Genomic DNA, 569,664 nt, shown 5'->3' on the forward strand with positions numbered 1-569,664 from the left:
AAATTTGCCACTTTCAGGGAGAACAGTTCAAGTAGTGGGAGTAGCAAATAGGTATCTGACAAACCCAATCACAGATCCAGTGCAAGTCAGAATTGGTAACTATCAAGGGTCACATAAATTTGTGGTGTGTGACTCAAGCCCGATATCACTATTAGGGAGAGACTTATTGTGTAAATGGGATGTTCAATTATGTGTTCAAATTATGGAATAAAAATTCAGACGAGCAGTGATGGGAAAGAAGAGGACAGTTTAGGAGAGGACGAATTGGAAACTGTTGATGAAGAGTATCCCCTTATTACTCTTTATCCAATGCTCACTGAAGCCGCTATTCCTGCTGAGTTACAGGAAACAGTTGGAAAGGAAGTGTGGGATATGACAGGGAAAGAAGTAGGATTGGTCAAAGGAGTGGAACCAGTGAAAGTGACTGTAAAACCAAATGTAAATTTTCCCCAGACCCCACAATACCATATGGCACAAGACACCCTCATGAGAGTCACCCAACTCATTGATGAGTTTGTAAAACAGGGAGTACTAAAAGAAGTGTTAAGTAGTCCATGTAATTCACCAATCATGGGACTAATACAACCGAGTGGAAAGGTCCGGATTGTTCAGGATTTGAGGAAAATAAATGACATAATAGTCAAATGTTGTCCTGTGGTACCAAATCCAGCTGTGATAATGTTTCAAGTTCCCTGTGATGCTGAGTGGTTCTCAGTCATTGACGTGTCACAAGCATTCTTTTCTGTGCCTCTTCATGAGGACAACCAATTTCTCTTTTGTTTCAAATTCCTAGACAGAGTCTACAGTTGGTGTCGAATTCCTCAAGGGTTTTCGGAGTCACCTCAATTTTTAATCAGATTCTAAAGAAAGATTTGGAATCATTGGAATTACCATTTGAATCAACCTTGGTACAGTATATTGACGATTTGCTGATCGCGTCCAAGACAGAAAATGACTGTACAGCTGACACCATTGCCCTGTTGAACCATTTGGGAAGGACTGGACACAAAGGCCCTCATTCTGATTCTGGCGGGCGGCGGAGGCCGCCCGCCAGAATTCAGCCCTCCATAATACCACTCCGCGGTCAAAAGACCGCGGAGGGTATTATGAGTTTTTCCCTGGGCTGGCGGGCGGTCTCCAAAAGACCGCCCGCCAGCCCAGGGAAAAACTCCCTTCCCACGAGGACGCCGGCTCGTAATCGAGCTGGCGGAGTGGGAAGGTGCGACGGGTGCTACTGCACCCGTCGCGTATTTCACTGTCTGCTATGCAGACAGTGAAATACTAGCGGGGCCCTCTTACGGGGGCCCCTGCAGTGCCCATGCCATTGGCATGGGCACTGCAGGGGCCCACAGGGGCCCCACGACAATCCTTACCGCCATCCTGTTCCTGGCGGGCGAGCCGCCAGGAACAGGATGGCGGTAAGGATTGTCAGAATCCCCTCGGCGGAGCAGCGAGCTGCGCCGCCTTGGAGGATTCTTAGGGGCAGTGGAAAACCGGCGGGAGACCGCCGGTTTTCCCTTTCTGACCGCGGCCAAAGCGCCGCGGTCAGAATGCCCAAGGGAGCACCGCCGGCCTGTCGGCGGTGCTCCCGCCCCCGTTGGCCCTGGCGGTTCTCTACCGCCAGGGTCATAATGAGGCCCAAAGTGTCCCCTTCAAAATTACAGTTCTGCCAGAAGAAAGTGAAATATTTGGGTCACCAAATAGAAAAAGGGTCGAGAAGAATTATGAAAGAGAGAATAACAAGTGTGCTTCAAATGAGTCCACCGAAGACGAGAAGAGAGGTGAGAAAGGTTTTGGGAAAGGTGAGCTACTGTCGCCAATGGATTCCCAATTTCTCAACTCTAGCCAAACCTTTACTGAAACTGACCCAGAAAGATGCGCTGGAGGAAATAGTGCTGAAAAGAGATGAGATGGACGCTTTTATTGAATTAAAGGAATGCATGTGCAGGGCTCCAGCTTTAGGTATGCCTGATTACACAAAGCCTTTTACATTGTTTTGTTATGAACGTGATGCATGTTCCTTGTCTGTCTTGACTCAAGCCCATGGTGGCGTAAACAGACCAGTAGCATATTTTTCAGCTACTTTGGATCCGGTCACAGCAGCACTGCCAGGGTGCTTGCGTGCCATAGCAGCAGTTGGTATCAGCCTAAATCAGAGTGAAGCAATAGTGAAGGGACATCCTTTAACAGTCATGGTCCCTCACTCAGTCGAGATACTTTTGACACGTTCCAGAACACAGCACATGACTGGTGCTAGGCTTACAAGGTACAAGACAATAATTTTGGGTTCACCTAATGTGCAGCTGAAAAGGTGCACTACGTTGAATCCAGCAACCTTGTTTCCCAGTGAAAATGTCGAAATTGAGAACGCTGAAGACATCGAGCACGACTGTCTTCAGGTGACTGAATTTTGTACAAAACCGAGACCTGACATCAAAGACACCCGATTGGAAGAAAACAATCAAGTTGTTTTTGTTGATGGTTCATGTTTAAGAGATGCACTAGGAATATTGAAAGCAGGATATGCTGTATGTACAATAACAGGTGTTCTGGAAGCATCTTGGCTTCAAGGAGTTTACTCTGCACAAGTAGCGGAACTGGTAGCACTTACTAGAGCTTGCCAACTTTCAGCATTAATGAAAGTCACCATTTATACTGACAGTCAGTATGGATTTGGAATAGTGCATGACTTTGGACAGTTGTGGTCACAAAGAGGCTTCATGACCTCTTCAGGATCACCAGTGAAAAATGGTGAAAGAATAAGAGAATTGTTACATGCCATCCAGTTACCAGGAGAAGTAGCAGTGGTAAAATGCAGTGCACACTCAAAATCACAAGACTATGGGCCAGATGTATGAATCTGGCCCATTGCGATTTTTAAGAAATCGCAATTACAGACTCGCAAAGGGCCATGTATCACATTTGAGTCGGTAATTGCGATTCCTTAAAAATCGCAAATGCAATTACCGAATCGCAAATTGCAATACTGGCCCCATTCGCAGCTATGGGCCTATTGGCCCATAGCTGCGAATTTTTTGCATTTCGCAAATTGTGATTTCTGAAACAGAAATCGCAATTTCGGAAAAGCAAAGGGCCAGGGTGCTGGGGGCCTAAGGCCCCCTCTCCTGCACCCCTTTTTTTTTTTGGCACATGTAAAGTACACACATGCCAAAAGGGCATGTGTGCTTTACATATCTAATTTAAAAATGCAGTTGTACTGCATTTTTAAATTCTGCACCAGGTTACCACCTGGTTGCAGGTCATGGTATTTTGCAAGTGCAAAATACCATTCTGCGAAAAATCGCAATGTGCGATTTTTTGCAGAATTGCTTTGCGACCTGGATTTTGCGAATCGAAAATTGCGATTTGCAACATCCAGGTCGCAACGCAGAAAATCATAATTTTTGCGATTTTCGTTTTTTGGTCTGCAAATGCACTTGATTCATTGCAGACCCCGATTTTGCACTTGCAAACGGCCGATTTCGCTGTTTGCGAGTGCAAAATCAGATGATACATTTGGCCCTTAGTTTCTTTGGGAAATGGGTATGCAGATCAAGTCGCAAGGTTTTGCGCATTGAACTGTATATTGCTTAGAGACGAATGGAACTTGATAAATGAGCCAGAACTTGAACCAAGTGAAGCCTTTGCTCTAAAGGTTGTAGATACAATCGATGAATTGAAATCCTTACAGAACGATGTTAGTGAAGATGAGAAACTCTCATGTTGCAAATTACAATGTGTAAAGAAACCAGATGATTTGTGGGTTTTAAGTAAAGGGAGATGGGTTCTGCCAAACAGTCTTTTGACACAGTTAGCCAGACTGTATCATGGACAAGCCCATATTGGAAGGGATGCCATGGTTAGACTATTCAAAATCGATTGGTTTAATCCCAAATTCCGTCAAGTTGCTGAAGCAGTTTGCCATTGTTGCGTCATTTGCCAGCAAATGAACGCAGGGAAGGTAACAGTAGTAAATTTGAGCCATATTGAAAGGGCAGGAGGTCCATTCAGCAGGATGCAAATGGATTTTATTGAAATGCCTGTGCATGGAGGCTTGAAGTATGTGTTGGTGATTGTGTGCATTTTTTGTCACTGGATTGAAGCATACTCCACACGTAGAAATGACAGTCTTACAGTTGCAAAACTACTCTTGAGAGAACTAATACCACGTTTTGGATTCCCGATCTCCTTAGAATCAGATAGGGGAAGTCACTTCAATATCGAAGTAATAAAATTACTGTGTGCAGCGCTGAACATTGAGCAAAAATTGCATTGTAGCTACCGCCCTGAAGCATCAGGTAGAGTGGAACAAATGAATGGCACATTGAAATCCAGGATGGCGAAAATATGTGCATCAACAAACTTAAAATGGCCTGACGCATTGCCCTTGGTGTTAATGTCAATGAGAAACACCCCTGATAGGAAAACTTGACTGTCCCCGCACAAGATCCTCATGGGCAGAGCCATGAGACTTCCGGCAGTTCCTGCAAATGCCCTTTTGAATATTACAGATGATATGGTGTTGGACTACTGCAAAGGTCTAGCTGATGTGGTGCGCTCTTTTTCTCACCAGGTGGAGGCAACCACCTTGCCACCGATCCAAGGTCCAGGACACGCCCTGAAAGCAGGTGACTGGGTCGTGATAAAGAAGCACGTGAGGAAGTCGTGTCTGGAACCCCGTTGGAAAGGACCTTTCCAGGTGATTCTGACAACTACCACCGCTGTGAAGTGTGCGGGAGTTCCCAACTGGATTCACGCCAGTCACACAAAAAGGGTGACGTGCCCCACAGAAGAGGAAGTTGAAGCGCTGAAATCGCCAGTGACTGACGAGAGTACCAGGCGCCGAGAAAGAACAAAGAGAACCTGGAGGCGAACAAGCAGAAATAGAGGAGGGAGAGAGATTTTCTGAGGAAGAAACAACTGATTCATTTGAGGAGGACCTAGGAGAAGCCTCAGGAAGTGACGAAGGTCCTGAAGGTGACAAAGAGCCTGCGACAGGTGAAGGAGCAGGAGAGCTTGATCAGAGGAGGGCTTTACCAGAAGCAGACGATATAGGAAAAGAAAAGGAAAACCTGATTGACCTCCTAGAGGGAGAAGACAAGACAGGACAGAGTGAAGCTGTTCAAACTCTTCCAGAACCGGTTGCAGGTCCATCAGGTGAAAATAGTGCGAAGCGGAGACAAAGCATATCGCCAGTGAAATTGAGGACTAGAGAAATATTAAACTAAAATGAAGGGCCAAAGTTGAAAGAGAAAAGAAAAGAAGTGTCTGTCGCAATAGCAACACCAAGTGAAGAGAAAGACCCGGCCAAGGAAGAAAATACCAGCGAGAGAGAATCAAAAGGAGATGCAAAATTGAAAAGAAAAAGAATACCGAGCAGAAGATATTCTAGTCCGGAATGGGCATACATAGCCACTAACGATTGGTCAGACGAATTCCTATCCCTCAGTCTTGAGAACGAAGAAGCAGAACTTCACTTTGGCACTTGAGAAGTGAAAGTTCCATGAACATTACCGAATAAGACATTAACAACCTGATTGACTTTGAAACCGATCTTGAGACAAAGCTGCTAAACCGATAAGAGACTAATGCTGCTAAAAAGAACCGTGTGAACATTGAACTCGTTCAGCTTTATATATATCTGCAAATCTGATTTGATAAAGTGTCTTCAACTTTCTGATTCTATATAGATCATGACAGGCTACACTACACAGGGACATAAGATGAAGTGTTGCAAATACGTGTATATAGGTCTAATAACTGCATGTGTACTAATCATTGTAGCAATAGTTCTTGGAATGCATGGAAAGAATGAGAGAGACGCGAATGATGCTTCTACTTCTAAACCTATTACTGAACTAACTCCTTTGAAGAAACTCGAACAAGACGAAAGAGATTTGCATGATAAGAAGGAACTTTCGTCCAACGTTTTCTATCGCTTGTTGAGTGAGTATGTTGAGACAATGGATGCGAAAGATTGTTATGTATGCACACAAATACCTACCTCAGTAGTGGAAGGGGTGACATATCATAGCATGCCTCTTACGTATGGAATTACATGCAGTTTAATGATGACCAGATTTTATGGTCAGGAGTATATTCACTATTTCTATTCCAATCAAGATGTTACATTTGCATATATCCCCATAATCGAGTACCTGAGTAAAGTAGCAAGAGATTATTATATAAAATTGATGAGGGGTTTCTTTGAGCCATTGTCACCTTTTCACACAGCTTACGCTCACAGAGAATACCTTACATGCTTGCTTTCACCGATGGAGATAAGCTTTTTAGATCACACTGATGATAGGAGGAAAGCGGGAAGGAGAAATTAGAAAGGGAATTACACAAGAGGACATCTTTAGATAACTATGCTTTTGCCATGATAAAAACGCAAGGGGAAATAGCTTTAGATACATTACACGTAGGGAGATTCTATGTACATAGACATAAATCATATTATGACACAGTCTTTGTGGGAACGAGTGAATGTAAACATACGTTTTTGTTTCAACCTAAATGGACGTTCATGCTGAATGGACAAGACCCAGTTATTCCAGGGGTATATTATATTTGTGGACTTAACGCCTATTACCGTCTCCCTAAAGGATGGTATGGGAGATGTTATTTGGGAATAGTATTCCCAAAGGTTTATCAACTGGACAACTTAAAGAAATTCCCAAAGCTGTCTGAATGACATCATGTTCAGAAGAGGGAGACAGCTTCTGGTGTGGTAGGAGATATATTTGGAGCAATGATTCCTTCAATGGGAGTCATATTGAATTCAATCAAAATACGAAAGTTGTCTACTATTGTGGATAACATGCTGACAAAATTCTCAGGAGCTATAATCCTGATGGATGCTGAACTTGCTGCAGAAAGAGCTATGACTCTTCAAAATGGGCCTGCCTTAGACATTCTTTTAGCAAAGGATGGCGGCGTTTGCAAAATGCTTGGTACACGTCACTGTTGTACTTATATTCCGGACAACAGCGGGCAAATTAGAAAAATGCTTACAAATGTAACTAACGAAAGTACAGATTTGAAAGAATTGAAAGAACCAGGAGTATGGGAGAAGGTTGGAAAAGGATTTGCTTCTGTGGGAAATTGGCTCAGCAACATTTGGAATGGATTATTACTGAAAATAGTAAAAGGAATATTAATAGTGTTAATTTGTTTATTAGGTATTTGGGGAATATGGAAAGCTATTAAAATATTGAAAACAAGAAACAAAAGGAAAAGAGAAGAGAAAGAACAAAATAAAATGTTAGAAATATACAGAGAAAAATCAAAGGGAACCAAAAGAAAGAGGGAATTGACTGAAGTGCCAAATTACTAAAACAGAATTTTAATGGAATAACATTTTTGGGAAGATTTGATGTGATGACATAATTAGTCATCAGAGGAGGGATTGATGACGCAGAAAAGGAAGGACCAACATATATTCATATATCATGTAACCAAAATTTTATAATGTAGTGTGATTTTAGTAAAGAAAATAATGTACGAGGGAAATTGTGCCCTCGGAGTAGTTCGCCATTATTATAAACGAGCTTAATTAATCATGAAGAATTGAAAATTGTAGTAATCCGTCATAGTTACAAATATGTGCTATGATTTCTTGTTGGAACTGTTTTATGCTTAGCTTAAATTTAGTAAAGGCTTTGGCCTAGTTGCCTGGTCTCAAATTCTAACTGCGTGGCTTTTGCTCAAATTAATAAAACATATATTTTACTTAAAGGTTGTATTTTTCCAGTAGAGATGACTAATACACTTATCTCCAAGGTTTCGTGCTAGGCCGGTTTCATCCCCTTTGATACAAGGTCAGTTTCTGCAGGTGCGGACAATAAAAGTACTGATACCGAAATAATTGGCAAACTTTGTTGCAACTTGTGTTCCAAGGCTCCAAGGACAATGTATGCATAAATGAGTACTAGGAGAAAGACACTATTCATTGGTCAAATTGAAGCCACCCTATGAACCCTCCAATGGAAGACCCTGCTGAATTTGGAATGTTTCTTACTTAAACCCACCGGACAAAGAGAAGTCAGCCATTTTCCTTGATGCCATCTTTGAAGCCAAATGCCAGACGTCATCTTGGACGACATCTTGATGCCCTTTCTCTATTCCAGAGAAAGAGACTTTAAGAATTCTCACCCTAGAGACTTTAACTTTAATGTTGCTCCGTCTTGCCCATGCAGTAACTTTGCCCCATTCTCTTTGCTGCTGCAAGGAAACTTACCCTTAACTCTGCCCCTTTGAAATCTGCCCCATGCTGATCGAACCGGTACCTGAAGGACGAAGACTTTCTTGAATGCTGATTGTATTTGGTAATTATGAAAGGATAATTGTATTATGCATTGTGTTTTCCTTTTTAGGTACCAACTGCTATTTTGATAGGGCCCAAACTAGAAGTTTTCCAAATTTGTGTTGACTAAATTCGTTTTGCATGAAGCCCCACTTGCCAATGCTAATTAGAGGTTAGTCGAGGTATTCACTTGATGCACCATGTTGAATTGAAATATTGTTATGCTGACCAATGTATGCAATTAGTCAAATTCAATTACTCATATTAGTGATTTGCATTGCCGTAACCGAGTGCATTATAATTCAGATTTTGCGTAGATTGCGTTTCTTCCGCCGTTATGGACAGCTAGTAATGTTCGTATACATATATCATTTGATTTTCAGACTCATATATATTGTTTTAGCTTTGTTAATATAGGGAAATAAACTCATTAACTTTTAATAAACTGGTGTGGTTATTCATGACTGAAAGGTCCTGTTGCGTCAAATTACCGACTGTTATTGATTCCTAATGTGTTATTTTGATCTATTAAGTGAGTATTGGGTATCGATTACAATAGTTATTGATAATTGGTTTAAGCAATCCGACTATTCTAGGATGCGGAGAGCCCAACTCGGCTAAAAGGTTCACCGACCTCCAACGTGTCCAGGTACAGGTAATTTATAAGGGCTGGACGCATTATCAAAGTCCAATTTGAAGTTCCTCTGTTGTACATGAAAGGGATTGGTGGAGGGTAGAGATTTGTTGCATATTTCACGGTGCACAATATTTCAACAATTTGGTTGAGTGAATTTGGCGCAGTGTTCGGTTGCCACGCGCTGTTTTTCCATCATAGTCAGAGGGTGTGGTAAACATGTCAAAGCTGATGGTGTCATAATGATGCACTGATGTATATATATGAATTTGTGTGAGGGTGGCCGATTTGTAAATGCGTTCAAGGCTATGTTTTTAGCGTGTGCTGTTTTCCTGTAATCGACATATATTTGCTATTTAGGTGGTTTCTTCACAAAGTTTTGTAGAGTATCATTTTCGACCACTGTTACACTTTTCCTGTATTTTGACATTTGGCAATAGAGGGTTTCATTATTATTTTGTTACTTTCCTGGCCAAATTAGATCTATTTTCTGAGCATGGATTTGATGGCTAGCATGTTAGTTTACCCAATAAATTAACGTTTAGAGCAACTTGCATTATTTCAACCATCAGCTAGTTATGACAAATATGGGTTTTGTTTTTTTTTAACTGGGAGTGGAGAATCTGCTGCCACAGTACCATGGGTTTTCCCACTTGCTCACGGTTTCCTGGCATGATTGTGGATGTACTCTTTCCCTTCACAAATGGCGTTTAATTGCATCTTGACTAGCTTTTGTCGATGGGCCAGTGGAAAGCTCGTTGGCTCCTGAGTCAGGTACTTTCCACTTCCCTAACTTGTTCTTTAACAACAAGAGAACACAAGAGAAATTTAACAGAACAGCATCTCTTTTTCACTATGTTGAGTGTATCTGCTGTATGGCAGAGCTACCCAGCAAAGGTCAAAGAGCACAAAGATCCACGGCAGATTTTGAGCCATATGTAAGTGGGATAAATGTACATAACATTGGACCTTAATGGATCCATCTACATACCGAGTGATTAGCCTGAACTCTGGCTTTCCGGATCTTTGTGCAATATCCCTGATTTACAATATTGCATCGTATTCTTTCATTTAATATCAACGTATATTTCCCAGCGCCACCATGATGTCCAGCAACACAAGCATCTTGAGTAATAGTGTTTCACAGCTAACCTATTTTTGTCATTAAGGGGAAATACCATCGTGCCGGAGATATTAACCCTTTGACGGGTAGAAGAGTAAAATCATAAAGTACTCTTTGTGCTGCCTAGCACAAAAGCGCTTAAACTGGGGTCCAAACCAGTAAATTATGAATCCGACATACCAGATAAATGAAGTTCAAAAGCACGTATGGGTCCCTGAAGCACACAGAATTCATATTTTATCCATCATATTTATTAGGTATTTTTAGGGGTGTAATGCAATTACAGAAAGCTACAAAAATACCTTTTAACTACAGTTGAAAGTAGACGGGGAAGGCTTCCTCTACAACACACACTGGTAAAGTCAATATGTCTGCTCTTGGCAAAATGGTGCCATGAGTAATCTTTGCATTTTTTTATTGCAAGCATATGCCACACAAACAAAATAAAATCATGCTGCCACCTAAACGTGTCACCAATATGCTTTCAATACAATTTTAAATTAAATAAACATTGTACATATAGCTTTACTAAAACTGTAACTAGTGCCTTCTAGTGGGCAGATGAAGTTAGAATAAAAATATGAAGGCAGATGAAGTTAGAATATATATATATATTTCATTTAAACGTTATAGTTTCATAACTGTTGAATTTCAATGGTTTTTTCAGAACCTAACTATAACATCCCTGTAAGCTTTGTCTTTAAGTGAATTTCAATGTTGTTTTTTTAAATTCTGTTTCCTAACTATAATACTCCTGTAACCTTTGTTTTTTTCAGTCAATTTCTATAGTTTTGTTAAAATGTTAAATACTTTTAATGATTTTACGTTACTCCAACCACTGCTGCACATGGCCTTTTGCCAAATAATGGCAGAGGTTGGCTGCAGGCCCTAGCTGCAGGGTTGGCCTACCCCATATATGCACCCGGCTGAGCGACCAACTTCTATAAGTACCCTGCCCCACACCACACTGCCTTTGGCTGTGTGTGGCAGGGTTGGCTGCATGGCCTGCCTTGTGGCCAGGGCCTGCGGACAGCCCGCATAACCCCCTAACCCCATGTCACACACAGCCTTGGAAATGAAAAGGGTGGCAGAGTAGGAATAACCTGAACCCGTTAGCCTTGGTGTTGGGGTTCCCTGCCAGGGCAAAAAAGTTTTTAAAAAAAACATTTTTGGCATGAAATTGCGGTGAATCCGCAAATACAGGCAGAATTTGCTTTAAAAAAAGTGCGGACTACCGCGCTAGTAAACAGAACTGCCTCCAGGTAGGCCTGGTCCCAGGGACAAGAGTGTAACTATTAAAAATAAAGGAGGGGACGCACTGAGCTCATTTTTAGCCCCAGGGACCACCACCTCTCTGGGACTTTATTGTAAAATGGGAGGGGGGGGCCACACGGATCTCCCTCCTTTGCATTCAAAGAGCCCTGGGGATCACTTCCTTCGTGGGCCTGTTTTCCCCCAAAAGGAGGAGACAGAACCATCCTCCCCTCCTGTGGTATTATGATGCCCCAGGGACCACCACCTTCCCAGGGCTGACTTTACTATTAAATAGTGGGGTCACATGGACCTCCCAGACCTGAAGACCACCACCTCCGCAGGGCCAAATATCTAATTTAATATGGGAGGGCTCCCCTCCCTAGGCTGATTTCAGCCATGGGGACCCCATTCCCGGGACCCGGCCATTTCCACCTGGGTGCCCTGGAAAGCAGTTTTCAAACATGGGGACTGCAGGGGGAGCCTCAAGGTTCCCGCAGTCCCAGCCAGGTAAACATGAAGCTCACTGCGAGTGGGAGCAATCCTTCATCTGTTTTCCTGCCCGCATGACAGCGGGCAAGGAAATAGATGAAAACTCCACTCCCAGCAAGCAGGAGCAGTTTTCATGCTCTCATTTGCTGGAAGCAGAGTTATATTTGCTTTTGTGTGGCGGTAGCTGTCGCAGCTCCCGCCAAGAGAAAGCAAACTGCTATCTCCCAAGGGTGGTCACCTTGGGAGATAGTAGGAGCTTGCCCTGGGGGGTGACTGTCCCAAAGGGCCATTAATGGCCCCAGAAGGTGTGCTGCGTTGCCTCTCACACTTATTATGTTTTTGACCCCGGGGAGGTGGTGGTCCTCCAGGGCCTGGGGGTCCACGGGCTACCCCTGCAAAAATGTATTTTTAGTCTCCAGGGCATTGTAAAGTGGCCCCCTGCACTATCTTAAGAAAGCCAAAGGAGGTGGGTTTGCACGGCTCCCTTCCAATATTATATTAAAGCCCCAGGGAGGTGGTAGTCCCTGGGGTTTATATGAGCCTCAGGAGGGGGGGCCATGCATCACTCCTTTATTTATTTATTTATTTATTTTTATTAACAGTAAACCCTCCTAGATTTGGACAAACCCGGAACTTTGTAAAAAAACAAATACAAGCCTGGGAGCCTGTGCTTGTCTTTTTAAATATTTTTGCAGTGAATTTGCAGCAAAGATTTAAAAGAAATGCTTGTCTGCCTTGGTGGGTCCCTGGAGGACCCCTGCACTAAGGCTACGGTGTCAGGGTATTTACACATTGCCCCTTTATGTTTTTGCTTTTTGTTTGGGACTCAGCTGCGTCAGAGTCCATAAATTAGCTGCCAACACTTCCTGTTTGAAGTGTTGGCAGCCATTCAGATCTCTTCACGAGATCAGGAGAATTTGAGAATTATTCGCACACCTACATATAAAAATGTGGATGTCCTTTAATTTCTCAAAAAATACTGAACTAAGAGCTACTTTGCTGCCAAATGTAGTATAATTCCATCCAAGGGTTCAGGATGTAGTCATGCTCCCTATGGACCCCCTCTTTTTCTCAGCCTCAACTTGACAGATCACCATGTACAAGACCCAACAAGACACTTTTTGGGGGAAAAATTCAGGAATGACAGAGTCAAGTTCAGATTCTACATACACAAAACCATAGAATTTCAGCAGTCATAGGTATAATTATGCCAAGTCACTTTAACTCATGCCCTAAGGTAACTGTATCTCATGCCCCACCATGCACAGTTTTCTCATCAATAATTTCACTGCAAGTGTTGCAGTGATATCAATGATATCAAAGAAGATTTCAGGAGAGATGTAATATGTGGAGTAATTAGCAGTGCCTGGTGAGGGTGCAGGTTTTAGCGACCTTAGGACATGAGGTATAGTTACGTGAGATAACTATAGCTGCTGAAATTCTATGGTTTTGTGTGCATAAAATCTGACGCCCAACTATGACATCCCTGTAACCTTTGGCTTGTACAGTAATTTCTCCATGTTAAAAAAATCAATTTCCTAACTATAAAGTCCCTGTAACCTTTGTTTTTTTCAGTCAATTTCTGTGTTTTTTAATGCTATTTCCTTGCTATAAAATCCTTGTATCTTTTGTGTGTGTGTGTAGGTGCATGTGTGAGTGGTTGTATAGGTGTGTGAGTGGTTGTGTCGGTTTGTAAGTGAGTGAGTGAGTAACTGAGACCTCTCCAATCAGTCCCATGGGGTCAGGGGACTTTTACTCTGACCCCTTATGTTGCTTTTAAATTTTATTTTCTCCCTGGGAGCAGAGTCCCAATGCACAAAATCATGACCCCAACTTCCCTCTTAGGTTGCAGCCAGCCAATCATGGAGTTGCTGACGGTGCGTGGTTCCACCAAGGTGGATCACTGGTAGATCTACGTCTCTAGATATACATAAATCTTTTTGCTTTAATAACTACTGAACAGATTTACACCAAATTACAAAAAGAAATCTTTTTGTACTTAGATCTAGCTTTCTGGAAAATATTGTGTAATTCCATTCAGAGGTTTGGGCTGTAGTCATGTCTAAAATCCCTACGGGAAAATGCATTGGGAAAATGCATTCTGGGACGCCCACTTTTATTCGGCCCCCGCTTAATGGATCACTCCAAAACTTCCCAGAGAACAGATGAAGTGACTGCCAAATCATTTCAGAAAACTTCATGAAGATTCATCAAACGGCGCCAACGTTTTTAGCAAAATAAAACATGCTCTTCCTATGGAAACTAGCTCCTAACTTTAACTACCTACTGGCACAATGGTAGGTATATATATATATATATATATATATATATATATATATATATATATATATATATATATATATATATATATACACATATATATATATATGGTTTAACTTACCTGATATATGCTTACAACTCAATTGCTAAGGCACAGCATGTTAAAAGCATATGCGTGGTAATAAGCAATGCATGGCAAAGGATTGCTGATAAAGGCATTCCCAGTAATGTCATGCAACTGATAATATATGTTTATTTGGAGTTTGCCAATGTTTCAGCTCGGGTGAGTGACTCAGGGGTTCATCAACAGGGCGATAATAGGTTAAAAACTATCTGACGGTTAAGCCATAAAAAAATAATAATAATAATAATAATTGCACCTTCATAGATGCCTTATATGCAAGATATGTAAAACGCCTCTGCCTGTCTGGTGAATACACATCTGGCTCAGGATGACAGTTGGGCAGTTTGTGTATTCACTTTAGACAGTCACACAAAAGGAGCCGAGGTGTGCCCTGCATATCCTGATGGTCCATCACCAGGCTGATGTGTCTTCTGAAGCTAGATTGGTGAGAGGAGCTGACACTTGCACGTCAATAGGGCTGTGTCTGTCCTCACACAAAGCAGTCTCCAACCCCGTGGAGTGTGTCTAGGGCCAGGGTAGGGAAAGGCAGGGTCTTGTGCACTTCAAAGACTTCTCTTTGAAGTTTGCCTACTTCAATGACAGAAAGGGGTACAAGTACTGGACCTCTGACCACACAAAGTTAGAATTTTTCTGGACTGAGGACATTCAGCCAGGATGAAGAGCTGGATGCTGAAGGAGGAACTGCCACTCTGCCTGTTACTTTGTTGTGCTGGCCTGCTGCTTGCTTCTTCTGTCCTGGGAGTGAAAGGACTGGACTTTGCTTTCTACATCCTGCTTTCCAATGATCTCCAAGGGTCTGAACTGAGCTTTCCTCCTGTTAAGAAGTTTCAGGGCCATCAAAGACTTCACCTACCAGTACCTGGGCTTTCTTGCTAAGAGGTCTGACTCACCCAGTGGTGCCAAATCCAGTTCCTAAGCTTTTGGACGTAAGCTCTGGTGTAACTATGAAAAACCTAAGCACATCAACTCGAGAGTGATTTCAGAACCGGTGCTGCTCTCCAACTCGGCACTGCCGCCTGTACTGGAGCCATGGCCCCCCCTGAGTGCAATGACCATGACCTGTAACACAGGCCCAATGGCGCAGAAGTGCCTCTGAAGTCCTGGCACAGCGTGAGTCCCGAGTGCCAAGTCACTGATGCCCTTGACACCTGACTCCACCACAGCACCTGTGGCACCATGGTGTGATTGTGACACCACAAAGTGAACACTTCGCACCTTGACTGCTGGATTGATCGACCCCACTGAGTTGTAAGGAACTGATGCCTCACCAATCACTGACGCCGCATCACTTCTCCTCAACCGTAAGGAACCAACTCCTCACCTTCCCTGCCTGGCCGTAAGGAACAGACATCCGACCTCCCCGGTAGCAATAAGGAACCAACGCCACAGCGACTCCAGCGATGCCTCGCCTCACCGATTGCGTGAAACATATGTTTCCTTATCATTTTCCAAGGTACTGTACCTGGGGTCTGTGCGCCTCTGTGACAGTCCCGCACTCCCTCAAGAGTGGCGCCAGACTGTTGGAAATGACTGTCAAGACACTGTGATGCTCCATTTAGGGATACTGTGTTTCTCCATGCTTTAGTGAGATTTCATCTTTGAAAATTTGTATCTTTATTTGTGTATGTTGGATTTTTGTTGGTTTTGGTCTTGTTTTACTCCGATAAATATTGGCTATTTTTCTAAACTAGTGTGGAGTCTGTAGTGTTTTCACTGTGTTACTGTGTGTGTGTGTGCGTGTGTGTGTATACAAATGCTTTACACATTGCCTCTGAGGTAAGCAAGACTGCTAATGGAAAAGCTACCCAGGGGATTAGGAGGGGTTATCTTAGCTGTGTGACTCCCTTACCCAGACTAGAGTGAGGGTCCCTATTTGGACAGGGTGCAAACCACTGCCAACTAGAGACCCCATTTCTAACAGTCCACAAATTGTGCATCCAGAACACATCACTGGAATGTATTTCACAAAATCCAAGTGTTTTCACGCAGATTTTATGAACAGCCAAAAATAGTAAACCAATTCAAAAGTGAAATTCAAATGTGTATAGCCCTCAAACACCTCAATTCGGTGAAGACATGTGCGATACACTTTTGGAGTAAATTTACAGCTGGATTTTGTGAACAGCCACAAAGTAGTAAAATTACTCAAAATTGTAAGTTACCTTTGTGGTGCTGGCCCTGCATTCCCTCTAACAGTTTAGCATAATCATTAGCCATGCTTCTATTAAAAACTGGACAATCTACATTTATTGTACATCAGTAGCAAAATATAGATTTAAAATAAAATGCAAAACACAACATGTATAAACTCAAGTGATGTAAATTAATGCAATAAACAAAAGATTTAATGACTCAACATAATGGATTAATACTATTCAAGTTTTCAAGTGTATTGTAGAATTAGGGCATCAGCCTCCAGCACAGGGCATAGAAAGTTGGAACTGTATTTCTCTATAGAGTTTTAGAAAGTCGGATTAGACTTTTGTCTGAAAATTGGATGGTTGGTTTAACTTGACATGACCACACTCCAAAAATATTGCACGATATAATTTCATTTGACTGTGAAATACATTCTGCTTTCCAAAGCACATCAGTTGTTTAAAATTCAGCCAGCCTTCTTGTCAAATATACAAGCAGCCAAAATGCAACAGGTCACTGTGCTTTGCGCAACATGAGTCTACTGTCAACATTTCCAAAGAAAGAACAGTTTAAGCCAAGGTTTCCTTCAGAGGTGCAAGTAACTATAAAAGGATTCAAATTCATTATATGAAAGTCAGAGTTTCTTCAAGATAAAGTTCAGGTGCCGTCCGACATCACGATCTCAAGTTTGTGTCTGAGTGGGCTTTTATTACGTATATTTAATTTAGTTACGTAATCACCATGAACAGAAAATTAACAGTTGACAAGGTTCTACCTACCATGACTCTTTTGGTGTGGACTCAATCTCCGCCTGAAAATAAAAAATACAATGATGTGTTGAATAAACTGGTCAGACAGGAGAATAAAAAAGGTGAAGAATGCTTAAAATGTAACTCCTTGATAATTTTTAAGTTTCCTAAATTTCAATATAGGTTGTAAGCCACCGAGGGGAAAAAGATCGCAGAATCTTTACAGTTGTTTTTATGTTTTAAAACCTTGACACACATTGCTCTGGCTACTTATGTATTCACTCTACTTACCAACAATAAGATTCAGCTTATATATTGTATTGCGTGTTTTGTGTATCATATGTTGTTAAACATTAGGGCCTCTTGATAAATATAGATAAAATTGCCAGAGAACATATTTTGCTAGACACATTGAAAGAACATGTATAGGTTTATGATTTTAAGTTAAACAGATCCAAAACTCCAAAAGCATTTTTTGTTTTACAATAATTAGTCTCCCAAGAAGATGTGAACAGTAGCTTTAAATTTCCCAATCACACGATACTTAGAGGCAATTACTGTGGAACTGTGCAAGAGTGGACGTTCATTGATCAGATGCATTATACAAAACTGAAATGGTAGGGAGTATGCCCTTAGAAAGGAATTCAACTGTAATAGTTTTGGGAATTATTGTGAGAAGGGAGAAACAATGAAAACTGCTACAGCGCGCATTCCTAGTTATGAACTAAAGAGCCTAATTTACAGTTCAGAGTATGGATTGTTCCATGGAAGGGTGGCGAGTAAAAGCCCACATTGCCCTCATGGAGTCCCAGTACTCTGAATTTAGAGATGTCTGTCAGCCAAGAGGATATCTCTAGTCATTGACAGGAACCATCGTCATGGCGGTTCCGATCAATGACAATACCATCCACCCAAAGTGCTTTTGTCTTTTCAAAAATAAAATCCCAAAGCAGGATTTTGTTTGTGGATAAATAATAACCTCCACACCATGGCAGTTTACTGTCCCTTACCGCTATGTTTTTCACGGTAGATCTTGATTTCCTCTGCTAGGTAGACAGTTATGCTCTAAAGGGCTTCTCCCTCGAGTCTTTACAAAGAATGGTTGGACTCTGTTGTGCGTAGGATTAATTTCAAAGTTGTTTTAGTTTATAAAATACTTAGAATATGTTAATAATTAGAAGTTCAGTTGTGTCGTTTTGGAGATTTGGTGTGCCCACTGCTTGGTTTGCCATTTTTTGTCTTTAAAGTTTAGGGTAGGACATGTATCAGTACATTTTCAAACACATTTGAATAGATTGGATACTAAATATGATGTTGTACTATATAGCTAATATATTTACTTTTTAATTTGCGATATCAATTGTCCTCATTGACAGCAACTTTTCACTTTCTTAATGAAAATTACATTTATTAAAAAGATGCAGATTTCATTACTACCATCTCCCCTTGCCATTCTTAACTGCATTAGATTCTTTAAAACCTTTTTCTGTTCAATGATGTGCTAGGAGTACATTACACAACCTCACATATATACATAAATGCACCTCTAGAGGTACAAAGAGAATGACATCCAAGTTTTATATTGCGCGGATCAGACCTAAATTTTTGTCAGAGCACTTCGTAGATACAATAAAGTATGATAGGTCCTATATACAGTTCAGGTAGGTAGAAAAAATAGTTGGGTGCAGGGCTATACACAACAGCATAAATGGATGTTGCGTAATATGGTCCAAACAAAATTCAGTATGTGACCAAGTGTGGTTTTAACTGGGATTCTGAACTTGCTGTATTTATTAACACTATAACACTCCTTGCCCCATCACCAGACCCCCAACTCCTCAGCTGGCATGCTGTACTTAGGCACATGTTATATCATCAAATTTTGATGGCCATGACTCTCTTGTGGCGAGGTAGGTTGTTGAGCCAGACGCAAGGCTTGCAGGGTTTTCCCCAGCGGAATTTAATAGGAATCTAGACCTTGGGAGATATTTGGCAGGGAAGCACCATCAAACATTTGCAGTCTTGGTGTTAGTGTAACAGACTCAGTTCTATAGAAACTTACAATTGAAACATATCTTAGTTATCTAGGGGGGAACAGCTGGATGGATTGCCAGAATGCAGCCCCCTGGAGACTCCCGTGGGACAACCTCAGGATGGGGGCATATCACAACTTTAGAAACTATAGTGAATAATAATCTGTATTCAACAACTCCGGATGGTTGTGAAAGAAGACCAGTTTGTGATGAGAGAGAATGAAAGGACTGAAGCCAGAATGGCTTCCCGGGCATTGGTGACCGCCATACGCTTCAGACTCATCCTATTTAAATATTTAGACCATTGTTATTACAATCCAGCAAGGCTGTGGCGCATGGTTACGTTTTATCATGTGTTCTGGGGATGTCCGATGATCCAAAGGAATTGGCAATCTATAAACAGAGAGTTGGGCAGTGTAGTAGTTAGGCCTCTAAACTTAGACCTGACAATTGTCCTTCTGGAGCTCATGGATGAATTTAGTGGCCTGTGCAACATCTGTTCTCTTGTGGCAATGGGGTATATAGTTTCTAAACGAGAAAGATGACTTCACTGGTGAGATGGTGAACTCCCAACGGTTTCAGAGTGGACTAGGGTAATGGACCTCTGCATCAAATTTGAACAGCTGGTGTATAAGAATAGGGGAGTGAGTAGATATTTTAGTTATGGTGTTCGTGGCTGGAGAGCAGCTCAGCAATGTGCATGGTAGCTATAAATTGTTTACTGCTTAGTTTTGTTGTCATCATGCTGCTCTTCCATTCCTTTTGATTGTACTGCCATGCAAGGGACTGTCCCAGACACAAGTTTCTATTATTTTACTATCTATGCAATCTTGAAAATCAATAAAACATTTTTTTTAAAGTTAATTATTGGTGGTGCAATGCAATTCCATGGCCTGGGTTTACATCCTGAGAAGGCTTGCTCAAGGATTCTTTTACTCTGACAGTGATGCTTGAAGTATGTCGTGTTAGTGCTATAAATACATTGTTGCCCTCAGGTAAGTCTAGTTTCTCAAAGAGAGAAATTAGGAACTGCAAATGAAGAGAATTGTGGATAATTCATGGCAATTCCAGAATACTTCTTGCTTCAGTAGGGAGCCAGTGTAGTGTAGTTAGGATGTGATGCCAATCTAGCAGCAGACAAAAGAGCTACAATTAGTGGAGCTAAGCAGACTTTGGGAATCCTTGTTAGTAAGGGGCTACCATAGTCTAATTTTCGAGGACTAAATTGTACCAGATGCTTCAAATCCTCAGGCAGGAAAAGGTGTTTAACACTGCGCAGGGGTTTCATTTGAAGTGGGACGCCTTTAGCTCATTTACTCATTTGTGTGAGGCTGAAGGTTCAAGTTCTTGTCGCGTTGGATGCCTAGAGATTTTGTGCAGGTCATCAGTAATGGGCTGGTAATTGAGACTGTTGGGGGACTTTAGACAGGATTGTACAGCTGCTGGAGTGAGTTAAACAAAAATCAGTTTACAAGTTGTTCAGTTTGAGGTGATGAGAGTTCCAGGATTGTACATTTCTAAGTGCCTGACCAGAATATTCTATGTTCTTGAAAAGTTTGGTGACGTTCTAGTACAGCTGGGTGTTGTCTGTGTAAAACTGTTAAGAGATGTTAGAGTTGTTAAGAAGGGCATCCAATGGTTCCACGTGTAGGTTGAAGAGAGTGGGATATAGAGGATTGATCCTAGGCGTACCCCTTTATCGAAATGAAATAAGTTTAGTGGTACCATTTAAAATTGTTATGGGTTAGAAGTGGTTGCCCATATATGAAGTGAACCAATTGAGAACTGTACCTTACAACCTGAATCTAACTTCCAGAGGTTTGAGAAGTGAGTGATGGTTACTTTGTCAAACACCTAAGAGACGATGAGGGTGATTGGTAGGAGTCACTGTTGTCTTTCCAAGGAAAGTTTCATCAACAATATGAAGTATAGCAGTCACAGTGAGGCAGCCTGTTCTGAAAACTAGCTGAAAATAGTTGAGTAGCTTATTGTCATAGATGAATTGTACAAGTTGGGTTTCAACACAACATTCAAGGGCTATTTCCAGAAAAGAAAGATTCAAAACTGGGTGATAGTTGTTGAGGTTTTCAGTGGCAGATCTTTGTTTTTTTGCAGAAGGGGAGATACTTGACCAGTTTTTCAGGTGTCGGGTATGATGCCTTTGGAAACTGAGGGCCTCATTACAAGTCTGGTGGTCTGACGATCTCACCGCCAAACTCGCGGGGAAGAGAGCACCATCAACCCAGCAGGTTCACCTACTGTCATATTACGATGTTCCCATGGGGCTGATTGGTAGGCTATTGTATTACGATATGGCTACGGTATTGGTCTCTGCTTCTTTAGGGGAGCCGAGACAATACTGTAGTACAACAGCACACTCAGAATGTGCATTGCCTCAAAGCAAACAGTGTTCACTCCGAGGGTCCTGGGCACGGGCCCTGTACTGCCTACAGCATGGTCATGGGCAGTGCAGGGGCCCCCTGTAACCTCCTGCACTTCTTTCCACCCAGCCTTTTCATGGCGGTTGAGCCTCCATGAAAATGCTGGCAGAAAGGGGACTCATGATCAGCATGGCGGTGCTGAACTCAGCGCTGCTGTGGCTGACCACGACTCTGACCACTGTAAGCCCATTAAGAACCATGTTCCTGGCAGGGATGGCGATCCCCTGGCAGTCCATCCACCAGAACCATTATGTGGCAGTCAGACTGCCAGGAGTGCAGCGGCCTGACCCCCACCGCAGGGCTGGGGGTCTCAAGACCGCCAGCCTTATAATGAGGGCCTGAGTCTTTAATAAGTTTGGTCCAGAAAGGAACTAAGGCTGAGCTTAAGTAATTTGTGAAGGGAGAGGGAAGGAAATTCAAGAAGTGTGAGGATGTCTTTCATTTGGAGATGAATTTTCGAAGCTTTGCTTGAGAAACTTTGAATTCTGACTATGGTTGTGGATTTCTGGGTAATATTATAGGGGTAGTACGTAGTTTGAGATTGATTGTGAGAGATTTCAATTTTGTTCTAAAAAAAGATGTAGCTGTTCCTGATGACCATTTCAGATTTGGTATGCAGGATTGTCAATTAGGTACTAGTAGACTGTGACTATTTCAAACAGTTGTTTAGATTGATTTTGGTTGAGATTGGTCTCGCCAGATGTACATATGCAGCTTTGTCTTAAAAAATATGTTCCTTGTACTTTTTTCTCAAAATCTGTGGGTTTTCAATGGTGGGACATTGGCTCCATCTTCTGTCAACTAGTCTTGCAGCTTTCCTATCAAGATGCAATTGTTTAGAGACCATCATGCAGAGGTCTTTGGCTTGACTTGCTTCAGTTTTAATGGGGCCATTTCACACTGATTATCAGGCCTAGTGTTTAGAAATTGATTGGTTATGTTTTCTTCTGCATGGGAGGTTGGAACATTAATAATTTGTGAGGAAATGTTGGCCTGTAGATCCATTTTGTTTGCGATCAGTGGGTTTCCAACCCAATGTGTGGGGTATTTTGCTTGGCCTTTGATAATCATGTTAGAAAAGAGTGGGTACGGAATAAGGAAGTGGTAAGAGCAGTCAGCTTGGATGAAGAGTACATATCTGATTAGATTGGATTCAGCAATCACAAGGTCACGCATTGGGCCTTTTTCATGAGCAGGAGACGTGAAAAATTGAGAGAGGTAATTATTGTTGAGGAAGGCTGTCAGATGAGAGACAAACATTATTACCTACTTCCCAGTGCAGGTTAAATTGCCAAAGCTCTGATTTGCTGAGGAGGACTGTTCATGAGGATACATTTGGTGATGTGTTCTACAAAGGAATCATTATCCCTAGGTGGGTGGAACATTAGATGGAACTTGGTTGGATTGGTATCTGTCAATTCAATTTCTATATAGAGGCACTCAAAGAATGTTTAAGCTGTTATCCTTTGCTGTTTTGTACTGGATAGTGTTTTGTGGATAATTGCAACTCCATCTCCTGTTTTATTCATTCTGTCCAAGGGAACAATTACGCCCAGAGGAACCAGGAAGTCCATTTACGAGGCTTTATTGAATTGAGGTCTCTGTGAGCAATAGGAAGTCAAGTTTCTCTGTTGCGATAAGTTTTCATATTTCTAATGTGTTTTGCCTCTGAGCACCCATGTAGAGAAGGAATTTGAGTGATTGAATGTAGTATATGGAAGGTGATAAGGGATTAATTTGATGAGTTTGCTCTGTTTGCTTCTTCTGCAGGGCTGGCTTGCTGATATTTCCTATGGCCTGGGATGGTAGCTATGTTATAATAAAAACACAAAGGGGGGATTAGGAGGGCTAAAAGACAACATAGCATGACTTATTAATTTAATAAATACAACACAATGGAGCTAGTGGTTAGCTAATGAAGGAGAGGATAACCCATTTGTAATGCATCACTCCAATAATTTGAAAAACTGTAGTGCTCACCCACACTGTGGTGACATGCTTCATCATTGTTCTTCTCTTTACACCAACTCTATTTGTGTTGTTGAAGTAAGCTACAGCCCTTAAAGAAGAGGCACTCCTGAGGTGTTCAAAGGTTTAGAGAGAGTCCTCCACAGTGAAGGTGGGGTTGTATTGAAATGTGCAGAAGGTGAAACCCAGTTAAAAGTAACTTCTGGTGGAGCTGGTAATGTCAATGTCCTTCATTGCTAAGCTAACATTACACTGTCCAATATTGGCAACATCATGATTCAAACCTAAAGAACCATCCAGAACCATGGCCATCTCTCTTCTAACCTACTTAATCAAAACAGGGCAATGCGAGTGATCATGGTCAGTTAATGGAGGACAGAAAACCTGCTTGGGATGCATCAGTTCCATATATTTAAAGGACTAACTGTCACCAACCATGGGTGTCATGCTTCATCATCAGGCCCACTTTACATCAACTCCATGTGATGTGTTGGTGTATGCTACAACACTTAAAGGAGAGGAGCTCATGAAGTGTTCAAAGGACTAGAGGGAGTCCTCTATTAGGGAAGGTGGGGTGTATAGAAAAATAAAGATTTGTGAAGTTAAAACAAACTCGTGGTGGTTAGGGATTTTTTTGTATTCTTGTCCCTAGTGAGAAGGGGTTAAAAGCATGGAATAGACTACAATTCAATTAATAAAGTCAGTATTTTTCTGCCTAAATCATTTCCTCAAAGGAGAGCTGTGGAGGCATTCACTTTGAACAAAAACACTCTCTAATATGAATAATAAAAAGACGGTAAGTCAAATGAAAGTCGTCAATGATAAATGGGCAGATGCTGGATTTTGTGACAGGTGTCTAAACTAGAGTTCATCAAAACATAGAAAACAGCCAGTTAACATGACACAACATATATCTCTGGTTGGGGATACAAGGTGCAACCCTTCTGTCTCAGACAGTGTCACAGTGTACCATACACTGGACATGACAACTGGACACAGCACACATACAAAGTTACACTAAAAGTTCATTGAAAGAAAGTGGTGAGTGGCTTACCTACTTCCAGCTCAGATCCTGCTTCAACTCAGCTTGGCAGACAGGGTATGAATGAATCTAAACAGGGTCCACAGGGAGGGGTTGGGCAAAGATACATGTGTAAAAAGTCAAAACTTTCATTTTCAAAACATAGTATAAATGTTCATATTTAGTTCATTCTTAGTAGTCGTTATTGATGAGTAGTAGAGCATATACAACCTACTACAGAAAGTAATGGTGGGCTCACAAGGTTTGAACTAGTGTGCGCTCAGAAATGTTAGAGGTGAGGAAAGATGGGGTAGCTGCCTGCTGGTCTAGTACCAAGGAGGGCCAGAGAAGGGCTTACTGGTCTCTAAGTGAAGGCGTTGAGTGTTGATCTCGTATTTTTCACACCAGGGACCAGTCTGAGAAAAAGACAAGACACTTGCCACAGGATTGGCCATACATTAAGAAGGGAGAGTGTGCAGCCCTTACATTAACAGTGATGGTTATTTGAGCCCCGATATACACAGGCTGGTGGAATCTCATTTTAGGGTATGACTCAGGCAGAGATATGTTGACCTTATAAAATGGATCAAATTATACCTCCTGTTTTTACCAGATACCCAATTTATTCTGGTTTTCACCCTCCGCAAACATCAATATTTTTCAATACACCCCACCTTTCCTAATGGAGGACACCAAGACATTTAAACATCGTATGTGCTTCCCCTTCCTCATGGGTTGTAGCCTACACCAACACTTCACATGGCGTTGGTGTAAAGATGGGCCTGATGATGAAGCATGCCACTAATGGGAGGTGAGGCTTATAATTGATGGAGCTGATGCATTACAGATCGGTTTCCCTTTCCTCCACTAAGGGACCATAATTTCTCATTGTGCTGTATTGATTACATATGTTAAAAGCCAGATGACTATGGTTCTGGAAGGTTTGATTTGATTTTGCCATTTTTGGACAGGGTGTTTGTAGCTTAGCAATAAAGGGAATTGATGAAAATAGGGGAAACGTTCTCGCCATATGGAACTTTTGATGTTTGAACAACAGGGAGGGTAGAGGTGAAAGTCTTCAGACAGAGAGCAGTGTCAGAGGAAAATAACTTAAAGTTATATGTATGTATGTCTCTTCAGGTGGCGTGTTTACATCGGAGGAGGATTTGAGGGAAGGCTTCTAGGAATCTATATTTGATCATCTCCAATACATTATTTAATTAATTGGATGGGTATATATTTCTTTGAGGTTGCTGACATATTTTTTCCAGATGGATGGAGGTATGGTGTGTTTAATGGGAGGCCTGATTGAGGTGCTTGGGGGGGGGGGGGGGGGGACAGTGGCAGAAAAAAAAGAGGAGAGTGGTCTCTATTTCAGAAGTGAAAAGAAGATGGGGAAGTTGGGTTGGTAGTCGGATGGTGTAGTGGGAGGGATTGCAAACAGCTAAAAAAAAAAGCCTCAAGTTGTCTTAGTCTCCATAGACATGGGCTTGGATCAGGTGCAGGATTGAGTTTTCTTTATGAGCCTGGATGCTCAGGGCATTGATGAGTAGAAGGAATGTGTCTGGCTTCACAATGGTGTCTTGACCAAAGATGTCAAGTCCAAGTTCCAGCCCCCAGGACCGCACACTGGCCACAGTATACAGGAGAAACCTAAACATCTGCTTGGATTGCTCAATAGCAGGAGTACATTGTGGTTCTCCTACAGTTTAGCAGCATTAAAGCATGACAAGAGCCGATCCGGTTGATTTCCATATCCCAACAGCAAGGAGAAGGCTAATGTTAATGTGAGGGAGGTGTCATTTTTTCACTTTGTTTTTAGATCTTACAGAGAAAGTGGTATTATTTTACTTTCTAGTTTCAACCAGCAAGAAAAATAATCCTCCTTCACTTTCCATATATGACCAGCAAGAAAATAGCTACCGCAAGTGTGCATGTGGAGTCCTATTTCCATTTCCATAGATAGCCAGCACAGAAATGGCTTTGTCCAAAAATCCCAACTGAATTAGAATTCCTACTTTACTTTCTAAATTTGATCAGCAAGATAATGGATACCTCCAGTATGAAGGTAAAGTCCTATTGAGCAGAGGACATGTGAGTTTGTTAATTGATTTGAATAGAATAATGGGGGGGGGCAGAGAAGGGAAGAATCCAGAAGTGTTAATTGGGAGATTATAGTATTAAGATGAGGTTTGGAATGAGTAAAGGAGAGGTGGAAGATGTACGTTTGTAGAAAGGTATTAGGGAGATCATGATAGTTAAATGGGGGTTGGGATGTGTCAAATAAAGGAGAATTTAGTAGGGCTGTTTGGGAGTTCATAGTCAAACTGAAGTTTGGGGTGAGCCAGGAGGAGCAGAAGAGGGAAGCGTCTGGGAAAGGTTATTTTTGGAGATCATAGTAGTGGAATGGGTTTGGGATGATTCAGAGTGGAGATAGAGGATAGATTGACAGAGGTATAAGGTGATGGTCAGACAGAGTAAAGCTTTCAAGATAGTAAATTATTTTTATTTAATTTTTCTCTTGTACAGTAGGATTAGAGTAGTAAATATATAAATACATGATTACATAATCAAGTGAATAAATGTGTACGGAATATTATATATTGAGATTTAAAGTTGTATTGTATAAACACAGGCTTTCAAGAGTTACAGAATTTGAAGTTAATTCATTTGTGTACTTTTATAAATGTATGTTATCTTTCTTCAATATTTCAATAGTGAAATGCTTGTAGATAAATAGTTTACCTATTGTGATAAAGTACAAACAGAGACTCATAAGCATCTAATCAAGCCTCTTGTATAGAAACTATGCAATGATCTATGAACATGTCAAACCGTAGAATATACACACAAACATACACATATCCATAATATATATATACACACATACATCTACAATATATATTTGTTAAACAGGCCTAAAGAGTATGTATATATTTTAATAAACATATATATATATATATATATACACACACATATATATATGTATATATATATATATTTATATAGATAGATATATTTTAAGATACAATAGTTATTATACATGTTTGTACAAAGAAATACACACATCTAGATATATATACAATCACATCATAACATGTTTATGCACACAGGAATATGCAGTTCATGCTGTTTGAGTATGGTGGTTATGTAGGAAAGAGCCAACTCTTGAGTATTCTTCTGAAGATAAGATAGTTATTTGTGGATCTTATATTTGGGGGTAATGAATTCCATAGTTTGGCCGCTTGAAGAGAGAAAAATGTACCACCTGTTGTCTTTTTCTTGTATGGTGGTGTTTTGAGATAGGGTGACAATCTTGAGGAGAGGTTTCTTTGTTGAATGTATTTGTTTACTTTATTCCTGATGAAAAGTGGTCCTGTTTCATGTATTGCTTTGTGGGTGATACAGAGCACTTGAAGGTGGGCCTTCTGGCAGCTGGTAACCAATGTAGGGCCCTCCAGGCAGGAGAGATGTGGGCTATTGGCTTTATATGTAGGAGTAGTCTGGCAGCAAAGTTCTGAATGTGTTGTAGTTTTTACATAGTAGATAAAGATGATCCATGGTAGAGGCCATTGGCGTAATCCAGTTTAGATAGTAAAAGAGAGATAGTAGCCTGTACCTTAAGTGGAAATCCGAGGCAGGGGAAGATGCTTAGCTTAGCAGGGTTTTCATTATGATGAAGCTTGATCTTGCTAATTTGTCCACTTGAGCATTTATTGTTAACTTTGAATCCATGGTAATTCCTAGGATTCCAACTTCTTTAGATAGTTTAGGAGGTGGCTCCAGATCGTCAGGCCAGGCGCAGAGTGGGTTATAATTTTGCTGATCGACACATGTGAGTATTTCTGTTTTGGAAGCATTCAGTTTGAGACGGCTCCATGCCGTCCACGGATCATTGGCTCTGAAGTAACTGATGATTTGTGAGTTTGTAATGTCTTTGGGTATGGACAAGGGTCAGAAAGGTAGTCAGAAGGCTTGCTTTCTTTAACCAGATCCACAAATTCACTTTATGATATTTATTTAAAGGAGTGCAGACGCTTTTTTAGTTCTGTGCTTGTTTTCTTTTGTCCTTTTTAGTTTTCCTTAGTGTTATTAGGATATCAAACACTTCCTGTAGCCACTTGTAAAGTTTTTGAACAGAATTTAATGTTTCTAGATCCGTGTTGGCTGTTAATTGTGTTTCTAAATGTTCAAAACTGAGTTTGTTCCATGGTCGATAGGTAGATGTGTGTAGGGTGATCATGTGACTGGTGTGATGCTGTGAAACAGTAACTAGATCTGGACTTGCAAAAACAACATCTAGAATGTGTTCAGCATTGTGTGTGGGATTGCGTACAATCTGATGTAGGTTCAATGTGACTAGGCCAGTGATGATAGCTTCTGGATGGGGTATATACGGTTTGTCAAACCAAATGTTTAGGTCCCCAAGAATGCATAGGTTGGAGTATAGTGTTAGAAGGTTTGAAATTGTGTCTAGACATTTGTCTGGGAATGTAGAATTGCTAGGTTATGGTCTGTAAAGGAGGACGAAGTTACAGGAGGAAACTGGTGTAGGGTTGCATCTGGTGAGGAGAGCCTCTCAGCCTTGTATGAAGATGTTGTCTGTTTTGCTGAGATTTATTGCTTGTTTGAATATAACAGCTAGCCCACCTCCTTTGCTGCCTATACAGTTTTCTGTGATGGTTTGATAGCCTGGAGGAATGCTTCATGCATTGGGGCCATGTATCCTTCCAAACATGATTCAGTTAGGAAGAGGAAGGCAGGTTCTGTGTCGGTGAGTAGGTCGTAGATGTGGTACTCGTATTTAGACATTGATAGAGCATTTATGAGTAGGCAGTTTAGAGCTTGTGTACTGGTGGTGGTGTGATTTTGTTTTGTCAAGGAGTTATTAGTACAATTTAAACTTGTAGCAGATGTGTCATTGGTGTTGATATTAACTGTATGAGGGTCGCAATAGTGTTGTTTTTCTATAATGTGTTCCTCATCCAACAGGCTTAGAAGTCATTTTGTTGGGTCTGCATGTGTGGGTGGTGGAGATGGCAGTTGTGAGAGAAATGGTGAGTTGTGTTGTTTTTGTAGAGTAGCCTTGTTGTGTAATAGAAATGGCGATGCAAAATTGTGATGACTGGCACGTTGTATATTTTGTTTGCATCTGTTTATGGTAGAAGAAGTATGGTTTAGGGGTGGAGTATGTGGGTCACACTGTAAGACTCCTCTAAATTGTCCAATGGATAAGAGGTGGGTGAATGAATATTGCTGTGTTGAGGTTTTGTGGTAGATGTTGGTGAAGAATGTGAATGTTAGAGTAAAGATAGTTTTGGATTTGCATTATTTGTCTATGCAGGAGGGTGAAAGAGGTTGTGATGGAAAGTATTCTGAAAGTGTTCGTGATTTTGATGTGCTTGTGTTCGTTTTGTTTTTTTCTGGAGTAGTGAGGGGAGATATGGATGTAGTGTTTTTGTAAAGGATTTGTTTGTGAGTTACTGCTGGTGAGTGGTGTTTGAAAAGTGTAGGGTTGGTGATGTGTTTTGGAGAAGGCTGTATGTTGGGAGTAAGAGGGGATGGACAAGAGTCATGATTGTGTTATATTTGATCACCGGAAGAGGTAAAATGTGTGGTGAATTCCAGTGTAAGGAATCTATAGTTGTGTGTAAATGGTAAAAAGAGGAGGTGGTTGTCTGTGGATGGTGTGATGGAAGGCTGAGTATAGGTTTTGTCATTATAAAAAGGGGTCTTATGAGTATGTAGAGGGAAGAGCTAGTGTTTTGTATGAACATGGATTGTGTCTGGATGTATTGTAGTTTTGCATGGTGTGGCTTTGTGTTTGAAATATGTGGCTGTGTTAGTGGAATGGGATAAAGTAGTATTTTGCGTGAGGATGAAGGTGCCATAGTGTTGTATTGGAGGTAGAATGGTATATAGTTGTGGTTTTCGTGGTTTTGTAGTGGTTGTTGAGACATTGAGATCTGTAGTGTATGTGTAGAATGTGTTTGCTGATATTGTGTTTGGATTATGGAGGATGTGGAGGGATTAAGGTCATTTTTTTTTTTTTTAAAGGAAAATTGGGCAGCATCTGTGGTCATAGGCCCTAGCAGTCCCAAACAGGCAGCTGCCTTTGTCCTCTCCGCCCTTAGCCTTAACACCCGGGCTGAGCTGCCCTGAGAACTAGGCTTAAATAGCCCTATTGGTGTTTGATATTGGTAATTCTGATAACGGTATTTGTTTAATGTTTTAGAAGCTTTACAGTAATAGAAAACACATCCCAGAGCAGTAACACATTCCAAACCTGGAAACTAGAGACCAGGATCCAAGAGGTACTTTTAGAAGAGAATTTCTAATAAATAAAGGGATAGTCAGGAACCCATTTAGGAATAGGTTGCACTTATCTGTTCTTTGTTTATGTTTCATTAGGCACCAGTTTCTACAGAAGTCAGAAAGGGCCGCAGATTTGTGCAGCACTTCAACAGTGGAAACGCAAGAACGGTGTTGTCTCTCTTTTTTATTTTATCCACTTACCCCCTTCCCTTGAGCTTCTGTTCTTAGTGCACTGTTTTAAAAACTAGTGTGCTGGAACAAGCAGTTTCAGGGTGGGGCCGGATTGTCTTCAACCTCCATCAGAACTGAACAAGAACTCAGGTGAGCTGGGCTTTGACAGAAGCACAAGCCTTAAAAAATTTCAGTTCTGGTGGACGATGAATACCAGGGAAGAAATAGAGGGCATTGACGTCACGGATATGGCGCAGGCCCTAAATGAGGACTTGGCTCATAATGAATCAGTGTCTGGCATCTTGCAACATATGCAAGAGGAAATAGAGGGATTAAAGATGGAGAATACCTCTTTAAAACAGGATTTAAGCAGGTATAAATTTAGGGGATCTCAGTGGAACACAGCTTCTACGCCTTTGTTTAAAACCTCCTCAGAGACAGGGGCGCCATCAAAACATACAACTTTGCCTTCCCCAGTTGAGGTTACTGTTAATGTTCCTAATGTTGTGCCCTTAGCAGCACCTGAACGTTTTCATGGAGATAGTAACAAATTCCATGTTTTTATCAATCAATGTCAATTACACTTCATTTGTAAGCCACAACAGTTCCCTACTGATGATACGAAAGTGGCATTCGTCTTGTCTTATTTGGGTGGCACAGCAGCCAATTGGTCAATTCCTTTCGTGGATAGAGATGATCCCATCCTCCATAATTGGAATCAATTTAAACGTACCATGACCAGCCTTTTTGCAAAACACACTTTCATGCAGGCAAGTGATAATGAGCTTTTAAATCTTAAACAAGGTAATAAGGATTTATTGACCTATCTCACTAGTTTTAATCGTTTACTCACCGAGACACAGTGGCCAGAAGAAAAGCATGTCTCCCTTTTTTTATAAAGGTTTGAGAGACGAGTTAAAAGACGCGCTGGCTCATATCGTTGATTTGCCAAAAGACTATTCGGACTTTGTAGATTTAGTTGTGAAATTAGAACATAGACTAGGAGAAAGAAAGGGAGATAAATACAAACTGGAATCACGGTTAACTTTTATTAGACACGAGAAGAAAGACACAGATAATAAACTCCCTGAACCAGAGCCTATGCAAATAGGGACACTCAGAGGTCCACTCACATCAGAGGAAAAAGAAAGAAGGATAAAATTTCAATTATGTTTATGTTGTGGCAGGGCAGGTCACTTTGCCAGAGAATGTCCAGTAAAGCCTAAAACTCCACGAAAGGGTGCTGTTTCCTCCACCTCCTCAACTGAATCGGGAAACGATTAAGCTCGACAAGGGGAGAGGTTACTTGTTCGAGAAAACATCTTAATCAAACCTCTAATGCTGCAGCCTTCAGGGTACCGCACATACCTAGACATTTCATAATTCAGGTCGTTTTAATTGTTACTACCCAAGTGAGGCATTCTCTCCCTGTCCTACTGGACTCAGGCGCGACAGGAAATTTTGTGGATAATAAGTTAGCTGAAATCTTAGGACTTCCTATGTGCCTAAAGCCTTGTCCAGAAGCAGTATGTGCAGTGGATGGATCAGAATTGACCTCTGGATTAATCACAAAACAAACAAGTCCACTTGTTATGGTCTGTCAGAACGGGCACACAGAGGTGATTAGCTTTGATCTGATAGATACTCCTAATTTTGGTTTGATTCTCGGGGTACCCTGGTTAACAACTCATAACCCAAAAATTGATTGGGTGAATAGAACTGTTACTTTGGATTCCTCTTTCTGTAGAACCAATTGCTATCAAGAAGCAGGTACAGAACAGAGCACAGTATTACACTGTGCTAGTGTTACACAAGATGAACCAAGTCTCCCTCCTGAATATTCTGACTTTAAAGACGTCTTTGATCCAGTAAAGGCTAGTGTGCTGCCCCCACATCGGTCTTATGACTGCCGTATAGATCTTATCCCAGGGGCCCCTTTACCTAATAACAGAGTATATGCTTTGACTGACGAAGAAACCAAATACTTAAGAACCTACCTAGATGACCTACTACAGTCTGGGTTCATCCGTCATTCCACATCTCCGGTGTCATCTCCACTCTTTTTTATCCCGAAGCCGGATAAATCCCTGCGCGCGTGTATCGATTATAGAGGACTAAATAAGGCTACAATAAAGAATAAATATCCTCTTCCTCTAATACCTGTGTTGTTGGATCAATTAAGACATTCTACTGTATACACTAAACTAGATCTGCGGGGAGCTTACCACCTGGTCCGAGTAAAAGAGGGGGATGAGTGGAAGACAGCTTTCAAGACAAAGTTTGGTTTATTTGAGTACACAGTAATGCCCTTTGGGTTATGTAATGCCCCTGCGGCCTTTCAGTTCTTTATAAATGAGGTCCTACACGAATTCCTGGACGTTTGTGTCATAGTATACATAGACGACATCCTCATTTACTCTAAGAACTCAGAAGAACATACCCAACATGTTCGTGCAGTATTATCAAAGTTAAAAGAAAATCATCTTTTTGCTAAGTTAGAAAAGTGTACTTTTAATGTCAACAAGGTGGACTTTTTAGGATACTGCCTGTCACCTCAAGGAATAACTATGGATGTAAAGAAAATCAGTGCTATTGCTGATTGGCCAGAACCATCCTCTGTAAAAGATATTCAGAAATTTCTGGGTTTCGGCAATTTTTATAGGAGGTTTATTGCACATTTTGCAGACATTGCGGCCCCAATAACTACCTTGTTGCGGAAAGGGCAACGATTTCTTTGGACTGATGAGGCGGCACACGCCTTTCAACTCCTAAAACAAAAGTTCACTTCAGCCCCAATTCTGAAACATCCTGATCCTGACTTGCCCTTTTTTGTTGAAGCGGATGCTTCACAAGTAGCTTTAGGAGGAGTTCTCTCTCAACGAGATGCAGTAGATGGCCAGTTACATCCTATAGCCTTCTATTCCAAAAAGTTATTGCCAGCTGAACAAAATTACACTGTGGCTGAAAGGGAACTACTAGCTATCAAAGTAGCCTTTTCAGAATGGAGGCACCATTTAATGGGAGCCAAGTACCCAGTTACAATCTTTTCTGACCATAAGAACCTACAGTTTTTTGGATCACTTAAAGCACTAACACCACGTCAGATGCGCTGGTTAAATTTTTTTAGCACATTTGACTTTGTTATAACCTATAGACCAGGTGCACAACAAATTCAATCTGATGTGTTATCTAGATACGGACATACCTCAGACATGAAACAAGATAAAATAGGAGAACCCATTATTCCTCCCCAAAAGTTGTTGGCACCAGTACAACAGAAGGATTTCATCACAGATCTATATAATGCACACATGCAAATAGCACCTCAGGATTGGTTAAAGGATTCCCATAACACAATACAACGAGGTTTATTGTATCACGACAACATGCTGTTAGTGCCCACCTCTGAATTACAAACACAGGTGATAATTTGGCATCACGCCTCACCGTTGGCAGGTCATCCTGGTTGGGTAAAAACCCTGGAAAATGTGCAAAAACACTTTTGGTGGGACACTATAAGAAAGGACATTAAGCAATTTGTCACTACCTGTCCAATTTGTGCAAGACATAAATCTTCTCATAAGGCTCCTGACGGCTTGTTAATACCAATGCCAACACCCAAACAACCTTGGCACACTGTGAGCGTAGACTTTATTGTAGGTTTACCACCTGTAAAATCCTTCACAACAGTGTTGGTTATAGTGGATTTTTTATCTAAAATGGCACATTTTGTACCATTACGGAAATTACCCACGGCGGCAGAATTTGCCGATATTTTTATAAGGGAAATTGTGCGTTTACATGGTTTGCCAAGCAAAGTGGTGTCAGACCGAGGGAGCCAGTTCAATTCCAGATTTTGGAAAAAATTATGTGAAAAACTGAAAATAGATGTGGCCTTATCCACTGCTTTCCAGCCAGAGACAGATGGACAGACTGAACGACTGAACCAAACCTTACTTCAAACGCTACGTTGGTTATTGGCTGATTATTCTAGTGAATGGTTGGAAGCTCTCCCTGTAGCAGAGTTTGTTTATAATAATACTGAGCATTCAGCTCTACTTTGCTCACCATTCTATTTCTTGCAGGGGTATCATCCAAGAGCTATACCCATTTTGTTAGAAGATTCCCTGTTGCCTACAGTAACGGACAGACTAACGAGGTTAGGTGACATACAAGACAAAGCCAGGAAACATTTATTAAAGTACAAGGAAAGCATGAAAAGACAAGCAGACAAACACAGGTCTGAGGCCCCAATGTATAAAATTGGTGACAAGGTATGGCTCTCCACAAAGAACCTAAACATAGAGGGATCCCGAAAGCTGCAACCACGTTTCATTGGACCCTTTAGTATAACTGCCATAGTAAACCCGGTAACAGTAAAATTAGATTTACCAAAAGAATATCCAGTACATACTACATTCCATGTGTCCTTGCTTAAGCCGTACAACTCAAAAACCAGACCTGAACCACCACCTCCACCCATACCAATTAAGGGAAATCTGGAATATGAAGTGAAAAGCATAAAAGACTCAAAAAGAATGAGTGGACGTCTGTTTTATTTAGTAGAATGGAAAGGATATGATGAATCTGAGAATTCATGGGAACCAGCATCATATGTACATGCCCCACAGCTGATTAGACGGTTTTATTTAAAAAATCCAGGAAAACCCCGTCCTGTAGGAGGGCCTTTTAGGGGGGCAACTGTTAGGGTTTGTACACAGCAAAGAGCATGTCCCCTCTCACTGCACTAGTGGGTTCTGTAATAGCTCCCTTTTAAACTTACTATTCAAACCCTTTCTTGTTATCTCACCTCCCCCCCCCCTTCGCTTCTGTGTATGTTGTTTAATGTGCTGTTTTGTTTACACATTGGGCCTTGCTTTTACCAAGGCTTCTTTAAAACACTCCTCCCTAGGCCATGTGTTAATCCAACTCATTTGCATAATAACTGAAACTCTGCACACCTTTCAAGAACATGTGCAGCATGTGAGGACCACACCCAGCTCTTCAAACCACACCCAGCTCTGCACACCTTCCAAGAACATGTGCAGCATGTGAGGACCACACCCAGCCCTTCAAACCACACCCAGCCCTGTCTATAAAAGGCATCCCCCGAGCCTCACCCAGTGCTTGTGCTCGTCTACCTCCCGCTTACCTGAGAACAGATCCCTCGGCGCTGGCACTCCTGCTCTTTACAGACTTTCATTGACTTCAATGGGCGCAGCTTCTGGCTCTTCCTTCTTCCGGTTTCCGGTTCCTCCTTGCTTCAGCCTCTCTCCTATGAGTAACCTGCAAAAGAGAAAGAAGACAAGGTTAGACTGATCAGTATCTCTTGCCAGCAACAAGTAAGTGCAAAACTTTTTACTACCTGAAAGAACTTTGACAACAATTTCTGGATTCGTGTATAGACAATTCGAAACGAAATACCTTCCACGAACATTGTGATTCAAACTCTTTGTTACAAGAATATTTTGCAGAACTTTTTGAAGCAAACATTGTTTTTTCTCATGGAACTTTTAAGAATCGAACAGTGGAAACCATTAACAGCAAGGCAAACAGTAAATCAAGGACTTGCACAAATTACATGCTGTATTTTGATGTAAAAGTACAGTATTTGTTTTATAAAAGATTCTGGAAATATGGGAAAAGTGAGTCTGCTATTGGGAATTTAGGCTTTAGTTATATGATGATGAATGTTTGATATTGGTAATTCTGATAACGGTATTTGTTTAATGTTTTAGAAGCTTTACAGTAATAGAAAACACATCCCAGAGCAGTAACACATTCCAAACCTGGAAACTAGAGACCAGGATCCAAGAGGTACTTTTAGAAGAGAATTTCTAATAAATAAAGGGATAGTCAGGAACCCATTTAGGAATAGGTTGCACTTATCTGTTCTTTGTTTATGTTTCATTAGGCACCAGTTTCTACAGAAGTCAGAAAGGGCCGCAGATTTGTGCAGCACTTCAACAGTGGAAACGCAAGAACGGTGTTGTCTCTCTTTTTTATTTTATCCACTTCCCCCCTTCCCTTGAGCTTCTGTTCTTAGTGCACTGTTTTAAAAACTAGTGTGCTGGAACAAGCAGTTTCAGGGTGGGGTCGGATTGTCTTCAACCTCCATCAGAACTGAACAAGAACTCAGGTGAGCTGGGCTTTGACAATTGGCCAATGGAACCCAAGCCCCAACCCTACCCAATCAGAATCCTAACCCAAAATCCGATGGGAGACCTGGCCCTATTAACCAATCAAACCCTAGCCATGATAGCCAATCAGTACAGTAACCCTAAACCCTTAGGGCAATATGAACCCTAGCCCTAATACCAATCAGAATGCAAACCCTATACTCTTACTCCAGTAGGAAACCCCAGTCCTAGAGCCAATCAGAACACAAACCCTATCCCCTTAAGCCAACAGAAATACTAGCAACAACAACCAATCACAACAATAAATGCAACAACCAATAGAAACTTATATAAGGGTCAAGTTACTTTAAGCCCAGGCCCCTTTGGAAGAGAGGAGGGAGGTGCTCCTCTATTAAGAATCTCCTTGCATACAGATAGGCACAATCTACACTTCCAAGCTAGCAGATTCTACTTTTCAGGTAAGGGACAAATTTGAAACCACTGAAATACTGCTTGTCGCATACTCAAATATATGACTTTTTTTCAGGGCAAAAACAAGTGATGTATACACTTTCCAAACAGAGATTAAATCACAGATCAGATTGAACAGTCTCCTAAACACACTCTGCTTAGACACTGAGGTATATGTTAAAAAAAGGGCGGAGGGGGCTAAGCTTAATGCAGTCTTTGTGCAAAACTAGGAGGGAAAATTCAAACAGTCACCGGTAAAAAACAGCAGTTTAAAGACACCAAGGGAGCCAAATGTAAACAGACCCGAGTAAGGAAAAACGTTTTTACAAATAACAAAAATACACAGAAAGTCTGTGGTCTAAAAAGCCTTCTGGGATTCTTGCTCACTGGGCTATATTAGGGTGCAGAGAAGCTGGGCTCACAAAATGGAGGTGGCTGTCTTGGGATTCCCTCCACGAACTTAAAGGCCCAGTGCAAGTGTGAGAGGAGGACTCAGGTTGCCTGGGAGCTAGAGGGACAATCACTAAGCCCAGGCCCCTGTGGAAGGGTGGAGGGAGGTGCTTCTCTATTCAGAATCTCCTTGGATACAGATAGGCACAATCCACACTTCCAAGCCTTCTAGGACTCTTGCTCACTGGGCAGTATTAGGACGCAGAGAAGTGGTCTGCAGTCAGAACCACCACAGTGAGGGGTTTCCCAGACCTCACAAGACCAGGGCAGGAATGCAAGTGGCAGGGAGATTGAGCTGGCATTTAGTCATTGATAGTACACTGGAGCTATGGACAATATAAGGAGAAAACAAAGAAAACAATAATAAGACACAGGTGACACTGTTTGGCAAACAAAGAATAAATTAAACAAATATTCTACTTTAGCAGCGGTCTCAATTTGCACATTCTTAAAACTGGACCTTTCTTTTGAGGCCCTATGTAATTTCTCCATGCAAAGTTTTTTTGGTTGTATTACATTTCCTCTAATTTGATGCATTTTCACAGATATGTGCTGCAGTGGATGGGATTTCATAAAATTCCCTCCCAGGTTTATTGCCACATATTCTGAAGCCAATCATTTCTCTAGTACCTCAATACCCCCTAAACCTGGACCAACTGCTATAGGTTAGCACACAATTTTATACCATTGTCAGATTTGAACATGTCCTAGGCACCACAGGTTCCACACATGTGACCTTGGGTTCCTCCAGCTGAGGCTGAAGACTTGTACAGAAACAGGAAGCACAGTTACTCCATCAATGTTAAAGCAATGTGTGATTCTAAGTATTGTTTTACTTACTCAGCTGTTGATTAGTCTGTCAGCACAGGACTCATATCTTCTGCCACAGCCCAATCAAGTAAGAATTTGAGAGCTGCATGTATGGGAATTAAATATTATTGATGAACATGGTACTGGACTACATTTTGATATTTACAAATTGTACAACACAGCTGTTTGACTGTTATGTTGCAGAACATAAGTTAAAAACAGTAAGTTGTGTTTAAAACAATATTTGTGTTCACTATGGTGCCATTGACAACATAATAACAAATCTCTATCATTTTCAACTCTATAAGATCAGAGACATGCTGACAACTTTGGCTCATTAAACCAATGGCCAACACAAAGACATCCAGTGGGGAAGAATTGAATGCCCCACCCTGTAAAACAAGAGCTACAAATGAACAGCAACTTGGAATTTCAAAGTCAAGACTTCAATTTCTAGACTTTACTTGATGTAAGTGTCTCTATAGTCCCTCAATTGTATGTTATATACTTGCTTAATGCGTATCTCATAACAAAGTGGTATGTTGTGAAACATTATTGGATGACCTTTCGTTAGATGTTGAAGTAACAGAAGATGAAGATGAGATACCAAATCCTGCTCAAGAGCATAACTCAAATGATGGACTTTGGAGGAGAGCTGATATCATCATTAATTATAGTACCCAAATTACATTTTTGAGAATGACTTCTCGTAATTGATCGTAAAATGCCAATATGTAAATAAATATGTAAACTATATTATGCCTATCATTTATTTTCAATGTGTAGAAAACAAAATCACTTTTCATGCTTACTCTTCGATACTCAGAAGTAAATCAATAACATTTAGGCTGCTCTTTGCCATAGATGTTTTCACAATTTAAATATCTTTACATAAAGCGTGTTAAATGTGAGAGATACAATGGATACTCTTTTCATTAAATTAAATTGGGAAACAAAAAAATCAAAACATTTTTACAATTACTTTTCAAATAATCAATTTTGGTGGCGTGATAATTTTTTATTCACATTTCTTAAGCATGCAAATACATTTTGAAAACTAAGGAAAAAACATATTTTAAAATATATAAATGTACATTCTTCAGTATTAAATGAATACATAAAAGCACAACATTTGTAAACTTGCAAACATGTTGTTTAAATGTTTAAAAGGACAAATATGCAAATGATGTCTGTACTTAGCTCAGCATTTACAATAAAACATTAAAATGTAGTGTGTACGCTTGTAATCCATTTAATAATGGATTGCTGTGATATCATTGTGGCAATCTAAGACATTAATACTGGTGTACGTCAAATTAAAGTAATGTTGATTTTAAAAATCTACTACAAATACAACACTTGTACATTTTTCTCACAGTGTAACAACATTTTTCAGGACATGGCTTACTCATGGTGGTGCTGTAGGCTACCACATTCCAGCATAAATATAAACCTATAAAAATGTAATTCCCATTTGATGATTATAAGATTTAAATGATTTGGCTCTGATCAAACAACATAATTCAAATGATATTTCTGAAGCACTGCATATACTGTGTTTTTTATGATGTTATCCCATCCCTAACCTGTTTGTGTGATGTCCTCTAGGTATCCCATACACTCTACAATAATCATTCTCTGGTGGCATTCCTAGTATGTGATTATTTTCTGTACAGTCTAAGTCTAATGGGCACTGGCTGGTAAGTCAGTATATTACATGTTTTCACCTACACTGTTGGTTATCAATTGTCAAAACCTTCATGATTTCTGGTGGTGTTGCACAGCACCTTCTTGTGGAATATTGTTTAGCTTTTGATGCAGCCAGTGGCTGCATTTTCTGTTATTAAATTGAGTCTCCATACGTTTAATAATGAAGGACAAATACAGTGCAAGGAACAATGATCTTCCTAAGGCAGTGGAGAGTGGTGTGTAAATGACAACTTTGGTGCAGATCAAACATCAGCAGCTGTATCACCAACCCAAGTAAAAGATGTGTTATTTAAATTCCACTGTCACCAGCTGCTTGTATCTTGCGATTTGTGCATTGCCTTTGGGTCAAATGCAAAGGACCGCATATAAATAACATACATTATGTCTCTTTTACTACTTATATTTTCATAACTGCTCCAGGATGCTGCTGTTCTCATCTGGTACTGTGGTTTAATCTTTATACGGACAGCAGACTGTTAGACAATCTTTCTCATCAATATCTTTTTTCTATGCTAAATATTACTTATAAATAAAATCAGATATAGAGGAGGTCACCAGTATCATGTGTCCAAGGGTGTAAACTAATACACAAATACTGTAGAAACACCCTGTAATCCCTACTCCATGATCCCTGCACAGCATTTCTGATCTTTGCATGGTATGGCAATGTATGCATTTGCCACAACCAACTTGGTATCCTTAAATTTCCACTACTTTTCTCACACAGTCAGACTTGAGCATTTGATCGTCTTTGTCACTAGAGGTATGGTTAAGGCAGCACCCCAGTTTGGTAAATTTGGAAATCTCTGTTCACAAACACTGTAAGGTGAGTTGAACTAGGAAACATTTTCCTAGTACAACATGTATCGACTATATCCAGTGTTGTGCGCATACAGGATTATGATCATTAAATGTTGCTTGCAAAGCCAGCTATAATTTACGTCTTTAAAACCAAGTACTATTTTAAAAAGTGGTTGTGGATTCTATATTCACCTGAGACACATCATCTGTCCATTTTTGCATTTGTGACTTAGAATGCGTAAATCAAATACTTTAATATAAGCTGTGAGCAGTAAGTCAGTGGGCAGCTCACTATCAAGATACATCACAGCATCAAATGTTTGTAAAAGAATTAGATTAATTTTCCCTGCTGATATAACTGATAACTTCTACCAGTTAGCCTAGCAAGTAAACACATACCGTGAAAGGATAGGGTTACTTTTTTTGTTGCTTAACAAATCTGATCTCCTCTCTCCTAAACAAGCATTAGTCAGACCCACAAAGTTTAATCTAGCTAATACAAAATGAATCATAGTGAACATGACCATATGTAATGTAAAATCTTAATTCAAGTGCCTACTATACTTGCATGTACTCTGATAAATATATACACATTCAAACATGGGTTTGAGGGAAGTGGCAGGCAAATAAAAGCATTAGAGTAATGACTATTACCTGGCAGCCATAGTGAAAAAGATCTGCTGAGTCACTATGAACATTATTGTTTCTCCAACTTTAAGTATTCAGCAACAGAGGGACCTATTGGTAGGGATGACTGACAAGAATGTTAATCAAACTGTGCTCATCCATACCACTGAACAGCACTACGAATTTAAGAAACAACACTGTTGAACATAATTGTTGTGTATGCACAAGACTAATCATTTACTTAAACATTCCTGTATTGAAAGACTCTACTAGGTGCATGCTCTACAAAAGCATCATGCAGGTGACTTCACTATGTTTCAATGATTTCTTCACACCTTCAATTTAGACATTTTAAAATATATCATTTGTATTTTTTTGTACATACAATCACATCATCATGCAAAAGTTAGTATGTGATATATGGCATTAAACATTTTGCACAAATATGGCTTTGCATGAAACTAATTGAAGGAATGTAACCCATGTCACCATTAATCAAATGTGTGCAGCATGCATCTCCCATTTTCTCTAATTGGTTGTGTAGGAGACATTTAGAGGTGTCTCTAGTGCATTAAACTATTTTCTAGTTAGGTTTATGATTCTAAGTTTATGATTGTATTTTCTTTCTATTCCATTCACCCTATGTTATATTTACTTTTACAATTTAAGGTGTAATTGAGTTTTCTGTTTATTGTCATTGAGCATTTGTCTTTTTAAGGGGATGAAGGGAGTTAATTTTATTTTCTCACCATGCCTCATCTTCTTGAAAATGACCTGCATAGCTGTACAAGTGACTTATAGTCTTGATTTGATTCATCTATAAGTATGCACTAGTTGGGTGCAGTTGAAAAAGTAGGGCATAGATGTTCCATGCATGAAAAGAGCACATCAGGAGTATGTCCATGAGCAATTGGTTGTTATCAGTGGAATTACGAGAACAATACCTCAGGTATGGTTGTCTCATGAGAAAGAAATCTGCGCCACCTTGAAACTGAAATCCTAGGGACAGATGGTAAGATGTTCTTGCAGTACAAATGATGTCATTTATGTAGCCATAGAAGTGCCATGTTTTATTTTTGTTTCATCAAGACAATGGTAAATAGGTTGCATATTGGTGTCTCTAAGATGACAGCAAAAACTCTGAAAGACAGACTAGGGGTTCCATGATATGGCACTACATTTAATTATCAAGGTCTGGAATTTAAAGAGCCAGTGCCAATCGACTGATTGCATGCATGAGTTGAGGTGGAAAGCACATATTGAAGATGTAATTGTGGTTTTTTTTTTATATTACTTGACAGTGTTTTAGTAGCAGTGAGAGAGTTGTGGGTTTTGAGTGTAATGTTCGTGTGGGCATGAGGGGGCATTCCCAATGGAGGATCATTAAAATGCACACATCAAAAAGAGAGGTGACAGAGTGATACAATGTTTATTTTCTCGCATGATGGTATTGGAGATGGGCTCTTACCAAACAAATAGGTTTGCCAAGATTATTATTTAAATACATTTGAAAGTAGAGGTATTGGATGATTAGAGGGAGAACTGTAGGAGAATATTTCTGGAAAGTGAGTTAAAAGCATTACATTATTGTTTGACAATATTAAGTTACAGTATACATATTTGTAAGAATATTGCTTTAAAAGTTGTTAGTGGCAATTTAACAACATTATTGTACATTATTCCTAAAAATACAAATGGTTCTAAGCTTGATTTGTAGAAAACAATTTACCTTTTGGACATTTATCTGACATTTTCAATGGAAAGTTCTGCACAGACACTAATGTATGTGGAGAACTCCCACAACGAATGTGGAGTTCTGTACACCTATAAATCAACTCACGGTCTGCAGAGAAGTGAGCTTCAAAGTGTTTTTCTTCTAGACACATTGAGGATGTCCAAAGACCAGCTATTTTTCACCACTGCCAAACTCCAGTTTGACACTTTCTCCCTCTGGAGGTCATTGTAAAAATAACTGATTAGCTCCAAAATGTGGTCCAGGTGAAGTGAAAGGGGTTTATCCATATTGTTAAAATATTTTCTACATTAATCACATCAATTTAAATACTGAAAACCACGAAGAAATAGAAAACCACTCCCCAATGTATGTGGTTTGCTGTCAAGGAGAACTTAATATATAATTAAACAATTTAACATTTTTGAAGCACACAATTAGCAATGGATTCTTCACTGATACCTCCACCAGGCACAGCTTTCCAGATGGACAACACCTGTAATTGTAAAAATTGCTGTGCAGGACATAAGTGCAATACCCTAAACTGACTCATGCTAAGTTCTTCCGGGGAAGAAAAGGCTAGTAGGGGCCTTGGAAGGCTGGAACCACTGAAATAGGGCTTTGCATCTCTGAAAAACGCACTGCACACTAGTGCTTGGCAGTGAGCTATATTTACCATGAATTTGTTGGGGAATGGTAGCTGCCATTTTGAAGTTATTGGCTATGTTTCCTTGTGGTTTCTTGCGTAGCAATCAAGATACTTTATTGCAGAAGCCAGCATCGCACTAACAGAACTCTTGAGCACCTTGGATTTTTTTTTCCCTTTTGAAAGTTTGTTCAGAAGCTAAATCTAAATACTGTGAAGAATTCTGAGGAATTAAGTAGTGTTTGTAAATGGAGTTTAATAGTTTGAAGTGCTGTTTTTTTGCTCACCTTGGAGTATATAAATATATTTATAATGTACAATGTTTTTAATACTATATTTCATGAGTATAACGAGAGGATTCACCACAAAAGACTATTCAGATATTCATAATGCATATACTGGGCACAATTCAAAACCTGCATTTTGGAGTATGTAAAATAGTCCTCCAGTAGTACTACTAATGCAGATGTGTTTAAGAAAATTATGATTTTTTTCCATTAAAACTGTGGAAAATCTGCTTTTTATGGCAAGACATGGAGGCCAACATTATGCATGCTCAAAGGTCATTCATTACTCTTTGCAGAGCATTTTCCACAGGTTTAAAATAGAAACTTTTAAACGTTGGCTCGCTTGACCAATTAGTTGCCTTCATAATACTATTTTGACTACCTGTTATAAAAGTTTTACTAGCCATACCTCCTCTTGTTGTCTGCGCCTCAAACACACAACAATTCTGGCTAACTTCATTACCTCCTTTACCCTCCTAGCCAAAGTAGAAGCAGATACTGCTCTGAAAGGCAGCCTATAAGAAATTAGCAACTGTGAAAATCGTTGCTCTCTCAACCCCACAGTCCTTTCCTCACACTGTTTTAGACATCGCTTCACGCACAGTTTATCATTCCCCTCCATATTAGGATAGAAAATTGTTCTAGACTGTTTTGGTGTGCTTTCATAACTCAAAACAAACACCCTCAGGCTGAAAACTTCTAGCAGTCACCTACAAAACTCTTATAAACTACACTCTCCTAAAGGACAGCAAACACAACAACTTTAATGACAACTTAAATGACATCAACTCATTACTTCCCCATCCTTCTACTTACTTTAATACCTGCAACACATCTCAAAGATGTATACTTCACTTAGGGGGAACCTCCAATCACACCCCCTTTCCTATTGTTTTAACCAAAGCCTGTTGTCCATTCACCAATTCATGCCCAGCTGAAATGCCTGACCTCCTCAAGTTTATGGAGTTGTAAGCTAAACCTTTCTTAAACAATTCCAAAAAATAATTCACCACGTCAACCACAGTACCAAAGTTCTTGCAGCAAATCAACCAGACCATCTTCACCATGCCATCCTGTACGCCTTTGATATTCCTGGTGCCCATGATTCCTAAATAACTTCTGAAGCCTATTCCGATAACCCAGACACCTGCCATAGTCTCTTGAAATCAACCATCCCATTAGAACCAATTGACCTCCTGAAAAAGCATTTCTCCTCTGATCACGTGGAGGGGGTCAGAGATGCCTGAAAGGAGAGGAAAGACCTTTCCTCTCCTTTCAGGCTTCTCTGAGCATTTCTGCTGCCCAATCGCGAAGCGATCGGGCGGCAGAAATGCCACTAGACACCAGGGAATTTTTTTATTTTTTATTTACTAAACAAGGAGAGCGGCCCCTTGGACAAGGGCCGCTCTCCAGGGGGGCAATTTGTTTTTTGGCTGTTTCTATCGGCCTAAAATGATTAGTCCGATCTGCCCTTGGGGGGGCAGAAATCCACTAGACCCCAGGGAAAATGTTTTTTTTTTTTTTTTAATATGTTTGGGGAGCGACCCCTTGGGCAAGGGTCACTCCAGGGGGGGGAAATTATTATTAGGCCATTTCTGCCCCTCGTGGGGGCAGAGCGGTCTATTATTATTATGCCGCTGAGCCCCCAGGGGTGGCAGAAACCACTAGACACCAGGGAATATATATTTTTGAGGGCTATTTGAAGTAAGGGGAGAAGCGCCTTGGGCAAGGGCTGCTCCTTGGGGGGGCAAATTATTTCTAGGTCATTTATGCCCCCCCTGGGGGCAGAGCGGCCTAATATTATAAGGCCGCTCAGCCTCCGGGGGGGGTGGGGGCAGAAATCCACTAGACACCAGGGAAAATGTTATTTATTTTTATTTATTTTTGTATGTTTGGGGTGCAACCCCTTGGGCAAGGGTCGTTCCGGGGGGGGGGGGGGCAAATCATTATTAGGCCATTTCCTGCTGTCCCTGGGGGCAGATAGGCCTTGCGATCTGCCCCGAAGGGGGGGCAGAAACCACTAGACACCAGAGAATATATATTTGTGTGGGCTATTTGAAGTAAGGGGAGCAGCCCCTTGGGCAAGGGCTGCTCCTCGGGGGCAAATTATTTCTAGGCCATTTCTGCCCCCCCCTGGGGGCAGAAATCCACTAGACACCAGGGATAATTTTATTTTTTTTCTGTTTAGGGAACAACCCCTTAGGCAAGGGTCGTTCGGGGGGGGGGGAGGGGGCAAATCATTATTAGGCCATTTCTGCTCTCCCTGGGGGCAGAAAACCACTAGACACCAGGGATAATTCTTTTTTTGTTTACTTTTATTTTTTAATGTTTGGGGAGCGACCCCTTAGGCAAGGGTCGCTCCCGAGAGGCAAATTATTAGGCCATTTCTGCCCCCCAGAAACCACAAGACACCAGGGATTTTGTTAATTTTTTTTATACTAACGCATAAGGGGAGCGGCCCATTTGGCAAGGGCCACTCCCCAGAGGGGGGGGGGGGGGCAAAATATTTGTAGGCCTTTTCTGCCCCTCCTGGAGGCAGAGCGTCCTAATATAATTAGGCAGATTTGCCCCCTGGGGGCAGAAACCTCTAGACACCAGGGATATATATATTTTTTTATTTACTTTATGTTTTTATGTATGGGGCGTGACCCCTTAGACAAGGGTAGCTCCCCTAGGGTCAAATTGTATTTAGGCCATTTCTGCGCCCCTTGGGGGCAGATCAGCCTATTTTTGTAAGGCCAATCTGCCCCCTTTGGGGCAGAAACCTCTAGACACCATGGATTGGTGTGTGTGTATTTTGTTTGGAGGGGGCAGCCCCCTGGGCAAGGGTCACCCCCCATGGGGGAACATTATTGTTGGCCACAACTGCCCCCCTTGGGGGCAGACTGGCCTATTTTGGAAGGCCCATCTGCCCCCAAGGGGGGCAGACAGCCCACCAGAGACCAGGGAAGATTTCTTTTTTTTCAAAATAAGAGGTTGGGTGTATGGCCATACCCGCACCCCAAATAAATGGGGCCAAAGTTGTTCTGCCCACCAGTGGGCAGATTGGACAATTACACCCGATCCACACCCGTGGGGGACAGAAAGTTTACTAGATGCCAGGGAATAAAAAAAATAAAAGAAAATAGTGGGGTGGTGGCTACCAACCAGCATGGGCCTGGTTATGCCCCCACCCGAACTGAAGGGGCTAACAGTCTTTCAGCTCTCCCCCGCACACTAAAACATCTTGTCCCATGGCAAGCAAGAGGACATTTGATTATTTTGGGTTTTTGTTTTACATTTGGGCCATGAGAGCTTGGTAACTCTCAAAATCGTCCCACTTGGAATGGTGAGGGCTGCACTTTTTTTTTTTTACTTTGGTACGCTGCCATGTAGAAAAATCCACAAGACCTCTGAAAACTAAACATCTAGTTGATTCCAGGGTGGTGTGCTTCACATGCACCCCCCGCACCATTTCCCTACCCACAATGCCCTGCAAACCTGCAACTTTGCTGGAAAGCACACATTTTTTCCACATTTTTGTGATGGAACCTTCCGGAATCTGCAGTAATCCACCAAATTCCTACCACCCAGCATTGTCTCAACTATACCGATAAAATTTCTGCTGCACTTGTCAGCCTAAAAATGTTTTTTTTCAAACTGCCCTTTTGGACCCACTTTGGTTCCCCCTCAATTTCGACGTGTTTTTGGCTCTTCCCTGTCACAAACACTTGGCCTACTTACATAAGTGAGCTATCATTTTTACCGGGAGACTGAGGGGAATGTTGGGTGGTAGGAAATTTGTCCCGGTGCAGTGATCCCACCCAGAAATGTGGGAAAAACTTTATTTTTTAGCTAGATTTGCAGTTTGCTGAGGATTCTGGGTAAGAAAATATTGGGGCTCCACGCAAGTCACACCGCCCTTGACTCCCTCGGGTGTCTAGTTTTCAGAAATGTCTGGGTTTGGTAGGTTTCCCTAGATGGCTGCTGAGCCCAGGACCAAAAATGCAGGTGTCCCCCCGCAAAAACAGATAGTTTTCTATTTGATCATTTTGATGTGTCCAGATATTGTTTTGGGGCACTTCCTGTTGCGAGCACAAAGCCTACCCACACAAGTGAGGTACCATTCTTATCGGGAGACTTGGGGGAACGCTGGGTGGAAAGAAATTTGTGGCTCCTCTCAGATTCCAGAACTTTCTGTCACCGAAATGTGAGGAAAAAGTGTTTTTTTTAGCCACATTTTCAGGTTTGCAAAGGATCCTGGGTAACAGAACCTGGTGAGAGACCGACAAGTCACCCCATCTTGGATTCCCCTAGGTCTCTAGTTTTCAAAAATGCACAGGTTTGGTAGGTTTCCCTAGGTGGCGGCTGAGCTAGAGGCCAAAATCCACAGGTAGGCACTTTGCAGAAAACACCTCTGTTTTCTTTGAGAAAATGTGATGTGTCCACTTTGTGTTTTGGGGCATTTCCTGTTGCGGGCACTAGGCCTACCCACACAAGTGAGGTACCATTTTTATCGGGAGACTTGGGGGAACATAGAATAGCAAAACAAGTGTTATTGCCCCTTGTCTTTCTCTACATTTTTTCCTTTCAAATATAAGACAGTGTGTAAAAAAAGACGTGAATGAATTGCTGTATACCCGGTATAGAATGAAAACCCACTGCAAGGTGCAGCTCATTTATTGGTTCTGGGTACCTAGGATTCTTGATGAACCTACGCCTGTCAAGCTTGTGGCCTGTCCACGCACCCCCTCTCCTGCACTGCTCTGTCAGTTACTCGCTGGTAAGTACATCTAGTTAACAAGCCTAACGACCGCCATAGTCGCACATGAGAAACTATTAATTTCCCTTAATTCATTCTTAAATAAAACTTTCTCCCTTTGCAAACCTACCTGCCTCATGACCCTGCCTTGTCAAACTCTTCAACTTAATAAATATTTTATTGTAAAAACATTTTGTTAAATTTCAACTCCTTCTCCTTCATATTAAATAAATTTGAGCAGCATGACGCACAGGGTGTAAATTAGTCCATAGATGTCATTAAAAACACTAACTGAAATCATGCTGCTTAGCCTCCGTGCCTTGCATAAAATATACATTCAGATGCAATTCATACGTCTCTGGCTAGACAACTCTGCCCCACCCCCATCTTTTTTGTACAGAGATTTCTACCAAGTGTATGGAGATCTCTGCAGATATAGGATCAGCATTTAGTAATAAATGTGGGAAGGCCAAAGGGAGTGAATAAAAAAATACAAGATAATTACTATAAATGGGTGTATGGAAATTTAACGAGGGGCTTAGAAGGGGACATGTTAATAAAACAACACACCCACAAAACAGTAAGGCAATTGCTATTCACAAAATACACTTCTAATTGCACTACAGCTCTCATTAGTGCACAAAGAGGCTCACTTGTACTCCCGATCAGCCTTGGAGTAAGTCAGACACCCCACATGGGCACTCATTTAGGACTGAAACACAATCTCATAGAAATCAGTGGGGGCAGCAAGTAACAAGAAAAAAAAAAAACAAGAAAGCATACTGAATTTCTTTTGCAGATTTACCATTAAAAAAACACACAAAACAACATGTCTAAGGTAAAGCTTTTTTCACTCAAAATATTTCTTTTTTTAACGTATTTAGTTATTAAAACATTACAAGACAGCTGCTAACACATGGAACAAACCTGCTAATGCAAGGGGAATGAGATTGCCGAACCTGGCCTCCACCATTCATCTACATGTTTTTTGGGCTCACTGTGTCAGTGACTCTTTGTAGTTTTTGCCCTCCTTTTGAGGAATCATCATTTGAGGAGAAGAGAGAGGGTTTACATGCAAACAATCAACATTTGCAATCATTGCCAGCTGCTGTTTCTCCTCTGGAGTGATCCTTGACACGGTTGCAGACTGGGAGCAGGAGCTTGAGTCACCTACACGACGCACACTAGCCATACCTGCTCATGTCAAAATACTGGCTTCACATCATTCCATGGCTACTGAATCTTTCCAAAGGATCGGTTTTGACAATGAGATCTCCCAGGAAGGCAATCTTGATGCTTGCATGAAGTACAGAGGTACACCACCAGCAGAGTGTACCAGTTTTTCACTATCCTGCGGTCACTGGACGAAGGGCAAAATGTGGCAAGAGAATTCTATGCTTTTGCCCACTTGTCCCATGTATTAAGTGCCATCAATTGCGCCCAAGAACACGATATCACAGCGGTGCCACAAGAGCAGATCACACCATCATCTGGGCTTCCACTTACCACCTCAACTCCATGGGCTCTCCAACCAATGGAGCATCTTGCTACCCTCCTTCCTATGCCTTTTCCTTTTCAATTGTCCACCCAGAACAGAAGCAGTAAAGGGATATATGCACCCCTGACACCCATAAGCTCTTTTGTGTTGCCTCCCCATCATATTACTCAATTGCTGCTCCCAAGGTCATGAAGCCAATAGCAGATTGTGAAGCAGTGATCTCTAGAGATATGCAAGAGTTGATATGGAAGTTAGGGCCTTAAGAGAATCAGTGTAAAATTGCTAGTAGGTGGTGGATGGGACGACAACGTTTAAAACAATGAGTGGATGAGCTTATTTGTAATGTATAATATGATAATATATGTTATAGTTGAGTAAATTTGCTCATCAAAATGAAACACCCCAAACTCTTAAGGTCCAACAAAAGAATATAAATTCTTTATAGTGTCTTAGTTATATTGCTAGAATAGTATTATACTATGTGTGTTATAGGGATGCATTTGGAGACAGACCCTGCGTGTTGCCCTGCCTGTTTGTGAAGCACTCCTGCTCCATCTGTAGTAATGGAAGTACTTGTAATGGTGATTTTATAAGAAAAAGGCAGGGTAAAAGGTAATTAATATAAATACTGTTGTATAAATACTGTCAGTCAGTCAAAGAATCTTTATTCGGCGAGTGCCATAAAAGTACAATACATTTCAAAGTAAGAAATTTAAATAATTAAAATACAGTGCAAATATTAAAAGCAAAAATTCAAAAAACATCTTCAATCAACATTATCACAAAATTCTATGCATTGCCATTATCAGTCAACCCGACAGCCCTATAAAATGCAAACGTATACAATGCAAAAGTAAAAGCCCAACATCAGAATAAAATCATGCAATGCAAGATTGTACTGATATGTGTCTACTTCAATCAATTCATATAATTTCCTAATGGCCATAGCCGATTTAATGAAACTTAAAACAGGATGGCACAATTGTATTGAGGAAAGTTTTTGCATATTAGTCAGTGCCTCCTGATAAGATGTGGTTTGCAATTTATGTAAAATTGGCAAAATAAAAATGTGTCTATGTGCAGAATAAAGCGGACAGAATAAGAGAAAATGGCACGTGCTTTGCTTTGAGAGATTGTCACAAGGGCAGTTTGGAAGCTTTTTATGCCAAGTACATTTATTTGGAAAGGCCAGTCTAAAATGTATAAAATTTAATCTAAATAAAACAAGGAGAGAATATAATGAGGAGCTCGAAAACCAAGTTAAATATGGTTCTAGCAACCTGGAAGTAGAAATTTGAACATAGGATTTGAAGGTTTTCAGTTTTGCTGCCTCTTGGTATCTACAATTTGCAGCATACTCTATATGTTGAGATGTAAGCAATTCCTTAGCGTTAATAGGTAAAGACCCTGGATTGGTAAACATGTTCTCTAACCCTAAATTCCGAAAGGAATTTTGAACATAAGTTGGCCACAGAATTTTAGCTGATTGGATACAATCTATAATGCAGTCTTGTACCAAGCTGGCTGCAGGGTTTGACCAAACTTTTAGCCATAGCAAAAGTGGGGCAATACCAACCAAATCCTCAATGTACCGTACTCCCAACTCCTCATGGCAAATAATATTTGCTACATTCTTAGGTACCAGAAGCAGCCTATGCAAAAATGTATTCTCAATTTGTTGAAGACGGGCTGATTTGATGTAACCCCAAAGGCCCGCCCCATACATGGCTGCAGAGATGCATTTAGATTTATAAAGTGTAATAATCTGGTGGACTGGCCTATGACCCAATTTGCGGGCAAAATGGAAGGTCGCCTCTATGTTTCTCTCCATTTGTTGGATCTTAAAATTAAGGTGGGTGTACCATGACAAGGAGGAGTTTAAATGTAGTCCTAAATAGATTGGATACAAATCTACAATACAATAGATAGATACAATCTATAATGCAGTCTTGTACCAAGCTGGCCGCAGGGTTTGACCAAACTTTTAGCCATAGCAAAAGTGGGGCAATACCAACCAAATCCTCAATATACCGTACTCCCACTCCTCATGGCAAATAATATTTGCTACATTCTTAGGTACCAGAAGCAGCCTATGCAAAAATGTATTCTCAATTCGTTGAAGACGGGCTGATTTGATGTAACCCCAAAGACCCGCCCCATACATGGCTGCAGAGATGCATTTAGATTTATAAAGTGTAATAATCTGGTGGACTGGCCTATGACCCAATTTGCGGGCAAAATGGAAGATCGCCTTTATGTTTCTCTCCATTTGTTGGATCTTAAAATTAAGGTGGGGATACCATAACAAGGAGTTTAAATGTAGTCCTAAATAGAAAAAAATCTTTCACTTAGTAAAAAAAATTCCATCCATTGTAAAACATCTGGATCGTGTGTTTCGAGGGCCAAATGTCAATGTGTGACTTTACAAAATTGACTTTCAGGTCAATATCCTGCATAAAAGTGAAAAAAGGTCTAATAAATTCTGAAGACCATTTGCTGTACGGGCAATCAAAACAGCATCATCGGCATACAATAAGACCAGGAGTTGTCTGGATCCCATCCTAGGGAAGTCCTTACCATTCTGTACTAAGAAGCTATAAAGACCATTAATATATAATAAAAATAAAAACAGTGCTAAGATGCAACCCTGCCTAACTCCTCATAAGGATGGAAAAGGAAGGGATCTCTCTCCACACTGGCCATATTGAACTCAAATTGTAAGGTCAGTGTATAAACGCTTAATTCAAGCAAATCCTGATCAATCCCCATTTTATCCATAAGTTGCCACAATTTCTCTCTGTTCACCAAGTCAAACGCACTTGATAAATCAATAAAAGCTAAGTGAATAGATCCTTTCCTGATCGTGACATATTTACTAAGAATAAGATGTAAGTTTAAAGCCTGCTCCACTGTACCTATGCCAGGCCTAAAGCCATATTGGATTGGAGAGAGACTTTTTGTCTTGTCTGCCCAGTCCTCAAGCCGGGTCAAGATAACACTTCCCAGAATCTTGGTGGTAGAATCTATTAAGGAAATTGGTCTGTAACAGGTTGGATCTTGTCTGTCTCCCTTCTTAAAAATAGGAACAATTATTGCCAATTTCCATGAAGAAGGAATGTTACTTTTAACTGCACTAATCAATACTTTTGTGATTAATGGTCCCCAGAGGTCTGGAATAGATTTAAAAAGATCGGCCAGGATCCCATCGGGGCTGGGGGCTTTCCCTGATTTCGATCGTTTAATGGCAGCAATTACCTCATGTAGCTCAAAGGATAAATGATTTGTATTCAAATTTACTGCCACCACTTTCGAATTACTACAATCCCCTTGTTCATAATAGGAATCAATTGCAGGCTGAAATATCTTCGTTAAATGTTTCACCCAGACCCCTTCAGGTATCAGTCACTTACCCTGTTTGTTGTCATATTCCATAAAATAAGGGTGGTTAACTACTTTCCAGAATTGTGCAGAGTCCTTCAGTTCTGTAGCCGTCATTAGTTCTTCCCATGCTCTGTTTCTAATTTCATTTCTCCTTTCCTCTAGGGCTGTCTTGTATCAGCCCCTTGCCTGTTTAACTAGTTCCAGACTAAACAGGATTGTTTTCAGGGCTAATTTTAACTCTTTATGGGAAGCTGTACAGGTAGAATTAAACCATTGCCGCCGCTTGGGACAATGAGAAGTCCTATTACGCACTAAAGCCTCAGATATGGCATTGCTTAAAGCTTCAAATTCTAATAACAGGTGAGGATATGATGGCTGTGGCATTAAACACTTATTAATGGAATCAATGTTTTGCTCAATAATATACTTATGAAAGATTTTTGAATCTATATTTTCCCATCTCGTATGAAGACCAAAATATTTGTTAAAAACTGGACTGCCCCTACGTCTTACGTTGCATGAAGTTGAAATATTATAAGAAATTAAATTAATACACAGGGGGTTATGCTTACTGGCGCAATGTGGTATTATCTTAAAATCCGAAATTAAATGAACATCTGGGGAGCTAATTAAATTAAAGTCAATTATACTACCTTTAGAATTTCCCGTATAAGTAGGTATCTTTTGAATGCGTGTAGCAGCCTTCTCCCTAGCAAAGACAAGATCAAATTTATAAATGAGCATATTTAAGGCTTCGCCCAGGTTGGAATGGGTCAAATGTGTGGACGTCTCTCTCCCCTCAATAAAAGTGCCACAAGCATGTGGTAATTCCTGATTACATAACGGTGCGTTAAAATCTCCAACCCAAATCATGACTAACTCACTGTCCTGGTATTTCCCATAAAAATCGAGAAAATCCGTTAACTCCTCAAGACTTACATTCAAGGAGTCACGGGGAATGTTGTTATAAAAATTAATAAAGAAAAAACCTTTGTTCCCCTCCATTGATAGTTGAACCACCATAGAAAATGCAGAGGACCAAACCAAGGACGCCTCCATTTTAGGGAGCTGCAAGGAAACAAGAACCAAAAGCCCCCCACTTGCCCTGCCCGCTAAGGAGGGGATTGCAATGCGAAATGCAGAAAAATACCCATCCAAGTAAAAAGGGTCAGTAGACCATGTTTCCTGGAGACAGATGACATCCTAATTAGATATAAATTCCAGCCACTCTGGGTTTTTAGCCTTAGACCGAAGCCCCACAATATTCCACTAATCAAAGTTAAAGGCTTAGTCTTGTCAAAAAACCCAGCCACTGGCTCCTTGGTTATAGAAACATCTGCTATATCTTGAGGGGGAGTATCTACCTCATCAAGCCCGTTTAATAATATTGGGGTTACATATCCATCACCAACCACTTCTTCGTTTAGAACACCATTTGTGGAACTATTCTTTACCGTTTGTCAATCATTCGCATCTAAAGAGGTCAAAGTCCGGCTGCGTCTAGAAGTATTTTCCTGTACAAATGTCATAGGCATCTTCACATTTAAATAACAGTGAGCCAAACTAGGGGGGATAGGTGTAGCGATTGGATCATAAAAAAAAACTCATAGGATGAATTTGAATCCTTTCTTTCCTCTTAGCATAGTGTAAAAAATCCATCAATAAACAATTAACCAAATACGGGTTAGCAAAATTATTCACAATACAGTTGCATCATATATCTTTGAGAGACCCACCCACTTCACTCTGCGTGCCATAAGAATCTTATTATTTAGATCAACTTGATAGCTAAACATTTGCCTCAGCCAATGAGTACATTTCCTCATTAATGCCATAGTGTCTTCCCTACATGAAGGTTCAAGGGGAGGAACATTAGATAGGACCAAAACATAAGGCATGCAGCCTGGTGGGAGTTGCAAGATTTCGGTTTGGACATCAATAGGGTTAATTCGGGGGACCGTTATACAATCTGTGGGTGTTCTCAATCTGCCTACCAGACTGGGTGCCGCCTCTGTAGATAGGCTTCCATGAACACCTGCAAGATGAACCTTGGATGGATCAAAGGAAATCGGTCGATCAGTATGCTTTGCTACTTGACGGTCAGACAATACCGCCTGGTTATGGGGAATTACCACTTCTGCAGGGGCTATTAGAGTAATCTGCTCAATCAAGTTCTTCTGCAAATGTTCAAATTTTATAGTTATCAGCGTTACTAACTTCTCCTCCAGAGCTGCAAAAAGGGGTTTGAGCATGGAATCTATTTTATGAGCATAATCATCACAGATGGCTCCCTTTTCCCTTGTGTCTAGGTCTGGATCCTCAGTTCGTGAGCCAGCGGCTGGTAAAAAAATCAGCTGGTGGGTCCGGAATTGAACAGGTGCTTCCCATTCGCCTTGAGGTCCGCTTTGAAGATTTAGGATGTTTTGCACGGGCTCCCTCTTTCCTTTTTTTTGGGGGTGGGGAGGCCGCAACAAAGCGATCCGCAAAATCTTCTTCACATAGGGTAGGCAATTGTGCAGAAGGTGCGTCGAGTTCAGGTTGTGATAATTTGTGATTAAAGAAGCTCCGAGAAGAGTCCTGAAGCCATGTATTGGGCAAAATGTGAACCAAGGGCTCAAGAGGAATTTTCTGGGTAAGTTTATGGGTAGCCCCAATCTTTTCTACAACCTGAACAATTTCGGTTTCAATGGCCCCAATCACAGAAGATAAATAACTAGTTATGGTCGGATGGGAGTGCGGACCATGAACACCATCTCCCCATGGAATAATGTTTTTCCTTTTACCCATTGTGTAATAGGGACGCGCTTCCAAAGTGCTTCTCTAGCGCGTCCTGGTGTGGCAAGTTGTGGCCCGCCCTAAATACTGTTTGTGTGTGGGGCTGATCAGAGGTTGTGTATGAGAGGAATATGTGTGATGTCTTCTTAACATTGTTGGGGGAAATGAAAGGGTTCCTGTTTGTAGGATAATTTAAAGGGCTAGAGACTGTGTTTAATCCGCAGATTTCTTCATGTTTGAGCTGTCTGAAATCGGAAGGCAATGTAGCAGGTCAGGTGCACTGTGGAGAGGACACAATCCTCAAGGTTGATGAAATAAAGACAGGATCAAGGACTGCTTCCAGGAATATTCCTCATTACCTGAATCCAGGTGAGTTTCTCACCACCTCTCCTCCTGCCCTTTCTTTTTAATGTCCCTACACTTCATGTTTTGGCCCCTTTTTATTGACAGTCTGTGACTCCCATACCACAGGGCTGCCTTCTTTGCTCCAGGGAAGTTTTTATGGAGGCATGCAATGTAGTTGCTTGTTGTGTTTGATCACAAATGTAACTATAAAGCCTGTTTCCTATTCTCTGAAGTTTGTTTTCCTCATGGTTGCTGCAGTTTACATCCTGGAGACTGGGTGTGGTTTCTGTTAAACACAATGCTGTAGTACAAGAGGAAGAGAGCAGAGCCTACAGTGGGGCCGAATTTAAGTGTTTTAAGGGAATGTGTCAGATGTGTGTGACTTGCATCATGTATATTGTATTTGCCTATTCCGTTTCATTTGGAGTTCTACACCAAGGTGGCAATGCTCTGCACCTCTACATCATAGGGGACATCGCCACCAAATAGCTGAAGCAGAAAATGGAGTGCACAGCTACTTAGAGCATCTTTACAGTTATACAGTCAGTCATAGGGGGCTCTATGCCCTCATTGAAGGTAGTGTAGACTCTTGAGTTTACATCTAGGTATAAATCTCCACTCACAAATTGTAAAAAGGGAAAAGGTATACCTAAGTGTAGAAGTAGATTACCTTTGTGAATCAGTCCCATTGTATTGTAGGTAACGGTGTGTGTCAAAGGAAGGGATTCATTGGTATTTAAGTATGAGCTGTGTAATTCTCATGAATGTTGTGGTACAGTTTTACCAAAAGTCCATTTTGAATGTACATCAGAAGCAGAGAGTATTTACTTACAAAAACAGAAAGTACTTGCATGACCAGAGTAAAGAGTTATATTTTGTTGAAGGCTTGAATAATATTTATTTCACTTGAATTACTTATGCTCCAGTTACATGGTTATCAGCGTTCCAGAAAACACAGTGAGTCTTACATATGAAGATAACATGAAGGTATCTCATTTGTATAATAACAGAGGATTCAACACCACAATACAGTACTAAAGATATCTATCTTCTCTTTGGATATCAATGAGATCTGTAGACACCAGTGCTCAGCAGAGTGATAAATCAAAGTAGTGATTTCCTCTGTCCAGCATTCATCCCATTTCTTTCTCCCAGGTTCTATGGTTAACATACATATTGCTACTATATATGGTGACTGTGAATATGGAAAATGAAAAAAAGTTCATAGTTTCAATTTGATCCAGAAATCCCGTTAATGAATTCTGACACATCCAAGCAGTCCTTGAAGTTTGTGAATTTTCACAGCATACAGGAGGCACAAAGTAAAGTGCTCTCATCTAACAGAAATCATTGAAAAGTAAAACTAACATAGTAACATACTATTTTCTATTGTTCTTCTAAGTTATCAAATGTAACTAAAATAAATTAAATGTATTTGTTTGAGGAGTCCTACAGAATGCTAGCGATGCACTCTGTGGGCCATTCACAAGTCTTCTTTCAGTGTTTTAAGTGGTGTCGTAGCCCAATGATTTTCAATTTTGAAGAGTCCAATTCTTTTAACTTCCCAGTAGCTTTTTTTTTCTAGAGTACAGTAATTATTCCAGTTTATCAAATGTGGGTAATTCTATAATGGGCAGTGCTTCTATTTTTAACATTTCTTCATTGAAAGATGTGCAATCTGCAACAGTGAACATTAAGGAAAGTGCTATTTTATCTGAAATAAATAGTTTCCATTATAACTTCTAATTTGTATGGTGAAAAAAAAGTTTATCTTGATTTTAGATTCTTGTTTGCTGTTAAGCTTAATATTCCAGTTTGCATATGTTGCAAATTTTATCCGAGGTCTAGGTCTTTTTATATGCCCACATTTTCATGGCAAGTAAAACATGTCCATATCTTAGTTTCCAAATGCTTCCAATGGATTTGTGGGCTTCTTTATTGGTTCAAATTTCATATACATGCTACCCTCTGATGTGTCATTTGGAGTGGGTCACCAAAGGTAAAACATGCTGGTCTGCACTTCTGTATTGTGTAGTTTGTAGGGCTTCTTGAATTCTCAAGCACCTAGGTACAAACATTAAAATAGAGACCATTATAACCTGGTCAATTATCACACTTTTCGTTGGATGTAAAAATTTACTGACTTGCTTTCTTTCCGTGCTATTTATTTTTATTGATACTGAAGTTTATTATTATGTTCTAATGGTAGTATTAAGAACAATATTTGATTGCTTTAATATTACATGAACCAAACCTTTTGGACCAGTTACTACATATTAAAATGTATCTCTAGTAATGCACAATTAAAATCTATGTTCATGTTAATGAGAATTTTTAACAGTTTGTCCTTGATTACTAAAATAAAATAATATATGTGTATTCTTGTTACAACTGTATATCAACATGCTCCCTTGTAGCTCATGCAAAGGTTTAAGTGGTATTTCTTTTAATATTTTATGTTGGCAATTGTTAAGTAGTGGAGACTTTTTCAGCTATAAATAATTGCAGCATTGTATTTTCCAATTCACACTTACCTATTTCTGTTTCTTTGCAGATAACCATGTCTCCTTAAGGTGCTTAACTTGTTTCTTTATTTTCCTCATTTTATTTTGTGTTGCATTCTGAATTTCAGCAGACAATGCTTCTATTCATTGAATTTCATTTTGCAGCATTTTAACATACTAGTAATACTGGGTAATTTAAGGTGTGTTTAATGCTTTCAAAAGCTGCTTCTTAAATTGTATATTTTTTGATTAATGATTGTTTATTTGCCTGGGTTAAAAAAGTTGAGGTCTGCAAAGTAAAATATACTCCCTTCCTACAGGATCTTGGCAGCTTAATTTACAATGGGTAAAGTTGTTTTTACTAGTTTGATAAGGCTCTCATCATATCCTTCAACAATATGTTTAGGATTGTGTGAGAAACTGTGTTGTTCGACTGTGGTGTGAGCCCTGGTCAATCAACAGCTACAGTCTCTTACCGGGTGAACCACAAAAAGTCACTAGTTTAACCTGTGCTTAAATCCTGGGTAGCTTCGCACAAAAAGCAGTCTGGCTAAGCTAACAGGCAAAGTATTTATGTAGTACACAAACAGCAACACAGTGAAAAAACAGCACAATAAAAAGCCCAAAACAATTAGGAAAAATAGAACATTTTAATAAATTATTAGACACCAAAATTCAATTATTAGAACTGGGGTTATGAGTTTGTAAAGTTTAAGGTTCAAAATAGAAAGTCCTCAGTTTTGCAAAATGGCCACCTGGGTACTTTTAGCACTAGAAACAAAGGTCCAGGAGTGGGTGGTGACCTCTTGGGGGTTCAAGACTTACTCAGGCTCGGTCCAGGTATGGATTACAGATGGTAAGAGAGCCTGTTATGTCCCTGTGGCTCTTAACAGGAGGCCAGCAAAACTAGCCCTTGGAGCCACTTCTGGAAGTCCTGGGTGCAGGTTAAAATACAGGGCTCCACATCAGGGCTGGCCTCTGAAGGTTCCAGGCAGCAAAGCAGTCCTTCCAGGCTCAGAAGTAGTCTGTCAGAGTGCACAGCATGTTACAGGATCAGGCAGTTCTCTAAGAGTCCTTCCGTAGGTCCAGTGTTTAACTGAAGAGTGGGTCTGGGAGCCTTATTTGTATAGCCTGGTGCCCTGCTCCTAGAAGTTGGGACAAGTTTCCAGAAGGGATTTTTGAAGGTCCAGAAGTTTCCTGCCTCCCTCTGCCCTGGCTCCTAGGTGGCTGCACTACAAATACAGGGTCTTTAAGTCTATTGTGTGGTGGCAGAGCCCACCCTATTTACGTGCAATTAGGGCTATGGTTAACTCCGCCCCATCAAGTCAGTTAATGGCCCCTTCAGGCTCTGCTAATCCCACTATTGTGTGACTATCTGCAGTGAATTCACAAAGTCTCAACTGTCTGTTACACCTAGTCATCTCAACTAAGGCAGACTTCAGGCAGAGAGAGGTACCTCGCATCTGATGCAAATCTTCTGGCGGCAGATCATTCTCGTACCTCACCGCCAAGACCTGGAACACCCTCCTGCCAGATCTACGACAGACCCAGGACCTTCTTTCCTTCCAAAAACTACTCAAGACTTGGCTCTTCGAGCAGTAGCAGCACCCTCCCCTCCTCTCCCCAGCACCTTGAAACACTCACGGGTATGTAGCGTGCTTTACAAACTGATTGATTGATTGATAAGGGCAGGAAAATGCCAACTTTCAAAAAGTGGCATTTTTTTAAACTTGTAATGATAAATCCAACTTTACCATTAAAGAGAGTTCTTTATTACAAGTTCATGGATACCAAACACAACATATCGAACACCTCTGGTTTAGGAATTACAGCTTATTACATAAAAGGAATCCCCACTGTAATCCTAAGGGGGGCAGGCCTCACAGAAGTGCAAAACACATTTTGGAGTTTTTCATGATTAGGACATGTAAAATGTTAAAGTACATGCCCTACTTTTTAGTTATACAACACCCTGCCCTGTGGGCTACCTAGGTCCCACCTGAGGGGTGACATACGTAATAAAACGGTAATTCAAGGCTTAGCAAGAGGTTTTGAATGCCACGCTGACATGGCAATGGGACACTGCCTTTAGGCTGCAAAGGCAAGCACAGGGCATGTTTTAAAGTGCTACTTGAGTGGGTGGCACAATAACTGCTGCAGGCCCACTGGTAATTTAGAGGCTCTGTGTACATGGTATACCACTCTGCAGTAGTTATTAATATAAATTCACACTTTATAAATGAACAATTTAAAATGATGTACAGTTTATGTCCGAACACTTACATGAATGTATTGACGTGCCCCTGGTACTTCCCAAATTCCTAAAGCACAAGGAGCTCTTCCTTAATGGATTGTATTTTCTTTGTGAAGAAATATTTATCAATTGTTTCAAAACCAAATATTTTTTATTTACCAACTGCTACAATATATACATCTAATTTGTACAATTTGTCATTGTTTGCTTATGTTAATTTTTCTGTTACGATGATTCTTTGGACTTCATTTTTATTTGAAATATTAAAGTTGGTGTTTATGTGCACATAACATTTGTACTATTGTTCTGTTTGCTGCTACAGAAAATGTTGACAATTTCATTTTTTTAAATCCTTAACCTTATTTTCTGTGCATTTAATTAATGTTGTTTGAGTTCCCACTGAAACAAAATGCAGTATTGGTGATAGGGTTCAGTTGACCTCCGTTATATCTAGAGTGAAATCAACATTATTTATTTTCCTTTTTTTTTGTTTTTAAACATTTTGAAATGCAAATTCTGATTTTGGTGGGAATTTAGTTTTTTGGAGAGGCAAAGCTTTAGCTATGACTTCCTATATTTCCTTTTCTGTTTTTAAGCATATGATTGAAATAAATAGACTATTTTACATTTTTCATTGTTAAGATTATTTTTTTCTTACAAATCCTTTAAGCCATATACTTTATTTGTTTGGGTTTATCTATAAGTAATTTTATATAAACGTTATTTTCAATTGTTATTTTTTGGAAGCCTGTTTTTTAGTGTTTTCTTTTTTCATCATCAGGTATGTTTTTCATTTTTTGATATTCCTGATGGGGACAGACAGTAAAGAAAAAAAAGTCAGCTGACTAACCATTCTAAATAGGGTTGATGCTTTACCCTGATGAAGTTTACAGTGACGGGGTAAATTTTACTCAGTTGGTGTAAAACTGTTAGTCTGCCAGACTCAAAATTGTGTGGGAGGACAGAGTATGACAGAAATGGTTCTCCATCACAATTACAATGGAGCACCTGCTTTGCCAAACTCTAAATTGGGCACTAAATATTGAAAATGTAGATTGTATAAAGTTGAAGTAAATGCTTATACTGCAACAGAAACCAGTTTTCAAGCCACCATTTAAACAATGTGTTTAGCATTGGACAATGGGTAATGCCATGGAATGTGCGCAAGGTATGCAACCAGAAGAGACTAAGTTTAGAGAATTATTATCTTTAGAACCTCATCCACAGAACAACAAGATGTAATGCTGGTTGCTTGGTCTGGTCCGCCCAAGTCCTGGGTATAGCAGTACTTTGAGCCATTAGATTGCACAGATCGTAAGTATGCTGAAGGGATAATCTGTCAAGAAAGGAGTACATTCTATCACTGGTGCAAATGAAAGTACAATCACAATGATGACACACATCTTAACATTCAACTATAACACTAACTTGCAAAATACAAGTGTCTCTCACTGAAGGTGGTAGAGAACTCCATTCTGAGAATAGTGAAGCGGCAGAGTCACCTCAATAGCAGTGTATGCTGGGTAAGAACCGAAGTGTTCATATTTTTGCATAGAGTCAATAAACTTAACACCATCAGTAGAGAAATCCTCAAAGGCAAGTCCATTCACAAATGATGGTATCTGGTCCATTGCAGGGGTGCCACTTAGGCAGAAGGCTTTTCACATTTCACCTCAGGGTTCACTCTCCCAGCCCTTAAAAATCTACTTGACTTGAGATGGAAAAACGAAGGGAAAGGGGAATAGGAGGAGAAACAATTTCGGATTAGTAGTGTTGTAAAGGATGTCATTCTGCATGTCCTTGTCTATTGATGCAGACAGATAAGAGATGAAATCTAACCATCCTGCCAGAGAGCATAAACCAGTAATAAAACAGAACCTCCCTCCCCAGGATTCTATTCAATCAATTCCCATGCTCCAAAGATTACCTCTCTTTGTCTGTGGTTCACCTGAAGATCAGCAACTTATCTGCATGAGACTGTAGTGCACATCTGAAATAACAGAATATTATAAAACAACTTCACCTTCCCAGAACCTTTACTGTGGTTTTAGTTTTAGGATTTGCAATGCAAATGTCACCCTACCATATGCAGGAAGTTTGCATTTCTAGGTCGTCTTCTCACCCACAGTACTGCTTTGCTGCAAATAGTTTGTTTCTCACACACCAATCGTTCTTGTTGTGCTAATGTTGTATTGTGTCACTCACATACAAAAAGCATTGCTCACTCCAGACCGCCTCCTGATTTCTGATGTGGTTGATGTCAAAAAGTAAGTTTAGTGGAAACAAGTGAGTTGTCTTCTTTAAACAATGCACTTCAGTCTGGGCGTCTTTAGAACATTCTGTCATGCTCTACTACTTGTTGCACAGATATAATTTTTTATCTTTATGTTAGCATCTTACTGTGCTATAATCAATAATCTCTCATTTCAAATATAATTTTTTTTCAAATAATAACACTTATCTCACTGAACTTTGACAGTCAAAAACTACAGGACTGAGGCAGAAGTAAGCCATGCAACTTGTTCTATGCTGCTCACTTTCAGTATCTGCAAAGCAGGTTAGATGCATTGCTTTGTTTGAACTTCTGTTAACGTGTGACCACCTTGATGCATTTGCCTATCATGGATAATCCATTGGAGTGCAGCTTCTGCAAAGGTGCGCAGGGTTTTTATATCCTAACCCCACCCAAAATGAACAACAAGATTTGGAATTCCAGTGAGAGCTTGACCTGTTGCAGGAGGAATCCTTATTCACACAAAGATTTCAAGGTCGTACAAAACAAGCAATGTTGCTGGTTACAAAACATGTAGTCTTTTTGATGCATAGTCTTTGGTATGGCCCTGAAATCGTTGAGCCCAAAAAGGCTGACTTCTCAGCACTTCTGGCAGCATGTTAGTGTTGCTGATGGACTCTCTTGAAAATAGCCTTTTGTTAACATCCTGTTAATTAACCTATTTTACCAGTTGACTTACCTGTAACTAATACCACTGGATTAGCAGTACAACCTGGGCACAAGCGTTACTGGCACTCTTCATTGTTATTGCAGTAGCAGGTACATAGTGTTGTGGAGAAAATGAAGACTGAGAAATAGTGTTTTGTTATTTGTGAACATCAAACTTATTGTCCACTGACTGCAGGAAGGTTGCATACTCTGTTTTGAATCTTATGTATTGTCTGGTACTGTTACCTTTTTTTCCTCACCCCTTTATAAGGTCCTATCTTGACCACCAAATGGTTGAAAAGTGAGACATTGTTTTCATAATGTATTATTGAATCATCATAATGTTTATGACCTAATTATTATGTTTGTTAACACTGAACAGTTGCTGTTATAAACCTGATTTGATGTGACATAACAGTTGTAATTTTAAAGGCTGCTTTTAGAAACGTCCTTTGGTATGTTGAAGAGATTTAAGGGGAGGTTGCTAACTAACATGTCTGAAAGCAATCTGCAAATTACACGAAAAACGCTGTAAACATTAGGAAGATAGACATTTGTGGGGCTAGTCAACAAGGTAACTTGCACTTATGAGTAAGTTACATGTGTAAGTTTAAGCTTACACTTTTGAGTAACCCTACTAATTTGGCTAATCACCATTTAGGAGTGTAAAGTTACTCAAAGTGTAGATTAACATGTCTCCATCTCATTAAACAGGGGGTGAAGCCAAATTTATGAACATAAGGTACAACTGCCAAAACGAGCAGTACTAAGTTTTCAGCATCACACATGGCCAACATATGATACCGCAAAAGCATCCCACAGAAAATATTGGAGGTCAGGACTTCAAACAGTGCCCCATATGAAATAATGTTGAATAAAATTAATTTATTTTGACTTCTTAAATATATCAAATTAATTTAATGCTAACAAATATATATATATATATATATATATATATATATATATATATATATATATATATATATATATATATATATAGCTAGATAGATAGATATATTTTACCTAGTGAAAGTTGCCAATCAGTAGTATTATTAGGACTAGTTTGTATAAAAAAGTGTTTTTTTCTGGGCTTTATCTTTGGCACCAGTTAACAAATCTTCACAAAATCTTCCAAAAAAACTTAAGACGCTCACGTCAGCTGTAGTCTGGAAAGTTTTGGGGCGATCAGTCAATCAGAGCCCAACAAAAAAGGTGGGGAGGTCCCAAAATGTGTTTTCTCCATGTTAATTTCCATTGTGGATTTTGAACAGGAGTAGTAGACGAACCACTGGACTGATTTACACCAAATTTGGAAGAAAGCTCGCTCTTGGTCTAGAAAGCAAACGTTTTGTGATTTGGTGTAAATCTGTTCAGTTGTTTGCTAGTTATTATATGAAAACCAAATTTGTGTATTGATATATATATATATATATATATATATATATATGCAAAAAAGAATAGAGAACTCTGGGTAGTTCCCAAGTTTAGGTGGAGAGCAGCTCTAGTAAGGAGCACTCTGCAACACCAGCGACACTCTAGATTTGCTCACCTCAAATGTCTGTTTATCTAGCAAAGTATTTAAGCATTGAATCAGCACAGTGCTATCCACGCCGACCTAGACAGTGACAAAGTCTTTTGCCATTTGTACAGCAAAGTCTTTAAGCATAGATTTGACACAGTGTCAACCTTGCCGAGCTGTAAAATGACAAAAGCCATTTACCACTCCATGCACAGTATTACAGCTTTGGACTGGTAAAATACCGCCCAAGCCAACCTGGAATGAGTAAAAGCAACCCCTGACATTTGCTTTGCTCTCATTAGAGCTCATCAGAGAGGTTTAGCTTTGTCCAGACACAAGGGAGCACCCAGTATAAGTCAAAACAAATCCCTTTCAGGAAAGGGATTTTTTTTTAGATCATATATATACATATTCAGATCCTCCTTGAATCCTCCTCGGATCTTCTTTGGATTCTGAGGAAAAGCAAGGACCTGATTTGCTGGCCACAACCTGACAGAGTGCCATTTTGTTTCTTGCATTGCCTGAGGGGTGGGAAAAACAGTGTAAAAACATAGGCAGTCTGGATACATGAAGGGGTCCCTTAGGGACATCTCATGGACAAAATATTGCATTTTGTTTTTTGGGCTGATCGGTAGATGTCAGGATCCTCTTCGGATTATCCTCAAGTCCTGGGGAAAAGCAAGGACATGACTGGCTTGCCGCAACTTGACAAATATTAACATGCGTGTTAAAAACAAAACTATGGAAATTCACTGGAAAAAACAAAGGTTACAGGGATGTTATAAACAGGATGACATTTTACCCATACAAAACCACAGGAATTCAGCAGTTATAATTATACTTACAGTTGTATTCATCTGAACAAACTACAACTCTGGCCAGAAAGTAACTTTGGTTAACGAGCTATAGTTTCATAACATAGGTATAACAATAACTGTTGAATTTCTTTGGTTTTTGTATGGGTAAAACGTTAACCTAACTATAAGGTCTCTATAACTTTTGTTTTTTTCCAATGAATGAATGAATGAATATATATATATATATATATATATATATATATATATATATATATACACATATACACACACACATACATAGGGATATATTTTTCAACACACAGAAAAGTAAATTCGCTCATTCAGAAAATGCAGTGAAGACATTTTACTGCACACTGTTCATAACGAGTTTCACCAACCAAACAGGCTTGATCACATGAACATACTCTCATTGAAAGTGCATTTAAATAGTGTATAACCCAAAACACAAAGGACTATTGTGCACAAATGACAACAATTGAAGGTGAATAACGGCAGCCATGTTGAACTGTGGCAAAACCATGTAGAGAAAAACATTTAAGTAGAATTACTGTACAAATTACTTCAGATGTACTGAAATCACATGTACAACTCCTTAAGTCCGTCACACTCTGGTAACAAAAGACAACAGTGACCCTAATAGAGGTCCGCAGTTAAAAATGGATTGCATAAGCAAACATCGTAATGTCTTACTCAAATCATAACATCTAAACATTCACGTACCGAGACTGCCGGAATAAGTCAAACCCTAGTGGCCAAACAAGGTATACTCTGTCCCTACGATATGCAGATGGAGTGTACTTTTAATGTGTAGTGCCCCAGATACTTGATACCGGCACACCCATAAATAGCAGACAATCATCAATACTCTTTACAAGTACCCTAAACCAGACCATAAAAGATGTATATCAGTTCCTAGAGCTGTGGAAGGTTCAGATCACAAAAAGCACATCATAAATATATATGGTGAAAGTAAAGACTTATCTGTATGTGATTCTCCCAACTGGAGACAAAGAAAAGGGTAGGGGACCATCCTGCAGATATCTTTTCATGAGTCCCATCATTTCCTCCTGCAATAAAACAAGCGAACATTGTGTCAGAACCTAGTGTTTGATATTTTCTTTGAAACCAACAGAGAAGAAATAAAAGAAAAAGCTTAAAAATCTTATCTTATCATCTGGACCATATCAAGTTGCACACAAAACGAAACTGAATGGCAAAATGGAACCAGTCTTTATATAAACCTACAGCCAGCTCCTCTTCAGAGTTCAACTAATATAAACTTAAATTCCTGTTGCATGTATGGCATGGCGTGTAACTTTTAGAAAGTTCATGTTAACCTGTCTGAAGCTGCTGAAGGCTCATTTTGGTTTAGCTCTCTGGCCACTGCAAGCCTGTACCTGGCCTGATTTAGGTGTGAAAGAGGTGTGAAAACTGCTTTCGTAGCAGAGACAATGGCCTAGGTGTGTGGAGGAGTTTTCTTTTGTCCCCATAGTCAAGCTGCCACCAAACCAGGAACCAGTTTTGAGTTATCACAGAGGAGACTGTGCATTAACCTGGCCAAACCTCTGGGTGGGTACAGAGGCTCTGCACAAGGGTAGAAGGGTTTCTCCATCTTGGAGTCTGAGCGAGAAAGAGGCCCTGTAGGATTGTTTGATGGAGAGCAAACAAGAACTGCAGAAAAAGAGGTTGGGTTGGTTCCAGGAACTTTTACTCCATTGGATAGAGAGTGCCCATGAGTCACCCCCACCCACTAGGTGGTGCCAGACATAAATGTGGCATTACCAGGCACCATCCAGGGCCAACACTTTGCAGACCTGGGGAAAATCAGACTAAGACAGGACCTGCTGTCCTTGGGTCGAAAAAGAGCCCTAAAGGACTGGACCTGCTGCCCTTGCACCCAGGGCAAGGACTCCAACGGTCAGCTGTCCAACCTATTGTGCTGCTACAGCTACACAACAAGCTGAAGATGCCTTTTTCCTGAAATACCTAGCTGACCAGTGGCGACAGCACTAAACCTTGCTGTTGGGCCCTGTCTGGAACCCTGAGTGCTTCCCTGGAAGTCTCGGGCCTTAGATGTGTATTCCTGTGGTTGTTTTGGTACAAGAAGAAAATTTGGTGCTTTTGAAAACTTTCCCTCAAGAGCCTCAGCGAAACCAACCAGAGGAAGTGTTGAGATGGCAGTTCCATTTCATTGGATTGAATTTGAGCTTCGTCCAAGGCTTTCAGTACATTGGGGGAAACAAAACAAACAAAAAACAAAAAAAAACAACAAAACAAAAACCACAAAATTCCATTCTGCGCTGGGACGTAGAAAATGTTCATCACAAAATCTCCAATGTTCCAGAGCTCAATGGGCACCAAGCTGCTTTAAGTTATGTGGATTTCAGTTCCACAGCGTTGGCTACAATTTCAGCAGGATCCACTCAGCAACAATTTTTCTTCTCAAAAAGTGACAAAATCCCCTAATCCCTGGGGACTTGGAAGAAATTTCAACTCTTTTGTTCTAAAAAGTGAAAATGTCCCTTTCTGAAGCAGAAAGTTTTTCAAAGTTTGACTTCCATACATTTCAGCAGGACAAATCCACTTGTATCCACCAGGACTCTATCACGATTGACCTAAACTCACACCTAGGTCCTGATCTACCACTCCTGTTGACTAGCATTGGCCCTTTGTGCTTTTTAGTGCTATTTTCACTTAAATCTTTAAAACTCTTATCTCTGGTTGCCCTCATTGGATTTTTGTTTGTTTGGTGTCATTTGATTTATTACAACTTTCTCTATTTTTATAAATTGGGTTTTATTTTGCTGTGTCTAACTTTTTAACTGTTTTGACACTTCTAAATACTTTATATATTTTCTCTATGTTAAGCCTGTCTCCTTATGCCACAGCTATCTGGAGTTGAGCTCAGGTTTAAATTACTGAAACCTGTAAACAGACCTAACAGGTTAGTGTTGTTATTACATGTGGTGGACTATTTGCCCCAATTAATTCTCTTTGTTACAAATACTAAAATTGATTATAAATCAAATAATCTAAAAAATATATAAATATATTAGGGTTTGCAATGATTTATAGAGTTCTATTATAGCTCCTTATATGTCATCTACTTGATTACAATCCGCTTGAATTATCAAGATATTAAAACTAAAACACAATTTGTAGGCGTGTCCCACCATCCATGTAATCAATGATTTGCGAGTAATCAGTACATTTCTTGTGCTCTCCAATATATGTTACCTATCTATGGTAATCATACAGTGAAATACAGCATAATTATATTGATGCATGTGCCTTTAGAGATTCAGAAACAAATGTGTATATCTCATCAACAACTTGCACATGAGGTTAATAATTAAGTTTTTGATTTCTTACAGTCCTGAAATTGCCACATTGGTCATATAAAAAGTCTGCTTTGTTTTTTGGAACTTGGAGATTAAACTAATGATTAAATCTGAATAAAGGCATGAAATGTATCATTAAAACAATAAGGTGTTTCTGACTACCTATTTTGATATATCTTCAAAAATGCAGTTAAGTTAGTAAAATTTTGGTACAAAAAAAAAAAACTCTGAAATTAGCCAGTTCTGCAGTGCTTGTGACCGTACTCATGTGACAGAGGACATAATAACATTGATGTCATGATTTCACCTTAAAAGATGTTAACCAGTTTCATCACTTTAAATACATTGTCTTTCTTTGGTGATGTGCTGTTATTTAATGATGTACTGTTTAGCATTGGTGTGAGTAATGAGCATTACATATGGGGTGCGAGTTATGGCTTGCACAGGGGTGGTGCAAGATATGGTTTGCTCAGCAAATAACTAGCTAGACTACTAGGGAATAAGGATAATTGTCAGGTTACATAAGATAGTCTTAGCAATCAAAGGCCCATTCATTACAAAAATAAAGTGGTGTTTGCTTTAAAAAAAAGGCAGTTTAAGTCACTGCTGGGGAAATCCCTGAAAAAGGTGGAGTCTACAGTTGAGGTCATCAAATTATTTAAAGCAATCCCACTGGGATGCCCCCACAAATATTTTCTAACACTAGACAAAAGGTTTAGTGATTTTCTGTGGTCAGGGATTTAAATAAATCTCAGTCTTTTGAATTTACAAGACAGTTAGATCTTGGAAGAGCTCTAACCAATCCACGGATCTCAACTGCAAAACTTCAGGTACAGGAGGGAGTGCTCACTGGTCATGGAAATTTAAATGTTTGAATCTTTCATGCAATGGTGAGATTCCACAAAAGGGATGGAGTAAATGCTACACAACCCAGTATTAGCAGTGTACACACACACAATGGTGGAAACAAACAACTTATAAGATAAGAAAACAATTGACAAATAAGAGTCCCAGATTGGCAAAATTCATTAGAAGAGCAAACCATGGGATATGAAAAGCAATTAACAGTCTAATATAGTAAAATCCATTAATAAAAATATTTTAAGCACTTTTACATTGAAAAGACTGACAAACTAATGAGGTAAGTGGGCTATGATACATTTCAGAGCAAAGTTGTGAAAAAGTGAACACAACCATTTAACATTTGATGAGGAAGGTAGCTTTTGGATATGCAGTCAAGAAACATTTATGGAGAGGTAAGTCAGAGCATTTGATAAACGTAAAGGAGTATCCTCTGAGAACACCTTTAAATGGGATATGGGTCTCACATATATATATTCAATGAAAAAATAAAAAGGTTACAGGAACGTTATAGTTAGGAAATAGAATTTTTTTTAAACAGAAATTCACTTTTAAAAAAAACCAAAGATTGCAGAGACGTTAGATACTGACATTTTACACATACAAAACCATAGAAACTCACCTGTTATAGTTAAAGCTATCTCAAGTAACTATAATTCATGCCCTAAGGTAACTAAAGCGTGCCCCCGCCATGCACAGTTTTTTCATCAAAAGTTTTACTGCAAATATTACATTGATATTACCAATGATGTTATCATGAGTGCTGTAATTTGTGGGATATTTAACAGTGCATGGTGAGGGCGCGGGTATAGTTACCTTACGGCACAAGTTATAGTTACTTGCGATAGCGCTAACTATAACAGGTGAATTTCTATGTTTTTGGACGTGTAAAATGTGAACCTGAATAGAATGTCCCTGTAATCTTTTTTTTTTTTTTTTAAGTGAATTTCTATGTTTTTTTAATTCTATTTCCCCAACCATAACGTCCCTGTAACTTTTTTGTTTGTGAATTTCTATGTTTTTTTCTTTTTTAATGTAAAGTAATTTTCAATACTGTGTGTTAAATTCAACCGCCACTGGGCACAGCCTGCGGCCAACCCCTATAACCACTCAACCCTTTGCCGTGCATAACCCTCGGCCGTGCGCAGTGGGTGTTAGCCACAGGGGCTGGCCTGTGGTCTGTACTGCAGCCAACCTCTATAATGAACCAAATCCCTGCTGCACTCTGCCTTTGGCTGTGCGTAGTGGGGGTTGGCCGCATGCGCAGATGCTGTGGCCAACCCCCCCAACCACCCAACCCCACACAGCCTTTGCCCGTGTGCGGCAGAAGTTGGCTGTGGCCTGTCTCACTGGGTGTGAGAAAAGGTGTGACAGGATATATCAGGGTAAGAGAGTGGCTGTAAGAATGTTTGGGTGTGAGAGCGGGTACATCTGTGTGGATCCGCGAGTCGGTGCATGAGGATTTCAGGGGGGAGGGGGTGGGGGTGTGTGTGTGTGTGAGTGTGTGTCTGAGTGCGGCTGCTGAGAGTGCAGAAAGGCCTGAGTGGTTCTGTGAGTGGGTGTGCGCAGTGGAAAAAAGTTTAAAAGAGGGAGAGAGAGAGAGAGATATAGAGTTGTTTAGGCTTTGATGATTGATATACTTAGAATTAGATATTTCTGGACAAATTGAAAAGAAAAATGTATTTGGCAATTAAAAAGTGTGAGATCACCTTTCAGTATGAACCTTAAATTTTTGAAGTTTAAAAGAAATTGAAGAAGGAAAATGACCAAGGGCACACCTGGAGTAGAACCCTCAACTTTCAGTGTGAGCGTCCGTGACTTTAACCTTTAGGCCATAGGTGACTTTGCTGTGAAGCTTCCAGACATACCTATGAAGGTCAACCAACATAACTGATTGGAAACAAATGATGATGTTCCATCATTAGGAAGGTGTAACTCCTGGTTGAAGTGTTGGCAGCCAATCAGAGCTGTGCATTGTCCTGTACGAGCTTGTCATTCACAAAGTCGTCATGGCCAGAGATATACCAATTTGTGTTTACTTCAATTTCTTAAACATTACTGAACGGATTTACACCAAATAAGTGAAAGCGCAGTATGTGTACTGAAAGCTATCTTTCTGCCAAAATGTGATGTGATTCCATCCAGTGGTTCGGGTTGTAGTTGTGTTAAAATATCCTGTGGGAATTAACATAGAAAACACACAATTGTTTGACCTTTTTCTCAGCCCCAGTGTGATGGATCACCCCGAAACTTTCAGTGCACAACAAGAATCACTGTGGAACATATTTTGTAAATTTGGTGACACCAGTAAGGTGGAATGTGATTACTGCTTTTTATTACAGGGTTGACTACCTTTGCAAAAGACACACACATGTAATTGCGAGTGCTAAAATACACAAGAGTTCTTGAGTTAAAAACTAACATTTGAATATTTTCTGTTTTCAACATTAAGGCTTCCTTTTATGCCTATTTTGATTTAATGAAAATATCACTATATGTTGCAAAATGGATGATAGGACAGTGACAAAGGCAGGTTTCCTGCCGAAACGCATCTTTTCTTGTGTCACCGAGCTGCAATAAATCATGTTGGAGCGCCCGAGTGCCTGCTGTCGTTCAGAAGTTTGGAGGGAGTTTGGTTTAATTTGACGCGCTGTGTGGCGAGGGGAAGGCACAACTGGCGGTCAGGTGCAGGCTGGCGGTCACCGTCAATGTTTGGCGTTTGGGTGAGAGAGAGTGTGTGTATATATATATATATATATATTGATAGATAGATACTGCTGAGACGTCGAAATAATAGGTTGAAAAAGACCATGTCCTGCCCTATTACGACTGTCACCAGGGCTGGCGGGTATGAATGCAGTGCTAGGTATACGTGGGTGTTTCTAAGAATGGATTTGGTTACTTATTTTAGACCTGGGGAGCAAAAGTTCTAAGAAGAGGTTCGAGGAATGTTTAGTTAGATTTTATTTCTTCTTGTTCTTCTGAATAGAAGAGAGTAAAGAGGGCTGTTTTCAGAATTGGGAAATTGGAGACAGCAGGAAGCTTAAAAGCGGTATTGGTCCAATATCCTCTTAAGAGCTCCCAGGTCTAGTGCAAGTAACGAAATAAGAGCTGTGTGCTGGCGAGACACAAACTAGAGACGGTCACAACGCGCAGAGAAGGATAGACTTAAAAATGGCAATTACGGAAACAAATACATTTTATTTCATTCTGAAGGAAGCAGACGTAGTTCCAGTTCGACTCCATCTCTGTACACATGCCGATATTCAGTCCAATAAGCTAACGGTTAACACTGGCTCGTGCAGTGGGTGGAAATTAATTCGCAGGCCCAGTCCGACGCCAACGAGATGAAGCTGTTTTCTCTCAGTCTCTCGTCCGCCAACAGCTGGAGACAGGCTGACGGAGCAGAGAACCACGTGTAATCCTGTTAGTTATAATTTCATTGCAGTGCAACACATGGTGACGTCCGAGCTTTTAATGAAGTGACCCCTTCTCGCTATGCGGTTTCTTGGACATCATATTTTGGTGACGTAAAGAAGATTTCATATAGGTGTTAAAACGTGCGTCTTCAATTGAATTTGAAGCAAGTTTCATAACAATATTAGCATACAGACATCGGACAGAGGCCTGCTAATTACCATCACGCAAAAATATCCTGCAGCCCTGCACCACGACAAATAACGACATCATCTAAACTACACAGAAACATTGGATTATTATACATAAATAAAACAAAACTAGTATAAATGAGAACTATTTGGTTTGTGTTTGCAGGGGAGTCCTGCCAATGTGGTTAGGACTTTGGGTTACATGTATGAAAAGCTTATTTGCTTGCACGTTTTTGGGAAATCATCTTTTCTCAGCAAAATCAATTGCTGTGACTGATTAATGCTCGGAATTTGTCCTGGTCACCATGCAGGCATTAACAGCAATGGAATGGAGCCTGGCGGGATCCCATCATGCTTCAGAGATAAATCACGGTCTTCCTTGTGCACGGAGGGTAAGTGGTGCTGTTTTAGATAACTGGGTAATTATATTTAAGAGCCGTGCGTGTTATGTCCTCAGCCCTTATAAGGGCTGGGACATCCGGCGGGAGTAGCGCGCGGCAATAAAGACAATTGAAAACCGGCCTTTATCTGTTAGAGGCGCGGCCGAGTGCGTACACGCTGGTTATAAGCCCGTCCGCACGGGTCTTACTCTCGCGGCATGTCTCCGTGCGCATCTGACGCACCCAGCCACGCCCTTCTTTATTTTATAGCTCCCGGCCGCCGGCCGAGGAGCAAACCAAATAACCACGATAACAGAGGGGAAATGCCCTAAACACATCCGGGCATTTCCCCCACTTCATTGCGCCCCCACAGCGGCACACCAATGTGCTGGCCAGTTACATCACTGGCCAGCGACATTACATTCCTCCCCAAAATGCAAAAACCACACAACCACCAAAATAAGTACTATCATGAAACGTAAATCAATAATCACACATATAATCCCGGAGACGGGATGAAGGACAAGGATTGCCCCGCAAACCATATCCGGCAGATCCAGACAGTAGGTCAGTGGAGGAACCATCAGTCTCGGATTCAGACGGGATCGACACTTGACCATCTCCGACACCAATCAGCGATCCGTTTATTGGGATGCGCGCCTCAGGCCCCTCACACACAGGAATACTGGCCTCAGTCTCTTCCACGCGTTCCTCCCGAATGTCACTCTCACCATGAAACTTTTTAAACAATGACACATTTCGGGTCACTGTGTCATTTCCGCGCTGTGCAACCACAGCGGATCCATGTCGTTGAACAACTCTCCACGGGACTGTCGAAAAAGGTGTACGAAACTTGCTACCAGGCAGAGTCTGCTTGAGTAATACCTGATCACCAACCTTCAGATCAGAAGGCGTGGCGTTCCTTGCACGGCTGACCCTTTGATTTGACATCCCCCTCTTCTCTTGGACCACACCCGAGCCATTTCAGGAGGACACCATGAAGGATGATGGGGAATCGCATCAACGGACGCCCTTCCAAACGCCACATGACCGGGAGCCAAACTAGTGGTGGAGTGAGGTGTTTGGCGATAGTTCCGTAAAAACGAAAAAAATCGCATACTCCACAGACTGGCCACCAGCCACCGCAATTCTTATTACCTTATTCAAAGTCCGCATGAAACGTTCCACCTCACCATTGGCCTGAGGCCAGCGCGGAGTGATTCGGCGATGACGGGTGCCAGTAATCTTCATGTACTCCGCAAACTCATTGCTCTGAAACGGCGGTCCATTGTCAGTCTTTATCTCGGCAATGAGACCATGAGTAGCCATCATCTTTTCCAATCTAGCGATCACCACGGCCGCAGTGAGGGCCGGAATGATTTCAACCTCAGGATACTTTGAAAAATCGTCGATTACCACCATGGTGTGGCAACCATCGGGCAGACTACCAAAATCCAGACTCGCCGATACCCATGGACCGGTAGGGGTTGGTTCAGTTTCAACAGGAACAGACCTCGCTGATTCACCAGTGGCCTGACACCATCGGCATGACCTGACCACCTGCTCAACCTTCTCGTCCATGAGAGGAAACCACACCTTGGACCGGAGTCGGCTCTTGGTCTTGACCATACCCTGGTGGCCATTGTGTGCCAAGTCAATCGCTTTGCTGGTAAGAGAGGAAGGGATGACCAGACGACTTCCCCTTAACAAACAGCCTTGAGAGTCAATGGTAAGCTCACTCTTTACCCCAAAAAGGCTTTCCATGATGCGTCGAGCTTCAGAGTTCAATAATGGTAACTGACTTTTGATTCGGTACCACTGACCGGTCTGGACAGCCTTCATTACTTTCTGCAGACACTCATCCGATTTGGTCACTTGTATGATTTCCCCCATGGTCATAGGTAAGGGCCGGAAACGATCAGCCACGTATCGGACATACTCTTCAGTCTCTCTGGCTTCTTCGACCTCTACTTCGGATGCACTTCTGGGATGCCTCGATAGGTAGTCAGCCGGATTTTCGGATCCCGGGCGATACTCCAACTGGCATCTATAGTCTTGCAATTGTAGCATCCACTTCTCTATTCTTGGTGGGGGTTTGGAAGCAGTTCCGTTGAACAACGGAAGCAGAGGCTTGTGGTCAGTGGTAACTACAAACGGGCGGCCATATACATAAATGTGGAAATGCTTGCACCCCCAATGTACCGCAATGGCTTCCTTCTCAATCTGCGAATACCGTTGTTCATTGTCAGTCAGCGAACGGCTGGCATATGCGACAGGAGCCCACATTCCTTCACGTTGCTCCTGCAACAGTACAGCTCCCAAACCTTTGGGTCCTGCATCAACAGCAATTTTGGTATTTCTTCTCGGGTCAAAGTACTTCAGTACAGTGTCACTGGATAGCGCCTCTTTGATTGTTTCAAACGCTGTTTGTTCAGCAGACCCCCACTGCCACGACTCAGACGTTTTGAGAAGATTCCTCAGGGGTTGGGTCAGATTGGATAGATCTTTTATGAATCGCCCACAGTAGTTAACCATTCCTAGAAAACTTCTAACTTCCGTGACAGTGGTGGGCGGTGATGCCTCCTTAATGTCTTTGACTTTCGCAGGATCAGGGGCCACTCCTTTAGCTGAGAACAGGTATCCAAAAAAACTGTATCCGGTCTCTCAGAAACTCACACTTTTGTCTGTGCAAAGTCAGTCCAGAATCCTGGATGCGTTGTAGGACCTTTTGTAACCTGGCGTTGTGTTCAGCAATAGTGGGAGCATGTACCAGGATGTCGTCACTGACATTTATGGTTCTCGGTAAACCCACCAACAGCTCCTGAATCACATTTTGGAATACTTCCGCCGCACTTGATATCCCAAAACTTAGACGCTTGTACCTCCGGAGCCCAACGTGAGTCGAGAATGTTATGTAGCGGGACTCCTGTGCCAATACCAGCTGGTGGTACCCCGACCGGAGGTCCAGCTTCGAGAACCACCTCGAATCACTGAGCTCCCCCAGAATGTCATCGATCGTAGGTGTCAAATGTCTTTCTCTTTTGATAGCCGCATTTGGGAGACGCATGTCCACACAGATTCTTACTTCGCCTGGTTGTTTAGGCTTCCGAGCTACTACAATGGGCGACACCCACGGGGTAGGCCCAGACACCTTCTCAATAATCCCAGCTTTTTCCAGATTATCTAATTCTTTCTCCACCTGGGGCCTGAGATGGAATGCCACTCGCCGGTGGCGGAGGGCTATCGGTTGGATGGTGTGATCAATGTGGAGTTTGATCTCCCGTCCCCATAGACACCCTATGCCATTAAAGACTCCCTCGTACCTGGCAACCAATTCAGTCACCGATTCTTGGTGAATGCTGAGCGCGAACGTCACAATTTGTAACTCCTCCGCCGCCTGACAACCTAACAGCATGCCAGCCCCTCCTTCGGTCACGTAGACCTTTGCTGATATCGAGTTTTGTCCATGAGTAATCGTAGTGTGGAACATACCCCTTAGGGAGAGGGGGGTGTTTTGTCCATAGGCATACACCTTAACATTTGTCATGGTCAAAGGTGGGGTCGGGGACATCTGGCGATGTTCATCGGCCACTAATAAATTGATAGATGCTCCCGTATCCACGACAGCTACCACCTCATGATGACCCATCCGTATCGGGCACTTCGGAAGTTGTGCTTGGCGATAATTGGTAGGTGTGGTCGCAAATAAAGAGTGAATGACATGAATAACTGTTTCATCATCATCCATGTCACTCCCTCGCTCTGATTTTTCACGAGGGGCGTCTTCCAGCGCAACATTCACGGTTGCTGTTCGGGTGTCTTTGGACCTGCATACCTTTGCGAAATGATTCATCTTTCCGCAGCTCGCACAGATCTTTCCCCTCGCTGGGCACTCAGATGCTCGGTGTGGCACACCCCCACAGTACCCACATTGTCTGGGTCGCGGACTACTCCCTTTTTTGTGGAATTTTCTTCCGGGGTGTCACAACTGCGTTGACGACCTCTTCTTTTATAGGACGTTGTAACGCCGCCTCCATGTGGGAAGCCCTGGCTTTCGAGAGCTCCTTCGTTCTACCTAGTTGTAGAATGTCCGGTAGTGATTTCCCTGATTCTTCTAGGATGCGTTCCCTGAGGGGAAGGGAAGCACACCCTTGTATTAACTGTCCTCGGACTTCTTCAGTCTCATCATTAAACCTACACGTGCCCGCTAGCTCTCTTAATCTTAGGTGAAAAGCATCCAGCGACTCATCTGTCCGTTGTCTCGCCTGTCTAAATATGAATCTTTCATAATCAGTATTGACCATTGGCTCAAAATGGCGGTTGAGGGCAGCTATGAGTGTCTTATGTGTTTTGGGTGTATCTTCCGCGATATTTTTCACAATCTTGTATATGTCCTTGCCTCCTATATGAATGAGCAGGGCACGTTTCTGGTCATTCGCTACTTTTGTGGCTTCAAAGAACACCAACACTCTTTCCACCCATTCTCTCCACTTGGGCGCTTGTGTCGAGGGAGCCCCTTCCACCACAAAAGGCTCTACAGGGGGTATTGCTGACATTGTGGTTCGGGTGGTGTCTGGCTGGCTACTTGTTCTTGTTCTAGCACTGAGAGTATATTCTTTTACTCACTGTTTCATGCTAATTTCTCTTTCTTCCCAGTCTTGGCGATGGTGCACTACTCCAGAATTGCCTTACTGCATTGGATCCGTCCTGTAGGCACTTTTCTCTTTTTTTTTTCGAAACTGAGTGCCCCAAAATTCTTCCAGGACTCCTGCCCTGCCGCACGAGCACCGCAGTAGACGCGCGGCCGCAGCAGGGTTCGACCCTCGAAGCGGGGTTCTTACTACCTCGTCGCCAAATGTTATGTCCTCAGCCCTTATAAGGGCTGGGACATCCGGTGGGAGTAGCGCGCGGCAATAAAGACAATTGAAAACCGGCCTTTATCTGTTAGAGGCGCGGCCGAGTGCGTACACGCTGGTTATAAGCCCGTCCGCACGGGTCTTACTCTCGCGGCATGTCTCCGTGCGCATCTGACGCACCCAGCCACGCCCTTCTTTATTTTATAGCTCCCGGCCGCCGGCCGAGGAGCAAACCAAATAACCACGATAACAGAGGGGAAATGCCCTAAACCCATCCGGGCATTTCCCCCACTTCATTGCGCCCCCACAGCGGCACACCAATGTGCTGGCCAGTTACGTCACTGGCCAGCGACATTACAGTGCGCACATCGAGGACAGTTAATTAATGTGAATCAAGCTTCTACCGCACATACAGTTTTAAGTCACATCAGCAAGATGGTGCCTTAATTGTGCCATTTCACTAAGTCATGTCACATTGTGCAAGTGTCTGGTACACCCTGTTGTACTACATTTTTTGGGGATCAAGACCATGCATTCGTACTTCAGATGTGGATGTTTGACGGCCAGTTATTCCCAAAGTAAAACCCTGTGCTGCCATGTCGTAGCTCTGCGCGTTGGGAGCAAGGGGAGTACACAAGAAACAGAATTATGCCTACCAAAAGCCTTAAGCAAAAGGAAGTGTTTATGCTACGCCTAATGCTCACTTTACAGAAATAGGAAGATTAATCCTGTCATGGGGAAGGATGCTCCAACTTCAGGGTCTGAAAGTTCTGTGGCATTTTGCAGAGCTATGAGGCAAGTTTTTTGACGCTTAGAAAAGTGGTGATTAGAGGGATGGATCTCCCGGGCTTTATCCCACCAGTGGTGAACTGAATTGTGCTGCAGAAGTCCCATACGTTATTGCAAAAGTTTCACAAAAGCCCAAATAAGCTGTTGGAGATAAAGATGTATAATACCATGGGGTGCACTTGGGAAATGTATTCGCTATTTTCTGAAGGATTGAATTATTGTACCACAGAATATGAACCATAAAAATACCATGGTATAGAAATATTGCTAAAAAAAAAATATTGAGCTCCACAATATCATCTTTGGGTTGTTTGGGTGTAAAATACCAAAATTGCAACCATCACTATTTTGAGCACTTGAATAATGCAACTCAAAATCTTGACAGAGTATAGAAATACATACTATCAGCACACCGATCTCCAAAATTACACTATACAAAATATAGGAAAATAAAATAGATTATCATCAATAAAATTATATATTAATTGAATATATGTATACGTTTATATAACAGGAAGGGTGCAGAAAGTGAGAGTTTCAAATCCCCAAGAGCATATCAAGTTCAAGTTGGAAACTGCACTAAACAACTAAAGATAAAGATGCACCAGTTACCGAACATGGGTTAAAGATGAGAGCTGGCTTCAAGATGGTTCGTTGTGAGCGTGGAAAGAGCATTGAAAGAGTTGCCATCTCAAAACAGGTGAAGAAGAGACAGGGCAAAACTTAGAGCAAGTAGAGATTGATTTGAGTAATAAAGAGTCAGAAGATGTACAAAAGTGAGTTCCAAATAAAAAGTACTCAGCACCTAAAATGGACTTACACGGACAGAATTAAGCAGAGGGAAAAACATTGCCTTAAAAGACTATTTGTTCATTTTCGAAAACCCATTGCATTTTTTTTTTAATAAAAATTTGAAAAACGAGATTTCTAATTTCTTTTTTTTGTTTTTTTTTGTTTTTTTAAGTACCTACATTATTGAATGTTTGTCCCTCAGGTAGGTAATCAAAGATGGTAGGATTTCTCTGAGCATTGTCTGAACTTAATCTTATTGGTGGCATATTGACATGAAGACATTAAAGATTTTTGCACCATTTTTAGTTACGTATAGAAGTTTACATTTTCATTTTTCATTTTTGGGCTTTTATTGAAGGAAGCAATGGCTGAAATTAAGAAAAGTTGCTGTTTAGCTTCCAAAATATTTTCTGTGGTTTTCCTTATATTCATTTTAATAGGATCTTAGTCAGACTATATTATTCAGTGATAAATGATTCACCCAAGTCTGAATTGAATCCTATGTTAGTGGTAATTTTACTAGGGGTCAGCGATTAAGGGCCTCATTACGAGTCTGCCGGCCTTCAGACTGCCTAACTCATGGTGGCGGTCCAACTGCCAGATTACAACCTGGGCAGTCAGACCACCAGCAGACCGCCACCACTGCCGGAATCACAGTTCCTGACGGGGTGGTGTTCGAGGTCATGGTCAGCCACCACGGTGCCTATTTCAGCACCTCCGTACTGATCATGACTTCACTTTCCACCAGCCTTTTCATGGTGGTTTCACCGCAATGGAAAGGCTGGTGGAAAGTCAGTACTTGGAGGGGCCATCCATGCCAGGACCCTCTGAATGCGCACTGCAATGCAGATAGTATACATTTCGAGGGTGCTGGTGTGCACCAACTTTGGCCTCCGCTTCCTTATGGGAGCCAAGGCCAATGCCACTGCACTTTCTGCCGGGCAGACTAGCAGAAACATCATAATATGAAGTTTCCGCTGGTCAGCCCAGTGGAAACACCGTAATAAGATGGGGAGTGAGGCTGCCGAGTTGATGGCAGCCTCATTCCCATGGCTTTTGTGGTCAGACGGTCGGACCGCCAAAGTCTACATGAGACCCTAAGTAATAGTAAGCAGTCTATTAAAAAATATTAGGAGAATATTTATACTAGTTTGTTGACATTGTATTTGCTAATAATGAAGGTTTCAGATAGTTTTGTACACTCAGACCTTCCTCCTGATATCACACAAGCAATTACCTATAATCAGTTGCCCTTGACCTATTGCCTTTCATGCAGTCTATTAACAGATTTTTTCAAGGACAAGATTCTCTGGAGCTCTGTGATGTACATTTTCCTTTAGATGAGTTAACTGATATTGGGAATTCGGGTTCTATTTCAATGTAGGTTAAACAAACTAAATCTATTATCCATCACCGCAGAGCCTCAATTGTAAATGTCACTGTTACATTTATATTTAGAAAATTTAGTTAGTTGAGTAGTCTGTTTGCTGTGGAATATCTAAAAATAGAACGTTTTCTGTTATTCCTGGGCAGGATGGATGTCATGACCAATGTTCCCTCTAATTTTTTTCCACTGTGTGCGGTCTCTGTGCGCTGCAGCCAAGGATACGTGCGCCAAGAAATTGACCATTCACGCGCGCGAAGCGCATAACTAGCCAAGATCTTTGGCATTAGCCTCTCCATACCACTAAAGCAAAAAAGGGATATCATTGCTCCATGCAATAGGGCATCAAGGCAGTTTTGTGACCTGGTTGCACACCCAAGGACATGACCTGTTAGGGGAGCACGTATATTGCTCTAAAAGGCTTATTTAGGCTTAGAAAGTGATAAAGCATATAAACTACCACAAAGTATAGGAATGGTGGAACATTTGATAACAGCACATTTTCTACTGTTCTGAAGCATTTCCTAGCTCATTAACCATTAATTTCTAAGACAAATATCACTTGCTCGCTTGTATGCTAAAGTACACCAAATGATGTTTAAAACACTCCCGCAGCATTTAAACGCTGTTTTTATTGACTTCAATCCAGATTCAAATATGAGCATTATCTGCCTTAGGGGAGCACGTATATTGCTCTAAAAGGCTTATTTAGGCTTAGAAAGTGATAACGCATATAAACTACCACAAAGTATAGGAATGGTGGAACATTTGATAACAGCACATTTTCTAATGTTCTGAAGCATTTCCTAGCTCATTAACCATTAATTTCCAAGACAAATATCACTTGCTCGCTTATATGCTAAAGTACACCAAATGATGTTTAAAACACTCCCGCGGCATTTAAACACTGTTTTCATTGACTTCAATCTAGATTCAAATATGAGCATTATCTGCCTTAGGGAGCACGTATATCGCTCTAAAAGGCTTATTTAGGCTTAGAAAGTGATAACGCATATAAACTACCACAAAGTATAGGAATGGTGGAACATTTGATAACAGCACAACGTGCGCGCTTGCCAAAGGGGCCTGTGCGATGGGGGAAGGAAAGGTGCGCGCACGCCTTACAGGGAACATTGGTCATGACTATCCAAAGTAAAGCCCACTTCTTTCATTCAACAAGCAGATATGCTGATAACACTAAATACCATTTTGTTTTCTTTGTAAGGCATAGCACAGCATATTCATTAGTTTTGGGGAAAATGTCAATACTTCCATGTGATGTGATTTCTATCTACCTATTGGTTGCAATATGCAACTTTGTCAAACCACAGTGACTGCAGAGTTTCTCAATCTAAAAATGTATAAAAATCCTTCATTTGCATAAGTGAGCCAGTCTGTGCACTGGGTATGCACCGCATGTCACTATCTGTACTGATGCTGTATTTATTATTAGTTAATGAAGATACATTTAAAAAAAAAAAAAAACATCATTTTGGGGACGAGCAGATATTCTGCCCCCCAAATTCTCTTGAAGGCTGACATCATGCCAAAGCCTTTATTATTTTTCACTTAGAATATTACCATAGTTCCTCTTTTTTGCAGTGTCCATATGATCTTTGATTGTTATTTATCTGATAATAGACCATATCCAGTGCTGGCTATTGATGGGATTAGGGTTTAGTTCCTTCTACCAATGATATTTTGCATTATGAATAATTTGATCTGAGTAAGCAATATCATTTGCTTTCTGTTTTTGATTCTTCATTTTTAAATACATATTAATGGTTTGCACCTTAAAATCTTGTCCTCTGTGTGGTTTATCCAGTGTGGAGTATCTTGCAGATTTCTAGTGTGGGTTCCTCTGGATTAAATTGTAATGTGTTTTGGGCTCTCATCCACAACCACAACAAAAAAAACAGAAGGCCCAAAATATAAAGCGACCGAACCCAGAAAAAAAAAATATGAAGGACTTGAAATTGGGAGTAACCATTAGCAAAATGATACGCTAATGATAAAATATGAAGTTACTAAAATACCTCATAGATAAATACACTTAATAAATATTTTATAATTTAAGAAATCACCACGTCCAATGAAGTAACTTTCAGCGTCACAGCAAGAGAACCCCTGCTCACATATTTAGGCAACAACTAAAGCAATGAACATAGCACCTAAGAACACAGGCAATGGAAATACATGAACTATTTTGATCTCTACAATGGAAGGGGCATAACTGTATATAACCAAGTTAAAAATAAAACTGAAAATATTCATCCACCAAACAAGACAGAAATTGTCGTCCTTAACATCTTTCAAGACTTAAGATGCCTCTGCAGGCTCTAAAGCTCTAGATGGAAAAGTTCTTAAGGAATATGTCAACAGAGTAGCCAGTCATTGTAGCACCCAATTCCTGCTGTTGCAGGTTCCTTGTGTCTGGAGACAGGCCGGTAGGGCTGGGGCCAAGTCAGTTGTTGTCTCAGTTGTCTCTGCGGGGCTTTCAGGTCAGCAGTCCTTTAGGTCATCAGGAAATATTTTTTCCTTGGTTCAAGGTCGCCCCTAAACACTCAATTCAGGGGAGTGTTTAGGGCTGGAGGGCAGTAGCCAATGGCTACTGTCCCTGAGGGTGGCTACACCTTCCTTGTGCCTCCTCCCTGTAGGGAGGGGGGCACATACCTAATCCTATTGGGGGAAATCCTCCAAAGCAAGATGGAGGAGTTTCTAAGGCAGGGGTCACCTTAGGGGCTTGTCCTGACTGGAGGGTGACTCCTCCTTGTTTTTCTCATTATGTCCTCCAGACTTGCTGCCAAAAGTGGGGGCTGTGTCTGGAGGGGCGGGCATCTCCACTAGCTGGAGTGCCCTGGGGCGCTGCAACACCAGGCTTGAGCCTTTGAGGCTCATTGCCAGGTGTTACATTTCCTGGTGGTGGAGGTCTGAAGCACCTCCACCCAGTACAGGCTTTGTTCCTGGTCAAAGTGCACAAAGGCACTCACCCCATGTGGCCAGAAACCCATCTGGATGTGGCAGGCTGGCAGAAACTGGTCAGCCTAGCACTATTAGTTGGGCTGGCATGCAGGGGCACCTCTCGGATGCCATCTGAGTGTATTTCTTAATAAATCCCACACTGGCATTAGTGTGGATTTATTGTGCTGAGAAGTTTGATACCAAACTTCCCAGTATTCAGGGTAGCCATCATGGAACTGTAGAGTTTGTGTTTGACAAACTCCCAGACCATATACTCTTTATGGCTACCCTGCACTTACAATGTCAAGAATTGGCTTAGACACTGTAGGGGCATAGTGCCCATGCATCTATGCCCTCACCTGTGGTATAGGGCACCCTGCCTTAGGGTTGTAAGGCCTTCTAGAGGGGTGACTTACCTATGCCACAGGCAGTGGGTTGTGGGCATGGCGCCCTGAGGAGAGTGCCATGTCGACTTAGTCTTTCTCCCCATCAGCACACACAAGCTGTGAGGCAGTGTGCATGTGCTGAGTGAGTGGTCCCCTGGGTGGCATAATACATGCTGCAGCCCTTAGAGACATTCCCTGGCCACAGGGCCCTTGGTACCAAGAGTACCATTTACAAGGGACTTATCTGTGCGCCAGGGCTGTGCCAATTGAAGAGACAAAGGTACAGTTTTAGGGAAAGAACACTGGTGCTGGGGCCTGGTTAGCAGGGTCCCAGCACACTTCCAATCATAACTAGCATCAACAAAAGGCAAGAAGTTAGGGTGTAATTATGTCAACAGTGGCATTTTCCTACATCCATGTAAATATCAAATTATAATAAAGTAATTATTTGTAAATATTCATTGAATATACAACACATTCAAAATTAAAAGATATAAATTTAGTAAAAAAATCCAATTTAAAATGCTAACCTAACATGTGCATAAACCATAACTCCAATTGCAATATAAAACACAACAGAGCATACATATACAGAGAAAAATAATACTTGAAGAAAACATGGACAGAAATCGTCTCACATCCAATATTATAATTTTGAAATATTTTAAACAAAAGATAAACATTCTCTTCCACTAAAAATAAAGTAAAATAAGATTGGTTTTGTAGCAGTAGTGCATCTTCAAAAATCATCCTATACAGTCAATATTTCAATTACAGTACCACCAAAGAAAAGAAAACAAGAATCCAAATCCCACAAAAAATTGTCTAAAAATAATATAATCCATGTAGAAATGTAACCCTTAAAAGCTCAGGAATATTTTAAACATTTCATAGTGGTTAATGCAAAGCCATTTAAATGTTTGATGTAAGCACCTGTCACCAATGATGAATGGACACCACACTTAAAAAATATATATTTCCATAAACAAGCTCCCAAAGTGGGAGTCTGTTTTTGGAGAAAAAAATAAAAAATCTACTAGACCCAACACCATGAGATTTTATTTTTTAATTTGTCTCACCATCAAGAAATTTGTTTGAAATATTCTAAAATATACAAATTTAACTTTTGAATCAAATTGTTTGAAATGCCAAATATTTTAGGACAGTTCCTACCCAATACCCCTATAAAACTTAGTGACTACATAAAACAATACATATGTTAAAATAAAAACCAAAATAAATCATGATCTAAAAAACACAACATAATTAACCAATACACATAAGATAAAAACAAAACGTTACTACAAAAAAAATCTAACTAGTATTGTAAAAATTATATACAAAAATTGAAATTCTTAAAAATATGTAAAAGAGTACAGTCTAAAAAACACTTTGCACCCAAAAACCATGTACAACCCAATAATTAAAAACAATTCTCATTCTTCAAATCAGAGGGAGCAAGAGATGCAGTTTATTTTTTTAATGAAGGCATAATCTCTGCTTTCTTCCAACATAAGGGTTGACCGCTTGACTGAATGGTAACTTTGACCGTTACAATGGTCTACTGAGGGAACGACTGTGAAAGAAGGACTTCATTTCAATTTTAACTGGCCACAGCGGACTCTTATGTTCAACTAAATATAACTGCCTTAATGTCCCATACAGTCTTTATGTTCATCTAGGTGCAGTCTCATCACAGGTCCAGGAAACATGTTCTGACCCCAGGCACCAAAGACACTTCTTGAGTGTCACACACATCTGTTTGTGACAGCCCATGCAAGGGGGTTGAACCCTGTTGGCTTGGGGTGACATTTTCTCTTGCACACTAGGACATTTTGAAAAAGGGGTCTTAATGACCAAGGAGAAGTTCTGGATGTGAGTCTGAAGTTGTGTAAGAAAACCTAATGTCAGCATGCATGAGTGAGGCTTATATACAGCACAGAACCACACTATGCCACCTACTGGTGTATAAGAGTACTGTTAAGTTTCAAGACCCTGTCTGGCGCCTGAGGAATATTCAGAAAGTGAGGAATCAGAAGTTCAAAGTATCCTTCAGAAGTAAGAGCTTAGCCCAAGTTATGGGATCTGCTCTTGCCCATGGGTATGCTTCCACTCACACTAAAAAACAATCACTAGTGCCTAAGAATAAAACAGATCTGTACGCAGAGTTCATGTTGGAGAGAACAAAGGAGCCTCAAGGAGGTGGGTGACCAGCCCGGTGGTCTTAATTCTTCAACTAGTATTATGTGAATGGCAAATGGTATAGTACAACAATAATTCGGGTGATAGGAAATGAGAACGCATACCAGTGTGATGCTGTGGCACAAATCATACCATCCTTTCTGACATGGACAGCTCCATGATAAATGAACAGAATAAAGTTGGTGAGGTTTGGTGCAACCGCATGCCCTAAGACCCTTTCTCTAAACTTATTCCTGGTCCTTTGCACAATTCTGCTTTGTCATGAATTAATTTCCGATTTCAGAGGCTTGCTCTTGTACAAAGATAAATCATTTAGCTACAGAACATATCAGTTGGCACATCATACATGGCAACTTCATTGGTCTGAGTTAGAGTAGCCTTTTCAGCTATTGGATCAGCAAGGGCATTCCATTGAAAAGCTTCATCATGAGCATTTTGGATGGCAGCACACAACTGCAGTTTGGAGTGGCAAACGCAATGTGCTGGGCAGATTTTGCACATATAAACCATTTCTAAACAGGGCCCATCAGAACTTAGACAATCTCTCTGAATCCGGAGAAGCCCAAAGTCATGCACGATTCCAAATGGGCTTCAAGTCTGAGACTACCTCTGTAATTTTTTTCTCTGCAAGGATAAGAGCTTGGCTATGGGTCACAAGTTCAGCAACTTGAGCAGATATCACACCTTGAGTAAACAGCAGCTCAGAAAAAAAAAAAAAAGGAAACAGAGTAACTGGGTAGTTATAGTTAGGACCATGTTTCCATACAAAAAACTTTTTTTGATTTGCCTAAAAAAATGCCCTGGAGATTCTTGCTGGGGGGGGGGGGGTAAAGGTCAGTGGGGGAGTAAAAAAAAAAAGTTGCATTTCCTATGTTAATTCCCATAGGAACATTAGACACGACAACAGCCCAGACTGAATTTGGTAGAAAGCTAGCTTTCGGTACACAGATTGTGCTTTCGCTTATTTGGTGTAAATCCGTTTAGTAGTTTGAGAAATTAAAAGGAGATTAAATTTGTATAACTCTGGCCACTGCAACTTCATGAATAATGGCGAGCTTGCGTACGGAAATGCACAGCTCTGATTGGCTGGAAACACTTCTAACCAGGAAATGTTGGCAGCCATTATGGGACTCTGCTTCAGATGAGTCTCACAAAAAAAAAATACAAGGGGCCAGTGTAAGGTCACCCTGACCGCTTAGCTCTTGTGCTGGGGGACCCAGAGGGCTAAAAACCACCTTTTCAAAAAAAAAATTGCTGCGATTTTGACAATGTCACAAATTCGCTGGAAAAAAAGAAAAAAGGAAAAATAAAGAGAAGGCTCCCGTGCTTGTTTTGTACAAGCCCCCGAGTTAGTCACGTCCCAGGGGCATTCATGTTTTGGAAGGGGGGGCTCCCTGGTCCAGCCCACAGCCCTGGGGGCCACCACCTCTCAGGGCCTTAGTTTAAAATGGATGCAGGTGGCCACCGCCCTGGGGCACTTTGCAAATTGATTGTGGGGGGGTAGTGTGCCCCCCCCACCCCAACAGCAACAGCCACAGTGACCACCACCTCCTCAGGGCACTTCAAATTGAGTGCAGGGTGGTGCGTTCCTCTCCCCCTCACCCAAAGGCATCAGGGAATGCCACCTCCCCAGGGCTCTTTGCAAAATTCAGTGCAGGAGGGCCCCAAGGTTATTGGCATGTGGAAGGCATTGGAAGGAGCCAATGATTGCCCTGGGGGCCACCACCCTCAAGGCCCAGCTCCTGCTATGTCCCAGGGTGCCCACCCCCGGGACATTGCTGTGACTGTCGCCAAGCCACATCAAACAGCTCTCCTTTGCTGCAAGCAGAAATTTCCTCTGTCTCTGCCCACGGAGATGAAGGCAGGGAGACGGAGGAAACTGCTCTCAGAGAGGAAGCTGTTTGAGCAGCTCTCTCTCGGTCACAGAAATGCCACAGGAGGTGGGGAGTTGGTTGGGACCGTGGGGGCCTTCAGGTCCCCCCCCCCCCCCACACAGTCCCCAATATTGACACAGGGTGCCCTGGGGGTCACCCAGGTCACATAGCCAGGCCCAGGGAGTTTGGTCCCCTGGGCCAAGATCCGCACTGGGGAGGGGCTCCAAGCAGCTCTCCCCTCCCACCACTGAACAAACAAAATAGCCAGGCCTTGGGGATGCACACAGAGATTTCCTCTGTCTCTCTGCCCACGGAGATGCAGGCAGGAAGAGAGAGGAAACTGCTCTCTGTGACAGCAATGCTGGCACCCACAGGAGGTGACAATTTCACTTATCAAGGCAAGGGCCTGGTCTTCCTTGCTCTGTGGCACACACTGAAGTAGACTCAATCAGGTGTGCAAAAAACAGTAAAGTACAATTTACACAAAATATCAAGACCCAATAGATTAGCCAGTGAGGTTGGGCTGAAAGGAAGGCATGCTTTCTGCAATGAGTTATAGGAAACTAGTCAGAAATGTGGTGTGGAACCAATTGGTTTAAAATACTAACTTCATCTATGGACACGTCTGAGTAAGTTGGTGAAGGAAATTCAGAGGATTTCAGGGTAAAGCTGCTTGCAACAGTATCAATTAGTCAAGGGGTGGGTTTTTCATTCATCATACAATCAACATAAAGATCTTTCTAATCTACAGGAATCAGGGTGTTAAGGATACACAAGGCATACCTCTTAGGCTGCATTAGTATTCAAGATATAGATTCTGTTTGACTTGTTTAAATATGGGGGTGTGGGGTCGGGGGGGGTGTTCAGTTGAACTATGTACATTTGAAACATTATGACAATCTCCTTTTGGGCCAGTTGGTCACAAGCAAAACATGAACCTTCCAGGGGCTTCTTGTTAACCTCTCCCATGTCCCCTTCCCGCTTGCCTTCCACCATGTCCCTCTCCTTGTTCCCATCTTTAATAAGCTCCTTTGTCTCTTCCCCTTCACATTCTTTTGCATATTCCATACCTGTGAGGCAACAGAATGATCTGCTACTAATACTAGTTCAGACAGCTTTTGAGAGCACCAACTAATAGTCGATTTCACACATATGACAATCCCTAAACAAAAGCACTATCTCTGCACCTTCTTGAGTCATTTCAACCAGGCGACTAATGCCTGAATACCTCTGAAATACACCTGTGAGCTTGTCTAGAAAATCATAGGAAATATTCCTTATTTTGCTTGCAATTAAAAATTCTAGCCCAATATGTCATTACTGGTCACGTGTCCACACCCATGTTCAACAAGGTATCCTTTGCCACACTCAGGAACCCATTTTTACTAGGGTCCTAGTATGACTCACCTTCCGTCTCACCAATCAGTGTGTTACTTCACCAGGCACACCCATCGAATTGGGTAACCCAGCAATGTTTATACACTTCAAACACTTTGTAGCTCTTCATGGAATTGTATAGGGTTTTCTTGAATTCTAGTGAATGGTTTCCTATTGTTTATTGAATCAGAAGAATGTGATCAGGGACTCTACCCCACGACTGGCTTTGTTTCTTAACAAAAGGATGGTATCTGTATCTGGCAAAGTGGGATCTTTGTTGCTAGAGTGAGGGTAGGGCTTTGCCCTCTCAGAGTCCTGTTCTTGGGCAATCGTACAGTGGTCCATCTAACAGTACCTCAGGTTATAGTGGGACTGCACCCATGGGGATCCATCTGACTAGCTGGGTTATAGCAGGCTCTCAGTATAGACTGCTCAACATAAGTATAGTTTCCATCTGGTCTAGTTGTTTGCTGCCCTTCTGTCAGCTGGGCACTTGTGCATTACCTCTTGTGTTGGTGGTCCCACTGGTGCGGTCTCATTTTAGGGTGCATCCACTGGCACAGTGACAGCATCAGCCAGCTTCAGGAAGTTTAGGATCACAAGTAAATCCTTCGTTATTGATTTTCTCCCATTTAATGTGTGGTTCAGTGATCAGGGAAAATAGATGAGGAGGGTAAGGCAATTGGAGCACATGCCTTAATTCTGTCCCTGAAATGGTGTTTGCTCACTTCCTCATACCATTTCAGAAATGCAGGCCAATATTGAGCATCTATTTCTTTTTCAAATTATTCAAAAGATCGAAGTCAAAAGTACAGTTGACAGGAAAGGAGTTCTTCCCGTTCACATTAGTGAGTCCTCTGAACTGTTCCATAAATTTGCACTTTACCTTTACCGTACTCAGCAGGAGTCCCTTTTGGTGGGAATTCGTTTGGTTTAATTTGTGGTGCTCCCATTATGTCTTATTCATTTATACACAAAAAACAAAAAGGTGTATGCCGGCCTTCTGCCACAGCTCATCTCCAGAAGGGGGTGGGAAGGAAAGTGAAAGTAGGGAAAGGGTCTCAGATATTTGGCTAATTGATCTTGCGGAGGGAGGTAGGCAAGGTTTTGTGCACTCACATTTAAACATCCTCTTGCTTTTGGAAAGTAATCGGTTGTCTGCATGGAGGAGCGAGTGAAGCAATCAGTGTGGCTGGATCAGAGAGCCTTTCGCACATATACTCATCTTGCAAGGGTCTGTGATTCAAGTCCCGGCACTCTTGCTAATCTTCCCAGTGTGTGAACTACTCTGGAGTGCCCACTTGGCTCTATATTGGGCATTGCACACACAAACACCATCTTATTATAGGACCCCTTTCCATTCCTACTTACCCAACCAGTCTAATAACCTGCCACCCTCTACCCAGATAACACTTTAGTACACCCTTTTAACATCACAAAACATTACATGCAAAAAGCAAAGTAATAAAACAAATATAAACATAGTGAGACTTCACTTTAACTCCTTCGCATCCTGGCCTTTTCCCCTCAGGTGGCAGGCTTTTTTTTGGCTATTTGGGGCAGTTCGCGCTTAGGCTCTCATAACTTTTGGCCCACATGAGCTAGGGATTGTAGAGATACCCAGAGTTTGCGGGTTCCCCTGGAGAAGACCAAAGAATTAGCCAAAATACAGTGAAAATGACTTTCTAGAAGAAAAAAAATATGGGGAAAAAAAGGACAGCAGAAGAAAGCTTATGTTTTTTTCCCTGAAAAAGGCATGAACAAAGGGTTTGTGGTGCTAAAATCACCATCTTCCCAGCTTTCAGGAACAGGCAGACTTGAATCAGAAAACCAAATTTTTCAACCCAATGTTGGCATTTTACTGGGACATACCCCATTTTTACTATTTTTTCACATTTCAGCCTCCTTCCAGTTAGTGCCAGAAATGGGTGTGAAACCAATGCTGGATCCTGGACAGCTAAACATTTCTGAAAAGTAGACAAAATACTAAACTCAGCAAGGGTTCATTTGTGTAGATCCTTCTAGGGTTTCCTACAGAAAGTAATAGCTAAAAACAAAACATATTGAAATTAAGGTAAAAAAAAAAAAAGACATTTCTGTCCACGTTTTCTTCTGTAACTTTTTTCAGCTATGGCAGATTTTTTAAATCAATATACTGTTACATCTGCTGGACTCTACTGGTTGCGGGGAAATATATAGGGCTTGTAGGTTCATCAAGAATCCTAAGTACCCAGAGCCAATAAATGAGCTGCACCTTGCAATGGGTTTTCATTTATACTGGGTGTACAGCAATTCATTTGGTGAGAAGTAAAGAGTGAAAAATAAGTATCAAGAAAACCTTTGTATTTCCAAAATGGACACAAGATAAGGTGTTGCGAAGCAGTAGTTATTTGAACATCTCTGAATTCCAGGGTGCCCATGCTAGTATATGAATAACAGGGCATTTCACAAATGGACGTCTTTTTTACATACTGTCTTACATTTGGAAGGAAAAAATGTAGAGAAAGACAAAAGGGCAATAACACTTCTTCTACCATCCTGTGTTCCCCCAAGTCTCCCGATAAAAATGGTACCTCACTTGTGTGCGTAGGACGGATGCCTGCGACAAGAACCGCAACATGGACCAATCACATTTTTACATTGAAATCCGATGTGTTTTTTTTGGTTTGGGAAAGTGCCTTGCTGTGGATTTTGGCCTCTAGCTCAGCAGGCACCTAGGGACACCTACCAAGCCTGTGCATTTTTAAAAACTACACACCTAGGGGAATCCAGGATGGGGTGACTTGTGGGGCTCTCACCCGGTTCTGTTACCCAGAATCCTCTGCAAACCTCAAAATTTTGGAGCTGCAAAGTGCTGGAATCTGAGAGGAGCCACAAACTTCCTTCCACCCAGCGTTCCCCCAGGCCTCCCGATAAAAATGGTACCTCACTTGTGTGGGTAGGCCTAGTGCCCACAAAAGAAAATGCCCTAAAACACTACGTGGAAATCCTCAGCAAACCTCAAATTTGGCCAAAAAAAAGAAAAAAAGAAAAAAAACATTTTTCCCACATGTGTGTGGGCTCACCGCACCAGCAAAAATTTCCTACACCCAACGTTCCCCTCAGTCGCCAGATAAAAATGATACCTCACTTGTGTAGGTGGGCCAAGTGCCTGTGACAGGGAAGAATCAAAAACATGTCGAAATTGAGGGGGAACCAAAGCAGGTCCAAAAGGGCAGTTTGAGGAGAAAAAAAAAACGCTTTTAGGCTGACAAGTGCAGAATTTTTATCGGTGTAGATGCAACAATGCTGGGTGGTAGGAATTATGGGGATTCCTGCAGATTCCGGGAAGGTTCCATCACAAAAATGTGGGAAATGTGTGATTTCAAGCAAAGTAGGAGGTTCGCAGAGCATTGTGGGTAAGAAAATGGTGCGGGGTGCATGTGAAGCACACCACCCTGGACTCACCCAGATGATTAGTTTTCAGATGTGTCTGGGTGTCCTAGATTTTTCTACATGGCACCGTCCCAAACACGCAGCCCTCACCATTCCAAGTGGGACGATTTTCAGAGTTAATCAAGCTTTTATGGCCCGAACGTAAAACCGAAACCCAAAATAATCAAATGTCCTCTTACTTGACGTTGAGATAAGATCTTTTAGTGTCCGGGGGGAGAGCTGAAAGACTGTTATACCCTTCAGTTGAGGTGGCCATGCCCAAAGTGGTTGGTAGCCACCACCACACTATTTTGTTTTTGGCCAGGTATCTGCAGAACAACTTTGTCCCCATTTATTTGGGGTGGGGGAATGGCCATACCCCACCCTTTTTTTTTTTTTTTTTTTTAAAGAAGTCTTCCCTGGTGACTGGTGGGCCTTGGAAAAATGGCCATATGTAATGTACCCCCCTGGGGAGCTACCCTTGTCCAAGGGGCTGCCCCCACAAAAAAACACACACCAATACCTGGTGCCTCAGTGGTTTCTGCCCCCCCCCCCCCCCCCGGGCAAATCGGGCAAACAAAAATAGGCCGATCCCCCCCCCCCCCCCCTCAAGGTAGGCAGATATGGCCTAGAATAAAATTGCCTAAGGGGTTGCCCCACATCTGTAAAAAAAAGAATACAAAATAAAAAAGTCCCTGGTGCCTAGTGGTTTCTGCCCCCCTTGGGGGAAGATCGGCCTAACTGGAATAGGCCAATGGCCTAAAATAAATCTTCCCCAAGGGGAACGACCCTTGCCTAATGGGTTGATACCCACGTATAATTTAAAAAACAAAAACAAATTAGCCTTGCTGCTTCTATTAGCTTCTGCCCCTACTGGGGGCAGATCAACCTAATTCAAATAGTCTGATATGCTTCCGGGGGTGGGGGGGCAGAAAAGGCCAAATTAAAAATTGCCCCCCAGGGGAGCGAACCTTGCCAAAGGGGTTGTTCCCCTTCATTGTTTATTTACACCAAAACAAAATCCCTGGTGTCTAGTGGGCATTTCTGCAGCCCGATCACTTCACAATCCGGGCTGCAGAAATGCTCAAAGAGACATCAAAGGAAAGGCCTTTCCTTTGATGCCTCTCTGCCGTCCCCCACCCCCGATCGAAGAGAAATAAAAGCATTTCTCTTCATGGGGGTGGCCTCTAATGAGGTCAGATGCCAAGGGGTGGAAGGGGAAGCGCTTCCCCTTCCATCCCTGCCCTGAGGGGTGGGGTATGAATCGGGGGAAGCCCTACCGCTCCCCCATTGTGCCTGATGCAGGACATGACAGTTACATCCTCGGCACCCAAGCAGTGCTGCCAAGGACTTAACTGTTACATCCCCGGGACCGAAGGGGTTTCAATATAGTTTAGCATACGTACTCTCTATCTGGACAAATCATAGGGTCCAGCACTTATGCATGCACCACCCCAGTTCTTCTGACAAAATCTCTTATCTTAGGGATCCAGGGTTGTTGTGTTGGAGTTCGGTCTAGCACCTGTCGGTCTTGGTCTCCATATGAAAACATTTCTTGATACACAATCCACCAGTAACAGTAGTAAAGTGCCTAGGGTCCTAAAGGCAACAAAAACGAATTCAGCAAAAAGGGGAGGAGGAGGAAAGCAAAAAGTTTGGCTAGGACCCTGAAAAAGCCAGGTCCAACAATTACCAGATAGTAATAGTTCCTGCTTATCTGCTGATATTGCTGATGATGCAATTTATTATAAAGAAAAAGAAATATAAGGATGGAGAATTTCATATTGAAATTAGAGTTGACTTTATTGAGTTGTAAGTTTTTTCACCTCACTGTGAAAAGGGACGGACCGAGGATGCATTTTATATCTGCTTACATTAAAAAATCTAAGAATATTTTTACATGTCTTTAAATTATTACCAAAGCCTTGGTACTATTAAACAATAACACATTGTAAACATGCAGCCATTTCATATTTCAGAGCTGTACATTGTATATTTGGCCTGACTGTCCCAGTAAGTGTAGCCTTGTTGTAATGGTGGCACAGACAAGCGAGAACTGTTGATCTGTGTAGTGAAATTTCTACCGGATCCACTGTATCTTTCTCCCAAGTTCTGCTCGCTGCCTTCCCACAATAGGAGTGAGACAACTGCTCTTTATTTCTGCTTTGAAGAAAATGTACAAAAGTAGATTAAAAATGTACCAAATGTATCTTTTTCTCCAATGCTTCAGAAAGCAACACCCCTGGGTTGACATTATTAATTTATTTTATTTTTTTATTTTTTTACACTATGCATGTGTTAAACTTCTATGAGCTTTCCCAAGTGTTTGATTTTTTGCCTCAGTTGGTGCTTGGATTTTAGGTGGCATTGCAATGTATTCATTAAAAATTCAAACTCTGGTTCTATTTTTGGGAGTTTTGTCATTTTGGTCTTGTTTTATTTATCAAGTTCCCCTCCATTTTTCCTAACGTGGTTTGGCATATTTTTGTGTGCTGTTTTCACTGTTTGGAGTGTTGGACAAATACTTTGCACCTTGCTTCCAATTTAAGCCTGGCTGCTCTGTGCAAAGCTACCAGGGGGTTGAGCACAGGTTAATTTTGGGTGACTAGGATTGTGGTTGCTGCTCGACCAGGGCTCACACCACAGTCAACCAGTAACCCAATTTCTAACAGTAATTCGTTAAGCAGGTATAAAACTAACTTCAGCAGATATAAAATACATCTTCGGGGAGGAGGGGTTCTTCTTAAAGGTACTCTGACACTGTTCAGAACAGAATTGCAATGGTATGGATGTCTGTTGCTGCCTGCTGAAAAGTATTTCTCCTTAACGTAGGTGATACGTTTTTCATTTACAAATAGGAGGATCCAGCTAATATTCTATTGGGCGTAGGCGATCTACACTTCCAAAATAAGAGGTTGATAAGATTAGTGATTTATCTTTGTTTAGGTATGTTCATGTGGAGAAATGTTGTTCTGTTACAAGCCTCCACACCCTTAGCTATCTTCGATGTAAAATTATAAATGCTGTTCTGTATCCTATAACTGATTCTCATGTAAGAACATTTCTGGTGAAAAGGCTGATGTTGTATTTCAAAATAAATATATTGACATAGAGCTAAGCCTTCGAAATTAGATTTTCTACCTCTTCCATCATATGTAAATTCAGTCATTTGTATAGTTCACATTCAGCCATTAATATGGCATGGCAACACCTCATGGAGTTGGCATCACCCAACCATAGTTGAGAAGGTTTCATCATAGAACTGATTGTGAAGCTTTATCATCAGAGTCGCAATTATGGCTATTTTACGGTTTTAAATAAGCATACCACAATCATTGATAAATTAGTGAGTTTTAGTACTTTATGGGTGTGGTCAAGGGTTTTACCAAATCCACCAAGTGCCATAAGGGTTTTTGGCATGCCTGTTGCATACAGTATATGAATGACACAATTGTAAGTAGTGGATGCAAAGCTAGATGCTCCGTAGATTAGAAGGACCTTTGTGCGTAATATTAGCACATTGCTAACATGCTTATGATGTGTTTCACAGTGAACCAAAACCTGTTAATATATCAGGTAATATAGCAAGAGGTCCGAGTTAGGACACCAACATTGCTTGCATAGCTAAAATAAATGTTGAGAACTTAAATCATGTCAAGAGGATGGTCATTTGTTGGTGAAAGAAAACAGTGATTAATAGAAATAAAAATGTTTTTGCAAAGCATTATGCTACTTTGTAAGCTCAGTAAACCTCTTATTTTGATTATGCACCTTGCTGAGGAGGGCGTGGTATAAAGTCAATTTGTTGAGCATGTGTGACTTTCCTTTTAAAGTTAAGATAAGGACAGGCTGAATATGTCTGGTAAGGTAATCTGGTAAGGTAATGGTCGGTCTTACAACGGGTCCTTAACACAATTGCATTATCAAATCACCTTTATTTTGGGTTAATTCAGGAAATCTCAGAGCAACAGCAGGCCTGTATTTAAGAATGAACTAGACAAATACAATATTGCTATATATAACTATTTGTTCCATCATACACAGGCTGCTCGGCAATGCTGCCACTTGATAGAATGATGCTCTAAGCCAGAGTATCCACATTTTTTCCAAATGCCCTTCATTGTGTAGTTAATACACAGCAAGATTTCCAGCTCTATTACTCTAAACTCAGACCTGAGATCTACCTGTCTGGGCATTAAAGAGCCTTCTCTCAAACTTTGCTATTCACTGAAGCCAAGTTTATTTTCTGGGAACCTCTGAAAGTAAACTTTTTGTTCCAAGTTGTGTGGCAGCCTACAGCAAGGCTGTCTCCAAAGAAACATTGGCGTGAGAATATTGACCACCTCCGCATCAAATGAGTGAGCACCAGTGCTCCCATTACATGCCCCCTGCCAAGGAGTTTGGGTCCATGGGATGTTGACATTGGACGCATCACATTTGCTTCATTATCTCCCTTCCAGCCCACAATCTGGTCATTTTTCCAAGTATGATCTAACTCAAGCCAATCCCTGACAACATCTGGAGGAAGGAAGTGTCACATTAACATTTTCTTGCAAAGTTCATGTTGAACCACTTGAGTGCACTCTGGAAGTTGATCATGGTGTTGTTCAGAAACAGCAGCACTCTTGGAAGGTGGAAGGATTGCATCTTTGTTGCAATAGAGCAGGAGTTTGTTCGCTTAGTGCACTTGAGGACTGGGGGAGAGGGTTGTCGAATCTTCACCTTTGGAGGAAGGGAATGGGTACTCTATGAGCTCTTTCAGCCACAAAGAAGGAAGTCTTCTGGGCTGGTGATCTGCAGGATTAGGTTTTCAACAAACACCCTCTCAACCATTGTTGCAAGATGCAGCAAGATAGTAGTCTGGATGCAGAATCCTAGACTGGAAAGGACTGGCACCGTCTCTGATCTTGGCAATTGTTCCTTTGACCACTTCCACCCTTTCTGAAATGTTTTTAAAATCTATCTTCAAGAGATTAAGGTCTTTCTGGACTCAACTGCATGCCCCAATGAAGACCCAGATTCATGCACTGCAGCCAGTACGCCCGTCATGCTCTTCCCCATTGTTTTACATCATTGCTGCTCCACAGAAACAGACTCCTGAGGCTATGCTTAGAAACAAGAAAGCTAAGGGGCCCAGCCTCTTGTTTCTGGGAACATGCATTGAGGGCTCACTTAATTGTTCCAGCAGCCTATCCAACTACTGCTGTGATCCAGACAAAGGAGCAGACAACATCACCCACCCCCTCAAAAACAGTTAGGGTGCACATAACAGATGTTGTTCAGAGGACATCACAGAGCACACAAACTAGCTCAAGGTGCCGGGAGTCCCGAAAGCCTTGTCAGTTTAATCATTCTACTGCTGTGAAGCCATTGATTAACACTAGATTTGATTAACATTAGATAGAACACCACCAGCCAACCACAAACAGGTCTATAACCATCAAGACACCGGAGCCTAGGCTCTTCGCCTATTGTGTTCCTCACTTGAGTGCATGGAAACAAACTGTATATCACTCAGAGTATGTAATGTTTGCCCAAAGATACCTAGTAACCTTTAACACAAGCATGATTGTCATCATACAGTAGATCAAGGGTTGGAAGAGGGTCCAGACACCTCAGGATCTAATTATATGGCTAAGAAGGGGGTCTGGATGAGTGTGAGCATCACCATGGGGTGACCAAATACATTTCAAGCCCAGCAAGGTCTAGTCACCCCCTTCAGCCTATCACCCCCAACTCCTCTAGAGACTGGCCAAAAAAGTGCAAACCTCCCCCCCCCCCCCCCACCTTCCATTTCAGCAATTGATGGTTCCTCCACAGTATAGGCAGGCAAAAAGAAAGTACCTCTTATGCTTACATGCACATCCTGCCCCAGTAGAAGATAGGGCCTTTAGTTACGGGGGCAGCAGCCTCCTCCCGAAGGTCCTACAATAAACAAACATGTAGTTAAATACTTTGCTCTACTCAAATTACAGGACTACTGTAGAACACTGCTCAGTGTGCAGGGGAGAACCAAACTGGGGGGTATAGTCACCAGCCACAGGTATGCACTCACTATAGGTGATGCTCTGCATCCAATGGGATGAATGCTTGGCCAGGCACTCATCCCTTTCGGAAAGTGCACTGACAAAATGTTTCATTTGATAACAGAACCCCCCTCTGCCCAAATACTCCAATAAGCAAGGATGCAGTCACTTCTCTGAGCTTTCCAGTAAGTGACCAATACTAAACAATTAAATTGGCTTTTATGGTGGCAGACTCCATAGCTGCTTTAATGTTTAACCATCTTGACTGCTAGATCATGTCCACGTTTGTAATTCACTTAAAAAAAAAAATTTAATTCAGAGGCCCATGCTGTTTAGAAAGTCCTCCCTTACACTAACCAAAACAAAGTTAGATTATTACTCATTTTCTGGCAAGTTCATTTGTATGTCCATTCAGGCAAGATACGTAGAGAATAAATTTCCTAAGAACTTCCGAAATGGTTTGCAACCTTAACTTGTATGTTATTTACAAGACGTAGAAAAGTACATTGTTTCCGGGATGATATTTGTATTTGAGGGGCTCAATATTTGTAGACTTCACCTCACTTTAAGGCACAGGAGCACAAACCCCTACTCAGTTCCTAGGAAAGTATTGGGAGGGGCACCTACATGTCCTTGAGAAGGAACACTGAGACTCTTAGGTTTCTAAGCAAAGTGTAGGGAAGTCTACCCAGGTGCAAATTACCTGGAACAAGGGGAAAATACCATCCTAAAGAAAAGTAGTTGTAAGGTTTAACCTCCTATCCCAAACACATCAGCTGAGCACTTTCATAATAAACACAAGCTTGAAAAAAACAAAACATCTACAGTCTCATCTCAGAAGCTAAACCACACCTTTTGCTAGTCACTGAAATCTACTGAGAAAATGACAGCCAGGTGTTAATGAAGACTGTCCCCCCCTTCACCCCACCACCCAGGTATCAAATATACATGCTAAACAGCCACTCCGGACAAAGATAAGAGACTCCCAGTCACCTTAAAAAAAAAACGATACCCTTACGTTTGAGATTTCTTCACAACTAAGTGCAAGCCTGGTCTTCATCGGAAACTTTCTAATGCTCATTCTGGTTGATGTGCAGACCTTTTCTGATCACCAGCACTTTGAGAGGTGGCTTCCAGAAGTCAACTCAGGCATCACCTTAAACCACAACAATCTGTGTGTCCTGAGTAACCCAATTATCAGGTTTGACTTTTCAACCAATATCCCTCAAAACTACCCAATAGGCTCTCAACTTCAAATCACCTCAGGTCCATACCTTGTTATACATTGGGTATGATCTTCTCTCTACCTGTGATTATTGAAGGAGCATGAGAACATCCTTTCAACTCTACAATCACCACCTCACTTCCCTTCATTGTAAAACTGTCTATAAGAATTAAATACAGCTTTTCCCAGACTTATGAGGAGTCACAAGGCACATAGCCAAATCAAGCCCTCATAGCCTTTTATACATAAATCAGCACCTTACTCATGCAATTGTAAAACTGCATTTATTTTAATGTGTTCTAATTAATACATTAGCAAAACTTAAGTCTCCAGCCCTGTTACGTTTTCCGGGTCCATCTGTGATGTGCTGCTTCAGCCCAGGTTTTTTATTTTTTATTTAATTCTCGGACTTGTAGTCTTGTTTACTCCATTCTAAAATGCTAGCTGACTGAGCCAGGTTCCAAAATCCACAGCCAGGCACATTGTAATAAAATGGTCCGCTTTCAGTGGACAAAATATTATCTGTCCATGTTGCATTTTGGGCTGTTTGCTGCAGGCACTAAACCTACCCACACAAGTGAGGTACCGTTTTTACCAGAAGACTTGGGGGGGGGGGGGGGGGGTGGGGGGGTGGGGGGGGGGGAAGGGAGGGGGGGGGAATGCTGGATGGAAGGAAGTTTATGGTTCACTGCAGATTCCAGAATTTTCCATCACAGAAATGAGGAAAATGTTTAGTCAGATTTTGAGGTTTGAAAAGGATTCTGGGTAACAATATGGTGAGAGCCATGCAGGTCACCTCATCCTTGATTCCCCTAGGTGTCTAGTTTTCAAAAATGTTTAGGTTTACTGGGTTTCACAGGTTGCTGGCTGAGTTAGGGCCCAGAATCAACAACTAGGCAGATAAAAGGTTTTCAGTTGAAAAATGTGATCTGTCCATGTTCCTTTTTGGACCATTTCCTGTTGCTGGAATTAGGCCTACCCACACAAGTGAGGTAAAAATTTTAAAGGGGGACTCAGGGAAACACAATAGTAGAGCACGTTATTACCAATTGTATTTCTCTGCATTTGCGCCTTTAAATGTAAGACAGTGTGTAAGAAAAGTCATTTTTAGAAATGCCCTCTAATTCACATGGTAGTAGGGCACCCAAGTGATTCAGAGATGTGGAAATAACTACCGCTTCTAAACTCCATATTGTGTGCCCGTTTTGGGAATACATAGGTTTCCTTGATACTGATTTTGACTACTTATATTTTACCATATGACTTGATGTGCACTCAGTACAGAATGAAAAGCCATTGCAAGGTGCAACTCAGTTATTGGCTCTGGGTACCTTGAGTTCTTGGGAAACTCTGTATATCCCTGCAAGCAGAAGGGTCTAGCAGATGAAATAGTATATTGCTTTTGAGAATTGGCCCTTGTAACTAGATGTTACAAATGAAACATTCACAAATGCCCATCTTTTCCCTACTAATTTTTTATATTTATTATGTCAACATTAGGTTTCTTTAAGAAAACCTTGAAGGATCTACGTAAGTGACCTCTTGCTGAATTCAGAATTTTCTCTAGTTTTCAGAGATGTTAGCTTTCTGGGATCCACGTTGGGTTTCACACCCATTTCCACCACAAATTGAAAGTAGGTTGAAAGCATCAAAATAAGAAAAATGGGTTATCTCCCAGTAAAATGCCAAAAACTGTGGTACAAATTTTTTTTTTTTTTTTTTTTTTTAATCAAGCCTGCCTGTTCCCAATAGCTGAGAAGATAGTGATATCACCACAAACCTTTTACTGATTCTATTTGAAGGGAAAAATACATCTTCCACAGCACTTTTTTCCCCATGTTTTGCAAACAAACTACTATTTTCAGCTATATTTTGGCTAATTTCGTGGTCACTTCAAGGGGAATCTACAAACCCTGCGTAACTTTAGAATTCCCAGGATGTTGGAAAAAAAGGACCTAACTTTGGTATGGTTAGCCTATGTGGACAAAACATTATGGAGACCTAAGCGCAGACTACCACAAACATAAAAAAAAAAAAATAGGTTTAGCACAAGGAGGAGTGGTGTGTTGTGGGGACAGGCCTAGCAGCGAAAGGGTTCAAACATGTGAAAGCAGTGTTAGAATGCAGTATTTACCCATGATTTATGGCTATCCACAGGTCAATAATAACTTTACATACAAAGCGCTTAGTAATTATTCTAGTTCCCAATTCAAGAAAACAGATTCTCGGGCAGCAGCGTCTACCCATCTGCGGAGTCTGCTCATCAGGGTGCTAGCCAGAGTTTTGAACTAGGTTAGTCATGTTACTGCTTTCTCGGGCAAGAGCCTAAAAAAAAAAAAAAAAAAAAAAAAAAAAAAAAAAAAAGAAGAGCAGAGCAGACATCTTAAAATCAGGTTAAGCCACAGTAAATCTAGATGCCCACAATAAAAACATCTCAATAAAGTGCTTTTGCCATGGCCATGAAAGTACACTCACTCTTAAACCTAGCAAAACTATACATTTTTGAAAACTGGACACCTAGAGGAATTCAGGATGGGGCGACTTGTGTGGCTCTCTAGGTTGTGTTACCCAGAATCCTTTGGAAACCTCAGAATTGGACTTAAAACACATTTTTCTCACATTTCTGTGAGGGAAAGTTCTGGAATCTGTGGGCAGCCACAAACCTCTTTCCACCCAGCATTCCCACAGGTAGTGTGATAAAAATGATACCTCACTTGTGTGGCTGGGCCTAGTGCCTGTAACAGAACCTAAGGTCAAATGAGGGTCCCTTTTCAAGGACTCCCGATTGATTGTTCCTGTCAAGGGCACTAGGCCCAGCCAGCCACACAAGTGAGTCAGCACGTTTAGTCAGACAAGTGGGGAAATGCAGGGTGGTAGGAATTTTGTGATTTCCTTCTAATTCTGGCAGAAAATGCCTAAATGCAAGGAAAATGTGTGATTTCAATCAAATTTTGAGGTTTTCAGGGCATTGTGGGTAAGAAAACCTGATGGGATCTAGAAGAGGTACACACCACCCTGTACTCTCCTGGGTGTCTAGTTTACAGAAATATCTTGAGTTGATAGATTTTCCATAGAGACAATGTACACCCTGGCAGAGAAAGACAGAAAAAAAACATTACTGGATAACTACCTATTCCTCAACTACACATTCTCCTGGTTGGATTTGGCATGAGGACAAGTGAAAGGTTCAAAATATATGTTTTTTTAACAAGAGATTTCGCAAAAATTAAATACACTTGACTGAAAGTAAAAAAAAAAAACGGAACCAATGACTCACAGCTCCAGAGCTGTAAAGCCGCAACAAGGCACCAACTGCTTTACAGGCCATTAACACACCTTTCATGCATGAGAAACTCGCAATTCACACCCCCTGCTGCAGGCCCAGCACATTACAACACTTGCATCAAAAGACAACACCATCCAAGGACCCATCACTTTCATATGCCCACATGACGGACAGCAATCACATCGGATGACGGCTGATGGTGTGTAGACGGGCGTTTGGCTGGCAACGTATATGTAGTGATCAGCAGCAGGTAACTACATACACTGCCCAGCCAAGCGCCAGTCTGCGCACAGAGCCAGCCAAGTGCCAGAATGCCCACCATGAGCCAACACTGCCAGCAAAGTGCCATACACGCACGCCGCCAGCCAAGCAGCAGTCCCTGCACGCCGCCAGCCAAGCAGCAGTCCCTGCACGCCGCCAGCCAAGCAGCAGTCCCTGCACGCCGCCAGCCAAGCAGCAGTCCCTGCACGCCGCCAGCCAAGCAGCAGTCCCTGCACGCCGCCAGCCAAGCAGCAGTCCCTGCACGCCGCCAGCCAAGCAGCAGTCCCTGCACGCCGCCAGCCAAGCAGCAGTCCCTGCACGCCGCCAGCCAAGCAGCAGTCCTTGCACGCCGCAAGCCAATCACCAGCCCCACACGCTGCCAGCCAAGCCCAAGTCCACACACCACCCTCTTTTTTTTAACAAAAAAAAAAAAAACACTATTTGAAGGCGATGAAAAAACAACTGACTGCAAAGACAACAGGTCAAACTGAATACATGAAACTACTGAACCATGAAACTGAATAAAAAATATAAACAAAACAGGCCACTCAGTTCACTTTTACGTTCATGGCTGCTCCCAATAATTCTGTTTTGTGGGATACAATTTGAAACATGTCAGCACACATAGCCAAGGATTAGAAGGACACTCTGGCAGTACATACAACTCTCCTTCCGTAAGCCTCTTCATTCACAGACACTACATCTCCACAGGGAAAGTTTTTTTTTCAGGTGCGGGAGGAATGACATCAGGAAAGTAGCGATCTTTCAATCTAGCCACATTCTTCACCACTCCATCTCTAGGTACCCTCGCCTGCTCCACTACAACAAAGCTGCCTATCACAGACTGCTGAAACTGAACAAAAGTCACCTTTGAACTGGGAGAACAATCCTTGAATACAACAAAAGTATTGAAGCTTCCTAAATGAAAAAAATGTATAGCCAACTTATTATACCAAATGTAAGCCTTACAAATATTGCAAGGCTCCAGTGTCTGATCTACTCTATCTACACCACCCTTGTGCTTACTGTACTCTAAAATGCATTCAGGTTCGCACACTTCTGTAACCTGACCGCAAACAGTCACGGGTGAATTATTTTCATCATGAATGGTTGCCAACATATGGAAATCTCTCCAGTCTGAAACTTTTTTTTACAGTTAGAAGTTCATCACACAAAAGACAATGACCTGACCCCTCAATCTTTTTACATACAAGCTCTTTAGGGTAACCGTTAAGGTTAGGGCTGATTCTGTAACGAGCAAGTGCCCACGTTGAACATTGCTTTGAGCAATTACAAATCAGTGTAGAAGATATCCATGTATAAATGATGACCTTTGTTAAAAAGTCCTCTACCAAGTTCCCAGACAATTTTCTCATTCCAAAAGTGGACAACAACCAGTACGGTCAGAACAATCCCTACCACTGTACATCCTGAAACTGTAGACATATCTAGATCTACTCTCAGACAGCATATAAATCCTAATCCTATAACATGTCCTCTTGCTAGGAACGTACTGCCTAAAAACCAGCTGGCCTTTGAACAGGACCAAAGACTCAATCACAACTATTTCTTTACCTTGAACACAGATCTTTGAAAAGCAATCTATAAAGTGTTCAAGGACAAGCTGAATCTTGAAGAGACTGTCACAATCAGGGTGATCTTGTGGCAATGCTGAAGCATTATCAACAAAATGCAGCATCTAAGGCAGAAGTTAACACTGATCACGACTCATGGTTGCTTGAAATATAGCTGTGGACCTCAAGGGGCTAGTAGACCAATATGAAGGCAGTGACAGCAAGCTTATCAAGCCCCTCAAAAAAGTTAAAATTAAGAACTTCAATGCATCCAGATTTGTGGGAGTCCACTGGCTAGCTACAGAGTGGGGCTTAAGTCTAGCACTGTTTTCCCTCAAATACTGTCCAGCATACAAATTAGTCTGGACAACAATCTCATCCAAACATTCATCATCCATAAACTGTAAGAAATTTATAAGCAAAAAGCTTTCAGTATTCTCCCTACATTGTGCAACACCAGTAAAGGCAGCCAACACAGGCTGCACCATGTCTGGGTGCACTTTCAACGGTAAGCCTTTCAGCCCCAGGCTGCAATCCAGATGCCTCTTTCTGCAATACTTGTATACCAGTGTGCTCCTCTAAAGGAGGCACTTCCTTTACACTGAAAGTGGCTTCATCATCAGATGATTCCTCAGACAGAAAATTCAGCCAGAATCTTGGACTTCCTCCTCTGCCTCAGATGCAGTCAGTCTTAGTACCATGGCCAGAGGAAGATTCAAAAATCAAGCTAGCAATCTACTGAGCTGTAATCCTGTTGCTGATCATAATTCTTATTAGTATGACTAACTCGACAAAAGTCACCAATAACCAAAACTGTGCAAAATAAGTGATAAACGAAGTGTGGCTTTATCAAACAAAATAAAACTATTGGCATAAAGTAATCTGGAAAGAAAAGCCAATCAATACAAAGAACAGTTTATACACTCAAACAATACTACTCACATGCAAGAGACAGCAAGACTGAGGATCAACTGCACTTTCTCTACACAGACATAGCAAGCACCAAAGACGTCCCACTGGAAAGAAAAGAAACAAAATTTGCACATGTCACAAGGTGGTAAGGAACATGCACAAATCAATGGTACATTGAAAGAATCACACAAAAAGCTGACACATTAGATGGAAAGATTACAGTGCAAGTTGTTTACCAACAGCAACTCCACAAAGTACAGATCTGCCAAAGCTGCACATGCAAACAGAATTCACCAACAAAACAAAGGAAACGATTGGGTGTGCAATAAAAAAAAAAAATTTAAACAAATAAAAATATAACAAAATATCAAGAGACACTGATATTCCCCAGAAAGGAGGCGTAACAAAGGCAAAATGACACCACCAAAGGGAAGTAAACCTTACCCTAGAAGCAGATCTCCCACCACATACAAAACCTTATTCCAGGTGACTAAAGGGTTAACCCCCCCCCCCCCCCCCCCCACACACACACCTGAGGCTCAATCCACCCAAAAAAATACCAAATATCTGCCCTCAAGGGGACTAAAAACAAAAAAGAAAAAAGAAAAGACCCAGATGGCATATCAGCCTAGAAAGGCCTAATCTGCCCTCAGGGGAGGGCAGAATAAAAATAAATACAAATAAATATGGGCCCCTAAGGGGAGCAACCATTGCCCAAGAGGTCACTCCCCTTCAAAACATAATTCCCTGGTGTCTAGTGGGTTTCCACTCCAGGGGATAGATTGGCCATCCCCTGAGTCCCTCCTCTTCAAAACATTATTCCTTGGTGTCTAGTGGGCGTCTGGCCTAAAAACAGCCGATCTTCAAGTGAAGGGGGTAGCTCCCCTTCTGCACATTTCCCTGGTTTCTAGTGCGCTCCCCTGAAACCCCAGAGAGGGGGATCAGCCGAAAAATGGCTAATCTGACATCTGGAAACAGGGGAGAATAAAAATAAATAAATAATCATCCTTCAAGGGGTCTCTCCCCCTATTTATCATAAAAATAAAATCCCTGGCATCTAGTGGGTTTCGGCCCCCAGGGGTTAGCCTGGACAGAACAAAAAGGCTGAACTTAGCCCCAGGGGGTGTCTGAAACATGTATAAATCCTCCCTTGTGGAGCGACCCGCAACACAGAAGAAATTCCTAGTGGTCCAGTGGTGTGGATTCCTGCTCCATGAACGCAGCCCTCACTGCAATCGCAGAGCAGGAATGTACCCCAAACAGGCACGGGGAAAAGGAAAAACGTTCCTTCCCCCCCCCCCCCCTTGTCTGTTTTTCAACTCTCCCCACCCCCTTGAGAAGGACTTCCCTTCGGGAGGTCCTCTTCTCAATGCACTGAAAGCAAATTGCTTCCAGCGCTTCCCAGACAGCAATTGATGATGTTGGTGTGGTGTGTATGCCAATGTCATCAGACCACAGGGGGTTTGGGAGGGGTGGTGGAAGTACTTCTGCTGCAATTCCCAATAGAGCTCTTTTGCTGGGAGGCAATGGGGGGGGGGGGGGGGGGACATGCCCAGCACGGGTGTGTGAGGTCAGCTCAGAGCCATCTTCAGCACACAAGAGGTTAATTGAGATCAGAGCAAAGAAACATAACATGGGACTTAAGGAGTTTAAGACTCAGGCTATCAGCTGAATTATCAGGAACAGGTAGTTACAATGATGGGATACGCATATTTTTGTGGACACTGCACACTTTAACGTTAGTTTTTTTTATTGAGAACATGTAGGTTTACTGGTGGCTTAAACCCATTCCAAGATGCCACTTATCTTTTTTTTTTTATCTCTGGGTCGAGAATGCAGTAACATGTGACTTGCAGAGTTTTAAACTCGAGTTAAGTCTTATGGGTAAACGCTGCCATCCAGGAAGATGTTTCTTGAATTGGGAACTAATATAATTATGGGATAAGTGCTACGGGGTAATTATCACTCTCTAACATCACTTTCACACAGATTGGTGGGAATTGTTCTGGGCATGTTAGAAGAAGCTATTGCAAGGGAGACAGATGTACATTTTGTAACACAGATATTGCTACCTAGAATTTTTGCAGGTTTTATACCATTGATTTGCTTTGAGTTCAAGCGCTGGATGTTTAGTCTGCTTTCGCAGAGGATTGTGTCCATCTGGAAGTTTGAACACTAGGTTTCAATGAAACGAACACAAACTGCAGAATGTGCATCTGCTCTCAACATCAATGTCCTCTCTTATGCCGATGACACGCAACTCTTTCTCTATCTCACAGACAAGACACCCAGTACCCGGATCAAGTTCAAAGCCTGCATGAGTAAATTGTCCACTGGATGAAGACCAACTGTCTAAAGTTGAACACTGTCAAGATGGAAAACAATCTTTGGGAAGAGCACATCACCATGGGACTCCTCTGGTGGTCAACAGAGGTAGGACAGACACCTATCCTCACCACCAACGCCAAGAACCTCAGGATGATCATTGACTGCAAACTTGACATGACCACTCAAGTCATCGGGCGAAGAGGCACAGGATTATCAGACCCAATTAAGTGCAGAAGGATGCTTTATTACGAGAGGCATGCAGACTGAACCTTTTAACATTACAAATATTTTATTAAAAAAACCTAGCCTCACTAATACTATCATTTTACTGACACTTAAACCTTCCCTTAACAGTCTACAAGCCATTATCCATTCATTCTTTGCCATCCCCTTTCCTTTCATTCACTATCTGTCACACTCAAACCATCGCTCACCTGTATTACTTCTGCCATGACTACCCTGCAAGGCCCTTAACCCTTCCATCCTGTCGCAAGCTCCATTTCTGCCACCTGTCTTAAGGAAACAACGAATCAAAAAATAGTCTGTATACCTGGCCCCAACATGAAAGCTCACTTAAAACCGAGAGAGGGGTCACTTAACAGGAAGGGAGGGCAGGGACCACTATATTTTAACTACAAGGACCACAGTGACTGGCAACTGACAGGAAACAGGAGAAGGAGAATGGCCGTTAAGCCCCACCCTGAGCCTAAATTAGCTTATAGGAGCACACCTAGCGCCAGGACTGTGCACCTGCCCAAAGTAACCCAGGGTTAGACATCCGTTGGAAGACACCCCCGGGACTCCAATAGGGTAGGGGGAGGCTGCTTAATAGGACAGGCACACAGACTGAACTTAAATGACAAACATTTTATCAACCAAAAAAAACATCCCACTAATCTAATCATTTTCCTAACCCCCCTCTCACCCTCATACCTCCCCCTCTAAAATAGTCCCCAAGCCATCATCCAAACATTCATTCCTCACCATCCCCTTCCAATTGCTCTCCTTCACACTCAACCTAACCATCGCTCCCCTGTATTCCCTCTGCTATGACTATGCTTAAAGCCCACACCCTTCTGGCCTGGCACAAGCTACTCCAGTTCCGCCACCAGGGAAAAAAAAAAACCCCGACAATGGAATCAGACCCGGACCTTTATGGAAATCCTTTGTAAAAAATGCCAGCATAGATTAAAAACGCTGATGTCCATGTATAAATTGTAGCAGGCACCCTTGGCTTCTTAGCGAGCTCCCATTCCTCTTTCCTTAACCCCTCGATTATAATTCCCTGTGTAATTTTAGACATCCACAAATTCCGCTTTCCAGATTTAGATAAATGCACCCCAAAGGCACTTACAACCCTATGCAAGGTCATCGTTTTAATCCTTCTGACTTTCCTTTTGACTCGTACTCTCCCGATTTTGTTTTAAAAATCTTTTTTTTCTGCCACATTGTCATTCTGTTCACTGCTCCTGTTTTCCTTTATCGTTTTTTGTTGTTGCTTTCTGTACCTAAAACTTCTTTGTACTCCCTTCCACACTACTGGAATCTGTGCCTACCCCTTTATCTGCTGCGTTTGTTCCCACACCTTTATCAGACACTGCGGTTTCTTTGGTCCTACCTCACTCCCAGCTACTCAACCACTTCTGCTCACCTGTCCTCAACCTTACTCCTTCTGCTGGTGTTATCCTACACTTGCCTCTCTCTTTGATCCATTTCAAACTTCTTCCCTGCTCAGTTAACATGAAGGAGATTATTGCTTCCTGAAAAACATTTCAAGAGAAGTTAATGTTCCCCCCAACCCTTTCTTTTGGTTCTAGCATCAGAGTCTTGGATTCTTGCCAGTGTGGAATTTCCCCTGCCTAAGCTCTTCATCATCATCCTCATAATCCAATTGATATTCCATTTCCTTATCCACCTCATACTCACTCATACCAAGATGCTCACCGACTCCCACTCCCCCAACCAAAATGTTTGTAGATTTTGGGTTTGCACTGGATTGACACCAAAGTGATATTTCCATCCATCGTTGTTGGGATGGTTGCCTAGAACATCTCCTTCTCTTCAGGCCTATTGACCCAGGTCGCAGAAAACCTGGCCGGATAACGTTGACCACAGCTGCTGGTCTTCTGTGGTGTTTTTCCCTCGATGCCATGCAGGTTGCCCCAACCTGCGGGATCTGTGGTCCTGTACCTTGGCCAAACTTTCAAAAATTAACCTTGCCCCCTTTCTACCGGTTCATCCATATCGATCTTTTTGGTTCATTATAATGACTTGAATGGTGTGCCTCATGTGGCCCCACCAACTCATCCTTCCTTGTGCTGTACCTTTCTGTACCTGAGCCAACTGCTTTCTGACTATTGTACCATGTAAAGGTTTCTGAATGTCTGCATTGGAAATATCCCAGGGGCTTCCACCTTCCTTTCCCAGTTTTCAATGCTGTAATACCTGGTATTGTCCCCTAGAACTTGCTGCTGCAAGCCACTAACTACCTGACCCCCCCTCCCCCCCCCCCCCCCATACCACTGTATGTATTCTCTTTTATGCTATTTAACTCCTAGGATGCCCCAGACAAGCTGGTCTCACCCTTGGCATCGGTTGCCCGGTGCTGAGGATGAGACTAGCTTGTCCTGCTATGGGTCCCTGGGGGGAGCGCTATCGCTCCTCCAGATGGTCGAGCACCCCGTCCCCTGGCCAGAGATGGAAAGGGAATAGCTTCACCTGCCACCCCCTGTGGTGTCTCATGACGTCAGCGGGCTTTTGCGCACTGACCTCAGAGGCCTTCAAAGGAGAAATGCAAAAACATTTCTCCTCCGATCACGTTGAGGGGGCAGAGATGCATGAAAGGAAAGGAAAGAAAACCACTAGACACCAGGGATAATTTTTTTTATTTTTTATGATTAGGGAGCAACCCCTTAGCCAACGGTCGCTCCCGGGGGTGGCAAACTATTAGGCCATTTCTTTCCCCCATGGGGGGAGATTGGCCTTGCGTTCTGCCCCCAGGGGGGCAAAAACCACAAGACACCAGGGAATTTTTATTTTTTATAGTAACGCATAAGGGGAGCTGCCACTCCCCGGTGGGGGGGGGGGGGGGGGGGCACAATATTATTAGGCCTTTTCTGCCCCCCTGGAGGCAGATCGGCCTAATTATTTATATATATATATATATATATATATATATATATATATAGAATTAGGCCGATCTGTCCTGGGGGGGGGGGGGGGGGGGCAGAAACCTCTAGACACCAGGGATATATATATTTTTATTTACTTTATGTATGGGGAGCGACCCCTTAGACAAGGGTCGCTCCCCTGGGGGGGGGGGGGGGTGGAATTGTATTTAGGCCATTTCTCCCTCGCTTGGGGGCAGATCGGCCTATTTTTGTAGGCAGAAACCACTAGACACCATGGATTGGTGTGTGCGTATGTGTGTTTTGTTTTTGGGGGGGCAGCCCCTTGGGCAAGGGTTGCTCCCCATGGGGGCACATTACTATTGGCCATAACTGTCCCCCTTGGGGGAAGATTGGCCTATTTTTGGAAAGCTCATCTGCTACTAAGGGGGACAGAAAGCCCACTAGAGACCAGGGAAGATTTGTTTTTTTCTTTCAAAATAAGAAGTTGGGGGTTGTCATAGTTTGGACTCTTGCTCTGAGCAAGACTGCTGGTCTCAGGATGACAGTACTTTTGTTTGTAGGTGACTAAGTTATTTCCTACAACTAGTTGTAACTGTTGTCCAAACCTTACCGGCTTACTAGCAGTACCTCACCAGAAACATAATAGTAAAAGGTGATTTGTAGCAGTCGCTTACGCATGGACTCAAAGTAAGATCTCTCAGGGTTGTCGTGGTTAAACTGAAATTACCCTTTCTCACAGATTTATTATGTCTCATACAAACAAAGGCAATAACACAGATGCAGTGAAGTTATAATAGTTTTTATTTAACATAACTGCAATTTGTGATAAGTTGCATGAACTGCAATGATTAGGATAATGAATATACCAAGCAACAATATTGTGAAGAAGAGAGTCATGGTTATAAAGACCCCCACCATTGTGCAATATATGAAAGAAATATATGTATATGTATAAGATGGAATAAGCCCTAGTACCCTAAGGAGAATAGGTCTAACCTCCTACCTAAAGGAGAGCTGGGTTTGTTAAACCTAATCTGCCAAAGTCGTGTCCATGAGAGGAGCCCCCAACTCTCGTTACCTTGGAATGAGGTCTCTATCTCAGACTCCGCAGGGATACGAAGACTGGGTCAGCGTCAAGATGACTGCAGCATTGGAATCAGCGATGGTGGCGATGCCCTCTGGTCGGAATCCCTCTGATTATCTGTCTAAGGTGTGATGTATTTATACAGATCTACAAGGTCCCCTGACGTAAGTGTTATTCATAACAATAGATAACAGGCATGCTTGGGACGGCAATATCAACAATCCCTCGAAAGTATAGAGAGGGAAAATCCCTAAGTGTGAATACCTACTGTATGTTTGTCTTTCGTGCTTGATCTTGACGCCTTGGCGCAGTGACACTGATAATAGAACCCATAACTAGTGGCCTAACTATAAACAAGGCTGCCATCTTAAAGGAAATAAATAATTAAATGGACTAAGACAGAGCAAGCTAAGTAGGTTAAAAGTCACTAGGTGACGGGGGCACGAGTTTACAAGCCTATGGCTAAGCTAACTCCTGTTATCCCGTTAAAACAAACTAGGATTCACTACAGGGTACCCCCACACCAAATAAATGGGGCCAAAGCTGTTCTGCTTACCTGTGGGCAGATTGGGCAATTACCCCTGATCTACACCGGGGAGTGGGGTGGGCAGAAAGTCTAATAGATGCCAGGGAATATAAAAAAATAAAAGAAAATAGTGGGGTGGTGGTTACCAACCAGTATGGGCCTGGTTATGCCCCCACCCGAACTGAAGGGGCTAACAGTCTTTCAGCTCTCCCCCGCACACTAAAACATCTTATCCCATGGCAAGCAAGAGGACATTTGGTTATTTTTGGTTTTTGTTTGGGCCATGAGAGCTTGGTAACTCTCAATAACTTCCCAATTGGAATGATGAGGGCTGCACTTTTTTTTTTTTTTTTTTTAATTTACACTTTGGGATGCTGCCATGTAGAAAAATCCACAAGATCTAGACACATCTGAAAACTAAACATCTAGTTGATTCCAGTATTCCAGTGTGGTGTGCTTCACATGCACCTGCACCATTTCCTTACCCACAATGCACTGCAAACCTGCAACTTTGCTGGAAAGCACACATGTTCCCCATATTTGCGTGATGGAACCTACTGGAATCTGCAGGAATCCACAAAATTCCTACCACCCAGCATTGTCTCATCTATACTGATCAAATTTCTGATGCACTTGTCAGCCTAAAAATTTGTTTTTTCAAACTGCCCTTTTGGACCCACTTTGGTTCCCCCTCAATTGTGACGTGTTTTTGGCTCTTCCCTGTCACAAATACTTGGCCCACCTACACAAGTGAGGTATCATTTTTACTGGGAGACTGAGGGGGAACGTCGGGTGGCAGGAAATTTGTCCCAGTGCCGTGATCCCACACAGAAATGTGGGAAAGATATGATTTTCTTTTTTTTTAGCTAAATTTGAGGTTGGCTGAGGATTCTGGGTAAGAAAACATTGGGGGATCCACACAAGTCACACCCCCCTTGACTTCATCGGTTGTCTAGTTTTCAGAAATGTCTGGGCTTGGTAGGTTTCCCTAGATGGCTGCTGAGCCCAGGACCAAAAACACAGGGCCCCCCACTGCAAAAACAGGTCGTTTTCTATTTGATAATTTTGATGTGTCCAGATAGGGTTTTTCCTGTTGCAAGCACAAGGCCTACCCACACAAGTGAGGTAACATTTTTATCGGGAGACTTGAGGGAACCCTGTGTAGAAGGAAATTTGTGGCTTCTTTCAGATTCCAGAACTTTCGGTCACCGAAAAGTGAGGGAAAAGTGTTTTTTTAAGCCAAATTTTGAGGTTTGCAAAGGATTCTGGGTAACAGAACCTGGTGAGAGCCCCAGAAGTCACCCCATCTTGGATTCCCCTTGGTCTCTACTTTTAAAAAATGCACAGGCTTGGTAGGTTTCCCTAGGTGCCGGCTGAGCTAGAGGACAAAATCCACAGGTAAGCACTTTGCAAAAAACACCTGTTTTCTTTGGGAAAATGTGATGTGTCCACTTTGTGTTTTGGGACATTTCCTGTCGCGGGCACTAGGCCTACCCACACAAGTGAGGTGCCATTTTTAATCAGGAGACTTGGGGGAACAGAGAATAGCAAAACAAGTGTTATTGCCCCTTGTCTTTCTCTACATTTTTCCTTCCAAATATAAGACAGTGTGTAAAAAAGACGTCTATTTGAGAAATGCCCTGTAATTCAGCTGCTAGTATGGGCACCCCAGAATTCAGAGATGTGCAAATAACCACTGCACCTCAACACCTTATCTTGTGCCCATTTTGGAAATACAAAGGTTTTCTTGATACCTATTTTTCACTCTTTATATTTTAGCAAATGAATTGCTGTATACCCGGTACAGAATGAAAACCCACTGCAAGGTGCAGCTCATTTATTGGCTCCGGGTAGCTAGGGTTCTTGATGAACCTACAAGCCCTATATATCCCGCAACCAGAAGAGTCCAGCAGACATAATGGTATATTGCTTTTAAACATCTGACATTGCGGGAAAAGGTTAGAGAGTAAAACGTAGAGAAAATTGCTTTTTTTCACCTCAATTTCAATATTTTGTATTTCAGTTATTTTCTGTAGGAAACCCTTGTAGGATCTACACAAATTACCCATTGCTGAATTCAGTATTTTGTCTACTTTTCAGAAATGTTTAGGTTTCTGGGATCCAGCATTGGTTTCACACCCATTTCTGTCACTGACTGGAAGGAGACTGAAAGCACAAACAAATCATAAAAATGGGGTATGTCCCAGTAAAATGCCTAAATGGTGTTGAAAATTGGGTTTTCTGATTTAAGTCTGCCTCTTCCTGAAAGCTGGGAAGCTAGTGATTTTAGCACTGCAAACCCTTTGTTGATGCCAATTTCAGGGAAAATAAACCACAAGCCGCCTCCTGCTGTCCTATCCCCCCCATTTAAAAAAAACAAAAAAAGAAATTTTCACTGTATTTTGGCTAATTTCTTGGTCTCCTTCAGGGGAACCCACAAAGTCTGGGTACCTCTAGAATCCCTAAGATGTTGGGGAAAAAAGGACGCACATTTGCCGTGGGTAGCTTATGTGGACATAAAGTTATGAGGGCCTAAGCAGGCCCTTCCCCAAATAGCCAAAAAAAGGCCTGGCACCTGAAAGGGGGTGGGGGGGGTGGGGGAAGGACTGGCAGCAAAGGGGTCAAACAAGTACGAGTGGTGCCATATACTTGTGAGAACTCTAGTGCAACCTGTTGGCCCTGAACGCTCATCGCGCTGCGGGCAGGGTGGAAGCTGTGGGCGTCTTCCAAGTCTCCCGCTGGGCCTCCACTTTGCGTAAACTCACTCGCTGACCTCTTTCCTACATTACCTTGTGTTCAGGTGCGACCACATCCTATTAGTGAGGGATCGCCCACAGTTGATTCGGTAAGGCTTCTACCCCTCCTCACAATTATCTATGATGGCACTCTTGCCCTTCTCAGTTTTTGCCTTGCCAATACTTTTCCCTTTTATTTTCGCTTGTGATGGCAAACATGCTAAAGCAACTGCCACAACTTCACTAGCTGCTTTTTTGGGGCACGTCAGACCAGCAACAAGACCCCTGGGAATATCGAATCTTGCCTGCTGCCAACATGTTTAAAGCCTCCCTCACTGCTGCCGCCTTATCATCCATCCTATACATATATATTTGAATATTATAATATGATGCCTATGTATTTGCCTGACAAATAACTAAATACTACCTTCTAGGACCACATCAAATGGCCACTGTGACACGAAACAGGAGAAGGGACTAACTGCCATTAAGCACCACAACAGAACCTAAATTAGCCTATGGGAGCACATCTAGGGCCTGGACTGTGCCACCTGCCCAAAGAACCCTGAGGGCGGACTCCCTTTGGACACCAACCCGGAATCCCCATTGCCATCACTGCTTAATGCTGCCATATCCTGAAAATGCTAAGCAGGATTTTCAAATGGGGCCTAATCAGCAGACTGAAAACAGTCATGCATGCCCTGATCGTAAGCATGCTGGGCTACAGGGAACACCCTCTATGCAGAGAACAAAACACTCACCAGAAGGCTTCAGGCCCTTCAGAACTCGGCAGGCAGAATCATTCGCAACCTCCCACGCCGCAGTCACATTACACCACACCTGAAGGAGATCCTCTAACTTCCCATTCACAAACATGCACAATTCAGACTCCTCACCTACACTTTCACAGCTCTACATAACACTGCTTCAACAATCACATCTGCTTTCACAAACCTTCCAGAACCTCCAACTCCTACATCACACTTAGAGCGTGGAACATCCTGCACAAAAGAGCCTCATCCAGACTTCTTAAATTCCACAAGAAGCTGAAGACCTAGCTTTTCGAGTAGTCCTACTAGGCCCAATTGGGGCTAGACACTGGCCCAGCACCAGGGTACCGTCCCGGGTAATAGTATACACTACAAATATGCAGACTATTACGTAACATTAATTTGAGAATTATGTTTGTTATTCCCTGTACACGAATGAATGATTTGTTTACTCTTAGTATGTGCCTCCTTCAAAAGGTCTCGGTAGGTTAGGAATGCACTGCAAGTACTGTGTGTACTCAAATTATCATGCATTTACATTATATTGATATGATGTATTGTTAAAAATTAGGATTTCATTTTTAAAGACTTTGGGAAGATTTATTCCGTTTTGAGGCTCTTTCAATGAAAACACCTTAAAATCAACGCAATTTCACAATAATTTGAGTGAGGACTTCATTTATGAATACAAGGCCATGAGGGCTTGATTTATTTGGCTGCGTGCCATGGGACTATAAGTCTCGAAACAGCAACTCATACAGTTTTGTGTTCAGTGATGGAGAACATACTGGGTCAGCACGCCTTAACTGTGATTAGTCAGAAACAGAATTGTCTAAAGTCTCAATTTACTGGATCATATTAAAAAATTTAAAACTGCTTATGTGGTCATAAGTTAACAGTAATAGTGAAAAACAAGGATAACTTAACCTTAGAATACTTTTAACAACTCAGACGTCTGTCAATGACCTCTCAAAATTATTCGAGTAGAGAAGCTGTACAAGTGGCTTTCTAATGTCAAAACAATTGCTTTGAAGCTTTACGCAGGCCCAAACATAAAAACCCTCAACTAAATGGAGATAAAAGGTGAAAAGAACTCACAGAAGACACCAATCACAAGTTTTCTGTTAAATCTAATCAGATTACCATGCTTCAAAAGTGGATCTTTCGGTCTCTGTAGAGACGAAAGAAGGTGCTAATGGGGGCGGGCCAGAGACCCATGAGGGACATGGAGCATGGCCCTGAAGAGGGCCCCCTTGATGCAGGGACAGGAGGGTGGTCTCTGGCAAAAGGTCACCTGTGTTGCCGAAGGAACATTCAGCAGCATCCCGCTCTGATGATCTTCCCACAAGATGCATTGGTTGTTCCGTAATTAGCGGGGTTGGTCCTGCCAACAGGTGATGCTTATCTAAACTATACTGCCTAGGCCTTCACTGCTGGTTGGCCTATACCCTCTTTTGATCTGATTGTGGATGGTTCCAAGTGGGGACATGGCGAAATAGGAGACCTGTACTACAGGACAGCATGGTCCCTAGTAGCACCACAGCAGGTACTTCTAATTCACAAAGTATGAGGGGGGGAGAGGGGGGGGGGATTCTTGCTGTTTATTTTCAGGCACGGCAAAGGAGCGCCTATACACCCATGTCACACATCCTTCAACACAATATACTGACATGGCACACAATTCTAGTCCACTGTAGCATATTCATGGGTATGTGTCCATGCTCACTGTAAAGTTCCTCTCTTGGAATGTTAATGGGATGTTAGATAAACTTGAGGATCAGTGATTAAGGCAGCCCTGCATGCCAATGCAGATATAGTACTGCTTCATGAGACTTGGCTCCTGGGCAACAGATGCCCATTCCTGGCTTTCAAGGGATGCGACCAGGCATACCACTCCAGCTTCCATAGAGGCTCAAGGGGCAAGGCGATTTTGGTTTGTAGCCAGGTTCCCCTTGTGGTCTCGAGTGTGGCACGATGTTTGGGGCCAGTACGTGGTAGTGACGGACACTATGTGGGGAAGCCCCCTCTCTGATTAGTGTCTACAACCCGACCCCTGTAAGTTCAGACATTCTGGTCAAGCTTGGGGAATTGCCCAAAGCACCATGGGTGATAGGGCGGTGGGAGGACTTTAATGGAATGTGACACGCATGCTTGGATCGATCCTCGGCCACGGGACAGGGCCAGGCAGAGGGTCTTAGACCTGGAAGACCACATACTGACCTTAGAAAGTCAAAGCTTGCTTACACAGCAGACATTTCTCCTCAGCGACGCTCACTGCGTACCCAAATGGTGCTCTGACAGGAGCTCGCACAAGAGGTGAGATAAGCGTGGTTAGCTTCCTGCAGTAGAATCCATCAATAGGGTGAGAAGGCCAACAAAACACTGCATTGGTTGTGTACGCCGAGGGAAGTGGGAGTCCTGGTAGCCTAGTTGCTTGTGGATGACAGTTCCTGGGTGACGGAGTAAACCCATAGGGGAATAATTTGCCAATTACTGTTTGCAATATAGCTCAGACACCATGAGCCCACACGAGGACCTAATCCAATTTGGGTAGACATACCAATGCCCCAACTGACCCCAGAAGAGAGGCCCTGGTGGCGGATGTCACCGGGAGGATCTGTGAGCAGCCCTAGCTTAGCTTCATGCGGGCAAGGTGCTGGGCCCAAATGACTTTCCAGCCGAATTCTAGTGCCTGGTATGGCCACCGATGAGCCCTGCTGCTGGAGACTTTCAGTGAAGCCACTGAGACTGATGAATAACCCCCCATTCTCCAGACAGCCAAGATGGTAGTGTTGCCAAGACCGGGCATGGAGGGTACTGTAGTATTGATTAGAGAATGAGTAGAGAACCCTTAGGAGTAGAATAGAACAGTGTGATGTCATGTAGAAGGCTGGAGGCAGAAAATCTGGCAGTTGGACGTTGTCTGGATGGGACCTCCGTTACTGGAACAAAGCTAATTTTGGATTACATTTTGGCATCTTTATTTCATCTTGGAATAATCTACTTTACTACACTGGCGACAGAGGATGGGATGCGTGTTTTTTTTTTTTTTTTTTTTTTTAACCCAGTGCCATCATTTCATCGCATACAGCTGAACAGAGGTCTCAACAAGGAAGTTTATAACAGAACCGGAGAAGGAGAGAGGTGAGTGCTCCTGTTTTGGGAGGTTTGACGTATTCTGAGCGATTCCAGCTTTATTTTTTATTTATTTTGTTTTGGATTTGCCGCCTTCAGTTCGATAAGGAAACGTAAGTGGGCTGCACGTCAGCTGTGCCGCGTGCGTTCCCATGGATACGGCGCCTGAATAGTTTCAGCTGAGCCGCATGCAAGCTGCACCGCGTGTGTTTGGGAGAACTGCTGTGTGTGTTCCCTGGTTACACTTGAATGGTTTCAGCTGAGCAGCTGAGGTTCTTTTCGACTCTGGAGCGAAGATTACCAATATATTGAAAGAATTTTACTTGGGAAAACTAAAAAACAAAGTAAAATTATTCAAACCGGATATCACGCCTCATGCATATGATGGAGAACCTATTAAGCTGCATGGGTATTTTTTGGGTTTGCTTGAATTTAAACAAATATACCAATGCAAAGAATTATGTATCCAAGAAGGGTGACAGTGTTCTGAGTTGCTTTCTTCAGAAAGTATTGGATGTGATACTTGAACCATATAGTGACCCTCCTGTGAAGATTAAGGATCTAGTAGGAGTGAACGAGATTGTAGAACAAGATGGGTCTAGTGGTCAACAAACTACAAGTGATGGTGATTTTGTGGGGAAACTAAAATTGAGAGCTCCTTTGGACTTTCAAGATAAATTGGGGTGTCTTCGACACTATGTACATCATATTAGTCTCAAAGAAGGTGCAAGACCAGTATGCAGCAAAGTTCGCAGTGTACCTGTAGCTTTGCATGAAGAAATGACATTAGAATTGGAGAGACTTCAGAAGGAAGGGATTATTGAAGTCAAAGGACCTGAATGGTTGGCACCAGTGGTTGCAGCCAGGAAAGCGAATGGTAGTCTACGCTTGTGTGGACTTAAGAGAACTGAACAAAAATGTAATTGTAGATAGATATCCCTTACCAAATATTTCGGATATGTTGATGTTACTTCAGTGAGCAAAAGTGTTTTCCACTATAGATCTAACATTGGCATGTCATCAGATTAGGCTGACTGAAGGATCCAAAGATCTTACTGCCTTTGTCACTCCATTTGGAACATTTAGGTACACCAGGTTACCATTTGGGTTAATATCTGCAGCCACCGTTTTTCAAAGGATGTTGGAAAAAGTTTTGAGGGGTCTTGAAGGTGTAAGGATATACCAAGATGATGTCTTAGTATTTGGGAAAGATAGTCCTGAGCATGAAGGAAGAGTACTTAGAGCGTTGGAGAGGCTGGGAGAGTGTGGGTTAACCATTAAAATGGAGAAGTGTACATTTCAAAGGGACTCCATTGAGTACTTAGGACATACGATCACTGAAGAAGGTATATCCCCAAAGAGAGAACTAGTAGATACCATTAAGAAATTACAGTCATCATCTAATAAGGAGGAACTGATGAAATTCATTGGGATGGCTGAGTACTATGGGAAGTTTGTGAAGAGTTTTGCAGAAATGTGTAAACATGAGGAGATTGTTATGGAAAGGTGTAGAGTTTGTATGGAGTGGGGAGTGTGAAAGAGAATTTAGAGATTAAGGAGAAGTTGGTTAGGACTCTCAAATTGAAGAATTTTAACCCTAATCTGTCATCAGTTTTGATTACTGATGCCAGTGCAAAAGGTCTTGGGGCTGTTCTACAACAAGGTGATCATTGGTCTGAGCAAGTGATTTTGTTTTTGTCACGAGCTCTTAAAAATGCTGAGTTGAACTACTCGGTTATAGAGAAAGAAGCATTAGGGGTACATTGGGCTGTGAAGAAGCTTAAGAATTTGCTGTGGGGCACCAAGTGTGAGGTTACGACGGGTCATAAGCCACTTTGTGAGATCTATAAAAGAAAAGGAGTTAATGCGATATCAAGTAGGGTCAATCGCGCCAGGATTTTGAAGTTAAATATATTCCTGGAGCGCAAAACAGGGTGGCTATCAAGGTTTGTGCAGTCGACAGAAGATAATCAGTTGGAAGAAAGGAGTGATGAAGATCTGGATGGTGAAGTGGTATGTGAAAATGAAGGAAATGGTTTTGATGAGTGTTGTGACAGAAGAAAGATGGAGGAGAGAATGCGAGTTAGATTGCAGGATGGTTGAGGTGCTTTCCTTGATAGAGAGAGGTTGGGGAAACTGAACTGGAATGAAGCAAGTTTGGAGACTCCGAAGTTTTGGCATGTGAGAAGGGATTTGTCAAGTAGAGATGGTCTGCTGTTTAGAGGTACAAGACTAGTTCCTCCTACCACGTTGAGGCAGGAACTTATTTCCCTTGCCCACTCGGGTCATCAAGGGATATCTAAAACCAAAGGAAGATTGCGTTTGACGTACTAGTGGCCAGGAATTGACAGTCAGGTAGAGAGAACTATTAGGGAGTGTACGCAATGTTTGATGAGTGAGAAAACTGTCAAACCCAGGGTTCAGCCCATGGAGATTAGAGATCATCCCACTCGGCCTTGGGAGGAGGTTGCGTTTGATATTCTGGGGCCCATTCGTGAAGAGGGGTGTGATGTATATTTCCTGGTGCTTGTAGATGTTTTCTCAAGGTGGCCAGAGATCAAGTTTACTAGGGGCATTGAGACAAAGCATGTAATTGGTTTTCTGAAAGAAGTGTTTGGGAGAGAGGGTATTCCCAAAGTTATCCTCACGGAAAATGACGTACAGTTGGTGTCTAGAGAGATGGAACAATTTTTAGCAGACTGTTCCATACGACAAGAAATGTGCGCTGTATCATCCAAAAACCAACAGCAAGGTAGAGCATTTCAATAGGATGTTGAAGGAGACTATAGCTTTGGCCAAGGGTAAGGTATTGAATTGGAAGAAAGAGGTGACTAAAAGGGTTGAGGAGTACAGGGTCTCACCACACTCCACTACAGGAAAAACACCATTTGAATTTCTTAGAGCCAGACACCCTAATACCTTTGTGGCTCCCAGTTGGGTGAATGATATTGAGTTAAGGACAGGGGTGATAGTATCAGATGATTGTTGGAGAGAGAGTGAACAAAAGAAAATAGAACCTCGGAAAATATATTTTGATTCAAGGAAGTCAGCACAAGTAACTAAAGTTAAGGTAGGGGATTGGGTACTCATTCATAGACCAGTGAACAAAGGGAGAGGCCTAAATAAATCTAAACCTGTGAGGTGGTTAAATTGTTAAACAATGCGGTAAGGACAGCGGATTCTAAGATGTGAAATCTCAATTGGGTGGTGGTTCTCAAATGTAATTTGTTTGGGAAGTTTCTTAATGATAGTTTGGTTAATTCTGATTCATCAACATGCTAATTAGAACAAATGTATTTAGCAAACTTGTTGAATTTTAGATATTTCTTTGTGTTTTAATTCTAATTCATCAATGAGGTAATTAGAACAAATGTATTTAGCAAACGTGTTGGATATTAGATATTTTGTTTTTTTATTTCCGATTCATCAACAAGTGAATTAGAACAAGTGTATTTAGCAATCTTGTTGAACTTTTGATATTTTATTGTGTTTTTGTGGTTTTATTTTTCCTTTCTTCTGTATGTGTCTTTTGAGGGTTTTTTTGTAAATAAAAAGGGGGGAGCGGTGTAGTATTCATTAGAGAATGAGTAGATAATCCTTAGCAGTAGAATAGAACAGTGTGATGTCATGTAGAAGGCTGGAGGCAGAAAAGATGGCAGTTGGACGTTGTCTGGATGGGACCTCTGTTACTGGAATAAAGCTCATTTTCGATTACATTTTGGCATCTTTATTTCATCTTGGAGTAATCTACTTTACTACAGGTACACATTGGGAGGACATCAGGTTGATATTGCTACTTAATGTAGAAGCAAAAATATGGGCCAAAACCTAGCCACACATTTGCTGGGACTAACATCCCATTTAGTGCACCTCGACCAATCCCTTCATGCCCCACCGGGCGACCATACAACCTCCAGAGAGTTCACAACATGATTGCTTTGAGGAGAGCCTTTCAAGGCCACAGAGCCCTATTGTCCATTGACTTTCGGAAGGAATTGGACTCAGTGGACTGGGCGTTCAAGTTTGCCCTCTTGTCCCAGGTCGGATTCAGCCGGAAATGTATAAGTTGTGCGTGCTTTCTCTACATGGGTCTGATAGCCAGGGTGCGGGTTGGGGGCTGGGTTGTCCTCTGTCAACCTTGTTTTTGCACAGGTGATCAAATTGCCTGGGGCTTGGGTGTGGGTGGACGTGCTTTATTGGCGATTCCAATAGTCAGCAGAAGTTGGAGATAGAATTGCACTTTATGACGACTATGACTTATTTCTGACTAATTCAGTGACTTCAGGCCCCAAGGCGCTCCAGATCTTGGATGTTTTCAGATCCTATCCTGGCTTACGGATGAACAAATCTAACTGCTCCTTGCCCGACAGACTTGCTGTGGGCCACGGGAATCCCAATACTTCCCCCTGGATTTAAGTACCTGGGAGTATATGTTATGGACGATGCGACTCGTTCCTTTGACTGTAATCTGGTGCCTCAGCTGATGGGTCTTAAATGAGACATCAAGTTCTGGTCTCCCTTTGCCTCTGATGGGGTGGTCAGCAATTTTCAAGATCATCTCATTGCTGGGTCTCCTGTACCACCTACAGAACCAGCGATACCAGATAACTCAAACGTTCACTACAGGTAATGCACTGCTTAGATCATTGCTTGGGGGGGGGGGGGGGGGGGGGGTGGAGTAGGCCCTGCATTGCCTTGGGGAGGTGTTGTAAACAGATTATTGATTGGGGGGGGGGGGGGAAGAGGGAGCACCCCAGACATACTCCTTTAATACTAGGTAGCTCACTTGCTCGTCGTGAATGAGTGGTGGTTCAACAGCTTCCAAGCCCCCCTTGCACGCAGCTCAGGGTTGAATGCTGGGAGACCAGGACTTCCCTCACTTACTGTACAGAAGAAATATCCCCTCCGGCGCTTCTGCCAGCCACGTGGGTGGTGCTCAAGATATGGAGCACAGCCATGAAGAGAATAGGGTGGATGGACAGTCTCACTCTGGAGACACCGTTGTGGCAGGGTGTTACACTCCCACAGGTTGCAACCCTTCAGGGATTTTCAGCTTGGGATGTCAGGCATTTCTAAGTTGGGATACGTACTCCATGCAGGGATGCTGAAATCTTTCCAAGACTTGTAAGTTTGTGGCACATTTCCTTGCTTATGTATGGTAACATCAAAAATGTTTACCAAAAAAAACATTGTACCTTAGTCTCCATCAAATTTCGATCATAACAATTGGCCAGTCGGCACACGGTCAGTCACTTGTCCCACTCAAACCTTAAAAGACCTTCTACAATCACCGATATTCACCACGTCGTAAACACTATCAGGCACCTCTACTCAAGGCACGACATCAAAATGCCTTCAACAAGCTATGCATAAAGAAACATCACCTAAATATAGCAGATGTTGCCTGCAAAAGACCTATCTTGTAAGATTGTGCTTCATCCATATCAAAGGCTTCATGAGATAACTTATTTCATACAAGTAAAACTGGATTTCACCACATCAATAATAATTTCCATACGGGCTGGCATGAAGACTACAGTGGATAATATCCACTGGCCTGGCCAGGAGGTCTTGCCTTACGAATCTATTGACGTTAATATTTGCCTATGCTGTGCAGCATCAGACAAAATATATGTTTTTTTAAATTGGAAAAAAGGGCACGGTGAAGCATCATTTCGTAGGTGTGTGCATGTATCACCACAAATGTGCACTACTATAAAAAGATGCAGGCTCCATTTTGTTTTTATTTACTGATCTAATATGGATACTTAAGTGTAAAAAAATATGAAAGTGGGCTAGTGTGAAAGTACTTCTGAAGCAGCAGAGTATTGGGGCCCAAAATAATTATAACTGGAAAGTCAACCACAGTCTTTAACCAGACAAGTAAAAGCGGTCTAGACGAGATCGAAAAGTGCAGTTTCTGCACGCTTTCCATCAGTCCCTCCTACTGAGACTTAAAGACCTTGAAGTCAAAGTTACACTCTTGAATCTGAACTATCTGGAGCCAAGAAGGAAGACCACAGTATTGCCTGAAGGGAATGTTTGTGTAGTCGAGAAATAGTTTGGTCCCCAAAATGAACCAAATGACAATATGTGCTTTATATACAATGCAAACTAACACGTTTTCCTTAATCTAGGTTTATCACAGAAGCTAAAGTCGGGCTTTGACCTATGTGATGCACCCTTTCTACTCCCATGACAGCAGAAAACTCAAAATATTGTGGCAAGACGGCTTCTACGTCTTAGGCTAACATTTACATCATGGTAATCCAAATACGTCTTTAAGAGCCACGCCTGCCCCATGTTCGTGCTTCTATACTCATGACCTCTAAAGCAAGATGTAGAAAGGTCAGGGGCACCAAAGGGATAGCACAGCAACTGGTGGAAAATGCCACTCCAGAACACCAATAATCAACTCTTTCTATATTTTGTCACAGGCAAATGCACACAAACAAGTCTGAAAAGAACCGGTCCTAAAACTTTTGAGACATTAACAAAATCTTCTAAATGATATTTTTCTGTGCGCTAAGGTCTACAGAAAAGCAGCTCCATTTGCGATTAAGAGAGAAACTGGTGCTCTATGTGGCATAAATATGCAAATAATGCTGCGTTTTGAAAATCCTTCTAAATTAATATATTCAATTGTTGGCTCAGATTTTTGCTACATTTATAAACTGAAAAACTATGAACTACTTGTTTTGTCTTTTTAGGCTTATGATTTTGTAATTTACACCACCATGCAAGGCTGCCCATTGGCGCTGGAGAAGATATCAGTTAAGGTGCCTCTCGAAGAGCTACAAAAGAGGGCCCCGTATGGTATACATTTGCATCCTTGCTCTCCTGCTATTTAACGTACATAAGGCTTATTTAACAACTTTCCTTAAAGCACAGTTTCCACCACAAGTAAAATACATTTTTTTACAGTAATGAGATGATCTGTTCCCTCTAGGCCACACCCAGTAGAACTACAAAGGGCTCTTCTCTTCATAAATATAATGAAGAAAACGTATGTAAACCTAAGGCAAAGAAAACGTAGACTGTCCAGGTTGGAAAGACAAGTTGCTGTGAAGCATGGAGGATGCAAGGAGAAAGAACAACTCAATCTGACGCTAACTTATACTTCTGCTTTTGGTAGGATCGAAAACTAGTCAAGAAGAGACAATTTAAAGTTATTTGCAATCATGCGAGATATCTAACACATCTCAGGAAACTGAATGGGGTCTAAAGTGTCCGTCAGGCTCCTCCACTTTAGAGCGCTCTTTCAAGCTAAATTAATTTCAGCCATAACCTAAGGAGTACAGATGTACTAGGCAAAACTGCATACAAATCTTGGAGAGAAAAAAAAAAAACTCTCAGCAAGTCAGAGCAGTGTGCAGCTTGCCTAAAAGCATTCTGGTCATTCAGTTGGGATTGGAATTTGGACTAGTCAGTCTAGTAACAATTGTTGATCTTCAGTTTATCAAAAACTGCTTTAGACTGAAGAATAAAGCTTTGGTTTCAATAAAAAGTTACATGTGTAAAGAACTTTGTGATTAACCAACAATTGAACTTTGAGGCTCAGTCAAAATTATCAAGACAACCCCTGTTAACATTGTTTTCCTCTTGTGCTACAAAACTATTTGATCACAACAATAAAACAAACCACATGACAGCTATATAAGACTTCTTAGACCGCTCCTTGCCATTAATCATGCAAGCCAATTAAATAAAGAAACATTCCTGCAAATGCTGCGAATATCGATTGATTGAAATCACTATAATATATGTATTTTCCTGGTGGACCTGCATAGGAACCTCTTAAAACCATTCTTTATCAGAATGCGACTAAAAACTGTTGATCAAACTATATTTACATATCTACAAGGAAAGGACCAACAATTAATCTGCAGGCTGGTGAAATATGTAGACCCTGGAAATAAAGGCAAAAAAAAAGAAAAAACAATTACCACAGGGTAACGACTCACTAGTCATTCCACAGGGATTCCAGATAATCTCCAGGGCTTCCGTTCAATCTCAGAATTAAATCATGGAAAGAGAATTATGGGAATAAGATGAAATAATAACCCAAGAACCAGAGCACACGCAGAATGGGTATAATACCTTATTTTTAACAGGCAGTTTCTCAAACAATGAGATCATACTTTTAGTATATACTGGCATGAATTGGATATTTTACCATGGAATAGTGTTTACACTCAAGATAGCAGAAATTGTATAAATGTTTTTCTGAAATTATTTTTATTAATCAACAAATAAACCTTCAATTCATTCTTTATACATTTATAGCCCACTTTTGTATTTGGTTTAAAATCAAGCTGTATTAAAGCAAACATTCACTTTCACAGATAAAGAATTAACCTTTAATATAAGATTCTATTATGATTTGGGGCGCTCTTAAGTGCTACCAATATCTTTGGCCACTTGTAACTTAAGACGCAAATGTAATGCGAGAATAAGATTGTATGTGATGTCAGTTTAATGAATCCATGCAATGCCCCGCTCCCTCAGTATGCTGGATTAGAAGAGAACAACAAAACAGTGCCAAATATGGTCAATTTCTCTTCCCGATATTTGTTGGAAAAAAAATTATGTTCAAATTTGGTGTTTTTTTTATGTATTATTGCTGTTCGTCTAATCAAACCAATAGAAGGGAAGTGGTATATTAAATATTATTCCACACTAAATTTTTGAACAAGATTATGGATTTGAAAAAAGTAACAACGGCCAGACGAACTGCAGCTTCACATAATTGTTCAGACTTTGAAAGTTACTCAAAGTGAAACGTTTGCTAAGGTCTTAGTAGTCCTCCTTTATAGTGGGAAGCTGTTCCCACTGTTGCTCAGGATCACAAGGGCCAGTAGGGGTTTATCGCTGCTCAGCAGGATGCTACACCCTCAGAGAATGGAACATTCTGCAGCAGAAGATCTTCACAGCCAGAGTGCTCGTTGAGCTTAACTTCACAAAGGGTTAGTTTGGATAAACGTCAGCCACAAATTGTGCGAGGCTTCCTGACTTCTTCCAAGAATTGTAACTTTTCCCTCCACTACTTAAGACACATTTACAGGAATCTTGGAGATTATTCAACAAACTTTGGGGGAAAATTGCAGCAAATAATGCATGTTAAACAATTAAGGATTCTAACACTGGTGAAAACTAAATAGATTAGAAATGCAATTTATGAGGAGGATGAGGGGTGTGTGTAGGGGGCTATCAATTTCAGTTTAAGAATGCAAAAACGCATCCTCATCCATATACGTTGGTAATAAAAAAAAAAAATAAATAAAAAAAAAAAAAACACAGGTGACCGTTGTATGTGTCAACATTAACATAGGCTGGCCGGACCCTCGTAGGTTTCCTCGTGGCTAAAATCTGGGGGAAAGCTGGCGATGGAACATTAGTTTGGATTGTATTTTTGAATAAAGTTTAGGCCTCCGAGACAGGAGCAGAGGAAGGCGATAACGTTAGGATGAGCAGATATTAAGCGCACCTGTTGTATAAAACAGACTGCACCTTTATTTGCACACGGGGAATTAGACTAGTCACGAACTCGTTTTTATAAATACTGCCTTCAGTGTTTGTAGCGAACAAGCAAACAACAGATAGTGAATTAGTTAAGTCACCATATTCGAAACCTGTGCCGTTCTCTTTCAAATGAAAAGTTCAGCAGGTGTTCCCTGCATCTCCAACAATAGAATGGTAACCTACAATCAGATCCGAGTGTAGCAGAAGAAATCTAATAATTGTCAAACCTAAAGCAGTTATTTGCGTTGATGGTTCCTAGACAGTTTTGAGAAAAGAAATCTAATTTCTCACTCACAGGAGCCAAACAAATTGTTCACATGCTAATTCAACAGTGTGAACTGCAGACATGATCCTACAAAGGTTACTTATCTGGCAGCCATGGGCACAAGGTCGGATTACATTCCAATTACTATTTACCCTATTAGATGGACTAGCTACTGGGAATTGGCAATATAGAGAATAAGTTAACAGGCGGTAGGAAGGATAGTCAAAAGGGAAGACATGTAAAATAGTCAGTACGTTATGTTTTTAAAGATCCGCTTGTAAAGACAGCACAGTTAGACTGGCTGAGGTCTTCTGGCAAGTGCAGATTTGGACCAATATGAACTGGGAAGACAGACACGCTGTGAGCACCAATAATTTACCTGGAGATAATGCATATTAAGTGATGTCAAATTCTGTCAGTGACTGCCAAGGTACATTTATGTTTCTATTTGAGGGTTCTGGAGCCCTTTGCGCCAAAAGAAGTGCATAAAAGAAACCTGCACTGGAATTTTAAATTCTCTATTGACTTTATGGCCCTATTCTTTAGCAGAATATATGTAGCTGCAGATTTGAACATTATGGTGACTAGAATGCAATACATCGAAACGATAAAACGGCAATATAATAAATGGCAATGTTTGGGTGGAATCCATTTGTAACGGAATACGTTCTTCACTATCCTTAGCTACTGTGTACACTAGCACCAGCAAGTTAAGTAATGAGTTTCCTAGATGGTCTTTAGCAAGCGAACCGTTCTGCTCATAGTTAGTTGATGTTTTTCAAGTCTGTAGGCTTGCTATGGGAAGTAAGGTTTGTCTCTGCTGTTACGTACTACTGCTGAGAAGGCGATAACACAGCAAAGGCGGGAGCACAAACCTACTGGTTTGCTGCGCCTTGAAATGTTAACCCTTCCCTGTTCCCTAAAATGTCTGTGTAGGTAACACATTTACCATTAATGCACTCATTCCAAAGGAGTGTACTGTAACAACCATGCACTAAAAAAAAAAAAAAAAAAAAAAAAGCTGCTACAAATACCGTAAAGCCACGAGGGACTCTAAAGCAGGAAAAACTGAGTACAAGATCATTTTGCTTAAATTCATTTTTGGAGGGGTAAAGTAAAGTACAAGTAGGATTTTAGTAGTGGAAGCAATCTGAATGCTTTGTTATATGTTTTTGGATAGAAGGGTCCACACAAAAAGAATGCTTTAAGCCGATCGCCTTTAACTCCTAAACTACAGCTTATTGGCTGTGCGGAAAGCCCTTAAATCTAGCAAACTAGAAACAGAGATCAGTGTTCTGGCTAGTTCCTGTTTTGCAGTAAGGATACGTTAATATTGCGTGCTTTCAAGCAAAACATATCAGTGACGATGTAGAGTTTTTAGCTCCATTTCTGGCACTACAAGTAGTCAGTCCAGTTTAGACACGTTTACTTTGTCTTGTACTGATTTTATAAAAATTAAATTTCTAGATAGGACAATGTAAATAGTTATTCCCCAATACGGAAAAAAAACATTCATCTGGTTTACCTCTCAGTGCTACAACTTAATCGAGCCTCTGGATACCCCATTAGCAACATAAGTATTACAAGGGGTACATACCATACCTTGAATCTTCGGTTTACCTCTGTTGAAACGAGATGGGGGCCACATCACAAGTGTAGGTCTCTAAACAGTTGCCAATTTCTTTGTTTCTTGACCGCTCCGCTTGATTAAACGTTGCATAAGTCTAGACTATGCCAGGCCACAAAAAATGTCTCTGTCCATAAACAAGTGAGCAATCGGCCTATCTCTCCCAACTCAAGGTGGCAGTGCATTCCTTTCACTTACAGAGCCTGTCTGTTTTAGATATTGACTCCACTGTCTTGTTGCATCCTCCATCAGGCCGGTAGAAAATACAGTAGAGGGCCACAGAAGAACACTGTGTAGATAAGAAGATCAGTAGCAGTTACGAAGCAGCCACACATGACATCAGGATACAGCCTAGGCAACAATCCTCTCTGGGGCAAAACCAGCTCTAAATCGGGGTATCATTGGCCCAATTTCCAAAACCATTTATGCAAATGTTCAGCTTAGCTAATGCGCAAACGTTAATTTAAAAATACTACAACCTATTCACAAAAGGTATATTCGCACATATATAATATTATCCAAGTATGGTGTGATATTATGCATGTAAAAATATTCAACTACAGCTGAGGAGTGGACATTTCAGGACTAGACTACCTGAAAAGTGTGAGAAAGGCACAAACACGAGTTTTTTTCTTATTGGGTATTCACAAACTTGTTAACAAAACATTCACACCATGGAAACAGCCAAATTCTTTACCAGTTATGACAAAAATGAAAATGTTTTGTGGAGTAGAAGTAGTAAGGGTGCAGAGTATATAATTTAAAATGTTTTCCCAAGAGAAAAAATAAAGTTACAACACAGTCGTGCCAAGGCTGAATTGACTTTACAATGATATAATTAGCAATGCACAAAATATTCCCTGGCTTACTTTTCAAAAGGTTTTTAACCTCTGAAATTAATTAAACTGTACTTAGGTGTGGGCGAAAAGCCGATGTCATCTTTTTCAGTTGCCTGAAACCACAGCAGAATTTCATAACGCTCCATGACTTCGGACCGCAGCATCCATGAGTTTAACAATTCTAAGGGAACTGTAACATTTAGAGAATCGCGGAGAGAAAGAGGCCATTTTGTTTTAACACTTTGACTTCGCTCATCTAATCAACACTAATGTAGTCAAATTAAATTTTGTAGGACTTTTTCTATTGTGGCTGGTGTAAGGAGAAAGGTGAATACCAAACCACAGTACCATGACCTGTATATAACACAGATAAGAGTAAACATTTTCCACTACTTCAAAAGCAACATGTACAGCTGAATGACAGGCATACCAATGGGGGAAAAAAAGACAATGAGCGGCTTGTTGACGTATTTTATTGTGAGATGGGGAGCTTGGTAAAAAAACAAAAACAAAAAAAAACAAAAAACTAGAAAATGACCATGATAAAACAAGGAACTTGAAAAGGAAGATTTTTTTAAATTACATATATGAATACATAAACAAATTGGCACAAAAATGTTAAACACTGTTCCCACTTCCCAACACTGGTGTTATCAGTCTAATCTGACAGACTAAGGAAATGACAAATTAATAGGTGGGTTATTTTTTTTTTTTTTAATAAAGTTGCAGAGCATCATGCTATTAGTCACACAGTGAGTTTTAAAATTCTCAAGTTTCTTTTGTTTTAATTAAAAACCGGTAAGTTAGAATGACTTGATTGTAGTTGTAAAACAAATACATTCGTGTTTTAAATTGACCTGTTCTACAGTCCCAAGGCAAGTAAAAATGTTAACATAACACTGTTAAATCAAAGCTCAATGCAAGAGAACGAATTGCATCTCTACTTTAAATCTTATCAACTTTCCAAATTTTCATACTAAAATATATTATTGTATTAATACAAACTACAGTATTATACACTACACTGTGTAATAAATAAAGAAATATAAAAATAAGACATAAATATAAAAGTTTTCTAAAACTAAAAGGTACATGTCAATAAGAAGGGTATTAATACTGCCAGGTTTGAAGACATACAGTACAAAATGTTGCACAGAGCTATGAACTTAAAGAAATAAAATAATACTGATAGGTAATTTCAGCTAGCATATTTAATAAATGGGGTCCATAATAACTAACATTTGACAACAGAAACAATCCAGATAAATGTTTTATATGTTTGTGTCTGAAAGTTAAATAAACTGATATAAACAAACTTTTCACTGAAAATAGACATTTATCAAGTTAATAAAGACCAGAACATGACAAATAATATAAGAAAATGTACTAGAGTTTTTGGCTTTTCCTATAAATGAATTTTAGCTGTCAAGATTTATTTAAGAATTTCTAGATAAATCTGACGAATGCTAGTTATTTGTAAACCACCAACTGAACAAGGCTAAACAAGCCTTTAAAATACTGATAAATGGCACTTACAGCACAAAGGTCTTGCATAAGGCCAGAGGAGATACAAAGCTTCATTTCATATCCTTCATATCCTTCATATTGTTACCTACATACTCAAGCTCAATTACAAACACTGATTTTTGCTTTTCATGTATTAACACTGTTAGTCCCTGAAAACAGAGCTCAATTTTAACTATGTTTGAACCACATAAGAAGCCCCAGCTCTGCTATCAACTGCCTTACGGCCAACAATACACTTGAAATTATGATGTTCTAAACTACAACATCTAAATGTGGTATAAACTGCTACCTTTTTGTGTGAATTTTTAAAGGTAGCTGGTATTGTCAGAAGCTGCATTGTCTGCAAAGGGGAATTCTGTAGTGCAGAGATTCTCACATTTTTAAACATAATAAAATACTGATGTGGATTTAGTACATGTTTAAACGGCAATAATAAACAAACTTTTATAGAAATCTCTCCCAACTGTACATCTTACAAATTAAACAAAAATTTAAAATAATACTGATAAAACAAAGGATACCAATGTTTAATTCTAGAGTCACTTCCTCCATTTTCTTCTAAGCCATTTCATGTTAGAAATCTGTTCCCTAACCTTGAAAACTGCTGTGAAAAAATGCTAAGTTTGAGGTTCAGGCACACCTGGATTTTTTCTTTTACACAGTAGTGAACAGAAGTCACAGTATACAAGCTACTGTGTTTCTGAAAACATTTATAGTACAGAACAAATGTTATCACCAATTAAAATTTATTTTCCTCATAGGAAAAATATTGGAGCTAATCTTGGCCTACTGTTTCTTTCACTTTTCCTTCATTTTCTGCAATGTCTTCATCCAAGCTTAAACTTTCCTTTACAGTGGGCTCGTCTCTCACAGTACCTTCATTTTTTTGAGTTAGATCCCCATCCTCAGATTCATCTACATCATGTGAGATGCCATCGTCATTTACTTCCTCCATTTCCTCAACATCTTTCTCATCCTCCTCGTCGTCCTTTTCACTGTCCTCTTCATAGTCCCGGGTTATACTGTCTCTCTCGTCTGAATCAATCTGAGATGGGGATACTCTAGAATCAACATGCTCATGGTTTGAAGATTCATGCCCCAATTCCTCCTGATCAACCCCATCGCGCTCTTCTGCTTCCTTTTTGCAATACGAATAGCGGTGGTTCATGTGCTGGGAATAGGAACCGGAGTGGGAAAAGCGCTTCCCACATTTGTCACATTGATATGGTTTTTCCCCAGAATGAAGACGCATGTGTTCAATTAAGTGATGCTTATGTTTAAATGCTTTGTTGCAGATTCCACATTCATGTGGCCTTTTACCTGAAACACAAAATGATTATTTATGAATCAAAAATTTATCAATAGCAGTACTGATTTAATGGGCATTTACAAGATATAAAACAGATTTTGGCAGTACATATGCTACTGAAAGCGAATCTTGAAAAAGAAAAAAGACAAAGAGCATGCTTTCAACACAATAACAGTGAGTTCAAGCCAGTGAAGTGTTTGATCATTGCTTTATGGACAACCTTGATCCCATACAACTTATTATAAAATGTATTGCTCAGAAAGATTCAATTTTCCAAATTATGCTGACATGCAAGAAGAGTCCCCCCCCCCCAATACTGTCCCAATTCCCAAAGGTTTTTAAAAAAATGTTCAACTCTGATACAAGGCACATTCATTTTCTATTAATGTCACAGAGCAGAGGATACAAAGAAAGAGTACAACACTTTAAATGCATTATAAACCCCTAGATCTCCTTAGATTTACTAAATGTGAAGTTAATTACACTGTGGGTTGCATGTATTAATAAGAATAATTAATATCAATGGCAGCAGAACAGAAAAGCCTACAGGGCTCAACAAAATGACCCAGATTTAGCAGGGGCAAAGTTTTTTTTTTATTCTTTAAATAATAAAAGAGATAAGACCAGTACCACTGCTGTATATTCTCATCATTCTGTGATCCAAAATGGCGCAGTCAAGCATGATCAAAGGTGATAATAAATTGCTAAAAGATCAGTAAGCCTTTGGTGGGTAAGTAGCTGGCCAACTACTGGCAAATCATATTGGACCTACATGTTTTTCATTCATAGATGAGCCACACAGCTTTTGCTTTTTCCCTTATAACATGCTTTGTGGGAAAGAACCACCTTGCGGGATTCAATATTTCCCTCTCTTCTAATGCAAACTGCAAGACACATGGATTGGCCGAATTCTTCAACAGAGTTCACAACTTGTCACTTTCCCATATAAAAGACAGCTGGAAGAACTGTAAATCTTTTAATTTGTGCCCATCTGCAATTACATAAGAGCTTTCCCATGACCACATGGTTACATCTTTATAAGGCAAATATTCCCAAATTCTCACGATGCTGAAGCCAGCAATGGCCTAAATGTCCACATTCACTCAGTCTGCAGCATATCACTGGTAACCAGGACTTTATCCCACCACGTCTTCAGTGCAGTTATATCAGATAGGGAATCATTTCAGTATTATGCTTCTAACCATCGTAAGCATTTACAGGAGGGAAGAGTTCAGTTTTGTGCCAACCATATGCAAAACCTGTGGGGAATTTTAGGTCCATCTAGACCCAACATTGGCTTTCTAGGCTTGCTTGAAAAATCTTAAGAAAACCATCGTGCTTTTTGTTACAGCAAATAAATGCACTTGTAATTCTGGCAGATTTTCCATGCAATTTAGTAGTGTTGTGTAGGATAATCAACTATTAAGTAACAGTACCTGTGTACAAAGGCATGACAAACTGCATTGAGATACCACCCTTACTATATTTTGTTTTCCCACCAAATGCCATAACTTGGATTACACATCAAAGTTTTTTCCTAATGTTATAAGGTGGTCACAAAACTTTGTAGGGCAATTGAAGTATAAAGGCAAATGCCTTCTATATAGAAGAAGGCCTAGACTGGAACCACCCCGATTTAGGCAAACCCTGTGTGGCACTCATGAGTTCATCATTAAAGTCATTCAGTTAAAAATGGTGTAACAGGGGTTCATAAACATGCTTCTGCTGCACTTCTAATCTAGCCCTAATAATCCAATTGCTATCATTGCTTGCTAGTTGTCATCCTGGCCCATATTTCATAGTACCATTCAATAATAATGATTAAAAAGGTGCGAGATATCAACTAATTCTACAGTTTGTGCCTTAATAATGGGCATGCTACAAACATCAATGAACGTACAATGCAATTGCAAGGAAGCCAAAACTAAACCATGTCCTATCAGGTTAAATCTGTTGTCCACCTAATAAGGTGATTGCTGAAAACTATTTTAGCAGTATTTTCGTAGGGTGGACTGAACATCCCTAGCAATCAGCATTTATTATGGTCAGCCATAATATGATTTAAAGATGAAAACGAATATGGCACAATTTCATGCTACTGATACATGCTCAGTAATTTTTACAACATTAAATATAGACAGCAGCTCCAGAATCCTACCCACCTGTTTTCCACTCTTGGTGTGCCACCGATGATAGGGCTTTAGATGCTTAACTAGTGGCAATTATAAAAATAAAAATAAAATCATGACCAGTAGGGATGGAAACTTGGTCAGCATCTCCCCTTAGGCCGTTGCTCCCTGAGTTCTTCCTATTCTAATTGGTACTAAAATATGAGATACCATGTAATTTTCAGATATGCGACTACTCTGCACATGACTAAAGTTCTCGTTACTCCTGTTAGCTAATAAAGACCAAAGATCTTTGCCATTTCTCTATAGCTGGTACAATGCATGCATTCTATCATTTTGTCACCTTGGGAGCTTCCTATTAAGTTTGTGAGCATGTTTAAATTCGTGTTTCAATTTTCGGATTCCATATTGTGCACAAGTGAGTATTTGTTTTACTATAGCCTGGGCATCCCTAGGCAATTCGTACAGTGAAGAACTCTGTTCCTTTTTGTTCACCTTAGTTAGCATACTTAAAACTACACGCTGAATTTTCTGATGACTAAACTTCAAGTGTGAAGGTTGTGAATATAAGTAAGAGTTTAATTGGATAGGATAAATAACAATGTTCAGTATTCTTCTATTATAACACAGGTGGTGATCAGTTTAGTTGAAAGCAAGACTGAATAGTTTACTTTCCAGAAATGTAATATGCCCCAAATTGCTGGGTTCAGCATTCAGGTTAGGACTCTGGGCTTTCCAGTGTCTTGAGCCCTTGTACACACAATGATAGGCCTCAATGCGTCATTTGCTTGAAAGCTTGTTGCTTAGTTAGGGAGTAGGAAGTTGAGTGGAGGTCTCTGGTAGGGACCTGACTAGGTGGCAGAGTCGGTAGGCAAACAGATCTTCTGGTACCTACTGGGAAACTGTGGTGTGCTTAGAAAATTAGTTTGAGCCACATTCTGGCAGCTATATTAGTTATCTCTGGAATCTGGGAATGCGATTCTTGAGGAGAGTAGAGGAGATGATGTTTCAATATTCAAAGCATGCTAGTATGAAGCCTCTCTGCAGTTTGACTGTTTGGTTGATATTAAGACATGGGAAACATTTGAGGAGAGTGGTACATGGGGATTTTGCTGCATAAGCCAACACAATGTCAATAGGGCTCTTTTGAGGTCCACGTCAAATGGGATCCACGCGTTCTTTACCGTTTTTTGAGTTGGAAGAACTTGTTCTTAGCCCTAGGGGTCGATTTAAGAGCAGCAAATTGCACTTTAAATGTCAGCTTACTAAACTCCAATTTATCCAGTGAAAAAAAGCTGAAGTTTGAGGGCATATTGTTTGGCTCCGTGGACTGTTTTAAAGCAGAAGTGGTTTTGTATCTAAAAGTCAATTTAGAAGTTCACCTATTGTTGTCCAGGAAGAGGTGTGAGCGCATAGGTTGATAATTAAGCTAAGACACAAACAGATAATCCTTTAGATAAATTGAGTACAATGGGCATGTGAACACCTTATTTGATTCAATCCAAACCTTTTGACAACAGCTGGTGAGGAATGCTTTGCTCCAATGCAGTCTGGGTACTAATATGCTTTTCCAGTGTTTGAGATTTTCAAACAATTTATGGTTTACAGTAATGTAAAAAGCAATAAGATCAAGAAGTAGCAGAGTACATTTTTTTTATCCCTACCCAGAGAGAGGAGAACCTTTTCGTCATGTTGGCTAAGGTGGCTTTGTGTACCTCTAGCAGGTCGGATTTCAGATGGATAATCAAGAAGTTGCTAAGTTCCACGTACATCCAGAAAGGTCTCATTGCCTTTATTCCCATGATTTCAATAAGTAGAATGGTACGATATGCCAGTAATAAGCAAATATTTTAAGAACAGCAAATGCTTTTCACAAGGGGGTTAGGATCAATTTTTATGGTCATCAAATGTAAAGAATATTAGGATGGCGGTACCAGAGCTTGGTTAGGTTTCTTTAGGGGACATCAAGCTAGAGGATGCCACATTCAATTTAATTTTAAACAATTATCAACGCTTCCAGTGCATGTGCTCTCCTCCCAAAGCATACACGTTTGTTCCTTCTGTAAAACTGAAACTGAATCTGCAAGTCGCATCGTTTGACTGCCTTGCTTTAGTTGATTTAAGGAAACAATATATTTCTGTGCTAGAGTGTCCAGGGTACCAATGACGTTCAAGCTCCAATCAGGTTTTTTTATGATTACTAATTGAACCGCATACACTTTGCCATATTTCGTGCTTAAGATTCATAGAACAATGTGTTAGATACAGAGACAATGCACCTATATGTGAATTATTGGAGGTGGTCAGAACTCACAGAATTTGACTCCACTGAATTCTGTGGCATTACATAGGAGATTCTGCAGACTTCCACCAACGTTTGAAAATAGGCATTTTGCGCTGCTCAAGCTGTGAGTTAGCACCAGGAGTGCATTCCATGCTGAAAATTCTGCCCGACTAGCATTATGCTGCGCGTGCCAGAAGGGGCAGTTGCTAGAGTTGATTTTGTTGCTGCTCGAATAGATTTTCTACTTGAGAAGCAGCCTTCTGACTGGGAACAGCCTTGACCACTCGTGTTAGAAAAATCTTGCTGGATATCCTCTTAACAAATGAAAATTGCGCAAGGGGATAAAAAACCTTTCAAGCCAACTTACTGTTGTGGAACCGCATGCAAGAAAAAAATATTCCACCACTGGCAATTGGTAGCATTTGGCTGGAATTTGGCATTACAAGAGTAATGCAGTCTCGTCAACATTCCGCCAGCGGAACGGACTATTTTGCCCACCCCTAACAATTACATTTATGTGATTAAATAATGAACTGTATATGAACTATCTTTATGAGAACATGACAATATTGCATTATTTCCTTCTGCTACTCGTCAAATAGCATCTATGCATGGTTGCATAGATCATTTATACAATAATACCCATATCAGCGTTAAGGATGGGGATAAGGGGAAAAAGAAAGCATGTTGTAGCAGTATATAGCGAGTGTCAAGTGAGTTAAACGTACAAGGATGGGAAATAAATATTTTAAAAATGATCACCGTATGTATGGGGATCACTGCTGCTCAATTATACACCGCATACGTGTTTAGCATTCAATGTGTTGCTTTGATGCTGTTAAGTGGGCTGCTTAGCTTTTCAGAAACAGATGAAATAAATTATTGTCAAATTTACTGCCTTAAAATGAAGACTACTCAGGAAGTGTTTTAAGCGCTAGATGGATCTTGAAAGTAGTACCTGAACTCTGGCTACTAAAAAAGAACAGCCTGCAGCTTCAAAAAGCAATGGCTAGTGCAACATGTTAATGATATTACCTATGTCGTAGCCATATAATATTTCCAAGTATTGAGTAAAAAGGTACCACCAGCGCATTGGCCATAAATGATTGACTATATTACCTGTGTGCTCATACTTGTGTCTCAAGAGAGAACTACTCTTCTGGAATATTTTATCACACAGATCACAAGCATACATTCCATTTTCCGTCTTTCTCATCTTCTTCTTGGGTGGAGTTGAATCAGAATCATTCGGATCTTCAACGTTCGAAACTCCCTCGGAGCTTGTGTCTTGTCTTTCATCCTACAAATGATATACTGTTACTTAAAACAACCATACAATATAATATTCTGAAGGTAGTGAAGACAGAGCAGAGTTTTTAGTAGAAACAAAATGATGGCAAATTATGAGGGGGGGGGGAGGGGGAGGAGGGGGGAACAAGATTCTCAAGAAAACAATTTTCTGAGTAAGTATTTTGAAATGATCACAGTGATGCAAGAATTGCGCATTAACCAATTTGTATCGCTGGTGTATTACTTTTATAGACCTGATTTTACTGGGAATTAGAAAACCATTTGTTAGATTACAGAAAGCAGTTAGGCAGTTTCCCCAATACTTTCAATAGTAAAGGGCAATATAAAAAGTGCAATATTTCCATTCAAAAAGTATTACTAAATGAGCACTTGTTTAAAATGTACAAGAAACGCCCAGAAGTAACCCCTCACAATGTAAATGCTACTGTATTTGCAACAAACCTTTCAAAGGTGCTGGAAAAAAGGATCATTGCAACAAAACCACAGGAGAGGATTTCACAAGTTGACTTACAAACATTTTTATTGCAGGTTTAGTTATATTAACCTACTGGACAGACCTGTCAGGGGCTTTTGTGAGACCTGAATTGATCATTGACAAAGCCAATAGGTCTGGCCTATGCAAGGGCTATTGGCTTTGCCAATGTGTTTTAGCTATGTTGTTCACCAGCATCGCTGCTGTCCGGCTTGGCTAAAAGTTAGTGGCATAGAATAGAGTGGACTGGTGTAGAGTGCAGTGGCATTGAACTCATCTCACAATGCAGTGGCACAGATTAGAGTGGTGCAGGGGTGCTGAGCAGAACAGAACGGCGAGTCACTGAGTAGAAGGGCAAAGAGGGGAGCAGCGAAGAGCAGCGTAGAGGGAAGCGTTGCTAAGGGGAGCAGCATCAAATTCTGTGGCATACAATGCAGCATTGTGGAGGGGCACAGAACTGAGTGACGCAGAGGGCAGTGATAGAGTCAAGTGGTGTAGAATGCAGATTAGTGTTGAGTTGCAGAGTGCAATGGAGAAGAGTGGCATAAAGTGGCTCAGAGCGACATAACGTGGTGCAGAGTGCAGTGAGTGGTGTAGAGTGCAGTGAGTGGTGTGGAGTAGATTGTTTCAGAGCACAGTGAAGTGGCACAGAGTGAAGCGGTGCAGAGTAGAGCCTCATATGGCACATAGTAAAGTGATGTAGAATGCAGTGGCATAGTGTGAAGTGGGGTAGAGTAGATTAGAGTGCCGTACAATGGATTGGCATAAACTGGATGGGCATAAAGTTGAGTGTTACAGAGTAAAGTGCATTGACTTAGAGTGTACTGGCATGGAGTACAGAGGGTTTGTGCAGAGTAAATTGGTGTGGTCTAAACTGGACTGGTGTAGAACGTAGTGGCAAAGAGCGCAGTGGTGTACAGTGGCAAACATTGCACTGGCACAGAGTAGAGTAGTACATGGCGTAGAGTGCACTGGCACAGTGGAGTGGTATGGAGTGGTGTAAAGGGTAGTGCTAGAGTGGTGAGGGTAGAGCGGTGTGGCATAGAGTGGAGCATGCATGGTAGCGCACTGCCATTACAGACAACCCATTCAATTGGAATGACCATTACATTTGCCCATACATAGAGTTTTACTAATAAAACTATACAGGGCACAAACTAAAGTGTAATGATTTGTTTTTATCACATTAAAGTATTTGTTTCCAATACATTTCAGAAATAAAAAAAAATGTGCTTAGTGTGTTCCTAATTCAGATATATTATGAAATACTTAGTTTATTTAAACATTTTTGTGTGCTAGGGAAAAATAATTCCTACCCTCAGTATCCAACATGATCGTCACATAATTCTTCTCACTTCGAAGACAGAGAAAGAAAAGTACACAGGCGCACTATGAAGACCAAACCTGACATTTGACCTCAGTCTTTGAATGCACAGCAAATAGGACAAAATGAGAACAAGATTTAAAGGCCTGTTTACAGAAAAAGGAGTTTGTGGAAGAATACAGTAAACAGCCAGAAAATGTGAGTTGCAAACTACAAAGCCAATGGTAATCAATGAGGAGATTCCTAGGTCAACGTTCTGAAAGTCCCTAAGATGCCTTTAGCAAACCAGACAGTGCAACACAGGCAGAATTTGAGAAGCAGGTATTGAGCAAACCAATAAAATCAGGTTTTGTCCTCAAGAAGGGGTTGCAAGCAAACTGCTAGGGGTTCCAAGCTGCTGACTAGGGGTCACAACAGCGACCACTAAATGATGTTTTACATCAGCACAGGTTCTGGTGCCACAGCATAATTGCCTGGTATAATCCTGATAATGGAACTAAAGCCAGCACATACCATTAACTGAGTTGCAAAATCCGTGCATAAAACCAGCAGTCAGCACAGAATTATAATATGATAGACCAACTGTCAATACATGTTTCAACGTTACAGAGAATTCATTAAATAACATGGAGGCTCTTATTCGTGATGGGGCAATAATGGGAGGTCCACCACAAGGGAGCCTAATACACTGAGTTAGCCCACTTGCAAATATTTCAGTGGCATATTCAACTGCTTTGTTCTACCGTTTACGAAGCATGTGGTTGATGACAGCAACATACTGCGCTGCACAGAAGGCAGAACAAACCAATAAAATATGCCACAGAAATATTTGAGGAATTCTCTGCATACCAAATGCTTTTTGGGGAGCATGGCACAGTAAAAAATGCCTGGACCAAATGGCTCAGGCAGTCATCACACCCCACCGCTTGTAATTACCCTATAATTTGCGATTGACCAAACAGTATTAAAAATGTTGATTAATTTGTTGAACTATGTGTATTTACAGAGAAATGATCATTTATATAGAGGGATCGCAGGATACCATGTATTATAAACAAATCTCCAACCAAAGGTGGAGACACCAAGCTGTCTGATATTCTAAACAGCAATGTCTTTAAAAGCTTTGATAAGTCAGAATCTAAGAAAGAAGCACCTACTCATGCCAAGGTGAGAACCCATGAACACATTTTGCTGTAGTATGAGGCTGAAGGCCAGTGTATGGAGAAAAGGCTGTGTTCTTGCCTCATTATTTACAGCACCCACCAATTAGTGGTGCTTTACTCATAGGCAAGTAGAAAACTCAAGATTTCACACAAATTCTTCTGAGTGATATAGGAGTGAATGTAGCGCAGCCGATACTGAATGACTGGAAGACAGAGTACAATCACTATGCTCTCTCTACTCAAGTTTGTTTGATTCACCTTTATATTTGGACTGCTTTTAGCTGCCAAGGTTATTTCAAGGTTAAAGTGGTACTTAACCTTCTCTTGGTTTGTGTTTCCTCTTAAGATTTCAGAATTGTTAAAGACCTCCTCTTTGAAAGAGAGGTAAAATGTGCCTGTTGTAGATAATGCATAGATCTAGCAGGTCACAGACTCAAGTGCCAGCACAATAGCTTATGTCTATGAAGAGACAGAATTACAAGAGGAGCAATAGACACTTTTCCTGTTATCCCCCTTTAATAAAAGTATGGATTTTGGCAAACCACAACCCCCTTCTCTTCACCCCCCAACACCCGTGACCCAATCCAGCCCTACTCCTCCTTGTAATCCAAGAGGAGGACCAATTGTTTTTTACCTCAACCCCTCCTACAACTGAGGACTCGTTGCAACTCAACACAAATAATTCCTGGCCTCATCTCTTGCCTACCAATCACCATGTGATTAATGATAAATCAACAGTTTTTGTTACAGCTCTGTATACCTTTAGGCAGATGAGTTTACTTCAGCAATTATAATGCTGCCATATGTGGATTTGATAAACATTAAACTAAATAGTGCAAATGCAAAGTATAAGCTATGGCTTCCCCCTCCATTCCATTGATTTAGATGTCGAAGGGAAACGCATAGAATGGAAGACAAGAGGAGGATGCTTAAAGCTTCATAAACGCCACTTCCCAAAATAGTTTAATTTTGAAAACAGTGTCAAATGGCTTTTCTAAGGCAACTAACAGTGTGTCACAGTGGGCAAAGAAGTGAATGCTGTCGCCTCCTCCTGTTTCTTCATCCTACATATGCTACACATGATACTCCATTTGCTCACCATCAACACCAGACGAATGATCACCCGGCCCTCATAACCAGCAGATTATGGCAACTTACTCTAAGCCGGTATAATGAATCAACTCGTACAAGGACTCTAGACCATCGAGAATGCCACTGGCAGCCTCATCTTCAACATACCCTGCAACATCACCTCTAAATTCTGGAACAACCTTTTACACCACATCAGGACCCCCTCATCACTTAAATTCCTCAAGAAACTGAAGACCAATTATTCAAAAATGAGCCTACTCACTTACCCTGGATACCCCTGGAATGATAATCACGCTATACACAACATAATATTTGCACAGTGCATCTTTCCTCACTTCTAAATGTAACCCTAGAGCAGAAACAGGAACACGGTCATGATTCCCTCATTTTCCAAGGAGAGAACACTAAATGGAAAAGATAAGTATCCCTCAGTCACAAACTTTCATTTTCTACTGAGGGCAATAATTAGGTGAGAAAGCTACTGAAAAACATTCCTCTCTATCTTGGGGAGCATTACTGGATAAATAAAGAATAACAAAGCTCTGTGGGACCACAATCACTTACAAGCCAAAATTAATTTGTTTTTAAATACAACACCTGCCCAAAGACATATACACTTTCTTTAATTTACCAACTAAGAAATGGGTCTTTTTGCACATATATCCAAACAAACTACATTACTATTTTCTTTCTTTTTGAAAAAAGAAAAAATGAAACAAGGAGGATCTTTCCAAAAGAAAATATACTGGACCGGACAACTGCTCTTTTAATAGCTTTGTGGCAAACTGGGTCTTAGTCCATAATCCTGAAATCCATCAATAGCTGGTTCCAATTCATAATATACTTGTGATAGACAATTTGGATCTCAGGTAAGTAACATCACAATCGTTATATAATGATCTTGGATATTCATCAATACACAACAGAATACAAAGCATATCCTGGGATGTAAGGTAGTCTTTAAAAAGGAAGGATCAGCCAAGGGAAAGAAAATATTCCACAAGCTTGTATGTTTCAAATACTAAATTTACTGGTACTGAGACTAGCTGTTAAACATAGAATCTGAGTAACTGCGTAATCATGAACGAGTTAACCGATTGGCATATCAAACCATGCCGGAAAAAAACAAAAACATTTCTGAGCAGAGTTTTGCCACCGATTAAAAGCAGATTAAATTCAGCATGAGTTTCTTACTGAGTACATAGAAAAATACACAGCCATCTATCATTAATTGAAGAAACTGTACTATCTTCAATTAGTTATAGCTGAATTTGATGTACCAGAATGGGTCAAGAACTAAAGAAGTTCGGACTAATGTATTAAGGCAAACATAGGGCTATTGTATTCATAAAAAAAATATATACACATTGTTTTGTAACAGCTTGACTCTGGCAGAGGAAATTCTATTCTCCAGTTCAATAGTCAGTTGCAGAAAAATAGCACACAATTAAATGCTCTAGAAAACAACTACTTGGCACTAACTTAACAGAACCAAAAATAATGCCTGCTTCCAGGCTTGAAAGTTCCTCCCGGGGCTTCAGATTAATTGGGACAAATCACTAATGGTCCCTTTTACCTTCACCACCTCTAGGACAGCTATTGATGACATGCTGAGATGGTGAGATTCCCCCACATGCTACTTATGCATACAGATACATTAGGATCGCACAATGGTCCTTCGGTCTAACTATATATCCGTAGTTAAAAATAAATAAATAAAAGAACAATGGGTCGTCTGCCCCTATCACGGCCTGGAAGAATAAGAGTCTTAAAAATCATTTTTTCTGTCCCTGTTGCTCTATCGATATTATAACATTCCTCTGCCACTCTCCAAAGTCTGGTCCATATTTATCAGTTTCAGGTGGACCCCTAAGCAGCTTCAGCTCAGCTGGGAGGTACTGACCAAGTTGTACTTAAAAGGCGGACTAGCTGCACTCAACATGGAGGTCTTCCATTTGGTGTCAATCTAAATACTTATTCCACTGGACAAATCTCGAATTTAGTCTGCCTTCTTACACAACTGAGGGCAATGTGACAGGCGACACGCCATTAACTACCTCTGTGGCAGGACCGGTACAATGCACTTGACCTTGCTCTGACCCAATTCTTGGTACAGCCAATGCTTGACATGTGGGAGTAGATAAGCTGTTTTGTACCTGGCTCTCACTTCGTAATAATCCACTACTTACTGTATCCCATGAGCCGGGTACACAAAAGAGACTTACACTCTGACTGCAGGCGCTGGGTGACCTTCACTGTTGGGAAGTTCTTAACGTTGGAAACCTTCAGGCAAAGAGCGAGGACCATAGCCACTGAGTTGTTTCTGTATGGAGAATAAGGAAAACACTGCACATGCATTTTCCATGTCTCCCTGATATACCACATACTTTCACAGACCACTTTAGCCTTTGCTTTCCGCACTCCTCGTGGCACAAGTTTATAGAACACTAAGATTGATACCACTCAGGGGGTCATGTCACTATCTAGGGGTAGGTGGGAACGGGACTTAAACAGAGCACTGACAGGAAAGATGTGGACGTTTTGCTGTCTTCAAACTAAGAAAGAATAGTTAAACAGTAGGCATACGCTCCATCATTTTAAATGTAAACATTGTATACACTATGCAACTGTACACTTAAAGGCTTGGGGTCTTTTGGATGATGTTAAATGTCTGATGTCGCTATCCTATAGCAGACTATTGCCTCCCAGCTTGGGATTGCAAGTTGTGTGCCCCTACCGGGAAGCAATATTAACTTCCCTTTCGGAGAGGTTTTCTGTACCTCTTTCCCAGTCTCCTTTTCAGACACTGCTAGTGTATGTGAGGGATGAACAGTCTTATGAGATAGGGAAGGGATCCCAATCCTCACTATCAGGACTGGCTGAATGATCTAAACTACTGTATCAATCCATGGACATCTAAGCAGACACCTTACCTCTCACTTCACGACCTAAGGATATATGGTCTCCTTGGCGCTCATACTTTACTTGACCTGTACCTCTGCATTGCGCTTGGTGGCGATGTCTATTGAGGACAGTCTGAATGAGTTGACCTCCTCATCATCACGTCAATGACCGATGCGGTTTGTATCTCTTGACCCCCTCCTAGACACATTGCTTTTTTACTTAGCACCAGGCTGTAAACTAGACATTACCATGTTGAAGATGTTATGGGTAAGCTAGAAATATCAAAAATGCTTTAAAAATATATATATATATTCCTTTCGGAAGCCAAATACACTAAAGAGGGGCAAAATAAATATGTAAACTAAACAACAAGTTCCTTTACACATCATTCATCCATTCGTACTTATCATTGACATCTAACATATGAACGTAACAAAGCAGGCAGATAGTCCAGTCCCGCAGGTTAAAGCCTGTATTGCTGAATCGCTCTAGACATGCGGGACCTTCTGCAAGACAACCGTGGTTGACCTGTCGATATTATCAACTCGAGAAGAGAAATTTCCTGTAAGGTTAAGAGTATATGCAAGTTCATTCCATAATGGGCAATTACTTATCGTAGTCAGCCAAGGTATGTGTAAATAGGCCTCAAAAGAAAGAAAGAAGGCCCATTCTGGTCAACACATGGCTTAAGAGGGAAACATGCAGGAGCATATGCAGTGCGAGATAAATGCACGCCTGAACCAGGTACCATGTTAAAAAGGAATTCAGGAGCAGAAAAGAAAACAAAGGAACAGGCCAGATGCAGGGCAAAACAGTTGCAGCCGGTCCTTGCATACCACAGATAATTTAGAAGCCACACACACGAGAGCCTGAGCCACTTCCTGATACAAGTGGTAGGAGGAGGGGGTACATCATGGCAGACCTGAAAGAAAGGCATGGGATTCTTGTGAGTGTCAAGGTTGGTAGAGGGAGGAGGATAGGCCGTAAAACTTCAGAGTATGGGAGCAGTGTAGGGAGGAAACAGAAAGCATTCCAAGAGTGAGATCAAAAGAAACTGCTTGTAAGAGGATGCATACGTATATTATATACGCTACAGCTGCATTTTTAGTGACAAGTAGTCAGATGCGTTTGAGAATTATTGCTTGTGCCAAGAATGAAGGTAGATAACATATTGAGCTACTGTGTTAATTGGAAATGTGATAAGAAAGCATATACGAAAAAAGCGTATAAAAGATGCTGTTTGTAAAAGCTGAGTTGTGTGGTTTCAGTTACAGAACTGAGCTGTGCTCCCAGCCGTATTAATCTTTGATAAATACTATACTGCTACCAGAGTTGTGTCTCTTCTTTATTCCTGAAAACTCAACTACATTTGGCACAGACAATTCCTGCAATTCAGTGCAGAGTGGGGGGGAGGGGGGGATGAGGGTACCTAAAGGGATGGCAAAAATATGCATTCTTCGTTTGGTCTCTATTCTCCTCTCCCCCACTGGAAAGTTTGCTCACCGCTACAATGAAAACTGTTGGAATGATTTATGCCATTCTCGGCATAAAAGCATGTCTTTACTCAGAAAGCGTGCATCTGTTTCTTTGGAGGAAATCCATCCTACAGTTTGAGATATTAGCGTTTGGGAAAGGTGCTGCCTGATCATGAAAGGGTTAATAATTGTATCTCTTGGTCTGTTAAAAAGGATCTTCCAAAATTGTAATGTGTGTCAATCACATTTAATTTTGTGAGAAATGTGATTTGGTGATAAGGGGGGCAGTGCCAGTAGGGGGTAAGAAAAAAGAAAGCGGTATTGGGAGGTGCCCCCGACCCTCAAGTGTAAATAGGCACTCCGACACGTAAAATGGGGTTAAAAAAATCTAAATGCAATTAGCGACAGTACAATCATGATTTTTTTCTGAAAATTTCACACAGATGACATTCTGTATTTAGAAATAGGCACAATTTTCTCAGTCTTCTAAAAGGTGCATTTTATGAATTTTTAAAATTATTTTTTATGATTGTTAAAGAGAAAACTCAAAACAATGGCTTTAAAGACCCAGGGAGGATGCTGGGGTTGGTGCCACAAGGCCTCATAGGTCAGTCCCCACTACTACCTCGCTGAACACAGTCGAAGCACAAATCAGAACTGGTACCTGACAAATCAAGTGCATCATAAAGCTGGAAACATTAAAAAAAACCAGTTACAGGCTACTTATGGCTCAGCAAACCCAAAGCCAAAAAAAGCAATGAAATTCACCACATATGCTATGCAACATACTTCATAACCCATGCTGCCCGCCATGCTCATTACACTATTTTGGTGACCGCATAGAAAACAGAAGGCTGTCACCAAGAGCAAAATATGGCTGATGGTGAACATTATTTTGTCTATAATAAGTCTTAGCTGGAAAATTTGTGGGCTTTTTTGGTATTGTGCTCGTTGAACTATAGCTAACCTTTACTGTATTTCAGTATACAGCTGGAGAATAGAAAGGCCACTCTTACTTAAGCACTACATAATGAAAAGTTGGATTGGATATTCAGTGTGCATGAGTATCAAGTAAGATTCCATTTTAAAACATTGTTAGTGGTTGTTTGGTCATCCTAATTCCGTTGTTTTCTCCCATTTAAACTGTTGGGCCATAAACTGGGTGCATACCTCTATCTCTTTCTAAAGCAAGTACCCCAGATTCTTAAGATGAATCACTATGGCAAGAAGAGCTAGCAATATAGTCAGGATATAAAGTATGGGTGATCTCAACGAGAACTAATCTATTGATTAATAGTACCACTATGCGAAACATCATACTTTATTTCACAGCTTCCTTCTTTTTTAGACCACTAAGAATGTCCTTGGTTTAAAAAGACCATCCAGGACAAGGCAGGCTTATAGCAAACATATTGAGAACAATGTAGCCAATCAACTAGGCAATAGTGACTATGGAAATTAAGTAGGCTCATGCTAAAGTAGGACATGACTTTTGAAGCTAGAGATGAGGCCTATGTCTCAAGCAAAATTTGCATCAAGGCCATGAGAAGTGGAAACCCCCCTTTGTTTGGCAAATGTACAATACAATATATTACGGTTGTGCAAAGTTGTAATTTTGTATGTAACGTCTGACAATTGTTTTTGACTTCACACAGTTGTGAATTTTCTCATGATTTGTGGTAGACATTTATGGGAAATCAGGATTACTGGACTTTTGTCCCTAAGAACCCACCCATTTTTGTGGATTAAAGTTTGAAGCAGCTTATATAGACATAAATGGAAAGCAGTGTGCAAAAGCACAGTCAGGCAATTTCATACACCATCAGGCTATAGAATCTTTTTGGCCAAACGTAGTATGAGAAAAGGTCTCAAAAAGTGGTCACAAATTGCACCCTTGACTCGTCACTTGATTTTGAAATGCAACCTATGTACTAATAGGAACCACAGCTTCCAGTCACAAGGAGGGATCAAATAACCTGCCTAATAAAATAATTAGGCAGGCTACTATGTATAACCCCGTGATCCCCTACAAAGACAGGGATGGTGGCCTGCAAGGAACATTTCCATCAATCTGTATTGATATATTGACCGGTCAAGCCTGATAAGCTCCCTGCATGAGCTTTATCAGGGAATGGGCCATTTAGTGTTGTCCCAACAAAAGTTACAAACACTTGTTGACTTCAATATAGATATTAACTTGAATCCAGAGCATAGCAATTTCTAGAACGGACGTCCCATATGGTCTCATGCTATCTTTCACACAGCCCACCTATATTAAAGTTATCTTGACCCCTCTCATAACGTTTGCGACAACGTTGCAAATTTATTGTGCAAATCAAAAGGATTTAAAATGGAAGTCAACTAGGGACATGCATTGTGACAGTCTCTGCCTGGGTTCCCATTTTGTTATTTCTCCAAACTGGGCATTTTAAAGCTGGTGGAGCAAAAGGAAATTAGATTAAGCCTGGCTGGCCAGATTTGTGTGCAGTGCCCCTTTTCCAAAAGTGTGCTCCAGACACGGTTCCAGTCAGTTCCTTTAGTGTTAAGTGACCCGAAAAATATCCAAAAAGAGTAAGGAGTGTGGGATGACGGAAAAATGAGCTGGTTATAACGCGAGTGTCGCAACGTATATTTACAATTCATAGTCCATGGTAAGTCACCCCTGGCATGAAGGAGAGAAGTGTCGCCGTGTCTGTATAGTTCTATACAGACTGACCCATAGCGACTGTCTAGTTGGGTATAAATATCTTTATTTTGCCACATCTACAGTGTACAAATGCAGGCCTACAGTGTATGAATCCATTTACTGGTTCTTTAGCCTTGAAAAAGTCACGTTTGGTGAAACAAGTATTGGCTGCCTTGTTCTTTTAACATACAACATTAGGAAATATACAAAGGATTTTACTATTACAAAATAAAAGCTCCTTGGATATCCAACACCTATGTATTTGGATCTATGTACTTAACGCTTGATTACTATGTAACCAAACTCATGCTATGAGTCCTGTGACGTTTCTTGCCCTTTAAAATGTATTATGCCAAAAATGACTTAATTCATGCTTCAAACATGTTTTAACTAGGTGGTTTCAAGTTCTGCATTAATGTCGCAATGCTCATTTATTTCAGCCTCCTCCATAGGCAAGGCTTTAAATTCAACAGCTCCCAGCCCAGCAACAAGTGTGTGCCTCAGGATTATTTTGAAAACAGAATGTAACTCCAGGGAACCAAAAGGCAAGTGCATATGTTACTCAGTATGGCATATCGGTTTCTCACAGTGCTCAGGACGGTTTGTGAAATTATAGAAAAGAGGCCCTCATTCCAGCTAGCTATCTTTTGGAGCACTCACCATAATGTTGACAAAAAAGTGACAATTTACATGAGAAATGGATTAAAAAACAAAAATAATAATAATGTTTCCCTCCAGCTTCATCATACTGCAGTGGAAAATCAATCTTTAACACAAGGCGAATCCCCTTAGAACAATACACTATTCCTAAAATTGGTACAGCATCACCAACAAATGATTTATATTGTGACTACTATTGGTTATCGTCCTATCCCTATGCTCCTTTTTGTGATTCTCAAAACCAGGCATTCACTGCAAATGCATTTCAATGTTACAAAATGGCACAGCCTAATTACCAAGACAAAGGGTCTAATTCACAACAGCAATATTATCTAAGGGAGAGCAAATCAAATATAACTGGCTAGGGTGCAGTAGGCACACAAGGCAAATAGCTACCTGGGAGTGCCTGCCCCCTCGGAGAATATTGCTTAATTATAATATATGGGAGACTGATATTTACTTAATATGCAGTAAGTAGATATTAAAAAGAGGCATTCCACGACACATTGTAGAGTAAGAAGGCCAAAAGGTAATTTCCTTAATAAAGTCATAGGAGATTCACAAAATCCATACAACTTGGACTAGACCGCTTTTACTCAACATAATACATAGGCCAGAAGAGCTAAAACGAGCTATTAAAGTAATCAAATAGTGGTTATGATTCCGAGTGACTTGTCTTTCATACTGTTAGCCCTGGCAGTACACAGTAAGATGGCACAGGTCAACTGTAATAACGTTATAGTAGATGATGTCACTCAGCACTAGTGAAGTCACATCTACACAGTACCAATACAAAAATCAGACCAGTTTTACAAAAATCATATACATTTTAATATATTGCTAGAGTATGGCATCATTAGTCCCATTTAAATGTGTATTTCACATTACTACAGATTTCACCGGGCTTTGTCTGAGTCGCCTGCAGTGACTAAGCAATCAATCAATCATTCATTTGTAGAGCGCACTACTCACTTGTGGGGGTCTCTAGGAGCTGATGGGGGTGGGCGGGGGGTGAAGGGGGAGATGCTACTGCTCGGACAGCCAGGTCCGAGGCATTTCCTGAAGGTCAGAAGGTCCCGGGTCTGTCGTAAGTGGATGGGGAGGGTGTTCCAGCTCTTGGGGGCGAGGTAGGAGAAAAATCTGCCGCAGGCTGCAGTCCTGTGGATGCGAGGGATGGGGAAAGGTTGGTGGAGCGGAGTTGACGGTTGGGGGTGTAGAAGGTGAGTCGTTCATTGAGGTAAGCTGGGCCGGCATTGTGGAGTGCTTTGTGGGCGAGGAGCTTGAAGGTGATCCTCTTGTTGACGGGGATCCAGTGTAGGTCTCAGGTGGGCTGAGATGTGGTTTGCGGTGTGGGATGTCGAGGATGAGGCGTGCGGAGGCGTTCTGTATACGTTGCAGTCTTTCCTGGAGTTTGGCCGTGGTTCCCGCATAGAGTGTGTTGCCGTGGTCCAGTCTGCTGCTGACGAGGGCCTGTGTGACCGTCCTTCTGGTTTCTGTGGGGATCCACCTGAAGATCTTGCGGAGCATGCAGATGGTGTTGAAGCAGGATGAGATGGTGTTGGCTTGCTGGGTCCGCTTTCACTCAGATATTGTAGGATAAGATGGGGGTGAATTGCTGAGCATTCTTCTCTGCACACAGCAGGAGTACACAAACACTAATCTTGCTTTTTGAGCACAGAGCACCCATGAACAACTCTCCCTCAAAACAGAAGGAATGTAGAGACCCACGTCTAGTCCGCCTGTATCGTGTGCCCTCATCCGTCGTCAAGGGCTTACAAAACAACGTAGTGCTGGGAAAGAGGGAGAGTAAATGCACCTATATATATATATATATATATATATATATATATATATATATATATATATACATACATATATATACATATATACACAAACAGCTCAAGGAGTACGGAGAGCAAAATAGTGGAAAGAAATTTGCAAAGCAGCAGTGGTCACAAGCAGATGATTTGAAATGTGAATAGCAGGAGAAGGAGGGGAGTAAAGACAACTGCCGAAGGACTGTGACTCCTACACAAAGCATCTATGAAAGGAGGTATACGGCCCTATGTTTACCTGATAAAGTATGCCCTTCCACACATTTATGTTATTGCAAGTCACTGAGGAGTTATGTGATCATATAGAGGAATGAGGCTGTAGGCAGGGTTCCTTTATAAGATCTTGGAACGCCAAGGCGACTTTCAATACCCATATAATGAATGGTACAGGTGCATTTTATTCTGTATAGTGCATGATCACACCATCCCATTCCAGCAAACTGCTTAAATCGATGGTGTGTTCTTTCATATGAGAGACAGGATGCTTACAGGCATGAATCATAAAAGTAGAATATGAATTGGAACGTTAAACGCAAAAAAACAGATTTTTTGCAAAAAGATTTTGAAATCAGTTCAATGATGACTATCTCCAAGCATAAACAAGCAGAGAGATTCTAGCTTTTCTTTAGTTTCCTAAATTGCACAAAAATAAACGTTTTGCTTTAAATAACTTTTCTGCTGATCAAGGTTCATTTAGAACCGATCGGAAGGAAAAGCTAGATTTCATTTTCGATGTTTAAACTGTATCATTAATTATGCTCTGTATCCTGCCTTTGACCTTTGCTGCTGACTGCCAGCAGTCACTGACTCAGAACTCAAATGTAATAAGTTATAACAGTTGAGCGGCTAAGTACTTTCTTTATTAAAGGCAACTAGTTAAAGCACAAGTCACTTAGAGTGAGACGAGTTTAAATAGAGGGATTACTGACGCCCATGTATTATATAAGGGCTAAAGTAACCCCAACTGTCAAAGAAAAGGACGCTGGTATGTGAAATTGACGTTCCCATTACATGTGTATCTTGGTAGTGAAAGTACACGTGGCTCAACTGCCCGCCATTTAGATCAGCTGTGCTAATAAATGGACATTATGACAATACTACAGTGCGACGGTCATATTCAAGTATTAATTACCACACTACATCGCAGCTGGCACGTGAAAACACTTTGTAACTTGCAATCTGTGAGGCATTAATTTACATACAGGGGAAGCTCTATAGTTGCTTAATGACTGAGGTATCGTGCGTTATTTTATTTTAAAGCAAAAAAAATATGACCCTTTGCATACCTGTTTTAGTTAAATACCTTTGTTTAGAAATGTACATAAAAATGCCATGGCATAATTCATAAAAGAGCGCAATATGTCGTTTACTATAATTAAGGGCATTATCCAGAACCACTTGAGGCTATGCATCATGTCCACTCCCCACAGCAGCAATATTCTATTCTGCACATCTATGACGATATCTCTAATGTGCACAAATACATGGGATACAATGTGCTTTTTTACCACTGTTGTGTGGTGGAGCCAAACAAGCGGTGAAGTCCTGAATGGATCATGCCGCCCCTTTCCTCCCTCAAACGTGTTAATAAACAGTCCGATACTGTGCAGAAACGGTTAAGGCTATGCTATCCTTCCAAGAGCATTCATTATAAATACGGGTATTTAAGTAGAACCAGGGAACAACTTCATCGTTCAGGAGGGCTGGGGACGCACTTGAGTACGAGCAGGAGGGTCCACAAGAAACACCTTCTATGGTAATATCATGGAATTGCACTATAGTGGTAAATGCCTAAATGTGTATATAATTCCTATGCTTGCACCAAATCACTTGCTATAGGGCAAGATTTTTTCCATAGGTATTGTGTAACATTGTCAATAACTTCAATGCTTAGACCCATATATAGTAATTTATGCTAAACTATATTAAATAATAATTGTTATACAGCACTTCATTCCGAACTTCTCTTTCTAAGTACTGCAAATAACAGATGTTACTGTACTAGTGTGGCTCTATAAGTATATCGGATAGTTACGAGGGTTAGTTGTGCCTTCAAGTCATGCAATTATCTCGTTATATAACTAAGTTATAAAACGATGTTGGTTTGATCGCAATTTATCTTAGAGTGGTTCAAAATGGCACACCAATTAAAATAAAACAAACACATATGATGGACAGAATGCAGAACCAATCAAACAGTCACCCCCAGTCACAGATCTGGGTTTAATCCATCAATTATTTTGCTTACCACGCCACCCCAGTTTGGACCCAGCCATATTGAAATCAGTCTCGACTGTTACCCATGGGAACAGTCCAGCCTGAACTGCCAGGCCAGGTCCTCCCTGGACCAGAAACAAGCATCAAACACAAATGATGGACAGAAGGCAGGACCAATCAAACATCCACACCGTCACAGATCTGGGTTTAATCCATCAATTCTTTTGCTCACCACACCACCCAAGTTTGGACACAGCCATATGCAAATCAGTCTTGGCCCTGTTCCCTGTGGGAACAGTCCAGCCCGAACTGCCAGGCAAGGTCCTCCCCGGACTGGAAACAAGCATCCTGGGACAGGTTTCAGGGTATTACCCTTCATCAACCAGGTTAGCTTGAATCCAGTGGCATAGTGAGCCTGGCAGTTTGGGCTGGACTGTTCCCATAGGAAACAGAGTAAATACTGATTTGCAAATGGCTGGTTCCAAACTGGGGTGGCGTGGTGAGCAAAAGAATTGATGGATTAAACACAGATAAGTGACTGGGGGGTGAATGCTTGATTGGTTCCGCATGCCATCTATCATTTGTGTTTTTTCACTTTTGACACCAATTAAAATGTCATCTTCATCTGGTGGGTGCTGGTATTCATGTGGCTTGTTCTCACAAATTTTGTGTACCATTTTCAGAGAGGTCATCTGCATTTCCCAGTCACTGTAGGAGGCTGGCCTGGCTTGTAGTAGTTACCAGAGGTACTTACACCTTGTGCCAGGTCCAGTTATCCCTTATTAGTGTAGAAGGTGTTTCTAGCAGCTAAGGCTGATAGAAGGTAGCTATGGCAAAGCAGCTTAGGCTGAACTAGGAGACATGTAAAGCTCCTACTATACCACTGGTTTCATATGCACAATATCGTAAGAAAACAATACACAGAGTTACTAAAAATAAAGGTGCTTTATTTTTTTGACAATATGCCAAAAGTATCTCAGTGAGTACCCTCAGTATGAGGATAAGTTATATACACAAGATAGATGTACACAAACCAAACTTAGATAAGTAATAGCAAGAAAAGTAATGCAAACAGTGTAGAATTACAGTAGATTGCAATAGGAGCAGATAGGTATAGGGGCAACACAAACTATATACTCCAAAAGTGGAATGCGAACCACGAATGGACCCCAAACCTATGTGAGCTTGTAGAGGGTCGCTGGGACTGTAAGAAAACAGTGAGGGTTAGATAAATAGCCCACCCCAAGACCCTGAAAGGTAGATGTAAAGTGCACCTACTACCCCCAGAGAGCAAAGAAGTCATGATAGGGGGACTCTTTAGGAAGAACAAACACCAGCAATGCAACAGTAGATTTCCGGACCCGAGTACCTGTAAGACAAGGGGACCAAGTCCAATAGTCGCGACAGTGCCGAGAGTGGGCAGGAGCCCAGGAAATGCCAGCTGAGGGTGCAAGGAAGCTGCCACCTGTTGGAAGAAGCTTGAAGTTCTGCAAGAAAGAAGGACTAGGAACTTCTCCTTTGGAGGATGGATGTCCCACGTCATGAAGAAGCTTGCAGAGGTGTTCCCACGCACAAAGACCGCAAACAAGCCTTGCTAGCTGCAAGGGTCGCGGTTAGAGTTTTTGGATGCTGCTGTGGCCCAGGAGGGACCAGGATGTCGCCACTTGGATGAGGTGACAGAGGGGGCGCCCAGCAACGTAGGGAGCCCTCACAGAAGCAGGCAGCACCCGCAGAAGTACCAGAAGAGGCACTTAGAAGAAAAGTGAACCGGAGTCCACCCAAAGTCACAAAAGGGAGTACCACGACGCCGGAGGACAATTTAGAAGGTTGTGCACTGCAGGTTAGAGTGTCGGGGACCCAGGCTTGGCTGTGCACGAAGGAAATCCTGGAAGAGTGCACAGGAGCCGGAGCAGCAGCAAATCATGCAGTACCCAGCAATGCAGTCTAGCGTGGGGAGGCAAGGACTTACTTCCACCAAACTTGGACTGAAGGATCACTGGGCTGTGGGAGCCACTTGGATAGAGTTCATGTGTTCCAGGGACCACGCTCGTCATGCTGAGAGGGGACCCAGAGGACCGGTGATGCAGTCTTTTGTTGCCTGCGGCTGCAGGGGGAAGATTCCGTCGACCCACCGGAGATTTCCTCAGAGCTCCTGGTGCAGAGATGAGGCATGCTACCTCAGAGGATGCACCAACAGTCGAGAAAGCCGGCAGGATGAAGCGATACAAGGTTGCTAGTAGTCGTCTTGCTACTTTGTTGCGGTTTTGCAGGCGTCCTGAGCAGTCAGCGGTTGATCCTTTGGCAGAAGGTGAAGAGGGAGATGCAGAGGAACTCTGGTGAGCTCTTGCATTCGTTATCTAAAGAATTCCCCAAAGCAGAGACCCTAAATAGCCAGAAAAGGAGGTTTGGCTACCTAGGAAGGAGGATTGGCTACCAAGAGAGGTAAGAGCCTATCAGAAGGAGCCTCTGACGTCGTCACCTCCTGGCACTGGCCACTCAGAGCAGTCCAGTGTGCCACAAACACCTCTGTTTCCAAGATGGCAGAGGTCTGGGACACACTGGAGGAGCTCTGGGCACCTCCCCTGGGAGGTGCAGGTCAGGGGAGTGGTCACTCCCCTTTCCTTTGTCCAGTTTTGCGCCAGAGCAAGGCCGGGGGATCCCTGAACCGGTGTAGACTGGCTTATGTAGAGATGGGCACCATCTGTGTCCATCAAAGCATTTCCAGAGGCTGGAGGAGGCTACTCCTCCCCAGTCCTCACACGTATTTCCAAAGGGAGAGGGTGTTACACCCTCTCTCAGAGGAAGTCCTTTGTTCTGCCTTCCTGGGCCAGGGCTGCCTGGACCCCAGGAGGGCAGAAACCTGTCTGAGGGGTTGGCAGCAGCTGCAGCGGAGACCCCGGAAAGGCAGTTTGGCAGTACCCGGGTTCTGTGCTAGAGACCCGGGGGATCATGGAATTGTACAATTCCATGATCTTAGACATGTTACATGGCCATGTTCGGAGTTACCATTGTGACGCTGTACATAGGTAGTGACCTATGTACAGTGCACACGTGTAATGGTGTCCCCACACTCAAAAAAGTCCGGGGAATTTGCCCTGAACGATGTGCCCACACAATAAGTAACTTTGCACCCAACCTTCACCAGGTGAAGGTTAGACATATAGGTGACTTATAAGTTACTTAAGTGCAGTGGTAAATGGCTGTGAAATAACGTGGAGGTTATTTCACTCAGGCTGCACTGGCAGGCCTGTGTAAGAATTGTCAGAGCTCCCTATGGGAGGCAAAAGAAATGCTGCAACCCATAGGGATCTCCTGGAACCCCAATACCCTGGGTACCTCGGATCCATATATTAGGGAATTATATGGGTGTACCAGTATGCCAATGTGAATTGGTAAATTTAGTCACTAGCCTGTTAGTGACAAATTTGGAAAGCAGAGAGCATAACCACTGAGGTTCTAGTTAGCAGAGCCTCAGTGAGACAGTTAGGCATCTCACAGGGAACACATACAGGGCACATACTTATGAGCACTGGGGCCCTGCTTGGCAGGGTCCCAGTGACACAGTAAAACAACATATATACAGTGAAAAATGGGGGTAACATGCCAGGCAAGATGGTACTTTCCTACAGTCACCAACACAAATCAATTCAAAAAGGGGCTGGAAGATAATAGTTCTGTTTACGTTTGCTTGCAACATCAATACTGAACGTAATGCTCTTTGTACCATAGGGGTGAACAAGGGCCAGAATTTCAATGTAAACAAACAGTGTGCACTTCAGAAATGCTGTTTCCTTTGCACAGTTAACCCTCCATTTCCTCTTCAGACTTTCAAACTGACAGTTTTTCAAAGTTTTTTGTGACATTGATCAATTTAATGGAAACATGTTCAACGGGACACGATTCCACCACATCTACTTCGTGTTGTGAATAAATATGGGAAGAACTAAAGGGGTGCAGCCGGTTGACCATTTTGGCCTTCGTGTGTTCAGGCATTAACCTAATAAAGAATCCATCATCCAAAGTAAAAAACAAACAATTTTCTTTTTTTTATACAATTTACCTTCGTTACCAAGGACTCTCTAAAATCCATTTAATTACCCCTGGACAATCTATCTTCATTTAATGGTTTCAAAATGTTGCCAAGAGTAGTATTGGGATTCACAGACCGGTATAATACATGCTTCTCTAGGTCATTGTTATGTTAATGGCCTTTTTAGGGTGTTTAATCACTGGAGATTCGTGGCACTAAATAAAATTACCCAATTAAACAATTGAGAGACTAAACACGACTGAATGAAGATTTAAAAAGTCATTTTTAAAACCAATCAATGAAGATTAAATACATAAACCTATTTGTGGCTAACTCCACTACTTCTCGGCTTTGCAGGAGAAATACCTTTCACTAAAGGAGGAAATGCAGATTTTAGGGAAACTAGGAGTTTGTCTCCAGTTCAGGGACTGTAGAAATGACTGGATGTTGAAATTTGTCTGACCTAAAAAAATATAAATAACATCAAAAAAATAAAAGTAAGAGGAACCTAAGCAGAAAGAATCTTGTGTACAATGATCGAAGTTTTAAATTGTATGCCATGGTCCACCAGAATCCAATGGAGCTGATCAAGAATAGGAGTAATATGTTCCCAGATTGTGATCATGTTAATGATACGGGCAGCAGTATTTTGAATTAACGGAAGCTTCCCTATTAGTTTTTAGGAATGGGCGAAGTAACAAGATTAGTGTAGTCCAACAGCAACTAAATAAACGAAGACACTATCAGACTGTAGTAGTGAGAAAGAATAAAAGGCAGAATAGCCTTCAAAAGCTTGAGGTGCCACAAGCATATGTGTTAGGTTAGAATGCTTGGCTCATGCACTATGTTTTTGGAATGTTTACGCAGGGCATTCCAGGAGGTGCAAGGATAGCAGTTAGGGCAAGGATAGGCAGAGGATGAGGATTTGGACTACAGCACTTCTCCTGGTTCTCCAATAAAAACGTAATTCTCTGCCAGACTATGTGTTTTCTTCCTTACCCGTGACAACAAGGTGAAACCTCCAACCTACACCACACGTGTTGAAGATTATTACTTGGATTGAGAACTGCTCTTTCGCACACAGTTTTCAGGCCCAGGGGTGCCGGTATAGCCAAAGAAGGGCAAGTACTATCAGTACTAAGGACTAGCCATGGAGGCAGATAAGTACTATCTTGTACTAAGAAACAGCTGGTGGGTTTGCCTTTACCTCTATTTTCAAATCTGGAGTCTTCTTGTAACGGCTAGATCGTCAAATAATAACTCACTGCTGCTAGTTCGCTCCTTGTGCTAGCTGTATATGTAGCACTGCCCCATAATTCTTTGGGCTCTTACGCAGGTGTGTGGTTAGGTCATGCTGCATGACCCTGTGTAAGCACCATATTTAATTGCGTTTTTCATAACCAAAGCATGCACCTTATTACCGGAAGCTCTTCTTATGGAATCGTTCTGTGTGCTAGAGGTCTGTTATTCGTGCCTTCTCAGCGTCAATGGCCTCAATTGAAGGTGTGTTTTCTTAAATATATTTCTACTCTACAGGAGGTCAACGGGGAAGACATTTTCACTATGGGGAATTGGAAAATGTTAATGCATACTCTATATAAGGATTATTTTAGCACAAGGATAAAAAAGAAACCTACAGCAGATGATCAAGATGCATCAGTACATGTCTAAGAACTAGACAATTACTTCACACTTTCTGTATGCATTTCTGGGGATAGGTATAACTTCTTACATGGTCACCGAGGAGGTCAGGAATTGGTTCATGAATTTGTATCAACCCCAAAAAAAAACTGCTAATAGCTTGGAAATGTGGGAATTCACAGGATGATCGCATTAGAGATCAAACAGCCATGCCAACTAAGGTTTCTCAAGTCTAGGAAAGATTATGGGCATTTGGAGCTACCAGGATGAAGAAGCCATAGCCATTGTTAAAAGGGCTGCACTTTGAAAATGTGCTAAAGCAGCTTTACATACAGTGGAGAATAAAGATACTGTTGGGAAGTTCATGAAGTCTGTCAAGCGAGAATTAATGAGTTATAGAGAAAGCGTTTGATAATTTGAGAACCAAAAATAAGTTGTACAAACAAGAAGCCAATGGAAAAAAATGACAGTAGAGCATGTTACAGGTGTGGGAGCAGGGATCATTTAGCGTATAATAAAAAGTGTTCTGGAAAGAAGCTACAATGCTCAAATTAGGACATATTGGGCCACTTTCTAAGTGTCGGTCGTAAGAAGGGGTCTTCAGCTTCAATTAAATGTGTTTTGAATTCAGACTACTCTGAGCATGAAGATGATGTACATTGTGTCTTATGTATTGATTATGATGTGCTTGGGTTAGATGGTGAAAAAAACGTGTTCAATTATTATGCTGGCATTCAAACAGCTAGTGGCTGAATCGGGATCACCGTACATCATAATTAATCACTCTGCAGGACTGATGGGTTTTTATAAAATATGAAGAGTGTTTGTTACCCTCAAACGTTTATCCTGTGCTTTCACAGGAGCACCCATATGTAAGTTGGGATACTGTAGTCTTGTTTGAGTATAAAGGTAGAAGGACAAAGAAATATGCATGCTGCAGAAAGAGGTCTAGTACTTAGGTGGTTGGACCAAGGGAACTTTGGGATTACCCTTAATCCTAATAATCTGGGTCAAATTTTACTTTCGGAAGGAGGTGTTCCTTTTGTTGAATCCATACACCAAGAATGTTCCCTGTTTGTTCTAGTGAAGTGGGAAGTCTCAAGGGATTTCAACCTAAGATAATTTTGTAAGAAAGATACAGGCCAATGTGCACAAAGTAAGAGACATTCTCTTTTTGCATCAGAGAGGAGGTAAGTAAAGAGAGTTAAACAAGCTTGTGGAGGCTGGAATCTCTCAGGAAATTGAGTCCAATGAGAGGTGAGCACCCCCCCCTTAGTGGTGGTGAGGAGGCCAGTGGAAAGATCAGATTGTACACTGACATAAGGAATTTGAACCTAAATATTCTGGCTGATAAATTTCCTCTTTCCAATATCGATGACATACTTGCGATACCAAAGGGTGTCAAATAGTTCACATTTCTAAATTTGGTCATTGCATATGACCAAATTCCATTAGATCCCAGAATTAAGCATCTCAAAGCCTTTATTACACCGTATACGTGTCTGCACTTCTAATGCGTGGACCTTTTGGCCATGCATTGACAGATGCAGATTTCCCACAACAGATGTATTAGTTGTTTAAAGATCTATCTAGAGTATTTTTTTTCCAGGACGATATATTATTGATGGGAAACAATAGACAAGAGCTTAAAAAAGTTGTTACGTGTTCTGACAGAGAATGGTTTCACAGCAGAAATTTATAAGTGCAAGAGTGCTGTAACCTCAGTAACTTACCTGGGGGAATAAAGTGGCAGATATTTTTCCCTAGAGCAGAATTGTTGGAGGCAATTTGCAACACCCCCTCACCTTCTTCTAGGAATATGAGGCCTTTTTTTGGATTAGCAGAATTTTATTTGAAATTTAAGGAATTTTCTACAAAAACCCTTGAATTGAGATAATTATATAAAAACACTGCGTTTATGTAGAAAGACATACCTAAAACCTCCTTTGATAGTATAAAGCACAACATATGTAGTGCTATTTCCCGCCAGAGATTTGATTCTTCAGACAAGACTGATGTTAGTGGTATGGGTCTGTAGGCTGAGTTAACCTAAATTAGAGCAGAGGTGGTGGGATCTACCATTTCATGTGCCTCACATTCATTAAACCCTGCAGGGAACTGTTCTACAATAGAAAAGAGATGCTGGTTTATGTTTGGAGCATATGTAAGTTTAGGCTGTAATTATGAGGGCTTGCATTTTATTATTTGCACTGACCAGGAATCTCTCAAAAATTCTTACCACTGTTGGTATAGTAAATTTGACACAAAGGTTAGTGAGGTTGTCTTTACAAGTGCTAGATTATAACTACAAATGTCAAGTATTTGCCAGGAGTCAACGATCGTGTAGCAGAATTTTTAAGTAGATCTCTTCAATTAGATATGCACCATGGAAGAGGTGTGTGAGATGAGAATATATGCTGACGGGATGGCCCTTGAAGAGAGATGCAAATGAAAAACACTTTTGGGAGATAAAACATGAACTCTTGGAAAGAGGACTGTCTTCTGATGACATGCTCGAGAGTGGTGCCCCTGGTGGGGTTAAGGGACAATGAAAAGGATCAAAATCCAGACCTGGCAGCCTGGTTTTGATTTTCAAACTAAGATTAATGAGAAGTTGTCCAGAAAAAAAAAAAAAAAAAAAAAAACTTGTTACGTTTATGGATATAGTCCATTTCAGTTGCTGAGAGGGAGACAACCTTGCACAAAAGGTAATTTGGCATGGATGAAAAACAAACTGATAAGTAATTGGTTTACTGAGGAGGCAAGCTGAAACATAATGAAGGTGCAGAATGTGTACAAAAAGTATTATGCCTGGAAACATGGTTTGAATGATTCCATTTTAAACGTGGGAAATTGTGAAAGTTAAGGACTCCTCCCCTCCTACCACCCCCCATACACAAAAAAAAGATTAAAAGGTAGTTCCACTTTTAGAGGACATTACAAGGTGGTGGGAACTCAGTGCGAACTCTGCCAAGTTGAGTAATGGGCCGTGTGGCATTTGAGTAAACTGGTGAAATGTGGAGTCTCCGAAGGTTAATTCTGGTATTATCAACCTTGGTTGACTGATCTGGATGTAAGTCGTGAAAATGCTTTGAATGTCAGATGAGATGAGCCAGATCTCATCTCAGGAGAAGTAGAGAATCAATGTTCATCTGTGCGAAGGGAACAAAGGAAAATTCTCCAAAATGTCTAAAAGTGTGGTTCCATGCAAGTCAAGTGAGGCTGAAGAGAAAAGGGGTGAAGGAAAAAAATGTTACAAAACCAGGAAGGTAAATATCTTCTAGGAACAGAGAGACCATTATACTTAGCCAAAAAGTTGAAATCCATTTCTGCACACATTTAGAGGATAAAACAGTGTTTGAGACACTGAAATGTGGCTGAGCTGGGGTTAAGCCAGAAAAACACCTGTGCCTCATCAGGATCTATGCGATAGTGAACACCAATATCATAATGTTCAGGGGGCCATACGCAAAGTTTAATAAGGGGGAGAGAAGACAGCTCACCGAGGCACAGGGGAGCTATGGGATGGTCTAAAGCAGTGGTTCTGAACATGTGGCTCTAGGACTCCTGGCGGTCCGCGACTGGTTTACAAAATTAAAATGAATACAGTAACTATGAATCAAGAAGCAATATTGAAAATCTGAATATTTTTTCTATATTTGTTACATTTGAGTATTTCATTTGTATATAGTTGGTTTTGTATGTTTGCCATCGTTTTGAGGTTCAAATCATAGTATCTGTTTAGAGCAGAGGTCCCCAGAAGTCAAAAAGGTAAGAACAGCTTTGAATGTTGTGGCGAAGCCACGAGGCCAAGTAAGACTCCGCAATCTACTAGTATTCTGGTCTTATCAAGAATAGCGGTAAGCATCAGTTTGGTACTCTGGCGCCGTCTACAACGGTTTGGAGTGGGCTCAGCAACTTATTAAACTCTGTAAAAGATTTAAGTTAGTGAAACAAGAGTTTCAATAATTTTGGCTAAACAAATGACGAGAAATTGCACAATAATTTCCAAAATCCGGGGCAAAGGTGGCGTCTTCTTTGTTGGAACCATACAATGAGTGAAAGACTGATTAAATAAGAAGCCTAAATGCGGTAATTTGTTGTTTGTAATTGGTTTCATATGTATGGCTAACAATTTATAATTCTGGAACACTGGCAACAGCTACAATTTACAAAAAGATAACTATGCCATAATTAACATAAGTATACAAACAAGTTGTACACACTTAACTTGATGGTGCACAGGAGTACAAAAGACATCCACTAATATTCAGCTAAAAATATAAGCAATAACCTGTATCAACAAATCTTATCATGGTAATGCTCATGAAACTCGTTCTGGATAGCTGCCCTTGGGAGGGGTTCCAAACCCTTGAAACGGAAATTAAATTCCTCTAAATAAAGCAAAAACAATGCCTTTGCGCAAAAAATATATTACTACTCTTTTATCTTTTGCTTAGAATGTTTCAAAGAACTGCGAAAAAAAATATTCCTAAATCCGTTCCTGTAGCTCCAATAATGAACTAATGGTTGTTTGTGCTTTTAATGGAGGCACTCAAGATGCAGACCTGATGCAGCAGGTATGTATTCTGTCCTACTTTATCATGACATCTTTGTTAACCTTCATAAATCGTGACTAAAAGAGAAAGGTCATGCTTTCCTAAAGTTAGTGGAAATGTAGAAAGGAATGTAAGCAAAGCAATCATATTGGAAGAATGCTAAAATACAAACACACCACACTTGGGAAATAATTATGGTTAAAGAAATGACCAGACACAGAAATCCACAAGTAATGGTTCTCAGTGCCACCCCCCAGCGCTCCATATAACATTATCGATGACCGCTGATATCTGATGACATAATACACCTAACAAAGAAAAGAAGCATTGGCAAAGCCAATATGTGAGTTACTGGCTTCACCATTTTATTTTGACCATGTTGTACTGCAGCGTGGCTGTGCAGAGTGGCTAAAATGTAAGTCAGAGAAACAGCACTATAACATGTCCAGTGCTACCCACATTATAGTGCTTTTTCCTTTAGCGGTGGGCCAGACTGACAACTGGAGGGAGGGCTGGACGGAGGGAGCAGACATGTGAGGGAAAAGGACGGTAGTTAAAAAAAATAAAAAATAAAAATAAAGCTATGACATGGCCAGCACTGGATGAGTCATAGCACTTTTTAGGGTTGAGCATGCAAAACGTTCTGTCCCTACTGTAAGCTCTCTGTATGGTTTCTGGACAACGTTTTCTTTTTATTTTGTAGGCAGCGAGATCTTGCTGGGCAGTAGTCAAGTGCTTTGCATGACATCGATCCTGTTACATGGATATTTGCACTTTTGCCGGATACATGGATAACTGCACTTTTGCTGGTTACATGGATAATTGCACTTTTGCCGAAACGTTTCACTGCAAGCGAACTTCAGTTTCCTTTTGTGTGTCTGCTTCGCACTCATGGTGGCCGTCGGCTCGCTTATGTGAAACTGTTTTACTTTTCATTTTCAGTTAATGTGGCACGAAAAGTCAAGCTAGGAGTATACAATGCTAATAACTCCAACTCAAGCAAACGTGAGACCCATTGCATTGCAATTGCTTGTTTTGTTATGGCAGGTGGGGAGACAGCAAGAAGGTGCAGATGGGAGGGATTTAGAAATAGAGGTGAGAGGGAAGGATGCAAAGCAATAGGTGGAAAGAGGAAGAGAGGAATGGAAGGGGAAGAAGTAAAAGGGGAAGAATACATAAAATAGTACCTGAAGCTCAGCGAGCACCAGATGGACAACGAAGGACACTAATAACAGCAAGTCAGTTCTTGGTCACTGCTCCAAATGATTGAACAGGAAGTGACCTTGGAAAGCTATGGCCAATTAGATGGCTGAAATAAGAGTGACAACGCCAAAAACTGTAAGAGATGGGCGGGCTCAAGCCCCTTACAGTACACAAAACACCTTGCAGAGACAGTGCATCAACAGCAACCTTTAATGGCAACATTAGTAAGTGTGTATAATAGATGTAAAACAGGGGTTAAAAAGGGCCTACTAACCAAGATGCAAAAACAGTGGAATTGTAGTGGCTGAGAAGTAATATTTAAAGAGTCAGCTACTGCCGGAAACTGAATGGGATAAGAACAAGCTGGGGGATGAAATCTAGTAAAGAAGCGGTTTTATTTATTCATTGTATATTTTTTTGTTTTCACTTTGGTATTGTATTATCTGATATTTATTTGTACTCCATTTCTCTGCAGTTTCGGTCATTGTCATGCAGGGTTCTGCAAAATAAAGCCGTAATGAAATGGGTGTAATAGAAATATGGAAACGTTGTGAAAGTTACGACTTTGTTGATGTTCCCTTCCATCACAATGGTATGAACCATGCTCACGGAATGGGACTACCTCTGCTCACACTCGAAGCCTATGTTTTCGGCCGTGGAAAAGGTATCACACTAACACATTGTTTTTGTTCAGAAAGGTAATTTCCAGGACTAATAGTTAATTGAATCTGGATTTACATTTAAACCCTCAAGCCAGCTTTTTTGGCACCTCATTCTGAATTTTTATACGAGCCGCATAGCTGCTGGTATTTTGGATGTGTATATATATACTTAAGTTGTAAAATCAAAAATTTTCAGTAGTCTGTTTTCAACGCCAAACTGTTGCATCTTAAAAAGATGAAAAGCTGAGGGGGATCTGCAGCTACTGGAAGCTATAGCCTTGAGAGTAAATAGATGCTTTTAGTGGATGTATTTGAGTGAGATGATGCAGATACACAACCCTCTCATGCTTCAGTAGGTCACCCAGACTAGGTCTTTGATTTGCATTCTGGAACTCATTTTGATTTTATGATAAATAGGACTATAAGTCTAATAAAGCAAAGGAAAAAAGTCCCAGTCAGGATGAACTAACTACTCGCGCATCACTCTGGCACACTCAACTTGTCTGTACTTATGTGCCTCGTCTTTCTTGCAGTCACCAGGAAGCTAAAGATATTCTGCATGCGTGACATTGAAAGTGATCCTGGTGCAAGGAATCTAATTCTGACTGTTTGTCATTATGTAATGTTCAGTGCCTCAGCTTGCTTAAATGCGCAGATACCTGATATTAAGCACTTTCAATGCCGTGACTCTTCTGTCACTTATTTGATGAGCTGCACAAACTGTCCCTCAGATGGGCTTATGACCGTGCTTTGTGACTAGGGACAAATGTGCAATAGGCAGTTCTGTGAGGTTCCGTTGCTGAAGGCGTGTTTTGGTTATTCTTTGGGCAGCAGGCACTAGGCTGCCCACGTGCCCCCGTTTTGAGTGTGTACACTACCTGTTCTTACGGTCGATGATGCAAAGCCACAAATGCTAAGGTGACAGCCCTGGCCAAACTGGATGACTTTAGAAGCCATCCAAGAGTAATTGGTTGATATTCAAACTACTATAGAAGTCATTTTCTCGTCATCAGATATCATCAAGCTCTTGAAGTCATCAACAAAGTTTAGCAACTCTGCCTGATGATTTCAGGATGACTTGAAAATGACTGATTACTTCACCGGGTGTGATTGCGCCTGATGACTTGATGATTTGATGCTTTTGGAAGCACAGTTATAGTCATGAATATAAAATGAAACGCTCTGATTTACGGATTACTTTAAGAACATGCTCATAATTTTGGTGCCATTTTTGTCCAAAAAGTTAAACCTGTTGCATGATTTCAGAACTATTTGCTAATTACTGTATGACGAGCACCATTTAGATATTACATTTGTTTTCTAGTACAAGTAAATATGCATAGAATTAGCTTTAGAAAACCATCAGTAAGAAGATACAATTTAATTTTCAAGAATCCATTGTTAAAAAGAGCAATATATAATATTAATAATGATGTACATCTGCCACTAAAAGTAGAGATGCTGGAATTAAGCAGCGCTGAAGTACAAAATTCTGACTATTATTCACCAGGAGAAAGGTGAATTATATTGTGGATTAGGTAACCAAAAAGATATCATGCTGCATAGCATTATAGCTGCCCTTTTAACTAGTGGACTGTAAGTTAGCGAATTTGGACAACCAAGCAAGTTTCAAGAAGTGTGAAGCAATAACAGGCCAGTTAAGTGGTCCTTTATCACAGCGAGTAACAAATTCAGCTGCTGTGCGGTTCTGTGGATAGAAATGGCAGCTCTTGTCAGAGGACCTACCCCGTATACCCTGCTTGGACCCTAAACCCCACCCTGCTCCATAAGATTCCCATCCGCTGCAGCAAAGTTGGATTCTCTGAGCCATCCGCCCTAATTAGTACGAAGTTGCGCCCCTATGCCTTTATCTCCACTCTATGCACAGTCACCTGCAGTATTGTGCAATGTCAAGGCATCTTCTATATTTCTCTTGATTGATTCATTAGAAAGCAGTTCTAATGAATCTGTCTATTAATTGTCTTGACGATTTGCATGGTAAACATATGAAAGGGAAAAAGGCTTACACTGCAAACTTAATATATGTTTTAGGTTTTCTTTTACGGCTCATACAGTTCTTGCCAGTTGTTTCAAAATAAGGAAACATCAATTTTCCATACTTCCGATTAAAACTCATTTGTTTTCTCTTTTAGGAACTGGTCTTTGGAAGATGAGAATGACTGCCTACTAGATAAGCGAAGGATATTTTTTAAGAAGGGGGTTAATGTGAACTCATTGTTATGGCCCTCTAACAGTGCCAAAATGTACATCAATGTTACCCTGCCCGTCTGTTCTGGTTCACCAATTGTGCAGCCTATGAAACTCTTCTTTTTTATTTCATTGTAACACAGTTAAGAGGCACATGCAGAAATGTCTGTGGATTGTCAATCTTGCAATGTTGGGCAGAACGATTCACTTTTGAGAATTTCAAGAGAAAGAATGAAAGCAAGTCAGAAACATGAAGTAGATCATTTGAGCTACTAAAGGTGACTTGCTTTATTTTCCTCTATATTTTGTGGACATTATAATCTGAATTAATTCCTTCACATTGTTATGCTTGTAAACGATTTCCTGCAAAAGGAAACTGCACACAGAAGGCTTGTAAATATCTTTATGGCAAGGCCACTATATATTTCAGAATATAGGTGATTCCTACTCACTCACTTAAGCTGCCTAAAAATGTCAGTAAATCAGCTTTCACTGACTTGCATTTAACCTTACAATACTGGTAAAGTTTCATGATAGAATGTGTAATAATACTTTGTTGCTCTTACAGATCAGCCTGCAGCTAAACACAAAGGATTGCTATAAATACTTCCAATTCGGAAATGTCCTTCTCGAAAAAAAGCTAATTTTTTAGGTTCCTCAAGCACTGAAAGACTGCTGGGGACGCTGCAAGATTTCTCCTCAGTGGTTCATTTTTTCACCAAAGCATGCAAGATGCATGTATTTCAAAGCAGAGTTCAACACTAAGCAGAGTTTGGAATGCACCCTAATGTCTTCTCTTCTGGAAAACATAACGCCAAAAAAGAAAGCTTGCTGATTGACTATCGCTGGCTAACCCCGGAAACCTCTGCACTGATTTCCGGAATCTGCAACTAACTCCATCACACTTAACGTTTGAAAAGAAATGGTAATGACGATGGAGAAGTTAAACTCACGGCTGCTCTCTTAACACACACATTATCAACTCTTGTAACAATACTTAAATTATCTCACTGTATGATTTAAAGGGCTGTACAGCTTTTTGAAGTCAGGGTGGTCCTATAAAAATGTTAAATACATTTGAGGAGACCTGTACTAATCTTTGCTTTTGTTTTTATTTTTCAGTGTATGAAATGTGTACAAGATCAACACAGCCAATGAACAAAAAAGAGCTATAAGAATGAAGCTTGCTGTAAAGATCCTGCAATGCAGAAACAGCTGAAAAGCATCTCCCTACTTTGTAACCACACATGACATAGCCTGTGTTTGTTGACCTTTTTCTAGTTGTACTTTCTGTGCTATCTTCTGCAATATCTTTTGGCCAACTATGTTGCCAATGAAACAAAAATCTACATGTTGACGAGCCATTTTATACCCATTTTGTTTCATACAAAATTTTCAGTCTTTTGCCACAGGCCACACTATTGAACACAGAAACCTGTACCTCAACTGAGGAGAAAGAAAAAGTTACTTAAGCTGAAGGCTTCTTTAGAATGCCAAGTCCGGCATTCTTGCAACACCTGCTGTGCTTAGATTCTTTTCATACCGCAGTCCACTTTTTAGCATACAGATCCATAAAACACAAATAAAATTGAATTCTTTGTAATTTATAATTCAGTCGGTTGTGAAAATGAGGCTTTATTACATCCAATTACTATTTTTTTTCATATAGGGAGGTGTAAAGTGAAGAGTCTGAAGATATTCCATCAAAGATTTGGTGTAAGCGAATTATGTCAGTGACAAAAGTGTGTAATGATCTCAAGTAGTTATATAACCAAAACTATTTTGCACGTTCAGGGGTAATCCACAGCCATCCAAAACTTTTAATCTTTGCTCATCCTGAATCGTCCTAAAGTACTTAATCATCCTGAAGTTGTCATGAAATCATCCTATAGTAATCCACACTCATCCTGAAGTTGTCGCAAAAACATCATATGGTAATCCACACTCGTTCTGAAGTTGTCCTGGAATCATCCTGTAGTAATCAACACTCATCCTTAAATTGTCAGCTGTTACTCCTGGAGTAATAAAAGATCATCATGCATATTCAAATGACGTAATCAGAACAACATCTTAGAGTAGTTTTTTGTGATGACTAGAGTCCTCTAATTTAAATATTTCACCCTATACACATACTTCAGGATGGTTTGGGATGACTTCCCCAGATAATTACAGTCTACTCCAGGATGCAGTCATACGATGACTTTAGAATTACTCCCGGAAGATCTTCCTGTTCGACTTGGGAGAGGACAGTCCTTCCTATCACGCTTTTGGTGGAGAATATTCCTGAGCTGTTTGGATGCCGAGCTGGTTGAACTAGTGCAGCCACACATCTCAGACCCTGCAGCTGAGGCGCTTTCATTCCAGCGCCTCGCATCACAGGGTGCTGTGCTACAGGTGAATTAAGGAAGTGGGGAATGTGTTATGCATATTGCCAAATGTGCACTGGCATTCACCGGGGCACTAATGAACAAAAAAAAAAGCTTTATGGGGAGAGCAGCAGGCAGAAAGGGAAGAGTGGGGAGGGCAGAGGGAGGAAATACGTTGGTAGCACTGGACAGGCACTGATTAACTTGAATCAATCTGTGCTTGGTCCCTGCTCGACAGAAGGATCAGAAGTGATGTCTGGCCAGCACTGCTAATGAAGGAAGCTGCAAAGAAGCAGGATACTGAAGCCAACAAATGGGAAGCAATGGGCAGGCTCCACACCCTTTTTGTGAATAGTGCCTCGCAAGCAACAGTGCTTGGGCTAGCGCATGCTATTGTAGACTCAACCCTCATTAAGCGGACAGGTGGGGGGGGTGTGGGGTGGGGGTGGGGGGGCGGGGGGTGGCAGAACAATTGTCCATTGCAAGTGGGCACTGAGCACAGCTTATGGACAGGTGCTGAGCCCAACCTACTACACAAAACTCTTTGTTTACACATTTTCTTTCCTGGAACCCTTTGTTTGTTTTTATTTTTACTTTATAAACTTTTTTGGAACCATTTTTTAAACTATTTTTTGGGCTCTTCGTTTCTTCAAACATGTAAAGAAGGCTTTATGATTTCTTTAGGTACTGGTTCAATCCACAAAAGAGGACTTTTAGTAAGTTCACCAGAATATTTGTTTTTTGCATTTAATGCAATATGTTAACATTCTGCCACTATGTTCTCCTTCGGTAGCTTTAAGTACTTCCAGGAACTGTTTCTTCCTCCCCTCAATGCAGTCACTGCTTTTCCATTTCCTCTCCAAAGAACTTGCTAGGGTGAATGACTCAAGTGCTTCATCGTTCCACTTATGCTAAAAGAGTCTATCCCGGGATGTTCATGCAGCAAAACTTACATGTCACATTTCATACATTTTTACCTCCTCTTATGGGTGTCAAATTTCCAATCCAGAGATTCTTGGCCAGAATGAGCTGCACTTCCAAGCTTAGATGTTCAATTCACAAATCATCCTCTTTTTGCTGTACTACGGCAGGTGTCTGACCTAGACCTGATCCAGTTGTTTGCAGGCAGCAAACAATGGATGGAGGGGGGGGGGGGCAAACGGGGTGGTAAGGGCGAGGAGAGGGGTGTGTGTGTGTGTTTTGAAGTTAGTGCCCTCCAAAGAGGCAGGCTTCCTTTGTCTACAGGCCAATGTTTTGTTTTTCACAGTGCAGTTTGTTTTAACAATTCATAAGCACCTTTTTTTTTTTTTTAGCTTTACCTGGATTCACACATCCTCAATGGATTCTTCCGTGGGAAGATTGTTCAGTGCACTAGAGTACTTTTCTGGCTCTTGCATGGTCAACAGAGGTGGGACTTTTCCGAGTACTACAAACATTCAGATTTTTTTTTTTAAAAATGCGTTTGTAGATAAAACACATTGTTTAAGGCCAGGGATTACCTAAGTGCAACTTTAAACTCACACCTGTAGCAGTAAATTTCAAATTTTCAATGTTTTTGTAAAGCTTGTTGGGAAGCACTATCTTAAGGAAAGCCTTGGTTGCAAGTGGGAAAAGCATTCTCACCCATTCCACTCAAGGCTCTCCTTTGGCTTCCAGAGAGTTTGGTCATGTCCCTCACTACTACCACCATTAACCAACACACTTGTGTCATACTGGCACACAATACATAGCAAAAGGAATTGCGTGAGGGAGTTTTACAATGGGGATGAGTTGAGAAAGCAGGAGAAGTTGACAGAGTTCTTCGACCTGAGAAGGCATGTTGCATATACGCTTACACAGACTTCATTTGGGGGCCAGGACATCGTTAGGAGGGCTCTCCGAAGCAAAGAATAACCCACTGAATACTTGTAAACTACAAACAGAGACAGGGGCATCTTGTGGCTATAGTTACATACTAGTATTCGCTGCACAGAAAAAAAACAGCTATTTACCCCAGTGGGAAAGAGAATTGGACGTGAAAATCTCTGAATAATCCCAGAAAGCCATTTGGCAGACAGCAGCAAAATCCTCTGTGCTATACAGAGATGCCTTCAAACGGATAACCCGCTGGCACCATACGCCAGTCCATCTCCATAAGATGTTAAGCAGTCAGGCCACTGGCTGGAAAGGCTGCAACAAGAGACTTTCTTATACACATGGTGGAATTGCCTCCACATTCAACAGTTCTCGGAGGTAGTCCTTAAAACAATAAGGGACACTACCGGTACCCCCCTGCCAAACTACCCACTCCTTATCTTGCTCGGCAGCCTTGGGGCCCAGAGACAATAACCCACCGCAACACCCCGTGGGAACCTGTTCTCTCACCTCCAGTCTCCTGCAGGGATGTGTATTACTCAACTGTGGAAACGTCAGGCACATGCTCTCAATTTACGTTGGGGCAAGTTGTGGTAAGTTTACATGATGGAAAAGCTTATAGCGCTGGTGACCCCCTTCACTACTCCTCTTAAACGAGGAGAATGTTCAGGGAGCTCCCACTTGACAAGGTCTAATACTCTAAGGGCCTCAGATATCTGTGTCCTCTCAGAAGCCAAGTCAGGGCCCTTGATTGCGTCTTAGTTCTTAAATTGAAGATCCTTATGGAACACTGAAGATATTTGATTGGTTCATAAGAATGCAGAGCTCCACATTTAGATACTTCGACTTTCTTGCACAGATCATCGCACTTCTAGCCAAAGGAAAAATCAGCAGCAAATAAACCCATTTTTTGGTCTGGGCTTTTTTATGGATGCAAAACTATGTGCTCATTTACAATGGAATCTGGACACAAGCAGGTGAGGGGAAACCCTGTGGAATGATGGAGGAGAAAAATGAACTGCAAGGTGTTAAGATCAAGGGTACTGTATTGCTACCAGAATCCACTGTCTGGAGAGGTTTTATCACTCCACCGGGAGAAGCAATGTTTACCGTTCAAATTCATGGTGTACTCTTCATAAAGCAAGACGTTGAGAAGAGGCAGTCAAGGTAAATACAGCTTTGGGGCATCTTCAATGCACAGGCACCTTAATGCCTGGCAAGAACAGCAGTGCAATGCTGAAAAAAGGAAGATGCATTCTGAAGGGGCAAGTGCATCTGCAGCACACGCCATCCCTCCTAGAGAGTTTGCCTGGAGATGTCCTGCAGGATAAATTGATCATTGCTTTCAAATGGGGTTTTCATTGCTTGGTGTGCCACAAGGTAATCTCCTGCAGTGACAAGGGCGAACAGCATGCAAAAATCAAGTGCTTTCCCACCAGAGTACAAAAATAGTGTTTTCACCCTGGTTTCTTTCCTACTGTTCTTTTTTTTTTTTTTTTTTTTAACAATGTAGATATATTTTTTAAAAATTAAACAAATTCAACTAAAGGTTTATTCCGAACCATTTTTTATGGTTTAAAAAAAGATACAAATATTTAGCTTGCTTTGTATGCGAGTGAGAGCATGTGGGTGAAAGTGAGGGACAGAGAGAAGTAGTGAGACATAGTGCCTTTGATGGCACAGCTGACTTATGTACCCGAGATGTGTGATATGTAATCCCAGCAGACCTGTCAAGCAGGATTTGACATTTAAGCAGCATGTAACATTGTAATGTTAAAAAGGATGCTCACAGCCCCATCCTGCATATTCTGGGTGTTTCAGAGATTCACCTCTGCCTATTCAGCTTTGCTTATTTTTTTATCCTAGGAGGCATCTCACACCTATGCAATGCCAAATGCAGTCTGGCAGAAGTGGGAACGCTAACACAAAGTAGCCTCCAGGAACTTAAGGCAGGGAAATGGTAACTTTCTAAAACAAAAAAAAAGTTTTTATGTATTTATTAGTACAGTGAATTCATCTTCAAATTGGATTTCAATAACATTCAGCAAGAGTATTTTATTTTTCTAGCTAGTCCCATTCCAGAGACAAAATAATGGGATTTTCAATCTGTACTCTGGTTTTCTACATAGAAAAGCTAGAAGTGAAAAATAGTGGTTTCTAGTTGATGTAAGGACATACCAATTTTACATTTCTACATGTCCTACTCCTAAATACCATGCAGCCTGACCTGTGGGCTCGAAGGCCTATGTAGGGTTGATTTGTTCATATTTAAAAAGAAGATTTTGACCTGTCAACACAATTTATTTCAACACTGCTGCAGTCGGCTTAACAGGGTAGGCCTAAAGTCAAATTTACACTGCCACTATAGTGGATGGCACAATAGGTGTGGCTGTCCACTAGTGTTATTTATCTTCCAGGCCCTGTGCCCACTTTGTACCATATAGTAGGAGCTTATTAGCAAGTAAAGAAATACCAATTAGGAATATGCCAAGTCAACCATATTTAAAGGGTAGAACAGGGTCTTTAATACTGGATAGCAGATGCAAAGTGCACGGAGGTCTAACTGCAGCACAAATTAGGGTCCAGCAAAAGGAGAAAAATACAAAGAGACCACTCAGAAAAGAGTGATTTTCTACACTACGGGACAAAAGTACCCCAAAAACAAGAAGCGCACGCTTACTGAGTAAAGTTCCACTTTAAAGCCAAATTTGGTGTTAACCCGTTCAGTGGTTTGGTGTACAGGTGTAAGCAAAATAATCTAGGGGAGCTAAAATAGGAGTAAAACATTAAATCCCCCTCTTTTGACTATTTTCACATGCGAGAACAGTTTTCAAAATTGGCAGGGCAGATCTTAGCTGACCGCCACGCAACTGACAAATTTTGTTCAAGTCATCTATGGGACCAAAGGTTATAAGCAAATAAAAAAATAAAAAAAAGCCTTTTCAATATAAAGCGTAGCTGAACCAGAACTATAAAGTGACACACACAAGCTTGTAATGACATGGGTGCCACCTATGGCATCAAGAACGAAATTAATCTTCCACTTTACAGGAATGGAACAACTTGACAGAAATCTTGTCCATCAACATTTGAACAATTCAATGAGTGCAAAGTCACAATAAGATCTTACTTTAGTGGTCCACTGCAGAATGGAAAACTACTTTAAGTGGTGACACAAACAATAGGTTGGTCAGGTGCTACAAACTTGCAAGAAACTTCAGATATTACAACCTAAGGCGTATTAAGCGTTTACAATTTGGTAAAGCAAACATTGCTTTATCTTTGTTGGAGTTCATAAAGGGGAAGAAATACCAGAAAAACGGTCACCTCAGCTCCAGGAGGTAGATGTGAAAATAACTTTTCACAGGAGACCACAGGCCTATGATCTCTACATCAGCTACGCAAACTCAATGCAGCAGTGATGAATCTGCCACCACTGAGCACAGTGTGGTCTTCCATAGACTAGGTGAAGGTCTATCAGCCACTACTGCAGAGCCAGAGCTGCTGCATGTGAAATCAGAGTGCTGGAGAGGTTCCACTGCAGGACCCTCGTGCCATCCAGGGTACAAGATTAGGTGGATGCATGAAGGCAAGGGTCCAAGAAGCCACAGAGCCATCCTCAATGAGGGAGGACTGATCCCGAAATACCAGGACCATATTCTGAATTTCCCCAGAGTTGATGCTTGTGGGAGGAGGCTAGGGGGAGGCTTTGAATGCCACAATGTCTAGTACTGCCCTATAAATGAGAGATTCTACAGACATGTTAGTTGTGACTTCAATTTGTTGATTTAAAACCCTACCAATGTAGAGGCTAGCCGTTGTCTGAAGTGGTCTACAATTGACTGTGGTAAGCTCACCCTCAGCAGCCAGTCAATGAGGTAGGGAAATACATGTACTCCTATCCTTTGAAGATGGTCTGCAATCAACTCCAGTTTTGTTAACACCCTAGGGGAAGAGGTAAGGCCAAAGTGAAAGGTGTTATTGGCCCACCTTAAACTGCAAGGAATGCATGTGGGACTGCAGGATGGGTATATGAAAACAGATGTTCTGCAAGTCCAAAGCCACCATCCAGTCTCCTGAATCCAGAGGTGAAAGAATGAGCCAACATGAAGAACTTGAATTTGTCATTCTATAGGAAGACATTTCACAGACAGATGTCCAGAATGGGCCTAAGGACCTTATCCTTTTTCGGGACAAGGAAATAGTGGGAGTAACATCCCATGCCTTCCTCCACCCTCCGAGTGCAGTTCTGGCTTCATAGCCCTTTCAAGAGAAAAAATAGTACTTCCTGCATCAGAATTTGCAAGTGCTCCTCGATGTTCATTCTGCTGTGGGTGGTAATGGGCTGGTGGGAACGAAGAGTAGGCCGTAGCCTCTGAACTGTCTGTAAGACCCATTTGTCTGATTTAATAGATCGAGCCAAGGAGGGAATATTGGATCGGACAAACTAAAGAGGCTTGCTAGCTGCTGCAACAGGTGAGGGGGGCTAGGAGAACTTTGCCTCCTGTTGCCCCTTAGGATGTCTGCTTCTGGGGCCCAGAAAGAACTAAACTCCTTGCTGCACCACTGGTTGTGATAGCTGTGGCTGTCTGTAGGCCAACCCCACTAGAGTAACCTCTGAAGTTACAGAACTGGTGGGGAAATGGTTTCACTGTTGTCAACAGTTCCAAGGGCCATTTGCTAGCTTGGATGATGTTGAACCTCTTTAGAAAACAGTGTGTTTTCCCCCAGAGCTCTGGGCCTATCAAAGGCCATGTCCATTAACCCCTTCGCTGCCAGGCCTTTCCCACTCAGGTGCCAGGCCTTTTTTTGGCTTTTTGGGGCAGTTCGTGCTTAGACCCTCATAACTTTTTGTCCACATAAGCTACCCACGCCAAATTTTCATCTTTTTCCCCCCAACATCCTAAGGATTCTAAAGGTACCCAGGATTTGTGGGTTCCCCTGAAGAAGACCAGACCAAGAAATTACACAAAATACAGCAAAAAAAATGTTTTTTTCTAAAAACAAAATGGGGAAAAGGGCTGCAGAAGAAGGATTGTGTTTTTTCCCCTGAAAATATCATCAACATAGGGTTTGCGGTGCTAAAATGACCAGCTTCCCAGCCTTCAGGAACAGGCAGACTTGAATCAGAAAACCACATTTTTTCCAACACAATTTTGGCACTTTACTGGGACATAGTCTGTTTTTACAAATTTTTGTGCTTTCAGCCTCCTTCCAGTTAGTGACCGAAATGAGTGTGAAACCAATGCTGGATCCCGGAAAGCTAAACATTTCTGAAAAGTAGACAAAATTCTGAATTCAGCTAGGCGTCATTTGTGTAGATCCTACAAGATGTTCCTACAAAAAATAACAGCTGAAATAAAAAGTATTGAAATTGAGGTTAAAAAAAAAAAAAAAAAAAAAAAAAAAAAAAAAAAAAAAAAACTTCTCCACGTTTTACTTTGACTTTTTCCGGCGATGTCAGATTTTTTAAAGCAATATACCGTTACGTCTGCTAGACTCTTCTGGTTACAGGAATATATAGGGCGTTTTTAGTCCTGGGATCGGAAGCCATATAGGGAAACCTACCAAACCCAAACATTTGTCAAAACTAGACACCCAAGGGAATCCAGGGAGGGGTACTTGCGTGGATACCCCATTGTTTTCTTACCCAGAATACTCAAATTTAGCTTTTTTTAAAAAAAAAAAAATCCCCCAAATTTGTGTGTGGGATCACCGCACCGGGACAAACTACCTACCACCCAACGTTCCCCCTCAGTCTCCCGGTAAAAATTATACCTCACTTGTGTAGGTGGGCCAAGTGCCTGTGACAGGGAAGAGCCAAAAACATGTTGAAATTGAGGGGGAACCAAGGCAGGCCCAAAAGGGCAGTTAGAAAAAAAAACTTTAAGCTGACAGGTGGGGCAGATTTTTATTGGTATAGATGAGAATGCTGGGTGGTAGGAGGTTTGAGGATTCCTGCAGATTCCAGAAAGTTCCATCACAAAAAAGTGGGATAAATGTGTGATTTGCAGCAAAGTTGGAGGTTTGCAGGGCATTGTGGGTAAGAAAATGGTGCAGGTGCATGAGAAGAACACCACCCTGGACTCACCCAGATGTTTAGTTTTCAGATGTGTCTAGGTCTTGTAGATTTTTCTACAAGTCTGCATCTCCCAAAGTCGAAAAAGTGCAGCCCTCACCATTCCAAGAGGGATGAAAGAGTTAGATAAGCTCTCATGGCCCAAATGTAAAACCAAAATAATCAAATGTCCTCTTGCTTGCTGTAGGATAAGATGTTTGAGTGTACGGGGGAGAGCTGAAAGACTGTTACCCCCTTCAGTTGGGGTGGGGGCATAACCATGCCCATACCGGTTGGTAGCCACCACCCCACTTTTTTTTTTTTTTTTTTTAAATTCCCTGACATCTAGTAGGCTTGTCTAAGGGGTCGTTCCCCTCATGTGAAACCGAAAAAAAAATGAATCACTGGTGTCTAATGGTTTCTGCCCCCTTAGAGTTCACTTTACCCCCAGGGGTGTGACCCTTGCCTAAGGGGTCACTCCCCACATAAAACACACAGCAAGTATGCATGTATCTGCCAACAAGTGTAAGAACCCAAGAGCCAAAAATAAGATGAAAACATTATCTTGTCAAATGCATTAGTTCATTTGTATTCCCTGTTATGGGGATTTATTGGAAAAAAGGTGGGGTTAACCATGCTAGTGGAAGCATGCACAACAAGCCTCTCAGGTGCAGGGTGTTACACCAAACAAATCTGGGTCATCGGGTGGCAGGTCTGCATCACTGGGCTGTTGATCTGCTAACTGGTGGGAAAAGACCATGCAGCCATTTAAGTGTCAATATACATCTCATTAAAGGCAACAATGGCTAAGGGGGTCATGGTCCTGGCTGACGTATTACTGAGGACATCTGAATTTGGTTCGAAGGAGGGCACTGCAATTCTTGCACCCCAGCTGCCCCAATGACCACCCAACTTAAAGGAAATATTTTCCTTTGATGGTCATCCATGTGGTGAATTGAGCTTGGTTTCAGGGGATGCCTATTCTACTGGTATTTTGTAGAAGTGGGAATGCTGCATCATCAGTACAATGAGGAAGACTATGTACATCTCCCTTTTCACCAGAACCCTGAGGGACCCTAACTGGATACTACATACAGTCAGAGTTACAGCCAAAAGGAGAAATGGGGCTTCTGTTGGTAGCTGTGTCACGGTAGGGGCATGGAGTTGGAATCAGACTCAATGACAACCAGACACATTTTTGTAATCTCCTAGCATATCACAGGTCGGCTCAGAAAAGGAAGGCTCTGTATTCAGTGCAGGTGTCGTTACCAGGCTGTCCACTGGTGGCAGGTTTGGCGATTGTGCTCCTGAAACAAGCACTAACCAGAGAGCTGGGGTGGAAAACTACCAGCAGATGGTGTCCGGGTATGACTCGGTGGTGGTAACCTGACTGGAGGCCCCTGTGGCTCCTTGGAGCCCAGAGGTGCTCCAGATGAGGCTAGCATTGCACCGATAATTTGCCTCTGTATGGCTTCAACATTGAGTTAATGAAGGCTCTGGCAACTTTCAAGCATCAGGAATAACTGAGGAATCTGCTCCAAAGCTAGGGAGGCAAATGGGTGTGATTTCATCTTGGACACCCTTGCTACAGAACTGTTGTGACAGGGTGGGGTCGAGTCCTCCTTTGTCTCTTTGGACTGAGCGGTGAGCAGACTGCCTGTGGGACCAACAATGTAACTGCAACAAAGTGAGATTTAAAGCAAGCCTTTTGCTTAGTCTGTGACCTTCTCCTGTGTTCAACATGTAGAGCATCACCTCGTGGTCGGAGACTGTCTTTGGGTGCATGAGGGCAAAGCTGTTGCACGATTAGTCAAGACTGGAGCCCAGTCACTATAGAAAGATCGTGTGGGTCTGCAACCGACATCTTCCTACAGTCTTTGCACAATTTGAAGGCTGCGGATTTGAGGAAGCATAGTTCCCTAGCACATTTATAGAAACTTTCAGGGTCTTAGCAAAGCATTAACAGTTGGGAATGGAGAGCTGCAACTATGTCTGAAGGTGGAAAGAAAAAAAAAACGTTGTCAGCCCATGGACTCTGCTTGGTCACTTCAAAGGCAGTGCAGAGGCACATCCTGGTACCTACTGGAACATGACGGCACTGCTATGAAGTTTTAGGGATACAGACTGGGGAATATTCAAAAGGTGAAGAATTAGCATTTAGAAGTAGCCAACGGAAGTATGCAATTTACTTTACAAATCTTAGGTAAAGAGACATTCTGTAGCCAGATCTGATCCAGGAGGAGGACTATGAAAGGTTGTGGCATGCTCTAACTGGATTAAACTGGGAAACGAGGTTAAGGAAGACAAACAGTGTATATATAATCTCAAAGCACAGAGGGCACACAAACTTAAGGAGAAAAACTGAACCAAAATTATTCTCCTAGTGTTTTTAGAATGCACCTTACTTAAGCATGATTTTATCGGCGATAGGCAGTGCTTAATTTGAGCCAGTGGTTGCAGGTGGTTCCCACTGGTACTCTCTTTTGGGGATTCGGAATTCTTTTTAATCAGTCTTTGGCCCAGAACAAGAGGAAGTGGGGAAAGAGGACGAGAGAAAGATACAAAACAGTGGCAAAGGGAGAACATAGTGATGAAAAGGAACATACAACAGTGCTATACAGAGGAAGGGATAGTACAGTGGTTGACCAAAGCGGCATGAGGTGAAATAAAGACTAGACAGCTTTGTTAGACACCCCAGCATTCAGCAGCTGTGCTAGTGCGCATTGGTGGAAAAATTTATGCCCCAGCACTTATTTTGCAAACTAAAAACTGGATATAGGCATGCTACACATTTTTAAAATAAGCTAGATCTTGCAGAGCAGGTATCACAACACAGAAGGAGAACAAGAATCAAGAAGCACTGCTGTTTGTTATGAGACTTTAAATAATGTATGCCTATCTGGGCAAATAAACTTTGACAGGGTAGCTCTTCTTCAAATTTAATGACAAATGGAAGAGGTTTTAACAACAATATTCACAGCAGCACTATGGCCAAATATTGTCAATACCGACCATATTATGGGAAGGATTTTCTAGGTAAAAAATATTAGTGGAAAAATCTGATGAATACTGATGGCACAGGAATTAATTTGGTAAGCTGGTGCAAGATTCCTGGACTGCAATATTCAGATTGATCATAATGAAAAGATTGAATGGGGTTGAGTGTGCAGGTTCCAAATATGGGCTACTGACTGTCAATGGGGAGCAACAGAATACATTTGTGTGAGAGTTCAAAGGCCTGGGAACTTGAACATTATGACCCTGCTGACCATTAAGCATGCTGTATGCAAAATGGGAGCCCAGCGACCACCACTGATCCCAATTCTCCCAAAATATTGCATGCCATAAGCTGCTTCTAAGTGGAAGAGTAGCGTAAGAATCCTATGACCAATGAATATGTGAGACACATCCTTCTTTGGAACTCCCAGCTGGTCAGTTTGAGGAACTGGCACTACTGTAGTTGGAGAAAAGCGGTCACTCAAACTCGACTTGCACATCTTTAGAACACATTTCTAAAAAGTAGTAGAATTTGAACAATGCTCAATACCAAATAAGAAAGTCCAAACTATGCCTTGTAAGGCCTCCACTTACACTCATTTAAAGAGACAGGGGGGAAAAAACCTCTGCATATGCATCTGATAAGTGAAGATTGTTATTTACATTAAAACTGAAAAACGACATTCATAAAAGGTAGAACATATGCTGAATATTCTACGGAGGTTGTAGGTGGTGAACTTATGTTACACTGAACACAAGTCATTTTGTTGTAGTAAGGTGATACATCAGGAAACATGCTGTGCTTGCATTTAATGTGGCTCTTAAGACAGCTGAAAAGGCCTGTTCTGCTGCCCTTGATAAACCCAAGATCCTAATTGCAGTCATCCCACAAGTTGCGCATGTGCATTAGAATTTACAGTGTGGCACGCACAAGGGATACAGGCTGCATGTTCAATTTTGGAAGCCCATGGCCTGGACCAGAGTATAAGATGGAGGAAAGGTTGCTTTCCCCAGACAGCATATGTGCATTGCTAGCTTCTTCTAGATGAAAGATAAAGAACTATCACAATCAGGTGTGTTATTGTCAAGCTCAAGAAAAAGCACCAAATCCGGTGGATCTGCTGCCAGGCACCCAGAAGAGGGCCACCAACAGAAGCCTATGCTCCTATCATGACACTTAGTGCAGCATGCTGGTTAGGCAGCAGCCGCACAGCTCTCTTGGAGACTGAGTGTGCAGCCTGGAAGCTCAACGCTGCAGGTGAGGTCGCGCTGAGGCTGGAGGGCTGAATACAGCCATGTGCTGATCTATGAAAAGGGTGAGCCTAAAAGGGACTAAGTCTTTGAGGCTCACTACTAGGACCAAATAAAGTGATTGTTTTTTTTTTATACAAAGAGAATAACTGGCTGGACATAGCTCTTACTTCACTGCTCGGAGTGGGTCTTGATTACTGAGGCTAAGCACCCAAACATCAACCTCTATGAGAAGCCTTGACTGCTTTCCCTCACTACCACAGTCAAGTGTGGAAAGGGTTGTACTTCACCCAGCAATACTAGGACAGGCCGTGCTACAGCGGTGTTAAAATGCTTCAATTCCCATGATTATGACAACCTGCATGCCCTGTGGCCTCCTATATTGGGGGGGGGGGGGGGGGGGAACCTCTTTTAAGGTCTTAACAAGACCTGTGTACATGTGAAGGTTTCTAAAACATAGCCATTTGCCTGGATTATGGCAAACTGAGGAGGTTCATCAGAGAGGCACTCTCAAAGTCAAGGAGCTTGTGGAACGCCAGGCAATTTAAGGACATTTGTTTTGTGGGGGGGGGGGGGGGGGGGGGGGGGTTTAGGAGTCAGCAATATGTTGGGAGGAATAAAACACATCCACGGTCCCTGAGCTGCCCTGACCCTTAACAGTGTTCCTGAAACCATGCAACTATGATGGTTATAGATATGCAAAACAGCAATTGCTGCAACATTTACACTGCATACCCAGGGGGACACACTTTCTCATCAGAAAATATGGTATAGGGAAGAATAAGTGTTGAAAAAGCATATATGTTCTCTGAAGGCAGACTGAGCACATCCCTCCCACAGTATCTCCACTGAAAGTGACAAATGAGGGAAAAGGGTTCAATTACAACACTGACCTGTCAGAAAATGAAAACCAGTAAATGGTAAAAAGCAAAGTGAAACATAAAACACCTAAGAAATGTATATGAGAAAAACACGTGAATGTGTACAGCCCTACTGTTCTGGGATTCTTTAAACAGAACTGGAAAAAATTAATTCGGGAGCAGTCACTGAGGAGTTTACTGATTTCTTAAAGTGAACATGGAGGTTTAAATCCATGTGTGGCTGCAAGTCTTTGGGAGAGGTTTCATATTTTATTTATTTTTAAATGGTGAGCATGAAAGAAAGTTTAACCATTAATTCTACTTGAGTGTCATATATGCACTTAATTCTGTAAAGGGTTTATATTACTTAATACATTTCCATTAGATTTTTTTTATCTGGAGAGGTTTTTACTCTGTTTTGAAAGTGTTCAGGGATTAGTGGTGCTGTGAATTATGGGGTTAATGAACCAGTCTCGGACGTGTTCTGGGATTCCGTAAATGGGCAGAAATATTTAATAAGACCCTTAACAGGGAAACATTTTATTTCATGACATTTAAAAACACAGATTCTACTCTGTTTTGACGAAGGTGTATCTGTTTAAAAAAACTAAATGAACAGGTTCTGGAAGGGGTTAGGAAAAATTCATCAATGTGTTAAAGCCACATACGCTCAACAACTAACAATAGTACAGACATGTTAGACGGCAATGACAACCTGCCCTTCTCCTCAGGTACCGATGCTTAATTTTCATAATGTATAAGTATATATTGAGAAAACACTTCATGAAATTAAATATTATCGCATATACCTGATTTCCATTTGGGAGGACCTGCTTTTGTGAAAGTTCTGGGAATGCACAGCTAGTTGTTGTCGAATATGTATAAGTTAACTGGGGAATAAGAATGGTCTGTTTGTTGGCAGCCAGAGTTCTTAGACAGGGAACACTGTTCTGGTTCGAAATGGCAACTATTGTAGGTAACTGAGTAGTCACTGTAGGTAGAGCAATACTAATTGGATTGGCACTTGGTGGATTCACAATTAAAACCGGATCGGAGTCTGTAATACTGCTGTCCGTTTGTTCTTTTTTAACACAACACAAGTTCAAGGGTTCGTCCTGAACAGTGTAAACACTGTTGTGGTAAACACTAGTTACAGTGGATCGTTCCGACAAGTCACCATGTTGCTTTGGTAGTGAGAGGTCAAGAGGTTCTGCCTGTGGCTCTTCTTGTACAGCAGTAGATGTACATTCGCCTGCAGGAGAGCTGTTTAATGATGAAAGGTTTAGTGGTGATGGGGTGTTGCTCCTGGAACCAACTTGCGTCAACGTTTCAACAGGTAAAATTTGAGAATTTACCACACCAAGCACATTTTCAGAATCCGTTTTGACATTGGGTTGTTCCTTTTCTTCTGAAGACCGGATAGGTTCATCCTCTATTGGAGTAACCTTTTCCAGCTGTGGAGAAGACGGACTAGAGGACTGTATTGAAACATCTCCAGCTTGCATTTTCTCAAACCATTTCTTCACCACCTCTAGTGGAAGGTTAACAGAATCGGCAATTTTTGAAAGTTCTTCGGCGCTTGGATGTGCATTCAAAGCATAGTATGCTTTTAAAAGAGACAAAAGGTTTTTTAAAGGTGGTTGACTGGGGGCCAAGATGTTATCCCCGGTATCCGATAAGGTTGGAGATACAGATTTTTTCGCATCTGTCCCATGTGGAGGAAGGGTAGTGGAGCATTTCAAATCAAAGGGTTTGAGTGCAGTAAGTGCGTTGACGCCTTTCAGGCAATCCGAAACTAGGCAAGTGCTATCTTTTATCCCTCCTTCAGATTTTATATCTTTCTCAGATTTAATGGTAAGATCCTCTGGCAGTTTCTCACTTTTGCAAATGTTTGCAGGAACACAAGATACTTTTTTTAGATTCTGAGGAACAATTTGAAATGCACTAGGTTGCTCCAGGCTATAGTTTATTATGATTTTGGTTGTACCATCTTGATCAATCAAAGGAAGACTAATGGCTGAAATAAGTGAATGGCCACCTTGTTGTATAGAGGCAGAACCTATTGTTCCTTCTTTGGATGTAAGGTGAGCATGGTTATTCTCCAATACTTGTCTTATCACGTTGCTGTCGACTGCCACTTTTAAAACATTCTGAATGTCACTTAAGTTAATACTAATGGGAGACACAAGACCCATAGTTGGCAGAACAACAGCTTGTACCAAACCCTGAGGAGAACTAGTCGTCTGTAACGTGGTGCCACTGCTAAAAACTCCGTTTTGTAAAGGAGTAGAACAGTTGATTCCGGGAGCAACTACAATAGGTTTGAATTCAAAGTCCACAGGTTCAGTTTTAATTTGGTTAACTGGAAGCTGCTCCTGTAATGGTTTGTTTTCTGTCTTTTGTCGTATCTGTGGTCTTGCTGGGCTTCCAGGTGATGCCGACAGAGAAGGTGACGAGCACTGAGAAGTCTTGAGTCCTGAACGTGCTCGGCCGTTAACGGGCAACAGACCAATACATTTTTTGCTACTAATGTGTGAGCTGTAGGACCCAGAATGGGAAAAACGTTTCTTGCAGTTTGAGCACTCATATGGCTTTTCTCCTAGTAAAAGAAAGAAAATATGTATTCATTACTGATTTAACACTTTTTGCACAAAGCTGTCTTAACCTAATAGATTGTATCACCTGTTATTTATCACAACGATTAGCAAATTAGAAGGTAACGTTATCCAGATACTTACGTGTATGTCAGAGACAAATGTTGTTAGAACTGAAATTTCCAATTTGTACTTAATTTAAAATAAACTGTTTAATCCTATGCATTTACACAGATATTTAGGTTTGATAGCCTTTTCCTCAAACTGCTGAGTGCAGTACCACATGCGTGCACACCACAATGGAAAGTAGATCTGGACTGTATTTTGACAGGTGAGGTCATAAATAGAAAAACGTTTTGGAGGGTACACATACTGAACAATTATTTTGCTAGGTTACATTAATTTTCTTGCATTACTACTGAAAGATCCCAATCTGAATCTACACACCAGTTTTATCATCTGCATTGTATTGTTCAGTCACTAAGAAAGGACAACTGCTAGAAACAAAAGCCAATACCCTAATCATGTGTGAAATATAGAAACTGCAAACCATACCCAACATGTGATTGTACAAGTCTAAAATATAGGAATTGCTTCTTCACAGCAGAAGACTAATTTAAAACTATAGCAGACTATCATATCTCTATCACACAAAAAGAAACCACGTACTGTTAAAACAACAAACAGTTGAACTGTATATCAAAAAGGTACACTTTTGGTTGCTAATGTTTACAGGCAAACTACTCTGAATCCACAGTGCAAGGTTTGCTATCTGTGGCTAGGGTTTAGGCACATTCTTTGAATGTTGGTAAAAAAAAAAAAAAAAAAAAGGCTTTGGTTTTCCACAGTAATGCAACAAAATTGATGGGTCGCTAAAGACCCCTTAGTATTGGAGACTAATTAAGACGTCTTGTACTATGTGGTAAGGAGAGTTTCACAGGAAAACACACAATTAACTTATCGTTCACTGATGGGGTAGTGATACATAAGACTAACTAGAGACAGATTGTTTACAGTTAGAGTATATCCTTGTCTGATATGACCATAGTTACTGAAAGAATAGGATCTTAAAGTATCTTCTTGACTTTATAGAGAAAACGTTTGACATTTTGAGGTCTAATGTATGGAGGGATCGCTCAGCTGGACTGGAAACATTTGGGGCAAAAAAAGTCAGTAAGGTAGTACACTGCCAATATGAGAATTAAAATCCACCTTAGTAAGCAATAAAGGGTTGGTCTTTATTACTACTCTATTAGAATGAAAAATACAGAAGACAGGCTGGATTTCGCTAACTCTTCCAGCTGAGGTAATAGCAATTAAAAAAATGCTGCTTTACAAGAAAGATGCTGTAATGTATCATTATGAAAGGGTTCAAAGGGTCGGTCCAGTAATTTTGTTGTTACAATAGGTTCCCATAGAGAAAGTGTGTTGAGGCAATACTTTCTTCAGGCCTTCCAGAAAGCCTTTGCAAAACAGATTTTATGTAGGTAAAGACAGCTGCTAGGTGGACTATTATCCAAGTAAAATAGATTTGATTGGGTCAAATGAAGTAGGAAAGGAAGTATATCACTTCTTGGCTTGAACTGGGACTGCGACTATCGGTTTGACACCATATGCAAACGTGTTTCCACTTCATGAAATAGCACTATCTAGAAGTAAGACATTTAGCTTCTTTTAACAGTTGCATGCAGGCAAGTGGTAATCCTAGATGGCCACACGGTCTGCCTTAAACCATGCTGCCAATTTAAAAAGCATCTGGTTTCTGTAAACATCTGGCCCTGAAGTCCTAACAGGCAGGAGCTGACTTGAAGTCTTTTGTGTTTGATGGACATACATTGGAGAACTGCTACTGCTTTGGCCATTTCAGGGGTTATCAGGATCAACTTCCCTGGCATTAACTATTTCTGGATCACCAGAGGTATCACGAGAAGAGGAGGAAAGGCATACAGGAAATCTTGCAAACAAGTCATCAAAAGGACACTGCCTTCTGACAGGTGTTTTGATCAGCTGCATGTGAAGTCTTGGCATTTATTTGCGGCCATAACAAAGGTCTGTAGATGGGGTCCACGGTTCGTTGAATATGTCAGATAACTTCGCTGTCTAAGACCCATTGAGGACTTTCTTTGTAGTATCTGCTCAGGAAATCCACTTGAAATTTCACTGTGTACTGCATAGCACTGCTGAAATTTATATTTCTGCACTAATGGCAAATGCCAAATAGATTGCGATTCTAATGAGTGTTCTTGATCTGGTGCCTCCCCGCTTGTTGATGTAAAACCTGCTGGTCATATTGACCATTTGAATTATTATAATGCTGGTTTTCAAAGACAGACAGAATACCCTGAGTGCTAGGGGAATGGCCCTCAATTCCAAATGCTTTATATTATAAAACTGTTCCTTTTTCAATCCATCGACCTTGGATGTTGAGATGATATAGACTGGCTCCTCATCTTATGAGGAAAGCATCTGCGACAATTGTTTGTTGGGGTTTCTTTTTCTTTAAAGCAACTGCTTTTACTAGATTGCTTGACATACCATCAGTTTCGATATTGCTTTGCTGCAATTGAAAGTGTCACGTGTTGTACTTCTGGCTTCACCGGTCTTCTAGACATTGTTGGGCAGGTGGTATATGTAATCTTGCATTCGTGACAATGCACATAAAAGACATCATATACCCCAGGAGTGAGGATGTCTCTTGCAGTCAGGCTGACTGCATTTATCAGGGTACTGCAGTTCTTCCTGATAATATTCTCACCTTCAAAGGATACAATCTGTTTTATTATACCCAGGTTGGCAACTAGATAAGTCAGTCTTTGAACTGGGAACAAGTGACATTTATTTATACACCTATACTTCCATATAGCTTGCAAGTCTGGTTCAAGTCTTATCTAATCTTATAATGGGTCTGTGCTTTCAGAAGCCAACCATTTCAATAAGGGGGTTGGGGAAGGGCTGAAATGTCACTATCTCCTCAATAATGAAAATGTCACTTACCCAGTGTACATCTGTTCGTGGCATCAGTCGCTGAGATTCACATGGTCTGCATAGCTCGCCATCTGGTGTTGGGTCGGAGTGTTACAAGTTGTTTTTCTTCGAAGAAGTGTTTTCGAGTCATTGGACCGAGTGACTCCTCCTTCTGTGCTCATTGCGCATGGGCGTCGACTCCATCTTCGATTGTTTTCCCCGCAGAGGGTGAGGTAGGAGTTGTACTATAGTAATAGTGCCCGCGCAATGAAATGTGTAAGTATGTACCTATTAAAGGTTTAAATAATATATATACAAATGTACAAAATTGAAGGTAACTTCTGAACTGCTACTGGCTTCCGGGGAGGTGGGTGGGCCCATGTGAATCTCAGCGACTGATGCCACGAACAGATGTACACTGGGTAAGTGACATTTTCAGTTCGATGGCATCTGTCGCTGTAGATACACATGGTCTGCATAGACTAGTAAGCAGTTATTTCCCCATAAGCGGTGGTTTAGCCTGTAGGAGTAGAAGTTGTCTGAAATAGAGTTCTTAATACAGCTTGACCTACTGCAGCTTGTTGTGCGGATAGCACATCTATACAGTAGTGTTTGGTGAATGTGTGAGGCGTAGACCATGTGGCTGCCTTACATATTTCATGCATTGGGATGTTTCCTAAAAAGGCCATTGAAGCACCTTTTTTCCTTGTTGAATGTGCCCTGGGAGTAATGGGCAGTTGTCTTTTTGCTTTAAGGTAGCAGATTTGGATGCATTTAACAATCCATCTGGCTATACCTTGTTTTGATATTGGGTTACCTGCATGAGGTTTTTGAAATGCAATAAATAGCTGTTTAGTCTTTCTGATGTTCTTTGTTCTGTCAATGTAGTACATTAATGCTCTTTTGACATCTAATGTATGTAGTGCTCTTTCAGCCACAGAATCTGGCTGTGGGAAAAAAACTGGTAGTTCTACCGTTTGATTTAGATGGAACGGTGAAATAACTTTTGGTAAAAATTTTGGATTAGGTCGTAGGACGACCTTATTTTTATGTATTTGTATAAAAGGTTCCTGTGTTGTGAACGCTTGAATTTCACTTACTCTTCTCAGAGATGTAATGGCGATGAGAAAGGCAACTTTCCAGGTTAGGAATTGTATTCCGCAAGAGTGCATGGGTTCGAAAGGTGGGCCCATGAGTCTTGTTAGGACCACGTTTAGGTTCCATGAAGGAACAGGTGGTGTTCTTGGTGGTATAATTATTTTGAGACCTTCTATGAATGCTTTGATGACTGGTATCCTATACAAGGAAGTTGAATAGGTAGTCTGCAGGTATGCAGATATTGCTGCAAGGTGTATTTTAATAGAAGAGAAGGCTAGCTTTGCTTTTTGTAAATGGAGCAAGTAATTTACTATATGTTTTGGAGTTGCGTCTAGTGGTTGTATCTGATTATGATGGCAGTAACAAACAAATCTTTTCCACTTACTTGCGTAGCAGTGTCTAGTGGATGGCCTTCTGGCCTGCTTTATGACTTCCATACACTCTTGGCTAAGTTGTAAGTGTCCGAATTCTAGGATTTCAGGAGCCAGATTGCTAGATTCAGCGATGCTGGATCTGGGTGTCTGATCTGTTGGTTGTGTTGCGTTAACAGATCTGGTTTGTTGGGCAGTTTGATGTGGGGTACTACAGATAGATCTAGCAGTGTTGTGTACCAGGGTTGTCTTGCCCACGTTGGTGCTATTAAAATGAGTTTGAGTTTGTTTTGACTCAATTTGTTTACTAGATAAGGGAGGAGAGGGACAGGAGGAAAAGCGTAAGCAAATATTCCTGACCAGTTCATCCATAGGGCATTGCCTTGGGATTGCTTGTGTGGGTATCTGGACGCGAAGTTTTGGCATTTTGCGTTCTCTTTTGTTGCAAATAAGTCTATTTGAGGTGTTCCCCAGAGTGTGAAGTAGGTGTTCAGAATTTGTGGGTGGATTTCCCATTCGTGGACTTGCTGGTGATCGAGAGAGATTGTTTGCCAGTTGATTCTGGATCCCTGGAATAAACTGTGCTATTAGGCGAATTTGATGGTGGGTTGCCCACTTCCATATGTTTTGAGCTAATAAGCTTAACTGCGTTGAATGTGTTCCTCCTTGTTTGTTTAGATAATACATCGTTGTCATGTTGTCTGTTTTGACAAGGATGTATTTGTGGGTTATGATTGGTTGTAAAGCTTTTAGTGCTTGAAAAACTGCTAATAATTCTAGATGATTTATATGCAGTTTTGTTTGATGTATGTTCCATTGTCCTCTTATGTTGTGTTGATTGAGATGTGCTCCCCACCCTGTCATGGAAGCATCTGTTATTACGTACTGTGGCACTGGGTCTTGGAAAGGCCGTCCTTTGTTTAAATTTATACTGTTCCACCATAGAAGCGAGAGGTAAGTTTGGCGGTCTATTAACACCAGATCTAGAAGGTGACCCTGTGCTTGAGACCACTGTGAGGCTAGGCACTGTTGTAAGGGCCTCATGTGCAGTCTTGCGTTTGGGACAATGGCTATGCATGAGGACATCATGCCTAGGAGCTGTAGTATTGTTCTTGCTTGTATTGTTTGATTTGGAGACATGTGTTGAATGACTCTGTTGAAATTGTGAATTCTTTGTGGAGTTGGCGTTGCTACTCCTTTTGTTGTGTCTATTATGGCTCCTAGATATTGCTGTACTTTGCTTGGCTGAATGTTGGATTTTGCAAAGTTGACGGTGAACCCTAGTTTGTAGAGGGTTTGTATGACTTGATTTGTGTGGTTTGAGCATTGTGCGAGCAAACTGGTTTTGATTAGCCAGTCGTCTAGATACGGGAATACATGTATTTGCTGCCTTCTGATGTGTGCAGCGACTACTGCTAGGCATTTTGTGAATACCCTTGGAGCGGTTGTTAAACCGAAAGGCAATACTTTGAATTGGTAATGTATTCCTTTGAATACAAACCTTAGATATTTTTCTGTGTGATTGATGTATTGGTATATGGAAATATGCGTCTTTGAGGTCTAGGGTTGTCATGTAGTTGTGTTTTTTGAGCAATGGTAACACTTCTTGTAGTGTGACCATGTGAAAGTGGTCTGATTTGATGAATGTGTTTACTACTCTGAGGTCTAGAATTGGTCTCAGTGTTTTGTCCTTTTTTGGTATCAAGAAGTACAGTGAATAAACTCCTGTGTTTATTTGTGTGCTTGGTACTAATTCTATTGCATTTTTTTGCAGTAGTGCTTGAACTTCTATCTCTAGAAGCTGTGAATGGTGTTTTGATAAATTTTGTGATTTTGGTGGTATGTCTGGAGGGAATTGCAGGAATTCTATGCAATAACCATGTTGGATAATTGCTAGGACCCATGTGTCTGTAGTTATTTCCTCCCATGCTTCGTAATATTGACCTATCCTTCCCCCCACTGGTGTTGTGTGTGGGGGGGGGGGGGGGGTGAGTGACGTGTGAGTCACTGCTTGTTGGTAGTGGTTTTGGGGCTTTGAAATCTTCCTCTATTCCTAGGGAATTGCCCTCCTCTATACTGGCCCCGAAAGCCTCCCCTATACTGTCCCTGGTAGGTGGACGGTGCGGACTGTGAGGTACTGGCTTGTGTGGCCTGACCCCGAAACCCTCCTCTAAAAGGTGTTTTGCGGAAGGTGGTATAAGATCCTCTGCTCTGCGGGGAGTAGAGTGCGCCCATGGCCTTGGCAGTGTCAGTGTCCTTTTTGAGCTTTTCTATGGCTGTGTCGACCTCCGGACCGAACAGAAGTTTTTCGTTTACTGGCATGTTAAGTACTGCCTGCTGAATTTCTGGCTTGAATCCAGACGTTCTGAGCCATGCGTGCCTACGGATGGTAACCGACGTATTAATGGTCCTTGCGGCTGTGTCTGCTGCATCCATAGAGGAGCGTATTTGATTGTTGGAAATGTTTTGACCCTCCTCAACAACCTGTTTTGCTCTTTTTTGTAGATCTTTTGGGAGATGTTCAATGAGATGCTGCATCTCATCCCAGTGGGCTCTGTCGTATCGCGCTAGCAGCGCTTGTGAGTTTGCGATGCGCCACTGGTTTGCTGCCTGGACAGCGACCCTCTTCCCGGCTGCATCGAACTTTCTGCTTTCTTTATCTGGGGGAGGTGCATCCCCAGAAGTGTGTGAATTTGCCAGTTTTCTGGCAGCCCCTACCACCACAGAATCTGGTGGCAGCTGAGAGGTGATGAATACAGGGTCCGTAGGAGGCGCCTTATACTTTTTGTCCACTCTAGGCGTTACTGTCCTACTTTTAACTGGCTCCTTGAAGATCTCCTTTGCATGGCGTAGCATGCCTGGGAGCATAGGCAGGCTTTGGTAGGAGCTGTGGGTGGAGGAGAGGGTGTTAAATAAAAAGTCATCCTCTACTTGTTCAGAGTGTAGTTCCACATTATGGAACTGAGCTGCTCTAGCCACCACTTGTGAATAGGCTGTGCTGTCCTCAGGTGGTGATGGCCTAGTTGGGTATGTGTCTGGGCTGTTATCAGACACTGGTGCATCGTACAAGTCCCACGCGTCTTGATCTTGGTCGTCGTGGCTCATGGCGGTGTGAGCTGGCGAATGTGACGGGGTGTAAGTTGGCGAAGCCGGAGTTACAGGCGAGGGAGGAGGTGTTACCGTCTTTGCTGTTTGATGCTGAGGAGCCTCTCGTGCTACAAACTGAAGTGTTCTCTTTCTTTTGACAGGTGGAAGGGTACTGATCTTCCCTGTCCCCTGCTGAATAAAGATACGCTTTTGCGTGTGATCCACTTCAGTGGATTGCAGTTCTTGTTCGAATCTGTGTCTTTTCATTTGTGAAGACATAGAATGTTCTTCAGTATAGGAGCCTGAAACTGTGTCTTTTGGTGCTTTTTTCGGCTCCGAAAACCCTGTTATTTGTTTTTTCGGCTCCGAGGTAACCTTCCTCTTCTTTTGTGCCGAAAAATCTTGGCCTCTATGGTCTTCGGCGCCACTGTCTCGGCGTCGATCGGTGTTGACACCGAACTCTCGGTGTCGATGCTTCTCTTTAGCACTCTCTCGGTCCCGAGGAGGCTGCGTGCCGGTGTCTCCACCGGAGTCGGACGATCGACACTGAATGGGCCTTTTTCGGTGCCGATTGTTGGTCACCGTGAATTTGGGTTGAGCCATGGCCGGTTGGCAGTGGCGTCCCCTGGGCCTTTTTGCCTTTTTTAATTTCTGATCTCGACGTCTTACTCACAGTTTTGGTATTGTCGAGTTCGTCGGAGTCTGAATCCTGGATGGAAAAGGATTCCTCCTGTTCCTCTTCTGTCTCGAACTGTCGATGCTCCTTCGGCGTGGACGCCATCTGCAGTCTTCTCGCTCGACGGTCGCGCAGAGTTTTTCGGGACCGGAACGCCCGACAGGCCTCACAGGATTCTTTGCTGTGCTCGGGTGACAGGCACAGGTTACAGACCGAGTGTTGGTCCGTATAGGGATATTTGTTGTGGCATTCAGGGCAGAATCGAAACGGGGTCCGTTCCATCGGCGTTGTTCTCCACGCGGTCGGGCCGACTAGGCCCCGACGGTGTGCCGAAATCTACCCCGAAGGGCACCGAAGCGCTTCGATGTTCAATGCGTCGTCGTATGTGTTTATCTCGAACCGGATCGCAACGATACCGTCGAAAATCTTCCGTTTTCAGCTATCTTTCCGTTCCGAAACTCGGAGCGACAGGAACACGTCCGAACCCGATGGCGGAAAGAAAACAATCGAAGATGGAGTCGACGCCCATGCGCAATGAGCACAGAAGGAGGAGTCACTCGGTCCAATGCCTCGAAAACACTTCTTCGAAGAAAAACAACTTGTAACACTCCGACCCAACACCAGATGGCGAGCTATGCAGACCATGTGTATCTACAGCGACAGATGCCATCGAACATGTCTTTACCTTATAGATTTTGATTTCAGACTAGTAGTTGTGGAGGACTTCATACGGTTAATTTTGTACTTGCTGAAATTGATTGTAAGGATGTTAGAACCACTGAGGAGCTTAAACCCTCCTGTGGTATGATCTTTTGTCCCTGGGATTAAACTGCTTGAATGTTTTCTTCTTTTCCTCAAAGCCAAGTGCACGTAGGGTTTCTGCTTGACTTTTCATTTTGTGCATTTCATCATCTGCATGTTGACCAAACAGACGATTCAGTGAATTGAAGGTTCACTTCTTTCAATTGTGCGCCTGGTTTTAAAGACCGAAAGCAAAGCCAAAATCCTATTGCCATGGTGTGCTATAAGAGATGGATGCAAGATCTACAGAGTAAACTGTTGCACTTATGATTTGGCCAGAAAAACAGTGAACTTTCACTGAATTATTATAGGGTTGTGGGTGGTGTTTAGGTATGTCGTCTCCAAATAATCTCCTTGGTAATGGCTCAAAATGGAAGTTTTGCTTTCCTCAGGAGAGCTGTTGATTCCAGGCTGAAGTGTCTCTCTGACTGAGGCAACAGTTAGAATCAGATTTCTGATCTGTATTTGTAAAAACCTGTGTTCTGTTGTAAGGCCATATGTTTCTTTATGAGCATTTGCACAGCAGCTCATACTGCTGCAGATGCTAAAAATGTCCTGGGCTATGTCCAGAAGACTTAGAACCAACATTGAAGTATCTCAAGGATTACTGACAGCTGGTATGGAAATTTCAAGCAGAATATTTGGCTTAGAGGCACCCCTCCCCAGGACCTTGTGGAAAATATTAATGTCCTCCATGGCGGATGCGCAAGAGAGGGATGCTGCTGGTGACATTGGCATGTATGTTGAATGGGTATCACCGGTTTCGAAGAATGAAGATCTTGACCAAGCTCCATGAACTCTTCTTTTAGTTGTAAGTCGACAATGAGGAGATCTAGAAGGTGCTGATAATTCTCAGAGGAGCTAATGGTTTTAGAACAAGTCTTTCCTGGACATGACTGACAAAAAACAAACTAACTGAGTTCTTGGTTTAAAAGTGAGAGGATGATAGTCTGGTGTCAGTGGAGGCCCCATCTGCATCGACTGCGTGGATGAGTTGGATCTCTGTAGGCTATTAAACCGGGACAGACAAGATGCCAAAGTTGGATGTCAATCAAGAGACATGTTGTGGAGATCACTGATCAGTTGCTACCCCAGCAGTGGGAAGGTGTTGAACCCACCTATGTTGGCTAACAGGCTAGGGCTCAGGCCCTTGACAGCAAGCCTGACTGATGATCGGAGTGGTGAAGTAGACTGCATTTGCTTCTTCCGTTGAGGACTTCCTTCCCTCTTGCGGTGTATAAGCCAGAATGCTATTTTCTTTTAGGCAGAGGGGCTTGAGAATTTGTCTACAAGTTGCTTCGTCCACTTTAGCATTCAAGTTTTCAAGTGTTCCACAAAGTCTGAAGCCCTCTCTGCCCTTAAGAGTTCTTTTAGAAGATACTTCAGTCTTTTACTGTGTAATATTGAGCAAGACACTACAAAGACCTTGTCGGGGTCTGAGACTGAGAAGTGACCCTCTGCAGCAAAAACAGAAGGCATTTTGAGAGGAAAAACTCAATGTGGAAAAAAATGTTCAAGACATTGAGTGAAAATTGAATTTTGCCTTAAGAACAAGAAGTCTGAAGAAATAAACAGGTATAAAACCCCACATATGCTCTCAGATCTGCTCAGACGCAGGATAAAACTGAGTAGGTGAGAAACTGCCAATACAAAACATGTTGGACAGAGACCTCCTGGAGATCTGTAAAGGAAAGGACTCTTCACTCTGTCTTTAGAAGTCTATCAAGTAACATTCTTTCTAAACTTTTGCACATTTTACCTCCCTGTGCACCTAAGATGTTGAAGCGTTAAGGTATTCTCGGGATGAACCAGGTGGTGCTTCAGAAAGAATTCCATTCAATAGACTGATTCAGTATGATGTTTTCATCCTGTGGGCAAAAGAATGTTATATGAACAACCTATCTATGGTACAGTGCTCTTGATCCACAGACAGTAGGAGACCATTCAACCACTTGTGACCATCAATGAAGATCCTACAATTTACATTTTAATCAGGTTTGCAGAAATTAGTCACCTCTGCATCCTGGAAATAGGAGTTAAAATGCTGATCAAATCGCCCAATGTCATTATTATAGACTTTTATTACCAAGGGGCACACTGTCAACGTTATTTAGAAAAGGAAACAAGGCAGCTGGAACTTCATGTCTTGATGCCACATCACAAAATGTGCCATACCAACAAAAGGGCCATTTTGAAATAGGCTTTGATGATCAACAATTAACCATACAATGGGCCATGGCTGCTTCGCGCTCGAGACGCATGCAACGTTCACAACGATTGTAGAAGTAAATCCTTCTATTATTCCTTGCCTGTCATATCGCATGTCAAAGTCATCATCTCTTTAGTTATCGAACCTTCATTCACTAACGGAGGCAAGTCAATTAACCAATTTCATTGCCAATTACGTTTGGCAACTATCAGAGGAAGTGTAGGTTAAAAAATAAAATCATAGGCTGACTAGCTTCCACCGCAGTCAGTGTGATGCTGTTGTGAATTAAGAATTGGGACGCCATAGGGACCCAGTTGGATAAGTGGGTGAGCACTATACCATAGAGTCTGCAGCCTAATAAGTTATGAGCTGCTCTAAATCTAGTTATCAAAATGGCACCCGTAACTCTTATCTTGCCCTGAATAATTGTGTTATTGCACCAAGTGCTCAGTTGAGAGGTAGGGTTCCAAGTCTTTCTAATTACACTGCCAGACACTGCTGTGAAGACAGGAGGAACTGAATCCCTCCCTTCTTTATTCTATCATGTACAATTTGTTGAGTAAATAGTGAAAGTGGGGTTTAGAGAGGCTAAATTACCTCCGTCTTGAAGCACTTTGAGGCAGTCTTCAACTGTAGAGCAGCTGAAGGACAATGTTTGTTGGGTGCCCAGAATGAGAGCTGCTATTTTTGTAGCAGGACACCCAAAGCGAAAGTTAATGGAAAGAAAGGCTAAATACAAGAGGCCACTCTCACTGCACAGTTTGGTTTCATCCTCCAATTTTGTTGTGTAGCACTGGATTCTGAGAAGAGTTCAGCATATAGTGATGGTTTAAGCCCAAGTCAGAGTTTTGGGGATAATCACACCCCTATATATAAACCTGGATATTCAACAAAAGAAAACCCATGCACTGAAGCAGCATGCATTGCCATTTATTGCTGAAACCAGGTCATGAATTCCCTTTCTGATGAAGACATCACAATCTGACTAATGAATGAAAATCGAAATAGGTGGTTAAGTGATAACACTGAAGAATTGTAGTGCAAGATAATTTCACATTTCCATTCAGCAACAACAACAATTTGTTTCTTTGACAGGCAGACATAAAATTTAAAAGCAGTTTGGAGACTACAATTGTGTTGGGGCTCCATGACAGATTTTGACAGCGTATGCTGCAAAGATGTTTCGAAGCACTTAGCTGATTCAGATAGTGTTATCTACATATACTTCTATGGACGTGCAATTGAGTAACAATCTAAACACCTAAATTCCAAAGTAAATATGGCTATTGAGCTTTTCTGGACTGATGAATATAAGGGGGGGGGGGGGGAGGGGTGTGGACTATTTTTAAATGGCGCTCAGAAGGTGACAAATCGCGGTTTCAGAATTGCTTAGCTTATCCAGTGGCTAATATTTATTCCAAAGCAACTAGGAAGTTACCTTGGTGGCACACAGGATGGATAAGTTAAATATATTAGACAGTACTTCGAAGTAATAGCTATCAAAATCTGATTCGTTGTTAAATAGCTTAGAAAATATGTCCCTTACCCCTAGAGCCAGTTAAAATGTATTACTGCCATTGGTAACTGCATGCTGCTGTTAGAAAGACGTACAAGTATTTCGTCAGACTTTGTCATCTTTGCCACCTAAACTATTTCACCAATAAGGATCAAATGGTTAGGACAAGAGGACCAAGGCGAAGGATGGAATCAGATTGACTCTCCAGGGATGGATTTTGTTTAGACATGTTAGTAAAGGATGAAGACAAATTCTAATCTGACTTTTCACCAACTTGATGAAATAAGCATGAATATTTAATTCCCATTAAGCTCACTCTCTCTTTCTTCAACAACTAACCCATTTCTCCAAACTCCTATTTTTAAATCCAGGGCCTTGCATTCAATCTTTTTTCACTTGAATGCATTTAAGTGAGAGAGCTACCTCCATTTTTGTCACTCTTCTTTCCTCTTTTTTTTTTTGGGGTGAACCCTTACTTTGTTTCTACTCATCGTTCAAAGTTTCTCACAATACTGGCAACCTACCTGCCTCCCTTCCTTAATTCCTTTGAAAGACACTTCTTTATGAACATATCAATCCAAACATACTGCCTCATTGCCACTCTCACTTCATCAGTCTATTGCAGTGCGGAATACACAACAATTTTTAAAATGTGTTTGCTCCTTGTTTTGAGTTTTTATGGATCCATTCACTTCACCATCTATCCCCCCAGGAACCGTTTTGCCCATAAGCCCTTAACGTTTTACCTGATGCCTCACTGCTACCCTCTCCCTTCTCCGCCAGCGTGTTGCTTTGCTGCTGTGGTCACAACAGAAACAGTAAAAATAACTACTGCAAGCCAGTTTACTCTTATTACTCTCTTTTTTGTCTTTGCTTTTCATTTTTTTTTATATGTATTTTACTTTACAACCTATGATTTGGAGTTTTAAAAAATATTTTTTCTTCCCGACCAAGGACTCAATTGGTCTGTTAGATTTTCATTTTTAATCATTACTTGGACATGCTCCAATTAAGTAAATAGTCATTCCAGGATCTCATTAGCATTTGTTCTACAACTGGGCATTTACCAAGCTGGAAATTTGCCACTTATATTTATCACAGAACCTTTGTGTGAATTTATGTAAAGGCTCATCCTTGCTTGAGTCCTCAGTGAATAAAATGTTTTCTTTCTTCATTTTATCAGTAATATTTTAACTGCCGCTCTATTAAGCATGCACGTATCTTGAGGTGAGCAAATGTGTACTCCAATGATTGATTGTCATTCTGGTTCACAATATTCCAAAGTTAAAATATTACTCATCGGAAACAATACTTCTATATAATTATCAATACAACCTGGAGCAGCATTGGCTAAAGTACTACATTTCTTGGAATACAAATTCTGAATAGCAGCCATCAGTACTTTAAGTATTCTGCCAACAGTGGCTTATGCAACTAATCACTGCACAAGGAATTGCCATCTCCAGGCCTGTGATAAGAATCCAAACAAGTCAAAGCATGAATTAAACATTTCAGTATAAATGGGGATCCATTTTCAATGGGACTGGCTGTTCATATCAACAAGTACAGGGAGCCCTATCAAAAGGCAAGACAAACCTGTTGAGTGTTTAAAAAAAGGTCTGAAGTTGATGCAGAGGTAACAAAAAATAATATTTCTGTGGAGCATGGCCATAAAACACAAGGTACACATTTTAAGCAGATATACATCACAGAAAGAAATAGGTTAAATACATTTTGTTTTCATTATTGAGCCTAACATTTAACTATGCAAGTTATTTTTTTAAATATTTTTTTACATTGCCTTTCTGCCACAGAGGAAATGTACAACAAACAAAAAGAACAAACAGTTAGAAAGGGATACAATAAGAAGCTTTTCTCTGCGCTGTAACCTAAACATTTTCCTACCGCCAATACTATATAAAACGAATAGTACAAATAGACACCATGGGTGCATCAAAGCTGTTGAGGGGGAAGATGGTGCATGCTTGATTGAAGTGGTTGCTTCCAGAATGTGACTTCCTAACGGATTTAACTTGTGTTGGAAGGTTTATTCCTCTTGTTGCTTCTTCAAACTGCCTGCCAAAGAAATTCCTTGACTGGCGTCTGAGGTTTAAACTTAGACAACCCTTTCAAGCAATATTTAATGGCTATGTGACACTTAATACACTCCCAATTCGTTTTTATCACCATTTAAGTCAAGATACGTCCAGATGCTGGTCACATTTCAAGCACTGGGCCTAAATTGGTCTGCTCTTTGTAAGTGTTAACAGAAGTGGTGAGACTGGAGGTTAATGTAATCCCAAACTTCAAAACTCTAGTGGGGCATTCGTCACAAACTAAGGATCAGTCTAATTTGATGTATTATATAGGACTATTGAACATCTTGTTCCGTGGTATTGGAAGTGTGAGGGGGATGCCTACAGATTTATAAAAAGTAAAAATTAAAATGAAAAAAAAAAACTGAACGGTCAAAATTTGACCACTATTGTATACAGGATTAGGGGCACCAAGTAAAACATCCTACGTATGTGCATACAGACAAATGAGGAAGAGTTACATCTGCCATTTGTTCTTGTGCTCAAAATGTATTTAGATCCAAAATAGGGTATCATGTGATGTCTTGCAGACTTCTAATCATAAAATGTTTTGGCACTCACATCATAGAGCATCATTTTTTTTTAGTGTGGAATGGGGCCATCACTCCTTATTAACTGCCCTTCTAAGAAGATAGCAAGGCCACAAGTCTTAATAGGTTATATTAACTTTGGGAAATGATAGGTTTATAATTTTCAAGTTGGTTAAGGGGATGAGAGGTAGGCAGCAGCTGGTCATTTCTATGTAGGGCAGCTGTCAAGTCTAGTGGCAGTTAATTCACAAAAATATCTATTTCAGCCTTCTCAAACAGTATAAAAGGTTTCACATTTGGGCATTTGTTCAATATTATGAAACTTGGAAAACGAGCAGACTTCAAATACTAAAAAGTCTCAGGCACCTCCATACAGTCTACAAACAACATATCAATGTGACTTCTAAAACTGCATAAATATGAAATAATTTCCACATGTGTAATCAATGATATACAAGAAGTCTGTTTATCAAGTACTGACAACAAGGACATATTTTAAGAATCAAACGAGCATTTGTCTGAGCAGCAAGTTCTAAGAGGTAATAGTGCACTTAAGGAGAATACATCTCAGATATCAAATAACTACTTTACTGATTCAGGTATGGAAAGGGACTAGCAAGTCACAAGGTTTTTTTTTTTTTGTTTTTTTTATTTTGTTTAAGACGTCTCATGAGCAAGTAAGTAGAAGGACAAAACCTTTGCAAAGGATAAAGGTGAAACATAGGGATTAAAATGGAATAGGTACCACAGTAAACAAGGAAATATTCGTCATGCTGTATTGGAAAGATTAAAGTAATATCACTAAAGATGTGTCTTTTGTAATCTCAGCTATAATGATAATTAGAGGGAGAATATAAATATTTTGGTTGTACTATGTACATATGGCTAAACCATTTTTTCACTAAGATAATTTGTAATATTATACATATTAATAAAATTATTATATTAAAATATATACTTTGAGAATTCGTGGTATTTAGTACTAATTGTATTGTCAGCTCTATATGCTGGACTAACCTCTACTGGCAAATCATTAATGTTCAGAACCACCACAAGCTGATGGATCCTGCTGGCAAGAATCTGGTGGGGAAAATGAATTAAATTATATTTAAAGAATTATGGGCAGACTGCTGGAGTACTTACATACACAAGACAGGTTGTTACATTGCATTCTTCAGCGTAGCATGTGATCAACTTCACTTGAGCTAAATTAAAACGATCACACCTGCAAATTTGCCACTGGATGGTATCATGGAAGGGATCCTAATGAAGTGAAATTATAACAAACAATAAACCCCCAAAACTAGCTCATAGAAATAGAAAACAAACTTTTGTTAACCAAGTACCAAGGAGCAATACTACTAAAAGACTGAAATGCCAAATCCCATCTATCTCGCACTGTATATTCTAATGTCACGTATTCAACAGGATTAACAATGTAAAATATCAGTAGTAGATTAATAGCAACTGCCACCACTTTAAACTTTGCGATCAATTTCAATTTCTACAGTAACACACATTATAGCTGTTTTTGTTAATTAGCAAATGAGCAATGCACAATCTTATTAGTGTGGCACCACACCATATTTTAGCAGTCTGGAGTATGATCTCTAATATTTCCAATACATACTGATCTAAATCACAAAGTGGCATTAAAAACACAAATTACTATTTGAGCTGATCTAGACAATAATACATTGGAATTGCCCATTTGGAAATACTGCTGTGAAAAGCAAGGGGATACAAGTAAAGCTGAGTAATTTCCTGCCACTGCTGAAGTAACTCAACAATAATGTTATCCAAAACCTTTGCCTTGGCTTCTCTTCCTTATGTACTTACATTGTTTCACTAGATCTTATAACCAGACTACTCCTGCTGGCTTTCAACTTATTTCTGGAACCATCAATACCCCATTACCTAGATCATCAACCCAACTTCCACTCTTCCTCCATTCCTTACTGCAAATTAGTACTGGAAAAGTCTTACTTCTCCTTCACATCCTGGTTAGTATCCAGGTCTTGTACTTTCTCTTGCACTGCTTTGCAAATAAGACATGTTTGCTTCCACCAAAGTAGTCCCTTTAACACTGCTCCCAATGAACGTCCTTTTGTGGTGCTGTGTCACCCACAAGACTCATCTGTCAACCTTGAGTAGATTAGAATATAGGAAAACAGTGGTTATGAACCACTATTTTAATCATTCCAATTATTGTGACCAATCATAGTTCCAAACAAGATGTTTCACGTAAGTAATGCAGCCAGCGGAATATTTTCAGTAGAACAAAGTATTAGAGGGGTACCTTCAAATGTGCTGTTATTTACCCTATAACTGACACCGTTAGAAATGGCCCTTTTTGCAGGGTTAACCCTGAACATGTCTCAGACTGCCTATTTTTGATTGCGTGCTGCATTTATGTTTTGCTGGCTTTAGAACTCTGAACTTTACCACTGCTGACCAGTGCTAAAGTGCAAGTGCTCTGTCTAAATGGTATTGATGATTGGTTTATCCATGATCGGCATATCTGATTTACTAGTATGTCCTTGGTATAGTGCACCATGTGTGCTCAGGACCTGTACATCAAATGTTACTAGTGGCCCTGCAGCACTTATTGTGCCACCCACACCAGTAGCCCTGTAAAACATGTTTCAAGCCGGCCACTGCAGTGCCTCGGTGTGCAGTTTTAAACTGCCACGTCAACCTGGAAAGTGCACCCACTTGCCAAGCCCAAACCTTCCACTACACGTTAGTCACCCCTAAGGTAGGCCCAAGGCAGCCCCATTGGCAGGGTGCAGTGCATTTAAAATGTAGGACATGTGCTGGTGTGTTTTACATGTCCTGATCGTGAAATACTGCTTAATTTGGTTATTACTATTGCAAGGACTACATGAGGATTGCCTTGAAATGTCTTTCAAGTGAAATTTCCTTTTGGGAGAATATAAAGATATGAAAATTTGGGGTCTCTGAACTTACACTTTAAAATTACATCTTTTGGTAAAGTTGGTTTTTAAATTGTAAATTTGAAAATGCCACTTTTAGAAAGTGGGCATTTTCTTGCTTATCCACTCTGTGCCTCTGTCTGTGGAATATACGTCTGGGTGACAGTTGGGCTGTGTGTATTCACTTTAGACGGTCACACAGCTAACACTTGCACCTGAATAGGGCTGTGCCTGTGGAGTGTGCCTGCGGATAGGGCAGGAAAGGCAGGGTCTTGTGCACTACAAAGACTTCCCTTTGAAGTTTGCGTACTTCAATGGCAGAAATTAGTATAAGTACAAGACCTCAGAGACCACAACTTTAGAATCCTTCTGGACTGAGGATATTCTGCCAAGAAAAAAAAAAAAAAAAAAGAGCTGGATGCTGTAGGAGGGACTGCCGCTCTACCTGTTGCTTTGCTGTGCTGTGCTGGCCTGATGCTTTTGTCCTGGGAGTGAAAGGACTGGACTTTGCTTTCTACATCCTGCTTCCAAAGATTTTCCAATGGCTTGGACTGAGCATCCCTCCTGTTCGAAATCTCAGGGACATCAGAGATTTCATCTCCCAGCACCTGGGCTCTCTTGCTGAGAGTTCTGACTTGCCAAGTGGTACCAAGTTCATTCCCTGGGCCCTTAGGAGTGAGTTCTGGTGCAACCAAGAAAAACTAAGTACAGGGACTCCAGAGCGACCTTGGAACCGGAGCTGCTGTCTGACTACGCCGTTGCCTGCACCGGAGCTGTGGTCACCACTGAGTACATCAACCACGATCGACGCTGGAGGCCCGACACCACCACAGCAGTCCTGCCACAGCATAAATCCCTAGTGCTGTGTCACAGACGTCAGTGTTACCCAACTCTGCCGCAGCACCTGTGGCCTTGTGGTGTAATCGCAACACCGTAAAGTTGATGCCTCGCATCCTGGCCAGCCGGATTAATCAACCCTGCCAGATCATAAGGAACCAGCACCTCTCCCCTAACACTGCATCTCCTCCCCTGCACCCATAAGGCACCAACACCTCAACTGCCTAGTAGTAAGGAACCAACGCCTCACTTCCCCAGTAGCAGTAAGGAACCGATGGTGCACAAGCTCCAGCGATGCCTCACCTCCCCAACTCTGCACTGCGTCTCTTTCCTTGGTTTCCAAAGGTACTATACCCCGGGTCCGTGTGACTCCATGATCAGCCCACATTCCCTCGTGTGTGTGGCATAAGACTGTTGGGAACAATTCAGTCAAAATGTTGTGATAGCCCCAGTTGGAGCTATTGTGTTTCTACGCGCTTTGCTGAGATTTAGTCTTTGAAAATTTGTATCTTTGCTTGTGTATGTTGTATTTTCTATCATTTTGGTCTTGTTTTACTAAAAAAAAATATTGGCTATTTTTCTCAACTGATGTGGAGTACTTAAGTGTTTTCATTGTGTTACTATGTGTGTGTGTGTGTGTGTGTGTGTGTACAAATACTTTACACATTGCTTCTGAGATAAGTTTGACTGCTCGTGCCAAGCAAACAAGGGGGTGAACAGGGGCTGGCTGTGTGGCTCCCTTACCATGACTAGAGTGAGGGTCCCTACTCGGACAGGGTGCAAACCACTGCCAACTAGAGACCCCATTTCTAACACACACCATTTTGTATCTTAGCTGAATAGCTTTCTACATACACCAAACATTTCAGAAATAGCGCCACCTTGAGTCCGAACCAGAAGTTGTCTTCAAACAATTGCTTATACAATAGTAGTCATATGAAGCTCACTTGATTTTTGTTAGCACAATAACCAGAAGTTAGAGGAAATGTACAGATAAACTTGAATTTAAATTGTATAACTGACATTTTTACGCCCAAACTTAAACGAAGTTGTAATAAAATAAAAATATACATGCAGTTCTTACCCATCAATCACTACCTATTCACAACTTCCTGTGTATCTCTGCCCAAACTCAAGGCAGGTGGACGTTTTCCAAAACTGGTAAGGAGGCATAGCCTTTTGTTCGTTCTTATTTCAAACCTATTGGCAATCGCATTTATAGCATGGGAACATTTTGACAAGGTTGCACAGTAAGATCTTGGAAAGGGCTGTAGACTCATTAGTGAAATCAAGCATCACCTTGGTACATGAATGCAGAAAGCTGACTGTGCAAGTTCCCAGTTAAGAGGTTTACGAAATCCTATACATAGCAAAGCTTCCACCCACCAATGGGCAGGGTTTTTTTCCTTAAACAATGCAAATAACCATCCAGCGAGAGACAATGGTGTTTAAGTCAACATAGCTTAGAGAACATCAGTCACAGACTATTTCTGGATTCATTTTGTAAAAAAACTAGTTGCGAGCTTCAGTAGCATGGCATTTTGTGAGCATCTAACCTTTAGAAATGGCTCAAAAGCAGCTGGGGCTTGCAGTTCGCCAACTTGGGTAACCTGTGCCCTAGAGAACAGAAGGATTACTTTTTCAAAGCCTTACCCTTTCACTACAAATCATCTTATTTCAGGTATGTTTATCTAAATAGATCAATTGAAACAAATTAAGAGCATATAGAATGCAGTAGGTTACTGCATGAAAGTTCAGGACTGAAACTAAGGATTTGCTACCAAAGCCACTTCTTGAAGTGACTTCTGAAGTACGTTTTTTAAAGTAAGGACCTTAAGAAAGCTTAAGGAGAACAAAAGATGCAAGCTAAAAGTGAAACTTCGAAATGTCTGAGTTCATGTTGATAATGTAATCAGGTGGTGGGTGGGTGGTTGTGTGTGGTGTGTGTGTGTGAGATTTAAGGGAAAAGCAAATTAAATTCTGTGAATGGCTGCATAAGTTGCCCAGGAAAAACTAACAAAGAATTAATGTTTGTCCATACATCTGCAATAACAGAAACATAAGTGGACTACACTATTTCCAATATTTTAAAGTAGTCTCCATTTCAGGACGTTGAGCTAATGCATCTGGAACTGTGCAACTCTTATAAGAGGTTATAGTCTCTGGTGAAGGACCTTCCATTTCTTCACAACGGATATTTGGTCTGGTCAGAAAATGATACTCCTGCCACGTATAATTGAAGGATATGTAGCAGTCTTGGACAAAAGCATATTAGGTCATCACACGGCTGCTAGACCTGCAGCTTTACATATGGTACATCACAAGATACTCCTCTATTGCTCATCAGGGAATGTATCTTATCACTTACACATATACATGCCGTTCCTTTCCAGTAGATCCCAAACAACAAACACAAAGAAATGGTGAGTCTTAACTTCTGCAAATTCCTTGAAACTTGAAGGTTTGGCAATTTTAATTAAATTTGCAAGCATTTTTTGCAAATTGCTGGTGAGCTCATGGGGTATCTCGCAAGAATCTTTCTTTCAACATCAAACCCAAATTGATCCTTAATATCATCAGTACCAGAAGCTATTAACACATCTGCGCTGGGCATACAAATCTATAGATCTAAAAAAAAAAAAAATTATATACCATGCCCTAGAAACCTCCTTATCATTAGACACAACTGTTCCTCGATTATAAAAGTACCTCCAACCTCCGCCATTGTCCAAAGTCGCCCTTTATCAATAATCCATGAAACCACAAAAGACCAAAATTTGCACAACTCAAAACTGGGTCTCAAACTAACTAAGGTCTACAGCCCTCAACCCACCATGATCTCATCACTAAATTGGGCCCATCCAAATATCTAGAATCCAAACACATCACAACATTAACAAGCCTGGCACCTGGGGAGTCATCCTACTGACCCTGAAATCTCTGTGCTGGCTTCATCTCAGCAACCAAAACAAATTCTACACAGTACAAAACTACAAAAGACTTCAAAAATTGTTCAATTACCACCTCACCTTCACCCTCCCCATCTATACCCATACCTCTATCTATAAGTACCTACACCTCTATCCCCATCTCCTCCACCCCACCTATAGCCCAGTCCCTAACCATATCCCAATCCCAATCCCATATCCATATCTCGCTATAATTTACTATTGCCATAAATTATATGAGAGAGAAAATCCAGCTCCTTTGTATGCTGTCTCAAAACCTAAGTGAGCCGAAATGTGTCTGACACCCAGTTCTACTGAAATTAGAATAAAGAATCAAGTGCTGCCCAGAGTGCAGGCTCTTTTTTTCACAGCGTACAAAGAAGTTGGATGGTAGATTCGTTCGGGCGGGAGCATACAACACGCTCCCCTGGCATTCTGGCGGCCAGTATGTTATCAACAATTTGGAGGAGATTTATAGCACCATCTGTTACCCTAGGCCAGAACATGGGTTGGAAACAAAGGTCCTCTAAGTCATAGAAAAGTCTTGTGTCCAATTGTTGATTATACTGTTTCATATGTATATTCAGCTATTCATTGCTTGCCTTACCAGATGGGATTCAATAAACAGATCATCGTGCTTGATAAATGGAGGTCATTATCAATTTTGATAGTGGTTACCAGTAAACTTTGTACTGCAATGTGGTGTTTACAAGACAACACTTTCCCTAAGTGAAGGACGTGAACTATTTCAGATTGCATTTCTTGATCCATACTTTAGTGCACTGATGCACAAGACCCTGAGTACAAGCTATGAACCTACATGGTGGTTCCCCCTCTACCCATCAAAAACAAACACAAGTCAATCTTCAAGTTCATTGAGAGCAACAGAGTCTGATGGTGGTTTAAACAAGTGTTCATTTGGCAAGAGCAAAAATGTAATATCAAATGCATCTAAAAGACTTAAACCCCCAGCTTTGCATTCATAACATGCAAGACAATTATATCTAATATTCTATAAGCTATTAATAGGTACACATGAGTCCTAAAGTATTGTACTCGTGTGACAGACCAGGCAACATCCTGACACAAACCAAGCCTAACTTTCTCCTACTAACAAAAATGTCAAAGATTGGGTCAGGATAACACAAATTATCGCAGGCATAACAGTATAATATTGCAGTCCTGTCTTGATTAACCAGTCATCCAAATAAAGACATACTCTACAGTTTCTGGGGAGGGAGGAGGAAAATGCTACAATATTCAAGTAACAGAATCTCTGGAAGACTGGAGTGTAAAGACAGTCTGTTGAGTTTCCTATGTTATACAAATTCTAGAGATGCTTGAGGACTCTCAAGGTTTAATGTTCGTAATGAGGCTCAATCTGAGCGCAGCCAGGGTTTGAACATGGCAGTTGAGGATCATCTGCTAAGAGAAGTTCAATGGACCCTATTAAAAAAAAACTCCACAGTACCACCTTCTTAATGTGGAGACCACGAAACTAGTTTCTTCCATTGGCAAAACAGTGATGGTAATGCTAGCTACTATGTAGGGACCATACAAATAATCCGGTGTGAATCTAGGGTTTCCTATGTAAGAAGTATGAGAGTCCATAATACTGGAATAAGCCCTGGATCCACATAAAAAATTAGCAACAAGCGCAATATCTAGATTTATAATTATTCGAACATGGTAATGTGTCATTTAAACAAATGATGAACATAGTGACACAACCATGGTACAAAAGGCCAATGGCAGTTTGTGTTTAACAGGCAATCACATGTAAGATGGATGTTGGCACACTTACACATTTACAGACAGAATATAAGAGGAAAGCTCAATACAGCTAAATGGTGGGAAATTGCCCACATGCAGGAGAATACATATTTAAGTTAATGGGAGAATGTTATTTAAAAGTAAGTGTCAGTATGAGAAGTAAAACACACACTTACATGGGAAAGGTCAACAGAGAAGGCTGTGCCAGCCAAATTGGCTTCATGTCCTTGCAAGACATTTGCAAAATGATGGGGTAAATATTAATGTTAATATGTGAGTAAGGGCAACATGGATTCCAGTCTTGTGAGAAATAACTTCCATCTGGTAACAATACAGAAAGATGACTAAGATAAATTAAACTGGAACTTGCTTTGCATAGTTAATAAAGGACATAGTTGAAATACATCTCTTAACAGGCTCAAAATATTTTGTGGCACGATCATAGCCACATTACTCCATCTTAAGGTATAACATTTTGGGGCTACTTATAAGGAATACATAAGGTACAGCCCACCAGACTGTTTAAATATGTAGTAGCATGTTTATAAGTTTAGGTTTCACAAGTTTGGCTCTGCAATGATTTACTCATGGGAATTCAGACTAACCATCAGTGGGAAAAGGACTAAAACTGCAGAAATGTTTCAACATTCCTGGAACCAAACAAGCAACTACTGATTCAAAAGAAGATGTTTGTATCTACAGGCTTATCAGGTGTATATTACCTTTAGTTTTCATTATCAAGATAGAGAATATGCTCTGTAGAATGAAAAATGTACAGCTAGGCTGGCGGACCACATCCAATTTCAGTATTACCGGAGACTTTAGCAGACCTGGCTTGATTTGCAGGACTATTTAAATGTATGGAGACAGTCATTCAGTGTCATACGTAATCATTATTGAGTATTCTGTTAGGGTCTAAGAGGTCAAATAGAGCTGCAACTCATAGGACACTATGAAGAACCTTGGAGATCTCAAAGCCAGCCTACAGGCATCTGAGAACCATTTCGAAAGATGCCTGCTTAGGAATACTGAGCAATCAAGGGCTAACAACAAAGAAAATACATTAAAGTTCCTGGAGTTGAAGGATAACCGTTTACTAAGCAGCCAGCCATATCTTTTTGTGAGCATACGGTCACTAAAAATACTTTGACTATTTTTCCAAGTGATATGATGTGCAAAGAATGGTCCCAACAAGTTGGTACTCTGAGGCCTCTGAATGCAACATATACCGAGATCCATGATTTAGTCAGTCACTTCACTGGAAAATATTAAATGGATACGTCTATATTTGTATGTCACTATAAAAGACAAGAAAAACCACCAAGCATGACAATACACCAAAATTAAGTGAAATAGTTACCGCTGTGGATACGTAGGTGCTCCTTTAAGTGGTGCTTGTATTTGAAAGCTTTGCCACATTCAGTGCACTTGAATTTACGATTGCCACCTGACTGCGTCACATGTCTCTGCAAGAAATACATTTATATATTACGTGTGAGGAGTGCTTGGATTACAAACTTAACACACATTTGACGCATAGATTACAACATTCTGCTACTTAAAGGAATAACTCCATAACTATCGGGACCTTGCCGGATGATTAAGCATTGCATAATTTTACATGAATAACTCCATACAGTTTAAGATCGTAGAGAAAGCACAAAGGGATGTACAGCAGCTGGAACCTGGTTGAGATTTCTGAACTTACCAGATGTGACCTAACACACGGGAAAGAAAAAAGCAGCAAGATAAATCTTGGCATAGCCTTGTTACCAGACTAGCATTCCGACGACTAAAGCCAGTGGAAGCTACTGCCACCAGGACTGCACTGTAGCTGAAAATCAACCTACTGAAAGAAAAAAAAGAAAAATAGAAAAAAAGGAAAAACGATGGTCCATGCATTTATGCTTCAAAATAATGGTCAGAACCAGACAGTGTCCTGGAGAGGAGAGGGCAGAGCAGCACTCGCATAGCAACTTACAAAAAAAAAAAAAAAAGGGGGGGGGGGGGGGGCAGATTAGCCATAGCGGTGTCATCTGGAAGTAGGAGGGTACCCAATGACCTCAAAGACCAGTGTAAAATAAGCGAAAACGTCCTGAAGAAACTAAGAGGCTGAGATACCTTGAGAGCAGATGGCTTACAGAAACCGAAGTAATTTGTAAGTTAACAAGTAAAATAATGGCATTATTCCGAGTACAGCAGGGAAGTCAGACCCCTAGAAAAACCATGCCCAAGTCTTTTGGAGAACCACATTTGAAGCTGGAAACCCATCGAATAATACTCCAGTAAAGGTCCCGAGACTAATGCTGTGTACATATTTAGGGATGGAACCAGGAGCCATCAGTAGAACCTAGTTTGTGGAAGTTGAGAACAGAATTACCATGCGGCACTTAAATATGTCAAATTACGTTAACAATACCACTATGCCTCCTAACTTAATCTATTAAGGGTAAAAATGTAACTGTTTTGATTTTATTTGATTAAAATTAACATTAGTAGAATTTATTACTACTTGTTTTATTGAAGACTGGGGTTAGCATTAGGGAAAGGGTTCCAAATTAATTTGAAATACGAGCTGGATTTAAGTTATTGTTATTAGTATATAGAGAACTGAATACTTGCCATTGTTTGGGTCAAGGGGAACACTAGTGTGATTAGTAAGTGTTGCTTCTTCAGAAACTCACTGTAATTGATCATATTTGACATTGGGAGCAATAGTTAGGTCTGCATTTGAGTTAGGGTAATGGTCCTCTAACAGTTTAATTCACCAAACCCAATTACATAAATCACCAGCTAAAAAACACGATATTTAATTTAAATTAATGCAAGTACTAAACTAGGTAAAATATTTTCTACTACAGGCCAGGAAAAAAGTTAGGATCAATAAAACTGAATTGAATTCAATTTAAAGATATTGGACGTTGATTACAGTTGGTATTCATGTCAGCAGCCACTAGTTAACCTATAACAAAATAACGGATATTAAAATAAATCTAATTTTTTGATAAGGAATGGAAATACAGCTGTGCATTAGAGGTGAGGTAAAGGCAATAATGAGAAGGAGCACAGGTACATGTATTTATAATTTTCAGTGACAGAAGAGGTAAGGGCATCAGAGGTAGTGGTATGTATCCACTGAACACCAGAAGTGAATAACAAGCTACAGAAAAATCAAGGAAAACACAATGGATTTTTACTATCAAACTGTCTGGAGAATAAGCCTGAAAGGGTAGAGAAAATAAAGTAGGTTCAGAGCAATCCAGAAGGAACTCAATGCAGTTCCTAGACATTACCAGCCTCAACAGCATGGGAGTAATATAGTACAGATGTAGCTCAAAAGCAGCAGAGCTCTGTTCAGGAGCTGTGACTGACAAGAGACAAAGAAAATGAGTGAGGGGGATTCACAGGTTGCGGGGCACTGCAGGCAGAGGGGTGATTCTCTTTAGGGAGGACACCCAAGCTTCAAAAATAAACAAATAATGTTATCTTTCCTGGGTCACAGACGCACTTAAAAGTAACACTTTCTTTTTTTTCAAATATATATTTTTACATTGTTTGCAGCATCGCACCATATACAAACAGTACTGCAGATGTTCATTACACCTGGTTGCTGGAAAGCTTTGGGCATTGATCATTTTTGTAACCTCAAACAAGCAAATTTATGCAAACTCCCCAACTGCCCTCCCCCCTTCCTACCCTCTCACCCCTAACCCCCTCCTATCATACTGCTTCTGGTATTTCTCAAATCCTAACATGGTTGTACATCTAGCATCTACTTTTCATATAATTATACATTTCTAGACCCAGTAGCTACGTCGCTGCATTTAGTCCTTACAGGTGCCAGATACATAAACACTGACTCCCAGCACATGAGTATTTTCTAGATGTCCCCAATTCCTTCAGATATGGATATTTGGCGCTTTTAGGTCTTGCACCATCTGTGCCCAAGCCATTATATCTTCTGCCAATTTTGCATCTGGGCGGTACGTTTCATCTGGATTTCTTCCACTAGTGCCCATTCGGTGAAGTTTTGGTGCCAGTCCCGGATATCTCGGTGGAGTCATTTAATTGCTATACAATGCTTTGCCCACTTAAAAGTAACACTTCTCAGCACTAAAGATAAAACCCAAGGGAAAGCTGTGTGTATACTGCTGACAGATTTGACATATTAAACCCTTTAGACCTATACCTCAGTCTTGAGCAAATACAAATTGAGCACTGTTTCCTCAGGAGCAGAAGAGGTTTCTGTTACAATACATGATTAAATCTAGTCATTATGGTACCAATAATCACCCAAAACATTTAATGAAGGCAGAACCAGAGGTGGAGCGAATATCAGTGTAGTGTGAAGCATACATGTTTTTCCCTTACAGTCATGGATAAACAAAAACTATAAGGTGGAATATTTCAATTGTTCTCAGCCACTGGTAACTGGACTAACCGTAAGCAAGTCAACATGAGGTCCTGATTCACTAGAAACAGCCTTTTTAAATTGCTCGGCCAGGCTCCCCTCAGGAATAAAGAGAGAAATTTAGGCCTTCAACAATCTCTTCACCACTCTATTGATGAAAGTTGGTGCTTACTGTCAAAATAATTCTAAGGAAAAGCTTAGCTTCTGCTATTGCACAGATCATGTTATAATCCACCTAGGGACTAAAATGAATACCAACATCTTTATCGGATATATCCAAGATAAAGATTAGCTCAATTATGTGTTCATGATCGTGTGGCAGACCACGACCTGAGTGAATGCCTTGGCTCTATGGTTTCCATAATGTCTGTCTCCATATAACCCAAGCAGACACCAGTCACAAATGTGATCTCCAGAACTGTTAGGGGGGATTCAACAATGTGAATAATCACACCAGACAGATGGAACAAAATCAACGAAGTCAGGGCAGTTGAAAAGCCAGGGTTAGGAATAGTGCTGATTTTCCGTTTAGGGTACTATAAACGGAAATAGATTAAAATAAAATTACCTTATGACAGGGTCAAGTTTATTTTACTAGCATAGTTACTATACCCCGCTGCAATATTACAACAGTGAATAAAGCCAAAGATACATACATATGAGCACATTGTGCATGTGCAACGATAAAATCATTCAACATGGCAACAGTTAACTAAAACCACAGTCTGGACATCATGAAAGTGTAATGTGCGTGTGCAAGAATAAATCATTCATCATAGCAAGTGACTAATGAAATCAGGGCCTGGGCATCAGGCCGATCAGCAATTACTGGGGGTTATTAAAGCAGGCGCATCGTTTGAAACTCCAGGCTCCTTCCGCTGGGCCAACTGCTAAAACCACGATCAGTAAAGCAGTCTTTATCAAACTGAAAATTGCAGGAACCCATTTATTTCACAGTTAAGTCACAGTTTATTGGTGAAAACTTGGTGGCCATTATCCATCAAAGACATAGCAGATAAGTACAACATATTCATATGCTACCTTTACTCGTAATGCAGTAAGTAGCTCTCCAGATTAACTGCAAATCTGCCTATTGATACAAGGGCTGGAGGTATTTCAATACAGCCTCCACCTCAAGGTGCATCATTTGGTGGATTCTTCCCATGCTGGCAATATTAAAAACGAACTTGACAAATTCCCAAACCCGTGTACTGAATCTATGCTGTATCTGTGCATGGTCTCCGATTACGGCAAAGTAAGTGCCGAGGACGGGCAAGAATTAAAAAGCTTTGCACAACATAGCTGGCCCAGATGATTGACTCCAACTGCATGGGCTTGAGAAAAACTGTTGCAATGCAAAACAGAAACAAAGATTGACAATTATGAAGGTGGCAGCCCATACTGTTAATCATTTATTTTTTTCAATAATTTATATGCATCACCAGGCACAATGAGTGCTCCGTTTCAATATACTGCCTGTAACAGGTCACAACCTTTACGTGGACTCAAAGAAGCACAGAAGAGCCTTCACTACGTCTAATACACATTATCACATAATACTGTTCAATGCACACTCTATCCAAAATACTGGCTTTGTTTTGCCCTTTACTTCTTGGTTCATTTGTACAGCTTTAGACAACCACGGCAGAGATAGGATTCTCTAAGAACTGCATAGGATGTGTAGCTCATGTCATTGCTTTGAAGAGGGAAGAATGACCAGACCTTGTACCTAAGGAGAAAAATGCTTCTGTTGGGATGCAGAACTTGCATGTTCGACCTACCTTTTAACCTAGCAACGTCATCATAGCAGCAGGCCATTGAACAACCATAAGCTTGATCCATGAATTAATTAGTCAAAGAACTTCCTGCACCAAAATCTATATTTCTTCAATAAGACGCATACAGAGAATGAATAATGCTTTCAAAAAGGTAGGAGGAACACCTTAAGTTGTTAAGCCTGTAGCTTTCCGTCATACTTATATTTTTTTTAAGGCAAGAAATGCTGCTATGCATTGGTGTGGAACAGGGTGAAGTCTCTGTGCTTTCAGTATAATAAAAACGCCATTGTCTGCCGCGTTGTCTAGGCAGATTACAGAATTCTCATTACAAGATGAAGTCTGCTGCTTGCCATTTCTTGGCCGAACAAAAAAAAAAAAAAAAATCTGTGTTCTCTAGTCACAAGAATCTATACAATCAATGGTTTCATGTTATCAAATGTCTAGGACACGATTAAAACACTAGTTACGCAACCCCCAGCGGTCGTTGTAAGGAATTTGGACATCTTGATTTAAGTTGGATTCTCTACTCACATTTGAGGTGATTAAAATATTGGAGGAATACCTAGGATTGAAGACAATGGACTTTGGAGATCCAACGGAGCATCATTAGTTTGTTCAGTGAATTTGGAAGGAAATGGGACTGGTGTTTCTAGACACTCGAGGAAAAATCAATGGACCATTTAAGGGGGATATTGGAAATATGTGATTGATAATTAAAAAATAGTAATTCAAGATCTGTGATATTTTGCTTACTTGTTTGTTAATTAGTTATTGATGATGTAATTTGTTTTTGTATACTAATAGGAACTTATTCAAAAGCAGTAGCTCCTATTCTTAGGGATCTGTACACTTGATCAACGGGTGCCTCAGCATTTTCACGATTAAAACACTTCTGTAGAGGTCTGGGTCAATTTCTCTCGATACAATGGAGCCATTTATCTTGATATATTGTCGTAATAACATGTAGCAAGCCAGCAGAGTGACATTTTAACATCACTTGATTCTGGTTTATTCAGAAAAGCCACTCTAGTTAAATGATGGTAATGAGAAACTTGTCTAATTGCTATTAGAGATACTTATGTCTCTTAATTTACACCAGGATGTCAGGGCTCTCACATCAAGCAGGGTACACCTTTGATCTGGTCGTCTCTGCACTCGATTGTCTGGAGACGACCTGGTCTGATCAGGGTTTAATCTTTTTTCAGGAGTATTAACAAGCCTCTCAGGGACAATTTGGATAACAATAATATCTACTGTGCCTGGAATAAAGTTGATCACCTATTTCTCTGCAGCGATATCCGACTCTGCCCCCCAGCATTTCACTGATTTTAGGGAGAGGGTTTGAATAAACTCAATGGGTGATTAGGGTCAGCAGAATATTTACTGGCCCTGTGTCCCATCTGTTAAGGTTAGACTTTGTGGCCCTTAGGCCGCCTGGTTTTCACTAAAACTGGTCACAGGAAAAAAAAAAAAAAATGATGTGTAAGCAGTTGGAGCATAAATGGAGGCTCAACCACAGACCTGAGAACAAAACCAGTTGCAGAACAACTCTCAAGAGCCAACATAGAACCATCAAAGTAGCACAAATGTATTTTTATGTTGAAGGAATTAACCACTGTGTTAAGAAATAAGTGGCAACCCTGGCAAATCAATAATGAAACAAAACATTGGCTACCTTTGGGAAGTGTGAGCCTAGACTTCTTTGGTTCACACCGAATCCAAAAGAGACTGAAGGTGATTCATGTGAAGCATCTATGGCATCACTCTTACTCTGAGGAGGCACATGACATTTTTAGCCATTGTTTTATTGCTGCCAAGACTTTTTTTGGTGACTTCATTAAATGCAGGTCACTAATCTGCCATGAGCTTTATTTCAAGTGATTTAAAAAAAAAGCACAGACCAGATAGCATTTCTCACGACTCTGATTCTTCGGTCTTGAAATGAGGTAAACCTAAATCCAGTCTTTCTCCTGTGAAAGATATCCTCTGATCTCCGAAGAGTTATCTACCTTACTCACCTCCCTGAAATCTGTCTCTACAAATAATATCTGCCTGGTTATGGTTTTAAAATCCTTATTCCCTGTGGTCATTTCTCTTTTGTAATCTATTACTAGAACCTCATTCTCCTCTGGTATTGTTCCTAAGGGATGGAAATAGGGTGTTACATCTTTATTGAAAAAAAACACCTATTGTGGATCCTTTGGCTGAAGCCAATTATAGGTGTATATATTTTCTCTCTCCCAGCCAGACCCAAAATTAGCAAGAGGTGCTTGAGAGCCGGCTGTCGAAGTATTTGGGTGATCATCTTCTAGACATGAACCAAATGGGCTTTAGACCAGGGTGGAGAATGGATTGGTTGGTGTGCTGAACAATCTCATATTGAGCCTGAGTGAGGGCTCTCCTATCTGACACATTATGCTTAACCTACCTGTTGGTATTGATATAGTACACCATCCCAACCTAGTCGTCAAGTGTACTAATGAGTTGGGTCTGCTAGATTATGATTTGCTTGCTTGCTTGCTTTCTTACTCTGAGGATAATCTATCATATTCACCTCTTTTCAAATGAAATCCAGTCCGATTAAGTGTGTTCCCCAAGGTTCTTAGCTCTCTCCTGTTCTTTTGAAGATGTACCTTTGCCCATCTGCTAATATCAAGGCATTTAACTTCAGAGTGATTTCATGTGTTGGCGACACCCAGTTCACCTTGAGACTCAATAGAGGTCTCTCTGAAATAAATGATGATAAAAGGGTGTTTGGCTACAATCTTGAAATGATTGAATGATAACTTTGCGGCTGAACCCAGGTTCTTGAATTACTACCTGATCTTGTGCACTTTTGCCCTTCTGCATCGGGGACACACCTACATCGGTTAGTTTGTTAGATAAAAACATTTACTTCACTCAGATCAAAGCAGTGGTTTCCGCTTTCTACTTTCAAATGATGAAAATTCTTCTGTTTATTTCAGTACATCTTAGTTTTACCTAGGTAACATTAACCACACACACACAAAATGCCAGGGCTTGCTATATTGAGCGCCCTACCTTGTCCATCCGCATGTTGCAGAGTTCTGAATATCGCTCTGCAACCGGTTACTAATGTCAGGAAAACTTGACAGGCCTGTCTCAAGCTCCACTGTCGACTGCTTTCAAGGCATATCCATAAGAAACTCTGTTTTTGTCAAAGCGATTTATATAAAATAAATTATCTTTAAGAATGTGTTGTCTTAGCTGGCTGTGCTACATTTTAAAAATCCATAATTGGGGTATTACATTTCTGTTGCTGCTCCTTTACAAAGACCTTCCTCTGTGCTGATGCACAAATATTGAGTTTTAGAAGGATGTAGAAGTCCTATCTTTTCTGCTGAATTTAACATTTATGATTGTCAGTTCTGGTGTCAAGAAGCCTGCGGGCATATATTTGAGCTCTACGAACTCCTGTTCGCTCATTCCATTCACGCAAAGCCACGATCTTCTCCTTGTATCTGGAATACTCTACTTTATTCACTTAACTGTATTTCATTCAGAATTGGTTCTACATGAGTCAGGTGCAAACTTTGCAATAAGAAAAATTGCTTCTAGGTGCCAAGAAACTAAAAAGGTATATGATCTGCACAGTCCTTTTAAAGACAATTGAGTATTTGACCTTAAACCTCTGACATTTGTTTTCGGGAATCAACTGTATTGCATCAAAGAAACAACTTGGATGCATAGTTGTGACCGTGATTTTCGATATTTAGGATGCGATAAGTACTGAAATTGGTGATAAAGGACAGCATGGCCCTTCCTCTAAATGGAATGAAGAGGGACCGCTTGCACAAGAAATAAACTGTTCATTAACCAGGGTGGCTGGGGGCAGGAGGGTATGCTCACTGGTAACAAATGGAAAACCTTGCAGCCCCAAAACGAACTAAAGCACATCAAGTGTGTTCCAACTTTGACGTTTGATGTCCGAGTTTGAATTTCTAATCTCAGATGCTACCAAATACTCCACATTAACTTGTATGGAGACAGACGTACATATTAAGTTGGACAAAATGGAAAAAAAAAAAAAAACAATTCATCAATTATATTTTAGGTCAAATAAAAGGCAATGCTGGAGAATCAACGTCCTTTTCAAATGTTCACGATTTTTCTTTCACTTTTAATGAATAGACTGCCTAAAATTGAACCACAACTTACAAATTGGGACACAAATTATGGAGAAAAATATAAAACTGAATTTAAGTTTTAAGAATTAATCCGAGTACTTTAAAGAAAAAAATGAGTTGCTGAAAAAACAGCCCACTGCAAGAATTTAACTACAATGTTCGTAGGTCTTTAAAGTACTGAAACAAAGACTAAGTGGCCACTTTGGAACATTTAGGATTCACTAAAGAAAGACCGTTCTTGATTTGCTAACAAAACACCATTACACCAAGGCATGATCACCAACTGAAGGGGAAACGGTAAATTAAAAATGTGTTGACATCGAACCTCTGTTTTCTAATAAAAGTCCTTCTTTTAAATTCATGATCACAGACTGTCTCCTACTTGCAGCATTTCAGAATACATTTAAAATGAAGAAAAAAACTTTATATAGAACAATGCCTAGCTAAAGACATTAACTGTGTTCATTATTTATATTACCAAGCACTACATTTAAATAGATTTAAAAATAAAAGAATGTAAAAAAATACTATAAAACCTCATTACGCCCATAAAAAGTAGAAAAAATATATATATATTGTATACAGAGGAAGACAAAACACTTATTTCATGTTTGCCCCTAGATTTCCTTAATCCTAGAAAAGCCCACAATAACAGCCACACAAAGACAGTTAACTCCTCTATTCCATTTGATGGCCCCTTTAAACCACGCAGGAACATACACATAGATGTCTGCTTTCATGCCTGCGGCTCCTCTCAGGGGCAGTTTGGGTTATGAATTTATTAAAATACCTTGCTAGAGAAAAGTGTTACAGGTAAGTAACTTCTTCCAACAAGGTATAGTCATTAATATACATAAACCCTGAATTGTATAACAAGCTCATCCCTGTCCTATGTGATGGGCTAAAAAGCAAGGGATTGAAACCACATTAATTATATTTAAATGTCACAAATATCGGACTAGAAAGGCTTTGCAGACCAGCTTAAATTCTACAAAAAAGAAATAGAAACCAATTAATCATGGCCCAAGGAGAATTTCTCATTAACCTAAGGGAGACGTCGAGAGAATTTATGAAAAACTCAGTGATATCAGCGTACCAGGAAAAAAAACCTCAGACGTGATATCCTATTACATAATTAAAAAAGGCAAGCATTCTTTCACTCCAATCAAATGATGCTAATCAGGAAGAAGGTACGCAAAACGTCAAGAAGAAAGTTGTAGCAAGAAATACTGAAAGTGCACAAGCTTACAGAAACTCCAGAGTCAATCCTTGAGATAGGCAGAGAAACACATTTCTGTAAAACCTTTGTTTCAGAATAAAAATCATACAAGAAACTTGTAAGAAATTAGATTGGTTGAAGGAGGGGGAAGCTTCACACAGACGAACAATTCCTTGTCAGGGTCAATCACAAAAGTCACTAAATTAACATGTGTTTAACCATCTGGTAGGTTGGCACAAAACAGTCAGGCTTAGCTTAAAGGCAAAGTGTAGAGTACTTGTACAGCACACAGACAAACAATTAAAACACAATAAAAACCCCAAACCAATTTAGAAAAGTGTGAATTTTAATAAATAAAACAAAACCAGAACACCAAAAATCTTATCAGGTAGAACCAGAAATATGCATTTTTAAACCTTTTTAGCAAAAATAGCACCTAATGCACAAAGCGTCTTTCACAGCTATCTGGTCACACTAGACCGGTCACAAGTTCAGACCAACTGTGATGGATCACGTGTCGGATACAGGGGCAAAGTTAGTCCCGCTGAAGAGTTACCTTCAGAGTCTAGGGAGAAGAGTTCCATTAGTGGTAGAGGAGGCCACAAGGAGCCGGGAAAGCATTGCGGATGGTCATTGCGAAGGTTAAATAGCAGGCCAGTCATCATTGGGTGCTGTCGCTTTAGCGCAAAGAGGTGGGAAGGCACCAGCAACAGTCACTGCTGTTACGTGTTCGTGGTCACTACGAGCGGTCGTTGTAGCATGAAGTGAGGCTCTCACATTGCTGGCAGTCACTAAAGGGCGAAGAGCCGGTCCCACTAGAGCTTCGTATTTGCTGCAGGCAGCAGAGTTTTGGCGCAAACAAGCCCATTCATGATTGTGAGGAGCGCAGACTTCAGGACCTCTGGGGGATCAGATACTCGGCTCCGAAGAGGCCAGAAGGGCTCAGGCAGGTCTAGTTGAAGCAGGTCAGCTGGGCAGTTACAGAGATGCCTCTGAAGCTTGTTGTGGACTGTAGCTCACACAGGAGGTCAAGCAACTGACTGTTAGAGCCACTCTGGGTTAGCCTGGAACAAAGGTAAGCAGGTCTAGTCTTCCTTCTCAAATAGCCTTACAGTAGGGCAGTCCTTTTGCAACCTCCAATGGTTCAATAGTGTTTAGTGGTTCTGAAGGAACAATATTTATACGTTGTGCCAGTCTTGGTGTGGGGGAGAGCTACTGTCCTATTCCCACATCTGGTTGTAGAATGTTCTTCCCTTCCCCACTCAAGGCTCCAAACTGTCTGGGGGTGACAAAAGGCAGGCAGGCCTGGGGTTGATTCCATTGTGTAAGAGGCAAAGCTATTAGAAGTGTAAGTGGTGCTGGGTGCAGCTTCTGCAAAGACGACCCATCCTGTCCACACTTAAGCCCTCTTTGTGCTACTGTTTGGATACAATAATTACCCTGCTCAATGAGCAATTAGGGCCTATCAAAGCAATAGAGTTGTGGTTGACTGAGGTGTGAGCCCTAGTCAAGCTGCAACCACAATCCTTATCTGGATAAGGCACAAGCAAACACCATATTAACCTATCCGCAAACCCATGGAACTTGGCACAGAGTAGTCAGGCTTAACTTAAGGCAAAATGTAAAGTATAGGTGCAACACTTCAAACAGTGGAAACAGCACACAAAAATATCACACCCCAGTTTAGAAAAATAGGGCACAATTTAACAAATAAAACAAAAATAACAGTCAGTAGAACTGGAGTTATGAATTTTTAAAGAATAAACTGTAAAATAGCACCTAAAAGCAGAAGTGTCGACCGCGGCTATCTTGCCATACTGGACAGGGTGAAAGTCAACATTTCAGGCCGACAGTTATGGAGCCCAGGTCAGATATAGTCCCAGATTAGTCCAGTTGATTTACCTTCTCAAGTTTTGTGCCAAGAGTTCTGTTTGCATTGGAGAGGGTCACAGGCAGCAAGTAGAGCACTGTGGGCAATAGTCAGCGTGGCACGCAGAGCAGGCCAGACAATAAGAACACACATGCTGCAGCTTCATGTTGGCAGTCGCCTGTGGGCTGTCGATACTGCTGTGCTAAGAGACAGGCTGGCAGCAGCTTGCGCTGGATTTTGGTGCGAGCAGTGCTGTCTCAGTCCGAATGGGACCGCTTGTGGTTACATGTCCAAAATCTTGATTTTACTAGCCACACAGAGTGTCCAGGACCTGAGGGGAACCACCTGGGGGTCAGGAACTTGCTGCAGCTGGGTCCAGAAGCTGGTTGGGGAGCCTTATGTCCCTGGGGCTCATATCAGAAGGCCAGAATAGCCTTTGGAGTCACTCTGGGATCCTGGGTCCAATGTGAATTTGCTGGTCCAGTTCTTCCCCAGGAAAAAGAGCAGCAAGTCAACACAGCAGGGCAGCAGTCTAGCAGAGTGGCAGTCCAGTGTAGCAGCACAGCAGTCTTTTTTACTGTCAGAGTATCCACAGACCCAGAAGCATTCGAAAGTAGTGGTGTCGGAAGGTACAGTGTTGAAACCCAGTTGTGCATTTTGTACCTTTTAAGTGGAGAGAAGGTTCTAGAAGTTCCCCTTTAATGTCCCCAGGCATCCTGCCTTCCCTGCCCTGTCTCGAGACACGCTACAGGTGGTATTTGGCAATTTGTATGGAGGCATAACAAAGCTTATTCAGTTGTAAGTAGGGTTGTGCCCAGCTCCTCCTTACCATCCTGCCACTGATGGCCCGTCCAGACACAACTAAGCTCTCTATTGTGTATGGCTACCTAGGAGGAATACACTAAGCTCAACTGTCAGCTACTCCCAGTCATGTGATCAGAGACAAGCTACAGGCACTAAATGACTAAGGCGAGAAAATGCCAACTTTCTAAAAGTGTCACTTGCAGAATTGTGATTTACAACCCAACTTCACCATAAATTAGGATTTTGAATTAGGATTCCAGAGACAAACATGATCTGCTTATCCCTGCCAATTTTGGAAATGATCCTTATTAAATGTAATAAGGCAACTCCAATCTTATCCTATGGGAGGGATAGGTCTTGCAGTAGTGTAAAACAAATGTAAGTTTTTCACTATCAGGACTTTTAAAACTTAAGAATACATGTCCTATTTTAAATACATTCCACCTTGCCCCTGGGTTGTCCAGGACCCACCCCTGAGGGGAGACATATGTATTTAAAAAGGAAGGTTTGGGAATGACAAAAGGCTTATTTTGCCCGGTCGAAATGGCAGTTTAAACCTGCACACAAAGGCCCCGCAATGGAGGTCCTGAAGCAGGTTTAAAGGGTTAAAGGGGTGGGACAAACAGTGCTTCAGGCCCACTAGTACCACTTAATTTACAGGCCCTGGGCACATGCATTACCACTCTACTAGGGACTTCTAAATACATTAAGTATGCCAATTGTGGCTAAGCCAATTCTACCATGTTTAAGGAGAAAGCACAAGGGCTTTATCGCTAGTTAGAAGTGGTAAAGTGCAGAGTCCTCAGGCAGGCAAAAACGAATTCAGCAAAATGCGAAATGTAAAGGCAAAAAGGTTCAAGTTTAGGAGTGACCCCGCAAAGGGACCCAGGTCCAACTGCCTACATTAGGGGTGACCTGTATTAAAAATTTATGCTTAGGCCTGGAAAGGTTTAATCTGTAAGGTTGAAATGGCAGTTAAAAAACTGCCCTTCAGGCTACAGTGGCAGGCCTGATACAGGTTTTAAAAGGCTACTTCCCCACTCGTAGAATTTAACTTACAGGCCCTGGGTACATATAGTACCATTTACTGGGGACTTACAAGTAAATTAAAGTGCCAATCAGGTGTATGCCAATTTTACCATGACCGAAGGAGATGACACGTTGGCAGTGTCTGGAAGTGGTGAACTACAGAAGTCTAAAACCATTAACAAATTCAGGAGAAGTGAAGGCAAAATGTTTGGGGAATACCACATCAAGAATGTCAGGACTAACAAAACTACAGAAGACACTAAAGTGTGAGACAAACACCGTTAGATGTTTATATCAGTTTTCATATTTGAATCGAGTTTTATGTAAACTTTCTTTCATTTGATTTAAAGAACAAAATGCAAAAATAAAATAAAATTTACTAGGGCGCAATTGTTTTACTGGTAGAATGTATTCTCTCCCTTTTAAACATGTTCCAGGATCTCACACTAGGGCAGAGAGAGATCCAACGTTTATGAATATAAATGACTATCCCTTACTGCAGACCTGGCATGTTGTGTAGCTCTCTGGCTTCCTCATTAAGATTAGCAGCACCAGAGAAAGTTATTTAAAAATCTGCACCTGAAACTATATACTAAGTTTTAGATTAATAAACTCAATTCATTTTAACAGTTACGTACACACTAAAGGACATTTTAAGAGTGAAATAAATTGCACTCTTTGTCGCCTTAAAATGCTGCCTCTCGGACCATGTTAAATCAAGTCATGCCATACTGTAAGAATACAAAGCATACATGAGTCAAGGCAGTTACATTTTCCCTAGGTTCTTCTTTTTTTTTAAAATATTTATATAAATGTATATATAAACATTTCAGAAATCAAATGCATCCATGCAATTTACTGCAAATTGTTATTACAAAGTCAGAGTGAACAGTGTTCTATTTCTCTTTCTTACCTGATCTTTTCCAGATTTGTGTGATGTCATGTGGCGTTCAAGTTGCGTTCTATATGCGAATGTATAACTGCACATAGAGCAACTAAAATTATCTTCATTTTTTTCATGGCGATACTTAATGTGCTCCTTCAGAGAGGTAAAGCGTTTATATCCTCGATCACAATACGGACATGTAAGAAGCTGCGAAAATGCATCCGGGGTTCCTGAATAAGAAAGGTCATCATAATTTAGTTACCGAGAAATTAAAGATGCAATTTTCTATGTCCTACTAAACTCAGAATTCACAAACTGTAGGAAAAGATTTACATATAAATATGAATATGTACAAGTGTATACAAATAAACAGATTTAACAGTAAACATTCTATTTGAAAACTAAAGGATTAAGTAATTATAATTAACAAATGTACACTAATGGGTGATTTTGGAACATAGGGTCAGATTTAAATCTCAGCGGAGGGGTTACTCTGTCACAACGGTGAAGGATAACCCTTTATGCAGAAATCTAAATACCACTGAAAACAATGGTGTCAGATTTTGACAGACGGGATATCCGTCACCGATCCCAATCAGGCCCTTAGTCTCCTTTCAAACTGACTGGTAACTGTCTGGAGTGGTACACAAGACAACAACCAGATGCTCCTAAAGAAGCTGCCACTTTAAACGCTTTACTGGAACACCAGGAATGCCATGGGTCTGTTGGTGAAGCAAGCAGAAGGGGCAGGGACCTAGGAACACAATCTCCGAACATTTTCTGTAAACTCCCCTTTGGCATCTAATATGCGGAATGAAAAAAAACAAAAAAAACGTTACAGCTTATAGGGAGAGTGGGTGAGAGGAAGGACAGAGTATCAGAACATCCACAAACGTAATTTCTCTTCACTCTTACACCCAACACTTACTACTGACCGAAAATAAATTATTTTCTGCAAGCGCTTTGCGTTTGACATTACCGCCACCAATAAAAAAAAAACTGATAATCTAAATTGTGCTGATTAGCCTAAACATGTTCTTTGCACTAGAAGCAACTTGAGACATTAAGAATGAGTAATTGAATGAATAGTTTTATTTTAAATGGCCCGAATACTGCAAGCACTTTGCATTTATGGTATCACAATCGCCAATGAAAACAAAACAAGAACTGATAATCTACCTTGTGCAGATTAGTACGGACATGTTCTTTGCGCTAGAAGCAACTTGGGAAATGAAGAATGAGTAATTTCGTCTGAACAGACCCTTAGAATTCTTCCAGGCGAAGTAAGTGAGAATTCAGAGATGTTGAAAATTAAACCAAGAAAATACTTCTAAAAGAAGAGTAAAGCTACTCAGAATAGGTTGCTAAAATACCTTGATACGGATACTTTTCCAATATAAATACTATCCAAAAGTAAGACGAAGAACTCCCTAAAAGTCATAAGAAATATTGTTCTGGGGAAATAAAGTAATACTAAATAGAGCCAACTTGGTGGTCATCAGTAGGACCGTCCCCTTATATTCGATTATGGCAGAACAGTGGACATACTTGGCTCCACACCTAAAATGTGTCCAAACGGGCCACAGAATGTTCCTTTCTCTAACTCAAAAAGGGCCAAACTGAAAAAAATAAATACATTCCAAAGTGCCATCGAACAGGCTCATGACTGAATCAAGTCTACCTATAGTACCTCAAAAACCTAAAGTTAATTTTGCTGCATAAGGAGGCCACTAAATCAAGATACACACACTATGCCAAAACGCATAGTATTCATAGCTATGCCAGCAGCGAAGCCCAACTTTAACAATGAAGCAATGAGATGTATTATTTTACTTATGCCATATTCCGAAGGAAGATTGGCTGTGACGGAGGAGGGGGGGGGTGGGGGGGGGTATGTTGAAGGGATATGGACACATGAAATAACTAGTGGGCTGGAGGGCAAGGGATCCGGGACAAGCAGTTAAGGTAGAAAAACTAAATTGGATGGTGCTCTTTCAGCAAGAGACATTAGGGCACGGAGATTGATTTTACTGCCCTATGTACAATTAATGTTTATTTTTGCCTCAGTGTTTTCATTAATGGGGGAGCATAGTAAGAAGGAGCACCCATCTTTATTGTACCGATTAGTCTATGCACCCTTAGCAGTTTGTCTAAATGTTATGAGAAGTACAACAAAATAAAAACAGCATTTTTACATTACTCATATTCGTTTTTTCTTGTGGTGGTGCGTATTTAAGCATACAAAAAATGCTAAGTACTACACTTTGAAGATGTAGTGTTGCTCCTCAGGCTGATCAAGAAGCAATTGCTAAAAGAACAAGTTACTTACCTTCGGTAATGCTGTTTGTGGTGGATACAGTAGCTACCTGTGGATTCCTCACCTTATAAATACTCTCAATGCGCCAGCATTAGACGGAAACTTTCTTCCCAGCTCTTCACGTCGAGGACATCACAATTGCACAGCTCCGCACGTGACTCTGTCTGACGTAATCGCGACAATAAGTCTTCACCAGCGTGCGGACGTCAGTTTCACCCTTTTTAACGTGCCTTTGAGGCAAACAGGTGAAAACCAACCTCACGAAAGCACACACACACACACACACACACACACACATATATATATATATATATACACACACACACACACACTCAATTCGGATATAATACAAGTACAATTATTCAAATAAAAAATAATCAAAACGTATATACATTTATAATAAAGAAGTCTTGGTATGACCAGACAGGCAATGGGGAGGCGGGTGGGACTGAGTAATCAACAGGTAGCTATTGTATCCACCAGAAAAAGCGTTACCGAAGGTAAGTAACTTGTTCTTCTGATGGATACAACTACCTGTGGATTCCTCACCTTATGAATAGAGTCCTAAAGCAGTACTGCACTTGGAGGTGGATGCCTGACCGGTGTCACCAAGAAATCGCACGTGCAAAATGGCCATCCCTCCTAACTTCCGAATCCATGCAATAATGCTTCGCGAAAGTATGGAGGGAAGACCAAGTCGCTGCCTTGGAAATATCCACTACAGGAACACCTCTAACCAAAGCCAAAGTGGCAGACTTGGCTCTGGTGGAATGAGCTCTAATACCCTCAGGAGGAACCTTCTTTGCCAATGAAGAACATATCTTAATGCAAAGATTGATCCGCCTGGATATGGGTCTTTTATGGACAGCTCTGCCTTTCCTCTTGCCCACATATCCAACGAAGAGTTGGTCATCCAAACTAAAGTCCTTTGTTCTTTCAACACAGAAACTTACAGCCCTTCTCAGGTCTAAGCGATGGAGTCTTTCTTCCTCTTTTGAAGGGTGAGGAGAAGGATAGAAGGCTGAAGGAGTAAAAGACTGCCCCAGATGGAAGGGAGTGACAACTTTAGGAAAGAACGCCGCCCTCGTTCTCTGCACCACTTTGTCAGTGTCAAACCTACCTTTACGGCATTCTATGCTAAGAGCCTGACGCTCACTCACACGTCTAGCAGACGTGACAGCAATAAGGAAAACTGTCTTTAGGACCAAAAACCTTAAAGGACAAGAATGCATAGGTTCAAATGGTGAACCCATTAAAAAAGTCAAAATCAAATTTAAATCCCATTGAGGTATGAGAAACTGAGTGGGAGGAAACTTATTAGTTTGGCCTTTCAAGAACCTAACTACTATGGGTGTTTGAACAAGGAAAGTTGATCAGGAAGGCACAGAAAGGCCAACAGTGCCGATAAATAGCCCTTGACAGTCAACTGCACAAACCTTCTGTGCTTAAGTAAAGGAAAACATCAGGACATCAAACAAATGGGCTTTCAAGGAATCAATTTGTCTCTCCACACCAAGTCACAAATTTCACCCATCTGCCGGCATAGTGGAGTGTCGCCTGGCCGATAAGATAACATCCACCACTTCTGGAGGGAGAGAAAAGGAACTAAGATTGCCCCTTTCGATCTCCAGGCATGTAGGTGCAGGCTCTGGATGTGGGGGTATCGAACCTGCCCCTGCGAGAGGAGGTCTGCCCTGAGAGGGAGACGGAGCAGAGGGCACAGTGAGTTGGAGAAGGTCTGTGTACCACACCCTCCTCGGCCAATCTGGAGCTATTAAAATGAATTGAGATTGATATTGGCGAATGTTCCTTAGAACCCAAGGAATCCAGTGTATTGGTTGGGGGGGGGGGGGGGGCGGGACGTGGCAGTAACTGGTCGCACCAAGACATCTGAAATGCCTCCAATAACACTCCTTGCCCCGGATACTGGCGACAGCAGAACGACAGGCTGTGTGCGTTCTCCCGAGTGGCAAGCAGGTCTATCTGTAGAAAACCCCATCTGAAGATGTGAAGGACCAGATCAGGATGAGGACGCCACTCGTTATCAGCCGAGAAATGCCAACTGAGACAGTCCACACGTACGTTAAGAACTACGGCAAGATGGTTTGCTACTATGCAAATCCGATGCTCCTGCGCCCAGGACCAGAGCCTCTGCAGAGAAGGTACGACCCTACACCTCCCTGCTTGTTGACGTACAACATCGCAGTAGTGTTGTCAGTCAAGACTTGGACTGACAGACTGCAAAGGGAAGGGAGGAAGGCCTTGAGAGCCAGACTTATCACCCATAATTCTAACAGACAGATGTGAAACATCTGTTCCACTGGAGATCAACAACCTTTGATCTCCTGGTCCCCCAGATGAGCAGCCCACCCTAGAGTGGAAGCACCAGTTATGACCAAGGCCACTGGAGGTGGTAGAGCAAACGGCCTTCCTTGGGAAAGGTTGCCGTCCACATCCCACCACCTTAGATTCTTTGCAGCGTCTCTGGAGATCGTCATCAACTCTGAGATACCCTTTGTGCTGAAACCACTGCTTGCGGAGGCACCATTGGAGAGCCCTCATGTGCCAACGTGCACGAGTGACCAACAGGATGCAAGAAGCGAACAGACTGAGCAGACGTAGACCTTGAGGACTGGTACAACTGCTCCATTTTGAAACACTGGAATCAACGCCTGAATGTCCTGGAACCGCTGATGCAGAGGATAGGCCAGATTCAATGTTGTATCCAGTACTGCCCCTATGAACAGGAGGCAGTGAGAGGGCTCCAGGTGAGACTTAGGCACGTTTACTGTAAAACCCAGACTGAACAACAACTGTGTTGTCATTTGGAGGTGATGCACTACAAGCTCTGGGGACTTGGCTTTGATCAGCCAATCGTCCAGGTAAGGGAATACAGATATTTCCTTCCTTCTGAGATTTTCTGCAACCGCTCCTTCACCTTCATAAAGACTTGAGGTGCGGAAGTAAGACAAAAAGGAAGGAAGGACAGCAAACTGGTAGTGCTGCGACCCCACCAAAAACCGGAGCAACTTCCTGTGTTACTTGAGAATGGGGCTATGAAAGTAAGCATCCTGCAAGCCTACAGACACCATCTAATCCTTTTTGTTCAATGCCAGAAGCACCTGCGCTAGAGTCAGCATCTTGAATTTCTCCTGTTTGAGGAACCAATTCAAAATCCTCAGATCCAGGATAGGTCTCAATCGACCATCCTTCTTGGGAATCAAGAAATATCTCGAATAGTAACCCTGGCCCCTTTCCTGCTCTGGAACCAACTCCACTGCGCCTTTTGATAAAAGGACTTTAACCTCCTGCTGAAGCAACAGGAGATGAACCTCTGAACAAAACGAAGGACGGGGAGGAATGGAGGGGGAAACTCCTGAAAGGGAAGTGCATACCCTTGCCCCACAATATTTAGCACCCAGAAGTCCGATGTGACTAACTCCCACCCGTGGAGAAAATGAAATAATCTTCCCTCTACGGGAGAAGCATGACCTAAAATGGAAGGAAAACTAGGGCTGCTTTCCTTGTTGAGCTCCCCCAGAGGAAGAGGATGAGGCAGGGTGCTGCTGGGTGGCTCCTCACATACTAACCCTTCCCCACCCTCTAAAGGACCTATATGGAAGGCAGACTGTTGAGTTGTGGGTTAAGGCCTTCCACAATAAGCAGCTCTATGGCCAAACCCCCTAAGGACATGAAAGGAGTATATGTGGAAGCTTGCAGTCCCAAAGACTTTGCGGTGGCCCTACCATCTTTGAAGTGCTCTAAGGCAGAGTCCGCTTTGGCCCCAAACAACTATTCTCTATCGAAAGGAAGGTCCAATAAAGTTGTCTGGACATCTGTTGAAAACCCAGAAGACCTTAGCCATGCATGTCTCCTAGTGGCAACTGAAGTACCCATCGCCCTGGCCAGTGAGACTGTACTGTAGTATCCAGACTGGACTGGATGATCTGTTTGGCCGCAGCTTGGGTGTCCAACAGGAGTCAGAACCACCCCTGCATATCCTGCAGCAAGTTAGGCATTACAGCTCTAGCCGTGTCCATCAGGGCGTGCACATATCTACACAACACAGGTAGCATTGAGGATTTTAGGGCCATACTGCAAGATGAGAAAGTCTTAGCGGCTTACTCCATCCTTTTGGACTCCCTGTCTGATGGAGTAACAGGAAAGGAGCCTGGTGCAGAACATGCCAAACAAGAAGCCTGGACCACCAAGCTCTCTGGAGTCGGATGCTGTAACAAAATCCCTGGATCCCGCCAGAGCAACCCGGTACCTTATTGCAACAGTTCTGCTGTTAAAATAAATAAATGAATACACGAATAATTATATACATATACATATACACACACACCTATCTATACACACACACACACACACCTATCTATACACACACACACACACACCTATCTATACACACACACACACACACCTATCTATACACACACACACACACACCTATCTATACACACACACACCTATCTATACACACACACACACACCTATCTATACACACACACACACCTATCTATACACACACACACACACCTATCTATACACACACACACACACACCTATCTATACACACACACCTATCTATACACACACACCTATCTATACACACACACCTATCTATACACACACACCTATCTATACACACACACCTATCTATACACACACACCTATCTATACACACACACCTATCTATACACACACACCTATCTATACACACACACCTATCTATACACACACACCTATCTATACACACACACCTATCTATACACACACACCTATCTATACACACACCTATCTATACACACACCTATCTATACACACACCTATCTATACACACACCTATCTATACACACACACACATATATATATATATATATATATAAACACACACATAACACATATATACACATACACACACATATATACAGTATGTGTACAAGCCCTCAAAAACCAAGAGGAGCACACCCAAGAACAACTTGGTTAGACCAGACAGGCAACGGGGAGGCAGGTGGGACCGTGAGGAATCCACAGGTAGCTAATGTATCCACCAGAAAAGTCGTTACCGAAGGTAAGTAACTCGTTCTTCTGATGGATACAACTACCTGTGGATTCCTCACCTATTGAATAGAGTCCCAAAGCAGTACCGCACTCTGTGGTGGGTGCCTGAATTGTCAAACCAAGAAATCCTGCAGCACTGACCGTGCAAAATGGCCATCCCTCCTAACCTCAGAGTCCAAGCAGTAATGCTTCGCAAAAGTGTGGAGGGATGACCAGGTTGCGGCCTTGCAGATGTCAACCACAGGAACACCCCTAGCCAAGGCCGAAGAGGCAGACTTAGCTCTGGTGGAATGAGCTCTTATACCATCAGGGGGTACTTTCTTTGCTAAAGAGTAATACATTTTAATGCAAAGAATGACCCACCTGGAGAGTGTTCTCTTGTGGGCTGCCTTTCCTCTCCTCTTTCCCACGTACCCGATGAAGAGCTGATCCTCCAGCCTGAAATCCTTTGTTCTATCCACATAAAAGCTTAGCGCTCTCCTTGGATCTAAGCGGTGAAGTTTCTCCTCTTCTTTTGAAGGATGAGGCGGAGGATAAAACGTGGAAAGAGTAATCGTTTGGGCCATATGAAAGGGTGAAACAACCTTCGGTAGGAAAGCAGCCTTGGTCCTCAACACCACCTTATCCCCATAAAAAGATGTATAAGGGGGTTTTACAGATAGAGCTTGCAGCTCACTCACTCTCCTTGCAGAAGTAATTGCTACCATGAAAACCGTCTTTAGGACCAATAACCTTAAGGGGCAAGAATGCATAGGCTCAAACGGGGAACCCATAAGAAAAGTCAGAACCAAGTTTAAATCCCACTGAGGCATAATGAAAGGAGTGGGAGGGAATTTGTTAAGACCTTTCAAGAATCCAAGTACTATAGGGGATTTGAATAGAGAAGGCTGGTCTGGAAGACACAGAAAGGCTGACAGGGCAGACAAGTATCCCTTAACCGTAGCCACTGCACAACCCCTCTTTGCCAGAGACAATGCAAAAGACAAGATATCTGAGCACGTAAGGGATCAATTTGCCTCTCTCCACACCAAATCACAAATTTAGCCCACCTATTAGCGTAGATAGATTTAGTGGAGTGTCGCCTGGCCGATAAGATAACATCCACTACATCAGGCGGGAGAGAAAAGGAACTGAGGTTGCCCCGTTCAATCTCCAGGCATGAAGGTGCAGGCTCTGGAGGTGTGGGGGTAAAACCTGCCCCTGCGACTGCGAGAGGAGGTCTCCCTCAGAGGGAGACAGAGTGGAGGGCACAGTGAGAGTTGGAGAAGGTCCGTGTACCATACCCGCCTCGGCCAATCCGGAGCTATTAAGATGACTTGGGCCCGGTCTTGGCGAATTTTCCTCAAAACTCGAGGAATCAAGGGTATGGGGGGGAAATGTGTAAAGCAACTGGTCGCACCAGGTCATCTGAAATGCGTCCCCCATGCTCCTTGTCCCGGATACTGGAGGCTGCAGAATAACGGGCAGTGCGAGTTCTCCCGAGTGGCAAACAGATCTGAGGAAACCCCCACATCTGGAAGATTAGACGGACTTGATCCGGATGGAGACGCCACTCGTGATCGGCCGAGAAATGGCGACAGACTGTCCGCGCGTACGTTCAAGACTCCGGCCAGATTTGCTACTAAGCAAATCTGATGTTCCTTTGCCCAGAACCAAAGCCGTAGAGCTTCTCTGCAGAGAAGGTACGACCCTACTCCTCCCTGCTTGTTTATGTACCACATCGCAGTAGTATTGTCCGTCAGGACCTGAACTGACTGACCGCGAAGGGATGGGAGGAAGGCCTTGAGAGCCAGACGTACAGCCCGCAACTCCAACAGATTTATATGAAACATCCGTTCTACTGGAGTTCAAAGACCTTTGATCTCCAGGTCCCCCAGATGAGCTCCCCACCCTAGAGTGGAAGCATCCGTTGTTACTGTGGTCACAGGCGGAGCTTGCGAGAACGGCCTTCCTCAGGAAAGATCGCCATCCGCAATCCACCATTTCAAATCCGTGGCAGCATCTATGGAGATCCTCACCGAACCTTCGAGATCTCCTTTGTGTTGAGACCACTGCCTTCGGAGGCACCACTGAAGAGCCCTCATGTGCCAGCAGGCATGAGTGACCAGCAGTATGCAAGAAGCAAACAGACCAAGCAGGCGCAGGACCTTGAGGACCGGAATGACCGCTCCACTTCGAAACATTGGAACCAACGTCTGAATGTCCTGAATCCGCTGAGGCGGAGGGAAGGCTCGATTCAATGTTGTATCCAGAACTGCCCCTATGAACAGGAGGCGCTGAGAGGGCTCTAGGTGAGATTTGGGCAGGTTCACTGAAAAACCCAGCTCGAACAACAACTGAGTTGTCGACTGAACACGAGCTCCGGAGACTTGGCTTTGATCAACCAGTCGTCCAGATAAGGAAATACTGCTATACCCTTCCTTCTGAGCTCTGCCGCAACCACCGTCACCTTTGTGAAGACTCGAGGTGCTGAAGTAAGACCAAACGGGAGGACCGCAAACTGATAGTGCTGCGACCCCACCACAAACCGGAGATACTTCCTGTGCGACTTGAGTATCGCGATATGAAAGTAAGCATCCTGCAAGTCGACAGACATCATCCAATCTCCATCGTTCAGCTCCAAAAGCACCTGAGCTAGGGTCAGCATCTTGAACTTTTCCTGTTTGAGGAACCAATTCAAGATCCTCAGGTCCAGGATTGGCCTCAATCGACCATCCTTGGGGATCAGTTAGTATCTCTAGTAACAACCCTGACCCCTTTCCTGCTCTGGAACCAAGTCCACCGCGCCCTTTGAAAGGAGGACTTGAACCTCCTGTTCTAGTAACAGGAGGTGTTCTTCTGAACAGTAGGAGGGACGGGGCGGGATGGGGGGGGGCGGAAACTCCCGAAAGGGTAGGGCTTAGCCTTTTCTCACAACGCTGGTAACCCAGGAGTCCGATGTTATGACCTCCCACTTGTGGAGAAAATTCAGTAACCTCCCCCCTACAGGAGTGGAGTGAGAAGGAATTGGCGGAAGCCTAAGGCTGCTTCACATGCTGCACCCCTCCAGAGGACGAGGAAGAGGCAGAGTGCTGCTGAGTGGCTGCCCTGGTGCGGACCCTACCCCTCCCTCTGAAAGATCTATAGGAGAGAGCAGAGGTGGGTTGCTGGAATTTTCCTCGAAAGGAGGAGGAGGAACCATGACCAAATCCTCGAAACCTCCTAAAAAAACTGGAGGAAGCAGAAGAAGAGGCTTGCAAGCCCAACGACTTGGCAGTGGCCCTACTCTCCTTGAACATTTCTAAGGCCGAATCCGCCTTGGCGCCGAAAAGCTTGTCGCCATCAAAAGGAAGGTCCAAGAGGGTCGATTGTACATCAGGGGAAAAACCAGAGCTACGAAGCCAGACCTGCCTCCTCGTAGCCACAGCAGTACCCATAGCTCTAGCAACAGAGTCAGATGTATCCAACCCAGATTGAATAACCTGGGTTGCTGCTGCCTGAGCATCAGAGACCAGGCCCAATAATTCTTGAGGAACCTCAGTGTGAGTTGACTTAATCTCGTCCATCAGGGCGTAAATGTATCTCCCTAAGATGCACGTAGCATTGGTGGATTTCAAAGCCATGCTACATGACGAGAAAACCACCTTCGATGACATGTCCATCTTTTTAGAGTCTCTATCCGAGGGCACAGCTGGAAAGGACCCAGGAGCAGATCGAGCTGAGCAAGAAGCCTGTACTACCAGGCTTTCAGGTGTTGGATGCCTGGAAAGAAAGCCTGGGTCAGCCGGTGCAACCCGATATCTCCGAGCCACAGATCTATTCACGGCCGAAGATAACACCGGCTTCTTCCAGACTTCCATAATGGGGTCCAGTAGTGCCTCATTGAAAGGCAAAAGTGGCTCTGCAGTTGAGGCAGGATGAAACACCTCCGTCAAGATGTTTGGCTTGGTCTCAGTAACTGGCAAAGGGAGGTCCAAAAAGTCAGCCGCCTTTCTAATGACTGAATGAAAAGTCGCTGCCTCCTCTGTGTACTCCCCAGGTGATGACAAGTCACATTCAGGAGAGGTGTCCAGGCCACTAGCAGTGTCCAAGCCATGGAGACCTTCACAAGAGTCCTCGATCTCCCCTTCCTCCAAAGCCTGTCTCCGGTATCCCTGCTCTTCAAGGAGGCGAAGAGCAAGCCTCCTCTAATGCAGTCTCTCCTCTATCCTCAGCGTCGACATGGCGTCAGCAGATGTCGAAGCTTGACGCCAATCCTCGGATCCATCAGACGCCAGATCTAACGGCGCCATGGTTTTCTTCAGCGCCGAACGTGGAGCAGGACCGACTGAAGACTGTTCCAGAGTCGGTGGAGGTCTAGTCGGCGTCGCTGGCTGAGATGCCGAAGCCACAGGAGCCGAAGCCACAGGAGCCAATACCGGCACCGAGCCCACGTTTCCCAAGGGAAGAAAGGGCATAAAGGGTGCCGGTCGAAGTGGAGCCGGAGCACCCATGTTGAAGGCCAAAGGGTCTGACGGACCAGCCGGTCCACCACCTGGAGCCATCTGTTGGAAGATGGACAACATCACATTTAAAAATGTGGTACTATCAGCTCCAGGGGCCGGGAAAGCTGGGTATTGAGGTGCCTGGTTCGAAGGAGACATTGACGCCGGTCCAGACGTCTGCATAGACTGAGAAAACACCTGAGGCTGTGGAACCTCGAACACCGAAGGAGGATTAACCAATGACATTGGTGAAGTCGGAGAAGGTAACGGCGTCGCGGCTGGGGAGAGACAGTGGGACTAACTTCCCAAGTCTTTCGACGTCGAGTCGATGGTGACCTCGATCGAGACCTCTCCTTACTCGACCGGCACAGAGATTCGACGACGCCGGGAGTCCCGATGACGCCGATGTGACTTCAGTGAAGACTACTTTCGGTGATGTTCTCCTTCTTTGACTTCGCAAGAAAAAGTTTGGCCTCACGTTCTTTCAAGGCCTTCGGATTCATACGTTGACAAGAATCGCATTTGTCAACGTCGTAGTCGGAACTAAGACACCACAAACAGTCAGAATGTGGGTCCATTACCGACATTTTGCCTCCGCACTCTCGGCAGGGCTTGAATCCTGACTTTCTTTGAGACATTGTAATGTCTCAAAGCAAAAATAGCCAAAAAACACACTAACTACGTCGAGCAACAGTAGCTCCCTCGAAGATAACCGTTTTGAATGGCACAGAAAAAAGGGAACTGACGGCACGTCGGCGAGGACCTCTTATTGCCTGTATGACGTCAGATGGCGTCGCGTGGGCAATTGTGACGTCCTCGTCGACATGCAGAAGCTAGGAAGAAGATTTCCGTCGAATGCTGCCACATTGGGAGAATTCATAAGGTGAGGAATTCGCTGGTAGCTGTATCCATCAGAAGCAAAATTCCTGAAGCCCCAGAGCTACTTTTTACTCCTCAAACGAGTTCCAGTCAGTATGGTGGCACATAAGCTAAAGCTAAGCTAGAGTGTACTTCATGTACAGAAGTCTACGTTCAATGATAGAAGGCATTTTACGCAATGCTTGTTGTTTTATTGGCAAGGTGAAATAAAATCTAACCTTTTCCTACTATTAATAGAAAATGGTCAAACAACTAAGAAATAACATGTATTCAATAGAACTGGACTAGAACTATTGGGTTATATCAAGAGCTGTTTGAGTAAAACATGAGTAGTAAAACAGGAGTATCAAAGGTTCTCCTCAGATAAGCCGGACTCAAAATGGGGTAAAAGTGAAAGTTATCACAAACACACGAACAACTACTATATATCATGAACTGATTCAGTTAGTATTACATCTAAATCTGCATATTTTCACGAAAATGTAAACTTCAGATTTGTATGCCAAAAGAGTTGCATTCAAAATTTTGAAGGGGTTACACAAAGCATAGACTGTTTAAACTCAAAGCCTGTAAAATACTTGACTCTTGAAAGCCAAAATCTATAAACCTATGAAGTGAAAGGAATAATAGGTTTCAGTGCTATTAAACCATTCTACTCTATTGGATACATGTATGAAATTCTTAGAATTTGTAGAGACAGCAATTCAGTTAGGCCAGTTAAGGATGTTTTTTAAATCTAGAAAAAACGGACACAGGAAAAGAAAGTATTTGGAAAAGAAGTAATACACTGGTATTGTTGGTGTTTAGTCACTTGTAGGCCTGGAGACCTGGATCAGTTTCAAAGTGGGCCAGTCAGTCAGCTTGAATTTGTTCACTACCAGGGTCATTCCTCCAGTCCTTGTGCATAGATTGGGACAACTGCCACTGCTGTTCTGCATTATGCAATGTTTCAGGAATATGACAAACTCCCTACATCACAGACTTTGAAAATGAACTTTAGGCTACTCTATAACTGAAGCTCTAAACACAGGCAGTAGCAGGCATAAGAGACCACAATCAGCAAACGTTAAAGCCTTACAATTCCTCCTGTCTCAAAACCAATTCTATGTCAGGACTGGAGTTGAGAATTATGCCTTACTTTCTTCACTTTACTGAACAGCAGCCATTTCACAACTTCATTATTAAAAACTATTTTCTGTGAGAATCAAAGCTGCACGCCTAGCAGATCGAGCACGTTGCTCGTACGCCACTAGTTGGTGGGAGGGCCACACACAGCAGTAGCCACACCAACAGTAAAAATCCCTGCGAAAGAGCGGGAACGCTGCCGAAAGGTGTAAACAGCAGTAATGACAAATTAGGAAGCACAATTATACCAGAAAAAAACCTAAAATTACAATTAAGAAATGAATAATCATAAGCAGCGAATAAGGAGGACTAAGGGACACAGATGGACTATATTGTGGACTACTCAAAGCGGATTGGTTGTTCCATAAACTGCCGCCTACTAATGGATATTTGTTTTTTCTTCTAATTCCCTATGTTTCATGGGAATAGTAGTTTTTATTAATGAAGTTGTGAAATGGCTGCTGTTCAATAAAGTGAAGTAAGGTGCAATCCTCGAGTCCTTAACAGAATGGAAATTTTCCATTACAGTAGCTAGGAAATGTTTCATACAAGTTAGTTAATGGTGTTTCTCAGGAACTATTTCAGTTACAAAGGCTTTAGAGAAGCCTACTGGGAGAAATTCTGAGCATTTAAAGGTATTATCCTAGAACTACCAAACCCAGGGTAATGATTTTAATGCGTAAAAAAGGCAACCTTATCTACCAACTACAAGTCCGATAGAAGCATCTCAAATTAACTTTCAAGCAGCCAATCTACTGGATGGCAACAAGCAGGTCAAGTTTTTACAAGATGTTACTGGCCCACGTTTCAAAATTTAAACAACCATGATTAGCACAATTTATGTTTACAGATTCTCATGCTTGTCAAATCAATCTGCTGACAAATTTGCAAGGGCATAGACTGGAGTGCATTTAATACAGAGGAAATGGAAGGAATACTGTTCTGTCATGGCTGAAATGATTGATTATTGTTCTGCAAATATTTTTAAAATATTTTTTTTTTTACTACCTAAGGCCATGATACTCATTTTTCAAGCACTTGAAAACATAATATAGTTATTCTTTCTACACTACGCGATCTTCTGTGATCTTACAGATTAGCTTAAAATAAACTGTCTGAAATCATAATTAACTGGAATGCATGGATGGACAGTAGGCCATTTTATCAAAGGAAGAGATATTGAAAACTATTGTTAACAAGTTACATGAATTTCAGCACTTACATATGGCATAATCAGAATACAAGATAAACTGTCATCATCAAGACATGCATGGCATAGGTATGATGGATCTGCAAAGTTACCACAAATATCTAGCTTAACCAGAAGGCTGTTAAAGTGATCGCTTATGCCTTCTATACTGGTTCTATATCTCACCAGCTATAATAAAGGCGTTTGAAAATAATGAAAGGAAAATAATGATTCAGCAGCACGATAAATAGAACACGTAAGAGTATACAAACATTACCCGTAAAACCTGCAACTACTCTTTGCTGACATGAGTATCATGTTTTCAAATGTTTAAACCAGCAGACCCTTATCTGATTTGGTCAGTTACACATGAAACTGGGGGGGTAGTTTTCCTAGTTGTTACACCTAGTTAGTCTTTGATGAGCATAAGGAGGTTTACTGGAATTTCTAATTGATATAGGAGTGTCACGTCAATATAAAATTAAGTGTGGTAAAAAAAGTCTGCCATGGAAGCAGAGATTTAATTGATAAAATGTTGAGTCTTTACGTAATCATACTTACAGATTAATGTGTGGATTATCTATTATGTTGATGAAAATGTGACTAATTGAATGACCACTCTTATGTAAGGCCTATATTTGGTTCATGCTAACTTAAACTGATGAAATTATTCTGTCTTTACAAGAGTGTATTTCTTAACTAAAACAAATAATTGAAATAAATGTGTATTTAGTGGCCTCTGCTGGACTGAAGTAGAGCAGATGCAAGGTCATTGTGTAATGCAAGCTGCATAAAATGTTTCTAATGTGTTCCGTAGCTTGACTGACTTCACTGTTTAAAGTTATGTTTCTAACTTGTATATCTTTCGTCGAGGGTAAAAAGAGGATGAAATAACATTCTGTAATCGTTCTTCCTGTGACTTTGTATTTTGGTGGAGTGGAAACAAAGGATCCACAGACTAGGCAGAAGAGGAAGTCTAGAATATAAAGAGTATTAGTTTAGATTTCGTCTATGGAATAACAGCAAATAGAAGAGCTTGGAGTAAACTAATTGTATCATTTTGATATCTATTAATGTTCTGATTGGATAAAACATGAGGTGAGAAAGTTATGACCACTCATTTCTATTTAACAAAGTTTAATTTAATGTTCAGTCACCATTCTTTGGGTCATTCTTCAGGTGATTCCACTATGGGATTTTCGGGTATTCTAAGACCTAGAGAATCTATTGCTTTATGAAGTACTTCATGCTTAAATGATTTAGCGTACCTTATAGTCCAAAATTCTAAACCATTACCCCTGTCCTTATTCCTATTCTGATGTTGGTACCTGATTTTGCAGTCTCACTAAGTAGACTTTTTTGCTGATTACTGTAGTATTTTGGTAATGTATAACTGCAAATTGTTATTGGTCTTGCTTACCAGGTACCAGCTGCAACTGCTTATCTATTGCTGCATATTTTTTATAGAACCCTAGCTAGAGGTTTTCTAAATTTGTGTTACTAAAACTTTTACATGAAGCCCAAAATGTTGATTCTAATTAGTGGTTAGTGAGGGAGGGGTTACTCACATGCTCATGATTTGTCTGATATTTTCTGGACTTATTATTCAGATGTATTTAATTTCTGTTGCTCGGATTCTATTGCTATGGTTTTGTGTTCTATCCATTGAGATCATTTGTCTTTTTACATTGGTCAAACTCAAATCCGGCGTTCAAATCAGCCTTTGTTGGTCCTCTATATGTATCATTTGTGTTTGAGAATAATTTGTGACGTTCGCGTTAATATAGGGAAATAAATTATTAACTTCACTGGTGTGGTTACTGAGGCTGAACTGACTTCCATGTGTTATTTGTGATGGTTAGGACTTATTCTGAATGACATCTCCTCAAAATAAATTCGGCTCATCGAGCTAGTGTGTGAAATCCACTATTCAGTCTAAAATATAGCTAGGATTTCTCATCCTTAAGAGAAGTATTGGAAATTGACCATGAAAGTTCATGAAAATTAGATGAATCAAAAGGGCAGATGAGGAATGGCAAAAAATTATGAAACAGCTGCTGCAAGCTGTAGTGGGAAGTCAGTGAAAATGATACTCAAGTCAAAGCAAATCACAAAATATAACTATTTATTGTTACTGTGTGTTTAAAAACAGAACTCTCCTATAGCATGTCATGCCACGAAGTGGTCACAAAGATCTCGGCATGTAAGTGTTGACAGCCATCCCGAGATTAGACTAATGACTAAAATAACAGGTAGAGCAAAAATATTTTCAGAGATCAGCCATAACCAAAATTATTTGACAAACTTAAAATGTATGTCCAGAATTTACATTTTAGCCATCTACACTCTTAACATCCCAGTCTAAGTTTCAATGCCCACTAAGGATTCTGTAAAACAACATTACACATTTATGAAGCTCCAGCAACCAACAAATATGGTTCCACAGCTGCCAACATTAGAATGCTTTTCGAACAGAATCCAACAAGATTGTTTTTCAGTGCAATTGTCCAATGTGGGTTCCCAACGTTCCCAAAATCTGAGCTTGTAAACACTTAAGAGCAGATGTCTGAAACCATTTCAAGGTTTCAAGCCCTCTGAATTACAAAATCACTGGAATTGTCCCAAAATGGTGTTGGCCACGTACTAAACTACTTTTGCAAGACAGAAGCCCCTTTCCGACTCACAAAAGGTTCTTTCGAAATCACTACAAATCGTAATTAAGGCACCATTGAAAAACAAAACCCATTGTGATTTGCAATGGTAGGTATCAATAGATTATTTTATTTTTTACTGCAATTGTAGTTGCATATCTTTGAAAAGTTACGGATACTTCAAAAGACATCGTAACTGATTTGCGAATGAGGTGCTGTCTCAGAGCTAGCTTCCCCTTTGGGAATTCTGCAAGCCACCCTCAGGGGAAGCAGGCAGTGGTTACGGGAATCACTACCTGCTCCCCGTGATGTCTTCCCAAAGAGAAAAACATTTTTTAGAGTAGTGCCTGTTCCTTTAATCCAGAATGCTAAAAAAAAAAAAATCCCATTTGGAAATGTGAATGTAGGAATGGAGATCTGCAGTTCCTTAAAGATCATCTTGCCAGTGTTGATAGCCAATCAAAGCAGGACTCAAAAAGTGATATGTGAATGCAATCTTCAAGCACACAGGTCACATTGCAAAATGTTAGGCATGTTGCAAAAAACTGGGTCCGCAATTTGCACCTATTTATGACCTGCCTATTCTTAATTCCTTAGGCACATCAGCACAAAAAATGCACAGTAAAGCTATTAGCTTAGGAAGACAAACTAGTACATTTTACTTCCCATTATAGCAAGAAAGGAAAATGTCACTTACCCAGTGTACATCTGTTCGTGGCATTAGTCGCTGCAGATTCACATGTTGTGCATAGTCCGCCGTCTGGTGTTGGGCTCGGAGTGTTACAAGTTGTTTTTCTTCGAAGAAGTCTTTTCGAGTCACGAGACCGAGGGACTCCTCCCACTTCGGTTCCATTGCGCATGGGCGTCGACTCCATCTTAGATTGTTTTCCCCGCAGAGGGTGAGGTAGGAGTTGTGTATGCTAGTAATAGTGCCCATGCAATGGAATGAATACGTATGTACCAAATGAAGGTTAAAGTAATATATTTACAAATGTACAAATGTTGAAGATATACTTCCAAACGGCTACAGGCTCCCGGGGAGGCGAGTGGGCGCATGTGAATCTGCAGCGACTAATGCCACGAACAGATGTACACTGGGTAAGTGACATTTTCCGTTCGGTGGCATGTGTAGCTGCAGATACACATGCTGTGCATAGACTAGTAAGCAGTTATCTCCCCAAAAGCGGTGGTTCAGCCTGTAGGAGTGGAAGTAGTTTGAAATAAAGTTCTTAGTACGGCTTGCCCTACTGTGGCTTGTTGTGCAGATAACACATCTACACAGTAGTGTTTAGTAAATGTATGAGGCGTAGACCATGTTGCTGCCTTACATATTTCGTTCATTGGAATATTTCCTAGAAAGGCCATAGTAGCACCTTTCTTTCTGGTTGAGTGTGCCTTTGGTGTAATAGGCAGCTCTCTCTTTGCTTTAAGATAGCAGGTTTGGATGCACCTAACTATCCATCTGGCAATACCTTGTTTTGAAATTGGATTTCCTGTATGAGGTTTTTGAAAGGCAATATAGTTGTTTTGTCTTTCTAATTACTTTTGTTCTGTCAATGTAGTACATTAGTGCTCTTTTGATGTCTAATGTATGTAGTGCTCTTTCAGCTATTGAATCTGGCTGTGGGAAGAACACTGGTAATTCTACTGTTTGATTTAAGTGGAACGGTGAGATAACCTTTGGTAAGAATTTTGGATTTGTTCTTAGAACTACTTTATTCTTGTGTATTTGAATAAATGGTTCTTGTATGGTAAACGCCTGTATTTCACTTACTCTTCTTAGAGATGTGATGGCAATGAGAAATGCAACTTTCCACGTTAAGTATTGCATTTCACAAGAATGCATGGGTTCGAAAGGTGGACCCATGAGCCTTGTTAAGACAATGTTGAGGTTCCATGAAGGAACAGGTGGTGTCCTTGGTGGTATAATTCTCTTTAGGCCTTCCATAAACGCTTTAATGACCGGTATTCTAAACAGGGAAGTTGAATGAGTAATCTGCAGGTAAGCAGATATTGCGGCGAGATGTATCTTTATGGAAGAGAAAGCTAGATTGGATTTTTGCAAATGTAGTAAATATCCTACTACATCTTTTGGAGACGCATGCAATGGATGAATTTGATCATTATGGCAGTAATAAACAAATCTTTTCCATTTACTTGCATAGCAGTGTCTAGTGGAAGGTTTTCTAGCTTGTTTTATGACCTCCATACATTCTTGTGTGAGGTCTAAGTGTCCAAATTCTAGTATTTCAGGAGCCAAATTGCTAGATTCAGCGATGCTGGGTTTGGATGCCTGATCTGTTGTTTGTGTTGTGTTAACAGATCTGGTCTGTTGGGTAGTTTGACATGAGGTACTACTGACAGGTCTAGTAGTGTCGTATACCAAGGTTGTCTTGCCCATGTTGGTGCTATTAGTATGAGTTTGAGTTTGTTTTGACTCAATTTGTTTACTAGATATGGAAGGAGAGGGAGAGGGGGAAAAGCGTACGCAAATATCCCTGACCAATTCATCCATAGAGCATTGCCTTGGGAGTACCTGTGTGGGTACCTGGATGCGAAGTTTTGGCATTTTGCGTTTTCTTTTGTTGCAAATAGATCTATTTGAGGTGTTCCCCAAATTTGAAAGTAAGTGTTCAGTATTTGGGGGTGAATTTCCCATTCGTGGATTTGTTGGTGATCCCGAGAGAGATTGTCTGCTAGTTGGTTCTGGATCCCTGGAATAAATTGTGCTATTAGGCGAATATGGTTGTGAATTGCCCAATGCCATATTTTTTGTGTTAGGAGACACAACTGTGTCGAGTGTGTCCCCCCCCCCTGTTTGTTTAAATAATACATTGTCGTCATGTTGTCTGTTTTGACAAGAATGTATTTGTGGGTTATCATGGGTTGGAATGCTTTCAACGCTAGAAATACTGCTAACAGTTCTAAGTGATTTATGTGAAACTTTCTTTGATGTATGTCCCATTGTCTTTGGATGCTGTGTTGATTGAGGTGTGCTCCCCACCATGTCATGGAAGCATCCGTTGTTATAACGTATGTTGGCACTGGGTCTTGGAAAGGCCGCCCTTTGTTTAAATTTGTACTGTTCCACCATAGAAGCGAGATGTATGTTTGGCGGTCTATCAACACCAGATCTAGAAGTTGACCCTGTGCCTGTGACCATTGTGATGCTAGGCACTGTTGTAAGGGCCGCATGTGCAACCTTGCGTATGGGACAATGGCTATGCATGAAGACATCATGCTTAGGAGTTTTAATACTATTTTTGCTTGTATCTTTTGTGTTGGATACATGGCCTGTATTAACTTGTGAAATGTTTGAACCCTTTGTGGACTTGGAGTGGCTATCCCTTTTGTTGTGTTGATTGTCGCTCCTAAGTATTGCTGTGTTTGACACGGCAAAAGGTGTGACTTTGCATAGTTGATGGAGAAACCCAGCTTGTGAAGGATTTGTATAACATAATTTGTGTGATGTGAACACTTTGTTAGCGTGTTGGTCTTGATTAACCAATCGTCTAAGTAAGGGAACACGTGTATTTGCTGCCTTCTGATATGTGCAGCTACTACTGCTAGGCGTTTTGTAAAGACTCTTGGTGCAGTTGTTATTCCGAATGGCAACACTTTGAATTGGTAATGTATGCCCTTGAATACGAACCTTAGGTATTTCCTGTGCGAAGGATGTATCGGTATATGGAAATACGCATCTTTTAGATCTAATGTTGTCATGTAGTCTTGCTGTTTGAGCAGTGGGATTACGTCTTGTAATGTGACCATGTGAAAGTGGTATGATTTGATGTAGGTGTTTAGTGTTCTGAGATCTAGTATTGGTCTTAGAGTTTTGTCTTTTTTTGGTATTAGAAAGTACAGTGAGTAAACTCCTGTGTTCTTTTGTTGACGTGGTACTAGTTCTATTGCGTCCTTTTGCAGTAATGCTTGAACTTCTAGTCCTAGAAGGTCTATATGCTGTTTTGACATAGTGTGTTTTCGGTGGGACGTTTGGAGGGAGTTGGAAAAATTCTATGCAATAACATGTTGGATAATTGCTAAGACCCAAGTGTCTGTTATTTCCTCCCAAGATTTGTAGAACTGGCTTAGTTTTCCCCCCCACTGGTGTTGTGTGAAGGGGTTGTGTGACTTGTGAGTCACTGTTTATTTTGAGGGGTTTTGGGACCTTGAAATTTTCCCCGGTTTCTTGGGAATTGGCCCCCTCTGTATTGTCCCCGAAAGCCTCCCCTTTGATATGGTCCCTGGTAGGTAGGTGGTCTTGTTTGTGAGGTGCTGGTTTCTGTGGGTTGACCTCGAAACCCTCCCCTAAAAGTTGTTTTATGAAATGTGCCAAATGTGCCTCTGCCCTGCGGGGAGTAGAGTGCGCCCATGGCTTTGGCTGTATCGGTGTCCTTTTTTAATTTTTCAATTGCAGTGTCGACCTCCGGCCCAAACAATTGCAGTTCATTAAACGGCATATTGAGCACAGCTTGTTGTATTTCGGGTTTGAACCCAGATGTGCGCAGCCATGCGTGCCTCCTTATTGTGACTGCAGTATTTATTGTCCTTGCAGCTGTATCCGCTGCATTCATGGAAGACCGTATCTGATTGTTCGAGATACTTTGTCCCTCTTCCACCACCTGTTGCGCTCGTTTTTGGAACTCTTTGGGGAGGTGTTCGATGAGATGTTGCATCTCATCCCAATGAGCCCTGTCGTATCTCGCCAGGAGTGCTTGCGAGTTGGCGATGCGCCACTGATTTGCCGCTTGTGCTGCAACCCTTTTTCCCGCTGCATCAAATTTGCGGCTCTCCTTGTCTGGAGGTGGTGCGTCGCCTGATGTATGTGAGTTGGCTCTCTTACGAGCTGCCCCCACAACTGAGTCTGGTGTCAGTTGTGATGTAATAAAAACAGGGTCTGTGGGCGGAGCCTTTTATTTTTTCTCCACCCTTGGAGTTATGGCTCTGCTTTTAACTGGCTCCTGAAATATCTGTTTCGAGTGCCTTAGCATTCCTGGAAGCATGGGAAGGCTTTGATAATGGCTATGGGTGGAGGACAGGGTGTTAAAGAGGAAGTCATCCTCAATAGGCTCAGAATGTAGCGAGACATTATGGAATTCGGCTGCCCTAGCTACCACCTGTGCATATGATGTACTGTCCTCAGGTGGTGACGGTTTAGTTGGGTACGACTCCGGGCTATTGTCCGATACTGGAGCATCGTAGAGGTCCCATGCATCCGGATCATCCTGGCTCATTGTGGTATGAGCTGGTGAGTGTGTTAATGGTGGAGTTTGTCCCGGTGATGCATGAGTTGATGGTGGAGTTACCTTCTTTACCACCTTTGCTTGTGGTTGCTTGTCTCCTTGCTGGAAGTCAAGTTTCCTTTTGATTGGGGGAAGAGTGCTAATCTTCCCTGTATCCTTTTGAATAAAGATCCGCTTTTGCGTGTGATCTGGCTCAATTGTTTGTAATTCCTCCTCAAATCTGTGTTTTTTTTTAGTTGAGAGGACAGTCCCTGTTCCTCTGAGTAGGAACCAGTTTTCGGTTCGGTTGCCGGGTGTTTCGGCACCGAAACCGTGTCTCTGGATTTTTTCGGCTCCGACAAGATCTTTTTTCTTTTCGGCGTCGTGCCCTCTCGGTGCCGACCAACTTCGGTGCCGCTGTGTCGGTGCCGAATTTTTTCTGCGTCTCACTCTCGGTCCCGAGATTGCTGCATGCCTGTATCTCGACCGGAGTCTGATGACTTCGACAGCAGCTCGCCCTTTTTCGGTGCCGATGGACGGTCACCTACTTTCCGGGTGTTAAGCCATGGCCTGTTGGCGGTGGCGTCCCCTGGGCTTTGTCAGTTTTTTCGTGTGATTTTTGTTTCGACGTCTTACTCACGGTTGGTTGTTCTTCGACGTCGAATTCTTCGGAATCCGACTCGTGGATGGAGAAAGTTTCTTCTTCCTCCTCCTCGAACCGTTGTTGTCCTGTCGGCGTGGACGCCATCTGCAACCTCCTGGCTCTTCGGTCTCTAAGCGTTTTTCTCGACCGAAACGCGCGACAGGCTTCGCACGTATCCTCCTTGTGCTCGGGTGACAGGCACAAGTTACAGACCAAATGTTGATCCGTATAAGGATATTTATTATGGCATTTAGGACAGAATCGGAACGGGGTCCGTTCCATCAGTCTCGATGTTGCACGCGGTCGGGCCAACCAGGCCCCGACGGATGATCGAAATTACCCCGAAGGGCTACCGGAGCTCTTCAAGATTCGGTGTCGATTTGTTCTAACTAACCCGATACTGAACGAAACAATACCGACGAATTTTTCCGAGATTCTGACTAACTTTCCGACCCGAAACACGGAGCGAAAAGGAACACGTCAGAACCCGACGGCGGAAAGAAAACAATCTAAGATGGAGTCGACGCCCATGCGCAATGGAACCGAAGTGGGAGGAGTCCCTCGGTCTCGTGACTCGAAAAGACTTCTTCGAAGAAAAACAACTTGTAACACTCCGAGCCCAACACCAGACGGCGGACTATGCACAACATGTGTATCTACAGCTACACATGCCACCGAACATATATGAACGATAAACTCCACTTTCCTCAGCTCACATCAGAAAGCTTTATTAAATCCAAAGGATACAACATCAAATGGCCCAGGCCTAGAGTTTTGCAAAAGAAAAAGAAATACTGAAGATAAAACACTGCTTCCTTCTCCACATGACGCATCCCAAAATTCAGCTATTTCAACTGCACACCATCACTGACCATTGCTCAATTTTATTAATTCATAAGGTAAAAGCCTCCAGAAACATTTTCCTGAGAAGCCATTGTACCCCAGTATAGATGTATACTAGTTCAATTATAGTTGCCAGGTTTGTTAAAGCGGAGAGGACTTACAGAATATTTGTCAATAGAATGCATGGACAATGATATTCAATTTACTTTATACAATAATTTATTTTGAAATAATGAACGTACTGGGAACGTTTTATGAACATTTACTTAAGGTGAAACAAGATAAACAGGACATGGATACTGCTGAACACGTATTTCTCAGACTGTGCAACAGTCTACGATAGCTAAGGTATACACTTTGTTCTTAGAAAGAAATCACAGAAGTGCAACTGGTTAATTCTACTGGGATGGAATGAACCTTCACTGAAAAGCCAGAACCACAAATAACCAAGTATATATTACCTTCACTATCAACTTGGTTACCAGGTGTTGCTGTTACAATGTGCCTATGTGTGATTGAGAAAGCTCGATATTCCTCACCTTATTTCACATGCATTGGGGTGCATGGCTGAGTGGGCAATAGAGTAATATGTGCATGTCTCTGCCCCGACAGAGGCCCAGTTTAAACATGACTAATGACTGTACAAAGGCCACCTACTCTTCTTTGACTGAGTGGGGGACTCTGCCTTAGGACTGGAGATACATCTGGTGTGTGGAAGAACCCCCCCACACAACAAGATTGCAGAAGCCACACTGGTCAGCCCTGAGGATCCAAACCGGCAGCCTAGATCACAGGGGGTGATCACCTTGGGCACTTACCCAGAGGTTACAGACATGTATGCCATTGCATTGCTGACCCTTGGGATTGGTTGCTGCTGACTGTGGTGTATGGGGATGAGACTGCCAACTGAGGAGACTAGGAGCAGTCGGCTGCACAAAGTATCTACTAGTGGAAGCAACAAGAAGCTGCAAGATCAGGAGGGACACAGACTGGGTGAGGCAGCCCTGCTATGAATCGCTTCCTAGACTGGACCAGAGTGTGAAGAGGCACGTATGAAGTGAGCAACCATTATTCACTCAATTCATTTTCTGGAGGCACCCCAGATGTAGGGTGGGACCAGGCTTATTATGGGGCCACAATCCAGCTGACTTGTGGAACTGGCCCTTTAAGACACTTGACAGAAGGGCATATAAGAAAATATTTTAATCCTGGCAGGTTGCCACACGAGTCCCAAGGTCTGGCGAACAGTAGAAGCGGTGACCAGAATGAAACTGCGTGACAGAAAAACAAGGCACCGAGTGATCTGTCACGTGCAAATTTTCTGAATTGATCTGGTGTTAGAGGATCACCAGATATGCTTAGAGACTTTGCCTGTGTTGTGCACACAAACAATTGCCACTGCTGAGAGCTGGATGCATACAAGGGCCAGCTGCACTGGGAGGCCAGAGGGACAGTTCCTGTGTTGTCTAAACCTACAGCAATAGTTGTGCTCACCAAGATGGCCAAATCAATGGCAGATAAATACTTCATCATTTCTCTTCCTAGAGACATTGAGGATGGCGCCTGTAGTATGTCATAGCTTGTAGAATGTTTAAGATGTCATAGCTTGTAGAATGTAGAATTGTGAAGGGATAGTGGAATCCAGCAGAGAGAGAGTGGATGACGTGGAAGGAGGAGAAGGAGAAGCTGGCAGTTGATTGAGCTGGATGGGGTTTCTGTAATTGAATAAAGCTACTTCGTGAATTCACCGACTCATCGTGATTTATGGACCAAATCTTACACTGGCGACGACGTGGGATTGATTTTTCTTAAATACAGAAGCCTCAACAGCTTTACAAAAACAACGCAGATATTTTTAAACCGATGGAGAGGTGAGCGGACTTTGAGTACAATTCAAAACTGTTTTGTTTGCCTTTACTAATATAAAAAGAACGATCAAATCTGTTGAACATTTCTGCTCGATGAGCGACTCGATGAGCGCGTATCTGGAAACCGGTGCGTTGTCAGGTGAGCGGACTTCGAGTGCTATTTGGAACTGTTTCGTTCGCCGTTGCTAGTTTGAAGGGAACGATTGAAATCTGTCGAAGAGCATTTCTGCTCGACGAGCGCATACCTGGAAACCGGTAACGCGCTCAGCTGTGCGTGTTGTCAACACGCGCTGGACTCGCGCTTGACTGGTTGTCATAGCAACGAGTACAGCGTCCTTACGTCAATGTGATTTAAAACCAGAATACACGAGGACGTGTTCAGCTGTGCATATTATAAATACACGCAGCGTCCTAGCACTGCGGTGTGAAAGCCGATTTACACGAGGACTATAGGTGTTATTTGTTAATCTTTCCTCTGTGTGTGAATCAATTTTAAAGGAACTGCTTTGTCTGCGCTGCTGATTACTTTATAACTCTACAACTTACTGGGCAAAGGCAAACCTTCTACCACATTGTCTCCAACCTCCGATGAGGCACGTGCTACTACGGGAACAAAAACAGCTGTGACACAATGCAGAATGTCACTGCCCCCCCTTTTTTTCTCGCTTTACCAGGAGAGCCACCTATAAAATGCCAGAAGTGGAAAAAAGTATTTGAAAGATATTCCAAAGTTTGTGGCGCATCTCTTAGTGTGGAAAGGAAGACTGCTCTGCTATTGCATTGCTTAGGTTCAGAAGGACAGGAGGTTTTCGATAATCTTCCAGACATAATTAATGAAGATCTAAATGAATATGAAAGTTGTATAGAAAAATTAGATAGACATTATATTCCTAAAATTAGCACAATACTTGAAAGATATCACTTTGGAAAACGAAACCAAGAAGAAAATGAATCGGTGGAGGGATATGTTACAGCATTACGAAAACTGGCATCTTCATGTAAATTTGGAATTTTGACAGAGGAAAGAATCAGAGATCAATTTATGTTAGGCTGTAACATAGAACGAGTAAGAGATGAAATTTGGCAAAAGGATGATCCATCACTAGACGAAGTTTTGATTTTGGCTAAGAAAATTGAACATTCTCTCAAATGTGTGGAGACCATCAAAAAAGAGGAATGTAAAAATGATACTGTACATATTATTCAGAATAGTACGAGAAACAAAGAAAGATCAGAAGGACAGAACTATAAAAAAGAAAGGAAAAATGCGTTTATGGGAAATTGTTTTCGCTGTGGCAGACAGGGTCATATGGCCAATGACAAAAACTGCCCTGCTGTAAAAGTGATATGTAAGTTGTGTAAAAAAAAAAAAAAGGTCATTACTCCAGTGTGTGCAGAACAAAAAGTGGAAAAAACAATGTCTTTGAAGTTAAGAATGAGATGGATGCAGGGGAATATGATGACTTTGAATGTGGCCAAATTATTCTGCAAGTTGAGGGAGAAGGGAAAAAAAGAAGGAAAGGCCCAATTGATGAAGTCATGATAGATGGGAAAAGAACTAGAGTATTGTTCGATTCTGGTGCCAAGATCACAATTATTTCAATGGAATTCTATATGGGAAAACTAAGAAACAAAGTTAAGCTGTTCAAACCGGATATCACACCCTTTGCATATGGTGGTGAACCAATTAAGCTCCATGGATACTTTTGGGGTTTGCTTGAGTTTAAACGAAAATTCACAAATGCAAAAATTTATGTTTCTAAGAAAGGAGACAGTGTACTCAGTTGGTTCCACCAGAAAGACTTGGGGGTTATTCTTGATCCAAATAGTGATCCACCGGTGAAAGTAAGGGATCAAATGGTTATCAACACTATTGGTGATCAAGGAAATTCTATCGACCGGAATCTCATGACTAACAGTGACTTTGTTATGGGACTAAGGAAAAAATTTCCTTTGGTATTTCAAGAAACATTAGGATGTCTTCAACATTATGTGCATCACATTCGGCTGAAGGAGGGTGTGAAACCGGTATGCAGCAAAGTTCGTGGAGTACCTGTTGCTCTACGTAAGGACATGAAATTGGAACTAGAAAGGCTTCGGAAAGAAGGAATTATAGAAGAAGTTGAAGGAACTGAGTGGTTGGCGCCAGTAGTCGTAGCCAGGAAACCGAATGGGACTATACGCTTGTGTGTGGACTTAAGAGAATTAAATAAGAATGTGATTGTGGATAGGTATCCCATACCTAATATTTCTGATATGTTGTTGCTTTTACAAGGTGCCAAGGTGTTTTCTACCATAGATTTAACATCTGCATATCATCAGATTAGATTGACTGAGAAATCCAAGGATCTTACCGCATTCATTACACCATTTGGTACTTTTAGGTATACCAGACTACCATTTGGTTTGGTGTCTGCGGCCTCTGTATTTCAACGAATTATGGAGAAGGTATTGAAAGATCTGGTTGGTGTGAGAGTGTATCAAGATGATGTGTTAGTATACGGGAAAGATCAGGTACAGCACGAAAAGAGGGTTGTTAGTGTTTTAGAAAGGTTGGAGGAATTCGGATTGACAGTCAAGATGGATAAGTGTAGATTTTGTAGTAAATCTATAGAGTATTTAGGTCACACTATAACTGGTGAAGGCATATCTCCAAAAAAGGAACTAGTAGATGCTATTGACAGACTACAATCGCCACAGAATAAAGAAGAACTTATGAAATTTTTTAGGTATGGCTGAATATTACAGTAAATTTGTGAGGGGTTTTGCTGAGAAAAGTGTATTTATGAGAAAGTTATTACGGAAAGGAGTGGAATTTGTGTGGGATGAAGAGTGTGAAAAAGAATTTGGAGAAATTAAAAAGGAAATTGTGAAAGCTCCCAGATTGAAGAATTTTAATCCCAATTTGCCCTCGATCTTAATAACTGATGCAAGTGCGAAAGGCTTAGGAGCGGTGTTACAGCAAGGTGGCCAAAATAATAATCAAGTTGTATTATTTTTGTCACGAGCCTTAAGAGATGCAGAATTAAACTATAGTGTTATTGAGAGAGAGGCGCTTGCTGTTCATTGGGCAGTGAGAAAACTTAAGAATTTGTTGTGGGGAAATAAATTTGAGGTAAGGACGGATCATAAGCCCCTTTGTGAAATTTATAAAAAGAAAGGGGTGGATGCAGTTTCTAGTAGAATCACTAAGTGGGTCGTGTCGCTACAAGATTTTGATATAAAGTATATTCCAGGTGCACAAAATAAGGTAGCGGACACACTGTCAAGATTAGTATTGGCAAATGAATTGGAAGAAGTGAAAGAAACAGATGGGGAAATGGTGTGTGAGATTGAGGAGTATGGATTTGATGAAAGTGTTGTGACAAAGGAAAGGTGGCAGAGAGAATGTGAATCTGATGACACCATAGTGAAAGTGATATCCTTAATAAAAGAAGGTTGGAATAATAGGAATGAAGGAGGAGGTGAAACACAAAAATTCTGGCATGTGAGAGGTGAGTTGTCCTGCGATGATGGGTTTCTATTCAGAGGTACGAAATTAGTTCCTCCCACCACATTGAGGCAGGAGCTTGTTTCTCTTGCTCACACAGGTCACCAGGGAATGTCCAAGACCAAAGGGAGATTGCGTTTGACTTATTGGTGGCCAGGCATGGATTCCCAGGTAGAAAGGTCAATCAGAGAATGTATGCAATGTATCATGAGTGAGAAGACTGTGAAACCTAGGATTCAACCTATGGAAATAAGGGAACGCCCCTCTCAGCCGTGGGAGGAAGTTGCCCTAAAGATATTCTAGGGCCTATCCGTGGGGAAGGTTGTGATGTGTACCTGTTGGTGTTAGTTGATTTGTTTTCCAGGTGGCCCGAGATTAGATTTACGAGGAGTATTGAGACTAAACAAGTAATTGGTTTTCTCAAGGAAGTGTTTGGGAGAGAAGGACTGCCTAAGAGCATTCTTACTGACAATGGGGTACAATTAGTATCGAAGGAAATGGAAAAGTATCTGGCTGATTGTGCTATAGTTCATAAAAAGTGTGCGTTATACCACCCCGAAACCAATGGCATGGTGGAACGATTTAATAGGGTGTTGAAAGAAACCATAGCTTTAGCTAAAGTTGGTGGATTGAACTGGAAGAAAGAAGTGATCAAGCGTGTTGAAGCATACAGAGTCTCGCCTCATGCCATTACTGGGAAATCACCTTTTGAGTTACTCAGAGCCAGACATCCTAATACGTTGGTGTCACCTAGGTGGGTCAATGACATGGGAGCAAGAACTGGAGTGGTGGTGTCTAATGGAACTTGGAAACGGGATGAAGAGGAAAAAATAAAAGCGCGGAAGGAATATTTTGATCGCAGGAAGTCAACTCACACAACCAAAGTTAATATTGGAGATTGGGTGTTAATTCGTAAACCTGTGGGTAAAGGAAGGAATGTCGACAAAGTTAAACCTTTAAGGGTAGTGAGACTATTCAACAATGCAGTAAGAACGGAGGATTCCAAGATATGGAATTTAAATCGTGTAGTGGTATTAAAATGTAAAGATGTATTGAGATAATGTGTATATACTGTTGTGTTTTTTCTTTCCTTTCTCTTTTTCTTGTTTATCTTGGTTTGTAAAGGGGGGAGGAGTGTAGTATGTCATAGCTTGTAGAATGTAGAATTGTGAAGGGATGGTGGAATCCAGCAGAGAGAGAGTGGATGACGTGGAAGGAGGAGAAGGAGAAGCTGGCAGTTGATTGAGCTGGATGGGGTTTCTGTAATTGAATTAAGCTACTTCGTGAATTCAACGACTCATCGTGATTTATGGACCAAATCGTGTGTGTGTGTGTGCGCGCGCACAACAGGCCTGTCTACACCCTCCATTTACACTGAAAGAAGTTTTGCAATCCTTTTCAAATCTCAAGGAGTGGACGTGAAAGGTGTCCTCTTACTTCCTCACTGCAAGTTACAAAGTAATGAATCAGTAGTTTGGGACCTCAACTGTGGTCACACACCGTTGAAAAGTTACCACATCTCCAGCTGGGGGTGACCAGAGCTGCTAAAGGGAAGCTGTCTAACAGCTCCCCTTTGGGACTCATGTTGGATAGTCTTTGGGAGGAGTACACAATGTTCACGAGAACCTCTGTTTCTTCCTCCCGCCAAATGGATTCCTAAACAAGAAGATATAGATAGAACATGTCACTTAACCGGTGTACATCTGTTCATGGCATGTTCCGCTGCAGTTTCACATGCTAGGCACAGGTCCTGCCATCTAGTGTTGGGCTCGGAGTGTTACAAGTTGTTTTTCTTCGAAGAGGTCTTTGAGTCACAGGACCGAGTGACTCCTTTTTGGTTCCATTGCGCATGGGCATAGAATCCATCTCAGATTGTTTTCCCCGCTGAGGGTAAGGTAGGAGTGATAGAGTATAAAGAAAGATGTCTATGCAATGGAATAGAGCTGTATATACATATGTACACATTTAAATGTAACTTAAATGGCTACAGGCTCCCGGGGAGGAGGGAGGGCGCATGTGAATCTGCAGGGGAACATGCCACGAACAGATGTACACTGGGTAAGTGACATTTTCCGTTCGATGGCATGTGTAGCTGCAGATACACATGCTATGCATAGACTGCAAAGCAGTTCTCCTCCCCTAAGCGGTGGTCAGCCTGTAGGAGTTGAAGTTGTTTGAAATAGTGTTCTTAGTACAGCCTGTCCTACTGTGGCTTGTTGTGTTGCTAACACATCTACACAGTAATCCTTAGTAAATGTATGGGGTGCTGACCAAGTGGCTGCTTTACACATGTCCGTCATTGGTATATTTCCTAAAAATGCCATTGTTGCTCCTTTTTTCCTATTGGAATGTGCTTTTGGTGTTATTAGCAGCTGTCTTTTTGCCTTTAGGTAACAAGTTTGGATGCATTTCACTATCCATCTGGCTATGCCTTGTTTTGATATAGGATTACCAGTATGGGGTTTTTGGAATGCGACAAACAACTGTTTAGTTTCCCTGAATGATTTTGTTCTGTCGATGTAATACATTAAATCTCTTATAATATCTAATGTATGCAGTGCTCACTCTGCCACTGAGTCCGGCTGTGGGAAGAAGACTGGAAGTTCCACTGTTTGATTTAGATGAAACGGTGAGATGAACTTAGGTAGAAATGTAGGGTTTGTGCGAAGTACTACCTTATGTTTGTGTACTTGTATAGAGCGTTGTTCAATAGTGAATGCTTGTATTTCACCAACTCTTCGTAATGACGTGATTGCCACTAGAAATGCTACTTTCCAAGTTAGGAATTGAATCTGATAGGAGTGCATGGGTTCAAAGGGTGGACCCATGAGTCACATGAGTACAACATTAAGACTCCATGAAGGTACTGGTGGCGTTCTTGGAGGTATGATACATTTTAGACCCTCCATGAAAGCTTTGATGACAGGCACTCTAAATAGAGATTTGTTTTGTTTATTTTGCAAATAAGCAGAAATTGCTGTGAGATGCATCTTAATAGATGAAAAGGCTAAATTTGCTTTTCGTAGATTTAGTAAATAACCTACAATGTCTTGTATGGTTGCGTCTAAGGATGTTATGCGTTTTGCTTGGCAGTAGAAAACAAATCTTTTCCATTTGTTTGCATAACACTGCCTAGTGGTAGGCCTTCTTGCTCGTTTAATCACTTCCATACAGTTTGGTGGAAGATGTAGATATCCAAACTCTAAGATTTCAGGAGCCAGATTGCCAGATTGAGCATTGCTGGATTGGGGTGTCTGATCGGTTTGTTTTGTGTCAACAGGTCCAGTCTGTTTGGGAGTTTGATGTGTGGTACTATTGACAGGTCTAGCAATGTGGTGTACCATGGTTGACGTGCCCACGTTGGTGCTATAAGTATGAGTTTGAGTTTGTTTTGACGCAGTTTGTTGACCAGAAATGGAATGAGCGGGAGAGGGGGGAAAGCATAATCAAATATCACTGACCAGTTGATCCATAGAGCATTGCCCTTGGATCGAGGGTGTGGGTACCTGGACGCAAAGTTTTGGCATTTGGCGTTTTGGTTGATGGTGAACAGATCTATGTCTGGTGTTCCCCACTGGTGAAAGTATTTGTGAAGCACTTGGGGGTGAATTTCCCACTCGTGCGTTTGTTGGTGATCTCAGCTGAGGCCGTCCATCCCATGAATGTATTGAGCTACCAGGTGTATATTGTTGTGAACTCCCCAATGCCAAATTGTTTATGCTAGAAGACAAAGTTGTGATGTGTGTTCCTCCTTGTTTGTTCAAGTAGTACACTGTTGTCATATTGTCTGTTCTGACAAGAATGTGTTTGTGAACAAGAAGAGGTTGAAAAGCTCTTAGTGCTAGGGATACTGCTAGCAATTCTAAGTCATTTATGTGAAGTTGTTTTTGTTTGTTGTCCCATTGTCCCTGAATGTTGTGATTGTTGAGATGTGCTCCCCATCCTATCACTGATGCATCTGTTAAGCATGGCATGAGGCACAGGGTCTTGAAATGGCCGCCCTTTGTTTACATTTGTGGGATTCCACCACTGAAGCGATGTGTGTTTGGCGGTCTATTAACACTAGATCTTGGAGAGGACCATGTGCCTGCGACCATTGTTTTGCAAGGCACTGTTTTAAGGGCTGCATGTTTAATCTTGTGTTTGGGACAATGGCGATGCCATCATACCCAACAGTTTCATGACAAATTGTACAGTGTACTGTTAGTTTGGCTGGATTTTTGGCAATATGCTGTGGAACAATTGCACTCTGTGGACTTGGGCTTGCAAGTGCTTTTTGGGTATTTAATGTGGCTCCTAAGTACTGCTGAATTTGTGCTGGTAGTAGGTGCGATTTTTGGTAATTTATTGAAAACCCTAGTGTGTGCAGTGTGTTTATTACATAACGTGTGTGATGTTGGCACTGTTTTTGAGTGTTGGCTTTTATTAGCCAGTCGTCGAGATATGGAAAGACCTGGATATGTGGTCTCCTTATGTATGCTGCGACTACGGCAAGGCATTTTGTAAATACTCGGAGCTGTTGTTATCCCGAAAGGTAACACTTTGAACTGGTAATGTTTTTCTTGCATTACAAATCTGAGATATTTTCTGTGAGCTGGATTTATGGGTATATGAAAATATGCATCTTTTAGATCCAGTGTTGCCATAAAAATCTTGTTGTAGCAGTGGGACTACATCTTGTAGTGTTACCATGTGAAAGTGTTCTGATCGGATCTAGAGATTGAGAGCCCTGAGATCTAATATTGGTCTTAATGCTTTGTCCTTTTTGGGAATGAGGAAGTACAGGGAGTAAACCCCTGTTCTTTTTGATGTGGCACACGTTCTAGGGCTTGTTTAGAGTAATAGTGCCTGTACTTCTGTTTGCAACATTGAAATGTGTTGAGAGGGAAGTCTGTGCGTTTTTGGGGGAATGTCTGGAGGAGTTTGTGTGAACTCTATGCAGTAACCATGTTGGATAATGGATAACACCCAATTGTCTGTTGTGATGTGTAACCAGTGGGCGTGGAACTTTTGCAGTCTTCCTCCCACAGGGGAAGTGTGGTGGTAAAGTCACTATTTGTTATTGGTGGGTTGTTTTGAGGATTGGTATTTTCCTCTAGATCTGGGGATTTGTCCTCTGTAGGATCCCCGAAACCCCCCTCTCTGGTATTGCGTCTGGTAAGAGGGTTTGGCTTGTGAGGTAGATGGCTCGGATGGTTGGGGTCTGAAGCCTCCCCTGTATTGAAGCTTTTGAAATGAGCTTCTGTATTGGGATGAATAAAGCGCACCCATAGCTTTGGCAGTGTTGGCGTCTTTTTTCATTTGGTCAATGGCTGTTATCAACTTGTGTGCCGAATAACTGTTGTTGGTTAAAAGGCATGTTGACAGCCTGCTGGATTTCAGGTTTAAATCTGGATGACCTAAGCCATGCATGTCGCCTAATGGTGACAGCCGTATTAATAGTTCTTGCGGCTGTATCTGCGGAGTCTAGCGCTAACCTGTTTTGGTTATTTGTGATTGCTTGTCCCTCCTCTTCTACCTGCTGGGCTCTCTTCTGTTGGTCCTTGGGGAGATACTGAATAATGTCCTTCATCTCATCCCAGTGAGCCCTGTCATATCTGGCTAGTAGGGCCTGCGAATTGGCTATACACCACTGATTGGCCACCTGTGACGGCACCCTTTTACCTGCAGCATCGAATTTCTTACTTTATCTGGAGGGGGTGCGTCTCCAGAGGACTGGGAGTTAGCCCTTTTTCTTGCTGCGCTGACCACTACAGAATCTGGGGGTAGCTGTTGTGTAGTAAGAATGGGGTCTGAGGGTGGTGGCTTATATTTCTTCTCTACCCTTGGAGTTATAGCTCTTCCCTTAACTAGTTCCTGGAAGATTTGCTGCACATGTTTTAGCATGTCAGGAAGCATGGGTAGACTCTGGTATGTGGCGTGAGTCGAGGACAATGTGTTAAATAAGAAGTCGTCCTGCAGAGGTTCGGTGTGCATGGCCACGTTGTGAAATGCCGCTGCCCTGGCTAGAACCCATGTATATGAGGTGCTATCCTCAGGGGGTGATGGCTTTGAAGGATAGCACTCTGGACTATTATCTGAGACTGGATCATCATAGAGATCCCATGGATCTGTGTCATGTTGTGATTGTATAGTGTGTCCTGGAGACTGTGCAGTGGGTGTAGCAGGTGGGGAGACAGTGGAGGAGAATGAGGAGGAGACTGGTGAGGTGAAAACTGAGGTGGTGGAGATTTCTCTTGTTTTTGGCACTTTAGTCGCTGGCTGGTCAACGTCCAAACGTCCATGGAAGGCCAGGTTCCTCTGTACTTAGAGGAGGTGCCATGAGGATTTTGCCAGTGTCTTTGTGGATTTGTATTCTGGCCTGGTTCTCATCAAAATCCTCCATGTGTGTCAATTCCTCAGCAAATCTATGGCTTTCTTATAATTGCTTTGAAAGTCCATGCTTCACAGTATATGTATGCTTTTTCGGCACCGAAGGGCCTGGAGTACTTGTTGGCCTCCGCTCCAAAAGTGACTTTCGAGGTTTGAACTCTATGGGTCGGTGCCTTTTTTATTTCAGAGCCTGTGCCTCGGCTCCGAAGGCTTTGTAGTTGGCGTGGCCTTTTTCGGTGCCAAAGAGGTTGCTTAGTCACTGGTAGCTTTCTTATGGGTGGAGCCCAATGTATTTGGGCTTGGATTGGGTCGGGGCAAGCGTACTCACGTCCTGGCCTGCTGTTATTGGTCAGTCGATGTCAGACTTGCTTCTGGACGCCATCTCTAATCTTCGTGCTCTTCGGTCTCTTAGAGTCTTTTTCGAGTGGAAGGATCTACAGGCCTCGCAGGTATCCTCTCGATGATCCGGAGATGAACACAGGTTACAAACCAAGTGTTGGTTCGTGTAGGGATACTTGGCATGGCACCGAGGGCAGAATCTAAACGGGGTCCGGTCCATGAGGCTTCGATGATACTTTTGGTCGGGCCGACCAGGCCCAAGTTGGGCACAGGTGCCCCAGAGGGCAAGTAGAAATCGGTTTCCACCAGTACCGAGGTGTCGATGGAGGATAGGCGATCGAAAATAACTGACAAATTTAGAGGGTTTGTAATATTTTTCTGACTCGAACAACCGGAGTAAAGAGAAACACGTCCGAACCCGATGGTGGAAAGAAAACAATCTAGGATGGAGTTGATGCCTTGTGCAATGGAACCGAAAAGGAGGAGTCACTCGGTCCCGTGACTCGAAAAGACTTCTTAGAAGAAAAACAGCTTTTAACACTCCGAGCCCAACACTAGATGGCAGGACCTGTGCATAGGATGTGTATCTGCAGCTACACATGCCATCGAACATATACACACACATATATATATATATATATATACACACACACATATATATATATATATATATATATATTATATATATTTTTTTATTATTTTTTTTTTGGTCCACTGTCCCTTGCAGCAAAATACGCTCTCACACGAGGTCACCAAATGAGACCTGCCATACAAGTACACACTTTACATTGCAAATTCAATTCCCTTTCACAAAGCAGTTTGCTTATAACTTGCACATGCCTGACTGGCAGATGAGGTTATTAAATATAGTCCTTGGAGTAGATGGTGAAAATGTTAGGTTGATTCTTCAAGACTAAATATTAAATATGTTAATTCAGAATGGAGACCAACCCAACGTGCGCACCAGGACCTTGGTCTATATATTTATGAAATACTGGTCACACAGGAGTCTCTTGTACGTAGATTGCAAAGTGTATCAGTGGTATCCAGAATTAAGCCATTCAATGACCGTAATTATTACAAAATCGGGGCCTTCATAAAACATTTTCAGTATTCATATTTACATCATAAACCATTACATAGGTGCAAAATTGTAAACGAGGGATTGTGTGCTACAAAGCTCTTTTGGTCTACAGTTCTATGTATAGAGACTAACTGACTTGTGGCAGGTTCCAGAAACACTGGTGCGGAGACCAGGGATTATAAAAAAAAAAAAAAAGTGGCAGTTCTATCTGTATATAGCCAGTTTGTGCAACTTGTTTACTCACTGAGTTGTCTGCACCATTATCACTAAAACAGTAATGTTTGGCACCTACGTGATGGTTTAGTACACTGGTAAATCAATCCTAAGGATGTGGGCAAAAGCTTAAGTGCAGCAGCATAAATAGCCTGCTTACACCCATTAGGGAGACTAAATATACTCTGAAGCATGGGAACAACGGCACTACCATGGAGTAGGAAGGATTATAAACGTAATCTCCATCCCTAATATCAATGAGTTGAAATGAACAGTGTGGGGCTGGTTCACAGGGCAATCTAGAAGTGCCAGAAGAGCTGGTCTGACAGGGTAGTGCATGTTTTTTTTTTGTCTGTTTGTGTAGCTGTCAAGCTTCCCAGGTCCATGCCCGATTAGATAGGCCAATCCCAATTTTAGGGTTGAGCGCACAAACGCTTGGCCTGTTGTAATCTCTGTGGGCTTTTAACCACACCCACTACTACTATTCATTCTTTGTTGTGCTTGTTTTAAATGCTTCATGTAAATTGGTGCATTTTGGGAAATGTCCCTCCTTTGTGTGCTGAGTTCCCTCCCAGGCGATTTCACCAAGTGAACATTTTTGTTGGCCATCACACTACATTACGCTTTCGTCTGTTACAGTGTGTGATGGCCCCTCCTCCGGTTTCGGTTTGCCTTTCATCCCGGCCACAAACCTTTCTAGACATTCACGCAGGGAGCCAATAAGTCTTGCAATCACCCTCTTGGTGGATGTGGCGCTTTGAATTGACTTGCTTATGTCAACTGTTCTACTCTTCATTTTAAATTTATGTGGCAAGAAAAGTCCAGTTAGGAATTTACGATGCTAATAGCTCTAACTTGAGCAAACACGAGACTCACTGCAAATGCTTCTTTACTTAGAATTATAGTAGTTGTAGACTTGGTTTGATATTGAATTAAATAGGACTACCAATAGGGATAACACGCCTGCTTCCCAGTGAAATACAGCATCTGGGAAGTAGTTTTCAATAATATGCGTGTTGAAATATATGATTCAGTTATAAAACTTAGGTGATTTCAGCATCATGTTACCAGAAACTTAAGTTTCAAAAGTAAGGACTGCTAGGAAAAAACTGTAAAAAATCTAGTGAATCATGTGAACATTTTCAACTATTTTAAAAGAGTAAATTATGCTGATTATAAATTGTGGCAACAGATGTTTACCATTTTCATCATGGCAACTGAGCTCTGGTGTATCAGGTCTCAAGTCGTCTTCCGGTGCTTCAGGGTAAATTACTGCTGTGTCTCCTTGTTGAAGGAATTCTTCAACATTTGGATCTTGGTTCTGTTCATTTTCTGCATCAGAATCACAATCCTCTTCTTGAACTAGAAAAGCAAACAAAAAAAGCTTTAGAAACACGCTGTACAAAATGTTCCAAGCCAAATTGTCAGCAGTGCCATCATTTGCGGACTGGTTTTTTTAAGTTACACATGAATGGTAGTTTCATGTTGGAACCAGCTTGTATCCCCCTGCAGGTGCTCAGATCTCAGCAGGATAATACACCTGATGAGGAGACCAAGCCTTTCATCAATATCCGACGAGCACTTTTAAGCTGAGCAACACCCGAAATTAACAGCACTACAAACAAATGATGGGAAAAGAAAAATAATTTAATCATAAACACACGAAACACAAAGGATAACTAGTGTAGTACAATAATGCCATTAATGGGTTGTGGTAAGAACATAAACTAAGATGTCACGGTACTCATGTGTTTTTATATTAAAAGCGGTGTTTTATGCAATTTGCATGAAAATTATTTTACAAACAGGAAAATGGCTTTAGAAAACAATTCGTCAAATACTACATAAAATTGTTTGTCTACAATAATGTTTTAGGAAAGGAATTTTACCGCTTCATAAACGGACAGTACATAAAATTGACTATGCAGCTACGTTTGTTTATAACAGTAGCTACACTTCAAAAAGCAGCAAGTCAAACTGTTTCTGCCGGGCAGTAATAGTGAAATTTAGGGGACGAAAAAGGGGACAGGTCAAATGAGAAAGGCTTGTAGTGGCAACACCGAGGCCCTCACCCACTAGAGCTACTAGTGGCAAAACCTGATGCACTCTGGTGAAAAATAATTCTTAAGATACAAAAGGATGAGTGAGCTAGTGAAGTCTTGCTTCATCATCAGAAAACCAGGAGATTTAGCTTTTTACCCCCTACCCTGAAAGATCCTGATGCCCAAAACCGTTGAGAATTGAAATCCACAACTTCGGAGCTGCTAATGCTTGTGAAACATTCTTGTCAATGATGAATTTCCTAAATTGTAAACTTTAGTTCTCTCTACCTCTAAAGTACATACATTTATACTGAATACAAAATATTGCTAAAAAACAAAGAAAAAAAGTAATGGTTCTCTTGCTGGAGGGGGTGTGGCCAAGATGGCGACCGGAGCAGACACTCGATAGTGCGCTCCACTCTCAGCCCTTAAAGAATCCTCTATAATATCTCGCCGGCATCCTCCTGGTGTCTTTGAGTGCGTGTGTGTGCTGACCTGCTTAACAATCCTTCAGGATCCACTGCGAACCCCTTCAAACAGCTGGTGCTGCGTGCGAGAAGCTGCAAGGCCTAATGGTGCGGCGCAGCCTTCGGAGGTGGAGTGCAGCGGCCAGCGACCTGGGCCCCGAAGGAGGTGAGCTCCTGAACTCAGGCGCGCTCAGACGTTGTGTGCCGGTGACCCCGGGTGGGACCATGGAGGCCCTGAGGGGTACAGGGAGGTGCCGCTGAGTGAGCCGCTCAAGCCATGCAGCCTGGCAGACAGTGGCAGCAAGACAAACCGAAGAAGGCGAGCTACAAGAGCGTGGCGCAACAGCTCCAGTTGCCTGGTCCGAGATGCTGGAGGTATCACGAATTTGCATGTGGTGAGCAGACGCCGTTGAGGTAGTGCTGCGTGGTGCCTCATGGGTGACACATTAACCAGCTGCACAAAGAAATACAAACTGACCGGCAACAGTACATTATGTGGGCATCACGCTGGACCAGGGACTGATCAGCACTGACAATACTGGAGAACAGCGCTGGGGTGAGAATAGACCAAAGCTGTCCCCCCCTCCTGCAAGGTGACACTATGCAATGAACACACAAACCGGCACCCGCCGCAAACTGAAGTGGTCGTCCTGCACAGATTACCGCCGACAAGCTCATAGGGCACGCGCTGCTCACCTCCTGTTAGCGCAGAAGTTTACAACTCTATCCCAACACTGGCGCTAGTGCTCACCACATTGGAAAGAGCAACACAAGTGCAATCCAGCGTGGGCGTACGCCGCAAGAGGTGGAAACAAATTGTCTCAGACACATACACAAGGGTGAAGACGTGACAAGCAGCCCGATCACTCACTGCCATGTTCAAACCAAAGCAGGCACAACCGTCAACAATTGCTCCAGAAGATATAATTGATAAACCTGCAACTGTCGATCAAACAGCATCCCTCCAGCAACTGAGTGAAACACTGCGATCCTACTCCTCTCAATTTGACAAACTATTACAAGCCATAATGGATACTAAAAGGACCCTGGAAGGCAAGATTGACTCGCTGGCGCTTGAGGTGAATCTCCTGAGAGCGGATCAATGCAAACTGGCAGACAGAGTATCAACCAATGAAACCTCAATTGCAACGGTCCGACAAGACGTTATTGCACTGCAAAGTCAACTGCATAGCCGGGAAACAGAAGTGACAGGTCTAAGAGGAACAACATTTGCTTTGTAGGGTTTCCAGAACAAGCAGAATTACCCAATGCGGAAGAATTTCTGGAACAATGGATGTAAGACAATGTGATGACAGACCAAATATCGCCCTATTTGGTGGTTAGGTGCGTCCACCGGATCCCAGGCAAACCGCCACGACCGGGGGGCCCAGCTCGCCTCCTGATTAAGCGGTTCCTTAACTTCCATGATCGGGACCAGATTCTCCAGAAGTTCAGATCACAAGGCCCTTGGCGATTTGATAACACCACCATCACTGCATACCCTGATTACACCATGGAGGTACAGCGGAGGCGGGTATCCTACATAAAGATTAAGCAACTTTTGCGGGAATGCAACATCAACTACTTATTATTCCCAGCACGTATCCGTGTAGTGGACAGAAAGACGACGCACATCTTTGCTTCAACGGAAGACGCAAGGACCTGGGTGCATGCTAAAGGATTGGTTTCCCCACTAACAGATGCAACCAAAATTAATGAATGTATCATGCCTCAACCTTAGCGCAAGAAAAAACCTGGAAATACAGTACGACCGTCCAGAGAACAGACAGCTGCGAGCCAAGCGCAGGCCCTGAAGGAAGCTAACCAGTTCTCCTCCAACTGTTATACTCCTCTTCAGGAGGATACGTACACTGACTCAAACTCATCACAGGGCTGTTCCAGCGCGTCTGCGTCTCTATTGGCCCTGAACTTACCCCACGTGTAGCGGACGACCTGTAGAGCTAAATCGACAATATGTGGTCTGGGCTGGCAAAATCTGAATCGCCGACTTACGGGCTTCCTGGCCAAGACACTGCATGTACAGCAAGGAGACTGTATGAGGGACCGATGTGGAGGACCCGCTCTTCCGCCAACAGTAACTAAGCATCAGCTTGCCAGTTGTTTCTCAGGAGGCCCGCTGCCGAACCACAGGCTCGTCAGCTAACTATATAGACAAGATGGAATAGGCAAACAGACTAGTAGAAGGGGCCGCAGGCCCATGCTATTCCTGCCCCTTTCACACACGCCTCCCACTACACCCCATGGGTTTGCGTAGAGACAAGATTGGCATTATTGCACTATGTTGCACCTGTTCTGCACACATTCTACATGCTAGGTGTCACCTGGCGAGTCTATTTAATTTGTTGTTCTTACGTTGGCACATGTCATCGTCACACAGCAAAGGGGGGGGTTACCATGATACACACACATCACTTGTATATCTCACCACAACACTCACATCACATTAGTATTGACGCCTACAACATATTAACATGGAATGTGAGAGGCATGGCTACTCTCACTAAACGCCTTAGGATTTATAATTACTTGAAGCAAAACAAAATACATATAGCAATATTACAAGAGACATCTCATGGCATCGGACCCGCATGCTCTGGACACTAAATGGCGTGGGCAATTACATGGGACAACCACATCATATGCTAGAGGAGTACTGATCTGGGTGGCACCAGTGGTCCCATATGTGGTGGAATACCGCAAGGTGGACACTAACAGTCTGTATGTATTGTTGGAGGATACATTAGATGGTAACTGCTCAAAATAGCGGGGATATACGCCCCCAACATAAAACAAAGCGACTTCCTTTTGTCGATCCAGCCTATGCTATTTAAAGACCCAGCATCCACCATCATATGGGGTGGAGACCTAAATTGCGTACCACACATTGATATGGACAGGTCCCATCCACCATTCACGGGAGCTGCTAGCAGGCAAACCACTAAGGCGCTTCAGCAGTGGATATCAGAGAGGGGGTTGGGGGATGTGTGGCGGCTTACCCACCCCCTGGACAGGGAATATTCCTTCTTTTCTCTGGTACACAGATTACACACCTGAATTGACTTGCTGCTTAGTTAGGCAGAACTGGTTGGCGCTTTCAGGCAGACAGCCTATTTGGCTAAGTCCATATCACATCACTGTCCCCTAGTGGCCACCGTACAATGGGGCGGAATACGCACCCAGATACCCACATGGCAGCTGCAGTCAGAACTGCTGCTGGACCTTCCCTTCCGCTCAGAAATGGCCAAGCATATATCTATGTATTTTAATCTAAATGGGCGAACGACAGCAGAGCGAGCAATAGAGTGGGATGCACACAAAGTTGTAGTAAGAGGCTGCTGCTTGTCAGCAGCAGGTGGACTGTGTCGCACACTATTAAAGGAACTGACACAAGCAGAATCAGACTCACGAAGCGTGGAGTGTGCAGTGGCTCAGGGAACTGCGGCACCTGATGCCCTCCTTGAACCACGCAGACACAGGAATGAAGCGGACATGCCCCTGCGGAAATTTGACTACCGCCATTACATGGCTACACTGCACTCAGAGGGCAACCGATCCCGTAGACTACTAGCATGGTTACTTAGGGGTGAGACACCACGCACTCCTATTGGGGCTATTAGATTAGAAAACGGGACAATAGTTAATGCACAGGCAGACATAAATGATGTTTTTAAACTATACTATAGCACATTATATGAGGCGAAAGCAGACCCCCCCCCCCCTGATGCAAGGATAAGGGACTTCTTTTGCTCACTGCCCCTCGCTCAGCTCTCTTCATTACAACTAGAATTGGAAAGACCCACTGAGGCAGAGGAAATAAAAATCAGCAATGCAACAATTAGCTCATAACAAGGCACCAGGTGGCGATGGCCAACCTGTGGAATACTATCAGACTTTCGCGACAGTTGATCAAACCGTATCAAGAGATGCTCCAGGAAGCCCAATTAAAGTGGCGACTTTCAGACTCCCAATGCAAAGTGTTAATAGTGGTCCTGCACAAGCCCGGCCAGGATCCGCTAGATGTACAATCTTACAGGCCCTTATCACTACTGAACCTAGACTAAGATATTAGGCAAGATACTAGCAAACCGGCTATTGCCGTTCATGTCCCACCTCATATATGAAGACCAATACGAATTCATCCCTGGTCGGAGCACCTTCTTGAACATCCGCAAGTTACTGTGTGCTCATTTCAACCACCTTGGAATCAGACTATTACAGGGTTGCATTATCCTTAGACATTGAAAAAGCATTTGATACTCTTGGTTGGCCGTTCCTAAGAGCAGCCTTGAAGTCCATGGGATTCGGCACAGTGTACATGAACTGGATGGATACCCTGTACTTCAATCCTACAGCTAGTGTCAAAACGGGCAGGATCATTTCAGATAGCTTTCCCTTAGGCCAGGGTACTAGGCAGGGATACCCCCTATTGCCGCTCCTGTTTGCTATAGCTATAGAACCTCTAGCAGCTCAGACTACGGGCATGGCAGTGGGGTATCCCCCGATGGAGCCAGGCCTCAGATAGTATCCCTTTATGCAGATGATGCGCTAATATAACTACGTAAGTGTACAGCTTCATTCCATGCTTACTACAACTACAAGAACATTTCGGAGACATATCAGGACTATGTGTGAACTGGTTGAAATCCTGTGTATTCCCAATGACACTGATCCCAGAACACCTACAAACTAATCCCAATGCATTTGGAATACCCTGGTGCTACTCTACATTCAAATACCTTGGTATACATGTATACCATAACCTAGTCAATTTGAGGGAAGGCAATTTAGGACGTGTGATCAAGTCCATAAAAGGCTCATTAGCGTTCTGGAATTCATTACCATTGTCGCCAATGGGCAGGGTGGCTATCGCGAAGATGAAATTGCGCCCCAGATTACTGTACTACTTCACAGCTCTTCCTCTAATCATCCCTCCATCTTTCTTTAAAATTCTGAACAGCCTATTGACTGATCTAATATGGAAAGGAGGGCGTAGCCACGTAGCTCTTACTACCACTTATGCGTCGACCTCACAAGGTGGATTAGGAGCACCAAATTATGAGCTATAATATGCAACTGCACAACTTAAAAGGCCGTTGCTATGGATGCAGAAACTTCCCAATATAGAACTCGTGTCACTACGTGAGATACTGGGGCACACTAATGTACTGGGGTTGGCTACAGGACAACACGAAATCCCCACAGCACACAAATATTTTGATGACAGTGGCTAGACGGTGTTTGCATCGCTACGTCCTTAAAGGGGGAACTATTCCTCCCTACACACCCAGGATACGATTACTGGCCATCCAGGGAATAGGGCAACTAAGCACACGCCATGACCTAGAAACATGGACCACATTAGGCATACAAACAATAGGAGACATCTTCAAGGATGGTAAACAAATGCCTTACTCTGAAATTGCACTCACCTATGATGTAGGACCAGGGCGATTCTTAACATACTGCATCACAACAACTCACACACAGGATATGGCATAATGGGAATAATGAACCACAGTTCACCCATTACTACACACATTGCTAGCAAGCTCAGGACTTCAATACACCATTTCCCAGTTATATAGGGATTTGTTAGGCAACACTGCAGACGTACATGTTAACACGTGGGCGCGAAGGGACCATGTTCTTGTGACGCTGTTGTCACAGACAGAAAGGAACATGGCGCTTAACATGGTCAAAATGGTGTCACGAAATCCACGTTTCCGCTACACCCAATTTAATTATTTACATCAAGCCTATTAATCCCCGCGTAGGCTATTGCGTATGCTCCCCCATAATAGTAACGAATGCCCTAGATATGGGGAGAAAGAAGCTAATTTTTACCACACGATATAGGATTGCCCACCACTTTTACGTTCCTGGCACACCATCACCTCTTTGATGGCTGAGCTGGTGGAACATCCAATATCTCCTACACCAGAGTCTTGCCTCCTGGGAGTTCACAAGAGTTCCTGATGGAGGCCACGGCACCCATGTAGCAAGGGCACAGTACGTGAACTACAGTTGTCATGCAAACAGTACGGCAGTGAGTCGCCATCATCCCGTACTACCATAACCTACAATGTAAGGTAATAACATTACTAATTAATAGAAAAACCATAGTATAATGACCATAACCAACTAATATCAGACTCCACGGAATCTAAAGGTATAAGCGCACAACATGGGCACTCCCCACCAACTCATCAATACAATGATATCTTCACAATGCCTAAAGCGAGGACCACCGAGCAATAGATACAGACAGGAATGGTTAATTACGTGACTGTGTGCATAAATGTGTGTTTCTATCTCATCCCCCCCTCATATACATTAAGTTCTACCATAAATGCTTTTTATTATGCATAATGATTCACTAAATGTATACATTTATGGCCTGACCAGATGATCAAGGCATATGTTGTTGTATGATCTCTTCTTCTCAAATCTTATGTTACACAATAAGCAGATTTAAAAAAAGAAATGGTTCTCTGCCTGGAGAAGACCACCATTAGGATTAAACAAGTAGCAGGATGAGTGAGTTCTCAGCTCCATCCTCCCAAGTTAGAGATCCTCCCCATGTTGGGGTGGGAGTGGGGGTTTAGGGGGCTCTTTCTTGCGGTAAGTGCTTCCACTGCTTAAGTGAAACTGAAATGTAAGGCGGCAGCCCAGTCATGGCAGTCAGTCACTCTGCATTTGTCTGGTGTTGAAGCAGCAAACTCCTAAAGCGGAGGTTTATTTCCGCAACACTAAAAATGAATGGACTACTGTCAGAGTTTTGACCACGCAAATGGGTGGGGTGGGGGGATTTGAAGTGGGGGAAATCGCTCTTCTGTTTACCTGTGCAGGGTGCTTGTGCTTAGCATTGCAGTTGGCAACAGCAAAAATAAATACATAATAGACAGGTCTCCTTGCAACACTGAAACTAAAAACTTTGGATGACCTACCAGGAAGGCCTTTTCCATCGCAGAGCTGAGTGAGGCTCTGTCATGGGACGTGCAGCAATTAGGTGCCTTTAAAAGAGGTGGGGGTTGATCTACAAGTTTGGCAGGATGGGAGAACCAGCAGTTTAAAAAACATTCTTCTGTTCCACTCCAATTCTAAATGAACCCCCTGTTGACTGTTAAATTCAGGTCCAGGGAGCCTGGTTTCTTCCACAATGCATTTCTCTTATGGGCTATAACATTTTTCGGACAATCTTTTAAGGGCATAGGGCAGCTCCTGGCACCTCACTTTCTCCAGCTATCCCTAGGTAGTGTAGGCATGAGGGACTTCAGGGGAGTAAAAGTCTGAAGAGAGCAAGGAGAAAGGAAACAGGACATGGTTGAAAAATTTTTTTCTTAGTTCCCAGTCTAGCGCCCGATTTCAAGGCATACCCCCAACACCAAAAAATAAATAGAAAAAAAATAAATATTTTAAACCTACTGGCGGTCGTCAGTAGGTAGTTAGGACCTAGTTTCTTTAGAAAACCATTTTCTGTTGTGTTAATGACATTGGCACAGTATGACAAATCCTCACAACATTTTTAAAGCTAATTTGCCACTCACATCAGTGCTGTCTTTAAAGTTTAGGGTGATTCAACAAGCCAGGACGAGAAAAAGTGGAGGTCTCAAAACATGTTTTCCCCATGCAATTTCCCGTTAAGATATTAGACCTGGCTACAGCCTAAACTGCTGGACATAAATATATCAAATTTTGCAGAACGCTAGTTATTAGTCCAGAAAGTGTGTTGAGATTTTTGTGTAAATCCATTCAGTTGTTTTGGAGATATTAAAAGGAAAAAGAAATAGATATCTAGGGACGTGGATCCTCAGCAGATCCAGCAGTGCCAATATCGGACTGGCTGCCAACACTTCTACCAGGAAGTGTTGGCAGCCAGAAAAGGAGGCAAGGTAAGAATACCCTCACCCCTAGCCCTGGTGAAGGGGACCCGCTGGACCATAGCAGGGCAAAAAAAAAAAAAAAAGTTTTTTTTTCCCTCCATTTATGTGTGGAAATCAAAGAAAAAAAAAAAAAAGAAAGAGGGGCGCACGGGGCCCCTCTCCATATGCTCCTTTGAGCCCAAGGGACCACTACCTCCCCAGGGCATTTTAGGGGTGGGAAAGAAAAAAGAAGATGGCCACATAGAAACCTCCACCATCCCTTTCCTGGGAATAGCCCCAGCGACCCCCATCTCCCTGGGGTGTACTTAATTTCTTGAAGGGGGCGCACGGACCCCCTCCATAGCCCTACAGTGACCCTGGAACCACCACCTCCCCAGGGTCAGAATTGAAAAATAAGGGGATGGGGCTAGAGCGGCCAACCTCCTTGGCCATGTAAGGCCCTGGGGACCACCTACCTGGGGCGGTTAGTGCAAAGTGAAAGAAGGGGGGTGGGGGAGCGCACAGCCCCCTCCTGGAGCCATTAATGGCCCTTGGGACTGCCAGCCCCAAGGGCCGGTTCCCTAACTCCTAAGGTGGCCACCCTTGGGAGAATTTGCTTTTGCTGTCAAAGTTCCCGCCTAGCAAGAGCAAACTATGTCTGCTCCCAACAGGCAGAGCAGGAAAAGTAGTTCCACTCGCTGGGAGCAGACTTAATCGGTTTTTCTGCCCGCTGTCAAGCGGACAGGAAAATAGATTAAAGGATTGCTCCGACACACAGGGAGCAGCATTATTAGTTTCTCCATGCATGCAGCAGCATTGCTGGCAGGACCTTGGCCCCACCACACACACGTTGGTGGTATGCAACTTCTTCCTGCCTTTAACTAGGGAGAGGTATAGCTTACTAAAAAGCCCCTGGATTGGGTTTCCCATCGATTTGGGAGATGCATTCATGAAGCAGAAGAACATGAGCACAACTCCAAACAAAGAAGCACTTCCTACATTTGAGAGAAAGTACCCTGGTTTGGTGGAGATTCAACATTTTGTAATCTTGCTTTATTCTCCGGAATCAGGATTCATGTTATCAGTATAAAGACACTCAAGGAACAATCAGAATGCCAAAATTATGGACACACAAGGTCACTGCAGGCATTACCTCAGGATCCTTTATGCAGCTGTAGTGTGGAATATGCATTTACCCGAGGAATCACTTACTAAATAGCCAGTAGAAAGTACTTCAGCTAGGTAGACTCTGAACAAAAATGTGGCCTCTTCTTGGCTATAAGCAGGTCAGGACGCATTCTGGCACTGATGCGCATTTCACAGAAATCATACCTCAACCATCCCCACCCCCCCTCCCCTCCCCTCCCTAGGGTGCCTAGAAAGGTTTGGCCACAGAACCCAGCCACAGTCTAACCACCGCCATGCACGGCTAAAGGCTGTGCGTGGCGTAAGGTAGATGCATGCAGGGGGTGCCCCAGGTCAGGACCTGCCACCAACCCCCGCAAAGGCCGTGCGTGACGCTGGATGCTAACGTGGGGTTGGCCGCATGGCCTGGCCTGTGGCCAACTCCTGCTGCACACAGGCAAAGGACAACATGTTTAACATAAGAGACAGGGGCTCTATAGGCCAGTGCCCTGGGATAAACATATAATCATAAATAGCAGGCTCTGGGCACAGGAGAAACCGGTCCCGCTCTGCAGGGAAGGGGTGACGAGGCCGCAAAAGACCTCCGTTCTCCACTCCTTATTTTATAGCTCAAGAACCCAATGACAAACTGACACTGGCCTTACAGTACGGCCTTTGGCCATGAGCTGCACACTGTCTTCGCAGTCACACAACCTATCGGATAAGCAGACCACCGAACTGCAGTTGGTTCTCCATCTCCAGACTCCCACTGGGCATAAGCTATGACCAGGTGAGGGAGTTCTGGGGATAAGGCATGGGCTCTGGCTACACTTTGTTCCCCCAACCTCTCCCAGCCAAGACAGGCTGTTCTTTGGCATTATTAATAAAAAAAAGGTAGCGAGAAGTGTATGGGTTCACTCTACTTCCTATTTTTTTTAAATCCTTGTAATCAAAAGCAAAGAGAGCTCACCCAGAATACAGTTTAAGCCTCTAAGGAAAACGCTGTCAAGAGTATCCCTATTAATTAATAAGTTTTTTTTTTTTTTTTAAACCCACTCATACAATAGGAACTAGTGGCATGCTTCATCCTCTGGTCCTCACTCATGACACATTGGGTATACATCCAAGCTCCAAGCTCTTAGAGATCTTTCACCAAGAAAACAATCTAAAATTGCTTGTAGGTACCCAGTGCCGTATTGAATTTATTACAGGATCCTTTATCAAGATTAATAACAAGGTATGTCGACCGAGTTTTAATGGACTCCCACATCAATAGTTCTGTATATTTCAGTGATCTGTAGTCACCAGTGAGGTCATAAGACTTTCTTCAGGACCACGAAGGTATTAGGATCCTTAACTATTATATGTTTGTGACTAAAAACTACTTGTGTAATTAGTTGCCTGAATCTAATACAATCACATTTTCATACCTGCCATACACCACAAATCAGCAAAAAACAGAAACCAAATTAATTATTGCATGCTCTGCATTTTTGATCACATGTGGAAATCACTGCACACATCTTTAATGGTGAATATCACATAGATAGGGTATTTATTTTTTGTTTGTTTTTTGTTAATCAGAACGTGCTAAGTGCTTCTTTCAAATCTGATGATAAATCTCGAATCACTTGAGTGCTGAACATTTCCTTACATTGAGAAGGAGATGTCTGTTTGCAGGTAGTACATGCCCACTTCCTGCCACCAGTCTTGGCTTCCCTGTACCACTGGCAACTTGAATGGTCTTTTCATAAGAGTGAACCTTCAATGTACAACAGTTATGCGAGGCAGTCACACGCTGAAGTGTTAACAATAAAGAATCTTAAGCAACGTATTACCATCGAGATAGCAGCTACCATTGATGATAAAAATATTATCCAAGTATTAATCCCAGTAATTATGCTACAGTTTCAGAAGACGTACACAATAACACACAATTAACTCCCATATCATCATGTTATCGACCTCTGAGCCACAGGGTGTAGCGATGGAGGGAGCAGGAGGTTGTACAATTACTGATCGGAAGCAAGTCATGAACACGGCAAAATAAACACACTGAACCACAAAAACCTATTCACTGGCCATTTAATGTGAAGTTAGGCTACCTTGACTCCGTGTTACAATAGACCAGTATATCACAGAATGCAAAGTACAGGATAATTAGTATTTACAATTAAAGGCTTCTGGTTTAAAGTGCACCTCCTACTTCACAAGATTCTCACGAGACTGGGAAAAATAGGTCAAACGCTGATTCATGAAGGCAGAAAACTACGTTTTATACAAGTACGGTAAATCAATTATGAACATTTCAGTACTTGGCAAGTGCAGACAAATAGGTTGACCTGTAGCTATGGAGACAAACCTTGAGAATGCTTACATTCTTAGGATGGAAAACATTGATAATCTCTCGGATGGAGGCGAGATCCATAGTAAGTATTTTAATATTTTTTGGTTCCCATTCTAAAAAGACAAGCTACTTCCCTACACCTATGCATCCATTTGATTGGAATAGCCTGTTACTTGCCAATCCTGGTATCAGTCATGGACTCAATATCAACACACATACTGTCTAAATGTATGCACAGGAACCAAGAGTAGTCTTGCAATATTCAATCATGCTTTTCAGAATCCCACGCGTCGTTCGTTCTGCTGTGGTGGAAAAACCTGGCTTCCTTCTGAAATGGGATCGCCTGCTGTCTCAAAAACTTGTAACGTCTTTATGAATATGAAATGTTTTATATTGTTTTCTATGGTCCACGTTTGCATTTCTATCATTTTCCACTTAGTGCTTGCTTCTTGACGGGCAGCAGAAACTGCTTTATATATCTGCTAGAGCGTGTGTCAAATATAAATATACGTAAATATAAGTTAATAAAGCAATGCATTCTCTGCCTTCAGTCGCTGCTTCCTTTGTCATCTCATGTGATGCAGTATTTCCTCTTCACTGTCAGTGATTACTGGAGGTGCGAGCAATGCGAAAGACAGTTATAGATATATGTAGAGAGAGCAGTATGGATATACCTATAAGCAATGCATCAGAAGCCTTACCGTCACTGCTTGCTGTGCCATCTTATATGGTGCAGTATTTCCTCTTTACTGTCGGCGTGTACTGGAGGAGTGCGTAATGTGAGGCAAGGTGATTTATCGAGCTACCACCACAGAGCGATTGTAATACGGCAAAAGTGAAGCCAGATAAAGAAGCATCTACTTTAGTCCTCTCCAGCACAGACAGCAACCTGAGCTGTGTGCCACTGGTGCCTTCCAACAGCTCAGCAAATGAGTCTCTCCAGTCATGGTATAATGTACAATGTCTTTGAGGAGATGTTATGTGCAGTTTATGTGGGGAGGCCAGAGAAAGATGTAGGGACCCTACACATGGGGTGCAATTGCAGCATTAATTACTGATCTGGGTACTGGTTTTTAAGTGAGCTTAGGTATCTGGACTAAACTGTAGCTCCACACAGCAGTGCAAAGTTCTACAGTCACCTGCTGCTTTCACACGAACCACCAGCAATCTTGAGTCTGCTAGGCAGTGTCACTACTTTTTAGACAGACCAGCATCTGGAATCATCTAGAAGCTACCCAATTATAAAACCTATAGTAGCCCAATACTGCCCTCCGATCCCCACTGTGTCCTCCGTGCTAACCTACCAGGGATAAATGCCTGTGGAACCCTAGGAACCAGAGGATCAACAGGCGAGTGTGGAGCTCTGAGGTAATCCTGCTGCACTGAATACTATTAGGAGCCAGTGGGGTCCCCTTCAACGCTGACAAAAACGCAACAAAACCTCCTACCGTTTCCGCTCAGCTAAAAGGTGGCTCATTAAGTATTGTTTACCTCATGAGGAAAACCTCACACCAGCATGACAGAACCAAGAACACAGGACAGGGGTGGTCCCAAAGACTCTAAACCAGCGCAAAAATCATCTAAATCGGAGTCCTCCGCACCCCCCCGCCCCCAACTCCCCATCAAACCAAAAACGGACAGTCATATGTGTCACTGGAACTAATCATGCAAAACTGGGCACCCTTCACTTCCTGGCAGTCTACAAAACCTACAAGAGAAGCCACACAGTCATCACTCCTCCTTGAAACAAGACATGCTTCTGCTGAGTAGCATAGTCTCCCTGAAGCGGAATGGCGCATAAGTCATCTGGAGGACTACAAGCACAACTTGGCCAAGGCCATCACAACCACTTCGACAGAATTTACACGACTGGAGAAAATCCTCACAGAGAGAGAGAACAGGAAAAGGAGGGGCAACCTTCAAATGTTTGGTCTTCTGGAAGGAGTGGAGAGCCAACCCCTCTCAAGCACCATGTTCATTGACAAACTGATCCCCCCCCCACCCTCCTTCCTCAAGTTCTAGGAATAAACTTGAAGAAAGACTTTGAAATAACAGGCAAACAGAGTTCCCACCCACATCACCAGACACTGACACACAGAGAGCCCTCATCTTCAGAACCCTCAGATACACCATCCTGAAGCTATCCTAACCCGAATGATGAAGAAAACACAGAATCAAATGGCAAGGGGCTTCCACTGGGATTTTGCAGGACTACTAAAAGGATACTTTCAAAAAGAGGAAAGCCTTTCTGTACCAATGTCTAGCTTTAAAAAAATGTAACTGTACAATTCTTCATTGGTCCAGCTTGTCTAAAAACAATCTACAATCGAAAGTCTACCATCTTCGAGGATCCTAAGGATGTAAACTCCTTCATTGATGACATTAAAAATTCAAAGATGTGTTACTAACTGCAAGCTGAAAGACTCAAATGCTCATTTACTACTTTGATAAACACGAACCAAATGCTACTCCTCTAATAATCCTCTACATCGCACTCACCCATTGCTAAGATACACTTATTCACTCTGTACAGCCAGTCAACCTATTTAAGATCTCTATAGGATCGATTTGACAATACCTATCAAACCCTACCTACCAGTGACCAACTGACATTGTAAATTCATAGAATCACTGAGCGTGATAACTAGTTAGCAAAACTCATCCGAATGCTCCAGACGTCTAGAAAATCAGAAAAATCAGAACCTTTAGAGCGATAAGCTTTGACGTGCCACAACAGGCAGTTTCACAAACATAACTAACCTCCTACCTGAATTACAAGCTAACTAACCGAACAAACCATTAACTAAGAACAGAGTCCTTCTTATGCACTAAATACTTCATGCACCAATATCCCTTACAGAATATGGTACCTCTTTTTTGTGAGAGCCCAAACAAGTTGGATCACAAAAGTGTTACTACTTCTACTTGAACAATTAACGAAACACAGAAAAACTACTAACTAAGGAATAAGAGTCCCTCCAATAAGTTATATCCTTTATGCACTTCATATGTTAATGTAATCTTGCATGATGTATAGGACAATGTCCTATGGCTGATAAACAATGCACCAACAATACCCCCAAAGAATTTCCAGATATCTGGTGCCCTCCTAAAGGAGGGCCAGATTCCAAGTGGCTGCTTATTTAGATACCTGTGGGTCACTATGTAACGCTTCTACAGTCCCTCTTGAACCCATAAACAGAAATATTGGATTGTATGCAGTTATAGTGATTACTTTCCTGTTATGTTTTATAATTGTGAGCTCTATGTACGCAACTACATTTTTAGCTACTTCTGTTGATCTGCTTCACCTCTGCCCTTTAATTGAAAGCTGGCCAGATGCCCAGATCTCTAAACCCACAATATCAGATCCTTACATGAGCTTCCGGAACTCTAGCCTGTGTAACTTTCATAGCAGACAACAATAGTCTTGGCCTACTTACAGTTATAAGAATTTAGATTTGGAATGGATTGCTGATAACTGTTACCAAGGCTTCCAATTGTATTCTCTCCTAATGGCGACTGTCACTTATGTGCTAGTATATACTTATTCTATCAGGTGCATCTCGGCACCAACAACAAAAGCTCAACCAGTAATACCCAGTAACCCACCACAACTGACAAACTATTGCTATCAAAACCAATAAAAACCTTACTTGCCCACCAGCCCATCCCGCCACACAGGTAGATTCAAATTATCACAAGATAACCCAGCACACCTCTATGCTTGTGTATAAACTCGAAAATGTCCTTTGTAGTTACCCTGCAGCCACTCAATATCTCAATTCAAACTACTTTAAAGGTCATGGCTCACAGCCCTCTATCTCTAGGTTTGATCTCTCATGGCTCCCACTGCCTGTGTAGATTCTCCCAGGTATCTTCATAGGATACCCATCCACATTACTCCTAACTACTAGGCTACTCATTTACTGTCTCTTTTCCTATTTTGACTTTCCTCTTTCTTATCATGCTCCTTCTACACCATGTCCGCCCCAATTCTACTTCCCCATCCCATGCCACTTGACCCTGTCTGCCACGTCCTTCTGCCCCACCTCCTCACCTTATCCTCCATCCCACCCCCTCAAACCTACCTATTTACAATGGAAACATGCATGGAACAATGCTGACACGGCTCATACCCCTCCATTATGCATAACTTAAAGATCCTATCCTGTAACGCATGAGGGACTAAATCACCCAACAAGACGTTGTAAAATCCTAGACTACATACAGAAACTTAAGAGTGCTTTGATACTCCTTTAGGAAACAAAGACTGCTTTAAAATAAGGACTTAAACTAAAAGGATCTTGGGTGGGGACTTAGCCTGGGCCCCAGCTATCAACAAGAAAAATGGCCTAATCAACCTCTTTTCTGTCTCCTCAAGGCTCAACATCACTACAACTGAGATAGACACCAACTGAGATAGATGGCTTATTACTAAACTCCAAAAAGACAACTCCTATCTCGTAGCTGTGAACATCTATGCTCCAAACTGCAGTAACCCAACTTTTTGGTCAAAATTTAATAAAACTTTATCAAGCTTATCTGCATCCTGCAGACTCCTAATGGGCAGGGACTTTAACCTCCCATGGGACGCTGTCCTTGACAGGAATTCCGCATGCTCAATTAAATCAAATTAAAAATAAATAAATAAAAATAAAAAATAAAAAGATACAGAACCTCTGCTAAGCCCATAATTTAAGTCATATCTGAGACTATTCACCCCCTGGGAAAGGATTATACATTTTTATCACGCCTTCACAATTCCTTCTCCCGTAGTACCTGCTAATAGACAAAGCACACATTCCTGATACAACAAACCCTACTACTGAACAGATTTTAATATCTGACCATACTTGAATATCTGCTCTACGACATGTTAAGTACCACCCCCAACAAACTTCTTGTAGAAGACCCCTACCTTCAGAGGAACAAGAAAGAAAGAAATTGATCACATCAGTGAAACTAACATAGTCAGTTCCTAACCCCCAAATTATATGGGACACTTTGAAAACCACTCTCAGTGGGCCATATGATGATGCTCATGGAAAGAAAAAGTAAGCAAGATAACAGCACTAGACTGACTAGAAACCCAAGTAAAAACACTAGAAAGTCATCTTAAACAATCCAGAGATAAACCTCAACGAAACCAACTAAAATTTGAATACAACAAAGTCTTAAGCAATAAAGACCATCTGATGGTACAAAGATCCAAAGGCAACAAATTGTGTGGCCGCAATAAAGCAGGCAGGAAACTAGCCGCTTATTTTAACCCCTTCGCTGCCAGGCTTTTTCCCCCTCCTGTGCCAGGACTTTTTTTGCCTATTTGGGGCAGTTCGCGCTTAGGCCCTCATAACTTTTTGTCCACATAAGCTAACCAAGCCAAATTTGCGTCCTTTTTTTCCAACATCCTAGGGATTCTAGAGGTACCCAGACTTTGTGGGTTCCCCTGAAGGAGGCCAAGAAATTGGCCAAATTACAGGGAAAATTTCGTTTTTATCAAAAAAATTGGAAAAAGTGGCTGCAGAAGAAGGCTTGTGGTTTTTCCCCTGAAACTGGCATCAACAAACAGTTTGCGGTGCTAAACTCAGCAGCTTCCCAGCTTTCAGGAACAGGCAGACTTGAATCAGAAAACCCAATTTTTCAACACAATTTTGGCATTTTACTGGGACATATCCCATTTTTGCAATTTTTTGTGCTTTCAGCCTCCTTCCAGTCAGTGACAGAAATGGGCATGAAACCAATGCTGGATCCCAGAAACCTAAACATTTCTGTAAAGTAGACAAAATTCTAAATTCAGCAAGGGGTCATTTGTGTAGATCCTACAAGGGTTTCCTACAGAAAAACAACAACTGAAAAAGAAAAATATTGAAATTGAGGTGAAAAAAACAGCAATTTTTCTCTACGTTTTACTCTGTAACTTTTCCCTGCAATGTCAGATTATCGAAAGCAATATATCATTACGTCTGCTGGACTCCTCTGGTTGCGGGGATATATAGGGCTTGTAGGTTCATCAAGAACCCGAGGAACCCAGAGCCAATAAATGAGCTGCACCCTGCAGTGCGTTTTCATTCTATACCGGGTATACAGCAATTCATTTGCTGAAAAATAAAGAGTAAAAAAATGCTATCAAGAAAACCTTTGTATTTCCAAAAAGGGCACAAGATAAGGTGTTGAGGAGCAGTGGTTATTTGCACATCTCTGAATTCCGGGGTGACCCTACTAGCATGTGAATTACAGGGCATTTCTCAAATAGATGTCTTTTTTACACACTCTCCTATATTTGGAAGGAAAAAATGTAGAGAAAGACAAGGGGCAATAACACATGTTTTGCTAATCTATGTTCCCCCAAGTCTCCCGATAAAAATGATACCTCACTTGTGTGGGTAGGCCTAGCGCCCGCGACAGGAAACGACCCAAAGCGCAACGTGGACACATCCAAATTTTTGGAAGAAAACAGAGGTGTTTTTTGCGAACTGCCTACCTGTAGATTTTGGCCTCTAGCTCAGCCGGCACCTAGGGAAACCTACCAACCCTGTGCATTTTTTAAAGCTAGAGACCTAGGGGAATCCAAGGAGGGGTGACCTCAGAACCCCCAAAAATCCAATCTTTTTTTCCCCTCCTTAAAGCCAAATTTGACCCTAAGGAAATCGACGCCTACCTTTTCCTGAAAATCAAAGCAAAGAAACCATCTCAAAACACAAGACAACTAGCACAGCTGATCTACCAAACACTTTATAATCCTACATCAATGAGGCCATGTTGTGTCCAAGCTACACTCCTTCGTTCCCTTAACCCGTTCTGTGCCTTGGACGAGGTCACCTCGTCCAAGGCACAGGGGAACTTTGGGAGCGCTAGCATGCCCCCCCTGTGCACCCCTCTCCCCCCCCCCCCCAAGGCGGGGATGCCCTTCCACCCCCGACAATGCGATGACGTCAGCGCGCGCACAGCGCGCCAACATCATCAAGTGTTGCCGGACGCGCTGGAAGCCATTTGCTTCCAGCGCGTCGAGGGGGAAAGGACCTATAAGGTGAGTCCTTTCCGTTTTTGGGGGGTGGAAAACCGACACGGCGGGAAAGGAAAGGGTTTTTCCTTTCCCCCTGTGCCTGTTTTCACAAGATTCCTGCTCCACGATCGCGGGAAGGGCCCGCGATCGTGGAGAAGGAATCTCCACTAGACACCAGGGATTTTCTTGGCCATGTTTCTTTTGGGGTCAATTTTTTTTTAGTATTTCCACCTCCCACCTCTCCCTCCCCCCCCCCCCCTGGGGCAGATCCACTAGACACCAGGGATTATGTTTTGTTATTTTGGGGGCGACCCCTTGGGCAAGGGTCGCCCCACTGGGGGGCTATTTTTTTTTTTAGTATTTCGCCCCCCGGGGGCAGATCTCCGATTTTTCGGCGGTAGTTGTCCTGCGGTTTGCATAGTTGCATGTTTTAGGTAAGTGAAAGCAATTTACTCCAAAGGAGTATTGTTGACATGCATGAATGACATGTTTGTAGGTGGTGTACTAAATGCAGTATTGTGTGTTTGACATTGTCCTTAGATTTGAGCACAGTGATGTTTGTGTTGTCATATGTCTAATTTGCTTTTTAGTGGGATATCATTGGTGATTGCTGTGTCTGTGCAGAGTAGTTGCTTGGTGAGTAGCTTTTTCAGGCAAGTGAGTGGTATAGTTTTTTGCAGTACATAACTCTGTGATAAAGCTACACTTTGTTTGTTACTTATTTTAGTGCTAGTTGTTGTTGGCAATCCATTTGTTGTTCGTGAGGATCATGGCTAGCCGCAGAGTGACCGCTCAGCAAGTTGTTCGCATGCTCGGAGTCGTCTTCAGTGGGCGTATGTAAGTGATGGGCCCTTGAGTGGCGCAGTCTGTCGATACGAGTGTTGTAATGTGCTGGGGCCGTGGCTGGCAGTGTGAATGGTCTTGTGCGTGTCATGTATGAAAGGTGTGTGAATGGACTGTAAAGCGGTTGGTGCCTTGTCGCGGCTTTACAGCTCACGAGCTGTGAGTCATTGGTTCAGTTTTTTGCCTTTCAGTTATTAACAGTGCATTTCATTTTTGTGAAATCTCTTGTTAATAAAATTTGATCCACTGAACCACTCACCCTCGTGCCAAATCCAACCAGTATGTGTGGTAAAAATGACAAAACCTGCTCCGCTGTAATCAGGCGTGGCAGCACACCTGTGACACACTAGGTGCCTCGGGTGGGACCCTGATGATGATGCATGCCACCAACTTGGTTGGTGGGTGAGGGGTCTTTTTCACATAACCTAAGTGTGTTTCTTTTCACAATTTTAGTGTTTGGCACATCACGGACGTATGTGCACACATCAAAATTATATATTACAAAAATACCTGTGTTTGGGGGGGGGGGGGGGGGGGGCACCTATGTACCTATGTTTTTGGTCCTGAGTGCGGCCTTCATCTAGGGAAACCTACAAAACCCAGACATTTTTTTAAACTAGACACCCCAAGGAGTCCAGGGAGGTCTGGCTTGCGTGGCTCCCCCAACATTTTCTTACCCAGACTCCTCTGTAAACCTCAAAATTTGCATTAAAAAAAAAGCATATTTTCCTGACTTTTCTTAGTAGGATCACCGCTCCAGCACAAAATTCCTACTCCCCAGTTTTCCCCTCAGTCTCCCAAGTAAAATGACACCTCACATATGTGGGTCCCCCAAGCAGAGTCCGTCTAAAGATGTATAAAAGAATGTCCTTATAAACTCGCTGTGCTATCCCCTCTATCGCTACAAGTTTTGGGCCTTATTCTGTTGCAGGCACACAAGAGAGGTATCATTTTTATCGGGAGACTTGGGGGAACGCTGGGTGGAAGGAACTTTGTGGCTCCTCTCAGATTCCAGAACTTTCTGTCACCGAAATGAGAGGAAAAGGTGTTTTTTTAGCCAAATTTTGAGGTTTGCAAAGGATTCTGGGTAACAGAACCTGGTCAGAGCCCCACAAGTCACCCCATCTTGGATTCCCCTAGGTCTCTAGTTTTAAAAAACGCACAGGTTTGGTAGGTTTCCCTAGGTGCCGGCTGAGCTAGAGGCCAAAATCTACAGGTAGGCACTTTGCAAAAAACACCTCTGTTTTCTTTCAAAAAAATGGGATGTGTCCACGTTGCGTTTTGGGGTCGTTTCCTGCCGTGGGCGCTAGGCCTACCTACACAAGTGAGGTATCATTTTTATCGGGAGACTTGGGGGAACATAGATTAGCAAAACAAGTGTTATTGCCCCTTGTCTTTCTCTACATTTTTTCCTTCCAAATATAGAAGTGTGTGTAAAAAAGACATCTATTTGAGAAATGCCCTGTAATTCACATGCTAGTATGGTCACCCCGGAATTCAGAGATGTGCAAATAACCACTGCTCCTCAACACCTTATCTTGTGCCCTTTTTGGAAATACAAAGGTTTTCTTGATAGCTATTTTTGACTCTTTATATTTCAGCAAATGAATTGCTGTATACCCGGTATAGAATGAAAACGCACTGCAGGGTGCAGCTCATTTATAGGCTCTGGGTACCTAGGGTTCTTGATTAACCTACAAGCCCTATATATCCCCGCAACCAGAGGAGTCCAGCAGACGGAACGGTATATTGCTTTCGATAATCTGACATTGCAGGGAAAAGTTAGAGTAAAACGTAGAGAAAAATTGATGTTTTTTTCACCTCAATATTTTTCTTTTTCAGTTGTTATTTTCTGCAGGAAACCCTTGTAGGATCTACACAAATGACCCCTTGCTGAATTCAGAATTTGGTCTACTTTTCAGAAATGTTTAGGTTTCTGGGATCCAACATTGGCTTCATGCCCATTTCTGTCACTGACTGGAAGGAGGCTGAAAGCACAAAAAATTGCAAAAATGGGGTATGTCCCAGTAAAATGTCAAAATTGTGTTGAAAAATTGGGTTTTCTGATTCAAGTCTGCCTGTTCCTGAAAGCTGGGAAGCTGCTGAGTTTAGCACCGCAAACCCTTTGTTGATGCCATTTTCAGGGGGAAAACCACAAGCCTTCTTCTGCAGCCACTTTTTCCCATTTTGTTTTTTTTAAAACTACATTTTCACTGTATTTTGGCTAATTTCTTGGCCTCCTTCAGGGGAACCCACAAAGTCTGGGTACCTCTAGAATCCCTAGGATGTTGGAAAAAAAGGACGCAAATTTGGCTTGGTTAGCTTGTGTGGACAAAAAGTTATGAGGGCCTAAGCGCGAACTGCCCCAAATAGGCAAAAAAAGGCCTGGCAAAGGAGGGGGGAAAAGGCCTGGCAGCGAAGGGGTTAATAGCTCTGCACTTACAAAGTCATGAGAAAATAGCTGGGAAGCTCTCCTCTGCAACTGACCTCCCACAAGTAATACAACTAGATTGGCCTCATCTGGATAAACCAAACCTCACCAAAAAAAAAAAAAAAAAAAAAAAAAAAAAAGAAACACACCATCCCTTGCTCAAAGTAGATACTGGTTGGATTCCATGGCCTGATATCAGCTGGAGTTGCAAAAAAGAGACAGGACACTTAGTTTTCAGGAAGATGCACCATTCAACCTATCTACGCAGAAATAGGTAAAACCAGATCACAAGTTCTAAACATACAATGGACACAACTAGCCTCAATCACTTTAGGTATACTCCCCCGCACCTCAAGCTAAAAAAGGATGACCACCTAATATGGGACACCCTAGTTATAACTGGACTTAAAACCATCCTCTCTGAAGGAAAAACCTATCCAAACTCTCCCCCTACACTTGGTGGGAATAGGTACAATTTACTAGGGAAGCAGCTAATTCCCTAAACTCCTATCTGAAATCAAATTCAAGAAAGAAAAGATATGGTTCAGATTAGACAACTACGTACTCACCGCACTTCCACAATCATACCCATCTCATAATCTTCCCCCTTGCCCACCACCACCACCACCACCTCCTCCTCCTCCTCCTCCTCCTCCCCACCCCCAAACACACCTCTCCCCCCCTCTGACTCTACTCTTCTCACGCTTTTCCATCCACCTTTTCAAATTTTTCTGCTCCAACATCTTACTATTTGGGATGACGCAATCAGCATTTCACTATCTTGATTTAGTACCCCCAGAATAAACAATCATCTCCCCATCAACAACTTACACTCATAAGGATACCTTCGCTCAACTTCTTACCCACCACACCGGTCATAATCAAAATATTGTACCATTGTGAAATGTCTCCCCACTGTATAAACATGTAATTGGTATACTTTCACAATGACTAATAGCTTGTTGTTATAAAATTTTAATATAAATGACAGGACTATATAAAAAGAAAGATTTTTTAAAAAAAAGCCTTTTGACGGTACACTTCACAGGTGTGAGCCAAGCAGGGAGCAGCGGGAAGCCGCACAGACCACAGGCGCCTCAATTGAGGCAGTGTACATAATATGATGTGGTTTGTGAAATGGAAGAGGTATTTCACCACCTTTTGAAATGGAGGACCCTTAACAGTAGATCTTTGCAATAAAATTTGGTGGTCAGATCTCCAGCACTCCACCTTTCTTCCACATGTCAGAAATTGACAGCTACTTTCCTAGTTTCACTATGAACGCTCCGGCATTTATTGCATGTAGTCATCAGCATTACTCCTGGGTGTATTACATGCCGAGGGGTAAGCCTGACCTCAGAATCTGCACTAAGATCCTCCTGGGACAGTCGATGGTGAGCCTCTGAAATCCTGGGAGAAGGATGCGTGCCAGCAACATCACATAGCTTGTGAGAGATTGTACATCCAAATGCTGCTGTGCATCACCCATTCCTATTCCGTGCTAGCACTGTAGTGGTTTTTGAGTCAGGTCTGCAACCTGTTTACTTCTTTACTAAGCTGTTCTGTGGGAAAAAGAGCACTTGTCCCTGACAGTGCTGAAAGTGTAGTGGGCCTATTACCTTCATATAGACTGGGGACTAGGACTATATTTTCGGACCTTGCAAATTGTTTCAGTCCAGATAAACCTGTACCCTTCTGTCCATATTTTACAGCTTTGGGAAATACGTTTTTATCACAGGACCAAGGAAAGAGATTTTCCTATAGCATCGGGTTTAGTCTTATGATGCGTTCTCGCTTGTGTGTAAAGTTGAAATGTTTGAAATGGAACAAAAATCCAAAATGCCAGTCTTAAAACGCACGAAATGCAAGTGTCATTCGAAAAAAAAGTTTTTTTTCGGCTAGAACCCTTGACACTCACAAAACACACCTTTTCTGGTTACCAGTTAACTGTTACAGTTCACAGTGTGATTTAGTTACTAGTCCATGTTCATCCATCCACCATGAGAGTGTTTTTAACATCGAAAGCAACATCAGTTTTGTTTTTTTAGACTGCTTTAGAAACCTAGAGCGAATTATACAGATTTATTCAGATCACAAAAGAACTACACAATGCTGAGAAGTCTAGGCATTTAGAAGGCATTTGTGCCACAGTGATAAAAACGCCTGTATGAGGCTTGTTCTAGCGTAACGGCGGTAGCCTACAATGCATATTGATAAAATAAGAATTGCATTTCTCTCCGCCTAGTCTTATGAAGGGATACATAATGAAAACTGTAAGACATAGTAACAAAATCTGATGCTGCCTGATGCCAGTTCAATAGCATTGTCATTCTGCACCTCTATAGTGTTTGCCATCAAACAGTTCCAAAGTAGGTCTCTAAACTGTACCACTGGTTTACCCTTTAAATATTGATTTATAACCACAATCCTACGTATGGACCTTGATTTTCAGATTTTCCTATACTTAATCCCACCCTACCATATGAAAGGCGACAAATGCAAATCTCGAACTTCCACTAAGATTCTGGGGACTACACACCAGTGAACCAATAGCAAAAAATGCACACATCAAGAAGAACAAAGCAATGACAAAGCCAATGGTGCTCGCCTGGATGAGATTTGTTGGCTTTGTCAATGTTTTTTAGACTAGTGGTAATGCAATGCGGCTGCTGTGCAGCATGGCTGAAAGTAAAAATTAAAAGCACTGCGACTCAGTCAAAGCTGGCCGAATTATACCCCTTTTTATTTTCAGTCATGTTCAAGAGCAGCCACGCTGTTGTGCAAACATGTAAAAATCCAATATATCTCAGAGGTGAGAGCTAATGACTTTGTGCCCCTCTAAGTGAGAATAAGCATTGGCAATCACGTACACCCCTTTTAAACTTTTTACCCTTGGGTTTTGACCAGTTTATAATGGACAACGTAATCTATGCTTAGGCTGTCTAACACCAGTTATTTGCATTCTAGGATTATAGTTCTGTTTTTATCCCTTAGAAGTAATGTTGGACATGCACAAGACCTGCTTCTAAAAAGCCTGTTTGGCACAGGGTAACACATGAACAGGGAGAAGGAGGCACTTGACGTTTAGTCTTATTTTACTCAAATATAAATCCTACTGAACTTGCTGGTTTTGTGACCTTAGGATGAAGGTGGAGTTTTCTTCTACAGCCAATGAGTGAATACATTATTTCAGTAAATCAAATGTTATACATTATCTTCTCAAGTTATGGAAAATGAAAAAAATTACCAAAAAAAGTATACATTGTCGAAGCTCCCCAGTTATCGTGCCATACCCTGGTCCTTTCTTTAGTCATATTCTGGTTCGCTTTTAAAACTGTATTCCTCTAAAATCTGACTTTTATGCATACACTTCATAGCACGTGGCTGTGTGCGAGTACGTTCAAGGATGCAAGACATGGCTTTACCAAGTCCTGCACTGGGCATTTCTCAGCAGTGCATCGGAGTACTGAGAAGAGACTGGAAAATGTGTGCAGTTTAAAAGACAGCTGCAAACTAATGCACCAAAAACATTTGAGTACAAGTTATTAATTTTAGGGTGGGGAAGAAAGATTAAAGACCTAAAATAAAAAATAAAAAAAATGACAACATAAAAATCAGAATTTGTAATCTTCACAGGGCAAATAACAAATGTCTGCAAACCTGCAGCAATTCGAGAAAGGAAGCGTTGAGGGAGGGGAATAGGGTGTGCCTCAAGCCGACCAGTGTGGCCGACGGAGGACACCTGTAAAGAAATCAATCAGTACTTGGCACATGCTCTACAAAGGGACAAGCAGATGGAGAATAAAAGGTAAATTCACTAACCAATGAGAAGCAAAGAAATGAGAATGACGATAAAGCGAACCAGTGTTAAGCAATAATCTAGCTCTAAACCCATGAGATTTAAAAATGAGACGGCACAAGGAAACCATGAGCCGCTCTGGATGTTAACTGGAAGAACCATGCTGGATGACTATTTGAACACAGACTGCTTTCTGACTTTCTTTCCCCTAACCTCTTTTCCAGGCTAAGGCAGGGGTAGATCCCAATCAAATTTTTTTTTTTTTTTTTCACGGTTATTCTTTTTGTGCACCTTTATCACTAAGTGGGCTTTATTAAATTATGTTTTGAAAGAACACCTAGCTTAATTCCACCATTTTGAAGCTTCTCGCACCACATGCCTCTGCAAAATATGGGAATATTCTAATATATAAAAGAAAGAAACTGAATCAGCAAGAAGGGCTAGAATTTTACTGGCCAGTATTTTCATGAAAGAGAATAGAATAAGGTCAGAAAGGAGGCAGCCTGAAGAGATGAAAAGTAAACATGGACTTACCATAGGAAGCCAAGCTTTGTCGCATTGTATGTTTATGTAGAACACAGTTATGGTGCTGGCTGAGCGCTGCTACTTCAAACCATCGCAGTAGGCTGTGTTAGCGATACTCTCGGATTTCTCTACAGTTCTAGGAATTTTCACTATAGGAACCATACCGAGGAAAATAAATGCCAGTGAAGTTTATGGGTTGAATTTAAAAAGGGACATCCCCCAATGTTTCCCCATCAAACCTTTATGGTCTCACCAGTTACTACTGCGGTTCCTGAACCACCTCTAAACCCCCAAGAAAGAGTTGCAGCAGAGACAACTCTGGTGACCTGCAAGAGATATGCGATCCTTGTTTCGCCTCCAAACCTGCCTCCATTCTGTGGCCGGCCGCTTTTTTGTTGTTTTTTTGTTTAGATATTGATATTGGTTTCACTGTGCCCGTTTTCACTTTATTTTAATAAACCAAGAGTGCCCCCCCATGCACCTTGCTATTGGCCCAAGCTTTCCTCCTCTTTCCCCACATGCACCTCCCTTACGGTATCAGTTCAGGGTGAGGAGCAGGCAAGCAGACTGTTAGCAGGAATGCAGTGTCAGAATCCATACGCCTCTTTTCATTTGCTTGCATAGCTTTTCTGCTATGGTGTCTGATCTAAAGCACATGTTATTCGAATTACCAAAACGGTCCCAAAAGGACACATCTGAGAAAGTAACAGGTAAAATACTAAAGAGTTTAACTTCACCTCAAAGAGGGTAGGATCTAGAATAGATCAAATATATTACATTTATAGGAGGAAACAGATGTGAAGTCTCGTACTTCACTGGTAGTCTAAGACTGAGACAGATTTCTACAGACTTGTTCGATGGCAGACCTTTAACACCCAGGCAAGGTAGTTCTTTCAGCATCTTGAAAGTTTTCCGCAAGGTTCCAGGGTCAATATATCAGACCAAAATATGACTGAGCATATTGTTTTTTGGCTAAAAAAGAAGCATATTACATTCATGCTTTTTTTGTTTAAATGTTTTTATAGATTTTTTCCAAAGCATACAATGCAGCAACAAGCACCAAAGAACGGATTGACAGGGTGCATCTCAGTGAGAAAGTATTACACAAACCCATGACAACAGCATTCATCCTTGAATGTAAACAGAGGAGTAGAAAAGAGGGACAGGAACACCAAGTACGTTATGCTTGGCAAAGTGTGTGTTAATGCAAGTTCATCACATTGGGGGTGAAGTTGCGGCAAACTGAGAAAGGCAGAAACAGTAAGAGACCTGGGGAGAGACTAGGAGCAGATGGATGGACCTAGAGGTTGCCACTAAAGGAGTAAAAAGGTGTGCCATGTAACCAGAGCCAGCTGAGAAACCAGGCCCACGGACTGAACAAACCATCCTAACAGGTGTGAAGGCTGTGGGGGCAGGTCTGGAGGGTTGGACTCAGGGAAGAGGTGTACCCTACTTAGGGTCCGTGAACTGGGACAATAGCTGGTCCCACACCAAAGCCATCGGGCAACAGCAAAGACACTGGTCTCAGCCTGCGTGTACAGACTTACAGCATGTTTTCAAGTTGCCCTGCTGAGAGGTGATATACTTTTCCACTTTGTTGTGATCGCCCATTCCACAAGCACCAGGGGCAGGTCTGTGAAGCAAATGGCAGTCTTATGTCTCCGACCTTCTGTATATGCCCAGGACCCTGGCTTTCCATGGAGTCAAACTAGAGTAGGCCCATGGTTTGCGATTCTGTGTGACCTCTGACCAGTAACTAGGAAGGCCATGACAACCCCTCAGCACGGATGAGGTCAGCTGCTGGAAATGTGCAGAGGACACGAGTGAGGCCGGCGGAAACATTCTGCGAATCTGTTGGGTGTTAAGATATGCCTTGTGTAAGAGACAAAACTGCAATTTGCAGGTATGCATTACGAGAAAACATTTGGGGGTAGGGGAGGTATTCCAGAGCGCGCTCTCATTTTTTGGCATGTAGAACCTTCTGCAAGCTCTGCCTCCCAGGTATCTTGCAAGGGCTGTAACAAATACAAACTGACGAGCCATCTGCAGTTACCCACTGTATGCAAAGCATGTATGAGCCTGTGTGGTAGGTTCAGAACTCTTCACTCGCCAGGTGTCTGAGGAAATGTGGGAGTAGGCAATAGATTAAAAAAACTGGTCGTACTCCGAGGGCCTCAAAGAATAATTGTCGATTCTCAAAGAGGTCTCCCAAAGTGGAGAGTCCAACTTGATCCCACAGTCGTAGATCTTGCCAACTAGGACGTCAGTATCTCTTAGGGAGTCACAGGAGAGGAAGGGTGGGAGGTGTACAGAGGGACATCTAGCAAGGAAGTGTAAGGACCCCAACTGAAAGCTAGGGAGACACCTAGGAAGTTATGGTCAGGATCGCAGCTAGGTCAGCCGGTGTGTGTGTTGGTGTTTGTTGGGGCTCAGAATCATTGGAATCCTCAGGAAAAATCACTGCAGCTGAGCAGCCACATAAAGCAATTCAAAATGGGGACCATCAAGACCCGTGACATCTGAGGGAAGCATCAGTTTAGATTAGGTTACCAGGCAGCAACAATTTTACTCGATAGGTTCACCCAGCATTGGTGGTTTTGGGGGGGGAGGGGGGAAAGACAAAGGGAGCCTCCACGAGTGTGTGGAATCAGCAGGGCCAAGGGTATCACTCTTGTGACCAGTGCTGCAGTAAACAGGCCAGAGGGTTACACCAGGTGCCAGTCAAAAGGGAGCTCTAACAGGTCAAGGCACCCTCCCATGCCCCTAGGCATAGCACCATAATAAGGCAAAGTACTTGGGCCCAAGACACCAGGCTCACTACAGTATAAGAGTGAGCCCACAAGTAGACCAGGTGTGGCGTCCCCATGCTGCTGGTACGGGCTGCTCCCTAGCATATTAAATCCACAGCATCAGCCATCTTAAGTCATTCCAGTTTTAGGGGAGGCTCCAGGAACTCCCTCACCTTAACAGTCGGTGCTCCTCCTCACCTACCTGTGCCACCGCTCAGTCCAGACATGCGGCTGGTGCAGTCAGAAAGTCCTGGTGGCTCAGTTAGGCCCAGCCATGCAGCCTCCAAGCGCCTCACCTCGTGGGTTAGCAGGGAGGCACCAAAGACATTCTCCAATTTGTTAGAGTGGGTTCCTAGTGCCCGACAAGTCTCCTCAACAAAATAATATAAGCAAAGCAGACTGGAGAGGTGGATCCACTGTTTTTCATCCGTCTTTTCTAGGCTGTTCTCCAGATACAGACTGTCAAAAGATGCTCCAGGTAATAGTCAGCCGGAAGTCCCCTCAACAGAGAAATAAAATGTGATCTTGTGGAACCTCGCTATAATCAGCCACAATGAACACTGATTAGGAAAAAAAAACGAATGTCTGGTTTCACCTAAAGTCTCCCCTTTCACCCTGAACAGACCGCATTACCACCTTTTGCAGCCACCATTTACTAAATGGCAGTGCTATAGGAGACTAATAAGCTCCTCTCAGGAAAAGGCTCAAATGAATTACTAAAGGAGTCTGGTCTTCTTTCTACTTTCTCCTCCCTCCAGCTTCAGAAGAGTCAGCAATACACTTCAACTGTCTGGGAATACAACCTCACTATCATCTTGTGCAAGGTAACAAGTCAGGGGTATCCAAAAATGGAACCCATAGGCCTCCATTACTCTGGCTCAAACACAATGCATGTACTACACAGGCCCCAAAGACTGACACACTCAGGATTATAGCACTAGTACCTGGATTAGCACATAGAACTGTAACTTTACATTATTGGGACAGTAGGACTCCAGTGACAAAGATAAAAAGGTCTGGTGACAACTACTGATGCACAAAACGTGGCAAGCTGCCACCAGTGGTCAACATGCTCAACCCATGACGGGGACATTAGGCCACTGTCAGCAAAATGATGATATGCTTGGTAACCCCTCCATCTCACAGGACAGGCCTGGAACTTTGATATCAAGGAACAGGCCTGGCCCTCTGTGCAAAAACTAAATTAGTGAGGGTAGAACCAAAATAATTTTGAAAATCCCACAGGATACTTAGGAGTACTCACGAGTGGAACAGGACTGTACACGATGCAGGGGACAATCCCGTTCCAACACCAATGTTGAAGGGATGGTTAACCACTACATGGCGAAAGGTAGAGAGGAAATGATGTGTGCCCTGTAGGATCACTCATTACTACTTGGACAGATTTCAAGAGAAAGCGCAGTTAAAGGAGACAGACAGCACCTCCAGCTTTGCTAGTAGTGACAAGCCACATACACAAATGCCTAGACTTCTACGTTTGCAGCTTAAGGACGTTTGTAAACTTGTGTATGGTAAAAAAAGGTTCACTGTTGGCTGTTTAAAGTTTTAGCTCTAGTAATGCACTTACCCGAATGGTCAGAAAATGAATTGTTCAATACTAACATTTGAGTATCTTTGCTCAGTGGTGCATTTAAGACCAAATAAGCTACCAAGTGTGCCATCCTACTACCGTATCAACTTGACGCCTGGGTTTACATACAATGTGTAAAAAATTATCTGGGTTTCTGAATTGTTTCATTAGCTTTAAACCTCTGGAATAAGTTTGCACTTACAAAGCGCTTCTGTAAGAGCAAATCTAGGTGACCACAGAGAAACAGACTGAGGGTTTAATAAACACTGACGCTGGCCTTTGCAGCTTCAATTCCACTATTAAACCAAGGGTAATTTGTCCAAATAAAAAAAAAAAAAAACACAAGGGGCATATGGGTGCTTTTGTTCTTTTCTGTTACAAAATGGAGTTTGAGTGACATTAGTGTAGATTACACTTGTCTGTTTCAAACTTTCATTTCCGAATTGCCCTTGTCAAGGGTAAGCATGGCATATTCTAAATTGTATATACCTCCTCTCTTCCCAAGTTTTTTTTTCTGTAACCAAGGGGATAAAAAGACCAACAGGTACCAACTTGTCTAAATCAGTATCTGGATACAGATATCACAGAACTGGTATTTGCACTAGTTACTGTGTAGAATTAAAGATGCAGACGACAGCAGATGTTTCTATAAAGGCAAGACATTAAAATATAGCAACACTGATTAGTAAGTGTTCCTAACACTGGTCAAGAAACAACAGCTTCAGAAATCTTATATAGAGAAAATAGTTGGCGCTCCATTGCAACATTTGAGATGACTTTGCAGTTACTTTACATATTGACACAAAGGCACTGCTACCACTAATTGTTATAAGGTTACTAGATGTCCTCCCTGATGCTAAAAAGTAAAGAAAGGGAATAACATGCCCTAACTGGCAATACATGTTCCTTATATGATGCATTTGTATTTAGTGATTTGGTGAGGCACAGCATTGCCCGATACAATCAAGCATTAAGGCATCCATCATAGCAAACAAACAATAGGAAATTTACAACGCCAACTGAATGTACTTTACATTTTTTTATATTCACAAATTTAAACAGACTTACACATGCAAAGCTGAGCCAGGAGCACGGAAAGGCTACCTGACTTTTCCCAAAGGATTCTATTCACCCTGTGTGGTGTTCTCCATAGCCGATAAGTCAGCGCAGTAGGAACAGAAGCCTCCTGTGCAAATGCATTTTTTCCTTCTCAGCGAGGAAAACATTTCTCATTTTAGTTAAAGTCCATTTTCTTTTCTATTTTGGAAGGTTAAATTAATCTAGTCCTTGGCTTGAGTAGAACTCCAATCATTTTCAGGGTGGAAACGTGTCAGAGAAGTTTCGGAATGCCCATAAACGTACATGTTTGTGAGTGCTTCCAGACTTTCATGGCAAACCATGCCTTGTAATATCCCCTTCCTACACCTGAAGAGAGATTTATTATCTCAAATTTCTGCGATGGAGAAATCTACAGTAGTAAATTGATTTAAGCTCAACAGGCTGTCTGAAAACAGGTGTGGTTTCCAGACAGGCAAATAAAAATCAAATTAAGTCACACAACTGTGTCCAAATTCACCTTTGTGAATAGAGATCTTTAATCTAAACATTTTCCTATCATATAGATGGTACACAAGCAGACAAACCTATTAATGATCAGTCGTGCTACAACCTAACATCTCCATTTAGAATACCCCTGAAAATGTTGTCATAAAGTCAAAGTAATAAGCAACACAAAAAAAGTTTTTCCAAAACAGCAGGGAAAGGGTCTGGACATAGTCCAGTGTACAATGCATACTGTTAACAGGACATGGTTTGTGACAGGATATTAGAGTGGAGTCCCAAAAAAACCAAGCTTCTTACCTTTTGTAATCCCTTCTCTGGTAGAAACATTTTCAAGTTACAGACACTTTACTTTAGAACTTACTCCAGGAGGTCAGGAGCCAGAGATTTTTCTCTATGAGTACCCCTCTGGGCTGTCGGTCAGCTCCGCGTCCATCATCAGAGTTGTGCGTGTGGCATATGACGCCGCACGACCTATATAAGCACCACCCGATGCACTGATGTCAGTTTCTTTTCAAGACTTCCACTCCAGAAGCGCAGAGCCATGAAGAGCAATGACCACTGGTGTGTCGAAACTAGGGCCCTGAAAGGGAAATCCCTGTCCCTAAAAATCAGTTCACAGAGCAAGAAGGATGGGTCAGTAAGGAATCTGCAACTAGGAAAAGGCCTATCATACAAGGCATTATCAAAGGTAACTTTTTCATCTGTTAGACACTTCTAGTTGCAGATTCCTTATCTTAGATACCCAAGGAATACTATCCTCGGAGGAGGCCCTGCAAACCAAGATCGTACTAGGAAGTCCTTCAGGACCGAATGGGCAAAGTATCCATTGGCTTCTGACCGGACTATCCAGGCAGTAGTGTTTGGTAAACGTGTGCAAAGATGCCCAAGTTGCTTCCTTGCGGCTGTCCAGGACTGCAACTCCGCAAGCTAAACGCAATAGTTGCAGCTGTCGCTCTGGTAGAATGAGCATGCAAACCCTCCAGGGGTTGCTTTTGTGCCAACATGTAGCACATTTTAATGCAAAGAACGGCCCATCTGGAGATGGTTCTCTTGTGCTCTGCCCGAACTTTCTTTGCACCCATATACTCAGAGTTCATCAGCCACCCGGAACTCTTTGGTACGATCAAGGTAGAACACCAATGCTCTTTTTGGGGTACAGCCAGTGGAGTCTCGCCTCTTCCTTATAATGAGTGGGGGTGCGCAAACGTTAGGCAAGGTGATGGACTGGTCCACACGAAAAGGCATAACCACCTTAGGGAGGAAAGAAGCCCTAGTGCAAAGCCCTACTTTATCAGCAAAGATGGTGAGGTAGGGAGGCTTAGGTAACAATGCCTTCAGCTCACTCAGCCTGCGGGCAGAGGTAATGGCCACAAGGAAGGCTGTTTTTAAAGTCAGAAGCCTTAAAGGGCAATTATGGAGCAGCTCAAGGAGCACATATTAGGGAGGTCAGAACCAAATTTAAAACCCACTGGGGCATGATGAAAGGGGATGGAAAAAACATGTGGGTAAGGCCTCTACGAACCTATTAACAAATGGAGACTTAGAAGGTTGATCATGTAATCAAAAAACTATTTTTTTTTTTAAATGGAGAGATAGCAGATAACCTTTGAGGGTGCCCAAGGCAGAGCCCAGCTCGTCCAAAGAAAGTATGTACAAAAGGACCTCAGTGCAAGGAGTGGGGAATTGACTGGAATCAACTACCATGTCTGAACAACATGCCACAAATTTCTTCCAACGACAGGCGTATATTTTGATGGAGGGACGCCTGCCAGCCAAGATAAAATTAGAGACTTCGGGCAGAAGGTCTGAAGCGGTCATCTGCTGCCACTCTCAACCCAAGAAGGCAAAGACTAAACTGGTTCGGGTGGAGAACCATCCCCAGCTGCTGCAAAAGAAGATCCTCCTGAAGGGCAGTCTTATTAGAGGATCGATGGCCATGCTCAACAGCTCAGGATACCAGACTCTCCGTGCCCAGTCTGGAGCTACCAGGATTACTCTGGCACGGTCTTTCTTGATCTTCTTGAGAACTATGGGCAGATGTGGTAGGGGTAAAAAGGCATACAGAGGTCTGAACTCCACTTGTGACGAAAAGTCACAGAGCGACTGCCACCTTGAAAATTCAACACGCAAAATTGCTGCCACTGCCCGCTCTCTGTGAAGGCAAACAGATCTAACCAAGGCTCTCCCTACTCCTGAAAGAGACCTTGCGCCACCTCCGGATGGAGACACCATTCATGATCGACCAGGCACTGTTGGCTGAGTTCGTCTGCTCTGGCGTTCGGGGAGAACACCAGATGTTGAACCACCAGTGAAGTGCCCTGATGTTCTAGCCATGTCCATAGGCACAGAGCCTCCTGACAAAAGGTTGAAACCCCCACCACTGCCCTGTGTTGCAATACCACATGGCAGTGGTATGGTCTGAACACCCGCACTACTTTCCCTTTGAGAAAGGGAAGGCATGCTTTCAATGCCAGACTGATTGCCCTGAGCTCCAAAAGACTGATGTGGAGCCTGGACTCTGCCACAGACCAGACGCCTCTGATCTCCGCCTCCACCATGTGACCACCCCATCCCAGGAGTGATGCTGTCGTCAGATCTGGTTGGGGAAGGGAGAGTAATCTGCCTCTGACCCAATTGCAGTTCGTAAGCCACCACTGCAGATTTTGCACATATACCTCAGAGATCTCAACTATGTCAGAGAGATTCCCCTGATGCTGCACCCACTGGAACGTTATGTCCCGCTGCAGAGCTCGCATATGCCATCTAGCATGTGTCATCAGCAGGATGCAGGAGGCTATGAGGCACAGCAGCCTCAGTCATTCTTACCAAAATCAAGGGTAGAGGCTGGAACATTTGCATCATAGACTGAATATCCTGGACTAGCTGCTCTCGAGGACCAGCCCGAAACTGCACCATGTCCAGAACATCTCCGATGAAAGGGAGCACCTTGAGAGGGAGTCAGGTGTGTCTTCGGCATGTTTATAGTGAACCCTAGCAAATGCAAGTGGTCTGCCTTAGTCTGGAGGTGGGAGATGACAGCCCGGGGCAAGCCCACATTTAACAGCCAGTCATCAGCCAGTAGCGGAAGACAAACTCCTGACCTGCGCAGATGAGCTCCATCACCATCACTTTGGTGAACACCCGAGGGGCACTGGTAAGGCCAAAGGGGAGCACGGTGAACTGGAAGTATTCATGGCCTACCATCAATGGCAAGGAATGTCTGAGCAGGCAGGACAGGAATAAGGAAATAGGCGTCCTGCAAGTGCAACGCTACCATTAAGTCTCCTCGGTCCAGGGCAGATGGAACCTGAGCCAGAGTGACAACTTTCAACTTCTTCTTGAGGAAGAGATTGAAGGACCAGAAAGTAGCAGGAGCAACTACGACCTACTTCCGGCACAGGGACCCTCATTATGGATCCCTGGGCCAAGAGCCATAACCTCCAAACAGAGAAGTGCCAGGTGATCCCCTGTCAACCGATAAGAGGATGGTGGCATGGATGAAGGGGTAGTCCCTTTGACTACTTGCAAAACCCACCTGATGTGATGGACTGCCAGTGGGGCAGATGACGAATCCTGCCTCAGACTGGTCCCTAGTGGGGAAGCGTCAGACTAGGAAGGTTTGGAGAATGCAGCGGGGAAGGGAGGGAGGGACTGGACTTGGTAGACCACTGGCACCCTGATCCACGAGGACGTTGGATCTCATGTCCCTGGCGACAGTGGCTGGGCAGCATGTGTGGCTGGAGGGGAACGGAGGTGGTTGGATGCCCCTTCCGTGGCCTCAAAAGGGGCAAAAAGAAGGACCCCATCAGCAACAGCTTGGGAGAGACTGGCCTGGGTCTCAAACGGGACCTGTGACAGCACCTGCACAACCATGCCCCATAAAGTATGGGTGTTAACATCCCAAAAGGCATGCAGTGTTCATGGAGCTCAATGCCAGGCTGGAAGAAGAAAACATTTTTCCAAGTTGGATCAGCCTCTTGGGTTCCCTATCCGAGGGTGCCGAAAGGGAATGCACCCTGGGACATGGAGGCTTGGATAACCAAGCATTTAGGAATTGGGTGCTGCGTTAGGAACACTGGGTCACTTGGAGCGGGTCTATGGTGGTGGGCAGTAGTCCTGTTCAAAGGAGCTCATGTGCTGTGTTTGGACCAGGTCCCCAGCAGGACATCAGTAAGTGCTTCATTATAGGGCAAAAGGGGTCAGGAGCGCAAGCCCTGGGCTCAAGCATCTCTGTCAGGTGGTTAGCCCTGACTGCCACCAAAAGGCAGCTCGAGGTCCTGGGCCGGTCTTTGGATCACTGCTGATTAGGATGCTCCTTCCTCCGTAACCACGGTAGTGGGAAAAAAGCATGCCAGTGTAAGGACAAGTGTCCAGACCACTGGCTTCACCCAGATCTGCCCGTCAGTCCATGAGATCTCCTAGCTGGTACTCTAAAGGGTCCAGCAACCCCCCCCATTCCTCACATTACCTCAACCCAAGAGAATAACGGTCAGCATCTGACCTAGGGGGCACGGCCCCTATTGGAATCCACAACGCAGATCCAGCTGTGTGTCAGTGTTGGCAATGAGGATGGGGTCTGCACCACACAGGGACATGGGCGGCTTCTGGAGCGTTGATGTCGGAGCTGGAGACAGGGAAGGTTGAGATGATACGACAGATGCCAGTTGAGATCCTGGAACAGATCTGTACCCCCTGGAGCTGAGGCTGAAGCTGAAGCTGCAGGCACAGAAACAGGAGGCCCTTGCCAACCCTGCGAGAGCTCCAGAGTCGGACTGCCCAAATACGAGGTGCATGGCCTCAAAACTCAGAGTTTGGCATGGGTCACTCCGACTTCCGGAAACTCATGGAGACGTGGAGCTGACCGAGACCCAGGCTCAGAGGATGGAAGCCTGGAACGACGACACTCCTTTTTCCTTCTCTCATCACCTGACAGAAGGGGTGAACTCAAAGAACGCTTCTTCTTCATCATCTTGTGCTTGGACTTACTCACCCGTCCTTAAGACGTGGAGTGGGATAATGATAAACGGGGGTCCCTCAACTGTTCTTGAGACCTTCTCGACCAAGAGCAACGAAGAGCCAAGCACCGGGCCGCAATGGGTTTTAGGGACAACTTCCTCAAACCTTTTAAATTCATGGCCCAGCACTCTGAGCACGACTTCAGGTTGTGATCACGCTCCAGACACCACAAGCACACGAGGTGCTGATCTGCCATGGACATCACCCGATGAAAGGATCAGCAGGGCTTGAATCCGGTCTTATGTGACAACATCTCAACGCACCAGGGCTGTACACAGTCAAAAGTCTTTGACAAAATAGAAAAGACCTTTCAAAAAGTGACTGAAGGGTAGCTCTTCTTCTGAACAGCACTGGCTGGCACAGAAAGAAAAGAACTGTCGTCAGTACACCGGCATGGCATCTATATAGGTCCTGCAACGTCATATCTGGCGCGCATGATGCAGACTGTGGATGTGAAGCCGACCAACGCCACCTGATGGTGCGCAGGGGTACTGTTTAAGAAAAATCTCCGGATCCAAACTAACACCCGGAGGAAATTCTAAGGTAAGCAATCTGGAACTAGAAGTCCCTATCAGATATGTGAGCTCACTCCTGCCTTTTACGTACCTCATGGCTCAATGGACATAAAAAAGCACATAGAAGGTAGACTAGATTGCAGATGCCAAACTTGGTGTCATTCTATTTTGCAGTATTTTTAAGTAGCTCACCCTAAAGTCCCCATAGCAGTTAATATAGAGAAACCACATTTAAGACTCCTCTGTCTTTCTCTCAACTACGCCCTGACCAATGCTCATTTAAATAAAATAAAAAGAAGAATCAAACAAAACGAACTAAATTTGGTGGTGAAAGCTTCAAGCGGATTCAACACATGCTATCAAAGTTAATAACAAACCGAAATGTGTTTTCCTACGGACTAGCCTTAAGTAGGTGTTTCTGCCGCCTCTGAACTATTTCAAGTCACCAAAAGCAATTTATTAGCAATAGTTAGCTTGGCTAGTCCACAGATTTTTTTATAGCAAACTGCTTTGGCCTAGTTTTACGAACCTTTAACAAAATTATTTAAAAAAAACAGTACATGCAGGTAAAAATTCCGGGTAGAAGGCGTCCCAAAAGTTGTTTTCCATTCAAATATTTAAAGGGATTTGGCTGAAAGATGGCCCGAGAAACGGCAGATGCAACATTACGAAACTTAGCATGAAAATAGTATCCACACTGAGTATTTTCTTTCATATTCGGACGAAACCTGTTCATGAGCTTTGAAACGTAACTAAAATTAAGAATTAAAAGCAGACAGTGTGGTTCGCTAGACAGATTTTGAAATGGAATCAATCGGCTCCTCTATAGTTTATAAATGGAAACCTTCCAGGCTATAGATCATGCAAACAGAGCTATGAAAATCAATCTACGGGAGCCCTGGGGAACAGGATGGCCTATACACCACACCCAGAGAGTGAATCATTGATGGAGCTATAATGCCACCGCCCTCCCATGATGCACAAAAATGGCTCAATTTAGGTGCAGACCTCGCAAATCCACAAAAGGTACACAGCAGGTATTTCTGTTCTTTAGGTAGAATGCTGAGACCCGGAATGGTCTAAGGATGGAACAGTAATATCTGTATTTTGCGTCACTACTGGGGGACTCCATGCTGATGCCCAGAATTACACAGGTTGATCCCCACAGTAAGAATGATGAAACGTAGAGGAGGGAAAGAGCACCAAGTCTGCAATAAACTCTGAGGTGAACAAAAACGAAAAGTGGCTTCCAGGGATGAAATGCTACAAATTTCCCACAGAGAAGCAGGAGAGCATCATGACCCAAGCAGGCACATAATGGTAGAAGGGAGTGGTTTGAAAGGAGGTGGTTTCACTAACCTACAGCCATGCTGATTGGCCAATAGGCGAGCAAGGCAGCCGCACCCTGCTATTTTCTCCAATCAAACAGCAAGCGTCAAATTGTAAAATGCACCTTCCTAGTCCAAAATAGGACTGGTGAAGAAGGTGGCAAAAGAAGCCAGTAGATCCTTATCCTGGACTGACCGCTGAGTACCTAATGTCAAGGCAGGGCGAGTGTTAGAAAACACTGGAGAAAAGGAAAGGAGCGGTAGTTTGGGGGAGAGCCACGTGAGACTTTTCCAATGTACAGGCTGCTGCCTTCTCGAGACCCGTGACCGGTTCCAGGATGCTAGAGTCACATGGGAGTTTCTGTAAAACACACGCACACACAAATCGAATAGAAGTGCAATTTTAAAGATCCTTCAGTGTGGAGCAGGAAGTAAGAACTTAATACATGATATGCACATTTTTATGGAATGGACTTTGACAGCTTGAGCAGTTTTGCTACATTATTAAAAAAATATATTACATATGCATAGAGCAGCTTTGGGTCAGTGTCCTGCATCCATTGGTCTGTTAAATCGTTCACATTTTGCCTACCTGTCCCCCCCCCCAATCACATACAGCATGGGGCAGTGGGGCAGACCTCTTTACTCACCACCTACCTTCATTTTGAGTGACTGCGTTAGGCCTGTGAATAGTTAAGTGTTCAAAGTGCACTTTTTGACATGATTTTTTTTTTTTTAAATAATCACTTTAAATACAGTCTTAATTTTGCCTTCACTTTAGATGCCCAGTTAGATGCCGATTTATTTCCCATTTCCATTCTACAGTTGCAGTTATAAAGTATTTGTGAAATAGAATCAACTGTAGCTGCCTGCATAGGAGCGCTAGGTTAGGTTGAGATTTAATATCATCTGTCACAAACCTGAAGGGTTTTTAAGAGAATAAGATAGCCACATCATGTTTTGTAAAGTATTTTTTTTTTTATACCAAGCACCTGTCAGATTTATTCCCCTTTTTTGATGGGTGTAGCATAGACTTAGAATAAAAAAATAAGCTCATAACCATCACATCAACTTGCCTAGGTCAGACCTGCTGGCTTTGCCAGTGCTGCATACATCGTTTATTACATTTGAGATGGGTATTTCTTTACTTATGTAGCTCTGATCCCAACCCTAAACTTGTAGAAGTACCATTATGTTTAGTCAATAATGACCTATTGACAATACTGCTGTTTGGCATACAGACAACCAAAACAGTTTAGTTCAGCACTTCACTTCTTGTTGTCAGTAAACATTTTCCTGTTAAAAAATAAAAATAAAATAAAATAAAATCACATTTTCACAGTAACAGCATGTAAATAAATAGGTCCTACCCAAGGTAGGAGTCCTGGTTAGCCGGCATTTCGCCAAACGGGTGGGCCGGGAGCTTTCTTGTGCAACTTTATCTTTATCAAGGTTAGGTTATGGTAGACCACCGACCCTCCTTACCCAAAAGGATAGGATGTACTACATAGCCACCTTCATTTTGCCCAAAGGTGGTGGCTCAGGCTAATGTTTCCTTGCCTTATCCAATGATAGAGGACTTTATTACTAAACCACCACCCGGACAGATGGAAAGGGAAGGGATTAGCCACCCATTGTTAGGCAAATGAGATACGATCGATAAAAGCCCAATTCCTTCATCTAGGGCAACGTGGATTTGTTGGGCTATATGGTAGCCCTTGTCGAAGGTGGGTGTAGGCTATTTCTGTGGTTCTCTCCAATCTTGACGAAGGGTGAAGCCTTCCTCCCCACTCCGTCTAAAGGCGTTGGAGGTATTGGTTATGCATTTTACCCAAGATTTGGGTGGTATTTAGTAACACTTCTTCCTTGCTCAACAGTGGGGAGAGCATTTTTGACCACCTCACTTGAAATAAGGATAAGCAGTGGGTAACTAGTTTGTTCAGGCCTTGCCCAATGATTAGTGGAAGAGACGGTTAGATTCACATTCTCAAAAATTATTCTGCAACAGCCATCAGTTGTCCTAGGCCTCAGAAAAAGGGGGCGAAGGCGACCCACGAGAGCTGCTCTATTCTCGTCAGTCACATTTATTACTTTTATTTTGGATAGTTCCAATTGTCCTTGAGCAAGTCAATCCGAAACTCTGCAGTCAGATGAGATACGTAACCATAACCTCCAAACCAATGAGATGCTCATGACTTCATGATAAGATGTAAAAAAGCAAAAACAAAAATACAAAAGCTAACAAGCAGAGGCAGAGAACAATGTTATAGCATTTCAAAGAATCCCAAAAAGAAAGGAGTCAAACAGTCTGCTCTTGGCTCCCTCTCTGGGAAACAGGCTTCGAACACACTTGTTATAGTGGGCCCATCTCTATCTTGTGTTCAAAAAACTAAGGAGCTTTCACTTCTTTTGCAGCCTTTGTACCATATTTCTTACCCACCCAGGATAGTCTTCAATAAACGTCAGTGCCCATTTACCCTAGTTTCATACCCCGGTTCATGTATTGTCTTGGCTCAAGGTATATTTATTTGCTGTATAGTTCTTATTGTTATGCTTCAAGTAAAGCAGTATTCCGTAAAGTTGACTGCAGTTTTTGGAACTTACGGCCCGGATGTCAAGTACAAGACAAGATGTACTCTGTAGAGCAATCTGCTGTTCCTCTGGCCCAAGTCCGTAGAATACGAATACCTGAATAAGAAAAATAACTACATGCATGATTAAACCACCCTTTCCTCTGACATTATCCAGGCTTACAAGCTTTACTAGACGAATTTGCCGTATTTAAGAATGAAATTGACCTAAATATCAATCTTTCAAATCCTTCGTTATGACCTGTGGTCCAAAAGCAACCAAAGGCAGAAATTATACTGGTAATATTAAGATGGTGTGTTAATTTTAGCTACTTGAGGATTCCATTCTGTGTCTGGAAAATGGAGACCTCTGGTAACAGTAAGAACCCAACTGTTTGTTAATTTAATTGAAGCAGTTGACAGATTTCCTGCTAAGCTGGAGGGCAGACAATTAAAAGCTCTGTGAGAGATACATCAGGCTAACTGTAAAGCGTTTGGAACTTTCAGAGTGGGAGTTTCGGGCTATACTCACCCAGAGCCTCTTCAGAGAACTAAAAATGATTTATTCGCCGACTTTTGTCACTGCCGAAATCCTGTCCGAATGCCATTTGCCATGGAGAACTGAGCCTGCCTTATATTACAGTTATCAAAAGCTGCCCAGTGTTATGCATCCCTGTATGGGCTAAGAGTTAAAACTTTTTTTTTTCTTTTTTAAGCACTTATCGAGGACCGTCTACCTTTAGACAAAATTACAGGTATCCTACGGCTTAAATAGGTCATGCAAAATGTTGATATATTTGGGACCTCTGAACCGTTTATACATCCGGCATGTATTGATAGAACAACAAATCAATAATGAAGCGTAAGCGGCACACATTTTATGGCCGAGAGAAAGGATAAAGAGTATCAGAAGTCCTAAATACAACCATATTTGTCGTTATGTCCATTTGATGCTATAGAACCCTATTTGCTCTTGGTGCGTAATAGACAGTACAGGACTACTTGACACTACTGAGGTTTACATTTTTTTGTTGCATTCCTGGTGACTGTCACATGGTTTGAAACGTTCACCTTGCTCGTGACAAGGTTATGAAAGTACTCTAACCCTTATGCTACGTTGCACAAGGTATAGATCTCCCAATGTTTTATAATTCCATATTTAAAGCCCGAAATATCAGATGCTAGAAGTCCGCAATGCGTTTAATCCAGCAACTTTCATCAGACCCCATCTGTTTTATGAATATTACATTGTATCCGTGCATCACTGAAAATCAGAGTAGCTTATTACAGCAAATAGTTCAAAACCTGTGTGTGGTCTGTATGCTTCTCCAAATGTAATTGTGTTTTAATTTTTAATGAATTTAACGTATTATATGTATTTATTGTGCTTTTACGGATGTTTAAGCCGAATAAAGGTCGATTTCAACTACCCAAGATAACGGACATTAGTGGTGAGCTCCTTAAGTACCACTAGCTTTGGTCACAGCACCCCACAAATGTGAACTACAAAAAGCCAGTCCAAAAAAAAAAAAGTCTACTAATTTATGGTCAATAAGTGACCATACAGCTCTAAATTCACCTATCCCCGTGAAGTGACAAGTTGGAATAGTATCTCCAATCTTCACATTAATTATATTATTCAGAGCCATTGAACTAAGTGAAGAGCTGGCACAAAAGCCCACACCAGTAAGAAGTCTCCATCTATCAGTAAGGTTGTTCATGAAAATAAACCCCAAGTCTCCCGCTAAAATTGGTACCTCACTTGTGTGGGTAGGCCTAGTGCCCGCGAAAGCAAATGCCTCAAAACACTGGACACATCAAAATTATCAAATACTAAACTACTTGTTTTGAAAGGGGGGGGGGGGAGAGAACCTGTGTTTTTAGTCCTGAGCTCAGGACATAAGGAAAACTAGCAAACCCAAACATTTCTGAGAACTAGACACCCAAGGGAATCCAGGGAGGTGTGCCATGCGTGGATCTCCCAGTGTTTTCTTACCCAGAATCCTCAACAAACCTCAAATTTAGCTAAAAAAGAAGAGCCAAAAGCATGTCGAAATTGAGGGGGCACCAAAGCGGGTCACAAAGTGCAGTTTGAAAAAAAACATTTTTAGGCTGACAAGTGGGGCAGAATTTTTATAGTCATCGATGAGACAATGCTGGGTGGTAGGAATTTTGTGGATTCCTGCAGATTCCAGAAGGTTCCATCACATAAATGTGGGAAAAATGTGTGATTTCCAGCAAAGTTGGAGGTTTGCAGGGCATTGTGGGTAGGAAAATGGTGTGGGGTGCATGTGAAGCACACCACCCTGGACTCACCCAGACGTTTAGTTTTCAGATGTCTCTCGGTCTTGTGGATTTTTCTACATGGCAGTGTCCCAAAGTTCAAAAAGTGCAACCCTCACAATTCCAAGTAGGACGATTTTGAGAGTTAGCCAAGCACTCATGGCCCAAATGTAAAACCAAAACCCAAATTAAATCAAATGTCCTCTTGCTTGCCGTGGGATAAGAAGTTTTAGTGTGCAGGGGGAGAGGTGAAAGACTGTTACCCCCCCCTTCAGTTGGGGGCAGAACCATGCTCATACTGGTTGATAGCCACCACCACACTGTTTTTTTAAATATCCTGGCATCTAGTGGTTTCTAATAAAAATAGGCTGATCTGCCGCCAAAGGTGGGTAGAAATGGCCTAAAATAAATTTGCCCCCCAGGGGGAACGACCCTTGCCTAAGGGGGTTGCTCCCCTCGTGTGAAACTGAAAAATATAAATCCCTTGTGTCTAGTGGCTTCTGCTCCCCTTGGGGCAGAGCGCCCTAATAAAAATACAATTTGCCCCCCAGGGGAGCGACCCTTGCCTAAGGGGCCGCTCCCCATACAAAAAAAATACATACATACATATATATATATATATATATACATACATACATACATACATACATATATATATATATATATATATATATATATATATATACACATACATACATATATATATATATATACATACATACATACATATACACATACATACATACATATATATATACACACACACACTTTTTTTTTTTCATATTCCCTGGTGGCTAGTGGGAATCGCGATCGGACAGCAGAAATGCTTGCAGAGAAAGGAAAGGCCTTTCCTGTCATGCCTCTGCCTGACCCAAAGCTCAGCATTTCTCTTCTACATCGCGCTTGAATGACCTGATGAGGTCAACAAATGATTGTGTGTTGATGTCATCAGATTTCACGGGGGAAATCCGGGGGGAATCAGGGGTGGAAGGGGAAGCGTTTCCCCTTCCATCCGCGACTGGGGGTGTGGGAGGGAGGCCCACAGGGAGCACTAGCACTCTCCCCGTAGGCCAGGTGCAGGTCGAGCTGGTCTCGTCTCCAGGACACAGGAGCCATGTGTGAGGACAAGACCAGCTTGTCCCGGGCACCCTAGGGGTAAATAGTCACTATAAACAATAACAGAGCTTTTCCACAGTCACAAACTAAAACATTAAAGAAAGGAATGCTTTATCTTCTAGTACTATGCTGAAACACCTCTACCCTGTAACTAAATGAACAAGTAAATTACCTATTGTAACACTTTTTCTGTTAAATACTCTAACTGAAAATGTTACTTACCCAGTAGACATCTGTTCGAGGCATGTAGTGCTGCAGATTCAAATGCTTTGCACAAGTCCGACATCTAGTGCTGGGATCGGAGTGTTGCAAGTTGTTTTTGTTGGAATAAACTTTGAGTCACAAGATCGAGCGATTCCTCCACTCGGTGATACTGTGCTTGGGCTCAGAGTCCTTTGTTAGATTGCTTTCCCACCGGCATGTGAGGTAAGGAGTATATATAGACAGTAAAGCAAAGAGATGTGTATGCAGTGTATACACATATATACAATATTTATATGGGAATGCTACTACAATGACCACAGGCTTCCAGGGAGGACGCATGTGAATCTACAGCACTACATGCCACGAATAGATGTCTACTGGGGAAGTCACATTCTCTGTTCGATGGCATGTGTGGCTGTAGATGCATATGCTTTGAATAGACTGTAAAGCAGCCCCTCCAAATAAGCTGTGGCTAGCCTGTGGGAGTTGGAGTAGTTTTAAAGTGCCCTGAGCACCGCACAATAGTGTTTAGTAAATGTATGTGGTGTAGACCAAGTAGCAGCCTTACAAATGTCTATTGGAATGTTACCTACAAATGCCACAGAAGCACCCTTTTTTTTCCTGGTAAAATGTGCTATAGGCGTAATCGGTAACTGCCTTTTTGTTTAAGGTAGGAAGTTTGAATACATAAATATTCATCTGGCTATGCCAGTTTTGGAAACTGGATTGCCATTTTAAAGGCATAGAAAAAGTTACGAACAGCTGCTTAGATTTCCTAAAGTTTTTAGTCCTATCAATGTAATACATAACAGCCCTTTTAATGTCTAGTGTATAAAGTGCTCTCTCTGCAACCGAGTCTGGCTGTGGGAAAAAGACAGGTAACTCAATTGATTATTGTGAAATGGTGAAACTACTTTTAAAAGGAATTTAGGGTTTGTCCTAAGAACCTCCCTATTTCTTTGTAACTGGAAAAATGGTTCTTCTAATGTTAGACTGTATTTCACTTGCACGTTGTAGAGAAGTGATAGCTACTAAAAAGCTACCTTCCATGAATTAAATTGCAAAGAACAGGAATGCATAGGCTCAAAGGGTGAACCCATGAGTTTAGTAAGTAGAACATTAAGGTTCCATGATGGGGGATGGAGGATGAACCCTGGGTGAAATGACTTTTGAGGCCTTCCATGAAAGCTTTGATAACTTGAATTCTGAATAAAGAGATATGTTGTCTATTTTGGAGGTAAGCAGCTGCAGCCACCAAATGAAGTCTAATTGAGGAGTATGCTAAATTTGCCTTTTTTTAAAGTAGCAAATAAACAATGTCTTGAACTGAGGCGTTGAGTGGATCAATACATTTAGGTTGACAGCAGCAGACAAAATGTTTCCATTATGCAGCATAACACTGTCAAGTTGAAGGTATAAGTGTCTGAAAATTTCCATATATTCTGTGGGGAGATTCAAATACCCAAATTCTATGATTTCAGGAGCCATATCACAAGATTGAGTATTTTGGGGTCTGGAACACTGATTTGACCTTGCCTTTGAGTGAGAAGGTTTAGTCTGTTGGAGAGTTTCTCGTGAAGAACTATAGATAGATAGATCTGACAGCGTTGTGACCCATGTATGATGTGCCCATGTGAGAGCTACAAGAATCATGGTGAGTGATGTTGGTCTTATTTTACGAACTAGACACAGAACGAGTGGGAGAGTTGAAAAAGCGCAAGCAAATATCCCTGACTAATTCATCCACAGAGCATTGCCCTTGGACTGCGGGTGTGGGTATCTGGACACTTAGTTTTGGCATTTTGAGTTTTCTGCAGTGGCGAAGAGATCTAGGTTTGGTGTTCCTCACAGTTGGAAGTACTGGTGAAGTACTTGAGGGTGAAGTTCCCATTTGTGGACTTGTTGCTGCATCCTGCTGAGGTGGTCTGACAACTGGTTGTCCATTCATGGGAGATATTGTGCCAGTAAGTGAATGTGATTATGAATTACCCATTTCCAAATTGTCTGAGCAAGAAGAGACCCTTAAGAAGAATGTTTTTCCCACCCCCATTTTTGTAGCGAATACATGGCTGTCATGTTGCTTGTACGGACTAGAACCACTGTGGTAAAGTTGTAGTAGAAAGGCTTTGAGTGCTAGAAAGACTGCCTGTAACTCCAAGTAGCTGATAAGAAAAGTTTTCCGAATGGGATCCAGTATACCTTGTATTGTGAGGTGAGCTCTCCAACCGGTCTGAGGTGCATAGGTAGTCAGAGTGATTTGGTGCACTGGGTCTTAAGAGCCACTCCTTGGAAAGGTTGGTGGGATTCTGCCACTGCAGAGAGCGGTGAGTCTGGCGGTCCAACAACACTAGATCCTGAAGATGACCAGTGACTGACACTACAGACGAGATAGACATTGCTGTAAGGGACGCATATGTAGTCTTGCATGGGGAACAATGGCAGTGCACAACGCCATCATCCCTAAAAGCTGCATCAAGGTTCTCACTGTGTAAGTGTGATTCCCGTAAGTGAGAAAGAAGAGTTTGAAAAATTCGAGCTAGGCTTGGACATGCCAATGCTGATGGAGCATTGAAAACAGCACCCAGATATGGCTGTATTTGTAATGGTTGCAGGTGGCATTTGAGAAAGTTGATTGTGAATCCCAAGGTGTGAAGAAGGTCTACTGAGTATGACGCTGACATTGATGGATGGTATTGGCTTTGATGAGACAGTTGTCCAAGTAAGGGATGACTTGTATGTGTTGCCTTCTGAGGAATGCTGGAACTACTGCTAGACATTTTGTGAATACCCTGGGAGCGGTTGTTACACCGAATGGTAAAACATTGAATTGATAATGTTTCCTTGAAATGATAAATTGGAGGTATTTATGAAGTGTTAGATGAATGGGAATGTTGAAATATGCGTCCTTCAGATCTAAAGCGGTCATGAAGTCGCCTTGCTGCAGGGGAGGGGGGACATCTTGGAGAGAGACCATATAGGAATGTTCTGAGGGAATTATAGATGGAGTAGTCTGAGATCTAGAATTGGTCTTCGTGACACATCTTTCTTTGGTGTAAGCAAGTATAGGGAATATACTCTTAACCCTTGCTGTGATGGGGGAACAGGCTCTATAGCCGGTTTATAGAAATGCATTAATCTTTCCCCTACTGGAGAGGTGTGAGCTGGTGGAATGTGTAAGTAGTCAATGGCATGTATTTGGGGTGGATCCTCTAGAGGTAGACAGACACCTTTCCTTTGCCTTTGTTTGTACCTCTGTATGAACCTCTAAAGGAACCTCTGATAGAAATGTGTGCCTTGCCTAGTTTGTGAGGTGGAAGGCTCATTAAATGAAGATTTAACGCCTCGCCTGAACTGTGGGCGACAAAAAATACCCCTTTGTGGGCTAGTGAGTAAGGATCCCATGGCCGTTTCTGAATCTTTTTTCAGTTTTTCTATAGTGGCATCAACCTCCTGCCCAAATAAATGCTCTTTATCAAAAGGCATATTAACAACTGCCCATTGTATTTCAGGCTTGAAACCTGAACATCTGAGCCAAGCATGCCTCCTGGTGATAATGTTGGTATTTATGCCACATGCAGATGTGTCAGCTTGATCAGTGGCACACCTAATAGCATTACTGAAAATAGTTTGTCCCTCAGAAACTATTTCTTGTCCCTTTTTACGATGTTCCTCTGGGAGATACTGGAGGTCTTCTATCTCATCCCAGTGAGCCCTATTGTACCGTTCTAGAAGTGCCTAGGAATTAGCAATACACCACTGATTGGCGGCTTGTGCAGTCACCAGTTTTTTGGGTATTTTTTGTTGTTTTACTTTGTCAGGGAGAGGATCTTCCATTGATTGACTGTTGGCACATTTACGTGCTGCACTAACAATAGAATCAGGGGTCAATTACGAATGAATGTATATAGGGTCTGTAGAAGCCAACCTTTATTTGTCAACCCTTAGTGTAATAACTCAGGATCTAACAGGCTCTTTAAAAACGTCTGCAGCATGTCTGAGCATACTTGGTAGCATGGGAAGAAACTGACTCTTTATGGGTGGTATTCAGTGTGTCAAAAAGAAAACCTTCCTCAATTTGGTCAGAATGTATTTGTAGATTATATGTAGCTGCCCTTGCGGATATGATGCTGCTTCTTAAGGAGGTGAAGGCCGTGCAGGGTAAAAATCTGGGTCATTTGGAAGCATGGGATCTGCATCATATGAGTCTTATGGGTCTATGTCCTCTGGAATATCCCCCATGCCATCTCCCTGAGGTGTTGGTGAACCTTGAGGCGATAACAGTGGCTCAATAATAGGTGGAAAAGATTGTGGAGGCGTAAGAGGAAGCACAGGAGAGTGGTGAAGGCAGAGGTTGAACTGGAGACTTGCCTTTGTCTCTAAAAATCTTTTTAGGTGGAGGAGCAACGTCCAAGGTTTCTTGGAAAGTAAGTTCTCTCTTAATTGGAACTGTAGGAGAAGCACTCATTCATCCTGTTCCCTTTTGAATATAGAGCTAGCACGGACGAGCGTCCATTATTGCAAGGATTGCCTTCACTGGCAATGTGGCTTCCAAAGAGACTGGAATCTTTGGAAGGCAACAGTTTCGGTTCAGAAGCTTTCGGAGCAGAAGCCTTGTTTTGACTGGAAAGCAGTCTGCTCTGAATCAGACGTAGATGGTTTCTTGCTTGGAGCTGAAACACTCGGGTCAAAGCTTCGACTTGATCCAGAGGCCGAATGAGAAGATATCAAGCCAGAGGTCGACATTTTAGTCTTGGCGATTTTCAGTGCTGAGCCTGAAGGTGGGGCATCCGGAAGTAATTTTCAGATCTGACCATGGCCCAAAGGGAGTGGGGGACCATCGACCTGTTTGTGGCTTTTTAAAAAAAAATTTATATATAGTCTTTACACGGGAGCTTGGAGTTTATGTACTCACAGGTTGCGCAGAGGTAAAAAGCTGACTTTCGATGTCCGACTGAACATCAGACTCTGAATCTTCTATGGAGAACGCCTCTTGTTGGATCTCCTCTTGCACACGTTCTTCCCCGAAGCTATCAGAAGTGTCGTCTGGTTTCTTCGACCGCCTCTCCAGTCGACGCGCTCTTTGATCTCAGAGGGTCTTTTTGGAACACAAAGACCAACAGCTGTTGTAGGTCTCTTCTTTGTGTTCATGCGACAAGCAGAGGTTACACACCAGGTGATTTGTCTGTGGGAATTTCGAATGGCATCCAGGTCAAAAACCGAAATGGAGTGGGTTAGATCAGCCCTGAATTTCTTGACACCACGTGTAGTAGGTCCGAGGTGGGCGCTGGCACCCCAAAGGGAGGCTAACTGACCTTAGACGGTGAAATTCGGGTTGAGTGTGATAGATAGTGAAAAAGCAATCTAAATACAATACCATAGCTAAAAGAACGACGGAAAAGAAAAATCTGGAACAGACCAAACCAAGGAATACTGGAACGAGAGGAACATACATCTGAACCACACAGAGAAAACAATCTAACAAAGGACTCGATGCCCATACGCAGTATCACTGAAAGGAGGAGTCACTCGATCTTGGGACTCTAAAAGCTTCTTCAAACAAAAACAACTTGCAACACTACATGCCCAACTTGAGATGGCGGACTTATGTAAAGCATGTGTATCTACAGCAACATGCAATAAAACTACAGATTTCTCACCTTGTGAATGGGCCCCTCAACCCCTAAACGCCAGACTGGATCAAGAGATTTTTAAATGTTTTTTCCAGCAATTCACTTGCACACCAGTAGGTAGCATAACGCTGCGCCAACTCGTTCCTGTACTGAAAGTGATGACGAGCCACATATCACTGCCACCTCTGATCGCTCATATCTTTCTTTTTGATCCTTGTCTGCGCCGTCAGATGGTGACTCACTGGCTGCTCAACAGACAGTATGCAGACCTCTAAATTGGGATTTAGATAAACAGAACAGGAAGGTGGGAGGGTTTTGAGAAATATGTGGCTACACAGAGTATCCATCATAAAGAGTTAAAGTAGGCAATTAACTTATTCTTTTGATGCATACTTCAAACCACAGATTCCTCACCTTGTGAATAGATATCAAAGCAGTACCTCCAAAGGCGCTGGGTCTGTGAAATGGCTATGACCAAAAAAGTCCTGTTGTTCCCCCCGACAGACATGGTTTACAAGGCAGTAATGCTTTAGGAACGTGTGAACTGACATCCACGTTGCAGCCTGCAAACCCCACAAAGATCCGATCATCCATTCGGTAGGCCTTGATGCAATCACTGTAAAAAATCATGACTTTTTTGCTGTCCAAACTATGGAGTCTTTCTTCATTTATCAAGGGAGGAGGTGGAGCAAAGAATGCTAGTAGCGTGATACATTGTTGAATAAAGCTTCACAGAAATGCCCCTTTAGTCCACAGTACAAGTTTGTCCACAAAACATGTGTTAAATGGTGGATGGACAGACTGCGATTGCAACTCACTCATGCAAAAAGTTGGTATCGCTATGAGAAACTGTTTTCGGAATCAAAAGGCACAAAGGATTGGTTCCAATGGGGTACACAGCAAATATGCGAGAGCCAGGTTAAAGTCCCACATGTGGCATTACAAATTATTTTTGGTGGAAACAGGAGGGTAAATCCTTTCAGAAAACACATCACAAAAAGTGGCTTGAACTGCAATGATAGATCCGGTAACCACAAAAAAGGCTTGCTAATAACTAACAGGAGCCACAGCAAGCTCCATTTGGCTTGTAATGTTTCTCTGGCGAGAAGTACAGCAAACCACATACTTCTCCCAGTGTTCAGGCAATGGCAGAGATCTGTCTGAATCTGAAAGCAGTGATGTTGATTGAACAAAACTAGAGGACAACAAGGCTTCGTCCAAGTTGTGTCCCATTCAGAGTCTGATAGCACAATATGTTCTTCCTCTGGTGTCACTGGCATCTGTGCCATCATCAATCCAGCTACTTGTATTGGTTAAGGCACTGAAATTGGAATGAGCATCAGCCATTGAGTCCAGCCGAGGTAAAAGCAATGATGGATTCGCTGGTGGTAACCCGACTTGAGGCAGCCATGGGGCCTGAAGGTGCAATGCAGGGAACTAGTAAGGTGATGAAGATGCCCAACATGCCCTCCTAAAACGCTTTCACCTGTTATAGCATCACTGATGGTCCCTGAAACTCTGGTAGCATGGGGACAAGTTGGGGAAGATCATTTCTGCTGTAGGTGTTTGTGACACAGTGGCACTGTGGCATCCGTGCAACCTCTGAGACCTGTCTTGACTTCTTACGATCCTTTTTTTACTTGGACTTACCTGAAGACCTGGAGTGAGAACCACTATCTGTTGCAGAAACAGGGTTGGGAGCAGGAATGGCATTATGCCTTAAACTTCAATCAACAATGTTTTTTCTTGCTTTGACAATGTTCTGCGACCTAGCGTCTAGCTCTGTGTTCCAAGACCACCTTCAGATTCATCCTGGAACAGTCTTCACAAGAATGGAGTCAGGTGAGGACCACAGACATACTTTGTGAAGATCAGACATTTGTGATTATCCTTACAAAGGATAAACCCTGTCGCTTTAGGGGATGACATGTTCCTTTCACATTGTAGATGTTTTCAATTAGAATGTTTTTTGTCAAGATAAAAGAGTGAAGAAAAATAGAGTGCCAGACCCGCACGTGAAAAAAAAGAATGAAACTGATGTCAGCAGGCACGGGATGGGGATAATGTGACTCCAACATCACTTTCAGGGAGTGAGTTGACGCAGAGCTGCACAATGCCACCTACCAGCGCACAAGGGAATTGCTGAAAATCAAACATTTAAAAAGTCTCCTGCGGTTAAAAGTATCTATCACAAATTAAATTGACATAGTACTTTTTGAAGTTTGATTTTCAAATCTTGCTTCATTTTTATTTTTTGCAAAGTTGTGGATTATTTCAGAGCCACTGCGTTCCAAGGCTGATGAAGCTGATGAGGTATTACAAACTCAAACTAAAGTTAGATTTTTTTTTTTTTTTTTTAAAAGCACATTATTGTAAATTATTTGAATTATTTTGTTCTACTTTTTAGCAGTCCTCTCTTTAGAGAGGCATCTCGTTTTCAAGAGCATTTTGTTTTCAATAGGAAAGGGCACCTTAAAAATAACTGCAGGGGACTTGAATCTCCCATCTAGAGATCTACTTATGCAGAGCTTGATTGCTGAAATGGCTTGTGGTCAAGGTGAAAGAGCTTTCAAGTCCTAGAAAGACTACATTTGTCCATAGATCTTGATGCCTCACCAGTAGCGTGTGCTACCTCGTAACCTGCATTCACAATGTTGAATCAGTGGCTTTTCAATTTACAGCAAGAGCCCTTTAGACACGGATTCACGAATGACGCTGGGCCGTAGGTGGTTTTGGACAGGTTTAAGATAGTAATGGGTAGGAGTCCCTTTCAACTCCAGCCTGGTTAGTCAAAGGGCACAGTGGAAGAAACCAGGAAAAGGAGCGGCTTAGCTAGCTTGATCAAGAGTAGGAAATCCAAAAACTGTGCTCCCGACTTATTGGAGGGTCTAGATTCTACTGGTCTGGTGGATGGCACATCTCTGTATAAATGATTCATAGGAAGGAAAAGGTTTAACAATAGATAAAGTAGAGTAATCTACTCCAAACTAAAGAACAGGATGTCTGATTTCGGAATCTGGTGATTCGGAGGAACAAATAATGTGGTCCTACGCCTATGCCAAGATTCCTAGAAGTAGGTGATTTTAAAAACCAAACACAAAACAACAGTGTTCAGTGCCAAGTGCCTCACCAGTTTTATCTGTGCTGAATGCTCCTCTCAAGCTGGATTTCTTTCAGTTGAATAATTATTTTTGGATTCATTATTCATTTAGCCCTTTCAAATTTGAAACAGGGTAATACTCCAGGTAGAGTTCTCACATTTGTACATACAGTAGCAAGGAGAAGTTTGGTTTTAATTTTGGTTCTCCAATGTTTCATAAACTAGTACTGTTCACAATATCCCGAAAAACTGAAATTATGTTTCACTACCCCATGTGACCAATCATGACGGTGCTGTATTCAGAACATTGCCAAATACACTAAAACATGGAAGGAAAGTCTTTCACCAATGGTTAAACCAAGTGAAACAATTATATACTGTGTGTGACAGTATATAATATAGCCCTGATACAAACTGACAAATTAGATTTCAGGATTTTCCAGCTGAAGTACTGCAAGTGGCTAGAGATAGCCAGCTTTGAATCCCTCTTGAACTCTAAGAAGAGTTGGGCACATTGCAAAAGTATTCCAATAGAGCTGTCGTCCAAAGTGGATTTTGACAATTTCACATTAAAATGAAGTCTCAATTTGCACATTTAAGGTTAGGTGCGCCTACACTAGAAGTATTCCTGAAATGGAATAAAAAAATGCTTTGTGGGTCTGTATCTATACACTGAAGATGCAGGACAGTTTCATGTTTTCTGTTCTGACCTGTTCATAAGTAATTCTACGAGAGGTTTGCTCTTCAGAAATCATAACTTCAAACGGACTTCCAGTGCTGTTAATATTTATGGCTCGAGCCTTACACTGCCAGTTCTGCGGTGGTTAAGGATAGTCATTCTTCTGCATGGTTCATTCAAAGTTCATACAAGGTTATATCACTTAAACATGGTGTTTTTTTCCATAAAGTCAGATTGTTCTGATAAGGGGGGTAGGTAATAAGTTCTCCATTTTTAATCTGCTTACTGGTCCCGAAAGTAGCATCAACTTTGTGCATTGTGAAAATGTACAAGTTTTAAAATTACTATTGCAATAATCTTCCTATCCACATACTTAATGTTATAGTCCAATGTGCCTAGAAGAGCCACTTAATAAAATGCTTAAGTGAATGGGTATAACAGTTTATAAAGCTGCATTATAGAAATTTTACATAGTAGTTTACATTTTTCAAGGCTTTGCTCACTGTGATGGAAAACTGAACGGTTATAAATGCCATTTCCTTCCCAAGAATTACAACTAGTAAGATTATATATTTCTTATTAAACAAATACTTGAACCTAAAAATGAGGTGGATCTTTTCTAAAACAAAGCAAATCCGATAGATCCTACTGAAATCAAACAATGAAGTAATACTTCTACTACGCAATTTTAGCAATGTAGGAAAAAATATAGTACCTGACTGAGAAGGGACTGTTACAATACAACTTGTGAAAACGCACCATGTGTGTAGTTTTGATTTTATTACATTGAACATGCCACACACAGTGCTTCTAAGTTAACAGACTACATAAAAACCCTCTTAAAACACATTTTACAGTTTGCCTCTTGGCAAAGGTTAATGTTTTTGTAATCCGGTTAATGAAGCACTCATCACGACTAACATTACAAAGAATGATTCTGAAATACAATTTACCTATACATCCAGCTTCATCTAGTTCAGCTTCAGGCCCCAGGATTTCCTTCCTGTCTGTTCCTTCTGAAAGACAAAATAACAGAAGAAATATTAAAATGCATGTTTTATGCTATTTTGAGACAGTTAAACTATTGTGTAGTACGGAATGTAGTCTAACACCACTGAGCAAGGGAGCATAATCATGCTCACTGTCGGATAGGAACCTTTGGTGGGCATAGTGACTCCATAACTAATACAAAGATGTCAAATAAGAAAAAAAATGAGGAGATTCGGCTAATGTAGATAGGGGTTGACTGCACTTGAAGGGATTTGTTAATTATGCGCAACCAAAACGAGCAGCAATCTGATAAAAGACTAACCCCCTCCAAATAGGGGATACCAAGGGTATCAAGCAGGCACTAGTCTCAAATCCAGGATCTTCAAAGTCATAACTTGGGGTTAGAGCAAAAGAAAAAAAACAAAAAGGCACCAAATTAAAGCCCCCTCCATTTGACCACACTCTAGGTATCCCGAGTATGCCTGGACCATCTTTTTCAATCTAATCGCTAATTACACAAATTTTCAAGTGATTAGGGAAGTTTGAAGACCTGTAATAACTTTAGAATGTATAGCCGGCCTGGTTCACTAGGCTTTTCTTTATTTATTAAATCACTGTCTTTTGGTGGAGACTAGATTTCAAAATGAGACTTGAAACACCCAGATCGGAATGGAAGGGCCCCCTAAAGTGCATAGAGTTGTCTATATCCTTTCGTTTGCCCTCTGGTCTACTAGTCTGTGGCCACCCACACACCAATGTTATGACCTTAGTGCTGATACATTACAGCATAACAGAAGACATGACAAACATTAGATGATACTTCTCAGAAGATGGTACAATCTTCACTATCACAGGCATAATAGGAGGACCATGTGCAATATAAAAGACAGCTCTTCACTGATGCTGAAAGCAATAAAGCTGTAGAAGAAATATACTGATACTTTAAGGGTAATGCAGCCAACATTCAGGAAAAGGATATCCTTGTTTCAATTGGCCAACCTGTGTTCCATAATTGATAAGGATGTAATGGTGGGACTAAATGCACATCTAAGTCTAGAACTAGAAGAAACGAGTAGCTTATCTGTAGCACTAGTTTGCAGCTTCACATTCAACATGAATTCAAATGTTGTGCAGTATCCCCCCCACCAAGTTTGGTTCAATATTTTATTTTTTCCCCAAAAAAAGTTGTAATTGTGGCTGTAAGCCACCTGTGATTCTGAACAGAAATCATCATTTGACATACGAAACATAAAAAGACCATTGCTTTTTTCTCCTTCAGATTGTTGTTCAATGCATAATTTGTTTTATAAGTGTGCATCACTGCAAAAGGTGCTATTTGTTTTCCAAAATCCTCACAGAAATCCACATCAGAAAAATAGTTCGACAGACTAACGCCAAAGGAGAATCCTCTCAAAACACTGCATCCGTGATCTTGCAGATAAAAATATAGTGAGGGAGAAAATGGCATAAGATCTTACCTCTACAAATTAAAGCACAAAGACACAGGATTACATAAGAAGGTGAAAAGGTGTGCAACAAGACCATTTTTATAGAAGAAAATCGTAGTAGCCAGAAGCCAGTGCTCGGGATCTTCTCTCCAAAGAGGAATGAATTACATAAATGGTGATGCATTCTTGGACTGTGGAACACTTACAATACTTATTAGGATCAAAGGTAAAATTCTATGTTACATAATATAACCCCACCCTTTCTTCTTTAAGGGCAACACCACAGTGGGATTTGTTTTTTTTTACCTCTGTATTTTATAATGTTGAAAATGTAAGTGTCATTTTATATGCTGAAAGGTCTTGAGAGCTTGCAAATTGAAAAATCCCCAGCCTAAGTTCGCTAATAATAAAAACTATTCCATGATTGAGTATGTTTTTTTCTTGTCATAGCAAGTAGTTCTCTCATGTGCATCAGAGTATTAGCTGTAAGACATACTTGTAAATCCAGTGAAGCGTAGTTTAAATTTTGATAGACTTCCATGGTTAAGCTACTGTTTAGGGATACTAATTGCAATCCATTGGTCTTGCAAAGTAGGCTGTCAGCGTATTGTAATATTTCCACTTCTGTCGCAACAGTTTCTTTTTTTTTTTTTTTATAAGTCTTCATGCTCTTTGTAGTGCTATTGCTACGTGTGTGGTTCACAATTGTTCACTGGAACATTGTCAAATTGTTAAACCAATGCCCAGGCCATAACACTATCCCCTTACCCACAAAACCTCAGTTGATTCTGTGATTTACAAAGCAGGCATATTCTATGTTTATGTACACTATTAATGTATTCCTATATTGCCTTTTTCTGGCAACATTGCAAGTCTAAGCCAGTAGGTGTTTTAAATGTAACATGGCAAATTGTTAAGTTTATGGTGTTGTGCTTCCCACTGGAAGCCTGGAATGCATTACTCACTGCTAATTTATTATAAGGTGCAGTATTGTCCTTTAGCATGCTATATGGGCATCTGACTGCCCCCTTTTTTTCCCCCCCAATCTGGAAATTTTCCTGTTGAACTAGAGACTTTATGGGCTGAAGACAGAGGCTGTCCCTGGCACCACAGCCATCTTTTTTAGCTCCAAGGTTAATTTCAGCTGGCACAATGGGTGGCTTATGAGAGTCAGTGGAAAGAGGAAATTCAAAGGAGAGAGGGAGATGAGAGGAGAAAGGGTGCGATCTGGGGTTCAACAGTTTTGCCAGGGCGAATATTGGCTTCCAGTCTGGCTCTCAGAACAAACTGCAGTTTTCTCAAGTTTGTTTATTTTAACTTACATTTCATTGAGTTTGAAATTAAAACATGGTTCACAGTTAAAAAGTTGATTACTAAACATGCGGCCCTTCCAGATAGCTTTAACTAGCTGGCGAGGGAAATGCTAGAGTTACCCACCTCAAATTGGGAGAGCTAGAAGGGGGGGGGTGATTAGCATACACAGGGTAGCTCAGGGAACACCTAGAGAAGTATATCTAAAACACGCACAAAATAACACAACAACAACGACAGGGAAAATGTTAATTAGTTCCTCAATGATGTTTTACTTTGTAAGGTAAGAGTCTATGTACTTCTGCTCAACCCAACAGTGCTATTGTCGCTTCCTAGATAATTATCTAAACAAATTTTTCAGGAATCCCTAGGAGCAGATTTCTAGTCAAGGCCATACATGACAGTATTCTTGACAACCAATATTAAGTTATAGTCTATAGTTGACATGTACATAATGGTGAAGGTCGCCTACTACCTCCACACGTTGTACAAAGACATTCTGTCTTTCAACAGCAGGATATTCAAACATATCGCATGAGTGATCCTTTCCAAATCCTACTGTTATAGATTAATGCCTACTAGTACTGCAAAGTATATCCCAAGATATTTGTAATCGCCATGTATAGTCGATTTTGAAAAAGTTCTATTGTGGAACCAACCCAAAAGACATGCCAATCTAACCCTTTCTGATCACATCCCCTCCAGCACATTCTCAAGTGCACCCACCTCAAAGAATCATCTCAACAAAAATCTATGTACCATTTACCAGGGGAATTCAAGCCATGAGCTACAGCAGGTTGCTTCATGTATCAGTGACTATTAGTACTATTCCTCATTCTTAAAGCCTTTTTCACTTACCTCTTTAAATAAAGGCCTCATTTTTTTGCAGTATTTCCATATAAGTGACCTGGATGTGTTAAGTTCACCCTTTTGTGTCTGGTCCATCAATGTCAGTATATGATTTGAGGCTTCTGCATTCTCATCTTTCTGCAACGAAGGTTATGTAAATAGTGTAGGTAATTATAGAAAGGTTTATGGTAAATGAATCCAAACTTTTTATTGAGATCATCAAATGTAATTACTCGCTCCTAAGAATTGCTAAAATATGTTAACCTATCCTGATGCAAATCTATGTTGCTCAGAAACTTTTCTTCCAGGGGTGTATGGGTACTGAAAAGCTCAATTTCTAGGATGAAGAAACTTATATATATAGGTATGGGAAGTTTAAGATCTTGCCAATCTTCTCTACATAGATGTATTTTGCATGAGGTTGTGCCAATTCAATGACTCCTACAGTTAACATTTTAAATGGTTTCCTGTCTAAGCCTAGGGTGACTGATCTATTTGTGGGTTGTGGCTGTTGAGCAAGAGGAACCATTTTTACAAATAGCCCCTCCCCCTCAATAGTTACATTTATAAAAGGAAAACTATTAAAAAGTGCAAAATGTGTAGTACATTTTGATGGATACTTGCCTGCCACTTTAACACTACTTAAACATAATGCCCACCTGCAATTTCTAACTCTTTAACGTGCACACAGTTAAAATTGAAAAAGTGCTGATCAATTACAGCAGTTAAACATTGTGTCAATAACAATTCGGTTCAATTAACTTTTCTAAATGAGAGAACAGTAAAAAGATCGAATTTACTAAGCACAACGTGCTAAGTAAATACTAGCAGTATTTTACCTCTTTCACTGCCTAGTCTTAAGTAAGCCCTATAAAATGGTACCCAAATCCCCTGGAATTTCCCCATTAGGCACACCTGCTTATAATGTACTTCGTTATTTGTCTCCATATTTTCACATGAAGGGTCTCTTCAGATTTTTGCAGCTGAGCCATAACAGACTCGGGCCCGCAATATGAGCTTGATATAGTGGCACTGCTCCTGGTGTTATGGAGGGATGCCAATCCACAAAGGCTAACAGTTTTATGGTTATCCCACACTAAAGATTACTACCTTGTATGAACGTCAGGGGCCATTTCAGCATGTTTGGCTTTGCACCTGCATAACTGACACTGTATGGAGAAAGGACTACAGTGCAGCCTAGCCTCCAACCCCATCAACAACAAAAGGTTAGTATAGAACGTGCGCCCTGTTTTGCATCCCCCAACCCACCAGATAGCCCCCTGAAGCCCTACCTCCCTTCAAAGCGCAAAGGTCCATATCTACAACCTACTCAGAGCAGGAAATTGATCTGACCAGATGTGTCACCAAAATTGGAAATACAGATAAGAACCCTGTTTACTGGGGTCCACATTCCTATTATGAGGACAAAAAAATTGTGATGGCAGATTTAGGTCACACAATACTTTCTGGAATAGTTACTTCCATCTCTGGTATCTCTGAATTCATTCCTACCATTTCATAATTGGATGCTTAGGTTACAAAGGATCATAAAAAAACTAGGTTCTGTATTTCCCAAGGAATTACTGAGGATTCAGCCATGTCCTAGTACACCGCCATCCCTGCTTCAGACTATCAATGCCTAGATTATGCGAAACTTCCAAGAACAATTCCAAAATACTTCTAACCTGGGGCAGCTTCAAAGACTATTCTCCCATGCCCTTCCGAGAAGGCCACAATTAATGCAGACCAAAGAAACCTTATGTAATCTGACAGGGGTATAAAAAAAGTTGGAATAACCAAAAAACGGAATGCTGCTCAGTTTGCTGCTAAGACAATTTTGTGCTTATCCAACAGTGCTGTTCCTCATTGGAGATCTTCACATGAACCTTCATCTCCCACTTATTTAATGTCTCATTACAATGTTCATAAAATTATGCTATGCAATTCTCCAACGTACTGCTCTTAGTAGATATCTGCTGGAAAAGTGAATCCAATTTAGACATTCTCCCCTATTATGTTTTTCATTCCAAACTCTACTGAACTGTAAATATTTTAAAAAGCTAGTGTGATTGGAACTCCTTACTGTTCTTGATAACTAAAGGTATTAAGATTTATTTCAGATATTGGTCTTAACTCTACATCAACTCCCTTCTAACCTGACCTGAAACACTATCTGTGATCCCTTTGAAAAAAGTCTATTTTTCCGCAGTGGGACTTGACATCAGCCTTGCCCATTTTAAAAAACGTGCAAGGGGTCACAATGACTTGAAATCAGAACTTTTCAAACTAGTTACGACTGGAATTCTGCTAGATCGACATAAGGGTTATGTACCCAAGTCATTTGATAAATTACTGCATAATTGTCCAGTGGCATTGGGGAGACTAGCTTTTAAGTACTGCACGATATTGGGGTGGTGGCCAGCAGGGTGGCCGGTTTGCTGCTTTCTCCGAGGGCTCTGGCAGCCAAATTTAAATCCTTAATTTACCCTGCCTTCGCACGGGCCATTGATCTGCAAAATTCGGTCCCTGATACTTTAGACTGAGGTCAGCGGCAGCAGAAATCACATTTTGGCCATAAAGCTTGAACCAGGAGTATCGAGGTGGGTTACTCTAGGGCCGAGGTGGCACTAACATCCTGCAAGAGGAGTCCTTCCCTGGGCTGGGACTGAGCAGTCGAAAGAGGTCAGCCAAGGTGAAACAGGCGGTGCCACTCAGGATCCTGGGGCAGTATTAATCTGTTTGCCCTGTCCCTTGCTCCCCGCTGCCAATGCGATTTAGGGGTGAGCAGCCACCTTGGATATTTTTAGAACCCCGCTGGAAAAGGGGGTAATGCAGCAGAGTTGAGGCCCCGAGGGTGGGCGGCAGTGGGGCTAGATCATACCTGCACTAGTAGGAGGTGGTGTGTGTCCCCACACACACTGGGCCAGCACAGAGTTTGGGCCCCCTGATCAGTTGGCCACTGTGCCATGCTTCTGCTTACTGGATTGTGGCCTGCAGTGTGGCTCATGTGATCTGTCCCTCACCCCTGTGGCCCTGTCTTGCCCCACCTCCTCACTGGTACTCTATCTTATCAGCCCCTCTACCCTTCCCCCTTTTTGATTTCATGGTGTGCATTGGGTCCAACAGGACACAACCTACACAGAGCACCTTGTACGGCAGCACTGTGTTATTGGCTGTTACCGCTGACACTGGCAAGTGTTGGTGCAGGTAAAGGAAGAGTGGGCCTGCCCGGAGCTTGATCACCAGGCTTTGGTAAACTGGGCTCTGAGAGTCTACTTTCCTCCCTGTGTTGTCACACTGGTGCAGGAGTGATGGTAAAAGACAAAAACCTAAGCTCCCCCAATAGAGTCAGAAGCAGAGCTACCCACTATTCCAGACAGTGCAGCATTACTCCCAGAAGACATAGGAGGGGAGGAACGATCTGAACTGTTTCTTCTGAGAAAGGAACTTTGCAATGTGTCCGAGAGGGCCACTAAAGCAGAGGCAAGGATGTCTGGTAGGGGACGCGGTACACAGACTCTAGGAAAATATGGCTTGGCGGCTACCCTCCCTCCTGAACAGTCCCCCCCCCCCCCCCCAGGTTCCTCCATGGCTCGTGATTTGGAGATTCTTAATCTTTCAAGACTCGGATATGATTCTACAGAAGGTACGCTGCAAAGTCTGCCACAAGAATTCCAAAATCATGGTGTTCCAGGTAAATACTTGTGAGGGCCAAAGACCGCACCACATCTTTGACTCCGTGAAAACAAAACTACAGGCCCTCCAGATACAATATAAGTTTTGCTGGAAACAACAAAGTCCTATGCCTGGGGAAATCAATCTTCTTCCAGTCACTGGAGGAGGCCAGGCATGGCTGGAGGAGCATCCCTGTCTGACAATTTGGTAAGGGGAGGCCAGACAGGCCTACGTGCTCCTCAAGGAGAGGGCGCTCGACTGAAGGACAATACTGGTACGGCCGGGCAGGGGCCACACAACAACACTGGCCAGCAGAGGTACTCCACTTCCAGTGACACTGCAGGATGGACGACTAGGTATATCTGTGACATGGAGGGAAATCTTAGGTTGGCATCAAAGAAACCTAAAAAGCACAGCCTTTCGGGGGACATTTCTTCCGGCTCAGCGGAGCTGACAAACTCCAAAGGAACTCATCCAATAGCTGAAGCGACTGCCATCCTGGAACAGAGCTGGAGGAGAAAGGAATAACCTGGTTTATATTTTGTTTTTTTAAATGTCTTCCAGAACTCTCTGAAAGAGCTGGGAGTGATCCTTTGATTTTCTGAGTATTCTTGTTGGGGGGTTTGATTTCAGGTGGGTGGAGGGCTACAGACCTCCCCTACTGTCCTTGGGCACAGTTTTACAAAGGTAATGTGGTTTTGCACTGGGGAGAAGAGTGGGATTATTAGGAGGGAGTTTGTTCCTTTTTATTGTTATCATTGTTTCTGGAATAGAGACACTAACAACATTGTCTGCATGCACCCATGATTGAAGGCACCCATACACCCAGCTCTAAACTTGTGAAATATGGCCGGACCACTAGGAGATACATGCCTCTTGGTCCTTACCTGGAACATTAATAGCTTGGCAAATAAAGTAAAGCCTGGCCTAGTGGTCCAATACATTAAATGGCTACAACCTGATGTGGTCTTCCTCCAAGATACGCATTTACAAGGACACTGCTGGTTCCTGGGGTGGGGAGGCTACACCACACTAGCACATGCAGGTTATACCTCAGGGTCCAGTAGGGTGGCCATACCCAAGAATACCCTTCCACCCCTCCACCCCCCACCACTCTGGTGGATTAAAATGTGGACTGATTATAAGGATAGTTATGTGGTAGTACACAGCTACCAGGGACAAACTGAGATGACCCTTGATTGTGTATTCCCCACCTCAGCTACAAGCACTTACCTTACCCAGGGTCACCATCATCTTTCTTGAGGCATCATCTTCCCTACATATCCTGGGTGGGGACCTTAATGTCAGGGCCACAGCTCTTGACCACTACAGGAACGCTCCTGAGCCTTCGCCACACGCGCAGGCCACGGCATTGGCTAATTTTGCAGACACATTAGGCCCACTTGATTTGCAGTGACGCAAGCACCCAGTGGTTTGACACTACTCCTACTTTTCTAGGGCCCACAGGGTTTATTCTAGGTTAGATTGTTTTCCCCTGTGGGAGAGACTGGGGACATCATATTGGCAGATTATATGACAAGAGGACTGTCAGACCATTCCCCCCTTATTTGCCAGGTTGGGGCAGTTGAGGGAAAGGAGAACTTCTGGGTGGAAGTTGAATGCATGGGATCTGAAAGACCTTGAAGTAGCCCAGGGTGTTAGGGTTGACACTAAGCTATACTTCAGTGAAAATAAGGGCACAGTGTCAACAAGGGTGACACTGGGGGAAGCTTATAAGACTACTTCACAAGAGGGTGCAAAACAGGATAGCACATAGGGAATGGGAGGTAATGGAACTTGAAAGCCTGGAGCACCAGATCCAGGTATTGGAAAAGAGCACTCTGGTCCTCGTTGGCCCCCCTTGTTCTCAGACAGCTCGCTGTGAAACAAAATAACCAAGACTGAAACTCAGCACAGGATGGTGCGAAAAAAATAAAATGCTTGCTATATTGCACCTCTAGTATGAGAAGGGATAAAGGGGGGCAAACGTCTAGCGTGGCTGAGCAGGAGGGAATTGGAGGCTCTGTTGGTGAAGACCATAGTTGACCATGCTGGGAATTCCTGCAGCATGGATAAGCAAATTTTGTAAGCATTTTCCTGTTATTATGAATCATTTTATAGAGCCCAGGTAACAATGAGTCATATCCCTGACTTACTTGCTGAATATTGAAGTTAAAATATTGTCCACAATTCTTGCAACAAGGTTGTTGCAGGTGAACACACCCTTAATTCATAGAGATCAATCTGAAGTGGGTGGCAGTGCTCCAACACGATCCAGTGGTAGCTGCAAGTGAATGGGGTGTTGTCCTCTGCCTTCCTGACAGAGGGGGACCAGGCAGGGTTGCCCTGTCCCCCCTTCTATTTGTGCTCACAGTAAAATCCTTGGCATGCATTGTAAGACCTCATCCTAGAGTCAAAGGCTTCCAAATATCGACCACAGACTGAATTGAGGAAACAAATAATCCTCTATGTGGACGAGATCCTTCTCGGCGTCCACGATCTCAAAAGCTCTACCAAATACGAGGAATAAGGGCATATTAAAGGATTAATTGGGACAAATTTGTGCTGTTCCATACACAAAGGGAAGAAGACTTATCTTTCCTCTCAGAGAGGCTAGTGGTAGCCTCAGATGGCTTCAATTATCGGGGGATCTTTGCGACACCGTAGAAGGAAGTATGTCTCCATCATAATCTAGGGAGGGTGGAATCGAATTTCAAGTGGTTGTCAGGAGACAGAGAGCTGACCCTCTCCTTGTTGGTACAGGGGCCCTTTTCAAGATGATCACACTCGCTAAGCTGCTATGTGATCTCCAGAACACATGACCCTATTCCACAAGAGGTATGCACCAGACTGGTGGGGGGAGGTGACGTCCCTGATCTCGAGGGGGGGCGGGGGGCAGGGGGCTGAGTGTTCCACCCAAGGCTGATGCTTAAAATTGTAGAGCAACCCCTACAAATTGGGGTTTGGCAGGGGGGGGGGGACAGGGGACTGCCCTCCCTGACATTGAGGCATACAACTGGGCAGCCCCTTTATTATTAATGACTGGAATATTGCACCCCAGGATCACTCTACTTTGACTGGAGTGGGCACTGCTTGCACCACGCTCATGCCTACACTACCTTTACGGAGGGAAGGGGGCCCAGTGGTTGCTCCTGGCAACCCAGGTGGCTACAAAAACAACTGGCTGGTTACGCAGCATCACCAGGGCAACTCCGTTTTGGACTGGAACATGGCTTGGTGCCAAGCTTCATCTTACTGAGTGGTTCGGTTTAAAAGAATAGGGAATTTTAAGATTCCATCAGAGCGATATGGATGAGTACTAAGCTTTGGGACAAGGTTTTACCCAAAGGTCTTATGCAGTTCATTAAGGAGGTGGACATAACCACCTGCTTTCCTATTCAGAATGCAACTGGTGGCCTTCCAAGTGATTGCGCAATTTTGGAAAGAAGCACCTTAGAGAAATAGGCCTCCAGTCTTCAAACTGTTGGCGAGAAACCTGTGGTAAAAATTGGTATACTACAGAAACACTAATTTTCTTTGTGTTTCTAGCACAATCTTTTCAGGGTTGACGATATCATTGTCACTCTGCCCTTGTTTACACTTAGCCTACCATGCCAGCACAGAGTGATCCTGGACATCCACAAACTTTTTGCAGCACTATATTGAAGGTGTTACGCGTCAAAACATTTCTTCTAATTCTCTACTTCAGCATTCAGCTGAGCTATATTATGTGGCAAGGTGTTATTGTTCACCAAGGAACAGGGATGTTGCACTTTTTTGTAATCAGCAACCAAAAAGAAAAATGTTGAATATATTCCATGTAAAATTCATTGAGGCAGAGCAATAAACAGACTGACTGCCCTCATGGCAACTATTGTTTGGAAGAGGCCTGTTGATGGTTTTGATTCTGCCTTGTTACCATGCATGGTTTGTAAGTTTGGTTCTGATCAATGACTGCTATAAGACATTTTTCTTAATGTGTATGTATCTGTATGTCAACACAAAAGTTGAATATGGTTCTCTCAATTGTGTTCCTCTACTATTGCTTCCCTGGGGAGTATTAAATACTGCCCGTTAACATTGTATTCTAAAAGCATGTTATCTAGTGTCTTGTGGAAAGTAACCTGCTCTCTTCAACAGCTTAGTGTATATTTTCCTGGTGTGCCAGTAGATATTTGAGAAATGGGGTCCCTCTCAACTTCCATATGGCTGTTGTACATAATATTAGTCAAAGTTCCTAAAAATTCTGTTCAGAGGACATCCTTATCCGAGATGTGTCAAAAAGGGTGTTCTCCAAAAGTTCCCAAGTTCGTGAACAGTGACTCACTATTTTAAGATCCCAAATGAAAATTCTCACCCAGGCCATCTATCAGAGTTCCCAGTCTCACAGAAGAAATGTTGCCTAGAACGCCTTTACTCTAAGACACTGGCATGGTTGTGATCTACAACTTCAATAATATAGGACCAAAGACCTTTCCTCTTAAAAGTATTTCTGTACTTTAGTGTTCAAGTCTGATGCTCGTTTTGAATGTTTCTGCAAGGTTTAATAGTTGTATGGACAAATTCTTTAGCCCATCTATGCCACCAGTAAAAGGATCTGCAATGCCAAACAATTATACAAACACTAATGGCCACATTTCAGCTGCACCTAACCATGGCTTGCACTTCAACACTGATCAGGTGCACAAAGTGCAGGACAGAGTTCTGGGCTCATTAAAAGAACAAGTATTTGCAATGCAAAGGATCTCTCGGGTGCTCGAGTTAGACCTATTACCATTGTATATTAGTAACTGGACTTTTCTTGCCACAAACTGAAAATGAAAAGTGAATTGACATGTTCATGTCAACTGTTAAAGCGCCACAGCCACCATGAGCACAAAGGGGAGAGACAAAAGGAAAAAAAGTTTGCTCGCAGTCAAACATATCAGCAAATGTGCAATTATCCATGCAACAGGGTCAGTCCTCAAGGAAGGGCAAACGTAAAGCATTTAACAATGTCAAAGGATTTTTGAAAGGCAAGCCCAGGAACGAGTGAAATTGATGGGCATGAGGTGGGTGTGGTTAAAAGCCCACATAGATACCAACACGTCAGAAAAGCAGCGCTTGCGCACTGCTATTCTCAACCTAAAACACTTTCTCCATTGCATTTGTTAATGCATGTGCTATTGACAAAGTACACCAGAATATCACTCACTGTTTTGTCTTTCCATGCAGGTGTCCCTGCTCCTTGAGGGAATATACTTAAAGCCTTAAAGAGTAGATAGTCATAAAGCAAACACACCCACATAGGATGGGTTATTCATTCATCGCCTCAGACTCCAATTCTGAGTACCCCAACACAGAAACCATCAGCATGAAGGACAATGGCAGTCTCTGCAGGGGCACCTTTGACCTGCCTTTGGTAGGTGGCTCTAGATTCCCCTTTACCCCTATGTTGGACGAGAGCGCTACAAGGTTGCAATCTGTGAATGCCTCTTCAGTCCTGCAAGAAGGTCCCCAAACCCCTTGATGCCTTCTTCAGGAGTCTTTTTAAGTGTTGTATGCCTTTCCAGCACACTATGGGTGCATAACATCAAACTTTAAGGGAAGCTTCGAGGGAGACTAGTTTAATTTGCCTTTCATCTCCATAAATCAAAAGGGATTATCTTTCTATATTATTTTTGGGGTCTTACGGAAGATGTTTTCTTGTGACCCAAGGATTGTGTACAATTACACTTACGTATTTTTAGCACTGTCCATCTGAAATGTTCTGGCTCTCCTTTGTAGGCTGTGTAGACTTCTGATTTTCCTTCTGAAGCTAGATGCTTGGTAGCCATCTCCTACCAAGTACTCAACTGGTAGAGTCTCAAAACTAACAAACCCATTCAGGTGCCATTTCAGAAGTCATCTGTTATCCACAGTTTTGAAGTCTGCAGCGTAGGAGTCACTAAACTGCACCCTAAGTATAATCATTATTCTGAGCCGTCCATCAATAAACTACTCCATGTCCATGCCGTTAAACAAGGATTAAATATGTCACATTACTTATGTCTTTATGGCACATGCATCTATCTTTGTCACTCTGAATGAATTTAGATTTCTTACTGCTGTGGATGAGATTTGTCTGGATACAACCCTGTTCAGGTCATATATTTCCAGGCATCCCTTGAGGCAAATTGGACCCTTAACTAAACTGCCCTGCAAAATTGCTGAGCAACCAAATGGATGCACGTTGCAAGTTGACAACCATGTTTGCATACAGGGAGGCTAAGTATGGTCCAAAGGCTTCAATTTAAAGTTTCATGTAGACGTCCACTTTGAGGGCGTCAGACAAATTTTTGATATGACCAAGAGGGACCGGAATCAGGCATACTCCAATAGTCCAGGTTCAAAAGATTACAAGGATAATGACTCTTGCAAGTGATATTGTATGCTTCAGGCACAAAACAAATGAGGATAGTTAACTGATTCTTATGTGCACAATTTCGCTGCTGTGTCCAGCTCTGATGTATGCCATCTCACACCAAGTTAAATTAAAACTGGGTAAGCATGGACAGCTTCCTATTCAAGTCACAGAAAACGTGTCCCTAATATAGGACTTCACCAGAATTCCACGACGCCCAACAATTTTGAAAAACAATTCAAAATTCTATCAGTAATATGTTATTGATGGAGATTGCATGTACGTTACTATAAAGGACATAAATGCAGCCTATAGTTAATCAACATTATCCACAGACACAAAGGCCCTCAGAGTGGTGCAACTCATTTAGAGTCGGTAAATGTGGACTTGTGAGGACTCTTCGGGTTACTCTTACCTTCTCACTACACCCAGAGAGAGAGAGCCGAGATGGTCTTAAATTGATAGATCGTAACAAAATGGGTATTCATACGTTTGTTTTTAAAACCAGAGAGATTTAATCATGAAACAGGTTGCCAATCATACACGATGGCAATACAAGTCTACAGAAAACCTGTATAAATCATCAAGGATTCCTAGTAATAACTGCGCTTATACTGCTTCACATTACTTGGTTTAATGATGACTGCAAAACTGCTAAATCGCACTTAAAAATGGCATTAAGGGAGGGTGATAGAGACAACATTATGGAGGCCAGACGGGAATAGGATGGAACACTTCATTTAGCTAATAAAGAGAGGGACAATTGAACATGGTGTGAAATGTTAAAAGCAGTGGAAATGAGATTCACAGGTTTTTTGGAAGCTGGTATCAAAAGCAGGATCAGATGATACAAATCCCCTACATCATCATATAGATCCTAACAGCTGGGTATCATTTGTCTACCCTATACGTGAGAGTTAACATACCGAAACAGGAGTATAATGAGGCTGAAGTGCACAAAGAGGGAATTACCTGTGGGCAGGGTGGGATGGAGGAGATGGACCCACTGGAGTTCGGTATTGCTGATACGCTCCGAGAGATAAATGCCCTAAAATGTGCCAAAGCACCTGGCCCTGATAAAATCCCAGGAGTCTTATATAAATCAGGGACGTTAATTTGGAGCTCATACATAAATCTACTGACTAATGCAATCTCAAGGGGAGGGAATATGCCGGAGTCGTGAAGGGGGCGAAGATTATACCGATATACAAAAAAGGGGATGCCAGCTGCCCTTCCAATTACAGACCAATAAGCCTTATTGACAATCTTCAGAAAATTTTCGCAAGACCGATTCGAGAAATTGCTCATGTAGGTAAAAGAAGAGAAAATCTTGACCCCATTACAGGCTGGATTCCGCCCCAAAACTAACACCACGGATCAAGACTTTAGGCTTGCCTGCTTATATTGGAAATAGACAACACCAGCTGGACAGAAGCTCTACGTATCCTTTGTTAGCCTGTTGCGCAGAACAGAGTCAAAAGTGGCCTTGAGGTCATGTGACAAGTGTTGTCAAATATGGAGATTCCATCAAACATGCTCACACTGATTATAAGGCTGCACTCTATGAATTATGCTCAAGTGCGATGGGCTAAAAGGGGTGAACTAACAAACAAGATTGACATCAGACATGGTGTGCGCCAGGGCTGCATATTGGTCCTCACTCTATTTAACCTCTATATGAACGAAGTGGCGAAGGAACTTTGTAACTGTAAGAACTATGCCCCCTCACTGAACAACTTAAAAGTTCCCATATTACTTTTCGCTGCCTATTCCCTACTAATTTCCAGATCACCAATGAGGCTCCAAGTTTTAATTGACAGATTCACAAACTTTTGTAATTCAAGGGGATTGGAATTAAACGTGGAGAAGACAAAATATATGGTCTTTGGGCACAGAGGAACTAAGTCGAGACCAATTAGAGGAGGTGGGAAAGTACTCGAGAAGTTGAATCATTTGAATACTTTGGGGTTAAATTAAGTAGCAATTTAAAATGACTCCCCAACTATCCAAGTCCTCTCTAGTGCTTCCGCACAACTCTAACACTATCATCTGGGTCTATAATGCAACCAGCTCATGATCGGTCTCTCCGGCGTTCGCAGTCTATCAAGCAAAGGCGCATGGAGCTGTCTTATTTGGTAGGGAACTGTGGGGCATAGTAAACTGGATTGCCTGACTATTGCAGAAAATAAACTCATAAAGAAATCTTTTAAAGTTACCGATGGGGAGCCCATTAACCCCGCTTTACATGGATTTAAACATACGTAGAGTGGCAAATTTAGTAGCTTTACGGTCTCTTGCTTATTGGGTCAGTTTGTGGTCTACTAATGAACTGAGCCATTATAGGGACACAGTAAGGGATTTGATTACTCCAGCCAACACGAGCTGCATTCCCTTATGAAGTCAGTGGGAGACTGGTTCAGTAAACTGAACCTGAATAGATCCTGGGATAAGCCCAAGTGCTTACTCAAAGCGGACATCAAATACTAAAAAAAAAAACATATTGGGAGTTTACATACCAAGTGACAGCTTTGTCTGGCACTCACGGCACACGGACAAGCAGCTTTTGGAGATTAAAAAAAAAAAAAAAAAAAACTCTTCCCTTGCTTGGAACCATATCTTGATAGGATCACTCCGGCCCTGGCTAAAAGTCTGTTTATAATATTGAGGACAGGCTCCCTCCACCTAAGGTCGTTCACCAGTAGGTGGAACAGGGGCTTTGCCTCAAGTTTATGTCCAGTCTGCGGCCTGGCGAACGAGACTGAAGCCCATGTTTTATTTGCATGCCAAAAGTACAGTGATCAAAGAAGATGGATTTGCCAAATCTGCTTGCAGCTCGGGAAACAGGACAGAGAATATAGTATTTTCAGTAAGCAGATTTCTAATGTCATTCTGGTGCAGCTGCCATAAGATTTTAGCCTAGGTCGATAATTATTGAACTAGGAAATATCATTCTAAGTTACTGGACTGGCCTGAATTAGTTTCTGAAATTATTAACAGTGGGACTTTTGGCAATTTGCGAAACTAACATTCTGCCCAGGGCATGGAGTTCATGATTTTTATTTTTAGGATTGAGTTATTTAATGAGCCTCAACGGTAGGATTGTTAGTAATATTTCATCTTCTCTACTCCTGTGCCTTTGTACATATTTAACAAACGTTTTAAATGTAATTTATATGCACTTTGATGGCCATGTATGATCTAAAAGTATTTTCTACTGCTGCTGCTTCAAAAACTGCGATAACCATATTCGCAAAGTATGTTCCCATGACACACAGTAAAACTTGTCCTTGCCGAGTGCAAAGGGCACTTCCATAAAAGGTCTAAATGTCAGACTTTTTCGAAATGGAAGGGGTCATTAGGTTTATATTGCTTTATGTGGTGAATATATACGAGCTATGCAACGCAAGATCTCTTTTAAAAGAAGGTGTATATACTTATTTGTACCATGTAATTTCGCAGATTTTGTGGCGCATGGCCACCAGAAGACTCAAGGTCTCCAATGTTAACAAAAAGGTGCATTTGCTGATCTGTGAGATGGACACTGGCAGCAGTGATGTGGCCACGGGAGTAGCAAAATTAAGGGATGGCGTTTAGTTATCAATGGGCACATTTTAGTCACTCTTTCAAATTATTTAAATGTGAGAAACGTTGAAGTCTGTTTTAATTACTTTAATAAAATAATCAATTAAGATATACCTATGTCTGTTTTATGAGCAAACAAAAATAATGATTTCTAAAGACCGTAACAAAATGTATAAAAAAATAGTACATTTAGACAAGTTTTAAAAATGTGATAAAGATTAGTGTTTTGTACAAAGTCTGGCATTAAAGAGTGATGCGAGTTCTCTGGCTATGTCTAAAACTTTGGGCTCTCCAAAGGGGCCACAATGGAGTGTAGGAAAAGAATATCCATTGTATTATGTTATAGCAGACTTGGGGGGTTATTCTAACTTTGGAGGAGTGTTAATCCGTCCCAAAAGTGACGGTAAAGTGACGGATATACCACCAGCCGTATTACGAGTTCCATAGGATATAATGGACTCGTAATACGGCTGGTGGTAAATCCGTCACTTTTCCGTCACTTTTGGGACGGATTAACACCTCCTCCAAAGTTAGAATAACCCCCTTGGTTTGTTATCAAATAAGGACGTGGGAAAGGGAGGTTACATATTTAATTGAAGTGAGAGAAAGGGTCACTCAACATTGAAAACTCTGCTCAAGTGCTCATCGCAATCTTTTAGTAATGCGGATTAATGATCAGTTCATAGTTGATTAGGACCTTAGGTTCAACTCCAGGGTGTTTCGGGAAGGACGTGAGGTTTGTTTCTTAATGATATGATCTGGACTTTCAAAGTGTCGGTCACAAAAATGTGACCTATTTGAAGTGATGGAAATAACTGCTTAATGCATGTGACAGTGCAGGCCTTCATCTGGTCCGATGTCTATTTTTCTGGGGAGACATCAACTCCTACACCTGGTGATTAAGTGAAAGGACGTGACCATTAATTCCGATAAAGGGAGGTCAAATTGAGTAGAACGCTCCGAGTGGACAGAAATGTGGTCTCCGATTTTAAATCAGCAATGGATGGTCTGTGCAGTTAGGTGACTCACACGTGGTGTGTGTTCATTTGTTGCTATATATTGAAACTTCTTTGCTCTAGTGAGGTATCGGCCTTAAATCGTCCAAAGAACCAGACTACATGTATGATATGGGTATTTCATATCTAGAATATTTCTAGAGGGGAGTATGTGCATGTAACAAAGACTTTACAGGTCATAGGTTTGAATTCAACTGCATGAAGACGTGAACCACGCCTGGTACTTATGAAGAGGATGGCGCAATAGTGTTTAACATCTACACCAATATAGCTATTTCTGGGTCTTCAGTATGCCTCTTGCGTAAACATAGCTCTGTACTCTTACAGGTCCGTTTCTAGTGTTAATGACAGATTTTAGTGTTAGACCAGTTAGAAGAGTTTCTGTGCAACATTTTTTAAAGATTTTTTTAAAGAACTAATAAATGACTAATATGCAAGTCATTTCTGCAGAAGGAACTATTATTTTACTTGCCCGATGACAAACTGGAAGCCACAAGGGAACATTTCCACTTGCCATTATTATTTAGACGTGCCTTATCAGCAAGGGACACACACGCCAATCAGAGTTAAAACCTAGGGGAAATAATCATATTAGAAAGAGGGCAAAACCAAGAAATCATGACCTCAGTGTGGCCAGAAAAAAACATGTACGGCACATCTGTGGGAACATACAAATGCCATACAATCTTGATATCTTGACATCTATATTTCACAGCAAGCAAAATAATTCACCTTTTCAAAATCTGCAATGTAAGTTTAGACCTATACCGAGAAATCCCTTAAAACATTTATCAATAAGTCAATGTAGTTGGGTAGCTGCAATACCATTACAGACAAACCTTAATTAAAACAATACTATGAAAGTCTAGCACTGCCAAAGAAATTGGTGTATGAACAAAAAACAAAAACGTGCACTGGATGTGAATGAAACTGCACTGTGCACATATCCTTTAACCATTCAGAACATTACATGCCACACTTTGTAGGCCTGGTCTTGAGACAACTTTAGCGGTCTTCACCAGGCTCCTGCAATCATTATATAAATATATATACATACAAAGAAAGGGGTGCCTTTGTTTACCTCTTTATCTACAGGTCTTTTCAACTGTTTACATTTAGTTTCCGCCCACCACAGCTTACAGCATAGAAAAGTGGGTGAGTGTATTAGCCCACTTCAGTCACTGGTTCTCTTGCATCACGTGTGACAGCACGTTACCTGGACACGTGTACATATCAGTCTAAAAAGAAGTGCTCTTCAGTGCCAGAGCTGGTGGGCCAATGCTATACTTTGTCTATTTGTTTTTCTTTCCGGTTTTAGTTTTTCTTTTTTAAGTTGTTTTTCCATGTTTAAACTAGGTCTTCTGGCTATAGTAATTCAAAGCCAGTGCTACTTTTTAATTGCAACAAAAAGTGTATTTTCTTGTGATCTACATTAAACTAAGAAGAACCTGGGGGATTGAGAGTACAAACTTAATATATGCTGGACTTGCTACCACCATAAGAAAGAATTGGTCTTATTTTCCACAGGAGCCAGACGACCTTCTCGTAAATCAAACGCCGTTGGGGTTGCAGGGTGGTGGAAGTGGATTTCTAGACCCTATCTGGCAGTGTCACCACTGGATGACAAGTTCATAATTTGAAGGCACACTGGAGCAGAAATATAGGAGAGGACATTGAGGGGCAGCTTTGGTGTAGTGTTCCGGAAACCCAGGTAAATCACCAAAATACCAGACTGAAATTAAATAAATTGTTTACATATGGTACATGTAGCCTCGCAACTGGGACACAGAATGAACACCGGTATTACAGATGCCAGCCCTAAATGTCGAGTGGCGGTGGGCACCTACATACATGTGGTAGGAGTATCCAGGAATAACAGTTCTGGAAGGCAGTGGTTGAGAAGCTATGTTCAACAGCAATGACCTTGCAAAGAATAGTCAAATGAGTTTTTTGGATCTGGCGCCAAAGAACAAAAAACTAAACCAATGTCTAAAGTAGTAGAATTAGGGCAAGTTTGGAGTCAAAATGTGCATTGTTTAATGGATTGGGGAAACGGTTCCAGCAATGGGGGCACCGAAAAGATTAAATTAGTGGAATGTGATTAAATGGAGGACATGTAGTGGGGCTTGGTGGAAATAGAGTTGGAACAAAGGATGGCAGGGAGGGAGGTACATGGAGATCAGCCTGACAAGACAAAATGTTGATTAAGCACTAAACTATAAGAGATTGCGAAGAGGGGAGGCTTGTACAATAAGAACACTATATAGGACTTATGATCTGAGATATGTTTATAGGTTTAGTGAAGTGAGCTCAAGAGGAAGAGGGAGTGGGTGGGAAACTATTTACCAACTCATTACAACCAATATAGGTTTATTTTCTTAAAACAAAAAATAAACACTAAATGATTGACACCTGCCATAAGTTCAGCTTTAAAATTGATCGACTGGTTTTCTGGGAGAACCATTAGTTTTTGTGCCTGTTATATGTAGTTGTGAGAAAAATCAATTAACTTATAAATCACAAAAGTGGTAATTCATAATGTGATCCAAGCAAAGGGATACTTTAAAATTTGAGCTATCCAGCCAGTGACATTTTATGAAACACTCCCTCAAGTTAAAAAAAAAAAAAAAAAAAAAACCAAGCTAGTCTTGACCCGCTAACCGAAATAGTCAAATAGTCTCAAAGTAAACACTTGGGGCCTCATTAAGAATCCCATTGGTAATGCGGGAATATTTCCGTCAGGATCTTGTCCAGTGTTTCAGTAGGTGAAGGGTCTAAGGCAATTAGTGCACAACACCAAGTGCAGCATGTTACTGCCCTAAATGACACAATGTGGAGTATTTCCGGAGTATTTACAGATGCACCTGGTTTCTGTAATTCCAGAAAGCATTCTGTTCATCTGTATTCTTGGCTCTTCTGTCAAGATTATCTTCAAGCCCAACTTCAACAACATCTGACCAGAAACTTTTTTTGTGACGCTTCTTCAAAAAATTGCTTCAACAGAGACATCTCAAATATCTTCCTTTCATCCTGGAATAATTTGAAATCTCTCAGCATCTTCATTAGAGTACTCAGGTTAGTGAAAGGTAGAGGTAGATATTATTTGTTTGGATCGTGGAATTTACCGGTATCCTGTCACGCCCTCAAAATTGTGCTGCAAGAACTCTTTTGGTCCTACACAGTGTTATGAGGAGATCCTGTCCAAATCTTTGTTTCTAATCAGTATCTTAAGTTGTGGAGCAATAACAACTGCTATAGGACACAGAAACAAGACCAGTGTAATGATTTTTAGTTCTAGCAAGATAAAGGTGTTGAATGTTTACTAGAGTGCATTAATTACTAAAACAGCTTGTGTATGTCATTTCCTGTAGAATATTATCACTCATGTCAAGTCCATGTAAATGAAAAAACACTCCATCTAAAATTGATGAAAACGATGAAAACACAAGTAGTTGTGTGTTCTAATTACTATTTAAAAAAATCACCACTATTCTGAATCCAGAAAATCTGAGAACCCCTTCATCTAACAGACAAGAAACCTTCTTGGCTTGTAGTCCAAGAGACTTGAGAGCCTTCACACATTTGTTTTCTGCTTCCCAAGCCCAAAGCCAACCCATCCACCACTTTGACAGGAACACCAAGCACGGTCTGGGACATGCTCTGCACTACTGACTCTGAAGCAGACTGGTGAGTTCCACTTCACAGCTTTAGCAACATTTGAATCTGCAGGCTATTCAGTTAGTCACTTCAGGATGCCAAACTGGTTCTCATGACAATTCTAGAATCACAAATTAAACAAAATATTCTAAGAACATTTAATACCACTAGCAAAAAACGTTACAGTAGTTAAAAAAAAAAAAAAGAAGAAAAAAAATGGTGGTGATACTTCACAAAAGTACCACAGAGAAGGTTATTAGATGTGCTATACAAGTATCATGGACTTATCACAGGTGTTCTTCCCTGAAACAAAATCAGGATAAACACTGGTTTAGGTGCAGAGGAAAATTGGAATGTAGGGTCAATGTATGGTTCATACCATAATTTAGGCTTACACCTATACTAAAAAGTATCACTGCAGAGACGCACGTTCCCCACCGCACCAATGTGTGTGAAGAATGCAACAGTAGCAATACTCTGCAAAAGAACTGAGTGGATACTGGGACCACACCTCGATGACTCAACATTTTCTACTGGGTAACTCATGTAGTCTGCATTTAAACAGATTTTTAGCCTCATGAGCAATCAACTTTCAGTTAAGCACCAGCTTACAACAAGCATTGGCCAAGCCAAAAAGTCTGGCATTGGACGTCAGCATTTTGGTATTTCTTTTTTTGCTCGGTCAGTTTTTGTAAAACATTGTTGTTAGGGAAGCAGCTGCTTTCTTAAAAACTAAAGAAAAACGTTGGCTAAAGGCAAAAGTGATTTCCTGATCTCAAAAAAGTACACATTACCATGGTGCACCTGGCACTGAAGGGGACTACCTTGTGTGTGGATGTGCTCCTTGTGAAAGGGCAGCATGATGTAACCCACAGTAAAGTTAGTCAGTGGTTTAGGGGGGCTAACCTTGCCCCTTTATGCACGATGGAGTGGGTGGAAAAATAATGTGAATGGCACGTTCACAGACTAAAGGACACAGTTTAGATGAAGCTATTTCCACTGGTATGGACTGGGATGCAGCCCAGCGCGATTACCAGTGGCTGAGATTAATTCAAGCATTCCAGCCATCACTTTTTTTGTATATTCTAGCTTTTCATGAACAAGTTAAGCATCAAGCAATCACAGCTAAACCTTCTCTTCCGAGAATCCTATTAAGCAAGCCTTCATGTGCTACCAAGTGAGAAAGTAGCCACTTTGGTTGGAAATCTGGAAATAAACACCATCTCTTACTTTGGGGCGATTAAAACTGAAAATGCCTTTTGCCTGCAATTACATGGGTAATTGTAGCAGAAGCAGTGATTTTAAGGTCAGACCTAAGCCTCACTAACAAAAGCAACAGAGCTGGTAAAGTTTACTATAGGATTTCCACACTACATGCAAGTGCCTAAATTTTTCTGTATCAGAACAGGATCTCAAACACACTGTTCCAGAGAACATTCAGGCCTGGGGATTGATGAAGGTCAGACACAACTGCAAGAAATGACTGTATTTAAGTGAACCTGTCTGATTATGACTGTCCACAGTTCAGTCCACTGCAAAAGCCTGCAAGACATGGGCGTGTGGGGGGAAGCTTGCAATTGGATGGTGTCCACTGCTCCTTGCCACAGACCAGAGTACAATATTTGCTATAGGTGTGAGTCTAGGGCACGTGGTTCAATGTTGTGGTAAAGCTTTTATAGCTATGAAGCATTTAACACACCAACACCACCACAGAGGTTGACCTCAATGGAGATGTGATCACTCCATGCCCCTAAAGATCCACAAGTTCCATTCTAAGACTAATAATAAACAACTTCCTCTTTCTAGAGGTTATATTAACTCCTTCTCCAACATACTCTGCTCTACCCAACAAATTTCCACACTGCAGTTGGTGAGGTAATCACTACACAAAAAGGAAACAAAAATCTAAAAGAATTATGAAAAGTGTGATGTGTCACCCATTTTAGCTATAAGAAGTGAAATCTTAGAGACATATGATCATTCCTAAATTTTAGATACCTTGTTTAATGCATAGTAAAGCTGAACAAAGCTTAGAAACCAACTTATCATTTTGGAGAGGCAAAGGAATTTTGTTTCAGGTCTCCAAATGAAGCTGTGATTTGATGTTAGGTATTTTAGTCTGGTACTGAAGCAGGTTATACGGACAATGAATGCAGCCTTGAACAGAGGTGCTTGCTAGTTTATCAAGTACCTTTTAAACGGATTTGCAGTGAAATGATAGAGATATTCCACTTTGTCTGCCAAACACTCCTTTCTTTCGAAATGCACTTAGTCAGCAGTTTAAGTACCATTAAGACTTGAAATATAAAATTATTCTCATTTAAAAGTAGAAATGTATACATCCAGGTTTATTATTCTGTTAATATTACCAAACCATGTTGAACTCTTGCCCCACGCTTTCACAATGACCTTAATGTTCCGTTCTGCAGTTAACTCATCTCAAACGCTAAACCAGATCGGAACATTCATACCATCAATGGCACAGACTATGAAACAAAGGCCCTCTTTCTTTCAGTAAAACACCATTAAGCCTCACGCCTACGTCCTGCCATGCCTCACTACATTGAAAAGCCAAGAATATTGAATTAGGGATCACTACATCACAAGCTTAATTCCTTGAAACACCAACAAATACCATTCTTCATTTACAAAGATCTCTAACAATTCCAATATCTATTTGTCCAGCTTTTACCTCTTCCTCCGATGCTCATCCCAGATCACAACATCTGTTATGCTCAATGTTCTCCTCATATTCCCATGTTACATCCTACAAATGAGCTGCGTAACATTTATATAGATATATCTCACCATGGGGTGGTGGGAGAGGGAAGTGGCTTGGAGAGAGGAAAAACAGCCAGTGAATTATTTCTTCCATATATTGGTTGAGATTTATTGATGTTTTATCATTTGGACTGGGAATTTCAAGAATTTAAGGTTCTGAACACCAATGAGATTGTTTGTTTTTACATGTAAATTTTAAACCAAACAAAAAAAAGAGATATAATTTTTGAGTATCAAGGTTTATGTTCATAATGAAACCTTGCATACGACCATGTATTGGAAGCCTACTTCAACAGCCAGCCATCTACGTGGCAATAGCTTCCCTCCACAAAGTCTACTTAAAATGATACTTTATGGAGAGTTCCTTAGAGTCAGACGGAATTGATCAGAAAAGATAGTGATAAAACAGTTTGAGGATGTGAAAAAATAGATTTGAAATGAGAGGACATCTTCAACACTATATTAAAATGGGTATGGCAAGAGCACAAAAAATAAGTAGAGAGCAAACCTTGATAAAGAAAGGACAAAATAACATCAAGAATCAAGAGGATCAAGAAATGAAAATGATATACAACAATGAACATAACGAGATCGAGGATTTTGAAAAAACATTGGAATCTGCTACAAAAGGTTTCGGATATTGGACCTTTGATAGGACCAGGACCAAAATTACCTATAGAAAGGCACCATCCATCAAAGATCAACTTGTGAAAATTCAAACATGGTTGAATAAAGAAAGTGTGGGGTTTAAGTGTTTGAAATGCAAGACATGCCAAATTAGTGAAAAACAGAAAGGAAGTAAAAAAGATACCACAGGACACACATTTAAGATCAACCAAAAAACAACATGTGAAACAATTTGTGTAGTATATGCATTAAAATGTGGATGTGGCATAACATATGTAGGAAGTACAACTGGTAAGCTGAAAAAAAGAATATTGGAAAATATCAGAGCAGTGAACAATGAAGTTTTGAGGTATGCAATGGTGAAACATCCAAATCAATGTCATGAAATAAAACTGGCAGACAATGCAGTACTTTGGAGTAGCTCATGTCCCCCATAATGAGAGAGGAGGCAATAGAACTTACGTCGTTTGGAATCTAGATATCTAATAAAGTTAAGGACTAAGATCCCGCTTAGCTTGAATGCCAATGAACGTTTTGTACACTTCTAAAGAAAATACATAGGAAAAAGAGCAAAGAAAGTAAAAATCAATCCAAAAAAAAAACCAACAAAAAAAAACTTTAATGATAAAACCATCTCAAAATATATGTGAATTGATAAATAAGAAAACTATGGATTTTATATATTGCTGCCTATGTAGAATATCATGAAAAATTACAGATTTTAACTATACACTAATATGTTTGGGAGCGACTTTGCTTCTTATTCCCACAATTATTTACAACCATTGCTGGAAAAAGATTAACTAGAAAGAAAAATTATTTTTAGGTAAAGTGATTCAGAGATACCGCATTTAATTGCTTTTCTCATAGCAAACGCTAGGATATAAAGTGTGAATCATAAAACAGGAAATTATGGATATAAAGATATGGTATCTCAAATATCAGTTAGCTGTCCCAAAATCACTTTACCTTCAAACAGGAAAATGAATAATGTGATTGGTAATAGCAGCAAATAAAACAGGTATATAGATTCATGACGCAAATTTATATTTTATAGGAGAAACTGGACAGGCTAAGTATTAAAAATGTCACAAGTGTTAAAAATGTTTAAAAATCGCAACAAAAACATTGAAAAACAACATGTCCCAGAATGCTGTAGTAACACACAGAGGACTATATAAAATGTGGGAAAAAAAAAAAAAAGAGACAATGGCTATCTGTGATCTGTCGGTCGAAATGTGTTAGGAGCACACACTTATTTCAAATAGAGAAGCTGATTAATGGACTTCCTGGAGTGCGATGTGTACCTTTTGTTGAAAGATTTATGGGAGTTTGGATGTTAACTCCCACATCAGCACCGGCAGAAAGAGGGCGCAGACTGATACGCAGCCATTTGGTGCTAAATATAAATAAATTATAACACGGGGACAACATACGAAAATGTACTCCCTTCCATCACCATATGTTACTCTGGTTGCTACCAGTTCATACCATAACACTATCAGCATATCAGTCGGGACAGACCACTCTCTACACTCCCTTTAGAGTGCTCAAACAAATCTACTAAAAAAAAATCTAGCCCTGACCAATGAACAGGCCATTTACCAATGACCCACCTCACTTTTGTTGGTACGATCCTCTAAAGACTGGCAGCCTTACATCTGGATGCCCACACTGACCACCATCATCTCCTCTAGCCATGCAAATCAAGCTTCCATCCACTGCAGCACAAAACCTCTACAACTTAAGTTGTCCATGAAGCCCTAAAAATCACTGGTAAAGATGATCCGGGCCTCCACATCCTCCTTGACCTCTCAGTCATCAACATAGGCCATCAGATCTTACTCCTCCAAATTGGCCATTAACCAAACTTGTCTAAGCTCGTTTGTCATTTCTGGTGAACAGAGTATGTCCAGTTGGGACATCTTCAAATGCCTCAAATATTGATCATAAGGAGGACACTCCAAGGCCACCTTTGTGTATCGATCATCTGTAGTCATTAAATGGACTTTAGAAGGAACTTCACAAGGTCACCTAAGCAAGGCACTGTCGTACACCTTAACGCAGGTGACAAAGCTATATATTAAGGTGTCGCTGCAGCCTGCACATCAATAACTGAAGTCCGTTTATTAGCTTAAAGAACCCTATCAAAACATTCTCACAAGTTTGGTCCACTCCAGCTCTAAACTGTACACTGTATCAACATTATGTCTCTTGCAGGTTTTCTCCACATAGAGTACACACCAATATCAAACACCCAGCCAGGTATATTGATTGCTAGATTTTAGTTACAGAGCACATGAAAAAAAAAGATCATGTGGCAGTCAACTTACTCTCCAGTGTTGCATCACACCTTTTCCATCAAGTATGCATTCCGATGCACAGTGCAAGTACTCCACCTCACACAACGAAAAAGTATCTTTTCACCAGCCTTCAGCAAAATGACCATCACAGCATAAATAGCGGACAATATTTCTGCAGCAAGTCATCTCTGGCCAATGCAAATCAAATGAAGTTACTACCAACCTGGGAAAATCCTCCTCTCCTCCAGATAATTCCCTCCCTCTACCACACAAACCTCCTCCATGAGTCAGCTTCTTTTGTTATCATATAGGTTTCTAACTTTATCAAAATTGGTTCCCCAGAGGTTAAGCAAACACCCATCTATTCATCTGTAACCAGAGCGTCTCAAAGTGTGCTGTGGTCAAATAGGAGTATTCTTCTGCTCCTCCGAGTTAGGCTCAACATCAATAGCTACCCTAAAGCTAAACCAAGAAAATAAATATGTAAACGTGTGTAAAAATGAAAAACAAAAACTGTTATCGTTCCATAAAGGTCTTCTAGGCTCTAGTACATTTAAACTATACGCTTTTTAATGTTGCTTTTATGCTACTCATGGCACCAACACGAATATGAAGCTTCTCTGCCATCTTTACTAAATTAAACGTATCATAACTGTCACGCACTACAAGAAATTGAAGGAAAAAAAAAAAAACGCGACAGTAAGCATTTGGCAACAAATTACTCGAGAGTGAAACAAGATTGGTTATAAACAGTAATATTAGAACCTTCCAAACATTTAGATTTAATTAAAATTACTGTACTGAATTTGCATTCTTGGAGACAATTAGGACTTTGCCTTTGTCATGATAGTTTTTTTTTTGTAAAGGCTTTAGTGCGAAATCGTGTTAGAGTCACAGGTAAAAATGTAGGTTTACATATACACACACACACAAGGGCACAAAATCCAACTGCTTAAAACAGAACAAGCACTGGAAAAGGAAAAACAGTCTGGTTTTAATGTGGTATTGCAGTTTGCAGCTATCAGCACATTAAAATATAGCCTATTGGCTTTTGCAGTGTTCGTTGTACAATGCTTTTTAAACTAATTGCTGTAAAAGGCAATTCGTTTAGTTATAATACGTATCAAAGCAAAATACTTTGCGGTACGTACCATCATCTTCCCAGCAACTTTTGCCACTGCTTTCTCTTTCACTGCTTTCCTGTAATACTGTATGGTCTGTTGGCAAGTCATCTTCTGGCACATCACAGTCTGTAACACTTTCATCTTCTACAATGTGCAATTTGTCTTCGTCATCGGAATCCGAATTGGTTTCTAGCACGTTATTGTAATTGGTAACTATGACAAGACAAAAAAAGGCAAAATGGCAATCAGGTTAAGTCATAGTGCCAATAACACTGTAGCATAAATTAGGCGTCACTACAACACGAGCTTAATTACCTACTTGAAGCTGCGGTTTAGCAAACGCTAATTGCAAATAATGTTGTTTTTCTTAGACTGATAATTATATGATGAGCGTGATCGCTCGTGCGCACGCTTTCGACAGATTCACATGAAACAGAACGTAAGCGCATTGGAAAGCATAATAGCAGCATTGATTGGTTCCTTAAAAGATTAGTATTACTTGCAAATGCTTTTATTGTGAGCTGTGAATATGTGTCTTCTTTAACAGAGGAACCTTTGAAGCACTGTTCCACTGCACGGAGGCCTTACTGAATAGTTTTTGCATAACAAAAAGCCAAAAAATATTCAATATGTTTGGGGGCAATTTTCATGACACCTCAGTTCAGTGACCTATAGAGTCAACTGTCCTTGCCACACCCTTAACAACCTCTTTCTTAGTCATGGCACAAATTAGCACATATCAAGAAACGTCGAAACTTCTTTTGGCAGATCGTTTTTACTTCATACTGCATTGTGTAGATGATCAAATACCTCAAACCGTACAAAATATTTACATTTCAAGTCACCAAGGAGTTTTCTTTTTGTTTTGACAATACTAAGGCATAGGCCCGAGAAAGGGGTGCTTGTACGTGGTAATGAATGCCTCAAGTGATTTACAGCGGAAGGAGTGATTTAGTGCATAATTGCCAATAGAAGTCCTGATTCTGAGAGATGAAATGGCAATAACTAGATACACAATGCAAAAAAAGGTCTGAGGCCTTTCAATACTGTGATGGTGGAATAATGAGCAGATATTGATTGGCAAACAGTGCCAGATTTTGACAGTTATAAGAAATAACTGTCTCCGCCCTCAACCCTTTCTAATCTTTGGAACAATTAAAGTAAAGGAAATAGAGCTAGGAAGACAGGAAGGATGACAGAACAAAGAAACCAGGGACCAGAATTAGGCAGTAATTTGCAGCAGATAAAAACATTTAAATACAGCTCTTGTCAATAGGCAGCCTGTGCAGGCGGTGTGCAGGGTTGAAAAGATTCACCCAAAGAACCATGTAGAAGGATAGATTCAATCAAAATGTATTCCAGGATGCAAGAAGCACTGTAGACCGCATCCAGCAGTAAAACTGTTAACACCCATCACAGTTTCAACAATCAAGAATAAATATTCCATCTGGAACTTACCACTAAGAGGAAAGCAAAGATGAGTTGAGGGAAACATACCATGAGGGGAAGTGCTAATATCAACAATAGAAATATGCATACATAACCACACTCTTCCCTCCTATAACCAAACAGGGGAAAGAAAAAGGAGGAGGAGCACGAAAAAGAAAAAGAAAAAAAAAAACCAAACATCATACAATTGAGAATGTTGATTCACAACTACAATTGCAAAAAATTCTAAATGCACCATTTATCCATTTTTTGCAGCTCCACGAAATACTTTAATCCCCTTGAACATTTCACTAAGGATTGAGACACCATGAACGTTCTCTGGCAATTTGATCTTAACACGAACACGAACACGCACACACGAACACGAACACGCACACGAACACGCACACGAACACGCACACGAACACGCACACGAACACACACGAACACACACGAACACACACGAACACACACGAACACACACGAACACACACGAACACACACGAACACACACACACACGAACACACACACACACGAACACACACACACACGCGAACACACACACACACGCGAACACACACACACGCGAACACACACACACACACACACACACACGAACACACACACACACACACACACACGCGAACACACACACACACACACACACACACACACACTATGGTTTCACAGCTTTGCAAAAATCAGTTCTCCTTTCTGTCCATAGCATGTCCTTATTTCTTCAGAGCACACATTTCTTCTGCATATTTCCACCAGGGGGGGTGGGGGGGTGGGGGGGGGGGGAGCTCCTAACCGTGTGATGTTTAGGTTTTCTAAATGTCACAAATGGATTTGCACCTGCAGTGGAATATGGCGTTAGCCTGTATTCCAAAGCTCTTCTTAACTGCCTGAATCCAGTCATTACCAGACTCGGCAATCAATAGTTTATTTGAGAATCCAGTTAAATCTCTCTACCACTCCGTTTGTTTCGGGATGATAGCGGTATTAGTCACAAGAAGTGTGCTATCAAACAAACATTTCAATTTCTCTAGATGTGAACTGCAATCCATTGTATGCGATGACAGTCTTGGGATTGCCCTCCCTACCAAAAATGTGAGTAAAGAATTTGATGACTGCCAGAGTATCAGTCTAGTTGATAAACCCGATCTCTAGCCATCTGGATAATATGCCCATGGACACCAACAATTACTTGCTGGATGGACCAATGTTGATGGTCCAACAATGTTAATCCCTATCTCCTCCCAGACTTCCGCTGCTTCTTCCCTACAAACTATGGGAGCGGTCCTCACTTTCATACTCATCTGATACTCTGCACTCCCTCACTACTGGCTCCACCGCGCTATCCATTCCTGGCCACGAGTAAACACACCTAAGTCTTTCCTTAGTTTTGCTTACACCCTGATGCCCCTCATGGTTAACGCATACCCACACACACACACACACACACACACACACACACACACACACACACACACACACACACACACACACCAATGTTACACTGCAAACTTTGGCCTCGTCATCCTTCCACTAGGTGCAATCTTCCTCTTTCTTCCTCTCTGAATCAACTGTCAATCTAGACAAACAGTCCGTTACTTTGTTGCTGGATCCCGGTAAATAAGAGACTTGACATTCAAAATCTTGAAGTGCTACCAACCACCTACAGATACGAGATGACATACAGTCTAGTCCCTTCCTATCAAACACTTCTTTAAATTGTTTGTGATCAAAGAATTTGACTCCCCACACAAATTGACAACATTTCTGTACTGCCCGCACACAGCTAGTGCTTCTTTTTCAACTGTGGAAAAACGTTGCTCCACCCCACCTCCCCTTTAATGAACATGAGGAAAATGCTATGTTAGCTCCCTCACGTTCCTGCCATTGCTTCAATACTGTGCCAAGTCCCTTCTCACTGGAATGCGTTCCAATCACATGTCAACTCAGGAATAAAACTTTTCAAAGATCGTGCTGAAGACAAAATGACTTTCATATTGTCAAATTGTATTTGATATGCCTCTGACCACAGAAATTTCTCCTCCTTTCTAAGACTACTTCTTATGGCCGATGTGCCACTGGCAAAATTTAGGATAAACCCTGAACAGTATTCACACATACCAAGAAACTATTACACTTTATTTAAAAAAAAAAAAAAAATTTAAGGTGAAGGCAAATCCAAACTAGTCCTGATTAATTCCTACTTAGGCCTCACTCCATTTCCAGATATTATGTGACAGATACAAGATGTGACTGACAATTTACACTTACTGATTTTGTGGGTCATTCCTTTTTGTTCAACAAACATTCCTGATCTTTTGCATGTGATCTTGTATGATGGGAACATACAACTTGACACACCCCACTTCAGTAAAAACTGTGGGAAATTCTCATGTAGAGTTTCAAACGACTCAAGCTAGGGTCAAGAAAGATACCCAGACATTTTTTATATGGCCAGCTTAGAATAGTGTCACATTTCACTGAAACATATATCTTTCCATGTACCTTGTTCCTTCGGAACATTAAATCAGCTTCAAAACAACCCCTTAGGTCTATGGGTTTACCACCATAGCTGTACGGTGTGACATCAGGATCTTGCAAAGCTATCTTACCATCAAAACTTTTAGCATAACCCCCAGAGACTAAAGAAAGCTGTGCCCCTGCATCCATCATAATGGAAACCTCAAAGCCATTAAGATTAAACCATGTCTGAAGGATGCTCACAATTCTCTTTTTGTAACACATTAGACATTATTAACCACTTGTAATACAAAACCTATATCTTCTGCCCTTATTTCATATATCTTCGCCTTGGCAGCCACTGACCTACAGCATTTGGCATAAAGCCCCTTCCTGACACAAAGTCTACATGTTACTTTTACTGCTGGACAACCTCTGCTATTTGCCAAATTATTTGGATTACCACATCGAACACATGTATTCTTACTCTTGAAGAAATGTTGTTGGTTTTTGTGTGTAGACACAGCTTGAATGGGGATAGATTCATTCTTGGACTTGAGTAAATGTTGAACACTGTACAGAGTGTTTAATTTGTTTAGCAGTGGCTATGACCTCAGATAGGTTAGGATAATTCTTTGGCAACACAAAAGGATGACAGCCGATGCGCTGAATCTTTTCAAACACTCACCCTCAGTCAGAGATCTGGGTTACATCAGTTTTTCTTTTGCTCGCCATGCCACCCTAGTTTGGACAAAGCAATAAGCAAAACAGTCTTGACCCTGCTCCCCAGGGGAACCGTCCAGCCCGAACTGCCAGGTCTTCCTTGGACTGGAAACAAACAACCTGGAACCAGTTTTGGGGTATCACCCCTCATCAGCCAGGCTAGCTTCAATCCAGTAGCACAGTGAGCAAGGGACCTACGTCTGGGGATACCCTGGCCAATTTATGGTGACTTTAGCAACACAAAATGATGGACAAAGTGCTGAAACTTTTCAAGCACTCACCCCCAGTCACAGACCTGCCTTGCATATGGCTGGGTCCAAACCAGGGTGGCATGGTGAGCAAAAGAACGATGGATTTAACCCGGATCTGTGATTGGGGGTGAGTGTTTGAATAGTTTCAACACTCAGTCCATCATCCTTTTGTGTTGCTAAAGTTGTGCTCGGTGGCCAAGGCATGCCCAGACGTGGGTCCCTTGCTCACTATGCAACTGGATTCAAGCTAGCCTCGCTGATCAGGGGTGATATCCCAAAACCGGTCCCAGGAAGCTTGTTTCTGGTCTAGGGAGGACTTGACCCTGCTCCCCATGGGAACAGTCCAGGCCAAGACTGATTTGCATATGGTTGGGTCCACCCTGGGGTGGCATGGTAAGCAAAAGAAGAATGATTTAACCTAAATCTGGAACTGTGCGAGTGCTTGAAAAGTTTCAGCACTCCGTCCATCATCCTTTTGTGTTGCCAGGATCATTCTTTGACCATAACTCTTCTCACACTATCACTACTGCATCCAAGCATGAACTGGTCACAAATTCTTTCTTCGATATTCTCATCAAAGTTGCACGTGGAAGCTAACTTTGAGCGCAGTCTCAAAATCTTCCACCGATTCATTTTCATTTTGTTTCCTTTTCTCAAAATAGTAACGTTAAATTCTTGACATTTTTGGTAGAAAGTGAATGTTTGTCTTAATCATCGTATCAAATTCATTTAAACTATTTCCATCACCATCTGACCAATATCTGGCAAGTTTTCCAGTACAGGGAGTGCAGAATTATTAGGCAAGTTGTATTTTTGAGGATTAATTTTATTATTGAACAACAACCATGTTCTCAATGAACCCAAAAAACTCATTAATATCAAAGCTGAATATTTTTGGAAGTAGTTTAGTTTGTTTTTAGTTTTAGCTATGTTAGGGGGATATCTGTGTGTGCAGGTGACTATTACTGTGCATAATTATTAGGCAACTTAACAAAAAAAAATATATACCCATTTCAATTATTTATTATTACCAGTGAAACCAATATAACATCAACATTCACAAATATACATTTCTGACATTCAAAAACAAAACAAAAACAAATCAGTGACCAATATAGCCACCTTTCTTTGCAAGGACACTCAAAAGCCTGCCATCCATGGATTCTGTCAGTGTTTTGATCTGTTCACCATCAACATTGCGTGCAGCAGCAACCACAGCCTCCCAGACACTGTTCAGAGAGGTGTACTGTTTTCCCTCCTTGTAAATCTCACATTTGATGATGGACCACAGGTTCTCAATGGGGTTCAGATCAGGTGAACAAGGAGGCCAAGTCATTAGATTTCCTTCTTTTATACCCTTTTTTGCCAGCCACGCTGTGGAGTACTTGGACGCGTGTGATGGAGCATTGTCCTGCATGAAAATCATGTTTTTCTTGAAGGATGCAGACTTCTTCCTGTACCACTGCTTGAAGAAGGTGTCTTCCAGGAACTGGCAGTAGGACTGGGAGTTGAGCTTGACTCCATCCTCAACCCGAAAAGGCCCCACAAGCTCATCTTTGATGATACCAGCCCAAACCAGTACTCCACCTCCACCTTGCTGGCGTCTGAGTCGGACTGGAGCTCTCTGCCCTTTACCAATCCAGCCACGGGCCCATCCATCTGGCCCATCAAGACTCACTCTCATTTCATCAGTCCATAAAACCTTAGAAAAATCAGTCTTGAGATATTTCTTGGCCCAGTCTTGACGTTTCAGCTTGTGTGTTTTGTTCAGTGGTGGTCGTCTTTCAGCCTTTCTTCCCTTGGCCATGTCTCTGGGTATTGCACACCTTGTGCTTTTGGGCACTCCAGTGATGTTGCAGCTCTGAAATATGGCCAAACTGGTGGCAAGTGGCATTGTGGCAGCTGCACGCTTGACTTTTCTCAGTTCATGGGCAGTTATTTTGCGCCTTGGTTTTTCCACACGCTTCTTGCGACCCTGTTGACTATTTTGAATGAAACGCTTGATTGTTCGATGATCACGCTTCAGAAGCTTTGCAATTTTAAGAGTGCTGCATCCCTCTGCAAGATATCTCACTATTTTTGACTTTTCTGAGCCTGTCAAGTCCTTCTTTTGACCCATTTTGCCAAAGGAAAGGAAGTTGCCTAATAATTATGCACACCTGATATAGGGTGTTGATGTCATTAGACCACACCCCTTCTCCTTACAGAGATGCACATCACCTAATATGCTTAATTGGTAGTAGGCTTTCGAGCCTATACAGCTTGGAGTAAGACGACATGCATAAAGAGGATGATGTGGTCAAAATACTCATTTGCCTAATAATTCTGCACTCCCTGTATTTCCTAGCTGTCTGCACCCAGACAGGGTATTAACATGGATTTTTTTTTTCTCCCACAAGACATGTTGGTACCACAAACCTATAAGAAATTTAGGAAAACATTTCTCCACTTAGACCAGGGTAAAGAAGGGTCACCTGGAGATGTTTGAAAAAAAAAATGGAGGTGGAGAAATGTTGCATATTGCAATTTGTACAACAGCACTAACTTAGAAACAATAAAATAGAGCAGATTAACCATATAGGGCAAATAAGAGACCAAAAGCACAAAAGGAAATCAGAAATAAATTAGTTGAAAGAGAAAGAAGGTGAATAAATTGAAACAAAAATCTTAATTAAACAAAGCCTTAAAAACAGAACAATAAAAAAAAGGAAGAGAAAGAACGGAGATGAAAGAAAATAAATTAAACGCTGACACCAGATCCAAAGTGGTATCAGTTCCAAAAGAAAGGGATAAGGGAGGGAACATACCATGAGGGGGAAGTGATAATAACAATATAAATATATACATATTACCACACAGCCAAAGTCATTTTTTTTTTTTTTAATGTGGGGGAAATGGGAGACTAGTAAGGCAGACTGAGCAATAGTAGAGTAGCATTTCTTTGGAGACGTAATAAGATATTTCAACAGTCCAAGGTACAAGCAGCTGCAGATGTCAAGTTTAGATCCAACAGTGGCTTGAATGACAGTAGAATAGGCTTTTCCAATGAGTAGCTCGTGAACAACTGGTAGCTCTCCAGCTACTTGTAAGTAGCTTGTGTGCAAACCGGCCTACTAAATTAGAAGTTTTTGCTTGGTTGAATTAAGAAAATGTATCCAAAAATGAAAGCTGGGAATTTGAGATAAAAATGCGTTCACTTACGAGCTCATATTTAAATAGATTTCAGAAATCCAACCATTTTTTCTTCAAATGGTGATATTTGAGTGAAATCATGGAGGTGTTAAGCAAACCTATTACTAATATTACTAATTTAGTGCCGGGGCATTGCAGCTATGGCTGTCATGTATTATCATACAGAAGTGGCATTCCAAATTGATAAAACCTACTTTACATTACTGCTGGCAACCATGTCTGATGCACAAAGGTGACCAGTGCTAATAAGTGTTGGATGAGGAGGCCATTAATGTAATCTTGTACGTTGGGGTCACTATTAGCACACTAATATTCGTACATCAGTATGATTTTCATTCAAGATATGAGCTCTTATTAGCGAAAAGACTGGCGACCACTGCGGAAAAAGGACCCTCTTCTGGTAGAGATGGCAAAATCTTCCTTCATGTTATAAGACTCCAAAAACAATGAAGTGACACTTGAAATATGAACGGAAAGGATAAGTTACTTACCTGTAAATCCTAGTTCTCTTCCAGGGGTATCCTCATCAAAGTCATAAACATTGAATATTCCCGCCCCCGTGCGGGGACCCCGGAGCATATATAAAATACACACATATTATACATGTGTAAAACAGCAATGCAGGCTATAATGTTAAAACAGGCTTAAAATGCTTTATTTCTATGAAGTTTTTTTTTTTTTTTATATTATAAAATTACAAGAGAGAATAAATATCTACCCAAGCCCCCAAAACTGGGCTTAGGGAAGTAAGCAGCAGTAAACTCTAGAGAAAGAGAAAAAACTGCATTGAAAAACAATGGAGCATTTTTAGCCAATAGGCTGCATGCAGGTTAACACAGGAGAACTATAAAAACTTTGGCACCGTGCCTTTAAGACCCTGAGCACCTCCAGTATCCCACCATGCCTCAGGGGTGAAGAAAAGGTGACAATTGGTTCACAGTTAGGTCAGTTCTTTTTTACAGTGACAATCTGTGTAACTGATTCAAAATACAGTCTGTCCTGCACCTCTAGGAGACGTGCGTCCGGGGAGGAGGGTGGGTTGTTTATGACTTTGATGAGGATACCCCTGGAAGAGAACTAGGATTTACAGGTAAGTAACTTATCCTTCTCTTCCAAGGGATCCTCATCAATAGTCATAAACATTGAATAGATTAGCAAGCCCATCCCTAAATCCAGCGGACTGTCCGATAGAGTGCAGGAATAGATAGGTCTTACGCAAATAGATTTCTTAGAGAGGCCTGCCCCACTTGGGCATCCGCTCTTGCATCCGAGTCTAAACAGTAGTGTCTAGTAAACGTATGGACAGACTTCCATGTAGCAGCCTTACAAATCCCAGATATCGGAACATTGTTAAGGAGGGCAGCAGTAGCCGCTTTTCCCCTTGAGGAATGCGCTCTAGGCTGCGCTAGTAATTGTTTATTAGCTAGCTGGTAAGTATTAACAATACAAGAAACTATCCATCTTGATATTGTTCGCTTAGATGCTGCCTCTCCTGTCCTCAAATGACCATAGTTTACAAACAAGCGGTTAGAGTGTCTAATCGATTTTGTCTTATCCAGATAAAATTTCAGCACTCTTTTCAAGTCTAAGGAGTGCAATGCTTTCTCTGCCGGAGACTCCGGATTGGGAAAGAAAGTCGGTAAAGATATGGTCTGATTGATATGGAATTCTGACACCACCTTCGGAAGGAAAGATGGGTGAGTTCGTAGAACCACTCTGTTGTCATGAAAAACCGTGTACGGTTCTTTGGAAGACAAGGCCTGGATTTCGCTGACCCTCCTCGCTGAAGTAATGGCCACTAGAAAAGCAGTCTTCCACGTAAGGTGTTGTAAAGAGGCCTTATGTATAGGCTCAAAAGGAGGGCCCATAAGTTTTGCCAAGACTACGTTCAGTTCCCATGGAGGAGAAGGTCTCCGAATGGGCGGAAAAACTTTCTTCAAACCTTCTAAGAAATCCTTGACTACAGGTTTCGTAAAGAAGGATTCCTGAGAAGGTGACTTGCGATAGGCTGTAATAGCAGACAAATGTACCTTAATAGATGATACCTGCAGACCGGACTTCGCTAGATGAAGCAAATAGGACAGTATGACATCCTCCTGCGCCCGTATGGGATTATGACCTTGCTGACAGCACCATATGTAGAATCTCTTCCACTTAAAAGCGTAAGAACGCCACGTGGAAGGCCGTTTGGACTCTTTCAAGATGTTCATGCACTCCTGTGAGAGCCCTAGGTGCCCATACTGCAGGAATTCAGGAGCCATGCTGTTAAGCTCAGAGAGGGTAGGTTGGGATGTAGAATTCTGCCCTCCATTCTGCTCAGAAGATCCGGTCTGCACGGCAGCCTCCTGTGAGGTTTTTCCGACAGGTTGAGGAGATCTGTGTACCAGAATTGTCGGGCCATTGTGGTGCTATAAGAATCATTCTGGTCCTGGATCTGTAAAGTTTGCTGATTAGTGCCGGAATGAGGGGAATCGGCGGAAAAGCGTAGAGAAATGTCCCTGACCAGTCGATCAACAGGGCATTCCCTCGAGATCCCGGACGGTAGAACCTGGATGCGAAGTCTGGGCATTTCTTGTTTACTTCGTCTGCAAAGAGATCCAGTTGAGGCCGACCCCATTGCGCGAAGATGTATTCTGCGACTTCGCCGTGTAGGGCCCAATCGTGAGCGTCCTCTAGGTGTCTGCTCAGAAAATCTGCTTCCACGTTTTGCTGACCTGGCAGGTGAACTGCTATAATTGACATACCTCTGGCCAGGAGCCAATGCCATAATCGCTTGGGCCTCTCGCGATAGGGGTAGGGGTAGGGACCTCGTTCCTCCTTGTTTGTTCAAGTAATACATCGTGGTTGTATTGTCCGTCTGTATTAAGAGCGTTTTCCCCTGAATTAGTGGTATGAAAGACTTGAGAGCCAGATGGACCGCTCTGAGTTCTAGCAGATTGATGTGGTACCGCTTTTCCTTGTCTGACCACAGACCCTGCGCTTGAAAGGGAGCAAGATGAGCCCCCCATCCCTGAAGAGACGCATCCGTTACTAGGGTGTCGGATGGAAGCACCTGGTGAAACGGAGCACCCACTGACAGGTGAGGTCTGTGCATCCACCATCTTAATGACTGAAGTGCTACCGCCTGTAGCTGCACTGTGTCCTCCCAGCGACCTGTTCTTTGGCTCCAGTTGGTCTCCAATGCCTCCTGGAGGGGTCCCATGTGGAGTCTGGCATTTGGGACAATAAAAATGCATGATGCCATGGAGCTGAGCAGCGATGTCACCTGACGCGCCGTAGGTGCGTTGGCTCTCAACAGGTCCTGACACTTCCTGTCTATTGAGGATAGTCGTTCCTCCGAAGGATACACTTTTTGGAGTTCTGTGTTTATGATAGCTCCTAGGTAGTGAAGATTCTATGTTGGAATCAAGGTTGACTTTTGGTAATTGACCTGAAGACCTAGAGCTTCGCAAACTCCGAGTACAATGTCCCGATGGCTTCTCGCCTGCTCCGGAGAAGAAGCCTTCAGTAGCCAGTCGTCTAGGTTTGGATATATGTATATCCTTTGTCTTCGAAGATGCACTGCCACCACTGCCATAAATTTCGAGAAAACTCTTGGGGCAGATTTCAGGTCAAAGGGTAGAACTCTGAACTGGTAATGCTGTAACGCTACTCGGAAGCGCAGGAATTTTCGATGTTTGGGAGCTATTGGGATGTGAAAGTACGCATCCTGCAGGTCGATGGAGCACATCCAGTCTCCCTGATGCAGTTGAGGGAAAATCTGGTGAAGCGCTAGCATTCTGAACTTCTGCTTCCTTATGTATTTGTTCAGCAGCCGTAGGTCCAGAATTGGCCTGAAAACGCCCTCTCGACCCTTCTTCGCCACTAGAAAGTAACGGGAGTAGACCCCCTGTCCTCTGTGTGCAGGTGGAACCTTTTCTATGGCATTCTTTTTTAGGAGGGCGAGAGCCTCCTTGCGTAGCAAGCTGAGATGAGATGGATTGTCTTTGGTTGGTGGCAAGCGTGGTGGAGGCCGTTTGAAAAGAAGAGAATAGCCACGTTCGACAATATTGAGCACCCATTTGTCTCTTGTGATAGAGTGCCACTCGTGAAGATAAGCTGTAATACTTCCCCCCACCGGAGTGGTGTACAGTGTCGAGGGAAGCGAGATTTCATTGCTTGGTGGGTGCTTTCGGAGTGGACTGTTGAGGTCTACTTGACCCTCGCTCCCTTGTGTTCCTCCGTTGAAAAAGAGGGCGTCCCTGTCGTTGCTGTGACCTTTGAGACCAATGAGGGGTTTGAACCCTCTGCTGGAAAGGTCGCCTGTCATACGGCCTGTACCTCCGCCTGAAATCTTTCTTTCTTTCCAGGCCCACCGCCCTCATGGTATCCACCTCAGTCTTCATGCGGGCCATTTCTTCGTCTGCATGGGCACCGAATAGAGAGTTCCCGGCGAATGGGAGATTCAGGATGCGTTGTTCTGCTTCCCGTTTCAAACCAGTGAGCCTCAGCCAGGAAGATCTCCTTGCACAGATTCCATGCGCGTACCCATGAGCAGCTAAATCCACCCCATCTGCTGCCGCGCTGATAACCTGGTTGGATACCAGGCATCCTTCTTGCAGTATCTCCTAGAAATCTTGTCTGTCCTCTCTGGGCAATTTTTCTGTGAATCTACTGAGAGTCCCCCACAGTGAACGATCATACCTGCCCAGGAGCGCAGATGCACTGGAGACTTTCATTGCCGAAGCCGCAGTCCCGCATATCTTTCTCCCCAGAGAGTCTAGATGCCTGCTCTCTTTATGCGGGGGTACCGTGGATGAAGATGCCACCGAGTGGGTCTTTCGGGCGGCAGCTATTATAACCGAGTCCGGTGGCGGGTCCTTCCTGAGGAACAAAGGGTCCTGTTCGGGAGCCTTGTACTTTTTGAGAATCCTAGCCGGGGCAGATTTAAGCGAGGCTGGGGCCAGAAAAGTGTCCATAGTTGGCTGCAACAAACCAGGCACTAGAGGCAGCAGCTTTTTCGATGCTGATCTCTGTTGTAGAGTCTCAAAGATGACTGATGAGGAGGTAGATGGCTCTGGAACCTCTATGTTGAGTTTCTGCGCTCCTCTTAGCAGCACCTCGTTAAACGTGGTAATGTCATCCACCGGTGAGACTCTAGCAGGTGGTGAATCTGTTAGGGTGGGTGAGTAACGCCCAACAGATGAACCTGATGAAGACCAAGAGGGTGATCTTCTTGAACGAGACCTGGATCTTCGTTGAGAACGAGACCTGCTGCGAGACGCTGTAGCAGAGCGCCTAGGCCTCGCGACCGGTTGGCGAGGAGCAGAACGAGCCTGTTCTGCCCTGGCTGTCAGTGATGGCGTTCTTGGCAGGGAGGCAGTAGGCGAATACATTCGCGAATATTGCAAATCTGGGGAGGCCGCTGGTCTGTTAAGGCTCTCCAGCCATCTCGGAGATAGATTGATGGGCGAGATATGCCCAGATGATGCCGCTCTTGACCGAGAAGAGTCGCTCGGTATGGAGACCACTGGAGATGGCGCCTTGTCTGGCGTGGGGCGATGTTCTGCTCCCTGTGGGACAGGTAAAACCTGTGCCGACGTCGATGGCTGTTTCGACGTCGAAGGGCCCCTAGCCGGTTGCTCCTGCCTCGACGTTGAGTGCCTCGACGCTGAGTGCCTTGACGTCAAACGGCGATCCTTGGACCTCGACCTGCTCGCCGTCGTGTGCCTCGAAGTGGAGCGGCGGGAGGTCGACGGCGGATGTCTCATGTCGTCGTGGTGATTGACGTTGTGTATCCTGACGTCGGGGGCGTACAGCCTTTGGCGGCGACTGGGCACGCCGGCGATGGCTCGACGTCGATCGGCGGGCTGCCGTCAACGGAGACCTGCCCCTGCGATGTTGTTCCCTCGACGCCGTTTCCTTCGACGGCGATCTATGCCGGTTAGACGGTGGTAGCGTCGACGGTGAACAAACAGGTACTTTCCTACCTGCTGACGTCGACCGAGCCATTCTCTCCTTAGAATGGCCTTCTGGTTGTCTGGGAAGTGAGGAGGACGATGTTCTTTGCCTCTCCTGAAGCCCATGCAGCCGGATCTTCTCTCTGTCTTTCAGAGTCCTCTTAGACATGTTCTTGTAGTACTTACAAGTGTCAGGGCAGTGACTCTGAGGCAGGCACACTATACACAGAGTGGGGATCTGACTGGGCCTCCTTCTTCCCACAAGCAGGGCATTTGACAAAAAGTGAAGGCATTTTTCTGTCAGGAAAAAACTGCCTAGCTCAGACAAAGATGTTATTTGTCGAATGAAAAGTGAAAAAACGCTTTTTTAAAGAATTTTTCTGAGAAAAACTCAGAAAAACTGAGAGCTCAATGCTCCAGGATCCTCTCAGAAGAAGCTGGAAAAAAGAACTGACCTAACTGTGAACCAACTGTCACCTTTCCTTCACCCCTGAGGCATGGTGGGATACTGGAGGTGCTCAGGGTCTTAAAGGCACGGTGCCAAAGTTTTTATGGTTCTCCTGTGTTAACCTGCATGCAGCCTATTGGCTAAAAATGCTCCATTGTTTTTCAATGCAGTTTTTTCTCTTTTTCTCTAGAGTTTACTGCTGCTTACTTCCCTAAGCCCAGTTTTGGGGGCTTGGGTAGATATTTATTCTCTATTGTAATTTTAGAATATATAAAAAAAAAAAAAAAAAAACTTCATAGAAATAAAGCATTTTAGCCTGTTTTAACATTATAGCCTGCATTGCTGTTTTACACATGTATAATGTGTGTGTATTTTATATATGCTCCGGGGTCCCCGCACGGGGGCGGGAATATTCAATGTTTATGACTGATGAGGATACCCCTGGAAGAGAAATAATTTATCTAAAATGACAAACCAGGTTGCTTGACTAACTGGGGTTGGATAATTTACACCTCAAAGTATTACTCCACCAATTATTTGATCAGGCAGCAACATTGGAACCAAAGAGCAGGATGTTAGTCTTGACAGATGCATAAATTATTACTTATCCATGTACCAATAGCAAGCACCTAGTTCTGAAAGTCAGATTAGAGCCTTTGCCGACTCACAATCACTCTGAATACAATTTACACTTTGTCCTCATATGAAGTGAAAAAAATAATAATAATCTGGAGCGAATGAGCTTCGCCAGTGGAGTTACAACAATAGTATCAAGCACTGGCACTGTGCCTTCGATACCAGTCTGTGGAAAACATTTGCAACACCCGTTTAATTTACTGTTGGGCGTATTTTGTGTCTACTTGTATGCTAGCAAATACATAATCAAGCTAAGACTGGGTATTTGAACGTTAAATAACTTTACAAGACAAAGGTCGAGCAAAAAAAGAGAAGTTGAAAATATGTGATTTATAAATGAGTGGGATTGAAGATATTAAACATGTATAGTTTGTTTGTACAAACGTATAGTTTGTTTCTTACAAATCAATGAGGTGCGCAGAAGTGTTTTTTAAAACCTTTGTTACAAGTACAGTGTGTTTAAAACAATCTGATCACTTTAGCAAAATCACCACTTGACAAATTGTGTGCTGCAATTGTTACAGATTTCTTAAATCGGTTTTACCATGCATTAGCAATTTACTTATATCGGGATTGTTTTATCCTATGCTCTATTATTTAAGATTGTTTTACTGTTTATCTCTGATAAGATCTAAACCAATAAAATCGAATTGAGATTGCATATTAATTGGAATTTTGTTATATTCACCCTTGAATTCTTCATTTACAACTGGAAAAACAAAAGAAGTACCATAATTAAAAGGAAAAAGTAGGATTGGTTTGTTATTCACGCGTGGTTTTAGGCACATGAAGAGCTCAGTGGGGATGTAAAGACTATTTTTATAAGCCATCTGTATTCCCAGGTAGCCACGGAGCATCAGAAACTCAGGCTGTCAACACCTCACTTTTATTTAAGACAATAAACTCTACCTGTGGTCTTGACTGAGGTGGGAGCGTTCAGGCAGACAGTGAAGACATTGTTTTAAGGCTGTCTGAGGGCTTTTGGAAAAGGTTGTCTCCAATTGCAAATTTCTTGCCACAGATCGCATAGAAACTAGGGAGAATGCCTTACCAATTACTGGCTGCACAAGCTCGACCTGCTCTTCTGAATTTCCCAACTGTAGAGAGGGGCAGGTGGCAGGCCAGACAGCCAGTTAATCGCGTGCCACCATGATCTGCACACCTTAAGAGGAGTGTTGCCGTTTCTGGCACCTGTGAAGGTCCTTTCTTTTTCTTGCATGTGAAACAGGAAGGGGAGCCCTCAAAAGCACCACAAGTAGATATTTCGAAGAGGAAGCAACTGGATCACAAGATTTGAGTTTCAATTATTACATGCAAGTATTGAAACAATCTTCTTAGTATAACTGTGTTCTGCCATAAGACCTTTGTGTAACGGGAAACTACAGGTCACAGCTTCACAGACACAAGTCTTCCATTACTTTTTGCTACTAGAATCTAAGGGTTGTTAAGTATTCTCAAAAATCACGTAGGAATTCCATCCTACACAGTGCATATCGTCAGGTTATTCCATAAGCTTAAATCGAGGTTGATCACAAAACTTTGGCTGCATCCAATTTTTGATGTTGTAATGCTCACCATACTTAGAACTGCTGATGCCTATTTAGTTACATCAGCTAACCAAATGCTCAGGGATGAGGTATAATCCACTTTCCATCCAGTGGCTACCCTTTTAGCCAGGAAAAGTCGAATCAGCAAATCAGTTTTCTTCTTTCTCTGGGTAAGCGTGGTCGAATAATCCCAGCAGGCATACTTTGAGGAGTCCACAAGGGTGTAGAACCTAGTTATTTTTAAGGTATCTATTGTATCAGTCCTATATGTGGTAACCACTGACCTTCATACCATTTGCAGAATACCTGCATCTGGCATATTGCATTTGGAATAATATCCAGTGTTGGAGCCAAACATTTTGCGTAACTCAATAGGCACCAGATATATTTGTGGAGATAATTAAATTGTAGCCATTTAAACCTACAATTTCCCAGCACAGACACCTCTTAAGTACTCTCCCTGTCCCTTTATCATGTCTCTTTTAGTTCTCATTGCTAATTTGTCTCTTCGCTCTGTAATTATGCTTCCAACAAATGCCCCAATCTAGAAGTGATTAAATCTGTTGTACTGGCACCCAATGTTTATGGTGCCTGCACACCCTATTGGTCTCTGGCTCCAGCACACCAACTGCCTATTTGACAAGAATAGCCCAAATGGTAGACCAGTCTTGCCTCATCACTTGAAAAGCATGCAGACTATTTAACAGTAGTTGCTGACCCCTTAATAAATAAATAAAAAAAATGTTTAAAAAAAGTAAACCTTACAGAGCAATATCTTGCTTGTGACTACTCCATACATTAGGTAAGCGATATAGGGGGATTATGCAGGCAGGGAAGCCAGAGAGAACATCAGGCCACAAACACACAATGCTATTGAGTCTGACACCAGGGGCTGCATCACTTGATCATATGGACCTGGAACATGAACAGTCTGGGTGACAAGGTAAAAAACACACCCTAGTTTTCCAATACTTGCAGCACCATCGCCCCTGACATGGTACTTATTTCCAAGCTGGTGTATTTCCTGAATACCTACAAGGCCCTGGATAGATTTGGCTACACTCTCCTAGTCCACTTGGGCTACACCAGACACTCAAGTGGGGGATGTGGGGGGGAATATCCTCATTAAAAAGCCACTACCGTTCATCCCACTCCAAACTTGGCACGACTCCCTGGGCCGATTTGTGGCAGTGTCAGGGACTTGGGAAAGTATGCTCCTTCAACTATGCTCCTATCTTCCCCATAGAGTTAGTTCATGGGCAGACGCTCCCTACTATAAGCAAACTCCTCCATGATATACCAGTGGGGATTCTTCTGCTGGGTGGAGATATGAACGCAGTGATAGACCCGGGGCTGGATAGGGCAGGTGGTACATCCATGGGGGGGTGGACTAGGGTAGTCTGGTCCGATGCAGTCCTTTGTGGATGCCATGGGCCTCAGATGTCTGGCTTGAACACAATCCACAGCTACAACAAAACACACACTGTGGCAGCACAGTTTCTCTCGCCTTGATTAGATTGTCACACAACATACATGCAGGCAAGTTCCGGGACACAGTGCACTATCCGCAAGGGATTCCCGACCATTCCCCAGTATGTGTCCTATTAACCAGTCCAACCCGTGACTTTGTTGTGGCCCCTAGACTTTATTCATGGTTTCTCCAAGACCGACACATCAAGGACAAACAGAAGGGACAGACAGCTATTTTAAAGAAAACAAGGGCACTTGTTTTAGCTAGTACTCTCTCGGAGGTGTTTAAGACAGTAATATGTGGCCAAGTTCAGTCGATTGTGTGTGGGGGGGGAGGGGGGAAATGGGGGTGAAGAAAGATACCTGGTTTAAATGTGCTGACACAGCATGACATCAGGACACCAGATGCAGAGGCTTGAACAGCGTGCAGGGCTTGCTTGCCAACAGCTGCGCGTTCAGCAGCATGACTTGTGCCTTGGTGGAAGAGAGGGCACAGAGCCTAGCATTTGCATAGCAACGTGGGATCTGGACATGGGTGAAAAAGCCAATAAAATGTTGCCGTGGCTCGATGACAGTGAGAGATCTTTGGTACTTCAGGTAGCAGATAGACTAATCTCCTGACTACTAGCAATGACAGAGGCCTTTGTGACAAGAATCTATATTCATCCGACTACACAGTGACGGAGGCAGACTGTGCTGATTTCCTGAGGGACATAAACCTTCAGCTCTTAACGACTGAAGCGCAAGAGAGAGTTTAGAGACAGACCTTATACCCTCAGAGCTTACAATGGAACAAGGAGGCCAGCAATCTGGGATAGCAGTGGGACCAAAAGTCCTGCCTGTGGAGCTGTATAAGGCAATGGCAGATACAGTGGCTGCACGTATGTTAGTCGTTCCAGACTGCCTGTGAAAAGGGTGCCCTTCCCAGGGATCAACGTGTTGCTAAAATAGTGAGCATACTTAAAAAGGGTTAGCCCCCCCCGACAGACTGCGGCTCATACAGACTGATATCCCGATTGAATGTTGAAACCAAAGTGCTGGCAAAGGCCTTGGCAACAAGACTGCATAGGGTAATTACTTCTATAATTCCTCCTGACCAAATCGGGCTTTATGCCACAGGGGAGTACCCCCCTCAACATACTGTCTATATGGGATCCTAAATACGACTCACACCCCTCACCCCCTTGCCCAGACGACAGTCCTGATGGCCCTAGATGCTAAGATGGCATTTGATAGTAAAGAGTGGAAATACATATTTGCAATTCTAACTAGACTGGGCTGCGGACCTAAATTCTGTAACTGGGTTAGGCCTTTTTAACTGAGGTCCACTGGTGAGGGTGCAGTTTAACTGTACAGTGTCCCACATTTTTGCCTTGCCGAAGGGCACGATACAAGGTTGTCTCCTTTCCCCTATGATTTTTGCACTCATGTTGCAGCAGCTTGAGGCCTGGGTCTGACAAGGCCCTTTGATACAGCGACTTAGTATTGGCAGAGACTGGGAGAAACATCTCCCTCTATGCCGACAATGTGACGCTCTATCTTGAGAGGCCATCTCTTTTCATAGAACGAGTGCTGCAGGTGTTCTGGATCTTTGGGGACCACGAGGGCTATCGTATTATTTGGACAAAGTCTCTGGTGTTTCCACCCACAGTCATCCCCTTCAATGCACAGCACCTTTAACTCAGGAAAGCTGCTGTGACTTGGATATATATATATATATATATTTATATTTATATTTATATTATCAGGGATTCACAAGAGTTCCTGTGTAGAAACCGGTTTCCCCAACTTGAGCGACTTTAGGCGGATGTCACACACTGGAAGACGCTGCCACTATCCTTAATGGGACGCAGCATTGTACAAAGTGTCCCTTCAGTGCCTCTTGGACATGAATGGGCTGGGGGAGGTGAACCTGTTCTTTGTGGGGACGTGATGCGAACTGATTTGATGTAAGCTGATAAAGCGCCATCCTGATGGTATGTTCTTCCTTAGATGCGGTCGTCCTCTGCTTGACTAGGTATGCACGGTATGCATTTGTACTTCTGCCTTTCCTAATCATTTACGAGTAATGCTTACACATTTAAAAATAAAGATAATGGCCCCATACTAGCTGTTGGTGATGAGGACTGTGTGACATCCTGGGATTAACTGTGGTGCATGGTGGGAAGTTTGAGATTGTCCGAGCTAGTCTCCTGGGGCAAAAAGTGCCTAAACGGTATAAATTAATTACATTAGATGATGCTGGCTATGCCTACTGGAGATCAAGTTGGCGGTTTCACTCATTAAATTAAGTTTCCAACATAGAAGGTCTTCTATAGTATACTATACAATGATATTGTATACAATATTATTTATTATAGCAGGGTATTGACTGGGATTGCATGGCATAGTAATTCCTGTCATTGTATAGTAGAGTATGGTATGGTCTGCCATTCTATAGTATGGTACTGCCTGCTTTTGTACACTGTGGTATGGTCTGTCACGGTGTGGTATGGTCTGTCACGGTGTGGTACGGAATGGCCAGTTACTGTATGGTGAGGTATGGCCTGGCCTGTCATTCAATAGTATGGCATGGCCTGTCATTGTACAGTATATTCTGTCAATGTATAGTATGGTCTGTCATTGTATACAAAAGTAGGGTATGGCACGTCATTGAATGGCATGATCTATCACTGTATAGTATGGTACAGTCAGACATTGTACAGTATGGTCTCTTGTTGCACAGTATCTTCTGGTCTGTCATTGTACAATAAAGTATAGCGCAATATGGCCTGTCATTCTATACTATGGCCTGTCATCGTAGGTATGCCCTATTATATAGTATGGTCTGTCATTGTATATAGTGTGGTATGGCCAGGCGTATAGTATGGTACGTTATGGCCTGTCATTGTATAGTGTGGTAAAATATGACATGTCGCATGGTATTGTAAGATGTGGCCTGTCAGTTTATTGTGTGGTATGTCATTGTATGGTAAGGTACGGCTATCATTTTATAGTATTGTATTGCCTGCCGTTGTATAGCACGGTATGGTCTAGCCTGTCATTGTATCATATGGTATAGTCTTGCGTTGTACACTATTGTAGGAGTTCTCATTTTATAGCAAGGTAATCTTTGTTACAATGTACACATTAAGCTACAGGAGGAAGTACACAAGGTGCAGCCAAACAAGCAAAAAAGCAGTTTAGAACAGAACGTTTTTTTATTTATTTTTATTCAACCCATAATCTTGTAAACTAATACAAAAGCCTGGGCGCTTTTTCAATTCAACATTTTAATCATGTCCAAGATATCCTATAAAAAATTAAACATGCACCAAAAAAGTACTTTATTACACACGGAGTATTTACTGAATAGCTGTATCCCAAACCTGTTAATGAATTTTAAAATCTTTCTTAAAAACGACACTAACAACCTGTGGCCTTAAAGTGCTTTTATGATGCACCTAGGAGTAGAAGAGGATGAAAAGTAAAACAGAACAGAGGAAATGCGCAATGAAACAGGGCGAAGCCAAACCCGGAGCAAGACATCCTTAAAAAATAAAAAAATAAAAAAATCACAAAGTCCTGCAAGCAGAAGACCGTAAAAAATAGTCAGACAGAAAGCAGAAGAACCCCCCCAAAAACAATAGAAGCAGTAATGGGTCCACGTTCCGGAGGGGGAAATAGACCAACAGAAAGTGAAGCCAGTATGCACTAAGTGAACAGGAGCCAGCAAATAAGACTGATAATGATGCCAATGACCAATAAGCAATGGGAGGGCTCTAAGCCCCATAGACGTAAACAAAATGTCCTATAAGCGACAGTGTATGCACGGTCTCGGGCCAGATCCAACAGGCAAAAGCTGTTTTGTTATTACAGAAGGATCAATCAAGAGCATCCTGGCTATCCAGGAGTCGGTCACAATCGGATCAAACAAGTATTCCATTAAGGCTGAATGGGAGTAGGCTCATGGCCAGAGGCACCGATGCCTTCAACTATATATCGTGCCTATTGATGATAACCATCTTAAAGGGCAGCACTCAAGTCCCACTTTCCTGAAGTTTGATGAGGTTATCCTAAAAGGAAGGGCGGTGCTGTATGGACATTAGCAGTTGGATGTGATTTTCTTGGCTGGCTGTTGCTAACATAACTACTGCTTACCAAAGTCTCCCGCAGAGGGATCTAGCAGTGCATCAAGGCATCCATGGCTTGTAGCAATATAAATCAAGGCATACACGTCAAGTACGAAAGGAGAAAAGACATCAGTAAACTGACATATGCAACATGCACAGTTGCTGAATTTTACTAGGAAAAAAAAAAAAAAAAAAAAAAAAAAACCTCACCGTCTTTGTTACAAATTGCACACATGGGGTTAATGAATTCTACGTTAAAGTTCATTAACTCATACAGCTGTATCTTTACAACAAAAGTGCTAACTATGCCTACTTTAATCGTAATTCTTCCGGAGTTTTCCTTTTAAAAAGCATGATATAATTGAACATGTATAATTGTAAGGCACTACTTTACATTTTGGGGCACCTTAGTGCTGAACCGACATTTGTTCCCAACTCAATGGGCCTAGGTTTACTGACCTCAGATGGATTACATTTTGAGTCGACCCCCCCAGGGATTTGAACCTATGATCAGGTGCTTCGAAGACAGATCCCAGAAGAAAATGCATTATTCCGCTACATGGCAAACTGAATATATCTTCTGAACACTTCTGAAAGTCATTATTTTTAAACAGATAGTTCGAATCATTCAGGAACACCTCTTAACCATTCCACAGCCTTTATAACATACAACTCATAAAATACATTGAAGCACTGGTAATGAAAGGGTTAATTGCTGGCTCCACTGATGGTTGGACAAGGTATACAGGAACCATACAGTTCGAGAGGGAACAGTTCTTTACCCAGCCCTGCATTTCTAAATTACCAATAACGCGCATTCTAGAATGTTCCTTGGGTTGATATCTGCTTGGATCTTGACTCTTACTGTGACTTCACACAGAGGCTGGCATCTTTAACTGATATCTGGAGGGTCGTTAAGAAATAGGTGCTATAGTAAAAGCTGCAGTTTACATAGAAGTTTAAGCTTTTGATGCAAAGTTAAACTACAACTTTCTCTAAATTGAGCAAACATTAGTTGACAATTGGCCATTTGCACACATTTGCAAATTCAAGAGCAGAAGGACCGTTAATGAGGCAGAGCTGCCAAAACATTGGTTCTGTAGCACCTGTTTGTTAATAAATTTGAAGGAACGTTAGTTTTAATGAATGGCAAATGTAAAAGGGTGGTCACTTAACTCCATCTCCCTCCTTCGTTCACATAACAAGACTAGAACACCCTCAATGCATTAGGCGGTCACAAAAGCCCACAACTGGAAACAAGGTGCCTGATTAATACAAAATAAACTGGCTGCCATACCCTATAGATGCAGCCTCTAAATGCACCGTCCAAAAATATCCCACTCAAGGTCTCATCTTTTACCAAGTAGCAGGCTAGAAAATGAGTGCCGACCACTCAGTATACATTTTACGTGGATCACATGTACCAATTACTGGTAGATTTTCTATAATCTGTCCTCTGTGTGGGTACAAGCAGTCACACACCCAAAGATCTTCTCCTTTATGACTCGGATGTTGAAGCCATTCCATAAGCTGCACAATTCTAATTCCTAGTACTATGTTGTACACAGCAAACAATTTACAAACTTGCACTATTAATAACTTCACACTAAAATAGCACGTGAAAAAATAGCTGCAATGCCACAGCAAAAATATTGGAGATGTGGTGCTTCAGTGCTTACATACTTTATGTTGAATAATGGACTGCACACATTAGTAATTGGACAGAACCCCGCTGTAGTTAACTAAATAAGTGCTAGTAACTTTTTGAAAAGTGATTGTACTATAAAACAACGCGTGTCAACCAGGAAACCAAAGCATCTAGCAGAGAGAATGGATAACACTTCTGTTTGAGGCAGGAGTACATTTTCTGCTTCTCATGTCTCTCCTAAAACAGTGCACGTGTGCCATTGCTAGCAACAGGTATTTTATACTAGAAGGAGCCTGGAACCCTCCCATTGCTTACCATTTGTTGGCTTCACTGTTGCTCTTACTTGCCGACTCTCAATTGCCCACCGCATGGCAGATTCACTTCCCCTTCTTTACGGTCTCAATTCCCCTTGTCTAGTGTGGCGAATGGATCAAGGACTTACTTCAACAGGATTACTGTCCTTATGCTGCGGTTGAAGTATTATTTTCTTCTCTCGTCATTCGTAATGCTTCTTCTCTTTGGACAGCCCCCACTCCTCCGCTGTGATGCTTGATACTGTTCCACCCTCCAGTTGTGGGTGTTGCCTGCCTCCTCCCACTCCCCTCCCATTGTCAGATCTTTGCAATTGGGGAGGGGAGGTGAGCTATTCTGTGGCCAGCTCTGGCCACATAAAAGTGATTTTATTTCAACTTTTAGCCATGCGGCACAGAAGCTGTGCTGCTCTACAACATGGCTAAATCAATAGCTCTCCCATAGGCTGGACCAACTAGCTTTGTCAATGCCCATTTTGCAAGATCTGGTCTACTAATGTACACAATTTGTCTCTATGCTTTAAAAAAATATATATATATATCAAGTGCCCATTTTTGCATTAAATAAATTGCCACTTTAAATCATTCTTTCAAACAAATATTAACAAAGCCAATAAACTTTTGTTTATATAAAGTATGTCGCTATGGTCAAGAAACAAACAGAATAAGTACTGCCAGGCTAGTAGCAGTGCACATCACATAGCAAAATCAAGGGAGCAAAAACATGTCTGATGTTTGTTTCAGCAAAAAACTATATGTAACAGAAAAGCAAGCTGAGCAATGTAGTGCGGTCTTTCTTTTTGTGGGTCAGAAGGTTTAGGATTTATGCAGGATGTATACGAACAAAACACTAAGGACCTATTGAAACCAAATAATTCAAGACCGACAAAGGGATCCATTATTTAGGAAATATGAGAGTTTAGCTGGCACATGTCATTCTGGGATCACACAGTAAAAGGCTAAGCTGTAAACTCGCCTGTGTGTGATCCCTGAAGGCAAGCAATGTTTCTGAAGTTAGGTTAGTTGTTTTCAAGCACTGCATGCCTTCGGCGAGTACTAAGTCTTGGGTGCTAACCTACTTGTCTGTTTAGCATAATAGAATTACATAATTCTTAACCTGACCACATTTACTACATAGAACTGTACAGTATCTACAACCACCAAGTTTTTCCAATATCAGGTTTTTATGCACATCTTTGCAACCATATCCTTACCAAGTGATGTGGCTTATGGCTGATGCACCCATTTTCACTAAAACCACCAGCCCTGCCAAGAAATGTGTTAATGTAACATTTTAAGTATGCAAATTAGTTTAAATGTGCTATTATGGAATGCCATACCTGATTGACCAGGACCTCGGGTGAGCTAGCAGTATTTTTTCCACATCCAGCACGGTGTTTATATCCTAACTTATATGGGAAGCAAAAAAGAGCTTGAAAGTCCTGATCTGAACTTTCATTTAGAAACTGCAGCAGGCCCACTATGAAGTTTGCCACTTTTGGCAGAGGAGAGGGCATTGTGTCCTTTGTAAACGAAAGACACTTAGATGAACAAACATCTAGGAGTTGTACATAAATCTACTCCAGGTGTTCTGGATCTCCCGTTTTTGTATTACTCATTAGGGAGGCATGGCCATGTCCCTGCTACAGTTTAAACCACCCGTCTTTCCCGATGAGTTCTGTTGAATAGCCGATTACACTTGCAGATGTCTTGCAGGGAGACTAAGTGTCCTCAAGAAGGCTCAGCAACATTTTCATTCGAAACACAAGTTAAGTAGTTTATTGGGTAAAGCGCCCCCTCCAACATGGGGGAACGCAGCCCATTAGTGGACGGGGGCTCTGAGGCCAGACTCTTCCCTTACGCACCAGTGGTGCGTGTGACTGGCCGAGACTTCCGCCCCCACACCTCGCGAGGGGCGGAAGTACAATCAAGAGAGAATGTAATGGCTGCGTTGGCCGCTAGCCGGAGCCAGCCGCCGCGAGCCGGTGGGGGACTATTTAAGAGCCCCCCTTCCCCCCAAGAAGGCTCATTCTTCTTTACCGGATGCGGCAGCTGGACCTCTATGGGGCCCGCAGTTTTCCAGCTGCATTTTTTACCCCTGCTTTTCCTCTCAGTCCTTTGATCGGCTGGTGCTTTCCTGTTTGAGAGAATTGGTTGGTGCGGGAAGCAGGTTGCGCTCGTGCATCTGGGATGTTGCGGTTGGCGTGTAAGTATAGAATCAAGCTTAGCGGCGACTATTTCATTTGGTTCTCAATTTTTCTGCACGTGCCTGTTGCTTTTTGTCGCTGCTTGGTATTGTTTCACACTGGTGAGGACGCGCTGCTTGGGCGCGCCTCTCTTGGTAAATTTGGGTGCTGTGGGGGCATAGTGGCAGCACGCGTTTCAGGCTCGGGGGCTCCCTCTTTTTTTGCACGACGCTGATCCAAGTAAGGTGGGACAGGAACACGCGCTGGTCTGTCCCGGGGACTCTCACCGCGTGCTTCGCTGCTCCGGGTCACTTGAATGCGGGCAAACAATTTGGAATGGTACACAAGCGCTTTGTTTAATGCTCATTACATAATTGTTTTTTACGATCATTGAATTATTTAGGCTACCGTCGTGGTACGGTGCACGCGAGCGTGCTTTGTTGTAATATCAGTGAATTATTCAGGATACCTTTGTGCTTTGATATTGCGTGCGCGCTCTATTTCTGAGTTACACCATCAAGGCTATGATTTTGTCCTCGTCAAATGAACTGGGCTAGTTAAGGATACCCCTCTGGTCCTTTGGTGGCAGTGTTTGTGAAGCAGCGTGCACGTTAACATTGCCCCACTTAACCCCATTTTGGAACACCACTTTGGGGTTCCATTTTTCTGAATTGCCTTGTCAACCAACAAGTTGCTTTGCACCCCCTGGTAAAAATCAATAAGGTATGACTCTCAGCAGGGGTCATTGTTAACTCTTCCACCAAAAAAAAAAAAGGGGGGTTTATAAAATAATTGTAGCCTGGTTGTTGACTGTGGTCCTGTGGTGGCACAGTGCCCAAGAGTGGGTTCTCCATTGGTATAGTTTACGCTCCAACTGATCGCATAGTGGCTGTGTTTGTGTTTTTCTGTTGGTGCTGTAACGCTGTATTCTTGATTACAGGTACTCCTTTTACCTCCGTTGTTACTTTGCAAAAAAAAAAAAAAAATGCCATCAAACAAGGCAGGCGCAGGGAAGAGAAGAGGGAGGGACCCAGAGTTGTCCCAGTTATTGAAGATGGTGCTGGAAAAACTAGGCAATGATGACACTGACAGTAGTGATGCAGCTTCGGATAAGGAAGTTAACGGGGGCTAATAGCCGTCGTCCAAGACGATCCCATGTGGCCCCACGTGCAGCTTTTCCCCCTGTGAAGCGCAGGAATAAAGGGAAGGCTCCTGCGTCCCCATCCACTACCTTCGTTATTAGTCCCCAGGAGCAAGTCTTAGTGCCCGAGGGTCAAGTTCCTGCTGTAAGCGCGCAGCCCGTGCCACTAGGGGCAGGCGAGGGAGCATCCTTGGCAACTGGGATAAGTGGCAGAAGTTTTAGTCAATATACGTAAATCATTGGCTTCTCTGGCACCCTCAACAGGGCCCCCAGCAACCCCTGTGCTGGTGGTTCCAGCACCTGCAGCACCGTCCAGGCCCCACCCTCACATTTCAGGTGCCCACTCAGCAGACGCAGGTCCTAGATCCTACCAGGCAAGCATTGCTGGAAGTGTCTAAGTTACTAGCAAGTATTAATGCCCAAGTTAGTAACCCCCCCCCCCCCCCCCCTCAACTCCCTGGAGTTCAAATGGCTCTTTGCAAAATTCAGTAACAGAACTAAAGCACCATGTTGATGCTTTGGCAGCAAGACAATTCAATTCCACCACAGCAGGTACCAAATAGCCTGAGTGTCACCCCGGCACAGAGTGCTATAAAGACTGCAACCCCTTTGGGTACAGATGTGTTGTCCAGTGATAACAGGGTTCCAGGCAAGGATAATTCAGCAAAGGAAGGGACATCTGATGCATTACTATCAAGACCAAGTAAGCTGGCAGCACACGTTAGTGCGGAAGTAAAAGAAAGGATTTGGAAGGGGGGAAATTTGTGGACATATTTTCATTAATTAGGGCAAAGAGAAGGGAAGTAGATAATAAAGGTAAAGAAGCTAAGTCAACTTCCTCTGGGGACAAGGGACCAAAAGTGGAGGAGAACATTACGAACTGGTTGTTTGGTTTCAATGTATTCATGTCTGTGTTGTTAGAAAAGAAACCGGATTTGGGTATTTCATTGACTTACTATGCAAACAAGATACTAAAGGCACAGCACACTTATGGAGGGGGGTCTGCTTGGTTGGAATATGATAGGGATTTTCACTGGGCAAAAATGGAAGATCCATCTATTGGTTGGGATCAAACGGAGGTGAACGTTTGGTTAGAATGTGATAATAAAGCACCAGGAAGGCAGCCGTTTCGGACAATACTCAGGCGAGAAGAAAGGATCCTGTTAGGCATTCAAAAGGAAGATATGTTCGCGCCCCCCAGGGTCCTGCAAGTTCAGGCACAACTGTTCCTTTTGTAGACACCCTTCTCACCCAGAGTTTAAGTGCATCAAAAAATCCAAGGAAAAAGGCAGTGATGCGAGCAAGCCCTCTAACTGATTCCCCTCTGCCGTCCCCTATCAAGCTTGACACTCTGCGGACCCCTTCACAGGATAAGCCTGCAACCATGGGAGCAAAGATACTAGCACATGGTTTTTCCTCCGGTTTTAGAATCCCAGCCCTCAATGTCTCTCCAGTGAATCATTGTAAAAACTTAATCTCAGCATTAAGCAACCCGACAGTAGTGGCCAAGAAGTTAGCAAAGGAATGTGCGCTAGGCCGGCTATCAGGACCCTTCCTGTGTCCGCCCTTGAAAGGCTTTGTGTGTTCGCCTTTGGGGGTGGTTCAGAAGAGGGAGCCGGGTCACTTCAGGTTGATTCATAATTTGTCTGCCCCTCGGGGATCATCAGTAAATGAAGCCATCAATCCCCAGCTGTGTTCGGTCCGCTATGCGTCTGTTGACCACGCATTAGAAAAAGTGAGGGCCTTAGGCCATGGGGCTTTGTTGGCAAAAACCGACATTGAGTCAGCTGTCAGATTTCTCCCTGTCCACCCCGAGGATTACCACCTACTGGCTTTCCAATTCCAGGACGGGTATTTCTATGATAAATGCATGCCAATTGGTTGCAGTGTATCGTGCAGTTATTTTGAGCAGTTCAGCACCTTTCTACAGTGGACCTTTTCAATTCACACCGGTCACCGTGACGTCATTCATTACATGGATGATTTCTTAGTTTAAGGTCCATCTAGGTCAGGGAAATGCGGTGGGCTCCCCAGGCCTTGATCACAATGTTTGAAGAATTTGGGGTCCCTTTGGCCCCGGATAAGACAGCTGGTCCCTCCACTTGCATTACCTTCCTTGGGATAGAGATTGATTCTGTGGCAGGTGAGTGTCGCCTGCCTCAGGATAAGCTACAGGTGTTCAAGGAGACCATACAAACAATGTTATCACAGAAAAAAAAAAAGTCACCCTCCACCAGCTTCAGGTGCTGGTGGGTCAGCTGAATTTTGCGCTGAGGATTATTCCTATGGCCCGCCCCTTTTCTAGATCCATCGCTAGGTCAATGGTTACGTTGACTGAGAAGCACCATCATACTCTGTTGTCACTGGAGGTTAGGGAGGATTTAAAGTTGTGGGAGGTTTTCCTGCAAGACTTTAATGGGCCGGTAATTTGGCCTCATCATGCGGTTTCCAGCCCTACTCTGGGGCTTTATACCGGCGCAGCCGGTAGCATGGGTTCTGGTGCAATCTTGGGCCTTCTGTGGTGCAGGGCGGACTGGCCGCCAGAATGGGTCAGCCGGGGCTGGACAAAGAACATAGCTTTTCTGGAGCTCTTCCCTATTGTTGTTGCAGTCACTATCTGGGCGGAGGAATTTAAGAATAGAGTTGTAATCTTTTGGTCTGACAACATGGCTGTAGTAGAAGCCATTAATCGCCAAAGAGCTACATGCCCATTAGTTCTACGCCTGCTAAAACGTTTAATTTTAACATGTCTACAATACAACATTACATTCAGGGCGAAACATGTACCAGGGATTTATAACAATGCTGCTGACGCCCTGTCTCGCTTGTTAATGCAGGACTTTCAGAGGTACCACCCTCAGGCGAAGAAGATGACTGAGTTCCCAGAATCTCTGTGGAGAATTGGTGCCCCACCCTCCCAGGCTTAGTAGCATCATCTTGCGTACTAAGAGGGCTTACGAGAACGATTTTTACCAGTACAGGCGGTTCTTGCAGGCGCAGCAAATTATAGAGTAATTCTCTGAGTCAGCGATATGCGCTTTCCTCCAGCATCTAAAAGACAAGGGACGTCCAGCTTCTTGTGCAAAGGCTTACCTGGCTGCGATAAAGTTTTTCGCTAGAATTAAGAACATTGAGGCACCACTGAACACTTATTCTTAAACGGGCTCTAGCAGGATGGGCCAGCGCTGTTCAGGTTAGGTCAGACTCTAAGCGCCCAGTACCAGCCACCCTGCTACAGAATCTTCTGGGCACCCTTCCAACAGTTAGCTCCGCGCAGGCCGAGTCTGCTCTATTTTCAGCAGCGTTTGACAGACTTCTACGGGGCATTCCGCATCAGCAAATTAGTGGGCTCTTCCAGGGGCCATCACGCAGGAGGGTTGCAATGGGAAGACGTGGTACTCAGTTCAGAGTTATTATCCATAGTCCTGCGCAAGAATAAAAAATAAATAAATGAAAGTATTACCAGAAATACACTGCCTCGCCTAATCGTAGCGAACTGCATATTTCACCTTCTTACATTTTATCACAATTTTCTTATTTTATTTTCCTACCCCAAGTGTGAAACCCTAGACTATCTGCCCATGGGAAACAACTTAAGAAATGTGCGGCAAGCAGTGCAGTCCCACTGATACTTACTATAAAGTATTTAAGATAACTCAGTGGGTTCAAGCCAATGCAGAGGGGTGTGTAAAAAAAAAAAAAACACCACACACCACAAAGCAAGACATTTTGCAATCCTAGTTTGACAACTGTGATCGCTTTCTCATTTTTCTTTGGTGTTCGTGCCTTTTATTTGTATATAAAATAGTGTACCATTCTTTGTTAGTGTATGATAGTAATTTTATCCTGTTGTCCTCCAGCCACATAGGATTTATAATGTTATGCTTTGAATGTGATCAGTGTGATCAGAGGTGGACTTGGTGCGGACTGGATGGAGTTTCCTCATTCTCTACGAGTAGTCTTGGATTTCCATATAACATTGCTTCAAGGGTTTATTTGATGTCCCAACTTCACATTGGCGACACGGATGGAATACCCAGTGTGTGAATTAGGACGAAAAGTATATTTTTTCAAGGAAACTTCACAACAGGATTTTGGATCTGATCTGGGCATTTGGAATAATTTCTCTCCTGTGCTCTTGGCTCTCCTAACTCAGGTACTGCGACTTATATGATGTTCACTGTCATCTCAGAGTTTCGGAGTTAATTATTTTAGGTTAGATCGGCAACTTCAACTTCGTTAGTTTATACATGCGTTTTCCAGAACCCTCAGGATAGAGTGTGCCAGACTGTATGAAGCTGTGTCTTATGTTTGAAGGATTATATCTTCTTACCCTTACATTTCCTCGAGACAGCATTTTTTTTTCTGTTTTTCAAATTCCGTGGCTGCCTTTGGTTTTCGACATCCCCATTTGGCATCACGCAACTCAGGAGGTGCTGGCTGTGGACTTGTGTTACTGGGAGCTCTGTTCACAATGCCCTTAGTTTTCCAGTGTCCTAGTGTTGCCCGGCAACCTTCTGGTCTTTGGAAGGCAGCCTCACTCGAAACGTGTTGCTGGGTGGCAAAACATTGCTGGGAGCTGAGCCCATGACGTGCTAGGTTCTCTTAGCATCCAGGTGTTGCACAGGCAACCTGCATCCTCCGATGAGTGGCTTTGCTCTCATCGTGTAGCTGGGAGCTCGGCACGCTACTGCCTACATGCTTACAGTATCTGTGTGTTGTCCTGCAACCTTTGTCTTGACGTGTTGCTGGATCAAAGAAATCTCAAGATTTTAACCCCGAAGACAGTTGTTTAAAATTACATGTTTCTACAATTTAGTTAGTAGTTCAAAATGTACTTGCACTTTGTATGACCTTCATGTGGTAGAGATAGGTGAAGGGAATTTGTTTTCTTCCACTGGAGGTTTTGCTAGTAGCTCATTCTTGTCACCTCAGAATATTATATAGTACTGTTAAAGGGTACTTACGAGAATTATTTTGCTCCTCTTAGGTTATTTTTTTTTTTTGATTTCCTGATTTCTTCTCTTTTTTCCTTTAAGTAATTCTACATAGTATTTCTTTCTTTTTCTTTAATATGTTGTGTTTACGATATCATGCAAAACATAGCTCCTCCTCCATTTTTCCTGGTCTCACCAGGTGAACTAGTTTTAGTTTGGCACAAATGAAAAAATAAAAAGTTCAATTATTTAAAAGTATGTGGTCCTAATATGTACCCCCTGGAAAAAGAAACCGCTATATTACTTCACTGTCTGTGAGCTGAGGACAAGAAGTCTTTGAAAATCTTCCAGAATCTGAAGGCCATGAGTAAGGTGATGGGACCAATACTGGAAACGAGTTTGCGAGGGTGATTAAGCGATTGGATGATCACTACTTAGCAAACAATTCTATAATTTATAAAAGATTTTATTTTGGTAGGAGACAAGGTGCAAATGAATCTGTAGAGGAGTTTATGCCAGCTTTATGCAAATTTGCAACTTGTGACAATGTTGAAGAAAGGAGCAGGGATCAATTTATGTTGCAATGTAATTCTGACAAGATCACAGAAGAGTTACAAGCCAAAAGTGAGCCTACTTTAAATGAGATTATCCGGATAGCAAAAAGAGTTGAGCATTAATTTACGTGCATAAAGGAATTGCAAGAACAAAAAGACCCATGTTCAACTATACAAGTTGTGAACATAACCCACAAGAAATTTTCCAACAATTCTTTTACTAAGAATATTTGTTATAGGTGTGGAGTCCTAGTCATTATGCTAATTCTAAAGGCTATTCTGGTGACAAAGCAATTTGCAAGAACTGTTCTGAAAGAGGCCAAATGTTGCAGATCCAAAATTGAGAGGATTAAATTCAATGACACCGAAAATAAATCAAGTTGTGTTACAAATAGTGAAAGATATAAGTCGTATGATAGGTGTGACGTGATTATCCTTCAGAGAAGCTCTATGTTAACAGAGTTTAGAGCTACATGATGATAGATTCTGGGCCAAATTGTCTCTGGTTTCCAACTCTGATTTTGATAAACATTTTCAGGGAAAGGTTAAATTAGAAAATCCCGATGTAACTCCTTATAGTTACAGAGGGAAACCCATTGAACATATTGGGTATTTTCTTGCTGAAATTGTATCTCAATGGAATTGCATAAAATGGAAAGTATATGTTCCTGTTAAAGAGGAAACTATTTTAAGCTGACATTATCAAAAGATGTTAGGCATTTATCTGGATTCTAATGACACCTCAGGTCCAAGTTAGACAAGTCTGCACGAGGCATCAGATTTTGTTAGTTCTAAATAAGAGTTCATGAAGGAATTTTCTTAAGTTTGTTCTGAGAAGATTGGATGTGTCAAAGGATATGTACATCACAATCAGCTTAAAAAGGTTGCTATACCTATGACAGAGTTAGAAGCATTCCTATTAATTTACAAGATGTTGTCAAACAGGAATGGACAGTTTATGATCTGAAAGTATAGTGGAAGCCGTGGAAGTCTGAGTGGATATCTACAATAGTTGTAGCAACTAAGAGCTTGGGTAAGATCAGATTATGTACTGATTTGAGGCAACTTAAACAAGTAGTGGTGGACAAGTTCCCTCTCCCCAACATTACGGAAATGATAAGTATACTTGGAAAAGCAAAAAATTATCTCTACATTGGACCTAACGTCCAGGTCTCATTAGGTGTGCAAGTCATGAGTCCAAGGATTATACTCCATTTATAGCTCCTTTTGGAGTCTAAGTTCAATAGGATGCCCTTTGGGCTCTGCTCTGCATTGTCTTCCAAAGATGGATGAATTACATGCTGGGAAAGGCTAAAGGAGTTAACTTTTTCTAAGATGATGTACTTATTTTCAGTGAAAAGCTAGACTTCCATGTAAAGAAAATCATGGAGGCGTAAAATCTTCGGTGACAGAGGTATCACACTTAAATGCATTTTTGTTCTGGAAATGACATATTTAAGGCAAGTACTTCCCAGTGAGGGGATGAAACCTAAAGATGAACTAGTTAAAATCGTTGATAATCTACCTTTGCCTGAGAAGAAAGACATGTAAGCCTTTCTAGGTGAGGCGGAGTTCTACGGTAGGTGTGTGGACAATTTTGCAAGACGCACTTGCGCCATAAGGGATCTTCTGAAAAAGGGGGTCCAAAATAAGTTGTCAGAGGAATGTCAGAAGAGTTCCTTGATGTAAAGAAATGTTAAAGCAAAGCCCAGCATTTGAACAATATTTTGTACCTGGACTGCATTGTTATGTACTTACTGATGCCAGTGGGAAGGGATTAGGGGTAGTTCTCAAACAAGAACAAGTTCTGAGGTGGTTACTATTGCTTTCCGTCAAGATCCCTTAAAGGCCCAGAATTAAATTATTCACGCATTGAAAAGAAGTGCTTGCTGTATTTTGGGTAGTGAAGACATTTATACAGTTCTTGTGGGGAACAACATTTGCGGGAAGGACCAAATGCAAACCTTTGCAAGAAGTGTTTGGGGTGAGGGGAGGGAAGAGTCTTGATTGTACATCTTGTACGACAAAATGGCTTGTATCACTGCACAATTTCTATTTCAGAGCTGAATATATACCTGGTGTTGAGAATAAAGCTGCAGATTGTCTCAATTAGTTAGAAATAACTCTCTGGAAGATACGGCAGAGAAGAGTTGCTGGAGAGATGATGGCAAAATGTGCAGAATTACAGGTGGCTGCATGCGAATGAGTGATTAGATAAGAGTCAGAAAGAAACAATTAAGGGAAGTGCTGATTTTATTACAGAAAAATTATATCTGGCCGAAAGGGGAGTTAGGAGGTTATGAGAAGATTAAAAAAGGTCAGTGAACAACAACTTGGTACCGAGAGGGACTACGTTAGCTGTTCCAGTAGGATTGAGTCGCCGCTTACTTAATATAGCACACAAGAGTCACCAAGGAACGCTTAAAAATGCATATTGGTGGCCAGGGATGGAGGTACAAGTAGAAAAATTGGTGAGGGATTGCGCTGGCTATAGCTTCCGTAATAAGTTAGCAGGTTAGAATAGCACCCATGATTTGCAGAGAGATACCGAAGGAAGTGTGAAAACAAATTGCATTAGACACTTTAGATCCTATTGCTAACAAGGGAGGTGGTGGTAGATGTGTTGGCTTTAATGCACATGCTACCAAGATGGCCTGTACTGAAAGTAGTTTGTGATATTTCCACACGTTCCATTTGCAAATTTCTTGATGAAGTATTTACCTTGCAAAGTACTTCAAGTTGTATACTAGCGGACAATGGAGTCCAATTCATTTTTCCTAAGATGCAATCATTTTTAAGGGAGATGTATTACTCACAAAAATGTTCTCTGTACAACCATGATTGAGAAATATTGTTGCACGCTGAAAGAGTCAATTCAAATTTCTAGATAACATGGTAGGGACTGGTGCAAAGATTTGATAAAAAGAGTGGTGGAGTACAGATTTATCCCCCATTCCACTACTGGGCTTTGTCCTTTTGAAAATGTTCCATCAACGCAAGCCCAATACAAAGTTGAATCATTCCCAGGATACAGCATATGGTGATCAACTTACTAATCTAGAAGGAAATAAAATGGAAGCAAGGAGAAAAAGGGAATTGGCTGCTTGTTAAAAAAGAAAACGTGAATTTTGACATTTGAAAGGCAGTACAAGATGTCAATGTTAACATAGGCGAGGAGGAAAAAGTAAAATTACCTAAAACAAAATAATAACGGGAGGGGGCGTTTTGGCAAACACTAATGAGCGGTCAAGGTATGTAAAGGAGCAGCCAAACTGGATGATGGGAGGACTTGGTACTTCAATAGATAAAAAAAAAAAAAAAAAAAAAAACACAGAATATCACAACTTGACAATGTAAACTGGAGCTGTTTTGTCTGTGTGGGGAAGGGTGGTGTGGTATCTCTCATTTCTTTCTTTGGTGTTGGTTCTATTTGTATACAGATAATTATAAACAAAAAAAAAAAACTTATGTACACAAACTAATTATAAATACACACATTACCCTTCATAATAAATTGTTTGAGATATTTGAACATTTTTCTTTGAACAAAATATGAACCTACCACATCCTATCAAGAAGTGAAAGAGAACCAGTTGACAACACCAGGACAGTGCGCGCTCTACGGGCATCTAGAATGCAAAAACCCAACACTCGCAAGATAATGTAATTAATGCATTGTGATGATATGTTATTGTTTAACCTTTTGCATTGCAGAATTCCATCCAAAAGATTCATTTTTAAGGTGCTTATAAATACTGTACATTTGCAATGTATTGCTGCAGACATTCAGAGTGTGTTAGGGTGTGGTCCCTTTCCAGGGCCTTCTAGAGACTTTCCCTGCAACATGCCTGGGCGTGGTTCTAGACTGGGCCAAGACTCTATAAAAGAGTCAGCCCAACTTCCAGTGCTCACTATTCAGAGGTCCCGGTGCAGAGCAGCAGCTTCTTCCTGAGCTCCTGTCCCGGTGGCCTATTTGGATTTTCCAGTCTTCTGCACTCATCTCTCATTGGTGATCACTGTTTCCAGGCGGTAAGACAGTGTTTGGACATTTCCCAACACCGTAATTGAGAATTTTCATATTCTTGATTTTAATTCTTAAATGAATAACAGATTACTTGTGCGCTGCCATTTTTTGACATTTGTATGGTGGTTTGCAAATAGGGAGGACGCGCAATTTATTCCATAAAGATTTGACTTCGTTATTATATGGTTGTTCATTGCGCGCTGATATTTCTTGACATTTACATGATGTTTTACGAGTTGGCAAGACGTGCAACTCGTTTCATGAGCATTTAACTTTGTTGTTCATTGCGCGCTACCTTTTCTGGACATTTACATGGTGGCATTCGAATATGCCAAACGCGCGATTCACTTCTTGTGTGTAATTCATGCTGTTCATTGTGCGCTACCATTTTCTGGCATTTACATGGTGGCATTCGAATCGGCAACACGCGCGATTCTTTCCTTGAGTGCTTTTCATGTTGTTCATTGTGCGCTACCATTTCTTGATATTTGTATGGTGGCATTTGAATCGGCAAGACGCGCAATTCTTTCCTTGTGTATAAATAATGTAAATTACTGTGCGCTACTATTCTAAGACATTTTCTTGGTACCATTTCAAGTTGACACGTTGCGTGATTTATTCCTTGAATCTACGTTGTGTGATTTCATGGTGCACAATCCTTTATGGTGTTTAATACTCATATAAAAATCTGCAATGTGCGCAATTCACTTCCCAATGTTTTTTCTGAGATGAACACAACAATACCAGAATTCTAGATGAAATGCTGTGTGTTCCTGATATGTATTCTTAAAAGGAGATTCATATGGTTGTTTAGAAATTGCTCAGAGTGTTTCCTGATTCTCATGCTAAAGAAAGTACTAGAATCTGAAAGTCCTATTTTACTTTTCCTGTTTCCTCCTCAGGTATTCGGTCATCTAAAGCCTAGTCAGTTTTAGGACTATTCTAGGGTTGTTCATGTTTTTTGGAAAAGACGAAGCTTAGAGTTGTAGCATGGTACTGAATTCATGAGATGTAATTTTGATGATGTGTTTTAACCTTTTGCTTCCTACAGGTCTCCTTCCCAGCTGTTCCCGTCCTAATCCCCTTTTCCCCACTTGGTCTCTCTTAGACTCTGTGATAAATCTAATCAGAGTATTGGAGCGGTCTTGTGGTGGAAGTGTTGGGAACGTGCACAGACCCAGAGGATCTGGTGACTGACAGTGTAGAAAAAGTGCTAGTGTGAGATAGTAAAGGAAAAGATCCCATTAATCCATTCAAAAAGAAAATAATCCTAAAAACACATATCACACACACACTTAAGAAATATGGCCTGTTGGTTAATCGTTTGAACACATTAAATCAACCAATCATTTTTTTCAAAACCAAGTCCTATCCTCCAATTCTCAGTTCAAAAAATATATATAACCAATACAGGCTCGAGCAATATCGGCGACATTTCGACCCCCTCATGCTCCTGGGCTAGGTATCAGCTCCATACGGGTCTCCATCAGGACTGATAGATGGGGGAGCCCATAAGGATCCGCACAAATTCTGGTATTCTTCTTTTTCCAATAGCCTGACTAGATAGATCAATATATATATATATATATATATATATATATATATATATATATATATATATATATATATATATATATATATATATATATATATATATATATATATATATATATATATATATATATATATATATATATATATATATATATATAAAATCCACACCTATTTTCAAGTTCCTTAAGTATCCATAATCATTTGCTGAACTTCCAAAAGATTTACACCTCTGTTCCAATTCCACAACCTTTCAATCCGTAACCTTGTCGGACTCAATACGCTCTCTGAACTTCAGCCTTTTTGTATACAGAGCAGTGTACCATTATTTGTTAGTCTATAATAGTTCTCTTGCCTTGATTTCCTCCAGCCACACAGAATTTTATTCTTTGAAAGGGACTAGTGAGATCTGAAGTTGGCTTGGAGCAGAGTGGATGGAGTGTTCTCGTTGCCTCCAATAAATATTGGATTTCCATATAATATTGCCTCAAGGATTTATTTGAAGTGCAAACTTCACAACAACCTTTTACTCCCCTATGGCTAGAGAGCATAAGTCATATCCAAACAGCTAAGAGTCAAGTGATGAGTAGGGCATTCAGGCGGACCATTTTTTGTTACCTAGCAGCACTCTCATATTTGCGCTGGTGTTTGCAATTAGAATAATATTAAACTAAAGGGTCTAGAATGCCCATCTGGACATAGGCAATCTGGACTTTTAGGGCAGGACTATCAAAAGGGGCGGTGCATAGTGCCAGTGAACTCAGAGGTACTGAGAGAAACTATGTTTACTAAGTTAGTCATTTTTACTAAGTTAGTAATTAATATCCATTACTTTAAAAACCCTTTTTTTTTTAAATAAAAAAATAAAATTAAAAAAAAAGGTAAAAACCAAAGGATGTTTTTGGACATAGTTTTAACAAAAACGAAGTAGAAGTTGGCTCTGGAAAGTAGGATACATGTCTATAAAATGTTCTTCTAAAACACATGGTTCGGAAGAGTTTCCTGTGATACATTATTATAGAATAAAATCCAACCAGACTAAGCTGATTTTTGTAAAGGTAGATTACGTTTGGGGGCTTGAATTACTATGTGTGTAACGCACAGATATGGTACAGTGAATCTACTTTTCAGAGGTGCACTAAGCACCAGAATGCATGTTTAAAGATACTTTCCTAGATTGACCAGGTCAGCAGTATCTCATGAATATTAGCATGCTAAGAAGGATTGGCTGGGGTTTTGAAGTGCTAGGGCAGAGGAAAGCTGTGAAACATTTTAGCGCGTGAGAGTTTCGACGTGATTACCAGACTGTTAAATGTTTTGACAGAAGAAAGTACTAGACATCTACTGGGCCAATTCAAATAATATTTCGAAAGATATTGGGGGGGTGGGGGGGAGGCAAATAGGAAGAGTGGTAGGGGAAAGTTGTGCATACCAAATAAAATGACATTTTGCTTAAGTTACAAGGAAAGATCGGGTAGGTTCACCTCTGCACCTACCCCCAATTCCCTCTAAAACGTAGTAGTCATTTTAAATCACAATTCTCGTGAAGAAAATAAAGATTAAAGAGACAATCCATCCTAACAGAACTACAATGAACTTTGCCCTGGAAAAATTATTTGCATCAAATCTGATTCTGACAGATAAGTGACAACCGTTTTAGGTGCGAGATCATTTTACTCAAGATTAATACTGGATTGTATTTCTAACTTGACCAAACTTTTCATGTTCACATAAAAACTCAATACTTTTTTTTGAAGCTGGAATAAAAAAAAATATGTTCAATAGCAACTGTAGACCTCCTCCCCCACTATCAATGCAACTCAAAAAAACGACCTCCCTCTGTAAGAGGTCATACATTACTGGCAACCCTCTCCCCAAAGCATCCTCTAGGCCCACAAATTGATTATCACCCTTTCATTTGGGGGGGGGGGGGGGGGGGGGGAATTAATATGTACAATTTTGCAGCATGCAGTGTTTGTAACATCATTGATGCAGTCTTTTTTCTTTACATCCAGCATTACTCACTACATCAATGAGTACCTACATTTTGTAGTATAAAAATAAAACCAAGCAAAGCACTAGTAAATTGCATTTTTTAAACTTAGCTCTCACGTTTTACTTCTTACCTTTTGCTGTTTGAAAGAAGAAAAAAAAAAATCACAAATCACTAGAACAGTCTCTAAAGTACTGCATTAAGTATTGCATTAACAGTAGCAAAACGCCATATAAAAGCAAAGGTTTACCAGCAATGCCAATTAGGCAACCAGTGACCTAGAATAAATAGAAAGTAGCTAATTTTGGACACTGCAGGTAATCCGTGCATTCCGGAAAACAAACACTATAAATTGTAACAAGAAAGCTTCTGACACACTTGGGAGGTGGCTGATCAGCAACCTCAGGGCCACACAAGAATACATTAAAGCATTTAATGAAAGCTTTGATGGACTACCTCCATGCAGTTCTACCCACAACACAAAGACAAGCATTCTTCGCGTTTGGCTTAGATTCAGAAATGTGTGTATTTATTAAACTGCAAACATTAACATTTACAATAGTTCTCATGACGTGTAAACTGAAAGATCAGTAGTACATTGATTACCTTTTATGGTTTTAACCATAGGAGTTCGAACAGAAACATAGCAGGGAAGCAAGCGTTTACCGATCATGATGAAACAGAAAGTAACATTTAATGTTGAGCCTTAAACCAACTATTTTGACGTTTCAGTATTTTATTTCGCTGAACAGAGGAGGAGTGCAGCTTTTCAGTCCCCAAAACAGCCATGTTGCAAAGTTATAGGCTACGAATGGACTGATCACATAACTATTTTGTTTTTTTCGTCAGATCCAAACTGAGAATCTAGGAGAGGTGTGGAATAATAAAGGAAGCATAGAAACGGGAACACCGGTTGCTGGTGAAGGGCACGAAGGGTGACGTTTTCCGACATGGCCAGCAGCATTGTGAATATGCTGCTGGCCAACCACATCATGACTGTGCTGGAAACTCAAAGGTTCTCTCTATTGAAATCCTGCAGCAACCCAGAGTTTAATCCTAGATACTGTCCAGTGGGTTTCGTAAACAGAACGTGAGGAAGGAACACAAGCATATCTCTCTATATACACACACATATATACACACACACACACATATATATATATATATATATACATACATATACACACACACACACACAGGGAGTGCAGAATTATTAGGCAAATGAGTATTTTGACCACATCATCCTCTTTATGCATGTTGTCTTACTCCAAGCTGTATAGGCTCGAAAGCCTACTACCAATTAAGCATATTAGGTGATGTGCATCTCTGTAATCTCTGTAATGAGAAGGGGTGTGGTCTAATGACATCAACACCCTATATCAGGTGTGCATAATTATTAGGCAACTTCCTTTCCTTTGGCAAAATGGGTCAAAAGAAGGACTTGACAGGCTCAGAAAAGTCAAAAATAGTGAGATATCTTGCAGAGGGATGCAGCACTCTTAAAATTGCAAAGCTTCTGACGCGTGATCATCGAACAATCAAGCGTTTCATTCAAAATAGTCAACAGGGTCGCAAGAAGCGTGTGGAAAAACCAAGGCGCAAAATAACTGCCCATGAACTGAGAAAAGTCAAGCGTGCAGCTGCCACGATGCCACTTGCCACCAGTTTGGCCATATTTCAGAGCTGCAACATCACTGGAGTGCCCAAAAGCACAAGGTGTGCAATACTCAGAGACATGGCCAAGGTAAGAAAGGCTGAAAGACGACCACCACTGAACAAGACACACAAGCTGAAACGTCAAGACTGGGCCAAGAAATATCTCAAGACTGATTTTTCTAAGGTTTTATGGACTGATGAAATGAGAGTGAGTCTTGATGGGCCAGATGGATGGGCCCGTGGCTGGATTGGTAAAGGGCAGAGAGCTCCAGTCCGACTCAGACGCCAGCAAGGTGGAGGTGGAGTACTGGTTTGGGCTGGTATCATCAAAGATGAGCTTGTGGGGCCTTTTCGGGTTGAGGATGGAGTCAAGCTCAACTCCCAGTCCTACTGCCAGTTCCTGGTAGACACCTTCTTCCTGTACCACTGCTTGAAGAAGTCTGCATCCTTCAAGAAAAACATGATTTTCATGCAGGACAATGCTCCATCACACGCATCCAAGTACTCCACAGCGTGGCTGGCAAGAAAGGGTATAAAAGAAGGAAATCTAATGACATGGCCTCCTTGTTCACCTGATCTGAACCCCATTGAGAACCTGTGGTCCATCATCAAATGTGAGATTTACAAGGAGGGAAAACAGTACACCTCTCTGAACAGTGTCTGGGAGGCTGTGGTTGCTGCTGCACGCAATGTTGATGGTGAACAGATCAAAACACTGACAGAATCCATGGATGGCAGGCTTTTGAGTGTCCTTGCAAAGAAAGGTGGCTATATTGGTCACTGATTTGTTTTTGAATGTCAGAAATGTATATTTGTGAATGTTGAGATGTTATATTGGTTTCACTGGTAATAATAAATAATTGAAATGGGTATATATTTGTTTTTTTGTTAAGTTGCCTAATAATTATGCACAGTAATAGTCACCTGCACACACAGTTATCCCCCTAACATAGCTAAAACTAAAAACAAACTAAAAACTACTTCCAAAAATATTCAGCTTTGATATTAATGAGTTTTTTGGGTTCATTGAGAACATGGTTGTTCAATAATAAAATTAATCTTCAAAAATACAACTTGCCTAATAATTCTGCACTCCCTGTATACACACACACATATATATATACACACACACATATATATATATATACACACACACACACACACACACACACACACACACACACACACACACACACACACATATATACACACACACACACACATATATACACACACACACACACATATATACACACACACACACACATATATACACACACACACACACACATATATACACACACACACACACACACACACACACACACACACACACACACACACACACATATATATATATATATATACACACACACACACACATACACGTGAACATGGGAGCTGTGACTCCCGAAACATGTTGGGTGATTTTATTTGTGTGCCATAATAAAGAGATCACGTAAGAAGACACCATGTGGCAGAGGCGTCTTTCTGTAAGCAGGAAGGGGTTAGTTTGATTAATATATATATATATATATATATACACACACACACACATACACATTGTATATGTATATGCATATATATACATACACAAAAAAAAAAAGAAAATAGAGAACTCTGGGTAGTTCCCAAGTTTAGCTGGAGAGCAGCTCTAGTAAGGAGCACTCTGCAACACCAGCGACACTCTAAATTTGCTCACCTGAAAAGAGATTGGTTTTGACTTATACTCGGTGCTTCTGTCAGGGGCTGCTTTTGCTCATTCCAGGTTGGCTTGGACGGTATTTTACCAGTCCAAAGTTGTAATACTGTGCCTGGAGTGGGAAACGGCTTTTGTCATTTTACAGCTCGGCAAGGTTGACACGGTATCAAACTTATGCTTAAAGATTTTGCTGTATAAATGGCAAAAGACTGTCACTATCTAGCTCGGCGTGGATAGCACTGTGCTGATCCAGTGCTTAAAAACTTTGCTAGACAAACAGACATTTGAGGTGAGCAAATCTAGAGTGTCGCTGGTGTTGCAGAGTGCTCCTTACTAGAGCTGCTCTCCACCTAAACATGGGAACTACCCAGAGTTCTCTATTCTCTTTTTTGCATAATTTATGCGTCACTCTAACCCTGAAAGGGATTTGTTTTGAGAGAATATATATATATATATATAAATAAAAAAATGTTTATAAACACACCATGTTTGCTATGTTTACAGAAGGCCAACAAGTGACCACACCAGGATTAACTGTCTGGGTTGGGCAAGGAACCTGGCAAACTAACTTACCCTAACAAACACTGAGCGACTTGGGTCCACTCCTAACAACCACTTGCTTTCTACAACCAGTTTCTTTCAACTATTGGCACGAGTGCTACCAATCCAACAGTATTTCTGAATTTAATCTCCACATTTTTGCACACAAACTATTAAAAATGCGTTACAGGATTTGTCTCATGTAATCTTAGTGTGTAGAGAAATGCACCTAATTTGCTGTACTTTCTGCCAAAGAGTGATCATGTTAGGACATACATGACTACAGATGCTAGTGGCTCAATGATGTTGATACAATGGAGGAAGATATATGAGCAACCTTTCTAGATACCTTGGAGAATCTGACAGACAGACAGGCGCAATTGGGCAAGAAAAACCATGTGACAAAGATCTACACAAACATTTTGTACAGTGATATTCAGAAAAACATGTCTAATACTGTGCGATCAGAACAGCCAGTGCTGTGAACGTAAGCTGGATGGTACAGTTGTACCTTACAAATTTGAAAGAAGAAGGAAGCCACGTTACTAGAAAATATGAAACTAAGGTTATGTCAAAGACAACCCACGTGTGACTTATCCAGATTGTATGACTTTAAATTGCTATTTAAAATGGATTGTAATTTCAAAATAAAATAGTTCGGTATACCAGGAATTTCTACAAATTGCATAATGGAATATGAAAGTGATTAACCTCTAAAAGGCTGAGAAACAGAAACATTTCTGTGGACCAAAAATACCTAGTTAAGGGGAAAAACACTCAACTCCGTCAAAATAAAAGACAGCCTTGCATCAAGTGCATACTTCAATAAATGTATGATAAATGCCAATCCTAATAGTAAGAAAATGTGCAGCAATCTGTATGCAAAAAGCAGTCACACACAGACCTCTTTAATCAGTTAATTACGAATAGCCTTGAAAGGGTCACCGAGAGCAGAATCGAAATGTGGTAAGTACTTCAGCACATTGGCAATGCAAGTTCTGAAGCAACCGTGGACAATGCATATCTTTAACACCCAGCTTACAAAGACCAGGAAAAGCTGTTTATTTACTCGCTCCCTCAAGGGAGGTCAAGTTTAAGCTTGCTAGGACAACAGGGACCACGATGACGGGGGAAGACGAACTAAAAGTTAAAGAATAAGTCCATAAAAAATAAAAAATAAAAAATCAGCAAGCAAAACATTAACAAATAATCAAAAACATTTATAATCCCACAGGGAGTCACCGGAGCCCAAGGATATCATGGAACAATGTCACAGAGCTACACATTATATTACTATTACCACAAAAAAAGAAAGTTAGTTGGGGCACAACAGTGACTTGATCTATTAATTTTACTTTCTGTAATCATGAGTCAGCACCAACACAAAAAGCCATTTAAGGTTTTGGGTCATGAGAACATGTATGCAGCCTATACTCCTCCACAACGTTCTTGCAATAATTTTTGACTGAGATTTACTGGTTTAGCTTGTTTTCATCTAATTATTCTGCAAATTAAGCCATTATATCTTGATCAGTACAACTTCTACATGAACGCAGCGACTTCCTTCCCAAATGCACTGAGAGAGTATAATCGGTGTGTGTGCGGTAAACCTCTACACAGTGGGTATGCTTTTGCTATGAGGTAGAACACGTGCTTGCAGATCCCCGTCCTATTTTCCACAGCAGGTACCTCATATAAAGCCTACCTTAAAACTAAACAGGGCCAATTACATCAGTGCCAGGTAGCAGGATTATTTACATGTAGGACTAATTGCACGCACAATCATCCCCAGTTAAAACGGCACGAAACCAGTGCGTAACATTTCCAGAAAGGACAATTTCCACCTATTTCATTAAAGAGAAAAAAAAGTGCGGGTCGAATTCGGTTTCACAAGTTTGCGGTGTTATATAACCTACCGCACAAGTTTCAGCAGCACCCAAGGATTTGACTGCTGTCAACCCCTCTCCCCCTCCAACCCTTATCAAGTTTCAGCCACTGCCTTCAGATCTCGTCCGGTATTCAGTGAATCACAAGTTTTACCAGAACGCACGCAGTAGTCGTCCCTCGTTTCAGCAGTATTCTTGGAGCAACCACTTTAATTTGTTTACTAGTACAAAGTCACTAAAACTGTAAAGTAAGACTCCTAGTTTCAACCATGTGTGAATTACACTACACTTTTACCGCCTGTACGTAGGCATTCGTCACAACGCATCTTTTCGGCCCCTGGTTTCAACGATCTGAAGCACGGTTTCCCTCATCTTTGTATGAACAATCCCACTTGGGACAAATAGCTATGTCTGGGGTTTGCACAATATTCACACACACACGTCTGGGTAATACAGCACGTCAAGTGTAAACATTCATAGTACATTTATCCTGGTAACCTTACTCCAGGAAACAGTCATGTGAGGGGGCACACTGGCAGAACACCCAAACACACAGACAGGCTGAGTGCCATACCTTGGTGACGTATTTACTATGCTGTGGCATTAGAATACAATGCAACTACACAACCCACCACGCTCAGGATTGCCTTGTGGCATTCATTTAGACTACAGGGGTACACCATAAACAGCGAGTGCCTCTTTTCACAACCCCTTGTGGATCACATACACTCCTGTGATGAATAGTTCCTTCTCTCCTCCACCATCATCATCATCACTAAAGACAGTACCGAACTCCTCGGCTGGGACTTCAACGAGGTGTTATACATCTACTTTTGAAAGGTAATTTATAAAAAAAAAAAAAAAACTGCAAGGAAAGCATAAGGTCGGTAGCAACATTAGCGCCTATAAGCAAGTTTCGACCACGTTTAACAAATTCGAATCACAGCAGGTGTCCTGCAGTCATCCAACTGGGCTGGTTGGCATATACTAGTGACTTTTACTGGATTCGGTGGGCCCAGGTTCCAATGATTATTCCCCATCTATCAAGTCTGAGGCAGATCTGATTCTTTTAGAGCGGCTAAGCGAAATCAGGCCTTTTGTGGCTTAAACCAATGCAGCATGGGACTTTTCTGCAGTTAGAGCCTCAAAAAGTATGTTCCTCCCTCCAGGAGCCAGATCTGTTCCATTTAGGAACGACTGCTTTTTGCCTTTCCCCAATTTCAGGATTTGCATGGTAAAGGCACTGCTGGGCTGCCCCAGTTACAGCGTCCAGGAACATCTTTGCACCTCAGCTACATTAGAGAACTCTCAACTCTCACACTGTTAATGTACACTTGCTCCCCTGGAAGGTTTATAGGGGGAGACCTGAAAGTCACACCAGAAGGGCAGTCCAGCGCAAGAAAGTGATGAGAGCAAAGACTAACATCTAAGCTGTCCCAAACCCTCCTGTCCTCAATTTGGATCATGCGGTCCACACTGCAGAGGAGAAAGCAAGGCAGTTATCAAGATAGGAGAGGGGGTCCGAGAGAGTAAACAAAAAGGCGTCTTGAAAACTAAAGTGAGGAGCCTAAGCAAGCTTTTTAGACAGCAGATAACCATCCCTCTTGTAACCAAATTTCACAGATGGGCTGGCGGTTTAGCAGCATAAACTAAACCTTATCGCTTTTTCTTAAGTAGTATTTCAGGAGGCCCACAAACTGGCTTTAGCCCATCACAAATGCATGGAGTAGTATGGCACTGCTGAATGAGAGTTGAGGGTGCATGCTTATGTTGAGCAGCTGGAATCGCTGCGGCTATGGTAGTTACCATGGTAGTTTTAAATGATTCATAAATTAGTCAGCCACCACTCCAAGGGTTCTAGGTGAAGGAGTTAGGACAAGGGGAAGTTGTGCGATTGCTAGTGTGTAAGAATAGTGTTTGAAGAAGCTGTAAATTAAGAGTTTGTTATAGAAGAACTGAGCAGGAGGAAGTGTAAAGAATTGAAAGTGGTGGATAGTATTTAGGCAGGTGGTGTTTTGAGAATGGATTTGAGGACGGAGCGATGGAAACAACGCGTGTTAGAATTAAGATGAAAAGAAGCAGAAGGCGGTAAAGGTACAGTGAGAAAAGCAGATGGTATGTGATACAAGGATTCAGATTAGGGTGGAATGATCAACTGAGCACAAAACAGCAGAGATCAAGGAAAAAGAGTTGTGTACAAAATACATTCACAGATATAATTTAGCGTTCTGCATTTCAGAAAGTCTAAATGTTTAACACGCAAATAAGACTGTTGCAACCAAAAAGTTCTATTTCTCAGAACACAATCACTCTGGTAACACAGATATAGGTCGGATTAGGACTCCATCTGCAGCCCATTAAAAAAAAAAAAAAAAAAAAACCTGTGCCAGTGAGCAAATCAAAAACTGCTGAGGAGAGAATACCTGGAACTAATTTAAGGGGCAAAAGAACAAGTGATGGACGGAATGCTGAACAATGTCAAACATTCACCCCCGGTACAGAGATCTGGATTCAAGCTAGCCTAGCTGATGAAGGGTGATACCCTAGGATGCTTGTTTCCGGTCCAGGGAGGACCTGGCTTGGCAGTTCGGGCTGGACTGTTCCCATGAGGAACAGGGTCAAGACTGATTTGCATTTGGCTGGGTCCAACCTGGGGTGGCGCGGTGAGCAAAAAAACAATGGATTAAACCCAGATATTTGTGACTGGGGGCGAATGTTTGATTGGCTCTGCATTCCGTCCATTATCTGTTGTTTATGAATGAATTTAAGGGGCTACATGATTTGCATATCCATGTGCTAATGTTAATCACCTTGGACCCAGTCAAATAATGTACCTTCAAGTATGGGAGCGCTGGCGTCAATATAGCTTTATAGGCATATGATTTGGTATACTGATCTGCCTGATGAATATAAAATGGCCACTAAATGACGATTATGAAATAACTAAAAAAAAAGAGGTCCAATTATTTTACCCAATTTATTAGTCAAAACTGTTATCCTTATAAGGCTCTATAGTATACCACAGCGGTTTAATCAGTAAATGATCGTGTTAAAGCATGTTCGCTACGCCTTAACCACTAATTACAGCACTTTTTCTGTTTATACTGGGTGATATTTCAAGAAGCTGAAAAGCCTATGGTACTGTTCCTGAAAACAGAGGACAACACTCCTGACTATAACCAATGAACCAAAATTGAACCACGGGCATGAAGGCTGTCAGCAGTCACCTCTTCCCACCCACTCCATCCAATCTCAACCGATGCTATTGGTTCCTCGCTCAAACTCTCAACCCTTCCCGCTCACAGTTTAGCTCCTGCTCTTGACCTCTCATCATCTGCTCAGCTCTCAACCAATTCCTTTCACACCATTGCCTTTCCTGCCCACATTGTCCCATTCACCTGCATTCTAGATATGAGGCACCAACAGGTATCAATTACACCCTTCTAGTCCAGTGGATGAGAAAAAGGAGGATCAGAGACGTTTCATTAGGTAAGCAGTATTGACCAGCACTTCTCATATTCCAGGGATTGTCTATTGCTTACATCAAATCTAGTTGGAATGGAACTGAACAGTAACCCAGAAAAGCCTCAAATAAAGACTAAGTAAAGACCACAGGATCAAATTGCATAAGGAGTTGATTGAGCCGGCCATAATTAAGAGCATTCTGCAAACAACTAAACCTGAAATGCATAGTCTCAGGGTCTCTTTACTTCAACATTCGAAAGCTCTTCTGAGATGTTGTGAGGTGCTAGGTTTTCCTGGCCTGAACTGGTATCGCAGACTGTATCTGTATTACTCCTGCTGCAGAAAAGCAGCAACTGCTTTGAAGGTGAACACTAATGTTGAGGTAAATGTTCCCCATGTAGCATGCAAACTCCTCCTCCAACATCTGCATTGCCTTCCTGTTGAATGGGATAGCCTTTATGATGTATGAAATGCAGCATAATACTGGACCTGCCTATCTGGGGTACTGTAACATTCCAATTATAAATATTTTCTGCTCTCTTCGAAATTGTCATAACTGTTTAAAATAAGCATCTCATTGGAGACTATGAAGGGTTCTTTTTACGAGGATCCTAGAATATGAAAAAATAACTCTTGGCTGTTCATGAAGGACAAAACTAGCCAATTTCCACTGCCTCCATGCGAGTGTCTTCTTTCAGCGACCCTGCCAAGTTTTTGCACTTTCTTCTGTTTGTGCACAGGGTCCAGGCTTTTTTTTTTAGTCGCGATCAAGTCCGTCCTTTTTTCTAAATAAAAAAAAACAAGTCACACAGGTGTTCTTGTTCATGCAATACTGCCACTATAATATTGCCGATCCAAGGAATGGCACAGGTCTGAACTATGAGATGAACGAACACACTTATCTTACCACAATCTACTCAAGGTATTTCAACCCCAGCCAGATGACAAATAGGAGGGGCAGGGCACCAAACGAGGAAATCTGACCAAGAAAGAAGACAGAATTTCAGGTACAATTACTAGGCCGTGCCAGACAGATCAATTGAGAATTCAATCCAACACCTTGTCAACACAAACGTTAACAAAATGAGTTCAGAATATGCCACCATCAAGCTTTCAGCTGATGTTTCGCGTCCCTCACGCATCAGAACTGGAAAGAATTATGGATTCATTTGAATAAAAATAACAGAGGAAACAAGATTTTGAAGGAGTAGGATCTTGACTGTAGCTACTTCACTAAGCAGCACGCTTAGTAAACAACTTGGATTATAAACTGTATTTACACAAACATTATCCAAACTGCAGCATATTATTATATAAATAGACAATAACATGCCAAAACGAAAACGCCTAATGACTGTTGCTATAACGTGGTAAATGGTGGTTTAAACCATCAGCACAATGAACATAGAGGCAACTGATCTTCCTAGCAGATGTTTTACTGAGATGACATGTAATCTCCTAACACATTTCAAATCAGCAAGGTGCAGAGACGCAGCCATGGCTTGCATGAACAGGGCAGAACAGGATTCGGTCCCACCCAAGGGCTGAGCCAGATAAAGCAGGTCTAACTTTTCCGACAGCAGGCAGACAATCGCGTGCTACAAACTGGAAACACTGCTGGCAGGTTTTAGTAAGGTTTTATTTAAGCACGTGTTATTCTTTCTAACGGGTCTAGTGTCAAAGTAATAGTTTGCTTCCAATTTTAAAATAAAACGATATCAGTGTCACAGACAGAAGATAACCATGCGAGAACCAAACATAAGTATTCAGCGTTTTGAACCGAGTTAAGTATCTACTACCTTACAGACCATCTTCGACCTTTTAGGCTATTTTTCTCCAATGCAGGGATTAGGCTCTCTGAAAGCAGCTCTGAAATGGAGGTTTGGCACAAAGGTAAACACGTGTCAGTTGCATGCACATTGGTAATGACATGTTATTTAAGAGCAAACGGATTGCAGCGTATTAGATAGTGGCTGGCACAATCAACCCATTAAACCAGCACAGGCATGCCAATAGGTATGGTTTAGGACGGAAAATACCTCTACAGTAATCGATTCATTTAGAATCTCTAAAATTCAACATATATGCACCATCACTCATCTTTGCTCCCATACATTCATTCATCTACCCACCATCTTAAACTCAAATTCAATTATCTTTTCCTTTGACCCCTTCACCCCACTAGACTTGTACTACTTGAATAGACAAACGCAACATAAATTAGGATTAAAAAAAAAAGCCGAAAACAAAAAGGACAATACTGCCACATTGCAGGCATATATTTGAAATAAAAAGTTAAAAATTAAACCTGGTAGTGGAATGCCTTCTCAGAATGGCATTGTGAAGAAAGCAACTTTTATCTGCGGTGCCACCGAGGACGCCACATTTAGAAACAAAAAGGTGACCAACCATCTTGCAATGGAAAAACATGACACTAAGCAACAGTACCATACCAAGATGGCGACTCAGTAAACGTCGCAGTGGATGGAGAACAGGGTACTACTTTTGTATTGATCCTCTATGGCCAAGGTGTTACTTTTAACACGGACACTCATCTGGGTACAGTAAAGCAATGATGTGCAATGGCCATGTGGGATTCGGCATTATCCAAATGAAATAATCAGACAGTAACACATCCTGTAATACTGTTGGGGAGGCTGCCAGAATGTACTTAAAAAATAAATGAAACAAAAAAAAAAAATGTCAAAAAGGAAAGGGGACCCTCAAAAGGAGAAAATGGCGAGGTGAAATAGCTGGGCCACCAGCCCTGTAGGCAAACTCATTTTCAGGCTGATATGCATGTGCTCAGGTAAGATACCACTTCATAGAGGGCAACAGCGCCAATAGCAGAAAGTGAGCTGATCCAGTGTCCCAAGTACAACTTCCAACATCCCCGTTTTGTCAAAGGGAATTAATGAACACCGAATCCTTTGCCTACTAGGGTAATTTGTGAGCTTCCATGCAGCAATACACCAATCTAGAGGCTTTAACATAGTATCCATTAAAGTCAGGAATACTGCTTCAGCATAACATTTCATATTAAACACTTTAGACCTATGACATCTGACATCCCTTTTCCCAATGAGCCAATCAGGCCTATGGTCTAGGTCATTGGCTTTTCACCGCAACATCCCGGCATATTGTAGAGTACTGCCACTCTTAACACTGACTTCTGTGGACCTCCACTGAATCACTAGCAGAAGTCAAGGACCTGTATTCCAAGCAATTACCACAATCTGCATCACACAACAGCAATACACCTACTGTAACCAAATACCAAAATTATGAAACATTTTAACTCAAACAAAAAAACATACAAAAATTTAAAATATGAATCTGAAGGTTGGAGCTTTTCAAAATTTGGTTTAATTGTAAAAAATAAATATATGAAGCAATTAAATGACTCAAGTATGTAACTGTTTTACTTATCTACCATGCTCTTCAAATGCCCATAGCTTCTAATTAAGTACACCAATCATCAATACTAGATTCAGTTTGCTTGCGTCAGAACAGGGCAGGTACAGCAAAGGACACAACCATAATTTTTTGCTTCCCGTTTCAAATCCCCCATTAAATTTGAAATTTTACAATTTGCTAATATATACTCCTTTGCTATTTAGGTTTCATTTTCTAAGCAGTCACAGACCCCTCTGAGTAAGCATCCTGGGCCCTGGGCTAAGGAACCACTGGAATAGAGAATAAGCTTCCCCAAAAGGAAAAATAAAGTACTCTTTCAGTGAAAGCACATACTCTCTCAAACTCTTGTAAAGAGAAAACATGTGGATGGAGTCTAACCCTCTCAGTACTACTTTCCTTAAGGTTGTTTCTGGCCAGCTATGTCAATCCAGATGTTACATCACAAAGGACACTGCTTTATCCATTGGTGGTACATGCCATTACCTATATAAAAGGGGACCAGAGCATAGTACTGAAGTAGTGGAAGAGTATAACATAGGCAGAAAGAGGACAGTCTTCAAGAAGCTAAAAAGAGACCACCAGATTACACAAATGATTGTCATCTTCAGATTATCAAAAGGATTCAAAAATCAAACTAAGAAACAATGAAATGGGACGTTGAACAAAAAGAATAGGACATAAAAACAAGCCCTGATGGGATGCCAGGTGTCGTATGTAGGAAACAAACATGGAACTTCACTCAAAGTCAAATGCCAGCTGTCAAGTTCAAAACAGTCCACCTGCTGGAAAACAGGAATGGGCAAGGCGGACTATGCATCCGTTGAGAAGGCAAGTTGAATGAAGCAGAACAGGAAAGCAACGTCAGAGGAAAAAAAAAAAAGTAACACACAAATATGAGTCCGACCACATGCTAGTTAGCTGGTAAAAGAAAGAAGCAGCCCCCCCTACGTGCACAATTGCATCTCAAAACAAACACAATGAAACAGATATCATCACAAGATCACATCCCTGAGTGGGTTGCAATTAAGGCGCAAGTTTAAATACACAACTCTCATCCTAGGTTATTGAGCTTGAAAGCATAATTTGTTATTTCTTGAGTGGCGCATGTACTTTGCTTGTGATAGAGGTAGCAACATAATGGATGAAGCCCCCCATTAACAAGGCTACCCTTCAAACACACAGGCTGAAGAGGAATGACCATAAGTTCAGTCTGTCTAAAGCCAGGCTTCAAAAAATGCTTCGAGTCAGTACAGTGTTGGTTTAGGGCCCTTTCACTAGATTTAATACAAAGGAATTCGAGTGTCTACAAAGGTAGAAACAGGTTTCTAAAGTATCTTGTAGCTCCCTTTGTCATGTACACAAACAATGACACCTATGCAAAGCTTAAGTTCAGTGTGCAAATTTGCAAGCAGGACATACCACCAGAACGCTCAATGCTTCTTAGTCCATACCAGTCTACAGAAAGAAAAAAAAAATACTTGTAAACACTTTGAAGAGACATCTACTGCGTACTTGATAAAATACTAGTAGACACAAAAATGCAAAACAAATTATAAAATTGTATTTATATGGCACTTACTACCTCTGATGAGGTATTCAAGCACTTTTGGCGAGTAGTACATGACTCCCGAACCCAAAGGATTAGTGGTGGATTAGAATGCAGAACTATAAATTGTTAATTTGAGCAGTTGGCATGTGAGTCGGATTAGTTTTGTTGGATAGGATAGAGAAGGGAAGAGTCATATATTATTTGGCAGATTATTAGTTAGATGAAGTTTGGAATGAGTCAAAGGAAGGAAGGGTCTAGAAAGGGTTACATGGGAGATCACAGTACCAAAATGTGGTATCAGCTGACAGAAGGGGAGACTCAAGAAAGTCAGAGATCATAGTTGAATGAGATTTGGGACGAGTCAGAGTGGAGGTAGACCATCTATTGACAGAGGTACAGGATGAGACCGCAGCGTACTGGAGGGGGTTGAAGGCTTTTTTTCTTTCTACAGTAGGAGTAAAGCAATAAATACATAGATGTACAACTACACAGAAAGGGTTTACGTACTGGGAAAATAAGAGATAAAATTATATTGCATAAAGTTCCATATGGATAGTTAGAAATTCAAACTTTCAGATGTTGCTGTATGTACAAACTAATCTGTTTATAATTTGTTTTAAAAAAGTTTTTGTATTTTATTTTCATGTCTTCTTAAATATTTCAATAGTGAAGCACATAGATACAATTGTTATGATCATATTTACACATTGTGGTAAAGAAAATAAACAGAACCATAAGCATCTAATCAAATAGATGAAACCATGCAGTGACGTACAAACGATCATGCATGCGTGTATATATATCTACACACACAAATTACGAAGACTAAGTCCTTTTGCCGCATCACGGCAGACTGAGATGGGGTAGCAAACCCCTTTACAATAAAGAAAGCAATTTCTTCGTTTTGGACAGTCTGTACTTCTTCGCCAAAAGGAAGAAAAAAGTCAGTCACCAAGGTGTTGCTGAAGTGAGTATATTTAATGGCACAACAGAAAAAAACCAACGAGTTTAGGAAACAAAGCTTCCACTTTAACAACAGTTTCCATTTTAAATTATTTAGTGCATACATCTATCGACATTGAAAGTAGACTATAAAACATAGCAATCAAAGGCAAAACAATTCAGCCATCTTTGAATAACGATTTGAAGCAACTTCATTAAAAAATAATGTATAATCAATATTTCACCCATCGTAATTTTGCATGGAAGGACGTGATGTACAAAATATAATACATATTACACCAATCTAACATATTGTTAACACCTCAAATCTATTAAAGAAAAGCTGCAAAAGATACCATATCTCCCAAAACAATTTCAAAACATCTTTCAATCGTCTGTTTAGTTTCTTACGCCAACTATATAACCGTTATTTTTTTTAACTGATTAAGCCCAAGTGGGCTAAATACCTAAAAGTTAGCTCATCAAAAAAATATTAACAATTTGAAAAGATCTACTCCAAAAAAAAGGAGGGGCTATTAATCAATTGGACCCAATCATTAATTCCAATCAAGCCCAAGTTGACAACATTCCTGAAACATTAAGTACAATTTATATTAAACTCTCCTATTCCGAATTTTTTCAGAATTTGCCATCATAATAAAAAACATATCCATATCCTGGGATTAGGCTTATGTACACAGTTAGTCATTAATGATCTCAAGTATCACTACTTAATTAAAACTTTACTCAGAAAGAATCTATTTTAAAGAATAAAATTGCTGTTTTGCATTTCATCAATTAATCGGATTTCCAACTGTAAATCAGCTGGTTTGTCCTTCAATGTCTCACCACCAGTGTAACTGTGAAACAAATAAAATAATAAAGACATTTAAATCGGATAAACACCTACTTAAAAAGTTCTTGCTGCAGACAAATTGCCTCTCTCATATTCCTGAACATTATATCTACGTAAAACAAAGGACTTATATAATGACTTTTTTGTTTTTTTAATTATTTTTTTAAATGACCAACATGTATTGCCATCTCCTCATTCATATTAAGACCTGTGGGATGAAGTGCATTAAAACAGACAGCAAATTTAGATTCTAGACTTCATAATTGTAAGACTATTTCCTCCTCGTTCATTGACAGCAACTCTATCCAGAATTACACATTTTAACAGATTAATCTTTTGGGCATGAAACCATTTGAAAAGCCTAGCTACCGGATATGTTTTGTCATGATGTGCAATGGTCCTGACATGTTCCAACACACTTTTCTTTGCCATGTGGATCGATCTACCAATGTAAAATTTGTGAAAAGGACAAATTAGTGTGTATATACAGTGGTCAGAGACACAAGATAGATGTTTTTTTTATGCTTAACGGTTTTGGAATTGTAGGAAAATTCACCATTTTTGTATTACTGTTGTATATACAGGCTTTGCATTTGCCACAGATGTAAAACCCTTTAACTGCATTACTAGTTTGTAACTGTGGTATAAGACATTTGCTTAAAGAGCCCTTCAGAGAGGTGTTTTTTCTAAGTTTAAAGTGTGGATAATCACCTACGTTTTTTTGCAAATGTACCATTAGTTTTTAAGACTGGCCAAAACGTATAAAATCTTCCTTAGTATTAGTGATAGTATCAGTGAACTATCATGATAAGTCGTAATAAACCTAATTGGTTATTTTCATGAATTTAGTTTTTTACTGATAGCAAACCACATTTATTGAATTGCGAGACTTTAATAGCCTTAATAATTGTAAATTTCTTATATCCTTTCTGAACAAATCTGTCATTGTTTCAACTTCATGACAAAAAAGCTTTGTCTGAGCTACAATTGCATCGAGCACGTAATAGCTCATCCTAAGGGATACTTTGTATTAAGTTTTTCGGGTGACTGCTGCAAACATGAAGCAGAGTGTTACCAGCTGTTTCTTTTCTGTGTAGAGTGCTCGTTCGTTCACCATCCTCTTTACAAATCACCACATCTAAAAACTCAATAGATTCTGAGTCAATACGACTAGAACATTTTAAATTCAAAAAGTTATCACTCAAAATGTTCACAAAACTGTAGGCCGACTCAAAATCACAACTCCTAATACAAAAAATATCGTATATATCTATCTCTCTCACCCAGGGCTCGAAAAGTCATCAAAATGTTACTAGACCTGCAGGTCGAGTAACTTATATAATCTACTCAACCTAACTAACGTACTTGACCCGTAAATGGGTGCCTCAAAATATGTGATCCTAGTGAAATAGTTTACAGAACATACATTCAACTCACTGGGAGTCTTCAGTGTATTTTACCTCTCTTCTAGCAGTTCTAAAACTTCTTGGCAGTTGTGAAAGATTACAAAAAGGATAACAGCTCTACAAAACAGTTCACTAATAAGAACTTGGACTTTAACTGTGGGATCTTTTATGCTATTCCAGCATGATTAAGGATAAGTATTTCAGTGAAAAGGATGAAACATGGTGCACTATGGGATATGTAGTTGGTGATTATCAAGTCACATGGGCCACAAGTTAAAAGCACTGGCTTTATGGACACCTGCAACTACTTACGTATGATTAAGGCATTCCAGCTGAAACACGTATTGACTTTGTAGGAGCTGCTTTTTACATTGTGAATAAACGCTTGGATTTTTTTTTTTTAACTGGTGCCTCAGCATTTTGTGCTGCAATATATATATATATATATATATATATATATATATATATATATATATATATATATATATACACACACACATACACACACACACTTATACACACACACACACACACATTAAGCAAACCTAAAGAAAAGCTATGTATGTTTATACCATTAATAGTATATATTTATACAAAGAAATGCACATAGGAACACATACACACAATCAAATTACACATATTTACATACACAAGCATATGCTGTCATTTGTGGTGGACTGTGGTTGTCATGTAGGAAAGAGGCAACTCTTGAGTAGTCTTTTGAGGGCAAGATAGTTATCCGTGGCCGTTATGTTTGGGGTTAATGAATTCCATATTGCTTGAACAGAGGAAGATGTACCACCCATTTTTTTTTTTTCTTGTATGCTGGGGTTGAGGCGCCAATATTGAGCGGAGGTTCCTTTGTTATATGTATTTGGTAATTTTATTCATGATCATAGGTGATCCGCTTCCATGTTTTGCTTTAAGTATGATACGAAGCAGCCTGAAGATGGATCTTCTGGCAACCAGTGACAAATGTAGGGTCTTCATGGCAGGGGAGACGTGGGCTTCTGGTTTTATATGTAGATTAGTGTGGCAGCAGAGTTCTGAACGTGTTGCAGTTTTTTCATAGTTGATAAAGATGATCCACGATAGAGACCATTGGCTTAACCAAGTTTAGACAGTACAACAGAGATGGTAGCTTTGACCTAGTGTGAAAATCCTAGATGAGGGAAGGCGCAACAGTTTTCATAGTAATAAAGTTTGAACTTGCCCACTTGGGCAATCACGGATAATTTGTCGTCCATGGTAATTCCAAGGTTTCTTACTTCCTTAGATACTTTAGGAGGTGATCTCAGATAGCCAGGCCTGGTGCAGAGTTGGTCATAAATTTTCCAACTGCCACATATGAATATTTCAGTTTTGGAAGCATTCAATTTGCGGTGGCTCCATGTCATCCACTGATTAACTGCTCTGAGTCAAGTGAAGATTGGAGTTTCTAAATTATTTTGGGCTTTCCAATTTTAGAAGTATTTATGTGCCATCTGAGTACTTATAGCATCCGGGCTGAAATTAATTGATCATAATTTGAATTATTTGTTTGAAGCTCCATTTGGGGACTACAAGAAGAAACAGGAGAAGGAAACAGAATCTGAAAACACACACCTGTCACAACAAGCTGCCACAAAGATGTGCATGGCTCTTCAGGATTGTTCTGTTCCAGCACCTTGAGACCCTCACGGGCGAGTAGCCACACTTTATAAATCCCCGATTGATTGAATATTGCAGCATGTCTACACCTAACACCCCCCAAAAAAAAAAAAAAAAAAAAATCCCCCTTTCTAATTTTCACAGGTTTTCGCTTTCTATTAGGACACCAAAATAATTTCTAACTCCACTATACATCAATGGGATCATTTACTTGCTCAAATAATGCAAAATGAGTGTTTGGAACCCTTCAGCAAATTTCTGCTTGTGTTTAGCTTTCTGTAATCACTAGTCATACTTATCTTTTTATGTGGTGGTGGAAGCACTTTAGTTCCCCTTATATCTCGCTGGTGCTTCCTTTAGTTACAGGCAAGGGGGAAGTGCACATCAAGCTGTCCCTCCCCCACCAAGGAAGTGTACTAAAAAGGGCTGAGTGTAGTGAAGGCAAGGAACTAGAGGTAATGATTTTGCAGCTTACAAAGCTAGATTTGCACATAGCCTGCAGGAAAGAACAGAGTTGCCTTTTCTACATCTAGCTAAGAGACTCTTAAAAACATGAAATTCATAGACCCTAGCATGGAAGGTTTTTTTTCCAGTACCACATTCCCCAGCCAGACTTCAGACTGTTTACATGCAAGTCTGTTTCACAAACACCTTATCTGTAGTTGCACACAAACTCGGTCGAGTTTGTGCACTGCCATTCTAAGTCACCTCTTAAAGGACTCAACTTTTGCAGGAAGATACTTCTCAGTAAGCCAGCTCATGTAGGCTCATCAGTTATGTAGATCCTCAAATCTCCAACATACCTTGTGAAACAGGTAAACACGAACATTTAGTTTAAATGCTAGGCGTGCACAGCATGACCATCTTATGAGCGTGGTCAGTTAGAACTGCTTCTAAGCCAGCACGTGCTGCCAAGTACCTGGATAGCAAATGCAGTTGTCAAATATTCGCCAGCCTCCTTCCATGTATAAAAAAAAAACAAAAAAAAAAAAAAAAACATAGGAATCAAATTGAGAACATTCAATATTATCGTCTGGCCAAGCAACACAGCAAGCAAACATTATGGTGGGACAGAACCCTGGTTTGGTTTCTTACCATTAACAGAAGACCATCTTTGAACAAGCGCTTTTCCTCTTTGAATAAAGACTAAAAGACACACTTTATGCTAGTTGCCCAATTAGCACCATCATAAAACTACGAACCATACTGGGAAAGCTACCCAAACTATTTAACTGACTGAATCAACCAACCCTAGCTTTGCATATGCTGCTCAGATCACAATTAGTGTGCTATATGAAAAACCATAGGCCATCCTACATTGAGGCAGGCTATCCAGAGCACTAGTTTAAGCCCCATAGCACTTACCTACATCTCTGCAATCCTACACGCCCACTTTCAAAGCTTTCAGTAAAGCTACACCTTCAAACAGATACATTTTAAACCTTCTAATACACGGGAAGGAAACTGCAATCCCAATATAAAAACCAGTCACTAATTTCCTTGTTAAAACCGAGTTGTCAGCTCTGGTGACTTAATAATAAAATGAGGTAGCTGCTCAACTGCAATAATTTATGATAGTTTAGTTGTGACATTATGCCTCGTGCCAGCATTCAAGGTGAAAAATAGGTCATGCAGAGCATACTTAAAGAAAAAAAAAAAAGTTTAAGCAAAAAATAAATAGAAAAACCTAACCTGAAAAAGTCAATTTTTTTTTGTAACAGTTTACGGGCAGAAAAGAGATGTTCGAGAACATACTTATTTTATGCACATTACAGTTTATTGTAGAAAGAATAATCTCTACATTTATCAACACATTCTAATACATACTATTTTTCTAATCTGGTTTACTAACTGCTTCTTTTCGATGTGATTAATTTTACACTAGATTCCACTTTTATTTTCCAAGTCAAAACTATACTATCTCCCTCATATGAAAGACCAAGACACCATGGATTTATGGGGTTTGCGGGAAGGGCAATGGTTTGATCAAGTATGCTAAGGGTACTTACTGCAAGTCACGTCTGAGTTCTAAGACCTTGAAAAAAAATTCTGCTTTTGGCGTTGTTCCTCTACATCACAGAATTCTTCAGAAACTTGCAAAAATCTTTACAATGGATACTTTATCCCATATATTATACATAGGAGGCTTCAATCCTATATAGAATCCAGTGTGTAATTTCCTTATTGAAGTTGAGTTGTAATGTCACTAGGCACTATAAAACAATTAGGCAAATAACCATAACAAATATGGTATTTGAAATGCTTTTTTCCTAGTCTAATGACTGATGGGTATATACTCCCTAGAACAACTGCTACAGTTCATATGCACAATAGTAATGATTTTTTTCCTGGTGTTAATTGCCCAACTGTGCCTTGCATTTAGTTTGCCACAAAGAAACGAACACTCACTGACACCAGATTACATCATGTACCTTCATTAGCGGGATGGTCCACAGGACAGCAATATAATCGTGGACATGATCGCGGAAGGGCATTATGACAAGCCACTAAATTGTGCTCTTAAATGAATGTTAAATGTAGTTCGAAACGCACTTTCAATAACACCAGAACATTCCCACCAAGTGCCACTCATATAGGGTTAGCCTAATGCATTTTAGTGTTGCCGCCCCCCTCCCTCTTAGACAGAGCATTAGAGTGGAGACCTAAAGGTAATGAGCATGTTGGGCGAGGTCATAAATATGTTCAAACTACATGCTCATCCACTCCTTGGCCACTACAGATCACAAAGAGCAATGGTCACATACAAGCCAATTGTAATTAATTTTTTAATGATAGTGAGTAAAGAAAGTATACCTGTCGTTTTATTGGAAGTGCCAAATGAGGGAAAAGTGTGTGTTTACAGGTATGAAAGTGGGTAGCGGTGTAGTCAAGGTGGTGCAAAAGAAAAAAGTATGTGCAGAAGGAGAGTGAAACTAGCATTGACAAAGTCGCTGTGCAATAGGGCTGAAAGTAAATACAAATAAATGAGCTATGACGTGGTCAGCGCTGGCCGATTCATAACACTTAGTTTAAAAAACAAAACTTAAAATATGTTGCAGAGCAGCTGCTGTACAACATGCCTGAAAATGTAAAAAAAAAAAAAAAAAGGCAATAATACACGGCCAGCGGTGACCATGTCATACTTTTTAATTGTCTCTACTTTCATCTATGATGCAGTACAGCTGTGCAAAACAGCAAAAAAATAAAAAAAACACTACACCTCACATTGACAAAGCCAATAGAGCTCACATAGGTGAGACTCATGGCTTTGCCAATGCTTGTTTCCCCCCCCCCACCCACCAAAGGTGCTGTTTCGTAGCCCAAGGCACACAATTAAACCAGACCATCTCACTCCAACCATCGACCCCAAGATGTGTATATAGGCATATGCATCCACATCACTGTGGATCAAATGTAGGGAGGAGAATGAGAATCACAGCTCATTAGTAAAGAAAACCCTGCCCCAGTAGCTGTTTTTTTAATTTATTAAATGTGTTCCACTTACAATTTTAACTGTTAGGCATATGATCCCACAACCGTCTATTTTAGTACACTAATTTGTGTCATAACGGAATGTTAACTACTGCTAAAGTTTAATTTCCACTAAGCTTGGTTTCAGACATAAGAGTACAGGGTTACTGCTGAAATAATGTGGGTGGACGCGTCGACTCATGAAATTCGGAGACCGTTTTACATAGGCATAAGCATAAATCCAATGTTACATCTTCTCAGATGCAATTCTTAGAGAAAACGGACTCGCGACAGAGGGCACACACAGCTACTTTTTCAGACCAAGTTAGAAAACATGTTATATTACATGACTGTTGCTTTGCAAATGCTTGTTTTCCGGTGCGACAAACAAGTAACAAGGACTGGGAAAGCTGGGGGTGGGAAGCAGTAACAGAAAGAGGGGATGGGTGGGGGGAGGAGGAAGCATCATGCACAAAGGGGAGCTGGGGGAGGGTGGAAGAAGAAATAATACCTCAATCACAGCAGGAGAAACAGATAGACACTAAGCTGAATCAATCTCAGTTGGGCGCATGCTCTACAGCAAGAAACAGAAGTGACCTTTGCCCTGTGCTGGCTAATTAGGAGGCTGCAAAGAAGAGTGACACTGAAGCCAACAAATGGTAAGCAACGGGCAGCCTCCAAACCCTGTGTTGTAAACAATAGTGTCTTGCAAGCAAGAGTACATGCACCGTGGACTCACCTGACAGTTGAAGAAACGGTGGCACCTTGACCACTACAAAACATGGCATGCTGCCATCACTGCCCTACATGTGAGAGCTATTGACAGGGTCAGGAGTCCTGTCACCACCGAGCACTCGCTTGGTGTGCCCCTTTAGGTCTAGGTCCCAAACAAGTCCAGAATCATGCAGTTCAAAGGCAGGCCTTGGCCTTCAAGCACAAGTTAGGGAAGATTAAAGCTTGGGCCAAAAAAAAAAAAAAAATAAAAAAAAAAAAAATGAAATCTAGAAATGGGGACACCAAATACTCAGTTAGGCACACAGAGCAGTGGATATTCTCTCCCAACAGTAAGATAACAAATGTGCCAATACTATCAGTTCCCTACAAATACTCACCCTACTCTGATAAGTGGTGCAAAGGATTTCGAACAGCCCAATTAACTGCCTTAACCACCCAACATCACACTGAACAAACACATACTCCTATTATTTTTTTTTAATCATAAGTAACACGATTCAAAAACATCCTTGCATTCAGAAGTAACAGAAAAACAGCATGTTGGTACTATATGAAATAGAGAAATAGATAGGAAACCTATAATGGCATTGAAAATGAATAAGGCTTAAACACTTTAAAATGAAAATTGCTTTACTATCAATCAGTTTTGTGATTATATTCAAGTGCTTGCTACACATGTAATGTATGGTAACCAATTGGAAGGTCTACTAACTTCCACTTGGAAAACCCAACAACAACAACTCCACCACCCGTATCGAAAACCTCATCAACCTCGGACTCAAGCAACTCATCACCGCATCCACTCACTCAGCCACACACTAGACCCCATTTTCTCGACCAGCAACTATGTCTCCGTCAGCCACACCACCAAACTCCAATGGACCGACCATCGCTGCATTCACTTCACCTTCAACAAACCCATCAGTCGCCACCACGCTCCCCAACTTCCCTGCAGAAATTGGAACAAAGTCTCAGAAGCCCAGCTCACCGCCAGCCTCAATGCAACAGCCCCCAAGCCGACATCAACACTGCCACACAGCCTCCACGAATGGATCACCGACTGCACCAACACCCTCCCCCCTCCCCTCAAGACAAACCACTACAGAAGCACAGCCAAGAAAGCAAACTGGTTCACCCCCGCACTCAAATAATCGAAGCAGGTCTGCAGACGTCAAGAGGAAACGGCGCACAGACAAGACCTCAGCACATCACGAAACCTTCAAAAATGCCAATCACCACCAGCTCATTAGGACCACAAAAAAACTCACCCTGCAACACCACATCAATAAAAACGCCCACAACAGCAAGGAACTTTTCACCGTCAAAAAGTTCACCAACCCCCAACTCCACCGACATCCCCCTGTTGAAAGGACTCGGCAAAAACCTTTCCAACTACTCCCATCAAGATCACAGACATTTACGACAGCATCACAACCCATGGCCCCACCACAACGCTCCCCACCAGCCCGTCGACTGAAGCGTCTCCATGCCACCCCACCCTCCTCCGCTGGATAGAGAGACCGGCAACATCCTGGCAACCATCTACTCAGGAGCACCCACCGACCCCTGCCCTCACCAAATCTTCAACAAAGCCAGCAACATTATCGCACCCAAACTCCAGCATACATCAATCGCTCCTTTGAAACTGCCACCTTGCCAGAGAGTTGAATACACGTCGAGATCAAACCTCTACTGAAGAAACCCACCACCGACCCGACAAACCTCAAGAATTACTGGCCCATCTTCCTGCTCCGCTTTCCGGCCAAAGTAATTGAAAAGGCAGTCAACAAACAACTCACCGCCTTCCTCGAAGTCCACAACATCCAGGTCCCTTGTCAGTCAGGATTCAGAAGCAACCATAGAACCAAGACCGCCCTCCTCCCCACCGCAGACTACATCCGCACCCTCCTCAACCGGGGAGAGACAGACGTCCTCATCCTCCTGGACCTTTCTGCCACCTTTACGCGTGTCATGTGAGACTGTGTCAGTCTCCACGACGCTGGCATCTGAGACAGCACTGCAATGGCTCTCCTCGTTCCTCACCGGCAGAACACAGAAGGTCCAACTCCCCCGCTTTCTCTCGGAAGCCACCAAGATCAGATGCAGCATCCCCCAAGGATCCTCGCTGAGTCCCACCCTCTTCAACTTCTGCATGACCCCACTGGTCACCATCGTCAGAAGCCACACACTCAACATAGTCTACTACGCTGACACCCAACTGATAATATCCCCCACCAACAACCCGACCACCGCCAAAAACAATTTCCACAAAGGAATGAAGGCAGTCGCCACCTAGATGAAAGATAATTGCCTCAAACTGAACTCAGACAAAATAAAAGTCCTCATCCTCTGCTCCACACCATCTGCCTGGAACAAGTCCTGGTGGCCCACCGCTCTCAAACACTCCCACGAACCACGTCCGCAACCTCAGAATCATCTTAGCGTCATCGCTCTCAATGGACCGACAGGTGAGCGCAGTCTCATCGGGTTGCTTCCACACCCTGAGCATGCTTAAAAAAAAAAAAAAAATCTACAAGTGGATCCCCACCGAAGCCAGAAGGACAGTCACCCAGGCCCTTGTCAGCAGCTACCTCGACTAAGGCAATGCACTCTACGCTGGAACCATTGCCAAGACCCGGACAAGACTACAACGCATCCAGAACGACTCCGCCTGTCTCATCAAGAACACCCCACGACACAGCCAAACCTCAACCCTTCTAAGAGACCTTCACTGGCTGCCTAATCGACAAGAGAATCACCTTAAAGCTCCTGACCCATGCCTACAAGGCCTTCCACAATGCCAAACCAGCCTACCTCAACCACAGACTCTCTTTCTACACTCTCGCCAGACAACTTTGCTCCGCCAATCAGTCCCTCGCCAACATCCCCCGCATCCGGAAAGCCGGAGGAAGATCCTTCTCCACATCGCTGCCAAGATCTGGAACACCCTCCCCATCCACCTCAGGCAATCTCCCACCCTCACAGTTCAGGAAGGACCTCAAGATCTGACTCTTCGACTGATCCTCAGCACCCCACCGCCCTCCCCCACCCCCACCTGCCCTAGCACGTTGAACCCCTCACGGGTGAGTGGCTGCACTTTAAAAATCCTTGACTGATTGACTGCTATGCAGTTATCCTAAAGTTAAGATGAGAAGTTAGTTAAAAATGGAGCAATGATCAAAATTACTAGGTTATTGGAAAATTGCTCCATCGTCCATAAGTGAATTCATACTATTTTCTCACTTGATATTTTATGAACTATGAAAAGTTAGGCCTTGTGAAATAATTGAATGATGGCATTTAAGTAACACAGCAGCAAAACCTTAATAAACAGGCTAATACTAAATGCAAGAAACCTTGTTCACACCAGTTTGTGTCCCTTAGTCCCAAAAACAGGCCTCTGCCACAGAGGCCTATAATCTCAAAATTAAGCACTAGAGCTCATTTACATGAAGCCACAATCTCCAGTCTGAGCACAGTAACAAAAAAACAAAAAAACAAAAAAAAAGCCATGAAAAGAACAGACAGGACAAAAGAGTAACGAATCCAAAGACCACCTCACCAGACATCTAACGTGTCCATCTCCATTACTTTACATGGCCTCCCTAAGCTGATCTACTATGACATCTGGTCAATCTACGGAACCAGAGTTATGTGTAAGCTGCAATCTCTTCAGGTGGTTTCACTTTGTGTAGAAAAGACTGGTGATGTTTGTGGTGTCATTTTACTAAACCTCTTTCTCTGGCTTTTTGATTAAAAAAAAAAAAAAAAAAAAGAGAGAAATTCATTTTATCATGTTTATTTGTATATTGCTTTTATGGTCCTTGACCTTAATACAGTTAATACTACTTCTATGACATCCCCAGGCAGACTTCCAAATCCAGCAAGATAACAGATTTTGAACGGACATAAAACCATCATCATCATCCATAGAAACCAAGGGCTGACCAGAACCAGAGATCGCACCATAAACCTGCAGATCCTACACCAGGCAGGGCCAAAGTAGGCCTAGTAAAGGCATGGTCAGTGGCAAAGAGCTCCCTGGAAATCTAGGACATTGAGCTGATACACTGCTGATACACTGCTCCTAGAATACTGCCAACATCATTAGAAGAATCCCTTACTCATTGCCCGCAAGCATGTGTATATTCAGAAAGAGTTGAGAAATGCTCCCCTCTGTAGAGGTGATCCACAGGAGAAGATGTCAGCTTCATAAATCAAAGCTCGTATGATAATATTAATGTTTACTGCCTAATTAACGCAAACAACTCTTTCATGTGGTTGATGACAGGTCACGTGCTGGATACAAATACACCTCAACACTAGAGATCCTTAAGGACTAGCCTCACCAATCTCAAACCCACAGAGTCTTTATGATGGCGAACATAAACCTACAGAGGTGTGCATCAAAACTGGAGAACTACTGAAAATTATGAAGCATGGAACTACAATAAATATGCCTTGCTCTTCTGAAACCAGTTACTGTTGGATAATAAAGTTATAATAACATAGGACACTACGTCAACCTAGAACTGCCACACTACTGACCCTTTCTCAAGTTTGTACCCCAGGAACCACATTCAAGCTCTACAATCCCCCTCACTACAAAACGTTTAGGAGAGGTAGCAACGCAAATGCATAACTATGGGATCCCAGCTACATGATTAGTAGAATAGCATCAGACCTTTAGAACACTCTGCTCAGTATCAGAGGGGGAAGGGACAATCATCCCACATCCATAGGCTAGGGAAATCCTGTAGTCCGGGTAATAGCCCTCAAACTCGACATACAATTCAACTGACTGAAATTCACAAGGCCATTTAAATTTTAAAGGAGATAGCAGGCTTGAATCTAAGTTAATATTTCTCATACATTTATGACAGCAGCAACAGATAAGGGAAGCCAACAGTGCAGTCAAAATAAAATACACTTGTGGTATACACCAATGCTCTGTATTATTAGCATTCTTGATATTATAAAAAATATATATCTCCTATAAGATAATATTCCAACATCACATCCAATCAAAAAGTGAACATGCAAATCCATTGCTAGCTTGAGAACAGACAAGCAAAGAAGGACAGATTGCACAGTATCTGAAGCACAGTCAGTTGTTAACAAAATGGAGCAAACTCTGCCTTAAAAAAAAAAAATGGAAATCCTTGTGGAACACTGGGCCAGCGGCACAACATCATTCAATGGCGCCAAACCCTTTGGCATCCTCCATGTCCCCCACCCCGCCTCCAAAAGTAATATTCTACACACCTCTCTTACCTGGCCCACAATTCAATATAATCCAAAACAAAGTTCAGGTAATTAAAGTTGGGAGAGTGCTACCAATTACACAAACAAATGATAAGATGCACATCTTTTGTATAAACTACTGCAATGTCTGCAGAATCGCCCTCCTTAATTACATTCATACCAAAACATAGTATTAGCATGTGATTCTTACCAAACTGAGGCTACCACCCTGGTTTCCCATAGGTTTGGCTCATTTATGAATCCACAAGATGTACACCAATGGATTTCACTCAAAGACTGAAGGCTATCATTATGCCTGTACCTTTTATTGCTGCACCAAACATGCAGCACTTTGGGTAAAAATAAAATAAAAAATAAAATATAAATTAAAAATCATAAATTACAATGTTTAGTTCCAAAGCCCTAGCACACAGTCACATTCCACTTTTATTGGAATCTCCTTCAGATAAATATATCCTCATCTTTCTTATAACTGGAATGACTAACAAGTAAAAGAAGCATTACACTTTAAAAATCAATGTATGGATTGATCAATCAGTACTAAAGGTTTTGCTTTATGTGGGGTTAAGTTTTTCTTTCTCTTTAATGTAACCTCCACCAGACTGCTTTAGCAATTTAATTTGTTTTCAGCCCTTTTCTTTGAATTCACTTAAGGGGTTTCTCAATTGTTGGGTCTCTGCATCAGGTCAAGTTATAAAAATATAAAAAAGAAAAAGGGAGGTGGGATTTACGATTTTGCACATTATTCAGGGTTATCTTGAATTTCAAGAGAGATTTAGGTCACGAAAGCTGGAAGCCTACATTGTTCCGTAATTTCCAGTTACTAAAGATCTGTCACGAAAACCTTAGTGCCTCACCACTTGGTTTTCTTTCAAGTGAGCCTTTGCAGAGTCATGTCTGAGCCCCATCTGCTTTCCTCAGTCTCGGCCTAGGTTGCTAGTCCCACCTCCAATTAAGTGATTGAGGAGTTATTTAGGTAAAGTTTTGAGGGGGGGATAAAAATCTACAGTGGAGGCTGCTTTGATGAAACTACAGAGGTAACACTCCAGAGGAGGATTATTTTTCTCTTTCAGAGAATAATGTTCCTGATGCTACAAAAAAGATTGAAATATGGTGTGTAAAAAAAAAATATATATATATTTTTTTTTTTTTTTAAAAGCGCATCTCGGAAACCTAGTGATAATATTAATATTGCTAGAGAAAGCTCTAAGAGGGGTGAACGGTAGCAGCACTGCTACAATGGAAGGTGGTGGTCTTAACAGCACAAAACTTCACCCTTAGAGGCACAAAAGATGGGCAAGAGTCACATCATTTGGATGAGGATCCGGATAGTAACAATAGGATTGAGTTTGATAAACACAGTTTTGATGCTTTGCAAAGTCTGGATGATGACTCGCAATGTCATTCAACCTCAAAAGCAATTACTACACAACAAGAAGCACTCAAATTTCTACAAGTAATCAAAATAATGCAGAAACAGCTGACAAATCATTGTCAATAACCAAAATCATTAAACAATAACTCATTTCTGAAATGTAATAAAAAGAAACAACAAATACAGATGTACTAGAATGATCAATGTCAGTATCCTGTGACGTAATATCAATGTCAGTTTCTGCATTATTTGATTACTTGTAGAAATGTATTGAGTGCCTCTTGTTGTGTAGTATTTAGAACTGTAAGGATTACCATACGGTTAGGACTGAGGGGTGAGGTCCGTCAAGGGTGCACCGTGTAAGTATTAGGATACTAATTGATATACACCTAGTTAGCTCTGAGCGCCATTTTGCCCCCAGTAGATCACACCCACATCGAATAATATAATCTCAAAAGCAATTAGGCATTCTGTTGGTGAGGACATGTTTAATTCTAATAGAATAAGTCACCCTTGTAGCTCAGAATAAGGGCCCAAGGAACATGTTGCAAAGTTTATTACACACTGGTTAAGGAAAACTAGATAGGGACACTCTTAACTATACCATTTATAGAGAATAAGATCTGCCATATGCCCAACATGGATTCATAATGGATTACATTCATGCTTACTTTCCTGTTTAGGAAACAAAGGATCCAAGAAAAAGTATGCAGCACTGATTAAGAGTCACGGTAAGTTACTGGATATTTTACGTTCCTAAGCTCATATTTTAGATATGGCTGAAGAAGCACATTTAAAGGATATTGATGTAGACTTGTTAAGGGGTTAGATATTTTTAGAAAACATTAATAATAAAAATGAGTAACTGAAATAATAAAAAAGACCTAAATAATGAAACGTGTGTTACAAGATTAAAACGTACAAGTTTAAATGTGATTGACATGGTGTCTGCCACCCAAATATCCCTAGAGAACTTTTCAAAGTGGTACGCTCCCTTACGGTCCCCTCTGCACCCTGTGAACTGGAGAATTCGCAAGAATTTATTTAGCAATAAGGCGGCTACCTTTTTTGAAAATAAAGTCCTACAAATACATGCAAGTTTTATTCATTCTGTGGGGATATCTGACCCATATAATTATTTAAATGGCATTTTAGACAAGGACTGCCTCATGTTAACTAAATCCAGCCACTACCACCAGAAAGGATTAAAGAGATCATGATGGGAATTAAGTCAGGTTCCCCCAGGGATCCCTGTCCGCCTCATATTTTACAGCTGGTTCCTGATTTAGTATCTACTGCCCTTGCTCCGATCTTCCAGGAGGTTCTAACTTCAGGAGTTTTTCCAACATCCTGGAAAAAAGTGACGGTGGTTACCCTTAAAAAGAAACCTGATAGAGCAGCACACAATGTTTCGCAAAAATCTTTGCCTGAACAGGTAGCAAGGCAATAGTTCACAGATTTTTAAGATCAATATAGAGCTAGCCAATTTTCTCCAAGATTCGAGTTGCATGGATTCTACTCAGCATGGCTTTAGGAAAGCCCATAGTACGGAATCTGACCTCATCACTACATCAGATACTATTCGCAGACTGGTTGATGAGGGCCAAGGAGCTATATTAGTTTTATTGGATTTACCAGCTGCTTTTGATACGATTTCTTCTCATATTATGGCATCTTGTCTCTATCAAGCAGGGATTTGAGGTACAGCATTAAACATCTTGAAATCCTTTTTTGGGAGAAAGATCCATTACGGTAAGCTGTGGAGATTTTAGAGCACTGACATATCAACTTCCTTGCGGTGTCCCTCAAGGCTCCTAACACAGCACTACATTATTTAATCTGTACGTAGCCCCACTGGCCAGACTTATTCATTTGTTTGGCTTTATGACCACTTCTTATGCGGACGATACACAAATAATCATTCCTGTCCCTAAGAACTGGGAGGAAGCTGCAGATCGCTTCCACCACTGTATGCGCGAGGTTAACAGTTGGATGGGCTTGAACTGGCTTAATTTCCTTTCAGCTACATTCAGAGTTCAGTTTTCCATTCAGCTCTTTGAAGTTTAGTCAGTTTTCTGTTTAGCTTTCTGTACAGGCAGATTCCATTCAGTTTCTGCTGAGTTCAGTTCTGCTCTTGTTTAACAAATCAGTTACATTAGGACCAACATTACTGAACTGTTCTCCCTTTTCATGTTCCTCATGCTGATCTCTGAAGACCTAAGGTTACTGTGCTCAGTTGATGAAGGCTCTGCAAGCTGCTGTCTCATTTACGAGAGGTATAACTAATGTGCATTTGTTTTCCCTTTGCAGGTTTTCCCTTTAGAAAATGCAACCGCATGTTTTTGGTTTGCACCATAATTAGATGTTTTCCAAATTCATTTGTCTTATTTTTATTTTTGTATGAAGTCACACATGTTTTTTTACTTGGAGTAGTAGCTATGGTGCCTGACCCAATATTGGATTTGAATGTTTATTAATTGATTGTGATTAACTCAACTGCATAACTAATGTATTCTGTTTCCATTTCTAAAATAAGTCTGTTCTGTATTATTCTTTTGGAGTGTTTAATGGTAAATGTATTAGCAAGACAGATTCTTCAGATGATCTGGACAGCCTGTGTTGTTTCTGGATTTCTATCATTTGGTTTTGTGCATCATTTACATGACCCTAGCATTGCTAATTTAAGGGCAATGAATGCTTAAACTTTACTAAATTGGTGTGGTGATTCAAGACCACATAGGTCATGGTGTGTGTATAAATTGACTCATTATTGCATTATATTAATGGCTATTGGTTCTCCTAGTTTGATGACCTCATTACTCTTGTCTGAGTCAAAAGATTCAAATCAACCTCTTGAGGGTAGTAGATATCACTGCCCTATTACCGGTCACCTTAGCCTAATATTAGGAGGTCACACGCCCACACTATTTGCATGCTTGGTAATGCGAACACTGGCCAGACAGCAGACAGAAGGAAGGCTGTCCTTATGAGGATGAACGCCAAGTTAGCTCAATAAGCAAGTAAGGAAGCGAATGGTGATCCAGATGATCTACCCTTTGGTCAAGCCAAGTTCTTGGGCAAGTACATCTCCACCTTTACTTACCTTAGCAAGGCACAAACTGAGACCTGTACTCGGCTCAAGCGTTTTTGGTAGGGATGACAGGAGGAAACTCACTACTGTTCTCAGATATTTAGAGGTTAATGAAAGAATTTCCATGTCACCACAGGCTTCAATCCACAAAGTGGGATATCTGCATGTGGAAGTAGATCTAAGTCACAAAGTACAATAAGTCAAGGTGAGTTTGAACATCACAATTGTTTCTGTCCAATTAAAAGGAGCATAATTTTAATAACTGGTACCAAAAAAGTCTCAATTATTCAGAAAAGCTCATTAACCATTACAGACAGCTCATTAATTGAACACAAAATGTATTCGCAGGTTATCAGAATGTCACTGCTTTTTAACAAAAGTTAATTTGCTATCTCACAAGACGCACAAAACGTAGGCAAGGAGGTTTATTGCCTAGAAATATTAAAACAGACCAGGAAAGAAGGAAATTGGATACCAATAGAGAATCGCTCATTTTTCCCAAAATCTTGCTACTCAAGTTTTTGATTGCGACACTAGTCGGTAAACGACCTGAGAAGGTACTGATCAGCACAAGATTATGAGTTGTCCCCAGAAACTAGATACATCTCTTGAAGATCATAAGCTCATCAAAGAAGATCATTAATTTGTAGCAGGTACGAAACAGTTTTCTCCAGAAACAAGTAATTAGTTCACAAAAGTTTAGTCCTTACGCCACAAGCTGGTTGTCACAAGTAACTACTTAAGACTTAGCAGCACTGTAATTATCCCCGCAATCACAATAATTAACACAAGATTAAGTGCCTCCTGCTGTGCAGAGACTCTTCCCATTCCACTAACCCAGAAGTGCACAGACTATCCAAGAAACATCATTGGGTCCAAAAGCATAATATTGCTCACAATCTCACAACTTGTTGCAGAAGCAAAAACAATTTGTCCCAGCTACAATGATCCCTTATATAATCTTGATAACTATTTTTACACAAAAGGTATATTAAATGTCAACTCGTTCATTGCCTAGCATCTTGCTGGAAGTCAAAGGCATCTATACTAGCAAAAGGCCAAGCATACGCTGAAGGCACAGCAATTTGTCCAAGAAGCTCTGGGACAACACAGGAAATAAAAATATGTGGATTCCTTGGTCCCATTATGTGTCGATGTAGCGCTTCATAACAGCTGTAGACAATTACACACCACTTTCAAAATAATTACAAGTTAACAGACTAAGTAATAAAAACATGAAAGCCTGACCAAAAAAAAAAAAAAAAGAAGGAACTCAACCATCTCAATAATTAATTTAACTAAAGTTACCAACTCGAATTATTGTTACATTGATATGAACTTAAATTGACATTACTGGTCCTATTACGTTATGCAAAGTTGTCAGAACTCTTCGGAAGAAAAGTGGATAGCTTTAGAGCTTATTGTCATGTGGCAATACATTATGCATTCCAGGGAACCAGTACTGGATATACTAGTGCATATATGTGTCAAGAACACCACTTTAACGACTTCCTAGATAGTGAATCTCTATGCACTTTCTACCCAATTTCGAACCATCCTTGGCACAACAGATGTTCAGTCAAAATACAATCCTGATAGCCCTGTTCTGAACAAGCTTTTGTAATTTGTTGTACAGTGCCTTTGGGCTAGCGAACTGCAATATGCACCCCTGTAGTTCTTACAGTTCATTAATTTCAGCCAGAAATTAATTTCTACACAGTTAATGTTTTCTAGACTAAGCTCCTGATCAGATAACATGAATTTTGCAGAAAAGCTCATTGAAGGGTCCAAGATGTTTCCTATAAGTTTCATTATCCACTAACAAAAATATTTCATCCAAAGTCAACTAAACACTCATTGCTTGCATCCAAGATGTTTTCAATGATCACAGTACACTAGTCTCACCCAGAAGTTGATAAATCCAGAAACTCAACAGTTGCCCCTAAAGTCAATCAGTTGTCACCACAATCCCATGTGTCCTAGAAGCATTTTAAATTATGCTAGGATTTAATTACTTGTTCCACTATCATCTCTGAATGTAACTGCTGCAGAAGACTGCCATTGTGCCCAGTGTATCTACTGTAGAATCTCCCTTTCTAGCAAGAGGTGCTCAGTTTCTCATGGAAAATGGCAAACTGACAAGCTTATAGAATGGTCACAGAAACGGTCTTTACACACTTTAATTTGTTCTGGAAGTTAGATCGCACTTCATTAGCTATGCTATATTCATTAGCTGCTCAGCTGACTTATTAGCAACAGCTATAAACGTATTTTACTACACAGAAACCAAGGCACCACTTTCAAACAGGAGTTACAGTATTCACCCCAGTTCCAAAATGTGTCCTAAATGTTGACATTTTTCTGCCCAGCACATTGCCTCTTGCAATTGCTTCTAAAAGATAGAGGCACTGACCCTGAAAGTTAATCTACTACTTCAATCTGTTTTCGTTTAGCCAAAAGCACAACTTGGAACATAAAAGCTTAATTAGGTGGCCCAGAAGGGTCATCATATGTCCACAGAATCTCCAACTGGTCAATTATGTTCACCGTTATCAGACAACCAAGGCTAGATCTCATTAATCCTTAATCATCAGTTCTCCTTGAATGTACACAATCTGTCCCTTACTATCATTAAATATTTTCTTCCTTCTTATTAGAACGTTAAATGAATTACACTCTTCTCTTAATAAGCGCCACAAAGCGAGAAGAGCTTTTTGGGAATTAAAATGTGGAACGATATGTAGTTGCAGTGTGTAAATACAAGAACAGTATTAAAATTAGCCATGTATTATTCACAAGTCTTCCAATATGGGCCCAGTGTCTTACCTTCCATCTACAAAATTCTGTAGTGAAATCTGTCAAACTGTGAGAGAACTTTTCCATCAACCAAATAGGCAAGATAGTTGAGGAAATTTCAAATGTTTCCAGTAATAAGGGCTTTACTAACAAAGTGATTTTACAAGCTATGTTTTAACCATGTCAGAAGGAAAAATAAAAGGTCATTAAAGATAATAATGGCAGGATCTGCTCAGTCTTGTGATCTAAAATCAGAGCACATTCAGCAACACTTGCCTAAAGTGGTTGTGCTATTTGGCGAATTACCAACATATTGGTGAGATTAGCTTAAGAGTCTATTTCAAACTATCCCTGAAGGTACTTTGTTACTTTGCATATGCAGAAGGCACTTCTGACAAGGCCTTGACCTGTCACACAGGTATTTTGTGTATATCATTATTTTCCTACAGACCAGAGTTGAATTTGAGTGATGATGTACTACTCAAAGTTTTGTAGTATCTAGATTTCTTAGTACTGGTTTATTCTTGTCCAAGTGTCTGCTTTTCACTTGTCGGTGCGTCAAGGATTGTGTGTGAAGTTATTATGGACTTCCCAGCCTTGGTGCACGTTTTCCTATTGAAATCCTCAGGTCTCCCTCTCCTGTCAAAAATATCTTTAATCATTCGGTCAGCATTATTCAAAATTGCAAAGAAGTCCATTATAATCTCTGAATCAGTCACATTTAATATGCAATACCCTCATTACATGTTTCCAAGAAGAGTGTTTCAGCAACTCAATTACAACCAGTCTAGTGCAGTGGTTCCCAACCTGTGGCCGGGGACCCCTGGGGGTCAGCAAAGCCTCCTCAGGAGGTCCGCGACTAGAAAATTAAATCATATTAATAGATTAGGTCCCCAGCTTTCAGTAAAGACTCACTGGGGGTTCCCCGGATTCCAATAATGATTCAGTGGGGGTCTCTGGGATCCAGTAATGATAAAGTGGGGGTCCACAGAAGTCAAAATGCTGGGAACCATTGGTCTAATGCACAAACATGGATTATTCCCATATTAATCAGTGTATCACTGTGCTTGCATAAGCTTATCAGTGTAACATTCTAACTGCTAACTAACTCTGTTTAGACCATTAACACCCAACTTAAAGTTCGAAAACCATTAAGTATTTTTTTTTGTGTTTAGACTGTCTACTTAAGACCTCTCTTTGGCTTTTGTACAGTTGAATGTTTTCACTAAGCTTAACTGGCACAGAAATCTGGTAAAGGATAGGTATCATAATGTATTCACAAAGAAACATGTACGAGCCACACCTGTTACAATGACAAGGTGATCTTCAAACTGGAGTCTGTGCCCTCTTATATTTGTCTGCCACTTCACACAAAAAAATAAAATAATGCAGCACTTGTTCTGTACAACTTTAGAAAGCAACAATGAAATTAACAGTCAAAAGATCAGCTTTGTGTCTGTTTTAAGACACCTTCATTCCTTTACTTCCAGGGAACCTAGCATGTACACAATACAGGATATGCATGTGCCTGCCTTATGGTAGTGGCAAAGATGTGTGCTCTTTGGCTGTTGTTGTGAAGGGCAATGCACCAAGCTGCTTTCTGCTGAGCAAATTTCTGCATCTTCATTACAATGCTTCTTGGAGTTGCATGCCACCATTCCAAATGCAAAATGGAGTTGCAGACATACGGTAAGTACTGTTGCATATGAAATACAAGCTTCCTACCCACCTGCTAAGCCCCTGGGGACACCCTCAAGGGTGTTTCACACGCTAAGCAAGTACTCATAACAAGCTCTTTCTTGGTGTAATAAACAAGCATTGGCAAAGCCAACAGGTTTCACCTGCACCAGGTATTGGCTTTGTCAGCCTTTTTAGCCATGTTGCACAGTAGTGCAGCTGCTGTGCAGCATGGCTGAAAGTTAAAAAATAAACAAAAGCAATATGACGCGGCCAGCACAGACAAAGGAAGGAGGGCTGATTAACACAGCCAGAACAGACAGAGGGAGGGAGGGAGGAGCAACATGGACAGACAGCTGAACAAGACAGGGAGAAGTACAAGAGCAACAGTTGAAAAAGACACAATCTGTTTGAGCGCCTAAGGAAAGAAGTAGCGCCTAAAAACAATGAGCAGAGGAAGGGCATATGTAATGTGTCCATTCTTCAGGGAGGAACAAACACACAAAGGGGAATGAAGTCTACAGCAGCTGATCAATAAGAAGCAAAATGAGGGCCAAAGAAGCCAACCAATGGTAAGTAGTGGACAGCCTCCAAAGCCCACTGTCAGAAAACAATATCTTTCAAGACCTAAAAATAGGGAGATAAATGTCTGCTTGACAACGAGAGAATAATTAATGATAATGTTTTCACATTAGGAAGGAAAGATCTCAACATTTGATTTAAACAATTAAACCAACAATTCAGTTAAGCAATGTTTTGCCTTTGCTTCCCAAATTCCACTTTAGATAAATGACGTTAGTTATTCACTTAACAAGTTAACTTTACTTAATAGCAGAAAGTTATATAAAAAAGAAAATCCATTAAAAAATGTTTTTTATTAAACACATGCATTGGCAAAACCAGAAGGTCGTATTTTTAAAGACTTATTGAATTTGCCAAACCTTTCTGGCAATGCTGTATAGCAAGCACTGGTGGAGTCACTCCATGTTCGCATCTGTGGAGAGACAGGCACCGCTTGCTTTGCTTTTCTTTTTTAAATTACCAATCCATGATGGTAGACACCATTTGGATCAGGTTAAACAATTATTTCACTGGATTAGAGATAAATTTGATCTCTCACCTAACAGAAAGCTCTTACTAAAATAGCACAGAACAGAAAGTTGAGAGACATTGGCATTTATAGCCAAAATAGAGTCACCAGGCATCCCAGATCTAGCGGACAGTCCTGGTTTTCACCATCGGTCCAGGAAAATGTTTGATAAATTTCCTGTGATAGTAGGCAAATCACTTAATCACCAGCATCTGAAAGTAGAGGAAAAAAAGTGTTCTGTTATCTTCTCTTTTAGAGTTTCCAGTGCCCTCAGGTCGAGTTCACATCACAGAACACTGTAAAACATAATTGACAAAACTGTTTTTAACAGTTGCACTATAATTCCTTAGTGCCTCATTGTGAGAGAGTTCTGTCAATTAAGTCACTATGTGCCCCCTCGGGTTGATACATAATTGTTGTTCTACTTTTAAGGGAAATGTCCCAGTTTCAAGTTTAACATCTTTGTATCCCATGCTAAAACACTGAGGCTTCTTGAAAACGTGCTTTTCTGAAAGAAATATGTTCTTAACAGAACTGAAACATTAATAGGAATAAAATTAAAAGAAACAAATTTAGCACATGACCCAAGATTTCAATATAAGATTACCTGGTTCAGAAAATTATTATGTTGTAGGTATTTCACTTAACAACCCTGTGCTTAAGTCATTTTGTCGACAAAAATGTTGGGTCTGTCTAGACAAAATACAAAAAGCGGTGTAAAGCAGGTACCATACAAGAAAATGCATTTTCTTTTTTACATCTAGACAACTTAACACACAACACCACTATGCGAGTGTGTCCAATTCCATTGTAATGAACACAGCTCCCAAATCTGTGGGAAGAGTCTTAGAATATCAAAAGGCTGCCAGATGCAAGAGCTCTTTGTTGAACTGCATTAGACTAGTATGAAAGTACCTTTGAAAGGTCAAAAAACGAACAAGTTAATTTACTTTGGTAACAATTTATCTGGTAAAGACATTCTGGTTGCATATTCCTTACCTTTGAATTTCCCCAGGTGTACCCTTGCGTGCCATCAGGCCGACTCCGCATCCATCTTTGGATTCGTGGTCACCGTGATGATGTCTGGGTTAAATATAGGAGCTGCCTCGGCGCAGTGACGTCAGTTTCTTTTCACGACTTTCCACGCCAAAGCACGGAGCCATGAAGAACACTGAAATGGAGCCCCAGAGCTAAGGCCCAAAGGGGGAAATCCCTGTCCCTAGAAATCAGTTCGCAAGTGGGGAGGATGGGTGGGTCAGTAAGGAATCTGCAACTAGAATCTGTCTCTACCAGATAAATCGTTACCGAAGGCAAGTAACTTGCTCATCTGATAGACTTCTAGTTGCAGATTCCTTACCTTAGAATAGATACCCAAGCAATGCCATCCTCTGAGGTGGGCTGCAAACCAAAATCATACTAAAAAGTCCTGGTGGACCCAATGACCAAAGTAGCTATCTCTGCAGACCAGACTGTCCAGGCAGCAATGTTTAATAAATGTGTGTAAAGATGCCCACGTCGCTGCCTGGCAGATGTCCAGGACAGGAACTCTGCGTGCCAACACTGTGGTAGCAGCCGTTGCTCTAGTTGAATTAGCACACAACCCCTCTGGAGGTTGCTTCTTTGCCAAAGCGTAGCACATTTTGATGCTAAGAAGCACCCATTGTGAGATGGTACACTTCTGTACTGCCTTCCCTTTCTTCGCATTCACATACCTAACAGAGTTGAGTATCCACCTGGAAATCTTTAGTGTAATTAAGGCAGAACACCAATGCTCCTTTGGGATCCAGACGGTGGAGTCTCTGCCTACTTTTTATGCACACCCCACATCCTTCTTATGAGGAGCAAAGTGATGGACTGGCCTACATGAAAATGCGTGACAATCTTGGGAAGAAAGGAGGCCCTTGTGCACAGCACTACCTCGTCAGCATGTACAGACAAGAATGGCAGCTTAGAACAAAGAGCCTGAAGCTCTCTCTTTCTGCAAGCAGAAGTGATAACCAACTGGGGGGTAGCGGGGAAGGGAGAGAGAGACTGAGACAAAGACAATCAACAGATGCATCAGTGCACCAGGTCACAAATTTGTGCCAATGGCAGGCGTATGCTGTTTTGGTGGAGGGACGCCTACCTGCCAAGATAACATCAGACTTCAGGTGGAAGGTCAAAAGCAGTCAACTGCTGATGCTCAATCTCCACACAAGAGGGTGGAGACTGGACAGGCTTGTGTGAAGAGGTGTGAGCTCTACTCAAGACAAAAGGCATCATCGAGCGAGAACTGCCTTGGAAAGTCCAATGCGCAAGACTGCAAACATTGCGCGTTCTCAGCGGAGGTGAAGAGATCTAACAAAGGCTCTCCCAACTGTTGAAAGAGACCTTGCGCCACCTCCGGATGGAGATGCCATTTGTTATAGACTATGCATCAACATTTTGTCTGCTCTGGCATTCAGAGAGCCTGCCAGATGTTGCACTACCATGGAAATGCCCTGATGTTCCAGCTGTTTCCAAAGGCGAAGAGCCTCTTGTTTGTTGCAGCACCACATGGTGGTGGTGTCGTCAGTGAACACCTGCACCACTTTCCCTTTGAGAGAGGGAAGGGATGTTTTCAATGCAAGTCTAATCGCTCAGAGCACCAAAAGGTTGATGTGGAGCCCGGGCTCCGCTGGAGACCAGAGGCCTCTGATCTCCACCTCTCCCATGTGGCTGCCCCATCCCAGAAGGGGTGTGTATGTCATGTCCGATCCGAATTGAGAACAGAGAGGGATCTGCCGTTGACCCAATCCCGATTCAAAAGCCACCACTGCAGATCTTTCATAGTCCCCTCTGAGGTCTAGACAATGTCCGAGTTCCCCTGGTGCTGCACCCACTTGAACTTCAGTTCCCACTGCAGAGCCTGCATATGCCATCTGGCATTTGGTACTAATAGGATGCAGGAGGCAATGCGGCCCAGCAGCCTCAGTCATTCTCAACGAAACCCGGGATAGAGGCTGAAACATAGGAATCATAGCCCAAAATACCGGATCGGGAGGGTAGGTCCAAAACTGCACTGTGTCTAGAATGGCTCCGATGAAAGGGAACGTCTGAGAAGGAGTCAGGTGTGACTTCGGTATGTGTCTAGTGAACCCCAGTGAACACAGGAGGTTTGCCATAGTCTGAAGGTGGGAGACGGCTTTCTAGGGCATTCATTGAGATAGGGAAAGACTGAAATTCCCGACCTGCGCAGATGAGCTGCGACCATAGTCATCACTTTTGTGAACACCCGAGGGGCACTGGTAAGGCCGAAGGGGAACACGGTAAACTGAAAGTGCTCGTGATATACCACAAATCGGAGGTAAAGTCTCTGGGCAGGCAAGACGGGGGATATGAAAATAAGCGTCTTGCAAGTTCAACGCCACCACCCAGTCTCTTGGGTCCAAGGCAGATAGGACCTAAGCCAAGGTGAGCATTTTGAACTTCTCCTTCCTGAGAAAGAGACTGAGGGTTCTGAAGTCAAGGATAGGATAGGATGCATGCCCTTGTCCTTCTTGGGAACCAGAAAGTAGTAGGAATAGCAACCACAGCCTACTTCTGGCACAGGAACACTCTATATGGCCCCCTTGGCCAAAAGAGCTGTAACTTCCTCACGGAAAAGCACCAAATGATCCTTCGTTAGAGGGCCAAATGATGGAGGCATGACCGGAGGGGAAGTCTCGAAGGGGAGGGAGTATCCCCTTTGGACGATCTGCAAAACCCACCTGTCCGTTGGGATTGATTCCCAGTGGGGCAGAGGCTAGCTTATCCTGCCACCAACTGGTCTGAGGTGGGGGGGGGGGGGTGGGGGGGGGGGGGGGGGGACTAGGAAGGTTTGGAGGCTGCAGCTGGGGCGGAGGTGGACTGGCTGGACCTCTGTGTCCCTGTCCCACGAGCTCATGGGATTCCACGTCCCCAGCCACGCAGGGGCTTCACAGTATGCACGGTGACTAGGGAGAGGACGCAACAAGAAGCCCCTTCTGTGGCCATGAAAGGGGCGAAAGGCAAACTGGTGGGGCAGTATGAAGTCCAAGGGACCGGGCCATAGCCCGGGAGACCTTAAATCTCTCCAGTGCCAAGTCTGCCTTATCTCCGAAGAGATGAGCGCCAAAGGGCATTTCCATGAGGGTCTGTTGGATATACCCCAAAAAAAAAAAAAACCAGAAGTTCGTAACCAGGCGTGCCGTCGCAATGCCACGGTCGACACAACTGATCTGCCCAGAGTGCCATTCGTGTCCAGACCACATTTTATGGTGAACTTGGCCGCATCTCTCCCATCGGCAACAGCCTGGGAGAAGGTTGCACGGGCATCCTCCAGGATCTGCTGCAGAACTTGTGCGACAGACTTCCACAAGGAATGGGTATAACGGCCCAAAAGGCATGCAGTGTTTATGGACTGCAATGCCATACTGGAGGAAGAAAACTTCTTCCCAAGATTATCCAGCCTTTTTCATTGCCTATCTGGGGGAGCAGAAGGGAACGCGCCAGATGACGACAAGAATGCCTGAATGACCAAGCTCTCAGGCGTGGGGTGTTAGTTCAGGAATTTAAGGTCATTCAGGGTGGGCCGATGGCAGTAAGCAATTGTCCTATTCACAGGAGCTCCTGTGCTGGGTCTGGACCAGCTTCCCAGTAGGACATCAGTGAGGGCTTTGTTAAATGGAAGGAGGGGATCTGAATCAGCGGCTCCAGGCTGAAGCACCTCCGTCAGGAGATTAGCCCTAACGGCAACAGTAGCCAGCTCAAGGCCGAGGACCTCAGGTGCTCTACTGACCATGGAATAAGAAGCTCCCTTTGCCGTAGCCACAGTAGAAGGAGACAGCATGTCAGTATCTGGGGAGGTATCGAGACCGCTGACATCGCCTAATTCCTGAGCCCAGTCCATATTCTCATCTTGCTGATATTCATAAGGACACAGCAACTCCCTCCAATCCTTCGTCGTATTTATACCCAAAGAAAAAAGAAGAAAAGGGGGGGGGGGCTCTGAATCAGACCTGGGATTGCAAGGCCCCATCAAAGTCTGAATCGGCATCGACCAACGCTGTTCCGGCTCCGGGTTGTCAAGGATTAGGATTGGGTTGATGTTGATTATGGGCCCAACTGATGTAGGGAGCGTCAATGACTTCACCGGGGAAGGTCTCAGTGGGACAACCAGCGCCAACACGGATCTGGAGGGACCTTTGGTGGCCGGAGCTTCTGGCACAGAACCCAAAAGGGCCCCCTACCAAACCCACAGGCCCGAAAGCACCACAGAGGGGTCAGACCGCCAAAATATGAGGCACATGGCCTCATAAAATTCTTTTAGTTGGGCAGGGGTAACTCCAGCTCCCGGAAATTCAGGGAGGCGTGGAGCGGACCCAGTAACAGGCTCCATGGTCGTAGGCCTAGAGTGTTGACGCTCTTCCCGCATCACTTCATCAGAGCGGTGAAGTCGAAGAATGCCTAGCCTTCTTCTTACCCAAATGTCCCGATGATTTTGGGGACAACAAGTGGTGATGACTCCACGGCCAGTCTCTAGACCTTTCACTCGAGCGAAACCGGGAACGAAACGGAGTCGAGCACCAGGCTGTCATGAGCTTTAGGGACCGCTCCCTCAAAGCCCTAGGGTGCATGGCCCGGACTCGGACCACAACTGCGGGTTGTGGTCACACTCCAGTCACCTCAAACAGACCCAATGCAGATCTGTCACCGCCGACATCATTCGGTGACAATCCTGGCAAGGCTTGAACTTGGTCTTCGGGAACATCCTTAGACGCACCAAAAGTCACCAGAAAATTCGACAAAAATGCCAAGGCCGGTCAAAAAGTAACCAGGGTAGCTCTTCTCTGGATCAGCATGGGGCGTGAACAGAAAAAGAACAGACATCACCAAGGCAGCGCCTATATTCGACCCGGATGTCATCACGACGCCAACAACAGATGCGGAGTCAACCAACATCATCTGAGGCGCGCAAGGGTACTGCTCGAAGAACTAAAAAAAACTAAAAAAAAACTCAGGATCCAGTCTGACGCCTTGGGAAATTCTAAGGTAAGGAATCAGCAACTAGAAGTCTCCGATATAACTGATTTCACTTCATATGGTATAATCTTAAAGGAAGATCATCAATATTACAAACTAACTGGCTATGGACACAAAATTATTCCCTTCCTCCTACAAAACATTGAGAATCTCCATCACTACGCCACTAAGCATGCTACTATAACCCCAATAAATATGCCAAGTCTTAATTGAAGTGCCAGCCATTCCGGTCATTTGACAAAGGCTGTTCCCCTCCTGTTTAGTGGCAGTGAAGTTTTGGTCTCCTGCCAGTGTTACTGAGAATGGAGCTCGTCACTTGTCAGCGTAATGATGGCCCCTCAACTTTAATGACATCAACATTCAGAGCAGGCAGCCAATTTCTTGGGTCCCCGGTTTTAATAATTGTGGGTCACTCTTATTACCATGGTCTAGGAACTCCTCTTTAACAATCATGTTATACTGGGATACCGGCCACTCGAAGGCCCTCAGTTAACTAAATAATGGGGATCTAGACTGCTACCAGTATAACAAGTACCTTCTACTTTAAGGACAGAGACATTCGGGAGAGACTGCAAAAAGTCTGTGCCCTTCAAGGAGAAAGTTTTCGTAGAACAGTGCAGTCAACCTCCTCCAATCTTTTAACATAACACTTAGTACTTAATGTTCACGTCCTCAGACCAAGGTATGTGAGATGTCAGAGGAAGGAGAGAAGCATGGAAGGAGGTGGCGACAGAGCCTCAACATGTCTTCGCCCTAGCTACACAAAAACATGCCAGTCTTCAACAGCAATCTTAATCGAAAGACTACGGAGCAGAGGTCTGTACAAATGTGTCCTATTAATAAATGTATGGTCTCCATGACTGAGGATGGCTCCAACATTTTTTTTTTTTCATAACCAATTTTATTTCTTTTGGAAGTAAAATAAGACAGCGAGCTCATAACAGTTCAACCAGTTGAAACTGATAAATACAGTTGATGACAGCCCTCCTTTTCCCCACAAAAACAGAATAATTTCACTCAGAGGGGGAACCCATGACAAGCCTGCCATTTTCTCATATTTGAGGGCAGCCACGTGCTTCCTAGCAGCTTTTCTAGTTGAGATCACCAGTCAACCCCAGCTCGCCATTTAAACATCAATAGTGTCACAGGGTTTCTCTGTAGTTGTGCAATGTCTTTTGGCCACGAGGCATGCAACTACAATCAAGAAACACACAACTTTGATGAATGCTGGTATGTATCAACTAGAAAGCAGGTAGGTAGGACATCGGTTCAAACGCATAAATGAAAGAACTGATAATAGAGCACAGACTGGAGGAACCAGACATAACTTAGCATCCTATTTTATATGTTGTGATTTTCTTTACCTCCATAGCTGGTAAAAGGCAGGTGTTAACATCCATGGACCAATATACGGCTCCTCAAAGGAGCAAAGACTTAACTTAATGGCAATGTAAGCCAATTATTTATTCTCCACGGACCGGATTTCAGAGTCGTGTTACTTCATATAGTTCCAAAAAACACACAACTGAACAGGTGTCCATTTTTGTACTCCAGGATTCAATAATAAAAAATATATATATATATATATATATATAAAGTTGCCAAAACTCGGTATAGGTTAACTAGATATTAAACGTTTTGTTCACCAGTAATTTGCTGTCAATGGAAGTGCATGGACTCATATTTGAAATACCAGCAACGTGTTCAGAATTCCTTACAAAAGTCTCTTGTATACACTTAAGACAAACTGTATAAAAGCCTTAATCAGTAGGGCACATTTTTGCGCTATACCTTTTACATTCAAACAAGACCCGTTCTCAAGACTAATAACTATGCATTCACTTAATATGCAGATAGCACATAAAAACATACTATTCACACTATTTTTTTTACTGTCTTCATTCTCCGCTTTAACCAAATTTTACTATTTTATCCCCGTTATTTAGGTTTACCTCCAGATTGCCCTCTTGAAAAACTTTAAAAAAGCGCCCACAAAAAGCTCATGAATAAACTTTCTCCCATGTTTTCAATGTATACTACCTCTTCAAGCATCGACCACTAAATGACGCTTTCAGGGCTTTTATTCTTGAGGGGGCTCTGTGTGGAACGGCGATCACGCGCTTTAGGTGTCTAAGCCTTTTGTCATATTACTTCTCACTGCAGTCAAACATACACAAGCAAAAAAATTGCTTTAAATGCAAAACCTCGCCCGACTCGAATCCGAAAAACAGAAACCACCTAGAACCCAAATGTCTCTGCAGTACATTTTCAACAATCTCCAAAGAAGCTCGTGAAAATAGAATAACGCCTTCTCTTATTGTAACAAACGGAATAGGTCACAAAGAATTTTAAAAACCGGTTTATTTGCCTAGACTTGCTATATATTTAGTTATTTCACATAACTATGTATATCGTGCAGCGCTCACTTATACAAAACACTGTTTGTGTTTGGCGGTGTAAATTAGGGCAAATTGGCCAAATGTATCGTTCTGAAGGTGCAAGAGGCCAGGCTCGGTTTTAGAAGCATCTATAAGAAAAATTTGTTCGCCAACCTATCACCCCTTCTGCACTTCCACGACAATGGCTGTTCCATCCCCCGTGCACACACGCCACAATAACAGAAGATAAACGTTGGGATTATGCCAAACTGACCACATGCTTTGTTCCGCCTGGCAGGCTCATTCAACAGAACGGTCTACACACATCTGATTTGACAAGCATTCAGGTTCGCAAGGAACGTGGGGAAAGTGAATTTATACCTAGAGCATTCATTGGTTCCCGTGTCAAAGGTCACCATGTTGGCTCGTAGGCTTTTGCCTCGCATGGTTGTATTTAATAAATAAGTGCCCTGGCGATCAAGAAAGGTGCACATACCGGCACGCAATCTATCACCGCATTAAAAACGAACGGCTTTCTATTCACCGACTAGAAAAATCATATCCATATGATAGTCACCGATAATGTTCGGGGGATTTTGCTATATGTGGCAGCACAAATAAAGTACAAGACAGGAGGTTATTTTTTTTTATATACAAGCAAAAAAAAAAAAAAAAAAAAAAAAAAAAAAACAGCATGGTTTCTAATGAATTTAGGGTTACGCATTTCATAGAAGTTGGAAAAAAGTAATAGACCGGCGCAATTTTTTAAAAAGTATGTAACCGGAATGTTTTTGTAGATCACAGCTGCTCAACAGGCTACAGTTTAAAGTTATTGTTTCACCACCTCTTGCTTTTAACAATATGGAAAATCCAGGAAACCATCACAATGTGGAAGAGTCCAATTGAAACAACAAAAAGAATATGAATTAGGGGTGGCAGGAACGAAAAGGAAACTAGCCGGTGACATCCCCTCCCTCTCCCCCCCCCCCCCCCCCCCCCCGGCAGGGCACAAGGCCTACAAAATGCATTCACGTACAAGTCTTTGTAAAATGCGAATTCCCCTGCTGTCTGAGCAACGGAGGGGCCCAGATGTCATTCCGATGCAGAGCAGTGACCACGTGTACAGCTGGAGCCTCAGTCTTCGGAAAACTAAAGCTAGCGAACTGTGTTAATACAGGTTTAAAGTTCTGCCATTGTTTTGAAATCAGACTTGAATTCGCATTCGAACTCCTTCTTCAAAATGTGCATAGACACTAAAACGTTAACTATTTTTCTTGACTAAAAAGAGTTAACAGATTGAAAAGAAAAAAACCCTCAGATTAAACTAGTTTTAAATTACTGTTAACTTCAATAAATCGCTATACAAATTGTATCGAGGGCCCTCCAGCTTCCCACATTTACTGCAGGCTGTAAATGTTTTGATATCAGAAAGGTATGAAAAATACACAATTCTCTTAGAAATTAGAAACAAAATTAATGCACCAATCAACAACACATTCCAGAGGGTGGCCGCCCACAACCTGTGGTGTCGTTCTTATGCAGCATCTGAGCACTTTCGTAGACAAAAATAAAAGTGCCTCTTTTAAAGCCATTTACAAGATGTTGCCCTTTTAAAGTAGATGGTCACAGTAGTTAATCCCGATTCAAATTAACGCCCCCAAAACAATAATTCACATTTACTTTGAGACAAAGTAATATTTTGGAGTCCTTTTATTCAAACAAAAGCATTCACTTTCCACTTCCAGCGGCAACAAAACATTATTAGGGTCGAGCCTGCGTTGCATGCGCATGCGTATCGCAGCGAGACGCTTTAGTTATTAGAAAAGGGCTCTGAGCCCTGTCGATGTCACGTCAGTGTGTTTGATTGGTTCTTGGGCTTGCCTAGTAAAATCTGCTTGCTTTCATTAGTGGAAGGCATGCACACGTCATGCCTTTTCCGGTGGTTAGCCCTCCTCGAGCGCAGCGACCTAGTACAGAAAACATGCAAGGCTCGCTGTTTTCTGTCGGAACGTGGACTACTTTTTCTCTATTTTCCTAGCGCGATTTCGCTTGGCAGAAGTCGAGCGCTTACACAGTTAATTTCACTTTTTTACGTACATTAAAAGCACTTTGGCAGATAGATGAAAAGTCGGGTTAGGAGTTTACAACGCGATCAGCTCTAACATGAGCAAACGCGAGACCCGTTGCATTGCAAATGCTTGTTGGACTTGTAACCTTTATGTTCACATGCCTCCACAAATAGTTACAACAGTTTTGTTCATTACCTTAAACTGACCATAGGACTGTCAGAGCCACATATGCCCACATTTTTCAATGGAATGCATTCAAATAGGTTCTTGTTAACTAGTTCATTCAACTTTTACTCCGGTATCAGTGTATGTCACCAATAATGCAGGTGAGAATAAAATTCAAAACCTGCTTTCTCACACAAAACTATCCATGAAAACACAACAACTCAACCTGCTTACCAACTTAGGAGGAGAAAGAATGAAGTCCAACCTAGAGAGACTTAAAAATATAAATCTAATCTTCAACCGTCAAATCTTTTGCAGGCGCTTTTAAAGCAAAGGTTTGCAACTCATTACCTACCAAACTACGACCTCAACCCCACCTGCTTTCCTTCAGAAGGCACTAAAACTTGATCCTCTGAACTCTCCTGATACGGACTCCATCTTACCAACGACATTCGGAGAACGCCGTTTTTATTACTGGTGAGCCTAAGTTCCATAGCACAACTGTATTTTTCCCATAAATTCCTTGAAAAGCATACCAACACCTAACTGTAGCACCAGCATAAGAACACAAAGGCATATAATTTTAAATTGGTCTCAAATTCCATTCAATTTTTCTGCTGTTTCTTTGAACTGAGCCATTAACCACTCAAATGCTACTGATGGGGCATTACCATTTGCAGTACAGTGATAACTTAACCAAAGAACATTAGTGAAGTGTTGATCGCACAAGCAGAGGTCAAACTCACTGATTTTGTTTCCAACAGTGTTGATAGCGTCACTGACCTAGGTCCCAATCTATCCTATTTTTAGATTGAGTGTGCAAGCGCTCTGACCTGTTGTAACCATTGTGGTCTTTTAACCACACCCTTCACTTTTCATTCTTGGGCTTACTTTTCAAAAATCACGTGATGCCATAGGTAACTGCTATGTTTGTCCCACCACCCTAAGGCTGTTTTTGTCATGCCTTGCAGACAGCCCCTGTTACATGGATTATTTCAAGATTGCCGATATACTTCGGAGTGGGCAAACTATTTTTTTAAATCTCCCCCTCGCTGCATGGCGGTCATGGTGCTCACAGCGTGAACAGGCAAAACAGCGTGAATTTGATAGGCGGTATTGAAGTGCTGGTCATATTGTTCACAATTAACTAATCGGTCATTTCTTGTGGCTCTCCCCTTAAAACACTTACAATTGGTAAATGCTTTACATAAAACAGAATTCCTCAAAGTGAAAGCGGCTCTCCCAGCACAACGGGAGAGCCAATACTACAATATTCACTGCACTGTGAAAAACACGACCCATAATGCTTTGCAAGCATTCTTTAAAAAAAATATTTACCCATAACTCAGTTTGTTGGTCCTAGGACAATGGGACCACCACCCAAAACGTTCAGCACAAAACATTCTGGCTGAGTCATCTATGGGTCTCCTTCCCCCCCCCCCCCCCCCACACACATTAGTGGGGACTCCAAAATAAAAACACCTTCCACCATTCCATGTCTTTTTAAGCATTCTCTTGGCTTGAACTTTTGTTTTCCAGCTGGGAACAGCTTGTGTTTTAAGGGCCTTGTTTGTAATATCATTGCTGTAGGCCTGCTATCCCTGAAACTATGTAATGCACTGTGCCCTTCAGGGCTACATATATGGTTGTGCTACTTTATTTATTGCCGTTTTCGTTTTGCCTGGTTATGCCCTCTAAGGGCCAACTATATAGTTACATGGCCAAGTTTACACAAATGCTATTTCTATTGTGGTGTCCTTTAGAGGCTCTTCTAAGCATTAAAGTAATACACATTTAATATTTGTGGTATAGAAACTTGCCCAATAATGCTTTGTAGGGCATTACTTTTACAAAACATTTTTGCTCAAACCTCAGCCCCTGGTGTTCCTAGGACAATGGGACCACCTTCAAAACATTGACCACATTGTGCTCTGTCTACATCTCTGGGTTTCTACACTATGTTAGTGGGGACTCCAAAGTAATAACCCCTCCACCATTCAATGTCTTAAGCTTTTTTATGGCTAGAACATTTGTTTTACAGCTAGAAGTTTTATTTTAAATGCCTTGTCTGTAATATGATTGCAGTAGGCCTGCAAGCCCCGAAAACACCCTCTTGGGGCTAAGTATATGGTTACACTGCATTACTTTCTCCCGTTTATTTTCATGGGGTTTTGATCTACAGGGGCCGACAATATGGTTACATGACCATGTTTCTTATAAATGATATTTTTGTTTTGGTGCCCTCTAGGTGCTGTTCTGAGCATTACAGTCTAATATCTAAAAATGTATTTCTGATAAAGGTTTAAATGATAATTGTATAAGTTTAGATAATCTCTTATTACAATTATGACCATAATTTAGGCCAATTTAACATTCTTATTACATAGACTATTTGAACAATCTTGATATGTTTGGGTGACCCTTCCATTTTTTTTCTCCTCTGTGGCGGTTGTGTCTTTTTTTAGGGGGAAATGGGTTAGCCAGCCAGCAACTCTGATGGTTATATTACAATTAGCATGGCAGATTTAAGTTAGGGGAACAAATGGCAACATTTTCATTTTTTGCTGTAGATAGAGGAAGAATGTAAATAGAAGTGTTTTAGTTATATGCAGAGCCGCTGGAATTGTGTCAGGAAAAGACAAAATTATGAAGCAGGGTTGACTAATTTATGTGGCAAGAAAAGTTCAGTTATAAATTTACAATGCCATTAGCTATAACTCAAGCAAATGTGAGACCTATTGCATTGCAAATGCTTGTTTTTATTTCTGGGTGCATAAGGAGGTAGTAGAGCTTCAGCAACCCCAAAAAGTATTCACATTTGCACATACATCCCTTTCTCTAATCGTGTCCAAACAAAAGGGTCAAATTATTGGTAACTTCTCTTTATAGAAATAACACTATTGTTTCCGTTTTAGGAATCATGCCATGGCAATGAGCCTGGGCACAAAGTCAGCTAAATCGCACAAGGCGTGAGGGTGGGATGTTAGATATGATGCAACAACTACATGGGAAAAACACGCTTCCATTTAAGGACAGAGCCCACGTGTTTTCTGGGGCTGTGGTCCCTGCAAATCAGTGAACTAACCAACCTTCAATGGAAAAAGAAAAAAAAACAACAAAAAAAAACACACACACACACACACACACACACACACTGGAATTAGCTGTAAACTTTTTAAGCTCTTAAACATAGGGATTGTCTAACGAAAAATACGAAATAAGTACTACTACAGTAATTATAACTAGTATAGACAGTACTACTTTTCACTACTTCCTACCCCAATTTTGTAAATCCTATGTACTGCATTTCATTAATAGTATACAAAGCATGGGAAACTGTCGTCGAATCAGACATTACTGCTGGAAGAGCTGTAGCTATTTGAAAGGCTGGAACATTTTAAGAAGCAAATGTTGACAATATCACTAGTTGACAGAGGACTCTCATTAAAGAGAAAATAACTGAGGAAGATGTTCTTAAGTTCCCAACAGCTACAAAATTCAGTCCACAAAGAACAAGACCCTGAATTGGTGGCTCAAAGATTCAGGGCAAAGCAGACCTCTCTTGGCCTCACTAGGGGCATAGGGATACAAAAATCCCTTTATACGATCTTGACCTGAAACCATGAGATAAAATACAGGCAAAAACTAAATAACTTTCACTCCGGGTTGTGTAAAGAACCAAATATCTGAGAGGGCATCAAGAACACAAGAAGCACTGAAACCTTATGAATTCAAGGCAGGTTTACAGAGGGCTGATGAGGTAATAGATATTGAATTAACTTTCTTTATAAATAAATATGCCATTGGAAATAGTGTAGATGTTTTACAATTGAGTACAGAAAATAAGATAATAAAAATATAAACACTGCATTGTACACCAACTCAGGATACTGCATTAGAGAAGATAAAGTTTTTTGCAAAATCACTAGAGTAGTTTAAACCCCTTATCAGGGAGAAAAGGGAAGAGAATGAAAAAAAGTAAAAAAAATTAAATAAAATAAAAAAAAGACACCATATCTTTAAAGTGAACACCAAGTCATAATTCAATTATACTGTTCCCAATGACCTTCCTCATAGATGAGGATTTTATGCCTCCTAGGATACTCTGACACTGCATGTAATAGAAAATATACTGTTATATAGTTTCTCATAAAAGGTCAGTGGTGGTCCTCGAACCAAGGGTTCAAGTGCTTGATCAGTTATTTTGTTTCTTCCAAAGTATGAGATCACTGAGCAGCATTAGTGTGTGCAGTCATCAAAGCTCCTTAATGCCTGGGGCCATTTTGGCTTCTCACTTTTAAGGGGCCATGGATACTCAATGCTTGTACCATTAGTATCCTTTACTGGGTCCAATACTGAATTATTACAGCCTCAGACAACTGATCCTCATGACAACCTGGTGCCACTGATGGTCGTTACTGCCAGGGGCCATGCTAATTGCTGCCCGGGGACATTCATAGCCTTAATGAATGAGGCAACTGTATTTTAATACCATCTAAAACCCATCAGGCTTGGTACTGCTTGGGCGACTGACATTATTGAAGGGACAACTGACTGGGGTCAAGATTAATACTGGCTTCTAATGGTCATGGATTTCCTTTATAGCACCCACTCCCACCTCTCCCCCAGGATCATTAGTGTCTGAGGTCCAAGCTTAAGGGACTGGGTTTTGTATTAATAATAAATTAGTTCACTAGGGAGGAGAGGAAAAAAAAAAGTTAGTTAACGTTGTCGGGGGCATAATGCTGCCTGCAACACAAAACCTCTAGTTAGGAAGACATGTACTCAATATATCGAGGCATGATAGTACTTACTGACATTAATTCAGGCCATACTAAAAATCAAATAGGTTTGTCGACAAAGAATGAAAAGCCCTAAATAAAAAATATATATATATATTTTTTTTTAAATGTCAAAAAAAAAAAAAAAAGAAAAGAAATTATGATCAATTAATTGGTGCCATGCTAAAGACAGGTGGGTCTCGCCTATACAAAAATAGTAGTATCACGAAACAACTAGATATTTTGCCAAGCAACATCAAGGGTAGAGGGTTCTACACACAAATGAACTGCGAGTAGAGGCTCCCTTAGGGGAAATGGTTACATGTGCAGTATTTAATATACAATTACTAGATATAATGAACGGTGCTATGGAAAAGCTCCTTCAAATATGTGTTTCTACCCGAAAAATCTAATTCGGGAAAAAAAAAAACAAAAAAAAAAAATGATTCACGTGGCCTTTGCTCAAATGAGCAATGAACAATTCTGGCACATTTTTTATCATAGTATATTAAGCAGTACCTAAATACACCCTACTGCTAGACTTGTGGAAAGTGTTCATTATAATACCTATACACAAGAAAGAAAATCGGAATCCAAGAAGCTAGAGACTAAATCACCCTTCTTGACAGTGATGCAAAACAATTTACAAAACGGTTACAGGAATGTGTAGACAAAATATAGTAATCCAGACAGGAATGGCCAGGATAAATAATATGGCACTGCTTTCAGCCTTAGTCAATATGGCACGTTTATAAAGAGGCTCTAGCTTGCTATATAGATTATGCAACAGCATTCAACAGTTGAATACAATCGGCCAGAAACGGAAAGCATGGAGAACATAAGACACTACTAAACCTGCTTATCCAGTGTCACACCAACAAATGTGGTAAGTAAAAGTAGGTTCACAGAATTCTCAATTAAAAAAAATATATACTGTCATGTTTGGAATAGGAGGATCGGAGTACTAGTTCTATTGTCATTTAGTTTTTATTTTCCTGATTTATCTATTGGGAGGCCTTGACGTTTTAACCCCAGCCGAACCGCTACACTAATGATTAATTAAGGCATTCTGACAACATAAAATACTTTATCAACTCCTTGCACTGAGAGCAAGCTCCAACGATATACCCAGACAATGTATCTGAAAATAAACATCTGAAAAGCTATCATGGTCGCTAGATGGCTTTAAAAAAATAAAATATATATAGTGCTTACACAAATGGAAAAAACAGAAGCAAGCATATACAATTGCTCAGGGCTCTCATTAATTGCAACAATGTAGAGCAATACTCCTCAAGCATTATGAATCTGTGGCATTTACTCTTAAAAACGCACACGTTTTCCAGGTCCTTCCATCAGACCAATTATGAAAGTTGCCTTAGCAAAATTAACTGCCTTACTGATGGCAGAGGGGTGTATTCCGGTAAAATAAATAATGTGTCAACATACTCTGCAACGCCTGGCAGCATATGTTTGAATTTGCAAAATAGACAAGCTTCTAGAATGTAGGACCGGAATCTGGTTTAAGAGGACATTTTTCTTCGGGTATCAGGACCTTTTATTATACACAGCAAAACTTTGTTTTGCTAGGTATTTGATCCTTTCTGTGTTCTGACGTTTTCAGATCAGATGATAATCCCTGTGGTCTCTACTTAGGCCACTGTCTAACCGGTTTATTTTTAATATATCATCAACTTCTATCACCACAAGCAGGCAGAGTACAGAATAGTAGAACATTTGTAACATAGGTTTTAAAACTTTACTTCGATTGGCATCCAAAGATATCGAATGAGTTTGTTCACCATACTCACTCAATTTCAAAACTAGGTTTCAATATGTATTCACTTTCAGTGGTAAACTGAGCTTTTGGCTTCATTGTGGACAAACAGAATACACAAGAATCAAACAGAAGAATTACAGCACTTCATATGCCCGTGTCCCCTTAAAGAACTCTTTAATCTAAACACTGGTCAATATTATTGGAAGGAAAAAAAAAAGAGTTTATTTAATTTTGCTTAAGGAGCCAAAAAAAAAAAAAAAAAAAAAAAAAAAAAAAGAAATTCATGCCTCTGGGTAACTACGTTTGTGGAAGACATGTATTCAAATTAAACTATGCAAAGTTTTTGCTAACAAATTTTCTTTATTTGCGGTTATCTATAGTTGGTTTCTTTAGGGTCAGATCATATGCTAAACAATTTTCATGTTTAAAAGTTATTTTGTTTGTTTTTTTAAAGCACAGGATATATAATGACTTTGTACTCCGTTGCAAATTATATACTCTTATTCCTGGTTTCTGGGATATATGTTACTCACCATATGTAAATAAGGAAACAGCCAAATCTGGAATAAATTGGCATGTATGGAAAGCATGTATTAAAGTACCAGATACATAAATTGCCATTAATTAGATTTAAAAAGATTAAAAACAAACTAGAGTATGGTGACAAGAGTTAACACTTGAAATCAGAATCATTAAAGAACAAACAACAAGGATCAAACACAATCACACAGAAAAGGCAAACCAGACTTTTTTTTTTTTTTTTTTTTTTTTTTTTTAAATCAAATCACTGATGAGCAAAATGTGAACAAAAAGACTTCCTACCTTTGGCCATGTACGGACAAAATCAAAATCAATCAAGAAACCCTCTGGAGTTCTTGGCTATTTTACTGCATTTAGATGAGATTCGGAAATTCTTAACAGATGTTTAACTATTAAAAAAAAAAAAAAAAAAAAAACACACCAGAAGCAGATAACTAAACACAAGTAGATACCAATAACAAGGATTTAGGGGGTATTGAAAGGGGCTACCCTGTATGATGTCCCCCATGCTGACTACTAGAAAAACATTTAATTATCATAACCCCACTGTTGGTATTACTTTTAAACCAAATTAATATAACAAATGAGGTACTGAAGTAATGAAATTGAATGATCAAATGGCTTTTCTTGAAACTGCATAAATGTCCACAACTGTGCAGTCCTTTCAGCCTCATATCTTGGCTTAATATGGAAGCAATAACAGGCAGAATCCAAATAGATTAAATACAGTATGATTTCATTCACATTGACCAAAATATTTTGTTTAAGGACAACTAACTTTCAGACCAAAACAAGTGTTGCAGCCCATCACAAACATTCTGGAAAAAACAGCAGCCCCACAGCCAGTGGTAATCAACTAAACTATGGTGGCTCAGGTGGTAAAGCTAGTGTTTGAGCAAGTCATATTCCATATCATGCTGGTAATGATAAGGTCTTGAACAACTCCAAACCTACAAGTCTAGTAATTTATAAAATCTAAATTCTCAAAATTAATTTTAAGATGCATGTAAAAACTAGGGCTCGATATTACAGTTCAGAGCCTATGTTTTGTGGAACAACATTTAATTTCTTCTAGAATGGGATTCAAATAGTCTGAGGATAGTTTGCAATACATTTGGAACTAGCTGTCTTTGTAAGAGTTTAGGGCCATTATAATTGAATTCAATTTAAAACGCACACTGAATTTGAACAATCTACTGCTTTGTAATAGTGAGACTGAACACGTTAAAAAAAAAAAAAAAAAAAAAAAAAAAAAAAAAAAAAAAAAAAAAACAACCCCTCCCCACACACACACTTCATACGACAATGTAGTTTGAATGCAATGAAGTCCAATATACAGACTGCGAAGTCACAGTATATGATAAATTTAAAGGCAAATGAGAAAATGGGGAACTTCATGTCCAAATATGAAAATAAGCACTCAACAAATCTACCTTAAATCTATTGCCTCTCTTCTTCAAAGCCTTCAAAGTGCTTATTCCAACTTAGGCAGGTCTACAAACTTAGGGCCTGATTAAGACCTTGGCGGATGAGATACTCAGTTACAAACGTGACAGATATCCCATCCGCCGTATTACAAGTTCCTTTGTATCTTACGGAACTTGCAAAATGGAGGGTGGGATATCCTTCATGTTTGTGACGGAGTTTCCCCATCCGCCAAGGTCTTAATCAGGCCCTAAACCTCCGCTTCCAAACTCTACCAGATATCAAATCTCTCAGCATTAACTTTTCTCTAAGCAATACTACCATTTTAACCCAAACTGTCTGGAGCGTAACAAATTCTGACAACAAATACACAAGAATTTATTATAACATCAGCTTTTCAAAATCACATTCCACTATCAAATTGTTCCCACAGTCCACTATCAAAGCTGTGAACCAATCCCTTTTCCACAAGACCGGCAGAGTTTGAGAGTCACAGGCCAGGCATCTTGGAAGGACACAAACTGACCCCTGACAAATATTTTGTTGGCAGAATCTGTAAGAAGTGTCAATATAGTTTTTGAGCTCTTTAAGAAAATTGATTTCTATTGAGCAGAATTAACTTTTAGAAACACTTCTAAAAATAATCCCAATGGTCAAAAAAACATTTATAAACATGGCAGATTTAAGGCATCAAATCCCAAACATTAGTGAAACACCTTAGGGTCCAAGGACATTTCTTCGTCACTCATGTAGCAAAAATAATAACCATTTCAATGTCAAGTACATTTAGTGCTTAGCTATTGGCACACAAAACCTAGTTCTCTGCACAAAACAATACCCCCCATTCTACTATCCTGATAAATTTCCCAACCTTTCGATTCACCCACTCCTGACATATTGGCCCATTTTCTTTTCACACAAAAAAAAAGTTATAATACAGCAATGGGTAATCCAACGTTGGTATACAGAGTGAAATATAACCACTACTTGCCTAAAAAGGTATTAACTGAAGCACCTATAATAGATTATCTACCCAACTGTTACACAACCCTGTCTCTGTTATTAGGAAAACAAATCCTTAAACATAAGGACACAGATCCCAAAGCCCAAGCCCACTAATTGTCCAAATGTTTCTAAAGAATTATCTTATAACCTATCACAAAAATGGATTAAGCACATCTCTTCACCCACTAACAGATAAATGCCTTATTAGGATCAGTCAGATCATACATTACAACTGTCTAAAAACAACATTTAGATGTCCCACTTTCAAAACTCACCATTCATCTCTCAACCTTGGCTTTACCATCCACAAACATTGGCCAGATGTTCAAATAAAGTCACCAATGTAGAACCCACATTTTTTATTCCTAGCTATATTATGAAAGTGCCTGCCGGTCCTTCAAAGATGGGTAGACTGAGATTTAGCCTAATGAACTTTGTATCCTAAGAAGCCATGAAACTACTTTAATCTGCTGCAACAGAAATAGGATTTTAACAAAGTCTTAACAGAAGCAAGACCATGTCCTCCAATAGTCTCAGATTAATCCTTCGGAAAATATGATGAGCTCCACATACCAGCCAAAGTTCAATCGCTAGATCAAAAAGGAATGGCAGAAGCATGTAATTCTGTTCAGTGCTCTGAGCTCCCAGAAAGTACCAACAAGCTATTGACAACTACCTCTTCTGCATTGCTCCACCACCTTCTGCAACTTAGTGGCACAACCACTACTACCTTAAAAAAAATTCTGCTGAAAAGCCAACAGAGCAGGCTTCCAATTAGGGCACACTCGTTATTGCTTTAAAAACCTTGTGTGACAATCCTGTTAAACCACTTTGCACCCACAATGAGAATTATGATGTTAATGTCCAATATCAAATTACCTTTTTCTAGGTGTTAACATTTTCTGATTTTATACTAGCACATAAGCTAGCCCTATTGGCTTTGCCAATGCTTGTTTTTCCTAGCGGGCAATGGGACACCCAACAAAACTGAAGGGGGCAGGGCAAACAAAAATGCCAGAATGAGCAAGGCGGGGGCAAGCAAGAAAGTGGGGCAGTGCAACCAACAGTACGGGGAGGAGGCCATGACAAAGTAAAAACATGCCTCCTGCAGGGCTAGTATCAGTGACAGGGCAGGCAATAACAGACGCAAAGCAGGAAGGCTGGATTGGAGGAAACTTGCAAACACGCACTCTTTTGGAGTGCTACAACTAAAATAAGGAAAAATACTTTCAAAAGCATTCAAGCAGTGGAAGGACACTGGGTGGTGAAAGGAAGCAGTACTTAGGCATGCTCCAAAGGAGGGATAAACACACAAAAAGGAAGTGAAGCCAGCACACACTGACCAAAGGAAAGCAAGGAAATGAAAAGGGACAATGAAGTCAATTAATGGTAAGCAATGGGCAACCTCGAAGGCCCCTTCAAGCTAACAAAATGTCCCACAAGCGACAGTGCATGCACGGTTTCAGGCAAAACTCACATTTGCATGCAAGGAAGTGCATCTAGCAATGGTAAACAAAATTCTTATCAGAGATATGTACAACTCCATCCTGGATTGGTCCCTCCATCCCAGCCTATCCAGGTGTAACATCAAATTCATTGTAGAGTGGTTGGAATATGACAGCAACATATATGAAAATAAACAAAACCAAGCCATTTTGTAGTTTATGAAGGGAATAAACCAATCCTTGTTTGAGAGCTTTGTATGAATGAGACGAAAAAAAAAAAAGTTATCCCTAGCAGGAAAGTTGGTCACTGCCAAGTATCAATCCATCTGTGTTCCCTAATCATTACTCAAGGACAAGACATTTTTAATGACATCTGTTCTATATTGTTATCAGAAACTAAGTCGGGCACCTCCTAAAGCTATTATACAATCAGAACTTCATATCACTGCGTGGTTGAAAGTTAATATAAAATACTCACCAATCTGATGTCAATTGAAAACGCATTACATATAATCAGTTGGACAGCATTATATCTAACAAATGCAAACACAATGTGCCAAGTTATATCTCAATCCACTTATACAATTAGGAGGTATTGTTTCTCATGCAATAAAGATGTCAAGATTTCAATTTAAATAAAGGATGAATTGTATTCCTCTGCCTACTCAATCCTATTGAGACTTCTAAACTTCCTCAACCAAATAATTATCCAGCTGAACAGCTGCACTAACCTATTCATTAGGCAGACAAGGATGTATCCTACTTAAATTGGCCCACTAGTAACTTTAACATGCTATGTAAATACTTATTTTCTGTATCCCACACAAAACGGATGTCTAACACACAAAACATTAACACAAAAACAATGGCCACAAAGTAAAACATTAGTTCAATCACTCCTAGACACAGACGTTTCAGCTAAGAACCAGCTCAGTGTAATGAATGAAACCAACACAGAGCTATAGATAATTCACTGTTGCCTATCAGATGTTTTTCATCAAAGCATCCCAAGAGGCTTGAAACAGACAACTAGAGCAAAGCTTGAGTTGTGAATCACTCAGGAGCCCTGAGGAGAAAAGTACACCCATAATTTGATTTATAAAATCCAGAATTCTAAAAATTATAGATTTAATGTTAAGTATGATGTAGGTCTTCCAAAAAAATTAACTATTGCTTTCAACTGCTACGCAGGGGCAGAGGAGTAACAGACGAGCCATACAGGACATGGCCTTTCCTCACTGCCCCCAATATCCCCCCACCAAAAATAATAAACCTGACCTCTTGTCACCCACTACTCTGTGCTGTCCTTTCCTGCTCCTTCCAACGCAGTGCTCTGTATTCCAGCTGTGCACTGACAGGCTCCCACAGAACCTAGCCAGAGCAGCCTGGAATTCCTTTATGACACGTAGCAACAGTGAGCACGGAGATGTGTAACCCACCACTGCTATGTCATAGCCGTTAATTATCACATTTAGAATTTAACATTCACACTAATGACAGAGCCCAACTCAACAGCATGTCTTGCTTGCACTGACCCCACAGATTTACAGAATCACCTTAGAAACGGTAAATAAGGGGATATATGTGTGCAACCCAATTATATTTAAAACAGACCTCTACACCCCCATGTATAATAAACTGGACCTCTTTTAAATACAACAGATGAAATACCACGCCAAAAAAATCCGTTAACACAAAGAGTTGAATGGCTCATAGTAAATCTTTCAAGCAAAATTTTCCTTGCTCTTTATCCATTCAGAGATAACATTCACAAAATAATCAGTGTATATTATGAATTTAGCCACAATCCTGTTGAAGAGGATTCCTCTAAATAGCTCAAGAGTCAGTGAGAAATACACCCAAAGGAACAGAACACTAGAACAAAATGGGAAGAACTACACTTGAGAGCAAAGGTAAAGTGAATACATTGCATCCTAAAGAAAGGTTTTTAAATACCAACAGCACAATGAAAAATACAGAAGATTAAAGTGAAACTCTGTGGTGAAGCTACAGTTGATTACTAGAGAATTAACTGTTGGAAGTATGTGTTGCTACACACCACAATGTTCAACTGAAATGGATGAGAAAGATATGGGAACACATAGAAAATGTATCCTCAATTTAGCTTTCTAGAGCCCCATCCATAAATACTATGACAAAAATCCCTCATTTTCTTCTACTCTAAAAGAAATGCTTCATGTTTTACAGCTTCAATTGTGTCACAATGGCTTCAGATGTGCCACACTTTATCAGCACAGAATGTTAGTGCTCTAGTTGTTCATTAGAACTGGAAACCTGCAACACTGCCGAATCAACTGAAAGGCTGCTGCTGTTGAAACCACATACTTTAAGATAGTGTACATTTATGGCAACTGTTTTCTCATTTTAGCTTCTGGAGCTCCTTCCATAACCTCTGAGAAAATCATGGCAGACATTTTCTTTCAAACATTGCTCATCAAATTCCAGCACAGATAGCATTTTTCACAGGATGAAAACCACCATAGAACCCACCTCCTAAAATGATTTATACTCCGGCTAAAATCTTTTATTCATCCTTTACATGTGCTTTCTTTTGTGACGTTCAAAAACTTGCTTCAATACAATGCATTTCAAGGGCAACCATGTCCTGGAGTCCCGTAATATCTGCCAAAGCACATTTTGTTGTAACAAGCAAATCAAGTAGGCGATACCCCCTCACCAAAAGGGTGTAGAATTTAATAAAATATACACTTGTCCATGGGACAGGTTGCTTCTTAAATCTACTTGTCCATAAAAAATAAATAAAAATCCTTTGGCGCCATGTAGTGCGGCGACAAATTATGGCAGCAATCTCATTATATAAGAGGTCTGATAATAGCCTCTGTGTTATGCCAGGTCTACTGCTTAAGTAGGGCTTGAATATTTTCAACGTCAATCCCTTCTATGGCAATTTACTTATTGTGCCACCTTTCCGCAGATCTACAAAATGGGGCTGGAGGAAGTAGTAAACATTAGTTCCAAGGATGGAATGCCTTTGAGTCTGCAAACCTAGCTTGCATGTGTTAAGGATTTTCACCAGCTCTTCTCCAATGTTTTCCCTTAATGGGAAAGGTTGGAAATTTACTCCGACAATAGCAGAAGTTCTTCAAGGGTAGGGGAAAAAAGTGGTTGGAGGGAAAGTAAACTAAACTTGTAAATGCTCAATAGATTTTCACATGAACAAATCTACATATGCAAATTTGCTCGTGCTAAAATACAGTTCACGAATATTTTCTAGGAGTACGATTTCCTGGTCTACTTCTGTAAGTTCTTGTGAATTCATGAAAGCCACCAATTCAAAGATATACCATAGGGGCACCTTTGTGACTTTCTTTAAAAATTGGTCCCCAATTAGGTCTGGCGGTAACAAAGACATTTTGTTTTTTATTAAACTTCTAATTCTCCCTCTTTACTGTGAGTGATCGCATTCTGCTCTTTCACAAGGAGCATTGGGCCACAGTAGTTTTGTTCAGTGCCAGGAACTACTGTGCCAATCAGTGGCGTAACAAAACTGGAGTGAGCCCCCTGCAAAGAACATGGAGCACCCCCCTCCCCCAGACTCACTCAGGGCAGGTGCCATGCTGGGAAGGGGGGGCGCTAAAGGGGGCTGCAGGGCCTTTGTTACACCATTGGATGCGATGTGTGCTTTTTGAGACCTTTTTTTATTTTTGCCAGGGTTTGTTAAAATGCGGAGGGCCTGGCAGCTCCCACAATAGCAATGTTAAAACAAGGACACATTGCCCGAAACCAAAAGACAAAAAATAATAAAGTTGGAACTGTAGTCTTTGCCTTGTTTATTTTCATGCTACCCATAATCTTGTTGAAAACATTTGCACCGATTTTCCATTAGGAATATTTTTTGGGGGGGAAATACTAGCATGCATCAACCCATTTTACCAAATGATGCTTCAAAGAAATAGCATCTGAAATTTCACATTAGTTAAACTTTTTTTTTTTTTTTTCTACTTGCATTTTTTTAATGGACATTTTATTTTGAAAGCAAAGAATCATCACTCTTGCTTACCAGCTTCTGCAAAGATTTGCATCTAATCAGAGAGCATTCTGGGCGCATTATATTTAACCTCATATTGTTAAACTTTTCAAACGCGTATAGACTTTCGTGTTTTTTTTTTTTGTTTTGTTTTTGCTGGAACCATTGTAAGTAGTTCAGTGTGACCTTAAACGTTTATTTACAGCGCTCACCCTAATAAAGGCTTTTCATGAATGAACCATAAATAAGAGTTCAAACAGCATTAACATATGGACACACATTATTGTCTCAACCGCAGACAGTTCGGTCTCTTTAAACTGAGAGCCAAAGGGTTTGTGCTGCAGGGGGTTGGGCCTACATGTCCCAAGGATACAATAAGCATGAATACTTGTTGTCCTTAACCCCAAATAATATGTCCCGGGGGTCAGGCGATAGGAATTCCACATCCTTGCTGTATACTCCTTGGGTTCAGCCAGTTTGCTCACCTTGCTCCCTTATGTATTATTTTTTTATTCATTTTCAGGAAACAGAGACGATGTCCAAGAGTCCCTTCATGGCATCCACAATACATTGTGCAGGCTGTGGCTAGCCAATCAGGATTGACTAGCCCTCTTTAAAGTGGCCAACCAGAGTATATCTGAACACCAATGGTCCAGATAGAAGGAGTGTTTTAACCGCTGCCTGACCACTTGAAGCAACTCTCCAAATACTTTTTTTTTTTTTTCAAAACAGATGAACTGATTTACACCAAATAATGAAAAGCACACCAAGTAAACGTCTAACGTTTTGCAAAATTTGGTGCAATTTAGTTCAGCTGTTTTTTCCCCTGCATCACTTCCTAATATTCTCTGTGGGAATTAATATGGGAAATCAGTTTTTGGACCAGTGTTTTTTCGGCCCCTCCATTTGACAGATCTCTCCAAAAACTTACCAGAAGGAGCGAGCTGTGGTGGATGAACACTATTAAAAATGTTTCATGAAGATTTGTCAAGTGGAACCAAAAATTAGTGAAACAAAAAAATGTTCTTACTATACGCACACAAGAACAAACTTAGAGCAACTATACTAAAACACACTGACCGTTATTACAAGAGTAAAGGTTGAATTCTAGTTTAACAGAAGAGAAAAAAAAAAAAAAAAAAACACTGTTTGCTGCCTCACAGATTGCATTTTACAATTACTTGACACAGAACCTACTGAAATAGTCATGGGGTTCTCTTCAACATTATTGTGTCCTTTTACAGAAATTTAACATCTTGCATCCTGGCGTTTATTAAATACCATAAAACAAATACACAAGTAAAAATGCTGAGGCATAAACCATATATGCAGATATTAATCATCAGAGAAGAGGAACATCATGACTCACTCAAGGCATCACCTCATGAGTTCATTGGCCCTCCCACCACAATGGTAATCAATAGCATATTTCACACTACACACACACTTTAAAAAAAATAAAAAAAAAGTGGTCAGATGATGCCAGAAAATGTGATCTTCTAATAACTTAAGTGCTTCAACAGAAAAGGGTAATCACAGCCCTGAAAAGGACAAAGCTCAATTGGGAGTACTCATACATCTACAAAGAAGAGGGTTTTTATCTCTTCTACCAAAAAAAGGCAGTATCGACCATTTTGGATTGGTGGGAGTTGTACATTTTCTTTTTCCCAACATCCTGCTGTTATTGGAACTCATTTATTTCCCCAGGGAAACAAATTTATATTTGGATTCATAGTGGAAAATGTACTCCAGCCTTTAATTTACAAGGATGAATTAAAAATTAACTGAACAGCGCAAGAGTCATTTATCCAAGACAGATTTAAAACTACACAAGTTAGTGGATGAACACAAAAATTAAGAGGTAAGATACAATGTTTCAATAGACATTTAAAGATATGAGTTCATCACACAGTATCCACGATACACAAGGTGGTGAACAAAAAGTTGGACAAATAGTTAGACTTTATGAAATTGGACAATATACCAATATTGTGGTAAGACCAAGATAACACCAGGACCCGCACTCCTCACTGTACACTGAGAATATACACAAAATATGGTATTAAACAGCAAGCAAACTGGGTCAATCTATCCTCATTCAATATACGCAGGAAAGGAGTGCAAAAAGTCTTTCATTATGGTTCACATTTGGTAAACTGCCCAACAAGCACTAGCAAAGCCAATAGGTCTCATGAGGAGACGAGAGCTATTTGCTTTGTCAATTTTTAGCCATGTTGTACGGCAGCAAGACTGAAAGCTTTTTTTTTTTTTTTTTTAAATACCACCAGCGGTGGCCTCATCACAGCTTTTTTTTCTTCTCTTTTTTTTAGTGCGCAGAGTGGAGAGACTGGGTAGCAACAGAAGGACTCCAGTACTTGGACCATGCTCCAGGAGAAGAGACTAATATAAGGAATGCAGGTAAACACTGTAAACGCCAATAAATGAGTGGGAGAATGAGGCCAACCACAGGCATGCAATGGCAAGACTTTATGCTCCCTGTAAGTAAACAAAATGTCTTGCAAACCACAGTGCATACCTTGCTCAGACAAGACCTTTAACATTATAAGCCCACTAGAATATTACTCTCAAACAATCAATGAGTAACATTAATTATCAAAAGATGTATCGAAGCCTCGCTGGGAGAGAGAATGCCGCTAAACTTCACACAACGAACATGAAACTAAATTCAGATTACACATTTACTACCAGCTGATCATTTGTGGAAACAGGCGGACATCTCTCCTCTACGTGTACTTGCGCTGCACGTTACGCTGTACGTTAAGCAGGGAGAAAATAAAATCGACCCTTACAAAATAAAATTAACATACTAACATAAAAGAACACTTCTCTAACACCAGTCAGAAAAAATTAGAACAGATAGGCTGGTTTTCCTGCTTGACTGTCATTCCACAAAACAGATATTGCCAGAACACGATGCAAAACTGACGACGTTCAACGATTATTCACAGGACACACCAATTTTTATTGCAGTTTGTAAAAAGTAATATATAATGCATATTATACTTCTACCCACCTGCCTGTTGCCAACGACTGATAACATTTGATTACAAAGAAAAAACACAACACAAAGAAGGAGCAAAAAGTAAAATATTTATACCTAAACTGGGACCTTAAGGTCCAAGGGAAACTAACAGCGGGTCACGACGGGAACTTGCGAGACACTCTAGTCTCCACCCACGGCTCTGATATCGGCACATGAAGGGAAATAATTAGCAATATCAAAAGAAGAAGCTGTTGAGGCAAATCACAAGTTACAAATGCTTTAATAAAACACGTGATTCTAGGAAAAACACATTCAAATATGGACTTGGAATGCATAATTTCATAAATGACGAATAGTAGCATACCTGACGTTTGAAATGAACACTCATCTTACCCAGTAAGTACCGATTTTAAAATAAATAAACACACACACCCCTTTCTCCCCAAGACACTTGTTGCTACTGATTTCACATTTCACAAAGTTCTAAACACACGCCTTTACGACCCCACTCGACATTACTAATTTTAACAAGCTTTGAAGGGCGAAATGTTCAGACGACCTTTGTGGGATTAGATTACTGAACCAGCCTGCTTAATGTGCATCAGACAGACCTCTTCCCACTACTTCTCCCCCAGGTGTGTCAACCATTCCCTGTTCCTCTTCTGGCCATATGCGCCAGCCCTTCTCACCTGTGTACCAATCTTTTCCTAGCTTATCCTGCTCTTCCTCCACATCCACCTCCTCTCACCGTTAGCATCTCACTATTTGTCTGCAACACAGCCTTCCCTAAAACGCCCCACATCTTCCTTCCACCTCTTGAGTACAACAGTTTTTCTCCCCTATTACTCCACCTTTATATGCGCCAGCTCTGCTCAGCTCTTTGCCCATTCAAACTTACCAGTGCTCTCCAGCACTCACCTACCTACCCAAGTGCTTATACATAGGCCTAAGGAGCTCCCCACTTTGCCTTCCAAATATTTCTATCTCACTTGCCCAACACTCTCTTAATTTCCTACCACTCGATTCCCCCTAGCCCTCCATATCAGTTTGCCAGCTTCATCCACCATGCATGCAGACCAGCCTTGCCTCATGACCATGCCAGCCCTACTATTCTTGCCCCCTCAACAACCTAGTAATCTATCCTCTCCATGATCTTACTATTCACCTTTCCTCCCGATACTATTTTCTTACCCTTGCCTGCGACTCTTCTCTCAATGATTTGTTTCTCCATTTGCTTGTAATGATTCTACCCCCATCCACTCTATAATCTAATCTTTCCATGCTTTTGGGTGTGGTGTGGGGGCACAAAGAGGAGACAGTTATGAATCCACAGACATACACCCAATCTAACATCCTTCTATCCCCTCTGCCTCCCTCGGACCAGTCTCCTCTCAATTATTTTCTCCCAATCAGCCTTCTTTCCATGATGACCTGTTGACTCATTCTGTGATTTTTTCCTTTCCTAGCACTGCAGATGATGTGAAGACAGTGGCGCTGTGGACATGGAACCAAACACTTGCAAGTAATTCTGCACATACTCTTTCACTTCCTGATCCCTTATGCTGCACCACCAACCCTACATTCCTGAAGAAAAGGGAGCAATCTGCTCTCAAAAGCAACACTGCAACCCTGAAGGAATTATTAGGACAGCTGCTGTCAGTGATTACACTCGCTCCTAGTCGGTGCATGGGATCACTATTGAATCCGTCAGTCTCTGCAAGCATTCCACATGCCAAGACCAGCAGAAGCAATTTCCTTCAACCACAGGATCCCGGAAATTATCACAAGCCCCTCAAGTCCAGGCCTTCCACGACCTCAGCAAACAGGCCGGTATCTAGACCACCAGACTCCGCCGCCCCCTCAAAATTTAAAACTGGTCCCTAATCTTTCCTATAAGGTACATCGGTGCACTGAGAAAACACCACAATCTCACATTAACCAAGACGGTTGCTTGCAAACAAGAATTGCAGATCTCAAAGTTCCCTCATGCAAGTCACATATTTTGAAAAATGTAGATGGGGATTGGCAAAAATAAGCAGGCATTTTGTCATGCAGAGACTAACCTGCCTAGGATACCTTTTACTCCAGTGCTACACACTCGAATAAAAGGTGTCTTGGGCAAAAAGAAACTTAATCCATCTCCACAGTATGAGTGGAGGGATTCAATTTCAGGGCAGCAACATACAGACACTCAAGCTTGTCTAGATCATTCCAACAAATCATTACATGGAGGACAATATCATACAGCACAATTTAAATTTCATGGAACAGCGTATTAAAAAATTGCCATGTGGACAGTAGACCCAATATCCTTGAAAGTGTACGCGCATAAGCAGAACTGACAACACTAACTAGTAAAGGAAAGTGCACAGTTTTTTTTGTTTGTTCTTCAATAAACTCAAAAGGTGTGGCGGATTCAGCATACTGAATTATTATTACAAAACAAGCTATTAACCCTTGCCAGACATCTCAATCACCTTTGTGATGGCATGCCAGCAAAAATATAAAATAATCTGGTAACTACAGTAAAGTTTCTTTAAACGAGAACCGCTAAATATGGTTTTATTACATGTTTTTGTCACCAGTTTTTTTAACGCAAACCTTAAGCCTTCCTCCTTGGAGAAAGAAAGGGAGAGGTCTCTTTACACTAAAGCTAACAGAAGCTTTGCTATATCAAATTAAAATGACTATGGCCCGCTTTATGACAACTCGAATGGCCTAAAACCACAAGAATATCCTTTAAAAGAGGACATTTACTCAATCCTTACTTGTGTTGGGCACACAGCATTTTTTATTTTCACACATTTGATACGGCATCAATGCAACTGTCATACAGCATTCTTCACCGCAAGTTGTGTAGATTCAGAACTGAAAATTTTACCTGAGCGATATTACGGCAGGTGTCTTTTCGAAGAGTAATTTTTATGGCATCTGAAATCCTAGAAAAACTAAGAAAAAAAAAAAACCTCAAGGTCATGAGTGAGCAAAGAGCATAAGAAAAAACAAAACAAATGGGTGTATCTTTAAAAGTAAAGATGTCTATGCTGCCCTTCTGTGTACCATTAAAGCAAACGTTATTGCCTGGAGGATAATTTGCCTTGATCCATTCCAGTTTAGTCTGCATTTGCTATCATTTGAAACTATCTGAAAAGAAGAAGAGTACAAAAAAAAAAAATGTACAGTATGATGCTCATATGCTATGCAACACAAAAACGTAAAACCCTTAAAAAAAAAAAAAAAAAAAAAAAAAGGGCTAGAAGAAATTAAAAATAGGGGGTTAAATTCCCTCACTGTTCAAGACTTGGTGAGAGATCTAGTTAATGCAAATCCAGACAGTGTCCTTTTTCAGTTAGGATTCAACCTATCTTTGAAGCTGGGTGCAACCATGGTGGAATTCATGTCTTTCCAGGTTTTCCTACCCCTCTAAACACAGGTGACAAAAACAACCAACGTCTAACAGAACACGGACAAGCTTCTCACTCAAAATAGTTCAGACTTCCAAAGTACAGTCACTGCTGAAAAAAAAAAAAAAAAAACAGGCAACCAAATTGGCACACTAATCCACATAAATGCATCCCCACAGATCAGTTTCATTTGGACCTAAACACCACCACACAGAAGAGAAGCAACATGCCTAAGGTCGAGGTGTGTGTGTGTGTGTGTGGGTGGTGGGAGTAAGGAGGGATTGTCAGAATGGATTGTTCGTTTTGGTGACATGCCAAAATTCACTTACAGGAGGCTGGTCCTCTGATTATCACAGTATCTGTAATAACCATCAATGCCTCTTTATGCACTGCAAATCTCCCAAACTGATCAACAGTCAAACTTCTTCTGGAAACAAAATAAACATCATCAAAGCTACTAGGTCCAGCACTGGCCAACTAGTGGAAGAAAAAAAAAAAAAAAAAAAAAAAAAAAAAAAAAAAAACGTCCCCCCGCATGTGCCACTAAAAAAAAAAAAAAAAAAAATAAAAAAAAAAAAAAAAAAATGGTAACTGGTTGTGATAGCAAACAAAAAAAAAAAATTACAGTATAACATAATGGATAACGAGGTCTCAACCCAATCCCATGGGTATGTATGAAAGGTTTAGTTATGATTTTTTTAAATTATTTTTAAATAGTACGAGGTTGGAGACACAGCTAAAGTTGTCTCTAGGCTACACCTAAAACACAATTTAGCAGAACTTAATAGCTGTTTGGATCAATTCAAGAAATGCATTTGTCACTCACTGTTGCTCTACTAGTTCAAAATGACAGCTAATATTTATGTTCATCTTGACATCCTTTGAAAGGATTCTATTTTTTTCTGTCCATTTAGATTAGGGAGGGAGCCTTCTATCTTGTACACAGTTTAAAAGTAGGGTAAGAATCATCAGCATTTGGTCTGTTTCCCTGGAGAATAGCTTAAGATACAAGACCACATAGGTAAACTCAGTGCTTTGAGTCAGTGAACGGTGACGGGCACCAGCACTTATTTTGAGAGGCCAGCACTAGTGCAAGAAAAAGGGGGAGGGGGAACGGGCAGACCAATGTTTAATTGCACTGGCCACCGGCTTCTGAGCAGACCTGTGGACATAGGCATGCTTACTTTCACAAATTAAGCATTGAGTAACGCTTGTCTGAGGCTACTTTATCTGTTTCTCGATGTAAGGCGCTGCTGATCTCCCTTCCAAAACCTGGCAGAGATCCAACAGCGCTGGGCTCCTATAGACCGCTGGCTATGCTTAACATGGATAAGATTCCCCGTGTCCCCAAACTGGTTCACCCGGACTAAAATGGGTTTATGCCAGAGAGCAGCATGTCGCTGAATCTCCAGCGCTTCTTCCTTATGAAATACTACACACAGGCATGGCATCCAGCCGGGAAATGGGCTCCATTTTGTGTCTCTTTACGCAGACGGCCTCCTATATCTTAGGATGTCTCTGATGTCCCCGCCACAGTTGCTGAACTATTGCAATGTTTTGCCTTTCTATCTGGCCTGCGTGTTAGCTGGGGCAAATCACGCTTGTTCCCTGTTAACCTGGAGTTGCAGGTCCCAGCCCTGGTGCTCCGATGCTCGGATCCTTTGGCAACCTAGAACATTTAGATATCTTGAGGTCTGAATATACCACTCTCTCACTGATCTGTACGATGGGAATCTTAAACACATGACCACCTTTATTCAAGCTCAAATGACCTTATGCCAGATACTGCCACTATTTGTGATGGGCCGTGTAGCCCTCCGGAAGATGGTGGTGCTCCCCCATCTCTTCTATTACTTCACTAACCTGCCCGTTTATGTCCTGGACAAGTTTTTCAGGGAATGTGAAGCTAGGAAATTTATCTGGAACACAGGCTTCTGCCGTGTAGCACTGGCAAAACTTTACATGCCATTAGACCGGGGAGGCCTGGAAGTACCTAGTCTGGAATAATATTACCTAGCATCCCAATTGCAGTGGATAGCTAGATGGTTCTAGGGCCTGAATTATCGGACACAATACTGTGCTGCCACCATGGACCTTAGCCAGTGTGTCTAACTCATTCCACCCGATCGCGCAGACTAGACCTCTGGAGCCCCTTTCTCCTAGACGTGCTCCAATGCAACCGTAGCAGTATTTACCTCACACATGCGCAGAGTCCCTATACGCCAACCTTGGCCTGACTGGGCACCCTCCCCGGATTACCACATCCACAGCAGAGTTGGATACCTGGTACGCTGCAGGATTACACAGTGGGTGATTTGCATCAGGACAAAACTCTGACCCCCTCTCCCCCCAACCCCCTCTTGACACATTGGCAGCATAAGCCAGTTTACCACTGGGACAGTTTCTTCCTTACAACTCTTTACAGGCATCACTGACAACATTGTGTGGGAGATGGCGACAGAACTGCCAACTCATCTGATGATACAATACCTGCAGGTTATGGGCTAGGGTAGGCATTCAGTGACCTGGCTAGCTAGCTCGTTGCAAGCCCCCACTGCATTTGCACATGCTGGACTACTTTCCAAACAGAAAGGTGATCTTGCTCGACCTTCCATGGACAAGGAGTGGTCGATGGCCAAAGAAAGCCCTACCTGCATCCTGCGTAATGTGTGATTCCACCTGATGCAATTTTATATACTGCACAGGGCATCTCACCCCAGCAAAAATTAATAGGTACTTCCACTGCACGGGCGCGGCTTGTCCCAGATGCATGCTGGTTGCAGCTATTTCCTGCATATACTGTGCTCCTGACCCTCTCTGCATACTTACAGGTGGAGTGTGACGTTCTGCCTCTCCAACTACACAGCGCGCCTGGCACTACAAACCTAAGAAGCATGCATATTGGATCTATTCCCCAGAACTAAGAAACATAAGTCAACCTCTAGGTTTCTGGACTTAGGCCTTCTGACAGATAAGCACCTCATTGCCAAAAGGTGGAAAGCATCAGTATATGTACTGGACACTCCTGCATGTGTTGGTGGGGCCAAAAGTAACCGGGGTTGTATTCCTGACTGTCACTTGTTATGTCTAATACGTCTGGCGAGAAACAGTCTAATACTTGAATAAAAAGTTTAAATGAAAAAAAAAAAAAAAAAAAAAAAAAGTTAAGCAATAAGTAAAGCTTTTAATAATTGTAATTGAACCAAGTTATCCTTCCTGTTCGATTTTACTTTAGTAAAAGGGCGGGCGTGAGGAGAAGAACACAGTCAAGGCTATCAGGATCTCTGCATGTTCAATATTCGTCACAGCCCAGAGTAAGCAGACCTTCGAAGAATCTTACTGTTCATGTTCAGTCACATGCAGATTTCTCCATTAAACGTGGACAATTAAATTTAGCAAAGTTGTTTAAAAACTTGTTATTAAACAAGAAAAACTATTTCTGCCTTTACAAAAAAAAAACAACAACAAAAAAAACAGGTGGTGGTTACTACATGGTGTGCACTTCAAGTAAGAGCAGCCACTTCATGAACAAATTTGGTTGGAAACTAAGATTTTGTTAAGAAGTACCATTTACCATCCATCAAGGTTTTGCTCAAGTTCTTTTGAATGGAGAGGATATCTGCTGTAGAGAAAAGCTTAATGGGGTAGTAACTGCACACTGAAGATATTGGAAAACGTATTTATTCTCCAGCTAAGGATTCCCAAATTTAGATTATACCTTTCTCTCGGGTTGTATTAAGGAATTATTAAATGCAAATAAGCATCAAAAAAAAAAAAAAAAAAAAAAAAAAAAAAAAAAAGAGGATATCTTTCACAATCTACTTTTAAGATGGCAAATGATACTGGTCGCATCCTTCTATAAGCATACAGGAGGATGTGCAACTAGAATACTTGCCCCATGGAAATTCACAGCACTCAGTCAATGCTGAATATAGTTATGTCTCATTAAATGAGATCATTGCCATATGCAATAACCAACTGCAAAGCTTCGCTCCCCAGGTAGAAATATGAAAAGTAAAAAACAAAATAATGAAGAAGCAGGGATACATTGTAAGGTTCACAGATACAAACAGAAGTTGTAGAAATCTGGTATACATCTTCGAGATGAAACCAAACTTCATATTCCATTCTGGAAAGTTTATCAAAAACAAATCTACTCAAAATGTGCCTCTTTGTTGGGCGCTTACCACAAGATGACACCTCCTTGGAGGAAGTCAATAACTATGTCATACACAGACAGGCTCGCACACTTTTCAAACTGTTGTGGACCATATCCACCACCACAATACTATTACAACACACTTTTGTTATATGTAACCACCAACCAATTAAGCCTACGTTGGTTCCACTGTACACTCGGTCATGCCAATATGCAACTGCCACAAATGTTGGCTCAACACTTTCCTCCAGAGGCATAAAGCAGATTTTTAAATACTTGATAAATAATTATCAAAGTAAATTAAGTCAAATTAAACACTTAGTGACAGGAAATAATAATAAATTAACATCCAGCCAAACATCTCTGTGCCCTCTCCCTCTTCTGCCCTCCATTCCACCTCTTCCACAAATCTAAGATCCTTATACCATGATCAAGATACAGGCAGACAAGTCCATTTACTCAACTTGTCCACAGAATACTCAATACTTGCTAGTGTAAGATCACAAATGCTTACAATACCAGACGACCAAGAAATGATCTCTCAGACCCGTGCTTCTAGCAGGTTGTCCAACTTTATTTCATGTACACATAAATAATTGAAAGCTACTGTGCAAAGGTCATATGCAAGGGCTGCAGCTGATGACCTGGTACAAACTCTCCCCCAAGTCCACCCCACCCCCCTCTGGTCTGATGGCAGCACCAACACTTGTCTCAAGCAGCATGATAGGCTGTATGCAACTTGGCAGTGGAACGGTCAAGGCCTAATCTGCCACGTTAGAATTGTGGGATATTTTATATGGTATGGCTGTGTGACTTTACCATGTGACACACTTGAAAAGCTGCCTTGGGTCCAGTCACGGTCCTATGTAAAACCTTTAGGTCAGCCCTGAGTAGCTGTGGCTTTGAGCAGCAAGGCTTAAACAAATGAACTAGTGTAAAGCATTTAGAAGTAGTGAACATAAGAAAGTCACCCAACACCAATTTGTAAAAACAGATTACATTTTTTGTTAATCACTTTTGCCGACACCAAAGACAGAAAAATCCACAGGAGAGTTCTGGAGATAAAGATTTTTAAAGAAAACAAATCTCAGCTATTTCGGTTGAAGCGCAAACAGGCATGGGTAACCCTAAGTCTGGAAACTTCTTAAGAGTTTTAAAGTTGTGTCCTGCTACTCTGGCCCGGGTTCAGCATTCAATTCCAGCAGGGAGAAGGTCAGCGGGGCCATAGTGAGTTTTTGGACAATTACTAGGTCCCCAAAGCAGTCTCAAGTCCAGTTCCACAAGTTACATCAAGACCGCCACAGACTCAATGGAGCAGTCCTGGTGTTGTGAATGCAGAATGTTGAGGATGCCAAAGGATGCTCTGGGTTCTGTGCAGTCAATTGAGTGTCCTTGTGGGTATTCCTGGGTACATGGGTAAGGTGAAGCCACTCTGGTCACGGGGGTGGTGCCCCTCAAAGTCTTCTTTAAGTCAGATGAAGGCCAGATGATGGGTTACTGATCACCGTACACAGTGGGTCCAGCAATTTTCTTTGGTGAAGGCTGGTGTGGGTCTTTGGACACCAATCTGGACTCAGACGACACTCCCGGATGAAGCAGACTCACGTGCAACTTTTGGCCATCGACTATCAGTCTCTTTGGGTGTCAGTCAGGAGTGATTTGAAGAATATGGCTACTGACTTAATGGCAAAGGCTGCTCCCGCTTTGATGACCCCAGGGCTGGTGGGGGTAGACTTGGCATCCAACTGACCCTTGGAGTCACTTCTTGGGTGTGGGGCTCGGGAGTGACTTTCACAAGCCAGGAGCCACTGGACAGTCCCCTCTTTGCTAGCCCAAGGAGGAACAGGTGCAGTACAGTAGTCAGTGCAGCCCCTCTTTCTAGATCCATGGTTCAACAGACAAGTCTTTTTTCCAGTTTGGTTGCCATACTTATGCCCAGAAGTGCCTTTTGATTGGGAGGGGGGGGGGGGAATCCTGGGTCACTACTAGTCAATAGGCTACCAGGATCCCTAGAGGTATGTGAACCCTTGGTACCATATACTAGAGACTTATAAATAGTAGGCAAAACACACATTTTGTAATAAAATAGAACACCAGCACTGAGGTCTGGCTAACAGGACTGTGCACTGAGTATTTATAAAAAAATAACTAAAAAATAGAAAACACACACCACAGCGCAGCAATTGGAATTGGTCCAAGCCTTTTTAAGAGGGGGAGGTGTGTTGGGGGGGGGGGGTTAAATAAGCATGCAAAAAGAGGTGCTTCCTAACATGCCACCACAAACTTCATGTCGCGCTGTGGTCAGAAGCAGGACCAGTGGCACAAGCGTTGGTTGCAATGAAGAGCGGAGCATTCCACAGGGAAACACACACAAGGAGTCTAGCCAGAGAGGACAAACCGGGCTGCCAAATCAGTCCACAGGTACAAGCAGATTCAGAGAGAAAACAAGCATCATTGTGAGGGGTGAGGTTCCAGTTTGCAGGAGAAACCTGGAGAACAGACAGTCACAAGTGCACCACCACCGGATGCCACACACCACTACCCAGATGGCTTCTGGTGCAATTTTTTTTCCTTTTCAATAATGTGAATTCTCAAAGGATGCTCCATTTCGCAAAAAGTTAAATAACTTGGTGTACTGGTTTTAGCTGGCTTTGGTTCCTCTGGCAATGATAATAGTTTTGCTGGGGCTAAAAGTGTCGGGCATGCCAGGCACACAATTTTCTAAAGGGTGAACACAACAATTCACGGTTGATGACTGATGTTTCTATGTATCAACACAGACCTGGAAATATTGGTTTATGTTAGCCTTCCCCGCAGATCTGCTTCTAAAAAATACCTTCCATTACTAATTGATCTGTAATATGCAACAACTGTACCACTGGGTACTTTATAAAACAAACAAAAAAAAAACAAAAAAAATACATTCCTTGGAGAAGCGGTGCTGATAGAGAGGGGACTGGAAGTACAATCCTACAAAGACCTTGCGAGAACATTGGTCTCTGCCATCATAAACTTTATAATCCAGCATTTAAGCTCCAACCTACACATGAATCAAAGTAGCGACAACCTAAAAAGCAGCATCCACTGAACCCGGACAACGTGGATGTGAAGAAATTCAGACATACTGCAGCCTTTATGGGCCATAACACTGATGGAATGGACACATTCTGAAATCAATGCAACCCACCCGTCTAAAAGTCATCAAAGTCTCCATGCTATTGAAAGTACACACCTTGCACTGAGCACTTATTGTCCATATCAACATGCATGAGCAAAGGAACAAGATCCTTTGTTAATGTTCACAGTCCACATGCAGGTCAGTTACTTTATTTCTTCCTCATTTCGCTTGAATTCCATATGTATGACAGGGGCAGCCCATTTCAGTTTCTAAGATTCTACCTCACTAGGGAAACTAGAATGCATGGACTACAATTAAACACCACATTTCTCCCCACAAACCTTTAGTTTGTAGGTAGGGGCCCAAATTAACCAAAGCTGTATCTCCTCAAAGGGGAAACATCTGCAAATCTATGAAAGAGCAGTCACCTAGCCAAGTCAAGCTACTGCAACTGCCATTAACCATACGCCAGATCACTGCTTGGATTTCAAGCCATGACCACCATATATAAAAATAAGAAGCCAATTCTGTGGTGTGTATATTTCATCTTCAAGTTAAGAGACTTTTCAAGCAGATAGGTACGCAAGTGGTGAAGGGAATGCAATGATAGAGCTACGGCGGTCACTCCTTCTCTAAAAACATGCTCCAGTAAAGATTATTTTTATTTAAAAAAAATCAGGGTGCATTCTCCAAAACAAGTGTTAGGTCAACAGAATACACACAGACAGCTGCAACATCATTGAAGTCAACCATTATAAGACTCAATGACCAATTCGTAGTCACAACAGGTGCTGCCGATTTTCACTACAAAAAAAAAAAAAGAAAAAGCAATGGTCCCTTATGGTGACCAAGATAATATTCTATACTCTAACAATGCTTGCAACGCCAAATGATGTAAATCGGGCATTATAAACATGACAATGGGCTTTGAAAAAACAGGAGGTGAAGTGCTCAGGCAATGCAGTGATACAAGAACTGCACTTTCCACTGAAATGCATCAATATGTTAATAGCAAAACTAGAGCCCATCAAGTGTACAATAAATAATACAATTGGTTCTGTATGAGTTGCGACAGCATGTCAATCCACTAACAGGTACAAACAAACAGCCAGAGACTAGCGTCTTCATGCTAGACAAGTGACCTAGAAGGATGAGTAATTTGTTATGATGAAAGCGACTATGTGCTGGGGAAACTTCTACACGTTTCCTTTTAAGATTGTGTTAATTCAACTACACAAAAATGTAACAAAAAAGAGTTAAAAAAAAATAATAATAATTTTTGTGGTTAGAGAAGAACCTTTCAGGCCGTAATTTTACACATTCAAAAAGGGAAAAAGAACTAAAATCATACCCATAAAATGATCACACTAAAAAAAACAAATTCACAAGCCTATATATTTGAGTATTGTATGAGTCCGCTATACATATAAAAATTTGTAACCATCAACTATTCTTTTGTGAGCTCATGGCTTGCCTCTTCTCCATGTTATTGCTTCAGCTCAAAAATCAATTTGCCCACCGCTGAGAGAGAAAGGTCTACCAGAATAGCTGATCCCGGCCACCATTCTAAAAGAGGAGCCTTGCATATGGACCAAAACATGACATCCTCTGCCCTCCAGAGCAGGCCACATCTCCCCTGACCCAAGGGAGCTACCCAGATACTTAAAACGCTAGAACCAGCTGCTTAAGCACTCATCCCAGGCCAAGCATTAAAGCTACGAAATCTCCTTGAGGTGTCAATAAATACCAAACAGTATAAAATCTTTGATGGGAGATCCCAAGGTGAGTAGCAGAATCACTTACAACCATAAACCCTCCCAACCAAAATTAGCTAATACAATCCTATTAACAGACAAAAACAGCAAAGCGGGTTTAAAAAAAAAACAACAACAACATTTTTCAAGACATGCCCTCCAATACTCAGGATCAGAGTGGGTGGGGAAATAAGGAATTCAAAGGCACAAGAGCAGCAGGAGTGAGGACTGGCAGACAGGAGGAGTCAGTGGGTCAAGGGTAAAAGAGGTTGCTTGACTCTTCCCCACATCTTTCAAACGTCAAACTTGGTATTACCACAGCTGCTTCTGGCCACCACAGCCCACCCCCTCCCCAAAACCACAACTTGCACCTGAATACAGATTTCACAAGCTCTGGCAGCCCAACACAAAGGAGGAGCCCCGAGCCACCCCTATCAGCTACCACAGCTTAACTACCCCCTCTCCTGTCGTGTAGCCCATTCCCATTAGCAGTGCCCCCTAGTCGGGCATGCTGGTTTGCATTCCCACCTGCCACTGCTCTCCTATGGACCAGACTATAGAAATGTTAGGTGGAAAGGAACTTGTTAAAGAAAAACAACAACAATCGCCATCCTCTCCTACTGTCTCTCCCAGTTTCCCACACAACTCATTCCCTAGATCCAACCATTCCCCTTTCTCATATTTCCATCTTCTATCCAAAGCCCCGAGTCCTCTCCTTCTCCCTCAAATGTCTAAGAGCTATACCTGAAAGGAGAACGTATCTACATACACAAGAGAACATGTGCACATAAACCTACACATCTATATTATATTTTTTATGTGCATATACATCACAACAAAACAATTGTATACACAAACACACACCCCTGTAAAGAACAACATTCAATGTACAAAGGTAAACAGGTTAGGATTCGTGTGACACAAAAAATGTCATAACTTTAAACACAAATTGAATGTTGTGCAAATCAAACTTCTCACATAACTGGATTTATTTTAAAACTGATTTACTTGACACATTTTTAAAAGAAAAAAGCACAATTACGATGACCTAATTATACTGCTTTTTATTCAACCATATTGTGTTTCTTCCACTGTACTGCATATGCTTAAGGCGTTCCACATGCTTTCACTCGCCAAGTGCTGTTAATTAAATCAACACACGAGACACGCTACGAACATAACCTTGCAGTATGTTGTCAAAACAATGTACAAGAGTGACTGGAATTGCATAACCCATTAAAAACATTCAAAATGAGAACACTGCTTAGGCATGAACGCCCTGGTGTGCAAAGCAGAAAAGTAGAGAACGTTAGTTATCCGAGGGGCCAAGAAAAAAAAATATATATATCTAAATAAAGTATTAACAACGAATAAGTACTTTTATTTCTTGATCATTTTTCATTCACTCCCTCCGCTGGTTGCTTGCTTCAGATTGCCATCTTCCTTGCACACGTTTCCGCTGCCAAGGAAGAGATGTGCAAATCTTTACAACCACCCACTAAAGTGCGTTATTTGGTACATTTTATATTCAGAACAATTTGCAGTGGTCGCTTCTATGAATCCCGTCCTTGCATTTTTACTGTTAGCGTCAATATCCTTAATGAAACATGTAAAAGAGGCAAAACCCATTGGATTGCACCCCCATTCAGGGCTGTGTTTTCTAACAAAAATCGCATTAATCGAACCCTTTGCTCCTTTAGCTTGGTCAAATGGCTATATTTAAACTACTTTAAGTATTTAAGTAATATCATGAACGCAGTAATTAAATAACATAGGCAGTTAACACTTCTGGCAAAGTACTACAGTCCAATTACAGGGAGTGCAGAATTATTAGGCAAGTTGTATTTTTGAGGATTAATTTTATTATTGAACAACAACCATGTTCTCAATGAACCCAAAAAACTCATTAATATCAAAACTGAATATTTTTGGAAGTAGTTTTTAGTTTGTTTTTAGTTTTAGCTATGTTAGGGGGATATCTGTGTGTGCAGGTGACTGTCACTGTGCATAATTATTAGGCAACTTAACAAAAAAAAATATATACCCATTTCAATTATTTATTATTACCAGTGAAACCAATATAACATCTCAACATTCACAAATATACATTTCTGACATTCAAAAACAAAACAAAAACAAATCAGTGACCAATATAGCCACCTTTCTTTGCAAGGACACTCAAAAGCCTGCCATCTATGGATTCTGTCAGTGTTTTGATCTGTTCACCATCAACATTGCGTGCAGCAGCAACCACAGCCTCCCAGACACTGTTCAGAGAGGTGTACTGTTTTCCCTCCTTGTAAATCTCACATTTGATGATGGACCACAGGTTCTCAATGGGGTTCAGATCAGGTGAACAAGGAGGCCATGTCATTAGATTTCCTTCTTTTATACCCTTTCTTGCCAGCCACGCTGTGGAGTACTTGGACGCATGTGATGGAGCATTGTCCTGCATGAAAATCATGTTTTTCTTGAAGGATGCAGACTTCTTCCTGTACCACTGCTTGAAGAAGGTGTCTTCCAGGAACTGGCAGTAGGACTGGGAGTTGAGCTTGACTCCATCCTCAACCCGAAAAGGCCCCACAAGCTCATCTTTGATGATACCAGCCCAAACCAGTACTCCACCTCCACCTTGCTGGCGTCTGAGTCGGACTGGAGCTCTCTGCCCTTTACCAATCCAGCCACGGGACCATCCATCTGGCCCATCAAGACTCACTCATTTCATCAGTCCATAAAACCTTAGAAAAATCAGTCTTGAGATATTTCTTGGCCCAGTCTTGACGTTTCAGCTTGTGTGTCTTGTTCAGTGGTGGTCGTCTTTCAGCCTTTCTTACCTTGGCCATGTCTCTGAGTATTGCACACCTTGTGCTTTTGGGCACTCCAGTAATGTTGCAGCTATGAAATATGGCCAAACTGGTGGCAAGTGGCATCGTGGCAGCTGCACGCTTGACTTTTCTCAGTTCATGGGCAGTTATTTTGCGCCTTGGTTTTTCCACACGCTTCTTGCGACCCTGTTGACTATTTTGAATGAAACGCTTGATTGTTCGATGATCACGCTTCAGAAGCTTTGCAATTTTAAGAGTGCTGCATCCCTCTGCAAGATATCTCACTATTTTTTACTTTTCTGAGCCTGTCAAGTCCTTCTTTTGACCCATTTTGCCAAAGGAAAGGAAGTTGTCTAATAATTATGCACACCTGATATAGGGTGTTGATGTCATTAGACCACACCCCTTCTCATTACAGAGATGCACATCACCTAATATGCTTAATTGGTAGTAGGCTTTCGAGCCTATACAGCTTGGAGTAAGACAACATGCATAAAGAGGATGATGTGGTCAAAATACTCATTTGCCTAATAATTCTGCACTCCCTGTAGTGAAACAATGTATGAGCCACCTGGAATATATTAAAGTTACTCTGATCTCAGTTTTACTTTCAGCAGACAAAACTCCACTTAGTGCAGAATAAACTAAGCACCCAGTGCAAGTTACAAAAACCCTGGCCAAAAGATTAGGGCTTGAACAAATTATGTAAAACAGAATTTGAATGGTGATAGGGGTCCTTTTTTTATTTTTATTTTTTAGGTCTCGCCTATACAGAGTATCCACTGGCTGTGAGATATTATTTTCAAAACAATGTACTTCCAACACACTCACAGCATGCCATTAGTTGTTACTCTCAGTTGCAATCTTTCAATTGCTTAGCTCCTGTAAGCTTTCCTTCCTTTCTTGTGTGAGATCCACCCTGGAGCACAGACCAAGTGTGTGTTCCTCTGAGTCTCTGCTCTTTCTAGTTTTTTTTTTTGGGAAAGTACTAATCATTTTTTAATAATAAGCAGTTCAATATTATTCCTGGATATGCAACGTGCTTTCCTTTTGGAGTCTGTGGTTGGTACTTTACTGATTAAAGTGTCAAAACATCACTCTTAAACACATTTGAGAGGTGGGTGGGGGGGGGGGGGGGGGCACAGAAAACGTGACTGAGGTTACACAGTTAAAGCACCATCTGCAACATCAGGCTAGACTTTAAGGCTTAACTCCTCGTAACTAACGATTTAGTCTTCCTCAAACCAAAAAAAATATATATATATATCCAGGCAAGTAAACAAGAATGACAGTGGCGTGTTAAAAAAAAAAAAAAAAAAAAAAAAAAAAAAGCAGTGGCAAATAACATAAAATAGTGGTTCCCAACCTTTTGACTTCTGTGGACACCCATGTTATCATTACTGGAATCCAGGAACCCCCCACTGAATCATTATTGGAACCATGGGGACCCCCCCCCAATTAGTCATTACTGAAAGCTGGGGACCTAAACCGTTAATATTATTTAATTTTCTGAGTAGTCGCGGACATCCTGAGGAGGCTTTGCGGACCTCCAGGGGTCCCTGGACCACAGGTTGGGAACCACTGACATAAATGTTTACCTTTGAACTACAGATGAAACGCCACCACGTGCCGTAGTCAGAAAGGAAACTATTGTCTGTGCTCATGTGATGGGCCTCAAAAGCTTTCCAAGTGAAAACTACCCAATCTTCATTTGAGGTGTTCTGTCCAGTATGATTAAAAAAAAGGTGGTATTACCATTGCATTAGTTCTGTCTGGCCCCACACATGGCATCCAAGAACGTGATAGGAAAACCTATCACTGAAAAATAACAGCTTTGTGGAGTTCCTCTGCTGGGGTGCCTTTGGAATTATCTTTAGGCTTTCAAATCACTGCTTAACATTTCAAGAATTACCCATCATTTTCTATTCAATATCAACCATTCCTATCTGGATCAGAACTAGGGACAGAAAATAAAATAAGCGTCCCACCATAAGCCAAGCACCTAACGCAAAAGCTACTTCACAGTTTTGCCTCCAAGATGTTAACAATTGAATTGTTATAGGGGGAGCTTGAGATTGTTAGTACTTTTGGGTCGATCCTTAAGTCAGACTCTGCAGCACAGTTATTGACAAATTATTGCAATACATTTATCATTTAAGCCCATTCTTTTTTTTTTTTTTAGCACCCTAACCGTTTTTTTCCATTCTTTCCCAGAAGTATTCAATTTTCCAGGTAATCTTAAGTGAGAAAGGAAGAATAAACTTATGCTCTGAGCTTAGTACTGGGGTGATACATAACGATTGTCATCTCTGAAGCAGTGTTGCATGTGTTTCAAGGATGACTTTCTGTGATGTTCAAGAAACTTAGGTTTGAAGTACACCATCTGAATAAAAGTCCTGACCAAAAGTAACCCTTCATCAAATACTAATCTTTACCCTTGGCATAGAAAGGAGGCACTTAAGTACTCTTCTTGGCATGCTCCCCTAGGTGCTCGGCCCCAGCGATAGATAGATTTTTTTTAAGCGGGACACAAAGTGTTGCTTTGGAGCACGGCAGCAGCTAGACGTGCTGTACCACTTTCTACTTAGCCCTCTGTTTGTATTCTCAAAGTTACCAAGATGTATTTAGTCATAATCTGTGTCACAGCTGTCAATGCAGAGCCAGGACAGTAATAGCCTGGATGTCCATTCTTAGTTTGCATTCAAACCTGAGTGCCATAGAAAGTATTGTGAAAAAAGTCAGTGCGCCAACTAAGAAGCAGGCAATATAGATTAAAAAGCATTAAGTGGATCGTGTGCAAAGGGTGCACCAGGTTTCTTTATTACATGTCAAAGTTGTGCGGAGAAGTTCCAAGGGAAGAGATATAAATGACGTGACCATAATTTGTGGTACAAGGTCTATCAAGTCACTGCAGAGGGAGCACAAGACGTTTGTATAGCTGACCCTTTCATGATCCAGATTACTAATAATTACGAATGCAGGGCCAATCATGTTAACTGACTGCCCTCTACGGAAACCAACATACTGGAATGGACACAGAGAAAGTAAAGGAAACATCAAGAGGTTGAGGTCCCTCGGCTGGTGCACATCCTCTTGCCAATCAGTGGTGGTCCTCTTGCCAACTTTGAGCAGATAATCTGGGTTACAAACTCAGGAATATACACTACACCAAAAGTGCGCAATTCTGGGGGAATCGTTACTTTCCATGTGCATCGGAGTTCACTTGACTCTTCAAACAGAGACTGTTGAAAACGGGCCTATAACAGCTCGCTCCCGTAAAGAGCATTACATTGTCCGTCTGGAAGCACCGTAGGAGTTCAGTTCACTTTGTTCTCCATGAAACAACTGCAAGAAAAAAAAGGAACTGAAGAGCTTTTTAGAGGCTCTTCATTCCAACTCCCAAACGTTTACATCACGTGCTAGCCAAGAAGAACACAAGTCGAAGACACACACCACGTTGATAGTTTTTGCTAGGAAAACCATGTACAACTGTTGCGAGAGGTATTCTTCTAAGAAAGATAATGGTTGTGTAAAAGAATCTCCCTAGCCCATTAGCAAACTAGTGGTGAAAAGTTTACCCGTAAATACCACGTGTAAAAGAGTAGCATACAGACGCTTTTTAATTTATAAGCAGCGAATTATGATCCAGTGTCCTCAATTTAAAAAAAATCGCTACCGAATCAAAGAGTTAACAGCTGGCCACATCTGCCAGATCATTCTCCGGGAATGCTAACTTGGGCTACATTCTTTAATTCCCCAACTGCAAGTTAGAATTACAGCTGGAGCGAAAACATGATACCTAGTAAAGAAAAGTCTGGACTCTGAGGAAGGCGGAGGCGGGGTGGCAGCGGTGACAAAGAATGCAGCCTTTCACGCGTCACTAACACCTGACATCCTGCCAGTTGTTAGCACCTTGAAGTTCACAGTTGGGCGCCCGCCCGGCAGCAGGGCATACCTTTACTTTTACACACCTAGGGCGTCACGCGCGCCCCCGCCCGCCAGCTGCGCTGCCCACTCAGCCGTCACAAGCAGCGCCATGTGCTCCGCCCAAGCCCTCCCTCCTCTGCTACTGTTCCACGACTGGGCGGCGGGGATTTCTACCCCGAGCTGAGCTCGGTTTGCTTGCTGCTCGTGCTGTCAGGCTCAGCTGCCACATCCCTTCACGAGAGGCGTGGGGGGAGGAACCCAGCCGTGTCTCGCCACGCAGCATTCTGGTTGGCGCGCTGCTTGCCCCCATGCCAACGAAGACTGTCTTTAAAGGATGTAGGGCCACTAACTCGCAGTGGCCTCGTAAAAAAAATAAAAAAAGGGGGGGGGGGGGGGAATGGACACCTGTCACTTGACGTCACAGAACACCACCTCAGAAAGACAAATTGGTTGTGAACAGGTGGTCTCCCACCAAGACCCACTTGTCCACGTTATGTGCCAGCACATGGCCAGCCTCCAATACTGTAGGGAAACCCACGGGGACACTTGATTAACACACTAACAGGATGGCCATATGGCTACAGATGTGACCTTTTTTAACCCGTCAAAAAATAACGTATGCTCTTATATGAAGTGGTCGGTACTCAACACGTTCTATGGAGTACTCCAGCTCTGAAACTACTTTCTGACAGGGACACACGAGTAGTAACCTCCTGCATATTACACTTACATACTTAAATTGGCTGTGGTACATATTTTACTGGGTTGTAGTTTCAGGTTTTTTTTGTTTTTTGGTTAAGCAGTAGAGCCCTCCTCTGTTCCGTTAACTGTAAATCCAGAAGACTAGGCCCGAAATCCCACTCGGTCACTACAAATGTCTACTCAACTAAAATTTCCTTTACGATATCTTTTAAAAATTATTAATATAATCCTGTCCTAGCACTACTGGCGGGGTTGAGCTGGCTAAACCAGCATCACCCCAAAGGATGGGCATTTACTCTCAGGACAAACTAGACAGAAAAAGGTAGTGATCGCCCAGGCAAGCATATAATCCTCTTCTCTCACAAGCAAACAAACTACAGAGAAAGCGCTGCGAGAGAACGCCTTTGCCCAATCACTGGTATAGTAACTTTTCAAATCTGCCATCCCCAGGCACAAGCTGTCGTCCCTGCCCACCCTTCTTTCATAATTAATGGACCGGAATGTTAAATGGAGTCACAAATAACGGTATGGTAACTAAAGTAAGTATTTTTCATTGCTAAGGGCCAACGCAGCAACACCATAACATCTAATGCATGGTTCTGCGGAGGAGCCAACCGCTTCTCTAGAGGCTTCTGGCTGACCAAATGCAACATCTGCACTCCAACACGCAGCGATTTACTGAATGCCCACCCTACTATACCGAAATAATCGGAGTGCAAGATTGTCATTATTACAAGTCAAGGGTATTCCACAGCCCATGAGTGAACGGTATGAAACACACCAGAGTTTGTTACAGGAACGGATGAGATTAGGGTTTGGAGACAAAATGCCCCCTCTAAAATGGATTTCAGGGCGGTACACCCCTTACTCACTCCTTGTCTAACGTGACTCAATGCTGATGAAAAAAAGACCAATCGCATTTCCCAGCGCAACACTTGATTCACAAAAACATCTGTATCGTTGATCTGCTCAGCCCGTTCTTATCTATAAACGCCCGAACCCTGAGTTTAAAACAGGGCACCTCGGACTTCTAAAGCGACGGACGGTACCTGGAAATGTTATCACAGACACCGTTTGCTTCCCCCTTCGACTTCAGCGTGCTGGAGTCGCGACCGTGCGCCTGACAAGCCCTCTGATCTGATATTTCCTTTATCTCTAATAATAAACATGGATGGATACGGACAACCCCGTAGCAAACATGGTAAATAAACCCCTCCCCAGAGAAGGAAGGCAAAAGATGGAGGGATTGACATATAGGGAGGAGAAACTAAATACCATGTTTTTTCTACCTGCAGAAGTAGCCGTTCATTGCAGCGATCAAGAACGTTTTTTTAACCCCGCTCAATGTCGACGTCGGATTTCAGAGAGAGCTTTCACCAAATCTGTTCTACAGACCATATTCCTAATCGCGGGATTTATTCCAAAAGAGAATATCGTGTTTTCTGCGCTTTTGCCACAGGTGAACACGTTTACGCGCAGGCTCACATCTCATATACATATCAGCATCAGGAAAAGCCCCTCAACATCTGAAATACAGAATCTGAACTTTTGCATTAAATAACTTACCTTTCAGAAAACAGAACAACTAAAGGCGATACTTACAGATGGCAATTCAAAACGCCTGCGCGATAACAACTACTTGTTGTAAGAGGCTTGGCAGCACAGGCAGAAGTTTCTAAATTCAAAGAAGTACATCCTAAATGTATGTAGAAAATATGCATTACAAGTCTAAAGGTCTGTGTCCAGACGCGTCAAATCCCAGGTCACACAGGCGTTTAACATTGCGGAGAAAAAAAAAAAAAAAAAAAAATCACATCTTGGTTCACAAGCTCCCAACCCTTCCTATCTGGCCCGAGACAGGAAATCCCAGACAAAACCTAAAAAAACGGCAGGAAAAGCCAACACAAAACCTTCGTCCCACATCCCGAGAAGAAGTGCGGACAAACAACCTATTCTCCTTATATGAATTCACAACCAGAAGGCAAAGCTTTTAATTACAAAACACGAGAGAGAGAGGGGGGAGTGCAGTGGGGGTGTGGGGGGCATCCAACTTGTGATCTCAACTCATTTCAGAAATAACCCACGTACAGTCAGAGAGAGAGAGAAAGAGCGAGAGACTCCGCTCTGTGAAATGTAAATGTATTCCTTATATAGACTGCAGCAGTTGTTCCGAGAGCCGAAAGGGGCCCCCTTCTGTACAGGCGTTCCCACCCATCCTCAGAGAAACAGGTACCTCACACATGCGTGGGCGGGAGGGGGCTTCAGCACATTTCACGCCTTCCCTCTACCTCCTCAACGCACAAAACAGCATCTCAACAATGGGCAAGGCTCCCAAAGGGGACACGTCTGCACGGTCACATGCGCACGGGGGACGAGTGACAGGGCTGGAGGGGGCGCAGCTAAATGGGCGGGGGTCGGTAAAGGGGGGGGGGGGGGGGAGGCAACACGTGGGAGAAAATAACTACAGCAGTCTGTGGTGACGACTAACGGAAAATAATAAATCAATAGGCACTGCAGCAAAGCAACAGTCTGATTTATTTACGGGGTGGGGGCGCACTCCCCGCTCAGTTCACTTCTGTCACTCAGGTAACAAGTTAGCATGGGGCAGGGAGGGGACGGAGGACCCCCACAAAAGATCTCGGGGGTGAGGAAGGAACTGCGATGAGGCCAATGAAGTGTGGCGAGCGGGGGCCCTGGGGATGCAGGGGCTGCCCACTGCGTGACAGGTAACAAGTTTGGGGCTGTGCCCCTCGGAGGGCTGCGGGCAGGACAGGGGCTGTCGGGGACTGCGGCCAGGCGGGCGGGGAGCGCCCGAGTCCGCGCCGCGCTAATGAGATGCATAACGGTCCAGAGGAGGGAGCCGCTAGGCGGAGAGGGAGCAGGTAACGGTACAGCAGCAGCACTGCGGGAGCAGCGGCCACTTTACATTCACTTTCCCTCACTCTGGCCGGGCCGGCCCCTCCAGCGCAACCCCCGGGCCCCCCGGCCGCCCTCGGGCCATCACCCCACTCACCGTTATTCCGCCTGGGGTTCGCCTGCTTTCTGCGCTTACACCTGGGGCCATCCGCCATGATCCTCTCGCTGGTGTCTAAATGCTGCCGGAGTCACCTCCCTCCTTCCCTCCGCCCCCTCTCCCCCTCCCACCACCGCACCTGGTTTACGACAGTCGTTTTACGACATCACCTTCTCTACACCTAGCCAGACGTGCCTGCCTGGGAAGCCTGTTGCCAGGGGAGACGCCGGTTTGCGGCGGCGGCGGCGGCTGTGGGAGTGGGGGCCGAGGGAGGCTGCCCAGGTGGGGCTGCCAGGGGTCGGCATTTCCACGGCGAGGCAGGGCTGCGGCAGCCACGGAGCGGCTCCTGGGGCGGACGTTCGTGTAAAGGTGCCGCCTCTCCGGCGGGCAGGCTGGGCCGTTGTCGGCGCTGTGGCGGCTCCCAGACAGGATGAACGCGTAGCTAGCGGTGTGTTCGTGCTGTGGTCCACCGGATGGCTGTACCTTGAGTCTGTACCAAGCACCAATACTTGTTGGCATGCAGACTGCATTGCTGCCAGACCTTCCTCCCCACGCAGGCTAATCCACACTGTCAGTGTCACTCCTGCAGCAGGCTGGAAGTTTTAAGCATCACTGATTTGGTGTCGGTGCTCTCGTTGCTCCTCAGATCGGGACGGTCGTTCGGTCACTTCAGTGGCGTTCCCCGATAAGGCTGTATTCCTGCAGAATGCAGTCAGTTCGTGTGCAGCTAGCCACGCAGGGTGATCTGCCGGCAGTGCCCGCGCGCTTCCTCGGATGGAGCTTTAAATGACTGAAGTGGTTTCACTGTGTTAAGAAACCGGAGGGTCTCCGAGTCTGTGCACTGGATTGACTGCGTCAGTGCGGGCTAACCAGTGCGTGCACGCTCAAAGTCTATACTGCAACCTGTATGCGCTTTACACAAACCAGCACAACAACACAATCCAAAAAATAGCACAACGCAATAACATGCTAATACTGTACAATTACATGCCAACTGCCAGAATGGTATAACTATGTATAACTATATTGCTGTTTTTTTTAAATTTCTTAAGTGTTTCTGAAGGTTTGTGCTATAGTTTTTGTTGGGGTGTTGATGTGCTTTTTTATATTGTGTTATGCTGTCTTTGTTGTGTCGAGTTCTCTTGGAGTTGATTGGTGTGTTGCTTCAGTGTATTGCGGATGTTTTGCATTTGTTTTCATTGTAGATTCTATGGTATGCCACTGTAGCATAATCGTGTTACTGTGTTTTGTTGTTGTGCGGTACTACTGTTTTATGCTGTGTAAAGTGAAGCCTTGTATTCCTGAGGTTGGTGTGTGTTGTTTTACCTCACCTGCAATCTTCTTAAACAAGCACAATCACTGGCGTTTCCCACATTGCTGCCTTAAACACACGTATTTGATAAGGTAGCACAAGTAATGAACTAAACACTTTGTACCATCAAGATAAGGTGATAGTACTGACCGAACATGTTTTACGGTTTGACCCCTACTTGTGTAACGAAACAACAGTTCTGGCATTTTTGGTCACATGCATACCATAATTTAAGATGGCATGTAAGGTTAAGGTTCCTGTCTCAGCTTCGTGAGTAGCAAACCTCGGGTTTTGATACCAATAAGCGAGCTCAGGTGGTTAATGCACTTACTACAGAGATCAAAGCATAATCGGATTGAACCCTTGTGAAACAAATTTACTGGCGTAGGGGGCTGCATTTACCTGCAGGCCACAGGTACCTGGCCTAGTAGGATTATTGAGTACGTTGCAGAGAAACTCGTGTAACCTGATGGTCACATCCTTCAGCCCTACTACTATATGACTGTGCCTTACACATTATAGATATTTTCTTTCCTGTTTTTTTTTGGTTACTGTCTTGGCCATCATATGGAGTGAAACACTCGGATGCATATTTGTTTCCAAAGTTTGTTTACTGTTTCAGTTCACAAAAATTATACAATTTAAAACACATCTAGGGACAATACATATGGCTGGTTTAAAATGCAAGTAATCTCTCTCAACGTGTGCAAGTCTTGTGTAAACATACTACATCCAGAGTAATATAAAACAATGGTTATGTTTTCAGCAACGTCTCTACACAACCATAAGTCCAGGGATAGGACTGAGCCTATCTGAAACCAGGTCTAATGGCTTTCCATGCTGCAAAGATGCATGAGTTTCCCAGGACGAAAACGTCTTCATAGCTCTACCAGTAGGAAAAGGACGTTGCATCCCTTCAGCGTCGTATGTTATGTTTTATAAACATTGGACGAAGATATAATTTACTTACCTGCAGCGTTTTGCTGCAGAGTAACATAAAGTTCAAAACAGTACCCTTCCCCCAATATAGTTACAGACGCCTGTGCACAGTTGGGACATTTATTTTTTGTATAGGGCAAGGTCGGCAATGTGCCCAGCCTAAACTGTATGTACAGTGATCCTTTTTATCTCCGGAAATAGGAAGTTTATGCATCTTTCTTACAAGACACTGGTCTTGATTTCAAGAACCTGTGTGATTAGTTTGCCTCCTTGAGTAGCATAAGTAATTTGACAAAGAATCCAATATTGTCTTTTGAATAGTTGCAAACGTAATCCGGCCATGAACTCAGGATATGAGCAGTACTCTGTACAGCACAGTTAATGTCGTGCTTTTGCAAAATGGTTGAGATAAGTGAGTTTGCACAGTGGTGTGCTCTGCCTGACATCACAGAAGGATTTTAAATGGACTCCCAGCTTGGGTCTGGTCCACAGGCCAATTCAGTACATTACAGTTTTAAGGGCTAGTAGGGCTTCATCACTTGAAATGTCCAGCTCTGCCCTCAGTGTATTCATTGGAGTCCTGGGTCCAAGATGGAGTAGGTGGCACAAAAATTGGTTCTTTTGCATCCCCAGGGCCTTCCTATGCCCTGAAAGCTCCGCTCCGTAAGAGCCAACAGCCAGGGCTTTCATTTTGTAAACTTGAAGAGAGGTCTTTATTGGTCTCTGGCCACATTTATTGCAGAAGCTTCAGTCCACATTGGCTCGTGATGGTTTCAGTTTGCACAGTCAGCTGAACCCAGAATAGTTTATTGTCAAATCTAATTCCTAGATAATCATAGTGGTGGACACGGTCTACAGCCGTACATAGATTTTAAATGTGCAGTTGAATTGTACATCATCAATTTTTTTGTTGCAAATGTTTTTTTTTGTGGTTTTTTTTTGTGTTAATCATGAGGATTTTCGACAGGCACAAATTTTCAAATCCTTTGAGAAACTGATGTACTGACGGTTGGCTGCTGGGCCTTGAGGCAAAGGTGTGTATTTCGTCCACTGGGATTTCTTTGAGCTTGACACCTGCTTCCACCAGGGTACAAGTGTGATAGAAAGTAAGGATACAAATGTGATAGAAGCAATTAATGATTGTCCCTGCATTTGGCATATGATGGCATTGGTGGGGAGAAACTGTAGGGGTGGCCACCCTCCATTTTCCTGGCATCTTTGTGGGCAGCAGCCCAGCACACAATGAATGTGCACAGGTGCATTTACATCACCTATGTTTGTGTCCCTTTGAACTAAATGTCTTCGTTTCTTAGGGTGCACCAGGAAGGACAGTAAGAATAGCCAGGGCAATGGGACACATGCTGTTGGTACTGTCGTGGGAGAGCCCTCATTGCGGTGGGAGGTAGACACCATCCTGAGAGTGGCAGGATTTTCCTTATCATGTCTTTTGTTTTTCTATATGCCACGTGCTGACTTGTAAATTAGGTATAACCAAGTTTTCAGTCGATAGCAGTTATTTTGGCAACTACGTGGGGATGCTAAATAACTGAAAAGTATTGGCTGTTTTTGGATGTGGACCTATAAGAGGAAGTTATTTAATAAGTATTGAATTATAAAGGGGCAGTGATTTAAGATGGGAGGATATTATACCAGTCTATTGATTGCTAATATACCACATATTCATTTCTGATTTAGTTGTCAGATTATAGAACTGAAACCAGTAAAATACAAAAACTTCTATGTAACTGCAGATGATATGGCATCTCATCTGCCATAATGTGTTAACCTCATTTTAGCCAGTATGCCATCCTCCTCACGTTTCCCCACCATCTTATCTTCCCTACTTTCTGCATCACATCAACCCCATGTTGACACTTACCTTCTCCCATCATCTCATATCTTCTCCTATGTACTGTTTATCTTATGTTATTATCTCTGTATTTTCTGTGCTATGTCATCATCCCCTAACATAAGACCTGGAACTAGCGGCAATGTACATACTACAGTACAATAAATTGATTTCTAACTTTCGTTTTGCAGTTAAAAAAACATGCCTTAGGTACTTACTCTAAATCTTGTTCTAGCACCCTTGCCCCCATATCTGTCTTTCTTCTTCTTCCCCTCAATATGTCTGTGCTCTGCCGCAATGTGCATTGTCTAGTCCTAAAGTAGTTTTTCTCATCTCTTGTATGTGCTTCTCATCTTCCCTCAATGTGTCAGTTATCTTCCCCAAGGATGGCTCTGTTATTTTTTTTGTATGAAAGTTGTCTTGCTTATTCTTCCTATTAGCTTTCCCGGCGTCTCTCATTTTTCCTAATTTCAGTTTCTCAGATCTTTCATGAATCTGATCATATGGTTTCTTTTTAAACTAATGCACTTCCTACCTACCCACAGTATTGCTCTCAACATACCCAATGAATACTTGATGTTCCCAAATATGTCTCTTGTCTCCCATTAGCACGCTTGTCATGGTACATAGGTGTTCCTAATGTCTTTCTCAGTGGGCCTCTCATTTTCCCTCAATATGTTTCATCTTCCCAGATTTTCCTAGGATATTCCCATAGTTTATTCATCCCCATAGTCTCTAGTCTTCTAGTATCTGCCCTCTGGTCTCTGTTTGCCTATTTTTCCCCTCCAGTGTGCTTCTAACCTCCCAATATGTCTTGTTTCCCCAGTGTTTCTCTCCTTCCCAAGCGTCCCTCTTTTCTCCTAGTGTCTCATCTCCCACTGTGTCTATCTTCCTAAAATCCCAGCTCTCCTTTTTTTAAAGAATGTATTTTCTCTTCTCCCAGCGAGCTTCTCATCACCCAGCGTATGTATTATTTTCCACCAATGTATCTCACATCTTCCCCAAATGTCTCGCCACGCCCCCAGAATCTCTTTCATCATCTCAGACCCTTATGTTTTCTCTTTTCTCCAATTTCGTCTTCCCTAGAAACTTGAAGTCTGTATGACCAGAAGACACCCGTCCACTATCCATATTTACAGAGCTGCCCTCATCCTATACATCAACAGAATCCACGTCTCACCCTAACTTCATTAATATCCAGGTGAAATAAAACTGCCTGAAGCACAATATACCTTTCCCACGCCCTTTAAATATGAAGACTCACATGAGCAGCACCCCATATACTGCAGCATGACCAGACTACGTTGTGACTTCATGTGCCATGCTTAATGTGTACTCGATCAGTAAACTCCGATGATTAGCAGTTGTATTAAAACTCAAGTAAACAGAACTGTCGGGTAAGTTTTCTAATGGCTATGAGGTAGCATAGTTGTAAAAAGTCAGAACGATGGTGGCAAACGGTATTAGTTCCTGTACCTCTAATAAAGGAACCCAACTTGTGTGCTCCTTAGGGCACTTCCAAGAAGCTAGAAAATACAGCAGATTTAGCACGCTATAGACCGTCCACATTTAAATCCAGGGAGACAAATGTTCATTGTTAGACCTGGCATCCTTGGCGTGGTTTCCCCTTACTTTTGACTTCTGATGATCTGTTTTTCTGACTTTAGGTTTCTGTGCACTTTACCACTGCTACCCAGTGCTCAAGTGCAGGTGCCCTGTACTGTAAAACAAGGTGACATTGGCTTATCAACAATTGGCATATTCAATTTACTTGTCAGTCTCTAGTAAAGTACAGACTGTGCCCAGGGCCTGTAGATTAAATGCTACTAGTCGGCCTGCAGCACTGATTGTTCCGCCGATGTCAGTAGCCCTTTAAACACATCTCAGGCCTGCCACTGCACAGCCTGTGTGTGCAATTTAAACTGCCATCTTGACCCAATCCTGCCTTTTTATTACATATGTCACCCCTTAGGTAGGCCCTAGGTAGCCCCAAAGGCAGTGTGCAGTGTATTTAAAAAGCTGGGCATGTACTTGTAAGCTTAACATGTCCTAGTAGTGAAAAACTGTTGAATTTGTGTTTCATTGCTGCAAGGCCCATCCGTCCCATAGGTTAACATTGGGGTTACCTGGAAGCAGCCTTTAAGTATAACCTCCAATTGGGAAAAGATAGAAACTTGGTGTTTGGTGTCTCTGGTTTGTCTGAAAATGCCAGTGTTGAAAAGTTGCAAAAAGAACAGATGATGGACGGAATGCTGAACAATGCAAACATTCACCCCCAGTCACAGATCTGGGTTTAATCCATAGTTTTGTTGCTCACCACACCACCCCAGTTTGAACCCATCCATATGCAAATCAGTCTAGACCCTGTTCCCCAGGGTAATAGTCCAGCCTGAACTGCCACGCCAAGTCCACACTGAACAGGAAACAAGCATCCTAGGACCGGTTTCAGGGTATCACCCATCATCAGCTAGGCTAGCTTGAATCCAGTGGCGCAGTGAGCACGAGACCCACGTCTAAGCATACCCTTCCCACTTGGGGCAACAAATGCAAAAAGAACAGATGGACGGAATGCTGAACAATGCAAACATTCACCCCGTCACAAAGATCTGGGTTTAATCCATCGTTTTTTTTTTTTTTTTGCTCACCACACCTCCCAAGTTTGGACTCAGCCATATGCAAATCAGTCTTGACCCTGTTCCGCATGGGAACAGTCCAGCCCGAATTGCCAAGCCAGTTCCTCCCGGGACCAGAAACCAGCATCCTAGGACCGATTTCAGGGTATCATCCTTCATCAGCTCAGCTAGCTTGAATCCAGTGGCGCAGTGAGCATGGGACCCACGTCTGTGCATTACCTTCCCACTTGGGGCGACAAATGCAAAAAGAACAAATGATGGACAGAATGCTGAACAATCTAAACATTCACCCCCAGTCAGAAAGATCTAGGTTTAATCCTGTTTTTTTGCTCACCTCACCACCCCAGTGTTGACCCAGCCAAGTGGGAGGGGTATGCCCAGACGTGGGTCCTGTGCTTGCTGTGCCACCAGATTCAAGCTACGGGACCCACGTCTAAGCATACCCTTCCCACTTGGGGCAAAAAATGCAAAAAGAACAGATGGACGGAATGCTGAACAATGCAAAATTCACCCCGTCACAAAGATCTGGGTTTAATCCATTGTTTTATTTTTTTGCTCACCACACCTCCCAAGTTTGGACCCAGCCATATGCAAATCAGTCTTGACCCAGTTCCACATGGGAACAGTCCAGCCCGAACTGCCAAGCCAGTTCCTCCCGGGACCGGAAACAAGCATCCTAGGACTGATTTCAGGGTATCATTCTTCATCAGCTCAGCTGGCTTGAATCCAGTGGCGCAGTGAGCATGGGACCCACGTCTGTGCATTCCCTTCCCACTTGGGCCGACAAATGCAAAAAGAACAAATGATGGACAGAATGCTGAACAATCTAAACATTCACCCCCAATCAGAAAGATCTAGGTTTAATCCTGTTTTTTTGCTCACCTCACCACCCCAGTGGTGACCCAGCCAAGTGGGAAGGGTATGCCCAGACATGGGTCCTGTGCTTGCTGTGCCACCAGATTCAAGCTAGCCTGGCTGATTAAGGGTGATACCCTGAAACCAGTCCCAGGATGCCTTTTCTGGTCCAGGGAGGACCTGGCCTTGCAGTTCGGGCTGGACTGTTCCCATGGGGAACAGGGTGAAGACTGATTTGCATATGGCTGAGTCCAAACTGGAATGGCATGGCAAGCAAAAAAACTGATGGATGAAACCCAGATCTGGGACTGGGAGTGAATGTTTGATTTGCTCTGCATTCCGTCCATCATCTGTTGTTTTTACTTTTAGAAAGTTGGGTATTTTTTTTTACCTTAAACTATTCTGTGACAGAGCCTGCCTCTGAATGCACTTCTGGGGTGGATGACAGCTAGGCTTTGTGCATTCCATCTAAACTGTTGCACACAAAGGGAGTTGGGGTGTGATTTTACATCCTGATAGTCCATCACCAGGCTGATGGGCCTTCCTGGGCTAGATGTGAGGGAAGAGCTGGCATTTATACCTGATTAGGACTGTGCCTGTCCCCACACAAAGAGCTGCATAACCCCCTGCAGAGTGTCTGGAGCCAGAGAAGGAAGGGCAGAGTCCTTGTCCACTTCAAATGCCTCTCCTTGAAGTTTCCTTAGATTAAAGGCTCAACTGGGTATAAGTACTGGACCCCAATTTCCACCAAATTGGTGCACTACTAGATTTGAGGACTTCTGTCTGAAAGAGGGACTTCTGTGCGTCAAGGTAAGCCCAATGTTAACCTATGGGAGAGATAGGCCTTGCATTAGTGAACAATGAATTTGATATATTTAATCTACCAGGACATGTTAAACTTAAAAGTATATGTTCAACTCTTTAAATACATAGCACCCTGCCCTTTGCGCATAAACGGCTTAAGGGCAGTGTGAGTGGAGCGGCCGCACTTGGTGCTGACCTGGAGAGGGGAGAGGCGTTGACTTCACGGGGGGCACTGTGTTTAGCAATAAGTTAACACCTGTTGTGGAATTCTTTGTGTGCTCATCTTTGAGCTAGCAATAAAATGTCAACATAGCTCTTGTGTTTTAATGTTCCAGCTAGAGAGAGAGGGATCTGAGTTTTGTCTAGTGCTCAGTTTTGACTTGCCATAAAGTAGCACATATGGTCAATATGCCTGCTACAAAGAACCTGAACTATGCAGATCACAGATCTGTATTTTATGTGGATGGCTGAGTATATTACTGCTTTGTCACTCAGATTCTTTTTTTACCTCAGTTCATAACATAGAACCCTAATATAAAACAGTGACTGTTACAAACTGTCATCATAGAGCTGCATCTAAACTGTATAACATAGGTTAGACCGCAAAGTCTCTCCCCCCCCCCCCCCCCAATCCTTCATTAATATATTGTTAATGTTACTAAAAAAGGGTTTGTTTGTTTGGGTAGATATACATTCTTATTAGTAAAGCCAGCTTTTACCATTCCTTTAAACCAAATGAAATGCACGTGAGAGAGGGGCTATGGAGAGATGAGGTGCACTTTTGCCCAATGGTAGTGAGGAAATCTGAAGAAGATGTCATTGGGGGATTCCAAATATGGCTATCACACTGGGTGCCACCAGTGCTAAAGCCAGCCCTGCCTTGAGGTTAACTAGGGCCTAACTTATATGTGATAAAAAGGAAGGTTTGGTATGGCAAGTGGGTACACTTGCCAGATCGTAATGGCAGTTTTAAATTGTGCACAGAAGCTCTGCAGTGGCAGGCCTGAAACATATTTACAGTGCTACTGTAGTGGGTATCAAACCCTAGGCACATATAGTGCACTTTAGTAGAGACTTACAAGTAAATTAGTTATGCCAAATGTGGCTAAACCAATATTATCATGTTTAAAGTACAGAGCTCCTGTACTTTAGCACTAGTCAGCAGTCCTAAAGAGCCCAGATTCTTAGAGCCAGCAAAAATGAAGTCAGAAAAACAGGAGGTCAGGGCCCAAAACAAGGATGCCAGGTCTAAAAGTACACTGAACAATGAGGGAGATCCGGGGGAAGAAAGGATTTGAAAATGTTGCCACTCACTGTCACTATTTATGGTACGCATGATATGATTGTCAAAAATAATATATTATGTTCTCACTCGCCACCGTCTTTAGCATCCGAGCAGAGCAAAGCTTGATAGATGTGCAGACCCCAGAGACATTTCAGTTACCTGCACAGTTGTTGGGCACAGAATAAGACTTTCTACAGAGGTGCACCATTTGTGTACTTATACGAGCATGGCCTGCAATATAGGTGTAATGTCCGCCACCATACTCTTTATCCACTGTATGGTTCGGTTTGTTAAAACAAACCTGATCGCCTTCACTCCGTGTACTTTAGTTATACCTTTTCACAAATGCTGATGTAGACTTGAGGGGATTTCACTCTCATTGCTGTAATGGCTTTCTGTAACTTGATTAGAAATGGAACACTGAAGCAAACAATCGTGCATTTTATTGAGGGGCAGGAATGCCGGACAGTAGATGTTTAACATTTGCTTTCCCTTTATTAAACCTTATTATGGAAAACATACGTTCAAGTCATTCATAAAAAACAACATGCTACAAGATAAAATCTTGACAGAAAATGAAAATATAAATTTGAAAATATTAAAGTAAAGCAGTGTTTTGTATTTTGTGAAGTAACATGAGTTTCGTTCAACTTTAAGAAAGCACGTTTGCAAATTGCACTTTTAAAGAACACAATCGAACCCGTTTCTGAACTTTGGAGCAGATTCTGAGGGAGACAGTACCGTGGCAACATGAGATGATTGCAACCAATCTTCTTGTACTTGTACCCTAACATTTTCAAAGGGAATCTTTTATATTTTCCATATAGTTTGGTTCATATTTTAAAGATGAACAGCAAAGCATCAGTCACCCCTCTTTATTAAATTAAAATAAATCTAACTTTGATTTAGATTTAAGTCTGACGTTGTACAATGGGTAATACTGGAGAAGGTGCACACAGAAGAGGCAAATAGAAGAACATAAGAATGCAGACTCTAGACCTTTGGTATCTTATCCATATAACAACAGAATATCCATGCATGCATGCAAGAGGTCGCTCTTGGGGGTGTCAGTTTTGCAAACCTTTGGACGGAACAGATTGTGGTCGTGCAGAAGGGATAATCTGTTGAAATATGGTACCTACACTGTACAATATCGTCTGTACACTCTAGGTACAACCACAATGTTAAGCCGTGTATTGACATTTCACTATGCCAGCAGCCTTCACCAAGTTTACCTGCAGGAAACTCCAGGTTGTAGGCAACAACATATTGACGATAGTGAAATAGTTTAGTAATTTGAACAGCATCATGTAATGGATGCAACCCAGAGTATAGAACTTTTGCACTTGGGTGGATCTACTTTGCAAACAAGTTTGTATCACTATTCTCAGACGCAGCACTTTTACCACAATGCAAGTTGAAAACTTTTGCAAGAATTATTGTTACTTATATTCTGTATGTCGTCATTGACATCGCAGAGATCTTAACTGTGGTGGACATAGCAGTGAAAAATGGCATTTTGTCACTTGTGAACATCAAACTGATTGTCCATAAACAGCAAGTAGGCTGTATTATCTTTACTTTCTACATTCCTCAATATTGTCAGATGTTGTGATCTTTTCTTTACCACTTGCTTTTCTAAGGGTATCTCTTGGTGCGACACATGGTATAAAAGTAGATGAGACCATTTTTAATGACATTTTGTATGCGTAACGTATCTTTTTTTTTTTTTTATGTAAAAGGTGTTTTCGAGCATGTAACTGGTGTTAGCCAGCAGTGCATTTAAACCGCTGCTGAGTAAAAAATGTAACCCAACACACACACACCTTTCTTACCCCTGCACTCTTGGGATTCCTCCCTACCTCCCACTTCTGTTTCTCTTCCTCCTCTCCCCCTCTTAGTTTCCCATTTAAACTTTTTCTGTTCTTCAACCCCGCACAGTAGAACTACCATCAACAGTATAGAGCTGTAATTCCATGCTGTACTGCTTCTTATTGAAAACACTCAATAAAATGTTAATTAAAAAAAGGTAAGTGTCATTAAAAATAAATGGATAAATAATGCAGCTCTGTTAAGAGGCCTGTGATTTTGTAGAGCGATTTTAGTAAAACGGATTATGTGTAAGTCTGACAACACTGCAAATTACACAAAAAGATAGCATTACCCACATTACTTAAAAAGATAGCATTAGCAGCATCTTTAGAAATGGACACCATCTCTGTGAGAGAAATCTCAAATGCGATATCATACAATGCCATGGGAAATACTGCCCAGTTGATAATCTCCACAATGTGGTCATGACATGATTGACACTGTGTGGTGTAAGCTCCATCTTATTTAAAATCAGTACTGACGGGCACTTTGACATTGTGAAACGCAAAAAGAAAAGAACGTCTATTGGGATACATGGCACGTAAATAAGGCAAGATTCGGGGTGGCCAAGCAACATGGCCGGTGGGACGCGCTCCTAGTGAGCTCCCGCCACCGGTGACATCCTTCAGGGATCCTGGGTTGCCCCCTCCTGCAGTGGGATGCTGCCCGGAGGTCTCGGGCGTGGTTGGATCCCATTTTAGAGCCTGCACCAAGGCAGTGATCGCGTGCCTCTGTTGGGCCGCACCAGTGGCGCAGCTGGTTCAGGGGGCCCGCAGTGGTGGTGGTGGTGGCTCCCGCCTTGCAGGAAGGTCTCTCTTGGCCACAAGACAGGCGGCTATACCTGTTGGGGCTCCAGATGAGTTGGGGGGGGGGCCCCAGAGGATGGCACAATTCCTGGTAGGTGAGGAGGTGGTGAGCGAGGCCTCCTTTTGGATTGTGCAGATCGGCTGCTGGGTCTACTGCCGGATGAGGCCTGGAAGGGCGGGTGGCTCCTCCCATGCTACTGACCCCGGTGGGCCTGTTGAATACGAGGTCTGTAGCCTGTGGAGACGGTCGCCCGGGATTGGAGGTGAGCGGGGGCACCCTGTGGGGGAGCCGGGGCGGCTGGCTGGCACCTGAAGGATTACACTGGGGCCTGCGGAACATTGGTGGTTGGTTGGTGAACACCGGAGCAGATGTGTGCGGCGGTGGCCCCTGGAGCCCAAATAACTTTTTCCCTTTTTTCCTCCCTGCCTCTTTTCATTTTTGATCTTGTTGGGGCCTGGTCCTCTGCTAAGGGAGATATCTGAGACCCCTGCTCTGGCCACAAGGTGAGATAGTGGTGCCTAAAGGTGTGGAGAACAGCAGACACTATCTCCTAGTCCGGGTATGGGCGAGGGGCGGAATGGGGCAACACAAGCAGACAGATGCATCACAGGGAAACACCATGGAGCAGTAGACTACTCCAGTGCCTCTCCCGCAGCACGCAGCCAGATCAGAGGTGGGTGGAGACGATATGAGGGTGCCACTGAATCTCGTGGAGCCTTCACGAGCTGAGCTCCTTGCAGCCAACCAGGGCTCTAGGGTGGCACTGGATGGTAAGATAGAGACTGTGGCGGTGGAGGTCAATCTGTTATGGGCGGACCGCTGGAAGGTATCCGAAAAGGTTAAGGTGGCGGAAGGCTTTATTGTGGAGCTACAAACAGAGGTGGGGGCACTGCGGAAACAAATGGTGCAGGCCAATTCCACGGTTGGACGGGTGGAGGCGAGGTTGGACGATGCAGAAGGGGAGGTCCCGGCAGAACAATGTCAGGTTGCTGGGCTCACTGGAGCACGCAGAGGGGTCCGCCATGGAATCCTTTGTTGAGAACTGGATTAGAGACATGCTGCAGCCAACTGGGCTATCTAGGGTTTTTGTGGTGGAGCACGCGCATAGAGCCCTTGTTGCGCCCCCTCGGCCTGGCGCGCCACCTAGGGCTATTATTGCCCGTCTGCTGAACTTACAAGGATCTGGACTGTGGTTGTGGGCCGCACGTGAGTCAGATAAGGCAATATACGAGAACTGTAAGATCTCTATTTCTCCTGATTACACAGATAAGGTGCATAGTTATAGTTCTCGCAAAGGGTTCATGGAGGTCAAGGCGAAACTCCGAGCCATGAGTATTAGATATATGCTCTCGTATCCGGCACGCTTAAAGGTTTTTTCAGGCGGGAGATCACATTTTTTTCGATCATCCGGAGGAGGTGTGGCGATGGTTGGAGATGAGGGACAAGGTAGCCCCGGGGAGGACTTAGGGAACTGGTGGTGTCACTCATCGGGCTTCTGGAGCAGAGAGCCCAGATTGGAGGTCACGTGACGCTGGTCGGCTGCTTGACGCAGGGACGTTGGGTCTGCTGTGGACTCTCATCACAGAGTTGAGATACAGCAGGACGGAACAATGGCGGTGGTGGCTACTGATCTGGCCGGGGTACAGTCCTGGAGCAGGGGCTGGGAGCAGGTGGGGAGCCTGCGGTAGCCTGACTGTGATCTTCATGATTCAGGGTGCCGGCGTGCCTCCTTTCTTTGTTCTCTATGCGGGGTTGGTGACAATGGAGAAAGTATTTCTCTGGTGGAGAGCTGCGGCGCTGTCTGGTTCAGGTCCCAATGGGGTCTTATTTAAAGACTGAACTACACTGGCCCTCGGGGGTGCCGCTAACACTTAGGGAACTCAGGTTGGTGGGTTAATCGGTACATTTGTAGATTGATGCTGGGGAGGTGGTGGTCACTCCACAACTGTGGTAGTACTTTCAACACAGCAAGTTGGGTTTTAGGCTGTGGTCCTGGCAGCATTCACGAAATGGACTTACAGTATGGTCTGTTCTGGTTGTTTTTACTGTCTTTCCGGGGTGGGGGTGGGGAGTGTTGGGGGTTTGATGGTTCAAATTTGTCAATGTTTGAAGTTCATTAAGCAGTACGGCGTATCAGGGCGAGAAGTGCAATATGTCTTTTTCTTGTTTTATCGCGGGGGTGTGGCACACAGGGGGAGGTGTTTAATGGGGAGGAGGGACAACACTATACTCCTATGGGTCATCCTATTAACATGTTGACATGGAATGTCAGGGGCTTGAAGAGCTACACAAAACGCTATAGGGTGTACTCGTCCTTAGGAGGCATAAGGTTCATATTGCCTGTTTCCAGGAAACACACATGACTGATGAGGAAGCACACAAACTGGCTAAGAAATGGCGGGGGCAAATGTTTTCATCCTCCTTCTCTTCCTATGCACGGGGGTGTCTGTGTGGGTGGTTCCCTTCACTCATGTATACAGTGAGGTAGATGTTGGGGGCCGGTATGTTCTGGTGGAGGGCATGTTAGATGGTTTACCCTTTGTTATCCTCAATACATATGCCCCCAACACGAATGATCACTCCTTCTACACCAGAATACCTGAGATTTTGGGGGACAGTGTGGATAGGCCTTTGATCTGGGCAGGGGATTACAATTGTGTGTTGCATCGGGATCTCGACTGCCTTCCGCTGAAGCTGGGAACTAAGCCCCTGATGGTGAAATCTCTCATGGAAGTGATGCCACACTTGGGGCTATGGAATAGTTAGAGGGAACTGCACCCTGAGGGCAGGGAATACATTTGTCACTCCAGAATACATAATACTCATACCCGACTGGACGGGTTTCTGCTGGGTGGTCTCAGTGGCTCACAAGTTTTGGACGTCACACATATGGGAAGGTTCTTGTCTGATCATGCACCAGTGCGGTTACAGCTACAATGGGGAGTGATGGCCACCTGCACAGCGTACACTAAGCCAGACAACACTCAAAGGGTATAGGCAGCGACTGCATCGTGATGGAAATAAATCTGGCAAGCTTTTAGCGCCGATTCTGAAACAGGAGGGGGAGGCCCCTCCTATTTTGCATATTAGGAATGCTGAGGGTGAAATGCTCATTGGACGCACGGACGTCCTACGGGAATTGGCTGCGCATCTCCAGAGGGTATAGAGGGCTGGTGCTGTACTATCTGAGGAAGGCGTGGGGGAGTTTCTACAACAGATGCGGCTTCTGCGCTTGGGTCTGGAGAGTAGGGACACTCTTGAGATTCCGATTACTGTAGAAGAGGTGAGAGAGGTAGTTGCTGCAATGGCAAAGTCCAAATTCCCTGGTAGTGATGGTTTTCCTATTGAGTTGTATCAAGTGTTTTCCTTATCATTGCGGTAGAAGCTCCTGGAGGTCTTTGAGGAAGCGCAAGTGCATGGTATGTTGGCAGACACCATGCGTCAGGGTATTGTATGTTTGATGCTTAAGTGGGTGGGAGGGGTCCAAGGTGACCCCTCCTTGTATTGCCCGCTTACCATGCTAAATAGTGATGTCAAGATACTTTACAAGATTTTAGCCACCCGGCTTTGTGGGGTGATCTAGGGTCTGGTGCACAAGGACCAATGTGGGTTTATCCCTGGTCTTAGTACGTCCTATAATTTGCATCGATTGGCACATATTCTGCACAAGAACAGAGGTGTGGAGACAGAATTGGCGCTGTTGTCTCTCGACTTGGAAAAAGCCATTGACCCAGTTGAGTGGTAATATCTTTTGGAGGTCCTGCAGGGCATGGGGTTTGGTCCCGGTTTCTGTGCTTGGGTTCAGCTGCTGTATACTGCTCCAACTGCACAAGTATGATTGGGGGGAGAGCTGTTGAATACTTGGGAGATAGGCAGGGGTACATGGCAGGGATGCCCGCTCTCACCTCTTCTGTTTGCTCTGGTGGTGGAGCCTCTAGCGATCTGGCTAAGAGAGGAGCTGGTACAGTGGGGGATTCCAGTGGGACGGTCCACACATGTAATTTACATGTATGCCGATGATGCATTGGTTTATGTACAGGATCCCTGTGTTTCGGTGCCGCTGCTGCTGCAGAGGCTGGATGCTTTTTGGGCTTTCTCTGGTCTTAGGATCGACAGGAGGAAGGCACTCCTGTTCCCTTTGGGGTCCCTCATTGGGGTTCCACAGGCTAGGCTACATGAAGCGGGGCTTCGGTGGGAGGTGGAGAGTTTCAGGTACCTGGGTATATGGGTCACTAATTCTGTGGCTGCCCATGATAAACACAATGTTGAGCGAGTAATGGCGAGCCTGGAACGCTCAGTCTACTTTTGGAGTAGGTTGCCTCTCTTAGGGATGGGTCGGGCAGCAGTGGCAAAGATGGTGTTCCTGCCCCAGTGTTTATACTTCGTACAGAACTCTTTGTATCCTTTGGCAGCACAGATCTTTCCTCGTTTGAACAATCTGCTGATTTTCTCTAGTATGGGCTGCTCCCCAGAGCAGAGTGGCATTGTCTGTGCTGCAGGGGGATCTTGAGGGGGATGGGCCGACGATTTCCAACATTAGATATTACTAGTATGCAGCACATTTGCAATATGCTGCCAAGTGGATGTCGGACGCTAATAGCTGGGAAAGAAGTTGTATGCTGGTATGTGCAATGGGTGGTCATTGGTGCATATATTGATGTCTGGAGGTAGCTTTTAACTTACTGCGCCCTACCTGGCCAGGATCACTGCTGGGAGCAGGTAGTTAAACATGTACTCCGACTAGCCCCTTTTGAAGGGAGCTGAAGATATGGGATCTGGCCTTATTTGGGGATATGGAGAGGTCAATGTCTGCAGAGGCCTGGAGACTGGGAGGAGGTGAGGTGGCTGGGGATCTTTATCCTAATGGTGAGTTTCTATCCTTTACTGACGCTCAGGATCTGTTTGATCTGGGTCGTGGTCAGTTTCTGCAATATGCGAAAATCGAGAGTGTGGCATGTGAGATTAGGGGTGGTTTTCCGGTTGCTCCTAGGGCATTCTTGGTACTGAACGGTTTGATTAATTGGGGTGAGGGGACGCACTTGATTAATCTGTTTTATAAAGCTCTGCGGGAGGATCAACCAGGTGTGATAAGTGTGGGAAGTAGAGCATGGGAATCTGATCTGGGGGGAGCCCATAGCGGATGCTGATTGGGATTTGTCTTTGGTGCGTACAGTGTCGTGTAATCACAGGTTCAAGCTGTTGCATTGTACACAGAACATATCTCGCACCCCATCGACTGAACAAGATCGACCCGAACCGTAGAGTGTGCCGCCCTAGGTGTGGTGAGTTTGGTGCTTCCTTCCTACACCTGGCCTGGACTTGCAGGGCGGTATATGACTTTTGGCAGGAAGTGGTAGCAGTGATTGAGAAGGCCACGGGATTGGGGTTGGAAGCAATCCCGACGACCTGTATCCTGGAAGTGGTGCGGAAGCCGCGGGGTAGGGAAGTTGCATGTAAACTGGCGCAGCTAGCTTTGGTACTGGCCAAGCGTAGAGTAGCAATTGGTTGGATGAGCACTCTGAATCCAATGGCTTCCAGTTGGCTGCAAGATCTACTGGAGTGGGGGGCAGCAGAGAAGCAGCATACGCACTTGACACAAAGAGGTGTGTCGCTGATGTGGTGGCTTGGAGTGCATTGTTGGAGCGGTTCACCGGTGCGGAGGACGTAAGCTCTATAAGCAGCAATGAGGATGAGGGGGTGGGGATACACACCTCCCCCTATGAACAGGCAGTGACCAACTGTGGTTTCGATATGCTCCTACATACATAAGTTGTTTAAAGCCTGGTCTAATAAGGCTATGGGTTGGGAAAGTGGGATAGAGGATAAGATCTGTACAGTGGTTATGCCTCTCTCTTGACTTGAACTCTGGTGTATATGCCCTCTGGTACTCTTACATAATGAAGATGTATTGTCTTGCTGTAACATGTACTGTATGTTTTTGTTGGTTTGCATTTTTCAAAAACCTAATAAAAACAGTTAAAAAAAATAAGGCAAGATTCCTTCATGGCTTTTCATACCACAAAATTGAAAGCACTTTAAATTAACTCCTGGACAACCAAAATCTGTGGTAAAGTGATACGCAAAAAACACAAATCTGCCCACTACAGCCACAGATCTCCTATGATACATACATAAAGAGTCACAGTTCGACCAAGAAATGGAAATAAATTAATATACATGCCCAAAACTAAAAAATAACAAATATGCCACTAATAAAATATCAAATTACTGAAACTGTGACTTATTTAGCAAGTAAAGTCTTTTTTTTCAAATGTTGGATTATCATGATTTCATTACAAAAAGTAAAACTAAAGCATGTTACAAACCATCATTGGCATACAGAGCCCTCTTTTAACAAGTGTTCAATATCTCAAAAAGTTGTTCATGATCCATTACACCTTTCACAGACTCACAAAACAAAAATATGTAAAATACAGCTTTCTGAAGCACTCAAACGGGCGAGTGTTAATTTTAACATAGTATATATAGCTGGAGCGGTGAGTTAGTACCTCAATGTGGGATGCGAATATTCTTAAATGCAACCTTAATTCTATGTCAGGACCAGAGGCTCAGATTATGCTCCTCTTTCTATGCTTTATTTTTAACAGCAGGCAATCAAAATAAAGAACAGGAAAAAACTACAAATCCCAAAAGTCCCATCAACACGTGATGACCATAGAGGAGGACCCCTATAAAACACTGCCTCACATAATTCCACTCCTCTTTCTTTGCTGCTTCGCAGCCAGTTAAGTGCATTTCATCTTTTAGTTCAGTTCAGTTCAGCGCTACCAGTGCTGTTTGTCTTATGTCTTTAGAGTGTTTCTATTTTGGGAGCGGTTATTCCCTCCCTGGGGCGGCCGCTCTGTCCACCACCTGTCGTCTGGTGGAGTGTGAGCAGGGGCGCAAGGACGCGTGGCTTTGCCACGCAGTCCTCTTTCTAATTCCAGGCTTCTAAGTTCATTTTAACACGCTCGCGTTGCCGAGCGTTTTTTCATTCAACACGACGAGACGCGTGCAATCGTCTCTCAGCCTGCATTGCTCCCCGTGTTACACCCCAGAAATAGATTCTTGGGGTTGAAAACGATTTTTATTCAGGCTGGGCCTGGTTTTTCATCACTTTAGGGCAGCTCCCTCCACATCCGAATTACCTTAGATTTATTTAGGACACCACATATTTTTTTTGGTTGTATTCATTTATATTAACCCCTTGTATTGAGGGTTGGTGTTCTGCCCTACTTCTTTCAGAATTATTGCTCCTTTTGAGCCCTATCTGCTGTTTTCAGCATGGCTGGCTATGAAGACCAGGCTAGTGACGAATACTACTTAGATGATTCCGCTGGGTCCTTTGAGCAAGATTTAGTTTATGCTTTGGATGCTGGAGTGCGTCATACTGTTAATCAACCGTTGGCACAGGCAACCAGACCCATTAAACACCACCTGATTGGTTTTGCTGAGCAGCAGGGATGGGTAGCCCTTCGGGCATCCAGTCAATAGAACCCTCCCTGTCTGGTGGTTCCCAATCACTCCAACAGAACCATAACCCGCATGCTGCTGATTTTGAAAGCCTTATCAGGGCCATGGCTAAAGAGCAGGACTATAATGCGTCATCTCAAAAGGCTAAGTCCAGAGAAGATCTGGCTTCTTCTTCCTCAGACCATTCATCCGAGACAGAGGATGATCCTACCCGTAAACGCAAAAAGAAGTCTCATCACCAGGAGGATCCCCTGCCTACTCCTAAGGTCCTAACATTTGAGCCAGAGGACATTATCCATCCTCGTTCTTCCTTTTGGATCCCCCCTCTGAAGTGGCAGATTATGTGGAATCCCACATTAGACACAGATTCGATAAAGAAGTTAGATCCAGATTGCGGTCTGAATGCCCCAGACCGGATTTCTCCTCTAAAGTAACGGAGACTCCGGAGTTGGATCCTACCATGGTCATGTTTTTGAAGAAGTCCTCTAATGACCCTAAGAAGGGCATTGATTGCACCTGGCGGGGTTGTCAGGATAAGTTGTTAGACGTCTCGGGTCCTTTGACGAAGATTTTAGAAATGGCATTTCAGACCAAGGAGTTAGGCGAGGCCATTAACCCTGATGTTTTGGTGGGTTGGGCCCAAAGAGCGTTTTGTTTCCTGGGAAATGCAAATTGTGCTATTTCTTCAGAGCGTCGCCGCTCCATCTTGATTAAACTGGACCCCAAGTTAGCGGACCTTGCTACTTCTGAATCAGGTCCCATGGCTTATTGTTTGGCTCCCCTTTCCTAAAGGAACTTTCGAAATTTGTTGCAACATATGCAAATCTGGACAAGGCCCAAGGTTCTATTAAGAGGGTCCTTTGCCCACTTTTTCAAGGAGCCGGACGCTACAGAGGGCGTGCCTTCGGCCGCTTCATCAAGGCCCTCAACATGGGTACTACCACCAGGGTCGAAGCAGTTTCCAGGAGTATGACGCCTCCATCTCTACTTTCTACCCCTCCCGCCCAAGAGCGGGTCGCTCCAGATTCCACAGAGGAAGGTCACGGGGCAACCAATCCTTCTCCCAGGAGGCAGGATCTACAGGTGAGCCTGATACTAAATTCAGAGGTAATTTTGGGGGGCAGGACAGGAGATTTTCTGCAAGAGTGGTGCAAAATTACTTGCGATGCCTGGATCCTCCAGACCATTCAAGGTTTCAAGCTCGAGTTTTACAAGTCTCCCGTCCAGTATGTTCCTCCCCGTCCAACGTATTTTTCCCTACAAGAGCGCAGTTTCATTTCCACCGAAGTCTCTACGCTGTTGGCAAAGGGCACTATTGTCAAGACCTCAAAGCACCCTTCCGGTTTTCTCAGTCCCGTGGTAGAGTACCTTCGTTCTCGAGGTGTACGTCTCACAATTTATCAAGACATTCTCATTATGGCTCAGGACACTTGTATCCTCCTTTCTCATCTAGATTGGACCATTTATAATCAATGTCCAGAAGTCGGTCCTAATTCCGGCTCAGCAGATGGATTTTCTGGGCTTCCGGATCAACTCCATTCGGTCTCAGTTAGTTCTTCTCCCTCAAAAGATGCAGACCAGGTTCCCCTTTTGGAGGAGGCCCGTTCAGAGATGAATTGGTGGTTAGACCACATGGAGGCGTGGAACATCAGAAGTATTTTCAGCTCTTCCCCGGAGATCATGATAGAGTCCGATGCCAGTCTGTGGGGTTGAGGAGACCGTTGCAGATCAGTCTCCACTGGGGGCCGTTGGTCCAGGTCAGAGTTGAACCTACATATCAATTGTGTGGAGCTTTTAGCGGGTTCCTTTGCAATCAAGAGTCTGTCCCCGCTCAAAACTAACTGTTGCATCCTTCTTCGTATGGACAATATCTCGGCAGTGAGATATGTCAACAAGTTGGGGGGACCAGATCTCGCATTCTAGCAGAGATTGCCAAGGATTTTTGGCATTTCTGCCTGCAACACAGGATCTCAGTGATAGCGGAGTACCTGCCAGGGAGCAGCAACTCACTTCCAGATTGGCATTCTCGTCACCTTCGAGATTTCAGCGACTGGAGGCTTCACCCCAAAGTTTTTCGAGCACTCTCTGCTCGGTGGGGTCCCTTTTTACTAGATCTATTTGCTTCCCGGCTCAATCAAGCATTTTGTCAGTTGGAGACCAGATCCGGAAGCATCAGCGACGGATGCATTCCTTCAGGATTGGTCCCTGGATCAGGGGTATGCTTTTCCCCCCTTTTTGATTATTCCCAGGGTGCTGGCTCAGATACGGCGTCAGCAGGCCGATCTTGTTCTGGTAACCCCTCTTTGGAGGTCACAGGCCTGGTTTCCAGTGGCCTTGGAGTTGAGTTGCGATCATCCGCTTCTTTACCTGTTCAGGAGGAATCTTCTTCAAGATCCGTTGAACCTTCCTCATCTGCTTGTTCTCTCAGGTCAGTTGTCCTTGGTGGCGTGGCGTCTTTCAGGAAAAGATGGAATCTCCCAGGCCTTTCGCAGGAATATTCCGCCTTCATTGCGGGATCCTGGTCCACCAGTATGCATAGGAGGTAGGCTTCCGCTTGGAACCGATGGAGCGCTTGGTGTCGTGCACGGAACACAGATCCTTCTTCAGCGGATTGCAGTTTGGTCTTAAATTTCTTATCCTCCTTAGCTTCGCCTGGTTTGGCTTATAGATCGATTAATAACTATCGGTCGGCTATATCGGCGGGGTACTTGCCAATTGGGGGTAGACCAGTGGGTGAGCTTCCCATTGTTTACAAACTGTTATGGGGTATCAGGCTATCTAATCGTCCTCGCCCTCGTTATTCTACCCCTTGGGACGTAAATGTTGTTCTTCATTTTTTAGAGTCTTGGCCAGCTAAGAGGTTCCTCTCTAGAAAATAGCTTTCTGTCAAGCTTACTATGTTATTATGTTTAACCTCCTGTAAAAGTGTGTTGGATGTTCGGGCCCTGGATTTAGCGGGAGGGTTTTTTCTCCCGAAGGAGTTACTTTTTCTATTTCAAGGCGTACCAAGTGTAATTCAAGATCAGTTTCTTATCCCAGTTTTGTGGCAATCCCAAGCTTTGTGTTGTGCAATGTCTCAAGGCTTAGAAGGTAAGTACAGAAGAATTTTGTTCTGATATGGGTGGTCAATTGTTGATTTTCTTAGTTAAACCTTATCACCCTGTCTCCTCGGCTACTTTGGCCAGATGGATTTGTTGGCTTTTGAATGAAGCAGGAATTGATGTTTCCAGATTTGGTGCCTATTCTACTCGAGGTGCTATGGCTTCGAAATCTTTTGCTTTAGGTTCTCGCCTAGAGGATATTTTAAGAGCTGCAGATTGGTCTTCCCCCATCTACTTTTAAATCCTTTTACTGTAAGCCTATTGTTGACATTAAATCGATAGTGGTGGATCAGCTTTAAGCAAGCATAATCTGAGCCTCTGGTCCTGACATAGAATTAAAAAGATTCTAGCATTCGTGTTACGAATTTTTCAATTCTATTAAGGACACAGAGGCGAGGATTATCCCACCGCACTGTTGGCATGTATTTTTCATTGGTCATATTTTATCCATTAAGCATTTTCATTGACATGTTATTGTGTTTCAGTGCTTTACCCTCCCTGTTAATAGGTATAAAAGTATGTCTATTGTGATTCAGTTTTTATTGTCTGATTTTTTTTCATCTCTTTCAGGGACGGAGGACAAATAATTTGACTGTTTGCGCAGTTCGTTGTTCTGAATTCCGTATGGTTTGGGATTTCTCTCCTGTGTTTCAAGTTAGTCGTTTTTCTCTCCTCTTCAGGATGTTCTGAGGATTCCTGTTCTTGGACTTGGACTTACTTAATCTGTTGCAATATTGTTTAAGCAAAGAAAGAGGAGTGCAATTATGTGAGGCAGAGTTTTATAGGGGTCCTCCTCTATGGTCATCACATGTTGATGGGACTTTTGGGCTTTGTAGTTTTTCCCTGTTCTGTTTTTTGATTGGCTTCTGCTCAAAATAAAGCATAGAAAGAGAAGCATAAACCTCGCCTCCGTGTCCTTAATAGAATTGAAAAATTCTTAACGCAGATGCTAGAAAAGTTTTGACTCCTTTCAACTTTAACTTATTAATGTTTTCCTTTTCGTTTTTTTTTTTAAACTTAGACTTCAAACATATGAAATGTAATTCAGTTTTCTTCAGAGCTGTTATATAGGCTCTAGAAATGCAGATCATGACATTCAGTATTTTCCCCTTTCCTACTTCTGATGTTTCTGTCAGTGGAGCTGCTGAAGGGACAAATCAGGTATAATTCACTGAGTCATTGAATGCAGGTGTGTATTGCATCAATAAATCATGGTTTAAGCTCATCTATGCACATTATTTATCAATGATTATTCCATAGAGCTATAATCAGTACAACAGCAAATAATGTATAGAAAAAATTAAATTAGAGTAAAGTAAAATAATCCCCATTTTTGGAGATAATCTGTATTTGCTGTAATTCCTTGCCACATGCAATACACATTATCCCACAACCTTTCTTTCCGTTTACCATCTCCTTCCCAAGCTTTCAGTCTACCTCTGCAAGAGATTCTATTGGCCCAATACAATGTTTCACAGCCACCTTACCCATGAGGGTAGAATTATTTTTTAAATCTATGCTGATGAGCTCGGAGTCTAGATGAATTGTTTTACGATAACTCGGAGTTTATCTCCCATAATTTGCAGGGACCTCTCCTGGAAGCCATTGGGCTGCTTGATACTTAGCTGCAAAAGGAGTCTCACCTACATAGAAAGGTGAACTGGATTGGCTAATTTCAATGACACCGAGTGTCTTCTGGCCACAAACGAGGGTTGTTTTAGGTTTGTTTTAGGTTTGTTTCTTTTCAGTGCTCTGGATACTGAGCAAAGGTATCAACTTTATCAACAAGCTGTCAGTAGCTGAAAATTAATTTACAATTCAGGATGCATTTCAGGAGCCTAAGCAAAGGTCCCCGGAAGTCGCGCACCAAGGCACAGTTCCACAACACATGGATAATAATACCTCCATATCTTTTCTATAATGTTGGAGATAGTGTTAGCCTTGGTTTTGGTGTCATGTAAAAATGAGATGTACGATTCTGGATTGCAAGGCCCTATTTTAACACAAACACTAATCCTAACCAAAAGGAAAAGTCAATGATGGTCTACTAACTCACTGAATGGTTTTGTACACCCCTTTCTGGCATCCCCATTCCACCTGTGTTTAGGGTCGATTATCTAAGGGCATGGCCCATCATTTTCCAAAAATAAACTGAGCTAATATTTGGGATTGGCTGCTATCAAGCAATGTCGTCTCTTAAGATCTTAAAGCAGATTCGTGCCCTATGCATCCATATCCATATTCATCTTTCAGATTTGTCACAGACGTATAAGTTAGGAGCATTATTAACTTTAATTATATTTATCTGCCAGATCTCAAGAGTGGGGGTTGTTCCATCTCATGAAATGTGCTGTGAGTGGTGTAGTCACTTTGAGATCATTAGACCTTTTACAGGAAATACATGCAATGGGGCGCTGAATGCTCAGCCATTTTAAATTACGTATGCATATGAAGTGTAAATGGCATGATAAGGGTGTGGAGCAGAGACTCGATAGCCTTTAAAAATCGGCATGCTTAATTTCTGATAATTAACTATTAATCCCATTCTAGTATATAACTTACATGTTAGGCTTGGCTGTATATTGTGCTCACGTTGAATACACATTTAACCACAAAAGCAGAATACCTACGTGGGACCATATCCAAGCACAACCCATTAAAACAAAGCATCACTTGAGAAGCAGTGTGCTCTCCCATCACATCATGGATGCTATAGAGCATAATAATGGAAGATTGTGTTTTGATGAGCCTCTAAGGGAACTCTGACTTCCAAGAGTATGACAACACCGCTTCAGACAAAGTGATAGCGTGGTAGGCCTTCAAAGTGTTTTTTTGCTCAAGGATTGTATTAGAACAGCAGTGTAGGTAAGAAGGAAGCTAGAGGAGGAATTTATAAAACTAGATGATGTTTACCATGGTTGGCCTGTGAGACATTGATAGTTTTCCTACCTAAATCCAGGCATGACCTAGTAATCCGGTCCTGTAGGAAGCTGGCTTTGTATATACTATCTCAAACTGAGAGATAGTGTGCACAGAGCCAAGTGGTTCCCCAAGAGACTTGACGGAGGCAATAATAGATAATACTAATGCTCTATTTGTGGTAGTGTGGTTGAGCAGTTAGGCTTATCAGAGGGTAGTTTTAGGCATTTGTTGTACACACACAGGCAGTAAATGAGAACACACACTCAATGAACAGGCCAATAGGTTTTTATATAGAAAAATATTTTCTTAATTTATTTTAGAACCACAAGATTCAGATTGCAGATAAGTACATTAAATGTAAGGTACTTGGCATAGGTAAAATAGGACTTTGAATAAAAAAAGTAATAAGCACAGTTTGACATAAAATGGCAATAAGCTATTTTAAAAGTGGACACTGCAAAAGTTAACAGTTCCTGGGAGAGGTAAGTACAGGTTAGTTTGCGAGGTAAGTAAAGCACTTACAAGTTCAGTGTCCGGGGCATAGGCAGCCCACTTTTGGGGGCTCAATTTAACCCCAAACACCCACCACCCGCAACACAGGGCCTGCCAGGTGCAGAGGTCAAAGAGGGGCCCAAATAACATAGGCGCCTATGGAGACTAGGGGTGCTCCAGTTCCAGTTTGCTAGCAGGTAAGTACCTGCGTCCTTGGGGAGCAGACCAGGGGGGTTTGTGGAGCACTGGGGGGTCGCAAACAGGCACACAAAATACACCCTCAGCGGCACAGGGCGGCCGGGTTCAGTGTGCAAACAAGGCGTCGGGTTTTGTATTGAAATCAATGGCGGGACCCGGGGGTCACTCTTACGATACAGGGGTGCTTCTCGGGCCAGCCACCAACTGGGCAAAGGTGAGGGCTGCTTGCTGCTCACTACTGAACTGGTAGTTGGTTCCTCTCGGGCCTGGGGGCTGCGAGTGCAGTGCTTCTTCCATGCGTCGGGTTCTTTGTTACCGTGGTCAGGAGGGTCCTCTGCATTCTCTCTGCAGGCGTCATTGTGGGGGTGCAGGGAAGTCGGCTCAGGGTGGACACGTCGCCTGGGGGTCCTCTCTGTGGTGTTGGTTTCTCTGGACACGGGCTGGGGGCATCTAGTGCAGAGTGGTGGGGACTCACGCTTCAGGAGTGAGGTGAGAGTCTTGTTGCTTTGGACAGAGCCGCTGTCCACAGGAGTTTCTTGGTCCTTTGGAATTGCAGGGCAGTCCTCTGAGTCAGCAGAGGTCGCTGGGCCCGCAGGATGTGTCGCTGTTGCAGGTTCTTTGAATCTGCCAAAGCAGTTGTCGTCTCCTTCTCTGCTGGGTTTTCAGGTCAGCAGTCCTTCTTCTTGTTCAGTCATCAGGAATCTGATTTCCTGGGTTCAGGGTCACCCCTAAATACTAGATTTAGGGGTGTATTTAGGGCTGGAGGGCAATATCCAATGGCTACTGTCCCTGAAGGTGGCTACACCCCCCTTGTGCTTCCTGCCTTTGGGGAGGGGGGCACATCCCTAATCCTATTGAGCTAAATCCTCCATGCCAAGATGGAGGATTTTCTAAGGAAGGGGTCACCTCAGCTCTGGACACCTTAGGGGTTGTCCTGGCTAGAGGGTGACTCCTCATTGTTTTTCTCATTATATCCTCCGGACTTGCCGCCAGAAGTGGGGGCTGTGTCCGGGGGAGGGGGGGTGGGCATCTCCACTACCTGGAGTGCCCTGGGGCGTTGTAACACCAGGATTGAGCCTTTGAGGCTCACCTTCAAGTGTTAGAGTTCCTGCAGGGGGAGATGTGAGGCACCTCCACCCAGGACAGGCTTTGTTCCTGGTCACAGAGTGCACAAAGGCACTCAGCCCTTGTGGCCAGAAACTAGTCTGGAAGTGGCAGGCTGGCAGAGACCGGTCAGCCTAGCACTAGTAGTTGGGCTGGCATGCAGGGGACATCTCTAAGATGCCCTCTGTGTGCATTTCTCAATAAATCCCACACTGGCATCAGTGTGGATTTATTGTGCTGAGAAGTTTGATACCAAACTTCCCAGTGTTCAGTGTAGCCATTATGGAACTGTGGAGTTTGTGTTTGACAAACTCCCAGATCATATACTCCTTATGGCTACCCTGCACTTACAATGTCTAAGAATTGGCTTAGACACTGCAGTGGCATATGCTCATGCATCTATGCCCTCACCTGTGGTATAGTGCACCCTGCCCTAGGGCTGTAAGGCCTGCTAGAGGGGTGACTTACCTATGCCACAGGCAGTGGGTTGTGGGCATGGCACCCTGAGGGGTGTGCCATGTCGACTTAGTCTTTTTCTCCCCACCAGCACACACAAGCTGTGAGGCAGTTTGCATGTGCTGCGTGAGGGGTCCCCAGGGTGGCACAATACATGCTGGAGACCTTCCCTGGCCACAGGGCCCTTGGTACCAGGGTTACCTTTTACAAGGAACTTATCTGTGTGCCAGAGCTGTCCCAATTGTGGAGACAAAGGTACAGTTTTAGGGAAAGAACACTGGTGCTGGGAACTGGTTAGCAGGGTCTCAACACACTTTCAGTCAAATTTGGCATCAACAAAAGGCAAAAAGTTAGATGACAATCATGCCAACTGTGGCTTTTTCCTACAGGTCCCATTATAGATCTCTGTCTATCTTAAACACTGATTACAGGATCCTCAAAATGCACATTAATGCACAATGGCCAAATTGGGTTTATCCTGGGCAACATCACAGCATTAAACATCAGAAGGCAGATAAGAATAATTGAGGAAACACCCCCAGAACTAATACATGCCATGATATTCTCATTCAACTTCAAGAAGGCAACTGACACACTATTTTGGCAGCTTTTATCAGTGGTATTACAACATATATGTGGATTAAATTATTGTACTACAACCCAACGACAGGAGTTAAAAGAGGGCGACATATTAGAGATATGCAAACGGAGTCCATTATGGCCAGTGCTGCTTGCATTGGTGATAGAGGCATTTGTCTCAACAATGAGAAACAAGCATTTGCAATAGGTCTTGCATTTGCTCAAGTTAGCGCTAATGGCGTTGTAAATGCATAACTGGACTTTTCTTGCCACATAATTCCAGTGGCCCTGCATATAGCTAAAGGACTGTCAGGGCTACTGGAATATTATTTCAAACACAGCAGAAGGAGCAGTGCACACACATGCACACACACACACACACACACACACACCGCACATCCATATGAGTGCATTACACACAACGTGCATCACACAGCAGAAGGAGCAGTGCACATGCACACGTGTGCATCGCACATCCATAGAAGTGCCTTACACACAATGTGCGTCCCACAGCAGAAGGGGCAGTGCAAACACTCTAAAGCACATCTCCCTGCAAGATTACCACTGTACACACATCGGGTGTGTCACACACCAACAGCAATACTGCAGATGTGCATCAAGAGGAAAGCTGTATTTTATGTGAAAATGCTAACAACATTTTTGTAAAAAATGATATAAATACAATATTTTAACATTGGGTTTAATTTACAATACAACTACACTTACATCACAAGGCTAAATATATTAGGGAGCAGCGTTTATTTTACAGTGATGCTTAATTCTCTAGTGCTGATGTTCACGTCAGAGTTTTCCAAATGTACAGCACAATACATGTATTTTTAAAGATATTTCTTTCACAAGGTCATATTAATTTAAAAAAGTCAAATGATAAGGTAAATCATTGAATCATTTAATTGAATCACAAACAAAATGAATATGTTTATTTTGCAAGATCACATAAATAATCTTATTATCATAGGGGGCTGTATTTTCCACTGCTTGAGGAAAAATATAAAAAGGAAACTCGTAATTAAAGTTGTAATAAATGAAAGCTCATTTATAAAGTGCCTCCTGCTACTGTTTTACGGCGTGTTAGCACTAGAAGTTGAAGGAAAGTCCTACACAATTTAATGGCACTTATTTTTATCATGCTGAAAGGATGAGTTGCCAAATAGGCGCCACCAGTGGTTTGATTTGCTCGCAGATCATTGGAGCAGCAGGCGCATTAACCCTTCCCCCTCTCTGAACCTGAACTGGATGAGGATGTGGCGTTATGGCCAGAGACATTTCCCATAGTGACTTGTGAATACCCTTTTTTTCACCGATGTAGGCAGGATCTCAGAGAGGCGGGATGAATGTGATTGCGAGCTCACGCTCCGTTTCTGGTGCATATGTAAACAAGCTTGTACATTGCAGACACAAAAGAAAGGTGCATGGCGTCATGCTTCACAGCCACTGTGCTTCATGTTTAGGCATAGCGGATGGGCACCTTTCATTTTTTTTCTGCAATGTACAAGCTTGCTAAAATATGCACCGGAAACATAGCGTGAGAAGTAGAACTTGTTAGTATTTCATCATTGCGGCACCCACTTCACAGCTGCTTAAAGATGAAGCGCGATGGCCATGAAGCGTGCTGTGATGCTGAAATGCTTACTAGTGCTACAGCGCATGCTGTGCAAAAGAAAGGCATGCAGCCACCATGTAAACAAGCTTGTACATTACAGAAACAAAAGAAAGATGCACGGCTGCCATGCTTCACAGTCACCATGCTTCATGTTTAAGCATGGTTGCTGCGCGCCTTTCTCTTTTTCTACAATGTACAAGCTTGCTTAAATATGCACCGGAAACATAGCGTGAGAAGTAGAACTCATTACTATTTCATCATTGCGGCACCCACTTCACGGGCGCTTGAAGATGAAGGGCGACGGCCATGAAGAGTGTGCTGTGATGATGAAATGTTTGTCAGTTCTACAGTGCATGCTGCACAAAAACAAAAGAAAGACATGCAGCCACCATGCTTAAACACGAAGCGTGGTGGCCGAGAGGTCTGTGGAGGGCATGGGAAAGACAGGCAGGAATGGTGCAGTCATGTTTCAAACAAGAGAGGAGGAGGTGGGAGTAATGAATGCTGCAATGCAATTGAAGAAGCTCAGCCTGAAGCATCCACACTGTAACACCAGCAGGAAAGAAAAAAAGTAGTCCCTGAAACCAAGAGGTAAAGAACCATGGCATAATTATACAGTAGTTAGTCCAGTCCCTGCTCTCAAAGAGAAAAAGGCGGGACAAAGAAGCATGACTGACCAGTAGCAAGCAAGGATTTTTCATTGACACTGAAACTAACAAATGAAATAGCTTTGAAGCCCACAGATGTATAAGTATACTTAAGAATACAAGAGGTTGTACGCTTATGCTCGACCTAAAAATGGGGCTCACCAAGGGAGTTGAATTAAGGGATGGGACACATATGTGTACTGCATGCAGAGGATTTGCTTTTGTTCTTCTGGAACCTTAGTTCCCAAGGTGTCCGCGATTGCTACAAAATTATAAAAAGTTGCAAAATGTTAGGCTGTATGTAAATTGTCCCAAACATGTACATTCCTGCATAAATTGAGTCAAGGATATGGACCCCGCATGTTAGTGGGAAAAGGTATATGCTGTGAATCTCACATATTCAAATACCCTGGGAAACAAATATTGTACATAGACAAATATTATATGTATATAGAGCAGACAAGAGGGGTGGTAACCCTAGGAGAATGCTTGTGGCGTTAAAGCAAAGTTTGGATTCTGCAAATGGCTGAGACCAGAGTATATTCCACAGCTGTGCAACCTAACCATTGGACGAGGGCGAGCTTGGAAACAATGGATGAATATTATACGAATGGCAAGCTCAAATCACTATTAGGACTGGTTGAACATGATGGGTCTTTATAAGGCAGTTTTTGTAATCTAGTGCACATACCAGAAGGTGTGTGAGGCGGCCCAAGCACTGAAACACCAGTAGACCAAGTCCTACCATTAGTACACAAAATGGGGCAAGGCAGATAACTACTAACTTGGTGCCCTTAGTAACAAGACAAAATGTCCTTAAGCACTATGAAGAGGGCATAGGAAACAGACTAGATATGTATTTTGATGATTAAGGATGGAGTTGTATACTGGTGTACACTCATAAGGCTTATAATGCATGCTTTAAATACATGCAGTTCTGTTCTCTGCATAAATCATGTATGTCACCCAGAAGACTTATTCATATCTCCAGGCCCATACCCGCAACATGCCTAAATGTATGGAAGTAGAGGTGGGATTTTACCACATGGGTTGGAACTGTGCAACCCTTAAGCCACATTGGGAAGAAGTCACGGAACAAATGGGGAGTGACTTGTGCAGGGAAGGTCTATGCACAGCAGTAGGTTGTTTGCTAGGTCAATTCACACACTGCGAAACGGTAACAATAGGCAATAAATTTATATATATGGCATTGGTAATGGCTAAATGGGTGATTGCCATGAGCCAGAAGTCCTCTTCAGCCTGTCTATTGCACAATGGATAGGCCGAGTCACAAAATGGGCATAGATCAAGAGTGTGGCATTACATAGAGAGGAAACTAGAGTACTGCAGAAAAAGACCATTGCTAGACAATGGTATGAAGTATTGATATTTTTTAGCTCTGAGGCAGATCTAACATGATAAGAATAGCACAGTGCTGATCCAGCACCTCTTGACCACCACGGATATGTCAGGAATCACCTACCTACACCTCTCTGTCTTCACAGCATCAGTCAAAATACGACACAAAATTTAGAAAACTCCTAGGTGCATACAGAACGCTAATAGTTAGCAATACACACTCCACACAACCCACAATTTCGGACCAGTAAATACAGGCGTTTACTTTGCAAAACCCAATGTTTTTTACATTTCTGATGGCGAGAGGTGTAAGGCAAGCAAACAAAAAATATGCTGTATGCGTGCATTGATATATATTGAATATCATACTGTTTACCTACCACTCTGTACAAGACTCATCTAAAATGTACTTCACTATTATTGATCCTGCAAAGGTGTAAATGGCTGTATACACAAGAAGTGCCAATAATATTCCATATTCTCTTGTAACAATTTAGAGATTGTCATCACTGGTCTGGTCAGATCAGAATGTAATCTTCGTATTGGGAAATGTTGTGTCTATTGCCTTTAATATGCATATTACCTTCTAGTATTTAATTTGTCATATTCTGTGTACAAAGGATTCTGTGACTAGAGCAAGGGGAAGGGAGATCAGCCATCCCTATCTGATACCCGGCTTAATCTGTAACAAGCTACACACATACCCAGGTTAGTATTAGTTTTGTGGGAGATTTATGTCAGACCCTGGTCACTTTCTAAAATGGTCCCTTACATTCAAGAGCAGACAGTTGACTAAACATGAAACTCCATTGGACCTTATCAAGGACCATGTTGGCATTCAGAGATCGGACTGTGTCCGTCAGTTTGTTGGTATCAGCCACTACATCAAGGAATCTGCTTGAGTTGTCATTCCAGTGTCTCTCTTGAATAAAGTCAGCCTCATTTGAAGTAATATCTTGCCTAGCATGAATAAATTGTGTATGAGTTAACAAAATCAACATATAGGAGCCCTTTTGTGTGACGTATTTCCATTTTTAAGGAATATAGGACTACACATAGCATGGTTTCATTCATCAATGCATATAGCAAGCCTGGGGTCTGAGTTGCACAATACATCTTTTTAAGGAAATTACTAATCAACATTTCTTGTTTGGTATTTTTTTCCCATTCACAAGATTCATCGTCATATTACAGTGTCCACCATTTGCAAAGCAGAAGGGCTTGAAGTGAAGCTGGGCAAACAACTTAGCTCTGTGGGGCAACTACTGCTCTCGAAAGGTAAGCATGATTGTAAAAAGGGAGCTACACTGCTAGCTTAAGATTCCATGGTGCCAAAAGCAGAAGATTATAATGTTGCTTGGGATAGCCAAGCTCCACATCCAGATGGCGATGGACACAAAGATCTGCCTCACTTAGCCTGTCTCCATCAACAACCTCTATCAGCCACAAGAGTGTCACTCAATGTCTTTTGTGCCCAGAACTTTGCAGGGAACAAATTTGTTCCCAGCAAACAAAAAAACAAACAAAAACACTATCAATGCTCTTTTCAGTTATAGAGCACATTATGACAGAAGCCATCCAATGTTCCTTTTAGATAATGGGAAATGTATCAAAATATTGGAATTTACCATTCAGCTTTCTTTAGGGAAAGGAGAGGTTTCCAACAACTTTGTGGCCCAGTTGTCCAAAACTAAAGATTCTGAGCTGGACCAATTTCTCCACTGAGACTACCCCAAAGCTGTACATGACAATGCAGGTTTGGTTGTATAATCAATGAAGGAGACTGTTGTGCACACTATCCACCTGACAAAAGATTTGTGTACCAGTAGTCAGGCTCCCCAGTGCACCTTGAGTCACTTTCAAGCTGTTTGTGCAATGGAAAGGCCTGCTTTTACTGCAATGGAAAGGCATTTGTCAATGCAATAACTGCAATATTCTGCATGGGTAAAGCATGTACATTCATGAGCATCCTGAAAGAACTGAATTCCAGAGTGTGTTAGTAGATCTGACATAGAAGTCTCAAGTTTGGATCTGTTTCTACTGACTAAGGGCGTAACATTTAATTTTGACCTTGTATTTAACATACTATGTAGGATTTTTCATAAAGTGAAATTCCAGTCCTTTACAAACTGATCATCTGCCTCTAGTTTTGTGCACATTTTAGCCATCCTTTTAAAACCCAGCAGTGGCTCTAGACATATAGAGACAGAGTTCTCCTCCTGATACCTGTCTTACCACATGTCACAGAGGCCCCTATGTTAGCAAAGATCTCACTTCTCCATTAATTGAAGCTTGAGGAGATGCAGTGGTATTTCTGCCACACAGAAATGACATCTAAGACCCATTTTCCAAGGCTACACTCCTGCAGCAAGACAGCATTTACACAATAAGATGCCACCTACCTGCAGATGAAGAAGCAGCAGCGAGATGAGGTTGGAGTCGCATGTAGGGCACCGGCTGCCTGGGAGACAAGTGGTGTCCCTGTGGCTCCAAAATCCAAAAGTAGGGGAGCAGATGCGTGGTGTTCAGGGAGGAGTGGTGAGCATTCCCTGCGCGAAGATGCAGCTCTGCAATGTCTCAGACCCCATGAGGAAAGATGACTCTATGATGCCATTGAAGAGCTGGAAGCATAGAGGGTTTAGGGAACCTGAGGTCCAATGGTATATTGGGGGCCTTGACAATGGTGGTGAGACCTAAGTGAACCACAGATACTGGGAAATAACTAATCCCCAAGACAGACTGGTAGGCATAATGGAGACTTCAGCACACAGAAAACTCTGGCAACGACTTGTACAAAGAGGTGGTGGGATTCTGCCTTCTGAAAGCAGCAGTATAAATGGTCAGAGACAGACATCCATGGGGGAAAGCAGATGAGACACCCAGTTTCCTGTGGTAAGAAGTCCCAAGTGGAAAAGAAAATCAACATTTAAATGTAGTATCTGCTTCTGAAACCGTGATCAGCAATAAAGGGCCTACATAACAAGAGAGAAGATACTGCCAGCTAAGGACAACAACTCATCCATGCAGTAAGCAACCCATAACTCTCAATAAAATTACTGGTGAGTCTATACCCACTAACAGGAGGAGGTAATAGCAGAAGAAGATTGGGGGACCTAGGTAAAAAGCAACATTTACTGCTGTGATCACAGTGGAAGAGCCCTGGTAGGAGTTGTGCACCAGGTAGGTCCACATACAGGGGCTTTGCAGTCAGGAAACCAATAAGAAGATCAAAAGAGAAAAAATAAAGAGTGCACGACTGGATTTAGTGAACGAGAAGTCCAAAATGAGTCCCACATCAGATATGTGGGACTCAAGACTGGTGATCATTGCCTCTTTAGGAAAATATACTAAGACACATTTCAGTGAAACACAAATCCAGTAAGAGGCAAGTAGACTGGAAAACTATATTAAGTACTAGATACAGTCAAGGACGGGGGTGGTGAGAATTGCGGTGTGATGCAAGTAGAAGATACAGGGTCCCACAACCCATGGAGCTGCCCTGGCATGAGGTCAAACAAGAACAAAAAAAGAACAAAACATCAAGTCCATGCTGCAGCAGAATAAACAAAACAAACAAGAGCAATAGGAGATGAACTGAATGTCTGGTCCTAAAGCAACAAAGGAACTGCCCTCAAAAGATGCTTTAGACACCCATGTCACAGATAGCTTTATGGAACAGCTGTACGCAAACCTCATGGATGAAATATCATCTGTTAAAAGAGACCTAAAAAAGGAATTAAGGACATCCAGAAAGTTGTGATAGAAATGGGTACAAAAGACAGCACATTAGAGGAAATGTGATGTGAACCAGTTCTTGTTTTGGAACACTACAAATCCTAACTAATCCTGGAAAGGCAAAACATCATACTTCAAGAAAAATAGGAAGACCTGTAAAACAATTTGAGAAAAAACAATGTGGGAATTTGACGTGATCCAAACTAAAAAGAGGGCCGAAGCATCAAAGCTGTTCTGCATGGTCCTTTTGTGGTCTCACTGTGTAATTAGGCAATGGACGATTAAGACTGGATGTAGTAAACAGAGTAGCCACAAATAAAAATAAATACATCTGGATGCTTTCATCCTAATGCTTTGTGAGATTTCATTACTTTGAGGACAAATACATTTTAATTTTTAAGATAATGGGAAAGGGAAACTTCTCATGCAACAATATATGGATGCATATATATCAAGACCAATCCGTAGTAATGCTTCACATACAAAAATCCTTCAGGCCAGTAACAGTCTTCCTCAGAACCAAAAATGTGCCATCTCTAGGGCCACTCATTCACATAAGTTTTCAGCTGCAAAAGATCATATTATATGACTAAATCCATAGTACAGGTATGCCAAATTCTGGATATTTCATCAGAGAGAAAAAAATGGATAATAATGTTAAAAAAGCAATACTCCTGGGAGACAACCAGGATAATAGAAATTCTAAGCACACCATAGAAAAATAGGACCTTCAGGGAAGGGGCAACAAGAGGAGAGAGGGGAGACCTTGAGACAAACCAGGCACATTAGAGGAGAACAAGGGAATGCACCGGGAGACTCAAAGAGAGAAAACTGGACAGTTATATCAAGCATAGGGTTTCTTTGAATTAAGTGTTAAGATTTGGGGGCAACAGGGTGTGGTCAACCACCGCCGAAGATGGGTGCACACTAGCAAGGCTGGTAGTAGTCACATTATCCTGCTGAAACGACTGATCAGCTGTCACCAGCCTTCCTGTCGTCCCACAAAAACCCCAAACAGCATCAAAACTGCAGCAGGGCTATGGAGGCCCACATACTCAGGACCAGGAGAGTGGTGAGGCTGAAAACCTCTCCGATCGGAGGTTAACGGTCGCACCAACCCCCGCAGCCTCTGAGCGGCCAAGGCAATACCTCGCATATATGTAGGCGAACTGTGCAGCTCCTGGAGCTGTGGGCATGACTGGAGCATCTACAAGTGACTGTCCAGGTAGACCACAACACAGCGGGGCACAAGCGGCAGCGCATCCTGGGCTGAGCTGCCTTGCACATCCCTGCCATCAGGGAGCACCTATCTCGCTGCCTCAGGAAGAACAGTGACTGTGGTATCGCTGGAGCAGTGGGGGCAGTCACCACAGTCATCCTTACCCAATAGCACCAAGAGCTTGGGTGAAAGACAAAGAACAGCGGGGTAGCTCCGATTCAGTGAGAGCGGCTTGTCACCCTGCAATGGCCTACATCATAGCTAATGACTTGTGGTAGATTAAAAGTACGGAAGTACAGTGCAGGCGGGTATGGTGTGCCCCCTCCCCTTTTTTTTCCCAGAGAGAAAACTTCCCTGGTGCCCACAGCATCCAAGGCGGTTGGGGGAGGATCACCAATTGCAGAGTCAGAGATGCACAGAGGGTAGAGGGCAGGTGTACAACTCAACTGCAACGCATCCTGACAGGAGCCCCCCTTTTGGGCAACCACTGGCTTAGAAGCGGGTCCCTCTGGGTGAGGAGAGCTGGAAGTGAACTGTCTCCTGCCAGCCCCCCTCCACACTCTTCAGAACTATGCGTCTGGGGCTGTGCCCAACCCAACATCCAGACTTAGGAGGCATGTGGCAGGTGGGCCCAAAAGCTTTGGGGGCTCCTTGGTCTCCGCCCACCTTGGTGACCATCACGTCGGTCGCTGTGGAGACCAGAGACACGCTAACTTCCAGTTGTGTGGTGGCAGACACGGTCAGGAACCGTGGGCCCATCTTACGCGATCAAACAAGTTGGATAAATATACAGTGTCTGTGAACACTGCAGGTGCAATGCAAAAGTTGACAGAACTTCACATGACCAGCCCCACCTCCCGCAGCGAACAGAGCCCTTCCTGTGCAAAATAATGGCTCCAATTCAAGATGTAAAAGGTACACTTCAGCCTAAGATAGACACTGTCATGTTGGAAATTAATCTTTTGAGGGCCGACCTGCGCAAGGTAGTGGACAAACTTTCAGTAGCAGAAACGGAAATCACTGGCATGTAATCCAGCACTAAACGTTTAGAAGAACAGGTCTAAGCCTTAGCAAAACGAAGCATGACAATCACCAGAAAACTGAAGGGCCAAGAAGGCAGAGCCCAGTACAGTATAATAATATTAAAGTAGTGGGTGTTACTGAGGGGACTGAAGGCCCCAGCATTGACCTGTTTCTGGAAGATTTGATCCTCAGCACCCTCCACCCAAAACTACTATCTTCTTCTAGTCAAAAGGGTTCATAGGGCTCCAGGGCCCCCACCTCGCCCAGGGACTTCTAATCCTGCAGGCATTGAGAATGCTGCATTCCAGTTCTTTCCTGATTTCACGTTGCAGGTACAGAGACAGCGCAGGAACTCTGATGAAGTAAACAAATCCCTACGAGACAAAGAACTAAAGTATATGATGCTGTAACCTGCAAAACTAAAAAATAATGCCAGAGGGCAAGACATGGCTCTTCACAGTGCCAGAAGAAGCATAGATTCAATACCCCTGGAAACATAAGCCAGACCTAGTGTTATTCCAGGAGACAGACCTTCGGGCACGATCTATAGAGTGTTAGACAGGTTTGGCTACAAACTACTAGCTCATGCAGGCTCTACATCTGGAGGGTGGGGATATTAATTACAAAATCAACACCTCTTATCCCCATATGTACTTGGCATGACCCATTTGGCGTATTGTGGCCCTATCAGACTTCTGGGAGGGAATGACCATAAATGTGTGTTCCCTATACATTCCCCCTCACCTCCAGACCCAAGCCTTCCCTGAGATCAGCGCACTTTTGTTGGAAATGCCACGGGGATTCTAATCATGGCTGGAGATACAAAGGCAGTAATGGACCCAGCACTTGACAGACTATCAGGGGCCACCGCAGGGAGCGAGAGCCAGGTGCTATCCTCCTTTGTGAACACCCTTAGGCTAGCGGAATTTGGCACCTACACAACCCGGAAAGTTGAAGATACACATACTTCTCTGCAACACACAATAGTTTTCAGGGATAGACCAGCTATTTACACAGTGTTCACATGTAGATAAATTTCGGGCGGCGCTCATCAGACCCAATAGGGTGTCAGACCACTCTCCAGTGGAAGACCATCTTCAGAATACAATTCACACCATGGTGATGGCCCGAAGGTTAGATACATTGTACTGACATGATTCACGTATTAAGGACACACTGAAGACAACGGTAGATACCTACTTTCAAGAAAATGTAGGGACAGTTGCCCCCACAAGTACACTACGGGAGGCCTTCAAAACAGTCATACGGGGTCAATCCCAGACCCTATTGGGGGTAAGGAAAAGGAAACCGTGCTTCACTGTAGAACACAATATTGAGGAACTAGAAGCCAGGGTACTGGCGGAGAAAACCAGTAAGCTCCACCACCAACTGCACATTTGCCAGAGTGTTCTCCAAGAACTAGTGGAACAGAAGGCTTGAAGCTATACTCTAGCTGTGCAGCGCCTTTTGTTTGATGTAAGTGAGAAGGCAAACAAGCTATCGGCTTGGCTGAAACAGTGGGACAAGGAACGATCCAGGGTACTCAAGGTAATGGACCAAGTGGGTAGGCCCCATACAGATAGGAAAAGCATAGCAAACGCGTTGGCTGATTATTATGAGGAACTATACCTATTGACGACTGCAATGTCTGACAGCGATTGTGTAGATTTCCTTCATGTTATTAACCTCCATCACTTAACAAGCGAATCAAAGGAAGCCCTGGAGGCTTACCTAACAGTGGTGGAGAAGGCATTAGCCATACAAGACCTTCAGTCAGGGAATGCAGTGGACCCCAGCACGCTGCCAGTAAAGTTTTATAAGGGAATGGTAGATAAAGTGGCCCCATATATATGGCCAAGTTCCAGGTAACATTGCAGGAAGGCGCCCCCAACCACAAGGTCAGTGAATAGCCACAATAGTATTCATCCACAAGGCCAGGAAACACCCAACGGACTGTAGCACTTACAGGCCGACATCCCTGTTAAATGTAGAGACCAAAGTACTAGCAAAAGCCCTAAAAAAATAGGTTCCGCAATATTATAACCACCATAACCCACCCAGATTAATCGGGCTTCATGCCCCATAGAAGCACCTGACTCAACCTATAATGGGTGCTCGGATGGTAAAGCCCCACGTATTGCCCTATACAAACTCCAGTGGGGGGTCTTTGACAGAGGCCTGGCGATCCCAGACATTATTAAATACTACTGGGCCTTGCAACTAGCAGTCATAAATGAGGTTGTCTCTGCTGACCGTGATGAACCAGCATACCAGGTAGACAGATCAGTGATGGGTGAGAGGGAATACGTGACAGCCCTATACAGACGTGGGGTAGAAACTGGGCTACCGGCACACACCAGGTGTGTGGTGAGGGCCTGGAGAGAGGCAAATACGGCACAGGGGTAGAATATTGCGCTTACTGAAATGAAGCCCCTGTGGGACAGTGATTTGCTGCAGGAGGTGGAGGGGACTAGCAGGATTCTGCAAGTGGGAGTTGATTGGCATCAAGCGGCTGGGTGACTCTAGAGACCGGGCACTTGTGCCATTTGTGTCCTTCTCTCAGGAGTATGAACTGGTGGGGACTGAATGATACAAATATCTCCAACTTGGCCATGCTCTACACTCCCATATTATAGAGGGGGAGCAACTACCATCCACCACTCCACTACAAGACAGACTACTTACAGAGCCCACACCAGACAAGTCAATTTCAATAATCTACAGGAAAGTAATAAACTCAGACCCATTTGATTCCCTTAGAGAAGCATGGTCCTGCAACCTGCAAGGGATGGACCACGATGATTGGTTGGAAGCACTTCAGAGTCCCTGAGAAATAGCTATCCAAGCAAGGTTTCGCCTTATACAGTTGACACTCCTCCACAGATGCTACTACTCTAGGACCCTTCTATATAAGATAAAAAAGAAGATACACATCTGTGTTGTAGGGGCTGTGGGCAGGAAGGTACCTTTTTCCATACCCTATGGACATGTCCGGTGATCCAATCCTACTGGAGGGAGGTTACTAACAGGATCTCTTGGGTCCCGGAGCTCACAGCACCATTGTCTGACAAAAGGATCCTGTTGCACATAATGGGGGAGAATCTACTTCCAAAATATTAAAAAATTTGGTCTACACTGGCGGTGGGGGTTGCCAAACTCAACATTGCGTGGGCATGGGGCAAGCCCATGCCTCCGATGTTAGAGGAGTGGGAATCTGATTTAGGTTGATGCTAAAGGGCGGAAAGGGTGGAATACCAGTGTCAGGGATGCCCCAATACGTGGAATAGAGTCTGAGGTCCCTGGTGCAGCTTTAGGGGAGGCATGGACATTGAGTTATAATAATACACGTCATCAGGCAAGAGTGGAGTTACCATCTGTGTCACATTCCAAATGGCATGAGGCCAAGCCATAAAAGCGCCTTTTATATGAGGTCTTTACATCTGGAAATGGGTGTCACTGTCAAATGTATTCTGTGGTATACTGCAATATGAATGTATGAATGCTGAATCTTGAGCTCTGTTTAAATAAAAGAGTTAAAAAAAGATTTGGGTCCAAGTGGAAACAGTGGTACAGTAATGGAGGCAGGAGATGGGTAGAATAAATCTACTCAGATTTTATACTGCTATAGTAATGAAAAAGGGAGGACATTGTGAGAGAACTCCTTATGAAGAGGAGAGAAGATGGTATAAAAACCTTATTTCATTTTGTTTATATTTCTTGGTAGGGTTTTAAATAAGTGGCAGGCATTGGGGGTGCAAATGTTAGACAAAGGGAATTGGACAACAATGAAGGGTAGAGGATGGGTAGCCATCCTCAAAAGGGCGACAACACCAGAAGAATGCAAGAGATAAGGGTTATAGTTCATACAAGTTCACATCCTATAATATAGAAGGGTTAAGTACAGCTAACCATCTGACAATCCTGCAGGAGTTTAAATAGGATGGTACAGTTGTGAGTTTTGTTTCTGGTTGCAGCAAAGTAGAAGAAGTTCAATTAATGTTACTTCCGAACACAATATTTGGTTTGTATCGCAAAAAATGAACGGGAGGCAGGAATCTTAATGTCCTAAGGATTCCCATAGCTAGTGCAAAACGCATATAAAATCAAAAGAATATACAAGTGTTACACCTATCAGTCTAAGGGTGGTCTTCCCCCAAACCTTTTGCCCACTTACCTCCATTTTTGCTCTCAAGTTCACTTTTGTTAGCCTTAGGACACTATGCACTTTACCACTGCTAACCACTGCTCAAGTGCTTGCACTCACTCCCTTAAAAAATGGCATCTCCCTGCTTCCCTACCCAACCAAAGTGATTGAGAAGGCCATCAACAAGCAACTCACAACCCACCTCAAATTTCACCATGTTGTAGACAACACACAATCAGCACTAATCGAGGTCACTGATGACATTCAAAGCATCCTGGACTCAGGAGAAACAGTGGCCTTTATCCTGCTCGACATCTCTCGGCGGCCTTCAACACTGTTTCCTACAATGGCCTCATCAGAAGACTCCATGAGACTGGCATTCAAGGATCTGCTCTCAACTGGATCTGTTTCTTCCACACTGGAAGAACTAAAGGGTCAGGCTGCCACCCTTCACATAAGAGACCAAGAAACTGATATGCTGTGTTCCACAGGGATCGTCCCTCAACCCCACTCTGTTCAACATATACATGTCACCACTTGCCAACATCATCAAACCACATGATATCACCACCATCTCCTACGCCAATGACACCCAACTCATCCTCACCCTGACAAACAAGATAAAAACCACCAGAACCAATTTCACCAACTGCATGATAGCAGACTGGATGCAAACCAACTGCCTGAAGCTCAACTCTGACAAGAGGAAAATACTGGTCTTTGGCAACAAGACCTTTCCATGGGATTCCACCTGGTGGCTGTTGGAGCAAGGATCAACACGCACCCCCACAGACCACTCAAGAAATCGAGGGATCATCCTAGATGACAAGCTCGACATGATGGCTCAAGTCAATGCAATGTACACCTCCTGCTTCCACATCCTACGCATCCAGCAAAAGATCTCAAATGGTTGCCTCAGGACACCAGATGGACAGTCACACAAGCACTCATCACCAGCAGGCTGGATTATGGCCACAATCCCTATGCCATAATTTCCAAACAACTCCTACACAGACACAAGACCATCCAGAACACAGTGAAAAGACTCATACTCGACCTCCCACGCTATACCCAAGACATGGGACAACCTCCCTCAACACCACAGAGCCTCCTCCTTACTTCTTGAGTTCCGCAAGAAGCTGAAGTCCGGGCTTTCCATATAAGCACCTTGGGACGACACGCCTACGTACCTTGCCCAAGCACCTGCATACCCTCTTGGGTGAGTAGTTCAATATACAAATCAACATAACGTAATATAACATACACCTAATTGGCTTATTTCATTTACTTATATGTCACTTGTAAAGTGGTATACCATATACCCTTTGCCTGTAAACTAAATGCTACTTGTGGGCCTACAGGATCTATTGTATCCCTTTTAAACATGTCCCAGACCTGCCACTGCAGCCTGAATGCGTTTTTTTAAAACTGCCATGTTGACTTGGAATTAACCCACCACTGCCAAGCGTTAAATACCTCTTTTATTACATATGAGTCGCTCCTAAGGTAGACCCTGGGTAGCACATAGGGCAGGCTGATGTGTAATTAAAAGGTTGGACATGTTTAATGGAGTGAGCACAAGCACTTTTAAGTTTTACATATCTGGTAGTGAAAAATACTAAAATTGTTTTTCACTACTGTGATGCCTACCTCTACCATAAGATGAAATTAATGATTCCTTATTACATTTAATATGCTGTAATTACCAATTGGGAGCAGGTAATTATGGCATACTTGATATCTATGAAGTTGTAATGATAAACCCTGTTTAACAGGAAAATAAACTTTTTCATTACAATTTTGAAAATGCCACTTTTAGAAAGTTGGCATTTTCTGCCCTTACTCCTTTGTGCCTGGAGTCTGTCTTAGGTCGCATAACTGTGTGTAACTCACATCCTTCCATCCACTTCAAAGCGACTGTCTAGAAGCTTCTCCCACCTTCCAGAATGGGGGCACTAGGGTATAAAAGTAAGACCTCAGACACTAACTCTTCAGTACATTTCTGTGTCTGTGGATATTCTGCCAGAAAGAAGGACTGCTGTGTTGCTGGAAGGACTGCCACTCTGCTGGACTGCTGCTCTGAAGGACTGTTACTCTGCTGGATTGCTGCCCTATTGCCCTTCTGCCTGGATACAGGACTAAATGTTCATCAGCCCCAGGACCTCCAGACTGACTGACAAAGACTAGTTTGCTGGCCTACTGTGCAGAGCCACAGGGACACAGAAATCTTCCTACATCTTGAACCCACACCTGGACCAAGTCAGAGTGAGTCCTGACCCTCCAAGTGGTGCCCCTCCAGTCCAGGTCACCTGGAAGTGGTGTGAAAGGTGCCTCAATAGAAAATTCCAAAAGTGAGGGTCCTAAAACATGTTTGGCTATAAAGTGCTTTGAGAACCAGGAGGAGACTGGGACCAACCTGCTCACCTATCCGCCTGAGCTGCATCGCCGGTCAGATTGACTTTGTGGCTTCTCCCACTACATTCTTCTTTAAAACAGCATATCCTTTTCAGCTGTCCTTTCCCAAAGGGGTGTCTGACCTCATTGAATTGCCTTTGGCTACAACCCTCTACCTGTCTTGCTGGAGATTTTCAAGACCAGACGATTTTCAGAGACCAGCCGAAAGTAGAAAAATTCACTATGGCTTTGCCCAAGGGTATCCAGCAGCGGTGCTCCCTCCTCGGATACCCCCTTCAGCCTTTCCCTTGTCTTAGACACTTTTTCTCAGAAAGGCAAGTGCTGACCAGAACAAATCCACTTCTTGTATCTGAACCACGCTTCATCACGGTTGGCCATATTTTGCAACTTTGACCCAGTCTCATGCGACTAAATGTCTGCAGTTGGCACTTTGATCTTTTAGGCGGCAAAACATTCATAACTCAAGTTCTACTGATTGGATTTTGTCATTTTGGTGTCAAATGATTTAATAAAATGTACTCTATTTTGTAAATTAGTTTGGGATTTTTCTTTCTTATTGTTTGTGTGCTACATAAATGCTTTACACATTGTTTCTAAGTTATGCCTGACTGCTTTCTGTGCAAAACTACAGAGGGTTAAGCACAAGTTAATTTAGTGACTTTTTGTGGTTCACCTGCAAGGGATTGTAGCCTTTGCTTTGCCAGGGCTCACACCCAGTCAACCAGAAAACAAATTTGCCACAACAAATATTACTGAATGGGATGCTAAAGGGGACTTAGATATAACAAGCCACAATATATGGACAAATACAGGCCAAGAAGAGTTCCATCTGACTGCCCTTCAAAAGATGGTGGAGAAAGCTACATGCCTACTCATAATCAGTGGGATTTCAGTTTGGCTATGAATGCAGAAATAGATAAGAATAGTCAGGGACACAAAGAGACGTGCCATAACTGGTTGGAGGAGGCTACTGGAAGACGTGAGGCTTGTAGATTACTACCTGTAAAACACTCCATGCAGCAATACTGCTCTATTTATTAGTATGCATGTAAGCCGCACTTTTACAAAGATCATATCTTCTGGGATAAATTGTTATTAGGGACTATTAGGGAAACAGATTAAGAACCGATAACTTCATCATATCTCTGACCTTTTTCAGTGTAAGAAGAGGGGCTCAGAGATGATCAGAAAGGCAGAACCACTTGGCAGAAATTCAGTGATTACTTGCCTAGAGACCTAATAACTATATGTTGTATCAGAGACAATAATAGGGAATATCTACAGCATAAAAGGTTTGGTGAAGTATCTATTGCTGTGAGGTGGGATGCACTCAAAACAGTGATCATGGGATGTTTCATTATAGATACAGCAATGCTAAAAAGAGAAAGGGAGTCTCAACTAATATCCATAAACAGGAACCGCTGATGTTAGAAGAACATCATAATAACCTCAATCACAACACACTGAAATATTGCAGCCTTATTTCAGATTAAAATGTTAGAACTGGAAAAAGTAGAGTACCTGCTTAACTGCTTTCACCTCAAATATTATGAAGTTGGCAACCAACTATATCTTTTTGCACCTTACTCTTACCTGACCCATATTATTCCTCCTCCCTGATGCTTATGAATGTTAATTTTCAAACTAGGAGTGTCTGAAATATAATATGTGACTTACTAATGCATGAGTGATTGAGCTTAAGGAAGATGTGCAAAGTGTAAACACTTTGGAACCCATTCCATGTATCCTGACAGACAGCAGGACACCAGGTTGCAGGGATTTTTTTGCCCATTATCCCACAGGGCTGCATTTATTTCCCTCAATAAGTTAGATACTTCCCATTTCCTGCTGCTAGTGGTCCTGTCCTGGGAATTATGGTTACGAAGGATGGGATTTATGGAACTTACTTGCAGCCCTTAGTGGGAGTTGGAATGTCCACACAGCCATGCAGCCCTTTTGGCTATATTCATTTTAAACTTCACCAACTCTGCAATTGTGAATCTGTAAAACCTGGAAAAAATAGCTAAAGTTGAGAAGCATGGCTTAACAAATTTACAAACTACTGTCTGGTTCTGTAGAAAGAAGTACCCTCAGGAGTGTATCTGAAAAGACACCCTTAGTGGCCCACCTCTCACCAATATGTATTAGAATAGACACTGAGAGACCTGCCATGCTCAGAGAAACAGACAGAAGTAAGACTAAAGGAAGTGAAATGAGACAAGGACAATACACAAAAGGAAATCTTTATATTGCCATGTCAATTCTATGTGAATAATTCCTGTACCTTCCACTGCTGGACTTTAACTGCCCATCCACAATACACTATGGTTGTTAATCTATATCCTGGAAGCATTTCTGAGAAATGATGACCGATCCTTATCAATGATGGGAATCAGACACAAATAAGTTTCAGAGCAGAGCACTTTCAGTCAGAGGGCTCCTGTAAGAATGGGATTCACTAGCTTGCACTAGTGGCCTGGGCTGCTTCTGCCTTCATGGCACTCCTTGGGTGGTGCAACAGTTAATTTGTTGGGTTTCCTTGCCATGGTAAAACACAACTTCGAATCAGTAGTCTGGAAGCTGGTGTATCCACTTCTCTATTCTTGGCAGTGGTTTTGATGCTGCATCTCTAAAAAGCGCTATTTAAGGTTTGTGATCTGTGCATATCTCAATTTCTCACTATACAGGTCTATACAAATATTGGAACCCCACAAAATGGTGATGGTGTCTTTTTTCAGTGTAATATGTCTCAGGCCTGTAATTTTACCGTCTGTGTGTGCAGTTGCACTGCCACCTCGAATGGGAATTTAAAACCTCATGCCAAGCCTTAAGCTCCCCTTTCATTTCACATGTCACCCCTAAAGTAGACCCTTAGGTAGCCCATAGGGCAGGGTGCTATGTAAGTAACAGACAGGACATGTACTTTTAAGTGTTACATGCCCTGCTAATGAATAACTCCAAAAGCTGTTTTTCATTACTGTGAGGCCTACTCCTCTCATAGGCCAGCATTGGGAATTCCTTAATATACTTTTTGTCGGACGTGCCACACCGTCTTGGTGGCATCCTGAGTGTGCGGTCCCTTTAAGGGCAGAGCTCGTAGCCTTTAAGGCTGTGAGCTGCACTGTGACAACTGCCCCTCGGCAATGATTCCTCCTCCCCGTATTCACCTGTTGTGCTGTGGCCATCCATGTTGGTGTTCCTCCGCTGCTCCCATTGGTGTTTCCCTGCCTTCCTGTTTCCAAACCTTGTACCGAGCACTCGGCATGCTTGTTCCAGGATGTCAGTGGGTTTGCCTTCTGGTGTTGGGTTCCCCTTCGCTGCACCGTTGGATTACTTGGTAACCTGCAAAACACAAAAGTACAATATTTAAGCAGCATTCTTTTCCTTCTGGTAACACTATTGAGTCTTGTACTAAAAGATAAAGAAATGCTTATCTGATGGATTTTTGTGGAAAGAACAGGTGTTTTCAAACATTTTTTGTTTGCTATAGAGAAAAAGAAACATTATTATTTCTTGCAAAAGCACTGATAAACATTGACTATATGAGGAGTTAATCATATTATGGTCATCATATTATTCTTCGCACAAGGTTTGACGAGCTGAGAAACGTTAACTATGAGGAGTTAATCATATTATGATGAATTGAAGAACATTAATAATTCCAGGAGCTGAACAGATTAGGGGTATGAACTATAATATGAACATGTGATATTTTGTCAGAAGGATTGTAGTTCAAATCAAATTAGCTACTTCAGATCCCAGAGTCCAGATACTCTAGGTAGGGGTTTAGAGACTACTGATCTTATATATATGTAAATATATATATATATATATATTATCCTTTCAATGCTTGTTAAAAGAAACAGCCGGCACTCCAGATTTCTTCAATCCAATGAATTTATTCTTCATGAATTCATTCCTTCATTGTATTACGCTGTATTGTTCAGGGCTAATTACTCTGTATCATTCAGGGCTGGCCCGTTTCAACCGTGTTGGTCTTTATCATGGCCCATAGTTCCATGTTACCACATACAAGCCCTACCTCCCCTAAATATTACATCCTGCAGTTTAATGAACATAAAGAAAATACTCGTAAACTCAGCTCGTTACTACAAGGAAATATCCTGTGAAATCATGTCCCCTACATAATTTCCACCTCAACACTAATTATCCATGACCATACATGTTTACAAATCCATATTTTATATTCCGTTTTTTCTTATTAATAAGATATCCTTTCTATAATACATCTCACAATGCCAAGTGGCTCATAACTCATCCTTTCTTTTTATCACAAATACTTCTGAAATCTCCTACAATTATTGTTATTATTATCCACTGCAGATTTTAATATCTCAATCTCCAGTAATTTTTTATCTCCTGAATTATATCATTTTTTATTATCAATAAATGAAAAATAACACATATATAATAATCCAAAAGTTGTCAAATAAATACTCAATAATGTTAAACTTCTAAATATCTGGTACCAGAGCGATAAGGATGTAATAAACATATTATACTTATCACGTAAAAGAACTCATGTTGAGGATCACTATTAATCCTTCGTCCATACTACCTCCTTTATAACCATACAAACAATCTTTAAACTGTTACACACTTGAGTTGCAAGACTATTAACAGATCGATTATATCAAACGACCCATATGAAATATGGATTTGTAAACATGTATTGTTATGGATAATTAGTGTTGAGGTGGAAATTATGTAGGGGACATGATTTCACAGGATATTTCTTTGTAGTAACAAGATGAGTTTAAGAGTATTTTCTTTATGTTCATTAAACTGCAGGATGTAATACTTAGGGGCGGTAGGGCTTGTATGTGGTAACATGGAACTATGGGTTATGATCAAGACCGACGCGGTTGAAACGCGTGAGCCCTGAATGTTACAGCGTAATTGAATGGAGGAATAAATTCAAGAAGAATAAATTCACTGGACTGAAGAAATCTGGAGTGCCGGCTGTTTCTTTCAACAAGCATTGAAAGGATAATTTGTGGCTATTCACAGGTTCTGCGCCCGTAACCGAGCACCGACCCCGTTTAGCAGCAGCAGTCAGCTGATAGCAGAGACTTGGTTTGATATATATATATATATATATTTACATATATATATATATATATATATATATATATATATATATATATGTGTGTGTGTGTGTGTGTGCGCACTGAGTGTGTAATTTCTTTTTTTCTCATGAACTAATAGTCTTAAATTATGTTTCCTAGATTTAGCGCATAGTGAACCTACTAGGAGCAGGCTTCTTATTAGGGAAGAAGGGACATTAGGTAATGGAGGAGTAGGTCAAACTATTTTGGAAGAAACCACAGTGTCAATTTGCTAACCCTTAGCATCTTCTTATTCATGTTTCAGAAGATGGTAAGATGACCCGACGTTGTAAATTGGAAATCTGTTGCTGGTGTTGATCAAGCGTCGTCCCTTCGTCCCGTTGGGTCAGGCATGACCAATCTGGTTCATTCTGTTCGCAGGGAAGTAGGGAATAACGTTGTGTCCATTTCACTCCTGTGAAAAGGTAAAAGATTGACACTTTTAAGATGTAATTTCAGATCAGAAAGGAGTGGCTACATCATGTTTTATATCATTTGCATGGTAATGATAAATTATTTTTCCTGTTGAAGTCGGCTTTATTATTAGTATTTTAAAAATGCCACTTTTAGAAAGTGGGCATTTCTCTACTTTCACTGCTTTGTGCGCCTGACAGCGTGTCTGCAGTACACAGTTGGATTGGGCTGGGTAACAGCTACATTTGTGCATTCCCTCCAGACAGCTACAACACTGGACAATCAACTGCATTTGCATTCATCTGCATACTGATGGGTCTTCCCGGGCAGGGAGGATGGGAATGGCTCACACTTACATTTCAAAGGGTAGTGGCCTGAGCCCCACACACAGGCCAGATTACCCTCAACTGATAATCTGGAGCCAGGGCTGGGTTGAAAAGGGGACATGTGCACTTCAAGGAGCTGCTTCTAAGTCACCCCCATTTCAAAGACGTCTTTAGGTATAGGTACTGGGGCTCTAATCGACTGAAATCAGACACTTTTGGACCTACAACTGGGCTTTGTCAGAAGAACTGCTGTGCTGCAAGAAGGACTGTTACTCTGCTAGACTGCTGACCTGGATGGATTGATTTTCCGCTTTACTGCCCTGCTGCCTGCTGCTCTCTGATCTTGCTGAGGGAAAGTTCTGCTCTGCCTCGCACCACAAGTGATCTCCAAAGGCTTTTTACTTGCCTCCTTTTGCTTGAAACTCAGGGACATCAAAATCTCTATCCCTGGTCCTTTGCCTGGTTCCCTCGAAGTGGACCCAGGACTTGCAACATGGTAATTGATGCATCGACCTGGTTGCAGGAGTAAAATCATTGCTTTGCTTTGGGAAACCCCCCCTTCCCCCCCATTTTGTTGAGAGCCCAGTGCATCAGAACTGTGCTTCGCTGATTTGCAATCTACTGAGGTCAACGCATCTGCCAACTGCGTGGAAAAATCCGGCACATCGCACTTTGGAACCAACGCATTACAGCTCCAGGGCTTGTCTTCAGAACTGATGCATCACCATCACCGCAAGGGACAGATCAACGCATCGCCATCCCTGCAAGGGCCTGATCGATGCATCTCACCACTCGTCCTGCTTCTGCAACCAGGAAAGGTACTTTGTTCCTCAGGGCCTGCGTGAGTCCTGAAGCCGGCCTGTACTCCATCGCGAACAGCCAGAACTTTGACTTTGCCCCAGTTCAACGTGACCTACAGTAACCCCTAAGAAAGCTATAGGATTCTAAGCATTATTTTGCATTTATTCTCAGAAAATCAATATCTCAACTACTACACATTGGATTTGTGTTGTTCTGGTCTTAAGTTATTGATAAAATCATAACCTATTTTTCTAACCTGGTGTGGAGTTTTTTGATGTGTTTTCACTGTGTTATTGTATGAGTTATTGCACAAATACTTTACACATTGTCTTCTATGTTAAGCCTGCCTGCTCTGCGCCAAGCTATTCAAGGGTGAGCACAGGATAGTTTAGGTTGTTTTGTGACTTGCCTTGACTAGGATTGTGGTCCCTACTTTGACAGGGTGTATACCTCTGTCAACTACAGACCTAATTGCTAACAGAACTGATGTGCATTAGATGAGACCCTGTCTAGAATGACACAGTGGGCAGAAACCAATGGGTTACAATTTACCCCAAGCTATTGCCACTGGTTAGAATATATTGGTGTTTAACTGCCTGTAGAATGCCTCGAAACTTGACACTAGCGCAGCTTTCTAAGCCTGCTACTGCAAATGTTTGTGAATTCCAAAACGTACTACAGTTGCACTCATTGAGAGAGCAGTTCTGTGGGTGCAAATGTACTACTTTTTTGGTAAACCAGCGAATATTGACATTTAAGGTCCTTATCCAAAAAATGAGCATGTTACACCTCATAGTAACATGAGAACAACAAGAAAAATTTACAAAGACATGGTAGACCCCACTCAGGTCCCCCAGACCCAAATACTGAATCAAGAATGGATTTGAGAGTGTCACACTCGAAACACCTGTACTGGAGCTACGCCCCTGCCCGTTCCACCCAGGTCTGGTAGTTCTCCCAGGGAACTCATGACTTTGGTCATATACAACACAAAGGCCTACAGTCCCTACCATGGAATCACTTATTTTAAATGTATTTTCACTGCACACACTCTTCTTTGTTTCTGCTACAAGAAACCTTGATGGTAGATTGTTAAATCGGTGCATGTGGGCTGTGCTCCATGTTTCTAGTCCTCACCTTTTACAAACAATTTTATCAAGTGACTGACGACCGTACATTTTAAGGTTGAGTCGCAAATAGATGTGGGCGGGCAGGCAAATAAATATGGCGAACTAAGCTGAGCCATGGGTCTGGCTTAGCTCTAAGGGTCTGTACATGACCCAAGCCATGAAAATGTTTGGAATGTGTATTGTGCAATAAACATAATGTAAAAATATGATACAACCGCCTAAACATGCTAAAAGGCTGAAAGTGTATTTCTTTAACATATGGAAGCATCTCAATTTATTACATCAGATTATATCACTGCACAGACTGACATTTATGAAAAGTGACAGTTTTTAGAAACATCCATGGCTCACTTCCCCAAGGACAATGTCGTTAGTGAACTAAGAGTCAAGTCAGTAGTCATGTAAACCATAAACCTGGCCTAGATTCTCAAATATAAGAGGTGCTTGTAAAACACAACCTGACTTCAAGAGCTTAAAAGTGAGCTCATATGGGATAATAAAGAAAAAGGAGGCTCTGTGAAATAAAATATATGCTAAGGTCGCACAATGGGGACAAGCAGGGAAGCAGGTATTTATTGCAGGTTATCTGTTTTCACATTTTGAAATTCAGCCTCTAGATGGATATCTTTGTCTCTCTCTTTCCCGTTGACAGCAAAGCTCCCTGTTTTGTTGTGCCAGCATAGTGATAGCAGACCCAACTCAAAGCCACAGACCCAAAAACCAAATCCAAGAATGCATTTATCTGGGGGTTATCACACTTCATATCCCCACCCCTTGAAGCTAAGCCCCTGTTCCTCCGTTCCTCGTTTGTTTCTGTCATTTGTTCTCCATCTTTTCCCTTGAGTGTTTTCCCTGTCTTGTTCGGGGTCAGTCCAATGAGGAAAATAAGTGTCGGTCCTCCAAAAAAGGTGATGCTGGGCCCCACCTGCAACAACCATCTTAAATTAAGTGGCCGCATTGCTGTGCTCGTATTTCTGCTTCGCAATCTGGGCACATGTTTAAACCAGTTTTGAGAAAAAGCAGCAGATTTTATTTGTTAGGTAAACATGGTTCTCGCATTCTAGGGAGCTACTCACGAGTACATTAATTACCTCCACCAGACTGGACTGTAAGAGTCGATAATACCCAAAAAGTAGGCAGAAGAAATGGAGAGCAGCAGTAATATTAGATGAGATATTTTCTCTGACAGCATTATTAAACCCAGTGGCAAGTGATATGGATTTTGGGTTTATATTCTGCAACAAGTACAGTTTAGATAAATAAACTCAGGGGGTTATTCTAACTTTGGAGGAGTGTTAATCCGTCCCAAAAGTGACGGTAAAGTGACGGATATACCACCAGCCGTATTACGAGTTCCATAGGATATAATGGACTCGTAATACGGCTGGTGGTAAATCCGTCACTTTTCCGTCAGTTTTGGGACGGATTAACACCTCCTCCAAAGTTATAATAACCCCCATAGTGCCTGATTTAGATCCTGGCGGAGGTTCATACTCCGTCCCAAACGTGACGGATAGCCCGTCCGCAGTATTACATCCCCACAGGAAATAATGGGATAGTAAAAGGCAGGCAGGGTATACGTCACGTTTATGACAGAATAGTCCCCTCCGCCAGGACCTAAACCAGGCCCATAGGCTTTTTATTAGCAGCCCAAAGTCACAAAAGAATGGGCATTAAATCAGTTATTTAACAGTACTATTGCGGAAGTAAGATTGGACTACTAACTGGCATCATAATAGCCAATGTTTTTAAAAGGAGAAGCCAACACATGTCCACATGCGACAGCAAACTTTTAAGACCAGATTGTAGAGATGGTTAATCGAAATAAGGATTTTCTTTTTTCTTTTTGGCATATATTTTATTGCTTTTTAGATGGACATTGAAATTGTCATATAACCATTTCCACCAAGAAGAAAACGTACACAACGATCACATATCCTCTGCTCCGCCACATCTCATCCCCCTAAAATCCACACCACACCTACTGTGGTGATCTTCCCCATATCCTCCCCGTTCCTAGGGCTGGGCCTCCTTTGTATATCTTGAAGCCCTTCAGATGTAATAAGTGTACCCTAACTTGCATTTACGATATATTTGTGCCAATGTCCAGCAGCACTATTCCCATGGACGTCATTTAGGGATTGCCAAGGGTCGCAGTTGGGGCCCTCTTTGCTACCCAGGCAATGGCTTTGTGACCCCTGGCCTCAGAGGTGGCAAATTCAATGGCAGTAACACAGGGGCAGCAACCCCTTATAGATGTCAGTTGGGGCTTCACTCTCTTTGTTTTTTGTCAATTTTTGTATTACACTGTTGGTGTAATAACAATGAAGTACAACTCGCTGGAAAATGCATTTTCATGGCAACTGAGGTACGTACAAAATGCTTTTAAATATATGTTGTGTGCATGCTTGCGGGTGAGAGTGTTTATGTGAGAGAGTGTATGTAAGTGTGAATGTGTAAATATGTGTGTGTGAGTAAGAGTGGAAGTCAAAGAGTGTGATGTCACTTCTGCTACCCCTGGCATTTTGGTGAATTGACGTCCATGACTAGTATGCATTAATTCCCATTGTCCAGTCTTGAAGTCTCAAGTATGTCTGGCAACCCCATTTCCAAGCCACTTCTCTTTTTGTTAGTAGAAATCCTAAGTTAATCAGAAATCTCTTCTAGGATGTTGCCTTGGACTCCCTACACATGATCAATAGTATCAGAGGGGCCTGCACTTTAATAGTTACTCCTGTGGCCTCTTCCAGTTTGCAAATTACCCCTTCCCAGAATACTGGGATTGTGGGCAGTTAGTTAAATGTTTATATAGCGGGAACAACCACCCACTCAGAGTTTCCTGGCACTTTTTGCAACAGGTAAGAGTATTTGGGTCAGATGTTTCAGAACAGCCACATCTTTAATTATCTGCGAAAAAGTGACAGCGAGGTGCAGGATCGCAATTGTTCTGTCAGAGAGCTCCAAAGCTTAGGACCTATAAATGAAAACAAACCACCTCCCATGCTAGTGACTTTAAATTTAGGAACAGAGCACAAAGAGAGGTTGCTGGAACACAGATATCTAGAAGGTTGATACAGTTTTATCGGATCGTTAATGTGGTGGGGAGCGATGCCTGCCCCGGCTTTAAAAGCATAACAGAAAGTCCATTGACTTGTTTTTCCACCTCTATCCAGTGCAACTCACAGCAGAGAGAGGTAATTGAGGCATGTTTTGGCAGCCAATAGATCAAGCTTACAGCTGCATTCTGCATGACCTGCAGGCATCTCATGGAGGCTTTGTCGTCCCCCAGGTATAGGATGTTGCCATAGTCTAGGTGAGATTGAATAAGTGCCTGGATTACAGTTTTATGGACAGATGTAGGAAGCATCTAGATGAATTGCCGTAGCCATTTCATTGTGACAAAGTTAATTCCAGATACCTTTGCTACCTGAGGCGTTATGGGTAGCTTGTTATCAATCAGGAAACCTAAATTCTTAACTTTATAAGCGGGAGAAGGAGTCTCCCCCAGCACTGCTGGCCTATGTTGTGGCCCCCAGAGGCTTGGATATTTTCCAAGAATCAGCACCTCCGTTTTATCGCCATTCTGTTTCAGCAAGTTGGTATCCATCCAGGAAGCTACCTGAACCAGACAGGAGTTCAGAGAAACAGAGCTGTGGTCCTGAGCGGATGATAGCGAGAAGATGATTTGCATACCATTGGCATAGGAAGAAAGAGTAAGACCATAGTACTCTACCAGCTCAGCCTGCGGGAGCACATAGCTATTGAAAAGGGCTGGGCTTAGGGCTGATCCCTGAGGAACTCCAGAAGTCACAGTATGACACGAAGACAGAGCTCTGCCTGAGAAAACTTGAAAGGTATGACCCCTCAGGAAGGAGGATCACCAAGCCAAGGCTTTCTCCTAGCTCCCCAGTTGCATAAGTCTCCCTATGAGTATATCATGGGACACAGTATCGAAGGCGGGGCTGAGATCAAGTAAGATCAGGGCTGTCATCTCACCCTTATCTAGGAGCTGCCTAAGATATTCAGTGACTCCTAAAAGGGTGGACTCAGTACTGTGTTCTGCTCTAAACCCTACTTGGGAGTCACGCAAGAAATTTTGAGACGCTGTAAAAACAGAAAGGTGTCTGCAGGCATGTTTTACAAAACTTTTAGACATGATGGGAAGCAGGGAAATTGGTCTATAGTTAGACCAAGTATCCAAATCTAAATTAGGTTTCTTCAGGAGAGAAAGAACCATCTGGCTGTTCAGGGTGCTGATGTCGAGCTTAGACCAGATGCTAGCCATGGTCTGAGGTTAATTCCTCTCTCTAATGATGCCCAATGTAATAGGTATTGTAGAAGGAACAGCCAAATAATTAGACCAAAGGAGAGGAACCCAGGGAATATTATGAAGGTTTGAAAGAACTGGATCCAGCAGGTGCCCTGCTTTATGGGTGGGGATAGAGCCGTGAAGATTCAAATTCAGGGCTCACAAATCTGCAATAAGAATCTGACCAATGCTACAACAAGGGACCTCTAGATGGATATTCAAATCCACCAGCACAACAAAATTAGCTGACCTCAGAATAAGAGGGGCTAAGAAATCAGGTACAGACATGACCCGACCACCCACATTTCCAGGTGGGCAATAAATCAAAGCGCTGGAGAGGATGAATTTAGGAGAGAGTTCAAGTGCAAAAGATGCTGCCGCACAGAAAAGAATGGGCAAAGCTTGAATTTTGCATCTATATGTGTTTTTAAATACTATCCCTAGTCCACCGCACAGTTTATTTGCTCTATCCCTTATTACAAGAGTATAGTTTGGATGACGGGCAGCGATCACATCCTGTGTGGACGCATCATGAAGCCAAGTTTTGGTAATAAACAAGGCATCCAGGGCATGATCCTCAAAAAATTTAAAAAGGTAATGTTGGTGGCACCGCAGTGAGCGAGTGTTGAGGTTGATAAAAGGAAACTCATGCCTAGTATCAGGCACAGATATTTTGTGGGAGTATAACAAATGGAGCCACTAGGAAGCAAATGCAGTCTTTCTTGTGGCCGAATGGAGAACAGTCCTTACATGTGTTAACATTCCTTATTAAATTGAAAGATCCTCGGCAACGCTTTAAGCAAGTGGGCTGCAGTGCTCTTAACTGTACTACAGAGAGAGAAATTCTGTTGGACCCAAAAGGGGTAAGGGTCCTGGACCCATTCGGGTGCAGACAAGCGCAAACAGGCTTACCTTTGGCGCACTGGCAGCACGCCTGCTGCACGCGTCCAGTGCGCGCTTGCATTGTGGCCATCGTTAAGTAGTCTGACCTACTTAGTCACTAGACTGCTAACAGGGCATGACCCCTGCAATGGTGGCTGTATAAGATGGAGAGGGTACCTTACCACATGCACCAGCTCAACAAAAAGAAAAAACAGGCATGTAACCATGTGGTAAGCGCGGCAATGGCAGTCATGCGAGATGGAGTGGGCACTGGAACATGTGCACCAGCTCAAGAAAAATAAAAAAACAGGAATGTAAAAAGTTAAAAACAATATTATTTTAAAAGATCAGTAGTCCCCCATAAAACATAAATCCTGCTTAGAGTCACAAGTAGAGCAGCAAAGTCAGGAATAGCTCAGCTCCCTACCTGTAGCTGAGCACTCGCATACCTTACCACATGCACCAGCTCAAGAAAAAGAAAAAACAGGCATGTAAAAGATCAGTATCCCCCCATAAAACATAAATCCTGCTTAGAGTCACAAAAAGAGCAGCACAGTCAGGAATAGTTCAGCTCCCTACCTGTAGCTGCGCACTCACATTGTGGCCATTATTAAGTTGTCTTATCTACTTAGTCACTAGACTGCTAACCACGTGGCGAGCTCGGCAATGGCAGTCATGCGAGTTGGAGTGGGCACTTGAACATGTGCACCAGCTCAAGAAAAAGAAAAAAACAGGAATGTAAAAAGTTAAAACAGTATTATTTTAAAAGATCAGTAACACCCCCCCCCCATAAAACGTAAGTCTTGCTTAGGGTCACAAAAGAGCAGCAAAGTTGGGAATAGCCCTGCCCCCTACCTGTAACTGCATGCTCGCGTTGTGGCCATTGTTAAGTAGTCTGAACTACTTAGCCCTTAGAATGGCAGTTACATAGCGTAAGCAGGAAAGTCCTCCTTTATCACAGTTTATCAGGCATTTATCATTTTAGGCTCTGCTATTTTGAACAGCAGAGCTCTGGTATAATACCTTCTGTGTAACATCTTGAGCTGGATGAGGCACAAGGTCGCCTTTATTGCCACTGCTATGGGATATAGTAGTGCATCCCTCTGCGCATCATCATCCATTTCTCCTATATCTATCTGCCATCAGGTTCTCATCCTCCCAAGGTTGTCCTGTGTATTGTTCATTAAAGAGGCATATGTAAAGGAAACAGCCTTCCACTCATACATCCATCCAGTCGTCTCCTCTCCAACGCAGAATCCTCTTTGGTCTCTTTATCAGGAGGGACTGTTGTCTGTAGGGCATGTTGTAGTTGAAGATATTTAAAGGTCTGCGTTGTTGCTATTCTATATTTCATTTGTCGGTACTCAAAGGGCGCTTTGCCACTTGCATCAAAATGTCCCCTAGTGTTGAGAGGCCAATTATATCCCATATATGAAAACCCAGTAGTGCGGTCTCCGGGGCAAATCTCATTCCCACCCATAGACGGGTTTTAGGGGTGACTCTATCGTTCCATCCTAGAACCCTCGTGAACTTACACCACATGGAAATCACTGTTGCTGTGGCCTGTAGGGCTTCTGCTCCTATCTTCCCTCCTTACAGTATGTGTAGGAATCCCTTCAGTCCCATGTTAGCCTGGTGCATTGTAAATGCACGGTCATATAGTGGAGCACATTCCCAATAATTTATTATGCTAACCTAAGCTGCCTCATAGTATCTATGAATATATGGTAATGCTATGCCCCCATCATAGACAGATCTCTGGAGGTAAGCCATCGCTATTCAGGGTGGGCTGGTCCTCCATGCAAAGTACAGAGCAATCTGTTCACCCTTTGGGATTGTGTATGGGCTATTTTGCAATATGTAGGTAAAGCGGGGCAATGCAATCATTAAAAAAAGCACTCCTCTGCCAAAAATATAGAGTGACAGTGCATACTAGTGCTTAATATCCTTTTCCAGTAGTATGGTCAGGTTATTTTCATAATGAAGTTGGCCTCCTGTGAAGACCCACAGTTCTAAGTATTTAAAATGTTGGGTTTCGATTTTTAATGGCAGAGGTAATTCTCCCTCGGATGTCCAATTGCCCACGGTGACTATTAGGGATTTCTCTCAATATATTCCAAGGCCTGAGAACACTATGTACACCTGGAAAATCTCTCCCTGTCTCCTCAGGGATACTTTTGGGTTTGCCACGTACAACAATATGTCATCCGCATATGTGAATATGCACTCTTCCTAGGTGGCTTCTCATCTCCATCCCCATACCTGAGCATCCAACTTTTACCATTCCACCAAAGCTTCTATCGCCAATGTGAAGAGCATCAGCAGCAGGGGGCAACCTTGCCTAGTACCCCTTTCAACAGGGATGTTCCTGGATAGGGTACCTTTGATTTCTAGTCAGGCACTTGGGTTGTTTGTAGGAGTGATATCCATTTTATAAATGTAGGTCCAAAGCTCAATTTCTCAGAATGACAAACAATTTGGGTCATTCAATAGAGCCAAACACCTTGCGAGCATATAGAGATGCAACTGCTAGCAGTAATGAACGCCCTTCTGCAGCTTTGATGTTATTATAGAGGAAAATGAGATTTAGTTTAGTAAAACTGTGAGGTATGAAACCACTTTAGTCCAGATGTACCAGAATGAGATCATCCTACGCAGCTGGTTTGCTAACACCTTTGTTAGTACTTTGGTATTTGCATTAAGCAGAGATATTGGGTGGTAGGTGTCCCATCTAGCTTTTGGTTTACCCATCTTTGGGATAAGCACTAATGTTGCAGTGCACAAGTCATTGGAGAGTTCTCTATTATTGTACGCCTCTATGTACACTCTCTGCATTGGTTCCATTATACCACTTGCCATTTGTTTAAAGAATTCCTCCAGGAACCTATTGGCCTCGATATCTTCATAGATTGAAGCTGCATGTGTGCCATTTGCACTTCTACTTGCTTGCGATCCTATTCCAATGTTAGAGCCCTATCTTTCTCTAGAGTCCTGCAGAGGTAGTCATGTACAAAAGTCTGTAGGTCCTGTGTGGGCAATGTTATATATGTTAAGTAGAATTTCTGTATGTAGACTGCTAGCGTTGCCGCTATTTAATTACTCCCTGTGATGTTTTCACCGTTCAGAGCCACAATCTTCTTGATATGGTTCCTTTCCTTGAATCTACCTCTAAGCCATTCCAGGAGTCTCTTTGCCTTGCCCTCTGCCTCATGTATTCATTTCTGTTTCGCCATTTAAGTCCTTTTTACTTCCTCTGTGGATATTTAGCAGTATTCTTCCTTTTTTAGAGCTATGCATGCCTGTATCTCATCTGAGGGGTTAGTGTAAAGTCTTTTTCTAAGTCACCTATCTCCCTTTCCAGATCAAGGCATTGTTGTATCCTTTTTATTTTATCCCCCACCGTTCCTAAAATTGTTATTACCCACATTGTGGCCTACTAGCCTTCCCACAGTATTTCTGCATCCTTTGCTGTTTCAGCATTTTCTGCAAAGCAATACACCAAGGCTTCTCTAATCACTCTACTTACCTTGTGTTCAACAGTCTCCATGCCGCATTCCTCCACTCCCCCTTCTCCCTTGCCTTCCCAATTTCTAGTGTGGCACTCAGTGGTGAATGGTCAGGCATACCTCCTGCTTTGTATTCGGGTTCTATAAATCCAGTCAGTGTTGTAAGTGGTGTGAAGAGGTAGTCTATGCTGGAATACAATTTATGTGCATCAGAATAATAGGAGTAACATTTACGTATCTCATTCAGGGACCTCCAAATATCCCTCATTCCCATCACCTCTCCAGTTTTCTTGCCAGTAAATAGTGTGACTGTGTGGGTGAACATCCTATCTAGTTCTGAGTGAAGGATCATATTAAAGTCTCCAGTGAGGATAGTTGTAGCTTTGGGGAAGCTTGTCAGCGTCTGTCCCAACTTCTGTAGTGTGTCTAATTGCAGCCCTTGGGGGATGTACACAGTGGCCAGGGCCACTGTCCAGCCTTCGTATTGACCCAGCATTGCCATATATCTACCCAGGTCATCAATCCAGGTCTGTAAAAGCGAAGGGCCAGTGACTTCTCAATCAGGATAGCTAACCCTCTTGAGCCTGTAGTGTAGCCTGAGTGACTAACCACTTTATATTTCATGCCCTAGGCAGCTACAGTTGGAGCCTTTCATATTTGTCTCTTGTAGGAACACTATATACGCTGCATAGTGTGCTAGAGCTTGTGTAACTAGTCCTCTCTTTATCGGATCCCTAACCCATTAACATTCCATGGAAGCAATTTCAGTGTATGTATTTCAATCCAGATGTCCTATTCCTTCTTCAATGTATCATACATCCCTGGGGGTGGCGTGTCACTCTCCTCTGGCTTATGTGGCCGGGCATCGCTGCAATCCTATGAACAACTCCCTAGCTCCCTCACCACACTACCTTACCCATGCAAAGGTCTTTGAACTGGCCGCCTCCCCAGTGCACAGTATGTTAGTCGCCCTTTTAACTCGAACTGTTGATGTGTACAAATTGCACCGCCATGTTCCAATGTTCCTGATGAGTGAGGGTGTCGCCCGCGAGTAGCATTTATTATAAGTCACCCTGCATGCCGACCATGCCCATCGGGGCCTGAATTCATCAGCCCATTAGTCTCAGTCTATGGAAGTTCTTTGTTTATTTCCTCAAACGTCATTGGGGTAGCAACCGTTAAGTTCAGATCATCTCCATCCCCTCCCCATTCTGAGTCTCCATCACAGGAATCCTCACTCTCTCTCTGCAGATGTTTACATCTGATGGAGGTCCGCAAGGTAGCCGACCTCTGAATGCCCTCCACAACTTTTACTCTCTCATACTTTGCTTGGATTTGTGATGGGGTCGTATGGGGAGCGGCTCGCCACCTTGCGTTGCCTCTTCTGTATCTGCCATTTTGACTGAGTGCCCATCTCTCTGTCCCCAGGGAGGGATTGTCCATGCCTCTCTAACCAGTCCCACAATGGTCTCAAAAGTTTAACAATCTGGTGACTATTGCTCTCGGGGTACCCAATTTCTAAAGTTTTAATTAGAAATAGTGCCAAAAAGCACAAAACACAAATCTTCCTTCAATTTGAGGCTGACCGTGATTGAGAAAGGTGTACACACACCAACCAGGTTCATCCTGGTCAAACATATTGCCCTCTGATTTTGACTTTTAAGTCCCAGTCTCCCATAGACATACACTTATAAAGCCCCCCGCCCAGGATCTGAGGGGAGGTACTTAGAGACTCACAGGGTGTCAGGCATGGACCAACAACAGGATCCAGAGCAGCTCTAGCTGCCACTGGTCAGCTGGATACTTCCAGGAAAAGGCCTCATGAAGCTCCTTGTCTCCCTGTAGCCACACAGGAGGTCATTCAACTTACTCTTGAAGTAAATTTCTTTGACCTGGGTACAAGAGGGAGCAGGTCTAGTTTTTTAGGGCTCCTCTCACAAACAGCAGGTCCAAACTTCTTCTGATCTCCCACAAGCCTAATACGTGTGTTGTAGTGAGTGCCTGGGGTGCCACATTTATGCCTGCCACTTGCTAGTGGGTGGGCATGTATTGTATTATATTTGTCTTTATTGTATAGAAGACTAAAATATCCATTACAATAAAAATGTAACATAAATACATAAATATAGAATCAGTCGCTGTGTTAAAGAAAAAACAAAGACATACAAGCTATTCCTAAATCACATTTCCTTGAGGCTGTGAAAGATCTAAGAATGTAGTGAATTTCCCAATGAATTGAGTCTATAGCAGAAAAACAGTAAACACTGGCATCTCTGATTGTTCTGCAATTAGAGGTGAGAATTGCAGACTTCAAATATTTTTTCCTTAGATCTAATAGGGCCGGACATAGACAAATGGTATATTCGATTGATTCTTCCTTATAATCATATAAACAGCAGTACTTTGATGGCAAGCAATTCAGAATCCAAGAACCTTCAAATTGACATAGGAATATAAACAAGAGACAAAAAGAATATTCTTCTTTTATACTGGAGTACCAGTTGGTTGTATAGTGTGCATGTCATACAGAGTTATTAGGAAGTATAATAAAGTCTGATTGATTCCTCAACTTCTCCCATAATTTGCTACAAATCGTTTCATCAAATGCAGATAAGTAATCTATATAGCATTGTCAGATACTGAGGTTCTTTCTTAGGGTTTTATTTACTAAAGGTTTAAGAGCTATAATGGTATCCCGTTGAGCATCCAGGCCTGAAACCTGATTGAATAAAGGGTATTAAATTAGTATTAATAGCCCACATGTCCAATTTTTCATATATATATTTTGCGTAACATTTTCCTTCTGCATCGAGAAGAGCGATAAGTTGATAATGATTTAGAGCCTTCTCTGAGCCTTTTTTGTTCAATGGATGATTAGCAGCTCCTTTCCAAGAAGACAGTACAGTACTGGATTCCAGAGCCTCTGTACATTGGCCATAAAGCAACTCATTCCACAAGACAGCATCTGCTTCAGCCACATCTATTGGCATACCATGAGGCCCTGATGCTGTAGAAAAGTGTGATGTTTATATTAAGGACTCTGTTTCTTTCCTGGAGATCCATATATCATTATTTGAAAAATGAGGAGTTTCCAGTAAGGCAGAGCAGCTTCAGGAATAAGGACTGTGACTATATCATTTCCATAACTTGTATGAAATGAAATGAACATTAGCAACTCTGTGAGATCCCTACTACGGACCAAAATAAATTTGATGTTGCCAGTTTTCATTGAATAATATAGTTTTGATCAAGCAGCATCAGTAGCGCTTTCTTTTGTTTTTTTATCTTTATATCGCACTATGGGCTACTTTGAACCTTTAACAATCAACTCAGCTGTTTTCAATGTTTTTGTTTGGCTGTAACGATTAAGTGATCCCTTTGTTTAGAGTAAAAGATAGTTCTTATTGTCAATTGAAAGAAGATGAAATAAAATGGATCCTGTAAAAGAATTTTCCAATCCCAGCACCAAATATGTGTCAAGGGGAAAATTAATCTATGAGGCAATGTAGAAAAGTATAACAATTGTTTGCTTATGAGCAACAATTTATAGTTGATTGATGTTCCACCTAATTGAACTTGAATTTATTGAATAGGCACTTTCATCTAAATGCATAACATCAGACTTCCAAGCATCATAACTGATTGATAGTTACTTGTTGTAGATTGTGAACATTTTACTTTTTTTTTTTAAATATCACAGGTTTTACACAAAACAAAGGGAGCACTAAACAGTACAGTAAAACTGTTGGTACTTTTTGAATTAGTTGAAACAAAATTGGGTTCTGCTGGATGATAGTAATCTCCCATTCAGAGTTCAGAAGCCAAGATAAAAAAATAGCTTCCATATGTCATAGCTTTTAGGTTTAGTGTTATCCCACAAGCCTGACATGTGAGCAGCTGGGATGTTACATGCTATTTCTCCTGAATCATCTGCTGTTTGAGTCGACTAATGGTTACATAATACATTATTGTTAAAATCTCCAGTGATTTTAATTGTTCTATAATTGTGATCCAAGATGGACTCCAGTTCATTGAGTACCGCCCCACTTCTTGATTTGTTGTAATGATGGAGGAAAGTAATCATTTAATTTTAAACAATGGTTTTGCCCTTTGCGACCAAGCTTGGTTATTTGGATGATTTCTGATTTAGACTTAATGGTTGTGCATTTCAAATGTATGCTCTTATGTACTAAAGTTATTAATCATACAGCTAGATGACCCATATAGCTCTGCTTTGCTTGAATTTCATATGAGAGGAAATTAGATAAAATAAAGGGTTCCATATGACATGTTTCTTGCAGACAGATTACTTGATATTAGGATAGAAAATTTATTGGATCATTCCTGCTGTATGACTTAAATGTATTTCAATGCCAGCGATGTTCCAAGACCAGATAAATAAAATGTCAGTTTTAACAGAGACCCTAGAATTCTTTTTGTTAAGTATGAATTGGTTCTGACAAATTTTGAGTAGAGTACTGAGTCAATGAATTTGTTATGGTAAATTGACGCTCTGAAGTCAGATGTTTGAAAATATTGATTCCTACATTCAAATTATGTAAAGCTCAAGATGGCACATAGAACTGACTTATTTTGTTGATCAGTAAGCTGTGTTGCTTAAATTGTTTTTGTAGTATATGAGGATATTTTTGTTTGGATTAATTTGATGGTAGAATGCCTCAGGATGCTAATACAGTTTCGCTCTCCATTATTTTGTGTACAGTGACTTCAGCCAACCAATTATCCTAGTGATTTTGGTGTTGGAGCAGTGATTTTGAAAAACCTTATGGCTACTACATTTGAGGAAGATATCTTGCAACTCCTGGAAATTCATATAATACTTTTAAAATATTTTGATGATAAAGGATATCAAATAAACCTTGTGAAATATTTTCTAGTATGAAATCAACAGTAGTAATGTCCTTATTGTTTGCTTGTAGAAATGATATTGTAGATATTCATGGAGGATTAAGGGTGTGGATAGATGATACCAACTATATACCCACTTCCCACCTAAATATCTGATTACTACTTCTGTGTGGAGAAAATTCTGATTTTTGTTCCATCCATAATTCTTGGTATTTGGTGACATTGGGCTGCATTATAAAGGTTTGGTGATATCTGCTTATGGCCCTTAGCAGTAGTACTGGATAATACTTTGGCGAAAATTAAAAAACCATCAGATAAAGGCGGTCATTACAACATTGGTGGTAAAAGCCACTTACCGCCGTGCAGAAGACCGCCAACACACCGCCGCGGCCGCAGAAATCCGCCACAGCTATTATGACCCACAGTACGGAATCTGCCAATATTCAGACACCCACACAGGTCCGCCACACCAAAGGTCAGTGATAAACTGGCAAAAACAAAACCTCCACCGTCACGCCAACAGAAATACGCCCACACCATCACGACCCACGAATCCATGCGGTGGTCTTTCAACGCGGTATTCCATTGGCGGTACACACCGCCACGCTCAAAATACACACACACATACAAAACACTGCCACATTCGACAATTCGAAATACACACACCTGATACACATACACACACCACTCCCACACACCCAATACAATATAAAACACACACCCACATCACCCACAAACCCCTACGACCACAATTACTGAGAGAAGGCCAGAGAGAGACACCACCATCAACAATACTAACATCCACAGGCACACAACACCATCACCCATATAACTTCTACGCACCTCACACTACACACCACTACATATCAGCACACTTATCACCCCACACATCTCCTACACCACCCCATGGCACGGCAAAGTCACCCCAGGTTCTCGGAGGAGGAGCTCAGGGTCATGGTGGAGGAAATCGTCTGGGTAGAGCCACAGCTATTCGGATCACAGGTGCAGTACACCTCCATTGCAAGGAAGATGGAGCTATGGCGAACAATAGTCGACAGGGTCAATGCAGTGGGACAGAACCCAAGAAATCGGGATGACATCAGGAACAGGTGGAACGACCTACTGGGGATGGTGCGTTCCGTGGTCTCAAGACATCACCTTGCGGTTCAGTGGACTGCGGACGGACCCCCACATCCTCCCCCAAAACTAACAACATGGGAGGAGCAGGTCTTGGCTATTCTGCATCCTGAGGGCCTCGCAGGAGTAGCTGGAGGAATGGACTCTGGTAAGTTAAATCTTAACTATTACATCCCCCACCCTACCTGCATGCCAGCACATACCCCCACCCTCACCCTCACCCCCATCACTCCTACTCCTCACAAATGTCCCACTATCACAACCCACCCATCCCAACACCAAGCCCTGCATGCAACAACAAAGCATGGACACCCATCACTAAAGCATGCCCACTGCACACACCCATACACCCCCTAAACCATCATCACACAAGGTCCCACACAGGAATGCAAGTACTGGGGTATACGGTCACCCACCCATTGCACACCATGGCACACACAGATGTAATAAACATCCTTTTATACCCCTGCAGGACCCCTACTCAACGTCACCGGACAGGAGGGTCCACACATGTCCACACCACCAACAGAAGAGGCCCACAGTGATGACAGCAGCTCTGTCCAACTGGATCTAGGTGACCAGCCCGGCCCATCGGGGACCTCGCGACAGTCGGTTCCGCCCGGCCCATCGGGGACCTCGGGACAGTCGGTTCCCCTCACACTGGCACAGGCCACCACAGAGCTTCCCCCCTCTGGAAACACCAGCACAGTACCCACCCAGCGGGCCCATACCTCCGTCCCCAGGACACGTCAATCAGCAGTGTGTCCACCACTACAGGGAACCCAGACTAACCCACCACCCCAACAACAACAGGGACCTAGGGGCAGTGGTAGTGGGCACATGGTCCATGGGATGGAGGCCCAGGAACACAGGGGAACTGGGAGGGCTGCTGTGCGACAGGGGGAGGACAGGCCAAGGGAACCCACTCTCCATGAGGCCCTCTCCAACATCATGGGAGCCTACCACCACTCCCAGGAGACGATGGCAACGGTACTGGCCAAGTTTCAGGAGACCCAGCGTCTGCAGGAGGAGCAGTATTTGGGCTTCAGGGAGGAACTCGGAGCCATCAATTCCACCCTGGGCACAATCGTAGGGGTGATGAAGGAAGTACTCAACACCAGGAGGGCCACTGTGGCACTACAAGGGGCCCCTGACACTAGCCTGGACGATGAACTGCCCACCACCTCCGCCGGCGCTAGTGGACAGGAGGCACTGCCACAGGACCACCACACCAGCACCCCACCCCCTGCAGAGGGAGAACCACCTCGCAAATGGTCCCTGAGATCCAGGACAAAGACAGAGAACGATGCCAAGACCCCCGCCAAGAAATGAGACCACCCTGAATGTCATCCTTCTGTCCCACTTTGTCACCCTGTCCATCCTTAAACTGCCCTAGCTCCACTTCCTATGCCCATTTGGGCAATGCACCTGTGAGACTAATAGACTGGACTTTGCCATGGACATTCCTCCGCCATCACCCCTCACCATTTTGTTACCCCCTCCAATATTGAGCACTAAATAAACACCCTTAAAGCACAAAACAATCTGGAGTCAGTCTGTGATTTCGGAATAGTGTATTTGCAATTACTGTGGCAAAAAGCTCTTTCATTTGTAATGTCAACATACCTATGTCACACAGCTGTAGTGCATTAGGAATCAAAGCAGATGTCACACATTGGGACCCACATCTGTGAAATCGTAAGGGAAAGTGACAACTCAGTGACCATACACTGGGTGAAAACGACAGACAGTAGAGAGGTAGTAGTGTTTAAGTACATGTAGTAGGCAGGTTTGCATTCTTACCTGTGTTTCACTGGAAATATTGCTGGATCACTGAGTCCCTGTTGTCCATGTCTTCTTCTTCTGCTTCCTCGTCTTCACTGTCCACAGGCTCCACAGCTGCAACAACACCGCCATCTGGACCATCTTCCTGCAGAAAAGGCACCTGTCGTCGCAAAGCCAAGTTGTGAAGCATACAGCAGGCCACGATGATCTGGCACACCTTCTTTGGTGAGTAGAATAGGGATCCACCTGTCATATGGAGGCACCTGAACCTGGCCTTCAGGAGGCCGAAGGCCCGTTCGATCACCCTCCTAGTTCGCCCATGGGCCTCATTGTAGCGTTCCTCTGCCCTTGTCCTGGGATTCCTCACTGGGGTCAGTAGCCATGACTGGTTGGGGTAACCAGAGTCACCTGAAAATGGCGAGGGACAACTGTTAGACACACACTAACCTGCAGGGATATCGCCAGACCCAGACAACCATTCCCACTGTCTTGCTTCCAGGTGCTCACCTAATAGCCACACACGGTGCCTCTGGAGTTGAACCATCACATAAGGGATGCTGCTATTCTGCAGGATGTAGGCGTCATGCACTGAGCCAGGGAACTTGGCATTAACATGGGAGATGTACTGGTCTGCCAAACATACCATCTGTACATTCATGGAATGATAACTCTTCTGGTTTCTGTACACCTGTTCACTCCTGTGGGGGGGGGGACCAAAGCCACATGGGTCCCATCAGTGGCACCTATGATGTTGGGGATATGTTCCAGGGCATAGAAATCACCTTTCACTGTAGGCAAATCCTCCACCTGAGGGAAAACGATGTAGCTCCGCATGTGTTTCAGCAGGGCAGACAACACTCTGGACAACACGTTGGAAAGCATAGGCTGAGACACCCCTGATGCTATGGCCATTGTAGTTTGAAAAGACCCACTTGCAAGGAAATGGAGTACTGACAGCACCTGGACTTGAGGGGGGATTCCTGTGGGATGGCGGATAGCTGACATCAGGTCTGGCTCCAGCTGGGTACACAGTTCCTGGATTGTGGCACGGTCAAGCCTGTAGGTGACGATCACATGTCTTTCCTCCATTGTCAACAGGTCCACCAACGGTCGGTACACCGGAGGATGCCGCCATCTCCTCACATGTCCCAGCGGACGGTGCCTATGAAGGACAACAGCGAGCACAGAGTCAAACAACTCAGAGGTACGTAACCACAGTTTACACAGAACACCAATCATAATCCAAAAAGTGGCCTGTATGTGTGTTGAGGCTAGGCCTAGGTATGTGTGACACAGTTAAAAATGAAGCCATGTGGCCCCTGAAATGGCGGCTGCCTGACCTGTAAAGTGGGACAATTGGATGTGAGGTACCGTATTTTCCGGCGTATAAGACGACTGGGCGTATAAGACGACCCCCTACTTTTCATGTTAAAATATAGGGTTTGGGCTATACTCGCTGTATAAGACTACCCCTCTTCCAACGCACACCAAATAAAAATTTTAAAACATCAGATTTGATTTTAACATGGTAATTTTAATTCAAATGCTTATGACATGCAGGTACTTAGTAGGAAAACTGTCACTTATAAACAGAAGGCTATTTGTCATCAAACATGTAAACATAAAACAGTGCAAGTGGAATAGCCTGGAGCACATGCAGGAATACGTGCCTGTCCAGACAACTGCCAGCGAGGATTGCGGCACACGGTAAGGACAGCTCAACTCACGGTTGACCAATCAGCTCTGTGTCCACAAGTAGCTGAATCTTGTGGGATGCAGAACCCATCATACGCTTGGAATCGATTTCCAAATGCAAGGCACGGTGGCTCAGCTACAGGGCGCCTGTCCCTGAAGTTTCAGCACACCGTATACCGGCGTATAAGACGACCCCCGACTTTTGAGGAGATTTTCAGGGGTTAAAAAGTCGTCTTATACGCCGGAAAATACGGTAACTGCGCTGGCGTTGTACAGCGTCGCGGTAGGCGGTCAAAGACCGCGGCGCAATGCTGCATTGGTTAACATTGGACCCTATGGGTCCCAGGAGCCAATGACGATGTACGCCGGCGGTGATGGTACGCACCGCCGCAGACGTAACTGACATTTTCTATCTGTTTAATCCCTCGATACCTGATCTTCGACAGGAGAGGACCTACACTGCAAGTGCTGCTGTGACCTCAGTCTGGAAGAGACAATGGCTCAAGTGTCTGGGGAAAGGGCCCCTGCCTTCACATCGGAGGAGTTGGATAAACTTGTGGATGGGGTCCTCCCCCAGTATACGCTACTCTACGGTCCTCCAGACAAACAGGTAAGTACACTGGGAGCATGCTGTGTCGGCTATGCCTGTGTGGAGAGGGGTGGATATAAGAAGGAAGGGGGAGAGTGCGGCGTGCATGAAACGACGGTGAGTGCATGTGCCACATGGCAAGGGTAGGGATGGGGGCCAATGACTGACGGTGCAGTTGGTAATAAGTTTCTCTTCCCCCTGTACAAATCATGAAGGTCAGCGCCCACCAGAAAAAAGATATTTGGCGTGCCATCACCAAGGACGTCCGGACCCTGGGGGTCTACCACAGACGGAGCACCCACTGCTGGAAAAGATGGGAGGACATTCGCCGCTGGAGCAAGAAGACGGTGGAGGCTCAGCTGGGGATGGCCTCCCAACTTGGGAGGGGTGCCCGTCGCACCATGACCCCCCCTGATGTTCAGGATCCTGGCGGTTGGGTACCCGGAGTTGGATGGGCGCTTGAGGGCATCACAGCAGCCCCAAGGGGGTGAGTACACTCTCATCCTGCTGATTTTGCACGCAGTGGAGGGGTCTGGGCAGGGGAGGTGGGCTGTGGGTTTCCCTAGGCCAGGGCGAGTTTAGTAGGCAAGGTCCCTCCGTAAGGCAGGCCATGTGGCACCCCACTCCACCTCTGTAGAGTGCCAAGTACACCTAGTCATGCCCCTGTATCATCCATGTGTGCAGATGTCGTCCATATCCTAGTAGGCCATTTCCCAGGAATTGAACAGTGGAGCCCAAGAGCGCGGCGTAGTGCAGGGGGCTTCTGTGTCTGTCGTGTCCGCCAACGGTAGCGGTAATGCATGCACTCAACATGTCTTTCTTCTGTCGTCCCCCCCTTTTTGTGGTCTCCCTGTTCTTGGGTGCATTAGCATCATCAGGCAGAGGAGCAGTGGCACCGGAGCAGGAGGGAGCTGCATCCCACATGGCCCTGGAGAGCAAAACTACGGACTCAGAGTTCACCAGTGGGACGGAGGGCGAGAGGAGCTCCACGGCGGGGACAGGAGCTGACACCAACGACACGGACTCGTCCTCTGATGGGAACTCCCTTGTTGTGACGGCAACATCTGTGCCCCCGCATCTACAAGTACAGCCGCCACCCCCCCTACCAGCACCGCCCTCCCAGCAGCCCCTCAGCCTTGGCCCTGTGCCCGCTCACCCAGGAGGGTGGGCATCACCTTCACCCCAGGCACCTCAGGCCCTGCCACAGTCACCCCTGCTGCCCTCAGTGAGGAGGCCATTGACCTCCTCAGGTCCTTCAGTGTTGGGCAGTCTACCATTTTGAATGCCATCCAGGGTGTAGAAAGGCAGTTGCAACAAACAAATGCATTCCTGGAGGGCATTCATTCTGGTCAGGCGGCCCTTCAGCGAGCTTTTCAGACTCTGGCCCCAGCACTGATGGCAGTCATTGTCCCCGTCTCTAGCCTCCCCCTCCAACTTCCTCCACCCAGACCCAATCCTCTGTACCCCAGCCTATCCCAAGCACACCTTCAGACCAGCATGCACCCACCTCAACACACAAGGGAAGCTCAGGCAGACATAAGCACCACACATTCCACGGGCACTCACGCAAGCATCACACACATGCAGACACACCAACATCCACTGCCTCCACTGTGTCCCCCTCCTCCTCGTCTCCCTCCTCCCTCCCAGTCTCATCTACACTCACACCTGCATGCACTACATCTACAGCCACTACTGCCATCACCAGCACACCCCGCTCACATGCAGTCATCACCCCCACTACCATTCACACATCCCCTGTGTCCTCTCCCAGTGTGTCTGTGACACCACCTCCCAAGATACACAAATGCAGGCACACACCCACCCAACAGCCATCCACCTCACGACAGCCTCCAGCACATGCACCTTCACCCAAAGTCAGCAAACGAACACCTCCTACAACCACAACCTCTTCCTCCACTCCCAAACCCCCTCCAGCTACCCGTCCCAGTGTCTCAAAAAAACTTTTCCTGTCCAACCTTGACCTCTTTTCTACAACTCCCCCACCCTGTCCGTCTCGTAGGTCCCAAACTAGCACCTCAGCCACAACATCTCCAGGACCAGTGGTGCCTGTAGTCACCGGAATATGGAGTGCACCGGCCACCAAGGCAGCCATTGTGGCACAGAGCCACAGCACGGACAGTCCCCCACATGAGAAGCATCAAAAACTGGCCAGTGCCCGGCGGGAGAGGGGGAAGACTCCAGCCACCAAAGCCGCTCCCAGGGGTCCCAGTGGGAGTGTGGAGTCAGCTGCAACACCTTCCAAGGTGGGGAAGGGCCACAATAAACCAGGAAAGTCTGGGAAAAGCAGCACGGCGGAGGAGACCGCCATCATCCCCGCTGCCCCGGAGGCCACAGCCGTCATCCCCGCTGCCCAGGAGGCCAGAGCCATCATCCCTGCTGCCCAGGAGGCCACCGCCATCATCCCCGCTGGGCTAGAGAGGACCGCCAGCACAAGCCCCGCTGGTCTAGAGAGGACCGCCTGCACAAGCCCCACTGGGCCAGAGATGACCGCCAGCACAAGCCCCGCTGGGCTAGAGAGGACCGCCAGCACAAGCCCCGCAGGGACAGAGAGGACCGCCAGCACAAGCCCCGCTGGGACAGAGAGGAACGCCAGCACAAGCCCCGCTGGGCTAGAGAGGACCGCCAGCACAAGCCCCACTGGGACAGAGAGGACCGCCAGCACAAGCACCGCTGGGCTAGAGAGGACCACCAGCACAAGCCCCGCTGGGACAGAGAGGACCGCCAGCACAAGCCCCGCTGGGACAGAGAGGACCGGCAGCAGCTGAGTCACTGCAAAGGAGCCCGCCACTCCAAGCACCGCTGAACAGGGCACCGCCGCCTCAAGCACCGCTGAACAGGGCACCACCGCCTCAAGCACCACTGAACACGGCACTGCCACCTCATGCACCGCTGAACAGGGCTTTCCGCCTCAAGCACCGCTGAACAGGGCACCACTGAACAGGGCACCGCGGCTCCAAGCATCGCTGAACAGGGCACTGCCGCCTTAAGCACTGCTGAACAGGGCACTGCCACTCCAAGCACCGCTGAACAGGGCACCGCCGCCTCAAGCACCGCTGAACAGGGCACCGCCGCCTCAAGCACCGCTGGCCCATGAGCCCCAAGGGCACTGACGCTACTGAGTCTGTCACGGGCAGGATGAAGCACTCTGGGCGCAAAGCCCCCTCCAGAACCAGTGGAGAGATACATCCACTATCTCTGTCCTTAGCAGGATGAAGCAATCTGGGCACAAAGCCCCCTCCAGAACCAGTGGAGAGATACATCCACTACCTCTGTCCTTAGCAAGATGAAGCACTCTGGGCACAAAGCCCCCTCCAGAACCAGTGGAGAGATACATCCACCACCTCTGTCCTTAGCAGGATGAAGCACTCTGGGCACAAAGCCCCCTCCAGAACCAGTGGAGAGATACATCCATTACCTCTGTCCTTAGCAAGATGAAGTATTCTGGGCACATGCCTCCTTCAGAACCAGTGGAGACTGTTATCCACTTGAGAAACTGTGGCTTTGCACTCCCCAGGATGGTACAGTGGGCAACCCACCCACTGTATAGACTTGAGAGACTGTGGCTTTGCACTCCCCAAGATGGAACAGTGGGCAACCCGCCAACTGTAGAGACTTGAGAGACTGTGGCTTTGCACGCCCCAGGACTGAACAGTGGGCAACCCACCCACTGTAGAGACTTGAGAGACTGTGGCTTTGCACTCCCCAGGATTAAATAGTGGGCAACCCACCCACTGTAGAGACTTGAGAGACTGTGGCTTTGCACTCCAAAGGATTGAACAGTGGGCATGTGGCCCTCTCGTGGATTTGGCGTCGTGCACTCAACCGGCTGAGGTGCCCCCCCTTTCCCTCCCCCTGAGGTGCCTGTTTTCTTGCTCTCTGATGCCCCTGCAGTGTTCTCTCCGTCATGGTCGGGGATCTTGTGTGGGCCTCGCCCATACCGTGTGGGCGCAGTGTTCCACGAACTTAATTGGAGCACTACTTGGACTACTATGCTTGATGTATATTTTGTTTATGGTGTATATATATATTTTTGCCTACTTGATTTTAATATATTACAATGGTTACACTCAATTCCTTTTGTCTTTGCATTCTTCCGTGGGGGTTAGGGGGTATAACTATCATGTATTAATATGTATTAGTGTATGTGTTGTAGTGGATGAGGGTGGGGGTGGGGGTGTTGCGTGTGTGTGTCCCTGTTTTTCCCTCCCCCTCCCCTGTGTTGTAGGTGCAATACTCACCATGGTCTTTGCCACCGGCGTTCGTGCTCCTGGTAGAGGAGCAGGAAGACTATCGCAGGGAGAATTTGGAGTTCCGGCTCCATGGTGTCCTAGTTCCTCCTGGGGTGTGTAGAGGTGAGCGTTTTCCCTTCGGAATCCTGTTTCCGACGTGTTTTTATCCGCTGTGAATCTGCCACGGAGAAGGTGGCAGATTGGCCTGTTGTGATACTGTGGGCTGTACTTTGTCTTCCGCCTGTCTGTTGCCAGTGACCGCCGCGCTGTTTGTTTGTACCGCCGTGGCAGTCAGAGTGTTAAAGTGGCTGTCTTTATTGGCGGTTTCCGCCACGGTCGTAATTGCACATTTTTTACCGCCGGCCTGTTGGCGGTCTTACCGTCGCTTTAACACCGACCACCAGGGTTGTAATGACCACCAAAGTGTTTTCGATATTCATGTATTCTAGATTTCCTTGGTGCTGAATAATCTGGGATTAGATGAACTAACAGCGCCATCGGTGACCAAGGTAGGTATAGCATTGGGCACCTCAGTGTCTCTGATGACGGAAAATGTTGTAGAAGATGGATTTATCTTTGCAGGAGTTTTTATTGGACTACTCGCCTTAGTGTCCCTTCTGTTCCTGGACTGCCTGGAAAGGGACCATTTCCTTAATCCTTTCTGAGCCTTATTTAGGGCAAAAAATTGGAAAGAATGATGCTTTACTTTTAACTAGATTATAATCCGTCTGTGAAGAATGTCTTTGGTTTTTTTTTTTGTTTAATCTTCTTAGCTTTTTTAGACACTGTTTACTGACATAGGGGTGAAATATGTGCATTGGATCACTCTGTAAGGGAAAAGTTAAAGCTACATTATGCTCTTGCTCCTTTGGTATTGATTCAACTTCGATATCCTCCGCCAGGGTTGGCTGACATATATCTGTATTTGGGCTACCAACAGCTTCACCAGCTGAGTTTTTTACACCACAGTTCCCATTTTCATATAAGATTTTTTTCATACATTGTCAGGATTTATCCTTATGGAAGCTGGCTATGTCCCTTTACTAGGCTTGTGTGAAGTTTTCATATGCTTTGAAGTTCAGTTCTTCTATCTTTCAACAAGGAGATTTGTTCCACATAGGTTGATGCTTGATCATCTATGGCATCTACCATGTTTGAGAGAGTTGTAGTATTCACTCCTATTTCTTACAGTACTAGATACACTGGAGGATTGAATAAATCTTTTAGGACCTCTTGGCCAGTCCTTTGCTTTGTGCACTTTTAAACTGGGCTCCATTTCTGGGGTGGTCGAATCATCTAGACTGACTGGCTCCGGTCCCTCGATGCCCAATTTGAGTCATCCAGGGAGTTCAAAAGAGAGTTCTGAAGTATTTGATCATGTTTTGAGAATCTTGGTGACGTTTCAACTGAGTTCATTTTCATTAGAGGGTCAACACCATAGAACAAAACCAAATCCAAATTACAGATAAAAGAGTGGACATTTTCTGGTATGTTGGTGATTATGGCAATTGTTGTAGATTTATGTTGTGAAGGGGACAAGTGCAGTAATGAATCTGAGAGTGAAGAATTTAATTTTCATTGGAAGGCCTGCTTGACTTAAGGCCGTCTTTATTTATCTGTGAGAGAGCAACTCTTCTTGAAGCAATCTTTAATTGAAGGTTGCTTTAATATTTTGGTAGTCAAAGACTGAATTCTTGATTGCATCAGTGAATAAACCATATCTGTCTGCATTATTCACCTATTAGCAACATTTCCTTCTGGCATAGTTACTGATTAATTGATTTTTGTGGCAAATCTTTTGGCGATCATATTTTCATCTCCAGATCTCACCAGAACATACAGACAAAATGAGATAGGATGTACAAAACACACAAAGCACAAGACAATGAACACAGACAAGGATAAAGAGAGAATCATGGGCTGATCAGTCCATTAGCTAGGTCAACTTTCCAATTTTTATTAATCTAATGTTGATTGTGTATTCATATATTCTTGGTTAAATGGGATTACAGGTGAAAAAGAAAGTAAACATGTTCTAGAGCAGAGATCTTCAAACTGGGGGGCCTCAAGTGATCCCAGGGGGGGCTCCAGGCTCTGGCCAAAAGAAACATTTTACAGATAACAGGGCTTTGTTTTAAGCAGAAGCATGTTATTGTATTGTTAAAAAGGTAACAGTACTTAACTGCAATGTTTAAATAGGCCTAGACATATTTAAACATTGCAATCTTTATAAAATAATTGTGAAGAATTCTGAGGGGGGCCCCAAGGACTTGTATTTATCAACTGGTGGGGCGCGTCATAAAAAAGTTTGGAGACCTCTGTTCTAGAGGATAGAAGCAAGAAGATCCTTCCAAATCCTGCACTGTGTTGAGTTAATACTGGGCCAATACCTGGAGATGAGGTTACTTTTTGGAAAGGCCTTGTGGAGAGGAATACTACTCTTTCCCAACACCACTACCCCATCACAAAGCACTGACATGTTCCCCCGCTCCTTCACAACCGCCACTTGTCCAGACTCATTGGTTGCCTCTGCTGCCGGGTGAGGCACGAGCAGGTGGCTGACCAGGATCAACCCAGAGATAAGCAGCTGTTTGGTGCCAGGTCATGTGAGCTGTCTAAGGGTAACATTAGTATGCCAACAACACTTACCTTGCACTGACCTCACACTCGCAGCACGAGGGCCATTGGCTGTGGTCACGGTACTCTTCCTGATGGTAAAGATGGTGCTGGAGCAGAGCTGGACGTGTTGGTGCTGGTATACTTAGTTTTGGAGTAGCAAGGGGCAGTGCTGCTTCTTGCTCCAAATCCTGCTGCTGAAAACCCCTAACAGTCCGCTCAGACGGCACAGAGAACCGCCATGAATCACGTTCTATGTCTCAGTAAACTGCAGTTAATCGCATAGAGGGTGGGATTTACTCCTGTGCACATCTAAACCAATTGGGTAAACGTTCCCAAGGGTAACCTACCCACCTTTGTAGCAGTTCCTGTTTGCCTTACTGCAAACAAGCCCAAAATGTCATTTGTCAAAGCATTTTCAAGATGAAGAAATACTCTGGGCCAGTTAACTTGAACTTTGAGGGGTGGAGTGTGTGTGGAGGGAGTGTACTATGGTATTCCTAGTGTCCTCCCACATCTAACATAGAAACCCAGTTTGAGGCAGGCACTGTACCCACAACACTCCCCAAGAGAGAAGCCTAGTAGGACAAAAACTGGGTCCTGATGCACCCGTATAGAGGATCCACAAGAATTGTCTTCGCATCCTGTTATCTCTCTCTCAAGTGGGCCCCAAGTGTGACATGTGTGGCAATATACCTATCAAGCTAAATTTTACATTGTAGTGTCAAGACGGACACCTACAAACCTCACTCTTCATATTCTGTGGAGTTAAGAGGAGTCATCTCTTCACATTTACGCAAGTCTATTGTTTGCTCCTGGGAGGCATTTCACACCTTTTTCACATCTATTCAAGGTTGGGATCAGGCTAAAAGTTCACAGAAAGTTGTACCAATTACCATTCTTACACTTCAGGCAATACGTAGTGATTATCTAACAGTTACTATTGCTCAATATTTATCACGAATCGGACTTTATAAGTGAAATGTTATTTTAATACCATTTAAAAATAGTTGTTTAATTATTTTCCCAGTTGGTCCCATTCCCGTCAAACAGTATCAGTATTTTAATTTGTATTCTGGCTTTCTACGTAGGACAGCTAAGCTTGCAACAGTGAAAATAACTTTTAGGGTCTTGTTACTGAAGGACCTGGTAATATCGATTTACTATATGTCCCACTTTTAAATAGCATGCATCTTTCCCTGTGGGCTATGTCTGCATTTTTTGCCCTGATATTTTCAGGTCACAGTAGTAGGCCTAATGCCATGTTTGCACTGCTACTATAGTGGGGCACATTTTGTACCATATCCCGGGAACGTGTAGGCAAGTTAAATATTCCAATTAGGAATATGCCAATTCGACCATGTTTAAAGGGGGAGTACAGGGACTTTAATACTGCTAGCAGGGTTTAAAGTGCACAGAGTTTTAAAGCCAGGAAAAATATAGGTTTCAGCAAAAGGCAAGACGCCTGGTGTGGCCTTAAAGAAAAGGTGGATTTTTTACACATCTCAAAATAGCTGCAATGTAGAAGAAAATTACCATTTGTAGCTCGATCACAAGAAGTACTATGTTTGCTGACATACACACAAACATTATGTGGGAGCTCTTACGCTAACCTAATGACCTTAACCACTATGGTGGTCATCATGACATCGGCGGTAAAAATCACCTACTGCCTCGGTGACGGTCGCCAAAATACCACCACTGCGGCTACCATCCGTCCACTATATTATGAGCACTGCCGGACTTCTGCCACAAGAAGGGCGGAAATCTGTCAGTGTTCATTGTAGTGGATGGTGGTAAGGTGGAGCTGCTACCACCAGCACTGCCATGCCAGTAGAACACCACCAGCCGTATTATGATAATTTATACAGCCTGGCGGTGTTCTGCTGGCGGGGCGCTGCTGGCAGTAGCAGCACCCCTTCCTGTTCCCTGCCAGAAGACCTCCTCACTCAAGGTTAGTCTGGCTTCTGATAGGAGAGGGGAGTGGGAGGGTAGCATAGGGTGTGTTGTGTGGGTGTGTGTGTCTAAGTGTGTGCATGAATGTGTGAATGAGTGTGTGAATGTGTCTGTCTGTGTTGTGTTTTTTGTGTTGTTGTATGCGTGTGAGTGAATGCATGTAAGAATGGTGAAGTGAGTGCCTGTCTGCATGTCATTGTGATTGTTGTAAGAATGTGTGTGAGCATGTCTGGATGTATGCGTGTATTAATGCGTGTATGCCAGTGGAGTGATTTGGTGTATATGTGGTTCGTGTCTGCGGGTGTGTGTGTGTATCGGGGTGGAGGGTCTGTGTCTGAGGATCGGAGTGGGCTCGGAGTGTGTGTCTGAGGATTGGAGGGGGTAGAGGGTGTGTCTGAGGATCCGAGAGGGTGGAGGGGTGTGTCTGTGAGGATCGGAGGGGTCGGTGTGTGTGTGAGGATCAGAGGGGGTACAGGGTGTTTGGATGGTGATAGGGTTTGGGCTGTCAGGTGAGTGTTGGTGGTGGTGGGGGAGCAGCCTAACGGTGACAGGAAAGGAATTCCCTGTCACCGGTAAGCTTAACGCCATGGTTTTCGTGGCATTGCTAATGCCATGAAAACCATGGTGGTAGACAGGCTCATAATGCCGCTGCCGGTACTATACCAGCCCCCGGGTATGAATGGAGAAGACGTGGGTTGGCTGCAGCCAACCTGCCAATCTCATAATGTGGCGGTATGTACCGCCAGCCTGTTGGCAGTCATACCGCCAAATTAACACTCATTGCCGGGGTTATAATGACCCCCTATTTCTCCATATTCATGATGGCAATCAAGCACTGCTAGAATAGATATATAATACACAGGATTCTGCAAAACATGTATAAATGCATGTCTATCATTTTTTTACAATTGACGACTTGTGACATGCCCATCATGAGGAAAAGACGCCAGAATTAAACTATTATAAGTTATTACAGTCGAGTTCTGACGTTACAATGCCGGGTGCCAGAGCTAGCAGCTGAGGGGAAAGGCAGGTCAGGTCACGGAGCAGCTGTTTAAAGCAACATAAATTAAATGTTGCCTTTCTTTCCTCTGCTCTATCTTTCTGGCTTAAGGAGCCAAGCAGAAAGAATATGATTATTTTTTGCATTCCTTAGATAATTACAGAAAAGTTAGAATCTTTCTGCATGTTCCTAAACATTCTGAACTATTGACTTGTGGTGAACTGTTTCTAATATCTTTTTGCAACAAATATCTAACAGGTTTTTGATATGTTTAATTTTGCACTAGAGATTCTATTTTTGTTGTTTATTGTTTACAAAGATGCTATTTCCTTCTTATGAAAGAGTTATGCACCTAGGTTTAAAGGGTTTGTGGGAAAAGTGATGGTGTGCCAATTTATTGTGTGGGATAAAGGAAACCCTATTGTACATAAGGATATTGACAATCGCCTCGGAGCTCCATAACCTTATAAATGAACTCTGACTTAGGCCTCATTCCTCTATATGGTTATGGAACTCCTTGGTGACTTGCAATATCTTTAGAATGTACGGCAGGGGGTACTTTATCCCTTATTAAATACATGAATGCCTGAAATCCCAGTATAAAAGCTCATCTCTAATTTCCATAGCACAGGAGACCTGTGATCTCTCTAGTTGCCTGTAATATTGAAATGACTTAGCAAGTCAGCTATATTATGTTGTTAGAACTGAATTGTGATGTCATAATGCAGGCTGCCAGATTCAGAAGCCAGTTGCAAAGGAGGTCATGGAGAATCATTGCAGCTGCAGTTCAAAAACGAGAACTGGCTTTTATTATTAAGAGCTGTTTTTCAGAAACAAATAATGATGTGCAGAAATAGTGATATTTATGGAAACATGCTTATTTTATGCACGCTATTTCATTATATAAAATATGGAATTTCTCTGAATGTTTCAATACATTCTGAGCCTCTGCTCTTTATTAATCTGACTCACTTTAACTGATTCTAATATAATTTTGAAACAAATTACTAATTGTTTTTTGATGTGTTTAATTTCACGCTAGATTCTGTTTGTATTCTTCATCTCTGCAACCATACTACCTTTTTCATATGAAAGAGCAAAACACCAAGTATTCTCAGAGATCAAGGACCTGATAAAGAAACTCAACTTTCGACCCTGTTCCTCTTTATAGTCACAGAACTCCTTGGTGACTCAAAATCCTTGTAATGCATGACTGGGTTACTTTAGCTCATGCATAATACCTGGGAGCCTGCATTCCCTGTATAAAAGCCCATCTCTAATTTCCTTATGGCAGATGACTTGTGACGTCCTTAGTATCCTGTAATAAAGAAATGATGTAGCTGCTCAACTGCAATAACTTATTACAATTGAGTTCTGATATCTCAATGCCTACTGCCAGAGCCAGCGGACCAGGAGAAAGTCAGGACATCGTGCATAATTAGAGTTGCACTTTAAAAACCAAAAATGAAACATGACTTGTCCTTCTTCTGCTATGTTTTTCTAGATGAACAGTGATAGGCAGAAAGTAGATATTTATAACAACATCCGTATTTTTGTACACTGTAGATAATCATGGGAAGATCGAATCTCTTTGCATGTTTCTACACATTAAGCTGATTCTAATACATTCTGCAACAAATATATAACTATCTAATTGCTTTTTGGCATGTTTAATTTTGCACTACAGATTCAAATTGTTTTTTTCATGTTTAAAAACACCTTATCTCTTTCACATGAAAGGACAACACACCAAGGAATTAAGATTTT

General features: G+C 42.2%; 1 protein-coding gene across 4 annotated transcripts; it reads right to left on the reverse strand.

Moving 5' to 3' along the window:
- Window positions 1-135,427: 135,427 nt before the first annotated feature.
- On the reverse strand, window positions 135,428-487,316 carry ZEB1 (zinc finger E-box binding homeobox 1). 4 transcript variants are annotated; one of them, XM_069211259.1, is made up of 9 exons: window positions 486,651-487,316; window positions 356,018-356,203; window positions 327,199-327,261; window positions 270,594-270,755; window positions 231,656-231,858; window positions 216,844-216,949; window positions 189,857-191,646; window positions 143,339-143,519; window positions 135,428-137,817 (listed from the first exon to the last, which is right to left on the reverse strand). In XM_069211259.1, the coding sequence occupies exons 1-9, from the start codon at window positions 486,706-486,708 to the stop codon at window positions 137,273-137,275; spliced, it is 3,294 nt and encodes a 1,097-aa protein (XP_069067360.1). In that variant the 5' UTR covers window positions 486,709-487,316; the 3' UTR covers window positions 135,428-137,272. The 4 variants fall into 4 exon arrangements, with proteins under 4 accessions (XP_069067360.1, XP_069067363.1, XP_069067364.1 ...); XM_069211262.1 differs by lacking the exon at window positions 486,651-487,316 and adding an exon at window positions 485,240-485,595; XM_069211263.1 differs by lacking the exon at window positions 486,651-487,316 and adding an exon at window positions 466,630-466,696.
- Between the last annotated feature and the right edge of the window lie 82,348 nt (window positions 487,317-569,664).

Source organism: Pleurodeles waltl, chromosome 10, assembly GCF_031143425.1.
Source record: "Pleurodeles waltl isolate 20211129_DDA chromosome 10, aPleWal1.hap1.20221129, whole genome shotgun sequence".
NCBI lineage: Eukaryota > Metazoa > Chordata > Amphibia > Caudata > Salamandridae > Pleurodeles > Pleurodeles waltl.

Coding starts and splice junctions, on each gene's coding strand:
- ZEB1 (XM_069211259.1), bottom strand. CDS start 486,708: ATGGCGGATGGCCCCAGGTGTAAGCGCAGAAAGCAGGCGAACCCCAGG. Junction 327,262..356,017: donor AAGTTGCTGGGAAGATGATG/GTACGTACCGCA, acceptor TTTGTCTTTCAG/AAGGAACAGACAGGAAGGAA. Junction 216,950..231,655: donor ACAAATCTGGAAAAGATCAG/GTAAGAAAGAGA, acceptor TATTTCTTGCAG/AGACATGTGACGCAGTCAGG.